The sequence below is a fragment of the Ammospiza caudacuta genome, chromosome 9 (assembly GCF_027887145.1).
Source record: "Ammospiza caudacuta isolate bAmmCau1 chromosome 9, bAmmCau1.pri, whole genome shotgun sequence".
Taxonomy (NCBI): domain Eukaryota; kingdom Metazoa; phylum Chordata; class Aves; order Passeriformes; family Passerellidae; genus Ammospiza; species Ammospiza caudacuta.
This window is the reverse complement of record NC_080601.1, coordinates 31,396,324-31,916,362: the sequence shown is the minus strand read 5'-3', so window position 1 is coordinate 31,916,362 and position 520,039 is coordinate 31,396,324. Positions and strand designations below refer to the sequence as shown.

The 520,039-nt window shown below is 37.0% G+C and overlaps 1 protein-coding gene across 2 annotated transcripts; it reads right to left on the bottom strand.

The window, feature by feature from the left end:
- Window positions 1–49,809: 49,809 nt before the first annotated feature.
- On the bottom strand, window positions 49,810–478,471 carry ATRNL1 (attractin like 1). Of its 2 annotated transcripts, XM_058810434.1 has the most exons (30): window positions 478,143–478,471; window positions 440,855–440,938; window positions 438,793–438,906; window positions 438,188–438,316; window positions 434,940–435,148; window positions 425,230–425,404; window positions 424,042–424,129; window positions 413,735–413,990; window positions 407,559–407,742; window positions 403,487–403,641; window positions 395,679–395,763; window positions 393,885–394,093; window positions 391,570–391,688; window positions 385,896–386,028; window positions 384,453–384,634; window positions 376,084–376,297; window positions 375,145–375,333; window positions 370,303–370,521; window positions 365,686–365,823; window positions 348,690–348,783; window positions 323,831–323,883; window positions 304,401–304,495; window positions 303,684–303,762; window positions 302,341–302,498; window positions 267,192–267,253; window positions 252,905–252,983; window positions 166,028–166,135; window positions 101,165–101,279; window positions 71,280–71,345; window positions 49,810–53,561 (listed from the first exon to the last, which is right to left on the bottom strand). In XM_058810434.1, the coding sequence occupies exons 1-29, from the start codon at window positions 478,424–478,426 to the stop codon at window positions 71,281–71,283; spliced, it is 4,074 nt and encodes a 1,357-aa protein (XP_058666417.1). In that variant the 5' UTR covers window positions 478,427–478,471; the 3' UTR covers window positions 49,810–53,561; window position 71,280. The 2 variants fall into 2 exon arrangements, with proteins under 2 accessions (XP_058666417.1, XP_058666416.1); XM_058810433.1 differs by lacking the exon at window positions 71,280–71,345.
- Between the last annotated feature and the right edge of the window lie 41,568 nt (window positions 478,472–520,039).

Sequence of the window (520,039 nt, the reverse complement as noted above, 5' to 3'; positions counted from 1 at the left end):
GAGCTGGATTCTGCTGCAGCAGCAGCTCCTTCAGAGCAAGCAGTAAAAGATGGAAGCACAAGCAGTTATTCATACAATTATAACTTTCTTTGTCTTCAATACCAAGGTGCATCTACCTCACTGAAAAATATGTTCAATTTATGACATTATTTCTTTCTGCATTAAACTGTTCTGCATTCTGCATTAAAACTGTTCTGGGCTAAGGAGGCCTCTGGGATTGTTTTATGCCCATAAGGTTAGTCAGATTGTACCTGATGTCCCTGACATCAAATAGAAATATATTTGGTTCTGATGAACTTGGCAGAGAAATTAATCCAGTGACTTGTTAAATATTTCTCATCTTTAAATATTTGCTTTTTCTCAGCAGCCAGTTCCTCCTGTGACATTTCAATTATTGGCTGTTTCAGCTTCTCTTTAACTTTGGAAGGTCATTTTGTCCAACTCCACAGTATTCAAGTTTATAAATTTGCCTCAGCACTGATTTTCTGGTTTTCTTTTTTAATTACAGCCTTCACTTTTGAGAAGAAAAAGATGTGATCAGGAGTATGTCTCCACTGAACTAAGAACACCTTTAACGGGGAGAAAATTGAAAGTTCCCATTTTATCTCTTTAGCACTGGTTTGACTTGAATAATCTAAAACATTATGTTGTTATTCCACAGATGGAATTTAAAATTTAGTTTGGTACTGAATAGGACTGAAAACTTTCAAGCTCTTTGCAAGCTATTAGAAATATTTAAATACTTCTAATGTATTTTCCAGTTGGAATTTCAGTCAAATGGATAAAGTCTCATTAAATAGTAAATTCTTACAAGAGTAAGAATTCTCTGTGGGAAATTTTGATGGCTCTGTTCTTAAGGTAAAATCAGGGGGGATGATGAATTCTCATTTTTGACTGGATATTATCTTGAATTTTATACACCTTGCTTCATGTTCTCTTCTGATGTTTGCCTCCAGGCAATGTTTATACTTAATAGATGCATATTAGATGTGGGCGCCTCAATAGTCAGAAGCCAATTCCTGCAACTCCTATAACATGTTCCATCTGGTTTTTATCATTCATAAAAACATAAGCAACAAATTCAAGATGTGGCCCAAAAATTACCTGAATTTTTAAGGAGCACAGAGTCAACAAATTTCTCAGTAGTATTTCTTACCAAGATAGACTGTGATATTCTAAATGGGTACTAAACTACTACTATCATCTAGACTATTCACAGCAGTTCTCTGAGCACATTTAACCAGAGTTTAAACCAGTTTCTATTGTTTTACCTTATTCAGTGCCAATAGCTGTTGCCATGCACAGGATTAGAGATAATTGTTGCCTAGATTAAAATACCCAAATCTTTGCCCCCTTTCACCTGCTGGTAGTGATTCCAACATTATCATTCTTTTGCCCTGGTTTTTAATCTGCCAAAAGGAGAACTTCCTAGAATCCAGAAGAAAATAAGTCATAGATTTAAGGTAAATTTTCCTCAAATTCCTCCTTTCAAAATACCAAAATATTTGACTTCTTACAAACCTCTTTCCTCCAAAGCCTTTGTGTGTGCTCCGTCGCTCAGGCCTGTCCAGCTGGGGTGGTTTATCCCCCACTAACAAACCTGTCAGAGCTACATGCTGACAAATCAGTCATGGCAGGCTTGCTAGCTGCAGCTCCTCAGCTGAGCAGGGAGTTGACTTTTGGCCTCTGCACTTGTCCTTAGGTCAAAGCTTAAATGCTACAAAGGCTGAACCCCACGGATGTGTAGTGAGCCACAGGGAGATGTAAACTCCTCCAAGCACAGAAGCCAGCACATCTACTGAAACTCTGGAGTAATTTTCAAAATAAGATTAAAACTATATTGTCCTCTCATGGTAATGTTTATGCAATAGGATATATATGGAATAGGATATATATGACAGAAGGAAGCTGCAGAAACAGGAGAAAGCCTGAAGATGCAAAAATTACTGTTTAGGGAACCACCATTTATTTTAGCAGGAGATACTGCAGAAAGCACACTGCTGAGAGAGAAATGTGTGTCCCACTGAGGATAGAACAGAGAAATCATGGATTTTTTCTTTGACTTTTGTGGATTAGCCCATGGAAACTGTTCCCCCTTCTGAGAAGTGAAGCAATTTTTTTGGGAGCATGCAACCTAAATGCTGGGAGCACAGGATCTCCCTCTCACATCCCCAGACCTGGTTATTAGCAATGACATCCTCTGCCTGCTTGGGGGTGAGACAAAGGCTTTAACCTTTAAGTGAAAGTTAGGACAGAAGGAATGTTTGCAAGGGTTATTAGAGGTGGAACAAAGCCTCACAAGGGGATTGTGCCTGGCAGTCAGGAGTGCACAACCCAGACTGAGCTGAGTCATACATTTCTTAAAAAGAAAACTAAGAAGAGGTAAAAATTCAAAGAAAAATATGGTCTGGATTTTAATATTGCTGCTTTTCTGGGAAGTGCTGCATAAAATCAACCTCTTACCTCTTCCCAGTAGCCTACATTGTTTCTGGATAAGAACAAAAATAAATCCCAAGTGCAGTCAGTGGGAGAAATTGCTTCAAAGCACTCCAACATGTGGGAAGCTTGACTGGTGGCAGTTATTGATCTCCATGTTCTCCCTCCCCCAGAATTATTGCTGCTGAGTTTGCCCTGACAGAGTTTGTGTGAGGTTTTGTGCAGCATTACCTAGTACTGAAGTGATTAGCTGTGATTAGCACTGCTCTGGCTGGGAAGGTGCATGTGTCTTCCACCTGAGGGTGGGTTGAATTTTGCACTTTTTGTGTAAGCTACAAGTTGACGAGAGCTGTAGCAGAAATGAAATAGCAGGAGAAGGCTCACAATAAAAATAATTTTTCTTACATCATTATGATAAAGGTTACAGGTGAAGATAAAGGTAACAGGTAGCATTTTGACCAAGGAGGACTGGCATTCACTGTGATCTAAGGATATCCAGTGTTAGCGTTTTCCTGCACTTTTTTCCACCTATTTTTTCTCTTTGTCTTTTTCCAAAACTGTCTAGAACTTGCTTCCATTTTCTGGAGGAAATTCTTACACAAACAGTTACCTTCTTGTGCAACTTCTGTGTCGTCTTAGGGATTTCTGTACATCTCACTGCAGGTTATTCTGTGTCAGGTCCTCAGTCATAATGGCTGGTAATTTGTTGTAAAAAAACCCCCAAAAACCACTGTTCACTTGTTCCTGTTGACTTACTTGCTCTGAGGACGTTGCTCTTTGGACTGTCCACACTTTGGAAGTCAATCCATGATGTTTGGCGTTTTCTGTTAGCATAATCCTCCTGCATTAGTGTTGTACATATCCAGAAAAAAATCCCTCTCAATAAACATTCTTCTCTTTTTTTATTAAAAAGCATGTTTTTGTGAGAACAATTTCCTGGTTGTTTTTCTTCTGTTTTGATTTATTATTAAAAAAAAAAAAAAAAAGGAAGCTTAACTGGCAAAAAAAAAAGGACAACAAAGTTGATCTCATTTTTCCCTGTTGTTTTGCAGTCTACCATGATCTAAGAAAATAAGAAATAAAGCTTTTTCCCTTTAAATATCTGTTCATTTGCTCGCTCCCTAGTCTCTTTGTGTTAGTGAATGTGGCCTGCAAAATGACAATGAGCAGGCAGCATCAGATGGAGATGATGGAGGGACGGGCAGGAGCGGGGCCAGCTGGCCCTATTCATGCTTGTTCACTCTCTGGCACGCACAGACAGCTCCACACCCATCCCAGCCCTTCCTCCTGCCAGGCCAGAGAGAAAGGGCTCGCTCCCATTTCCACACAATGGCAGCAGCAGAAGAGCTGCAGAGGCTTTGAAGACAAAAGCTCTAGCGGGAGGATATTTTAGGAAATGCAGAGTGTGCTGGGAGAGGAAAGGGAAGGTGGATAAACAAAGCTTTCGGGATGCCTTGCCTCATGTTGGTGACTGAAAACCAGGAAAATTATTTCAGCATGTACTTGTATCCAAACTGATATTTAACAAATGAATATATTATGAGCAAAGAGCAATCACACTCACCCATGTAAAAGCTGCTGCTCAGCACAGGGCCAGAGCCTCCCACCATTTTAAGACCAGAGAGTTTAAATTGCTGTTACTCAGAGAGAGAAGCAAGGTCTGGGGGCAGGATGCGAGAAGGAGAGATGGGAGTGGTAGAGATGCACAAAATCCAAGGTTAAAGATCTGCTCTACAAGGGCCGAAAACACTTTTCCAGCTAAATCATCATCATCATGCTTTGGCAGCTCCAGGAGGGTCTGGAGTTGCAGGGGTGATGCAAGTAGGAGATGTTTAGCTGTCCTGGCACCGTTTGCTACCCAGATGATCTGTGTTTCAGGAGGTGGGAGGGGAAGGCAGCGCATTCTGTTTGGCAGTATCCAACACTCAGCTTGGCTCCCTGGACCAGCTATTGAGGTTTCTTGGATTTCGGAGTCATTCTGCTGCTATTAGTTCCTGTGGAGAAAGTGCTCCAGGTTCTTCAGCTCCTGCAGTGCCATCTTCCAAACATTTAACCATTTCAAAACCTGTTTGGAGAGCATGGTGCACAAAAGCAATCAAAATGTTTGCCAGTATGAGTTAGCATTGGACTTTCCTTCTACCTTTCCCTCATTCTTTGAGCTGCCACAGCTCCAGAGCAGTGAAAAAGGAGGATGAGGATGGAGGAACAGCAGCGAAGCCTCCACTCATGAGGTACAGCTCCATGACAGACTTGCTGAGCAGCCTCTCCTGGGACAAATGAAACCAAGCTGCTTTTGACATCACTAAGCAGCCAACTGTGCACGACCAGATGGATTCTTCAGTGTGCCTCATCTGTGGGTATGATTTTTAGGCTGTGTTTTGTTTCTAGGGCTGGCGGGGTTTTTGCTTTTAATTGTTCACACGTAGGCTGCCTTTGGCAATTTCCCTGTGGGCTGACAGATCATGGCAGTTAGGGCTACTTTTCCTGGACAAAGGCTGGGCAAGTTAGTGCCAAGGGACTGCCTAGAAGGTGCACAGACATTGCATTACACTGCCCTTGTTCCACATGTAGAGGTTATGCTGTTTATGAAGAATGACCCCTCATAGCATCCATCTCCTGTCATGACAGAGGGCACCAGCATCCTCAAGAAAAAACTGAGTTCTCTCTGCACTGTCCTGGCTGCCATGTGCAAAACAGTGCTCATCACACTTTGGCTGACTTCCTTTAGGTGTGTTTGTAAGGTCTAGTGATGCCTGGATAGTGGGGTTATCTACTTTACATGGCTTTTACAGAATAATTTCAGTTTAATGGGCAGAGACATTTTAAATGACGCCCTGGTAAGCAGATGAATAGTTTGGCATCTTCAAAGCAGGCATGGACAAAAATGGACAGGATAGAGGGGCAAATCTGACACCTTCCCAGTTGGAGTTTTCTTGGAGATGCATTTCCAGTGTGCCATTAATTTAGCAGAGTTCTAAGCTGCACAGGGAAGGGATTTTGAGAGGGGATCCTGACCATTTCCCAGGCATGCTCCTAGAGCTCTCCAAAACCCTGTGCCCAAGCAATCAGCCTGCCCTGACGCTTGCACTGCTCCTGCATGTTGGCAAAAAACCCTGTCTCTGTTATTGTCTGCTTCATGCTGAGTTCTGGTTTGTGTTCAGAGACAGAAGTATGATTTCCTGAAACATTTTTTTGGTCACAATAAACTCAGTTGTTTGGGTGAGATGCGTGTCTTTTTTGGCTCTGAATACAAATTACGCCCCCTTATTCTGCGTCATCAAAATTTTTTATCTGTATTAATTACAGAAAACTGCAGAGCAACAGCGAGGAAAAGCCAAAATAGGGACTGGGAAATGTTGCTCCATAGTTATTGTGCAGAAGGCTTTTTGGATTGGTTGTTGTTGTTTTTTTTCCCCCAAAGAGGATGATAGAAAATCTTTTCTCTGAGGTAGAAAGTGTAGTTTACAGAGTCTTTAATAAAAAATGCATTTATCTTTTGTAGCATTATAAAATAAAGTCTTGTAGTCAATTATTTTGGAAGGACGTGCAATTCAAATCTCTGAATTGCTCTTGTATATATGTTTTTAAAAAAGAACAACATTCCACACACAATATTCTCAGAGAAGTTAACTAAACAGATGGTATTTATCTGCAGGTTTGCAAGTGTGCCACATCCCTCTTGCTTTCAAAAGAGATGTTAACACAAAAATCTTCAAGAGAAGCAGTTGGAAAGTCTCCCACAAAGTGCACACACAGATATAAATTATAAAAACAAAAATGTAAAAATAAATCTGCATTTACCAATCCACTGCTGGCTTCATTCTGGTTTGGAGAGGCTCAAAGGTAGTATTAACCTGGCTGTGCAGTTCCATTTGCTTGTTTGTCAGAGGTCAGAATCTGGTGGATACAAATACAGTTTAGCTTTTATTCGTCTCCAAAACAGTATTTGTCAATATTTCAGTGCTGTTTTGAGCAAATCAATGGCTGCACATAACCCACTGCCTGAGGGCTTTATTATTAATACAAATGTAGGTAGGCTAAATATTGAGTGACATTATTAGAAAGGGATTGTCCTTCCCTCTGTGACTTTGACTGATGTCAAAGGAACATAAAGCTCACTAACAGTAACCAGGTTTCTGCTCATACTTGGAAGAAACTGTCCCTCCCTGTGTGCCCATCATGGGAGCTGTTGAATAATGTAGGGAAGGTTACTCAAACTGAATTTTAGAGTGCTCGCAACCTGAGTTAGCATCTGGAAAGAATTTCTTCCCAGGTGAAAGGCTGAGGCGCCTCCATTCAGCCTTTAAACTGGGACAGATTAGGCCAATGTCTGAGAGGCTCCACACCCTTCATCTTGAAATGTTGCATGCAGGGCTGTGACATAAGTAAAAACAAGTATGTCCTGGGGAATCCTGCTTTCACATAAGCTCTCATTTCAAAAAATGAAAAAAGAGCACACATAATAATACTTACAGCTGAAGTAGAAGTCATTTCCATTTACAACCCAGTACCTGAGTTGCCTCAGGGACTGGGACCCTTGCACAGATATTCCACTGCCACATTAACCTGGCCTGAGGCTGGCCACTGGTGCAGTCCTGTGCCTGCTGCATCCCAAATGCCACCACTTGCAGCAGCCCCAGTGGGCATCAGGAGCAGCCAGGTGCAAAGCTGAGATGCTTCCCAGGCACACAGCTGGCTGCAAGGACAGCCCTCCTGTCAGCTCCAGCGGTGCCCAAGCAGCTGATGTGTGATGGGGCAACTCACTGCTCAGCTGGGCTGTTATTCTCTTCAAAAATATTTAACCTGAGCTCATAGAAGGAATACTGTTGGCCAAAATAAAGAGATAAATAGCTACATTAATACTGCTTGGTTAAGTATGGTCAGTGTGTTAAGTATTTCTGTAAGATCTCATTCTGAAGTGGCTATATATATATATATGTGTGTGTGTGTGTGTGTGTGTGTGTATGTGTGTATAACTTGCTTTTTTTAAACTGACTTTAGTAATAGATGGGTCAATTGTGCTACTTGAAATGTGGCAGTGAGATTTTTTGAAATGCCACGGATTATAGAAAAAGCAATGAAGAACAAATTTGTGAAGTTGTGGGATTTCTCTTTTGATTAGAGGCTATCTACACTTGACAATAACTTAACTTTCAACACCCAGTGACATTAATTTCACTTGACTTCCTGTTTTAAGGTCAAAAACATTAATCAGCACTTCTATCATTAGCTGAGTTTCCTTTTCTATTAAGCGATTATGATCACTTACTATTAATGAGTCGTGAAGTTTTAATAAATTTTTGCTAGTGTGAAATTGCTAAACAGTAATTATGGCATATACTGTATGGATGGTTTGCTCCACAACGTACATTTTACTTAATGTTGGTTAGAAACATCTACAAAAAACAACAGAAAGTAATTAACTAGTTACAGCTGAGGATGCAGAATGGCCTTTTTCACCACAGTTATAGTCAATAAAAAGACAAAGCAGGTCATTTTTTTTGTCATTCCTGGAATTATTGTATTTCTGGACCTTGTGACTTTGCAGTTCTTTTTATGAAATGACACTGCCAAGGCTGCTTACTAAACAGGGGATGAAAGAAAATATCACATCTTTTAAGAGCTATTGTTTTAACTTGGGTTATATTTCTACAGTTCTGGCATTGAAACAACAAGGTTAAAAAACAAAAGCCAGGCCCTCTCCATTAATACAGAAGATAAATAACACAACAATTCCCATTTCCAAAAAACTGATGTCTGAATACTGGCTTGGCTTCCCTGTAGCTTGGCATTACTCACAGACACGTCCAGACAAGCAGAGCCAGATGCTCGTTGGGAGCTTGGCCCGGGGTTTTATTGGTGAACTGACTCTTCTAAACACCCAACAACCAGGAGCTGCACTTGTGGTGCCTGACAAACTGCAAGGTGGCTCTGAGCACAGAACAGATCAAGAGGGTGTATTAAAGAAAACAAAGGAGGTTGCACTGCTAACAGTTTCTCTAATAACTTCCCCCTGTTCCCAATTTTTTGGTTCACTGGTATCTGAGAAAGCTGTATCTGGCACAGTGACTGCAAAAGTACTCCCTTTTGTACTGAAACATGTTTTCTGGACCAACCAAATGGAGGAATAGGGTCAGCTCAGGCATACTGGCTTTTCTGAGCACTACCTCTGTGGCACTGCACCCATCTCACAGCAGACAGGTACTTAAAAATATCAGATTAAATCATTTTAAGTGTTTGTTGCTGTATTTATAGTAACACACATGGAAGTGTTGCCACTTCTGAATATGCACTGGGTGGGAAGCCATCTGGGTCTGTACTGTCCTTTTTCAGTAAATCTTATCAAACTGGTGCTGCAAAATTGGAGATGGTTCCAAGAAGAGGCAAAAGGGTGATGCTAAGTGTCTGTGAAAAGCATGGCTAATAGCACATCCCTAACTGTGCAATCTCATCACAAGCCCACTGTGTACTGTCATGAACACTGACTGTGGGAGCCTAACAAGGAACAGAAAATTAGAAAACAACTAGAAAGTTTTCCATCCATAGACAAAGCTTTAACAAGGCTGGCTGGCTGTTAAATCTAGACCAGTTCAGCATAGAGAAGTGTTGTATTTTTAACAGAGAATGTAAGTAAACATAGCAACAAGTAAGCAAGATTTGTACTGTGTTCTCCACCATTGAACAAAATCTTTAAAGCCAGACAAGGTTTTTTTTTTTTCTCAGAGAAAAGCTGTGTTCAAGGAATGATTCAGGCAAACCCAACACCTTGCACAGTGCCAGAAGACAGCCTCTTAATCTATTAAACCTATTTCTTTAGGATATAGCTCTGTAGTGTTTGGGGCTTCTGCTTTGAGATGTTAAAACAGAGGTTTTGCCTTGTCTTTGGAAATTCTTTGTATTCTAAAATGCAAGAACAAGACACTGCTCTGGTTATTTCAACCATGGACAGATCCCAGCAGATGTGGCCTGGCAGCACACATGGGTGTGTGGGAAGGCTGGCACTGTGCAGGTCTGCAAAATGTCTCCTGCTGGTTGGCTCCTGTGCTGGGGAAGGAGCACCAGCACGGTGCAGTGGGAGACACTGCTTCCACAGGTTTCCTGTCCCAGCCCTGCAGAACCAAGAGGCATGATTCACAGCTGTGTTTCAATTCAAACCTTGTGCTAGTCTGAAATGGAGCAGCTCTTTGCTTCCCACTATAAAAATGGTGGATGCCCTGGACCAGTAAAAAATGATGTCTTGCCTAGCCTAGGATTAAAAAGAAGTAAAAACAAATTAATGAGTTTCCTATGCCTCCAGCAAAAGCTGTGCCACTGCAAGCAGCAGCTCTGTCCAAAGTGCACAGTTGCACCATGGTGCTGGGACAAGGTCAAAGCTCTGTTGGTGGCTGAGTGACCATCTGTCTCTGCAGACACTGAGCACCATCTCCTGGGAGAGTTACACAGCAATATCAGAGCACACTGGAGCAGCTGCATTGCTCAGCAGCACTTACTGGGATCCTTGCCTGTATGACTTGAACCGATCTGAGGAAGATTATTAAAACATTAATTCATACCTCTTGTCTTCATCTTCCTGGCCTGACTCTCACAATGTTCATTACTAGGTAATGTGCAGTTATAACATCTTAGTTTTACAACTCTCTGAGGATACTTTGGGTCAAAAATGAGCTTGAGATTCCAGGGCACAAGAGAAATATAATTTTTATCTGAAGAAGCAACGTAGTGCAGAGAGAATTATGACCAGCAAAAGTCATCATAGCCAAGTACCTACTGAAAGCAATTTTACTTTAATTGCACCTGAAACTGACAATTCCTGAATATGTAGAAAGGACAGTAATTGCTTTGCAGGGATTTGCAAGAAGCCACTGAATGGTGCCTTGGATACTGTGTAGGACTACTGGGAAAGCCCAGCCATGCATTAAAGTTAGCTTAAAACACATAGTAACTCCAATCATCAAATTTGTTGGATAATCATTATGCAATCTCAAGGATGAGCAGCTGATTGGATCATTAACATCTATCCCTCATTGTGAAGGGTACCAGGACCCCTTGGTAAGTGTGACTGGTGCTCTCACAATGAGAGGGCTCCTTGCTCTGTAGTTGAGATGCATGACAAAACATTCACATTTGTGTGGCCATGCTCTGACAATGCCCCTTGCAGGAGTGGGCAGCCAAAGCAGCTCTGCGGCTCAAATCAACAGCACAGTGACATTTTCAGCGCTGAGTTGAGCCCTAAGCTTCCCCAAAGCCCACCCTCAGTACCCAGGGACTGCTGGAGATGCAGGCTCCATTCAGAGCTGGCAGTGCCTGGACAAAGGTTCAAAACACCCAAACTGGGCTCGGGAATTTACAGCACCCAGATGGGAATGAGCCTTGGCACACACATCTTTTAAAGAAGGAGCACAATCCTCTTGGGTGCAATGGGCAGGTCACAGAGCTGCTTTTTATCCATATGTAAAAGGAGATGATAAACACCATAAGCCTTTAATTGAAAGTTGTCACTGGCCATATGGTGACATCTGGCTGGGGGGGTGAGATTATTCCACCAAGCAAGTGGTGCTGAGGCAAAGTCAGAGCTGGTTTCAAAGCTCATTCCTCACATTTGACAAGGGTTTGTGTTGCCAGTTTCATTGTTTCCTCTCTGTACCTTCATTTCTTTCTACTATTTTCATGGCTTTGTACTCAGTTACTGGATGGCACAGTATCTCTAGCTTTAAAATAACGGTATATAAATGCTGTAAAATCACATTTTATAACAGATTTCAAGTTATAATATTCCCTACACTTACCCAGAGAAAAAGCTCTATATTTTAATCCCCTTCAGTTTTGAAACACTTTCAGTCCATTAGAGCCACAAGGCACAAAACAATAACAGGCTACAAATCAATACATTTGCACAGCCAGCTCTAAATAAATATGATCCAATTGCTGACTTGGAAAACTGAGAAGAGTCCAAAGTTTCCAGAGTGAAATGCTGGTGGTGAAACAACATTCAACTGCATTCAGGAGACCCTGACCCTCTTTTCAGGTGTACATTCAGTCCAAGGTATCAGAAGGTATTTACCAAAAAGGGAGGCCAGTTTTCTGAGAAAGTAATGGAGCAGTTAAAATTTACCCTGGTGGGAAGTGTGTTCAGCATTACTGTGGACAGTGTGCTGACAAAGTTGTTATGTGGTATGAGACAGGTTCAGCTCAAATATTCAACAGTGATCTCTCCTGAAGCAAGCATTAGGCCTAGCAGGAACTTTATAAATAATACACAACAAAATCATGGTCTTCAGCCTGGAAATTGGTGCTAAGCAATGAGACGGAGTGGAGATCCATTCTGAATTAGGTGAAGTGCCTGGAAGAGGTGAGAGGTCTGTAGGGCCAAAGCTGAAAGAAAAGCCGCATTCCAGAGACAGCAAAGAGACAGAAAGAAAAACAGAAATGCAGACATAATCATAGTCACTGTAATCACACATGGTTGGTGTGGCTGCAAGGGCACCTCAGAAATCCTGGAGGAAGAGGCAAACCAGAAAGAATGACAATCTTTATTAATTTTGCCTTGTACATCTCATGTTTCAGCTCTGCAGATGGTTTTGTGATAAATAGCAGAGGATGCTCCAAAAGATCTTGTTTCCAACACCTGAGGAAAAAACAAACAAACCCCAAAACAACAACAACAAAACAAAAAGAAACCAAACCAAAAACCAACCCAAGAAAAGAGAGCACTATTTTCATTTTCTAATTTCAAGCAATGAAGCCCATTGGATTTAAGCCTAAGTAACAATTTAAACTTCAAGTCATTTTACACCATGATATTCCTTTCTTTCTTGGAGTTAGAGCTTTCTGATCCTGCCACAAATGAATAATTTATTCCTTTAACCATTCACAAGCACAGGAATTCCACACACAAGTAAAAGGCAAAAGGCAAAGCAGGTGTGAAAGATTTCTCTGTACCTCTGCTTCTGCATGTGCAGCTCAAACTCATGTTTGCCCCTTCTTCTGAACAACAAATATATTCTGCCCAAAAAAGTAGATGTTGCCATGTTTCACACTAGTCAGAGTCTACAAGCACATATCATAGTGTAATAATTGGTGGATTTGGATGAAATAATTTATGTACAAACCACAATCGTTTTTCCTTCCCTCATTCAACCTTCTGTTTCTGTGGAACTATTCCATCACTTTTGGAATCCAAAGCCCAAAGACAGCAATCTGAGGCATCAGATCTCTCCCAAGGGCAGCTGACTCTGCTAGACACTTCTTACTGTGAAAAAATTAAAATATAAAATAAAACAAAACAAAAATTTATACAGTACTTCCAACATTTTCATGCTGGACTGCTTTATGCATATTTATGCATGCACCTTTATATTTGATAGATTCTGGCCATCCTCTTTCCTACACAAAATTTAAAGATTTCCACTGAAAAAAATACCCTCATAAGTGACCTTAGAGATTCAGTTATTTTCAGCAAAATAAAGAAAAGACCCTGTATCATTTTAATCTAGATGATTCTCATTTACAGTACTCATAAGAGCTCATTAGTGCTAAGGCACATATATTTGCGTGCTTACCCAGCTGCCTTGAAAGGCAGGAAAATGCTGTTAAATCCATTTTATGGATGAGAACATAAAGACTCGAGCAGTCTAAATAGGGATTAAATTGAAGTTAGGAGCCAGCCTCTCAGATTGTGATGTACAGTACTTACTCTCTACACTGCATAGTCCCAAAGATGATTTAATTCAGTGAGCACCTTCATCCTGGGCTCCAGAGCTCATTAGGCTCTTTTGCATGCTGGAAAATCTCCCTGGGTGGAGCAGCAGGGCGCCTGTCTCCAGCCTAAAGTGCATCACACTCCAGGGTTAGATGGGAAAACACCTCAAGAACCTGCCCAGGCTCTTGGTGCTGGGCTGGGGTGCTGAGCTCGTGCTGCCTCCATTGCCTAATTTCCATTTCTTGAGGACTTTTGCAAAATATGGGAAACCAGAATCAGGCCCTGCTTGGCCCCAAAGGGTTCAGGTCCCTACTGAGCCCTTCAGAGGAGTGCAAAGCACAGGGCTGCAGCCAAAGCCAGGCTGGCTCCCGCTGTGCCCCTGTGCTGAAGCAATGCTGCCTGAGCCTGTTGTGCTTTCCTTGTAGTGGGTAACCCTCCATGAATTCCTCATCTGGCGCTTCCAGAATCCCCAGGAGCCCCGTGGAATTTCCACTGAAATCAGGCAGAACGTGAACAAGCGTTAATCAGCGTTGTAAGTGTTGTACAAGCCACAGCAAGCTCAGAGCCACTGCCTTTTGCCTTCTGCTGGGAGAAAGGACTCGGATACATTTAAAGTCGACTGACGCCTTCAGTCTCACCTTGTTTTACTTCACTTTGCATGACTACTCTTCAGAAATGGTTTGTCTGCTGCGAATTGTGCCTCTAAAAGATCCCCAGAGTGGCTATATCCTACAGAAGATGTAGTTAAAGTGTGTTCTAAAATGATAGTCCAGACAAAGAGCACAACTATCTCTGGTGTGCACTGCAACCACTTTAGGAAAATTATCTGGTAGCACATAACTCATGTTACATGACAGCATTTTGAAAAGGACAGGATAGAAGGTTAACTCATGAAAATCCATTATTAACAGACCTCTGAGAGGCTGACCCAGTGACAGATAGGTTCTCTCCTTTCTTCTAAGCTTTATACACCCCAGGGTCTCCCAGTTTACTCTTACCTTCTTGATACAGTAAATTAACCTGACCCTCTCTAAATCATAATTTGAAAATCACAAGAATAGATGTTTTTCATCAAGATAATGGGTGATGGCATCACAGGCTGAGGAAGTCCCACTGTGTTTATTGATTGGTGTACAGCTACAATTCCCCAGTTGTCTTGGAAGAAAATGTACCCTATGCTCAACAACTAAAATGCATTAAAATATTGCATTTTCTTGTACAAATAATCTCTTAATGAATCTCCTAGGCTTGAGATGCACTAAAATTCTGGCTCTATGTCTATGACCTTTGTGGAGAAATTGTCCCATTTGTAGTGAACCACTGTTACCCCTGGAAAATCCCCTCTGTGAAAAGGGAAGGGCACTGTGTTTAGTAGTAGAGCTCATCTTCATTTCAGCAAAGACAAGGTGAAGCAGCATGTCCATGCACTTAACTGTACAGAAAACAATGCATTACTGTTCTGGGAAGTTCTCAGCATTGTGTGAGGCTGTACTTTATTTCCCCATCCTTCCCCTTTTCAGCAGAGAAAGTTTTCAGAAAATTTTCCCTTCTGTTCTTTTAATGAAACCACTCATCAGGAATAATTTGCTACAAATCCATACTTTGAACTCTCAAATTAGGAGAAAGAAAGGAATTCCAAGCAGTTAAGCGCTCTCAGGAAATGAGGCGAGATGAAAGGACCACAGGCACGATGGGGAAATGCATTTTGAGAGGACCTGTGGGACAAATGAAGGCACCAGCCCAAAGAGAAGAGAGCAGTCAATGAGCAAACTTCAGACTGAAGATAATTTTGGCTCAGGTTTGAGACATCTTAAATGTTTCTAAATCTTCAGAGGTTAGGCACACAAAGCTAGCTGAAAGCCAGATCTTCTTCTAGGCCCCTCTTATCATTAGTCAGTTCTGAGAATCCAGCCTTGTTCTGCTCTTTTTTCCTGGGCTTTGATTCTGTCATTTTAGGTCCCCATGTTCCACCTGTGAGATTGAAGCTGGGTGTTAGGCACACCATTTGTCAGAATGGTGAGCAATTTTTCTGCTCAAAAAAAGCATGGGTATGCACATTTTCAAACAGATTCTGGAAGTTACTCTATTCACAATAGTCAAATCAAGCCTAGAAGCCCAGGATTAATGACATAACTGACAAAAAGTTCTTTCTACCCTTGCTGATGAAAGGAACTAGACAAATAGGCATACAATTCTATATAATTTGTAAGAGATTAAATGTTCCCCTAAATTTTCAACTAAGGAAGAGAAAAATAATACAAAGAGAAGCAGAAACAGAAAGTTGTTAATGAGCTTATCTCCACAGTTTTTGTTGGGAAGAATAAATTTACCTGTATTCTCCTTGTGAAGTTACTTCCTTTCTCCCTTTGATAGTAATTTTAATGGCATATATCCCCAGGTATGCCTTTTTTTTCCTGATTAAAAAAGTGCTTGCTGGCACTGGCCAATCTGTTGATCAACAGGTGTATCCATAGTAGCTCACAGACTACTTTTCCTGCATGGAAACTGAGGCTCCATTATTCATTATCCATTCATTCTGATTCCAAGCAGCCCCAAATCTCAACCAGTTTGTCTATGGATACAAAACAAATGGATCTAAAAAGATGTGACCTTCATATATCAAAACAGCTGCCATCTGGAGACCATAAATGCTCTCCTTCTACCTAGCATAAGCTTCTGCACAAGCATGCAAATGGAAGTCAATTTTTGGTTACTCAGGCAAAATGAGTTTCAACGATGTTTTAGTAAGATCACAGTTAAAATTGTATCTTACAAGCCATAAATTGAGCCAGCATTCCCATCCATTCACCCTCTAAAGAAGAACAAAAGGAAAATAAAAACTCATGAAAAGTCTCCTCACATAGTTTTTCTTGTTTGATTCCCCTCACTATGATTTCTCAATGGTCTGTGTTAAATGCCCCCATTATCACAGTGTGTCACAAGTTTTACATTTCCCAGCATTGACTCCAACTCCTACATACTGTGAGGCAAACATTCAAATTAGCACATTCTCCCAAGGAGTGCTGTGCCACGAGTAACCTCGGGAATTCACTATGCACCCAGCTCCTTGGGAAAGCACACACACTCGCTCCCATGCAGTGAGCAGGACACCAGGCTGCTCACAGTGAGACCTGGGTCACTGCACAGCAGCCTGCCACAGCAGCAAGCCCAGCCTGAGGAGTCCCAGCTGCACATCCCATCCCATCCCATCCCATCCCATCCCATCCCATCCCATCCCATCCCATCCCATCCCATCCCATCCCATCCCATCCCATCCCATCCCATTGTATCCCATCCCATCCCATTGTATCCCATCCCATCCCATCCCATCCCATCCCATCCCATCCCATCCCATCCCATTGTATCCCATCCCATCCCATCCCATCCCATCCCATCCCATCCCATCCCATCCCATCCCATCCCATCCCATCCCATCCCTGCATCCCATCCCATCCCATCCCATCCCGTCCCATCCCATCCCTGCATCCCATCCCATCCCATCCCATCCCATCCCATCCCATCCCATCCCGTCCCATCCCATCCCTGCATCCCATCCCATCCCATCTGCCTTGCTTGGCCACCAGGAGTGTGGGGCTGAGCCCTCGCCTGCATTCCTGCAGGGAATATCTGAAAATGATGTCAACAATAAACTGCTGTATCAGCACAGCTGAGGGGTTATGAACTGCAAGGAGGAGGTGGGATTTGGCCAGGGGAGAACACGCCTTTGGCCAGCTTTGCTGTGGAAATCCACATCTCTCTGATTGCTCCTTTCGGTTACAGCAGGGGTGTGAGACAACAAAAGGCATTGACAGGATATTAAGAAGCTGGTTCGTGGGGACTTTTAAACATTTTATTGTTGCTACTGCTGTGAGTTTAAATAGCATATCCTGTTCTGCTACATTTTCTTACAGCACCTTTGAGGAGGACAGGGAATGCAATGCCAGATCAGCCTGTGATCCCTGCATTCCAGTGCCTTGCTGTAAACTCTGGCCAGCAAGACCTTCCTAAAGAAACCCCTTACCCAAAGCTGCAGTTGCAAGTGAACCTGCTACTGGGAAGTTTCTTCCCATCTTCAGTGGTCTGAAAGTAGTTTATCACAAATTCCTGCTCTGTCCTAATGAACTCATATTTTAAATTCCCAATTTTAATGGATAAAGAAGTATAAAAATAAGAAAAAGAATCAGTAACAGAGAGCACATATACTGTGTTGATTTTGAAGCTCAGGTATGGTCTTGCATATTTGCATTCCTGTCATTATGCTTTGAGAGCCATAGGTGTGGGTGTGTTTACATCCACACCTAATGCCAAGGCTTAAAGAGCTGACAAATAGACTAGGAAAAGGAAAAGAAATACCCTTATTTTACAGATAGAGATCTAAGACAGAGAGAAATGAGGGACCTACCTCAGGTCATGCAGGGAGTCAATAGCAGAAATTGAAAAAAGTTGTCTGAATCCTGCCCAGTGCACTAATACCTTGACCTTTCTACCAAGGCATTTCCACTTCCAAAGGAAAGAGCTGTACAGATGGCTCAGGGAAAGCAGGGCATGGACAATTAATTATGTTTTACCTGCCATTTTTTCCTTCCCCCCAGTTACCTCCTGGCCCTACAGCCTGAATCATGAATTCTTGAAGAATCTTGTTCATTCAGGGAATCTATACATAGATGATAAATAGAAGCTGGAGGAAAAATACCGAGATGATAGAGTAGGTGGAGGAGGTTTTCTGTGTTACTAATGTATTTCAATATAGCTCTCCCTGAGCTCTCTGCAGCTACTCGGAAGAAAGAGAGAAAAAACCTGAACACTTGGCTTTTTACTCTAGGTGACAACTGCAGACAGTAGGTGTGAGAGAGTATCTCAGCTCTTTAAAGAATGACTGATAAAGAGTTTTGTTGAAAATAACAAGAGAAGAAAAACCCTCTGCCTTATTTCCTGCCCTGAGAACTTTTAGGCATTGCCTGTAGGTGCAAAAGATTCCAGGTGATATTGGCAGTGGTAACTGCAATGGTTGAGGGGGCCAGTGAGGATTTTTTTTAAAGCACTGATGGGATTTAAGAGCCACTGATAGGTATTACATTCCTTAGCTTTGCCTGAAATGCCACACCACAAATAACACCTGGAACAGCAGATTTTCTGCATTATCCTTCATAACTGCAGGTGATGTTGGATTAGATTTAATTTTTTGGTTACACTAAGAATCTTTTGGCTTCTGCTGGGAATGAAGTTCTGCTCGGTCACCTCTTCAGAGTCCTGGCCTGGTGTTTCTGACAGTGCTTGGGTTCTGAAACAAGTTGTTCTGTCACAAGAAATTCACACTTCCAGCCTTCTTCCATATTTTGTCTCCCTGGTGATACCATCCCTCTAATGTCTCCCCCAAAGACATTGAACTGAACAACAACAGATGTCACCCTCAGTACTCACTGTGCTGAATTTTGTTGGGTGCTGCTTTTTGATTTACAGCTTTGTGTAAATAAATTCAGCACAGGTTTTAGCCTGCACAACCTCTTTGTGTGCTCTCACTTGTGTGGATGGGAAGCAGGAGATACACAAAGGCAATCAGCAGTGCCACTGACTAGAACAGCTTGTTAGAAAGTTTACACCTGGCACAAAGGCACACGTGCAAGATGCACTCTGTGCTCCTGGTAAAAAGCACATTTGGGAGCAGAGAATGACTGAAACAGAAGAATGAGAGCTTAGTCAGAGTCTTGCCCTTCCCATAGGGAGCCACATCTCCTTCCTGCCAGCAGTCATCTGTACACTGGAGAAAGCTTTGAACAGCTACAACTCAGACACTGATCCTGCTAATCCCGCTAATCCCATGCCCTGGTGTGCTCCATTAGCCTGTGAAAGGCTCAAACTTCCCCAAGCAGTGGCACTCTGCACTTCACACACCTCCTCAGGCCCAGCCAAAGGGGAGCAGTAAACACAGCAGCCAAATGACCTGCACAGCCATGGTGCCAAGCAAAAACCAACTCCTTGGAGGCCCATGAACGTGGTCTGGTTTGTATCCACACACCAAAAGTCACTGCTGGTCTCTGTACATCAGGTCTGGCCCTCACTTAATCCCACAGGCCTCAGCAGCTTTAACACATAGCCAAGAGAGCCAGGTACAGCTGCTACGGTAATGGAGTGAGAAAAACATTTTCATTTCTCTTTTGTTCCTCAACCAACACTGCCAAGAGCAAGTATGTATTACCTTAGCCCACAAATACTGCAAGCTTTCAATTAAAGATGGCAACATCCATGTGGGAATAGTAACTGAAAGAATCCTCTAATCCTACAGAAACTTGTAGGTAGCTAAGAAAAGTGGCAAGATGCTGTGTGTGGATGCACATGTGTATGTCTGAGGAAAGGCACCCTTTGTACCAATAAACTTTAAAATATGATTTACGCTGTGCAGGCAGCAGCCTCAGACATCAAAGCTTCAGACTTAGTGCAGTGTCAAAAAACCATGAAGCTTTAAGGCTCGACCAAGCATCAACCCCAAGCTGAGGCAGAAGCTTTTACTCTTGAGACCGCTGACTGAATGGATTAGATTTAAAAAAAATTTAAAAAATCACAAACCCCACAGCTCTCTAAAACTGCTGGTAGAAAAATAAATTACTAAATGTATGTTTGCTCAAGTATGTCTTTATTTATCCTGCTGTATTCCACACATAATGCTTAAACTCTCTGCATTTTAAATGGAAGCTAAAACCAGCTGTATGTGCACTAGCCAATGAATAGTGATAACAAATGCATCCAGCAGGGACAAAGGTGTGCTTTTAATCAGAGAAATGAAAAAAAAAAAGACTGAGGTAATACTGTATCAGGCATTTTGTGTTGTGCTGCAGAGTGGGCTGGCTCTAGGCAGCAAGGTACAGCCCTTTCCTTCATGCATGAGGTTTGACAGAGCCACAGGCAAGGCACCCAGGGGTGTTGTACCAGATGTGTGGTCAGGAGTGGATCCAACAGCTGGGCACAGAGAGAAAATGCTCTGCTGCCTGTGCTGTGGTGGATCCTGGTGACTCAAGGACTACAGACTGCTCTGGTCTTTGGTCCAGAGAGCAGAGCTGTGCCTAAAACTACTGCAGTGACCAAAGATGGGATCTCCTTGCACTGGAAAAAGCTCATTCAGCAAGGAACTTACGTATCTAAACAGGGAAAAAAACCTGGGAGTTTTATAATTTCTCTTTTATATATCAAAAATATGTCATGATAGAGCTCCTAAATGGTTATTTGAGGCCTCTCCCTCAATGTCAGTGGGAGTTCCATATCTGAGTGGCTCACAGAAACTGTACCAGGTACCCACCCAAGCCTTTCACATGGTCTGTGAGAGAGGGGAAATTACTACAAATCCCTCTAGTGGGATTAAGGTCATATAATCCCCATATAAAGCCTTGTGGTTTCATCTTTAGATTTTGCCATGCTTTGGTTGCCAACACAACTGAACAGTTCAGATTTTTGAACTTGTGGCAGCCTCTGCTCCTACTCTTTCTGTCAAAAAAGGCATGGAATCAGTCATCTGGATTCCATACTCTTGTAGGAGAAGGTGACTGAATGGTGATGGGGGGACACTGCCTCACTTTCCACAGTGCCCTCAGCTTTGCAAACAGCCTGCACCTGAAATGATAGCTGGCATTAACACTGCTTGCACAGCTCATCTACAGGTCTACTTCCAGAGGATTTCATTAGCATCAGGCTCCTTGTGTTCTGCACAGAGCAGGATTTCCTTCTCTCCATCAGGATTTCACAGGCCCATTTCCTGCTAAGGGATGCTGGTCACTGCTTCCCTCAGCTCCACTCCCCTCTCCATGTGCCCACAGACACCAACCCCTTTCTGTGTGTCTGTGTGGCAAATTTGCACACTTCAGAGCTCCTCACCCCCAGCCTGCCTGGGGCAAATTGGCAAAAATAATAAAGTGCAAACAACAACAACAACAGTTGTTTTGCTACAATTCAAAAGCAAACTGAGTCCCTTCCTGTTGGTAGCTGAGCCCTGCTGCTGACAAACAATTTGGTAGGGAAGACAAAAGATGCAGGATAGGATGAAGATCCCAGGTAGGAGGCTGAGGGGCTGAAAAATCCCCTCTCTTCTGCAGCTTATAAACACTGAGACCATTTAAGAAGCACTGCATTGTAATTTCTGTAACAGGGCAGCAAACCAAGTTTAGTGACATGGAACAAGTTGTCAATAGGCCTACAGATCTGCAGGAGGACTTTAATTGGGTGAGAACATATCTCAGGAGCAGGGGGGGAAGCTGAATTCTTTGTGTGAGCAAAAGATGTTACTAGGCATGGTAGCTTTTGAGAAGGAAAAAACTTTTATTCCTTTTTCTCTTTTATCATAAAAATCTACTAAATCACAAATTGTTCAGCTTTGCAATGCGAGTGCCTTTTGTGTCATTTACGTTACCCCACTGTGCTCTTATTATTAAAAGTCTTATGCTTAAGAACAGCACTTGGAAAAACATGTTCTTAAGAGCTTGAAAACACTCCCTGCAATGCTTTCTTCCTTTACTCCCACCCCAGAATCCCAACCAACAAGTGAATTTTGCATTCAGGCTCCGCCCTCCACCCACCCAGTCACTTTTGTGAAATATTAATTCCTTCTCAGATTCCAAAAAAAAGAAATCCAACAAACCAAAATAATAAAAACAACCTATTGAAAAACAGCTTGAGACACTTTACTCCCTCCAGGAAATGCCATCCAAGACCCTTTGGGTGTCTGAAGAGCAGGAAAGTTACAGGGTGAGACGTAGGAAAAGCAGTTGCCCTTTATAAAAGGATGGTGAATCTGAAAGACAGTCAAGAAAAACCTGTCAGGACATGCAAATGTGCCTCAGCACACTGAACTCTCTGAGAGGAGTGGGGACTATGGCAGTCCTGACTCTTTTGGGAGGAGCTGCCTGAGCAGGGTAAGCTGCCACAAGCTCCAGACTGGAGCAGACATCAGAGCACTGCCCTGCTACATGCCATAACAAGCATCTCATCTCTGCTCTTCTTCTTTTTTTTTTTTTTTTTTTTCATTCTAATTTAAATTATTGTCATCAGTGAAAAGTGCTGGACTATCTGAGCACCATGGGATAGACCAAATCTGGGAGATCTACCCTAGCTCAAAAAACAGAGGGGGAAGAAGCACCAGAACTGGCAAGTGATGATCTCTACACATTTAAGATTCAAGTAAAAACAGTAGAATATTTTCCAATAGCATCCTACAAAGTACTCCCTAACAGAGCTGCTTCATTCAGTACAGCAGGGCAGTTCTGAGCTGCTTCAGTCTGTGGAGAAGTTTTGGTGCATGAAAGCTCCAGAGCTTTTGGAGGCAGCTAAACCTGAGGCCACTGAGGATGTAACAGTCTGCACCAACAGCAAGGCCTGTGGAGAGATTTTCACAACATTCTTGGGGGAAATTCCAGCCTAGGAGACACAGAAAACATCCAAAGCAAAGCCCTCCAGCAGTGAACAGTGTAGAGCTCGTGGGTCACCTGACTCTGAGTCTGCCAGGTAAATCCTCTGGCTGATCTGCCCTAAGGAGCCAAATTATTGTGGTACCTAAGGAAGATGAATTATTGTGGTAGCCAAGGCCACAGCAACTGCCCTGAGGCAGAAAGGAAGCAGAAAATGAGGCTGTATGGAGGACCATGTAGTCTGCATGGGTTTTTCAGGCTGCAGATAGGGAAGGCAGATGTCAGGTGTCAGTCCTGTGCCACTTGAGACACTGAGGAGCAGTGGGTCTTGCCATGGTCTCCTCAGAGGACTGACAGAATTTCAAATCTGCCAGAAATGAATGCAAGCATATGAAAGCAGAATGAGCAAACACAGCTGCAAAGAAAAGAGAACAGGAAAGGGATTGATGCCTTGGGGATCTCTCTTCTGATACTGTCCATCTCTCACTGAGAGTTTCATAGCAAATGATTTTTAATTTCTCAGATGTACATTCATTTCCCCTGAGAGTATCTTTTCAGAGACTTAGATAATACAAGCTCCTGTTTATCTCTGGGTAATATTTTGCCCTTTTTAGAAAGGACTTTAGACATGCAGATCTGAAGTCAAAATTACATGCAACTGATCAATGTTCATGGTCAAACATAATCAAATAAGACATTTCTCCTCTGATTAATTTCAAGTGCATTGAATATCAAATTCACATTGCAAGTGGGAGGAGGCAGCACAATGTCTCCATACTTTTCAGCTGTCAGGTTAGATGGGAGGGTAAGGACCGCTCCACTCTTGGCAGGGAGGAGCACATCTCACAGAGCCAGAAAAAAAGGAGGTGGTTTTCTTCATGGTTCACCAATAGGGGACAGCCTTTTGCATATTCGTCAGATTAACATATTCTCGGATGGCATTTCCCAGGGGGAATAACGTGTCTCAGGCTGTTTTTCAAGCTCCTGTGCACTGTCTGAACAGATAGTTATGAAATTGCATTGCTAATCCTTGCAGTGGAGAGGCTTCCTCTTCTCTGCTACAATGAAAGCATTCAAGACATTGCTGCATGGCTGTCTCTACAGGTAGAGAGCAGCTTGCTGTGTCCTAGGTAGAATGCCAGGCAGTTAAATGATGGGGCAGCAACCAGAGGATATTTCATGTGATGGAGGAGCCAAATTTCATTGTGAAAGCACATGCCAGCTCACCTCAGCCAGACTGGTTGTGGTGCACCTTACTTACAACACATCAGCAATACATCTGCTCTGTCTCTTCCAGAAATCTTCAAATCACTATCTCTGTCCCCCTCTCAGCTCATCTTCACTGTTTTCTGCTTTCCTCTCTCTCCCTCAAATGCTGCTTCCCAACCTTTTGCAAAATATTGTAGTTCTGTGCCAGGAAAAACAGAAACATTTCAGTCTCTCCAAAACCATCCCCTCTCCCCCTGCTGCTTTCCCCTTTCCTTCCATCCTATTGATATTTATGAAAGGGGTTGGGGGGGAATACTCTCAGGTGATGATATTAAAATGTTTACTAGGGCAGGTAGGTTTCACACCTTTAATCTGTCCCAAACTCAGAAGATAATAGAGTGACAAAGACACCAGCCCAAGCTACTCACAGGACAATTTCTCCTTCCCAGTTCCTCCAGCAGTGTAAATCTGTCCAAAATTCCTGTTTGTCATTCCTTGGTAACATGGCTCTTTCATTACAGCCATCAGTTTCAATTTCTAAGTCATTTTGTTCTGAGATCTGTTTACAGGCTCAACATGAATATAAAGGAACAAGGCTTAGTGCTTTAGCTTAGTATATATTTTTATGAAACCTATATGTCAGTAACAGTTGTTGCTTTGACTGATTAGACAACGTCTAAGTAAAATGATTAAATATGAATAACACAGGATATTTATTCAGACCTTATCTCCCTCTCTCAATCCTCAAGACATTATCTGTTGAGAGTTGCTAATGCAGAAAATGTTGCTCCTATCATCCAGATAGCAATATGAGCTATCCCATGTAAAATTTGATGGATATACTTCCTCACAGTGAGGTGGGAGGTGGGCAGAAGGCAGGGTTTCCAAAGGGCAGGTTTGAAACCCCATGCATCAGAGTTGTCAGCTAACTGCATATCAGATTTACTAACAGAACTTACCAGGGCAGGGATTTCTAATTTATCACTGTCTCACACTGGAAGGAATGCTCAAAATACATGACTATTTTAGGTAAGATCTGCAAATTAGTCTCCATCTTATTGCATCCCCCAGATCTGTACAGTGAAAACACCTGCAGTGTCTGAGGGTGACAAAAAGCTGCCTGCTTCAGATCTGCAAATAGCAAATAGTAACATCCCACTCCATTAGTCCAAACCTACCTTAATTTCATAATAAAAAATGGCCCATGTTTTGGACAATAAGCATCCACATCCATGGTAGGTGCCCATTACACTTTTCAATGTAGCTCAGCTCAGCACCCACCATTCTGTTTCTCAGACAAAAATGTTTGCAGATCTCTTTGCCTAAAGGCTTCTTAGAGCAGGGTGGAAACTGTTACCAGACAGCTCCTGGCCAGAAGTTTTGTCCTGATTTCTCCTTCCTCAGAAACCTGGGGCTGGCCAATGTGCATTTAGGGTTTTGCAGAGGCTTGCTTCCAGCCCCCAAACACATCCCCTCAGAAGATGAGCTGATAGAAACACAGGAAAGATGGCCCCTAAACACCCAAAATGCCTTTAAGTTATGTTCAAATTCTTCCCCTGAGGGTATAGCTGAGGCCCAAGCTCTAAGTGCAGCAAAAGTGCCAGGTCTCCTGCTCCTTCTCACCGTGCTTCAGCAGCAGATCTTGGTGCTTGATCTCTTGTTGAGTGATTGAAGGCAGAAACAGTGTGGTCACCCTCATGTTATTTAATGCTGTTTTTCCTCAGTTAAGCAATTAGCACAGTCACTGAGCTGTTTTACAGCAGGTGTTACCACTCTGAATTGTTCTACAGCTGTGCAGGATCAAAGAGTCACAAAGGGAGCCCAGTGTGAAGATCTGCCACATGTTCCTTTAACTCGGCCTTGCTTGGTATTAATGGTTCTGACTGTGGTCATTAACTCTCTTTCTCTGTGAGATTTTTTGTTTCTTGCAACACATCTGAGAGCTTTGTTCCAGACTAGCAAGGCATGACAGAGAGCCAGGGAAGATGAGACTGATGGAATATAGACAAGGCTGTGCCACTGTCCTGCAGAAATATTTTAGCCAAGAAAGGAAAGATCTCTCGCTGCTTCAGTTAACATTATCACTAGTGTACTTAAGAGCCCTTAAGGATGTTTTGCTTGTTTTCAAAAGTCTAAATATGACTACATAGCTAGGGAGCCTTAAGAATTATAATATATCCTAAGGAAGCATTAACAGAATTGGCCCAATAAGGAGAAAACAAGTCAAAACTGAAACTGTCAGCTGAGTAAAATAATAAAAGCCACCTCCTTCCTTCCAGAAATATTAGAGCTGTAGTTGTTCCCATGTTCCTCAAGTTTGAAATTTCCTCCTGTAATAAAGGTTTTGCATCAATAGCTCCATCTCAAATTGGTGTAAACTTTCAAAGGCACCAATGATAGATATGACATCCCAAAAGCTTTGGCAAAGGGCTTTCCAGAGCTTTATGAGCAGGTGCTGCTGCTTGTCTCTCAGAACTAGGACTCCAAAACATAACACACTCCCCAGTCTATGGTGAGAGACAGGGAGGAACAGAAGGCAATGCTGGAGGGAGAGAGAGGGGAAGGAGAGGAAAACAGTGTCTCCAGTTACAAAAGAGAACTGGGAGAGCAGTGGTTTGAGAGCACCAACACGCAGGGAGGATAAACAAAACACACTAAAGTTGCATAATATGCAGCAGATAGAGCATGAGCACAGCCATGAGCTACTGCTTTAATTGTTTTGTCAGCATAAAAATGAATACATATTTTACCCACTTAAGTGGCACTATTAAGACTTCACAGAACTCAGGCCTTCCTCAATTAACACCATCAGGCAATATGCATTCCAACAGCAGCTTCAAAGATATGGATTTCCACTCTATTAAACTCTATTAAGCTAGTACAGATCATAAAACTGTAAACCTGACAACCTGATGATAGTTCATTTTATTTTTCTCTTTCCCCTAAGCCACTGTTCCTTTGCTCCTGTGTTTTGCCACTTGACATGGTGGGCTTTGTTCTCTTACTTCAAGGCCTGAGTTACTTTTTAGAGATGCTCTGTTGTCCTGAACATCTTGATAAGATTGGGAAGTCCAAAGTCTGTGGCTGGGACTCAAAGACAGAAAGTGTCTCCTTGCACTCTGTCCTCTCGTGCAGCTCGAGAGGCACCTTTGATTGAGAAACAATTTCTTTAAACCTGAACAGTAATGAGCACAAAAAAGGGTTGAGGGTTTTCTGGGAGTGATATGAAATTCTCCTAGCAGTAAGGCAGAGTGTGAATTAGAAATTGTAGGGATAAACATTCTTTGGTTTAGGAAGGTTGATTCTTGTTTCTGTTGCACACCAGATTTCTCCCACAGAACATTCTCACAGTGAGACTCATGCCTTCCTTGGGGATAACTTGTCAAAGAGGATATAGATATGGATTCTATCACTTTTCCTCACTGTAAGGACAGATGCTTGTTCTGACTGGCAGATCTAAAGAATGAATTATTTTTCTCTCTGCTGAGACAGATATGCTCCCTAGATAAATTTAAACATGATCAACAGATATCTTCTTTAGAAGACTGACACAAAACTTGAAGAATGATGATCATGTCCCCTGGCAGGAACATCCTCTCTGCAAAGTAGTGACACAGAACTGGAAAAAAAAATGATCTATGCTCCTTTCCCATTCCATCATTTTATTCTGTGCTCTACACCTCTATCAAGGCAATCATAACATGAAGGCATGAGACAAAGTAAAAATATGGTATATTGCCAAATAGTTTAAATCGTATTTTTGGCTTCTCCCTTGTCCATTATTCCTTAGGAAGAACTTTGTTCCCTGGCAACTGGAGGTTGAGTGTTACTTCCATGCTGTACAGGGAATTAAGAATTTTGTTTGTAATCTCTTCTTAACTCCACAGATTCAGGGCAGGTCAGAGAATAATGTTTTTTACATTGTAGGAGCACCAGAAGAAATAAAAAGTGGGCGAAATCCTGCTGTGCTACCTGTGAGCCAGGAGACCTTGCCAGGGCTGAAGAGAAGAAACCAGCTGTGATAGGGACTGTCCCAGGGATCCTCCATGGTCACCATCCTCCACTGAAGAGGAGATGGCCAAAAATTACATGGAGATGTCATTTCAGCCCTTCAACCTCCAGCCTAAACAGGACAGAATTTCCTTCCTAAATAGGACAGAACTTCCCCCTCCCATCACTAAAGGAAGGAAGGAGAGGTATTGAATGAAACTCCAAAAACCAAAACCAAGACACAGCAGACACTCCACCAAATCCCCTCAAGGCTATGACAGTGGACAAAATTATAAACCCTAAAACCAAGGAGGGAGGGAGAGATGAAAACCCAGTCAGATAATGGTCTGATAATGGGCTGATAATTCCCCCACTCCATTGCCTCCTTGGGCACCTGAGCACACACCTGGGCTCATGTTCAGCTGCTGGGGGTGACCAGCACCCCAAAGTCCTTTTCGGCTGGGGCCACTTGCCAGGCACTGAAGATGTGATGCAGCAATACCACAGCAGCCTCACTGGAGTACCACCAAAACCCTGACTTAACAACCTCTCTCTTGTGTTTTATTTGGTCATCATTTCCACTCACTTTCATCTGTTTCAATTCATATTGTAAATAGTTCTGAACATAAGCTAGCTTTATTTGTTTCTAACACTCACTGGGTGCCCAGCTCTAATGATCATCACAGCCATTAATGACTCAGAGGATTCTGAGTTCTGGCTGCACTTAAAAGAACTTCAAATATCTCAAAGCATGGAAATTGATAGTTGGGGCTTTCAAAATATTAATTAATATCTATCCCACTGCTAACCTCTAACTTTGTCCATCCCCCCTTACTTTTTGAGGTGTGTTTATTCTCTCCAATCAGTGCCTTTGCTCTGGTTGTGTTGGAAGGCTGCAGCAATACACCAAGGATATATTCCACACAGAAAACCACTGCAGTTGTACCAATTATTTGCGCACCACAGAGCTTCCCTTTTATAATTGACTTCATACATTCATGTCTTCCATGCTAAGTGTGTAGCTTCATCACTGCACTAAGCTTTGTTCTGCTCAGACAGCAAGGGCAATAATTTCCTGATCTGGGCCTGGGAGGTTCATTTGTGCACAGTCCTGAAGCTGATGACATTTTTGTGTAACTGAGGGAGCATCAGCCCTGAACAGTGCATGGGGCTTGAGCCCCTCTCTGCCTCACTCACAGCTTCCCAACCCAGCATGCTGATCCCAATTCTCCCTCCTCCATGACCAGAAAGCCTCAGGAATCACCCCAACATCTCCCTCTCCTTCTGTTCTGTACAGAGTCTGGCAGGGAAGGAAATCTTGCTGAGCTCACTGCTATACACTGTGGAGTGTATAGCACCTATTTTTCTTTGTTCTGCATCTGCCCATAAAGAAAATTAAGGTTGGCAGAACTCTACTACAAGATTTAAAGTAAGTCGCTGGTAAAACAAACCTGTTTGTAATGGAAATATGAGATTTAAGTACATCACTGATAGATAAAATCAGTCTGTTTGTAATGGAGATAAAAGCTATTTATATTGCTGTGGTACAGGGTAAACATATTTTTTTTTCAGTCAACAATAAACTCACCAAGAAATGCATTTTCTCTTGTCCAGAAGCTATTCCTGAATTCAGGTGAAGTTTCCTGAAGGTTCCATCTGAGAAAAAAAAAATTGAGCCAGGACTCTCAGAAGAGCTGTAGATGGTTTTGTTACCTTTGACCCAACAATTTCATGCAGACCCACTTAATTAATTTTCACTGAGGTCCACTTCCTCTATGCAGAAAGTGTGGAAATAAATAAATTACTGCATTTTGCAAATTTTGATGATTTTTCACGTCGTTAGGTTCAATATTTCAATTTTGATTTCTCCTGCCTGACACAGCCCTACATTGCACTCATCTTGACATATTACTTCATTTTATACAGGGCTGGATGAATTACAGAGATGCTTTTAATAGCAGTTTTCACACTTCCAGTGTCTAAATTTTGGAACCATTCCCGATAATTAGCCTTACCTTTGAATTTTCTCATCTTACTGTTAACTGGAAACTTAAAAAACCCAAGACACATAAAATCTGAAAAAGGTTTTTAAAACAATGTTGTCAGAAGGAGCATTATATTCCAGAGGCAATGCCAGGACAAGCTGCAGGGTTATGGCTCCCCAGTCTCTGTGAGTCATCTGGGATTCCTCTCACCTCTTCTCCAGTTCCATAACCAGCTGTTGCAAATGTAACAGCTCAAGAAGAGGTTGAAACACCACTAATAAAAAAAAATCTGCCAACAAAATCCACTCACCTGTGCTGACCAAACTCATATCAAGTTTTGGTCTCCCTTTGCAGTGAATTTTTCCAAAGTCTGTTTACTTGAAACATTTCTCCCAGCTTTTATTAAATGCCTTAAATTGGAGAGGCTGAGAACTGAGACAGGGAGATCTCAAGAATGCCTGACTTTGGTTCTGCAGGTTTAAGTAATATTAAGTAAGGACAATACTGGAGAGCCTGAGTGGTCATCTGAGACCTAAGGCTGGGCCAACTAAATCCTGTGAGTCCATTAGCCTGGAGCTATGAATGAAGAATGCACTCAGCAAAGCACTGAGCTCAGAGAAATGGGAGGGAAAAGTCCCTTTTCCCTCAGAAGGGGAATGGGCAGGATGCAGGGGTTCACCTGGGATATTGTATGGTCTGTGCTTTTGGGATGGGAGGACCCTTTTGTTTTAAGGCCAGTGTGCAAGAGTTGAAATTGAGCTGGCAGAACCTGCCTGGGGAACAAACTCACCTTTTATTAAAACAAAGGAAAACTTGCCAGAGCTGCTAGGCTCAACACAGCTTGATTAAAGACTTTGGGGAATTTACCAATCAAGGAAAGGGCAGAGCATGGTAAAAATAAGAAGTTCTAGATCAGTTAAAAGTAGCTAGAGAAAACCCTGAGGCTCTGCAGCTGGTCATTGCTGATGCAGGAGATAGGCTGCCTGGTGGAGAAGGGATGAGATGGGAGGGGAGGAGCACATTAATCTGCAGGGCTCAGCACTAGGGCTGAGCAATCACACAGAGCCCCTTTTGGAGCAGGGCTGGGCTGCAGGTCCCTGTCTGCCATGGGAACACTGTCACCGTGTCTGTGAGCCCCAACAAGGCAAATCACTCCCACCCTGCCATGCCACAGGAGATTGGTGTGGAAAGCAGCTCCAAAATGGGCCCACAGCCTCTGCAAGCTGCAGGTGCTTCAGTGAGCAGGGCAGGCCATCACCAGCCCTGCTGGAAATCATTATCACTGCAGAGGCTTCAGCTAAAAAATCCCTTCTAAAGGCACTTCAGTGCAACAATGTTAATTGCTGATTGAGATCCCCTGCCTCTTACAAGACAGCAGGAGAGGGAAGGTAAGGGGAGGATGCATCAAGTGAGCTCCCTGAGGCAGGTGAGCAACAGGTGTGTGTATTTATCTAGACAGATAAAGGCATAAAACATATCAAAGTTCTTTTCACACTCTCATCAGTAGCACTGGGATAAGGAATCCAAGGTTTCACCACACAGAATCCATTTCTGCCTTGTTGAAGAACTGCCTGACTCACATTCGGGCTGTGAAGAAACTGATTAATAACAGGACTTTGGGGCATGTGGCTGCACACCAGGTCAGATCAGAGTTTCACCAGGCTTGCTGTATGGGAGAGAAAGAGCTGAGGTTCACCAGGGCCTCCTGTAACTCAGCCACAGTCCATGAGGACAGCTGTGCAATCTGTGGATGTGTTTTCAGGCCTGATCTCTGCTGCCAGAGAGACCCTGCACCAGTGTAAGCTCAGTGTAACCTGCCCCTACTCACAGCCAAGAAACCCTTGACTGTGCTAGAAAGCAATTAATTGATATTTTCCAGTGTATAACAATACAAAAGAATGGCAGCAAATCTTTCCTGCCCTGCTGCACTTCAGGGCTTTGAACAAGAGTTTCTCCCCCTCCACCTCTTCTCCACAAGAAGTGACAGAAAACGTCAGATTCCAGCGCCCAAATTAAATGTAGTAATCTGATCAGAATGAAATGCCAAATGAGTCACCTCCTGCAGCAGCCTCTGTGCCACCTGTCCTTTGCTCTGCCTCTTAGCTTTCATAGTTTGCTGCTCAATACAGCGTCCAAGATAATAGAAAATGGCCCTGATAAAGAAGGAGCTAATGGATAAAAACACCATGAGAGCTCTCAGGTGGAAGACTGCACTCTAAGCAGATATAAGTGATGACATTTGTGGGGAACCTGCCCTATGCTCTTCCTTTCCAGTGGGAAAAGTGATGTTGATAGAATAATTCTGAATTTTTCACCTCTCCTCTAAATGGCACATCAGTGAGACAGTGACAATGTCACCATAAACCCGACACAGAAATGTGTGTTCCCTGATTCCAGAAGGCTGCAATAATGTAGAAAGTGGTATGAATCTGAACCAGATGACCAGATAGAGACCTGGACACAGAACAATGTGGCACCAATAGTTTTAAATACACTTGCTGAACTTGGTATCAGTTTTTGCTCCTGAAAATCAAAGAAAAAAACTAATTTAAATAAGTTATCTGCTGCTTTTTTTTTTTGTTTTTGCTTTTTATAAAAGGTAACACACCCTTGAACTCTGAGCTTATGTACTAACTGGGAAACAGAAGGAAAACTTCAGCCAGGGGCCATCTACAATTCCTTTACATTCTCATTCCATCAGCCAAAAGAAAGAGTTCTGCCCTAAAATTGAAAAAAAATCAAAAATAGGCTCCACCCCACCCCTTATTCAACTACCTTTTGTCTTTGTTTAAGGTCAGTGTAACTCACTGCTTAGACCTCCTAAAGTGTGACATTTCAGTAAGATACTACCATGTTTCCAGGCCATCCAAAAAAGCAGATCACTGCTGAAGAGGTTCTTCCTCCAAAGCAAGGTATATCCAAAATAAAACAATCAAAACAAGCTCCCAATTTCTCACCTCTTAAACACTGGGGCTTTTCTGCTTAACAGACCTGTTCCCCATGGCTGAGCCCCAAGTCCTCAACTCACCCAGCCAACACCTTCCATGCCAATCAGATTTTAACAGCAATAACTTTTTTACCAGTAATAACTTACCAAGGCTAAGATAAAAGACAGAACAAGAGGACTAAATGGTGGGAAAGTCTGTTGAAATAAAAGATGGATCCAGTAGAAAAATGGGCTGTGTTAGGGGAAGATGAGCTTTTCACACTGCATGCAGCAGTTTACCTTCTCTGTGTTCTTTTTCCTTTTCCTGTATCTGTCTGGCTTCCTAAGGCTTGAAACATCTGATAGCAGGAAGGTAAAACTGTCCTAAATGTCTCCAGAAATCTGCTTGCCTATTAGGAATTCCCTAGAGAAAATATAAAGAAAATCAAACGCCAGACCTCACATCCTGAGCAAGCCTGGTTATGCATATTTAATAAAAGGAAACATACATTAAGATAAAACTGGGTGTCCATGGAAACTGCATATCAATCTTAAAAAAAAAAAAACCCAAACAACCAAACATATTAAATTTTACATATGATTTTCTTTTACCTACAGTCTGCCTCTACCACTTTTGGTGTTGTGTATTGGCTGCCAGAGATCCTCCCTGCCTGCCTGTTGCTTTGGCATCTCCAGGATGATCTCAGCTCTGAATCTGTCATGTACCATCCACAGCTCGGGCTGCACTCAGGCTTTTCTGCAAACATTGGCTGCAGCAAAACCCTGAGCAGGATGCCTTGCCCCCAGGATTCAGAGCTCTTTAGTTACTTCTTTTGTTGGGGATCACAGGAGGGGAAAAAAGCCCAAAACAAAACAAAATGGGAAAGCCAGAAGCAACCTGTGCTGAGCAAAGTGAGAAGGAGGAGCTGTGCTCTGAGCTCTCACTGATCCTGGTCCTCACTCTCTGCAGGCACAAGGAACATGGATATGTGTCATGAGGACCATTCACAGGTTATTTAAAGCAATACCATGTACCCATGGAGCCGTAGCAGTTCAAAGCTACAACCAGCAGCTGTCCTGGTGCTTTGTATGGGGTATCTGGGCTGCAGCTCTGAAGCTGGGGTTCATGCTCAGGACAGAGCATCGAGCCCTTGCGTGTGGAGCATCAACAAACACTGAATTATCCTGTGGTTCTCTGAGCCCCAGCTCCCAGAGCAGTGCTGAGCACCAAGCAGTGCTCAAAGAGCCCCTTTGTTCCCAGCACCAGCTGCTGGGCACTGTGATGAGATCTGCAGCAAGCAGAGGTTTGCAAGAGATGTGAGCGTGGAGACAGCAAAGGAACAGTGCTACAATTAGCACAGGGTGTACAGTCAAACTTCTATCAAAATGAAAGCAAAAGTTGGCTTCTTCAACGTTTTACCCTTAGCAAACAGGCAAATATGCCAAGTCTATCAGCTGGCACTAGTGCAGCTCTGGGAAAACAAGCGTTGTACACACTGGGACATGCTGAGTGATACTCAAAGGCACCACCTAATTTGTGGTGACAGCAAAGGTCACCATGGAATACCTGACCTCTTCCAATCTGTTTCCATATGGATCCTACTGTATAAATTGCCATAGCTTCAGCAGCTTTGAGGCTCCAGACCTTACCACAGAGAAGCAGTACCCTGAGCTATCACCCTTATTACCATTGTTTCAGATGGAGTTGTGATGTTCTTTTGTTCAGTAACTGGGAAATTAAATCCAGTCCCTACTGTATTTTTAATGGCAGTAAGAATTTCCAGAGTGGGATCAGACATTTAAGCAAAGAGCAGTAGTTTCTCACCTTGCTGCACAGAGCACTGGCAAACCCAACCTCTACCCACCTCTTCAAGTCTCTGCACACACTCTCTCTGTAGCTGCTGCCTTTCATTTAACATCCTCTCAAGGAAAGACATCCCAATTAATCAATTTCTCGACAACCACACACAGCTAAACAATGCAAATAGGTTCCCTGTTTCACCCAGTTCACTTACTTCAGGCTTCACTACGCACTCATGAGCACATCTGGTTTCCTCCCTCCTTCTCTTCTGTGTTCATCTTGAACAAGAGGGACATTCCATCCTGTTCCCATTATCATGCCAAGCATCCATAAATTCATTCCATGGCTTGACTCTCCTTACATTCCTGACACTAGGCACCTGCAATTCTGCATGCTGAAGCTCCACTGCTGCAGGTGGAGCCCTTCAGGAGCAGACCTGCAGGCTCAAGCAGCAAGCAGAGGCTGCCTGGCACTGTCCATGCCATCCTGCTGTAGTGCCCCCACTTGTGCAGCTCAGATCTCTGATTTCCACACTCTTTTCCAACACTACTCTCAAGCTTTTCTGGAAAGTATTCTGGCCTGTATGTCCCTGGTGGAGAAGATGACATGGCCCAGATAATTGCATGGGAAATCTGCATGTCACACACTCCATGGATTTCATGTCTGGCTTCAAGCATCACCCATGGACCAGGCTGATTGATAAGGGCTGCACAGTCAGAGCACAAACCTTGTGTGGTTCCTTGCATCAGGTGTGGGATCACCCTCAGACCAAACACCCTGGCCTGGTTCAGGATGTGATGAGTCCTGTGGCAAACAGGAGATCAAAATGCTTCAATGGAGCAGCACCAATATGCTCAAGCGAACGTGGAAGTTAAGGAGGATGGGAGCAGGAGAAAGGGAAGAATTTGCTGTGTGGCCAGCAGCAAGGATACAAAAACACACAGGAAGCTGCTGAAAATCCAGAATATTGAACTACGGGCTGGCAGGCACCTCATTCCACTTATTATTCCATTTGCAATTTTTTTGGTCATCTGTTTTGTTCCCAGCACTGAGTTCTTTCTATGTGACTTGCCAAGGATACATTCTAAATATATTTCTTCCTGCAGGGTTAAGAAATGGGTTAAGTGAGCTTAGAAGTAGGTTTATTCTCCAACCAGCATCTGTATGCCATTATAAAGTCAGATAACTGTATTACTGGGGTAGCTTGAAAACAGACAAAATCTGCTTTCTGTTTTTGCTAAATCCACAGCTAAATGATTTTTGAAGGGGATGTTTTCATGGGAGATAAAAGACTAAAATCAATGATAGGACTGTCTGAAGACTGAAGTTTCATTTTATCTCCACAAAAAATCAGGAGTCAGCTATTCCAGTCACTCTCTATTAAGTTTTGGTTCAAAAATGTCACTTGTACTCACAGCAGTGCTGAAAAGACTATTTATCTGAATCCAACTGTAGCATAAAGATTCTCTTGGAATCTTTTGTTTATTGAATGAGATAAGCATATGTAAGTAATGCCATTTATTGCAAAAAAGAAGGACATGTAGGTGATATGAAACTGAAACTGTGATATGTGACAAAAATTAATAACAGTAATCATAAATGGTTATGAGAATGGTGTGAGGTCTAAAGATAACACAGGCATGCACTTAGATATCAATCTGTGATTTAGAAAATTTAGGAGAAAAGTGCCTGACAGTTCAAAAAAGGAAAATCATCATCTCTTTCAAACACTTCAAGAATGGCAACCAGAGTTTAATGCTCTAAATCATGAACTTTGCTGTCATAGCACGGTGATGGGTCTGTAGCACGTCTAAATCTGAGTAAGAGCCCTGAGAAGTGAGAGAGCAGTACAAGATTAAAGGGAAAGGGTATACATATTACATAGATTCACCTTCCTGATTTTACAATACTGTGACATTTTTCCAGAAATACAAACTTCTATAAAATGCCCTCAAGGACTTTTTTTTGGCCCAGGGAGGCAGTGAGTGGTTCCTCAGTTCTGTTTCCATGTGGGCATTGTAGCCCAGGAAGAGTTAACAAGGGTTGGGCAGCATCCCTGTCTATGGTACCTGGGTGACTGGAATAGACAGTCCTTGATGTGCTAGTCCTAAAATCCTGATTTTCCAATCACTCTTCCTTTGCAGCTGGCTCTGTCTAGAGACTCCTGAGAGAGGAATTAGGATTAAATTTTTCTTTCTAGACGCTATTCTCTTTAAACACAGATCTAGCTGAAAAGCGCAACTAAGTAGAAATGAACCCTCTCTCATTTTCTCTTTGCAACTAACTTCTTTTATAAAGAGCTTAGTCTCCAGTTCAGCTAAGCCTTTAATTGTGTGCTTAACTTTAAGTATGTGCTTAATGTCAATGGGACATATGGGTAAGTATGAAACTGTGTGTTTCATTGAATAGACTAACTTACCTCAAACACTTTAATGTTTTTGCTGAACTGAGGCCCTGGCAAACAGAACAAGAAAAAGCATTTAATGGGATATTGAAAAGTTTCCTAGTATCAGTTGGTAAAACTAGTATTTAAAGTTTTTTTCTCCTGAGTGGTATAATTACATCAATAACTCATTTCAGTTCAGCCTAGAAGGAAAGATTTCTTTGAACGTTAATTGAAATGTGGGAGCTTAAACTGAGCCACTGAACTCTTTGCTTTTGGGTGTCTTTGATCAGAATGTCAAAGATGCTTGGATAGTTATTGCTATTACATCAGTGGTCATGACCTTGCTATTAAAATATATAAACATATCCTCTCTCATTCACTGCATTTCTAGGATTACTCCATTCCTCTAGGTATTCAGCCAGAAAAGTGATTGAGTGGGTATCACACGTCAGAATGCCATAAACCCAAGGCATGCACTCACCAGGGTTCCAGGGCTGCTGTGAAGGCATCCTGCTGAGATCCTTGCCCCTGATTTATGTACCCTCTCGTTACTGAGCAGTGTTAATCGTGGCTCTACAGCAAAGGAGAGGTATGAAATGATGAACACCCTCTCATTGCTGCTTCTGTTCTTGAGTTCAGGAAATTTATCTTTCACGAGTTTCTGTACTTAAGTACTCTCTTTCACAAGTAGCTCAGTCATTGCATTCAGCATCGTTTGCTCTGAAACCAACACTACCCTGAATCAACTGAGGGGAGCAGTTTTTGAAAAGCTATACCTGGCAGGCAAAAGCACTCTGCCTTTTGGCAGCTCTCTTTCCTTTCCTGTCCCTGAGCTCACCCTGAAGCAGAATGAGGTGCTACCCTGTAAAAAAGAATAAATGCTGTATGCAGGAAGAGTGTTTCTCTTCTCTCTTGCCTTATCCCAATGTGTCCTGCTCTCGTCTGTCCTATAGCTATTGCATCACATTCAGCCTCAACTTGTCCTCTAAATCTTGCCAGAATCTACATTTTGCTCTCCAACTAAAATTAATGGCCACGCCTATTCATCCTTCTGACATGTCTGTTCTCATTACTCCTTCATCCTTTGACCCTTGCTGGTGTCATTTCCATACTAATATCTTTTACCTTGTGTGTCTCCAGCGACGGGAGCCGCTCTCTCGCATGACTTAGTGCAGAGCAGCACTGGAGAGTCAAACATATTCTAATGGCTCACTAATATTTTTCTTCATTTCTTTCCCATGACAGGCCACAGAAATATAGAGCAGTTATTCCAATATTTCAAAAAGGCCTCAGCAAGACTCTTTTATCTAATGGCTACGGTTTTATTTCACAATCTAGGCTACATTTCAGTGAAAGGAGAAAGCCAGTGGCAAGTGAAAAAGGACCATAAACAAGACTTATTATAAGCAATATGCCAATAATTATGCTATTGCTGCATTCAGTTTTTAGTGCCATGCCTTCCCTGTTTGTTTCCTTCAGCATTTTGGGACAGCTTAGACAGTTAGCAGAAACTCATGTCACTGCTCCTCTGTTTTCCCTTTTAAATTCTGATACATATTATTTGTGTTGCAGCTCTCACTAGAGGTTTCTTGGTTCTTTCAAACACTTCTCTTGGAGATTTAAAATTGAATGAAGCACATATTCCTATAGGTCTTTCATTTTGTAAACATTTTCTTCTTCAAACAAAAATCTGCATTCTGGGTCATATTTGGAGATTTGTAATGTCTCTTTAATGGATTGTAAAACCAAAGGGATCATTACGATAATCTATTTTAAATTAACTTCTGTTTAAACAATAGTGCATTTTTCAAAAAGATATTCAGAGGGGGAAAATACATTCTGATACTAGATAAATTGTTCTGGTAATCAATTACCCTGCCTTTTAAAACACTGAGGTTTTTTAAAGTCTGTATTTGTTTAGCTCCAGCTTCCAGCCACAAGATTCTGTTAATCCTTTTAGTGATGTGTTCAGACATATTCAGAATTGTGAAACAGGTATTTTATGTAGATATTGAAGACTGGTATCAATTCACCTATTAACCCACTCTTAGATAAATTAGATAGATTAATTTTCTTAAATTACAGGTTATTGGAATTTCTTTTCCACAGACTTAGAGAATCATTCCTTTGTTCCTCTCTGAACCTTTTATCTTTGTTTGTTTTTTTTTTTTTCCTTCATGTTTTTTCTTCATGTGAGACAACAAGATCTGGACAGAGAATGCTAGCAATTATCTCAGTCATGCCATGAACTCATCTCCCTCCTGCTTGACATTCACTGCTTACCCATTCAGAGCTAATGTTTTTCTCTCAGCCATTAGATTGCACAGGGAGCTCACATTCAGACACCACCTATCACAAACTCTAAATCTTCATCACTATCACTGTATTTCAAGGGTACTTTTCTGCTATTCTGTGTACATGTGACTGGAATTTTTTGTTCCCAGGCATATGACTTTGTATTTGTCTGTATTAAAATGCATATTGTTCAAATGAGCTCACCTCATGAAATGATGCAAATCCAGAACACGGAAATGATCTCTTCTGTCATTATTTACCACTCCACTAATTTTTATGTCACCTGCAGTATTTACTAGCAGAGATTTTGCATTTTCTTCCAGATTAGTGCTAAAGAATAACTAGCATTAGGCCAAGAACAGATTACTGCAATAGGATGCAGATTTTCAGCCACAATACTTTTGAAATCCATCTACTAAATACATCTTTCAGCCAAAGCATAAAATGGTTTAGAATGAGCTCAATATACTCCATAAAATGGTAGGGAAAGGTTAATCTGTTTTAAACAATAAAAATCCAGCTGACCAGGCAATAGATTGCAAGCTATTGTTGCCATCTAATAACATTTTAGACTATCCAGTCATAAAGTTTGAATATCGTCGTGGGAATAAAGACAAAACCACATTGTGCAGCTAGAAGAAATCCAGTCCCTCAGAAATAATGCAAGACAGCTTTCTCCTTCAAATGCATTAATCTGAGCAGCTCTGTGATGAATGTGACATGGTAACATTCAGCTAAAACACTTTAAAAATCCTATTTATTTGGTACAGAGAGGCATCTGCCTATTTTAAGCCCAAAATACAAGCAAAACTTGGAGAGGGTTTTCACTCTGGCTGCACAGAGGCAGCACCACGGATGCATCTCTGATCCCAGGAATGGCCTAATATATATGGTAGCATCACAATAACCTAATTCTGTCCTTTCTTTTTCTTAGTCAGCACAGCACACAGTAATCTCACATGAGCCTGCATCTTGCAAGTTGTGCAGGGGTTTGGCAGAACTGTCACTTCCCTTACAATACAATGCATTTGGGGCTCGTGTTCATTATTAAAGAAACAGCATTTGTCCAGGATTAGTCAGTCCAAATGCAACACTTGAGGTTTAATTTTTAGTGATATATCTGGGTCATATATCTTCATGTGATATACAACAGAACTGTATATTTATCTAATCTTGTAGTAGGAGGGATAAAATTATTGTAATATCAGAATAACTCATAGAAACTGTGTTTCCTCTGGCTCAGACACAACTATTTAGGAAGAAAAGTCAGTAGAAAAAAATAATTGCCAGAGGTTTTGTATGGATTTCAGAACTGCTTGCCAAGAAACTCCTCCATTTCCACTCCTCCAGCCTTTCAGGCCGAGTCTTATCTTATTATCCAAGAAAGTCAAATACCCTGGATTCCAATTGCCTTCTATTTTCGTCACTTCAAATGGACAAATAAATATTATTTCCCTTTTTGGCTTTGCAGCAATTTATTCAAATAGCTGTGATCTGCCTTGCTTGTTACTGTGATCCACATGCTACAACCCAGACAAATCAATCTGCTCCCCTGGTAGTGCTACAAGGGAGGTCACAACTTGCTCTTTGTCTCAGTCCGCTGCATTGATGTAGGACCTGTCATAATGTATTTTAAACAGGGATTGAAGACCTAAGCCTTCGTACCTTAACACCATAGTTCTGTTCAAAAACTCCTGAAGTTTTAACAGGTTAGATGTATGCAATATTTCTTCCCTCTTCTATTTTTACTTGGTGTTACAGGATTCAGCCAGCAATCTATATGCTAAAAGGGGAAATACAGCATTTGTAACAGCTCTTTCCTTCCCATATAATGTACATTTAAAGAAAATTATTATCATAAATGAAAACATTTGAAATATGACTTGAGAGTCTCCTGCTCTTAAATATCACAGACTTTCTTATTGCCAATAACACGACGTAGGTATTTAAGTATTCTCCAACTTTACAAGCTTTTACTACATTAAATATTTTTGCTTAAGGCATAATATATGTTTTAACAACTCCGGTGTGTGCAAAAAAACATTTTATAGCCCAGAGCTTCACGGAAGTAATAAAGGTTTAAAGGTAATAAGTCTCATCCATTTCATGAAGGGGGAGAACTACCTTGACACGCTCACATTCTGCTGGTACTAGGGTTTCCAGGTGCAAACAGCATTAGACAGATGGGGTGGAACTGTTAAGAAAACTGACTGAATTTAGTCACATGAATTGGATTTTCTAAAAGGGGAAACATAAAATCACTCTTTCATTATCCTTGCATCTGACAAAATGCATTATCATATGCTTTTGCTTGAACAGTGTAAAGACCGTTCACAACAGATACAATTGCAAATCAGGAAAGATCACACTTATGTGGAGCCCTGACAACGTGATCTCATCAAGCTAGAACTTGAAATTGCAAGTGTCACTTCAGATAAGATCAGAGAACATTTCCTGTCCCAATGATGTGACATTATCAGGTTTGAGACTGTAGCAAAGGCACATGCACAATTTTGTGAACTAACAAGGCAGATTGAGAACACACTGGTTGGCAGGATATTTTAGATCCTGAGATTGCCTTGAGCTGGGCATAATTACAGCTCATTTTTTGCACATGGGAGAGCCATCTCCAAGAGGAAAAGAGCAGGGTATTCACTGAGGAAAGAAAAATGTTGATCTTTCAATTAGCATAAGTTCAAACATCTGAACTGTGTTTCACAGTGTACAGAGAGCTTTTGGTGAAAAAAGCCATCTTCTGTAAGGCAACTCTTCAGTGGCTGTGCTTCCATTTGTATGGGAATCATTTAACATACAGAATTCTACTTTAAACTGTTATATATTTAAGCTTGCTTGCAAGAAAAACCACAAACAAACAAAAAAACAAACAAACAAACAAATCCCTGCTGTTATAAAGCTACTTAAAGTTCACCCTTAAGATAGGGCATTAGGAATTTATTAGAAGGATTTTCTGTTCATTTCAACCTCTCAACTACAAAATAAACACACTGTTCACAGCCACAGAGGAAGGAGGGCAAGGAAGCCAGTTAGATTTCTTGTCTCTCTGCCTATTTTTGGCCCTGTTTAGAGCTAAGTAGAGATGTACTAAGAAGGTAGGTACCAGTCCAAAACAGGTTTCATGCATTAAAAGAAGTAATAGGGAAGATGCTGGAGGTCACATCGGAATCAGTAATCTGAAAATGTTTCCTAGCACTAAAAACCTCAAAGACATTAAATGCCTCTCCAGATCTGAAAATTTCTTAGCGCCTACAATTTACTTCTGATTGAATTGTTGCTAAAATACTGCTTGTTCAGGAAGATTCACTTTTTGGATTTCAGTGTCCTTCATGGCTTTAACCCCAGCACATGGCTAAAGATCCCTGGAAGTCCAGGCTTGGGAGCACCTCCACTCTGTTGAAGCCATATGGGTAGAACACATTGGAATTTCCATGACGGAATATACAAAGTCTATCATGGTAAAGCAGCTGGAGGAGACAGAACTGTAAAGTGCTTTTTCCTCAAAGCTATAAATAAATGTACTTAGGAATAAAACATTATTTTATGGAGCTTATACATGGTCTCCTCAGAAACCATGTGATTTCCTGTAGCATAGGCTGCAGCATTTGAAACACTAATTCCATGGGCAGAAGTTTACAGTAGGTTATTTTACCCAATGTATGCATGTAGTACGATACCAAAATAATTTTAAAATTAACATTTAAATGGAGAGCATCCAATCTCCCACAAACCCAGTATTTTTTCCAGTGACTCCCAGCATATTAAAACCACAGTGATTGACAACTTCCTATATAACGTTTGACAAAACAGAAAACTGTACTTCAGTGCATAACTCAAAAACCATGATGAATGTGCTTTAACATCATGGTTCTTATTGCAGCTCCTCATTTTTGCACAAATGCTCATGTCAGATGAAGAAAAAACCACCATGCATTCTTCATATTCACAAACTTTCCTGCATTGATTAACGCAACATTTTATGAGACCTGAAAGAACAAAGTTAAATGAACAAGAAGTGAAAACTTATGATGGATGTGTCCCTCATAGCATTTAGATCTTTTCCACTTGATTAAAAATTCCTAGTTCCTCTTCACTGAATTGTTTAGTTTTTTAGCAGTCTCTGTCCTGATTAAAACAAATTAGCATCAAAGATCCCCAGCTGAATGAGGAATCATTAATTGAGAAACATGCAATGCTCCTTAATTACCTTAGAACAGTCAGAGAACAAATAATCTTGGGTTTCAAAGGGGTTTGCATGCACTGTGCACCGTGGGCTTATTCTCTGTGTCTGCTGGAATAAAAGTAGACTTGCCTATACCACTGAGGGATATCAGTACAAGCCTCAGTAAACACATTGTAGATTGTTTATCTAAAGTGGAGAAAAAACACAGTGAGGCAGTGGCTGACTGGAAGAGATAGATGTTTCCATTTATTATGTTGACCACAGCTTTTGATTTGCTTTGCATATTCCAGCATTGACTGGGAAAGAATGAAAGCTGTTCCTTATTGATACAAATTAGAAAAGTGGGAGCTGGAGCAGGAGGGCTTTACTCAGCAGCACCTAACAAAATGTCAGACATGGAGGTGCAGAGGGTAACCATGTACTTTGAAACAGTAGGGAAAAAAGGCCAAAAAAATTCATGGAATTTTCATGACTCAAAAGGAATCTAAGGATTATTTGCTGTGCCTTGGTCACTCGTTCTTGTGATACAGTTCTGATTGTTGCTTTTTCAAACTATGACTCAGGCCAGTTAGTGCCAGCCTTCACAGGAGAAGGAGTAACTGACTTTTTTAAGGGCACAATATACTCACTAATATGAATATCCTAACATTTGTTTTGCTTCACTGGGTCATAGAAGAAATCCTGCAGGAAAATGTCACTCAATGGCACTGCGTGTTCTCCTGGAGTGGGGCTGTTATTTACATTGCTTTGTCACTAAAGGTAACCGAACAAGTGTTACTAACCTCAAAAGTGGACAGGAAAATTAAATGAAATGTGCAGAGCTACCTGAGCTGGCTGGGAACAAGCTGGCTTGTCCCAGTGCCAGGCTCCTGTGCTCTCTCATGGAGCTAATTAGCTCTGCAGAGCAGCAAGCTATTAGCAGGGGTGCAGGACAGTGCTGATGCAGCTACACCCTTCTGGTACCCAGACTGACTCACCTGGAGAGATTTGCACCATACTACTGATACTATCTAGGGGTATCCTCACAGCCAAAGGGAAAACCAAAAACCAAAGGGAAACAAAACCCTGATGCAATGGAATATATTTGCAGCTGTCATAACAAGATGATCCCAGTAAATACAAACACCAGAGTAATAAATTTAAAAAAAAAACAGTCCCTACGCCACAGGAAAGGTTTGGGCTTGCTCCCAGTTTCTATAAATCTGTGCTATTACTCTGGATTTCACAATGGCTTTTTGCTGATGTGGTACCTCAGAAGGGCAATTTTAAGATAAAGAACTTGAACTCAATACACATCCTGCTGTTGGTAGTCTAGAACCCGAGGGGCAGAGATGCCACATCCAGCCACTTATACTAAAACCACCTTGCTTGACCTCTTTTCATGGAGAAAATGAAATTTCTGTTCAGCTGGAAGCCTGAAGGTCTCAGAGATTTCACTGGGGCTCATTCTTCTCCCTGATAAGGATAGTATCTACCCATAAAGCGCAACCTCCTTTTAGATATTTAATGTAAAACTAGAAAGGAAAGTTGGAAAACTCCTGAAACCTTCAGAAGACACCACACTCTTTTTGCAGAAAGACATTTTACATATTTGCAAGCAAGACCACTGACCTTAAGTCAAACTAATACTTTCATAGGTGAGATCCATATATATATTTATGTGTGTTTTTGTGTGAGCACAAATGTACCATTTAGAGTAAATATGAGTTAGATTAGCAATTTATTTTGTCTCTTCTCCTGTGAAAAAGACCTTCACCTTCATATCACACTCCTAAGAGCCACGGGAGAAATCAGAAAGCTGAATATTCTGTTGTTCCCTGGTTTAACTTTTACTTATTTAAAATTTAGTGACACTGGTTTTGTTGTTGAAGTTGTAATCTTAATGGGTACATCTACTGATGCCCTTCCAGTTGGCCTTCATTTTTAAAGACTATAAACTGAACAAGTTGATATTCCCAGACAGCAAAACTATTGCTTGCACATTGCACTGTCACAGGAACACAAATAAAGAAACCCTTGCAGTTCTGTGCTGTTTGCCATCAAAGAAAGGTTTTGCAAAGCAGGTGAAAGCCACCCAGGCCTCAAAGCACTCCTTGTGGGTTGGTAATTCTTATAAAAAAAGCAATTTGTTGTAACAGAAGGTTGGACAAGACCAGGTAAATGGCAAGTTCTGAGTGCTTCAATTTTGAGGTGCCATTAAGCTGCACAATTTGAAAGGCCTCTTTTGAAAAATGGATTAGTTAATTAAATAAACTAAATGATAACATAGTCTAACATTAGCAATTTCAGTGTCTTAGTCATGAAGAGAACATAAAGTTGCATGTTTTCCTTTTTATGGGATTGGGAGGGGCACAGTGAGAGGCAAAACCTATGAAATGGCAATCTGGTTAAGTAATAAAAGAACACCTTTTCAGTAATATGAATCATTGTCCTAAAATATTTCGATTTCTCAAACATTTCCCTCTAATCCTCCAAATATTGCAGAAAACAGCCCCCAGATCTATTGCACCACAGAAATCAGGCAATGACTTAGCACACCAGCTCTAGCTAGAGCTGCTTGGACCGTGGCATAAAACAATACCTTGGCCAATACACACATTTGACTATTAAAGCTCTGCTGACTGTAAAAACATGGGCAGGCTAAAGGAGTAGGGTCACATTAAAGCAAATTTCTTGGAATTCAAGGCCTTTTCTTCATAAAGAAGAACAAATTCTTAGAAAACACTTGACTAAATCTTGGGAAGGCAGATAATAGAGAGGTCTAAGGAAAGGGTGGACCCTGAGGTCATGGAAAAATCTAAGTACATATGGTACAAGAAAAGCCCCAAAAATGGGAGCAGCTGGCTGGATATTAAAACTGTAAATGTCTCTGCAGGAGACAGCCTTGTCCCAGCAGAGACAAACATATATGCTACAAGCAAAACTTGCACATTCTGAGAAATTAGAGAAACTGAGTAGCAACTAAGGACAGGTTTGAAGCTGTGGAAGATTTCTATTTGAGTGCGCAGATGAAGGGTAAGATGATTGGAGATGCTTTAGGAGAACTGCTGAAGAAACCAACAGTACACTCCCAAGAGGCAAGATCAATGATTTTGGAAAGGAATCAGGACCAGAATGGGGAAAGGACTGCATGTCTTCAGAACCTGGATCAGGTTCATGATGAGATTGAACCAAAAGAAAATGCCAAGAGACAAAGCCACTTCAGAACATTTGGAGGGCATGGTGGAGAGGGTGGGGCAGAGAAGGAACATGAATGCCTGAGAAGAGAGCAGAATCTTCACCTGGAGCAAAGAGCATCATTATTCTGCCAATCTGATGAACAATGCAAATCCTTTCTTTTCAAAGCAGAAAGTTACAAAGGGATGGGCCTGAGCTGTTTGTGGAGCTCAGCTCTGAAGGGATCCAAGAGGCAATTACAAGCGTTTGGGAAGAACTTGGCACCGTGTGTTGATAGGGTTGCCATTAAATTATTAAAAGCAGACGGAGGTAAACAAAGCCAAAGGCTGTACAGAATAATTCTGTTGATTTCAGATAGCTGAAAAAATTTCAGAGCAGTGGAAAGTGGTTTTCAGAAATGCAATGTAAAAGCCAGTGGAGAGAGTGCCTGTGCTTTTCTGAAAGCCTAAAAAGCTTTCTCAGAAGGGTTTACATTTTGGGGGGCTGGTTTTATTGGGTATTTTATTTGCTTGTGTTTTAATAAAGCAGGAACATTTCAGTAACACCAATTTGGATTCTGGAAAAAGAACTTTTCCAAATATTAAATAATCATGATGTATTTGAAGACATGTAACACAACAGTCAGAATGAATCCACACACTTCAAGATGTTAGGAAATCTTACAATGCTATATTGTGGCCTTTGAACCACATTGGAGGCATTTATAACTCCATAAGACATTTTTTAACAGGCATAATCACAATTTGCAATGAAGAAGATGGAGCACGAAGAAGGTGTAAAATCTCTGGCCCATTTAATAGAAATGAAGGATTAAGGCAAGGAAATGCATTATCCCTGATAGTCTTCAATTTGATTAAAATGTTACATTCACTGACATTTTCAGCCTACAGTGGACAAAGTAGTGGAGCACCTTTGGGATCCTATGGTCTGGGCAGCTGGGAATGAAGCAGAGGGTTCTGAATGAAAAATGGCTACTTGAAGAAGAAAAACAAAGAAGAAATAATATAAAATCAGACATCTAATAAGCCCAAATAATAAAAAATACCAGTAAATTGAATAGACTAGTAAAACATTTACCCAGAAAAGGAAAATGACATGATTAGCAGAATCAAGAACAAATTCTGACCATTGTTATAGGAAAAGTCACAGAGTTTGAATATCTGCCAGCAAATAATTTGGTTTGGTTGCTGCTTTTTAAAATTGTGTCTCAAACTGAGGTGTAAAACACTAACACCTAGAATTATAGAATGAACCTGATACTAAAAAATTAGTAACTAAAATACACTCAGCACTCTTAGAGTGACTGTTATTTTTAGATCAGTTAAGAGCTCTGAGTACTCTCTATACATTAATTAATTAATCTTAAATATTCCCATGTTATTAGGTTAATTTTAATTTTATTTTAATTTTATAATTTAGTTTAATTTAAATTTAATAAATTTAAATTTAAATTTAATTAAAGCTAATTTTATCATGCCTAAGTATTCAGTTAGGAAACCGTTTCTGACCGTACTTCCACCATCTATTTAGAAGAAGAAACAAATTTACCTGTATTCAGATATATAAAAGATTTTTATACCTGACCATTTGGCTCTTAGTGCTTTGGGAAGGGATGGGGAAGAGGAGACTTGCAGGAGTATTGACAAATTTCATGTCTGAGAGGAAGTTCTAGGAAACAGAAAATTTGTGTAGAGTTCTTTCATGAAAACATCCATGCTGGTTATCCTAAACATTGTGTTCCAAAACTATGTTTACTTTTTCTCAATTATATTTTATAACTGAATGTCTTAAGACATTAAGACCATCAGGACTTCACATGAAAAAATAAATTTTGCTTCATGTTAATCCCTACGAATCATAAAGTAAAAATGACTTTTTATATATACTGACCTTAGAATAATTATTAAAAAAGACAGAAATCCTCAGCAGAATGTTTCTGATATCTTTTAGGAGTATTTGAAGAGCTCCAGCTTACTTTTTTCTTGTTTCTTGTCCAATGAAAGGTCTTTTAGAAAAAGGCATTTACTAAAATTGGAAAATAGCATAGCTAAGCATTATTTTGATAATATCATAGAAAGAGAATAACTTATTGTTAAATGAATAGCAATTCTGTCAAAATTAATATTCTTTATGTATTATTGACTCTGATCTTAGCACATAAGAACTGCTACAGGCAAATAAACTAGAAAAAGAAAGATACAAAAGGAGAGAAGTTGCCTCACCTGCACTCAGTCTTGGACATGCTGAAAATACTGATACCCAATTGATAATAATTGTAACAACTGATAGTTGATAACATTTTCTATACAGTTTCAAGCACACTTCTATAACCTCATTCAGAAGGACAAACACACTTAGGATTTTATTTCTGTAGAAAGAGCTGTTATTATGTACATAAACAATCAGTGAGTTAGCCTTCATATAATTCAATGTAATATGTGAGAATATGTGAGGAAACAGAGAATGTTCTGATTTAGATCAGCTGTGAAACCAACTACATAATCCATTATATTTATATATTTATAATATATACATATAGGCACACACACACATATACACACACACACACACACACACACAGAGTTATGCTTCAAAAATAATTGCTTGGTTTGCCCACTGGTTCTACTCTTGCTTCCTCATTTTAGAAAAAGGCAGTTTTTAACATATCAGCCAGGGCACAGAAATGTTTCAAGACACAAACAAGTTTCAGCATACATGACCAAGCCTGGTGTGACATTATTCCCTTTTCAGCCTCACAATAAATTTCAGGGAGCCACCAGAATTCCAGCTATATGTACAAGATGATGATTTTTCATATCAGAAATACCTGCAGCCATGGAAATGGCCACATGTGGCCATACAGGCAGCCATATAGAAATATAAACAATCCTTATGAAAATAAAAGTGCCTTAAATAAGGAAAAGCTGAAACAATGTATGGCCCTGAGTTGTACAAGCCCAGATTGTGCAAGGACTTTTCTTGCCATTTTTGTGCTCTGTTGTTAGTATTTAAAGAGGAATTAAAACTGAAGAGAGCACAGGAACTTCTGGCCACCTGCAGACATCTCTGGGCTTGTAATTATTTGTTATAAGCACCTAAAACAGCCTTGGATATTCCATACTTTATTCTAGATCTGAAATATGTATCAGCAAACGACACCTTTTCAGGTAATGCTGCACCTTAGAAAGTGGAAAAAATGCAGTTAATTTATTTCATTTTCCCCAGTAATGCTGAACATTCCGAACAGGACAACTTTGTTTATAAAAAAGAGGGATTGTAAATCACCTTTAACAGAGAATTTTTCTTTATTGTCAAGAAACCTTTCAGATGCCTTTTAAAAAATTGGTAATGAAATTAGATACATAATGATTTTATAATTTATATGAATCCAGGAAAATTATAATGCATGAAGATTGAACATCTGTTAAAGTGATCCCAAACTAAAATTCTTACCATCAGGATTCCGGCCTCTACATTAAATTATTTTGAAAATAATTATTGCTGCAGATCTGACACATAACAAATTCCATACCCCAATCTGAAATTGTCAAAATGCTTTTGATTTGGGAAGATGAGAGAAAACTCTATGTATAAAAAGAGCAGTCAGCTATTAAAATTCTCAAATCAGATGAATTTGAATGTTTCTTAATGGTATATTCATGCCTTAATATGTCAAAAATTTGAACTTTTTATTGAATAATTTTAATAGTGGCAACATACTGATAACTTTTTTTTTTGTACAGGTGAAAAAACATTTCATTACATTTCATAGGAATGTAATGAATGGAAGCAAATATTCTGAAGTGTGCAAATTCAATTGAAGTAGTTTCAGGATTTTATATAGATACAGAAATACAGAGAGGAACTGAAGTACTAAACCCACGTTACCATGGACAGGCTATCTCATATTTGGAACAGTAATTTCTGGCTGCTGGATTTCCCTCAGCAGAATCCACAGACTGAGGAGGGGGAGGTTGAATCCTGACAATCAGAACTTCACTGGGCCTTACTTACCAGAACAGCACTTATTTATTTTTCATCCAATATAAATCACATTAAGAGTAAAACAGGCCATTCAACATTTTCTGACTATAAGAAAAGGTTCCAAAGTTAAACTGGACAACAGGGTTTAAAAAAAATATGGCCTTTTCTTGACACAATCATAATGGGACTGTTCATAAAACATCTCATCTGATGTACAGTGGTCATTACCAAAAAGTTTGCACTTGTCAACAACTAACAAAATGTAGTTATCAGACATTTATGCTATTTATACCTTCCAAAATGAAAGCTTTGGTATGTGTTTGCAAACTTCTTGTTTTTAAGTGTGGCCATTATATAAGTATTTTTTATTTACTTCATTATTATATGAATTTACTAATTTGCATGCAATTAGGGATCCTGGGAGTAGAAAGACACTTCAGAAAAAATTTCTCAGAGTGAAGGGAAATGCTGAATGATCCCATGACAAACATGCTTTTCTTGTAGAGTAAAATAACATTTTTACCTGAAAACACAGTAAAATGGCTGATGGCTATTTGCCTATCTTCAGTGTGCAGTAAAATATTTTATCCCTTTAAAACTCACACCTGATTTTCAAGTATTTATCAAACTCTGCTTGAGATACAGAGGAATGTAACCCTGTATGAGTCAGCACAGCCACAACTCTCCTACAGGACTGGATGGTCTTTCTGTGGATGGGGTTTCCAGTACATTCACAAAACACACTGTATAATTCTTATGTGAAATGCTTAGATTGAGGATAACACAGAGTTTGGAATATATTCCAGACAAGTGGCTCTTTCTTTTTCCTAAGTGTGTGCATCATGTAAACCAGTCCCATCAGTTTATATTCACTTGAACAGATTAACTTTAAAACTGGCAGAAAGGGCTGTTTTCAAAGGACAATTTTTTCACCAGGCTAAGTAGCACTGGTTCAAAGTTCCCAACAGAACCTTTAAAAATGAATTTTTAAAGTTTTAGGTTATATGAGGTCAGAATAGGCAATAAAAGTCACAAGATGGTATTATTTTAAGATAATAATCTTATTTTAAGATATGAAAATACTGAAACAATCATGCCAGTATAAGAAATAATTATAGCATAATTCATAAGTGCATAATTTATCAAAACAATAGAGCAGTCATGGCTAGATGCAACCTAATACTCCTGTATAAGATATAACTACATACTGTACAATTGTTCCTTTTTAATAATTATTTTTTACATTTAGTCCTCATCCAAATTAAGCTGAGTACTTCTATGTATGAATGGCTTTAGGAAATAAACACAACTCACAACAGGGCTTTATTACTGCTACTGCACCACCATGGCATGCAAGTAACTATGAAGTCAACTATAAACAGTAAAATGTCATCATCTTTCTGAAATAAAAAGAACATAAAAAATACAGATAAAGTAGTAAACATCAATTATCTTTTTTATATCTTTCATATTTACCAAAAGTCTATCATTACATGAGACATTTAAACCTCTGTATCACTCTCCTGTACAAGGATGGTGGCAGATTTGGAGTTGAGAAACTATACTTTCACAAGCTTGTACAAAACTACTGGTTTCATATTACACTCTGTCAGTGTGCAATGCATAAATGAGAATATGACACATCTGCTACCTGCCCCTTAGCATTCTCTTACTCTTTTCTATGTGCATGAATTCTGAGTAAATAAAAAGAGCGAGGGCCATTAAAGCTGGTTGCCAGGTTATCTGTTGTGGTTACTGAGTCCCCAAAGGACCAAAGTCCTTCACAAAGGAAATTCTTTTATCTGCTTTTTGTTGCTGACTACTGATTGTGTGAGGTTCCACACTGGTTGTGGGATTTGACAGCTAATGTTGGAAGCAAGATGGATTTTTAAACATTTATTTATTTATATAGGGCAATTCCTTAACAGGTGCTAAAGTGACAATGAGATGAAATTCTGCAGTTGTGAGGGAAAAAATATCCATACTTTATTATAAAAACAAGAGCCAAAGTGCTGACTGGGATTAATGTCTTCTGCTTACAGGTCAGGACAATATACAGATACTAGAAAATTTCAATATTGAAATGGGAGCAGGTTGAATAACAGCATGTTTAACTCTCCTTAGATTTGCAGTCTTGGAGACTCTCTTGGGAAAAAATATTGTAAAGCAGCTTTTCCATGCTCAATTAATTTTGCTGATCATTTAGCTGGCATGGAGAACCCTCTTTGCAAAATATCCCTAATTCAGGACAAACTCTGAGGTACAGAAAAGAAAGCCCACCCATCACTCTTCTGCAGCCCAAATTATGTTCATGAGGTTCTTTCCAATGTAAAGAAAAATAATCATTAAATGCTCAAGTCATAGTATTTAACAGAATTATCTTTCAAATATTACAGGTGGTGTTCTTGGAATACACCTTTGCTAAAAGCTGCCTACCTCTTCTGAGCAATGATAAAAAACCACTTAAATCCAAATGATTCTCTTTAGTTTCTGCTTGCTGGAAAGAAATCTTAATGCCAATTACAAGGAAAGAACTGTACAATTCCCATTGTTACATTAAGCGATACAAAAATTTCCTTTAGATTCTTGGAATTTGCTCAGTTTTCAATTATACAATTTGTTTCTTCATTACAAAAAAAGAAAAAAGTGAAGTTTCTCCTAGATATGTCCAAGGATTTTCCCTGCTCTGATATGTTCAGGATTAAGTATACTCGGTATTTTATTTTGTTTTTTGTTGATACCAGGATCCACTCTTTATTAAAGCTCATCAGGCATGCTCATACCTACCAGAAGTTAGTTCTGCTTTGGGGCATAGCAGGCTGTGTGACTATAACAGAGCACAGTACCTCATGTGTTCATCCATAGATTTGCCTCCATAAAAACTGAGGCTGTAGTATAGCTTTCAATGGAAGCCATTTAAAAAGAAAACATTACAGAATATACAATTGTAGTTTTTGACTCTCAGACACAAGTTCCTTGACGTGTTGAAAGGTGATGTTTTCGATTTCTGACTCCTGAACTCTTATCTTTACAGTCCGCAGGCTTCTGTTGTGAAATGTCTATCAGAGCACTTGCAATTGCAAGACCTGTAAGATAAATAAAAGAAAAACAAAATTTAATGCTCAGGTTTCCTGAGAAGAATTCCAGAGCAGCGTGATGGTTTCTTTCAAGGCAAGTTTATGTACTTTTCCAGAAGTGATCAGTTTCATTTCAAAGTCAGATAACAAGTTCTCACTTTCTTAAATGCCTCTTGGTAACAGTGAAGAGACAGTAGAAGGAAAAATATGCAGTTAAGACACCAGACCGGAAATAAGGAGAACTGAGCTCCATTTGTGTCTCTTATTGATTTGCTGTGTGATCTTAGCATGACCTCTCTTTATGACCATTTTTCATTTATGTGGACCAGAAGCTTTCTGACATGAATTTTCTCATATTAAATGTATGTGCATTGCATTTAGAAATTGATAAAATCATCAAATCAGAAAATGAGAAACAGAAACTTCAGTTAGGACAACATTGTATCCCTGAATATTTGCCTTTGCAACACACACACACATATATATATATATATATATATATATATATATGCCTCTTTAATTGGGGAATATCCAGAGGTTAATATTTACCACAAAAAGATATGAAAATACCTTTCTAGAAAGCAGAGATCTGTAAAGAAGTAATGGACCATGATGGCCTGGGTACGTTCTAAGTGTTTTCAACTCACCAAAACTCTTCTGGTTTGGATTCTGATTAATTTGTTGATATTTCACGACCTGTTGTAATCTTAACAGGGTACTGCTAAGGGCATAGGCCAGCATGCTTAGGAATTGTAGAAACACAGAATATTCTGAGTTGGAAAGGACCCACAAGGATCATCAAGTCTTGCTTCTGGCCCAGAACAGGACAGTACCAAGAATCCCACCATGTGCATTGTCCACATCCTTCTTGAACTGTCAGTGCTGTGACTACTGCCCTTGGGGAGCCTCTTCCAGTGCCAACCATCCTCTAAATGAAGTATTTTTCTCTAATTTGCAACCCAAAGCTCTCCTGACACAACTTCAGGCTGTTCCCTCAGGTCTTCCCCTCATGAGGAAGCTGGAGCTGCAGTGAGGTCTCTCCACAGTCTCCTCTCCTCCAGGCTGAACAGACCGAGCGCCCTCAGCCACTCCTCATTCAGCTTCCCTTCCAGACCTAAGAAGCTAATACGTTAAAATTTACTCTTCCATTTCCTTGCTACTGCATCCTTTCTAGAAATTAATGACTTCTAAAATGCTGTGATTAACAAAACACTTAATACAGGGTAGTTCTAGGCTTTTAAATTCACACAGGTGATACTGCAATCAAATGGATTAGGAGTATTCACATCATATATACTTTCTACTACAAACAAACCATAAAAACCCCATCTACATATACCCAAAATGTAGATAAGGATGCTGCTGGTTCTCCACGCGGCCCAAAACTTTTCATTTTCCAGCTAATAACACCATCGCTGTCCAAGGAAACCTCTGAAAACACTTTTCACCATGTTTAACAGGCACTCTCTATTCCTTATCTCAAGCCAATATCAAACTCAATTTATCTATTACACAGATTCCAATTTTTCAATACTTTTCATGCAATCCCTCATTACAGCTCTTATCTACTAAGAAACTGTGCAAAAATTAGTTTTTCACTAACAAGTGTTGCTACAGTCTCCTTTCATAGTATTAGATATATGGTCAGATTTAGTTCAGGTTTCCAGGATCCTGCAAAATCTATGCTATTGCACACTGGTAACATTACCTTTCTTAAGTTTCAAAAAAGTTGCAAGAATTAATTAATGTGCATCCAGATTTTAAAAATGCACGATACTGTAAAACACTAAGTACAATTATCATTGATACATTTCAGGATATGTAAGAGCCAAGATTAATCAAGGTGTTTTTTCTCACATACACAAATACTTCATGGCATGAGCCAGTGATGCTTAAAATTGGACTCTGACAAATTAAATTGTTGAAATCTTTGAGGCACCTTCAAAGTTTAAGCAGTAAACTTAGGTATTAGCAAATTCAGGGATAAAACCTAAATAACATTTTGATGATTGCTTAGATGTCACCCCATCTTCAACAGCTAGGCTTAGAGACTATGCTAAACAGAAAGAATATTATTAATAAACAGATTTTTTAATTTAAGAAGCACTTTTAAAATATATTTGGATGTATTAAGCTAACCTCACCTAATATAACAACTAACAAAAAGGAATCCTTAGGTCTAACACTGTATATTGGGATGTACTGGCATGTTGATAGAATTCCATTAAAATCAGGTCGCTACAGAAGATCATTTTTCAAAATGTCACACAAATCATCTGATGAAATTCATTTATTATGTTCTCTACGCCCAGCATAGTTCCTTGTTATCAAAGCAATACAATTAACTGGGGGAACAATTCATTATTTCAGACTGGCAGTCTAAAGGAATTTCATTTACCAAGTCAAGCTTGTGCACAGACACTTCGAGCAAGGAGAATTTACATGAAAATAAAACAGAAGAAAATGCTGTGGCTTAAATATTCATTAAAAAAAATGAACAAAACCAAAACATTCCCTTGATGTTACAGGTTTTTAATCTAAATAATAAATGTGAATACATTTACAGTCACTGAAGTTGGAACTGTAAATTGTACAGTGCTCTGGATGTGTTACCTGAACTCCTAAGTTATTATATTTACCCACCTTCTCTGAATGCTGCTATTTAAATATCCTACCTACCATCCAAACTGGTATTTTCCAAATCAGTACATGGTCTCTGGTTGCTTCTGACTCTTGAGCAGCATGGCAGAAAGGAACAGTGGAATCAGTAAGGATCCTACATGGAGACTCAACAGGTCACCTCTAATTTCTCTAAATTCAATCTTAGTTGCAGAACCAGCCCTATTTTTAAATCTAGTTTGTTTTTCTACAAAATGTTATAGAAAAAACCTGACCTAGTTCTATGCAGCTCAAACAACCTCTAGCTGGTTTTAAGGATACGCATGTACAAGTCATTAAGAAGTAAACCCAGTCAAATTGTAAGTGGAAAGTATATTTTTGTAAGAGATAATTGCATCCACAATGAAGAAAACACTAGAGGAAGCAATATGAACTTGGTTATCTTTAGCAGAACTATTGTCTTTCCTAATGGAAGTTAAATGGTAACAGTTTATTCTCAGGAAGTCTCTAATCATAAAATTACTGGGGTGTGAATTTTTTCCCTTTATTTTTTTTTTTTTTTACAATAGTGCAAAGCTATTAATATGTAGAGGGATAAAATACAGCAAATCAAATGAGATTACCTTGAAAAGCGCATTCACGGTTTATATACAAACAGCCCTTTAATCCTGCATTCAAACAGGAGCATCTGAAAAAGTCATTCATTCTGAGATGCTCCCCTCCCAGTCTCTGTAAAAACAGGCAGTACTATATATTTTAATTTTGCAGCAAAACAGCTTCATTAGGCGTGAAAGGTTAATTGCAGGTTTAAGTGCAGTTCGGGGAACAGTGCACGGGTCTGTGGTGAATAGCACAGGCTGCTACAGGAAGGCTGAGTGCTATAAACTGTTTGCCCTGCTGAAATGTTTTACTACCTCATTTACTAACTGTCTTCTTTTACTGCTTGTATTTGTAGTTCTTCTAAACCTTTAATAGCTACAGTTTTATTTCACTGTAATCAGATTTAAATGGAAATACCCATGCTGGGATGTTTAAACATTTTTCCTCTGATTGTATACAACTACATTTGAACTGATGTAAGGCTACACTATCTCTAAAAGTAGAAAAAAACCCCCTACATTGAAAAAATTAGTCTTACATAATGGTGTGCATATTTAAAACCTTTTTTTCCTCCTCCATTGTTCATTTTAATGAGAAATACATGGAATTCTTACTATCTCTTTTGTTAAAAGTAAGGGAACAAAGAATGACCCCAGATTAGGCAGGTAACTGGAAATGTTTCCTTTCAATTTGAATATGCATTATTCAGACATAACATTTGGATAGATGTCTTCATTTGATTAAATTTCTACACGTCATTGTTATGCAGAATCAGAACATTCAGAAACCTGAAGACAATAAAATAACTACGAGTCAGGTAGATCAATTAGATTTGTTTGACATTTCAACCAAAATTATAGTCATTGTTTAAGGTGACTTTAAGCAATGAAAATAAAATGCCAGCTGCCATGCAGAGAGACTTAAACAGAAAAGACTGGGTAAACACTATATTATTAAAGTCACAGCTTCACCCTTCAGTGCCCACAAGTCTTTGTGTTCCTTCCTTCTGTTAATTCTTTAAAGAGTGGCATTACTGTACATGCTCACCCCATTCTGGACAGACTCCTTGTATCATAAAGGATCTCTTACTCAAATTATTGCCACTGTGGAAGACTTACTGCCCATGGAAGTCTGTAGAAATGGATCTGAGCTGTTTGAAGATGCACTTAGTGATGAGAATCACAGACTGTGGTGGTGCCTCATGAAAGACACCACAGCACACAGTGAAGCCAATGGAGGCAGTTTCATGTTCATCAATAAAACTACCGCTTATAATGTAGGGAATTTTAATGAATTCTGCCATTTATCAATATTTCAAGTCTATAAAAATACTGTTTGAAAAGTACACAATGTATATCATAAATGACTTAATGGTATATGCATATATATACACATATCTATATCTATATATATACACCAAAATTATGTAATAATGTAACATAAATATGTCATTATGTAACAATTTTTTAATATATGCACATATGCAAATTATATACAATCCCCCCCATTTAATAATGAAGTTTTGCATTACCTACTTCTCAATTTGAAGAAACTGATCACATTGACCATCATATTTATGGAATGCACAGATTTATTCTTCATAGAAAAAAATATGTTCATTATACTGTCTGTAATAGTGGGGGAGCATAGCATTCTAGAAGCAGCATAACATTCCAGAAGATTGTTACTAGGCAGTGTTTCTGAGTACCCCTGGAAGAAATTCTCTCACTTTCTATGAGATACTATGCTAGAAATAGTCATATTCAATTTAGTTGTTTAGCAATAGTTTCATGATTTTCTGGTTGTTTCTGTGTTCTCAACCAAACTGCCTCCAAGCAGACCAACTCAGGCTTCATTTCATGACTGAAAAGGCCAGCCTGTTCTTTGTGCTGCACACTCCTCTGCTATGGATCAAGTCATGCTGGGAGATATCCAAAAGGCACATAAAACAGAACCAGAACAAAATTTGGTATTTAATGGTGATGCACAGAGCCCCCTCCTAAGCAAGTACAAACCTGATACTCAAGTACTTTCCAGGAGAAAAATTAAGAGTCATCTGAAGTTCAAGACTGTATATGGCTAGAAGAACACAACAGATCTAAGTTCATTTCAAAGTCAGAAAATAGTCAAATCCTTCATGTGTATCAGAGTTTCCTGATCTGGCAGGTGTGCCTAGACAGTATCCAGAGATCACAGACTTAGTCACAGAGAAAAATAATCACAAGCATCTGCCAAGAACAATAAGTGTCTTCATAGCCTGTCATATTGAATGTTTTTTTTATTTGAATTAGATTATTTTTAAAAGGACAAGCTGACAGCACCTCAAATTCACAGTCTTTTTATGGGCTTCTCTTCCTGTTTGGTGCATGAATGTGTATTTTAAGTTGACACCACTCTTACTTTTGGAAAGATATATTAAATGAACTAAACTAACTAGGAAATTACTTTGGGAAAGTAACCCCATCATTTTTTTTTTCAGTGATAATTTTTGCAAGATGGGAAGACAGCCAAGAGGCCAGGAGGTATGTTTTCCTTTTCTTTTGCATATAACTTAATTAAATAAGTAAAATATGAGACAGAGCTTAAACCATAACAATAATAAACTAAATAATGATAGTGTGGAATCAAATAGCCACACACTAGTAGAGAGAAGATGTCATGCTCCTTTTTATTACACCTTTGCTATTTAGTAATAAGGGCTATGTGTAAGGGACTAAGAAATTCTTATTCCCAGAACAGACTTATAAATTACCTGCTGTCAGTTTGTGGGAAATGCAGACTATACAATAAAGGCTCTTAGAAGAAATGTTCGTCCTTTCCCAAATTTTCTCATTGTGGAAAGGAAATGGCCCTACATATTTGTGTGAAATATTTGTATTCCACGGGGCCAGTAGGGATTTTTTTTTTTTTTTTTAATGCAGTCAGGCAGTTCTCCTTCCCTTTCAGAGTGAGATATCTGTAATTTGGTCTGAAATCCAGGTCTGTACAACATCTGGTGCCTTTCAGCTATCCAGCCTGCCAGTGACTGAGAGCCAGCATGGGCTGCTTGGCCTCTCTGGATAGGGACAAAGGGAAGGTGACAATGCACTCTGGGGTGCTTCAAAAGGTGTCCTGGTGAAGTGGATCCAGTGGGGAGCTGGAGACTCTACAGTAATGGAATAGGGCAATCTAACATTGATTCACTGAAGCTTTTTTCTCCCACCCTCTTTTCTCAACTCAAGCCCTCCTGGAACATAAGAACCATGGGACCATTAAATTGTTCAGTTTGGAAAAGACCCTTATGATCATGGGGGTCTAACCATTAACAGTGCAAAGCCCACCAATAAAACATGTCCCTGAGTGCCACATTCACACATCTTTTAAACTCCTCCAGCAATGGTGATTTCACCACTTCCCTGGGCAGCCTGTTCCAGGGCTTGACAACTCTTTTGGTGAAGTTTTTCCTAATGGCCAATCTAAACCTCCCCTAGCGCAACCTGAGGTCAAATCTTCTTGTCACATTGTTTTTATTGGAATAATAATAAAAACACCGAAAAAGGAACAACCCATTTAGAATATGTGCAAATCTCATGCAGATTAATTCCTTGCTGCTCTGCCACTGTATATTACACAACATGCATTAAAATGCAAGTAATTACACATTTTTCTACAATGGACAGTAATATTTGAAACATTTGGATTACATTTTCAGTTTGATTACATCTCACTTCCATTGAATCATTTATCCATATGCTATGAAAAACATCTCTATTCTTGTGATGTTGTGCAGCCGTTTAATTTGTTTTCAAGAAAATCACTATAAACTAATTTGCTACTCTGCAAGAATTTGGTGAGATGCATTAATCATGCCAGAATCTAATTTGGTCTAGTAAACCTATTTCTGCAGAAGAGAAAAAGTCTACTTGGAGTATTGAAGAAGCTCTATTTTCACTCACTTTTAGCAATACCTGGTTTAATACAAACAAAATCATAATTGTTTTTTTTTAGAAGTCAGTATCAAGTTATGGCCCAGGTGGGGTTAGTTTATGAAACCCTCTATAGTCATTAGAAAAGTCTGGATTGCAAAAGTCTCCTCTGCTTGAGGTTGCCTGTACAGCATCATTTTACTCTTTGTCTCTATCTTCAGCAAACTCTTTTTACTTGGACCATGGATGCAAATCAGAGCAAAATGAAGATATGAAAGCTGTAAAAACTTGTGAGCTTGAGTTACAACATTTTGAAAGCTTTTTTACCCGAGCCCATTCATGCAATTGGATGCTTTAACCACTGTGATGAAAGTTAAAGCCTTACTATACATCACGAGAAGGATGAACACCTGTGGGACAGAGATTTATCATCCATATAAACAGAGTGTGATTGGCCATTATTACAGGGCTGAATTATATTTCGTGCAATTCAGTAATCAGAATATCTGTGTGTGTGTGTGAGTATCTGGGAAACAGGGCAGGTTGGAACACAACTGAGCAATCAGGAGAACACTCAGAAGCAGAAAAGGCAGCAGGAGTCACTGGGGTTTGCTTCCCTCCAGAGGGGCCTTTCTGGCAGGGGGTGATTTAAAGCAGATCTCTTTCTGTCTGTAGAGGAAATCTGGGGTGATAAACCTCACCAGGTGAAATTCAGTTTTTATGAATACCTCCCTAATGTTCCATCTGGGTGATAACATACACTGCCAGATTTGCAGCTTTACTACTCTCCTCCTCAAGACAAAACACACCACCTTAAAGACAATAGGTTTAAGGGCCCAAAAGGGGCCAATTCTGCCCACGCTGGAGATAAAACAATGCTACTTACATTACCATTTGCTTTTGAGGAAGAAGATTAGAACAATAATCCTCTAAGATCCTTCTTCTCTCTCTTGCACCCTTTATGCTGCAGGTGCCAGGCTTTTTTTCCCCTTGTCAAAAATTTTATTTAAACCAGAAAGTACTGAATATGTTAATGCAAAGAAATTACTGTAGTTCACTAGTTCAATACGATTACAGCTTAATCAGAAATAGGCATGATATATGCAGTACTCTTCCACAGAGAATTCTCATTTTAAAGTTTTGCTTTCAAAGTACTGAGCTTGTTTTCCATTTCCGACATACTGGTACAACTCTAACCATTGCTTTGATACAAATTTGTTTCTGCCCAAATAGCAATGCTAATTTTTCAGTATTCTGCTGATGTCCAATTAGACATTTAGAACATCCCCAGCTACATAGCCAGGAGTCACTCTGACAAAACAAATGATCTTGGGAGGGAAACACAGAATTAAGTCAATGGGACAGAAAGTGTGCTGAGAATTTTGAACCATATTTTGAATATCACCAAAGTGACAACTTCAGGGTCCTCAGGATCTCTAATAAGGTTATTTGTAGTTTCAGTAATATTTATGCTTGAGAACAATGAAAAAGAAAAGAAAAGGAAAAAAGAAAGACAAAGTCACAAATACCCTGCTGTCAGCATTAGGGTGGCTCCATTAGCAAATCTACCATCAGCATACATAGAAAATTGATTTTTGCTAAAAGGCTGAAAAGCTCACACCATAAAATAAAGATTTTAACCCTCAAAAATTTTGTACAAATAGCCCTACCACAATTATGGTCTGCACTGAAAGAGAGTAATTCTGTATGGGACTCCAGTATAGACAAGTAACTACAGAGCTACTAATTTATTCTTCACTGAATCTTCTATTTTACATTGAAAACACCATGTTCTGACTATAACAGGCAAAATTACACTCTTAGACCTGTCAAATTGTATGGAAATATGTTTCCATTTTAAACACTTCATTACATACACTTACTTGGTCCTGAGCAGTCAATATAGATAAATATCAGTAAAATGATAGTAGAAGAGCACTGTTTCTGCTTGTGTGACATATTCAGATACAGCAAATGCCTGAAACTGAGAGATAGTAATACAATGGCTGCATATCACTGTAAATTATTATATTATATGTCCTGGGCATGCGTCCTAGTTGGAGAGGAAGCACTGGAAAACTGATATTCCACAGTCACAGCTTGCCACCTACCTCTATGTGTATTCTCAATCCAACAAGCAATAAGTATTCATTATGTAAGCACTCATTGTCTCATTCACCCATGAAATCAATAAAAGTTTTGAAAAAAAATGAACCCACAACACCAAGACCCCAACAATTCTTGTAGAAAAAGATTACCAAGCTATAACTTTTTAAAACAATTTAAAGCATTTCTCTAAATGCCTGTGGAAAAAAATGAGAAAGATTCTGCTGGTACACCAAATTCAGATTCCACATTTCTCCTGCTAGGATCAGGAGAAATCCTTCAGAAATGCAGAAGCTATGAAATATTCCTCTTGGGATCTCATTTGGCATAAATTTCAGCCTGATTTGCACACCTGTTTTTAATACAACCAAATAAGATCTTTAACTCATGGCCTATTGAGCAGGACTCACTACTAAATGGATGTGGGGGAAAAAAGGCAGAAACCAAATGAAAGATACCCTCAAGAAAGTCTCACAAAGTCCATTTCTCAACAATGTCAGCAACCTGAAGATGCACTCAATGAAAATTCACTTTCTGAGACTAAAGAGTTACTGCAGCAGCCCATTCTCATTAATATTCATGTGAGCAACAAATGGAAGAAATGGAACCATGGACAAGAAGATGTGGTAAGAGATACACAGAGCTTGGAGTTTTCCAATGTCAGGATGGTTCTTTTAGACAACAGGCAAAATTTAGAGCAATTCTGTGCATTGCTCCCAAAATTTTCATCAGAGATAGTTGTGCTGCACAGAGCATCATGCTGTCTTTGTGTTTCCAGGATGTGATTAGGAGCTAGTTTTCATTTAAGCATTTTCAAAAAAGCTTTTACTATGTGATGAAGGAGAAACAAACCTTCAGCAGGACATTAGAACTCCCTTGCTGCAATTGTGCTAAATCTCCCATCTGTTTTTTAAAAGCAGAAATTGCATTGAGGCTTCTATTTGCTATTTAACTGCTGACCTTTTTCCCTCTCTATTTTTTTCCCATATGTTTTTTGATCACATGTGAAAAACTTAGCTTTGGTTCTCTTACTTCTTGATTTTCTATATTTCAATTAGACTATAATGGCTGTATATACAGTGATAATGATCCAAGAGTGTTTTGAATGAAATCTGTTTTGTATTTCCCAGCTTCTGAGAGCTGCCACAATTTGAGAAACTTTCTTCTGTAGCCCCTGAAGTGCCTTCTATAACATAATAACATAATAAACCATGGATCTGCTCTCCCTTTGCTGTGCAATACAGCGTTCTGTTTCCTACAGTTTGCTGCAGTATGATTTGCCACTATAAATAATTATCCTAAGTTATAAAGATGTAATATAAAACTATAAAGCAATACCATTAGACACCATACACTCGAGACTCTGAAAAAGCCATAAGAAAACATTGATTTTCATAAAGAATAAGAAAAAAGGTGACAATGAAAAACATGGTTCATGCTTAGGATTAGTTCATTAAAAGCTTGCTGCAATTTTGGGCGCAAAGAATGAAAATAGCAGGTAATCAGTGGCAAACTACCTTTTTTCTAAGAGGTAGGACTCCACATTTTATGACATCTGTCTTAAAAGGTGAGAGGAAAACAAAAGCTCTGGTGGGAATGGGACTTGAAAATGTGTGAAGTTCAGAATTATAAGGATAATCCCCCAAAAGGGGAAGAGCCAGACTCAAGAGGGATTCATATAAATCTCTCTAAGGTTTGTGTCCAGATGTGTGACCTTGTGAGTTGATTTTTGTTTGTTCTGTCTGGTCTGGACAATACAACAAGAGGCATGTATAGGATTTCTGGCTTTTTCCCACATTATTTCCAATGCCTTCCTTCCACATAACCCTTAATTTTCTGTTCTTATTTTTGCTGCTTTTTTTTCTGTTGAGCTTCAGTCAGCATCATTTAACTGCCTTTACAAAGTATTCAGTATATAGACTTCCAATAATCAGGGATTTTCTTTGTGAATCTGATGTTAGCAACTAAGACCAATCTAATTCCTCTCTACTTTCTTTTATCTCTTTGCATTGCAATGGTGTAAGAAGGTGGTATGGTAGTTAAATAAGTTGCAAACATCCTCAAAATAATTTCCATTACTTTTTCTTCTCATGACTTCTCATTTTAGTGGGCAACTCTTTTCTATGATACACACATCCATTATTTGCAAAGAGAGATAAAAATAGATGTTCACATTTGAACTATGACCTAATAATTTCTTTAAGAGCCATGAAGCAGATTGTGAACAATCTGAATGCAGCCAGCCTTATTTCATTATTTGAGTCCCACTTGTGTTTTAAGAAGAATATTTCCATTCAAGATTTTAAAAAGTGTGTGCTAACTAGTGCACATTTCTCAGGCAACTTTTCATCTTTGATGTGTCTAACAGTGCTTTCTCTACTCACACTGCAAAAGGGACAAAAATATGTTTTCCTCACTGGGGTAGCCTCAAGGATACAGAAATCCTTGGTGTCAGTGTAAGCTGTGCATGGAGCTGCTAAATACCCACAGAGGCTGAGGCAGTGGGGCTTAAATCCTCTCCAGATCCACTGGGATGGGTTTCAAGGGGAGGGAAGTAGGGCCAGGAGCCTCCTGCAAGAACAAACAGCCTCCGGAGTGAGGGATGTCATTTCTGAGACTGTTAAGAAATCTAAAGATTGGTAGGAGAAATCTGAGCCCCAAAATTCATGGTCTGACTTAAACAAGTGGAATTTTCACACTTTTTTTTCTCCTCCCAAACATTAGCTCTTTCAAGTCCTATTTTAGAGCTTTCATTTACAAAATCAATGTTTACTGACCTTTTCAGAGTGGTTTAAAAATGAAGACAAGATATGTGTCCAGGGAAGAGAAACTGTATTAAAATATCGAGCTTGTTATCTCCAAAGTGCTACACACAAATTAACTAATACATGCTAATATAGTAATTAGATAGTTTGCCTAGCTTTAGTGCAATGACTGTGTTTCCTAAAGCCACCACTGAATGAGAGCTGGAGTGGCATCACCCCAGAGCCAACAGCTCTCCTTAAAACATAATGTGCTTAAACTTTTTGTATTTCTGTTCGAAAACAATGCAAGTCTATTTAGAGTACTGACACAATTTGCAAAAAACACATTTTGAAATCAAGGTATGTTCTGAGTTATTGAAATACTGCAATATATAAAAAACCAGAATGGGTTGTTGTTGGCTGGCTGGGATGAGGATGGAGCTACAGACATTCCACCTGGAATGACCCCTGTGTTCTGCACAAACATCACAGGCAATGACCCCTCACAGCTTCTTCTCAAGAGCAAACAGCACAGAAAATGCTTCAAAGTGTTAGAGGACAGGGCCATCCCCTCCACAGGGCTGCCACAGGCTCCCTCCACCTTTGTGGAAAACCATAAGAGACCAAACAGGCTTCACCTGTGGCCAGAGGATCACACTCCATGGACACTTGACTTGCATGTCCAGGCTAGATTAGGTACATGTTTGTACACCTCTCAGTGTAATGAAGTCCAAGACACAATGAGGACTCTAAAGGCTTGAGAATAGGAATGATAAAAACTCAGTCATAAACAGAAATCAAACTGGTACCATTACAGGTACCCATGGAGCTTTGGAATAATGACAAGAAAGCTGGCACAGTATCACTGGCATGATGTATTCTGAACCAGATTGGAAAAAGCAACCTGGAAAAAAACCAGTATGATTATAATGAATGAGCCTTTATTCCACATATGAAAGTGCTTCTGATGCTGACAAAAGGAGGAACAAAATTTATCATTCTAGGATCTAAGGGGACAAAACAACAATATTAAATCATGAAAGGTTTTGTTGTGAATTGGCATTGTTTTCTGTCCCTTGTGTTACCAGAATGATAAATGCTTTCCTTTGTATAGGAAAGAAAGGATACTGCATGTTGTTCATACATATATTTATGCCATAGTTTTGAGATGGTTGGTTAGATTCTCATTAATAAAAATATTTATATTAAAGGTGCTAATAAACATTTGGGGGGTGAGGGTAGTGGTTTCCTCATCTGCAGTTTTATTTGAGACTCTCCTTCATGATATTTTAGTTTCTAGGACAGATGTAACAAGATTCAGCTATCACAGTTCTTAGGATAACTGGTGGGAATATTCCAGAAGCACAATGTGATCAAAGTGGATGCAAAAGCAATACCCAAATGACTAAAGGCAAAACTGTGCCAGTCCCAGAATTACAGAAAGAGGTGATATGTATGAGACATACTAAACACTTGCATTTGAATTTTTAATATAGAAAATAAATGTCACAGCATTTTCATGAAGAATCTATTAGCCCTGAATGCAGCTCATCTGCTACTCATTGCTATGGCTTATATCTTGTACTTTTTATCCATCTTTAACTCCTGCTGAACACTCAAGCAATTGCAATGTCTGACAGGAGGTTATGGATTTTTTTCATATTATCATAATTTTCTTACATTTTGTATTTTCAAAGGCTAGCACAGAGCATTCCAGTGAGCACATGAGAGTTAACACACTCTGTTGCCAATAATTTTGAATGCAAGCAATATCTCCTGGTTTGCACAGTTCAGGATGAATATGGTGCATCACTGTGCCATCTAAAGTGACTCAGCTCTGAGAGCTTCAGGGCTTGGCTCTGCCTTCAGTGCACTGAGAACACAAGGCTGAAATTTTTAGACGGTAAAAAAAAGTAAATAAATATATAACTAGTAATCTGGTCTGCAAAGATACATACAAGCATGACTCCAAGAAAGGATTACTTTTGAATGGTATAATTCTGTGCATGCTCTGAGTGCTGGGCAAAAGTTCCTAGAGCACAGCCAATTTTCCTGCACAGATTTCAATTGCTAGGTTAGATGCACTTCAGAATAATATTTAAAATTGCAGAGAAATGTGCTCCATGTCTGTTAGATATTACAGCGAGCATGGACAGAATGGCTCTTCAGAAGAGCATGAGGGTTTTCATTTTCTTTTTGGGTGTAATTGCTGTTCCTGTTACTCAGCCCCCTCCCTGCAGCCTCCATCAGGGACTCAGCTTCACTGCCCTGTGTGTGATGGGTGAGCACTGCCCCACAGAGCTCACAGCACAAACACCTCTGCACTGACTTAAATGTCCATGGGAATAGAAACACACTCTCAGACCTCCTTCACACACAGACTTTTAAATCCAGCCCAAACATGCAAATTTAGCTGGACTTTTATGCAATAATGGACTAAGCAATAAAAGTTCTGCAAATCACTGCCAGCTCTCAGTCACACTCTGTACTTCAGAGGGTTCAGGTGAGATTTCTGACACCCTGTTGCACAGCTATCACCAATCAGCCCTTTGTGAATGGCTACATTAATGGTGTGTAAGAAAGAACACCACCTACTTTACTCCTATCTACACTGGCAGTTCCCACACAAGTAAAAAAAGATACAGCTTGATGTTAAAAACTGTCAATGTAAAAGCTTCATAGCTCTACAGAGAAATAAGATTGCATTAATCAATTGTTTTGGATTGTTTGGGGTTTTTTTGACAGAGATCTGAGCTAAATTATTTTGAAAACTAATACATGAATAAGCTGCAAAATTTGATTACTTGAATTAGCACAAATTTTTCAAGGAACTTTCAACACATGTGCAAAGTTTTGTGTAGAAAATGACATGTACAGGCATGACATTGAAAAGTCAGGATAGATTTCAGGTTGGATGTGTCAAAAGATAAGCCCTGATGCTGTCTCCCTTGAAAATTTAGATTCCATATACAGAGATTTCAGGTAAACCAATTTTTACTTTCACCTCTGCCTCCAAGTGCTGGTCTCAAAGGACTTCATTTCAGCCAAGACCTGTCAAACCCCAAATGCTTTTCATTACTGAATTCCTTCTGTATGTTCTGTCAGCTGTGTTAAAATAACAAATTCACAAGCAATTGATTTTTGAAAAGGGAGAGACCCAATTGAACTCATCTCCTGATTTTCTTATTTCCACATATAATTTTTTTCTTTACGTATTTAAAGTTGTAGTTTGAAGTCTTTCTTTTCTATTTCCTTCATGGGGTTTAAAGTAGCAACAGGTTCAGAGAACTTGTAATAAAAAAACCTTTCTCAGTACAATGACTCTGAGACATCAGGGGTGTACTCCAGTCAGTGCATACCCTCTCAAATTATTAATATTAATGATAATTCACTCACAAACATCCAGCACATACTAGGTGCCCTGGTGATCTTAATTGGTGCTATGAAATAATAAAATGATTTCTTACATTCTGATGTATGTGGGGAGAAATTGAGGACATTTCTGAAATTCCTGGCAGAGGTGATTTCGTACAGTTTTTGTCATTATCAAGGGAGGAAAACACAAAAGCCATAGTGATGGATTAAGAAAGCAACAATTGTTATTTTACCTAAAAAGTTGAAAAGAGACTTTTCAAATTGTGAGTGTGGGGAAAGGGAGCACAGTTTGGATGAAGCATTTGCAAGAGCACCTTAATAGGGGACAAGAAAGCAATTAACAATGAAAAGTCACTGATGCAAAAGATAGTCCTAGAGATTAAAATCTTATTGAAACAAATGCTTCTCCATTTGATCATAATGAATTGAGCTGAAAGATCTGCAAAACCAGTTCACTGAACACCAGAAGAAAATAATAATTTGTTACCCAATTATAGTACAAAGCTTTCTGCCCAACATACTGCTTTACAGCATTACTTAAACAGAAATAAACTGAACGACACCATAGTAGAATTAGACATAATATTATTTGAAACTGCAATGTGATAATTAAGAAAAAAATATATACAGCTATATCCATTTTTACAGGGCTCGAAAAACATGAGAATATGCTTTATCCCAATGGAAAAACAAAATGTTCAAGGGAGGAAGAGATGAAATGGGCATAGCAGGGACAGATGAAGCAAATAGTGCAGGGAAGAAAGGGGCAGTGGTGGAGCTAAGCTGTGCATGGGGCAACAGGGGAATAGTCTGAGATGAAATAAATTGCAGAGATGGAAGTGGGAAAGGTGGGGAGAGAACATTAAGTAGTGATGATTGAGAGAAGCACATTACAGTGTGGGAACAGATTGCGTAAATTAGAGAAATCCATCAGATCAAGGTAGATTGGGTTTTTGTGATGGGCATGAAGATCTCAAATTCACCCCACCTGACTTTAGACACTTAGCTGAAACATCCAAATCTGGAAGGGCTCCTGTCACAATCTGAAAATCAGCAGAGAGGCCTGTCCAAAGAGGAATCAAGGCTCCCACTGGGCACAACTGCCCTCTGACAGAAGGGTTAAAGGATAGGAGTGATCACATTAGTAACACATTTAAAATAATATGCACAGATACATGAAATGTTTGGACTTGATGGGACTATATAAAAGACATTAAAGAAGGACAAAATAAACATAAACAGCTGTCACAGGAACTGTTATTGAATGGGTTTTTTATAGGTTCCATATTTTTCAATCTTGCCATTTTTGGGAAAATGTGGCAGTGACAGGGTGGGCACAACAGAACAGTCAGCACTGGTGAGGACGACACCCATAGGAAAAAAAACCTCTTAAATTTTCATTTTCTTACCAGTTGCTTTGCTACTGGAACAAAATATGAAGTCACATGTCTGGGACAATAATGCTATATGCACCAAAATCAAAGCAATGGCTTCAGAAAGGCTCTCCACTTTATACTCAGGGAAGAGAAAAGGATTTAATTACATTTTAGAAGTTCTGAGGAAGGAAAGATCATGTGCTAAAAAGGCTCTTTCACCCTTTCAGTAAGACAGGTTTAATACACAAGTCTAAAACCTGAACTCAGAAAACCTAAAGGACAGGAGCTTAAAGGAAATGTGATAAACAAATGATCAGAGTAGGTAAATGAACAATTCACATCTTAAACTCTGTGAAAACAAGGAATTAAGCAGACAACCTGGAAAGACAACAAAGTTGGAGTCAGTTGTCAGAAAATCCAATATGACAGAAAGGCACTGGAAGGAACACATAGGTGTGAGCAATTACAAAAACAAATTATCTGAAAATATGGATTTCTTCACTGTCTAGTAAATAAAGTAATTTTAGCAAATGAGACAAGCATCTAGATGAGAAAAACATCAAAATCATCAAACTGTCTATGCATGTTTTGTTTGTTGGTCTGTAAAAAAACAAAAAAATTTTATCTGAAATTAAGCTGTAAATACCATACTTTTTCAGATCACCATCTACTAGAATTTTAGTAACAAAATCTTGAAGAAATTCAGGTGCGTGCTCCCATTGCAACAATGTTTTCTAATAGTCCTAGTGCTGTGCTGAAAGCTGTGCGTGATTAGGCCTGATGATCCTTTCTAGGGACAAACCCAATGTGGTTTGAAACTTAAATATGAACAAAAGACAGGGTAAAAGGAAGCAGAAAATGTGTTGCCTAAAATAGATCTTCCTAGACTTAAAATTATGGAGAAAAGCTTAAAATACATCTAAAGATGTAAAAAAAAAAAAAAATTAAAAAATTAATTGTTGTTTAAAAGAAAAAAAACCCTCAGGACTGCAGGTCCCTTACCTTAGTGAGTGTTCTGCTGGGGAAAAAGCAGTGTTCTGCTCTCCTCATGCCAGGAGTGTACAAACCCTGCACAGGAACCAGACAGTGAACATACAGTCGGACACTGTGGTTCCTACTGCCTTAATGAAATTATGCTTTAGACATTTTCTGCATGACTAATCTCTCTTGATTACATTTTGAAGCTTTGCAGTGAATTGTGAATTATGGATGCACAAGGCCTCCTCTTTGTGGTTGTGCTGCTTCCAGTACGGAAGAACCACTGGACTTTGGTGCACAACTTGTGCTATCTCCACTCTGCACTCTTAGATTATTCCTAGTCTTCCCTGGGAGGGATATGAGAGATCCAGAGAATCTCCACACTGGGCTCAGTGCCCTGTGGAGCCCTCTCCAGGTGAGCTCTATTTCCACCCTTGAACAGGCAGCTTTGAGGGGATTTGGTGCTGTCCCAGGCTAACATCACCCCCAACCTGCCAGACCAAACAAATTGGGTTTTCAGCACTGAAGGAAACGACAGGTCTCTGTAGATTTCCTATCTCTCAGACATTTCCCTCTTGATTTCCAAAATATTCCTCATATTGCTAAGCTTTTCCTAAGGTATCCACACACATGCCTACCCTCACATCAATGCACCCACTGCACCCTTCAACTTCTACTCAGATGTCTGGACTAGAACTTGGCAGAGACTCATCCTGTCAATAAGGAAGGGTCTATCCCTTAATAGAAACATCTAGTAACACTCTTAGGAGCTTCATCTGATTTTTTTTCTATCCCTGTGGTTGTCTACCACAAAAGTATTTGTGGGAAGAAAAGAGGCGCCCACAGGTTTCAGGACACCAGAAGTGCAAAAGGCTCCCAAACAGAGCAGGCATTGCTTCAAAGCAATTTTCCATCAGCCTTGGTGCAACTCTGCACACAACATTCTCTTCGCAAATCTATTCCACAATCTGAGGCTAATACCTGCAGCATCTAGACCAGAGATGCACGAAAGGATGTGAAGCTCTTTGTAAAATCTGACTGATGGGAAATCAATATTACAAACAAACCCATAACCAGGGATCCATTACTGCTACAACACATAAACCAGCTCTGTGCTATTCAGCAAACACTTGCCAAGTATGTGTTAGCAGTGGGAAATCCTTTTTCAGCTCCCTGGGAATATACAGTGACACAATATCCCTGAAACTAGGAAATATTGTAAACAAACCCATAGGCTCGTAACTTTAAACAGAGTTATCCACCACAGTATATTCTCCTGTGCTTTGGTCCCGTTATTGTAAGGTTTACTTTAGTCTTTTAATCTGATCATGCATACCTCAAATTGTTTAAACTATAATTATAGATGTAAAGTTGTTTTGCCTTCTACAAAAAAATGTGCTCTGGAGAGACCAAAACAGAAATTAAATGCATGGAAAATAATAGAACTATTTCAATAGCACTAATTGCAAAGCAGTTTAAGAAAGCATCTTTTGATTAAATAATTGTTTTAATTATACAGTATACTTAGGTTTACCAACTATAAACACTTCAGCTTTTAGCATTAGGATAATTCCATGTACACTTTTTGCTGCACTTTTTTTCAGAGCATGAATAAACTAGAGATAGAAATCACTGTAAAAATACATCCAAACAGAAGGGAAAAGGGTGATTTCTCCACAAATAACAGACATCTATCATAAAGATAGGCTATAAAAGTCTATAGCTAAATGCAAATATTAAATTCATGAATTGCCCAGGAGAAACCTTTGTACTGGGGGAGACCAAACCTTAGGTCATTCAGAAATGATCTCTGCCCAGAGCTCAGCATGTCCCTCTCATTGTAGGACTGCACCAAGGCACCTCCTCTGCCAGGGCATTTTCCAACTGAAGTCTTTGCAAAGGTTCCCATGGCTGCCTGCCTTAAACTCACAGATTCATAGAGGGTTCCTTTCATAACCAAACCAAGATATTTCTAGACTTCACACTGTGGTAAACCATAAATTCACGATGGTACATTATCCACCATCTCAAGAAAAATTAAATTCAATTATTCTTATCTACATGGCATCAATTTTCCACTGAGTTGGTATTAAAGCTTTCTTTGAGAGTAAGATGCCTAGAAAAGGTGTTAAAAATCAAATAATGTTGTAGGGAAAAAAGATTCTATTTTATCTATTTAATATTTATATTAATATAAAAATATTATATATTATCTATTTTAATATCACTATTAAAGGTAATTAAATTATATCCTCAGACAAAACCCTCAAGTTTGCTACTATTTTTATTGTCAAGGGGATACAGACAGAGTAAATTTATTCTGACATTTGGTAGTAAGGGGAGGAGAGAGATTTGTGATACAGAATGGATGAGGAAAGGAGATGTTAGTGAGGCATTGCACATGCAGGCATGCTCTGACAGAATTGCAAAGATTTTTACAGCTATAAAACACTCAAATCTCTCCTCAGTTTAAAAATATGCCTGTAAACAAGTACTTTATATCATTCTGTGAAACAATGACAGTAACAACTGCTTGTACTCTGCCTGCAGTGAAGGGGCTCCTGCTCCAGTAAAAATCACAGTATTACCCTTATGAAATTTCAGAATTATTGGTCCTTCACAAGACAAAGAAAAATCTTTGCGTGCACTGACTGCAGGATCAGTGTAAATAGAACAAACCCAGCAGAACTGCTTGGCAGGAGTTTCAGCAGTCTCTTATCTCTACACTGCAGTTCTGCTTGTACTGCTCCTCACTACATGCAGAAGACTTTTGTGTTGGTCTTGCTCTCACCTTGTAATCCACCAATCAAAATGGATGAAGGCTGCCAGAAACTTAACACATCTGTTTAAACGCTTCCACATGGTAATTGCAATTCAATTTTTTTTTCTAGTTTAAAAATTCATTGCATTGGTACTATCTTAAATATCATTACTGATTAATTCATATTTTCAACTCAATGAATTTTCACACTGCTCTCCAAATTTGTTCCATTATGAGGAAATATATTTTATTTTGAAAGATAATGTTGAAGTCTTAAGATGAGCTGTGTGTCATATCTTCAGCTGGTGTTAATGAACAGTCTCTTCCACATGAAATAGGTTAATCAAAAATTTGGCTATCTTGGGTACTGGTTCTCTTTCTCCCTGACTAGCAAATTATGCAAGTCCAATTGACATTACTTACAGTATGTTGGTATTAGAATTTTATATACACACATATATAGACTAAACTTTGATAAGAAAATGTATCATTACTGTCTTTCACCTGTTTTCTTTGAGGATTATAATCCCAGAGAATTTGTGTCCCAAAGCTTTATGACCTTTCAAATATTGTCAAATATTGTCAAATGTTTGTCAAACATTCCTTTTCTTGAATTATGTAACACTGGTTAAAAACACACAACAAAAACTTTGAAAAAGAAAAGTGTCATAAGGGTGATACAATGTCTCTGCATAGACATAGGCATGTGATCATTATGGGGCACATTTTCCCCACTAACGGAAGTTTATTGGCTGTATCTTTAAAACTGACAGTGTCTTTCAAGATCTATCAAATGTATCATAACATAAGCCATCAAAATAAATAAAATATAAAATGCATACTTCTTAGGGACATAATTTCCAAGAACATAAACTTTTATCTTACTTTTGAAAAAATGTCAAATCACTCGGAGCAGCACTTTAAAAAATATGATTTATGAAAAAGTCTTCTTTTACAGGCCCTAAGAACTCCATAAAAAGTCTTTCAAACAGCAGGGCTACCAGAACTTTTAACAGAGAAAGTTATAAAGCAGATTATGGATGAGAGCAGGTGAGACAGAATCATGGTTGCTGCACTCAGTCAAATGCATCTGCATCTGGCTCTAAGAATTAAATATGTTACAGCTGAAGAAAGACTCCTGCAAGTTCTCAATTGCACTCCCCAGATCCAACCTCTGCAGCACAGTAGATGCTGCCATGCTGCAGAGTCAGCAGTAACTTCAAGCACAGAAGATGCTTTGGGTACTCAGGTGAGGACCTCATGGATGAAGCAAAGAGATTGATATGAGAACATGCAAAAAAATACTGCTCTTTTAAATAAAGCCCCTTCTTTATGTCAGAATCACTGCTTGTGAGACTATTAATTATTTACACAGCACTCAGCACATGGCACTGGGGTTACCTCACACCAAACAGCTTCTCAAGGATTCCCCGTTCCAGCTCGTGGCCACTGCTAGCCTGGGCAGCCCTGGAGCTGTGAGCCTGCCAGGGTAAGGGATGCAGCTGCTCTGTCCTGGCTCTACACAGACTCCCACCCTCCCCAGGCTTGCTGAGCAGAGATGTGTCTGTGAACTGCAGCACCATGCTACATTTGACAGCCTGAAATAAAAGGCAGTTCAGCTCCGTTTCTAAGGTTGTTTTTAATCTCCTCCAACTCCCGCTGCCTAGAGTGAGGTGAGGAGACTAAGCTAATCATCTAGGCTCCCTCTGTAGAAGAGGAACAGAGATACCTCAAGAGTGAGATTTAATAGATAATTTTATTTCAAACTCATGTAATGGAACAGGACAAGATGTCCTGTCCAAGTGCTTCTGTTGACTCGCAAGGAAACTTAGATTAATTCAGATGAAAAACCTAACTTCTGGATGAATGTGAGACAGCTCCTGGTTATTTTGATATAGAATTGCTTAAGAGCAGCTGTGGGTGCACCCTTACACAGACAGCATTAAGGATAATTCTTGCTTCTGGCAATTCACAAATTAAGCTAAACTAAAATCCTATTTCAGCTATAAAACTGTTTTAAAAGATGCTTTTTGGGTTCATATTATACATCTTAATGGGAGAAGGGTGCCATATGGAGGGATTTCATTTTGTTAAGAGATACTCAGTGCTCTTATCTTCTTTATGTTCTGCACAGAAATTGAAAGCAAACAATGCTTATATATTTTTTGCAAACAATTTTCATTTTAAATACAGAAAACATTATTAATAAAGCAATGGGATACTGAAATACTAAAATGAGAGATCCAAGTGCAAGAGATCTTTTAACTCAGCTAACAGCATCTAGCTGTATGTAGTTATCTTGCATTTATTCATTTGCATATATGGACCACAGCACTTTAAAAATGTCATGTATTATTTTCCAAGGATCATTTTCAAAGGGAAATTGTAATTTGCCAAATACAACTGCCATATAAAATAATAGCTAATGTAACCATAAGATGAAACTGCTGTCAAGTTGTTTACCAACTGTCCAGAACAATCAAACACAGTCTTGTGATTATTTTTCTGTTCTGTTTGAGAAAAAAAAATTATTTGACTTCCAAACCCAAGCTTTTGAATTCTAGGTGTTCAGAAGTGTTCTGTAGCCTCTATGCCCAAAGTATCTTATGTGCTCAAAAGTGAATCTCATCAAATTCTCTGTGGCCAAGAAGTGTCTGCTGATACAATGGGGGAGAAATCCTTCAGTGAGGATGAGAGGAAGGAGCATTCTTTACAATCTTCCTCACTTACAAAATGGATCAAAGACACCCAGCTTTAGCTCACTCCTACCTAGACAGAATGCTGCTGCAAAAAACCCTCATGTAGTTATCTAATATTTTTTGTGATATTGCCACTATCTGAGTGTTTTCTGCTTTATTTCCCTCTTCCTATGCCTTAAAACACAAAATGTTTGTCTTTAGTTCCAAAGCCCTTCCCCACCAAACTGCCTCATTCTGAGGAGGAGTTCCCTATAGCCATCTGCAAAGCTGCCTTAATTATCTCATTTCAGATCCTTTCTTTGCTATGTTGCTTATAGAAAGCTCATAGCTGGCCTGCTGCTCTCCCTTGAACACTGACTTTTTGGCTGCCCAGTTCTGTCACATTGTTTCCTTATGCTCCCCCGTCTGTCTAGACCCATCTGTTGTCTCTTGTTTTATACTTAGATTATAAACTCTATGGCAGCAGAGCTGCCTCTTTGTTCTGAGTTCATTTAGTGCCTAAAACAATGCAGGCTTGACCCATGATTAAGGCTTCCCAGCACTAGGAAAAAATAACATGAAACAGCAAACATTCAAACAAATAACCCAGCTGGAGTGCCGGAAACAGACACTGCCTTGCAGACATCACAGCACAGAGGAATCAAATTCCACCAAAACTGAATTACTCAGCAATACTGGTCCATTTGATCACCACTGAAAAATAGCCTTCATGTTTTTCTTGCTTTTCCATCTAGCTCACAGTTGTGGCTTTTAGTTGAATAATGTCTTCCTTGAATAAAACTTGTCAAACTATTGCATTGTGTGCTTTAGGTACCAGAGCTCTGCTTATTTTGTCTTGGCTCCTCTAAAGTAAGCAGGCTCAGGACCTCTGTTTCTCTCTTTTACCAGAAAAAGCTGGAATTTGAAACCTTTTTCCTTGAAGCCACCTTGGGTGCAAGGAGATGCTCACCCACAGCTTCCCTGGTTTGAGGCATCATAGGCTCCTGGTGGGTTTTACTGTGCTGTGATCCATAGCTCATTCAAGAATCACAGAATATGCTGAGCTGGAAGGGGCCCACAAAGATCATTGAGTCTAACTAAAGACCTCAAGGGTGGCCCTGCACAGCCCCAAGAGTCACACCATGTGCCCATGAGCATTGTCCAAATGCTCTCGGAGCTCTGTCAGGCTTGGTGCTGCGACTTCTCTCCGCTGGGGGACTGTCCCAGTTCCCAGTATCCCAGCTCTCTGGGATAAGAACCCCCTTAGGAAGGAACAGCTTCAGGAGGTCCTGCCTGGGGTCCTGCTATCTCTGCTCCAGCTCAGGCACTGGATTTTGTCCACCTCTGGCCAGTTTGGATTCCAAGCTCCTCAGGTTTCTCTAAATCCCCACACCAGCGCAAAGAATGCTCATGATGACCCAGCCATCTCTCTGCTATGTGAGAGGAGACATAAGGACTACAAAACCAATGTGGGCAGATCCCAGAGGAAAACAAATCACCACACACGTCTCTGGATACAGCAAATGATGAATCCTACAAGATCTCCAAGGTTCCACAGATGCAGAATCTGAGTCCACTGGGACTGACCTGCACAACAGGAGAAGGTCACAATGCTCAGAGCACCCCCACAAGGTCCCTGCAGATTCTGGCAAGGGACACAGTGTGGTTATGTCCTCATTCCCATTTCAAGGCTGTCTGTATACAGAATTTGGGACAGGATTTCTCTTGTGGTTCTTGAAGTGCTGATTAGTTTAATTAACTTTTCCATGAAAGTAAAATAGGGCATAAATTTTAGCTGTATTCTTATGAGATTACTGACAGACTTCTTCAAGCACCTCTCTTTCATATTTTCAGGATTTTTGCTGATTTGATTACACAGAAGAGGTGGCAGCATGATGACTGCTAATTAGAACTCTCAACTTATTATCAGTCCATGTTTTTATAGGTTTCATATTAGCAGATCAATACAAAAACATAATGTGTGTACAGGTGCATTTACCTCTAGCACTGAAATCACCCTAGTTCACCCATGTCATCTTTAAAATCTTTTAGCCTGAAGAATTGCATTGAAAAAAGGAAAAAGGAACATAAGAAAATCCAGCTCTAAAGGGAGATTTTACTACAAATAAAGTTTTATAACTTGAGTGATCAGGAATGTCCTTGAGCTGGGAGTTTTTGATGATATCATTAACAAGCAGTGGCATTACTTCTATGAAGACATCAGCTATAAATTGTGCTTTACATACAGTCACTGCATATTTTCCAGGGATTCAGGACCTCATCTAGGAGGTTCTGGAGATACTCAGCACCAATGGACTTCAGAATCAGCTGAGAATACTCAGCACTCTGCACTACTATGACCACACACCATAACTGTGCAGAGCATGCTGAAATAATAATGAGGTAAGTACCTGGTAATTTCTCTTTTCCAGCCAAAGTGCACATTACACGTTAATTACAGTTAAGCCACCTAAGCATAATTGTCAAGTATTCTACAGAAACGTGCAATTTCTATGCAGATTGCATTTGGCTGAAAACTCCGTGAATCTACTGTGTTATTCTATCTTGCCATGTATATGTGGACAATGCAAAGCAAGCTATTAACAAAATAACCCTGAAAGAACAGGTAATTTTTACTGCTGCCACAGACTCACCTTTTAAGAATGCCAAAGTAGCTTAAAGTATGAAAAAGAGTAGATTATAAAGGACATAAGAAAACATTTATTTATCTGACAAGCACAATGCTTCAAGAAGCCAACTCCAATACTCTGGTTTCCCATCAGTTATTTCTGAATGTTACAATAAAATGGTAATGATATATCCAGGTGGCAAAATTCTGTTTTAACAGCTGCATCAACTGTACAAAACTCAAAAGCAGCATCTTAACAGATTAACAGCTCTCCATAATATTATCTTTGTAGCATGCAATTTGTTCCCAGTGATAATTAGGTATTTAGAGACATAACTAATTAGAGAAAAATTACTGGATGATTTTTCATTTGCTCAAAAATCTACTGTCAGGAATGAAGATCTACTATGGGGACGAATGTAATTCTGGTGCTAGAATTAGTGTCAGAAAGATAAGAGAAAATGTGGTTTAAACTGTGTAGATGGTAAAATAATGTATCTCCACACTGTCAATTCATGCATTGATACACTCTTCTCCAAAAGGAATGATTCTATTCCTAATATGCATTTTGCAAGTGTGAGTGCTGAGGAGGGGAATATACAAGATTTAGTAAAAGATGGAGCTGAATAGGTTTTTTTCCCATTAAATAGATCTTTCCCAGTCTAATTTGGGGTAACAGATAAAAGATTCAAGGGATCATTAGTTCTTGAAAACATTTGTTTCCCCCTATTTTCATGTACAAACTGCAGGACTCTATCTCTGTTTGCCTTTGCTGCTGCATTGCCTGTCACTAAAATACATCTTTAACTGTGTATCATTTTTCCTCTGGATTTTATTTACCATGTCACTCACCAGCTAGACTCATATAAGTATACCTCAAGCTACTAGAAAAGAGCATTCTCCACATTCAGTACTAATATCATTCCACAGATTGAGTGGAGTGCTTTGTGAGAGATGCTGCTATCATCCACAGACAAATCATGTCTATGACATATTCAGCCAGCTTTTACCCGGGGCTTAAAGTCATACATCTACAGCACTAAAATGTTTAAACTGGCCCTACAGCATTCTTCTCCTGGGAAATTGATAGTTCTTTTTGTGCAGCACCAGAAAGCCCCTCATTTCCTCAATTCCAGGTGTACATGCATGTCTTTGCACAGACACATCCCCCACCATTAAATGTGCATCCAACAGCATTCACATTCAGAAGAAAACCTTACAATGTATGTGAGTGGCAAGAGCAAACCTTCAAACATTGCAGCTGTTTGTTCAAACATAATTTTATCCTTTCTTGTGGTCCAGCCTGTGCAATGAACATGGCAGGTGTTCTGCACAAACACACTATCACACTACTGCATCACAATGCACTCAGCCAGGGGAAGGGAATAACACAAATCTTGCAAACTATTACTTGCAAAAACTTCCTGGTTTCATTAATTTCCTCTTAAAATAATGCTTGAACCAATCCCTTTCCATTTTCTGTTTGTTTGTTTTAATGAATAGACTTTAAAGGTTTGCTAGCTCAGCTGCAATGCTCCCCCCAGTGCCCTACTGCTTGATAATGGACACAACCCTTCGACTTTACGTTCAGGACCAAATTGCCAGCAGTAATCCCATGAGTGAAAATTATCTTTTCTGTGGCCTCCCAGATGTGGCACAGGGATAATGCTCCCTGACAGGTCTGGAGGGTGTGGCTGAGGAGCAGAACCTTCACTGTTCCTCCTCTTTCCCCGCTGCTCCAGCAGCACCAACACTTCACAGTGCAGCTGCTCTGGTTAGCAACCTGGACCTGAATCCTTAGAACTGTTTGAGTTAAGCTATCATTTTGGCCTGCCACCAATTTTTCCTATGAAATTCAACTAAAAGAAAGAAAAGTGTAATATTCTACAGTTTATAAGTCCACCAAACTGTACTGAATTCAGGGAACAAAGAAATGGCATTCCTTCAGCTCATGGTTGCGTTTGTTTGTTTTTTCTTTTTTTTTTTTTCTTTTTTTTTAACTTTATCAGATTTAAAACTGTACTGTAAACAACAGAAGCGTTAGAAATTGCCTTTGAATGTAATTATATTTTTCAGCAAAAACCTTTCATTCCTCTGTGCTGGGAAATTTAGTACATAGACCTAAGTTTGTCTGAATATATGTTTTACATCTAACTACAGAAACACTTCAAAAACAAGGTTATAAATAGGACAAAATGGCCACCATATGACAGCAGTTACATTTAAACTTGTTAATTGCTTGAAATAGCTGCAGACACAACCTTATGTATAGGTACTAATGCCTGTTGCACAGCCTGACTGAATCATTAATAGTATTAGAAAATAAAAGTCTGCTTGGTATCTAAGCAATTAGAATTTAGATATAAATAAACTAGATCTTATATTTAAAATAACAGGGATAATTCCCACAGCAGGTTCAGATCAGCAAAGTTCACAGCCAAGGTGTTTCTCACCACTTATTCTGAGCATTTCTCTCAAGTCCCTAAACTGTACTGTTGCACATCTAAAATTTCTTCATTTCTACCCAACTCCTATTTAAAAGATCAGCATCACAAAACATTTCTATACCTTCTTCCCACTGTGGGAACCTACTGGCCAAGTTTCACAAGTCTTTATGTACAGCGAACAAAACTAAATCCTGCAGCACTTACATAATCAATGTTAAATATTTAATGATGCATCACAGTGATACATCACTGAATGATATTGAGGTAGGACTTATTGAGATGGTATTGACCAGTTGATAAATTTGAAAAAACACAGATTTTCTTAAACAACACCATTTCTACAGATTTGAACTTTCTAAAGAGAGGTTCCCAAGCATGTTATATTCAGCTGACAAAAAAACCATGAAATTTTATGCTCACACATGCACATAGGAACAGATTTAAAATACACTTAAATGGCTCAACATTTCTAAAACATAACAAGTTATTTTGGGAGTAGCAAAAAGCATAGAAGGAATGGCACAGTGATGTCAAAATAACTTCTAAAGCATCTGCTTAAGAGCTCTTAAAACTTCCTAACTTATTTTTTAGGGCCACATTTTGTATCATGTTCTCAAAAAAATGCACATGCATTTTTTTCATATGCAAAGAAATCTGTATATGTGGGAAGAACAGCTAACTCACTAATACCTAGTACCACAGTCAGAATATTGTCTTTCCATTTAAATAATAAAAATAACTGCTTCAACAAGCAAAATGTAGTAAATTACATTTTCCCATATGTTTACATGCAGCAGCTTCTACCTCCTCAGAGGAGCAGTCATTTTCTTGTCATTTTCAAGTAATATGTCACACAGAACTTGCACAATCTCTTGAATGTTATTTTCCATAATCACACCTTGAAGTGTCCTAAAAGTCTGGGAGAAGTCAGAATATTCTGTGCTGTCATATCAGCACACCACTCTATATGCAGACAATGAAGAATTAAATCTGCTCATAAAGGAATGGAACATATTGTAAGGTTGACTTCATTTTCCATTAATGCTTCTGGTTTTGTTGTTAAGAAATAGGAGAGGCATTAGCTTGAAAAATATTTGTGAGTGCAAGACAGCATCAGAAGTTTCTCTCCAATTAAATATTTCTCAATACAACCATCACATCGAATTTGAAAAAAACCCATAACAGCCTACTGCTTTCAATTGCACTGCTACACTCATGGGCAACCTCACAGTTAAAAAACCTGTCTGCTCTAACAGTTTGATCCCATTTCAGCATCTCAACCCTTAAATGGGGTATTTGTCTTTCCAGCTTCATCTAACAACCCCCTCTCAGTGAATCGAGGAGAGATCCAGGAAATCAAACTGTGGCATATCTGTCTTCCTTTGTGCGGTCGGTGTATGTCAGACTGGAGGCTTTTTTTAATCTTGACTAATAGGAAATGAAATTGGCTCCAGCTGTATCTAGAATGAAACAAGCTACAAGCAGACCTGCAACTTCAATCAGGTTCGTTTCTTTCCATTTCAACCTCACCAGTCTGGAACAAGAAAACCTTATTACAGCTTGCTCAGTCAGAGTTTACAAGGAAGGCACATAACTATGGAGACAAAACCAGCCAGCTCTTTCATTCATGGCCGGTCAGGTCATAAATGAGTGCAATTCACAGCCTTGCTTCCAAAACAAAGAACATGCTAAAGTAGGATTCCAGATAATGAATAGTCTGCTCTTATTTCTTTCGTAGAGATCTATTTCTCTACACAAATTGTTTGGCTTGAAATGCTGAAAATGTTTTGAACAGGAAAAAATGCTTCCTTTTCTAGCTCTGGCAAACAGCATTCCAGTCTCTAGGAAGATGGTATAAGTGGCATCCAAGAGCCAAGATCAGAATGTACTTCATGAAGCACTGCCAATAAGGTAACATCCCCACCTTTTTAAAGCTTTTTTCATTTCCTAATAGTTGATTTCTTGAGAAATCAATATTCCCTTCTCTTCCCTATACTTTGGAGAATGCTTACAACCACTGATTTGAAGTTGAGGCTTTTATTCACTACTGATTTTTCAATGAGCCCTTTGTATTGCAATCCAAAAGATATAAATAACACCAAAAGGAAAACAAAGCAAACAAACAGTTAAGAGCTCATAACTTGAAGTCATACTCAGTTCAATCTAACAAGTACAGAGCAGATTACATGCTTGGACACGGATCTCCTCTTCATCTACACATCATTACCATCTGATTATGAGCTTGATATGAATGTGGCATTTTTTCTATTTCATTCTAATAGAAAATATATTACAAGAACCACGACAGCCCTCACCAACTTCCATATTTGCTAGTATTTTCTCTAGGAGCATTAAGGAACAAGTGGAAACAGCTCCCTTCAAAGTAAGGGAGCAGGCACTTCAGTGAGCCCTGCTGGGAAAACTGCACCACTCCTGCCAGTGCTCAGCTGAGTAAACAAAGTTTCAGCTCCCAGAGCAAGAAATGCAGCATAAAAATTCAAGCATGTAATTTGATTTTAAAGAAAAATAATTTGGGCAAGCAAAGTTTCTCAATTTTACTTTAAAAATGTAAAAGAAAATGCATAGAGTGGCTACTGAGCTTAGGTAGAGAAATTTGAAGAGGAGAAGGTAACAACTATTTTTATCAAAAGTACACAAGCAACACAGTACAAGGTAACCCAGACAGGTACTGGGATAAAAAGGATATATTGAAAACACAGAACAAACACCAGGAGGAACAGACAGAAATAATTTGTTTTATGAAGTTTCTAGAGACTTCTTTCTCTAAGACCTTTCTGTCTTATGGCACTGGTATCACTGTAGTGATGCAATTACTCACATGGAATAGGATCTGGAGGTGTATCCATAGATTTACGTATGACCATAGCACAATATTTTACTTCTGAAAAAGAAAGGTAATGATTTTTCTCACTATATGGTGCATTTGCACACTTTTGTTCATACAGGCTGCACTGCAACTGGTGAGCAAAGATCTTTTGACTGGAATTAATATTTTCAATCATAATTGCTTTGTTTATTTATTGACAGTGTCCATGCTCAGCTTTCATTATTTTTGTACCATTAGTGAGTGTGAAAATGAACAACAATTTTCTTATAACTGTGTTCCATCTCTTAGACAGCTACAGGAGTTATGACTGAAGGGACATCACCTTTTACCAGAAAAACTGAAATAGGCGAAAAAACCACTCACAGGTACACCCATAAAGGATGTTTAGAAGATGAGCTTGGGAATTAATTTCATAATTTTCAGGTGTCTAGATATCTTTCATCTACTGAAATCACTGACTAAACCTGAGAGCTCCCCTTTTCATTTGAATAAACTCACATTGACTCAATTCAGGACTGAGAACTAGAATTTGTAACATATATTATTTTACTGGTAGCTGGGAATTTCTGTCCTTTGTGGATTGTAAGTTTACTCTGCTGTGCTGGGGTGTTCTAGTAACACCTTTATGTACCCATACACATAAATGGATTTAGAATATTTGAATATATAAAAGCACAGAATAAATGGAAGGTAATGACAGGGAGCAGGACACTTGCTGAAGTGAGACATTTCATGTCACCTGTACCTCCTAGAGAGTCACTGTCCTTGTATCAGTGTCCACTTTGAAGGCTAAGGGACAGCTACAGGCTTTGTGCAGCAATCAGTCAGACACTCCAGATCAGCATTTCCATGCTTCCAAACTGGCATTCGCCAGCATATCCACGTTTGGACATTCTGGGCAGGATCTAATGAGGGAATGGCTGCCCAGAGCCCCTCAGAGCTGCTGAGTGGGCTTTGAGTGTAATTGGTGCAAAGGATGGAGCTGCCTCTTCCCTGAGCTTTGTGTCAGGATGCCCTGTGCTATCAGCTGGTGGAAACTCTCCCTGGGAGTTGGGCTACACATTCTGAGTAGGACAGGCTGTGACCATGGTCATGGCTGTTGATTGTTACAGCCTCCACACTCTATTCCTGCTGCAGCAATTTGTCTCATTTGGGATATAAATCCTGCATGTCTTGAATTTTTCATAGGGTCTGTCACGGGCCAGAAGTGCAAAGTGGTCTCCCATAAGTGTAGAAGAATTACCTATGCTAAGGATGGTAAAACAAAATTCTGTATCCAGTGAAAAAACCTGAATCTTAAATGCTTGACATGGGTTCTGATTGCTTATTTGAGTATCTGGAATATTTTCATGTACCTACCATCAAATAAAAAACCCAATAATTTATGATGAGATGATGCAGGAGAATGGTGCTTTCTAAAAATCTGTTTTCATATCACTATTGATCAATGGAGAAGAATCAGAAAAAGCATCACTGAAGCATAATATCAGGGAAACAGCATTTGAATAAAGCTCTAGTTGCACAATAACAAGTAGTGAAAGTTTATTACAGAATTTCTTAGTATTATCAAACAGAATAAATTATCAGATTATAAAGTTATATGAGCTTCTTAGGGGACAATATTTATCCCACAGGTAAGGATTACTTGAAAAATTTACAAATTCCCTGCTGAATGAATTATGCATCCTTGTAAGCAAAATGAACATCACACACCCTAAATTGCCATGCACCACTTCTGCTGGGATGCAAGCCACACTTGCTTCCTAAGACAAATTTCTCTTCATTAAAAGGAATTTACCTTGCTACAAAGTGCCACAACCCTCCAGGAAGAAATAACTGATCCCTGCTGGCTGAGCGCACCAGACGTGAATCATTGACTCCACTGTGGATGGAAAGAGACGGGCATGTGTGTGGGAAGAAGGAATTACAGCTCCGGGCCAAGATCTCTACAGGAAATCCTAAAAATAGTCAAACTTAGAAGAAGCATGGAGTAAGCTTTCTGGTTTCAGTGTCAAGTCACTTAGTAAAATTAAGATTTGGGAGGAAGAAAATCTGAATCAACCACAGCTTTGATTTTCCTGTTACTCTACAGATCCTGCACATTGCCCAGGTTCAGAATTACAGTGCCCCATATCACACACCTCTCCTTTTAGGCATGCCAGCCTTTGACTGTAACAGAGAACAGTAATTAACAGTGTAGGAAGGAAGGATAGTGTGCACATATAAAGGGCAAATTGAAGAAGAGCCTGAAAGACAAAGTGGTACTCAAAAAAAAAAAAAAAAAAAGCTGCTGAATGATTGGTATAATTTCAGTAACATTTTTTTGTAAAATACTCAGTTTCCCCCTCCATCCCTCAGTATTCCACCCTCCTGCTGCCTGTCTTTGCACAGGCATAATCTAGGGGACTAACACAAAGCAGTCAGGGCTATAAAACATGACCTTCACCAGTTTGGATGAACTGGGATTATTTTGATATAGACAAAGGTGATAGAGTGTAAGCAGAAAAATATAAATGTCTGCAGAGAAAAGGAAGGAAGGAAATAATCTTTTTTTCCATGCTCATTTTGGGCATAATAAAAAGTAATGGACTTAAAACCATAGCAGAGGAAATTTAGGTTAACCATTAGGAAAGCTTTTCTAACAGGAATGCATGGGACAAATAATTTCCTAGGTAAAAAGCAGAAAGTCCATTTTTGTAGGCTTTTATGAACAGGTTAGGAAAACATCTGCCAGAAATAGTTTACATGCAGCTGATACTGCTATGAACAGGGGAGATGGGAGTAAATGATCTCTAAAAGTCCTTTCCAGCCTTATTTTTTTATGATTCTGTAATCAACTTTGAAAGGAGCTTGGCATCACTCCTGTTGAAAATAATGGGAGATTGCAGAGTGTTCTGTAGTGGCATTCCAGATTTCCTCCAGTACAAACCAAGGTGGAACTGTGTGCATTTCAGTGGAGGGAAGTGGGACCTCGAGCTGCAGTAGCTGCAAGAAGGGTGGTAATTTATAACTAACTGCATTTGTCACACTCACTATCTGGCATTGCCAAGGTCTTTAAAAAGCAGAAGGAATTTGATGCCTCTTTCAGGCTACTCTTCAGATTCTGTTCTGAACTGAAGCTGATGAGTAGCTGATAATGTTTCTTAGGTGGATGAGTAACTGCTTTTAATGCACTGTTTCACATAAATTAGAGCTTTCTCTACTCTGAATATTATTCTGAGCATATTCTCTTAAATCATCAGAAAACAGTAAATTAAATGATAGATTTTGATTTTAATTTTAATCTAAGGCACCATTTAAAGCTACACATAATTCTTCTCCCATTTCAGTGAGAACAACGCTCTGACAGAGCTCAGGATGTGGCTCCCTGTGCTGCCAGCCATGGTTTGCTTTCTAAAAAACAACCCCCATTATTTTCATCCTCTACATAGACAAATAGAATTTTTTCAAAGGCTGTTTCTTCAGCATTCAAATTTGAAATGTAATAATTACAATCCAGAAATTGTGAAGAAAATTTCATCTGAAGTTCACATTTATACTTAGATAATTTTTCACTTTATGACCAGCATTCTTTTGTGGCTTCCCCAGGAAAAGATGCAGCCTATTCTTGAAGTTAATATGTTATACTGTAATAATTTGTAGTGTAACTTGTTACACCTTTTGCATATTGATACATTTTCAGGTAACCCAAATATCTCTACAAAAACTTAATTTTGTGCTCCCAGCTGCAATGTGCTATCAAAGATTCTTTATCTATTCCATCATGATGACTAATCAGTATTTCTGCATTGTGGACAAAGATTCCTGCATGAGTATATTTGACAGGAATCATTTATCTGCAGAAAGAATAACAGATTAATCTGCTTTTCCCTGTGAAAAAAAACCCAAAACAAACAACAAAACAGAACAACAGAGTATCTTATATATTTAGATACTGATCTGAAATTTCATCAACAAATAGTGAAGAAGAGTCCTTATCTTTGACTCAAACATTTCTGCTGAGGCAATGCAGGGATCTGGAAATTAATGAATAGTATTATGCACTAAACCAAGCTATGAACTATTGCTTGGAGTTTTTTCTATTACACTTACAGCAGTGAATCTGAGAGCAACTCAAACATTGTTCATTTATTCCCATAACATCCCCACAAAGTGGCATTCCCCTTTTACAGAGAGCATGAAGACCATGTATCCACAAACACACGGGGATCTGGTTAGCAGAACAAGGGCTAAAATCTACTCTGGGTGCAAATTCCAGTAGATGCAAGCCCCCACCAGAATTTTCTCACTTTTGATAAGATTAACTACAATCAGCCACCTAAAACTTCCACCTCCAGTCAGTGAAACCGTTTCACTACAGAATAAATATTGCTGAATTCACTCAAATTCCACTGTTGTGTGAATTTAAGCCTAAGGAGGCAGATACAGCTGCAAATACTCAGGAAGAGGAAGGGCTGTGGGGAAATGGACAACACAAGCCTGAAGCAGTTTTGTGCCTGGAAAAGTGCCCTGAATGATGCTCCCAGGGACAAGTCTGATAGCCTTGAAGTGCAGTTATGGTTTCATGCTGCTACATCACTGTCAGAGGGCCAGGAAAAGGAAGATTACCCTTTGATCACTGCAATCCAACCATTCTGCCTTCCAGGGTTTGCCCTGTGGCAAGGCACCAGATATTCTATGTCCCACTTATAGTCAGATGCACTCAAAAGAAGCTGAGGACACTGAGTACTTGATAGAAGACACTTCAGACTGTGTATCACTGGATCGTGAATTATAAGTAATAAATATATATATATAAATAGTACAAATGAAGATAGATAGCTACACTGTCATTCCAAACTTTCTTTCATCATTTCATGTTGAGTCACTCTCAAATCTAAATATAGCTTGCCATTGTCATTTTCTTTTTAATTTTTCCCTTACACCCTAGCATGTTTTGAGCACTCAACCTTCTTGAAATTAAAGACTTAAAGTGACAAGAGTATTTTTCAGCCACAGTTCAGGAATTTGGAGGATTCACTTAATACTAATGTTTTTCAGACCCAAACATTTTAGAAACAGCAGGTTTATAAAGAGGGATTCTTTTAGGTGATTCACATACCGGTACTAGTTTAAAATGTCCCTCTTTTGGATGGATTATTTTGTCTGTCCTTTTCCAGTATTAACAAGCTATCAGTCATTTTCAAGCTCTTTTTCTCCAGTATGAAAAATATATGCAGTTTAGTGTGTGACTCACTTGCCAGGTCCAGTAACATTCACAGAAGCCTTATTTAATCTCATGCTATATTTTACTTATTTTCATGTTTTAAATAGATTTAATTGATCCTTGGATTTTTAGTTTGGAATTATTTTTAAATAATTCTTTTCAACAGCCTGGTTTTATTTTATGAGCTTGCTAAATTTTCTATGCCCATACTTATTCCTTCTCATTGTTTCTGCAGAACTTCATATTTATTGTATTTTTAAAGAAGAGCAGAAGAAAAATCAACTTCTCACCTTTTTGTTAGTGTTGTTGTTATTTTTTAACCTAAGGAATTGCAGATGTGATATGAGAGAAACCCACCCATCTAGTGCTAGTATAGAGTAATGCATCCTGCAGAAATTTTTGGAGTAGCTCTGCACTCAGGCATGATTCACCAGGCTGTACAAGTTCTGACAGCCCTGCTAGGCTCCAAATCATTCCCTAAGCAGCATTTGGTGGTTTCCACACTGTTCCCCATTTCATGTCCCACAAAGACTTAGTCATGTGGATGCACCATTTAGCTGGTGCTGTGTGTGGGCACAGTGCCATTCTGAGATGCCAAAGGATGGTGCAGGGAGAAGCAGAACTCAGCCCTGGGCTTGCACAGGCAGCACTGACCTGCATCTGCTGTACCCCTACAGGACAGGAGCTGACATGTGGATCTCTTTGGAATATATTCCATGTACCTCTCAGTTCCGAATTATGAAGCAGAACTATGCAAGGCATACAAATAAGAAAAGCTGAGAATTTATCACAGTAAGAAATTCTCATAAGCAGCATCAACGCTTCTCTCACAATGGTGACCTAATAACACAAAGCCAGGGCTCTCAGCTACCTGTGGTGCTCTGAGTTAAGATCTTTCCTGGGTTCAGACCAGTTCCTTCAAAAGGACATTTCCCCTGATTTCACTGTGACAGAGCAGTTGATCCACAAACAGAAAGGATGTGGACAATAATTGAGTTCACTGTTGCAAACTCATGGGACTACAGGACTGAAGTATCCTTTTAAGATGTATAGTATCCCTAAAGTATTCCTTTAAGATGTATATCCTCATTTTGCTATTCAGTTTTATTAACAGAAAGATCTGAACTGTAAACCTTATTTCTATTCGTTTGTACATACAACAGTAATTGAATACATGGAGCACAGGAGAATTCATTCCCCATCCTTCATCTTAAAAATGTTTTATACTTACTAATAATACTAGTTCATTTGTGCCCATAAGCTCTAAAGCCTTCTAAAATAGTTGTGCAATATTGATTGAAAGGGGTTAGATCAAATTATTCCAGAAATTGAGCAGCTCCAAACTTTTAAGAGCTACTTTTGAGTAAGAACCGTCCCTATCATGCTTTTAAACTGCTAACAACAGAAAGCCCTGACATTCTTCTGTCAACATTTTCCTGAACCACAAATTGCTCATGCATTAGAAATTCACTTGAAATGGCATAAAAAGGCTGTGAAGTAAATGTATTCCTGAAGCCTGGGTCTGCAAGCCAGTGTAATTTCAGAAAACACCATACAGGCTGTAAAGACAGCAGATGCAAGGACTGAATTTAACTACATATGATAACTCAATTTATTTTCTCTGTAGTCTAGTAACTCAATAAGTCTTTAGCAGCTTTGTAAATAAACAGATGGATGCCATCAAACGCCAAAGAATGATAAATCTGATTGGTCTCTGTATAATTTTGGACAGCTTTATCCCAAAAATAGGCAGTAGAAGCATCTTACTCCAAGAGAGTGATAAAATAAACATGGGAAGGTAGATAATGGGCAATTGCTTTGTCCCAGTAATGAAAAAAACTTTCCATGATGCCAGGACTAAGAATCAGGACAGATCTCAATGTAATTATTTTTAGTTGAAGATTGATTTCTGTTGATTAAAGAAAAAAATATCTGCTTTTCCAGGGATTCAATGTTAGAGTAAGGAGAAATAGGTGATGGGACCCCTGCTGAAAGATTTAATTCATATACAACTTTAACTTTGAAAGGTTTATGGTTCTAATTTAGCTGTAAGCCATCTGCTCCACATAGAATGTGTTGACTGAATATAAAGCCAGATCACCAATTTCACATAGGAAGGACACTTATTATCCAGTGCATCACTTGTACAGGGATTTGTTCACTTTCCCTAATTTCGCACCTCTAACTAGACATCTGTTGAATTCTCAAAGTTTAAGAGCACAAAATTTAAAAAGGGGCTCTGTTAGGTTGAGATGTGCATTCACATGGGCCCTACTGCTGCCCATTTTCCATGTAAGAAACACTGTGTTTTTGTGCCAGGACAACAGGATGCTGCTTTACAGCATTATCTGATCATTAAAGTTTCCACTTGTGTAAAATACTAAAATATTTTTTTCCCATGAGATTTCCATTGAAAACTGCTTAAGTCTTGTATAACCTCTCTCAGCAAAATTCTGAAGTGAGAACTTCCAATGTTTGTTAGTTGCCTTTATAATTTTTTCCCTTTTCCATTCCTTTGTCAACATCTGTATCACTCATATCAAAAGCAGAAAAGCACACTGTGATTTCTTTCAAGCAGGGAAAGCTTAGCCTTGCAAAGGGCCTAAGGCTCTGCCTGGGAGACAATCAAATTTAAAGACCTAGGTTTACAGCTTTTTAAATTCAGAAAGCCTATGAAAATGGCTACAAAAGCATCAAGTAACAAAGTAGGCTGTTGTTTGCAGGCAAAGACATGAAAGAGCCAAATAAGATTTGTCAAAAGTCAAGGTGAGTTACACCTTGCAGAGGTTTAGTAAAACAAATATCCAAGGAGTTTCACTGCATGTAACTAAGAGACCAAAACAGGATAGAGTCATTTCATAGAAAAAACGAAGAGAGATCAGGTATTTTCTAAATGTTGTCCCAGGAGTGAATTTGAAGGTTTTCAAGGAGGGAGATAATGTTTGTCAAAGAGCGTACCATCAATATGGATAATGGAATGAGGATATGGAAACAGATGAAACAGAAGTTTTATGAAATGACATAAGGGTAATCAGAACACTAATTCTGTAAGAACACCAGAAAACAAAGGCTGGTAACAGGGAAATTTAATAATCTGTCATGTCAGATGCATACAAATTGAGAACAGTAACTGCTGTTTCTTTCAAACTAAATATTGTCTAGATTCAAGGAAAAATATATTCAGTTATTTACCGATCTATTAATCAGACTCTGCTATGAGGTACTTTGCCAGAAGAAATAATTAAAGGCAGGTAAATGGAAATCAAGTCAAAATGCAACAACATTTCATCAAAGATTGTGCCAGAATCCCCTGATAGTTTTCTACTCTAAGTTAGATGATTTTCTGGGAAGGAGTATGCAGAGTATTTTCTAGATTTCTAAGATCTTATAATGTGAAAATTTATCATCAGATAAATTATAAAAAGAGTAGATAAGGGAGTTATGGAGAGTGAATAATGGCATGCAGGACAGAAAACAAAGAATAGGTTTGAAGAGAAAGAAGGTTGATGAAGGTGTAACATGAGAACAAGAGTCATACGTTTTACTGTTAATTTTTGTTTTCATTAAAGAGTTTGGCATTAATGTAATTAAATTAAATCATGGCAAACATCACTATGTATCATCAGTACAGAGAACACTTAGGGTAAAATCCAGAAAGAGATGCATGACCCCACAATTTGAGGAATATACATGTATTCAGATTGAACAACAAAATTCAAAGCCATGTATTTTGGAAAAAAAAGGAACTTACACTCTAAAAGTTTACAGTTCAAGAAAGTTGGCTGCAGAAATATCAAGTTGGAAAGGGGGAAAATGTTTTTAAAAAGTAAATGTTAAAAGGAATAGAGTGACAAAATGTTAATGCCACTGGGCAATGCCAGATGGGCCTTCACATGGCACTTTGAGTACAAACCTGGTCATGCAAGGTAAAAAGAGATGAACTGAGGCTGAAACTGGGACAAAGCACTACAAAGGTGTTCAGAAGACTAAAGAGCAGGTTTCGAGCAGACCTCATTTACCTTGGCCAAATGAAGGTGGAAACAGATCTGATTGCTGTGTTAAAACACTGTGGGTGATGGACGAAAATAGCAGAGCCCCAAGTAGTGCAGCTGATGGTGAGCAGGCAGGTATGGCTGAGGATGGTGTTTCTTTCCAGGTTAGAGCCTTTGATCAGAAGGTTTAGATGCTAGTGTATCTGTTTGTGGCCAGAAGCTTTGCATCATGAGCATTCATCATTGCTTCTCCATTCCCATAAAACAATAGGAGAGAGAAAACCACTAAATTGTCACCTGGATGCAGCCTGACAACAGCTCAGACAACCTTCCCACACAGGGGAAGAGATGGACATGGCTGCACTTACACTTCACAGTGTTCAGAATTTTACACCCTCTTCAGACATCCTTTGAGTTCCCTTTATCCAACTAAAACTGCAAAAACCCCAAAAGAAAAAAAGTATTTCTAATACTCTGAAGAAACAGTGGCAGTTTTGGTTTGAAAAATGAATAAACAGTTGTCAAAAAAATGTTCACAGTACTTAACAGTTTTTATTAATATGTCTCATTTTATTGAGTCCCTCTAGGGCAGCAAATCCAATGATAAAGTTGTAAAACAATCATCTCCACCTCCTCTATTCTCCTGCTCTCTCTCTTTTTTTTTTCTTTTTACCTTTTTCAGCTGATGGCTCCACAGCATGCAGGTTTTACTGCCCAATCAATAAGTTACTTTTGCCAAGATGTGTGGAAGACACATTGCTAGCATTATACTGCAAGTTCTTCATATTAAAATGTTTATGTCCTTTCCAAGGATATTCTTCAGAATTTAAAGGAATCAAGTTTCTATGGGTAGAACAATGTAAAAGCTAATTCATTACAGAACCACCTAAAATTCAGTAAAAGAACAGACAAAATCAATACCTCATTCTTCATCACTTACAAAGCCTTCTGTGCTAGGAACCTCTGTACTTTTCAAGTAAACTTTATCCTGCATGTTGCAGAAGTAACTGCTCTGGGTTTGGGCTGGAGTAGGGGTGGTGGTGGCTAGCAGGTCTGATGATCTCCTTTGTTTTTGCTATTGCCATCAATATTTTTTAAGTAATCATCAGCACCATCTGCCACTCACCACTGTGTTCTTTTCACAGTGTCAATACTATAAACACAGTCTGCTCCCTCATTTGATGCAGTGCAGAAGGATGGAATTAGGCAGAAAATAGTCACTCCAAAAATAGGCCTTACTGCTCAAAAAGAAGCAACTCCTTCAGTAAAATGATCTTGGGAAGAGATGATTTTAGTTTACATCAAGTCTCAGAGCTATTTCCTTAAGCATCTCCAGCTAACTGAAAAGAACCCTGGATTTTAGAGTCTCTCAATGACAGCAAGTTGAAGATACTGCTTAATATACTAATTAGGAGTTTAGTTTTAGTTGTAGTCATTAAAACTCTTACAAAGACTATTTTGATTTTCTCCCACAATGTTAATGTTTTCTATTTTTTTTTCTTTTGAGCATTTAACTGGCATCATGTTGGTAACTAATATGGAATATCCCTCAACAAATTACCAAAATTACATTTCTATACAAAATGGTCTAGGTATGCCTTAGATTAAAGAGAAAGATTAAATCCAGTCTTCACACAGTCTAAAGAGTAAAAGGAAACTCAAATATTTCTGTTCCCCACTGAGTCTTTTATAATATTTCAGCTTATCTGTACAGCTTCTGATCAAATGAACATGACTGTGCAACTTTGCATAATAAATAAAATGTCTGACTCACCCCTGTATTTTAACACAGGTTCTAGACATCTGCACCATTTTTGTGTAATACATAGTTTCACTTATTTCCAGTTGCATGTTGGGACTTCAGAGCAAATAAGAGAACTGAGATTTTTTTGTTTTGATATTCCATTATTTGAAAAATCTTGCTATTCATGATGGGTGAAGGTGTCTCTTCTGGAGGTGTTGTATACTTACTTTTGCTCATGTTTTTTATAATATTTTCTCTGTTTACATGCCATTTTACCCTATCTGAACAGTACTTTTAGATTACAAATATAAAATGTACTTTGGTGAATAGATGTCCATAAAGCAGCAAATAATGAAAGTAAGCCAAGTTCTGTCTCCAAAACTACAAAGGAGAGACAACATTCAATCTGGAGATGTGGATTGCTATGGAGCAAACAACAGCATGATGCACAGAAATAAGTTTGCTTAAACAAAAAGTAGGACCTTACTTTGTAGGGCCTGATAAACCAGCTGGGAAAAAGTGAATGCAGAAGTATGTTTGTTCTGATCTAGACATCTACCACTTTTCAGAGTTCCTTTTTTCTTTGGCAATATCAATTTTAGGTTTCTTTTTCAGATGTTTAGGAATCTAAATAATCAGGTGTGAATATCTTCCCATTTCTATGTCTACCCTCACCTTTCTCCTCCCCCCTTTCAGTATTTACAGTTTTTCTTCACTAAAGCAAAGATTCAACCCTCCTCTGTGTGTCTTAATGACAGTGTATTTTCTCCTACATCTTTTACTTATATTTTTCTACAGAAAAATCTATACTCATCCTTCTAGCACTACTGACTTTATTGGGTTATTTTGCAAGTATGAAAGGACTGTGCAAAGCAATGTGGTTTTAGGAGGTAGAAATTCATGAGACTTACATGCCCCAGTGTATGTCTGCAGCCAGTTCTGCATACTGAGATAGGTACATATATGAAGCCATTCTACATATGAAAAGCCATAAACTCCTGTTTTGTTTCCAAGGGTCAGAAAAATTGAGCAATATAATTAAATATAATACTCTATAAAAACTATTAGTTAATTCATATTTATGTTAATGTGCCTCTTATGATATGCATTAGGTTTTTTGTATTTTAATCAGAGAAAATTATAAATACAATCAGGAAAGCCTTGTTACTGTTTTCAACCAGAGCTAATTGTCTTGTAGAACACTTAATGAGTCATTATTCATTATGATGGTGAGGACAGGGAAGGCAGATGGCATGGTAGTTTTATTGATTCTGTGATCCTACTGTAGCTTGCTGATTAAGTGGGATTGAACACCACAGTTAGTGTGGCCAGCATTACACAAAATTCTGTTCTGAGTCAAGGATATCAGGCAGGAACTTTCAGACATCACTGTTTGGAGGCCTGCCATCCTAAATTGTACTTGTAACAACGGAATATTGCACACAGTCTTCCATTTCAGCTTCCATTCAATTTCCAAGTGTTATTTTATGGGTAAAGTTGGATTCACCTCATCCTGTCACAGCCATGGAGGTGTTAAAGATCTACTGAGGGAGAGACCATTCAGCTCACTGCCTCAATAGGGAATTTCCTCTCCTGGGTGCTCTATCACTTTTACCCTCTCGCTAGATAGGCAAGTGCTGCTGTGTGAAAGTCAAATAACCTGTAAATAATTCAGAAATTACACCCCTTGATTCTGAATTATTTTGAAATGGTTTAATATTCTCATTTCTCTTCATGCTTTACAGCAAAAAGTGGTCTTATCCCAGAATGATGCAAGCATTGTTTTATAAACTTATTGTACAATAACTCAATATCTCAAAGCATGGGATTTAGTTGGCTTTAGTATTAATGATGACATGGTCACAGTTCTTTTAACAGAATTTATCACATTACCAAGCTATTCTTTCTGTATTGCCCAATATATCACCAGAGCTGTATGAAGACCTTGAAGGAGTTATTTTTGGGCCTTCCACTGGTGATAATTCATAGGCACCTTCTTCTGCCTTAAGGTATATATTATCCTCTTTTTTTCTGGTCTAACTTGTTTTGTTCAATCCCCTTTACAATGTATAATTTAGTTCTTTCTAGAGAACTAAAACAGCTGCTCTCATTATTAGACCTGCTTTGATATTAAGAAGAGTTTAGGCTATTTAAATCATGGGGTCAGACACTACAGCAATAAAAGATGATCTCAAGCTTCCAGTGCATCATAAAACCTGCAAGTCACATATGAACTACACTGATGCATTTGTAATGATAGACATGTGAACCCTACAGACAATTGCTATTTTTTGGACCCTCTAATTTTGTTCTGATTACACAGGTACAATGCAGTGAATGAGATCACTGAAGAATGAAGAAAGCACATGCTCTATCAGTCAATCCAAACTGAGAAATTTACCTTAATGTTTTGCATCGATCATTCTAATTTATACTTTGTCTCTAATTTCTTTCACTTAAAAACAATTACTTCAGTTATCTCAGAGAAGTATAATTGAATTGTTAGCTTACACAAAAAAGAAAATGTAAGGTCTGCTGTGAGAAACCTAACCTATCATGATAGCAATGTTCTGTGACTTTCCAGACCTTCAGAATATTTAATGCTAAAAATAGCTGGGACATTGAAAAAATCCCTTTTTAGCACACAAATGACAATGATTAGTGTTTTCTTTTGCAATAAATTCATTTTTATCAATATTTTGACTGAGTCTACATGATCAATCTTTATAAAATCTATTTTAAATCACAGATTAATTTTAAGTGGTTTAACTGTTTAACTTACAGAATTAGGCCTGAGTGCTGAACAATGTTGTTGAAAGTCTGTAAAGTTGTGAGTATTTTCTGCAGGAAGCAGAGAACACAGACCTGCACTGGGACATATGGTCTCTCCTAGAGAAGTTTTTTGCCATGCATAGCCTTTGGCCAAAGCCCAACATCTGTAGCTTCAACTTTCCTTCCAGCTGCTGCTAAAGGTGAAGCATAGAACATATGCTGCATAAAGAGTAACCTTTGCATTGGGGTTTAATTTATTTGTTGATTTGTTGGTGGTTTTTTGTTTTTGTTTTGAACATTCAGAGACATTTTTCAACAAAATATTTGTTAATGTAAAACTCAGAAAACTCAAATTCAGATACCTTAAAAAATTATGTATACAACTAAGAGCTCCAGTGGGGCATAGATTTGTTATTTATGTAAAGAATTTGCTTCCTTAGTTTTGGAGAAAATGCAGGACAAGAAAAATACAGGCATTCCCTTCTTATGTTTGGGATGTATTCATAGAAGGAACAAATGCCACGCTCTCCCAATGTGAACTGGGAATGAGCATCCTTGAGGTATGATTTAAACAAAGATGCTTGACACACTGTCAGTTCTACTCTAGAAGGATCCCAACAAGCTGGAAAATGGCTGTGTGCAAGCAATAGAGGATTCTAATATTACTTGGCAAGACATAATTACTGAACACACAACTTCCACCTCAATATCATTGGTTTTGTCTGACTTAGGTCATAAGGGAAACCAACTGCATAGAGAAAGTGTGTGCTGCCCAAAGTTTCCACATCATTTCCAAAACCTTGGCAGTGCTCACAGCATCTGCTCCCAGGCAGCCCAGGGTGCTGCAGGACAGGAATGGAGTGAGTTAGCAGAGCTACAGCTATGCCCACAAACTTGCATGATAGCTCCTGCCCAGCCTAGGCATGGCTACAGAGAGCAATCCATGAGCACCAAAGCTCACCATGCACTAGAAAAAATGTATATAGCCACATAATCCAATACACTCTACTGGGTGAACACCTCAAGCATTTCTGTTTGCTTTTGAGCCTGAACAAAGTGAAAGTTGTTGGACTAAATAATTTACCTATTTCGAAACACTAAGTGGCTGACAGGTACCATAATAGCACATGGAAGAAGAGCATTCCAAATATATGCCTACACAGCTGGTGGAAGGTAAAGCAATGAGAAAACAGAACATAACAGGAGGATAAAGCATGTTTAAAAAAGAGGTGCATTCTTTCACAGGTTGAGAAACATGCAGAATGACACAACTGGTGTGTTGTGGAACCCAAATCCTGTTTCTAAACACCCATACCTTCCATGCTTTACACACAGCAAAGATCAGCAATTACTTTTCAAAGACTTCTTTATATGGTAAATAGAAGCTGATTATGAAAAAACCTAAATGAATACATTTTTACTGTCAAGATGCACATCATAGGTAAATTTGAAAACAACAAAAAAAGTCCCTCCAAAAACATTTTAAGCTTCAATTTCAACAATTACTTTTAATTTCCTTTCATAATGTTTTTTCTTGTTGCAAGACTATAAACACCTTCATTTCTTTTTCATTTCCTTGAAACATGAACAGGGAATAAGCTAAACATCCTTACTCTCTCATTGCTCTCTTCAGAGCACTTACATATATTTCTTCCAGGAAATGGATTTGACAAAGCATCAGCAACATTTTTACTTTCATAGCACTTCCAAAAATGATATTCCAAGCCATAAACAGCATTTTAAGAACTAAGTCCTCATCTCAGAACTCAGAGGGAAAAAAAATTTAACACCCCTCACCCTCAAAAAATGAACGAAAACTCCCAAATAAATAACAGATAGTGATCAGGCCAAAGAACACCCAGCTGAGCTTATTTCCAACATAAGTCAACTGAGTTTGCCCTCATCATTACTCAATACTTTTTAATCTCTTAAATGGATTTTTGAAGGTTAAAAGGATATCTTTTCTGGCTCTTAATGATAAAAGTTAGCCTGAAAGCATATTTTCTGGTTTATTCCTGCATTTTGGGCACATCCCATGCAGTCTACTATTTCTTACAAAGGTGTTCATCTTGCATTGAAGTCTGAATGAGTAAACTGGTCACATGTGCAGCGTCACATTACTGGCCACACTTTCTTGTCATGGCTCTTTTGTCATGCCACATCATTTTAGGCAGTTATTCAAAGGATTTTAAAGGTGCAGGTAGTTATTTTATGAGAATGTTTTTGTACAATGACCTAGCAGAGAAGTTGGGTCACTATAAGAAGTGCTTCCAGATAATGCAAGTGCTACTTTAAAATGAGCTGGGATCACTTCCAAAGTGAACACCTCCCCACAGAAGCATTCACTCACACAATTCCAGGTTTTATCTGACAGGCATTCTGGGAAATACTAGTATTTTAACTGAGTCCCAGCCAGCAAAGTGTTGGGATTTATGGTGTAAACTAGACTGCACTAAATTTTAGCCTGAAGTGAAAATACTCACTAGTATTCCCTGTACAGCCTCATTTACAGCAGCTTGAACTGAAACCATGGAAGTGGCTGCATATGAATTTTTTCTCCCCTGAGAGACAATGTTGGAGCATATCGACATGCACGAGTACTGCTTCAGGAAGTCCTAATGAAATGTGGCTGGCTTAATCACTGGGCTTTTTATTTGGACACGACACCAAATTCCCATGAATAATGAAATTGGGGCTAAACTTAACATCAGCTTGACCGAGCAGCTCCTCGCATCCATCTGCTGTGCCATTATTTTGGGTCTGTGAGGGTGATTTTGCCCAGGCAGAGAGTGTGGGAGGAGACAGACACAAGAGGCACCCCAGCAGCCTTACCTGACTGCCCGGGGGGAGGAACTCCTGATGGTCCCCTGGGCAGGCACAAAAACACCGTCAGGACGGCGGCTCTGTTTCCTGAGCACGGCTCGATGGCAATCGGCTTAGGAGCACCCTGGAGAAGGAAAACACCCAGGTTAACCTCTGAGATCTCCATTCCATTTTCACTCATGCACCTTTAGGGTTTTTTAATAAGAACAGTGTAACAGTGGGAAGATATTTTTTCCGTTGCAATCCCACAGATTGCCTGAACCATGTTAATTGACTTAAAAATGGGTGCTGACAGCCAACGCTGCAGATCTAACCAAACAAAAAATAAATCATCATAAGGACAACAAAATTTTACTGAATTTTATAGTCTGCTAAATGTAGTAACGTAAAATTAAAGCTTAGGAAACAGCAAAACTTTTTGATATACACATTGGTATCTGAGAGTAGCCAACTTCCCCATCTCTATTAAGAAGTATCCATGTGAAAGAATTCTGCTTCAACAGCATCCATCACCTAGTCAGCCTAATGCCAAAACCATAAAATGAGAGCAAATCCACATTATATACCAATAGCTAAAGGCAGTCAATCCCTCTTGAGAGCCCCAGACCAGGAATTCTGCCTTCTCTCTGTCTGTCCTACTAAGGAAATTATTTCTTTAAGGCAGGACCTTCCTGATTCTTTTTGCATATGCAACAGATAGGTGCAGTGCTACTACATTTATACATGCTTAGAAACTCTCTGAAAATGTTGCCTGTGTGATAATCACCCTGCTTTATCTTCTATAAAGCTATGATAGCAGTGCTGTTGATGGCAGGGATTTTGTGCTGTTACTAAACTCTCATTAACTATATAGATAATTAAATTTGCAGCTAGCCTTCAACTAAATGGTTGCTACCAAATTGTTCTTGATTTACCAAGGACAGTAGGAATTGGAAAAACAAAGCAAAGCAGTCCACAAAGGCATAGAATAATAAGTTTTTAAGATGAAAATTTACAATGTATCCACATTTCCACATTCCCAAGCTTTGTGTTCACTCAGAGATAGGCATTTCACTTCTGAGAGCTTAAACATTTAGGCAAGCACTAAAGATATTTCTAAAAACATTAGGTCAAAATCAGCATAAGCATTTCTTTCTTTTTCTGTTTGTAAGTTTTCTAAATGTCTGTCATGTTCCAAGGCAAAATATGAGTTCAACATTTGGATTCAAAATTCAAAGCCAGAAAACTTTCTATTTACATAAAAAATGCAATGTATACATAAATGTCAACTGATTCCAGTATTCTAAGAAAAAAATGATAGTTTAGTCAAGTTAAACACACTACAAAGTACTTGGTATAAGGAGAACAAAGGCACTTCCATCATGTAAAGCAATAATAATTTTCTGTTTTTCCACCTCGAAGTAACCAACATTTATTATTGCTCAGTGAAAAATAGATAAATATACTTTTCTTTTTTTACTTCTTGGTCATATTTAATAGGCATTTCTGTAGATTCTTTTAAAGGTAAAGCATTAAAGAACTTGGGTAAACAATGACATCTAATTTAAAAATGCCATGCCATAGGGAATGACAACTTACATTCACCAAAACCTTTACCAAATGATGAAATAGAAAACTAAAACCCCAAAAGCTCCAGCTGGTGTTACTAAATGCAAGCAATAGAGCATTTAAGTCAACATTTCCTGACTTGTCACAACAGCAAATCAAACAAATATTTGAAAACACAAAGGACATGAAATCTTCATTGTAAAATGTAATTCAGAACACTTTATGCAGACACACAACTAAAAAGAACAAATTCACTACTATGACTTTTAATTTGGTGATTACTTTCTTATAAATCCACATGATGGTATTTTCTTTTCTTGTGTAATATGAACCCTTTGATCAACAGGCCCCATCCTTCTCTGTTTGAAGTTTATACTAATGCTCTTCAAAACACAATTGGAGGAAATGATTTCTGATAAATACTCTTTCAAAGGACTTCATCCAAAAATAAAATATAGTAAGAATTTTGTGCTTTTTTTTCTTTATAAAAAAAATTATTACTGCAGAAGCAAGATGCCTTATCTTAACCTCACATCATTCAGGTTCCCTAGCAAAATAACACAGTAGCATAGAGCAAATGATAATAATTTAGATAGCCTCAGGTTTGTCAGTTGTTTAAAGATAAATACATAACCATGAATCAAAGATATTTCACAGGGACATAACATGTTCTCTGAAATGTGCCATTTATCATGCATTTTCCACGGGTTTTTTGGAAGAGATAAAGTACAAGTTTGTTTGCCCAAAGCAGTAAGCTACCATGATTTACTAGCTAGAATTATCTTTTTTTTTTCTCCTTGTATAGAAAGTGACTTACATTTTTTGCCGAAACCTCAAATGACGATCACAGATTAATAAAACTTTATCAGTGGAACACATAATAAACAAACACTTCTTTGATAAACTTTTACTCCTATGGTCCCTTTTTTTACACACACTGTGACAGAAAGAAGTGTGTCAGCTGGGAAGGTGAAAAAGAAAGTGGCAGAGAACTATAAAAGAATAAAAGAATTAAAGAGCATTTATTATTAATATTGATGGTAAAAAAGAACAGTAACCCAGAGCATATAGAAAGAAGAAATAAGTGGAGAGGGTAGGGATTAAATCAGGTAATAAAAAAAATAGATAAAGTCTTATCCACAATTTAAGTGTGTATTCATGCATTTATTCACAGAAAATAATATCAGGAGTCATCTTCACAGGTTCCTAGATTTTTCTTAGAGAAAAGGTTCTGCATTCTCCCAGTATTTTCCTGAAAGTCCTAAAAACCCAAAGTTCAACTGCCTGGTGAGTTTATGAGGAAATACCAAGCTTTGGAAATTCTTTTGGATCTGTTTCAGTAAGAAATAGATTTGGGCCAAATTATTTTTCTTTTCCTTCACAGGACACATGATAATATTACTATTGCTGGCAGAAAAACATATGTCACCAAATTCATGATTTATAAAAGAAAGCAGCAAAAGAGGTGAGTATATTTATTTAAGTATTGACAACCCTTGCAAATCTTGCATTATTGTATTTATCTGTTTGGGAATATAAGAGTTGATCAGCTTTAGGAGTGCAGACCAAGGAGAAGCTGGGAAGTGAATTTTGTCCCTCTTGGTGGGTGGGATGGGCAGCAGAGAGCAGGAGGATTTTAATGGTGCTGTGTGAACTTGTCCAGTGTCCAATGTCAAATTCTAAGCAATCTCAAAAGTGCCAAGCAGAGACAGGAGAGAGGAAAAACCTGAAGAGGTGAGAAGAGCAGGAGGACAATGACTGAGGGAATGTTCATGGAGCTGCTCTAAGTGTTCAGCATCTCCTTGGGCAAAATGCACTGAAACTTCAGCACTGATTGAATCTATGAAAATATTTATTATTGTGAATACAGAAAGATGGAAAGTATAAAGAGTTTTGGTCTATCTGTATTCCAAGAAGTGGTGCCTCTCAGAAGTGCTATAAAACTTCTGATTTTCAGTACTAAGTAATATCCCTCTATATATTTTCTGCAACAGTCTAAGTTAGGTGCATCCAATTTTTAAAAGTGCATTATTATACCATAAGAAAAATACTTCACATAAGACTAAATGGCTGCAAACTCATGCCAAAAAAGCAATTAGAAAATTGAATCAAGGAATTAAGGATTAATGTGAGCATGTTACACCTGTCAGAAGCGATAAGTATTTTGACAAGAACAGAATAAAGTTTGACAGTGTGCACAAATACAGATCTGACATATAAATCAAGTATTAAAATGCAAACAGCTATGCATTAATCACTGTAATGTTTCCTAACTAAAATGGTCTTGGTAGTACTTACAAGAATTCATTATAAATAAAACTTCAGTTCTTTAAAAAAAGCTTGAATCATACTTCTCATTGTATTAATTATGTCAATTTAAACTTAGTTTTTAATCATATTATTAAAACAGCATTAATCTGGTGAATTCCACACAAACTAAGCTAAATACCTTGGCAAATAAACAATCAAATCTCTTGTTGCAACAGGATTAGGACCAGACTCAGAATGTAAACAGCCACTTTTCTGGATTTTTAATGTGGAAGACTCCAGAAGGGAAAAAATGGGAAAAAAAGAAAAAAGATTGTGTCCTCTGAAGAGGTAAGAGATGCAGAAAAGGAGGAAACATAAAATTCAGACTTTTATATTACATGTATTCACTTGCTCTCAGCTTCTGGTCCTTTTCCTAAATTCACTGGTTATTTCCTGAGTTACATGATTTATTTGGGATACACAAGTCTCAGATTCCAAAATGTACTTGAGTACCCCAGTTGGATTTTGGTCAAATTAAGTTGCCTACATGCAAATTCAAAAGCCTCAAGAACCTGTTAGCCTTACTATTAGTATTAAAAATGTCCCAAGATTTGCAAGTTGTCTCTACCTGCCAGGCACATGTTGGTCTCATCAGTGCCTGCTCAGGATTCACTGTCATTCCTACAGCTGCCCTGGATGTAGAGCTTGATCAAGGTAGCTGTTCCCAAAACATTCTTATCAAATCAGGTTTTTACACTGCAGATGTGGCCACTTTCTTGTAAAACAGAGTTGAAATCAGAGATCAACTCTATTTTCTATGGTAAGAGGATGAACCCTGGTTACCCTGTTCTGCTTTCACAAAATGCATCTTTGAGGTGAAATTCTCTGGCCTATAATTAAAGATGAAATGTCAAATGCCATGATTGTTCTGACCATTTTCAGTGCGGTAAACACAGACTTCTCAGCAGTGCTAAGAAAAAAAAAGAAAATTCACCCTCCCAAAATCACAGAATTCCACTGATGTCATTTGCCTGGGGCTTTTTTGGCCATTTTCCTGGAGAAACTCCAACTGTCCCTTGTGCAGCTATCCTTGCAGGAGAGGAGATGGCAGACTCCCACCTGCAGACAACCTCCATCCTACCTGCACCTGATTGTTGCCATGGTCATTTACCAAGAGAATCAAACCCAGCAGTAACATCAGAGGAAGGAAGCAGCACTGTCTGCTCCTCCCAGCAAAATCCCACCACTTTCACAGCACCTGCTGCTGCCCCAAGGAGAACCTGACACCTCCAGAGTGCTGGAGCCAAGGCAAAGCCAGGAACAAAGCCTGCCATCAGCACTGCTGGTTCTGTAGCCTGTCAGTTCTACACCACATTACTATTCTAAGTGTTGGGTGAACTAATGAGCTAATGCTCATTAACATACTTTTGAGTATGAGCTTCCCACCCACCCACAAGTTTTGACAATTTTCTCAGATTTATTCAATGAGTAATGAGCTTTAATGATAGTGCAACCAAAATAAAAAAAAAAAAAAGCTTTCACAAAACATCATTTGTGTAAGGGAGAAATCTACTTCAGGAAACACAGAGACAGAGTAAATAAACAGGGCTGGGGTATTGAACATTGCTTGTGGCTGGTAGAGGAAACAGCAGTTCTTCATATGACTCCAGGGTTTTACAGAAATTCTGAGCACCTACTGAAGACTTTCATTCTTTCATTTAATGCATCACATAAAGTTCCTCTCTTGCAATTAGTGAGTGGAAAGCTTCACCTCATTTAAACCTGCAAGAATGGCCCAGAGCCCGATCGTCCTCAGCACTTTGAGTTTCTACACTGCAATACACTGCACCTTCTTTTGCCTGAGGATTTCTAAGTGATTTCCAGTTTTGGTTAATGAGGTCCCACTAACCTATTGGAGGTACAGAACCACATTACCAACAGCAGCAAAAGTTGGTGAACTTTCTGTTGTATCTCATAATTCTTCTACCTAAACTGGAAGAGACTTGAGGCGACCACCTTGCTTCTGTGACAGAGTGACTGAGTCATCAGCTTCACCAATTCACTGGGAGGACTCCACCAACCCTACCAAATCTTCAACATAAACAAGTTTTACCTAAAAACTTCTAGCATGTGTAATAAAGCTTTATTGATAATTAAATGCAACCCAACCAAAATTACACTAACGTTTCTCGTTACTTCTTTAACAGCAAATTATCTTTCCATTGTAATTCTGCCCCACTGTTCTTGCAGAACACAAATCATTAATTTCCTTGTTTCAAAATAGAAATGGAAATCTCAGACTATACTGGAACATTATTTTCCATAAGAAAAGCAGTGGAAATGAACAATAAATAGAATACATTATGATTACCAAGCTGTTATTATGGCCCCAGTGCACAAACTGCATTGTTATCCTTCGATTTATTGTCTTGCTTCTCTATCTCAGCTCTAACAATGATAGACTGCATTCTTTCATAAAGTCTTTTCTGAGTAGAATATGGTTGTTAATTCTGTACTGATCTGAAATTTATATACCTTAGTCCTAAAGTGTTTATGCTCAGAAGAGTCATATATTTAATACAAGAATTATGTTTATTTGCAACAAAGTTACTCTCAGTTAATCTAGTAAAGGACTTAATTTCAAAATCTAATACTATGTCATGTGGCATTTCATTAGCAAGAGAGTTATGAATTGACATTCTGATAAAAACTGATTTACTAAGACCAAGCTATGAGAAACACCTGCAGATACATTTATTTTCAATGGGGTTTCCAGAAAGGGCTCCTTATTCCGTTTTTTCCTACTGCCTAGAGGTTGCTTTTCCTGAACTGTGACATCAGTGTGCACCATCCTGGAATTTTCTTGATTGTCACGAGACACTGAACAGAGCACAAGACAGTGAAGTAAAATTAAAACATCAGGTGGCTATAAGGAACACTGATTGTATTTCTTTATCTATGCGCCCCTGTATGCAGTTCCCTGTGTCTTCATACTGTTAAATAAACTTGGTTTTACTTTACTATTAGATCTTGCCCATTAATGAGGGTAATTCCAGGTTAATATGGAAAATATTGAACATAACTTAGAGCGGATGGTGTGTGTAGTAGTCGGACTGGATTACTGCCAGAGATATCCCCTAGAGCTTCCAGAATATTCCCCTACTAAGCTCTAGGAGTCTGATTAAAGGCTGGCAGTGACAGCGTCCAGTTTGTGAAAAGAAATTTATCTTGGCAGCATCCAGGTAGATCCTGTTGGGAAAAGCACCTGAGACTCTGTGTCTGTGGCATATACCAGGAATCATGCATCCCCAGGTACCTTCCTGTAAATTCTTCTGACTGCCATCCTGTAAGTCAAAGTGGTGCTGAGCAGTGAAGTGATGCTAATGGGCATTTGTTTCCCAGATGGGCATATCTGCTGGATCTCCAAGGATTAGAAATGAGAAGTAGAGAATTCTATTATTCCTTTACAATTCAGCCTTAAAGACTTACCCATGAAAACTCATTTCCCTGGGGATGAATAACTGACAGTCCATCACTGCTTCAGCTTGGGCTGATCACTTAAGAGCAGAAGTCACTCCCATATGTCACAATGGGTTAATCTCACCCTAGACTGCCTGTAAAAGAGGACATGGTCCCCTCAGAGCCACTACTGACTTTCCAGGGTTAGGAAAGATAAAGTACAAGGCACAATTTAAACTCTGCCTCACTTGTAGGCTGACAGTGTGGCTGTGGTAATAGGCAGGGCTAAGTGTGAGCACAGCACAGGTTTCTTTCCCTGGGAACAAGCAAACTGAACCAGCTGCAGGCTTTGAAATGTCCATGAGGAGCCCAGAAGGGCAGCCCTTTGCTCAGGGGGGGAATGATAAAGTTTCAATCTGTCATTGTGACAGTGAAACTCAGACAGAAGGCAGAAGTTCTGACTAACAGTTACCTTTTGTGATTGCAGAGATCGTATTCCTGTAGCTCTGCATCACCCCAGAGTCATAAAAGATAAGGTTTGATCATCATTTAGGAGATCAATGCCAGACGTGAGGGTTAGGAAAGGCAAATGTCCTAAAAGGATTATGCTGTATTTTGCATTTCTTGCTAAATTGGAAAGAAAATATAGTACCCTGTATGTCATCCAAAATACAGTGTTAGTGAACTTTTCCTCAGCAATGCTTTTCAAGTTCTTTTTTAACCTCCTTGCCACATGCAGGATGCCTAGTGAATGATAAATTAAAACATTTCTACCTGGAATCATAAAAATAAAAAAGAGAACTAAATCAAGACATTGTGAAAACTAGCCGTCAGCAGAAGGGATTAAAGTGCAAACCTGGCAATATTATTAATGCAGGAAAAAAATGTTAATGGCACCAGAATAACAAATTACTTTCTATCATGACAACTTACACAGATCACAGATTAGGGTAGGGAGGACACGAGCAAATGTCTGAAAGCGTGACGTAGCTTTTCTTTTCATTGTCCTTGCCATGGCCCAAGGACAGCTGTAAAGTGTGTACACCAGAGCCAAAACCATTCTGAAACAAATGATCCCTATTTAACATTTGCAAGTCTATAGAAGTTTTCATCCCAGTGACTGCATGTGGAAATTGTGGATCTGATCGTAGCTGCTCTGGCAGCTGGAGAGCGACGAGAAATAAAAGATTTCTGTTATGCAAGGATAAGGAATGAGATGGCAGCAAAAGAGAGCCTGGTTTTGCTGTGTTATATGGTGGTAGCAGCAGCATGTGTTAAACTGCCTTGGCAGTGGTTGCTGCCAGCAGGGGAAAAGGGAGAGGGAAGGTTGGCAGGAGTGTGAAAGCTCAAACCAGACCTTGTCTAAGGTGTTGCAAGATGCATCTCACTCATCTCTTGAGGACTTCCATCACCTGCTCTGGCCATTCACCAATTTGAAAACATAACTGAGTAGTTTTTCACTCTGATCTTGTGAATTAATTCAAATCTGAAATATCAGCTGCTTAAATCAGCACAGCATGAGTAGCAGCAGAACTATTTTGATTTACACCAGCTGCAAATCTGACACAATGTTATTCACTTATTAATACTGTCCTTGAAAAATCCCGCAAATAAAATCAAGCTCAAGTATTATCACTTAATGTTGCTTCCTAAGATGCTCCCCATCAAGATTATTAGTACTCACTGTGCTCATATTCAGAATATCACTAAAAATGCACCAAAAAATGGAAGCTACAGGATCTAATCTGACAAATAATTAGACACATGAGAATTAGTGCTTGGAGAAACTTTGCATTAAAGCAAACACGATTACTTGCATGAATGAAACTATTTATTCTTGTTACTCACATTAGCTCAACATATCTGATGAAATACTTTTTTTTAAAGAGACAGATTTTTTACTATTAAAAAAAATCAAAAACCTGCTCCTTTAAAATATTACAAAACCTGTGTAATTTTTACTAATTCAGTACAGATCTACAGTATAAAGTATTTGCTGAATCCCACTTACATGGAAAGTAAGTGGGTCTTTTTGGGGGGGTTTTTTGGAGAGTTTTTTGGGTTTTTTTGGTTTTGTTTTGTTGGTTGGTTTGTTTTTTGGTAGGGTTTTTTGGGGCTTTTTTTGTTTGTTTGTGGTTTTTCTGTTACCATATTCCAAGGTTGCTTATGCTCTTGGGCATTGCTAACTGAAAATGAGTGCCATGGAAAAATAGCCCAGCTCAACTCACCCTTCCACTCCAGTTATATTTCCTATGGCCCAGCAGAACTTCTAATTATGTAATATATTAATTATTCTCTTCATTACATTAAGGTGGTGCTCAGTCACCATCACCAAAAATCGTGATTCACATTAAATTCTATAGTCCCAATCCTTTTTGCATGAAAGTATTTATTTTGCTTCAGAAAATGTTCTCATTTTAAATTTGACACTACAAAATTTAGCAGCAGTGATGATGACTTTAGCATCTTATCTTCAAAAGAAATACCATTTTCACAGCAGACTGACCACCTTTTTGAAAGTTTCCTTGAAAATTCACAAATTTGTGAACTTTTCATTGGAATTTCCTTCAGAGCCTTGCATTTGTTAAGGTTTTTACTCTGCCCATAGATTTTTCATATCTAACCAAATGATTTCTCTTCCCTAGTTTGCGCATAAAGTTTAAATCACTGACAAGACTAAAGCAGAGAAATGATTGTTCTGTACATCACTCAACAGAATAACACATTTACTTTTGGTCTCTATGTAAACTCTGATTTATTTTAGCGGTGACTAAAGGATAAAGAGGCAGATAACACATTTTACCATTATTTTCTGATTCTTCTTCCCCCTTCCCAACATCTTTCCCAGTCCTATAAAAATAAATGCTCTGTATCAAATGCCAATGGTTAACAAGAAGCAGAAGGAGCAGGAACTTATTTACTTCAGCAAGGGTTGAGATTTGAGATCAGTCACCAAGCAGATGTTATTTCTGAAGCTGAAAGTTTTCATGATGATTGTTACTATGGAAACCAAGCTTTGTAAAATATTCCAAACAAACACTTCTTTATTACCCTGGGCTGTAACTACCGTGCCCTGCATTAAGGCTGCATCCCATGGTAAGTTTTCTACTGTGCACATTTTCTTTCTGGCTATTTGCTTTCAGTAGTAACCATAAGACAGGGTTTCTGTGGGTCTAAGAAGAGGCTGTATCACAGTACCAGCCATCCATAAATGACACACACTGTACCCATTCAGCACTAAACTCCTGTCTCTTTCATTTCCCCCCTCCTGTGGGCAGCCACTCAAATCAGTGTTTCCCTGTTCAGCAACAGTGAAAAACAGGAACCCACTGCTAATTCCTGTGGTTAGATCAGCAGCACAAAACCAGCAGTGGTTACTAAATGCCAGCCCCAGCCTCTTTAGCAATTAAACCATTCTTTATTCTTAGTAGACTTTGTGAAGCCCATGAGTCACCCAGAAGGCATCTCTCAGTGGCCTGTCATGCCATAACCACGAGCCTCAGACCTGCTGCTCTCTTTGTGAATTGTTGTGATTGACTGGAAAAGCGAAAGTTTGGATCCCAGTTCCAGTGAGGCAGTGGGGCTCCAGCACTGCAGGATCCCTGGCTCCGAGTGCATCCCAGGGAGAGGGCACAGATGTCACTGCTGGGTGACCTGGAAGCACCATGGAAGCGCCTGGAAGAACGGCCTGTGCCAGTGGGAAGGGGCAGGTGAGCCCCACAGCTGTGCTTGGTATTTTAACCACCTCCCCCCTTGCTACAATCCAGCTCCCAGAGATGGGGAACAGGGCAAACTGCAAACAGAGGTTAAGGAGTGGCAGCTGGCTTCTTGTAACAGGGAAAGGAAAACTGTACTTAAGGCTAAGCAAGGAAATGAAAAGGAATTTTATTACAGAATGAATGCACCACATGGACAGTGGGAATATTCTTTGTCTGAGGCCTTTCTGTCTCCTTTAACAGAGCAGTCCTTATAAAGGATAAAATTATACTAATATTTCAAACTATAGGTATATTCGAGACAGGTGTGGTCAAAACTTCTGATTATTAGAACTAAAATTACAAAGCAAATTTCATCCTCAACTGACTGCATGTGCTCACAGTCTCCTTTTACTTTTTATGCTCTTTTTCTGTTCAATTAGACAATTTTACCCAAATCTTTCAGAAAATTCTCAATTATCTTTGAGATGTGTGACAATTATGATTTTCCTCTAATACCAGTTCCATCCAGAGCTTACAATTTAATTTAAAACTTGGCCTTGACTCAGGTAACATTAAGGATTCCTGCTTTTCATTATTGTAAAACAAATCTGTTTTAAAATACAGCGATGCAATCAGAGCACAATTAGATTTCCATAAGAATATACAGAAGTATGGGACTTTGTGTGCCACTGGCATCTATTATAACACAGCAGAGCAGGAAAGCATTAAGCAAAAGAGCACAGCTAAAGAGCTTTAGTTGTGGTGATTTGTTCTCTTGCAATAGTGTGCTGAAGATAATAATAAAATTAAAAATATTTATAAAATATTTTAAGCGTGAGAAATGTGTGGCATAAGACACTCTGAAAAAAGGTCACAGACAAAGCAGGCATGTTTTATGAAGATAGAGCTACAATTTGGAAGTGACTGTGTGGGACAGAATACAGAGGCTGCAATAAAGTCATGGCACATGTGCTGGTGGACCAATGCCCAGAGAGGGGAGTGCTGCAGCTCAGTGCTGTGGTTACAGGAAGGTTAAAGGTGCAGAGGACACAGAAGCTGTCTTTACATTGGCAGCTCTCTATGGATAGCCAGAACATCCTAAAAGATTTTCTGTCTGTGAAGTAGGGTGTGCTTTCTCCATGGAGGAGGAATTGTGGATGGCTGGGCCTAATGTGGCCAAAGCCAAATCCTCTGGGTAGGGGCACTCAAGGGATCACAACAGCCATGCAAGAAATCCAGCTGCCTCCTCCTTCCCAGCTTGAGTAAGCTCCATTTAAGGCCACATTGACTTAAGGTGACCTTCCCAAGCACATGGAATTCTACATATGTGCAGATAGGCTACCTTCACAAAAAACTGCCATTATTTCTTACTGTGCTATCAGAAATCTCTGGAATATGATGTTGGAGGAAAAATTTAAGCATAATAAAAGGTACATCAAAGACCTTGAATGAAAAATCTTCTTGAAAACCTCCCCAGTCCCAGACAGAGCAATTTCTCATAATTTCCCAAATGTCTATTGAAATGAGTTGCACTAAAAGGTTCTAGAGCCATCAATATATTTAAGAATTTAATGGAGGTCTTTTAGTCCTCTTTGATCATAAATTGCCAGAATGGTTTCTACTCCCTCCAGTTTCCTTGTCCCTGATTTTCTGCTGTGACATTTCTGGATGACTTCCAGTTCTGATTGTTGTAAAGTCCTTGTTTTTGCAGAATCACCTAGTGTAGAAATTTGCAATTCCAAACACTATCTTTTTTGGTCTGTTTATCAGCTAACAGTCTTTGCTCAAGCAATCTTTGCCCTTCACATTCCAATTGGTTTTGTCTTTATTCAAACTTCTATGAGTTTACCATAAGTAATGCAATTTAAAACATAGATTAATATTTTTCTACCATTTAAGAAAAAATTATCTTTGGGCAGTCTTTAGTGATGAGAATTATCTGAACATATACATAATGACAGACTTAATTTGCATCATTAACATTTCACCCATTCAATCTTTCTAATATTGAGGTTTATTTTTATATTTTCTTTATATATGTAAAACATTTTTTTATGTTCACATGAAAGGCCTCTTTGTATAGTTAAAATTTTTCTCCAGCTTGCCTGGTTTTGTTCATTACAGTTTCCTAATTTTCTGTGAACTGCTGAGCAAGCTGAAGATTTTAATTGGATATATCACTTTATTTTTTCTTGTAAGAGCCTTCTTATTAAAGGCTACTCATGTAGATGATATAGATGTTAATCAGCTTGCATCTGTCCTTCTAAAAGATTCAGTTAGGTCCCTAATTAACCATCTGTAAACAAACCCTTGCTCAATAACAGGGCTCAGGCATTTCTTGTGAAGCAGGAAAAGCTGGTGAGGGCCTCCTGCTACCTCTCAGCTCTGCTGTAAATATTTGACTCCTCTCAGTATACAGAAAGTAATTGGAAAAAGACAAGTGACTCACAGTCTAGATTGCAGATCACTGGATTCTCTCTAATTGAGTCATTGTTATTATGAGAAAGCTTTAAAAATTGCAGGTGTCTGTTGTTCCCAGGGGGTGTCAGGTGCTTTAGCAGCTCTAAGAGTTGTGTATTCCAGAGCTGTAAGAAGCCAGGACAGAGAAGACCATACATTTCCTGTGATGAAAGTCAGGAGAGCCAGTCTTTAAAAATAAAATTACTTCTGCAGATAAAAAATAGGGGTTTTTTCCCTTCCAGAAAGAAAGGAACATTATTCTGTGCACTTCCCAAGATCCTGGTGTACCAGAACACCAATGGTCACCAGAAAATTCTTTCATATTTTTGATTTTTTAATCAATATTAGTCTCCTTTAAGACTGTTTTCAAAGCTCACATCTCCCTGACTTACACTGTGGCACTTGGTGCCCTCTGCAGTGATCACAGGAGTTTCTCACCAGCTTCAAGAAGGGTAACCAAGCATCCTAATAATTCTGGTCTCTCACAACCTCCTGGGGAGCACGTGGATTCTTCATGTGCAATAAGGGTATCCTTTTTTCTTATAACATATTTGGCATTATACACCTAAAGCGCTCTGTATTTATATCTATCCCATTCCAGCATGCTGTTAAGGACCACATCTGCTCACTAAGACTTGATGCACACCCTGTAGCTCTTTTCTTATGGGATGCTCACAGCTGTGACAGAGACAGACACTGTTATTGTCCATGCTTAGGAGCAATTTCTAGCACAAAAGGAAACCATCTTCTCTGTTCTTACAAGCAGATAACTCACTGACGTGTGTCAGGAGGCATTATTCATTTTTACCACACAGAAGCACATCAAGGGTGCCACTCAATCACATGGAAGGGATTACAGCCACTCTGAGGCACTTCCAGTCCTGCCATCATATCTATTTCTCATCCTTCCCTCTTCTCTCCAGCACCTTACTATAAATTACAGGTATTACCTGCATTGCTGTTAATCCACACCTAAAAGATGTGATGACCACAAATACAGGACCATTTGCAAAAAACACAGGGAAGTGACTGCTTTTCCACAGCGTGTCTTGAGAGCAGGAAGCATGACAGAATCCACCTAATTTGGCACACGTGACTTTAGAGGCAGATTTTGATTTAATACTAATATTTCAGTGGTACGGTTTTATGCTTTCCACCAATATTTCAGAAAGGGATCATTGTGGCCCTCATGTTCAAAGAACTTTATTTTATCTTTAATTCTCCAATTTATAGAGCTGTTTTCTGAACAGCCTTTGTATGTAATTAGGTCCCTATTATATAGTGTTTAGGAGCTGAGAAGGATCATTAGGAGTTGAAAAGAAAATAAAGACATAAAATGAACTTGCTAATCATCAAAAGTTGAAAACAAAAATTTATAAAGGGAGAAAGCAGAGCCACAAATCAGAGATGTAACCTTTTTCTGCAGTTCTGTTTCTCTCAGTGATCTCCCTCAAGATCCAGATTTGTTATAGCACATCCATTTCATATTGATTGCAACAGATTGTGTAACACGAGACATCTTTGCAATTTTCCAGATTCTTCTGAAAGTAAACTCATCAAATCATCTAAAAACATGTTACCAGAGCTCTTCAATATTGCATCTATCACATCTTTCCATCCCATTACCACATGCATGCAGATGATTAAATTAACACTCCCCTGTATCCCACACAGACCATCATCACAGCTGTTGTGTCAGATATAATCCATTGCACCTCTGTTCACCTGTTCCACACTTGCAGGACAAAAACTTCTCTTTGGGAGACATAGACCGATTTTTATATTTAAATATGTTTTGTAACAGTTTCTCCCAGCTCTAAATGTCAAGGCACTTCTCAGTTTTAAAGATCTGGAACCCATCTAAAAGCTCATGGTATATACACTTGATATTTCACTTAGCACCAGTGAGCACTTTTGGGCCTCCTACCTAATGGTCCTAGGAGCTGGAAATTAAAAGGTTGGATAAATAAACTTGGGAGATTCACAGCACTCCATTAGGATGCAAAACACTTGCTTTGGGTCTTTATATTTAGGCTGAAACAAACAAAGGAATTAGCTTTATAATCTAAGAATACAAGAAGTAAACCCATACCACAGTCTCTAATTTCCTTTTTTTCTGCTGTTAAACATGTACCATATGCATAATGTATGGCAATGGGATCTTATTGATGATTGTTTGGTGTGATCTGTAACTCATATATTGCTCATTTGTGAGTAATGCAAGTCCTCCCAAACTCCTGCTCACACACATAGAAAAGATGAAAGCGTTCAAAGAATATCACTTTAGGAAGGCCACATTATTCCTGAATGTCACAGCTTATGCAAGTCCTGCTGAAAAAGGCAAAGAACTAACTGACATCACAAAATTACCCACTCTTAATGCATTATACATTTAAGAAAAAGTAATTTAGAAACATGAAATTCTTCCCCTCAGAAAAGTTTAGGTGTTCTTTTAAAAATCTTTGAATATAAAGCCACTTTCTATTAATTCAACTGTATAATCATAGAATGGGCCAGGTTGGAAGGGACCACAGTGAGGTCCTGCTCAAGCAGGGTCATCCCAGAGCACATGGCACAGGATTGTGCTGAAAAACAGAAAATGGTGAAATTCTCAGATTTTATAATTTGCATTAAAAATTCACTTTTTTTTTTTTTTTTTTGCATTTGATAAATAAGAGTGATTTTACACAGCATGTATTTCCAGTTCCTTGGGTTTTGGTACAAAGGTTCTATACACAGGCATCCAATGCCTTCACCATCAACATCTCTGCAGCACATAATGAATAGAGAAGGATTTTTTACATGCTTAAATTTTTTGAATTTTGAAGAATAGGCTAAAATATTACATGATTTTTTGGTCTGCATTTGGTTACAATCTCTCTAAAAATTCGAAATGTCCAAAATTTTAAGAAGCTGCATCACACAGCCCAAAAATCTGGGAGTAAGGGATGCTCTTCCACTAGTACATAAGAAAAGCAGAACACAGGAATATGATGTAAAAGAAAATAGATGTAATTACCTATTACAAGAAGAACAGATGTAAAAAAAAAGAATGAAGTTAGGTCTTTAGAACTAAGGAAAATTAAATTTAAACCAACACTATTATACCATATTCTTGACAAAGATCAAAATGATGGAATGTCACTTTTCTTTCAATGTCTACGTCAGCTTGAAATAAAGATAGCACTTTAATATCATTTACAAATACATGTTAGCTATTATAACATCATTTGTTTCATTCACTCATTACTAATACCTAAACACAAAGTAAAAGTTCAACAGCTCCGTTGACAGCATGATAAATTACAAGAAACCAAATGAGTAAAACATACTACACTTGCCATTACACAACCAGGGACACTGTAAAAATAACAGAAATCTTTAATTAACTCAGGAAATTAAAAGGTGAGTTTAATAAAGAAGCTTAATAACAAGACACACTCAGATGAACTCACGAGCAAATGTTAATCAAGAACAAGGAGTAATTTCAGGTGCATGACTAGCTACTTATACACAGCTTAAATTACACAAAAGATAAATGTGCTAAAGTGGTATCCACATACTGATGAAACCATGATGTTATAAACACAGGCACTGACCATAAGTGTCTAATAACAAAAAATGGGGAGCAGGGATGATTCCTCAAAGAGCACAAATTAAATGAGAAACTGCCTTGAGACTGACACTGTGGTTTATACCACTGAAGATTCTTATTGTCCTGTGTTTACATGTAGATAATAAAAACTATATATTTTGTAGGTAGAATTTTTCAGAACAGAACTGCACTAGATTCAATGAACTACTGCAGCAAAGATGAGATTAGTACAAACTCTTATTTCTGATAGCTGCCTAATTCCTTTGCTTTCAACAATCATATTTACTGAGTGTGCACTATACATACAGACCATAGGTACTACTTGTGGAAAACTCACTGTACATATTCAATAGGTGTTTATATAGGAACAGAAGTATGGTTCTTTTCTATTCAAATATACTGAAAATTACCAACATTAGAAAGAAATGTATGTCCTGAAATATTTAATTTGAAAACACCAGAAAATTTTACAGTGTTTGAGGTGTTTAAATAGATAACATTGTTGCTTCAGTGATTTTCTTAATGGATAACAATTGAAAACAAGATATTTCAATTAAGAGTCCCTACAATCAATTGAACGACTTAACTACAAAACCTCCCTATAAATAAGTTATAACCTCCTGAAATTAGAGCATTTAAAACACAGAATAAAAACATCAGTATCCTGAATTTAATGGATAAAACTATGACTAAGTTATTCATTAAATAGCACCAAGTATTAATATTGTCCTTCTTCAGCCATGTGGAAAATGTTTGGAAAGGTTCAGTCCCCCAAGATCTAACAGAACCTTCAGGAAATAGCCACAGGCTTCAGCAGTTTTACACTTCCCTGGTAGATTTGCAGTTCCAAACAAAGGTATCTCTTGTCTAGCCCAAGCCTTACAAAATTGTTATCAGCTGGAGCATTCCAGATGCTGCTTTCAGTGACAAAATTGAATGAAAACAATAGGGTTTTCATTGAAAAAAGTGAATTATATCTGAAACATATCTCAACATTGTATGTACATGATGCTTTGAAAGTGATAAACTACCAAGTGAATTTTAATATGGGAGTACTCTTTTAATAAACATTTACAAATGATCTCTTGGCTTTTCTAATCTCGGTCCTTATTCATCTTGGTAATTCTGCTTTTGTTCTTCCTACAAAATATATTCCATGGGCTACAGAATTGAACTTACTCAATTTATAACCCATGGTTTTTAACTCGTTCAAATGAATTTGGCAATGTGCGGTGGTGCCACATTTATTCTCAGCAGCCATGCCTCCCCCCTCCCCCACAACCCCCAGTTTATTCATTTCCTAGAGGAAATTGCAAGTTAATAGAAAAAGCAGCACTGGAACTGCCTCACATCCTATAGTTATTAATTAAGTAAAGTCTGGTTCAGTAACTCTGGATACTAAAAATACAGAGTTAAACAAACCCTAGTGCTTTTTGAAATGGAGTTTCAACTTCGTCAGTCATTCTACAAAATTTATGCATTAAGACATATCTTTCCTTTAAGGTATTTTCCAAAAATCTCAGAGTTAAAAAAAAAAAACCCAAAACAAAACCCAAACAGCTCTTGACCATTTCTTTTGAAGGAGTGAACTCCTTCAAACCATACCAAAGTTATGTTGCTGTTGTGCAAGAGCCACTAGCTGGGTAATTCTTTTTTATTCTCCTTTATCCCTATTGCAGATTATTTCTCTGCAATTTATAAAACAAGAAGGTACACTACTGATTTTGTTGACAATGTATAGTAATTAGTAAAGCTTAAAATTCACTCGTCTGAGAAACTTTTAAGTGCTCCTGATATCTGAAGATCTTACAGGATAATTATAGTTACAGTTGGTATTGAATGTTAAGTCAGTAGGTAGCATGCTGGGAAAAATGCACATAAACTTAGGTTCTAACAAGCCTATTCCTTTAAAGTGAGCCTTTTCTTAAAAGTGAGCAGGCTATTATTATTAAAGTGATTTTTTGGAAATGAGGACAATAATGGCTTCAACAGCTATGTCAAATATTTTTAAAATTCTGAATGGAATGAAATATATAAAAAGCTTATGGCAAGTTTAAAGGTTGGGAACAAATGGTGCTACAAATGCAAGAGGAAGTAAGAAATATTGATGAATTTAATCTGTGAATATGTATATTACAGAGAATACTTGCAAACATAGCAGTTTGTATCCTATGAAGGAATTGAGTCCCTTCTTTTCTCAGGGAAATTAATGGATGGGAGCCTCTAACTGAAAAGCAATACCAAGGAAAATGAAATGCCATAAAATATAGGAATTTACAATAGATTAAATTAGATTGTTTATTATAGATACATTCACCTTTGGTTAACCAGTAAATATTTAGGCTGCTTTGCTCTCATATCTGCTTTTATACTCCAAACAAGACACTTGTGTCACAAGAGGAGTTTGCTGTGTTTGCTCAAAGTTACACAGCAAGTGATGTTTGCTGTGCTCTGCCTTCAGAGGCTGAACTGCGCCCTCAGTGCCACATCTTACACCCTGGGAAGGGAAAGCTGAGGTGCTGCAGAGAAAGCATTCCTCCTTTCCTCAGAGGAGCATTTTGCTCCTCCTTTCCTCAGAGGAGCAAGGGACAGTGAGGCAGGCGTGAGGCAAAGCCCCTGCACTTGCCACGGAAGCAGCACTGGCTTTTGAGCATTTCTCCTGCTCAGAAAGAGCTGCCAGCTTGTGCTCCTCTTCTTCAGCTCCTGGGGCTTGGTGGTTTTTTTGTCCCAAGGAAGCAGCAGCCTGTCCCCAACCCTCTCTCTGGCTATTGGCATCTCCATCTGCTGATTCCTGCAAAGGGTCTGTGCTGAGCTCCTGTGGAAACAGCCCAGGGGCTGCCACCCCTCCAGGCAGCCACACACACCACACTGAACAAACTACACCACAGCAGAATTCACAGCAAAATGGAAAAAAAATGGGGAATTAAAGATCACTCATAGAGATCACAGTAAAGAACAAAGGTTCTGGCTAGCCCCCATCCATGTTTTTTGACTATGATCTTAAATTGAAAAAATCCCCAAATGCCAACAACCTCTAAATCACTGAATAGAAACCCAAAGCAGCAAATAGAATTGTCTTATGAACAAGTTTTCTTGTAGAGGTTTGAAATCTATTCCATCAACTTCCCTACACATGAGTGACTATAAAAAGGGCTGAGTGCTGAAGGACTGCTTTCCAGATTTGCTGTTGCTTTCCATGGATTAGGACAATTATCCCCCTTCTCTTTTCTTCCCCTCAAGTGGATACAAACAATCATGTTGTGCATCAGTAAATTTTCTCTTCATTTATAGTGCCTTTTAGCTTATTGTCTTCAATGAAAAAGCTCTTATACTGAGCAGTAGATACACTGAATACTTCAAATAGTACAGGAGAAAGGTCATTAAATTAATTCAATTTTTTCTAACAGACACTTTTGCTCTATTGCACCTGAGTTCCAGTTCTCTTCTTCCCTGCCAAACATATTCAAGACCTAAGGGCCTTGGATACTTTTGAAAAATCTATTTTAATGACAGTGTTGAATTCTAGATTGGAGGCTACAGACATCCTCTGCAGCATGTGCTATGGCAGCCCATTTCTGCTGCTGGTGCTTTAGTGTAAAAATCACTAAATTATTTCATATGGAAGGAAAGATGGTGTTAAGATACCAGCTTTAGAGCACAGCACCTCCTTTAAAATTCCCTGTGCACTGACTGGTCACCTCTTGGGCTGAGGATTGGATCTTCCTTTTTCATCTCTGCATCACAGCACACAGCCCTGCTAGATTTCCCAGCACAACCATTCACCCTGAAAGCTGCACTGCTGCAATGATTGACCTTAAAAATAACCCAGAAAAAGAAAAGAAAAAAGCAAATGGAGGTATTTTTTAGAGTACAATACTTCTTCAATTCATTTCCCAGAGTTATTCTTCAAGCAGTTGGGGGGCACCAGTAAAAGTGCAGAGGTAAAAGGTGTAAATGACAGAGCCTGATGCAGAGGACTGAAAATATTGAGAGGCAGTGGTGCTGCTAACCAGTCAAGAACATCAAACTGCTCATTCCTTATCTAGTCTGCATTTCTCCTCACAGGAACTAGTTTCACCAAAACTAACCATTTATGTTATACTAATCAAAACTTGTTACAACCTGCATTTAACCAGGAGACTTTCTTTTTTTCCAGACTTTGAGAGGTCTTTTTTCCCTGACAGCTGGCCTGGTGTTTTATTTCAGAAATACATTAGTTAGTTTAATAAAATATATGGCTTTTCTGGGAAATCTTTCTGCTCCTACGGAGTATGTGATTAACAGGCTGGCGAGTTAAATTTTACGTAAGCAGGATATATATCTCCAACCTCTTAGGCATCTTGTCTCAGCTTTCTCTGGAAGACTAGGTCTGTTGCAGGAAAAATGACCACTACTTCCCTACCAGGGAGAGGCTTTTTCATATATCAGCCCTTTATCCTCCTTGATCTAAAAAACCCCTCAACTTTACCAATGAAGAAAACCAGGAGGCCAAAGTAGCTCCTCTCACAACTTGCTCACAGCAAGGGAAAAGCTCCACGTGCCTCCAGAGCTCCGTGGCATTGCTCAGGTTTCTGCAGTCAGAACCAGGTTCCCAGGTCCTGCTGGTTTGGCAGAGATTGCATAATGCTGACACATTTAGGTAGGGAAATTAATCAGGCACAGCCTCCCATAATAACCTTTAGTTGTGAGTGACACAGGAACTGGAAGGTTTCGTTGGCCTGGGACAAGCTCAAACAGAAAGTGGAGAAATGAAACGAGATCTCTTTCTGAAATCACAAAATGTTCCTCTCAGTAAGTGTGTTATGGAAAAGGAAGTTGTAACAATAAATTAATTCACCTGGATATGATACACAATTACCTGAACCAGCTGCTTGTGTACTTGAGTTACAGGCTTGCTGTGCTAAAACACTAATTAAAAGTAGATTGAGAGAAGATAGCACTGACATTTGCATTTCCTGCAAGGTCACTTCTGAAAATTATTACTGTAATCCAGGTAAGATGCACTGCTTAATGCTTTTTGGTTCACATTTTCTTATTTAATGACAATGCTCAGCCCAGTATTATTTAACTCTTTCCTTCAGACATTATATAATATGCCATCAAAAAATATTACCATAAATTACACTTGTAAGAGGATTAAAACCGAAGTTGTTCTCTCCAAATTAATTTAGGTAAGTACACTAGATAAATAAATCAGCACCCTTCAGCTCTGAGAAAGCACTTCAAGCAATTTGAAGTCATTAAAAATACTTTTAGTTCCAACATTTTGGCTCTTTGAACAGTCTTAATGGTTATATGACAGTATGTTCTACTACTGGCAGTATGGCTTTTATTGCATGCCCTGATCCATTTGATGATCATGGCAGCTTTTTAGAGAACTACAAAGAAAAGCTGGAATAATGAATTATTTTTCAGACAAGACTAATAAAAGTGTTAATCAAAAATACCATAAATGTCAGAAGCTCTCATAAATTCTACATTTTATATATTCCTCCTTCTAAACATTCAAGCAGAAGAAAAATCCTAAAAGGAGGATTAAAAATGGGAGGGTGCAAGCCAAGAAAGAGCACAGTACAGTCCATGTGCCCTTAAGAAAATCTCAGCACTTCATTTAACTGATCTCATTTACTGATTTATGAAGTAGTATTATTCTCCTATGACTCAATTTCTGAGAGCTTATAAACATCTCCTATAGATTAATATGATTATGTTTGATTTCTGGTTAGATTATAAGGTATTCCCATATGACAAGACACAGTCAATTATCCCCCCCTTATGCCACTATTATGAAATATTAGTGGGTTTTCATACACTTCTATCAGAATAAGAAGCACTCCCCAACACATTTTCCAGTGACTTGCACATCACTATCTTGAGACAACAAGAATTTCAAAGTACAATGTGGAAAGTATCTATTCCATTTATAATTACATGCTTCCTATTTTTTTGGTGACATTTATCAAGATTAGATGATATTTGACCCTCTTTCCATCTACTTTTAAATAGGCCTCAAAAGGAAATTCTCACTGGCAATTGAGGAGAATAGAACTACATATAGCATTGTGGATTTGTTAGTAAAAATTCATTTTAGGATTTTATGAGGTTCCAAGAACATTATGCTAAAAAGTAAAATTATAGAGCTGTCAGTTATGTCTGTTGGATGGTGTACTTCAGTTAGTGCAATGCCAGGAAGGTTCAGTAATTTTGTTGAGGGGTTTCCATAGAGCTGTGCAGATGCTTTGTTCTAACTATGGTGCAAATACCTGCTAATTTGCTGCACTTTCTAACTGAAAGCAATGAATTAAAAAAAGAAACAAAGAACAGGTAATGCTTAGACACATAATGAGCAGGCAAAAAGATGGAGCTTTGTAAGAGAAATCAGAGAGGCTTTCAGATGCCTTGATAACAGTAGAGCAGTAGATGGCCATTTCCAGTCACAACATATATTTTCCTTTACCATGCACACAGACACATAAACACCTCTGGCAACAGCTGTAAAAATAAGCTGCCATTGACTTGAGCATGCATTAGTTATTGTTCCTCTCACAGTGCAGTCTCAAGCAAACACTGACTGTATATAAATACATCTCTCTATATATTGCATCTTACAGCAATTCCACAGAATTGTTCCATAACCTCCATGCCCAGAGGAGAGTTCACTTATTTAAAATGCATGATTCTTGGTGTGCAAAGTGAAATCTATACAAAAAATTCCATGGAGTACTTTTGGAAGCAGCAGTGTGACCCTTTGGAGAGTGCTGCTCTAATACAGGATACACCAAAAGATATACACAGTCCCTCTGTTTGAAAACGGTGGTAGCAGATGCTTCTCTGCAGTTCCCTGTTTTATAAAATAACCAGTGACAGAAATCATCACCATATGCTTGATGTTTCATCAAACATCCAACCTGGCTCATTTTATATATTGTACATTTTTTAAAAATGTGTACATTTCTTCAAAATGTGTACATTTCTTAATTCCTTTCCCCATATATTTCATATCATTAATATTATCAACCACATAAATTTTACTGGCAAATATTGTAAGAACACTGAAAAAATAAAATTGATTTTCTTCCCCGCAAGTCTTTTTCATCAGTATAGGCTTAATTTTTGAACAAGTGACTCTGATATGGGCAATTTTTAGTCTTTAGAAAGAAACACTATACTTACTATTTTTTTAAACATTATTTTGGGAGAATAGGGTGTAAGAATTCAGGGAATAATGCATTCCAATATTGCATTACTTTCTAAAGTAGGAGAAATCTGTACTCATCACCTGATCAGTTGCATCCATACTTTATTAAGGTTTGATGGATTTAGAGCAACCAGATCAATATGTTTGGAGAAATCACTACATGAAGGGGCAATTCCAAACAAAACTTTCTGGATTGAGTTAGTGCAGTCTTCAGCATGATTTTTTCCCAGTATATAAAGAGCTATGACTAACCAGAAAAGCAGTTTGGTTTTGTAGATTGAAGCCTGGGCTGCTGTCAGCTGGGAGATGAAATGCTGTGCTTTAGGTCGGCACAACCCACGTTCCAGGGACTTTTCAACCCAAGCTTCACCTGCTGTATCTGCCACAACAGCAGCTCCAGTGGAATACGATCCTTTGAAGCTGAGATTTATTTCCCTTCATTCTAATTAACCTGATTACTATCTAGCCATACACATCTGTTAACGTGAGACACCAAAAAACCCACACGTTTCCATCGTCATCTGCAGAAAATGCCATGACACTGTCTAAACATAGCGTGCTGCCAGGGATTTGAAATGTCAGAGGAAGAGGGTGAATCAGACTATCTGATTAAAAGAGAGTGACAAGAGTTAGGAAAAGGAGATTACTGAACAGTGCAGGGTTACTGAGTTCTGTTTAGATTATCGTAGAGAACCCAGCAGTTAAATTTGACTAACAGAGTACAAACAGATAATGGACAAGTTCACACATATTGATTGCAGCATTAGCCCAAAGAACAAACACACACTTGAGCACAGAGATCATTAGCAAGATGCAATATTGACCTAAGTACTTGCTATCAAAATTCAGGTTTCACTTTCAATGAGGTACACAAATTAAGTGGAAATTTTTTTGGGATTCAAACTTGGGGAAGGACCACATAAAAAAGTGTATCATGGTATTTCAAATGATTTGGTATAACCTTTGCCAAAAACCTGGAAGGAAAGAACAGGGGAGGCTTTTATCCCAATTTCAGTGATCTTAGTAGAACCCTAAGGTGGCAGTGGTATCATAAGGCTATTATTAATTCAAATCTCAAGAGGTGCCAGTCAAGAATTAGAAGTAACATGTCATAATCACTTTGGAACTTAAAATACAACTGGAGCAATTTTATATCTGGAAGCAATATGTGACTCTTACAAAGAAAAATAAAAATGGAGGAACAGAGAAACCAAGAGAGAGAATTCACTCTTATTTATTCAATCTGAGTCAGCGTTTCACTCTGAGCAAACTTGCTTTTTTTTTTATCAGATCTCTACCTAAAGCACAGGGAGAGATCACAGACTGCTGAGTCCAACCTCACATGACTGGATCATCTCAGGAAATCTTGCTGGGAAAATCTCTGCTGTGCCACTTAATTGTTCTGTGACCCTTGTTAAGTAACATCACCTCTGTGCATTTCCATTTCCTTGCCTGCCTCTGATCAGCTACAAAATAAACATGAAATGTCAGGGTAAGGACTCTTCCTACCACACACTTGCACTTGTCCCTTGGGAATTCTGATTTCACATGGAATTGCAATTGTGTAACAATCTAAATTGAGCATAACAGTTCACTGAATTATGCAAAGATCAGATATGAAAGGCCAACAAGAGAAAGAATTAATAAATGTATCTAATTTTTTTAAACCCTATGAGAAGATTTAGATAGTGCCATAAGTAGTACTGAATAAATGTACTTAACTGAAAACCTTATTTATTATTTGTTTCTTATAAGCAGAGATGCCACTTCTAAATGAATGGCTCCTTCCAAGATAATAGAGGAAAAACTAGATTTTTTTTTTTTTATTTTTATCCTAGCGACATTAGCCTCACCAGTATCTGTCCCAGATGGAGGTCTGGTAGCAGATGTCTGCCTGTATGCAGGGATCATTGACCTCTGAAATCTGAGCTCCATATTAAAGACTTTAAGAATGAATTTTTCTTTTAAAGGAGCACATAACCTCTTTTTTTCTGAAAGAGGAAAGAAAATCCCATGACAACACAAACTTTATTTTCTTATAATCCTAAACCTGTATAAGAATTAACTTCCACTCACCTCCCTTTGATAATAAAGTTTTACTGTGATAATAGTTTTACTGTTATTCTACAGAGAGTCCAGGCTAATGAGTGCAAATTTTAACCTGAAAATTTAGGGAAGTTTTATTTAAAATTTCTATTTTCACAAACCCAGATTCCCAGCAAGATCAGAATTACAGTATTCTGTCTCAGACCTCTTGCGATTTAGAAAATCTAAAAGGTCTAACCAGCAACATTTCTAACTCATCATCCCTTGTTTGGTTCATCCTGTCTTTAAATCTGACAGTGATGAGGCTGCTGTGAAGGGGCTGCCATGAGATCATGCAAAATGCACCAGTGAAGCTTAATGTGTGCAATGACAGAGGTACAGGAAATAACTAATTTCTCATTTTCTGCCTCTTCCTCTCTTTCCTGTCAAAATTCTAATTACATTAAAAAAAATGCATTTTACTGACATTGTGTCAAGTAGTCATAACTATTACCCAATATAAGTGTTTGACTCTGGCTCCCAAATAATAATGTTAATGAGATAACACAGAGCAGAGGGAGTGTGGGCTGCCAAGCCTGTGCAGCAAGCTACAGAACACTTCTGATGCAAATTGTTTCCTCCTGGACACAACTGCATTTGATTTGAAGATTTCTTAGTGTATTCATTTTCAGGCTATATCATCCAACATGCTGCTTATATCATCATCACTTTGCACAATCTTGCTTTCTGCCAAAAAGAAGTTTCAAAAATAACATGAAGTCATGGTAGAAATCAGGCCATATCGACAGGCCCCTTTAATGTTCTTTCAGCACTCCTTGCTCCAGATTGCATATTCTCAACCATAATTTCCAACCTTCATCATTCACCTCTCTCCAACAGCAGTACTTACATTAATTGTCTTTGGAAATTATTCTACTGTATTGCACCATCATATCCAACATGCATTTTTCCTCCTTAAAAAAAAAAAAAAAGTGGGATTTGCCCTTTTAATGTCTTTGGATTAATTGTAGCACCATCCTCTGCTCTTTTACTACAGAAAGGAACTAAAGTAGATCTTACTGGACAAAAGCAATCTCTCATCAGACCCCTCTTTCTAAAACCAGAAAAAAATAATTGTATTGCCTCCCATTCTACTTTAATTATACCCACACCAAATGTCTTCAAGTTAACCAGTTTAAGAAAAAAGGCTTTGTAGTAATTGCACACTCAGCTGGGCTCTTTGTAATTCCGTCTCTAATGGCCCTTGGAAGTCCCTTGACTCCTAGAATTCTGCACAGGCATCAGGGATAAAAGGGATGCAATCCTGTTGGTGAAAATGCAAAACTGAACAGAATCAGTTCCTTGCCATCCTTTTTCAGAGGCTTTATATGTGCAGGGTCAAAAGAACAAACGACAAGTTGCTCACTATTTGCATTCCTTAATGAACAGCTGGAAGCAATTGGGACATTGTAATAATGAAAACAACCTAAACAGAACATAATTTAAAAGAACTTTTTTGCTTGTGTTTTTTAATAGTGGGGTTAACACCAAAGACACAGAAACCATGCCCTTCTATTTTGAAAGTGCTTTTACAGTGACCTTTCCATCCTCAGAGACACATTCTGTATGCCAGGCAACCTAGGCAAGGATCTAAGTTCTCTCTTTTGATTTACAATTAATTTGCCTCATTTTCAGGTAAGATAATATATTTATAACAGGCCTTATGATGTTCTCCTCCCTCTTGCATTTCAACATTCAGTAACTACAGGGATTTTGCAACCACCTTTCCCAGAGATTCTTCTTTCTAACTTTTCATTTCAGAGGCAGGAACTGTACACCTGCAGTTAAGGTAAAAGTCAGCACTAAAAGCAGAAATTACATTTCTTTCTTCTATATGAATAATAAATAGAATAAATACAGGATTAATGTCACAGTGCTTTCCCTACTACTATGTCTGAATTTCCCCAGAGGAAAAATGAATTGTGATCTTTTTCCTTTAACAAAACAAGCCAAATAACACATTCCCCCCCCCCCCCCAAAAAAGCCAAAACACAAAAACTCAATCAAAAATATCCAAAAAAATCCCCAAAAACCTAACCCCAAACATCACATAAAAAACACCAAACACCCACCAAAATGAGGATTTTTTTTAATGAGTTAAATCCCAGAGAAGTGGTCACAGCACTGAGCCTGACAGAGTTCAAGAAAATAAAACAAATCTCCTCCCACCAACCCCCATTATAATTTTAAATCTTCCAGTGTTGTGCTTGTTTTTCTTTTGAATAGTGTTCTGTGGAGATAACTGTGGTTTCCCCACACAAATCTTTATAACTGAGTTTTTTTTTTCCTTTCAGTATAGCCAAATAGAACTGTTCTGTTCCGGAATATACAGGAGGAACCACTCTGGATACTCATCTCTCACTGTTCTCTCTGGAGCTGAAACAAGGTGCTGACTGCAAGGGGCCACTTAGAGAAAGACTTTCATCTCCCCCAGCTCTCCCTGAAGCTGTTTCTGCCCCTGCTCAAAGCACAGGAGACCCCCAGCTCGGGGCAATGCAACAAAAATCAAAGGTGGTGGCTTTGCTAAAGGAGGACAATTCCTCATAAGCTTTTCAGACAGGCAAGTTTTTTATATTTTAGCCTTCCTTGACATATTTCTGACTCCTCTGTTTGGGACTGACATAGCTGCTGAGCACAGGAATCATTCCTGATGTGCCTATCAAGAACCTGACAACAGAAGGAATTAAAATAGGAATTAAAGTTAAATTCTGTAGGACATAACTGAACTGATCAAAAAGGGCACATCTGGTTAGAAATATTCTGCAAGGTACCAAGAAATGAATCAAAATTTTAAATGTAGATATATCTTTTGTTTTACAATAATGTAATAAAAAAAAAAAAGAAACTATCCCCTCTCTGATTGAAGTTATTAACAATGATTCTTTATCAGCTTTCATTTTTAGCTAAGATGACCACAGAAAATCTTCATCATTTTTTTCAGCTGCTCTGGACTGTAAACCAAGACAACTGAACCATTTTAGCAGCAAGGCTGGGTGCTCAGGGAGGAACTCTCAAGTACTATTATCCCTGATAGCATCAAACACTATAGTTTGTGCTGTGTGTAGCAGTTTTGAAATGTGTCACAGAGATGGAGTGATTCATACTTTGTATTTTTCTTGACAATAGATGTTAATATTTTCTGGTATTTAGAGTGTCAGCTTTTTGACAACTTATATTGCATTTTGGGCTTGTTGGCGGTTTTTCTTGTGTTATCTGAAAACTAAATTGTGTATGACTTGGTACAAAATGAAGCCAATCACTTGACTACCACTTCTAGCCTCTCTTCTTGTGGATACTTTCACAAAGTAAATATTCTTGTGAGAAGGCAATGAAATCTTGGGGGGTGGGGTGGGGGGATGAAAGAGGAAAATGGGGGAAAAAGGGATCAAAAAAATGTTTGCATTTCAGTCTGAACAATGAATTTTGAAGGTGGTTTTCTTGAGGAGAGAAAGCAACATCTGCTAAGTCATGGTCATTAAAGTACTTCACATCTTGTTTTCATACTCTCATCTATAAAAATCCTGCTATGCAAGATCTAAGTTAAGACATAAAATAACACAATATCTTCCTCTGGGATCTCACCTCAGAAAATTCAAAAGTAATGCTTAAATTGCTAGAGCAATTCCTGAAAATTGGGTAAAAACTTCCATGGAAAAGTTGGGATAGAATTTATGTGGACATATGCTTCCCCCAAATTTTCATGTTAACTTCATAGTGCCCTCCAAGGCCCCATGCAAAGATCCAGGTAACAGTAAACTAACACTGAACACTTTACAGTGCCTCTGGAAAAAAAAAAAAAAACAACCATTTTCAAGTTTGACTTCTGCTCTTTTAAAAGCTTCACTTTACCCTTCTTGCTAGGAAGGAGCAAGACAAAGTCAGCTACAAGGCACTGAAGCACATACCTACTTTACCATAGCTAAGAACTTCTCATACAATGTTAAGGGGTTGGAAGGGAGCTTAAAGATTTTTGAAGCATCGTTGAAGAGCAACAGAATACGAAAGTTCATACAAAGGAGAAGTGTCAAAATGTGACATTTCAATAACGAGGAGGGAGCATGGCTTGTTACCAAGCTCAACACACAAAGGAGAAAAATTACAGACCAATTCCAGAACTGCAGCCTGGTCTCACACCCCCTAAAATAATTTGCCTTCAAAGCTGGCTGTGACATGCCAGGACCATGTGGGACAATAGAACAAAGGGACAATGAGACTGGCAGAGCTGCCGTGTTTGGTCCTGGCGTTAAGAGCCTTTCACAGGTCACATTTTGCCTGCAGAAACTCTCCAGGAGCAAACTGCCTCTCTCAGGCTCTCAAAGCACACCTGCTAATGTGATGAAGGAAAATCTTTCCCTCAATCCCAAAGGAAAATTATCCCCTGCAGATCCTCTTGCTCTTTCCCTCTCTCCCCTTCCTCCCACGTAGCAATAGCACTCATGCAAGTGTAGTGTCTGCTCCCACCAGAAGGAGAAGAATTGGACATTTACCCATAAAAGTTCATCATGTGACCACATTTACAGTAACAGACTTCTACAACAAGAATACACACAGTAAAAGCAGGTTCCAACTTCTCCTTTCCCAGGAAGGAAAAGAGATCTAGTAGGACAAGAGATTATTACAAAAAAAGTTATGACCTGGTGATTTCTCTGATATCTCTTCTCTAACAGCTGATGCTGGAAAAGTGAAGCTGAAGAGATGCAGGGTAAGTAACAGCACTGCTTAAAAAATCAACCCAAAGATATTAATTACATGAGGTCAAAATCATGGGAGAGGGTTAAGGGAAAGGCCTATAACATACTAACTTCATCTCTGAAGCCTAAAAAAGCTTTCTGTTCCAGAAAGACAAAAGATTATGGCAAAACTTTTCCAGTTTCAGTTGTCTCTGCACAGGTCAGACACACAAACACACAAAAGAGAGAAAAAAAGGCAAGATAAGTAAGATCTGGGGGATCAGTGACCACTACATACCTCCAGGAAAGAAAAATAATTATTACCCAGAGCAGAAAAACACCTCTATATCATCTCTGAAATTGTGGAAAACAACTGGAAATTATATTAAGATAACTGTAAAAAACACACTTTGAAAATAGCCTAATTTATGAGCAGGCTTTGTAGAACAGAAAGATTCTCATTAACTATGTCCAGTAAAAAGAACTAAGAAGAATAAGATGCCTCAATGGGAAGGCTGTGATTGCACACAAACAATCCTAAGACATCTCAGTTTGCAAGAGTGATTCTGTAATTTGGCTAATTTAAAACCATAATTTCCAGAGGGGGTTGTTCTGTCCAGCATTAAGCTCATGCAGGGTCCAGGGCTATAACATGTTTGTAATCCAGGAGTGGTGGAGATGATGCTGTGACTAAATCCTGCAACAGGCATCATGTGATAGCAGAGTTAGTGGGAATTCAGTGAACACATCCAGCTGAAATCCAGGCAATTTAGCCTTTTCTTGGAGCATGGGTGCCATAGCTGTAGGTCTCAGCTGTCACTTCAGAAAAAGCATGGCCCAAGCCTGGGGACCAACTTCCTCCACACCAAATACTGAAGCAAAAGAAAAACTAACAAAAAACTCCAAATAAACCTCCCCTAAAAAAATAGCTCCAGAAACAAAATCTCTTACTCTCTGCTTGCCAGCAGAGCTTGGTGCCCTAATTTCCAGTCTGCCAGGATTTTTCCTCCTGCTGCACTTCTAACCACTGGCAACTACAGTGCCCAGCACCAAGTGAGGGACTGTGTCAAACTCACAACATCGACACTGTCATGATAGCTGTGTCCCTCTCCTGACACTTACAGTTAAACCCTACAGCCTGAAAAGGACCCAGAGCCCCCAAGTTTTTCTGGGTAACTGTTTCAGGCACCAAAGAAGAAATTCCACAGTCACATCACTCTGTGAACACATAGTTCTGACCTGTGAAGACAAAAGCTGTTGCAATTTTTTTTCCAAGTCTTCAGCCTTCATGAAAGCATCTGTTTGCTTCATCAGACATTACTGAGATCACATGAACACAAGGTTACCCTTAAAATTAACTTTACCAGTTGTCATACACATCCTCTGATGGCAGCAGCACAAGGTGCAGTTACTTTAGGCTCCATTTTCACAATTTTTTCCAAGTGCCGCCTCTGTAGAAAAAGTCTAATCTTTTATACAATAACTACTACTACTTGTGGCATTATGGCACCCATATCTGACTCATCCTGCATAAAGAAAAGGGCAAATCTCCCTCATTCAATAATTTCTGCAAAAAGCTCAGCTGCTTGCTCTTGAGGCAGCTCCTCTTTTAGAAAGAGATGCAGTTTTGATCAAAGACTTCCACTAATGGAAAATCTATCATATTCCCTGAATGATGCATTCCAATAATAAAATACTTTGGCTTCTGAAAATGTGCATCATCTTTCCTGATCAAATTCTCTGACTTTCAGGCTCAGCCTCAGGATCTTGTTATGTTTTGTCTTCATGATAAATGAATCCCCAATACCAAGCATCTACTCTGTGTGGAGTAGATACGTCACCCCTTGCAGTTGTCTTTGAGAAACAAAGGCAAACAGGAGAAAACAGGAGCAAAAAGAAAGCCTCCATATAAATCTGTTTAAGGTTGGCACAATATTTTTAGACAAAAAATGAGTCTCATCTTGCATCATCTCCTAATCAAGAGTCAAGTACAGAAGTTCAGATTTAAAGTCAAAAGGGAGATTCTTTACGTACCCACTCCTCGCCCCCTGAAAAAACCCAACCAAAAACAAACAAATAAAAAAAGAGAATCTAATATAAGACTTTTTATCATGTCCCTTCTATGTGAAGATAGACCTATCAGAGCTGATTGAAGTAAAGAACTTCTGAGCACATCCACCAAATGGGAAATACAAGGCGAAATCCTCACATGCAAATTATCTAGGAATTCTTTTTATAATGTTCCTTCAGAATTATATAATGGATTTACAGCACTCTTAATTATGCAGAGTAGTAGTAAATAAGCATGAGAATTTCTATCCGAGTGAGATGAAGCTACACAAGTGACCAAGGAGGAAAACACACAACACCATTTTGCCAACACAACAGTACTACTGATGTTTAAAACAAGGTGAAAAAAGGTGGATATGAGGAATATCTGGAAAATAAATGGAAAAGGAAACATCTTGTGGTCTAATTCTGACTGTTATTCACCTTTTGGGAGCAGCCAGCAACACATCTTTAACAGAGTATGGTAACTCCAGCATCAGAGGAACAAAGCACTAAGCTGGACTGAAAGCCACATACCTGACCAGCAAACTTCTCCACTTCACATCTTCAGCAAAGTGTTCACTACAACCACACAGAAAATAACTCTGCAAAATGAGTAAATACTCCCCTGATGGCCCAGAAACAGAGGAAGCCCAGTCTTAGGAAAAGCTGCAGAGGCACACAAAAACATTATTTGACATGGATGAAATTTTCAAAATCAGAAATGCTGCACAATTTTAATGGTGGCCAATGGAGAGGAGAACCTAAGTTCACATAGATATTTCAAGTTAATTGATTACTGACTTGGTTTTGGGCATGATCACTGCAAAAACACATTACTTTGGTCAAGCTAGACATATCTCCTGGTATTTTGTTTTCTGTTTGAGAAATACCCTGGTCCTCTCTACCACACACACACTACTCAGTAGCAAAGCATTGGTAAGGGTTTCTTTTATTTGGTCGGTAAGAAAACAGCATCAGTACATTAATAACCAATGATAAACAATGCAGTTGAACTGTCCAGCACCTAGATATCCCATGTTCTAGCTTTCTTTATGTATACACTCATTCCCATAGTCTCAATGCATTTTTACAAGTTGGTAGCAGCTTATGTTAACAATTTGCACACACAAACACACACACACACACACACGCATCTCAGCAGGAATTATTTTGTATTATTCAGTCAGCAAAGAAAACCTGCAGTAACTGGCATTTCCAGTAGCCATGCACAATTTGTATGAACAGTTAAGGTCAGATTAGAGGGAGAGAGGAAGAGACACAGGGAGACACAAGGAGAAAAGCAAGCAAAGCCACACGTTGAAGACAGGCTGTTGTCTCTCAGTTCTTCAGGTGAAAAGCTAAGGGCTGGTAAGAGGCAGTTGTCCCTATCATCATATGGAAAAGCCTCCATGGCTAAAAACAGCATCTAGAACTGCATTTGTAAAGCTAGACCAGCTGGGAGGTGCCAAAGGAAAAAAAAAATAGAATAGCAGAAGAAACACTCTAAGTGGCAGAGCATATTCAGGAGAATTAATATGTCCTTATCTGGGAAGTCTAGGCTCACCTAAGCTACCCTGGAGGAGGATGCACTTTTTGATGAAAGAGTTTCTGTTCAGGTCTGTCCTTTGAGAATTGTGGTTACTACATGAGCTTGGGGTCACATTTAGAACAGAGATACTGTAAATTCTTGCAGATCTACTCAGCAAGCCTAGATGGCACAAAAGGTACTGTGATGTGGGGTTTGATATGACAACAGGAGAAATACAAAATTACCCAGGACAGTGAAAATCACTAAACCTCTCTCCACATAGACTGATTCAAGGAAAGACAAAGGCAAAGTGAGCCCTTTAACTTTGGTACAGCATTTCTCTATGTGCAGTAATTTTTTTTTTTTTACACATTAGCAGAATTACTTAGGTAACCAACGTGGTTAGGCAACATGTCTTTATACAGACACACTTTGAAGGTCAACCTTAGCAAACACTGTGGTTCAAGTCATTCTAGGAAATTAAACACAACTGGTCTAACAGTGCTGCAATTTATAATAAAGTGAAAATAAGGACACTTCAGGAGGTGAAATAATTAAATGTATAATCAAGTTTCAAGTATTGAATATTTAGTCAGGAAATGTACAAAGATATCCTCCTATTGACTTAACACAGAGGTTCAAGGTAGAAATCTGTTAGAATGCCCAGGCAGCCGTGGCTGACCACATTGTGAATGTCAGCTCATTGACTGAGGTACTGAACTCTTGCCATTTTAAACTTAGGCAAGTCATTAGCCATGAAGAAAAGCTAAGACTATTAGTTAACTGCCTGTTCAGTCACAGGTACAAGCATGGTACAATCTGATCAACCAAGCATAGATATTTTCTGCATTTTAGAGCTACACATGACATACAGAAACCCCAGAGGTGCTAACATCGTTGCAGAAACTATGTAATTAAAATTTACTAACATAACTTGCAAACAAAAAGCAAAAAATCCATAAAAATGTGTGAGAGGCTTTTGGGGAGTCCCAGGAGACAGGTAAGGGGTACAAGCACGTGACATTCCACAGTATTGAGGGAGGTATGCCAGTATCAGCCACTTAACTGCAGCCTGCAAGAATTCAGCTGCAATCTTTGCTTCCTTTCTGTCTTTCATATCTTTGCAAGGCAAAAGGCAAAGACAAAGTCTTTCAGCTGGAGTGCTTTCATCCAAGAACATTCTTCATCCAAGGCCAAAGGTTCACCATATCCTAAAAGGCCTTTGGATCTGCATGTTCAGTCATCTTCATCCAAACGTATTTCTTTGGGAGCATTATTCAGTCCTTGTGGCCGATCCTAAAAGAACACCAATAAAAACTATCTTCATTCCTTCAAATACAATCTTCAATGGCTTTATCTCTAGGACCACTGTATGAGAGCATTGTGTTGAAGGTGAAAAATGGATGCAGAGGTATTTCAATTAAAACCACAGCACATTGAAACATTTTTCTATGGTTTCTGCAGGTTTAGTTTTGGTCAACTCTCTAGCTAAGTGTTCCCAAGGTGAAATAGGCTTTCTGGAAAACCACACATATAAACACAATATTTTTCCCCTGTGCTGACAGCTGTTTAAAAACACTACCTGTTGCCTTTCCTGGGACAATATTTCTAAGGGGCTAAGAATTGTGATATAAGATCCTATCAGTATATTACACAAGTACAAAGTACTTTGAATAAAGCTCTAGAATATGAGGAAGTTCTGTATCCACTTAAATTGCTTTACTGGAGGTAGGGAGAAGCAAAGTTTTCTCTGGAAGGAAACAAGTCAGTTATTTAATGGGGCACGATAATGCCATAGAACACAAAGCAAAAACCTGCAATTGTAACTTGTGATTGTCTAAAATAAAAGAGGCGCAAGCTAATCTTGGTTTCAATCAAATACCATTCATTCACCTCTCCATTGTTATTCCACATCATCTAGCTCACATTTCCTCAAAATTAATTTCTTTTATATATCTGTATGTTTTCCAATCCTTTCTGTCCTTTAAAAAAATGTTTTTCCAGAGTCATCTATTCACCTCTTCCTTTCTTCCTTCTGTTGTTTTTCTCTTAAAGTAGCCTGTCCTTGCTACTCTTCTTTTCAATTCCATGAGACCCTATAAGATTTTAGTCTTGGCCTTCCTCTCAGCATCACTCACAACTCTGTTTTGTTCTCCAGAGTGTCTCTGCCCATTTGGGATCTCCTGACCCTTTTTAGCCTAATTCCCCACAGTCACCTCCAGTTCTTTGCTATATTAATTTTATTCTTCACTTCTCTTCCTATCCCTCTTTCACCTAAAGCCATTGTAACTTCAGTTTTATTTCTTCTTTTCTGGATGTTAACAAGCTTCTGCTATTGCACCACCCTGCCAGACTAAGTCACAAACTGTTTCTAGAATAAAGGGTCAATTGTGTCTTGTTCTAACAGTATGAAAAGACCTAACAAGAGGAGAGTCAATCTTCAGCATATTTTTGAAAAATAAACAAAACAAAACACAACAAAACCTTTTCCTTAAAAGCAATGTGTTCAGTTTTATCTATTTTTTTACAAGACTTGAAATAATTAATTTTATTACTGCTATATCTGTAGCTTCTAAAGGACTTCCATTTTAAAAAAAACCTCATTCCAAAGCAAATTACAAGTTTTGATGGTTACAAGAAAAGTATGAAACATGGTTCTGCCTTAGCTAAGCGAATCACAAGTGAGAAAAAGTATATTTCAACCCTAATATTTTAAAGTCCTCAATTTTCAAGGCAGCTGTGTAACCATTAGTGTTCTGACTCACAGGGGCAGACACAAACCTGATCTGAACAGAAGAGCAGACTATGCAAGAGCTTAAAGCTATACCTGATTTTGAACTCTTCTGAGTTAACACTGTTTGGTCAGAATAGTAAAGGAAGGGAAGAAAAAAAAGGAAAGCCAATCTCAAGAGGTGACCACTTGAATGCCATTAAAATGCCACTCATTACACTAAAGATGTGAAAGCAGGCAAGAAGGTCATCTCAGTAACTTCTTGACAATTTTGGGTGGGAATGGCCAGCAGTGACAAGTGTTTGGTACTTTGAAGATTTCAAACCAGCAGGAAATTGAGAAAGCACAAAATTCTGCATCAGTTTGTGATATTTGTTCCTATCAAAAGTAATTTCTTGATCTCAAATTAGAAGCCATTTCCCCTGCAATGAGAAATAGGTCAGATAAAGGATATTTATGATGATTACTTTTTCTTTGGATGGAATGTAATCAATACCCCTCATTATGTTAAAGCAAGATGATGGGGACGACAAATATGCTGAGGTGAATTTAAAGGCACTGAAGGGCTTAGAAATCAAATCTTTTATAACATTAACTTTTTGGAAGATGTTAACAAGTCATACTAGCTCAAACAGAAGCTTCCTATTGACTCTCTATTCTGCCTTAAAGGCTCAACCAAAACAGATAGCAGATTTTAGTTTTGATAAAACTCAAATGGGATTTGGTTTTTAAAGTTTAATAATTCTATAGTGTTCTTTGTTCTTCAGCTTTTAATGTGTAAACTAGATTTCTGTGTACCAGAGTCAATAAAAAACTTCTAGCTGAAAGGGGATAGTGATATAAGGTTCCATGTACCTTATTGTAATACCAAAAATCATAAGCTTGTTTTAACATCAAAATAAATTTAAAGAGAGAGATTAAAGTAGTCTGTGTTAGCAACAGGCTGAAGGAAGACTGAAGGCAAAATAAGAGAGCATGCTCTTAAATATTTTTTTCACAACAAATTTGAAGCCTATCAGATTTTCAACCTAGTATAACATACAAGGATCCTTTTCTGGATGCTAAGGCCTTCTTAAATTTATTCATAACCAGATCTAAGCTGTTGGTCTCTGTCCTGGCACTGACATGAAATAGTCCTCAGCTTTCCCCAGCCGACTTCTGAAAAACAATAAAATCGAAAGGTGCCAACAACAAGCTTGGTGCTGGGTCAGTGTTCTCCCTGCAGTGTAAAAACAAACTGAAATGCCATGAAGTACTTGGAAGCACACACAAACAATTTTCTCAGTGTTCCCCCTTCAGCACTGGAGGTGGCTGTGGGTCAAGCCAGTGCTAAGACAAATCTGAGTTTTACAGCTGGTGAAATACTTACACCACACCAGATTTTTAAATTATGTCATAGCAGTGCAGTTATTACTTGCCTGCCACGGGATCTGCTGATGGCAGTTGAAGTTCTTATTCATCAAGGGGCCCAAATAATTGAAGCAATCCATCTGCTCCATGCACCCCCCTTCTGCCTACCCTGTGATTGCTTATTGCCATGTGATTTTTGCCAGTGATGCCATACCTGAGCAACTGTTGGCCTGTTGGATCTCCTGAGAACTGTGCTGTGATGGAGCAGAGGGAACTAAAATATTCCACCTGCTCCAAGCTCTGCCTTTGCAAAAACCTGATGGGATGTGAAATTTGGCAGCCACTGTCATAACTGATCAAGCATTTGCCAGACTCTTGCATATTTCCTGAAGGCTGCTGCTGTTTTTCATCATGAATTCCAGATAATTGAAATAATTGACCTACTCTAAGGCCCTGCTTTGACTCCGGCATTTTCAGCATTGGGACATTTGCCTATTGTCATGTTTGGTTAAGAGCAGCAGAAGCTTTAATAACTCTTTCACAAGATGTCACAGCACCACAGAGCAATCTTTTTTGCACAGTTTGTGTTACTGAGCTGCCAGACACCCTTCTGCTCTCTGCCCTCATCCCATGGCTCAAAAATGCACATGCAAAATCCGCCCAAGTGTTAGAAAGGTGTAGGGAGAGGAAATGAAGGAAAGCATGCAAGCAGTTTTGCAAGCAGGCTGAAAATGTGAGTCCCCTTACTGCTCCCATGCAATGAGCAATTTAAGCACTCCAGTGCTCTGTTGCTTAGATGAACTTCCATTAAGGTTTTTTTCAGTCGTTAAGGAGCCTACAAATGTTTTACAGAGGATCAAATACCCAAACTTACACTTTTCACCACTTATTATGTTGCTAAAGGACAGACTTGCCTGTTGACTGATATACAGATTTTTAGAATAGTCCAATTAACTGTACTAGCCATAAAAAGCTTTGATGTGTTCTTCTGCTGAGGGGTATAGATCTTACTTGCAGTCAGATTATATTGCTCACTTTTATTTGAGAAGAACAAAAGTACCACATTCCCTCACTAGATCACATCCCACGCCTGAATTTACTGTATCCATTTCAAGGAGGGATGATCAATTGTGATCATTGCTCTGCTTAGACTCTGAGCAGGTCACAGACTGACTGACAGTGGCTCTGGAAGTCTTTCCAACACTTTCATTAAGATCTAACATTTCTGCAGCTGTACTTTGAGGCACTCTGTATTTTGCCCTGCACAAAATACAGATACAGACTTATTTTTAAAAGACCACTTCTGACACATCATCTACTTCTAACAATGTTCAACTTTTCTAAAGTCCATGTTTTTCTTTATCTGCAGCCTTTTCTTTTCAACTCTTTATCTTTAAACAGATACCACTGAAACGAACAAAGAGAAATGCTGTTTTTAAAGGGAAAAAGCTGCCAAATCTTATACACATGTACTGCTAGTAATGATCTCAACAATATTAAAGTTACAATTATCTACCCACCTTAATAAAATTGTGGAGTTGTAAAAAAAATTGGAATGTAAATGAAACCAGTCCAGTAAGTCAAAATGATGTGCTGTAAATAGCAGTTTACAGGTAAACTATGTGATACAAAGAATATTTTTTTCTTATCGTGCATCAAGCTTTTTCGACTAGGAACTGCTCATTGTTTCTTGAGTAAAAAGGCTTGATGCATATTAGTTTAAAGATAAATCCTGACATCCAGAAGAAATTTAGGTTTCCATCAAAAATGAGAATTGATATATGCAGAGAGGGACAAAAAGTCACGGCAGTTCTGTGGCCCAGAGAGAGGCTGAGACCCTTAGGGTTCCCTTCTAAACTTCAAGCTCTTGTAGCAGCACAACACATTTTTTCCCATTTAGAAATACCTTAATTAAAAGAAGAAGCTCACCTAGTGGTAGTTTCAGATTTCAAATTTAGAGAGAACAGTTTCTCTAGGAAGACTCAATACCCTGCTCCAGCAAGTCTTTGTCAATCATCACTTACTTGAGGTAAAAAGATGACAAAGGACACTGCTGTAGTTATGTGCACAACTGTGGGGTGAGAGAAATCCACCTTTTGATGAAACAGCTTTCTTTTTTTACGTACACTGGTGATGATTGATTGTAGAAAATTCAAAAGGGTGACTTTACAGATAATTGGCCCTGACTAACAAAAGCAAACAACATTGCAGCTTTTTGTCAGCAGTGGGATGCAATTATGCACCATTAATTAAACTGGCGTGCCAATGAAAGGTCAGATAACACAACATGAAGAAGAAAGCAGTTCTGTACTTTGTTATTGCTTGAAAATGTTTGTGTTTATATAGCACTCTTGGAGTGGGAGGAAACCATTCTTCATTTAAATAAGGTGAAAATTTGGAGTTAGATTCTAGTCTGGCTTAAATACAAGAACATAAAATAAAATAAAGGTGATGGAACTAAGGGAGGTGTTGCAAACTTTAAGGTAATCCTTTCATCCTGCAGTGGCATGTCTGCTCAGGAATGGGGACATCAGACAGAAGGCAGAACATTTTCACTTAGTAGGGGGTTGGTAACCTTGCAAACACTAATTTAATTCAAAGCAGAAGACCTAACTTCCCTTATGACTGCATATGCTTTTATTAAGATAATCTACTGCTCTCAATGTTGTTTTTATTCCTTGCCTTCTCCCAATCACCAGTCTGATTGCTCTCAGTGCCAACATCTCAGGAAGTAGATTTGCCATTTGTGATGCTATGCATCACAAAACTTGAGTCACAATTAAGAAAAAGAACCAAAAAAACATCTTTGTTAGCAGTAAATAATGTTTTTCCCAAGAGAAGTCACTTTTAGCTGGATTCTTCCCCGTCCAACAAGTCCCTTCCCCCCAGTTGCTTTATTTGCAGAGACTAATTTGGCAGTCAATGATAAATGGCTGCAAGCTTTGTGTCTTTGTAGATGTATTCCAAATAACCCAGTAAATAAAATACACAGTAACTTATGATATCATCTCTGCATGCAATATATATGGCTTTTCCTGGTTCTTTCAATTTTTCTTAATTGATTGGAAATAAATATGCAACCTTGAAGGCCAAAAGCTTCTGAAGTAAAAGGCACACGGTGTTCTAATGTTTATCACTAATGGAGTCAACTGTGTCTCTTTGCCAGGATGAAAGAGACTTACAAAGATATTCCAATACTGCTGCTTCCTGTCCCAGAACAGAATTGAGACTTGGCAACAGGTAAAGATGGGCAAAATTGTGCCAAAGAACAGCTCAGGGACGTGCCTTCACCTTGGCAGGCTGGAGTTGGGTTAGGTGATCTGAGCAACAGCTTTTGATTGCTCAAGTTTCTCAAGGCTAGAAAGTCTGGAGTCTTGGCAGGGATGGCGGTGGTGTTCTTTAAAAACAGCAACAGAAAGCAAAACCAAGCAAAACCCCAACAAAACCCCCGACAGTTTACCCCTATCTATCCATACTCAGATACATTGCCTTCTCTTTCCAAAAAGAACAGCAGTTCTTTCCAAAAAATCAACAGTTAAATATTGAAGTGATTAGATTGTTGACAAAGAACAGAAATGAATCAAAAATATTTTCATTTTCTTCCCAGTTTTTAAGATTTCACAGAGAAATCTTATTTTCAGCACTTCATTTCCCCTGACATAGTAAAAATCCTGCTTCTGTGTCCTTTCCTCATGTTATTTTAACTTTTCACATAATTAGAGAAATTGCTAATGGTGATGCTGAGCACTTAAATCTAACTTATCAATAAGGCAAGTCAAACTTCCACAGCAAGTTAAGTTATGCAGGATTCATATTTCAATGCAGCACTATACCATCATACTTAGTAACTTAAAGGCAAGCATTTAATTGCATGAAAATTTTTGAGAGAAAGTGAGGGAATCAGTGTAATGAGATTGTCTTGGAAAAAAACTAAGTAAAATAAGCATTGATAAAAATACCAAAGAATTGATGTTGAAAGTGAAATTAAGTCAGAATAAGCTAAGTCTCAATTCCTGGAGTTTAACTTGATGCAAAATCTAAGCAGAAGAGGACTTGAAAACTAGGTTAACCTCTCTTTCACTTTGCATTTCTTTCTACGTTGAAGTTGTGGGCTATTTTAAACCTGTGGTTTTGTCTAACTGCACATCTCAAATGGTAAATATCTCTTTCTTTTCAAGTCTCTCCAAGTTGCTGGAGAACACCTTTGATACTATTCACTGAATCCAGCCTTGTGCTTAGGCAGCGAATGCTACTCTCCGGTAATGGTTATCTTGAGTAGCTACAGCACCATTAACTTGTCTCAAATGCCCCATTTTTAGAGATTGTCCTTGTTAGGAGCAATTTTGAAAGAGTATAGAGGAGCTGAAAAGGACTGAGTATTTTAGATTAGGCTATTATAGTAAAATTGAGTATCCCAATCAAGTTCTTCGGTATCTAAACTGATTTATCACATTCTAGCCCTCCTGTGTTAAAAGAGGTCTGAAAAAAGTATGCACCAGAAATTTTGTAGCATTTCATGTTAGGCTTCCTTCATCCCCACAGGTCAGATTCTGATTTAGATTAAATTATCTACTAGAAAAATAAAAAGCCCTCTACCTTAATATTATATTAGTGTATCAAAGAGATGTGTCCAACATCTCTCAGGCTCAATCTAGTAGCCAGTAATTAGGAGACAATGGGAGTGATTTTGAGAGAATCCCTGATTGTTTCCAAGGTAAGGAAGCAACAAAGAAAAAGACGTTTGGGACATTCCTTCCAAGGCAGCTTAACTACCACAGCACCTCTTGCTGGGATACAAAGCCCAGATTTCCTTCCAGCTTCTCCTCCAGCCAGTCCCACAACAAGCAAGCAGGCATTTGTGTCTGCCTTCCACCTCCCTGGAACCATGACTCATAAGATGAAAATGACCTTACTCCACTGTTGAAATTCTTGTACTGTATTCAGTTATTCAGTGACCAAGTAAAGAGGTACCCACCACACACCATACATCATTAAGATATTTGAAAAAGCTTTCAAAATCAGGACACTCAGTACAAACTGCTGAAGAAAACCAGAGGTAAAAAGAACCATACACAAATGATACTAATGGACCCAGATAAAACATATAGCCCTCCTGATTGCCACCTAGACAAGACTAATATTAGTGTTTTAATCTAGAGCTCTCTCAGAAGCAGAAAGTTCTACTTCTTACCATGAAAGAAAGGCTTTTATTCATATAAAGGTGAGCAAGGCCATTCTCCTAATTTGTAAGAGGAATTCTGTGTTCACATGGGCGAGGTAGGGCTCTGGGCCAGGACTCATGTTTAATAAGACAAGAGTGCATCTAATGGAATTTAAGGGTTTAATATTATGTAATTAACTTATTGTCACCACAGATCAAAATAGTTAATGCAGGTTCTGTGCTGCAATCAGAGGCAGGCAAGCAGGCCCTCGCTCTCCAGGGAAGCCCCTTGGACTCCAAGGAGGCTCCAAGCTGCTCAGTCCTGGCATTCTCTGCACTGTCACTGCAGTCACATCCTACAGCATCTGTCCAGAATCATCTGGCAGTGGGATGGATTTGCTCCTTTGCAACACTGAATTCTAAGAAAGCCTTATTTAAATGTGAGGGAAGATGCAAATAGTTATTAGATAGCCTTAGAAGAACATGATTTGATGGTGCTTTTCATCATAATATTGCTGATGATTACTCCCTCAAGTCAATTCAGAAGAGGCTAGGACTTTTCACACACAGCCAAGCAGCTTTCAAGAGGAAATGCAAGACTAAACATTCTGTTTTGAAATCCTGCATAATGATATGTATTATAGAATAATTTTTTGTTGTGTGTTTTTCAATTTAGCATGCATAATTTTCAGTTTTGCTAGCAATACAGAAGGCTTTAATGCTTACTTAATTAGTCTAAGCTTGGTAATTCAGCCAATGAAAACTAAAGTGTTTAAGTTATATTAATTGTAAACAGTGTTAACAGTTAATTTTCTGAATGATGGAGCAACATAAAAACAAACTTGAGTAACACTAGGATTAATTAATTGATTAGCTAGTTTCTGTTGAGAATTATATTCAATAAGAGTCTGTCAATACAAATTGCTATCAATTGAAACTTTATGAAGTGCCAAGAATAATGGGTTCAGGTGCATACTAGAACTAGTTGTCATGAATGCCAATTTACTGCAGAGAAATGGATTGTTTATCACCTAATTTAATTTCAGACAGCTAACTCACTTGTAATAACTCATTTTAGCATTGAATTTTCAAGAACTTGAGTGTTGTTAGAAGCAGCAGCTTGCTGTAATAAGTTTGCAAATTTAAATTCTTCTGTAAATAATTTAAAGCAGACTGTAACTCAATTTTGCCATTGACTACTTGGAAAATATTTAGCAATTTTATTTACCATTCAGACACCCCTGTTCTTCCCACTGGCAGCATGTTTCATTACAAATGGCTGCCTACTGCTGCAGTATTAGACTTGAGTCTGTACTTTTAATAACACTGGCATGGATGCAGTGTCCTCTGTTGCTTCTGGCTGACTCAGCCAAAACACTCTGTGGAAGTACTTAATACACTTCAGGACATCTGGAGAGTTTGATGTCCAGATGCTGAAGAGGAAAATGCAGAGAAGGCTCACAGCAGACAGAAAATACACAAAAGTCCTCTGGTTTGGGCCATGGGATGGTTTTAGTTCATCCTGTGCTTTCTCCATCCTCCCTCTGAAGTGTTACAGGGTATTTGATGGCAACTGGGAACAAGGAAAGTTAAGCAAAAAGCAGCTTATTTGGAGCCTTTGAAAAATTATGCAAAACATCAATTTCTTAAAGGCTCTGAGGAAGCTGCCAGCTAGAAATAATTTTATACTATGGAAATACTTTCCCCTTCCAGATTTTCAACAGTCACTGAATTTCAGCTGCAATGCCTGAATAAAAACATGCAGTTACATTACAGTGAAATAGTGAGATGGAATAATAATGTAAGAGTTTATGAATCTGCATAAATCTTTACATCCAGGAACCATGTCAGTCCATGCCTACCACTGTAAATATACATTCCTGAAAATACTATCAGCCTTTTTTTTTCTTTACTTTGCAAACAAGGCATTGAAACAAATCAATGTTCCAGCACACCTGCAACAGGGATCTGACAGAGCCCAGCACCTTGTACTCACAGCTGTCAAACACTACTGAGGGTAAAGGTTCCTCCCAGCTTCATGCACTTACTGCAGGTAGCTCACATCAGGGTGCAGCATGCTTGTTAGTCAAGGCAGATCACATTTCAAAATAACCACTGTATTAACACTCTCCTGTAATCTGAGACTTCAAGGAAGATCAACCACACTTGCAAACAAGCAGCAATAAACTAAAATATTTAGCAATCCCTTTCAACTTTCCTTTAGTAACATAAATTATTTTGATAAAATAAAAAGTCCAACAGCAAAAGCTTTGAAATGCCATCTCAAAAATAGGTCAGACTCTTACTTCCTATCTTCTCCCTTACAGCATGAAAAGCTGTCTGTGCTTTGCCTCATGACTTCTCTCCTTATGGGAGCTTCTATAAATCATTTCTGTTAGCAAAAAGTAATCCATGGACTAAGCCTGTCCTAGAGCTACAGACCGAGCTTCCACTGGGAAGGTGCTGCAGGCTGCACACAGATGTTGACCAACCTAGTTAAAAATTGAACAGCACATAGGCAGCACTACAGCAGCACCACTGTTTATCAGAAATCACTCAAAACATCTTCCTAAGTGAGGAAGTATTTTAGCTCTAGCTTCAAGTCAGACTAATAACATGACACTTTACTTCAACTCAGAGCTCTTCTCTAAGTCTGATATTTCCCTCCCCAAGAACATTAAACGGATTTTCCGGATTCACAGCTACAGTGACACAAATGAGGAGGTAATCAGAGATTTAATTTAGGATCATTACCCAAGCTAACACCTCACAAATCTCTGCTGACATGAATGAAATGGTTATTCCCACCTGTCAGCAAGAGTTTGATAGCTGAAAGGCAGGGGGAAATATGGTATTTGACATTTTCCTTCTAGCAGGAGGCTCAGTTATGAGTTTATAAATTTATTATAAACACATGAGGTCAAAAGAAAATTATCTATATTCAGTAAATCTAGATAATAGCTTAATAAATTTAAAATGTACTCCCCACCCCCTCAGTATGTTGGGAACTTAGAAAAAACTACCTACTGCTCCAGTTTTGAAATTGTTTTGAAGAAATTTTCTGTAAAGAAATATGTTCATACTTCATTAGTTAAACTGCTACAGCAACAGAACAAAAAAGGTCATATTTCAAAGTTGCAAGGCATTAGCACATGACTGAAAACCTATGAGTGGATCTTGCTTTCAGTTCAGCACCAGAACTGACTGATCCAAATAGGAGTATACATTAAAATACAGGCAGGTTATAACAAATGGTATTTGTGATGAAGTAAAAGCTACTATATCTATTGCCATCCTATAACAACTGATACTTGAGCACATACAAGCCATTACTTAAATCATTACATGGGAATAAAGTCCTTCTAATAAAGCTTTCAGATTATAAATGACATTGATCTGTGTGAAGCTGTTATTTACCATTGATGGACACTGTACAACATTAAGGAAGATGTATGCATCACAACACAGCTGAAAGCAAGGTCCTACCTAAACACTGAATGAATTCATTCCTAAGGGGGAGCTGGGAAACAGCAGCAGACAGTGCAGGGATGCTTTTACACAGATTTGTAAAATTATGATTATTTTTGACCAGAACCTTACCAAGAATGAAGCCTTAAAAAAACCACAGCAGTTTACGATCAACTCTCAGATTTCATCCTTTGGTACACAAAACAGATAGAAAATGGAGAATTGCAGTGCATTCAGAGAAGAGCTCCAGAATAAACTGGAAATATGCTCTAAGTGTCAAGAACTCTATTTGCTTTACTGAACAACTTTTAAAAGACCATTAAATCAAAATCTACAAGTACCAGTAAAAGCTGAAGACTCTGAGACATAATGGATGAAGGCAAGACAACTTTAAGTGGCTCTTAAATTTATGACAGCTCAAGTTAAGGCATGATTTAAATAGACCATAAAAACAGGTGAAAAGTATTAACCACTGGAAGACTAAAAAAAAAAAAAGCCCCAGCAACAACACAACCAAAAAGCAAACAACTGTTATTTTACTGATACCTAAGTCCAAAACCAAATAAATTCTTGTTGGTACACAAAGAAACTTTTACACATTCAGAATTTACTGCACTCTAAAAATAGTTAATGACTTCAGTGTTTCTCTTTTACACAAGTGCATGCAGGAAAACAAAAGTAAACATTCCTTGCTCAAGTTTCCTATGGAAAAATGGAAAATTCAGGATTAATTAAACCTGGTCAAAGTACAGTTTTGTAACCTATTTGTATTATATTTCTAGAGAGAGACGAAGTTTTTGATTCTGAGTTGAAGAGCAATTCACGAACTCCACATTACTTCAGTATAACTGGATTAAAGGCTTGGACATCACTCAGTGCAGAGATTACAAAAGCCATCCCCATCTTCTGTCTCCCAGGACAGCAGCTGAGGTCACACGTCATTTTTCCACCAAATTTGTTGAGTTCAAGAACCCTTTTCTCTACAATAGCAGAGTCACAGTTATGGCAGAAAATGACAAGAGCACCCTATAGCCTCACATTCGGGTCACAGAAATGATTCTCTCCCTGCTGGCTGATGATGGCCTGGCACACCCATCCCTTCTTTTCAGGGACTGTCTGAGGCACAGCACAAAGGGGAAATGCAGCAGCCCTCTCTCTGATTTTTGAGAGCAGAAGCACAAGCACAACTCCAGGAGATCATTTTCAGATGTAAATCCTGATTTGACAGAATCAGCTTTCTGCTGTGTTTGAGGAACTTTTGAAGAGGCATCCCTTTTCAGTATTCCCTCTTGGCTCTGCTCCACACATGGCTCTGGATTCAGTTCTGAGTCAGGCATCTAAAACTGGATTACTACAGCAATAGGCATTACAATAGCAAAATCTTCAGGGAGAAATGTATCCCAACACTTTATTTTGCATTTTTAAATTGACAACATATTTCTGAATGAGTTCTAGTTAAGCCTTGTATTTTTAGGAGAAGCTGCAGTAATTACTGGGCTATATTTTACTGCCTCTCTCAGGCTGAAAGCCATATCTAGATGGGAAGGACCAATATAAATACTGTCACTTATGAGTAGGTCACTGGATAAGGAGCAAAAAAAACTAGGCTTGCTTCCAATTTTTCTCTGTCAGTATTTCTGTGTGTAAAGTGGGATGGATATCTACTAATACATAAGAAGCATTTCTAAACCTAAACATTAAATAAACATAATTTACTATGGAATGTTTTAAATAGCTACAAGGCTACTGAAATACTATAATATTTGCTTTCCCTAAAAGGTCCTCATCTGCATTGTAAAGATTTTATTACTTAAATTATGCAAAGCTATCAATCAGCCAAAGCTCATTCACACTTCAGGGAGCCTGACTCCATACCCCACAGACACTTCTCAGTTTATAAAAATTACTCTTAGATAATAGTGAAATAACCTCACTTTGTTAATTATGACACTTTACACAATCTGGAGCATTGCAATCATTTCAAGCACGTCTGAAGCCACACCCTTAGAACAGTGATAGCTCAGCTTCACATTGTAAGGAAGGAAAGTGAACTGTAACGGTGTTAATTTTCTCTGAACATGCAAACACATCAATGGGATGCTTCAGATAGTATTCATACAAAAGGAATATTTGTTCCAGTCCACAGTACATCTTTTATTCCTTCCAAATTGCAACTGTGAATCTGTCACCTGTAGAAATACCTATGACTCCATTTCAAGTACTGCTGAAGAAAAATTACATATCTTTTCAAATACAATGTCTGTTTAAACAATACTGAAATTTATAAGGAAACTGAATTTCATGCTTTAATTTTTATAAGAAACCTATATTTCTACAGAAGACTCTACTGATCATCTTTATGGAAACAGGCTGAAAAATACTTTAAAAAAAAAAAAAAAGCTGAGTTTTCTCCTTAGAGTCAGTAAATTGGAACATTTTTATTCACCCAATACTCCCAGTTTTAGATATTGGGATGATTTAAATTCTGGTTTCAATCAGCTACATCCTATTGAACCTCAGACCACTGTAAAATGGAAGAGAAAGATCTGGATCTCCACTCAATGTGGAAAGCCTCATTCCCTTTCCATAGATCATTTCCAAGGCCCCACATCACAGGGTCAGTGATGCATGCTAGGCTTTATAAGCAGCAAAGGACTTTCAGATACTTGAGAACAACCAGGGCTTTTTATCCTTTTGAAAAAGACAAAGCTGGCACTGTCTGAGTCACTGTGGAAATGACCAGAGGTGAGCCAAACTGCCTTTCTTTAATTCCCATGAGTATTCCATTAGTCCTTACAAAATATATATAAATATATATACTATTGACTGTTCACTAAAGCCATCAATTTTCAAAAGTTTTCTCCATTTTAATACTTACTTTAGAATGATCATTTTAATATTATATTCTGTGACAAAAGAGGTTATATAAGAGTGTAACATAAGAGTTCATTTGGCCCTACATCTCCCATAATGGGCACTTTATGAAATATGAACTTCCTTATCTGTGATATATTATCTTTTCCTTGAAATATGGCTAATTACTGTCATTCATTAGAGATGAGATATTTGAGTATCCTTTCTTGTGTCACATTGACTTCAAGTTGCTTCTGATTTCATCAAACTAGTGACAGGGAATTTCTGAATACAAATTTTAAAAGATTCACCATGTACCCCATAGTTATTAATGCACTGTCTTAACTGACATTTTCAGCTAGGGAACAGAGTACCAATGCCCACACTTAATAACTTCAGTGTCACATTCATTGTGGATTAAAATATCTCTAGAAGTAGATCAGTATCTGCATTAGGAACATCATGTCATAGACAGAGGACAGTTTCTCAGTTTGCAGGTTCAAGTATTTTCATAGAACACTGTGGATTCACTTTCCAAGAGAGCCACTCCTCCAATTTCAAAAGCTGTTTTTTATTACATACCCAAGGGTTTTCTCCAAAAAACCAGATACAACAATCACATGAACAGTTCTGTTTGTAAATTCTCTCATAGTGCAATTGACTATAAAAATGCTTGTCTGAATTTTACTCCAAAGGACAGGACTGCAATGTGAACATGCTTGAAAGATTAGGACATGCATTGAATTATTTGCAACTACAAGTTAACACATCACAAAGATTGTCATTGAACATGGTTTACCTGTTGGAAGAGTTGAAAGAGAAGAAAGAGTTGAAATTAAGCGATGTTGATTACAAGGATGCTGCTAAACTAGAGGTCAGACTCTATAACCACATCTGTTGTGAAAGCAATTAAAGCATATTTTTATCACACTGACTCTTCTGTTTATATACTTTAATAATCTAATATGCTTAGGAGAAAAGAATTTGGGATTATTTACTCTACAACACCTGGGAGCTCACAATTCCATCGCCTCTCTTGGAAAATCAGAAACTTTCCTAAGATACATACACATATCTGAATAATATAATTTGTATCAATTGTATTTGTTAGCACACCTGTTGACCTAAAATACACAGCCTAGACTCTCACAGACTGAACTGTATCAATAAATCACTGAAAGAAGATGATGCCTTTATGATGGAATTGAGCCTTTTAATTAGTCAAATGAATGCACCTATTCCAAAAAGAAGGTACCATCTATTTACATAAAATTTCATTACAATTAAGAAGAGAGGTCAGGGTATTTCAGAGAAGATAGTAGCAAAGAAATACTAGGATGCCCTTAAAAGAGATGATTTTTAACACTGGCCTCTCTTAAAATGCAGCTGTCAAACATAAATATGCATACTATAATTGACATAATACCAAGAAAAGAAGAAAAAAAATCAAACAAAATCAGATGCAGAAAAAAAATTTCTTATTTACTCTTTCTAATAGGCACCTGAAATCTACTTTCTCTTTAATTTCTTCTTTGAAGAACTAAAAGAGCATTACCAATTTGTACAGTATAGAACACAGGTTAGTATATTTCCCTTTATCTTTAAATTGAACTACAGCCAAGGCATCTTGCATTAAAAAAAAAAAAACAATAAGAAAAACTTTTCCTTCCCTACCAATATTTGGGATGCTTTCTATAGTCAATTATTGCTCCACACACAAAGTACTTCTGCAAATTTCATGTTTATTAGGCTCTGAGCTTCAGTAAACTTTTCTGGGCTGGTATCATTTTGCACTGTGCCCAATTTACCACAAAGCTTGTAAAACAAAAACAAAAACAAAAAAAAAGAAAAACCCCACCCCAAACTTCTCTCACTACACAAATAAGTCATAACTCCCAACTGTGTTTTGTAACTGCACACGCACTGTCAAAATTTAAACACATTTTTTAAAAAAAACTGTATAGTATACAAAGGTGCACATTGCAACTACTAAAATATGAAGGCCAGGAAAAAAGGAAAGAATTTAGGGGCTGGCATCAGAGAAAAACCTGGGAAATATTTCTTACCAGTATCAGCAGAAAAACAGACACTGAGCACTCTTAAATGATGCTACTGAAGGAAATGCCTTTATAGCAGTTCTTTGATTAAATTAACATCAAAACTTCTCCAGCTCTTGCAAGAACTTTACAGCCAACTTTTCCCCACATACACAAAAGAACCTGAAATCCTGAGCAACACAGATTTTGGTTTTTGCTCATGTTTTACATCTGGTTGAGTTAGCAGAGAAATGAGCTCAGGAATCATGTAAGCTGGATACAGACAAGTCCCCAGGAACAGCAGGGATACTGGGAACTGAACAATGTCATTGAGAAGATGCTGCCATCTTTGACTGGTTGTAGTGATTAAGGGTTACACACATCTTTAAGAAAGGCAAGGAAGACCTTGGGAAACTCAGACTGCTCAACCCAACCTGCTCCCCACCATGCCAGGGAAGAAATACTATGAAGGAAATCCTCCCAAAAGCCCTGGCCAAGAATTTGACAAGGAATAGCCACCATGGATTTGTGAAAGATAAAATTTGCCCCACTGACCTGGTATATTTTGGTAATGGTGTGACAGACTCAGAGAAAGACAAGGCTAGATGGTGTTAACTTTGACTTTAGCAAAACTCAAAAAAATCTTCCATTGTATCTTTGAAAACAAAACAGTGAGAGGTGGCCTAAGCATTGGAAGAAAAGTCTGGCAGTAAGGGATTTGTTCAGTCTTAAAAGGAGAAACCTAAGTTGGGGTCTTTTGCTGACTCTGGTAATTCTATCCTTTCCTCACAAGAATAAGAAAATGGGCAGTAAAAAGAAATTTCAAGAAGGGAGGTTCTGGTGAGATACTAGTAAAGGCTTGTCACAGAGTAGCTGAACATTTGAACAGGACCCTGTGAGTTTTCAGAATCAGCTTCCTCATAATATTCATAACCCCATCAAATAGACCCCTAAACAATCTCACCATAGGGGGGTTTAACTCTGCTCAAGGGTTTGGCTCCTCCCCAGTCTCTTTGATTGATGTACGACTACAAAAGATTCCTTCCAACCTAAATTATCTATGATTCCATTGTGCATGATGAATGCTATTTTCTAAAGATTAGATTTACTGCCTAATTCAAATTCAGTAAGTGAAAATATTGAATTTCAGCTTCACATGAGTTCTTCTAACAAGGATCAGTTCCCTGGCCCTATTAATGTGAAGTCTCTAAAACAGCTGATGAGAAGATGATCTCCAGTGCCATAAATACACAGCTAACAAATAGCTGCATTTGTCTATCAGAAGTGCTCACCTTGTAACAAACTCAGTGATCATGATGTTAGAACAGAATGGTGCTCAGAGATTTACCTACTAGAGAAAAGCTGGTTAGTTGAAGATGGACAGACAGGTGAGCAGGGGGAAGACCCTACAATTACACAGCTGTAGCACGCAATGATCAATTATAACCCATTGTAGAGAAGAGCTTTTGAATTTCTCCTTCAGTCCCAGCTCTCATTAACCACTTCTGTATAATGCTTTCTCCTTAAGCACTTCTGAATAATGCTTTCTGACTTTCCCAGCTGATTTAAAATTGTTCCCCCTCGTAATGAGTTGATTGCACCACTTTCACCTCTTAATGGCAGCTTCAGTTCAGTGATACACTTGGACACTTTAAAGTCCTTAGAAAAACTGTCTGAAACAGAGTAATAGAGCACGCCTCAGCAGCAAGGGCTATTACAGAGATTGCTGCAAAAACACCAGCTCTACCCTTTTCTTTCTGTGCTGGCTTTCTAAAGAGCATAAATTCCAGGTTTTAGACCTTATCCTCAAGATAGTCAGGGCTAAGATGGCATATCGAAAACATGCCTAAAGTCTGTAATCAAACCTTTATCTATTTTTTTCCCTCATCTTGCACAGTAGAACTTTTTGGAACAAAACCAATTCCAAGTAGTACAAGATATATAAGTTTTTTGGATTAGATCAATAATGTTACTGAAATATTAGCTGGTTGGCAGACTTTCACAAACTCCCCTATCCTTCATCCCAAATCCTACACAAGTTTCTCTGACTTTGCCCTCTCACATAAATTCAAGCCCAAATGAATGTGTAAAAAAAAAGCCAAATCCAAAGCATGACATCACACACTAAATATATTGGATTTCTGCCATTTCCAGCTGTGGATGCCAAGGGCTGTGGGTAGTGCATGTGTACCTACACTGTCTGAGAATTCCTTTCAGTTCTCTTACTTCCTTTTCACCTTGAGCTATTACATCTTCACAGAATTAAAAGTCAATAATGAGAGACATCTGGGTTAGTTTATTAAAATGCTACATTAGCTATTTATTTTGCAAAGTAGTTGCAAACTGGTTATAAACTGTTGCTAGATCAAAATATGCTGCACATTGCTGCCATTTCAATGAACATCATTCATGAAAGTCCTAATAGAATGAAAAGAGATGGTCTAACTATTCTTGAGAAAAAAAAAAAAAACAGATATGCAGATTGAAACGCTTCTCTTACCATTTAATTATAGCAGGAAATGGGAAAACTAAAACATTTCTTCAATTTAAAAAAAGGATATTTCTGCAATTACTATGTATTCATTACTATACACACAAGTCCACTATTCCTCAATAAACCAACAGAGTAAGTAGAGTTTTTAACTACTTTCCTACTAATGGTACACTGGAAGATCTATACTGTGCTGCATTAGGACCTGGCGCTACTCAACCTTGAGTTCAACGAGTGATGGGAGAAAGTAATTCAAATAACATTCACGATCAATGCCTGAAGGTACACAGAAGTTGACTTTGGAGATGATTTTTTACGTTTGACTTAATTGATAAGAAAGTGGTAACATTTATATATATAATTTTTTTTTTTTCAAAATTTCCTCCATGAAAAATAAATGACCAAGAAAGACACACTTTACAGCATCCATATGCCCAGAGGGAAATGATTTCACTGGATCTCACTGCCAAAGTCACGTCAGTGACTCTTGGTGTATTTAGTGGTGATCTTAAAGATCATCCTGCATTTGTGTGCTCGGTGTTGCAAAACATAAATTATATTTGTGAGTCATTGGATAATGCTCTTTTCTGCACATAAAATGACATTTAAACACATTCAGAAGGGTATATTTTATTCCTTCTGATTCCTACACCTTGAAAATTTTCTCAATATAAAATAAATTGCTTCTCTATTTTTCCAACAGCCCAGTGACTTTTCCTTTAATAGCCAATAAGTTGTTTGTAGAAAAGAATAACTATTTATTAACTGCATCTGGTTCAATATTTGTACATCATTTTTAAAGGCCTAAACAGTTGAGACAAGAAGGTGACAGCAAGTACCTCTATAAACTTTCTAGTCTCTTACTGAAAGCTGGATAATAAAGATAAGGAAAAGGTCTTTTTGCCAAGGATATAGTACAAAGAATGGCACTCAGAAAGGCAAAATTCTACTTTAAATAAAAATCTACTAAGATTAATATATACCAAAGATGAAAAAAGGGAAAATTTTATTTCTTATGCGTCTGTTAAAAACTTTACTGCTTCACACTAATGAACAATAATGTTTTACCATCTTTGTTATAGGAAGCCCTAAGAGATTTGTTATATCTGGAAGTGGTCACACATCACAAATACTGCTGATTTTTTGAAGGAGATAGCCCTGATACAAACTCACTGTTCTTCCCAATTTCACTGCAGTCTAACTGCCTTTTTAACTTCTACTTTACTGCAGTGTTTAGTTTATTGCAGTGTACCATTCAGAATCTTTTGATTTTCAGAAGAAATGGTCCGAGGAGAAAGTTCCTTCAGTACCATTATAGAATCCTACCATTGGGCTGTAAATTCTGATTGAGCCCACTCATTTTTGAAATTCTAATATTTTGCTGGTTTTCCTATTATGAAAAGGTAATTCTTCAGATTATTACTGAAATTAACACCTTATACAATGTTTCTACCTCTGCTTTGCCAAAGCCAGTGAATGGAATCCACACCCTGTAACTCATAAACCAGCCTCATGGTTTATTTGAAAATTTGAGTTAGTCACACCTAAGTGATCCAGTCTGCCTGTAAGCACTCACACCTTCCTGAACAATCAGTGGAAAAGCAGAAACTGCCTCTCACAATATGCAGGGGAAAAAATGAGATGACTTTTCTACAGCACAGGAAGGACATGGACCTGCTAGAGTGGATCCAGAGGAGGGCCACCAAAATTGCCAGAGAAAAGGAACACCTCTCCTGTGAGGAAAGGTTGAGAGAGCTGTGGTTGTTCAGTCTGGAGAAGTCCCTGGGGACAAGAGCTGATAAGGGAGCTGATAAGAAACATGGGGACAAACTTTAATAGGGCACCTAGTGACAGACAGCAGATCAAAGGGGGCTCATAGCCTACCTAAAAACTAACAAGCTTCAACCTTTTTATTGAAATTGAGCCACCCTGCAACCAGAAATTGAAGAATCATGATGTCCAATGCACAGCAGACAGAACCAAGCAGTAAAGTGCTGCTGGGTTGAAGAGTCATGGGAAGCACATTGGATGTGCTGGATGGCACATGGAGTGGGGCTTTCTGAAGTTTGGGTGAGCTTTGAGTCATCCAGGCCAGGGGCCTTCTATGCAAATAATTCATATTCACTTCAGACACAAAACCAGTTTGATAGATGGTACAGAATGATCAAACTTCACTGAAAAGTAGCATAAACTTAAATATTTCCTGACATACAGGTTGCAAAGTTTTGTGAAGAAAAGCCCAGGCAGGGTTCTTGTCTTGTGTCTGCTGCAGTTTCAGTGGTATTGTTGGAAGGCAGAGCTGAATCTTGAGTTGACAGCTGGAAACAAGCATGAAGGTAAAGCCTCTGAATTAGAACTAAGGACTACAAGTTGCTAAAAATCAAAGAGCACCCTCCAGTTCCCAGTTCTACCTGGAAACATGGGAAATGGCTGATGAAACACTATAGTTTCTGTACCTATTTCTTCTCCTCTTTCCTTTTAAAGACAGAAATGTCCTACTTTAAAGATAAGAAATAGCTTCTGATCTAAAACCAAAAGAGGTACTAAGAAAATACACATAACTAAAAGAGCAGCCAGTCAGAGAATGGCATGTGCAAATCAGGTGCACAGAAAGGTCCAGTAAACAGAGAAATATTCCCATCTATGTGCTTTTTAGTTATTCTGACAGCATAACTTTTTCCATGCTTTGGTATGTTAAATTAAAATAATTCTGGAAACATCTCACTCTCCTGGATTTCATATCCAAAGGCAAGCTTTCCATGACCAAGATTCATTCAAGGAGAATCCTAAGGGTACTTAAAAATATAAGTATATAAAATTGCTTTGCATTTGCTGAATTTTGTACCTGTCTACTTTATGAAATAAGATGTTGCAAAACTCAATTTATTAAAAGATAGAGTGTCATTATTCATAACATTTACAGAAACACATAAACACTTAGGCTTTAAAACAATCAGAACAATTACTTTGATACTCTGGATTTGCAATTATGCATAATACATTGATTTAAGAGTTCCATTCACAGCATGCCAATACCACTGAAACACCTACACTTTGCTTGTAAGCCAAAATTCCTCTAATTGAGCATGAAATTTATTTGCAATTTTGTTCAACACAAATAATATATTTTTATCCAAACAATTTCTGTAGTCATCTGATTATGCAGTGCGTGTGCCAAATACACTCTGTGAAGTGGAAAGACACATTTTAAATAAAAAAACCTATACAAAATCAGGTTCTCAGAACTAATTGTGAATTTACAGATCCTACAGTTCACGAGGTAATAAGCAAAGGCTTTACTCTCCTGTTAGGCTGAAATATTAGGAAATCAACCTCCACCTAGACAAACCTCCTCTACATCATGTCTAAGGTTTTCTCACAACGCCTGTTTGCCCATGAGGACAGAAATAAAGAAGCAGAGAAAAGAACATAGGGGTTTAAAATTTTTTTTGCACATTTAGAAACTGGGTACACTTTAGAACTGATATAGAATTCTTAAAAACTTTAAGTTAAGGACTCAAGCAAAACATCAACAGGTTTTGAGGTGTTAGTGTATATTTTAGGAACAAACACACACACAAATATGGTCTGTATGAAAAAAAAAAAGTGGCTTTCTCCAGGCAGAATTTCTCAGGTTATTTTTAGCTTTCCCATATGCCAGAGAAGAAAAATGCTACCCAGAAATCTTAAAATATTGCTAATGTAATTCTGTGCAACAAATTGAACATCTATACCTTTTCCATTGATTTAGTATACACAACACACACAAAAATTATAGCTGTGACCAGTATGCACGAGCAGCTAGGTGAGGTATTTGTTCTGAATCTTAGGCTCAGAGCACTCACACATTTCTAAACATACATTTTAGGTGAAGCCACAAAAAACTTACACAAATGTAAAGTTATTTTACTGGGCAGAGCAACCCTGTTGTGTGTAACTACTACATGAGGAGCAAAATAGTGTGAAATCTAAACATCTTATTTCATGAAAAACTTCATATAAGGAAAGAGGTGGTGCAAACCAAATGATGCTGCTTTGGGATAAATGCTTTTCTCTAGTGGAAGAGCCACCAGATGTGAATTTTGGTGATATAACATCCCTAGCACACAACATCACATAAAAACCACACACAATATGCAGCAAACATTTACAAAGAAGGAAAAATGCTGGAAAGTAACTCAATAGCTCAGGAGAAAGTTTTCTGGATGAACAGTACTGAGGGAGGGGGCCGAGAAGGCAGGGAGCCATCAAGGTCAAAGTGTAGCACAAAATAAAGGAGTTCTTGAGGTAGTGGACAGCAAATTTAACATCATCTTTGAGCAATACAGAAAAGGAAAAAATGTAATCCAATACAGATTTCTCCTCTTCAGTGTCAGGTGTGACATCTGACTACATTTCTCTGAGATCTAGTAGTCTAGGATGCATGGATTTTGAAAGACTATAAAAATGGCAATGCACTTGTTAAGAAAAAAAAATAATTACATCATCAGTACAGACTTCAAGGAGAATATTGAAGCTATTCCAAATAGGATGGAGATCATGTTTGGCAGACCTACAGTCAGGGAGAGGCTGGGGTCAGAGATGATTTAACAGTTTCTTATCTTGAGAGAAAATAGAGGATGTAAGTCAATGAATAAAACAGCACAAGTGAAATGAAGGGTCATAAATATTCAGTACCAGAAAACTAACATTGCAGTGAAGGTAATTAAGGTGTTCAAACAACAGAAATGGAACATTTTCAGAGAGTCTGAAGAAGGAAGAGCTAGGGAGCAATCAGAATAACAATAAAGACAGTGCTGAAAGGAGGCATCTAATGCAGCTATGGTACATGGTACCTCAGAAATATTTGTCCATCCTGCTCTAAAAAGCTTCCAATAAAAGAAATTCCATCACCTCCCCAGGCAATTGCTTTCAGTGATTCAGCTTTATTATGAGAAGCTTTTCCTGATACCTTCCTAACCCTTCCCACCTACAATTTAAGTCCATTACACCTCTGCCACCTGCAGCACACCAAGGTAGATTTTGCCTTCCTGATTGCTGTTTCCCTTTTGCATATCTGCAAGTTATTATTTGGACACCTTTAACTAGCCTACCCCATTTTCCTTGACTTTTCATTGTAGTTATAATTTCTAGGTCTCTGATTGCTCACATTGTTCTCATCCAGATTCTCCCTCCTCTGGTCCCCCTGGAGGTACAGAGAGCAGCTCAAGACTATGACATGACTTTTCAGTAGGCAAGAAGAGCAACTATAATGCCCTTTGATAGCTCCTGTTGCCAAACACAAGTTGCCTTTATGGTCACTGGAACCAAGGTCACCATTCAAGGGAAAATTTCACCATTATCTAAAATAAATTATTACTTTTTGCAAGGGCAGTGAAACTGATACTCTGATACTGAGACTAATATTAGGAACTGAGCAGATCAAGAGGAAAGCTGGTGCTCTGTAGCAAGGAGTTGGGAAGAGCCTGCTCCTTAGCTTTAGACATTATGTCATCAACACAATGCAGGTGCAATGCTGATGAAGCATGCAACTAGGTGAATTTTGTTCAAAATAAGGTAGGCTGCATTTTCAAAAATTACTCACTGATTTAGTCAAATTATATAGGAACATTAACCCACCTTAAGTAGATTTATTTGTAAACAAAGAGAAAAGTCTCTTTACTGGCAAGAGAACACAACACACAGTACAACTTATTAATATATACTACAATTACTTAAAAGTCCACAAATCTCTACTACAGGATTTCAATGTGTTTTGATAAGTCACTCTACTTTCCAGCAGCCATTCTTTGTATAAAATGACAGCTGCTAGTGTCAGTGCATACCTTCCAATTATTTACTCAAATAAATTACAAATAATGGCCAATATTTGCTTCATACTTATCAAAAGTGCCTGAAATTCAAAACTTATTTAATGCACCATAAATATTACTCACTAGAAAACATTATTTGCTAGAGAAAAAAAAATCAATTTTAATAAGAAATTCAAAACTTTTGACATCATCCGACCTTGTCAGAAGCAGAGGGTGGTCTAATATCTATGACAACTCTAGGGAAAATGCAGTAATTTAATGGCAAAATGACTGAAAGATCTACTGTGTGCTTTTCTGCAGAAATAATTATGAAATAACGTTGATTTGAAAAAAAAAATCCAAGTAATACCACAAATATATTAAATGGATGATCATCACAGCAGTAAATCTGCACTTGGCCCTTCTGCAGGCAATAACATGCTTGTCTTTACTCCAGCAGATGCAGCACAGTAAGATGCTGCTGTTCAGAGTCTTAGCATGACCAGACAAGAAGTGTTTGTTTACAGCAGTGTCTACCTTGTCTTACCTAAAGAAATAATCTGTCCCCATTTCCAAAAGAAAAATACCCAGAAATTAGGCAAAGAGGGGAAAAAATTGTTTTACTTCTCAATTAATACACAGATTAACTGAAATAACTGTCAGCACACAGTAGAAGAAACTCTTCAAAAATGATTTACATTTTAGGGAAAAAATTTTGCCTAAAGGAGGTTTAGAACATGAAGACAGCCTAAATGATTTAGCTTTTGGTATATACTAGGAACTAAAAAGCAACCAAGTCTGGAAATGGCTCAGATGTCTGGAAAAAAGAAATGAAAGGAATAAAAAACATTGTAACACTGAGGGCACTGAGTGCCAAGAAGCTCAGCAATGAGCATCTATTGATCTATGATGCTACTTTGATTTTTTTTTATGATTGTGGTACTGAAAAAAATCATGGTTGTATCACAAAATAGCTAATATTCTCAAATTCTCTGGACAGGGCACTTTTGCTGTTTCCTGGCTCTGCTCTGAACAGCCTGTGCTGTGTGCTACTGCTGGCAAGGGGCCCTTGGGAATTCTCTCTGTCCTTTTCCCTTCTCCTGGCTCACCAGTGAATTCAGCAGAGCTGCACTGGACTGTTCCCCTGTTGGGATCCAGAGAGTCACTGGCCTCCAGACTTCCCTTCCCCTCTCCACCACAGCAACTTTAGATTGCTCTTGTTCTGCCCAGGAGGGAGTGAGGGGCGTCCTGCCTCCAGCTTCACCTTCCTGCAAGGGCTCACACAAACCTCCAAGCAGTGCTATGGAAATCATTACAGATGCAGATCAGGACTAGCATGGGTTAAATATCATGAAAACCATGGCACAACAGGAGCGGGTGTCGCTTGGTACTTTTAGAATTGGGATAACATCCCAACTAACATCCTGTCATATCATTAGGAAGGCAGTGGTTGGTGTGACACAGGAGAGGAGGGCAAGGGGAAAACAAAGTCTGCTTTCTTTTGTGTTAAGTTTAAACCAACAATAAAACATTAAAGAGTTGTAATAAAGCCAACATGACAGAACAGAAAACAAGATGAGACTTGTTCATTGAAAAGGTGGCCTGAGAAGGTAAAAACTGATAAATAATGTTGTTTAAATGGGTAAGAACAAAGGCTATTGCCAATGCCTAAAAACCCATTCATATAGGGAAGAGGAGGAATATGATGCAGATTAAAGTTTTTTTAAGGAGTTAATATGGAAATACTGTCATTTTGTTGTCAAAACATTAAGAAAGATAGACTGATTGATGGAGACTCCAAAACCGAGGTTCAACTTTCCTCTGTAGTGTTTTCAGGATTTTATTTTAATCTGTTGCAAATTGCTGCTAACTGAAAATAGACCCAAATATTATCAGTTGTATTGTAAATATCTAAACTAGGCAACCATTTTAAGTACAGCATTTATACTGTTGGGGTTTTTTTTATCTTTTCTGAACACTGGGTAAAAAGTGCCCTACTATTGCAAACTAAATCTCTCCAGTGAAATAGCTACTATGGATATTTACAAATAAATGCAAAATACAGCTGTTAACTAAACAGCATCCTGGCATTACCATGTGCAGTCATATGAGTACTGCCTTTACTAGAGCATCAGCATTAACGTAGAGCTCCAGTTGTACAAAACCATCACCACCACCACGTGAGGCAGGTGACCTCAACGAACAGCAGCTCTACTGTGCAGCTGAATGGGAGACTTGCAGCAATGTCTGGAGGAGTTCAGTGACACTACCCAGTGCCCAGAGGGCCCACGGATCAATGTGGTGTCACTGGAAGTGTCAGAGTTATTCCAATGTCAATGCAAGTGTAACAACAATGTCCAAAGTATCAGGGAGTAACACACGATGCCAATAAAAGTGTGAGGAGAGGGAATGCAATGCACCATCATCAAAACTGGAACCTCTGGTATATCAGTGCAAGATCTCTGTCATGCCAGCAGAACATTTTGAAGTTACTGTATATTCTCATTTTTTCACAGATCTTTAGTTTCCAGCCTCAGAAAGGGCTAATGGGCATCAGGTATGACAAAATATTCAATGTAGTTTAATGATTCTAATAAATATGAACTATGAAATATAAACTTCAATAAATTGAAGTTTACAGGTATTTCATACTATTCTGTTCTTGAGCATTGTATCCTCGAAATGTGTGATCTGTATTGCCCTCAGTCCAAAAGAGCAAAATACAAAGAACTGAATGGCAACTAAAACTTTTAGTGTCCTTTCATAAAGAAGCTTAATATAGCCCCTTTATTCTTACAGAATATATACCAAAGGACAATCAATACCAGAATCACATGCATTTAATCCTCAGCACAATACTGTTTTTAGATATAGATCAGTATAATTCCAAGGAAATTTTGAATGGACTTCATTCTGTGTATAACTATGTATTAATTAAGAAAAAACCACTATGGATGCTGAATTCTAAACAATTGCTAGAAAATGCTTGGCTAGGAAAAAAAGAAGGTATTAAAAACTGTAAAATATAATTAAAATCTTTTAGGATCTCTATCTTTTAGTGCTAAATAAAAAACACGAGAAAGAAAATGTACCAATTAAGTTGTGATATTTACTTCTAAAGTTTAATTAAATAATCGGTTTGTACAAAATTAGAGTATGGATGCCTCATCATCCATTCACTGCCTCCATTTGAAAAGAAAACAGGACAAAATCTTCTCAGACACCAGTGCAGAGACAATGAAATCACATTGCAAAAAAATTAACTTTTAACTGCAGTGTAATGTCCTCAGCTTGGGGAGGTGGAGAGGTCTTCTTTTCCAAGATAAGAGACAGAAATAAGGTGGTTTTGGTGAAGAAAGCAAGGGGTTTAGTATTAACTCAGAAAATAACACAGCTTCTTCAAAGAAGAAGCCACCTATTCCAAATATTTAAATTGTGACAGTGAGAACAACTTCCTGCTCAATAGCAGGACAGAGCACCTCACTTCAGTAAGTACTCAATAGCTGAATCGTTTTCTTTCTATGCTTTTGTTTTTCACATCACTCATTCTCCATGAACCTTGGAGCTTTGACAGATTGTATTCAACCTTCCACTAAGACTGGTTATTGAGGAAAGTAAGAGAAGCTTTGAATTTAAGAAGAATTGGCAGCAATGAAGAGCACAATCTTGAAAGATTTCAGAGCTAGCACACCTTGTTCCCAGACTCCACCACAAATAGGCTGAAGTAATAACTGTGAACACAATATTGTAAATAAAGTTAAAGGAGTAAAGGAGTAGAAGATCATCTTCCAAAATCTCAACCTAGATTAGATATTCATTATTATCCACATATGGTAATTTTCCCTCTATTTTCAGGTGAAACTTCTAGAATCCATTTCATGCATTATTACACCATTCCAATATTATATTGCTTTACATAGTACTATTTCTTTTCCAATGCACTGCAATTGCAATAAAAGAATGCAGTAATGTAGCAATCTCCTACAAACAGAACCATGCAGTACAGTCTGTATGCTTTAAACCTGTGGGTATAAAGCAACACTGAATTTTTACTCTAAGGTGCTTTAGTTAGGTTGTTTGTTGTAATCTCTGTTAATTAAGATAGATGTTAACTAGATGGCACTGTGTACTTGAAGGACTGAGCATGACATTTGCTGCTGACTCCTGCCTGAATCCTGCATTCCTTCAGCTCACATCCATCACAACAGGACTGCCAGGTGAGCTGCCTGTCACCCCAGCCCAGGCTAACGGAGTCTCCAGTGGTTTCAGGTACAGTTTATGTCATGAGATTAAAACTCCGTGCCTTGGAAATGACAAAACACAGGTAGCTGAGACTTGTCAGCTCCAGTTAGTCAGATGCTGCTTGGTTTCAGAAGCAGATGCAGATGAGACTGGCAATATAAATATGCAAATCACAATGGTCCCTTGTCAGCACCACTGTTCCTACCTCTAATGGCCCTCGTAGAAAGTCTGTTTGCTCAGCTCCTACTTCCAGTGCTACATCGACAGAAGCAAAGGGGCGGCTGGCCATCTGCTGTCGCTCCCGCATAAGTTGCTGATGAGGAAAAAATGATGTTTTAACAAAACATTAAAAAATGCACCAGATATCAGTCTGCCCTACTATACCTCCCATTAAAACATAAGAATGCAAACAGCATGCACACAGTCACTTTTGTGATATCAAAGTGAGAAAGTTATACCAAATCATAATCATCACCATCTATATTTACTTGAGAAACAAGCACAGAAGGTTATGATGCCTACAAACGGCCTTTTAGCTTGAACTCTGACAAACTTCCCAAATAAAAGCTTCCCTCACTGGCTGTTCTCTCTAAATAACTGCTATTTGTGTAAGTTACAAGCAAATATAGGAAATGGTTGGTAAAAATAGTTGAAGTCTAATTCCACTGATAATGCATGCATTAGAACACCTGCCAAAAACAAGTCCACTTGGCCTTCAAATTTCCATATTTCACAACTAAGCCAGATGGAGTTAATAGTGTCAGGACTCAATTTTATGCAGAATCTTTTCTGGTGTTACTTTCATATGAAGAATAATGTGCCAGGAATGGAACTCTGCACCAGTATATTAGAATACACTCAGCTATGCTCACAGAGCTTGTATAATCCCTTCCAATCACACCAGTGTGCACAGAAGTCCCAAGCAAAACCACAAAGTTAACTCATATTTCTTCCTCTGTCTGTAATTATAATGCTTATTAAACCACAATGAATAAAAATGATGACCAGCGGTAGATATTACAGATCTTACTCCACTGGTTCAGTGCAACTAATGAAAGCATTATTAAATATTTAAGGTGAATGACTCGTGCAATTCAAGTGGTGTGTTCCTTCAGCTGAACGGATGTCACAGAATCTTGAAGAGACAAAATGCTTGCAAAAATGATTTATTAGAAAAGATCTGTTTCATTTTCTTAACGTTTTTCTCCCTGTTATCTCTGGAAAGCTTAAAACATTAGAAAGTGGTGTCTGAATGTAAATGACACTAGCACCGTGACATACTGCTAATAAAAGCCTTTGAAATAATAAAAAGTATGCAAGCAAATATTTGCTGGCAGCTTAATAATAAACACTGTTGATTTAAGATCTGTTACAAAGCAACAAACTCATTTTGTAGTGCTTCTTATGCATTTTGCCTCAGCTTGCATTTTAAGACTGTCTGTAGAAATTTAAAGACACACTTGTAACGTTAAGATCAGACCAGAAGCTCTCAGTGCACAGCTAGTACATTACCAAAGCCTGGATTTTATAGCCAAGCAGTGTTTGTCAGCAAGCACCTGCACAAATGGGCTCCCAGTATATCACACCAAGAGGGCAATCAATATGTCTGTGGGCAAAACTGCATGTTTTATATTGAGAATAAATAAAAGCCAAGTATGAATATCTAGATGGTTAAGAATTATGTTTTTAACCCTTTACTTCAACATGAAACTGCTGGTCTCTGTCTAGGATTTACATCAGCATTGATTTACATCAATACAATTTACTAATACATTTTATAGCTGGAAAGAACTACTATGAGCCTTCAGTCCTACCAACAACTTGAGAAAGACCACAAAAACTTAAAGTATAAAATAACGAGTCACTACATCCTAAAATTACTATATGTACCTCCTTTTCCTCTTAAAATAGCAAAAATTTGAAGAAAACAGTGTAATTAGAACAGTCCTGCCACATGGAGCTCATTACAGTATTCTAAGTCTGCAGAGCTATTGGCAAGTGCTTACTTTTTAATGGGAAACCAAACACTGTTTTAAACAAATAGAATTGCTTGGGGAAAATACTTAAACAAGCAGAACAACCTATGCTCCAAATGCACATACTACCATTTAAAAGATTTATTTAATGCAGATTAAAAAGAAATGTATTTTTTATATGTTCTCTGGTTTTTAAGCCAGTAGGTTTCTCCTCTTCTTCTCCTGGTCAGGCATTCAGCAGAACCTTTTCATTCACAAAACAGTCACTGTAATTTTGATAGTCTGCCATTTGAAAAGAATGCTACAAAGATTCTTAATTAGCTCTGTAAACAAGAATGAAAACTTGAAAATGTTTGGTTGCCCATAAAGCGCTGCTGATTTTGGCAGCTGAGCACTTGCACATCAAAGTGTTTTACTCAAAACACTGCTGCTTTCCTTCATCATTTTAAAGCTCTCTGCAAGGTGCAGGACAGAAAAAAAAAAACCAACCAATATGCAATGAGGAGGAATACAAGAAGATATTATGATGTTTAAAATCAGTTTTGTGGCTGGAAAAGGTCACTGGGTCACTGCCTCCCACCATTGGCAACTGTCCCTGTACCAATATTGGGACAAAGTTCTAGAGCTTCCAGTTATGGGGAATTCCTACCTCACCCACAGGGCAAGGAGCATGGAAACTCTTTGATCAGCCATTTCATTTGGAGAGTGAGAAAGCTCTTCCTTACCCTCTCAGCAAAGAGAAAAAACCAAACAAAAATCCCTCCACAGATTTCACCACAACTGAGGCAGAATAAACAGGGGATAGTGGAAAATGAAACTATAATGCTGTTACTTTTATATACTCAATTCCAAACAATACACTGGATTAAAAAAAAAAAAATCACAGAAAAAAACCCCAACACCACACTTCTGCAGTAATTAGGGATATTCCCTTGTAGACATCAGATAAACAGATAGTATTAACATGTAATATTTGAATATTTTATCACAAATTTGATCTATAGCAATTGGAATGAAGTCACATCTCTAAATATTCACTTTAAAGTATGGGAAATTAAAAATATTATTTTCTCAGCATAGGTCTGAGAAATTCAATAAGCAATTATTTAACTGAGCAGACAACAAATTTCAAATTCAACCATAATTTTCAATCTCATTAAGTACAATATTATTGACAAGATTAATTTTCTTAGGCATCGCTATTATATTGCAGCAATTCTAATGTGTTAATTTATATCCTATTGAAGAGTTTTTCATATAAAGTATAGAATTATAGGTGTCTTCAGTGAAGAATAGTAAGATGCAAGGACACTATAAATTAGGTCAATTTCTCACTTGACACCCATATTTTAAAACATTTCTTCTAAACCCAACCATTTTGGGATAATTATTTCCCTATATGGGGATATGCATTTCACCTGATTCTGCATGAACGTGTAGACATCTTAGTCTACAGATTGTGATAATTTTGAGTTTTGGTGTTCTAGTGAAATAAAGATTTTGAAATGCAACCTGCTTTCCCATCTAGAAATTTTATCCTAAGAAAGCAGTTGCCTGAGAATACAATTCAATTTACCATCAAAAAAGTTTTCGTGGGGGATACCACTCCTCTGATCAATGCAGTTTGGAGTAAATTAAAATGTTCCATGGCATCTTGTATGCGTTATAATAAGGAAATTTATTCCTTGCACAGTTCTTATTTAAGTAGAAATGTTTTGATATTTTTTGCTCTTGGTTGATAGCATCACTTTCAAAATATTTTAATGCCTTTATTGTATTCACGTACAATAAAACACTCAATGCCAAATACATATTACAGTGAGTTAGCATTAACAGAATACAATATTTCAGCAAACTCAGGCTGACACACTTCAAGTCTTGTATTTCAGGAAAGGTTACTATTTTGCTTCTTTTTTCTTTCTTTTTTTCTTTAAGATTTGCTCTCTCATGTGGAATTGGATACTGCTCTTCTGACTAGCACTGCTTTTCTACTCTGTTCACCTTCCAGCATAACTGTCCTGGAAAAGCCCTAATTAGAAAAAATCTCATAAAGTGCATGAGTTGTTAGGAACTTGTGGAGGTGTGCTTTCTCTTTGTTATACAGTTGCAGACATTCTATAGAGACTGAGAGATTAGGAGAGTTGAAAAGAATGAGGCCATTTTAGTGCCATAACAGGATGAACAGAGCAATCCTTTCAGAGATCTTTCTGTTGCCCTTGGGCACCTCTAACGAGCTCCGGCAGCCCAGGGGCAACCGAAGGTACCCAGAGTGTGCCACAAAGGGGGCACTGACCACTGTGCATGCCCAGGGCCACGAGGCGGCTGCACACTGGGGTAGGAGTAAGAGGTGGCAAACACCAGAAAAAATATTCAGGAGACTTCTGACTGCCAAACAGAGCCAGGAAGTCTCAGTACACTGTTCCAGAAATAGGGTATGGCAGGAGGAAAAGTGTCTATTATTTTAACAGCAACCACCTAGGTTTTCTAGTTTTTCTTTCACATCTTAGATGGGTTTAGTTTTCTTCCTGGATGACATCACTATCAAAGTGGTATCTGGACATGTATGACTTTGTCAAGGTGAGTACTGAAAACCAGGAAAATGGTAATTCTGCAACTCTCTGCAAACTGCTGTCTAGCTCAGTGCTGCACAACCCTCCTAGAGACAAGGATTTTTCAAATGTCTAATTTGAAATTCCTGTTCTGCTTATTCATCCTGCAGCTCTGACTTGTCTGCAGTTACAACTTGGTCACCTCCTTTGCTGCTTCTGTACTGTCAACTGCTGATGTGAGCAACATCCAAAAGCTACAACAGAAACATTAACAATGCCATGCATTAAATCTGAGTTTTATAGGAAAAATATTTGCAAGGAGAAAAAATGTCAAAACCTCACAGAGAGTTGCACTGACGAATTTCTGATCACACTGCATTTGACAAGCTCCAAGGCTTAAAAAAAATTAAGACTGTACGTAAATCGACAGCCCTGCAAAACCAGAGCCTCTCTAAACAATGCAATTCACCCATTCATTGAATATTCTTGAAGGTTCTTACTGCCACATTCCATCAACAGAAGTTACATGGACTTACACACATCTGTGTGGATCACTGATATTTTAGTTAGAAACACAGTTTAATTCTCTTCCTAATTCTTAAGTTCTCATTTTCAAACTGAATTATATGTAGTGATACTGTAATGAAGCCCTGATTATTCACTTCAATTTGCACAAGACAAAGCTTGCCTTCTCTGTAAATTTTGTAATTGTAACTCTTGGGGTTGAAAATCTCTTCAGATTAAATTGGCTATTTATATGGCTGGAAAGGAGAGCAATTTCTCATTTACATGTTGAATAAACTATTTGACTTGTTTAATTTCCAAATCAGCTGCTTTCACTGGAAAGGCTGATCACAGTCATTAAACCTTTTTGTTGGGTTTTAGGTGAAATAAGCTCACTATTCCATGACTGCATGAGGTACAGTGATTTTAAGAGATGGATAAAAGCTGGCATAGGAAACCAAGCAGCAGGAATAGCCATGGTTCTGACAGAATCTGACAATCTGAATTCAGTCACTCCCTCCATCATGAACTTCCTAAACAATCATTTCCCTCTGCTTCATTTCCCACCGTACTAAGTGGAAAGTTCCAGGACACAAGAGTGCACTCAGGTAGGCAATGAGATATTACAATGATGGACATAGTATAACGTGCTATTTGCACTGCAAAATAGAGTCTGTGAAAACTTCCTGAGATACCAGGGCCTATTCCTTATCACTTTCTTGTAAAATTGCCTGAAGAAAAGGTGCTCTCAGGCATGTGCAAAGATCTGTCATGGGAAAAAAAATGAGAGGAGTTATACTTTTTGTCCTAGCTTTATACTGAATAAAATGAAGGGCTATTTAAACTAGACATAGTCCAGCAAACAACAGCTAAGACATACTTAAAATACAGTGTACACATCCCCAAAAAATAACAGTTCCAAAAGGTCAAGTTTTTATGTATCCCTTTTGGAAACCAAATACCAGTCGTCTGCAATTTCCCTTGAACAAATCAAAAATGAGAAAAAAAGATGAGCCCTGAAAAGGTCATTTTTTTGCTAGATCCAAGGAACAGATATTTAATGTATTGCACATTAGCAAGCAAAGAGCAAAATGTGAATCTGCTGTGACTCCAGCTTTTGGAACTTTGTGGATACTGGAATAGAATTCCCATCTCTAGAACACTGAAAGGGGCACTCTGGGTGCTGCTCATTTGCCAGCAATTTATGGGGGATCATGTTACAACACGGTTTTGTTTGATCCTTCATATTTTTTCCCTAAAGAATATGTTGGCATGGGAGATTTTTTGGGTGCTAAGAATCAATAATAAACTCAAAATTCAATTTCCTGCTTTAAAATTTAAGTAGAGCTAAACAAGACAAAATCCTATTATCACTTGCACTTGGATCACAGTGAATCCATGTTGCACATTTACACAGATCTGTAACTATGAACATTTTAAAGGTTCCTGAAGATACACTTAAGTCTTTCAGTGGGTTTTGCTAATCCCAGAATTGTGCCCTTATCCCAAATCGAGTGGGCTTAAAAAATCCTTTCAGCAAACTGTTGAATATTTTGCTGTTAGCTATCACAGCCATTTTCAGTTGACAGAAATTTTCTAAAAATGCTTGTTCTGCAAAGTAATTCTGTGCACAGAGAAGAGACAGGTCAACTAATTGTAGATGTTGAAATGTTTCCAGAGAAAACATTCTGTATTTGCCTATTTGTTTATGAGTGAATATATTAAAATATGTCTTCAAATTATTTCAGAATATGAAAGGGAGAGTCAAGAATTGTATGGTGCAAACTACCCCTTGGAACTCTGTAATCTACAATGGTGCCACATAAATACTGCTTTCAGAAGGTTTTGTAAAGAACTGCTTAAAAATGCAACTACAATTTTTATGAGTGAAATAGCCACAGTGGGAAACTTCCTAAAAATAACAAAATTTCAGTCCTTCCCATCAACAGTTGTTAAGCAATGGCCTTTTGACATGAGGCACCATTAATATTACCCATCATTATCATAACTGTTAAAAAACAGCTTTAGTTCTTATCTTAAACAACAGATTACGAGCTGGTAATTTTCAGCTCTTCCTAAAGTAATTCAAATTGCTTTAAAGATAGCAAACATGTTCTGATAAAGGAAACTGGGTTTAAGTGGTGCCCCATGGCACCACTTGGTCCACCCCTGTGCCTTGCTCCTACACAAGGGCAGTGTGATCATGATTCTTCTGGCAGATGTATGTTTTTTAAAAAGGTCACAGTGGTTCCACAGTTCCTCTAGAAGTCCAGAACACTTAAATTGAACCTCCATGCTGAAATTTAAGCCAATGTCTGCAGTGGAGACCATTCTCTGTTTACAAGTGAGGAGAAATCTCCCCCAAAACTCTTGTGTGCTTTACAGGAGTTGTTCATAAATCTGAAGTTTCCCTTCAAACTTCTCAACTGTAAACAAACGTGGGTATGTAAATGTTATCTCACCAGTCCTGCTCCCATCTGTCTCTTAAATCAACACCAGAATCAGATTCCAGCAGAAACCCACCTGATGCACCCTTCCCTTACAATGAACAACTTGTATCCAACAACTTCAAGAACACACTTTGACATTCACTTCCTATTTGTCTAAAATGTCTGTTAATCTGTTGTATCAAGAAGTAGGGTTTGGCTTGACACAACTTGTGCTTGAAAAAAATAACATTAAATGCCTCACTTCATTTTTTTTTCTACATTCCTACAGATCATGTAAAAATTGTTTATCCCAATACATTCCTAAGAATTCATGATAAATTGGCTGGTGCCTAATTGCCCAGCACTTCCTTTGCCCTCTTCATTTCTTAGATGGCAATTATCTCTGGTAGTACTGGAAATCTCAGAATTCTGACAGGCTGTGGAATCACTTAGGAGTATGTGCTTAGCCAATTCTCTACATAGTCTTAAAATAAATTTAACCAGGTTTTGATATCTGAAAATAATCAGCAAGCATTCTCCTACACATTTTTCTACTTTACTGGTTGATATTGTACCCCATTTTAACTGTAGGTACTTAAGAACTTTTTAAAGAGGCCATAACTAAAGAACTTTTAAAAAGAGACTACTCCCTAGCACAGAGAAAGTCTGAAAAAAAGCAGTGTACATACTGTTACTTTAAAGAGAAGCTAAAGTGCAGGACATGTATATCTTAATTTGCAAACAATGTCAATGCATTTTTTAACCTACATGACAGAAAAAGGGTAGACACGATTTTTTTTTTCTTTTGTGAAGTGATGTGAAAAGTTGCAGTCCAAATTATAATGACCGAATTGGAGCCAGGCCAATTTATAAAAAGCTGAAGTGTCTGAAATGTACCTGGATGCCAGGCCCCGTAGTCACTTCAGGTGATCAAATATTCAGATTTTTTTTTCCAGATGACATTGAATTCGAGGCCTATATTTATTTTTCTTCATTTTTAAATGAAATTATAGCACGTACAAAAGTTAGAAAAGAAATAATAATGCTGAGCAGGAAAACTGGGCTGTATTCCAACAAAGATGAAGTTTGTCTTTATTATTACCTCTAATTCTTTAAAACCATCTATTATTTGAGATTACTGGTACACTGATAAAGTGGCTATGTAAATTAAACCTTTTAGGTGCAGCACCACTGACAATCACAGAATTATCCTAAAGTGATCCTTTAGAAGCTCCTTAAAGCATAAGTGACATCACCATTAAGGAAGTTAAACTGGTGATGTACTGACTCATGCCTTTAAATGCTTTCAAGCTTTAGAGTATTTAGCTGAATAACCATCACTGTCCCTGCCTTGCAGAGGGGACCAAAAAGAGGTACCTTGACCAGTGTCCCTGCCTGTGTCAGGATGGAAATGTCCTGACTCACATGAATCCCCAGTGTGAGGAGCTGAATGGTCAAGCTACAGTACCTGGTGCTTCTCTCTTGGGGGGAGTCAAGGCCTTCCAGAAAATCCTTGCAAATTTTGACCCTGTGTTACAAGGTTGTTAACTCACTTTTCATTAAAATTAGCCTAAATTTTAGCTCAACCAGTGCATCTAGTAGAAGTCTTAATACCCAGTATCTTTCACATCAGCCATTCAATCAAATAATTAGTAAAGACAGTTTTAAGTTATAGTCAAGATCAGAAAAAAGTCTGGTCACTCCAAGTGTACACAAATTCCTTCTAACAAATCCCACCCACTTGGCATTTTCAGCAAGAAGGGGTTTGAAACTAGGATGGCCATCTGAAATCTGGGTGCTAGCCAAAGAAATATTTCAAACTTCACAGATTTGCTCACCAGACGTGATACATTCAGGTCAGCAAGAATTTGGCACACACTTGTGGGGGGGATGGCATGTGGGCAGAGCCAGCTCATGTTGTGCAGGGGAGCAAGAGGCTCTGAAACTGATGCAGTTCTGCTGTTGGATCAGAGTAATAATGTGAATTAAAGCAGCTCTCCTTTGGTCATGTTGCTTCTGTTTGAAACAACTGATTTAGCAGATGTGAGATGCTACACTTCTAATGGGGGCTGCTCAAGAATACTTGAACAGTAAAAGTTGATGGAAAAGCTTTCCACTCCTGCTAGAGAACTAAGAAATCAAGGCCACTGAATATCCCTTACCTTTGAAAGAAACCGAGGAACCGAGACAGTTCGCTCTGAGTTCAAATATCTTGAACAGGAAAGTACAAAAATCAAGAAACTGCTGAAACATCTAACATTTCTATGGAGAATTATTTTAAGAGTTGAGTTGCTACCTAGAAAGCTAAAGGGATGAGAACCTGTCTAATCTCCTAAAATATTTCAGCTCCATCAGAATTTCAGAAATAGAGGGTTTTCAAGCATAACTACACCAAAAAGTTTAAAATTCAGTTCTGAAATAAGAAGCACAGCAGTAATTCCAAGAGACTACCTTGGCAATATCTGTAGCAGCTGAAGTCAGGTTGCTGTTCTATTAATCTTAATAATTTTGTGCACAACCCAGCTGCAAACAAGGAAATCTGACTTTCCCAGTACTGCTCCTACAAGGGATTGCACCAGCCTGTGTGTGTGCACACTCTACAGATTAGAAAGAAATACTGTGAAGAAGTTAATCCCTCACTGCTGTTACACTGAGACTTTCAATATAAAAGTGACAGAGTTTAAATCAAAGCACCCTGGCATTTTGAGCTCCAGTCAGAATGTTTCAAGAGAGAGAAGCGGGACGATTTAGAGTTCATCAATTATATCACATCAAATTAGCCTCTATCACAGGCTTGGCTCGACAGCTTTCATCTATTTTAATTTACAACAGAGAGGACAGCCAAGAACAGGATTGTGGCAATGACACAGTCAGAAGGAAGCACAGCACTTCGGTGTCACAGGAATGGAAGGCCTGTCTGAACGGCCACTTCAGCTGGGTCAAACACTCCAGCCATGTTTAGCTTCTTTCATTTGCTTTGATCCAACAACCATCACCCTCATTGAAGGAAGCAACGTACTCAACATATTTTTAGTAGTTCTGCAGTCACTGTCCTACAGACTCTGTTCTGTATACATCCACCCTACACAGTGATTTACCTTTGCAGTTAAATCCTTAAAATAGATGAGTAGACTCATGGAATGCCATTGTAACTGTATGTGGTTAGGACAGAGGCTACCTACCTTAAAGTAAAATCACTATCAGTAAATTGTTAGAATTTGCCTTCCAACTGACAGACTTTAAATTTGAATTTGCCATGGTTATTCGAAGACACTGACAATGCAATAACTTAAATCACAGTGAAGCACAGGAAAGCACTGAAGGACCTTGCACAGATGTAACATCACAAAACATTTTATATTAAGAATTCATCCCTTTGCTATGGATATGATCATAAGCACTGTGCATCATTTAAATTGTGGTTTAGAGGCTTAGGCAGATTCAAACAGAAAATGGGTCTCGTGTTAGCACTGCATAGTGGGGAATTTGCACAAAAAGGATGAAAAGTGAGCTTTACTGTTTCTACCCACAGTAAATCCTAAAAAAGAAACAAAAAGAAGACACTTTTCTACATAGCATTCAGTTTCCCTCTTCTCCTTTTTTTTTTTTTAACAGAAGAAAATGAATGAAGGAATTTTAAAATGCATATATTGCAATGATTACTTCACCAGAATGAGCAGGGACTTCCAAAAGTATATTTCCACAGAGGAATTGTGCACTGTGCACATTGGAATTACATGCACATCGCTTTTACCTACTTTCCTCTAATATGGCCCATTTCCAAATTAAATAGTGCAAGCTTTAGGCACGTCAAGGTCATCCCTCCCATTCCTTTACTTCCTCCCCAAGCTTGACTTTACTGGTAGGATTTTAAGTAGTGAACTACTAATAGGACTACTACTAATAGGATTTTTATGGCAGTCTTAAAGGGTTTTTTAAATAATTGTATCAGATTAAAATGCCTAGGGACAAATAAATTATCAGAATTCCTGACTGCTACTTTTTAGAAACTTTCATATGATATTAGGGGTGATGAGTTGGAGCAAAAACTTAAGAGACAAGATTATCTTTTACCTCAAATCTTAATTGGCTCCTTTTTTATATGCAGTCTTGTACAGTTTGTATAAAGAGTAAATAAATAAACCAGAATATATTCATGACGTTCCTCTCACAAAACTGAAAACATCAGACATTTTTATGTTCTGCAACAGTAAGTCACTTTCTGCATAGGAATTCTTTACCTGCATTAGAGAGAGCCCTAAATTTTTTAACAATGTGGACTTGTCTTCTGCTATTGCTTCCAGCTGGATTGGTTTAAAATGTCAGGGAACCTGCTATGTGTTAGTAGCTTTTTTATATGGGCATCTGCTAAATGCTTTCAAATCTACACCACCATAATATGCGACAGCTGGAATTTCATTAATTGAAATTTATTTACCAAGAAGAATAAAAAGCCAATAACATCCTTAATTGTGAGACAAAAGGAAACAAAGATATTATCTATGAGTTAAAGGTGCCACACATCCCAATGATTTCCCTCAGCAGACTTTTATTTATCACAGTGCATGCAAAGCAAGGGTTTGCCCTCAGGAGCTCCTCAAAAAGAGCAGGACAATGATGATTTGGCTGATTAATTTTCCCTACTTATTTGGAATGGAGGGAAGTATTCTGAAATGTAATCTTCAAACCCTTCAACATGAGTTTTGATTTTCTTACTTGGGGCTGTGGTGGTTGGTTGATTATTAACAGGGAAAAAGATATTACTTGATTATGTGAACTTTGAAATTTAAATAGATATGTTTTAACCAACAAATATGAATTCATGAATTTATATTCTCTCTCCCATTTAACTGAGGACCAGCAAACCTCTATTTTCATCTGGGTAAGGATCTCACTCCATATCAGCTCTAGCACAGGTTCAAAATGCCAAATGACAGCAGGGAAGCCTGGGACACTGCAGAGGAGGCAGCTCTTTTCTGTGCAGCAAAGATGAGGCTCCTGTCAGTGAAGGTGAGCTGAAAGACCACAGAGGTGTGAAGTACAAGAGCAGTGCTGGGATGTGATGCCCTGAAAGGATTCTCTGATCCTTCCCTGCCACACATAAATGAGGTGGGCTACAGAAGCCATTGAAGGAGAAATTTCTGGACAATGCTCCCATTGCAGTTTCCCTGCACCTGTGGAGAACTTTCTCCACCAGTGCTCAGAGCTTAAGACAAACTATTAATATTTGGCACTGGTGATCTTGTGCACTGCTAATAGGTCCCAAACCCTCAGCTAAGGCCATCAGGAGAAGAGAAGGATGCTTTTCCTCACCAGGTCAGGAGAGGCTTGGAGCATCTCATGGAGTAAGATCTTGCTTTGATTGCTCAATATAGCCATTCTTTATGCCCACACTCCATACCAGTGTGGAAAATCCAGTTTATATAGAGGCAGGCAGCTTGGCAGTACTGGGATACAGGGCTGAAAGACCAGCATCTGCTATGATTGTTCCTATGTGATTTTTCCATAACATTTGTATTAGGAGAAGGCAACATGAAAATCCAGCAGCAAAGACACCTTGATGACAGGCAAAGGGAGACTGAACAGTCCCACTCAGTGGATTATTAAACTGTGTTACCAAATTAAAAATATACACAGACATAGGTTACTTTAACCACATCTTGTCCTTCATGTCCTGTATGGCCATTTTTGAGGATCAGCGCACAGGAGCTACTTTTACTTGGGCAAGTAGCTCCAAACAGGTCCCTACAAATAATTTGGATATTTTTGGTGATGGATTATATTATTTTTTTCAAAATTCTACCTGGTTCAAGATTCAAAGAATCATATTATCCCCACAGGTAATTTTTTCAACATTTTATGAATACTCAGGGGAATTAGAAAAAGTTCTTATAGTTTGTTTTATGATAATTTTTATTTTTAGCAGGAAGTTACAATTGCTAACATCCATGATTCAAATACAAAAATCCACTCTACATAAGAACTCCTAAGTGGCTGTTTGACATTTACTCTTCTGTCTGTGCTCAAACACAAAAGGTGGGCAAACAGCACTAAAAAATTTGGTTTCATACAGGGATAATCTAGCACCTACAATTTATTAATTGTAAGAACACAGCCTTATTAGAAAATGATTAAATTTTTAAAGAGGATTTGAATAATTGCCTTATTTTCTATTTTATCAGCATTTTGATTCCCTTCTGTTTAAATTCTGATGAATGAGTCTTATGATTTCAACAGTAAAAGTTTGCTTGCAGTTATATTTCACTGGCCTTTAAAATAACGTGCTTTCATTCCTGTCCTACAGGCAAAAGTCATTTCTGAGTTTCTCAGTTTTTGATGGAGGGAAATTTTGACCTAATTTTCTGAAACTTTAAAGGCAAAAGATGTCAACTATTCTTAAACACATTTTTTTTGAATGCAAGTGCAATAAAAGGTACTTCAATAAAAATCAAGATATGAAAATAGTGGTTTATCAAACTATTTTTTTTTTGCAATTGGCACCAGTCACATCCAAAAATCCTCCCTTAGGCTGTACCAACATTTTAGATATACTGTGAATATACCAATTAAAACAATTTGGGACTATTTCTGTTTTTCTCTATTACATCAGTTGGTATCAGAGTCCAAATTTCTAAAATATTCACTCTAAATTGTCTTCTTGTCTGTCATATCTCTGCCTCTGCTGAAAATAAATTAAGTCCCTTTTTGAAAACCTACTATTTCTGACAATCAGTTTACACATGTTCCAGCATGGTTTTAAAAAAATGTTTTCATTTTAAAAAGTCTGTCTTGATTACAAAAGTACAGATTATATGGTTTAGTGCCATATTTAGAAATGAATGGTTTTTACCTGAATTAGTCCAGAGAAAAGTCATTGAGAGAAATCATTGGAATTCACAGATGCTGAAACACAGCTTGAGCTACTTACTCCTCTTTTCTTCACTTATATTCAATGAATCAAGGCTTACTGCAGCTGAGTATCACAATTATTATTATTAAGTCCCTGCATTCTAAACCACTTACTCACCCAGCAGAGATCAGGTCCTTCCCTAATCAGGTCCTTCAGAGTTTTCAGAAAACAGGGATCACGGCGTGACCCACACTGAGAATGAGCTGACACCACTCAGACTGACAAGATCCAAGTTATGTTAAACCAGGATGGCATTGCATAACTTGTCAGTGAAAAATCCCCCTTGTTTAGTTCTCACTTAATGAGAAATTCTGCTTTGTTTTCTGATACATTTAAAGTTCTGTGTCTGAAGATATTTTTGCCTTCAGTCATGCACAGACAACATGGAGACAAGTGGATTTTATTCTACAGTTTGATTCCCTGTCTCTTGAGCATTAACACAACAAAGTATTTAACTAGTTAGAGGGATTTGCATAAAGGAACACTCTGCAGTATTTAGGAGTGGATAAAACACAGTTAATGCTCATAGAAAAAAAAAAGCTTCCTTTACCTTTTCATCCACTACTTGTATTGCATATATAAATAGTTTGATTTGGAGTAACTAAATTATTTTAAAATTCCTTGTATTCAATCTAATGCAAAATGTATATATGAATACAGTTATCTAAGCAGCCATACCAGCATTTACTGCAACCACAAGTAGGAAAGGATGGCAGGATATTGGCATTTTCTTTCCCACAGTGTACAGGGGGTTGTTTCAGATATTGAGCTAGTTCAAACATATAAAACATGATTTTCTTTAGAAAGTTAAAGTAAGGCTTACACAGAATGAATGCAAATAATATACATACATATAGGTGTCCCAAATTTAATGTATTCTATTTAATTCCAATGCATATTAGACTTTCACAGCTGAATGAAGAGGACTTTAATACAGCTGGAAAGTGAACTGAAGAATCCTGCTGGCTACAGACTGCTGGACAAGCCAAGAGACCTGTAAGCCAGTTTCCTCTTGTGAAAGAAGTGTCAAAATACACAACAGAGAGCTACCTGGAATTACAGCACCTTCTGAACATTTCAGAGATCAATGCTCACCTGGCCCAAAGCAAAATAATTCCATTTTTCACTCACTCATTGGAAAGCTTCCCTGAAATATCTCATTTCTTATACAAAGCTGACATTTAGATAAAGTAGCATTTTTGAAAAATGTGCTATTTAGCCTTAGCAACAAATAATGAGAAACATTTAGTGTAGGGATCATTGCCATAATTTCAAGGATTTTACTAATTCTAGACATAGCTTAAAGTCATTCAGAAATGTTTTTGATCCTGCTGTGCATCAAAGAATTACATGAGTTTTTAAGCAGAGAATAAACAAAACTGAATTGTGTGAAGTAAAACACAGCCATGATGAGAGAAGACACACAGTTTACCGAATTTACTCTGGGATTTTTTGCTAATCTTGTATTTCCAGACCATATTTTGGCCCTTCAACATACAAAATGCAGATTGGTAGCTGTGACTCATCTGCACAAAGCAGCTCCTTTGTTTTTCTCTCCTGGGGCACTCCTTGTCCAGAGGCAAACTCATTTCACATCACCTCAGCTGCCATTGGCAAACTCACCAGCAGTGCAGAATTATCAAGCTGTGATGTGCCATGAAGCAAAAACAGAGGCTGGACCTGCAGTTTACTATATGCAAAAAGGACTTCTAACACCACTTCACCTGGACATAAGTTATATTTACTCTTCAAAGAGTAAACCTCTATCTACCACCCTAATGTGGGCCATCCATTTCAGCTGCTTTTCTCAAAGAAAATTTTTTTCAGAGAAATGTCACCAATGATAGTACTATATATATATACACACACACGGCTCAATCTAGCATACTTTTATAACAGTTTAATACAATTTCTAATAAAAGGTCCAATTCTTAACCACTTTCACAAACCAACCTGCACACCAAGTTGCCACTAACTCCTCAAACAACTGGGCATTACTTGTGGGCATATTGCTATTTCTGCTAAAAAAACCCAAGGCTATACGATGAAAAACTTTGCAGATTTCAAGACTTAGGATATGTGAAAGCCTCCTTAAATATCTGGATTTCCACAGAGGTGGTTTTGGAGGGCTGTGCTTTAGCTTGGTGCTGCAGACAATTGTACCAGTGCACAGAGCTTGGCTGCTGTGTCTCCTAATGCAAAATGACACGGTACATTATTTGCCACATCAGGAAAAGCAGAAACTATGCCCCAAGGCAGAACATCCTGAGTCATAATTATTCAATTACCATGTTTAAGATCATCCACTGTTGTGTGAGCACTGTGAAAACGAGGCATAATGAAGTGGGTTACACCAGGCCTGACATTTCACCCTTCTGTCTGATTGTGCTCGCTTTGGGGATTTAATTCAGTTCTGTTGTATCATTCTGTGAGGCTTATTTCTATCTCCATTTTAATATTAAACTAGAAAAGATTTCTGCTTATATGTTATGGAAATATTTCATGCTACATTAAAAAAATATTTACAATCTATCCAAAGAGCACACTTAAAATATTTTAAGATATTTCAGATCTAGGGAGCTAGAGAAATAGAAAAATTATTAATTCATTATAATTATTATTATCAATGAAAACTGCACATACTGATCTGTACAATATTGCACATTTTTATTACAACACACTACTGTGAATACAATCATTGGGGAATGCTATGAAGAAGAGAAATTATGGAAAAATTAATAAAAAAACCCCAACACAACAAGAAATATTATAACCACAGTAATGTTTCTGCAAAACAAAAGCAATAACAAATAAAAAACGAATGGAAAATGTTTACAAGGTTATTTCTCAGCTGCCCAGTAGTATAACAGCAGATTTTAAACAGATTTAATATTGTAACAGAATCCATGGGTGGCAAGACCTCAGCTAACAGCCCTGATGGAGCAGCCTGCAGGAAGGAACCCAAGCACAGCTCTGCAGCCATGGGGACTGGAGGGGCAGGAACCTTTCCCTCTGTCCCTCGAGCTGTCCCTCCTGCCCTCCCTTCCATGCAGATTCCAGAGGAACCTGGGCTTCAGCCATGATGTCTGCTCCCTGTCTCTTCTCCCTCAGAAGGGGCAGATGTGGGATGGTTTTGCTCCTTCCCTCAGAAATGGTGTAGGGACACTTCTTCCTGCACTCCTTCACACCTCCACCCCTCACAGTGCCCTCACAGCCACGATGCAGAGGCAGCAGGGGTAAAATCATGGAATCACAGAATATCCCAAGGTGGAAGAGACCAACAAAGATCACTGAGCCTGACTCCTGATCCTGCAGAGGACAGCCCCAGGAATCCACCACGTTCCTCTTTTCCAAACTGTCCTTGAACTCTGGGCAGCCCTGGGATGTGACCATTTCTTGGGGAGGTGTTCCAGTGCTCAGCCACACTCTGGGCGAAGCAGCTTTTCCTAATATCCAACCCAAACATTCCCAGACATAACTTTGAGTTTTTATGGATGGAACAAGCTGTGCACTCAGTGGTGGCACACTCCTTGGGTTGGTTCAGCAAATATTCCCTCAATTTTGGGGTAGAGACAACAAGAAGAGCATCCTGTGTTTGATCACACTTGGGAGTTGCCTGTTGGACTGTGCTGGCGGTGTATTCAGAACAAAAACAAAGGAGATTTACTCACCTTCATAAGAATGGATTAATAAGGAAAAAAATAGAAAAGCTAAAATTTCCCATTCTTTTCCTGCAACTACTTGAGAAAATAAATATGTATCATAAAAAATCATAATATTTTCTTCTTCATGGATAATTCTCAAATACAAAATAAAACCACTGAAAATATACAGAAGAATTCTAGAATGGCAAAATTTGTCCAGGATCCATATGCAGGCTATACCACAGCAGTAAATATTCCTCAATGCACAGAGATATACATGCACAGCACTAACTGGCTAAAGAAAATAAGATTTTAGTAAATTTAATCTGGTTTCTTCCTAGAAAGAAAGGGGGGGAAAACTACATGTATTTCAATTGAATGGTAAGTTAAGACTAAATGTACATATTCAGGTAGATGTCTCTATATTAAAGTAGCACAAAGGGTAAAGCCAAAAAAGGGGCTAAAAAGCAATTTAGCTGAGGAACAAGGATCCCAGGTATTAATGCACTCCCACAGATATGGCACAACTAGCACAAGCACAGAAGAATTCCTATGCAAACAGGGGAGGCAAGCTAGTCCTACTTTCCCTGCATATGAAAGGCAAACATAATATCATGGGATGAGTAAAAACCTCCTCACCAATTTTTAGAGTGAACGCTTTAAAAAACTCCCAGCATTTAAAATCCAGCACTCACGGTCCAGAGAAGCCAACTGGGACATGTTCTTAAACGTGACACGAGCCTTGCCTCTGACATTATCCTGTGAAACATTTACTCAGGGTCTGTGGCTTTTGATAACAGCTCAGCATACTGCTGCTCTTCTCCAATTTATTCTGCAAGTTTTTGATCTGCCTGCTGATTATCTCTGAGCCAGTGGTTCAGAATCGGAGCTTTTCCCTCCTGTGTATCACCACCAGCAAATTCCTAATGGAGAGAGGTCTCAGCGGATGATCCCTCAGCATCCCACGTGTTTCTAGCAAGACGGACTGCTACAGCAAAACAACAAATAAAGGCTTATATGCTGGAATTCACTGCTTGCAGGGATGAAAAAAATGACAGTTTTTATATGCAACTGAGAAATAAGATTCTTCTGATACCCAACACTGCTTTTAGATACTGAACTAAGCACAATGTACATGTGCTTGTCAAAGGACAGTGCTACATCAGCATCAGCAGGCAAAAGAGATGCAATCAACTTGAAGGCCTCCTTATTTTAGGACATGCTACACAAAAGTAGGGGACTGGCTAAAACCCTAACTATAAGAAAAAAAGATTGATTTGCATCTGCCTTAACTTTGGGAATGGGTGTGAACTCTGCCATGAAAGAGCTGCAGATGCTCCCAAGTTGTTGAAGAACAAATTGAAAAGGGAGAAATACTGGAATTATATTCACATTATGGTGTTGTGTGAAGAACTTCAATAACAGTAAGCTGATGGTGTGCCCTTGTACCATCCATTTTGTGGGACAATCAGTACTTATTTACACAGACTCTAGAGTAATTTGTGTGAAATGTAGTAATTCAAAAGAATTCAAAGCAGTAAAGGGCAACTAATAACCCACAGAGGCATTCCTCACTCACATACTTGCAAATGAAAAAAAAAAGTGAGTATTTGTAAAAGTAGCATTAAAAAGTGAATATTTGTAAAAGGAGGAGCAGCATCCTCCTACTTTTCAAAAACTGGAGTACTAGCACAAAGGCAGGCATCAGAAAAAGGAATAGACTAAGGCTGCAATAATAGGTCAGTACTTTTTATTTTGGCAAAGCCTAATGATTACAATTTCTGCTGATCTCCACTGTATATTATCATTTGTTCTTTTTCATTAGATTTGCCTCAACAGCAGTAGCAAAATGGGAAGCAAAGTGTGAAAGCAAGAGAAACACAGTTCTAATAAAATGAAAGTAATTTCCATTTCACCTAACGTGTCTGTTAACAAAGCCCCTCCTCACGGATGTTGACTGCACATCATCCATTTGCTGTAAAGTTGAATTTAATTGTATTATTATTTTTATACACAGTTTATTGCCTAAAAGCCATGAGCCAGGACTTCTCTGCATTAGCTGTTGTGCAAACAGAGGAAAGAAAAGAGGGGTTTATGGTCCAGAGAGTTTATAATATAATTTTTAATTTCTGATGAAGAGTAAAAGATAATCTGAATGAGGCATTCAGGCATTAAAAGAAAAAAATTTAAAAAGCATTTAGCTGTATAATGCAGCTCCTGTTACAATTCTCAGACAGACTTCAGATAATACCATTACCAGATATATTGAACATTGCTATAAAGTGACAGTAAAGACGATGAAAATCTCTTTAGATATAAGTGCCTGAACTGCTAACCTCAAAGGAATAATGTCTATTTATAAGAGAAGTCCAATTTCCCACCAAAAAAAGGTGGTATCAGGATTAAAAAAAAAAAAGTGCAGCCAAAAAAACCCCCACACACAGACAACAGACTGTAAATTACTAACATCCATTAAAATAAATGTTTTTTCCTATAACTGCAGAACTAATTTCACTCCAAACTAAAACAGAAGTAGTAATTACCATTACTGCTCAACTGATATTTTCTGGACCCAGAGTTTCCCTGAAGGTTCTGGTTTGCTAAAAAAGAAATCTGGTGTTGTGTCTGTGCTTTTCCAGGAGTAGAAGTATTGATTCATTTCCCTCTGCCTTCCCAAGATCTTTATTTGCTGCCTTTAAAGAACAATTTGGAATTCAAAACACAATGAACTATCCCTGTATCAGCAAATTTCTAAGTTACTAAGAAGGTACTCACGTAAAATACATTATCAAAAGTTCCATATACTGGCATACTATGTTTATATAATTTGAAAACATTGAAAACAAGGTAGATGTTATTTTATAATAAAGTGTGATGGCAGCCATTACTCAGATCTATTTATTGTACTGATAGAGCTAAACAAGTATTCACCAGTATTGAATTTTAAATATAATACTGGATTTGGACTCTGCTATAAGCCAATAACCAGATTCCCAAATTAATAACTACTGCAGAAGCCAAATGCAACTACAGAAATCTTGCAAGTCATGAAATTGAATTTTAAACGTCTTTCACCAGAATTTGAAATTCTGACAGATTCAGTTTCAAAAATAACTCTGCTCTTAAAAGAAAATATTTATGGTCTACTTCTGCTCCCTCATAATGAATATCAACATTTAACTCATTAAAATATATCCTCAAGATTAATTTTAAGAGGAAGTAAATTGCTTACATGGTCTCTACTCCCATTAAGTAATCCTTTGAACAAAAAAGGGAAAACAGAAATTCAGGAATTAAAAAAGTAATACCAACTTTTAAAACTATGGAAGACAGAACTGATTATTAATACAATTAATATTAATTTAATAACCAACCATTTTTCAGTATGAGCATACAATAGTTTTGAGATTAATCTTTAAAGTTACTTTAGGATTTAATAATTATATATAAATGAAAATTAACATGCAGAGTGCTAGGTGATATCATCTGAGTCTGTTACTCAGCAGAGCAGAAAAATATCAAGAAAAAATTGCCCTGAAAACTCCCATTTTAATTGCTCTGCACAGCCCTGAGTTTGATGCCTCTAATATTAAGGACCAAATTCAATTCTCTTGAATTGAAGCAAAATGGATCAGGCTGATCATAAAGAAATTATAAGCACTGAGCCAGGTTATGCTAAAGCAACTTCAGAACAAATGAGGACAATTTTACTCTATCCAATGACAGTGAAAGAAACATATCAGATGTTCAGCACTGTAAGAATATTTATGCTCAGGAGGGAGACAGGGGGAAGTTGTTCAAGGTTGGAATTCAAGGTTGGAGTGGATCAGGAGAGCCATGAGAGCTGGGAGAGGCATCAGGCACTGGAACACACCACAGCTTTCAGTTTATACAGAAAAGGATCTGTATTCTGCTGCTTTCCACACCACAGGCATAATTACAGATAACACTGGGCTGCCATACACAGATTTTTCTAGTATCTCCTTCTTTTGGCACATTTTTCTCCACCTCCCATCAACTTTTCACCTTAGAGAGCCAGCTACAGCCAAAAGATACAAAGTCAGTTTACATACACACAGGCTTTTTGTATTTAAGAACACCCCATGAACTTTCTAAGATATTGCGTTAAGTGTCCCCTTATACCAAATTCTGGAGAAAAATTATTTTATAGACATCATTCCCCCCCAGGATCAGATTGATTTAAAACCACACCACAACCTCCCTTCAGAGTGCTCAGGTTGTAAACTTGCTTGTATCGGTTCTATCAAACATCTCATGCCATGTCTAATCGGTGATTTAAAAAGTATTTGACCAATTTTCATAAACTCAGCATCTCTGTGTTAATAAAGAGTTGTTTAAATCAATCAGTGCTGTAATGGAGGATGAGCATCAATGAGAACTCCAGGAGTGACTCTTGTCTCTTTGTGATAATTATATATGTTCATTTCATTATATGTTGTTTGTCATGTCAGAATACAAGTATTGGCTACAGAATAGTAAATCTGGGCCTGAGTGATTCATAAACGTGCTTTAAGTTTCACTGTATGAGAAGTATCGTTGCATTTATTTTTTTCACCTGAGTGCCTGTTGTATAAAAGCTAATTTTGTATGTCTATAGTCCTTGTAGAAAAAGCAGTTTTAACTTTTTAATAGTTTCATAAAGGGAGAGAGGGAGAAATAAAAAGATACATTACACAAAAACCCAGAGATCTCTTTTTTAAATACATAAGATGCCACTCCTTTCTTTTATAGCATAGCATAAAGTTGATTTAAGAGATTTAATTTTAGACTGGAAATCATTTTAGATCCTAGACAAGGGACAGGTATTCTTTAAGCCCATTGCATAAAACGTACTGGGTATGGTGCCTTGAAAAAATAACAGGGAAAGTGGATCTTGCCAGGATGAACATATTACATTGGCATGAGAAACAGGACAGAACAATGCAGTTGACACCAGCTTAGCATCTGGGGTTAACCACCAAAAACAATGCATTGCTTATTAGGATCTGACTGAAAAGCTGAGCCTCTGTCCTGGGCCACATGATTCATTTGCTTAAGCCAAGCAGGCTCTTCATCAGCTGTCCTGCCTTATGTTCTGATTTCCCTGGAAATGCATGGTAATGAAAGTCCTTCTAACAGATGTTTCTTTAGACTCATTAACTTCTGAATCTTCTTGTTCATTTTTTACACCAAAAGTTAGTTTATTAGAACAAACTATTAGGGGAAAACAGAAAAACACAAAGAGCTTTTGTCACGTTACTTAACTCCAGATACTGATACAGAGTGAATACATGCAGATGCTAATAAAGTATTATTATTACTCAGAAATTGTCTTAAGCAATGAGGGAGTTCGCCAAGTCTCAAGAGACAAAGATATCCTGGTGTGGCCTCCAGCAAAACATCATAAATCATCCCTTCCCAAAGACTCCAGTAGAAACTGTCCTGGTTACTGACAATAACTAAAGGCACAAAGCACTTTGATCATGCTTCCTGAGGGAAAGTTATTTAGTGAGCTAAAATTACACTACAGGACTATATAAATAGTGTTGCAGCAACCAGCTCTAAGGAAAATGTTAGTCTTGATGAATTCATGAACCATGACTGAAATGAAAAACTATCAGAAGAATGAAACACAGCTATGAAGAGGATTTACTTTATGATACATAGAACATCATAAGTGGCAGACATTATATATATATATATATATTTACACATATATCTATCTTAGGCAAGTAGTGATTCTTGGGGATGGTGCTGTGCAGGGCCAAGAGCTGGACTCAATGATCCTTGTGGGTCCCTGCCAACTGAACTATTTGGACTTATTTGTGGAATTATTACCTGAAATTCTGATAATAAGGGATGATACAATTTATTTTTTTAAATAAAACCAACCAAAACTTCTCTGCAAAGGTATGTCATGACTCTTCACTGCCATGTACAAATTCTGAACAGTTCCACATTGATATAAGTTTTAAGGGTTTTCTAGTATTTTAATATAAGAAGTGAGATTAAATGAAATAATATTCTGGTATGAATCAGAATATTCTGATAATAATAATCTGATATTCTGATATGAAACAGTATCTTCCCTAGCACGGAGACTTTTAAAATCACATTTGTACTCCTATAAACCCCCAGATTAAAAAAAAAATTCACATCATCTTACATGCCATCTTTGAAGACTGATGGTAACATGAAGCTATAAGTTACAAAAACAAAAAGAAAAGGTATCTTTTCCAACTAAGCCATGTAGTAGATTTAAAAAAATTATTAAAAAAGAAGCCCAGCTTTAAAATGTGAAATATCAACAGGTCAAATGCAGCGACAAAAGCAACCTTTGTCACTGGCTTCAGATCTTCTAATGGAAATCAACACTAGACGCAGTTTATAAGTTTTAGTTCTAACATAATGTCCTTCCAAGCAGAATGGCAAGAATTACTGATAAATAAGGGAGATTTATGAGTTGAGAAGAACAGTTAAAGGATATATCATCAGAGGTAACCTATGACCTCTGGTGAAAATATTCCACAGGCTTCTGAATTGATTGTCAGTCAAGTTTTTATTTGGATATAAAAAGTGAAAGAAAAAAGGCTTTTCAACAAATAGTAACTTCCTTTTCTATCTTGTGTTTTGTTTTTGTTTACCATCTGGACTGTCATACAATTGCATGTACCTGACAGTTTCCTAACATTTTATTATAATAAGCAGCTGTAGGATGTGCTTCACCCCCCAGCAGGGCAGCAGCTTACTGCATTTCTTTACAAAGCAAACTGAAGTATTTTGCAAGCAAGAAACAGTTCTATGTATATCTGATAATCATGAGTAAAGGTGACAAAAGACTACGTGGGTGAATGCCGTGATGCATTTTGGAGTCACATAATAATTTCTGCATGTTTAAGTCTTGCTAAACAATCAGCATGGTTTGTTTCACACATTTACATGGGGTGTGTGTTCCCACCCTGAACAAAGCAGCATTGTGTTATCCTCAGTTACTAAGAATCACATGCAGAAGCATTCTTGCTTGAATGAGCTAGCAGGAGATGGTGGGCCACATGTTTTCCTTTGAAATACACACACTGATCACACAAAAATCCCAAATCTTTTACTGTGTGAGTTGATCATCAGCTCACTGGTCAGATCATTGGGTGAATTTAAGACAAGGAAAACAAATGAGTTCTGTGTACTGGGGCTTACTCACACTCTCAAGACACCGAGTTCATGGAATTACAAAACTGTTATGCCTGCCAATGACACTGCAGCATGTGAGCAGTGCTAAAAGGAAAGGCTGAAATAGCCCCTTCTTTCACCACTCCTGCAGAACATCTGACTGTTGCACTCACTGTGCAAATCTGGGTCTGGTTATATGCAGCTGTCAAACATCTTTGCAAGGACAGACGACGGATTTCAATTAGTTTGTCCCACCTTCTTTTCAACTAAAATAGAAAAAGGCATTCACATTTCATAGTAAAGAACAAAATTTCAATTAAAAAAAAAAAAATCAAGCAGACCTCATTTTAAGGGCAATTATTACAAAATTATGTCTGTCTGATTAGCAACCCAAGCTTTTATGAGTGAAAATAATGGAAACACCAGTTTAAGTGCAACTCTGAATATCAAATGTCCACAAAGTAAAACATCCCTAGTGAGGGACAGCATTGTAATGGCAGCACTTTAAAGTACCACTTAAACAACCCAATTTAATGTCCTTAGCACCAAATATCTTACAGACACAGAAGTAAAAAAACAAGTCCTGCCTGAAGGAGCTCCCAATATAGGTATAAATCCTAGAAAACAGGTGAATATCACAGGATGTTGGTCAATGGACAACAGTTTGGCAGAGTTACCAAAACTGAGTCACAAAAGCATCAAAGTACACTGTAGCTAAAAAAGTAAATTTAACATACATTGTGCCTAGGGACTGTTCAGAAGAAACTCTTTCTGCTTTTTCTTACAGTAGAATAACTGTAGAGGCTATTAAAACATAACAAATGTACATATTTGGGAATTCTTACTCTACTCAAAATTTCCTCTTTGCTTGAACGTGAGTGCCACTGATCAGTCCCCAGACTAATATACACAGAATACACAATGTAAACCAGCAAGCCTCACTAGCACTAAAACCACTATACTAATACCACTACCACGTGCATGGCTATACAGAATAGAGAAGAAAAACATCTGTCTGCATTTTTTCCTCTTTTTATGCCATGTTATGTATTAGGCAAACGTGTGTGTGTTAAATTTCATTTTCACAGATAAATGTATAATACTAGGCTCTTAGCTTCACTGCCTTACAAAAAGTCCATCATTGAAGGGCAAAAAATAAATGTAGGATTTGTTTAAAATCAGGCTGTGAAAACTGACAGAAACTTCCCTTTCAGCACACTTTGTAGCAGTAGGTACTGTGCTTGCAAACTTATCTTGTCTGGATAACTTCTTTCCTAGTTGCGGAAAGATTAAATAAAAATATACATTCCAACTTCCAAAGTAAACAGCCAGATATTTTCTCAGCTATTTCATTAAGGTAAAAACCTTGTAGAGGCATTCCTCAAAGGCATGGTTTAAATGGAAGTCATTTTAATGACAAAAGAAACTTTTCAGATCTGATATTTTAAGGACTAATTTTAAGCTATTCCTGGTATTTGTCTAAAATCACAAAGACTTCTGTAATTAATCGTTGCTACATCAAGAGAGGAATTATTTTAGATTATAGTGATCCTGTTTATTAAGCAAATTATTTGTATAGTATTTTAAAAAAACTTTCACTGCAGCTTGCACTTTTTAACTCTTATAAAATAATCTGGTAAACAGGTGTGGCAGTAATAGGATTAAACTCTGCACAGCACTTCCTTTTGGCTATCTCTAATCTCAGTTAAACCTTACTCCCCATTCATCTCTGCATGGGGGCACACGTTCATCTCTCAGATTAGCTGCATGAGGAGTTTTGATGCCTAACTTCAGAAAATCAGGAGCATGTAAAGGTTGGTACATTATTTGTGATGCCTGATTTAGTCAGAAGCCAAGGTACTACAGGGCTGGCCTTGAGCTAATTGCTATAAAAATTAAAATTCTAGGAATCAAACAGGAAAGAAAATAATTGTATTTAACATGAACTTCAAGTGTAAACTTGCTTCTAGAAGTATCTTACCTCACAGAATGCCAGACCACCAAGTAGTAGCACAAACACAGATGTGTTGTACTGAAATTAGGTGCTACCATATATTTTTATCAAATAGTATTCTTAAATGTTTACAAATTAGTTAAAAAACTAAGTATTAAAATAAACATTCAAATCCTTCATGTTTATTTGAAAATAAAGTTTACAAAATATGTAGTTTTAAAAGTTACTAAATATTTACCTTGATAAACGAACTGTTGACTAGTTCTAAAGAAAATGTTGATATCTTGCAAACCATGAGGTGGAACAGCAAGACCAGCACAGAAATGCAAGTTATTTAAAATTAAATATTTTAATACAAAGGTATACATGAAGAAAGTTCCATTAGCTTCAAAGACATAATCTGCAATGTACTTTGCAGCCTCACCTGCTAAATCTATGCTGTCTCAGTTTTCATTCAACAGTTAATATTTGACCACACTAGATTAAATTACAGGATGATAGCTCACTCACACATCTTCTTGCCCTTATTTCTATCTTAAAGCTGTCTCTTTCATTGTGGTAAAATAAGACAATTGTTTTTCTACAGATCAATCCCTATTTTGTACACATTCCTGAGCATGCCTATCCCTTCCAAAATGCATGAATTGGAACAAAACAGATTTCCTTTTCTGATAAATTCCAGTAGAAGATTCTGCCTTACAATAAAACAGCATACTTGTACTTCCAATATTTCTCCGAATATCTAAATATTATAAAAAGCAGGTAGGAATTAGGTGGCAGCTGCTAAAATAAGTGGGTCATCTATTATCTTCTTGCCTCCTATTTGCTCCATATGTGCATGATGCAGCCACAGGTTTGCAGGAACTGGGAATGCAGACTGTTATCCTCACAGGAAATCCTTTCCATGCTGCAGAGCACATCCTCAGTGCAGTAAAGAACTTGTATTGAAGTCCATGCAAGTTTAAATTATATGCACTGTAAAGCCTGAAACTTAATCTTCATCTTGAGCTGAGATCTGTACTTTAAAAGCAAAAAAAACAAAACAAAGAAAAATCTAAAGGAAAATCTGTTCTTAATAGAAGCAACAGCCACCTGCAGTACAGGTGGATTATGGAAAGGGAGAGCCCAAGACACTGCATGGAAGAAAAAAAATAATATGAGCCACTAATTTGTTCTCATGGCTGACTTAGTTAAGGCCAAATTAATTATCTCATTTTACAATGTGAGCAGATTTGGGCTTGGTGCTACTGCAACTGAAGTGTATACTTGGGAGATATTCTGCTCATTGAAATAGAATTGGTTCTAGAGGCAAAACAAAGGTGATGATGTCCAGTTAGGAAATTTTGATTTCATGTCACTTCAGAAAACTACTAAAAATCATAGCACAGATTACCTGCATAGTTTTGGCTTTTTACTTTCTGTGAGCTTAGAAGCACAGGATGTAAATCTGGATGCCTCCCAGCTATTGTGCTGATAGAGCAAAGCAAGTAAAATGTATCTTAAAACTTTATTCAAAATTGTTGTGGTAAAATATGAGACAAAGACTGTTTAGAAAACAAAAAACCTACAACATCCAGGTCTACTACAAACTGTTTTCCTGAGGGAAATACACACAAAATATTAAAGAAAAAACAGCCTTTTAAATGTAGGAGTTAATGGGAAATAGCAGCCTTGTCTTAAAAAGAGGAGAGAAAGATTATGATTTAGGTCTCAAAAGACCATAATTCTTCCACTGAGAACATCCTCTTGCCACAACAGAGACATTTAAAGTAGAGCCAGGAGAAATAACAGGCTACCAAAAGATCTATGTAGAAAACAGGACCAAAATCATGTAAGACGTAAGCATCCACCTTCAGACCCTGTACTTCTACAAAAAAAAACCCAAAAAACCCTAAAAAATCAAAACCAAACAAACAAAAACACCACTCAAAATTAAAAAAAAACCAAAAAACAAACAAACAAACCCAAAACAACCTGAAAAGCTGCACTCTGCCTGTGCAGCAGTAACCGAGTGATCCCTCTGGCCTCAGGTAAGGTCCCTGCAGTAACCAAGAGCAGCTACACAAACTTGTATTGGTGTGGCAAAGTAGAAATTCCAGTGCAAAGCTTTGGATAACTACCCAAAAACATGTTAAAACTCCACCAAGCCTATTAGATCTCTAAACAGAGAGTAAACTGAATCTTTCATGAAGATCCTTACAGATAAGGATGGATCTCAAGTTCCAAACAAGAAATGGCTGCCTTTCCTAGACAGAGCATTAACCAGCTCATTGTCATCCAAATCCAATTTCACAGACACTCTGTGAAGGCAGAGACAAAAGAGACTTTCTACTGATAAAGTTTAATGAAAATAAAGCCCAGAGCCCCAGGTCATCAGCACACTGATGAAAGTAGAGTCTAAACTGTATGCTTTCTTTTCTGGTGACATATTTTGTATATGATGGGTTCCACTAGACCCTTGAGGGGGGAGGAAAGAAAATCCTTTCAAAATTACCCTTAAAATCTCAAAGAGAAACTAAGCATGCTAATTTAAAGAAAACAGTGTAACCCAGTCTGGACCATGGCTAGATAATACAAAGAACAAATATTATGGTTGTGTCTCCTGAATAGGTCACTGCTTCAGAACTGCAAGATCCGGATTTCTGTTTTTCTAAGGACATTTGATATACAGTCATGGATTATAAAAAACATTGTGGAAGATATTTCATGTAATACTGTTCTCTGGACTTCCTAATACCAGATTGCACTTGGAATTGCAGAGCTCAGAAGTTACATAGGTGTCTCATGAAACATGGCTAAAATCAAGCAGAGTGGAACAAGTATTTCAAGCCTTCTACACGTCTTATTTATCAATAGATCAAGATCCTGCTTCCTGCATCCCCCCATCTTAACTTTTAATCAGTTTAATATTCACTACACTTTGCCATCAATACATATTTTCCCAACTTTCCAAGACTATGATCCTCTTTTTCAATGCAGCTGCTGCCTCCTCCAGCTTTCCTTGACAGTTTCCTGAAGAAAATACATTCCATATCTACTTCTTCCATATCCACAATATCTCTTTACTTGTTACAGAAGGTGAAAAGTTTAATCTAATCACTGGTGCAGTAGGAATTACCTCCCTCCTCTAGAAGGAGGTGAGTTGCTGAACAATTTTAAGGACCTCAGGCTTTCCAGGTTGCAGAAAATTCCTGATAAGGCTGGCTCACAACACAATGGTGTAAACATCATTGCTTTAGGAAGAGAATGTTTGGGGTATCTAGTACCTAAGGCCACAATTTATAAAGCTTCAGATAAGGATCGTATGATTCAATTATCAACTTCCTTATTCATTAATTACTCCACTATTTGATATACAAAAGACTGACCAGAAAGTGTGTACCTCTAAATGTTTAATTACAATACTTAAAGGAATTTTATGTGTGTTTATATAAAGTAGTTATTCATGGTTATAGTCATCATCATAAATTTCCTCATAAGTCTTAAACCAAATGCACATAATTCATTCTCAAATTGAGAAGCAAAACTCTTATTATTCATTGCAAATCTAACTGTATAATTTCTTATTTTGGTTTAAGTGGGAAACTTGTACTATTCTTCTGAAAAGGAAATTATTTTTACAAGTATACTTAAAGCATGCTGCCAAACCTTTGAAGTAATCATGCAGGAGTATTTTATATATGATATGAAATTACTTTAAGCAAGTGACTTTAAGCACTTCCATTGGTATTTAAGAATAATCAGGAACACCTGATAACTGAAGACTGACAAAGATCTGGAAACTGAATTTACATTTCTTTAATACTCCTTATTTTCTCCATCAGATCTCAGGTTAAATATAACAGCTAAATGTAGCATTAGATCAGGGTAATATTCAAAGTTATTTTCAGTATTACAGATATTAACATAAACCAGTTTGATCTTCATTAATACTATTTGGGAAAAATATCCCACAGGTGAACTCATCCCAGCTTTCCCAAAGAAAACCAGAAGTCCTATTTCATTTTAATTAATCCTTACTCCTACACATCTCCCACTCAAGCTCACTGCAGCCTCAGGGGTTTGATTTCTTTTTGAACACAAGCAAATACTAGAAAAGATTTTCTGTTTTCTTATAAACCACATGACCTTCCACGTAAGGGGGAGAAAAGATAGCATCCCTGTTGGGAAAGGCACTGACTAAGCAAGTAAAAGCTGATGGCTTGGGGCTTTTTGATATCTTGCTTCACTATATGAACTGAATATGACTTCATTTTCCCTAAATCGTTACTATTCAGTCCTGATAGCATTTACATCACCAAATTTCCTGTAGATACTTAGAAATATTTAAACTTCTAGAGTAGCTGAGACAGAAAAACGTGCAGAGTCTGCAGCAGGAGGACAGGGAAAGGCTGTGCTGTTCCATACATTCCTCACCTAAACTAAATAAAGTCAAAGCACCACACTCACATGACAGAGATGATACAGGCCAGAGGGAACAAGGGCTGTCTGCAAATCATCACCTTTATGGGACAACTGGAAACTAGACATTGAGCCAAAATGTCACATGACACTACCCTGTTCAAAAGTAACTCAACTTCTTCCATTTCTGTTTAATCAAATTTTCCTCATATATGGAAACTAACTACATCAGGCTCCTTCATGTCCCTGAACTTGGCCATTGAACCTTCTTTACAAAAACATATGTATTTCATTTGTATTTCACATAAAAAGGCAAATTTCTTTACAGGGCAAGTCAAAATACCTGAATCCAGCTCCTGTTCTATGTGAACTTCTAGAGGAGACTCTCAGTCATCACCAACTGTACATTTAAAAACACAAAAAAGCATAACGAAACCTGCTAATACAATCATCGCATAATTTTCCCAGTTACTTTTTGAATTTCTTTTTTTTTTCCTTATATTTGTGCTAGCTTGAGCTTTCACTCACTCTCCTCTTAAAGCCATTCCAATTCATATCAATAATTAAATTATTCTTTGGCACAAAAAGAAAAAAAAGGAACTTGGCATGACTGCTTGCTGCTGAGGGCAGTAGTCCTCATTTGCTGCTGTTTGATCCAGATAATATTTACCCCCAGTGAGAACCATTAACAAGACAGGCTCAGAGGGTGTGATGCTCCAGAAAGAGCATTACTAACTTGGTAATCAGGGCATGCTGCTCCAGATAAGACAGAGGAATAATTCCATTTGTGGTTTTCTATCTATCTTACTCATGCATCAGTCTTAAAAATTAAAAAAGGCACATGACTTAATAAAAGATCCTCTTCTAGACAATGAATTGCACTGAAGTGTAAGATTCCAATTTTTCATTTTCAAGTTTTCTTTGCCTTTATTAAAAATACATGTCATGTTAAACTTTGCATTTAATTTCCCCTGATAGCTTATAAAAGTGAGAATCCAAGAGGAAAAAAAAATCACTTGGGCTGACCTGAATAAATTTCTTCTCCATTTCTAGGAGTGTCAATGAACAACAACAAAATTGACAACTTCAGTATTTCACAGAACAGTAATTAAAAAGGACTAGAATGATTAGTTGAGCTGAGTTTTAGCTTTGCAAATACCAGCAACACAGACTAAAACAGAACCACAGAACTGTGTGAGCATATTGAATAACTCTCACAATTCTGTTTCACACTAATGTGGTCAGCAGCCTTTAACTCCACCACTGCAGCTCTCTCACCTGCCTTAACAAATGCAATCCTGGCCCACTTAATCTATTCAAGGCATTTCTGGAGAGATCATTATCTTGTCATCACTTTGATCATATCATCTTTTACTTAACACCTGGTTCCTCGGTTTCCCTACCATTTCAACTATCTTCTACTTGTCTTCAATTTCAAAACCCCTTGAAATTTCTTCTCTCCATCTAGCACTTTTCATATGTTATCATTATGGGTACTGAATCATTAATGCTGCTTTCTCAAATTAGAAGACCATTTGCACCTTCCCCAACACTGTCCCTTAGGCTACCTAAAAATCTTCACCCATTGAAACCTTCCCATCAACCCTTAAAATTCATCTCTGACAATACTTTCCCAGAAAACTGGGATAGCAAGGTCACTGGTGTGCTGAGCTGATTGAGCAGTATTGATTCCCACACCACCACAACCTTCTCACAGAATCAGCAAGGTTGGACGAGATCACAATGATTTCATATGAATATGAACCCAGCACTGCCATAATTATCCCTAAAGCACACCCCCAAGAGCCACATCCAGACACCTCTTGAACACATCCAGAGATAGCGACTCCACCACTACCCTGGCAACTTATCTCAGTGTCTGACTTCTCATTCAGTGAGAAAAAAATTCATAATATCTAATCTGAACCTGCTGCAACTTAAGGCCATTTCCTCTCTCCCTTGAGACACGGCAGAAGAGACCAACACCCACCTCACTACACCCTCCTGTTGGGAGTTGCAGAGAGCAATAAGGTTGCCCCTGAGTGTCCTGTTCTCCAGGACAACCACCCCAGCTCCCCTCAGCCACTCCTCAGATTTGAGTTCCAGACCCTTCCCCAGGTCCATTACCCTTCTCTGGACATGTTCAGCATCTCAATGTATTTTTAGAAATGTGGGGTCCAAAACTGAACACAGCACTCAAGGTGGGGCCTTACTCAACAGAACACCTTCCCTCATAGCTCTTCAAAAACTATTCAATTTAAATGCTCTGTTGGACACAAACCAAGTCGATGCCACAAATTCATATTTAAAAACCAAAAATGCTGCGAATATTGACCTCTTGTTATCGATACTTCATTGTATCTTCACTCCACTGGATATTGAGACTTCATTGTCTGAAGAAACCCCCAGCCTTTAAACTCCTTCAGTACCTCGTATTTGTTTCCATGATTCAAGAACTGGGACAAAATATGTGGAGGACCAGCAAATCAAAAAAATTCAAAACAACAGGTTGTTCACACAGAGATTGTTTTGAATTTTGTGTGATGTCTGTCTGTTAGCTCTAATGAATTTACTGCATGAAACCATGAAGCATATATTATTTTATGCAACAACAGAGGAAAACACAGACAAACTGAAGCACTCTTAAAATGAAAGCTCATAGTACACGTAGAAGTAGAGGGCAGGACTTCCAGTCCACTATGAGACATTCATTTAAACACCTTGCAGCCTCAAGTTCCCATGACAGATCCTGCCCTTTAACAAAATCAAGTTATTCCTTTTAAATGTTATTGGCATTTTATGGGCTGTTAAAAGGAACAGAGCTCAGAATGTTTATATTGCTCTGAGTCTCCCTGATTGTGTCCCATTCTGATAACCACCTGCCTGACAAAGCTTTGATCAGGGATGCATCTTCTGCAAATAATTTAATAGGAAACAAACATGTTACTGTTGTATTAAAACCAGAATGTGTACTGGGACCTAAGATTATTGGCCAGTGCAGGAATTTTCAGGCATCTGGTCTGTAGCTCACATTGCATGCAGTGAATTATATCCCAGTAATTGAGAATGATGAATGATTTGACTCTCTTAAATATATAATGAGGGGAAAAAACAGAACAGTGAGGGCCAAGATTTAGGCAACTTTAGCCTCCAGGAAAAAACAGCTGTAACCCAACACCACCTACAAATCTCAGCGGGTACTTTGGTGAGGTAGTATGTCATGTACCTTGAGTAATACATCTTGCATTGTGGGCACAAAGAAACACTAATATTGATCTTCTACACCATGAAAAACCATATGTAATGTTGAAGCATTTAGAGGTTTACACAATAAGGTTAAAAAACCCACTTAATCTACTGCCTGTATACTTTTTTTCTGCACAGCATTTTTATAAATCCCTATAAAAGGCAGAGGTATAAAAGTAAGTGTTACAAAAGATTGCTAAATTGGCCTGACATAATTTAATGCCACAATGGCAAGATAATTCCTCTTCCTGCAAATATTTCTGTAGTACTATGGTGACATTACAAAAATATACAGTCAGCAGCATATCCTGAAGTCAAAAAGCAGGATAATTAGTAATTTCATGCTGGCATTTTACACTGGGATATCCTGCTGTGGTAAGAGACTCTCTGGGACCAACCTCCCATTCACACAGATCCTGGAGTCAGAGGTCAGCTCACTCCTGTTATGGTTTGTCTCTCTTCCCAGCTGGCCACCCTCCTTCCTGCTGCACTGAGTGGAAACAGCAAAATGCAGAACCTCTTGGGAGACTTTGGAAAAGACTGTCTGCAAAGCTGCAGAGTTCAGTACATGGATCACAAGGCAGCTTATGGAACTTGGGGGCATCAGCCTTAATGTATTATTTTGCAACACCAGATAAAAAGAAGGAAAAGGAGTGAAAATTCACATACAGTCCTAAAAGTTTTATTTAAAAATACCATGCAATATTGTTTGAGTAATTTGGTTTGTACAGCTAAGAGAATGAACTATAAAGCAGAGAAATGGTGAACTGATAAAAAGAAGAAAACTAAAACTGAAAAGAGTTTTAAAATTACTAAGGTGAAATCCCCCTGGTAGTCTTCCTTCTTTTACCTATTGTGTTTATTTGGTAACCAGGGGCTAAAAGCAGTTTCTGGTGAGTTTAACTGCTCATTACAGAAATTTCTGTGTCTCTTTTGTTGGTGGCTCAGAGAGTGCATGCTTAGCACTGCAGAAGATGAGCTTGTGAACAGTTTGCTGTTCAGTTCTGGCACAAGGACTGGATTTAAATATGAATGGGCAGATCTCCTGCAGCTGACAGAAGTGCCCACTGACTCCACCACTGCCGCAGAGATGTTACCACCAGCTCCAGGGCCCCATTTTTCAGAGCAGCAATTCAGAAAATGCATATTTATAACATTTTAACAACCAAACAAGTTAAAGCACAAAATGCTGGAATTACAGAGGAAGTAGCAGACACCAGTGGGCAGAGCCTTAATTCGATGCATCTGTATTGTGTTGTGGGCTCCATCCTGAAAGCCCTACATTTGTGCTCTGAAAGGCAGCAGCTGCTTCCCATCTCACCCAACATCCGAAGAGTTTTACGTTCAGAGCACTCATAAGCCAAGAACACTCATCTCTGATACTGGCTGAGGAGGTATCAGAGGGATACATCTCTGATACTGCCTGATGGGGGAGAAGACTTCTCTGCTCAGCTAAACCACTCTTTAAATGGGGGAGGATTTGCTGAGATACTGTGTTGCTAAACAGATAGTCCAGTAGCAAGAGGCAGCACAAAAATTTACCAATATTTCTGTGACCGTGGTCACAAGGGTTTGCAGGTGAAGAGAGAGACGAGAATGTTAATTCCACGATCAGAAGGCTTGATTTATTATTTTATGATATATATACTACATTATAACTATACTAAAAGAAATAGAAGGAAAAGTTCTCAGAAGGTTAGCTAAGCTAAGAATAGAAAAGAATGAATAACAAAGATCTGTCCCTCGGCAGAGAGCAAGAGCAGCTCTGCCGTGAGTGGGCAGTAAATCCAAACATCCACAGGAGACCAATCACAGATCCACTTGCATTCCACAGCAGCAGATAATCATTGTTTACACTTTGTTGCTGAAACGTCTCAGCTCCAGCAGGAAAAAATCCTAAGAAAGGATTTTAATGAAAAGATGTCTGTGACATATTTCTAAATGCTGTGCTAGACTGGTGAAACTTGGTATAGCACATCCATATTTTCAATACTGGGAACTAATTTCCACAACCAGTATGATAGTTTTCTTCCAGAGCATTTTCTAATATGATAGTTAATACAAAACAAAAGAAAGCAACAGAGGAAAGTCATCTCTAAACTATTCTTATTCAACAGACTCTTATCCATTGTTATGGTAAGCTTTTTCTTGCAATTTCTGATTTGTTAACTTTTTTTTAAACATAACATTTTACCCACGTGTCTTGAAGGACACAGCTATGAATGAAACAAAGGTACACCTCACTTCTCACATTCTAGATGAGCCAATTCCTTCTGATCTTGGACCTTTGTGTTAATACCTTCTTTATTCATCCATTTTTCAATTTCCCACACAAATACCTCAGTTCTTTTTTCCCAGCTACCCCTGACACACATATCTATAGAAAATATTCAATATTTCTGTAAACTCATCTCCATTTCCCAAAACTGCTTCTTGCAATGATTATAGAAAAATGGTGAAAAGAATGGCTGGAAAAGAGATTAAACAAGTATTTGGAACAAAAGAGTGCATTTGTGTACTACCATGCACCATTTTTCCTTGCATTTCCTCTGCTTTTTAAGAACATGCATGTTTATTTGTTGTTATATAGAACCTGGCACTATGGGACTTTCAAAGAAAAATTGTGATACTTATTTACTAGCACAGTGCAAACAAGGTTGATTATTGATTAAAACAAAACAGTTTATGCTGTATTTACATTCCCAAATCTGGAATCTGCCAGTATTGTACCTAACCCTCTTAGAAACAAGCACTCCTGAGATGTTACTCACCAAAGTTCATCTAATAGCCAAATATTAAATTTATGCTTTCATCACATTATTTTGTATTTTGTTATTTACTGTGTTGTTATAAACACAAAAGCAATATTGTCCAGATGTGTGAAAAGAAAGTCAGATGCTAACAGACTCCACCAAACAAAAGCCTAAACAAAACCAACCACCTGGTAACTTACCCATTTGTGCATTTTTCCCAGAAGATTCTGTAATTCATAAATGAATGAGAAGCTACCAGAGTTCTATTTCTACAGGCTTTTATGCTAATTGAGCTTGCTCCAAACATTTTCATATATCACATCAAGTATTCAATGAGGTGCCAAAGCACTTTGTCAACAAACTTATTTCCCAGATGTGGCTAAAGCAGGGACAGAAGGCTTGAATGTTCTAACATACCTAACAATTCAATTACAGTTATCTTATGGTGCCATCACATATTTTTCTTCAACAATCAAACAACCTCAGCTGGAAACTCCAAGCAATAACACAAATAAAGGACCATCTGGCAAGAATAATTAAGGAAGGCTGGAAATAAAACATTAATTAGTTGTGTAGTCCAAATGACCTTCAAAGGCCTTATGATGAAATTATACCCAAAACAGATAATCATTTATTTCATGTTACAGTTATATTTAACTAAGCATGAATAAATAATAATATAATTTTAGGATGTGATTACTCTGTTATTGACTAAAACTGATTTTGTAACTGTCTTATTTTTCTATAACAATAAAATTAGGATGGAAAGCAACCTACATCAGTTTAGAAGGGCAGCCTTGGTTTTCCCCTGTTTCATATCAACTAGACAGATAAATCAAGCTTGCCTCAAAATTTACATAGCAAAGGGATAGAATGGTTTGCCAGGACAATATGCATGCAGCTAATTGCTTTTAAATCATTTACATACTTTTTTTCCCCTCAATTTTGGAAGAAAAAGAATGGAAGTCTACAATTACCTGCTTTCTGATCTATGAAATTAAATGAAATGCCAAACACTAAGGCTTCTTAAAATCTCTTCTGGACAGAAAGATACATGGTTATCACCAGCTTAGGGAAGATAAGTTTCACACCTTTCAAATTCTTTGCTACTTTTACTAATGACAAGTTAGTTGCCATTAAAAGAAATCAGCATTTTCCAGTGTAATCTGCAGATAGGTCATGGCGGTCTTCATGATCCTCAAAGCAATACAGTGTGAAAAAGAATCTTTGAAAAAATATAACCAAGTCATTGAAAAGGAGAAAAAAGTGCTCAGTACTTCCTCTGTTTTTGTACCTTATCCAAACTGCACTTAAAATGTGCATATGAATTATTAACAAAGTTGCATCTGTATATTTTCTGGCTTTGTTTTTTTAGTTGCACATTATTGGAAAAATACGCTAAGGCGATGGGTTTTTAAAGAGGACTATAATTAAGACACATTAATTACTTTATTTTATTATTGTACAGAATTGCCATCCAGCCAATAAGAACAGAGCCTTCATTATTTGGTGGAGTCACCTTCTCCTCATCCCCAGGCTACAGGACATCGAGCAACTGAATGGATTCTGTTGGAGCACAGCCAAGAGCACATCCTTTAGCCACAAGCCAGACAATGGCAAAGCTCCTGGAAGCCTCAGACATCATCTGGATAAGCAGGCACAGGGGACAAAATCATCCTTTGGGAATCTTAAGACCAGATCCACTTATGAAGACCCATTACTGACAAAAGAACCACGGGAGTCCCCAGTGCCACCCAAGGCCAAGGAAAGCCAGATGAATTTTTGATGATTTATTGTTGTTTCCACTACTGAGCTGTGCCTGGCACAGCATGCTGGTACACCACTTGGTACAAAGAGTACCAAGATCAGAAAGAGCTATAACAGTTTTAAGGAGCCCAGAAGTATACTCATTTACTCCAAATGCCTTTCTCATTACTACGGAAGGAAGGCAAAAGCAATGTAGCAGTCAAACATGATACTAATAAAATCAAAACATACCTAATTTTTTTATGCAAAAGATGATGGATCAGGAAAATGCTAAATATTTCACAACAGTCACTCAGTTCTGTCAGAAGAATATGAACTAGCAAGCCAAAGCTTGATGACTGGATCTAAAATGTGATATAGCTAAGGATTTCTTAGTATGGGGCAGTAACTGCACTGGGTTTTAGGGTACTCAATTGTAAGATTTTCTACATACTATTTTATTACTAACCAGTGAATTAAATTCACTGTTCCAGGATGATTTCTAGGAGCTCTAAATGACTGAGCTTAACTTCTAGGACAGTGGAAGCCAATCTAAATCCAAACACATGTATTGCTAAGCCTTTGAACCATCCAGTTAATAGGTCACTGCTTAATATGGTGGATTGAACATAAGCACTGCTAGAGGAGCTAAAAAACTGATTTTGTGCTGCATGAAATGGGAAAATCTGTCTAGGTGAAGTCCTCTGAGCACAGCAATGATCATTTGCCAAAAATAATAAAAATTGATGGTAATTACGGCACACCACGCATCAAAAAATTGGAATTGTTAAATATGCTTTAATAGCTGAATCGTTCCAATAAAAAGTACAAAGTGGTTTTATGTATAACTTTTCCCTGACAAAACAGCTATTAAGCATTTTTCACACTTTCACTTCTCATCTACATTCCGGGTGTCATTAGCAGTGACCTCGTAACAGGAAAACACTAAATGGCATTTGTCAGAGCTGACAGGAGAGTTGGAATAAGAGAAGCAGAGTTTTTACCCCTCTCTCTGCCCACACTCAAGCTGGGAGCTGCAGTGTGGTATCAACACCCCAGACCTTATTTTCTCCTGCTCAACATGGAATGGTAGCTCTCATTTTTGTGCAGAAGTTCGAGATATTTGATTGGAAAATGGCACATACAAAATTCTTACTTTTTTTAATCACTATATGATGTTATAATTATCTTAGGGAAAAAAAAAAGATTCTATTTTGTATGACAAATATATATTCTACACAGATGTAGATATAGGCACACCCTATAGTGATATTATAGTTATATATGGTACAAGATCAAGTGTCTTATGTTAATTTTCTGTCAGAGTTCCTCCACTGACATCACCAAAGCTCTATTCTTTAAAGATTTTCTTCTTTTCCTTCTTACACATGAAGAATGAAGGCAAATCCAAAATTAACCCAAAAACCACTGGAAATTTTCCCTCTATTTATTACTTAATATTAAAAAAGTTGATTTTTTTCAACATCTGGACATAAAATTCCGTAAATATTTCCGTATTACTTTGATTTTGAGAGATTAATGTCCAGAAAAGTTCCTCAAGTGAAAGCTATCTCAGTGATCTTAAATATTTTAGTATCCTAAGCTAGAATTTCTGCAATCTCTTCTTCAGTAAGAATACAAAGGGAGGTATCAGAAAAATAATTCACAAAATACATTAGGCAAATACATCAAACTAGTCCCAACACATGCCCTTAAAATACCGTAGCTGAACTAGAATGGTTGAGCATTAAAAATAACAAATTTCCTACTATTCTAGCATAATATTTATTGCACCTACTGTCACAGAATTTCCCACTTTTCTAATTCATTTCTTTTACCTTAGAAAGTCACTGAGATGAAAATGGGACTCTTTCACCCACATCCTAAAGGTTGATAATTTTTTTAGAAATACACATTTTGGGGGAAAAAAGAACCATTTCCTCATAATGGAAAATACTACAGTTCTATATACTATCCAAATGGAAAATATCAAGATTTTTTTTTACTGTGAAATTGCCATGCATCCATAATGGCATCAAAACACCAAGAGAAATTAAATATGCAGACCACAGCTAGAACATACTGAGAAATTTTAAAAAATTAACTCAAGGGCAGATGCTTAAACAGAACATGGTCCAAAACCAAATAGTTTGGGCCAGGTCCCTGTTAACTGTAAGTATTCTAATTACTGAGATGATGTTTCAAATGAATGTAAGCCACTTTGGCTGAGGTACAATTCCTAAATGTTGCATAATTTTATTTTGCCTTTTTGCATCTACAACAAACAGTCACCAGTAAAGAAAATTCTACCAAGAAGTATTAAGTAAAAAATTCCTAGTGCAGGAAGAATAGCATATGCTTTGTGGTACTCAGTCTGGAGCACTGGTCTCAAGTTTAGGACCAAATGCCACAGTTATTCTCTGCATTCCATCACCTTCTCCCTTTCTTTCATCTCCTTTTTTTTCCCCACTTTTATTTCGGTTTGACTTTTGTTTTCTGGCCAAATAATTTACCATAGCAAGGAACCACAAGAGCTGCATTGTTCTCAACCAGTAAATAGCACGGCCAAATCCAGAAGGTCAGCTGGGATTCCAGGTGGTCCCTGACACAGCCCCACAGCCCAGCACAACAGGGTTTGAACCCAGAGGGAAGGACCTGCTCCTACTCATGGCCCTGTGTTTTCACAAAAGCTGCAGAGTTCTTCTTCAGATTGCCAGAAAAGCTCTGGTTCTCTGCTCCAGCACGGCAGGAAAGTGTTTCTCACCCACAGACACTGAATTAATTCAGCTGCTTAGACAACCAACAGGAACAGATCTTCTGGGCACCAGGGAAACGTACTCTTCTACTACAGGTGGGCAGTCAATACAGAATTCACTTACAAATGAATATGTAACCCAGGAAATAGTGCCCACAACACTGGCCTAACTACATGTTCACACAGCTTATAAATGGTCACTAATTTTGTCCGTTGCCACTGAGACCTGACTGCTGATATCCATACATGTCAACAGGAGCAAGAGAAACAGAGAAAGAAATCACTTTCATGGCTATTGTGAGATGATGTTAATCTCCCTCCAGAATGTTATCTGTCAGTCCACTAATTTATGAAATCCATTCTTGATGAAGTTACAGTTTCCCGAGATCTTGGATATCTTAGTTCAGCCCTCTTTTACTTCTGAGTCCTAACAGAATTCTTGTTTTCAAAAGAAACTTCTTAAAATGTTCTATAAGCCTTTGAGAAGTAGTTTTAATAACAGTATTTTACGTGGTATTGAGAATCATGGAAAGAAAATTACTATTCAGCAAGAAAAATTAATATCTGGCACATTACCAGAAAGCCCACTGCAGGACCTGTGCAAGGTAATTTGGCACAATATTCCTTCTGGCTGGAAGGGTTGATGGGCTCTCTCACTAATGAAGGCACATGGATGGTGTGACACCTTGCAAAGAATTCTGTACTGACAGAAATCTGCAAGCCAATAAACCACCAAAAAATGTCACTCTTCAGTTTTCGCATTGTCCCCTTTGTAGAACTTTACAGAGCAGAATAGCAGCCAAATTCTTGTCTGACTCATCTCATTTCCTATTGGGATTTAATAATCTAATCTAATGCTTTATTTTGATTTTCAAGTGTCAGCCTGAAATGGGTTCAGCCCTCTTAAAAGTGGATGAGTCCACAAACATTAAAATAGATAAATCATATCACAACTTGAAAATTTGATTCAGCTTTCTTATATTATTGGTCTGCATCAGAATTTGCTATTTTCTATTCTCATAACACATCAGCAGCAATTGCTTCATAATCTGGAAACACAAGATATTTTGTGAATTTTGCAGAAAAATTACCAGAACTGATATGTGTACTTGACAAAAGTGAGATAGTCACTGTATGCAAACTCTAACTCTGCATCTAAAAAATTTAGTTAATTGGGGTATTTTTAGTAAGTTACTTCCACAAATGAAAGTAAAGTTAAAAAAAAATTATATTAAAAAGTAAGCACTCAACCATTTTCCTGCATAATGTAAAAAGCCTTGATCTTGTATGCTCTGAGTGGTCAGTTACATTCTCTAACTACTTTTCCTTAAGTAAAAGAATATATGATCACTTGATTTTTCTTATTGCAAGGAAATAAAGTTTTTTATTCCACATAATTTTATCAAATTTTAATCAAGGTAGATTTTTTTCCACATTTAACACTTCAAAGTGAATTTTTCCGAGAGTGCATACGCTTCAGATAAAATGTATTCTCTTTTCCTAAGAATTATAAATACACATTTTACCTGGACATTAGAAACAACGTATTTTTCATAGCCAAAGAGGATCCTGTACTTTAATACCTTAGAGATAAACTAGAAATTTGGCAAGGGGGATATTAATATTATGACTTCTGCTTTTTCCTGAGAAAAAAAGTTAAAATCTGTGATCAGATTATAAAAGACTGTTTTAACACCAATATAAAGGACATGAATTATGTAGGAGCTTGAGCAACCTACATTCTGGAGTTCTCAGCTTTGGAACAAGGTTCCTTGAGTCTTTTGAGGTCTTATAACATATGGGTGTGCATTAAACTCTCTCTTCAACACCTGTGCTCAGCAGTACAACAGTGGCAGAGTGCCACGAGTGTTCATGTCATGGTGACTCCTCTCTAATTGTAGATTATTTTGCAAAACAAAATAGTCACTCAGTTCACTTGTCTGTTACAAATGCCATTTTCTTTTCTCTTTCACACAACTTTCTTTCCAGAAAGGTGTGCTAAGAGACTCTCAAATGTCTATCCAAGAGATAAAACATAACCTTCCAGAAATCTTAATACATAATTCCTCTTGACTTTGTTACTATACTGCTGTAATATTCCTTTACTAAGAGATTCTGATTTTCTTTGCTTCTACTAAAACTACATGTCACTAGGCAGAGTGAAATTTGCACTTTTGGAGTGCACAACACTTGAGGAAGATCAAGACCACGGCAGCAGACGTTTCCCTCAGATAAGATCAATATCAAGGATCCTCTGGAGCCCTGGCAGCATTTTAGTGTGGCTGTTCATGGTTGCCAAGAGAAGTATGAGGGAAGCATTCTCTTGGAGAGCAAATTCAGTGCAGTTTGTAACTCACTCTCCTGGTACATGAGAATATTTTGCCCTCTTTCAGCCAGAGCCAGAATCAACACCAACAAACTGGTAGGGAAAAACTGTGTGATAGTGTCCAAGGGGTGGAAAGCAGGGGAAAAAATCTGTCCCATAAAAGGCCTTCCTGAATACCACAATTTATTATGAATGTCATTACTTATAATCTATAATACTTTTCTGTCAGAAAAATTATATTAACATTTTTGAATCTACAGTTCTACCTGATCTATGCAAAATACATATGCCTGATTTTGATAACTTGATGAACTCATTTTAACAGCTGAAGAGCTGCTGTCATTTCATCTGAATTTACTGAATTTTAAATAATTATTTGTAATGCTATGAATTCTATAGCTTTGCAATGTAATTCAATTCAAATATATCCTGATGTTTCAGAGTGAATACAGCACAACCCTTCACATCCAACAGTCCCAAAGAGGGCAGAGAGAACAAACCCCTCATAGGAAAATTTTTCCCCAGCATCTCATATTTTGTTGGAGTAAACTCACATGATTAATCTGACTAGTGCACCACAGATATTTAACTCCAACTCATTCTGACTTTTCATTCCCACAAACATCAGTGCCAACACATCCAGTGCTCTCTGGTAAATCTAATAACCTATTCATCTTTTACAGTGCATTGGTAAAATGCTAATGACAATGAGTCAGATTCTCCTTGATGTAAACCATAGATGTCTTTCTGTTAACTTAGAATCCTGCAGAGTTTCTACTTGAAAAGCATTTTCATTGCTTGTTAATGCTGGCAGAATTCAAAATATGGTGATTTGATGAAACAGCTGTTTGCATGATTAACAAATTAAATTACTTTTAGTGTATGTTAGCCTACAAAGGGACACTTGTGAAGAAATTTGTGAGTGTTAATTTAAATGAAATAAGTCACTCTTACAGCAGACATCCCACATCAATTCTCATAAATCCAGAATATCATGTAGGTCCTCCAAGTATCATACCCAGCTCACCAGAAAACACTGAAGTAGAGAACATTGCATCAAATCAGCTTTTTAGAAATCTGTTTCTAAAATTTGGTCAACACTGTTCCCAGAGGGACATGTTTTTAATGCTCAGGTGCTATTCAGCTGAAGTTCATTATGTTTTATGTTTGCTTCCCTTCACTATTCAGTGAAGAACCAACCATTACAGAAATGCTTCCTAGTGAACTACTTTTAGCCATTTTTCTCACAACATCCAACAGTTTTCCCCTAATACAGGCTTAAATTACAAAACACAAAATTACACAGACTTTCTAGGAGAAAAGGGTCTTTAAGAAAAAGCAGAAAGCAGAGAAGCCACCTTGGAAACAAGATAAAAGAAATTTCTTCATTTCCATCTCACCAACTCATGTCATTGACATGTAAACAGATAGAAGCAAACCAGGAATGATTCTTTTTTCCCCCCCACTTACTGTCCAATCTTGCAGATGAACAACAACCACCACTACGCCCAGCACCTTCCCAGACCACGCAAACACCATCGCACAGACACTTCATGGAACACCCTCGTAGCTACCAAACTTCTCATGGGGATACGTGAGGCTGTTCAGAGCCAACACAGTTTAAAGAAGTCTTCCCTCAGCACAATAACCAGCTACTGCCCGGGACCATCTTGAGGAGTCACGAAGTTGGGTGGAATAAACAAGTAATGACAAGTTAAAGGTAGTAGCCACTTACTTTTTCCAGACACGGTGAAAGCCAACTCGATCACCTATCTCTCTTCACCAAAAATAATTAACCCCACCTTAGCCTCACTTACTTAAACAGTGCTTTGAAAGCCCAGGTGGTTCTGATTTAAATGGGCTAAGTGAGCCCTGGCAACCCACACAGCACAGCTGTGAGCAGGGTAACCCCAGCAGAGGCAATGAGGAGCAGCTGGGCTTAGAAACAGGATTATAACCTTTCCACTGGCACAGCTGGACCAGAAAGAACAGACACATTTACATCTGAAAGACAGACAATCATTCTTAAATGAAGAATCAATACTGTGTGCATTGCTGATGTGGTCATCCAATTCTCAGTCGGCCACTCACTACATATTTGTTAAATAAAATCAAAAATTCAACCTAAACTTTTCTCTATTACACCTATAGTGTCAACCAAGCAATCTTTTAACTGCTCCATGTCTTAAAATTCAAGCACATATTGTATGTACCTGAGTGAAACTTAAAGTATTGACAAGCAACATTTATTTTGCTTCCTTCCACACAAATGTGAACTGTAAGCTTTCAAGCATACAGCATTGAGTGTAGAACAGTATAATTAAGAACTATATATTAGAAACGAAATTATTTTTGTGATCTCATATTAATTCTCTTTCTTGTGTTATTCAGTTTGTATTAGTCTGGTTATTTAACAACTCAATCTCATGGACAATTAAACAATACTCACAGAGGTATACAAATGTCCAACCCAATCAGTTCCACCTTATTAAACTCTTCTTTCATTGTTTTGCTGCATCCTGAATTACACAGTCAATACGGTCTCCTCAATAGGGCTACACTTCTGAACACATTTTAGAAATAAAATCTCAAACTTGATAGATTTCACTATCAGAATAAACTGCAGCTGCTCTTTTAAGTGTAAAGCAAGATTTTTAGTTGTTTAGGGGTTTTTTTCCCAAGAACTTCCACAGTCTTTGCTTATTCTATTTCTGCAATGTTTTAAAAATTGCAGAAATAGAATTCTTGAAATCATCGCTGTCACCTCAGAGGTATAAGAGTTTATGGTAAAACACAAACTCACAATCTCCCTAGCGTCAGCTGCTGTAGCAAAGTTATTTACTGCACTATATGGAAGCAGTAATCTTGTTTTCCATATTCCTGTTGAAAGCTTGTGACACTCACTGTCTTCCCAACCACCATGCCATGTCATGCAAGTCAGCATGAAAACCATCACAACACCTTGACAGCAACACAAACATTGATTCTTTCCAAAGGTAACAGCAGACAAAGAAGACAACTTTCACTTTCCTTCAGAAAAGCCATAATTTCTTTTAGTTTCTGTCATTCCTATGGCAGAGACAGACACTCTCTTATTATACATTTATGTTGGCATTTCTGAATGATGCATCTCAGCATGAACTACATCTGGGAATGGTACTTCAAATGAAATATCTTTGGCCATCACAAAAGAATAGGTTAAAACCCAAGGAACTTAAAAGCTAGTTTCTCTTTTCGTTATGGGCAAAGGGTTGTTTTTCTAAATTATTATAAGAACAATATCTAATCTCCTGATATTCTTTATTTTGGGGAAAATCACCTAAATTTCTAAAACAAGAAACACACAGCACAAAGCCAAATTAAATTCTTTATAACTTCTCCGACATTCCTCTCATTTTGTGCAGTAGATGAATGATCTGAAATTTGTCAAAGGAAAGGTATAACTCTCATATTTTGTTATAGCAGCATACATCAGTGACAGGTCATGCCTCTTTGCAATAGAGACCTTTAAGTGATACTAAATGAAACTATTATACACATACCATATTTCAAGTGACTGCCAACATTAATGCATTGTTTCAGTAATAACCATGAATCTACTGTGACATATTTGGGCTATTTCTCTGTGTAGTTATAATAAACTTTTGTCCAAGAGCATTTAAGACTGTAGTTCTCATTATCCTTGTTGTGTGACCTAGAAGGGTCCTTGGCAATCAAAATTCTGACACAGAAGTTCACAGTTCAAATCTGCCTTTCAAGTTGTCCCTTGAGACTACTTGTACTGATCCCAAGTCTTTTCTGACAGCTGTGTTGAGGTTCCCTGATTATAAATTCCTATCTTCTAATCTTTTCACTGGAAAGAGCAGCTGCAAATAATGGCAAGTTAATTGCAGCATATGACACAAATTCGAATAAATGCTTTAAAAGATTTGCAATCTATGCTTAAAAGAACAATTTGGTGGCAATAATTTCAGTGTAAATCTCCAAGTGCTGAAGGGGTTTAAGTTGTTCCTAAACAGTGCAGCAAAAGAAAAAAAATTGAAGTATGTTTTATGGGATATAGGTCTCAGTAATTGTCATGGCATGACAGGGTTTTTGCTACACCAGTGAAAATGAAATTGTTCCACACGCAACCTGGCAGCCAATACACAGCTCACTCATGGAAGGAGACCAAATCAAACTAACAACAACCTACTGTTAATATATTTCATTATTTTCCTTAGCTATGGGACTACAAAGGTGTGTGATGTTTGAAGAAAAGAAGGTTATAATGTGGTACAATAAGGCAGAAAAACAGAAAAAACCTTGCCTGTACTGACTGGAAACATAATAGAAGCTATTCAAACCTATTGTAGTTATTTGCACTTGCAATTATTTTCAAGTAAGCTATGAGAACTGTAATAGAGACCTGTCAGCTGCTCTCCTACCTCATGATCAGACACATCAGATCTCATAAACTAAGAAAATGCAAGAATAGATGGGTGTGTGCATAAAAGAAGAATGATGCACACTTTTAGAGGAGGTGACATTTCAATGCCTAGAGAAGGACCAAACCAATGGCCCACCAAGGAGCCATTAGGATGATCCAGCCTGACTTGATCCATAACATACCTTAAAGGATTGCCCCCAGTAGTTTATGCATCAACCACACAACATTTATTTAGTGATAGAGAACCCCTGAAACCTTTGAGAAATTCCATTTCTCTTTATAGGATCTTGCTATATACCATTTCCTGCTACATTAAAGAACTCAACTTAGAGCTAGCAATTTTCTCTGTAAAGATGAGATAAACTTTAACCAGCTCACCTTAACCTTCGTTCTGTTAACTACATTGAGATCTTCAGCCTCTTATAAGCACTTTTTCAAGCCTCAGACAAATTCTTGTCTCTCTTCTGTTGATCCCTTTACAATTATCCAGCCAAAGATATTTCAGATAAATATTTAAGGAAAGGAGCAGACATGGTAACTTGATTATTGGACTTTTACAACATTTTAAAGAACATATGCTATGGATTCATTCTCTAAATTATAGCATGCTTTACTGTAGGAATTTAAGTTTCAGACCTAATATTACATATCTTTGTAGCTCTTTAGGTTTTTCTGTCTTAATGTTAAAAAGTAAAATGAATAATGGACATTGGGCTGCTTTTCAACAAACAAGACTGAGGATAAGGGTAAAGTTTTAAGGGCTTAAAGCAGTTCTTAGTTCTTCAGCAAAATGTACACCTGAAACCAATTTTTGTAATTTCTGTAGCATATTTTTAAGTTATTCAGAAACTTCTGATAGCAATATCAACTGATGTGTAGGTGAACTAACCCAGATTACAGTCAAAAGCAAAAGTACACCAAAATCACCCTGTTTAATGACCTTTTCGACGGTCTTTCAATGGCACCCACGCTTTCTTCTGCTACATAAGAAAGAAATGGATATTATTTTTTCCCTCAAATCTGTGAAGGGAGCCTTTGCTAGAAACTGAAGTTCTGGTCTCCAACACATCATTGCCCTGGAGGTTAAAGTAATATAAGAGGAGTCAAAACCTGTAGCAAGTAAGGGCACATTTCCCTGTTCCTGTCCTATGTGAGTGCCCAGAAAACAAACTGACCAAACTGCTGGCTTCATGAATCTCAGGTTAGCTCTTTTTAAACCAGCAGATGTACTAGACTATACAGCATGTTTCAGTCTGGCCTCACTTCCCCTCTTTTATACTCAGTATAGTTAAAAAAACCAACAAACAAACAAATCCCAAAACCACACAGCCAAAAAACCACAAACAAAAACCCCAAAACAGTGAGAAAAACAGGATGTCTTCCTCTCAAACCTTGCAATGCAAGACAGGAGACAGATGTTGACTAAAGCTATCAGGAGAGTCACACCCCCTCATTCCCCCAAGAAATGCCATGAATTTTAACACTTGGAATTGAGTAGGATGCACAATAGTAGAGAGTCTACTTGGAGGATCTCAGCCACCTCAGCCCAGTTGAACCAGGGCATCTGCCACACTGATTCATCTGCAGGTTTGGAGAGATGTTACCCAGGAGCTTGGTGGAACGGTTTGTCCAAGGTGTGTCCTCTTCAGAAAATGTACAAAACCTTTTCACTTTTATTGTCATTTAAAGGTATTTTTTGGTAACAACTTTCAGATTTTCAAAACTCCTTTCTTCTTGAAACTGTTCTGTGTGAAGCAATTTTCGTATTGTGTGATTTGAACAGCATTTTTTTAAAAAAGAAAATTTTGCTCAAGTTTGCTGAGTTGTAGATCTTCACCATAAAATTGAGATAGTTTTATGTATTTGCTTGGATGAAAGAAATAACTAAAAAGAAGCCTTTTGAAGGATCTAAACATCCTAATATGCCATTAGTAATGCAATTAGTCATAACTCCTTTATGGCCCTATGATTTCAAGGGAGCAGTGTAGGAGAAAGAAAGGTTCAGGACAATAGTGCAGCAACAGAACCTCTGTAAATTAGCAAGTATGTTTTATTAGGTAATTAGCAACTGGAAAAGTAGCACATGCAAATATTCTAATGGAATAACTCCCACTAGCATGCATTTAAATGGCATTCACAAAATAAGCCAAGAGCACCGGAGGTGTTAAAGCCTTAAAATTGCGTATTTTAGCAAAACAGAAGAATAAGGCTAATGAGTTAGGTGTATATTATTCTTATATGCTTATAATAATCCCTTAGCTAGCAAGTTTTAATTTTTTTTTCAAGGCGTTATAAAAATTACTAGAATAAGTATTAGTCAGAGGTACCTTTTCAGTTATATCTTCAAATACCAGCAGGACTAATCCTCAGGTAAAATAGCAAAAGCTTAATGCTATCGTATTTCATTTCAAAGGATTTGAGCAAGGAAATAATTTCAGATTATTAAATCAGTTCATTTTAAAGGAATTTGCATGGAAAAATTGCACTTGTTACAAAAGTTTGTTGCATTTCTCATAAACACCTGGGAATCTTTCCTTAAAATTATAGGCATATTAAAGAAATTGAGTTCTAGAACTCAGCAATTAATAAGTGAGTTGTAGAGCACCACAGATGAGTTTCTTTGTGCTGACCTTCAGCAAGGAGTCATTGTGAAGTATCATCACTGCATTTATACTGTGAGTAGTGTAGGAAGACTGTGTCCCTCACACTTCATTATGCATCACTGAACTGTAACCAACTCTGACAGGTATAGAGTGTATCTCTAAATATTATGACACTCTGCTAGTGACAGCTGGAAAAGAAAAGCTGGACACAATCACAGTTCTCACATTTACTGGAAAAGATGAGCTGCCATCCACAGCAAACATATTTCAGGAAATGCTAATGAATAAATTTTTTAAAAAAAAATTTAAATGTCTCATTTCCTGACATTTTAAAATGCAGAAAAGCACCAGTTACAATTGCAGATGCTTTTACTGCCAGCAATTAGTCTTCATGTCTTCTGTGTAACATTGTCATAGAAACCACTGCTACAAAAACCAACAACCCCCTAAAAATCTAGAAAATTCAATAACCTTGCTCAATTAAAAAAAAAAACCATGGTAAAGGTCACTTGCCAAAGCAATAATGTTTGCATAATACTTGTATATGTGGATTCAAGCTTGGAATGTCACAAAAAGTATTCCAAGAGTACACTTTTGGCAAATTGAGTTTTCTCATTAACCATAAGTATTTCTAAAGTAATTTAATTAAATATTCATTTCAAAATGAGAAAATTACATTCAAGTACTGCATCTCATATAGATGACAAGTACACAAAGGAGAACTGCATCTTCCCACCACTGCTCACTTCAGCTTACAATTCCTCTTTAATTATTTTGATGAGGGTGCATTTAATTCTAAGCTTACAGTTCTGTAAGTTCAATCACTCTGTTCAAATATAAATGCTCTGAGATGTACAGACATCTACTCTTTTGTAGCTCAACAGAAGTACACTTTACCCAAAGAAATATTTTGATATTTTCCAAAACAACTTTAAAATCTCAGACATTACAATTTCTCTTACAGCCAACCAGGTGTGTGCTTCACACATCTGTTGAACTCAATGCTCTCTTAAAAGCTGCTGCTTTACTTGCATGATAAAATATAGAGATTTTCCTTAATAAAAAAAGAATATTTATTAATATTTATTTCTAAAAACAATTACTAAACCACTGTTTAATTCCAGAAACATAAGTTTTTAATGCAGCTATGCAATAAACCAGCATGCTGGAACAACCCAAATTTTTAATCATTACGAAGTGAGAAATGAGCATTCCAAAGGCTTCTATTTATGCTTTTTAATTTTTTTTTTTCCGAAATGCACTTTGGTTAGCATGGAGATACAGTTACAAAAAATTATTCAGAAGTTAAAACAATTATGGGTATGTCTCTGCTGTAACTGATTTTTGCAGAATAAGAAACAGCTTGATTTATTAGTATAAGCTAATACTATTAGTTTTATTGCTTTTACATATTTTTATTTTAAAAAAGTTTAGTCTCAGGGAGCATGTACATGACCACAAATACTTCTTTCCCATCTTACCTCAAATGTTTTCTTGTAATTTACATTATACTAAACATTCTGCCAAATCATTACATTCAATGTTTCATAGACTTTTACTCAGAACTTTCTAAAATTCATTCTTCTGGGATACCTTCTATTTTATGAATGTGTGCAGTAAAAAAAAAGAAAAATAATTTAACTGCCTAGGCTGTTCCTTTGATTATTAGGTATTTAAAAGGAGATGAATTTCCTGAAAAATTGCAATTCTGCTTTTTGGTTCTCTACTCAGAGAAGCTGAAGTTAAATGCTTGAAACTCCAATCTGACTTACTGACCTTATGAATGTCAAAACATCTCCCCTTTGAAGAAAATCAGTTCAATTTTACTAACTTATGAACATTTCCAACCAGCAGACCAGAATATGTTGACAGCACATACTATTTGGGGCATGAAGTATTTTTACTTATAGCTATTTATAATTCTGATCTGGATGCAGGGAAAAGAAATGGGATGGTTCATTTAATGTCTTCTGCAAAAGCAATGTCTAAAGGGATATTTATTAGGAATCCTTCATCTTAAGTTCCCTGCACATCCATAGAATTTCATGGGTTTTTCCTTCCTTTTCCCATTTTTCACTAAACCTTCCTGATTCCTTAGCAAGTTGAGTTGGGAGAGAATTAATAATAAAGTAACAGAGAGACAAATAAATCAAGTGTACATTAGAGGAAGCTGACAAAGTCAGTGCTGAATATTTTCCAAGACCTTCCCTTTTCTTTAAGTTCTTAATGCTAAACTTAAAATTCCCAACACAGGCTTTTCAAAAGTGTTCAGGATCCAACAAGTTGAACAAACAGGGGTAGATTAAGGTGGAAAGAAGCGAAGAGCAGAACAGTAAAAGAATGGAGGAGGATAAGAGGTAAAAATGTGAGTACAGAGATATGGAAACAGTAAGCAGGTAACACACATCTTTACTCCAATTTACTGGATATGGTGATGTATTACTGCCACATATCTGTCTTCATCTGTTAAAAAATATGATACCCACTAATGCTTAAAGGGCTTTGAGTCTTATGGTTTAAAAGTTCCTAAATAAAAATTGATCCCTGAGTCAACAAGAGCCAAGAAACAAGACTGCTAAACCCCCTGAATTTCCACTGCTTATTAATCTTTTCTATATTAATTAAACCCTACATGAGGAATATTCAATTCACTTGTTGAGTGAATTCACACAAATTCAACAAACAGCAGTAGAACATCAAGAGAGCTGGGTTTTTTCAGAGTCTATATGATAAATCTACATGCTTGACCGCTCTGAGTGTAACAACATTCTTAGCAATTAGATGGCCACACTCTCCTTAAGCAGATGGAACAGAGGTTAATGACACTTGAAACTGCCATATTAAAGGCATTTTTATGGTGACCACTTGTTTTACTCACTTCAGTGCAGAGGAAAATGGAGTCTGACAGAGATGACAGGTGACATGAGGTTCACTGAGGTTCACTGCAGTTAGTATTGTGTGTTCTTGGTTTTCATTTCTGAGTGCTTCTTCCACTCAAGAGATCTTCAGAGAGGATTATGGATCAGAAATGAATTCAGCTCTCTTTTATGGCAAAACTCAGTATTTTTTCTTTTGATATTTCTCAAAAATTCAACACCTTAATTTAAATACTTAACAGTCTCTTTCTGAGAATTTCTTCATTTCAATTTTTAGCTTTTACATTGAATAAAGATGTAATGCTGATTTTCAAGATCTACTTCTTTCATTTTAGGGTTGAATTTCACTCAAAGTAGGGGTGAAACAATCCCCAAGATTTTTCCTTTGTTCAAGTCTGACCATGCATGTGTTATAAACACTTGACTACCACACTTAAAACTCATCTCGCTGTGCACTGAAACTTTGTGAAAGGCAAGATCTCTGTGACATTAAAGCTATGCTTGATAGTACCCTGTACTTAATGATCTGTTAGATATCCTTTTATTTCTCTGTTTCAGAGGGTTTATAACTTCAGGACACATTCCTTGCAATCTGAAGCTAAGCATATAGGATAGCAATCCAGGAAGAATTTTATTAGGCATATGCTCAAGCCTCCTATAAAACAGATTTAAAATAAAGATCTCTTTTTATGCTTTTATCTAAAAGGGAACATTAACAAGAATTTTGTTGGCACCTATCTATAACAATTTTTTCACAGTGAAATGATTTTGAATATGAAAAATGACTCTGTAGAATGCAAAAAAAACCCCCAATATTTTGCTACAAAGAACTTAGTATGTATTGATCTTTCTTATGACTATTTAATTAAATATAACAGCAGTGGTGAAAACCACAACACTGAAATGAAGTTTATCTCATAAATAATCTCTGGGTCAAAAGAGGTACAGGTATGAAACTCAAAACTTTTCACTGCAGGTGCAATTGTGAATAAATACTTTGGATGGAAGTGTTGCACAAATTTCTATAGGAGCTGAACAGAAGGGAATTGGCAAAGCAGGAAGAGGGGGACACATAAAATTCCATTTGCATTGGTCAAAAACAGTAGCCTGGCTTTGAAGTTCATCCCCTACAGTCCCCTCCCGTCTTTGGCTACAGAGAAGTTTTGGTGCAATAATTTATCTTTGGAGGAAACCACACCAGAAACTCTGCTTCCTGTGTGCACCTGCAACCCCAGTGGGTGTGCAAATGTCCTGAGACTGGTCTTTTGGAAAACCTGTACAGCTGTACACAGTAGGATTGTACATGAAAGTGAAATAAATCTGCATTTCTAGTCCTGGCTAAAAGAAAAAAAATATGTGAATCTTCACAAAGAAATATTTTTAAATCCCTTAATTTTATCACCACCATTGGAACAATATATAAGCCTTTTCTGGGATTGCCAATTTTACCCCATAGATGCAAATTTCTCAAAAGCATTCTAACTTCCTGCAAAATGCATTGTCTTATATTTGGTAATTTTACACAAATTACTGTAAAGCTTTTTATCATGATGGAAAGAGTAATATTTTTCATGCATCGGAATATGAAATACTTATGAAACTTCCTGATCTTTTGAGTCACATAAAGCAAGTGTGCACATTAATGAAATTAATAAAATTCAACCTATATAATCAGCTAATTAATGTATCCATAACTATCACTGCTATTGCAAAGAATGTTTATTTTAATCAGATAGAATTTGTTTCTCCCTCAGGTGGTAGAATGGCTGCTCTTCTGAACGTGCATTCCAGTGGGACACAGGGACTGCTTCGTTGTGCTTTGTTCCAGAATGATGAGTCTAAAATATATTTGTCAATATTTTGTTGAACTGAAGCCTGAAAATGCTCCAAGCTCCTGCTAAATAGTTTTTCATCAGAGACACAACATCATCTCTGGAAACAGCAACAGCAGCTATTAGAGTCATCCCTGTGGCTTGGAAGACGTGAGTCCTCCAGTGGGAGGGCAGGATTTCTCCTCTCAGCATTGCCACTGACTGCTATTGATTGCTCTGTCCACATCCAGCCCTTCACGTTGAAGAGATCTCATTTCTCTTGCCCTACAAAGCAGAAAGTTTGGATTGCACATTGTTCACTTCTGGCAATGCTGGCATTACAAACTCAATTTCCAGCACAGCAGTTCCAAGTTTTATTCACTTAGCCACTCAGAACAAACATTCCTCATTTATGAAATTGTACTTAAGGCACTTAGATAGCAGTGCAGAGAGTTCTCTTTTGTACCAGTCAGTGTCTTCCTACATGATGCAAGGAAAAACATATTCATGTATATGGAAAAGGAAAAAAAAACAACAGGTTCTTCACTTAAATGGGAATTTAGGAAGCCCCAGAGATGCTGAGTTAGCAACTGCTTTTGTGAGTGCTGCTAATTTTCAGCTGACAAGCAGCATTGAAAACTGGAGTGGCAAACATTTGCAAAGCAGTATTTCTTTATGTAGGTTTAATGGGTATCAAAGCTCTGCTTTGACATCTTTTGAAGACCTGAGCCCCACTTCAGGAAAATTAAATTAATCATGGATCCATTTAGAACTGAGCAAAATCTGTTAATGGTTTAATTATGTTACTTTATAAGGCTTTGCTTCTTTCCCTGTCACTTCAGGGCCTCCCTCTAGCTTGTCCTTTTTCAGACAAAAAAACCCAAAACAACCAACCTATGGTTCTTTTAAAATACTTCCTTCTTAATAAACACGTTGTTATGCTTAAGTGAATATTGCTTTCAAGTGTTTTCAGGGAAATTGAAAGCATACTTGGAAACTATGAATCTATCATTTTCTGTAGGTACAATGTAAATCTGAATGCTTGTGGGAACAAGACAAATGTTAGGGATTTAAATCCCTTTATTCCTTTATCATAAAGTCCCCCCATTCTTAGGCAGCTACAGAAACATCTCTCTTGCAGCTCACAGAGAGGGAGAAGTGGAAGCAGGAGAGAGGAAAAATAAGCTAATAGATTTTTTTTCTCAATTCTTCCCTAACCCTACAGCTTCATCACTCATAAGCCTTCCTTAAATCCACAGGTGTTCTAAAGTCTCTACACACTCACCCTTTAAGGCCTCTCTCATAACCCTCAGCTTCACTCTATATCCCTAAAAGCTCCCTGGATATTCCCTTGTGCTCCCTCCTGTCCTCCCTGCCACGCATCTGGACAAACAGCACGTGCTGCAGCCAGGCTTGGGTGACATGTCCTCTGCTTAGGGGACAGAACAGCTAAATGTTCAGCTCTGCTGGCTCTTCTCTCACAAATCTGAGCTTCCTTCTTCTGTGGGGGGAAAGTTACAACCTCTTGGTGGGAATAGTGACCTTTTGGACATGGTACCTGAGTACAATTGCAGTAGGCAGCCAGGCCCAGAAACAATTACTGACAGCCAGCAGACAGAGTATTTGCATAAATGTATTTTTCAGGACACTAAGCTAAAATGTGATATTGGAAGCTGTGGAACTGTTTTAAAGGAAGGGAAATGTGCATAGTTATGAATTGTGGTAATTTTCAATATTGTGACAATGAAACAAAGTGCCAGCTTTCTCTCTTTGTATTGCATTCAAAACTGCTCAGCTGAGAAGTGAACTTTGCAGTGGATGGCAAGCTGCTGCAATAGAAGCCTCTCACTGTGCAAAAACTGTTGTTACTTTTTTGATGTTTCAGTTGTCTATCCAAATAAAATCACCCGGTGCAAATGTGCATTAGGGAGCATATGGTATGTAAATAAATAGCAGGAGGCTTATGCTAAACAAACTTCTATTTTCTCTCTCCCAATCTTTCATCCTTTCCAAGCTGACCTTAACCATATTTGGAATGAAAAACTGTTTCTCAATTATGTGTTTATACATGATAAGAGACAATCAGGCCTACTCCAGTGAGGTCCAGTTAGCCATTATTTTTATGAGTGACAGTTATCATAAATAATACTTCAGCCTCCTTGGCTCTTGTATCTTTCCCTAGCATGCAGATGTGCATAATTACTTGAGGTGAGACAAAAGAAGTCATACAGCATTGAGGGATTAGATCTCTCAGAAGGTCCCTCTTCCACTGTCTCCTCCTGATTGCAGCAATGACAGAGAAGTTTAGTTTTAGTGAATCCTTTCTCCTTTGCCTGCCTGAGTGACAGCCAGGAAACTATACAGGACTGCAAGGCTCTCTTAACTCATTTCAATCAGCTGAAGGAGGACACTGAATGAACTAAAACAGCTTCTCCTCCTCTTCTGTGCTCCCAGTTCAGCAAAGCATATCCCTATCTTTATTTGCATGCCTAAGTTCTAATAAAGGCAGTGTGTGGACCAGAGCAACTGAGAAAGATTATCCCTGTCCTTCACATGCCACAAAGCATTAGTGCTGAAGCAAGTTCAGCAATGATATCCCTCAGAGTCCAATGATTGTGAGAGAGCCAAGATGTGTGTTTGGCTGCCTAATAAACTGTACCTTTGAGGGAATTTGCTCTATCACCATTTGCATTATGCAGTATGGCTGTTGTAATACATGTCAGCTGGAGGTACCTTAAGAATGATGCCTCACATTTGAAGTATTGCTGCATGTTCAGAAGTTTTACAGGCTTCAGTCTAAGTAAAACACCATTGTCTGCATTATCTCAATGTCAAAGAAGAAATACATTTTGTCACTCTAAGGACAAGGTCAACATCAAACTAGTCTCTTGCTGCCCTGTCTTTAAAAAAAAAAGGAAATAGCCTCTCTGCTGGTATGGAGAGCTGGAAGTGTCCTCAGAGTGTCAAGATGTCATAAGACATAGATCAGAAATGAAGATGTGTACAACCAATACAGAACAGCCTAAAATAATCAAAGGTACAGCTCATCCAATTCATACAGACATGCCCCAGTTAGCTTTGAAATAATAGCCAAGATTTTCCCAATACTGATTTTCAGCAGTACGGAAATCAGGTGAGCTGGAATAGCTGGCTGGTATTTGGGTAAATATTTTGGTAGCTCTCCTCAATGAACATCATGAGGCAGCAACTCTGTGGTTTGAAGACATGAATTAACAAATGTAACTTAGCATACCAAAAAACTACCTTCCACAGGATTTGAGGAGGAAAAAGACATGGAAAAGACTACAACAACATTCTGCACAAAGGAGGATTTCACTCCCATTTTCTAACCTACTAATACCTTGGAGTGTCAGGACTAAAAAAAAATGGTAGGTCATATCTAACAACGTAAGCTCAGGACAGAAGAACAGTAATAAAAAGTCCAACAGTTTAATGAGCTTCTGACTAATCCATGGTAACAGACTCTTTTTTACATGTAACAGTAAGAAAATGTGGCTTTATCTGGCCAGAGAGAACAGTGCTTAATCACATCATTGAACTTACTCATCTGAGCCCCCTGAGAATGCACACACTCCAGCTTCCAGCTTCCAAAACTGAGACACTTCTCCATCCATTCAAGCATCTCTCAAAACAAGCAATACACTTCAAGACAACTGTGTTCTACATTAATTATAAGAATTAGAAACCCATCACTAAATTGTTGATATAATTGAATGTATGAGAAACAAGATGAATCAGCTCACAAAAAATGTGAATCACAAATGTCACCCCTGGAAAAAACACCGGCTAATCTAAGGTTTCTAGTCCAGCCAGAAAAGATCCCGCTTAGGTTTACATCCCAGTGATTCATTTTGTGGAAGGAAAAATAATTGTTTCTGCTCTTTCACAAAAATGCAGTTTGTGCAGTGTCATCAGTACGTCAACAATTTATATTTGTTTTACTGCACAAAGGAGTTTCAAATCAATTTCAAAGGCTGTACATTTGAAAAGCAGCCAGCTGGCTATTCAGAACTTTCAATGTGGTTGCCTTTATGTTACCAAGCAAATGAATAGACAGTCAAACATAAAGGGAATTTACAGCAGTTAATTAGCAAATGCCATTGTCCTACTAAAGAGAAATTATTTCCACACAGTTGGATACCACTCCCCTTAGCAGACCCTCTTCATGATACTTCTTTCATAAAATGTCTACATATTTCTGTACCCTTTTAGCATATTTGTTTGTTGAAAATCTGGCTTTCAGATGGCTATCTAAATGTGTCACAATGGGCGACATAAGGGAACAAAATGCTTAATTTCTTTCAAATGCTGTAATAAGGCATTTGCTAAAGTCTGGGAAAAAAGATTCAGAGACATGCTTTATTCTGCAAGATGTGATAATAGTAGAGTGCAGCTTCATGAAAAGAAAATAAATCAGAATTAAATCTGTAGACCCATGTGAGCTATACTAAAACTTATAAGATGTGTCTCATTATTGCCCCATCCAGGCTGCCTTCCAAGCCTTGGAGGTTCTATCTTCAGTCGCTTTTGTGCCCATACACTTTTACACAAGACAAAGAGTATATAGGAACTCAACCATTGTAATTTAGAGAAATGTGAAGAAAGTAGGGTTTTAAACCTCCCCTTGCATTATTTTCCTTCATATGCTCAGCATTTGGCTTGCATGGTGTCCTATTCCACAATTTCTAATCCTCTTCCCACAGCTGAAGGACAAACAGCACTTTCATTCTAGTCAAGATAAGAACAGATTTTTTCAATCTCTTTGTCCCTAAAGCCATACCTGAAACCCCATTCTCCTGTGCAGAAAATGCCTTCCCTTTCTGAAGGCAGGAGTGCTACAGGATTCTTACCTAGACTAAAATTGGAATACCTGAGTTCAAAGCAAACATCAGCAGCCCTGGCATGTGGCTGTGTGATCCTGAGACTGGAGTGCTGCTATGGCTAACAGGGATTTGGAACTACTCACAGTCTGGTTTAGCAGCTGTCTCTTCATCAGAGAAAAGTTTTACTGCTTGGATATGCTTATCCTCATACATAAAAACCTCAGTGATAAAGTCAACAAAAATTTTGTTTTGCTGATTTCATGGATTAAAAAAAAACCACAAAGCAACCCACAAAGATGTGAACTTCATCTCACCTGTTACCTGCTATAGAGACAGCACCTCATCTCAAAATCAAGGGATTGTGCTGAGGAAGATCTACATTAACTGTTGGGTGATGTTAAGTGGTGGATTTGGAAGTGCCAGGTTAACAGAGATTTTTTCCAACCTAAATGATTCCATGGCTCGATGTTGTTTGACTCCTTTTTAATTACTATTTTTAATGCTGTGTCCAATATCCTTGTATATTTTTCTTACCTTACTTATTTCCCCCCATATGTTTTCCTGCACTAGTTTGCCAGCTTGCTTCTTCCTTTACGTTTCTTTTAAGGCACAAGATCCAGATTTCAAATTTTTTGAAGTCTGGCCAAGTAACAAAGAAGGAACTGTGTCAACAATAATAATAAAAACAGGGCAAAAGATCAGGAAATTTCCAAGGTATTCAAGATTTCAACTTGTATTCAAAGGAATGCAATTAAATGCAATCAAATGAAGCTAATGCAAAAAATAATATCACATTATTAGTAATTGTTATCAACATGAAATATAGAAACCTTCTCTCCTATGAATTTTTATATAAAAATTGGGGTAAGCTTTATTATTCTTTCCTTTGTATCTAAAGTCCATGAAGTTTCAAATAATATAAGCAAATTATTTGTAAGTTTTCCAAAAGAATGTGGAAATGAAATGAGAAATCTTTGAGCACCCAGACAATTTCATAACGGTAGAAAAAAAGCACATGTGGGCACACATACATCCATATACACAGATTTACACAAGTAAAGGTTTACATGCCCTGTGTAAAGCAACTGTTACAGAGAAACCTTTTTTACGTTCTGGTAACAAAAATCTACATTCATGACTGCTGTTGCTACTACCAAAAGTATGTGCAAATTGGTAAGAATACAAAGTGACAAGGGAAGAGAGGTAAAAATACTAGTTACCCATATACTCACTGATCTAGGACATTTTTTAAAATTGATTTATTATATGAACAGGTGTTTTCAAACACATTAAAAACCATGAACTTTGCAATGCCTGAGAAGTGATGCATAATATATACTAGTCCTGAACTCAAAGGTGTGTTAGAAATGGAAAAAGTTAAAATTAAGGGAAAAATCAAATTTCTTCAAAACAAATTATTTTTGGACCCTTAAAAATTGACCCATAATATATTACAGAATTTTTAATCCACCTACATTTAAAAAGGTACTACAGCTTTTAATACAATTTTCTTCAGTCAGACTGCTTCATAAAACATAAAGAAGCACACTGTGTTTGCTCTTAGAAGCTAAAGAAATTTCAGAAGGATTGACTTTTTTAACATATATTTGCAGTAATCTAGTCATTTTTCATGTTTCACCATCAACAGATTGGCCAATATATAAAATCAATCTTTAATTCCATGACAGGAAAAGAATTCTTGGTTGCTTGCATAATTGCTGCAGAAATGGTGGCTACCCTAATGGCATCACTGAGATTGTAGGACTGTAGCATGTGCTGCAACCCAGAAAATGCTGTTAAAAATGGATCATTTCCATTCCTTCATCGGCACAGTGTTTCTAAACTATGACATCATCTGCATTACACGCAGAGCTGTTAGGAGAATAATGTGCTAAAAATAAAGAAAAATAAGCATGGAAAATGAAGAATTCAAGCTGAGCATTAACAGCAAAGGTCAGCATGAAAACAGGGAAAACCTCAGAGATCTAAGGTTAGAATAGTGAAAGAAAAGGAGTGAAAATAGAGGCCTGCTTGAGACCTTGATCAAGCTCCAAGGGGCTCTGATGATACAAGCTTGTTTAACACGAGGAACAGAAGTGCAATTCATACGCCTGAATAAGCCAGCTAATCTTGTTAGGGCATGCATTCATGTAAAATTAGTCTCTGCATCTCTGTCTGAAAGAAACACTTGGATCTTTTTAATTTTTACGGCCTCCGGCAGTAAACGATTGTAATCATTTAACAATCGGACTCTTTGCAACTCAGAGCTGATCTTGAGGGTGCTGCAGCCCACACTTCCAAACCAACAATGGCCAAGCTGAACTCATTTGGTTTGACTCCCTGTGTGCTGGGTTTCACATTCTTGGAGCTCATTTCTCCACTACGGCTTCCTGACAGAAGCCTAACACACAGGCTGTGCCAGCTGCAATCCTGCCCATCGCAGAAAAAACCCTGATAAACCGTGGCAAGAGAGAAAGCCTGCTGCCCCGAGTCCCAGCATGATCACATCATTATTGACCACGTTCTCTTGACCTTTCGATTGCTAGTTCAGGGCCTTGTCTTATGATTATTCAGTGATTCAGTTATAAAAGACTTCGGTACAAATTACACATTTTAAATAAAAACATTTATTCAAGAGCAGAGCGTGTCACAGTAACTTAAAATAAAATCTGACTTGGGAATCTATGTGTTTATTATCACAGTAGCTATGCTGCTGGGCTTTTGTAGATTATCTGGCCCATGAGATTTCAGTAATGGGATGGCAAAAAACCCCTAAGTAGCAGAGTAAGCAAAATCTACCCCAAACTTTCAGAGAAATTTAAAACTAAACATAGTGAAACAAACTAAAACCTTGCAATTTTTCATTAAACGAGGCTACTTTGCATGCTTGCAAGACATGAAGTAAACTATACTGGCCATTAGAAGAGAGAATGTTTCCTAACAGGAATAAACCAAACTATAAATAGAAAACTGTATTACTCCAAGTGTTAGAAGCACTCTTTTGTATACTCACTGTGGATACTGTGGATACTAAGAGATAGATAATTATGATATGGAGGCTAATCCTGCTACTAATTTAAAGGAGCAGGTGAATACAATGTAACTTTTCACTGATGTACCAAAGGGCTAAATTTTTCAAAAGTTCTATACAATCTTTTTAGTAAAAAGTAAACAGTGGCAGATGGGGGTCTGTCATAACATCGACCTCAAAGGAAATCCAAGACAATCTAAATCCACAGAAGTTGATGAAAGGATTCCTCAGTGAAAGAGGTCAATATTCCAACAACACAGAAAGATAGGAACTGTGCATTGAATAGTAAAACTTCCTTTTTCTACCCCCACTGGACTAAAAAATGTTTCTTTATCCTCTACACCACTTGTGTAGGCAAACATGAAGCATCTCTGTCAACCTGTGCCAATATTGCTCAACTGTTACCTTGAAGATCTGATAAGAGAGAAGTAGCACAGACTTAATCTCCCTTAAATGCATATTAAACATGACATGTTAAACTTTCCATGTGCAACAGTTCCATTTGGTAGTTGCTGTCTTTGGTCTGTTCTTGAACTTTCGACTTTTTTCCACTGTTTGTTGAGGAAAATTTTAACAAATGTAAAATAGCTGCAGTGAGAAAGGAAGAGAATAAAACTGAGGCTCCAAACATTTAGGAAAATCTGACTGCATGGCAAATGGATGCACGATCAATAACAGAGAGCTGGAGAGAAACACATTATAGAAACACATTGAGAAATATTCCAGATGTCAACAATGCTAAGCCTCAGACGTCAGATAACAACTGTAGGAACACACTCACACCTGATGTTCAGCTGCACTTTGGGATGAAGATTGTTACTATTCTCTTTTTAGCAAATAATATTTGCTAACATAAATTTGAATACTGTGTTTTTTTCCTGTGGTTCTTTGTTAGTGACACAGAAAGTTACCTAAGTTAAAATTGGATGTTTTCTCACAAGTGCTCATTCCTGAAGGTAAAATTGAGTTGAAGGTGGCACAATTTTATGTTTTTTTACTTCCTATTACAAAATTATATATTATCTGCAAGGCTTGTGTATAGTTCTAGATATCTTGTTCAAATATTTTCTTGTGTAGGTTATGTGTTTCAACTAGAAAAGAAAATGAATCTATTGAGTCATTGTTAAAAGATTTTATGGAAGCAAAATTCAATAGAACATTTAGTCCAAATATTTTATAGAGTCAAATTTGTCAAATCACATGAGTATTAAAAAAGAACAGGTGAAATTAATGACAAGTCCTATACAACATTTTTATAATAGATCTTGTGGAATTTACATAGAAACTTAAAAGTTTCCAAAATATACTATGCCAGTTTACTCAGCAGTTTGATTTAATTCCAGATTCCTTCTGATCTTTCAGAGAAATACGGGATGTCCCTGATGAATAAGCAAGAGGATGTCCTAAAGCCTTGATGTATGCAAGGAAATCACAGCAGCAAGATAAACTCTCTGCAGTGGCTTTGATGCTGACAATGCCTTTCAGCAAAGGACTACCCAGACCACCAAGGAGATGCAGGCTAGGATCAACCCACAGCATCTGAAGCCCCAGAGGAAACCAGATTATGATGTCTCCATTGTGAAAAAATTAAATTATTAGCATGCATTTCCATTAAAAACAGATTAAGTATTTTTGTTCATACAAATGGAAAGTACCTGTGTTAAAAAACTCAAAAGAATCTGTCCCATTCCAAGTCCTACTTATTGGAAGTAAAAAACCTATAAACACTACTATCATTGCCATGAAAGTTGTTAGACATACTTTAAAAATCAGGAAAGAAGGCCTGTTTTGCCACTTTCAGGAATATCTATTCTATCAAAAGTCACAATATCCACATGACTGAGATCCTGCTATTCGGACAGAATAAAATGTGTAACAAATTACATCCAAGAAGATTTAAGGAAGTTTTGATTTGTGGGTTTTGTGTTTTGATTTGTGTCCCCTGACACTTCATTTTCCTTCACTCATAAGGATATCGGATTCCCTTGGGTTCTCTTTGTGAGTCCTGATGTGTCAGGGATGGGTTACTGCAGCTCTGCACAGCGTGGTTTATTGGTTACTGCCAAACACAACATGTGTTGTTGTACACTGGTCTCTCCCTCAGTGAGAGGAATAGGATGAGTCTCAGTCCTCTAAAAAGCCACTTACTTTTCTCACATTTGTTGAAGGTCATTTTCTTTGCTATTTCTCCTTTTTTTTTTTTTTTTTTTTGTTCAGAAATCGTGATATTTATCAACAGCTAAAAAATTTTAGGAGGACATGGAAGACAGAGAACAATCACCCTGTTTCCCTAGTCAAAAATTTGTGAGAAGGTTCTCAGAAAACACACATCAGCCAATATTCCTTGAAGTGCTCATAGTTCCTCTCTCAGCTCGGCAGTGACATTCCAGAGCTGGTCACTCACAGTGACACAAGTCCCTGAAGCAGGAGAGTGGCACTGACAGGCTGTGCAATGACACCAGCTCACGTCTGCACAGCAGCAAAGGTCCGAGCTGACAGAGCCTGACCCCTGTCACTGCCAGCCTGCAGGCGGCTACAGGACAGCTGCAACAGTCTGCTGCCATAAGAAAAGCCTTTCAATGCAAATCAGATGTTTCCTGGTAAAAGGCCACTTTTTGACCCTAATTATGAGTGGAAATCTCTCAGCTTCTCTCTCTGCTACATCCGTATACTATGGGAAATCAATGGAAATCACAGAATAGAAACCTTTAATTTATTGCCAAGTATATTTAGCATTACCATTTGATATTTAACACATTCATCCAATAATTTGTGTTCCAATCTCACTAAAATTGGGGCTAGAATTTGCAGATTTTGTTTTAACCATAAGAAACACCCTTATACTACACTTTGTGCCACCAGTGTTCTTCTGCCTGTCTGGGTTTATCAGAGAATGCAAGCTGGTAGCAGTATTCCACATATGTTCACTTTGTATAAACCTCAAAAAACAAAGGAGCTCAGAACTGCAAACAAATTGAATTTAATTCTTTCATAGACCATTTGCAGTGTTTCTTCTTTGTGGGTGGCAGGAGGAAACACTGGCTTTGCTTACAGAATTTTGATAATATTTGGTAACATCTTCATCATAATCTTGTACTTTTTGTATGCTTAAAGCGTTTTTGATTACCACAACTATAGAAAACAGCAAAAGCAATATAGCCAGCCCAAGAGATACAGATTTACAGTGATATATTAATCCTTGTTTTTTCTTGATCTGAAACAATATTAAACTGACACACTGTGTCTCTATCCTGTGTATGTTTCTAAAAACAAGAGATACTTCAAGCTGTTCCGTCTCAAAACGTGAAATGTGCTATACATAAATGAAAGGCAATTATTCATGTTTATGACAATACTAATTAAAAATCAAACAAATTGCAGAGTCATTCTGATGCAAGTAAGGTTACCTGAGTGTCTGCTATGGCCACTAAAAGAACAACAGCAGCAGCACAGGCACAGCCACATTAGCATATGGCAGGTGGAGAAGGACAGAGGAAAGGTGAGAGAGCACCTGAGAGAATTGGCTGCAAGTGAACACAATCTGATTCATGAAAAAACAACTGTGTGGGTTTGCTTGACAAAAAACGGAGCAAAAAATGGTAGATGCCTCTATATGGATTCAACAATGAATAAAACAGATCTGTCACCCGCGGTAAGCAAAGAGGTAAAGGGGTATTTAGCCACAAGCACACAAATTTCAGTAAGTTTTCACCTATAGTACACTGGAAAAAATGCCCCCTTTGCACAATGCCTGAAGAGCAAATCACAAGTTGGGGTGGGGGAAGCATCAATGTAGCATTGTTGAAAATAACAACCATTTCATCCCAACAGATGGCCAAGTGGCAATATAATGCTTTGTTAACTTTGTACCAAGGGCACCAAGCATTTGTGCCTCTCTACCCACCTGAAAGGGAAAAGAACCACCACTACACCCCAAACCCCTAAATCTATGAGCTATTTTTATATCAGGAAGAACTGTTGTTATTCCCAGCCCTCTTACTAAGGTATGCTTTATGAAACCCAAGTGATGACATTTCATTCCAGTCCAATGAAGGCATGCAGAGCACTGCAGCAGGTTCCATCCTGCCTAACAATGAATAACACAATCATTTGCAATTATGTCAATGTGCTGCTCTTACAGTGGTGCCATCCAAAGACTGGGTGGTATGGATGTGAAAGGTGATGAGCACATCAGCCCAGATAAAAGGGAAGATTCAACTCTCCCTGGAATTACCAGGACTTCATAAATTAAATGTAATTAGTTTTGGACCAAATTACTACACATAAATCCTCAAATGAACTTGCTACAATTGTAGGCAATTGATAAAAAAACAGAATAAAGGGACATGTACACTGTGTGCAAAGCAAATTCACTGGGAACTGTGGCTAAATATCATAGTTGCCTTTGATATATCCCATTTTAAGGGTAAACAACTGTTCAGTTATCAGTAATGTCAATTTCTGAAGGTTTAAAGATTGTGTATCCAAAACACAATTTTAAAGGACATATTTTTAAAGGACACAATCCAAAATATTATGCTGGTTAAGTCTATTTCTCTGTACTGAAAGAAAAATACCAATTAATACTGAACATAAAATCTTAAAAACTTCCAAACATCTCAAAGTTTCAAAATATCTGATAAATATGCATAATTTCTTTCTAATGTTTTAAAATCAGAACAAATGTCTGCCAAAAGCAATTCAATACAGCACAGAATATTGCTTCAGGTATGAAAATGCCTGCTGCACTAGAACTTCCATTTGCACTTTTTTAAAAAAGCAATGCTATGAAAAAGCAAAAACAGATTTTCAAGGTGCATTGTAGAACCTCTGAATTGCCATAAAAAAGTTCTCAAAGATTCCAAAATAATCCCCACTTAAAACGGGATCAGTGCTTATTTCTTTGTGGAATCTACAATGAAATTGAACACATACATCATACCAATTACATAAAATATGGAGAGCGTATATGGTCACAGATGTAAAATGAGTATTTACCTATGAAGACTATTCAGATATTTTTAGTGCTACTGTTGAATAAAATTTCTCTGCTGTGGCAGAATTGCCACAGAGCTCACTCCCCTGACACAAAGCTGAGTTTCAGACTTGCACTCCCAAAATTCATTTTAAAAGGATAAGAAAACACACAAAAGATGAAAAAATATTAATAGAGTTAAAGTAGCAAATGGAAAGTTTAAAATCTAATTTGAAAGGGGAGCTGACTCTCTCCCAAGCTATTGAACATTTATTGGATACAATATGCAGTGAAATGGAATCAAACTTGATATTAAATTCAGGATGCAGCTAGGTTGGGATATTAATAATCTCTTCCAAGAAAAGCAAATGAATCTATGGAACAGGGAAAGTTTTAAGGGTGAGGGTATGACAAGGGTGAACATTGCAGTTCATTTACCATGACCATAAACAGAGCCCAGGGATCTCCCCAGGAACCAAACTTCAGGAGCTTCTCCCACAGGGACACAAGCTGAAGGGCACAAGTATTTACAGGGATTTTTTTCAGTCCTTCAGTCCACTCTTGTGGTGTCTTTCTTGGGGATGAGGGGTTGTGGATGGGGCATTGATTGGGTGCTTTTTAGATTATGGCATAGCCATAAATGCATATACAGAGATACAAGGGTAAGCAGAGTTATGGTGAGAAATTTGCATCACATATTGCTCTCAGTTTATGCTACTTTCTATTTTACAGGGGAATCCCTATGGGAATTTCAGGTATCTGAATCAAATTTCAGACCTCAGTGCAAAAGTGTGCTGCTCCAGAGGGCAATGCAAGCCTCCTGCCAGCCCCAGCTGCCCCTTTCTTTTGCAAATGGACACTTTCTGTGTGTAGGACAGACACTGAGACACAGCAGGGGCAGATACATTTATACATTAAAGTGGCTTAAGCTGCAGAAGCAAATAATAGTGGGAAGAGTATGTAGGGAACAAACTATAAACTCACCCCTAACATCAAATAAATTTATGGGATGAGAGTTTCCTGCATTTTCCCATTCACCTGTACTCCTTCAGAAAATGCATTGACTGGAAAGAAACAATCTTGCTAGCTATTACTGAAATTCATTTTAATAAGCTGCAACTTGGTGTTTTCTTATTTAAGTCATGTATTACAGTTTTCTTCTTCAATTTCTGCTTTGCTTCACATTCCAATGTATGTGTACCTCTAATGAGGAGACAACTTTTAAAATTAAAAGCATTAATAAAATGGAGCTTGTAGATATTTTTAAATTAAAAAAAAAAAAAGTAGTCAGATGTGAATAAGCATCTGGGGATCTGAATAGTTATTTCTTTTATTCAAAAAGCTTCCAGCAAAAGAGCTGTTTCTGGAGAATTAAAGGTATAATCCTCTACCAATGCACTGACAGATACTTTATGGCTGGTGCCTTTTTTGATAGTATATGCTTTAAAGCCATTCATATCAGTAAGAAAATATAAGTTTCACATCCAAATGACGTAAATCTCTTTCTATTGGAATTTGTTTGAACTTCCTTTTATTCCCTCCCTTTGAGTGGATAATAAACCATGGCTTGCCCAGGTGTATAGCATAAATGAAACATGGAAACACCATTCCTTGTGGTCATATTCAACCCTTATTTTGATCCCTGTCAATAAAGAGAGCTCTAAGTACTCAAGTACAAATTTAAGGAGGTCAAGAGGCCTCCATTTCCCACTGCCCTCCCTGCACTGATCCTGGGTAGTAAGGCAAGTGCTCTCCTGGCAGAAGCCAACAATATTGTGCTGCTGCATCCTCTCTTCTTCATTACATCGAGTTGCACTGTCCCTTTTGTCCTCTTAAACGTTTGTATGGTGATTTTGGCAGTCAAGAAGCAGTCCAATCTTTCATTATTATTGTGTACCAGCAATGCACTCAGGCAAAGGCAGTGCTTTCTCTAAAGAGTCATCAATCTAGAGAAATCATTTTGACAATTGAGTTCAAGCATAAAAGCCAAAAGGCAGAGGCCTTTTAGAAGTGCCAATTTTAACAAAAACGCAACACAGCTGAGATGTGTTTCATAAGAGCATATTCAAGTACTAACAAAATAGAAAAGAAAACTAATGATGAATAACAGAAAGGAGAAACAGATGTATCTGATGGGAGAAGGAATGAGAACAGTGGAAAAATCAAAGATAACAGCTATACAATCAAAATCAGGAGGACAAGGAAAGAAAGATATAAGATCAATTAAATATGCTTATTAGAATCTCTTCCCATATTTCTGGCAGAGACTAACAGTATAAGAAAATGAGTACAGATGTACAAGTTTGTCATTTACTTGGAGAGGCTCCTCATGAAAAAGCTCAGTCATAGCTAATCTTTCTTCTGGGAGCTTTTTGAATAAGTGGCAGAGAGTGCATTTGAATACTTGTGCAAAAAATAGTAAAGATAACTGAAATACAGCTAAACACAAAAGTAGTGTTCTTACAGCATGATGATACAAATAAAGCAGTATTTCTAGAGAAATATTTTTTTCTGAGAGAATGACATTTCATACCAATATCATGGAAAGACATGTGCCATTCTTCAAAAAAAGGGATTTTTTTCTATTTCTGAGTTCTTTCTATTAAGAGATAAAAACTAAACAGAGCCCCAGTCAATTAAGGATGAGTTTCCATTTTGAATAGAATTATGATTACAAACTCCCTAAGACATCAGGAAGATGTATTTTTTCCTTATCTAAGCAGTGGGTCCCAGCGTGCAAAGCCACACAATCTCTTCAGAGACTGGCACTAAGTATGCTGGCCTCACAGCCACAGAACAATGACCTGCTGCAAGACACGACTGCACTCCAATCTGCAGAGTTACTCCCTTGTTATCACACACAGCAGCCATTCAGCACCAAAGGCACCTTCACTTAGGATTCAACAAACATTCATCTTGAAGAAGAAACTGTAAAGTACGTTAATGAAAGGTATTAAATATGCTCAACAGCTAAAATGGGAATGAAACTCTCCAGAATTTCAGAACTTTGTTTGTTATTATCAAAAGCACATAAGCACCACTTGACAAACTTTAATGTGAGCATGGGGGTGGGAGGAAGTGTCAGTGTGTAATTTTGTTGAGCTAAAACATTACTCTAATTTAATCAGACAAAAAAGCCCTATTTATAACTGATTCACTATCTTTCACAAACAATTTTACTTTCCTACCTTTTCCCTTTGTTCACTTAATTGCTAGATTGTTTTAAGAATGCATGAAGATCAAAAGCTGATTTTATGGCACTTTGAGGTGTGAAAATCAAAGACAATCACAAACAAAAGATGATTAAAAAATAGCTTTTTGCCCTCAAAAAATAAAATTTTTATTTTTAGATTGTGGGTTTTTGGTTTTTTTCCCTGCTTAAATATTTGTGAATGGTGTGAATTACAAACTGTGTTGGATTCTTCAAAGCAATCACACTCACCTGATGCAAAGCACAGAAGAGGCAGGTACAGAACAGCTGCAATATGAAGGCACAGTGCACACTGGACTGCGTTGTGGCTCTTGTGTATCTCAATGTTTTTCAAAAGCTGGAAATCTTATACAATTTACTGATGGGCCGTAACACCATCAAGATCAGAGTAGCTCAATAATTGTAAATGGCAAAGTTTTAACCTCACTAAATCAATGGTAAATCCAGCAACAGCTGCTGTAGGATTCCCCTTCTTGCAGATTTATCTATCTAAAATTTTAGTCTGCCTCCTAGAACATGCAGAAAAAGCACCAAATGTAGGCAGTTGTGCCTGCATGTTCCTCATTTCCTTGTTACCCATTTGGGCCATGGTATTACAGTGACCTGGAGAATGGCACATGCTTTCTGTTTGTGATGTTTCAGGCTTATCCCACAAGGCAAATCTCACTGGCAACAACAAATGTTTTGTTCAGTGACTGCTTACCTATATTCTGAAAATATTTATAGCATCTTATTTTTTTTTAACAGTAATGTGAGGGCACTCATGGGTAGGTAAAACTAGCTCTTAACATCAGCTATAGGGAAAATACTGCCCTGAGTAAATCAGGCAAAAGTTTTTATAGAGAAACAAATGTGTGAACAAATCAATGTTTTTCACATGAAATTAAAAAGAAAACAATTGATTTCCTAGAAACAGCAATAACATGTCTTTGACAGACTTCAGTGTTAAGTACCTACGTCAACTGGTGCAGAGCAGTCCAGTGAATGCTGCTTTTGAAATTCAGTGCTTCCAAAACTGATAACAGAGGGCCAAGTCCCACTGGGGGACTAAGCCTACAAGAAGCTGAATCTCTGATCAGAGAAACATTTTGTAAACACTTACACTACTTTCCCACCTGGAGGACACTGAGCAAGCAGAATGAAAGTGCTGCATGACAGCTGGCTGCCTGAGGCCTCCCTCCATCATGGGGAGAAAAACAAAGCCAGGGTTTTTAGACATTTATATATCCTGCAGCTCATGTTGGTAAGAATCAAACAGGAAAACAAAGGAATTTAAGCTTCCCCCTAGAAACAGATAATATTTCCCTTCTCTTGGAGTAAGGAGACCCATAAACTATGAATCTGTGTACTGGGATGCTGTGGGATGGAGCAGTAAATGGGCACTTACAGAGTGTAAGAATTGGGATGCAATGAAAAAGCGAACACTGTGCTCGACTCAGTAGCAGAAATAGCATCTGCAAAATGTACGGATTAGAGGAAGATCTCTCAAAGATAGCAGAAACTTTTGAAAATAATGTCAGCCTGACCTGAGCAGGATGCTAGCAAAATAGAGGGATATAAACTTTCCTTTGTAAGTCTTAGCTATGAATGTGAATTTTATGTGGGTTGACAGGGAATTTTTGACTGTCTCAACTACTAGAAAAACCTATTTACTGCTGAGATGATAGACTATATTTCTTCATATCCTATTTTGCTTGCAATCCAGCTAAATCACCTTATTTCTTTATGTTAGAGATATATATTTACTTGCTTCTTCCACCAAAAAAAAAAGTTAAATCTAAATGAAGCTGCTTACCTTACACTAAAAGTGAGATTTTTTTCAGCCTGAAGAAAAATATCTTTGTCAAAAAGAAATGTTTTGTAACACCTTTTATACCACAGTATTATTTCCAGTTAATAGCAGCCTTGTAAGTGCATATACAAAAAAATGACAAAAAAGGTAATTGTGGGTGTTTGATTCATTTGCCATTTGCATGCATTCCAGTTGATAAAAAAATTTAATGCAATTATATAAAGTTAGGATTTAGCTTTTGCATCACTCTGTGCTTGATTCAAATATTTTACCCTAAACCATTTTTTAGGGACAAACAACATGGAAAAACTAATAGCAAGATGGAAAAACTAATATTCAAATATCGGTGATATCCCAAGCATTGCATTTCAGGAACACAACATTAATAAGAATTTGCATTTGAGAGATATTTTGCTCAAATTGTAAGATTTTATGCAATTTTCTATCAATGATTCAAGATAAAAGAAAAGTCAAAGGTTATATGTAAATTGGTCATTATATAAGGGAAGAAAGCATGTTTAAATTATGCCAGTTGCATGTCAGAAAACAACAAGCCAATCTGAAACTACTGAAAATATACAGTATTTTCCATCTGTAGGATAGATATCATCTGTCACAGGATACAGGAAAGCAAGAAGAATGACTCACAAACATGCAGCAGCTACCTTTTATAAGAATTCTGTGTATGTGCTAAACAGTGCTGTTGCAAAAATGTGTATCTTAAAATACTGTTGAGACTTTAAGTCAGTTAAAGATTCAGTTAGAGGAAAATCAGAATAATTGCAAAACTATGTATGACAAAAAAATCAAAAAAAAAACCCAAAACAAACAAAACCCCAAGCAAAACAACACAAAACTTGCTCAATTTCTCATCTATGTGTGGTTTGCAATTTGTAACTCAAAAAAGCTGCCTTGCCTTGCCTGCCACTCATACAGGAAAACCAGTAAAATTACACAATGAAGGGGATGTAAGGTGCAAAACAAATAATCCAGCCCAAATCATGAAATGAAAAGTCAAAAATGAAAAAAAAATCAATCCACAGGGTGACTCAGTCACTTGGATGGACATCATGGACATGAACTTAAATGGCACAATAGGTAAGGGGCTATTTTTGAACCTGATTTTCTAGTATCTGAAATTTTGTAAAGTTTAACCATGGTACATGACATCAATAACTTCAAAGGCTGCATTTATGCAAATGAGATATGTAAAGAAGAAAGCAGCTCCTTAAAAGCCTTTTTAATGCAAAAAATATGATGGAATATCTGGATAATTACTTGCCTTTATTGCCATTTGGGACATAGTTTTGCAATGAAAGTATAAATATCAAATTAATGTACATTTTTAAATAGTCTTTAATTAGGAGGTGCAGGTGCTATTAGAACACTACTGTGGATTTTTGGTGCTGCAATATCATATCATGTAGCCTTAGTCTAAGAGAAATCCTGGATCCTCATCCCTGGAAGGGCTCAAGGCCAGGTTGGACAGGGCTTGGAGCACCCTGCCCAGGGCACAGGAGTTGAACTTGATGATCTTTAGAGATCCCTCCCAAACCAACCAATTCTGTGATTCTATAGCAAATAAAATGCTCCTGGTATGTACAAAATACTCTGATTTCACGTGGTTTTTTTTTAAAACATAAGATCATAAGGTTAAAAGAGATCTACAGAAACTGCCAAGGGATTCCCCCCCACCCTACAAAGGCATATCCAGGTCTCCTAATTTCTGTCCTGTATTTGCCCATCCCACTCCTAAAGGCTTACACTGACCAAGAGTCTGCAATGTCAGAGATTATCTATTGCAGAACTACACTACCAATATCATTATAATTTATTAATTTTAATTGTATCACCTGAATGTTCTTTGCAACATGGGCACTTTGTTTCTCATCCTTTCTACAATAGATTCAGATAAATGCATCATTCCATTCCCCACCTTCAAGGCTTTTATCACACCTCTCCATGATCTTTTATGCTATGCAACTATAAAACAGACACACTTTCCCACTTCTCCCCTCTGAACATTTCCAAATGCTCTACAGACTCTTTGAACTTTTTGTGTGTCTAAGCTGTCCATGATGTCCAATTAATGCCATACTTAGTAAAGGACAAGAATTACATGTCTCAGAGTTACATATGCAACCAGAAATATATTCAATATTTTGTAACTAGATTGCTGTTGACTTATATTCAGCTTGTGAACCTTTCTAAGCCATTGATCAGCTCTGAGGAATTGCAGCACAGTCAGCTTTTTCTTCATGCTGTTTCTGTGAAGATGATTATTTCTACCAGATTATTTGTAAAACTTGCTTTCACCAGTACAGACAGTGCTTCCAATTTCTAAAGGTTGTTTTGAAGCCTGATCCTGCTTGGAACACACTCCTGACCCAGCTCCTCGTATGCAACTTCATTAGATGTAATCTCCAATTGCATAACTTAGGTCATTAAAAAACACTGATGAGTTCTGGAGCTAGGAAAAAGCTTTGAAGGGGCTAATGCAGAAAACTACAGTCCATACAGAGTTAATCCCTCATTTCACTGATAAGGAACATCTGATCATGGGGTTCTGAGCAGTTTTGCACCTACTCCACAGCAATGTAATCATGGCAATGCTTCCTTGCCTTCCCTATCAAAGTATCCTGGGATGGACTTTTTATAGTCTTTATAATGGCCAACTGTACAAGCACCAGATGTTCTCTCCTCCATTAAAAAAGGACTTTGATCCTACCTTGGAAGAAAAGCATACTCTTTTTGTGTGATTGGGTTGATGAAGAAAACATCCAGGCTTTAAATCTTTTTTTTTCCACAGATGCTTACAAACAGCTTAGCTTTTATTGATGGATGTTTCTGGGAACTCACTGACTAATTCTCTGGCTCCTCTTTTCCTCCTTTTCCACTGAGATGATTTATGTCCATCATTTTCTGTAAGCTGACAGCACACTGGATGCTCTAATCCAAGGTGGACATTTTGTGCATGGGTGATTTAGTCATTAACAACATTAACACTGTGGACTTGCTTTCCATGGGAATGTGGAAAGGGACAATTTCATTATATTATACTTAATAATGTACATTATAATATATTTAATATACATAATTTATATATTTTATTATTCTGAATATTATTACTGGACACTGTGAAGGTATTAAGTCCAAACTTGGTGTACAAGCCTGATACTTGTACATGGGTCACACCTGCAGGGATACAGTATTTTTCTAACATGCATGTCCCCACTCTTCTAGAAATATTATTCCTTAACTTTGTGAAGATAAAAAATTATTGTGGTAGGCAAAAAGCAGTGTAGGATCAGTACTGTGCATCATTAACTTATTCAGAAAGCATAAAACCCTAAGAAATGGGTGATTTATTTTAATTAAGATGAAAATCAAACACATACAAGATATTTCATACCTTCCTAATGTATTTTAGCAAATATTGAAATATGTATGAACTATAACACATTAAAGTAACAGACTGTATTTCACATGTTTGTATTTCTTCACCCAGAAAAAATTAGGAGAAAGATTTAGTGTCTATTTCACTCCTTTCTCCTGCCTAAATGAACAAAAACCTAAATAAGTTGCCAGGGACAAAGGGTTATTACAGAATAAAACAAAACAGTCATCAAAGTCCCCCAATTAATACCAACAGAATCATTAATGAAAACTGTGTCACCACCACCTGTACAACTGTTTGTGTCCCACAGGTGAGGAACTGATGGCCCAGGCAGTGAAAGAATTGGAAAAAAGGCACCTACAACAGCAGAAAGAAAAGGACTGACTTCCAAAGCCAAGCTTCTCCAACTGGGAAATTGTATTTCCCTGCCTCCCTTAGTACTTCTGACCATGGCTGCACAAATATAAAAGGCTAAGAAGCTACAGCTATTTAAGCCTATGATAAGTCTTAATTAACTGGGATTTTCAAAATGTATGCGAAGCAGAAAAAAAACATAACAAGCTCAAGCTACAGGATTCATTGTGGTTTCAGTTTTGCTAATTGCATGAGGGTCAATTGACTGCCAAAGCAGTCTGGGCTAATTTACTGATGTCACAATTGAACTGCTGTGGTGCACTCAATCCAATGAATCCCAAACAAAATATCAAATGATATTCTGTTTTCCAAAATTTATTTGTGTAAAAATTGAATGGCATGGATAAAAATAATCATCTCTTCAAATATTCATCTTCCCTATATTACTTTTGCTACTATAGAACTGTACTAAAATAACATTACATTAATTTTAATTAGTTTTGCATTTCAAAGCATTTCTTCCACACATAGTATGTTTTTATGCGACTTCTGTCAATACTTGAAGATAAAAGGAAAGCCAAAGGTTATATGTTAATTATTAATTATCTGTTGAAAATAATGTAATGAGCTTGGTTTGTATCAGGTCACACTAACTCTCAACTATTGTTTGTGAACTGCTGGAGCAATAAAAAACATAGCTCCAGGAAGGATAAACATTGCATTGTTAGATCCTTGAAAAAGAATAACTACTCTACCTTTTCGTAGGCTGTGTCATATACCCGTGGGGTTTTTTAAAGTACTATTTAATTGTGGGTTTTTTGGTTTTTTGGGGGTTTGTTTGTTTGGGTTTTGTTTTTGTGGGTTTTTTTGCATTGAATTTGGTTTTGTATGTTTGTTTTGGATTTTGGGGTAGGTTTTTTGGTGGGGGGAGGAGGAGAGTTTGCTGGGTGTTTTTTTTCCAACCTAACCTTTCACAGCTGTCAGCAGGTTCCTCCAGAAATAAATATAATTGCAAATCCTGTCACCGTGACCCTGCTATTATTTTGCCTGCTATCCAGAGAAGGGGAAGAAGCCTTGAAGGTGCCCAGATGAACTGCACAGCCAGTGTTTGCTCAAGAGGGATGACCCCAAGGAATGTTTGTGTGTACAAACATCTACAGAGAGTACAGAAGTCCCCCATGGAATTTGTTGATAGCAACAGCACTGACACTCACAGCAGTGAACACATTCTGCTGACAGAGTAAACCAATTAATAGTGCAGGCACTGAAAAATTCAGTTGGTAAAGTTATTTAATTTGCAGCTGCATTGATCTTTGCATCTGCTTTGCATTGATTATTAAAGCTCTAAGTTTAGCAGGGGGTCATCCATATAGGAGAAACTTCAGTGCCTTCAAAATGTTTTTGAAGAAAGAAACAATTAGTCTGTATATTATCAACACTAACTTTAAGAGATAAAAAGGTGGATGTGCTTATTCTGGAAGGCAGCTACTATCCATACTGGGCAAGGTGAAATGCAAACACTTTGGAAGAGATTCAGGAATGATCTGAATCCCACCTTACTGCTACTCATTTGCACACATATGTAAATGTACCTAAAAATCAGCTCTGAAAAAAAATCACATATTTGCAAGGAAATGGGTGTTTGTGGAAGCAGGAGCAAATGTTCCATAAACTACAAGCAATAAAAGTTATTGTTTGCATGATTTAATGTAATTTTTAGAATACATGGCTAGCATTCAACTGTAAAAAACCAAAATTTTAGGTAGAAAGGAAGAGCAGGGTAATAGAGTGGAACTATGCTTTCCAGGCTTGGATTTTGAGTTATTTCCCTGCTCTTTGGAGGAAGGACAGTTCAGACTTCTTTCTTTTATTCTTCTCCCATTGCAGGGGACTCACCTAAGCCAAAGTTGCCCACCCAGTGCAACTAAAATTTCTGGAAACTCTGAGAAAAGCAATGGAGTATCTACAGAGGAGTATTTGCATTTTTCTTTTCAAGACCTCTTACTGTAAATTGTCAAACTTTTTCATTCTCTCTTCATATCAGTTCTTGCAACACTTCTGTTGTTTGCAGCTAAATTCACTCTTTTCTTACATGGCTTTGAGAAACAGAAGGTTTGTTTGTGTTTTAATAAACACAAGCAAAAAACTGATGCTATGCTGCAAAGACAGGGGAAATACAAACATAAAGAGTCTCACCACTTTGGGCCAATATTCAACACCTGCTCTTTCTTTTTTTGTTAGGAGACAGCAATGAATCATCTATTTTGGTGCAATCCTGTTTATTTACAAAGAACACATCCACCATCCTCATTCCTTTAGCACTGTGGAAACCAATTCAAATTACTTTTCTTGTCATAAGTTCTAAAGGAGTTATCTGGCTTCTTCCCAGGGTCCCACTAAGGACTGCCTTTCTCACTGTCTGCAGTTTTTTGCTGACAGCTAGTTTGCTAAGAATTCTGCTAATGCTCATATGTTTATAACCAGTCCCATGGAAAACTCGCAGACCATGCAGCTCAAAGCACCCTCAGGTTCTGCCAAGTGGCCACTTGACTCAGGCAATCTTTTTCATTTGGGTCAGTTCCCTCTCTCTTTAAAATAACCTTAATTTTACCTTCCTGTTGCCTTGAAAACTTACCCCAGTACACTTGCAAGAGTTAACCAGAGAGTAAGACTTAATATCACCATTATAAAATTAGCATTATCTCCAGAAGCATTTTATATTCATATTTAGAAAGCTCAACTTTGATAATAAATTCTACTGAACAGAATATCACAACTATTAATTTTAAAGTACTGTTATCAGCAGTAAAAACTACATCCAAGCTTCCTTTCTATGCATATCCCAGGAACCACATATAATGAAATTAATTTATTTTGATTATTGCCTTTTGGGAATCTTCAGGCTAACTCCACTACACAAATGTAAGAAGGAACTTTGGTTATTATGTTAAGAAAAGCAAACAATTTTCTTCTCCTGGTCTTAAGTACATATAATAAAACACCTACTTAGTTTCTTTTCCCTAATTTATTTTTTTATTAAAGGACTCACAATTTTAGTTTTAAAATCTGTTGTTGTCTGTTATCTTCTTTACCTTCTGAATTTTTGTGGAATGACTAAACAGATCTGTTAGCAAGCTCTCACAAACACTTTGTATCAGCTTTGCTTAATTCACTCCCAAACAGAAATTTTTTCTATATAATATTGAGTCTGTCACTGGCACCATTTAATACTTCTTTTTACAGAGAACAAGCATGTTGTGAGCATTACCAATATAAGAATTAATCAGAGAGTTTTATGAAATGACAGTATTGTAAATACAACATCAGTTTTACAAAATGCAAGGGAAGAATGTGAAGAATAACTCTCAGTATGGGACATTTGACTCGATGGATTATTTGTATTGTTAACAAGAAGTCAGACCCCCACAAGTATCAGAGTATAAAGAGTGAACACTGTAAAAATTGGGCAGGATAAATTGTCATTTGGAAGGGCCTTTTATACTGACTGCAGAGGGAGTCCTGAGACAAGATCTAGTGTCAGCTACCCAGACATATTGCTTGAAAGGTTCACTCAGAGAGGAACCTAAATTTTAGGTTGGAGAGAATGCAGAAAACATCAATCTAAAATAAATGCCTTGGTTATCCTCAGGAAAACTATATCCAAAGATGAAATAAGCAGTCATAGCTCTACTGATTTCAGAGGAGCCTGAGCAATATAACACGTTGAGATTCTGGTCCTATGAATAGCTCCTTTGACTTCAGTAGGATTACTCACACAGCCTATGAGTAACTACATACAGATGTGTAAGATATTTGCTAAGCAACAGACAAGAAGATAGCAAAAAAGAAAAATTATCTGTGAGCTTAACAACTTATAAACTATATAATCCTGTAGACCCCTACACATATGATTACTATTATACACTAGGGTACATTAATTATGCATGTCAATATTTCTTGGTTTCCTTACATCTGCTGTTGTTGGTTTTTTGCTCACCCTGAAACACAAAGTATTGCTTTTGCTCATTCAAAAGCTGTTGTTCAAGAATACACCATATTCTCTGTGTTTTAGTATTGCTAAAGTAAATGTGTTGCATCCCATAAGCAATATCATATACACCAAAAGCCATTACTGTCTTTCTAAAAGAAATACTTTAAAGAATTGTCATTTGAATAGAAAGCAAAAAAGCTCGAGCTGAAATGCTCGTATTCTCCACATTCATTAGTGCTATTGACATAACTGAACTTCTTTGTTCTTATTAGAGTTACCATAGAAATGAGCCTAAAGCTATTACATGAATTGTTACTGCTATTAAGAAGTAGTCTACTTCAGTTTCATTTGTCTATTTGTAATTATTTTTGAATATTTAAGAGAATAAAACTACCTTGGTAACAAAATCAAGGCAGAAAGGTGGAGGGTTTTTTACACAAACATAAGCATATTTAATAAACAGAAGCAATAACTTGAGTGGCACCCACACACTGTATGAAGGAAGCATTTTCTACAATTCCATGTTTTTATGTTTGTATATGCTATTCCTTAAGACAGGCAAATGGTGCACAGCTGACTGCATAATGAGATGCTGTACATAAATGATATTAACCTTTAAAGTTAGGTAAGCACTTTACACACACAATCCATGCTTTCAAGCATTTTTTACCTAAAAGGGCAATCATGCATTACTTCCTCATTGCTCAAGAGCTTTATAGTGTATTACATGAGGAAATAAGAATCTAAGTACTCTTTAAAGATATGCACTTTCTGGTGTGTAATTAAAATCATATATTAAAAAGCGATTTGTATTTTTTAAAAAGTGCAAATCTATTTTAACTAACTGAGTGATCCAATATACACAAATGCATATTTCAGACTAGGTATAGGGAATATATTTTTATGATCAGGGTGGTGAAACCTCCATGCCTGGGGACATTCAAGTTCAAGCTGGATGAGGCTCTGAGCAGCCTGTTCTGGTTGCTCATTGCAGGAGGGTGGGACTGAGTGACCTTTAAAGGTCCTTCCCAACTCAAACAATTCTATGTTTCTGTGATTCTAGATAGCAACACATGACACACTGGCACATGTCCTTTGTGTGTCTGAGTGAAGGGAAGAAGGCACTTTATGCACATCAGTGATTACAGGCTTTTGGATTAAAAGTAACAATTCCTTAAAACATCTGAGGGGACCAACAGTACAAAAGGTGCACAAAAGGAAATCTGAGTAGCAAGAAAACTGGTTTACCTTAGGAAGGGTTACTTTGCTAAAATAACTCAAGTAGAAGCTTTGTGGTTTATAATCCCACCTGTGTGAGTTTGTTAGTGACCTCAGTGTAATCTTGCCAGCAAAAAGAAAAGTTCAATGCACTATTAAAAAGAAATCATTTGGATGCAGATTCTATCAGCAGTGTGATGCCTTTCAATCAGCAGTTCATGAGACAAAACCTTTGAGCCACTACAAATCTGGCAGGCAACCTATCAAGTTTTCAGTAAAATGATCTATGAACAGGTTATCTTGTACCTATTCTGAGCAGAAGACTGAATGAATATTTTAGATATGAAACATGCAGAGAAAACAAATAATATTCTCTTCATATTTCTTATTTGGCAAATCTGGGTGATAGATCTTTTCTTGTATAAAGGAGGAAAACAGTCAGATTGGAGCTTCATGGATGGGCTCTTGTGTGAATTTAGAGTATAAAATGCAAGAGGCCCAACAAATCATTTGGGAGAAAATGACAGCTTTTGGTTTTTCATCCAGTGAACTAGAAAGTCAAATTTTACTGAGAAAGGTGCTAGTAGAAAGATTTGTGAGCCTTTGGAGTAAAAAGAAGGATGAGAGATTAAAACCAAGAATACCTATCTGATCTTTTAACATAGTGTAGCACTCTTCTAAAAAATGCTTTGCATTTCCTAAACTTTGCAATATTTAGGAACCCCTTCATTTGATATGCATGTATATCTTCCCCTTTTTCTAATCCTGCATCACTTTCCATACTTACCTGTAAAGGTTATCTTGCTCTCTCATAAATGTTCCAAATTCCTCCTGCTTTGTTTTTGTTTTCTTGGGACTTTGAGTTGTATTTTTTTTTTAATCAAGACTTTTGAGTTGCTTTTATCAAGACATTGCTATAAGAATTATGCTTTGGAAATCATCTCATTGTATTCTGTATTATTCTTTCCAAGGAACAAGCTCCCTGAGATGAGCCATATTCCACTATCTTACTTCAGCCCTTCTTAAAAACCTTTTTTAAAATGTCACAAATCCATGGGAGGGATGGGTGGTGGAAGGTGTCAAGGGATGCCAGGCAGGAGGCTGTTCATGTTCTACTGCTCAAAGTTTCACTGATCTTTTTGGAACTATAAAATAAAAGAATGATACTTTCCATTTTCCCTCAATGCAGAATGTGAATAACTTTGATGGTATAAAGTCAGTGTCTGCTGTCTCTTGCCCTTTCAGAAGGCAGGAGAGAAGAAGAGAAGCTCATCCAGGAGTTAAAGTATAAATATAGAGTTTAAAAACTTGAGATAAAATATATCTTAAGAGACAGGAATGTAGGTAGGAAAAAATATGAACCAAAATTTTTTTATGAGCAAAAAAAATTACCAAAGCTCAAGGTCTTAACTTAGGGAAAAATTATTTCAACTAGATAAACTGAAAGACCAATAGATAAGGGAAAAGGAAGCTAAATTTAGTGTAGAAAAACATCAGGTAAAGTTTTTTGGAAAACATTTATCCACTTTCATAAATACACAATGTAACAGTTTCTTACCTGTACCTATGATAGAACCTAAATTTTAACTGCTCAGCAAGATATGGGCAGTGCTCTGAGCAGTGCAAAGCAAGTATGTGCTGAATGAGCAATGAATTAGGAAAGAAACTGGAGGGAAAATTTCTAAATTAATGGGATAACTGAGACATTCACTCTTCACAATGCAAACAACTTGCTCCTGCTTTGTACTGGATTGGGGCCATGCTATGTTCAATTTGGAATCAATAACGTCCCAACTCAGGCAAGCATTGAGGTCAGAGGGCAAAACAGGACAAGGTTCTGAATTTTCAGCTACACACAGGGCTCTACAAATCTTTAAAAAAAATTACAGGCTTGCCTCAAGATCCTGATAAAATGTATCACTAAAAGATGACAAGAACTGGATGGTAATGTTCCTCCTCTTTCAGAGGAAAGAAAATAAGGAGGAACAATAAAAGGATGCACAGCTTTTAATAGCAAGGTTTTCTGTATTTGTTTGTGTTCTTATTTATTTCTATTACTGTAGTTTGGGTCTATATTGAAGGTAACATCTAAAGAGTCAAACACTCCTGTCTTTAAAGAATGATGAAAGAGATTAAAAGCTCATCTGCCAAATGGGCTCTAAAGTAGATACTTCAGAAATCTTTTCAACAGTAGATTGTCTCTGTGTGCTATTCACACAATTTATTTGCAACACTTAATTGCAAAATCTTATATGTTACATATAAATAGAAGTTTTCTAGCTAGATTAAAGGAAAATATTGCATGGAATGTAATAAAAAACTTGTATTTTCCCACAGCTGGTGGTCAAGAGCAGATTGAAAATAATGGAGATTTCTTTCAGCATTTACAATTCATAATGCCACTGAACTCTAGCTACAAGACAAAACCAAGTTTCTCTAGTTGTACTCAAGGAAAGCCAAGATTCTGAACCAACCATAAAGCACTGGATTCTAATCCAGTTGCCAAGTATGTCCTTCTCTTTTGCTCTTCTGAAGAAGCTGGTTGATGTTTATGTTGCATTTATCAAATAGCTTATTTTAGCTTTCATAACAGTCTTAGAAGTACTTTTGATGATATTAGGAAAACAAAGCTTGGAAAACTTGAGAAACTTATTAGTATGAAAATATTTTCATTATCAAATGATGCCTAAAGACCACATTAAAAATATTATATTTCAAAAATCTAAGAGAGCAACCACAGAACACAAACCAGACCCTCTAGATCTGGGAAGGGGTACATTCATATTTGTTCTTAAAAACATCAATAAACCAACCTCATTACCATCTGGACTTAAATTAATGAACTCCTACATTCTATTACAACACAGTTTTGCGCAGAACTATCAAAGTACTGAGACAAATTTAAATGAAATGATATTATGTTGAATAATGTAGTTTACAGTAAATTTCATCTGTATTTTCAAGAAATAAGAAATAGGTGAGAATTTGCCCTCAGAAAATTTTTAACAATGTTCATATAAATAATAAAAAAAAAAACTACCAAAAGGAAACAAGTACCAATAACATACATTTTCCTTTATAGCACCACTTGAAGCTAAACCTTGCCATTAGTACATTATAATTTCAGTGAAGGAAAATTATAAGTGCTAGTTACCTGGGACTTCTAAAGCATATATAAATTCACTGTAGATCTACAGAAAAAGTTATTTAAACTGGAAATATGCATTTGTGTATATTTAAACATTCATAGTGCCAGTATACTAAGAAAAAAATCATTAAGTAGACCAAAGCCTGTCTTTAAATAAACCCTCAAGATTAGAAGGTTCAAGAAGGGAAAACATCACTGTCTACAAATTTTAGATCTCATTTATGAGAGCAAAATGAAATATCACAACTATCAGTATGCAGTCATATACATGTAGCAGCATAGAGAAAGTTAAAACTCATTTACATAGAGAAAGTTTAACCTCATTTAACTGTAATAAATTGTTAAACAGGTAAGAACAAAGATTTGGCCCACATTTTTCAACATAGCTTTAAGAATTTAGACCACAGAAGAATAAGGTTGAGTCTATGTATGAAAACTTACCGAAGATTTTAACTGTGCCACGGATTTAATGATGTAACTACTGATTCTAATAGAGAGAGAAATTTGCTCCTTTTAGGGGAGGTTCAGGTTGGTTATTAGGAAACATTTATTTACAGAGAAGGTGGTCAAACACTGGAACAGACTTCCTAGCAAATGGTCAGTGCCCCAACCTCATCAGTGTACAAGAAATTATTATTTATTTGGACAAAACTCTTATTAATACGATTTAACCTTTCGTCAGCCCTGAAGTGGTCAGGCTGAATAATTCTTTGCAGGACCCTTTCAACTGAAATATTCTATTCAATTATATTCTAAATATTCTAAATATGCCACCATAAGGAAATTTTACCTTTCTGCAGCCTAGTACTGTAGTTCCTTTAGTTCTTGACAGGAGAAAGAAATAAATTTTTCTCCTTCTTCATCACAAAAAAGTCAAGGGTATAAAATGACTTCATTTTATTTTTGCAGTGCTAATTTTTTTTTGAAGTGCTAATTATTTAAATTGGATATACATGAGAAAGGGAAGGAGTGACTGTTAATCAAAGTTCTCAACATATTCTGAAAGATAAAGCTACTACAATAATCTGAAAGTTATTGATACCTCTCTCCGTCGAGAAGCCCAACAGGTTTGTTTGATTTTCCACACGACAGCAGCTACCAGCAGTAAGGATAAGAAACAACTGCAATTACAAAAGAAAAAAAATAAGAATTGTAACTTGTGAAAAGCTTATTTCTTTAGAGTATCAAAGGTAATAAAAGACATTCTAGCATGGGAAAATAAGCCCCTTAAATTGGGGAAAACTAAACTCTGCCAGAATTACAAAGAGTTAACCATCCAAGTTCAAAGTCAAAGCAAATACACATCACATGCTCTGGTTTTCTCCTGGAAATGTTTCCATTAGCATGGGATAAGCTCCAGTACAACCCTCCAGATACCCACAACAGTCTCAACAAATATGCACTGCATGTTCCATGTTTAGTAGATGAAAAAAGAGGATGAAGTATAGCGAAAAAAAATATAGCTATTTATATTTCTTTCACTTTGTAAATTCTGAGTAATTTCCTGGGATGCAGGCAGGGTAACTACACAAGGAGTGTAATTAGTTTGAGGAGCTGGGTTTGCACAGTGACAATAGGCCTGTGTTATCTTATTGAGTATTTCCATGGGTAATTGCCCAAGGAAAACATCTCCAAGGACATCACCACATTACAGTTCCAAAGACACAACAGAAGAATTAAAAAAAAAAAAAAGAAAATTAAACACCTGCAGTGTACAATCAGAGCATACACCTTCTCTCTTGCTTCAGTATCTTTGTATTGTAACATTTAATCCATAAAGTATTTCAGTAGAAAGATCATTGAACTCAACCTCTTTTAGTGAGTGTCTGGATACTAGAAAAAGGCTTCTAAAGCTGGCACTTGTAATTACTCAGAAGATCTTTGAAATTTTAGACAGGTTTTTTTTAATATAAGTATCTGGATTTACTAATTGTGTGAAAAACTTTCACACCATGTTAGCTCATCTACTGTACAAAATGGTTTCAATTAATCTAACACTTAACTACTGAATTAACTACTAGACATCTACAATTTTTATTTTCTGCCAAAAAGCTTCAAAATATATTCTTTAATACAGGAAATACCAAGATTTATGGAAGTAGTATAGTTCAGACGAGTACTGTGCATAAGTGCAAAGTAACACCAATGTCTTCCTTTAAAGGCAAGTAAGTACAAGTGATTGTAAATTTATATTTGGCTGTCTAGAGAAGAGCTAAAAAAACCCCACTGACCACCAGAATAAATTCAGTTTTGCAGCAACATCTTTTAAGGTTTTTAAGTCAAGAAGGTCTTATAAATAGTATTTTCCAGAAATATTTCCCTTCCTCTACATTGCAGAGTCCAGCTGGTTCCTGCCACAGATGCTTTAGGGCAGCATCAGGGTACTGATGCGCTGCTAGAGATTGGGATGCTGTGCATGAAGCAAGGGAAAGCCAACTCACTCTTCCCCTCCTCTACAGTCCTTCCACAGTCCACTAAATTAGGGAAACAACAGCAACTCTGTTTGCAATTTTTAACTCAGCACTCCTGGAATTTAGAAAAGGTTAATACATGCAAGGGAGCTGGACACAAGAAACTTAGAGAGAGCCTTGCACTGTGTGACTGATTTATTATGACCAGGAAGAGAATATCTACCCTTAGAAAATTTTCTCCTTCACATTTATTAATTTCTTGAACAGTTCTCTTAAGTTAGTAGAATTAAAAAAATATTCAGAGTTCTGGCTGAAAGACTTCAGACAAATGGATTCTGTGCTCTGTATGTCAGTGGAGTGGGTCACACTGAATTTTCCTCTCATCAGTCAAAACATCAATTACTTGCAAAGCTAAAATCAGAAATTAGTGTCTTAAAGATGCACCCATAAGGTACTATAAACCATGGGAAGTTACAGCATTGATAATGTGACTTTTGTATAATCTTTTCTTGGCAAGTAAATATTCTACTTTATTTTTTCCTCTTTTTTTTATTTTAAGGGGGTGGTTTTTTAGGGGGTGTATCAAAATTCATGCTACAGAATGAATGAAGAAAGAGATGGAAAATAGATTTTGTGAAATTAACCTAGTTCCAGACTGTGGTGAGATAACATCCTTGCTTTATGTAGGGCAATAAAAATTAAAGCTGACTGCAAAGGATCTCACAATGCAGAGTGACTTGGCAATAAAATAAGAGAATGAAATTCAGTGACAATGAACTGAAGGCAATGTGCACAAGAAAAAAAACCCCACCACAACTAGCTACAAATACACAATGATAGGTTCTAAATTAGCAATTACCACTCAAGAGAATGATCATGAAGTCATTGCAGATAGTTCTTTGAACATATCAACTGAATGTTTAGTAGCAGTCAAAACAGAAAATAGGATGTTGAAAGAGATTAGAAAAGGAATAAAAAACAAACCAGAAAGCATTGGGATGTCAGTGCATAAATCTATAGTGTGCCTGTACCTTGAAGCAACCATCATCTTATCTCTAAAAATCTAAGCTGAATGTAAAAGGTATAAAAGAAAGCAGTCAGCTTGGTCAGGGGAATGAAATGGTAGAAGAAATAAGTTCTCTTTGGCTTTGAAACAATAGGGATTTGAAGGGAGTCATGATAAAGACATTAACATCACAGGCAAAAAATGTAAAAAACCAGCAGGACAGGTGTAGGTGGATGCTCTCCAGTCCCCCATTATACTTCTTATCTCCTCCTTGTGACAGAGATATAAAAACAGAAAGTGCAGTGCAAATTAAATGAATTGAAAATTGGCCATCAGGTAGATAAAAAAGAAACTGTCAGCAGGGGACCAACATCAGAAAAGGGAACTTCTAGATGAGTTACAAAGTTCCCATCAGATCCACTCAGTTTTGATGGGACAAATTTATAATAGCTGAGAGATCTATGCATGACACAAGGACAAAAGTGGTGAATAGTGGTTAATGGCACAGAGGTTAAAGAGATTGTACAATGGTCAATTTTTAGATTTTTTTAATACATAATCATTGCTAAGTTGCATTTATGAGAACAAGGAAGTCAGACTTTATTTACATTGCAAAGAATTTTTTTCCCTTGGAATGAAAGAGTTCCCAAACCAGCTTAGAGACCAGTGTGAATGACAATTCAGTATGAATTACTGCTGGGATGCTGAAACAGAAAGGGTTAAAACAACCTTAAATATTCAGGTGCACAGTAGTAAGCAGCACTTGAGAGATAAATTTATCACTCTACAAGGTACTGCCAAAACAGATACTATCAGACTTCTTCTTAAAGCTTTGCCATTGGCATTTTCTGAAAGGAGATTGGAAAACATGGAAAGAATACAGAGAAAAATCACAAAAGGTATTCAAAATTTGGAGCAAATCTTTTGCTGACAGTGACTTCACAAAAAAATCATTTCACTTTTGGAAAAGACCAAGTGGCAACTTGCCTGCAATTAATCCACATGATCACAGATTATGTGCACCATCTCTGAGTCTCCAGTTGAGACTGAGTGCCATCCAAATCAACAAACATTTGGATAAGTGCCTTTGCAAAGCACATGAGTTATGAAATGCTATCCCAAGAATGCCTTTCTGCATTTATCAATGTAAATCCTCCCAATAAGACAATTTCCAAGACACTCTTAAAACCACAGCAGCCCAAGTATTATTAAGATTTTGTGCTCTCCAGAGCAAACAAAAAGTGCCAGAAGACAAGGATACAGTTTTGCACAGTTTCCCCTTCAAACCACGTTGAACAAAACTCGAGGAAACACTAAGAAAGCATGCCTGGAAAAGAGCAATCCATCATCAGCACCCTGGGTTACAGGTTGGTTGGAAGTTATTGTCCTAGCATGACTTTGGAGACAATAAACAACTGGAGAACCAACGAACTGCAGAGGAAGAAGCCTTGAACACAGTTTGTTTCCAGCACAGCAAAGGGGCCAAGGAAAGGCTGCAAGAAAACACCAGGGCTAGCAGGGAGGTCTGGGCTATGCAGATGCTCTGCCCAGAAGGGCTCTGGGCAATATGAAAACAGAAATAGTGATTTAATAGAACAAGGAGAAGGGAAATTGCAAGGAATAATTACTGCCTGCATAACTATTTTTGCAATCAACAGAGCAAATTTTTGACTTCCAGAGGTCACATTTAGGCATGTTTAGTGCAGACCTGGCTGAAGAAACTAAAATGTTTTCCATAACTCACAAATTAGTTTCTCTGTGATTCTTTACGCAGCAAATTAAAAAGTGTTAAGGGAATTATTAGATGTGTTGCTGCTTGGTCTGGGCAAACTGAAATAAAATGTGTATATATCCTTAAAGATATTTAAATTGCATGGATAAATAGAAGGGGAAATCTGTGAAATGTAATGATCAGCATGTTTAGACCAGATGAATTAATGACACATTTGTGCCTTAAGCTCTATGAATGCATAATAAGTACACTATGGAATTCCTTTTTTTTATTATGTATTAATGCCTATAAATTACATATTGTATCAAAGTAATACTTTGGTTGAAGTGAAATAATTTACTTACTTTTGCAGGGATGTAAAAGGAACTAAGCATAAATATTTTAAGAATCAATACTGTAAATGGAAGGTAAACAAAACAAAACAAAATGTGCCATTCTCTGTTACTTCTTTTTTCATTCTCTAATTATTTAACATACAAACAGAATAATTGTTGCTTTTATGATTTTACTTAAGACAGTAAGTAAGAATTATTTGCACAATAATTCAAATAAATTTCCACAAACCAATGAAAGCAAACACTTTCACAAGACTTTAACTTTCATCTAGCATACTTTTAAATCTACCAAAATGAAAAATTATGCGAGATTGTGCTTTGAGCACCCATCACATTTACTCTTCTTGCAGGACAAGGTAATGCAGAGCCCACAGCTGAGCATCCCTGGTTGGGCCCACGCTGGGAGCAGCACGGCTGGGCCAGCACAGGGTGTAAGGCTGCTCTACCAGCTGCCATCATCCTGTCCCCATGCTCCAACACGTGACAGACCCATCCTGGTGTCCCAAGGGGAATTCCTGCAGGGCTGGCCTAGTGTGGATCTGGAATGGGCTTTTGAACCAACCCCTGAATGCCCCTGTGGAGCAGCCCTGGAGCTCAGTTAGAAGATGTGCAATGTTCACTCCAGAGCCAAAGGGAGTTTAGTTCCATCAGTCCGCGGAACTAAACTAGAGCTAGCTCAAAGACAAAAAAAGCATTCAGTGTGGATGTCAGGTCCTCAGCACCATCTCGCCCAAGTGATGATCTCTTTGTTCACACTGCTCACCAACAGAGAGAGAAGCTCCCAAAAATCCTTTCACCAGGTTTGTTAGGGGCATAGCAGACTCATTTACTGCCCACAGATATATATTGGCACATATTTTAAAGGCTTCTCCCAAGTCATTTTGAACACAGGACTTGGGCCATCAAGGCAGTTGTTACTCAATCACCTGAGTCTTGCTGAGCTGAGACAGTAATTAAATATCCTTCTGTATCCACCAACCTCCTGCCCCTCTTTGACAAGAGCACAAAAATGTACAATTCCCTAATTAGCAATCTAAAGAGTGACCCCACACTCTATTGCTTCTCTTCTAGGGCTCACATGAACTACAATTTAACACATTCAGTAAAACAAACTAATGACGAAGAAACTTTTTAATGTGGATATATGCAAAGAAAATAAGTCTCATACCTAAGTTAATATCTTCAAGGTAGTACTGCAAAAGTTTCCCAACAGATCACATTAACTGTTTTTCTAAGAACTGCTTTCCCAACACATTATTTACTATCTTTCTATTGGCAAATAGAGCCCATTTTAATTGATATTTTATAAAGCAAGCACAATTCTAAAATAAAAATAATTGAACAATTACTTTTCTAACACCGTGACTTCAAATAGCAATTATTGTCACAGCAATTGATTTCTTTCATTGTACTTGACAAGAACATTGTGTTTATGATTATGATGTGCTGGGTTCAGCCATCCTTGTGTTAACTGGTGTACACATGACAAGCAGCTCCAAAGATTTCAACAGGATTATCTGAAGCACAAAGCATTGTAAACATAATATTAGAAGTCTGATGTGTATGACAGCAGCATATTTTTTAATGATTAATTAAATTGCTATGAATCAGAAAGTTTTATAAACATCATTATAAGTAGGACTATTTCAGTGATTAGCAATTTAGAATGATTCTGGGAATTAAGTGTTACAATTCCAAATTAAATTGTATAAGGATTAAGGGAAAAGTAGTCTTGGCTAGTAAGGAAGTAGGATATGCAAATTCCAGTTCATGGCAGCACAATGTGTGGGGTCAGGGAAATGAATCCTGGCTGTGGAGCCAAGACATTTCAGCCAGGAGTGCTGAATTCCTGCTCAGGGAGAGGCACAGCCAGTGAAAGGCATTGCCAACACAGCCAGCATCCTCATCCAGGTGATTCAGGAATGTCCTTTTCCTATTCCTGCTTGTCATGACAACACCACCAGCACCAGCAGCTCCATGCACTGCCTCCATTTTCTGGAACACTCCATTTTCTGGAACAGATAAGCCAAGAACTGCAATTTTTCCCTTTTCAGGTACAAAATGTCATTGTTGCACAGCCTTAAATATGACAGGGCTTCTTCCATCAGTCTAGATCTATATTCCATTCTTTTCCCCCACAGCTTCTTTCTGAATTAAAGGAACCCAAGGAAAATTTGAACCCTGTAATACAAAAGCCACAAAGGGTTCGGGCACTGAATTCTTGCTTTCCAAACTGCAGAGTTAAAGAAATGCCTGAATATGAGGTAAAGTATCTAGGATGGTATTTAAAAATCAAAGTATTACCAAAAATCATTTAAATGCAAATTTGTATTTATTTGTGTCTCAAATGGAATTCACACAAGTTAAGCAACAAGTTTCAAGTTCATTTGAAACTAATTACACGGATAATTCTTCTTATCCAGATGAATGATTAAAATGTTCTTTTTTTATGCAGTCCTGAAAATCCATATATCCCCAGAAATAACTCTTGCATAAAGTGATTCATGAAAGTCACATAACTTCCCTTAAAATTCTCTTCTCACACGTTCACAACTACCAAACTTATACAAAACAGATTAAGAGCTAATAAGAAATATATATCTGCCTTCTAATCTGGTCCTTCCAGACTCAACACTATATTTGGTAAGAATGCATGGAAAAGAATATCCACATGGAATTTGTTTTACTTTGTCATGGTTAAAACCATGATACTACCAAAACAATGCTGTAAGTCTCCAGAGCAGCACATTAAAAATTACTATTAGAAATATCATGAAAATAATTTTCAGTCAGAAGGGCAAAATGAAGTAAAATGACAAACTAAGACTTCAATAATGGGTTCACAATTTAAGCTCTGAATGCATAATGGGAAAAGGGAGATTGAAGTATCAATGGTGTCAACTGCATTTTATATTAGTTATATTTTAAAGTAAGCAGTAGCAATGAAATATAAATATAATATGGATTAATTTATTAGTCAGAATAGCTACTATTTTTTGTGCTAAATAATTTATTAATATATATTCAATACAGAAAACCAAATTAATCCTTCTTCTCCCAAGGCATAAACTCCTATAACAGTTTAAAATCATCTCTGACAACTGCCTTTGCAAAGCCTGGGTTCATTGGTCTTTGCTGTGCAATGAAGCATCAACAATCTTCTTGAAAGTAAAGAAGAAAGTAACGTTTGAACAGGGAATTTGTAATTAGCAGAAAAATTATTATGAAAAATAGTATTGGCATTTTTTTCATTATGTACATGTGCCACAATGTTATAGAGGATGGCAGGGAGCATTAAATAACTTTATTCAATAAAATAATTATTAAAAAATAACTACAAAAGAAGTACACATACATTTTTTAGATTTCTATTTTCCTACCTACATAATTCATGCATACATCCGCAAGGCTGTGGGTTTCTGGTAAATATACCACAAGCTGCTATAGTGAAGTATGAATGAATGATCAGTCACACAAACAGCCTTTATATTCAACTTAAAAGGGAAAACGGATGCAGTGTACACCAAGATGCTATTGAGAGATCAACATTCCCATTTAATCTGCCAATCCAATATCAGATTAAAGCGAATCATGTAAAAGGACTCTGAAATATATTACACAATAAAGCTCTAGATGTGAACTTTTACCCTCTGTGGTTCTTCCTTTCACCTCTTTGAGGTAACAAATAAAAAAGATTTACAGTCAAAACTTTTTGATCTCATGTAAAATGAAATTAATCTCCACTGAATAAACAGAATATCACACCCATGAAGCATATGTTTCTTTAGTTATGGAAAATACTTCAATGTTTCATATAATTTTATGTGCTTGCCCTTCATGGGTCAAATGCTCCATATTTCTCTCAATAAGTGATATTGCATGTGAAAAAATAATAAATAAAAATTATGTTTTTATATATTAATTTTATATATTTATATATTAATATATTTATATTTAATTGAAATTCTGGACAAATTTAGCATGATAGACTGAAATATAATGAAGAAGTATAACACAGTCCAAACAACTTTTCCCTTCCATCTGTAACCTTGCCAATACTTTTTCCAAAGAGGCAAATATGCTAAAATGAGTAGGTGCAAAAATGTCATAACTTTCCTTATTAAAAGTCCTGTTAAGATTCAATTTTCCTAGGACAGAGCAAGGATTTTTAGATTTCCAAGCCAAAGAAGCATTATTCAAGAAGAACACTAAAAATTCTGCAATTGAACTGGATAAAGAATAAAAACCCCTGATTAATCTCAACCTGATACTAGAATTTCAGCTACTAAAGACTGAAAACATATGAGGAAAGAAATATAATTTTCCAAGTGGTGAATGTTTACCTAAAATATCACCAAAAATTATTGAAAACATAGAAAACCAACTATGATATAGAACATGATTGGGCCATATATGAGGATTAAATTTAGATCAAAAAATCCAGATTAAAAAATTTAAATAGATTATATAAGTAGTTTAGTTTTTACTCTGCAATTCTTAATGTAGCTTTTGGAGTTCACAGTAGCATTTCCATAATTTTGCTTCTTATTGACAAAACATAGTCATCCCTACCTTGGATTGAACAGATAATTTAGAAAGACCACAAAACCTCCCACACAAAAGACTTCATTTAGTACCAAGCAATTTTACTGGAATATTTGCATTAATATTTCAATACAGAAAATAAATTCCTTTGATTTAAGATGTCTCTTCTGAAAAGGAATAATCACATTTAATATTTTCGGACGTACGAAATTCACAGCACAGCACGCGGTCTAGCACTGTCTTTTCTCTCTCACTGTGATTTATTTCAGCTGAGAACAGGGACCTGGAATATTTCTGCCCTGCCATGAGAAGATTGCTCATTTCTTGGCTGTCACTCAGTGCCCAGCCCATCACACCGACCTGCCTGCAGAGACAGGCAGGCATGGGGCTTGACAAAGCTGCTTGTCACCCGCGGTAATGGACAATGACACCACTGCCTGAAGGAAAACACTAATGCTTTTGCTTCCTTTATTTCTTGTTATTGTTTCCCTTCATCAGCTTTCACCCCACTTCACAGTATTCCTCACATCTGGGAGCAAACTCCTGAAGTTAACTTTGCAACAGGTACATGTCATAAGAAAACTGAATTCCTTCTCTTTGGAATTAAAATGACAAAAGGAAAATTTCAAGTCCATTTATCACAGATGAAAACCTGTTCTAGTTCTTTTCCTTAAAGTACAGTGGACTGGAGTTTCATTAAAAAGTAACCAGGAAGGATTAAGCACTCTAGAAGAAAAATTGCTGTAAGCCCTGATGCTGTTGAAGACTAAGAAAATAACTGACTAACTGGATTTAAGAAAATACATCAGAAAAGGTAGGGAATCAAAACATAAACACAGTATGAATCATCTGTGATGCTTCTTAGGATACAAAATCCAATGCAGCTCTAGAAAGACACATCCCTGAAAGGAGAAAATGCCAGAGCTTCAGGAGGCACAATGAACACCTCTCACTGTATTTGTTACATAAAGGAAGAGAGACTTTCAAACTTTAACTGCACTGCCCTTAAGGAAGGAAGAAGCTCATACCTGTTTTCTACACAGGCACATAGGCCATCTTCAGGTATGTGAGCCACTAATTTGTGTTTTGAGAACAGCATCTGTTGAAATCAAAATATGGTGAGCACTCACACACACTTCCAAATGACTCAAAGGACAAACAGAAAGATGAAAACCAGGAAGGAAATAATGGAAAACAGTTCTGTTCACTGACAGATTAAGTGACTCATCCCTTGTTTTGAAGAGCAACTGATCTGGTGATACTGGGGAATCTCCTTTGCCTGCAGGCCAATAACAAGTGGCTGCCTTCTCTGGAAATATGAACACACCAAAGAACTCCACAGTGATGACAAAGTTTCTGTGTGATTCAAAGAGCAGAAGAACAAAACTACCTTCAACAATTCAAAACATTTAAAGAAAGGAAACCCAAGTCAAATTGCCCACCACAGTACAAATGTGCTTTTCCCAGTGGAAGTCAAACAGCTCTGTGCTTCCAAGTGAGGTGAAAACTTTAAATGCATCATTAAGTAAAAATCAATTTTATTCTAGCCTCAAAAGTAAAATCCATTTTGCTATGATAACTTGATTTTCATATTACTATAAAATATTCTAATTTGTATTTATAAGAGTTCTGGATTTTCTGAGATCCCAGCCATGGTAGATGCAATCTGATCCCAACACACTGGTTTTTGTCTTTCTCACAGAGATCAATATTCGATCTCATACAGATAAGCACTCCAAAATCCAGCACTAATTTACCATCCTTCATTCTAATAAGAACAAAACGCGAAGGCAGGCACACAGACCAAAGGGTGCTGGTAAAGAGCAGGATTCTCCCATTGCAAACTCACCCCCAGGGTGGTGGATTCGAGCACTGCAGCTCCCAGGAGTTCTGACACTGCTGAAATGCAGCTCCCCCTCCCACTGCAGGCAGCACACAGCCCTACATGTGGACTTAATAAATCTGGTTCTTCAGCATCTGCTGCAATTCCTGTTGTAGCTCATGCTCATCTTTACCAAAATACCCATCCTCTCCTTCTGCAATAAGCACTGGGTATATTTTGAATATTGTTTTCTCGCACGCTGCTCACAGAAAGATTTAATAGAAGGAATGTGCCTCTGATCCTAAATGACTGTATTTTCTCATGGAATTTCTTAAAGCATACACAAAAGAAGGATTTTCAACTTTCAAAGAGTCCATACTAATATTGCTCTACTTAATAAAACCTGGAGATTCTGTAATTTATGACACTATGGAGATATGTTAGAAAAGTGGCTAAAATATTCTATTCAGTCAATCAGCTTCACCCAAAGTACCAGAGGCAAGAGAAGTAATAGTTCTGGGAGCTCAGAGAACATGCCTGATGAGTTAATAGCTGGTACAATGCATTTAGAAAAGGCTTTAAAAACATAGTTCTGGCACTTGCTTATCATTTCCTATTACGATTATATTAACAGCTAACCTTTGTCATCTGCACCAATTTCATGCTTGCCTGGTTTTTGATTATGAGATTTAACCACATTTCTTACCAGAACTTATGCTTCAAATTCTTAATACAAATAATTATCTGGGAATTGCTTGAGTATTGTTATAAATTCACAGCTATAATTTTATTTAAAGCAGGTATGAAAATCAAGTGTTTCTTAGCTCTCCAATTAGGATTAACTCAAATCAAAGATAATAAAACCCAAAAAATTATTGAACAATCAATATTCATGGATGTTAGATGTGATCTAAAGAAGTAATGTTTTCGTAAAATAAAGTTACTTATGAAATGTCTGAAATGTCCTAGCACCTATTTAGCTAAATCCACATATTCATGTAAGACTTGTAAACAGTGCAAATTTCTATATCCCTTCGAGTTTCAAATAAAGTGCCATACTTTAGGATATTGTGGGTTTTAGTGGTCCAGGTAATATAGAAATACACTTTCTTTAACTGTGCATACTGCATTTTTTAGTGCAAGAAAGATCATTCACATTCACTGCCTGTGAAATTTTCCAGTGAGATCTGTACTTCTTCAAAGAAGGTGGAAAGAAAAGAAGTCACAGATTTCTCAATTTGTATGATGGCTAAAAGTCTTCAAGGCACTCAGCACTGCAACACAGATGCCACACTCTCTATAAGACAGTTTGGAATCTGTTACTACTCATATTGCATTTTTATTCTTAGAGAAAAGGTCACTGAACCAGTAGCTGAAACAAAACATTCCAGCAGAAAAAGAATGAAATTAAATAGAGTGGAGGTTTTTAACACTGTGTATCACAGTCTGAAGCTCTACAGTTTCAAGAATATTCTGCTTATTTTTTTCAATATAACTTCTATTTATCTTTATCTTCTCCTAGACTGTTTTTCTTCTAGAATATACAATATCAGTATCTTGGTAGATCAAGCATTAATTTCTTCAAAATCATACATTTTGTGCTTTATTATGTATAGTTTTAAATAAATGCCTTACACAACAATGTTTTTAAAACAGTTCATCTTGATACAACAGGACAGTTCTAAAAATGCCTGTTTTGATGCAGTAAAGTGTTCATTTCATCTCTGAGTCTGGAACACAAAAGCTACAAAGGAACAGTTTTAAACTATACTTTTGCCTGGTTGTTGAATAGCAGTTATTGTCCAACGGGTCTATTTGCTCTGGCCAGGCAGGGTGAACAGCATTTTGTCACAACCTCAGAAATAGAAATGTAATACTGGATGGGAGAAATACAAAGGCAGGTTTACCAAAGCATGTTGAAGTATGCTTTGTTATCAAGTACATTCAAATTGTCTTTAAACACAATTATTTTCTCTATCAACAATCTTAGTAAACATGGCCTGGGTTATTATTATTGCTACCACCATGATTTGCCACAGTCACAATACACCTAATTCCCATTCAGCAAACAAAACCAAACCCCACAAACAAACTCAAACCCACACAAAACAAGAGACAAACAAACCCTTATTAAAATTATTCTTTTAGTCTACAAACTGTTGACATCCTATCTGTGCATTTACCCAGAACAAACTGGATGAGACAGACCATCACACTTGGAGAGATAATTCCATGTACCCACGGAGATGGCTGCACCACCAGAGAGCCTTTAGTTCACCTTTCCTAAGGCTGCACCAGGGCACAGAGCACCGACAAACTGCTCCTAGTTTACCCCTGCTATTTGTGACAGGATCCCTCTGGTCTGTTGTACTTGACAGACTTTGATTTCTTCTATATGGGTTTGTAAACTAAACATTTGCATAATCATCATAAGTTATAGAACTTACTGTCTCCCCATGAGAAAAAGAGAATAAAACCGCAAAACACACACACAAAAAAACCCCAAACACCCAAAACACCACTAGGCTGACCTTTAGGCAATCAGCATTTGATTGCTCTGTTTGTGGTGAAAGAGGAGAATTGGGATATTTTATATCACCTACTAAACTCCTCCCCATTAGCCAATGCCCTGGGTATAGAAAACTTCAGGCTCTGATCATTTCTGTGCCCTTTTTGGCAACAGCAATAAACAGGATTTGGGTCATTCACAGTATTTAAGAGTCTGATTCTTTAGGTACTGTTCCTCAGAGCAAAGTGATTAAAGTCAACAGAGAAGCCATACTGTGAACTTGTGAAATAAAGTTTTGCCCTAAAAATACAGAAAGTCTGATGAACAAACCTGTCTGTCACTGTTCACATTTTGTGTACACTTCATGGTTATTGGGAAATATCTCCACAGCAAGATTTCAAAGCACTGTAACTAATCTGTGTATATTCAAGTTTGTGACATTTTATAAGATAGCTGAATGTTTAAGAAGCCTTTCAGTGGAGTTTTGTTCACATTCTAGAATAGTTGTTCATTTGCAGTTGAAGCCCATCCTCGCATTGCTGCCACAACCAAATCTCAGGCATCAGCTACTGCCTTTCACAGTCAATCTCTGACACATGAAAGCATTAGTAGTGACATGCTGTGTTTTATTAAAAATAACAAGCTATTGAACAGAGCCATCATTTTAAATAATTCCATAAAAGTGTTTATAGAAAAATCACACATATGAATTACAGTTTAGCTGGCTTTTCCTATTCATTGTAATATATGCTACAAACCCAGCTAATCTTCATGAGGTGTGAGGACTGTACCACTGAATATGAAATACACAATTATATAATGCAAGATTCCAGCAGCTGCCCCTCCACTGGTGCAAAGTTTGAAGGCCTCATTTCAGGCATTTCTCAAGATTCAGAAACTGTTTAAGATACTGGTTTGATGGTACAGTGTCATCAGGATTTCAGTCAGAAGACAAAAAAAGCAATTTACCTGAAGAAGGTGACAAAGAACTGCACCAGATCCATGATAGTATTGTGCTGTGAGAAGGCAATCTGCAAATAAAACAGAAGTAAATTACAACATTTCCAGACTCAACAGCTCTTTTTTGGCGAGGGCTTTATGGCTCCATGGATGATTACTTTCAAGTGTAATTTCAGTCTAGTCTGCACACACCTGTATTTATGATAAATTGAGATGAGCAACTAATTCCCATATCCTCGCTGGTATCAAAACACAAACAATGGAATATAATACTTTTACTGAAGTAAACTTAATAGAAATATCCACTTACTAGGAAGAATAAAAATAATATAAAAAATATTAGGAAATCATATTGTTATAAATCGTCTTGTTTATAGTCAACTGTTTTAACCAACACCATCTTCCATTTTAATAAAAACACTGAAATGAGGTTTTAGAGAAGACAAACAACATAGAGCTTAAAATTAATTTATTTGAAATATTTTAATTGTATAATATTAAAATTAATGTATATGTTAATTTAATTTTTATAAAAGATAAATCCGGTGCATAATAAAACAGTTTCAAAGCAAATTACTTTAAAGACAAAGTAATAAATATTCTTTTGGGCTACATTTTTATAGCCTCACCAGAACATGCATTAGTTCAGCTCCTTGCTGTAATTTTTGTGAATATTTAAGAATTATCTCTAAGACAGCATAGAGACATTCACACTTGCATGCAATACAGGCTATAATTATTTTTGTAAGTAATTTTTGCTAATGTTAAGAACATTATTTAATATTTATGTTATATCTACAAATATCCACAAGTCCCTGTCTTGCTCAGTTTTTCAGTGTATAATTATCAAACTAATGATACAGAGAATCTTCTACTTTGAATTGTACAAAGTGTTTATCTAATTATATTTACACTCTTTTCAAATAATTGTTGGGTTTAGAAATCCTGGTGCATTTAAGATCTGATCTTGACTAGTAATTACACCAAATGACTCTGAATCCCTTTCATAGCTTACTTGTGAACTTTTGAAATGATAATTCATGATACTGAAGAATTTCATTTTTTAAAATTTGTTTTATTTTATTTTATTTTTATTTTAGACCAAGGCTATAATGCAAATTTCGGTAATAATAGTGTTACTGTGCCTTGTGCCAGCCAAACCCAGCTAAACATAGATCAATCACCTAAAAGACGACATCTGAGAAAACACTTCTTTGGCCCAGTATAAAGTGCATTCCAAGCATAAACAATTGTTTAAGCACACTTTGAACAAAAATGAATGCTTTACAAATTAATTTTTTATATTTTAAATGCTGTCTGGATTTACTTCAAATTCTGTTTAGTACTCAAATTCACTCCTGGTGTTTCCATTATGTTTTTTACAAGTACCATACTTTAGGTGATGAACTAGCAGAGGAGAAAAAAACATGCCAGTTTTGATAGAGTTCACCTTTTGTGACCTGAAATTCTCTTTGTTGAAGGAGCATTTTACGTTACTACAATTATTTTCATTTGAGGTGTCAGAATTCCTTAATGGCCCCCTGTGAGTCTGGAAACAACTCCAGTCTGCAATCAAACCCAGCAATCTGATCACAATTGTACCAGGAAAGTTTCACCTCAGATTTTTTAAAAAAGCAAGCAAAAAAACTTTTTTAACAATACTGGCCAAATTGGAAGACAAGGCATTGTGACTGCTGGCAAATCCTTTATAGCAATTAAGGATTCAAAAGTCAGATAAGCAGCAGAATATGCCAGAGAGCACCGACACAAGGATGCACTGCAATCAACATTTCAGGTACTTCTAAGTTTTCATATTTTGGTTACACACACGATATAGGAAATACACTTTACACTGAATAATGATGGATGGAATAGGTCTGTTGAAAGAGGAACAATTTCTGAACAAAGATTTTTCCGGCCTTCAGAACTTAATGCCTGCAGGAACAGATTCATTTTTTCCCATTGCTCCAGTTCATCTTTACCTTGACTATCATATCTAGCAGCAATAGAGTCCTACAGAACAATAGGTCAAGATCTGTTCCACGACAAAAATGAGACAATCTTGAAAAGTCTAACTCAGGGAGAACTTTCATATGGAAATAGCTAGCCTGCCCTTAGAACTTTGTGTTTTAGTTTAAAGATATAGGTGTCAAAAAGCCATCTCCACAATTCTAACACTACCAATTGTGCAAAAGGAAAAGGAAACCTAGGCACTAAATCCAAATTGCACATTTGCAGAAAACAGGAACCTAACCCATGAAATGTTCCATACATTCAAATAATGTACATAAAAAGCAATTATAATCTGTGCTCTATTTCATGACATTACCCACTAAAGCAAACTCCTATCTGCTCAGGCTCTCAAACCATGAACAAATATTTCCATTAATACACTTTCTCCATCTTCCACTGTTAACAAATTAAAAATGAACAAATAAGAGAAACTAAAATAAATACATGGCAAAACTCTGATAGAAGGTCTAATTATTAAACCTTGAAACGTAATGCAATAAGGTCAGACATAACCCAAACTAAACTGCCTGCACTGTGTTGATTATGCAGACTTAAACTCTGCAGAATTATTACTTCCTTCAGTATCATGAAAACCATAATTTAATTTCTTCTTGGATAAAACTATTATACCCTCCCACACTGGTGCTAGGTATGTACTGAAGCAGAAGAAATGGATACCAACTGAACATAAAGGCTGACATTTTGGTGTCCAACATCTTTCATACTTTTCTGATTGACAATTTCTTACTGAGACAACTTCAGACAAAAAAATATAAAAGGCAGCTGAGGAAAATTGTTTAGATCACTACATTTTTGTGTATACACAAAAATGGGTTTTTTGTGTATACACAAAAATGGGGGTTTTGTGTATACACAAAATTTTTTTTCAAAGGAAAATGTAGAAGACCAAACACTGTGACAATATGGAACGAGGGTGCTAGAAAATTTAAACACATAAACTCTACATTTACATTTCATTGCACAAAGTGAAGTTTAGCTATCTACTCTGTAGAAACATGAGCGCAGAGACCCAAGTATAAACTGTTTTAAAGACATTATAATGTCTTTAAAGCATTACACAATAATTTTGGGGTGGGGAATGGTACCTATGGATATCTTCAAACTCAGTGCATACATGACTACTGAATAACCAGCAGTTACAAATTAAAGGATACTCTGATTTCTTCATTTAAATATAAATAAAATCATATTTTAAATATAAATAAAATAATATAAATATAAATAAAATAATATAAAATTATATTCTGAGATATCTTTAGAAAGAGCAAAAATGGTTCTGACTCTTCCGTCCCATTGGACTTCAACCATGAAGAGTGGCCTGCAAAAGTGACAGAAGGATGGCAGGAAATTGTCCATTTCCTAAAGAAATATTTAACAGGCAAAACACAAAATATCTTTTCTTTTCCCTTGGAAAACAGAAATTCCAAGAGAACATATTACATCTAAATAATTATGTCTAAATAAGAGAAACATTAAACTCTTGCTGGCTAAAAAAGCCACACATTTATTCCATATACTGGCCTTCCTAGAACGCAATAAATTTTGAAATTTATCTGAATTTTCCTGTGTGGAGTATATCTGATCTGGTCCCATGTGTGAACCTCATCTAAATTAGTCAGCTAGCTTACAACCATCAGCAGAGATAGGAAGGCACTTCATAGGTGAGTGACTCTAAAATAGATGTGGAACTCTCATAAATTGGAAGGAATTGCCCTATGGAGCTACCATTTCTCTCCACTAACAACACTGGGATTCTGTGATTAGTTTAGGTTATAGACCTAATGTCAAACTTAGAATATAAATAATATTAGGTGAGATAAATTTCTCCCATGGTTTGTAAGTACTCACTGGGTATTTCTGTAAAACAGTGTAATGGTAAAACAGGCAAAAGCAATATTTATTGTTGGGATTAAAAGATCTGAGAAGCAATATGAAGCTAAGTGGCTGTTGCAGAATCCTCCTTCCTTCTGCTGTGTTAATGCCTGTAAAGAATTCAGTCTGATGTTGACAAACAGTCCTCCCAGATGATAAGATTTAGTGATAATGAAACTTTCATACTGATAACATAAACAGAAAATGAAAGATAACAAAGAAATTCAGACTTCACATCAAGATTTGATAAACAGCTTCCTCAGATTATCTCTGCATGCTGCAGCCCTGTCTCTTATGCTGGCACACATTACATTATCAAAATATACACCCCTTCATTTCTCAAAAAATGTAATAATTACAGGATATTATTCCACTATTTGGAGTCATAAGAGGCTGAAAGACAATCTAGTTTTGTATTCAAGTAAGATGAAAGACACTCCTAAATAAGGTTATAACAGCTGAACTTTTTTTCCTACCTAATAGGCACTTTATCTATTAAATTCAATATGCATATTCCACTTCTTTATTCAATTCTGTGCTTGTGTAAACGTATGAAGAAACATATATCACACAGAAAAACCCAACATTAATAAACTCCAGGAAGTGAAGGAGAGAACGTGGGGGAGGGAACTGTTATTTAACTTACAGTTTTACTCAGCATGCAAAGCATCTTCATAATGATTCATATGGACATTATTAAGAAATTGAAATATTGAATATTGAAGTCAATGAAAGAATGGAAGAAAATTAAGAGACATAGACAAGAGACAAATTACATGTTTCAAAGTTAAATTTAAAAAAAGATTGAAAATAATTGGCACAAAGACCTATAGTACTGGAAAGTTATTTTAGACATAAATCTTTGCAGGATTGAGTTATCCTACAAACTGTGTGAAACAGCAGATTTCTAGACAACATCTTTCAAAACTCTGATTTTTAAAAGCCTGCCTAGATTAAATGGACAGGAAGAAAAATTAGAAACAGAAGTGAAGGGAATGAGGTGAGAGAATTTGTCAGGCAGAGCTGAATGATTAAATTCTACTACAAAGAGAAGCATTGCATGACAATATGGTTTTGTTTGTCAAGCTACATTAAGGAAAAGCCATTTTTGTCACTTGCTAGAATTGAATTTTCCTTTCAACCTCAGGTTTCAGCCTTCTTGGTATGCCTTCTGACATCTTATTATGACTTGATAAATTAAGGAGTTTCCCATTAGGAAAGCTGCACCTGTTACGGAATGTGCTCTGATCATCCCAGTCACAGGAACGGGGATGGGCAGGAACATCACAAACTGAGGCTGTTCAACTTCCCACTCAAAGCCAGGCTACTGCCAGCACCAGGTCAGGCCAGCAGTGCCCTTTCCAGGGTAAGTTTTGTAAACCTCCAAGAGAGAACATTCCGTGGCCAGTCCAGAAAATTTGTTTCGACACACCATTGCTAATACAACAAATTTTTTCTAACGTTCAGTCTGAAACTCCCAAGGTGCAGATTCCACTTGTCCTTTCATTCTGAAGTTTATCAACAGAAAAATGTCCTACATGCAAGACATTTTTCACCTTTCCTACATAAATTAGTAACTTTGCACTGAGCTATTTGAATGACTGCAGAACTTAATATGATGTTCATGGCACTTAACATTCATGTGTATGCGTATATGTAAAAACATATATATCAGAGATGGAAAATGTGCTGCTAAAACAATAAGATTTTTTTTTCAAATTTCTCTAAGTTTTTTATTTCTTATATCTACAGTAGAGTTGGTTTTGCTAGACAATCTACCAGTTAACCAACTGGCTGGTCTCCAGCCTAATAAAAATGATAATAAAATTTTTATAAGGCTACAAAAGCTGAATTGTTAAAACTTATGCAATGTTTTGTTCATTTTAGAAATCAAATACTTGGTTAGAGAAGGCAAAACATGCCCTGAATTTTGCATAAAGATCATGCCATTCAAAATAATGTATGCAAAACCCATTGTGAGATGACAAGAAAAGGGCAAAGCATTTTCTTAAACATGAAGAGAGTAATTTCCCAAAGTTTATTGTTATAAATGTAGAGCATGCCATAAAGCTGTTGGAGCTGTGAAATAAAAAATTTTGTATTTGCAATGGCACTTTTCTTGATTACTGTGGATTAGCATATTTATGAGGTTACTCAGCCTCAGGTTTAAACCCACAAATCAAAGGTTTATATCGGCATGGGTAATGGATTACACAGGAGTCTCTGGCCTACGATATCCCAGAGGTATCTGTCTTTCAGAAGATTTATGTATATAATACCACTTTGTAGAAATTACACCTTCTGATCTTTTGCGCGGTGCTTGGTGATTCCCCTCTCTAATGTCTAAAACAACCAAAAAAGCAGCAGTCTCAGTCAGCAGAGGAATTCATTGATGTATTTTCTTGTTCTCCTCCTCACCTTTTGATAAGGCCATGAAAGACAGAGGCTCTAATTCCTTGATGTACATAGCACTGCTACAATGAGAGTAGAAGTCACTGTGAGCATATTTAATGCAATTACTTCTGAAAAGAGGACGGAATCTGCATTCCAGCAGTTACCCACAGCACTAACACCTGAGTTTTGTTCATCCTTTGATGAGCTCTGTGATAGAACACAGATAAAATTTTTTAAAGTCTCCATTTTTCTCCACAGGTGAGTGCTGATTACATTACTATCAGTGGTAAATACCTACTGACTTCCTTTTTGCTTCAGAGAAACAGAATTTCAGTGCAGAACACTAAGACAAGAAATGGAAATGCTTAGTCCAGCCTCTCATGAAAGACTAGCCAAAAGAGAAGTCAGGTAAGCATTTTCAAGACTGTGTGTACCCAAGCGAATCTTTTTGATCATCATTGAGAAATGATGACAAAGGAAGACACCAAAATCTCATGGAACTCTACAGAGAAAGTGGTCTTCAGCTCTATTATTACTTCAATCTTTTACTGAAGATCCACATTTCATAGAAAAGAAAATCAAAGTATGCAAAGAAGGGCAAGGGAGTGGCATTTACATGTGCATGAGAACAGAGAGGACACATAATAACTGATATAATTTAGAAGAGCCAACATAAAAAAGTATGAGGGGAAAAAAGACAGATTAAGCTCTCTGTATTGAAAGTTTATTCCATGGAGGAGAAGTGTGGGGGTTTGGATGTAAGGCATGATGTTTACTTATCTATACAAGGGGCAAGAATATTCTAACAGATTTTCTGCTGAAAGAACAAGAGACCACACTAATGTGAAAATATTAATTCCTTCAAATGAAGAAGTGGTTGGCTAACCTAAGAGGCATGCAGCATACCAAGAAAGAAACTATATAACATATAAGCAAGAAAATTAGTTCTATGTTCCTCCTTGAAGAGGTGATCAAAATGCAGAAATTGAGAACTGAGACTTTTACAAAATATAAATTGTGAGGATTAACAGAATAAATTGTGATTCAATTTTGTTATGTTAATTTTACTCTCATTTAACTTTTATTGATCACTTGAAACTGCTCTTATAGTTCAAGCTGTAAGAAATTTAAAAAAAAAAAACAAAGCAGATACAACTGTCAGCTTGAGACTTCACTCACCCTCATAGTACATTCTGTAGAGCCAGGATGATGGATCACTGACGTATCACTGAGGATATGCTGTCACAGTCAGAAGAGTATTTGTAAGAAAGTGCAGAGAAATGTGTAATGGAAATGGCAGAAACCTTTTAACAACTTGCAGGAATTAGGTTGGGAAAGGTGGATGAGTATCTGGGTTTCAGGAGGACTCAGAATGCTGTGAAATCAAAGAGCAGGTCCTGCTCAGCTGAAACTGTTTTCCGAGAAACAAGCCCATGCTGCCTTTTTGGTAATGACATGCTGGACTACACTGATAAAAACTGGCAACAGTCATTCCCAAGAAACTACAGCATTTGTACCAAAAGTTTTGAAACTGAAATGTAGAAATAAGAGTGAAATGTATGAATGTACCACGTAGAACTGTGATCTGGAGGCTGCCTGCAAAGCTCAGAACGAGCTCATGGACAAGCAGTAAGGAACTTCAGTCAGATTTATTTTAATTCATACAGGCCCTATTGTTGAAAAGAAAACAAATATTTAAAGTTGTCAGCACTGAGTGTACTTTTTATTCTCACTTTTTAAAAACTGGATTTTCCAGTATAATTTAAGAAGCTCTGTTTAATCAGGCTTGTGCAAATCCACAATAACAATTTGTCTGTTGAACAGCTTTAACAAAACCAAAATCCAAAGAAAATAAACACTTTTGCAACTAGAGCACTTCATGCCTTCAGAGAGAAAATTTAAAATAATTTCAAGAGCCCTACATAAATATGATGCTGGCCTGCACTCTGTCAAGACATGGGTTGTGCTTTTTCCTTTCTCATGTTGAATACTTCATACCAGCTTAGGGCAGAAATGTTAAGATCTGCTTTTGGGGGTGATTGTTCAGCTATCAGGATTTCTTTTTTCATTTGAGTGGGAAGAGAGAGGGTATCTGCATAGATGAATGTGATCTCAAAATAGTGAATATCATCTTCTGGAAAAACAAGTATATGAGTCAGGGCAAAGATCCTACGTGCAAAAAACACACTCAGAAAGATAAATTCAGTTTCTGTTACACAGAATTCCAAACTTTACTTTGGAATTCTGAAATGCCTCATTTGCTGTTCTGAATCTATATGGCAGGGGAGTAAGGCAATAAGTAAGAAATTGATTTAGAAGAGTAATTCTAGTAAAGATCAGGTATCTTCCAGCCTTCCTCTATGCCTCAGAAAAATTATTCCTTTTTTTAACTAAGGAAATATTTCCAAGTGCAATCTGGCAAATTTGAGGAAATCCTCTCGCAAAAACTTTGTTTCCTAAAAAATAAAAGCTATAGAGCGTAGCTCTGTAAGTCCTGCATGGACAGCTGTGGGCTCAAAGATTGATTTTAATAACAGTGCCCAGATGATTGTTTAAAAAGAAAAGAAGAGAGATGATGCCAATATATATCAGCTGAGGGAAAGACACATGAAAAAAGTGCCCATGTTATCAGACATCACCAAAGGAAACAGAAGAAATTACTTATAAAAGCATCAATTATTCACAATAATTTTAGACAAAATTTCAAACAAAATATGGGGTTTTCTGCAGAGAGCTAGGAAATTTGAGGTCTCTATTTTCTCCCATAGCTACCAGTTTTCAAAAATTGGCTGAGCTGGCCCAAAAAACCACAAAATCGTTTTGATAAGCCTTTAAAGGAAGAATTACTTTCCTGAAATTTGAAAAAAAGTAAAAAGGTTCTGCTTAAAAACAAAGCAAAAAAGTGAACACTTGGTTTAACCCTGAAATATTGTTTCTGCAAAGTTTTAGAAACTAAAACAATTTTTCTCCAAAAAATTTCCCACAAAATCATCATATTTGACAAACTCCAATTATTTCACTCTATAAGCCTGACCAGGGTTTTTTAGGAGAGCTATGTGCAGGGCACAGAGGAACAAATAGTTTAAAACACAATTCAGACTATCTGGCTCCAAGTGCAGGAAGGTGTTGAAAAAGTGAAGTTAAGAAATTAAAATCATACTCTTTACTCCCTGCAGGGTGAACTTCTCACATAAAGATTTTAAAGGTATCTATGTTGCCAACAGTCATTTGTAAGAAATATCCTCAGAGTATTCCAGGAAAGATTTTCAGTATGTTTTCTGGGACAAAAATACAGCAGAAAGATGTCTTCAACTAAATGCAATGACTACAGTCAAAAAGAAGGTTTTTTTTTTTCTCCTAAATGATTACAGAAATTCCCCAGACCATTCCAACACCCCTTTTTCAAATGAGAATATAGTCATGGTTTTCACAGAAACAAGAACATACATATATAAGAACATACATAGAACATACATATAAAAAAATATAGATTTGTATATTTATTATTTCTGAGAACGAACACTTAATTGGTTTCTAGCTGCAAGTAAGGGGTTTTTGCAATTATTTTATGCATCTGTAGAGGGCTTAATGCTGATTTATGGTGTTTACTGAATCTTGACTTAGCCTGGTGGGAAACAGTACAAGGAAACCACACAACTATATTCAAGGGTTACAAGTGATTTCCACAAATGAGGTATTCTATACTGCAAAACTCTTTCAATATAAATCATTCCCTGTAATCTATTTTTAAAAAACACTAAGCTAAAAGTGGTTTATGTACCAATTGTCTTTTTAAACTTCAACCTAAACCCATTCAAATTGAATAGCAGGAAACTCCATTTAAACATAAGAAATATTTTTTAGTGCAAGGAGGATCGAAGATTGCAGCAGGCTGCTCAGACAGGTTGGGTATTGATCCTCAGTCCTTGGAGATATTCAAAACCTGACTCAACAAAGCTCTGGACAACTTGCTCTAGCTGACCCTGCTTTGAGGGGTCAGACAACCTCCAGATGGTCCTTTCCAACTCCAGCCATTCTGTGATTCCAGAATAAGCATGATTATTTCCCATCTCACGGGTGTTAGTACAAGTTATTAGGCCTCTGTGTCAGTAACAGAATAAAAGACAGAAAAACGATTTCTGAAAGATTTAATTTCCTCTCCATTGTTCCAAGGCTGGCAAGCCTAAAAATGCTTACTTGAAATAACAAATGCTACCTAGTTCAATGTATTGTACCAGAGATTATTATGCTTTTTCTTAATTTTAAAGCATAAAATACATCGTGCAAATGTCTGTTTATATCACAAGGAAAGAAAAACGGTAGCAACTGACAGACACTCAAGTTTGCTACACCAATAGTTCCTGAGATAAATGCCCTGATTCTGGTACTGATGATAAATACTTTGCTGTAACATATGCTATATATTTACTGCAACACACTATTACAGTAGCACCAGTCTAATGCTTATAGTTGGTGAAGAGGACTTCTCTGCCTTTTCATTATTGGCCTGAAGAACTGCACTGGGAAGTGTTATCTAATCAATGATTCCATCTTTGGACAATACCATTCATTTCATCTTCCAGAGGTTTAATAAGCCAGAGTTATTACAGTTTTTAAATGATCTTTCACAAAAAAAAAGTTTATTCATTCTTAATTGCTACATTTCCAATCTTGGTCTTTAAAAAACCCAAAACCAATTGTTCAAATCTGCTTAATATCCTTCCAAAATTAACCAGCTGAGAGATTTTAAGTGTTCTGAAATTGAAGCTTAATGAATGTATTACCAAAAAATCTGTTTTCCCAACCTTTTCACTAAGAACTATATAAAACACAAACTGGTGTCTGCTATAGTATTTACGTTAATAATTTTTTACTATTTATTAACTTCTCCGTTCCTCTGATGAAAAATCTTAATACCAATATTCAATCAAGTCTCTACCATAAACATTCCTGATGCCTTTTTCCTATGAAATTAAGAAATTCTCCTTATTTTCCTTTACATCTTATCTACTGAAATACTATCCATAGGTTTTAGAGACTTTTCAAGGTCACCAAATATTTGTTGTGCCACAATTTAAAAGCCTGATAGGAATCAAAGATACCAGAACTCCAGGGCAATTTCAGGTCAACCTCTTCTTTATTGAAAGTTGATAGGTTTTGATCTGCTTCATGGGCAAAGTCATTAGACCAATATTTCATCTGAACACCCTTTAAAGATGTTGGGTATGAAATGTAAGAATTTCAATGGAAGTGGAAGACAATTGAAGCTCTCAAATTGAGGGAAAATCTTAATAATTTTCCATAGTTTTTTCAACATAATTTAGCATGAATGTGTTTCCTACTTAAAACTCAAACTGCTGACAAATTCCAAGATCAAGTATTTAAAAACAATTAACATGTTTGGGATCCAAACTTTGAACAGATAAGAAAAATACTTGAATAAATTGTAATAAAACTGCACAATACACTCCTTAAAATATTCAAAACCTAATGTGTTTCCCATAGATAATTGATATTCCCAGTTTCAGATTTTTATCCTACTAAATATTATTACGTCTAAGTACTTGTAGTTCATCCATAGGCAAAAATTATCTACTAAACACCAGAAAATCTCTCAGAAATCTTTACTGCCATGGATTGGACTGTCATAAAAAGCTGATTTTCTGAGAGTGGGTCTTGCACATTTTAATCATAATTGGGTATTTGCTTTGAGGAGCAAAGCCTGAGTTCAAAGATGAGGCTGCAGTCTGTAAGCAGATCAACAATTACAAACTGAGACAGGAGTTAAAAATCTCAGTTCTGGAACACTTAAAATTAACTTTTTAAATCTGCCCTTTGTATAATCTCCAAAGCACTAGCAGCTCCATCAGACTGGAAGAATGAGAAACTGCATCAATTTGGCCAAGAGCAGAGCTCTCATCCATCTGTTTGGGAGTAAAAGTCTCACTTGATGGGTCAAGAAACACCTTACACCTGAGTACCTATTTCAGATGCAAAATTGCTGGGTTTATATATATTTTTCTATTAGACATCCAAAGGAGAAGCTCACTGTTTTATAAAGAATAAAGATAATAGCTACATAAATGTTACAATATTTAACTTGTTGAAAGAAAAATTGCACCTTTATTTTTTGAAGTCTGTTCCAATGCTGCACTTATGTCATATAACTGAGCTTGGTTTAAAGTATAAGTATCCATAAAAAGGTGATATGATAATATCTTGTGCTAATGGTGCCATTATCAAGCTATAAAATGGTGCCATTATTTTGCCCAACTGTGTGGCTTCATGCCCAAGGCCGTTGTTCCAGCTGGGAAGAACAACTCACAGTAATATGGCATATTATGAAATTTCCCTAAATATGTAAGAGGTTTCATAAATGGAATGCATTTTTGCAAGCCACACTATTATGTAATAAAACAGTCTCCTGATTTATGTCTGAGAGTAGGAAATCATGTCAAACCATCCCTTTCTAGGACTCAAAAAATGAAATATACATTTTGAAAGCTAACTAAAATGGAAAAAAGAAGTTGATATGAACCTCATCCTCAAATACCTGCTATAAAAATTATTTCCCACACATTCTGGAAGCAAGCCAGTTGTCAGAATTTAGGGTGACAAATGATAAACAGAGTGGTCAAAAACCAAAATTCCTTAAAGCTCTCAAGACAGCGTTCAATGCATAAAAACCCAGTGATTATAAATACAGCTAAATATGCCATCTGCAACATTTATGCTTCCTCTTGGATCCTGTCTGGTTTATGTACACAAACCATAAGACACCTCTTACTTTAGCATTCTTGAGAGTCACCGAGTCCCAGCTTTGTCTCTCAAGTTCAAGAAAAGATGAGCTGACATACCTGCAATGGCATCTTTACAAATTCATTATTAACATCTGGCCAGTTACTAGTTTTGTACTTCAAGCATGATCATTATTCTTCACGCTCACAAATTGAAACTGCAAAGGGAAGAATAATTCTTGGCATCATTCTCACATAAGAGGCAAATCTAAATTATGACATCAGTTGCAGATTGACTCAGTAGTAAATTACCAAATCCAATTTACTCAGAACCTTGTAATTTAGTTTCAATCTAATTTAATTTAATTTTAGCTGTGATATATAAATGTTGATTAGTAGACTATTGCATAAGAATACAAAGTATTTAAGTTTCTTAAGTTACTAATATTTAAGCTACAGTAGTTGGGGGGGTGGGGTTGGCATGCTTTTTATCCCAAAGGCAGAACAGAACAATATTAAGAACCACACAAGCAAGTGTTAATAAAATTAAATCTGCTATCCATGCCAATTAACTCTACAACATAATTTTCTAGAATTGAAAATAATTCTCCCTTTGCAAATAGACTGAGCTAGAAATACACTCCATAATTTATACTGACATGGGCTTATCCTTGTCAAAGATACGGCTACAACTGCTGCTCTTCAGAAGTGATGGATACTTATGTTTGAAATTTAGATTTCTCTATCATGCGATTATCACTGAGAGATCTTACAGAGTTCTCTGATCTTTTTGTTTTTGAGATCTTCCAGCACTGAAGCTGAATGAAAGCACAATGAAAGGACACTTTAAAGAACCGTGCAAACATACACCAAAATGTCATCTGTTTTATTCCCTACTTCTGCTATGTTACACTTACTGGTCTTTACTTCAAGTCAGATGTACTGTAAAAACTAAGCTATGAGAAGCTGTAGTTAACACATTTTCACAAATAAAAGAATTATAAAAATCAGGATAAACCTATCAGTAGCAGCCATTTGCTAATTACATAGTTATACTTACGCTAAAGCCACAAAGGTCGATTAAAATAATTCATCTGGCAACCTAGCTAGAATTTCATGCTGCAATATTCACTAAAAAATTAAAAATTGTCATGAAAACAGTCAAACTACATTATAAATTCTGCCCCTGGGCCACCTCCCTTGACCTGCTGGCAGCGCCCTGCCTAACTCAGCCCAGGTCACCTTTCCCTTCTCAGAGCACGTTGCTGGCTCATGGCTTTTCCTCCCCAGGTGCAGGATTTTGCAGTTCCCTTTGCTGAACTCCATGAGGTTCCTGTCACCCTGTTCCTCCAGCCCCTCCAGGTCCTCCTGGATGGCAGCACAGCCCCTTGGCATAGCTCAGCCTCCTCCTGGCTTTGTGTCCCCAAAGAACTTGCTGTCCCATTATCCAGATGAGTCCATTAAACCTCATAGCACTTTTCCACAAATATAATAATTTTCACTTACAAAGTGTTCCATAGGAACAACCCAAATGGACAGACTTAATTTTACCTTTGGATAAACAGAACTGCTACAATCTACTGCACTGACACTGAGGTAATTCTGACTTGTACAGGGAAATGAATATGGAAATGTATGGAAATAATTATGTAAAGGAATATACTCCTTATATATTTATATATACATATATATATACTTACATATATAAATGAAAAGTAAATGGCATTAGGAAAATGTGCCACATTCAGATTGAGATATCTGTATCTGCCATTTAATTTATTATCTTCCTAAGCCTACCACCAATTTCCTGACATATTTTATTTCTAGTACAATAGAATAGGCAAGAGGAAGGTATTAAATAAAATAGATTTAATATTGTTGAACAAGTTTATTTGAATACTGATGCAGTCCTTGTGAAAAATTAAGTTCAGGCTTTCAGTTAAATCTGTTTTGTAACTACATGAAATCTGGTTCTGGTGAAAGAAGGATTAGCAAACTCCTATTGCAGAAAACTGATGCTACTTTGCAGCCAATTTTTATGGTTGTGTGATGAGGAAAAGCAGTTCTATACTATATAAAATCTATACTTTTAGTGTCATATGAATCTAATTTTTCTGGCAGACATGTCTCATACAAGGTCAGTAGATAAGCACTTTCTCAAAATGTCTTATAAGCTTCCTAAATCCATAGTTTCATTTTTTCTAACTGAACAAACATCAACTATCCTTTTTCTTGAGAGAATAAAAAGAACAATAATTCCATATACCATTTTTTTCTATTAACTGCACTCAACCCTTTATAAAAGATAATGGATCTTCTGCAGCATCAGAAAGTAAAAATAAGGAGTTCACACATAAAGTGATCTATGAGTAATCAATATGCAATATTCAGGCTACTCATCAGAGCCCCCAACCAGAGGAAGAATTTGGTTACATTGAGACATGACTACTAAGTCAATGATATGGGTTTGAAAACAAAATACACAAGAGACAGGAAAAAATTACCCTAAATTAACAGATCTCTAATGCTAAAGCTAGATTTTCTACAAAAACATACAATAATGCTTTTAAAAGCTGAGCTAAAAGGTTTGGATTACACATTTCCCAAGTGAAACAATTTCTACTCAAATTTAAATAGTATGATTTAAACATCCCTTTAAAAGTTAAGGGGAAGAAACAGAAAAAAACCTCCCAGCATTCCAATATTGCTCCAGCAGAAGCCAAAGCAGCAGATGCTGTGGATGCTGTACCTGGCACACCCTGCAGAGCTGCACTGCTAAGGTGTGGGCACCACCCAGAACAGCAGCTGCTGAAAGGCAATTTGGATTCCTAACAGGGAAAAGAGCTGAGAAAGAGGAAATTTCCTTTTCCTGACTATTTACAGTTTTGATTCAGGACAGGGAAGGCACCACAGTTATTCTTATCAATACTAAAAAGATGTTCGTGTTTTTGCTTGAAAGGGAAACTCTCTAAAGAAAATGGTTGGAAGTGAGATTGTTGATGGAATGAGAAGAGAAAAATGCTTATTTGATAGCAGGAAAATAATATAAAGTCTGCTTTTCTTCTTGAAAAGATTTTAGCATGTAACTTCAGATTAGAAAAATATGTGTAACTACACACAGCAAAATGATGTGTAAACCAGAGCCATTACAAATATTCTGTTTGTACAGACAAGGGATTATTCAAAGGGAAACAAAATAATCAAAAAGAATATTTTTTTACACTAAACATCTACAACTGCTGCCCAGAAGATTAAAGAGACTTCTGTTCTGGAAGGCAAGATGACTGATGAAGACAGAAAATTCCTTTGTTCTTCCTGTTCCTGAATATTGGAATGCTTCACTGAGGGAGTAAATGTGTACATAAATATGGGACCACGTTATTACAGAAACCCAGAATTAGAACATGGAATTTTAAGTGCTTAAGCTTTGCTTTGAAAATTTCCTTGATGGCTACAAGGTGCCAATAGATCACTCTGACTACTGGGCAAGATGGAGCCCAATGGTACAAAGAGCTTACACTTGGAACCTCTGAAACTGAAACAAAAATAAATTACCTCACTAATTAGGTAATTGAGGATTTAAAATTCTAATATACATATTTTAATATACTACACTCAGTTATATAAAAGTAATATTATCTCTGATTTTGATGTCAAAAAATTTTGGGTCAGGTCAAGGCCTTTCACAAGGTATTTTATATGCATTTCACATCAGCTATCTTTGCAGAAAAAGGATGAAACAGAGAAACAGTTTACACTGTTAGGCAGCAAAGCTGTCAACATACATGAAAACCAAAACAGACAAGGACATAAGAAAAAGAATGTTCTATTTGAAAGTCACATTTGGTAGAAACACAGCACTCTTTTGCTTATCATGAATTTTCCTCACAGCTGTACTTTTACTAATCCCAAAACTGAATTTCACCAGTATATAAGTTTAAGACTTGAAATTAGACTTCTAAAATATTTTGATTATAAAAATTGCAATCAATAAAATTATAATAATTCTTATCAACTCTCATAAAATTTCTTCTACATGTTTCCATGTCTTTCCTTTTCTTCCATTAGGTTTTTCAGGACAAGAGCAACCCCAGCATAAGACCTGAAGGAGTCTCCACTCTAGTTCTCCTCTTGAAACCTCTTAGCTTTAACCTCAGAGAGCTTTTGTTTCTCTTTTGAGTTCTAGTGTGCAATTCCAAATCTCCTTCAACAACATCCTTATCTTCTCAGAGCACAGTAAAAGCCCAGTGAAGCAAAGATTTTCAAGGCATGATGGAACAGTTCAACACTGCTTTTGTATATCCTGATGGACACAGTTATTTCTGGTCAGAGGTTAATCAAATATTACCCATTACAGCAGCTGGATATTTGCCAGTTAACTCCCTAAAATATCTGCTGCCTTAGAAAAGCACAAGGGCAGTTTTCTTCAGATTAAATACCCATTTTAAAATTTGCTGGAAAACATGTTTGTTTCATGCAAAGACAGTGAAAGTTTACTTACACAGTAAGTAATAGGGGGAGAATAAATAGGGGGTTAATAGGGAGGAAAAAATATAAGAAACTGAGAAAAGTAATTAAAGCTATTTCTTCATTTGCAGCAGCACAACATAGCTTTTCTTCTTTGAGAATAGGCTTCTTTACATCACTTACTAAGTCATGTTTTTATGCTGACTTGTATAAGGTTTTGACTAATAACTAAAAAATTATTTACATACTGAGATTAAAATAAAGAAAAAAAACAAAAAGGCAGGTCTGTACGTAAATTTTGCAGTGTGGCACTGAATCCCCCAGTATAACCTGCCGTGGATTCAGCACCAGAGGACACACAAACACAAAGAGAGCTCTCTGAAACTCGTGTGATGATTCTATGAAGCAAATGAGGGTGGCCCCTTTGCACTTCCCAAGTGTATGTCTTCAGGGAAAGCAACTCTGAATTTTCTCCACTGCTTTACAATAGCTGTAAAAAATTTATTCATAACCAGATATGAAATAAAATCGAAGATAAATAATGGCTGATATGACAAAAGTCATTGAGAGTACCCAGATGCCCCAACCTCTTCTGAAAATTAGCACCCAAATATCCAGATGACTTAAAAATACAACATTTGTGCTCTGTAACTTATAGAATTTGGTAAGTGGGGATTTTGTTTTTTGGGTAATTAGTGAAAAAGAAGGGGGCGGGCCATTAGCAATTATCAACAAAAATGTTGATATTGTTGGAAAAAACAACCTACTGTCATAATTTCTTGTACTGTCATAATTTCTTGATTTAATAACTTTAGGAATTTCCTTTAATCTGTTTGGTAACAAAATGTCATTCATTTTGTGTCTGCCGGTCAACTACATTTTACAGAAACATTAATGTATAAATGTTCACATTGAGTGGTCAAGAAAAAGATTCTCCTTAGCAACATTTTCAGATCAAAGAAATAACTTTGCTACTGAAAGTTCAAAACACGTAGTTATATTTTACCACAAGTGGCATATTGAATATGAAAGTTTATTTTATCTGCATGATTAAACCAAAAAAAGAAGTGACAGTAACCACTGATTAATTTCTAAAATATTTCACAGAACTAAGACTGCAATAATATAATTAGTCAAAACAAATTCAGAGATCTCTTACCACTTCTGAATGCTATTCTTTCATACGTTCTTTCTATTCCTAAAACAAAAGACAAAATCCCCCCACTAACTTTCAGAACAGAAGGTTGCAGCAATTTATCAATTCCCTGAGCAGCAGGGCAAAGTAGTCAATTCAATTAAAGACCATGTACTAGACCAATTGTATTCTCGTTCCTTGTGGAGCAAAGAGCTCTAAGTGTCAACAAACTGGCAGTGAAAGAAGAGTCAACTGGTAAAAGACCAATTTCATTTGTTTTTAAACTGTTCACAGGAAACTTACAAAGCTGAAAATGGACCTGTTCAATCCTCCTTTTCTGAAGCTCATTAACTGCTTTGTAGTAATCATTGCTTCTATGAAACTGTTAAATTGTCAATTCTTGCTCCTTCATAACAATGTCAGAGGTAATTCTAAAAACCCCTCATCCCCACCACTGTTTTCCCTCCACAATCCTTCAGGATGGCTTGTAGGACGCCTACGTGTCATATCACAAAAAGGATGATTTCAATTATTTCATAAGATGTCATCAGTGGATTCACTTTACTTTTGTTGTTAGAAATTGTTCACATCAAAAATGTTCACATCAAAAAGGAAAAAAAAAAAACAAGGAGTATTGAAAGAGGAAAATAATATCACAGAAAACATAACAAAAGCACATCAAGTACAGCAGATGGGACATATCTGCTTCCCCAAAGGAGAATCAAATCTGTCCAGAGGTGGTTATACAATTCCTTTCTTAAAATGTCTGGTTTCAGAGATTTTAGAAACTGCCTGTGCCACCTTTCCTTTTAGCATGTCTAAACTATCTCCCACTGATATTCAGTCCTGTTTGTTCTTCCTCCCATTCTCCATCTCCTTCCCCCATCATCACTCAAACAGCCTGAGCTGCAGTATCAGCCTTTTAAGTCTTCTTAAAAAGTGAACTCACTTCAGGATTGTCTCAAGTTGTTTTTTCTAAACCTCTTAGCAATTTTTACTATCCTCTGAACTCTCAAGTTGAAACCAGGAAGAGCTAAAGGACTCTTTAGAGCAAAAGAGTAGAGCAGAAGGACTGCTTTAAAAATTTTATTTAAAACACTGTTCTTCACTACAACAAATCCTGGTTTATGTCTTTTTATACCTTTTCATTTTGTTCTCTTTGTATCCTGAGTTCCTCCTTGAACACTATTAATACAAGAGGGGTCAGCTTAGCAGTAGAATTTTTAAAGTATAATATTATTTAGTATGATCATTTAAATAACTTGCTTTCACTATGTTATAAGTTTTAACAGCCTTTTAAAACCATAGCATTAGCATTGTGTATAATTAATAACAACTGAATCTTTCCCTTTAGAAACCCTGAAAATGTTATTGCAATGATGTAGCATTTCCCATTAAGGCCTTTCTGTTAAAAAACACAATTAACCTTAGTACACCTAATATCATACTGTTAGCACATTGTCACTACTGTATCTTCCATAATTATCAGTTTAAAGTAAAAATACTAAAATAAAAAATCCCTTCCACCACATTTTGCTTCATTATACCACACAACATTGGAGTTGAACATAGGTAATGTTTAAATATCATAAAAAGACCCAAAAAAAGTTTTAAAAAATATGAGCAAGAATTTAAGCATAGGTTATTTCAGAAAAATCACTCACAAAGTACTTTGCACATAGTAAATGCAACTGCAGTAACTCAGTATTTGTGCTAATGGAGACAGCATGTGAGTGGACCTGAACTGAAATTGCTGGTTCAATATCATGATATCATGGAATTTATCCCTGTGAATGATAAACCATGCAAAAACATCCCACAAATGAAACATCAGTTAATGATCTTATAGAGTATTTGCAAACTCGGGAATATAAATTCACTTTGGTACTCCTATGACAAAGCATCTACACATTGCAATTAGGCACTCAGATTTCACTGGTTTCCTTAACTGATGAAATTCTATGACACTAGAATATAATTTGAATTTGTCATCTCAACTAAAAGCAGTTTAATATTTCAAGTTTAATTTTTCTGAGAATGTATTTTTTATTTTTATTATTATTATTGTTATTATTTAAAAAGAAGTCCTGCCCCCTTTCCATCTGGCTACAACAGGTGTAGAATAAACAGCACTGAAGCAATTTCCTTGAACCACGCCAGCCAAGCATAAAGAAAAATACAAATGGAATGTGAGGCATCTCAATGGAGTAACCAAAATTGTAACAGTAACAATGGTGCTGTGCAATTTAATCTTCTGACTGCAAAAGGATGTTTTGACAGACTAATAACTGTACACTGCACTGTCATTCTATTGAAAGACTCAAGCAGAAGGTGAAGAGCCATTAGGGTGGCTGGGAGGGGACAGAAAATGAATTTTAAACACAAAGAATAGAGCTTGCTTAGCCAGCTAAAAGGCTGACTAAAAGGACTGCCATGTATAAATACAAAAAAGGGAATATACACCAGGAAGAATGAAGAGCTACTATGTTACAGACAATAACAAATGTGTCTAAACAAAATGATTACATAAGGAAAAAAAGGAATTGTGAAACTATTTTAAGTTCAAAGCATAAGGAAATCTGGGTTTTTTAAACAGATATATGAGGCCATGAAAACATTTGCTTAAACAGTTTCAGGCTTAACACATCCTGATAATGGAAAATATTACTGTCAGCTCTGAGCCTATATAGATATTATGTCAAAAAAACACTTAATTGTTCTATGTGTATTTGCAAGACTTGAAGCCCAGTAGATAAAGATTATAGCCTTTCAGTTTTAGTGAATTACTAGTTAGTAAAAATAAGTAAAATTTATTTTAATTAAAATATTAACAATGGAATCAAATCTTGGATAGAACAATACTTAGTATGCAGGAAAACCAATGACTGAGAAGCTACTGTTTCCTTCCCTTTCATAAATTACTTTAAACACATAATTTTAGACATTGTTCGAGTACAAATAATGCCGACAGAAAATGAATCAAAGCGAAGCCAAAGTAAGACCAAAAAAGACAAAGCACTGTCAAAAGAACAGGGTGATTATATCCACATTCAAGATGTCTTCAAGTATCCCTTATCTATGTGAACTTTAAATAAAATTCAAAGGAAGTGGATGTAAGGAGATGAGTAGCAGTCTTCACAAGGAAACAAAGACCCAAACATATCAGATTAGTGTAATTTTCCCAGCTCCTCAGGATGCCTTTTCTAGTTAGAATGGAGAAGTGAATTGATTACATTGCAAATAATATAGCTGCAATTGATTTTTCTTTTCCACTACTTGCCTTACCACAGATGAATACAGCTAAAAAAGATTTTCAAAATAAATCAAGTTTTGTATGTAATGCCCACAGAATAGAAATGAAGTATCAATTAAAAAAAAAAAAACAAACCAAGCAACAACAAACCAACAAAGTAATCACTGTACAAAAAAAGCATTATCAGCTTATAGTAATGAATACAGGTGTGATGTGAATAAAATAGCTTTTTGCCTTTTCTAAAGAGAGGGCAAGAGAAAAGGAAAAGTCTATTCAGGTGCACGTGCATCTTAATCACAAGAGTGATGATACATCTGTGACTGAGGCATATCTGTTGTTGAATCCTCACCTAAGAGCTGACAAGAGCACTTCAGAATGTCACTGAATGCCTTCATTTTGGCATGGATGCAGTGACACATTCACACCAGGCTCATGCTCAGCAGTGGAACAATAATGCATCCCCAATGAGAAAGCCAAAAAGTTCCTTTTAAATCTCTGAATAAACACTTTATGAATCCTTTCTCCACTGACATCTCACCTCCTACAGTGCAAAGTCTAACAGTAACAATAAAAATTTGTATATTTCTACAATTATATTTCAGCTTAAGTACAGTTTTGCATTCTTTCCCCCCTTTTTACCCTTGCTGCTACTGAATAATACTCATAGAGTGTTTTAAGTTGGAAAACACCTCTAAGATAATTGATGTGAACCATTAAGAGATGTAGTCCATCCTTGCTCTTTCCAATCTCTGGTCTGGACACAAGTACAGTCAAATTTTCAGTCTGGGAATGTATATTTAAGAAATCATGCCATAATAGGGGAAAAAATGAGACTATCCAGATGTCATTTAAGAATTATTTTTTCTTTATGAAGGCATATATAAATATTTGGCCCAAAATGCCCGACAGCTGAATAAATACCAAAAGAAAATATCTGGCATTTGTATTACACAACTTATTATTTAGAAGAAATACCTCAAATTTATAACTATTTTCATTATTTTTAAAGCCTGGGGGTTGGAGGGACTCTCAAGGAGAATGCAATGAATTGCACTGAATTCCTGGTATGGATCTTAATATCTTCTGCAAACTCATTGAATTCACATTTTACTCCACAGAGAGGTCATTATCTTTGAATGTTTTAAAGACAGGGCAAAGAAAGGATGGTTAAGTTGCAGAGAAAATGACTCTGACTCTTCTCAGTGGTGCACAGAAAGAGGATGAGATGCAATGAACAGAACCTCCAACAGATACAGTAAAGAAAATTACTAGACAAGGATCTGAGCAATCAGATCTTACTTTGATGTTTGCCCTGATCTGAGCAGAGAGCTGGGCCTGAGACCTTGAGAGGTTCATCTATAAACTGTTCTGTTTCCCTGAGTCAGAAATTCTGACTCTTCCACTACAGATAACTAAAACAAAACTTTTATCCATGAAAATCAGTCATTTATGCAAACCTGTCATATGTACGCAGCAGAGAATTTCTCAGACCCTACTGCTGAGAACAGAACAAAACCAAAATTACCTTAAATGAAAACAATTCAAAGCCTGCACTAAGATGGTATTAGGAGACAAAAGGAGTAATGATGATTCCACACACATACAAACAGCTTTTATTTCACTCATTTGAGAATATCTGACAGCTTGAATGGGTTTTCACTACCTGGACTTGTAGTTAATATGGCAATTTTAACAAGACTGCAATCCGTAACAATGTCAGTCTTGTGTATTTTTCTTGTCACTGTAAGGAACAAGAATAAAAAGAAAAGACAAGAAAGTAAAATGAGGACATCATGAAACAAAAACAAAAAAGGAAGGAAAGAAACACACAAGATTAATCTTCCTCTGTTTTTTTGTGAAGCATGTTAATGAAAAGCTAGCAGCGAAAGATGAGAGCAATGAATAAAAATCACATAACATAAATAATAATGTAGTAGTAGAATAGAAAATAGAGCATGTTGGTCTAAAATTCATTATATCAGCTTTAAGAATATATGTGTTCCAAACAAGTATTCTACAACCAGCAGATCTTACACATTTTCACAGGACATTGCTGCACTCCAATTCATGTCTACATCTCCTAACCCATTCCTAACACATCCACAGAAATATGAGTAACAGAACTTACAGTAATTCTGGATATTTTCCTGTTTCTACATAGAAAGAGATTGTATTAATCCTTCTGACAAAACTCCCACTTTGAGGAACTAGAATAAAAATTCAGCATGGCACTTATTAAACTTTTAACTAATGTAAAATGTAATTGCAAATAGAGATTCACATTTATACAAATGTGTTTCTAATGCAAGGCACAGCATGATTCTTAGATCTTAGTTTTCTAGTGCTATTTAAAGCTTCTGTCAATAACTTGCAATAAAACAGTATCATCATTAATATGTTTTATTTGGCATGCTGAGGAAAGGAAGTGAAAACAATAGGTCACTTACAAAGTATGTGTATAGGAGGATAAGAGAAAGGTAAGAGTAGTAAAAGTGGATTTGGTAGTATAAATGTGGAATCAAAGAATGAAGATCATTCTCAAGGAAGTTATTCTGGACTTAGTGACATTTAAGAACATTTGGGGTTGTGGTAGATAACCATCAAATTCCCAATGCTGTGATGAAGGGCCTATGGTACTCCTGGGTGTCCAGAGGAAAATACTGAATGCAGCAAATAGGATTGTGGTTGGAGTCACAAGAAGAAGAGCAGGAAAGATGGAGCTAAGGCTGTTCTGCTTCCCTCAGCAGCACAGTGTGTCCATGTGGGAGCTGCTGAAAACTCCCTTTTTCTGCCCCCTCAAGTACATCATTAACTCCACATCCAAAACACATCCAATCACTTGGAAAAGCACACCCAATTCTGGCTCCCACAGCTCCCAAGGGATACAAACACTGGAGGGTGCACAGAAAAAGCCAAAAAAACAGTGGTAGAGTATATGGTATTTGCAACATCATATCCTTTATAGGAGGAAGCTCTCCTTTCTAGCACAAAATTATATTTCAAGACTAGCCCTTGGAAAGCTGCACTTACCATTAATCAAAATTTTTGAACAGTGGCAATTATTGACAGTCAGAACTATGTAGCAGAAGTCACGTGCACATCCCCTTTTTAGAAACATTTAGGCAAGAGTGATTTTTTTTTCTAGTATATGGTCTAGTTCAAACTGCAATTAATTTATGAAAGCCTGTGCTTTAGTTTATGTCTCATTTCAAATTATATGACCAAAGCAGCCCCTTCTGGATTTATCATCTATGAGATGTAACACCTAGGTAGCAATGAAATCAAGTGCTTACATGAAAAAGTAATGACAAGTAACTAATGCACTTAAGGTCAGATTTTAAAAGAAGCAGATGGCCTGCAAGCTCTCTACCCTCTTGCTTAATATGTTTATCTGGCTATCTATGTCTGATAATTGTACTGTCTCCCTGAAGGCACAAAAGATGTTTGTCTAATATAGAACAAGCAGTTTATGGTTTGAGTTTTTTTTTAATTTTCTTCAAAATACATTAAATAAGCTTCCTGATAATGAAGAATTCAAGAGATTTTTTTAAATGGCATCATTATCACAATTTAAAGGTCCTTAAAGCATTTCAAAATAAAACAATCAGCATTTCATAAAAAAACTGGACAGAATTGTGTACCTATCATCCTTTTCCACAGTCTGAAGAAATGAGCACTCACACTATAATCTAACAGAGAGCACAGCATCTCCCCAGCATTTTCCCCAATTATCAGCCAAGTTTGCAGGTCTGAGATTGTCTTCTTGATAAACAAAGAGCTTGGGACTCTACTCAAATTTGTGCTGTTTCTTCTGCATTTCTCAGGAGAAGCATTTGTCATCTGTGACTTCCTCATATGTTCACACTGGTTAACTCAGTTCAAGCCATTTATGCATTAGTTAGTCCACGAGGAACCACAGAATGGCTTTGGTTTTTTAAATCCTGGAGTCTCACTGAGTAATATTTTATTTTGTTATTTCATCAGAGAAATTATTACACTGGCCAAATAGTTCAGAGATTAATATCAAGCTTTAAAAAAAAAAAAAACAGAAATAAAATATCACAAGAAAAATACCCTGAAGAGCTCCTAAAGGTCAATATATGGCAACTATTTTCCATTCTCAAGGATTGTTTCTAGCAGCAGATATGAAGTTCAATTCCTTGCATCTGTGACTGCAATAACTCTTACACATTACAGTGCCGTAAAAAATACTGGTTCAGTAAAATAAACATTCTCAAGTGTGAATGTCTGCTTATTCTTAATTTTAAAAAAAAAATCACACTAAGCATGTTGATGACACCTGAGCTCACTCCTAAGAATGCCCCTGCACATAAAACAGTCTCACCTGTAGAAGCTTCAGTGCTTTTGGAAAACTGGGACTTAGAGAGCCCTGCAAACTCAGCTGCAAGCATTCCTACAGTTTTTAGCTATTTAGCCACGGCCTGAAGAATTAAGCTCTGGAGCTTTAAGCAAAATCCCAGAACTGTATGTGCAGCCAGGGTTGTCAAGGCTGCCTAGCACTGGAAAGTTCTTTTTTCCAGGTTTACTGGCTCAGAGCTCACTATCAGTTTGTTGGTTCAGTGCTCAGAGGTCAGACTCAGCCTGCAGGTCATGGCACAAGTGCCCACGTGCTGCTGCTGCAGGACAATCCCACGATGGACACGAGCACCCAGAGCCAGAGGAGCTCAGGAGACACAAGAGCTGCTGCTCCTCAGCTGAAACTCCTGTCCATGTCAGGGCCACCACAATATCAGTGATGCTCATCATCATCATCATCACTGCTCAGCGGATGTGGGGCTCTCAAGAAGTCTTCCTCACAAAGCCCCTACACTGAAGTTTTTTAACTGATCTCTGGCCACTGACATTTTGTTTACTAAGAAAAGTTGAAAAGCATGGATTTGGCAGAAATCCAAATTTAAACATTTAAGAAACACAAATCCTGTACATTGCCCACATTTTTCTATAAAATCCTGATCACAGAGGGCAACTAAGGTTGTATTAATCCTTCTGACAAAGGAGTTTCTGACAGCCACGATAAATAGTTTGAAAATACCTATTCTCTCCACCAGTTTCCTATCTCCATTCTGATCCCTTATGAGCCAAACATTTACTTTCAAATAATTCTGAAGCCACTGTGTATGACCTTTATAGGCTTCTGCAGTTCAGCAAGGCATAGATGTTTTCTTCAGGGAGAATCTTAATATTTCAAAGTGTTTTTTTCTTATTATTGAACAAAAGGTTTTCATACCCCACCATTTGTTACCACCCCAAATCCCAAGATGAAGAATTGATTTATTTCTTCTCTAGCTAATCAAAAGTCTTGAAAAAACATAAGCTATCTGAAAGCAAACTTTTTTTTTTGTATTCTAAATTTTCTAACTAAAATTTACTTCAGTATGTATATAAGAGAAATGGAGATTACAGATGGAAAAAACATCAATATCTACTTGCTAAACATATTAGGGAGATAATTTTTATTAGCAAATACAGTATCTATACATCTCTGTTTTTTTATACAACCACCAGTAGGTGATGCCTTGGTCTGCCTGGAAAAGAAAGCCCTGCACAACTGGCACATCAGTTACATGAGTTCTTATCTCAGACATCCAAATTATACACCAATTAAAACTATGCATCACTGAGGACTAATTATCTCTTAATTACATATTTTGGATCCCTTAAATCATCAGCTGAATGATTAACAGGGCTTTTACTTTCTCAGAAATACATCAACTACGTTAAATATTTGCAGATATTCTGGTGGATCATACTGGTTCTTTTCTAAGGTGATTGGTAAAAGAAATATACCAGGAAGAATAATGAATATCTACATTTATTGGAGTGATGTGGAAGTTGGCATGGTATGGTTGGCAACCTTGTTCTGGTACATTTTAAGACTAATGTTAACTGTTTTGGCATTATTTAAAGTAAAAAAGGTACAATCTAATAATCAGGAAACATTTCTCATTTTAGCAACACTTTAGGATTCATGGGAAGCATTTTGGAAAATGCTTCCCAAATTGGATTTGGGCACATTAAGCCATTGGGGAATATCATACAGCCTTGGTATTTATTCTCCATACAATTGACCTTAAAATTCCAAGAAAATAAATTATAGATAATATAGATGGTCCACTTTCCAAGGCAAGAACTCATGGGTTTCTGGCATTACATTTGATTGCCTAAGAAAGAAAAAAGGACCCATAATTATTGTAGCAGTCCCCATTTGGGTAGTAATTTTCAAGTACTTTCTAAAGTGTAATAATTGTACATGTAACAGATACACCTGTAATAATGTAACTATGATTGAGAATTTTAACAATGGTATTTAATGTGTTGAAGAACAGAACTCAGTTTAGCTTTAGACACTAGCAATGAAGCAAATGAAACTTTACCTTCATGCTGCTGTCCTGATTTCAATTTTAAAATAATTTTACATTTCTCTATTTAGAGTCATTTCTTTTTTCTAAAACTAACTACAGAGCAAAGATTCCATGTAATACATTTTATACAAAAACCACAATGCTATGGAAGATCTAAACCTGAATTTCCAGACTCCTTGCTGTCTAACAACCTAAATGCCATGAGCAGACAGGAGATTAGATGAGCCACTTGGACACAATATTGAAGCCCAAATGAGCAGCCTTGTGATCTCTTATGGGGATCCCTGTTTCTTAAGATATACATTCTTTCATTCTAATTCCCTGTATAATTCCAATGCCTACATTCAATGAATAAAAGCTGACAAAATACTAAACAACTTTTCTTCAAAATCTCTTCCAAAGCACTGTAGTTTACTGAATCTCTTGTTATTTGGACCACTTCCTTCTTACATTCAGATGGGAACTTGCATTTGCACTTTTTCAGTCTCGTGTTCCCACCCCTCCTGCTTTTGGCACTGCAATTTCTCTTCCTTCAGAGCCCAAGACTGATATGACCTGATGCATAATTTGAGCACATTCAACGTAAATTTTGCATCCAGCTTTGTTGAGGACAATTTTTACAGCAAAGGAGGATGAGAACAAATGGCCTCAAGTTGAAAATGGGGATGTTTACATTGGATATTAGGAAAAATGTTTTCACAGAAAGGGTTGTCAGGCATTGGAACAGGCTGCCCAGGGCAATGGTGGAGTCACATCTTCCAAATCCTCCTACCCCTGGAGGATTTGGAAGATGTGTAGAGGTGGCAGTGGGGACATGGTTTAGTGTTGGACTTGGCAGTGTAAGGTTGAATGTTGGAGTAAATGATCTTAGAGGTCTTTTCCAACCAGAACGATTCTATATTTCTCAGCTAATGATTATTATTATTATTATCAATCCTGACTTTTCATAATGATCAATATCATCATCCTTACTAAAACCTGAAACTACACATAAATCTCCATTTTAGACTATACCTCAGTCATCTATAAACAAATCCACCCTGTACTGCAGGTTGCCTTCTATTCCTGTTATTTCTCCTGTTCTGACAGAACTGTCACTGTATGACAGTTCCATGGATTTCCCAGGGTTTTTGTTCTTGGTACACTACTTTCAAATCTATTTTAATAGAGGGATTTTACTTTTACTGTAAGAAAACATCAAAGTTGTTTTGGAAGTTAATGCATCCACTTCATCATCACTACCTGTTTAGTGTTTCAGGAATTACAGTGTCTCCATACATTGCTATATGCAGTTACTCAGCAGCCTCTATGAGAACCATTAAGGCACTTAGAAATTGAATTGCTCACCATAAATCATAGGCATTAAATTTAGGCATGCAATCACAGGTGGCACAGCTACAAACACAGCTACATGTGGATAAATACACAGCAAAGGGTTCACAATCATGACCTTAGCAAACATCAGGAAGGTTTTAAAACCCAAAAAGATCTGACCTTTACTTTTTAATTTAGTTATTAGGTTTGTGATACTGTTGTAACTTCTAATGGCAGTGACTGACAAGTTTTACTTCTTGGAACTTTTACAACATCTAAGTAATGTGTGAATGTTAAAAATTCAAATGAAGTCCAAAACAAAAGCAAAAAAGCTGAAATAAATTATACTACAGTAAATTTTATTATAAGGGTAGATATGCTTCTTGACTTACATTACACTCCTCCTTCAGTTGCTACACTCAGGCTATTATGAGGGGAAAAAAACCAATTCTGAAACAGGAGCCAGAAAACTGAAAGAACACAAGTTTCAGCTTTAAAAAAAAATCACTTGAAGAGTTATATATGAAGTAGTTTTAACTATCTGTTGTGCTACATACAAATAAAATGTAAATCTTTACCATAATTCATTATTCTGTTCTGGTATACAAACTAATAGAGGGTGACAAAGACAGTTTTCATCAGAAACCACAGTGCAGAAAAAAACTGGAATTCCAAGTAGGCTTGCTTAAAAATATTAAACTTCTTCAAACACATCAGGGTATTCTATATTGTACACCAACATCCTGTCTAACTTCACTGCAACAGTAATTGTTTTATGCTGTGGAAACATGTTAGTTTAACTAGGCTATGTTCAAAAATGTATAACAAGATTTTTTTTTTTTTTCATTATACACAAACCTAATTTTGCCAGACAGTGCTTTGCTGATGAGGCTGAACCTTAGAATTTAAACTGACCCTCCCAATTAAAACTCAGACACTTGTGAATCTTTCATTTACACTTCAGGGAAGAAAGGAAATAACTAGTAGAACAGTTATTATTATCTCCAGATTCAGCTTTAAAATTGGTAACAAATTTTGCTGCTCAGGCACAAGTTGAGATCAGACTTACAAGTTTGACAGTTATGAAGAGATACAGATGCAGGAATGCAGCTGACCCTAAAGCAGGAATGTCACTGCTGTCCCTAGGGACAACGAGCAGACCAATAGCCAGGACAGCATTTTAAGGGTATTTGCTTTTTCATATGCAGGCACTGCTTTCCAGAATATGGGAGAAAATTATGGGAACAAAGAAAATACGTCTGTTACCAGCTTAAATTACTAAAATCCCTTGCCATAAAGTCAGTTTCCTGAGAGTGAAGAACATGTTGTGACTGCTGTTATTAATATTTGCATAGCTGTCAGAAGCCCAAGCTTTATGACTGCTTACTACTTCAGGGACCATTGACCACTATTTGAGGTGCTGGCTACAGCCTGAGTTACTGCTTCTCAATAAATGTTACAGCCTTCAAATTCCATTATCAGTGGAGTCTGAATTATACTGACTCTCAAAATAAAATAAAAATGAGCAGAAACAAGTTATGGGGCTATGTTATATATTCTGTTCAGAAATCTAGTATATTTTAAGGCAAGAGTATTTTCTCATGGAGTCCTGTTTAACTGATACATAAGATACAATACACCTAAAGGTTTGGGACTGTCAAAGACAGTCAAACATAAGTGTAGATGCTACTCACATACTCTTACTTGGACACTTCTGTTAACATCTGTTAACAAAGGTAATTTATAGAGATTTACCCTGAAAAGATGTAGAAACTACTGTTGTATATGAAAGTCTCACCAGTTAAATTTAAGGGTCTTTATCCATTTTTACTCATCAGCAACCCTGAATTAGAGGAAATGGAGAAAAAGTGTGATATAAGCTGTTAGAGTAATTCAACAGGGAAATATCCAACATTTGTGTGCCAGTGTATAACTTTTAGATACTCCTGAGAAAAAACTGGCACCTGCCCATTTCACAGCCAGGTCAATAGACTGTAGATCTATTTGTGGAAACAGCTCTAAGCTGAAGATGTCCCACAACACCACCTTTCTAATGACCCCTTATGCAACTATGTCACTTTTCTGCTTCTTTCCTCAAGGAAGAAGAGATTTTACAGCTAAATAAAATGCCTTTAGCATCAGGAAATTTAAATGCAGTGTTTTCCCCTGAGGGCTGCAGAGATCACCCAGCTGTGTGCCCATGGACAGGAGGGTGATGGGAACCTGCAGAACATTTCAAGAGAAAGCAGAAGCACAGCTGAAAGAAACTCAGAATTTCCTACATAATTTCTATGTTTTCCAAGTAATTCACTGCTGTCCAGTGCTGAAGAATTTGTATTCTGAGGTGATCGGAAAGACCAGTGAAAATAATGAAATGGGTCACTGCCTATCACAGACCAGTACACCTTAAAGAGCTATCTTTATTGACACCAATCATCACATACCATTTTTTCAAAGCCAAGAAATCATATTTCTTAAGAAGATATTTTGGTTTAGAGCCACCAGGGATTTATTAACATTTTGGAAAAAAAATCCCAGCTTGTTGAATAGGTAACATGAATAATAAAACTATCTAAGGAAGCCACTGTGAGCCATTGATCCCAATAAACAATCACCTGCTGGGATGGACAGATTTTTCCTTATAGTCATGAAAATCTTGGAGATAAATGAATGCAAACCAGAGATAATATAGGTGACTTTAACAGAAAGTGAACCTACGTGTCTTGTATAATGAGAAGGGCTGTTTCTTTTCCTATAGGAAAATAAAAGAGCAGTAACTCCAACACTCAAATCCTCCCAATGAAAGATCCCAGAAATCTTAGCTCCAGTGCCAGCATAATAGGAGGCACAAGAGCAGAGAGGTGAAATGCATACCAATAACACCAGAGGTAATAACATCAATAAAACAGCTTCAAATACCAGTTTAAAAGGAAGTAAGGTCACTAGCTCTGCCTCCTTAGGAACTCATGTTTTATATAATGTATTCTCGATGAGTGGTGATGAATAATGGAATACAGGAGGGCTGGTACTCAGACTGGACTTGAAAAATGCTCAGTGTGCTGGAGTACTTAGTCCTCTACAAAAGCATTGTGTAAAAGGAATGTGTCAAATTTCATGTTGCTACCTTACTTATTAAATGAACAGAATACCTGTCAAGGAAGCCACAATAGTTTCCTTAGGATTAAATAAAGCCTTCAGTACTGAGTTAACACAAAACACCAGGTTTTTCCCAGCATGTATGACCAATGCAGTGAGGCCATTGCAGTGAAAAGGTCTGCAATGCAAATAGACAAGTATCAACCACTTTTGCCTGTTATGAAGGTGAAAACTGGTATGCTATGAGATAAAGACGTAGAAGAGCATAACTATTTGACCTGATTTAGTGCTGGCCTTGGAAAGTTTAGCCTCTGATTGGAATGAACCATGACTTCCTTCTCCTAACCCAAAGTCATAGGAGGTTTCATATATTTTTAAAATTTCTACTACATGCAGAATTATAGTTAGCATATAAAACAAAACTTGTTTTCTCATAAAAGCTCCCTGTTCCATTTATCATTTGAAGATTTTATCTACTGCTAAAGCACCAAACACAAGAAACATATACTGGTAATGTTGACTTCAGATATTTTCTCAGAAAAGAACAAATTACAGCATAAAAAAGGCTGAGAGCTAAATAATAATCTCATTAATTTAGGAAGGCAAATACAGAGGAAAAAGTTAAAATCCCAAAACACTTTTCCCGATTGGACCTCAGTATTCCTTCTCAGTACATAAAATTCAGTAACTTAATTTCTAGATGGAGTAAGGACAGGACGGGAATGCAATAATCAAGCACCACCACATCTGAGGCAGAGCTGTCTAGACTGTTGAATATCAATGTGCCTCTAAAAGAAGCACAAAAAAAACCAAAAACAAAAACTGTGTAACCACGGCAGACAAAGAAAATTCTGATTTAAAAAAAGGAGGAAGGATGTAACCAATGATCAGGGATTCCCTCCATCAGGGTGTTATGCTGCAGTGGAAAGAGCACAAGGAGGAGCTGAGATCTGCCAACATCTGCCACAGAGCTGCACGTCTCAGGAATGCATCACCCTAATAATGTTTGTCTTACAATGATGATACAGGCACCTTGCAGTCGTAAAGGTGAGAGGAGAGTGTAGTGCATTTACAGCTGCTATTGCTCGCTGGATTTGTTTAAGGAGCCTGTTTGGCAGCTGAACTTGTTCTAGCCTAAGGAAGTGGGAGAGAATGTAAAACAGCCCTAATATGAAGACTAAAAGAAAGCAGTTAGTCTTCAGGGTTTGTTTGGATTTTTTAATAAACTAGTAGAGTCATAAATGTTAGTAAGCTGAATAAATTCATCCTCTGACACCGTTAACACATATTTCCAGTCACTGTTCAGGTATGATAAAGACAACTCTAGCTTTACTTAACACAAGAAAAACATTTCTCTGACACTTTAGTCAGAAGATGACTGCTTTAATCCAGAACACTTTATCATATATATCTAGACAGATAGATAGAATAAATTTTTGTAATTTTTAAAATTTTTATATATATATATATAGTGTGTGTGTGCGTGTGTGTATTTTTATACATAGATTATAAAGTAAGGTTCTGTATTTTAGAAAAATATGGAAGTTTTTCTTACCAAAATGGAAATTTTATAGGGTATTTGTATGGCTAACTGCAAAGTATTTTGAGCTTGTGCTTGATTAATGATGAAGTAAATCATCAGGATTTCCTGATGAAGTAAATAATCAGGAATTATGAAATTATCATTTCAACAACTTAATTTTTAAGACTTAATTCTGTAAGGGAGTTATAGTCAAAAGCCATTCATCCTCATAAGAAACTCTTTCATTGATGCAGGGCATGCTGCGTTCACAAGTGCAGCTATAGTAATTATTAGTATAAATATTGCTGGAACATCACAGGCCAGGGAGGAATCATGACTGCATTGATTTTTTTGAGTTTGCTACTGTAGAGCATCTCAGTGCTCCAGAAAATACTGAATGAAATTGATTCCATTGAAGTCAAAGAAGAACATAAATTCTAATAAACTATACTTAGTCTTAACTGAACAGTCACTCAACATTTAAAATGTCAAAGGCTCCAAAAGCCAATTATTAACATTCTAATACGCAGGTACATATAGATTTGCATACCATTTCCTGTGTTTACATCTAAATGCTGAAGTTATATTACAATTAAACATGTAGGTTCAACAATTTAAATTCAGAATTTAAAATTGACTGAAGTCTGACTCACTACTAAAAGCTAAAGCACAGAACCATGGAATGGTTTGGGCTGGAAGGAACCTTAAAGAACATTTCATTTCAACTCCCCACCATGGGCAGCACCACCTCCCACCAGGCCATGCTGCCCAAAGTCCCATCCAGCCCAAACTTAAAATCACACTATGACTGCCATCATAACATAATTATTAGAGACAGAAAGTACAAAATTCAAATAACTCCATTTGTATACTTACTGCATGAGTGAAACCATGAAATTCAGTGTAAAGTTGAAATAAAAATGTCTCTAAAAGCACAAAGAAATCACTAACCTGTATTTTGATTGGCCAGGAGAAATTGCTGACATAGACATAGAAAGTGATGTTTGGGTTGCTTCGAAAGTTAAATTTTTCACAGGAAAAGCTGTCTCTGTATTCCTTAATATTAACCTTGGAAACAACAGGAATCTCTTCTCCAGATATTGTTCCAGCTAAAATTTTTTAAAAGTTCAGATGTAAATACACATATTTGATTAAAATATTAATTATCATTAAAGATGCCAAAGTAAATTTGCATAAGAAACATAAATCCTTAATTGCTTTTGGTGTCTTCCTCTAAAAAAACCTCTTATTGTAGTTTAAACGGCACATTAGGTATATTTAATATACATACAGACAACTCACAGAAATTTTTAGTTTGGTTTCAAAAATTATATGCAAATTGGAAAAATGACAGAAGAAGCATAATTTTACAAGATAGTTATTATGGTCAGCTTAAATGATAATAAGCTTTCCTCCATAATTTATGTTTCATTTCAATAAACAGCTCAATAAAATCTGTAAAGGAATTTGTTGACATCTTACACTTTTGCTGTCAAGTTTTAATTGTTCATGAATGCGTTAATAACATAACTAGCAATAAACATTTATTAATTTTTGCAAATAAATGAGTGACTGAGCTAAGTTAAAATAAAGGAATAAATAGAGTTTACTAACTGTAGTATGGTAAAGTACTTCAGAAATGCATTGATGAAGAAATTCATGAGTTTAAGAGAAACTCTGAACCTTCTTTAAAAAGATTTTTTTTTTAGTTATTTCATTTTAAGCATCATGCCTCTCCTTGGATGTGTTTTCAGAAAGTCAATAGAATCAATTCAGAAAAACTGTCTAAATTAAAACAAAGAAGAGTAATGGGGTTCAAAGTTGGAGAAAAAAATAGATAAGCAGTTCTTTTTATCAGCATACACAGAAGAACTTTATTGTTTGATATCAATGTAAAGGTTAATAATTAAATTTTTAGCTTGAACACTGAAACAAAGAAATAAAATCTCAGTCTCTGCAGTAGTTAAGGAAGCAATTTATCTTAATTAAAATCACAGCATTTCATAACACTGTCGTTTTAAAAATTTAAATACGCTACAAGCTTTTCTTACCAATGCAATTTTAATTGAATAGGAGAGAAAGTCAACATATTAATGAAGCTTTATTCAGATTGCAAATTATCATCTGAGGTTTAAATATTATAATTAATAACAGCATAATGATAATGGTAAAAGAACACATTTGGTAAAGTTTTATTATCAAAATTAGCAACAAAGAGACAATCAGGTTAAAATAACTCAAAGGATCATGAAATCATTTGGGGAAAAACTCATCATAACAAAATTCACTCTCACCTGTAGAACCAATAGACCACGTAATATTGAGGTTAAAGTTGTTTGATGCATTAATTGATATATCCAAATTTTTATTTGACTAGGGGGAAAAAGAAAAGAAAGTTAACAAAACATATCAGAATGTATTGCATGTGACTCGACTGCACATACAGCCTTTTAATCATTTTCCAGTTTTCATTTTAAACATATCTAGAAATGGCAATGCTTTATGGCCAAAGGCAATCCTCTCTTTTGCTTTGGTAAGAACAATTTGGTAAGTACAATTTAACATATACCTACACCAGTTATGTGTGTAGTTTGTCATAAGTATAACAAAACATTTGTCTTTAAAAAATCAAATAAAATAAAATATATGGCAAATGCCTACATTCTAATCACAAGCCAAAAATTTTACTTTCCGCAACTAAAAATGTTTTCTCAACAGAAGGGTATACCCCTTCAATTCATCTCAGGAAAATATTAAACTTCTTATTCATGGGAGCAACAATAAAATCAACCAGCTGATATTTTTTCAGAGTATTGATTAAGCTGAAGTAAATCTATCATATAGAAAGGGTTCTCAATGAAAGCACTGGACTAATTCTGCAGCTCTCAAAAAATGTGAACTTTCTCTAAAACTTTATAGACACTTCAAAAACCTTTAATCAACATCAAATACAATGGAAAACTTAATTCTGAATCTCTAAAACTTAACTAAAATTATTAACATTTTCTTACCTGTTCTGGATTTGCTATAAAGTTTATGGCAGTGTGATGACGATCATCCTCTTGTAATAAGCTGAAGGTAAACTGATAATCAATCAAAAGGCTGTCTGTAGGCAAAATAAAAATTTAAAATAATAAAGTGTATACATATTAATTCTATATTATGTAAGTACTTCAAAGTTTACCATTCACATTGATTTCAAAAGTCATGGAGAAATCTACAAGTCAGAATTCTTGACACGCATTTCACTGTTGAAGTGTTTGCATTATAAAGTCTTGAAATTATTAAAACTAAAATTAGGTTAACAAAAAAAACTAAATTAAGAAAAAATCTTCTAAATTTTTTACCATTACAGTTCTACAGGGATCAAATCTTCTATTTTTCCCTGTCTCGCAGGAAATAAGGAGGTGGCTTATAAGTGTACATGATTCTGATTATTATTTTATGCATGTTAAAATATGGCAAATCACCTCCGGTGCTACAACCCAGTGAATAATTGTACAGCACTATTTTGATCCCTGGTCTGCTGGCCTTCTGCTAGTCACCAACACCACACAAACTGTGGAACAAATAAAAAATATGTGATCATAAAATCAGTAAATACAAAGAGAGTGAAAGATTAAGTCAGAGCAGAAGAAAAGCTGTGTCAGGCTTTTGTTGGATTTAATAGTTTGCTTACTGCTGACAATCACCTTTTCTGCAGCAACACATCATCTGAAAAAATACACTCTGTTGTATCCTATGGAAAGACTGACTTAGAGAAAAAAGTCCACTATATTGTCTTAATAATTAAAGAAAATTGTTTTGGTTTGGTTTTGTTCAGGGTTTTTTGGATTTTTTTTTATAGTGAGTGTGGAAGGAAAAGTAGAAAATAAAGGTTCATAGAATATCCTGAATGCAGAGGAATCAAAAAAGGAGTGACATGAAAGGAATTACCATGACATTCAAAGGTGAGAAGTACACTTTCTCTAATATCAGTCATCACAGTTTGTTATTCAAATAAGAATAAGCTGATCTACATGTCTTAGTTGACAAGTTTTGACCAGGTCTCTGCATGTTTATGAAGGCAAAAGATGAATAAATATGAAATTAAAATGTCCCATTAATTTATTGATAGCACTCTATACTTCTATAGTTATGCAAATCTAATTAATAAATTTCATTGAGTATTGTGCCATATCTCCATGCTTAACAATAAGATGACCACGGTACCGGAACATCTTTAAATGTAACAGGACAGGAAAACATGGCAAGTAAAGACTGACCCCTATTAAATGTATTAACAAACCCTTTAATAAAAACATGGCAAGTAAAGATTGACCCCTATTAAATGTATTAACAAACCCTTTAATAATCATGAGTAGAAAGGGGGAAGGGTTAGGAATAATGTATAGAAATGCTCAATCTCCTGATCTGATCAACTTGGAGCTCCTCAAAATACAGATAACTGCTTCAGCAGTCGATGCATCTTTGCAAACAGATTTATTGTAAAGGTGTGGTAGACCAGCACCACAGAAAGCATTCCTACAGAATTCTGGCTACATCAAGGGCTACAAGATGCAAGAAGCAGCACTGACAAGCTTGGACAAGATATCACTAATTTTCCCATAAGATATGGAAAATTACCACTTAAATATGTCACAGTCTTCTTCCAAGCACAAACTGCATCCTCTCAGAGATGCAGACTATCAGCCAAAAAACCAGAAATCGTATATCGATAATATCCCATCATAAAGTAACATTAGAAAGACACATAGGACTCTTGTCTCCCGGTCACGAATGAACAGCTCTTCCGCATATAAGTTTAAAAAAAATTAAAGTCATTTACTTTTAAAACAATATGACCTTTTTTTCCCCCTGGGGTTTGTTGTTGGTGGTGGTGGTGTTGTTTAGTTCTTTGTTCTTGGTTAATTTTAAAATAATTTTTCCATTTATGTTTTACTTGTTAATAGGCCAACAAAGTATGAACTGATGTTTCAGGGAATGCAGGAAAAATCCTGACACTTATAAAAGAACTTAAACTACAGCGTTTCTAATAAATTTACCATCTGTAACAAATCAGAAAATTAATTCCACTTTTTTTATTGCATTCTCACATACAATACAGTTGACAATAAATTTTGAAAAACAGTAAGAGTTAATTATGTGTAGAGGCTCTCCTTTTGTACCCAAGATAACTCAACGTTTTTTACTGTGTTATTAATGACTCTATTATTTAATGGTTGATCAATTTGATACTTCATTAATAGCAGGAAAGTTCAGTAGGGAGTCCCACACATTATGTCCTCTGCAGCACTCAAAAGCCTTGAACAACACAGCTTCAAGAGCAGCTCTGAGATCCAACACAAGAACTTGCCTTGGGATTCCTCAGAGTAGCCAAAGGATCTCTAAATTACACCAATTCCACAGAGATCTGCCACAGGACAAACCATTAAATCCCTGTTTGGCCATGCCTGGGTGCTGTAAAACAGAAACACTTATTCCTTCAGAGACAATGCCAGCTCAGGGAAGGTACCTAAGGTGAGCATGACTCGAATGAAGCAGACAGCAGGGCCTGAGTGCAGTTGGGTGATTCAACTGCACAAAGAAATCAGGTGCAATGAAAGAACTGACACTGAGCAAACACTCCTTCCCATCTTTCCATGGACTGCAGAAGTTTGCTGAAGAAATTTCACAGATTGGAGAAAGGTTCACAAAACTTAAAGGAAGATTTGTCTGGACCTATTCTGAAGGTGAAAATTCCAAATCTTTGAAAGTCTCTAAAGTTAGGTTTTATTAGAATATAAATTAGCAGAACTAATTTAAGAAGAAACTCAGAGCAGAAATTAAAAGGGATTGTAAAGAGGACTCTACCCATTGCACCCTGCTGTTGTCTCACTGCCCTTCCTCACTCTCTCCATCTGCTTCATTCTGTAACTTAGGAGACTCTTCCTCCACATGTATTCAGGAGCTCCCAGGGAAAATATTACCTCCCTCTCCTCCAGAAAGCTCCACCTTCTGCAGACTGAACAGCAGACTGAACAGGCAGAACAGCTTTCCTTAATACTGCCAAACCTCCTCCTGAACATAATATATACCAATGCATGGTAAGAGCACACAAATGAAGCAGTTACACAGTACATCACACCATATTTCCCAATTCATAGTGCCATTCAAACTAGAGAGCTTAGCCTCAACAGTAGTACAGAATTTAAACTAAAAGTCAGTTCTAAGACTACGACCAGTTCTGAAAAGCTAAATGTAAAAATATCCAACAATATAATAACTAAATGTAGAAATAGATGTTTAAAGTACATTTAGTATATCCTGTTAAATATGTATATGTTGTGTATATTTATAACAGGAATTTAGAGAAGCCTAAGATTCTACTCCATGTGGGTTTGTTTCTACTTTAAACCTTTTCGAAGCCACCACAAGTAATTTTACCCTTTACATAAACAAATGAGACTTTTCGTATTTCTGTTTACCAAGAAAGAAACACAACAAGTCTACTCATCAGGTGACTCAAAGCAGCAGGCAGAGAGAATTTAAAGAGCCATTTTCTAGCCTATAATCTCGTGAACTTTTATAACTCCCTGAACTTTTATGTCTGAAGTTCCATGGGAAAAGTTTGTAAGAACATGGAAACCTCTCCACAAACTCAGAGCTCAGCTCACAGCTCAGATCTTAGTTCCACAGCACACAACACAGTATTTGAAATTCACAAGCTGGGTTTTTTGAGCCAGGAGTCAGCCCAGAACAGTCTAATACCAATGTTTCCAGGTATTTCACTTTCCCTTTATCTTAGAAATCATTGATTAAAGTACAAAAAAAGTGTTGGGAGATAGGACCACAATACCACCCTGACACCATCAATGGCCAAATATTACAAGTCTTACAGTTATTGAGTTTTTTCACTTCTCTATTTTGATTTTTTTCAAAACCCTTGACTGCTTTCAGTCAAAGGAGTCATTAAAATAAATTCAAAATGCCAGTAATAAGCATGTGTGAGAACATAACTATAATTAGGTGAAGAAAGATATTTCATGAAATAAGGAAAATGAATTTCAAAGCAATCCTTTAACTCAAGTATCGCTGTTAATTTTCAAGAAACCTCTCTTTTTCATCAATAAAGGTCAATGACTCCTGATAAGAATTATATGGTTTAATATGAAAGTTTTGTACTCATCCAAAAAGGAACAGAACAATTCCCATACTCAAACTTTTGTATTGGAAGAAAACTCTGATTTTTAAAACTACAGAATACTCCCAAAAAAACAAAGGCCAGAAAGAAGTTCTTCAGTATTTCTATGGCGCCTCTATATTCTGTGAGAATATATAATTACAATGGTAATTACTTTTTAAAAGGTAATTAGATTGAATATGTTTAGTATAAATTAGTGACAAATTTATATATGAAAAGGTATGGTACAGGGAAGTATTAAGACTGTAAAATGAACCACTACAAATCAAGGGTGCCTGTAAATTATTTTTGGGTGAGTACTCCCCTAATGGGCAGCTATTCAACACTTTGTTCCATGTTCAGTACTCAGTGTTGGGCCCATGCCTCATTTACTACGTGCTACACAAGCCCTTTTCTCAAGATGGAATTAATTTCTAATCTGGCTTTCTATAGTATTCATCACTATAATTTTCCAAGTTCTTCACAAAAGTTAATGAATTTGTTACAACATTACTGAAGATGAGAAGGCATTTGAGTGCCATTTTATAGGACAGGAAATGAAACAAAGAGACCAAGGACAAAGCCATCTATTAAAATGAGCAGCCAATCTGAAACACCTGGACTTTGATTTTTCCTAATACTTTGAATTATATAACACTATGTATGAAGGTTGTTATTTGGTAGCTCCTTCCATCATTCATTGTAATTCTTTGCACTTTTTCAACAAAACAGGAAAGGAACACACATTCAACTTTCCATTACATTACCACTGATTCATTCTCTACAAATTCATTCAGTGCATTGTGGAGTGAAAGTTCCTTGGGAACTGGTATATAGCAATATTATTAAAAACTGTGCAATCACGCTCTAAAAAAGAAGCAAATATAAAATTATTGTGACAGCAACCTTCATTCTTCCACCATCCTGCACCCACTGCCTATGCAGCATATTTCAATAAAGGGGGTTTATTAAGTAATTTAAGAATCAGGCTGGAGTAAATTTTAGAGAACCACTTCTGAGCTATCTTTTACCTTTGAACAAATCATTCCAAGAGACTATCCCAGTTCACTGCATCTCTCAGCAGGAGGGAAGAATAAACCTAGGTTCCCAAAAAGGGAGCAAGAACATTCCCAACTGGACACACTCAGGGCTTTTCTAACTTTGGTCACTGGCCATTCTCCCCTGGTTCCTCTCACACAGTTTCTAAACACACATTTTTAAAGCTGATGAACAAAATGGCAAAACAGTTTCATACATATACAGAATTTCTGAGAAATGTCTATTCATTTTAGCTCCAAAAGTTTAAGTTTAGCAAAAGATCTAAGCCAAAAGTACTGCAACGTATATCAACCAGATTTACAAAAAGAGCATGGAACTAGACCCACCCACCCACCCACAATATAATCTCATTCTCAGCTACAACCTAATTATCCCATTTTTAAAATATTAGGTGAGGATCACATGATCTTTACTCAATCAATGACTAAAATAGTTTTTTTTCACATTTTTTTTCTGATAAGAAGAATAACTTTTATTTTGTGAATAAACCCCTCAAAAATCTAGTGCTCTTTTATTTTTACTTGAAATCACTTAAAGTTGTAAGAACCTCCATCATGATTGCAACTTCAGACTTGTCACAGTCTTCCCACACTCTTCTATTTAAGGATCTGTCTATTCATGCTGATTCTAAAATTCATACTCTCACCTCTTCATTGCACAGGCAGTTCGTCTCTCTCCTCCTCTTTCTAGTGATTGGTCTCTATTTTCAGCTTGATTTTGTTGAGAACAGAACTATTCATATTCCTCTCTATCAGTAAAAATGCTGCTTTTGAAACCAAGAACCATTACCAAATGCTATAAATCATATTCATCTGTGACCAAAATGAAATTCTCCTTGTATTACATCAAAGTTGGGGGTTACCACCAGACCTATTTTCTGTCAGGATAATTATTTTGAACTTTCAGAGCAGCTGCCTGATTCATTCCTCTGTCATCTGTATCTAGCAGTCATCCACTGCCTCATTGTCATTTTTATATTGAATATGTTTGTGTCTGACATTACTTGTCCATTGTGATAAAACAAAAAGTCATTTACTGTGAAGTCTTTACTAAAAACTTGCATTTTATTATATGTAATCAGAGCACAATGAGCTTCAAAAAAACCCCAGCATTTACTATTTATATGCCTTTTTCCATTTCAAGAAAGAGCATGGGAGAATGAATTTCACATAAGTTCAAAGTCTTTAAAAATATAAAGCAATTGAAAGTCATTTTTCCTTTCACTATACTTTATAAAAATGTACTGGTCTAAAAAGCCCACAGAAAGACTGAGGGATTAGTGCCATAATCAGAAAACTGGGTAACTAAGTTTTATTTTAAATAGAAATCTTTTATCTTATTAAATTCTCCACTGCTATTTGGAAAGGTCTAGTAAGTTGTCAGTTTTGATTCTAAGGGAGGGCCAGAAAAATCTACCTGTATTAGAATTTTCCCAGCTAAATTTTGCTTATTTTCTCAGGCCACTCTGTATTGACTAAAACTTTCAGTGGATGATGGAAATGGATCATGTTCAGAAGGGTAATTTTTGATTTTCATTACTGAAAATAGAAAGACCTAGAAGGTTCATTAAGTCTGGACATTCAAGTTTTACAAGGCTAATTAGGTGAGATGTATCTTGCCATAGCTGTCACAGAAGTGTAGGTAGGAAAATGTCATGGTAAACAAGGCTGGGCTTGTGGCTGAGATCGAAAAACTGAGGTACAGATAGAGTCACCTGGGGTCTTTTAAGCATGCAAGTTTAAGATGATGCTCCTAAAGTTTTAAACCCCAGACCACAGCCAATTATTATTTTTCCTAAATATTTCATTAAACTCTTTACTGAAATGCTGTAACAACTGATGAATTTACTGTTAACAGCTGCAGACGCTTTTCCAGCTCTGCTGAAGAACATGGTTTATAAACAAAGTGTGGAAAGCGATGGCTAGGGAATTATGAGCAAAATATTAGCAAAAGAAGCAGCAACAAAGAAAAATAAGTGCACCAATCAGCAGGTATCCAAATGCCAGTTGTAGGAAAAGGTCTAGGTGTCTCCAATGATGGAACATTTCAGAACTCAGAGCACAGTCCTGTCAGAAGTGTGTTATTACTTGACAGCAAGGAGTACTTCATAAATGTACTTTTGTTTTGTCACACTGGACCATCTTTGTAATCCCTTAACTCTTGTAGCATTCCTAAAGTGTTAAAAGAGTGAGAAAAAAACACAAATAAAAAGCCAGGGGAAAAAAGTTCATTATTATGGAAGAAATTAAAATTTCTCTCTCCATGATTTTTTTTTCATATTGATCTAAATGCATCACCACCTTTGTAACACTCATATTAATATTACAACTCTAGCACGTATTTTTCAATATACCAGCATCAATACCCACTAACCTGATTCTAATTTACTGCTTTCATCATATAGTCTCTACACACTGAGGAGATCTCTGATCTGCTTGTTCTGACAACAGAAGTGGCACATCTAAGAAACAACAATGTTAAATTATTGTTTGACTTCATGTATTATTGCCAAAGAGGGATGTTTCTTGTCTAGCAAAGCAGTAAATGAAAGCAGTGAGATTTTCATGCTATTTTAAATCTTGCTCTCATAACTTTCAGTTTATTGTATAATCCCTAAAAGTCTACTACATCTCCTTTTAGAAACGATTTTTTGAGAAGCTTCCATTTATACATGGATCAATGCTGAAAATATGGGCATGGCAGAAGTACGAATGTAATTTTTAAATTGTTTATGCTTTTATACACCTATATACTCAAGCTTTGCTATAAATTGGGAACATCAGAAGTTAATCAGACAATAACTTCTACATCTTTATTAGCAGGCTTTTATCCTGCTTCTCAAATAACCAAACACAGATCTTAACAATTAAAGAACAACCTCCTGTTACTCAGGTCTTCCAAGAGACAGAACACAAGCTTTATAAATTGTCTATAAATATACATAGATAAATAGGTGCTCCTGCAATATCCCAACATTTTCAAAATTCTCCTCTTTCCCTTTTCTCATTATTTAGCTGAACTTTGCTTAAGAAACCCTAAATCCACAACCTAAATGACAGAACACACCCCATGTTGCTTGACTCCGCATGACTTGTACAAACTGCACAATGTAACTTCAAGTTGAGATGTTTCCACTTTGCTGTATTCTCAAACCCTGTTAATTTTTTAGTTCTGAGAAGTAAAATCTCTCATAGCAAATAAATCCAGATCAGGAAAATTGCACTTCATACTGGATAGAAATTATGTCATATACCTGACTGAGCAGGGTCCTCTGTTTTAAAGTCACAAATTAGAACAGGTACTTGTATTGTAATAAATATAAAATGCTACATCTCCCTGCAGTAGAAACACAATTACATTACAGCTTTGTAAAGACGAAGAACACAAGCACGTTTTCCTTTAAAATACCATTAGGTATTTTTAGGGTAAAATCTGTTGATTTCATTAATAACATTCTCACTCAATAACATTGCTCATGCTAAGAACAGAGTGCCAATTCAGCAAAAAATATTGATAGAAAATTAAAATTCCAAACATTCACAAATGAAATTACATATCTGTAATATTGCCTAATCCATTTTACACAGCCTTTAAAACAGACAGGAGGCAATATCTCAACCCTAGTATGAAATAAAATACAGAGTGAAAAAAATAAAAATAGAAATAATAAACATTCCCCTACTTGCTACAAGTTTGATTTGTAGGACTGGCTGTCAGGTACATAAAATAATAAACAGTTTGGTTAAAATAAGCAAATTGAAATAACGGAGGAAGGAGAAATGGAGCCCCAAAGGCTGTTTTCCTCAACCCCAGTGCAGTCACCCATCCTTCAGAGGAGATTTATTCTTTGCCTCAGAGAGGAAACATTGGCCACCATGGCAGGGCTCACTGACTCCTTTCTGAAAGTGACTTGGAAAACTCAATTTCCACCCAAAACAGCTGCCAGCCATTAAAAGAAATATTATGTTTTCCTGGTGTTATTTTTTTCTGTGAACCAGGAACTAAATACAGCTGTGCTTTCATTATTCTTTTTTTTTTCTTTATTTGGCCATGGAAAGAAATTACTGTGAACCAAAATGTGCAAATAGAATAAATCTCTTCTTTTATTGTTATGGTTTGGTTGGCTTTTTTCAAAATAGCTTAATACAGACCAATTCAGACATACCATTACTCATTGATACATATCAAGCACAAACTTTTTGACACAGATTCTCTGAGAACTTAATTAGCATGTAAAAAGGAACAGCAAACTGTAGCAAATACTGACAGTCTGTTTGTTCTTGGTATTTGAAAAGCAGTAATTGTTCCTATCTCTGCAACTGACCTTCACAGGGCAGAGACTGTGGCAGGCAGTCCTTGCCAACAGACATGAAGTGACACATTTGCATGATGGAGCCATACACTGCCTTCCTTAGAAGTTTTCCATTTTTCTCTTTCCACCATTTATTCTGTTGTTCATTCCAGCAATGACCTCTCCATGTTCTCTCTCATTAGCCACTCCCAACATCAGAAAAGGCTCTAGCACTTTAAAATCTGTCTGGCCACATTTTCAAAAACAAGTACAGAAGCAGTATGTATTTCTATTCAACAGAGGTAGAAATCTAAAATTCTCATATCATTGATGAAAAAAAGCATGATATTGTTGCCCTTTTAAGACTTTTCTTCCCACATTTTGCATTGCTTGTCATTTTTATAAAATTATTCTGATGGCCGTGGCATTTCCTTAAGGGGCTAATACAGTAAAGTACATTTATTTCCCCATAACATAAAAAGACAAATCAAATACATATATATTACTTCTTTACCAGTGTATCTTCATAGTCTTTGACAGATACATTTTTCAACTTTCCCTTAATGTCTAGTTTGCTATTGTATCTATTTCCTAGCATGCACGGCTGCTTTTTGACCTCACACAGTTTGCTCTTCCATTTCATGTCAGCATTACCCTTTATATCAAGTGACTTCCAAATTACACTTTGCTGTCAATGAGTTATGTTTCTGGAATATATTTTAAAATAATATTCACAATTCAAGCTAAGAAAAAGTGACAATAAATTAATATCAAAGACTCACAGGCTACTTTGCAATATGCTGAAATGGAGCTGAGTTATTGAGTCAGAAAGGTGAATTTGACAATGTCCACATTTAACCTAGTTTACATTTTCCTTAAGTTTATATAATCCAAGGTTTTGTCATTCTCTTGAGATAGAAACGACCCCTTTTTTAAATGATGGCACAAAAGTCCCTCAAATACCCCGTAAGGGCTTCCCAGCACTAATTCTAAAGCTGGAAACATCCTTGACTGCTCTCTGGCCTTTACAGGCCCATGTGTGCTTTAGGTGGTTCAGAACCCACACCCGAACAGTGGAACTCACACTGCAGGACATTTGCATTAATGGAAGAGGCTCAGCTGTCCTCCAGTGCTCCATGTGTGCCAGCAGGCAAAAACACTCCAGCTGACTTGGAATAATACACTTGTTTGACCAAGAACTCCCAAAAGAACCAACTCAAATCTTCCACATATCATAAGACACTTATTGAAGTCAGGGTGTGTTTTTTCCTTTTTCAACTGGTTCAAGATTTCACTACAGATCTTCTTGAAGTCCTGCTGATCAAGAATTCTCTTTTCCCTGGGCAGTCAGCATGGGAAGCAACTGCAAAAGCACCACAGGTGTTTTCCCTTGGCTGTCAGAAGGTAAAGCAAGGGACCCTGAGGGATCCTTGCCCATGGCATTCATTTCTTACAGCTCCAGCTCAGGGAGCTCCAAGGCCTCCAGGTGTCTGAGGGGTGACAGCTCCTGTCCCCTGGGGAGTGTTCAGGAATCTCTCTCACACACACACAGAGCACACTGAACACACAACACAAGGATTCAGACAGTATCCATCCCTGTGAACACAGGCTCACTATATCAACAAAATCAAATGTTGTTTATTTGTAGATACTTGCACTGCTTTCCTTCTCATTTAAAACACTGCTTCCTACAAGGGCTAGAGTCCCCTACAAAGCAAAGGATGTCTTCTGAACGAGACATCCTGCTGCTCTTGCCTCACCAAGATCTATAAATACCCACATTTTATACCTATAGCTATTTTACTGTAATATTATATATTACACTGCAAGTAAAATAATACAAAAAATTACCATGGCATCTGTGGAACAGTCCTCTAATTCAGACCTTTAACTGCATGTATACAAGGTATGATTTTTCTTCTTTTTAGCAGTTAGAAAGTTCGTTTCACCACTGTTAGTTTGTCCTACTTCTTTGAGTTAGGGTAGCATACCTGCTATTATTAATGAATAATTTCTAAATTAATTAAAAGGTATTAAATAGTAACTGTAAGAGGATGCCAGTTGCTAAATTCACTAGTATATAAGCAGAAGCTACCAGAGAAAGCAAATAATCTTCATTTCAAAAATAACACATGGCTTGTTAAGCAAAGAAAATCCACAACATTAAAAAACATTAATTACAAAGATGAGAAATAAATACATACATGGAAAAATTCTCCAACTCAAAGTAAAAGCTGAAAATGATTGGCAGCAAATCCATTTCCTCAGCCTGCCCAGCAAAGCTGCAAGCCAACCTAGCATTTGGCAAATGAGTACACACAGCCTGGGGTGAGATCATAATACTTTATTAGGAGCTTCAGCTTCAGATGTGGTTATTGCTTTAATTCTCTGCAAGGCGACAGTTGGTTTGTGCAGTTATTTTAGCTCAGGGCAAAGACTGTGTTTGTCTGTTGCTCTTTATAAGTTCTGAGTTGGTAGGTTTGCTGAGGCTAATCTTTTATCAAGCCATCCTAGAATTGTCTGATTTAAACTATAATCTGTTCCACTAGACTCTTTAAACACTAAGAAGATTTCATTTTAAATAGATTTTTTTTGCATAAGTCCATATATTCAAAATTCAATGTCAGTCGTTACTTTGACTGTATTTATAAATAATATAGATTTTTTTCAGTCTGTATCAAAGTCAATCAATGTTAGATATAATTGGTGGAACTCATTATTTTAAGTCAAGCATGAAAATTTTACAATTACAATATGTATTTGGTTGAAATTAATGTTGTCCCAAAAGGAAACATGAATTGTTCAATCAGTAGTGAAGCTGGTGGCTGCTGGTACACATCTCCCAACTCAGCCAAGGCAAACACGTTTTCAAGAGCTAAAATTTATTGTTTATGCCCTTTAAGTCTCAACATAATTTTTAAATATCTGGAAAATCCCTGCTAACAGTTTTACTTATAGTACTACTTGCTATTTATCTTCTAAAACACTCTCCTTGGAATGTTCTTGAGTTTAATTTTTCTCTAAGTATAACAAGTCTGCCACCTAGTGCTTTATGGTACCTCTAGTACGTGTTTTACTTGACAATTCTTTTTTCCAATTTTATTGACAAAAGAGGTCATGTTCTGAGTTCCTGAATGCATCAACATACATGATTTTAGTATTTAAAGAGATTTCTTTCAACAATTTTAATTTTCCTTTTTATTAAACTATAACATTGGTAACATAATAAATGTTACTAAAACTTGGCTTATATTAGAACTTTGACTGTGACTAAGCCCAGAAAAGAAAGAAAGAAAATACATTCTAATAATAAGGAAAACAGGTAGGATGAACTATCAGACCCTGTCAATAGGTCTAGTAAGCTTAAACTGCATTTTGACAACAGAAATAAGGGTGGATCATCCTTTTGATCTGAGACAATATTGAAGTGATATTTCTAAAAATTCATTGGAAGTTGTCATAAATTATCTACATTTAATAATTAAACAATATTTCTAGCTACTACTCCTAGGAAAAAAAGAAATCAGGACTTACAAAATCCTTAGTCCAAAGACCAGATATGAAAAAGTAATTAGACTTCTTAATTTTTAGCAAGTAAGACAAATTTTTAATAAAGGAGATAAAAGAAATAAGTGCTTGAGGTTATTTCTTTTCAGGCACCACATACAGTGCATAAAAATATGGTTTAAAAGTTTTAAACTAAAATACAAATTTACTATATAGAAATTGTATGGAGAATAGGTACAGACTAGCACTTTTCTTTACTTTTCCCTTTTTGAAATCCTGGTGTGTCAGCACTAGTGGGGCTAATACAGCTTCAGGACTGGACTAGAATCCTTATGAGGCTCTTCACCAGAAGCAAAATTTGCTTTTTTGTCCCCAGCTCCCTGCACAGACACCAGATATTATCTTGAGAGTTTTTACTGAATGTACATTTCATAGTTTCTCACCAATTTTCCACATGAAAGTATCATTCTTCATCTTTGAGAGCTGCTGACATACTGAGGGAATTGCTTATTGCTATCCTGTCTGTATTTACACCAAGGAAAGAAGCAATAGTCTTATAAGCTATAATGATTTTATGGCTCAGAGTTTAGAATGGCAAAGCCATAAACCAATTATTCAGGTCAATCCCAAAAAAATCATTGCAAAATATTTAGTAGAGCACATACTCTTTCCTGTGGTTTATTTCAGTAGAAAAAGAGCAGCTACTAAAATCGAGCCATTAAGAAACAAACAAACAAACCAACAAAAAACTATGACTACTGTTTTCCTGCTTATAATAATGTTGGGGTTTTTTATATATAAGCTAAACTTTGCAGTGTGTTCTCTGATTTTCTATTTTCTCCCTATATGTCCAGGAGACTGAGTGGAAAACTGAGAGGTGCCAGTGGAATTTGTATACCTGACTTCTAAGGCTCCTGCAGATGGGCCCAGCACCTTCCTTCCCTGCATGTTTCATCCCAGAAAAACAGCTGAGAATGGTGGTCACTCTCTATGTGAAGCCATCCACAAAAGCATTTCATAAAACACTATGGTAGGAGAAAAAAGGAAGAGCTCCAGAAGGAAACACCTAAAAAACGGTTAAAATAAAATTTGTACATTCTTTCTACCTTTTTATATATAGATATTAAGGCCTTATCTTTTTTAAAGGCTATAAACCCAACAAATATCTGGATCAGGGGCATATGATCAATAAACAGGTTTTAATTCCACAAAAAGCTGCAAGTCATTCAATCCCTCCCCAGTTTAATTCTCTTTGCAAATGACCCATCCCTCATGACCTCTTAAGTTTTGGGTTCTCTAATCCTTCTCAAAGGTCAGGTTCTAATCCCTAAAAGCAGGCTTGCTCTGCAGCATGGGAAACTCTACAGTGTTACACTGGATCTACAATACACACACACTATTTTTATTTTTAATTTTATTTTTATTTTTATTTATATGTAATGCAAAGGCAAGCTTCATTTTATTTTTCTTTGCATTCACAAATATCACAGGCCCACAAAACTGTCTGTCCAGCCAAAAGACGAGCACTAGATTAATTAAAATTGTTCACTTATAGCAATTTTTTTACACTGTGACCACATTCTGGCTATACATTGCTAAGGAAATCTTCTGGAATCCCTGAAACTTTCCCACTCCAAAGTGTGTTGACTTGTAATTCACTATTGCTGCCTGTTTTAAAACAGCAATCAGTCAGCAGGAGCAAATGGAAAAGCTCTTCACTGTCAGCGGTGGTACCCAGAAATAATCCAAAAATTATTCTAAACACTTTTTTAAAAGAATAAAAGGGAAAAAAAGCTAAGGTGTCTAAATCCATGTGCATTTTTTCAACTTCATTGTCTTAGCTAGGAATTTTCTTAGTGGACAAACAGGAAAATCTTGAGTGCTCAGCTCATGAAAATTCTAAATATATGCAGGCAAACAATGTGATTTACACTGGCAGGACTGATTTGTTGTAAGCTTTTATGCTTCTGCATGTAGCAGTATTTGAAACAGTTGTACTTTTTGTTTGATATGTTGCATTGGAACTCAAAATAATGTACATAAGCCACACATTTTGCAAAGTTTTTGACCTTAGAATTATGGCTATCTAAGAGAGGTTTATGGTGGAAAGTATCACATCCTCTCAAAACAAGTGATTGTTAGCATGCCTATGATTCAAACCTTGCATTGTAACACATCATGAATTGTAAATTTAAACTTTCATTTTCTCTGGAACACTGGATTAACCACTTCTCCATTTATGATTTACAGCTTTGTGTCTGTACACAACCCAAGTGAAGATCACAGGAGTGGCATTCGTCCCAGTGATTCCTCCCAGTCTGTCTAAAACCATCTGGTTTTGCTACGTGTTCCCTTGCACCCAGGAGCTCTGACTGACAGCAATGCATTCCTAATGCTGATGTGTGAAGAACTAACGCAGCCATTTGGATGCACACTTTGCTATCGAGGTGTCACCGCCATCCATCACGCTGGCCCAGACACCACGGAGCAAAAACAACAGCCAATACAAATGTATCATGACAAAATGTTGTATTTATGGTTTGTGTACATGCATAAGTCAGCTGCACAAGCATCTCTGGCCTCCACTCAGGATTCATCTCTATGGATTGAATCAGTTTCTGATCATTCACAGCAAGATTGGCTCCCAACACACAGGGCTAGGGATACAGAGCCTCCCTACCAGAAATAGAGAGACAACCAGAAGCAGACCTGTCCTCAGCTTACAAGGATGTTTACACGGCCAAACAAAACTGTACTTTCTAAAATCACAAAGCTTTCTTTTGCAGTAATACTGTTTTTATTTTGTATAATAAATCTTTGATAAGGTCTCCTCTGATATTCCTAAGCTATGGCACATTGAACACTTTCAGCTCAAAAAATCCTTCCTCTCATGAAGTTCTAAGCTGCAAATTGTTGGATGTGAAGAGAGAATTACCACTGTATGTTTGTCCATTTGCTACAATCTTCCCATAGCATTTGTGTGCAGCCACTCCTGAGAACAGGGTGCTAGACTAGATAGATCATCATGCAGCTGCTCACACATTCTTATACGTTCAGTACTTTTCTAATTTCTGTATCTCTGAGGCTTGCTCTCGTTCTCTTGCTCTCCAAGAAGTTGTGCTTTTTCAATAGCACAATTCAGTCACAACTAAAATAATTTTTTAAAAGCCATGTACCATTATTTTCACACAATCTAGATAATATACTACTGCATACCCCATTACACATTTCTTATTCCATTGTATTAAGTTTTCATAATTTAAAGCAGAATAACTACTCTTGTCTACTGCTGCTGTGTTTGGAATTGCCATTTGAGAATGAAATCTGATGTTTAAAGCACTGTTCCTCTGATCTCTCTAGTTTATCCTTTTGGCACAGTATCTGAATTAAGATAAAGTCCCTGCAATGTTTCAGCACGTTACCTCCTACATAAAATTCATTGTTTTCAGTCATGCCAGACCCATCCATAATCTTCCTGTGTTTTTATCTGTGCTCAGATCACTTCTTCAACCACAACACCATCCATGTACAGAATTAAAATTCTGTTTACTCTCCTACATCATTATGAGAGGAAACAAATAATGAAAAGAATAAAACAACCTGTGCTCTCCCAGTGGTAAACTGTTTTCATTTACCCTCTTAATCAGTCCATTGATGTCAATACCTGCACCAACACCAGCCTGTTTCCCCTTTCCTAGGCTTGAGGATGGCAATGACAGGCAAGACGGGGCACAGAACTAGGCAAGGACTAGGTGAGATGGGCAGAGAGCTGGAGGAGATGAAACCAGCTGAGATTCTACCGGGCAGAGAATATTCACAGCATCCTAAGCTGCAGAAAATTCTCTAAGGCAACAAGCATTCATCAATCCACATCCTGCAGCTAAAGAGAAATCCAGGTCATCCAGTATCACAGGAAAGACACTTGGGATTAAATCCTGAGTTATCTAGACACTTGGGATAAAATCCTGAAGTTTTGCTCAGAAGAGCATTCCAATTTAGGGCAATGTTTCCACAAGTGAAAAAAAGGGCAAAATTTAAATACTTAAAACTGGTCCTTTTGAAGATGCTAAACTCAAGGCTAAACTCAAGCATGTGACTTAAAAGTTTTCCTGATGAAGATCCCAACCATACAGCAAATTATTATCTGCATTCACTGATTTTTATTTAAGTAATAGAAACAGATGTGCCTAGAATTTTAATTTCTGACAATCTTATGCTGTTCATAAATACATACAATTTCTTTTTCCCTCCTCTTGAGCAATAATATTCATGTGTTGTAAGAAATACACTTCAAGGAAAAGTAAAGTGGCATTTTAAGGATCTAAAGAGAAAGTTTCTTAATGAGGAGTGAACTAAAGCACAGAAAAAATACCATCCAAAATGCCTGTCTAGTACAAAACTGAAACATGGTATGGCCATATTTTAGAATGTAGATAACAAATTGAGAATTTCTTCATGATGTGTGTATATATGTATTTTTAATACACGATTTAGCAGGAAATGGACTGTGCTGGTAAGAAACTGTCATTGAAATCTTAGGCTATTCAGTTATCCATAAATTAACTGATTACTTCCCATTATGATGCACCATCCAGCAAATACAGAATTCCATTATTATTTATCAGTAAAGTCTCTCTATTACTACAATAAAATAACTCTGATAATTGTTTATATGGGATACTTTAAACGGCTGGAATATTAAAAGAAAATTTATTGTTTCAAAACAACAAGATTTTTAAAAAATTTTGAAATCTGACAGAAGACAAATAACAGTAGTGAGTTAAAAGTGAAAGGGCATCTTGAATATAGTACAATTTGTCTCCAACATGATTTATAGACTCAGCCTGAAACATGATAGCAAAAAAATAAGGTTTTTTCATGGAGGTGCCTGAGGTCTACAAATCTCATTACTGTCATTTCTTTTCAATCTCTTAAATTTAATAACATTTATTTTTAAAAGACAAAACAAACATTGACACACATATCAAAAATAGCCTATATATAATTGTTGTTAAAGTATGAACTTCTCATGTACTCACTCTAAACCTAAAATAAAATATTTAATTTTTATATAGATACAAAAAATTACTCTTCTAAATACTGATATTTCTGTTTTAAAGTAAGACACTTTCCTTATGCAAAAAATAACAAATGGAATTTAATTTACTGACCAAGAGTATCTTAAAGACACTGATTTCAAGAGTATTTTCAACTTGGTCTACAACATTTAAAATTTATGTTCCAGCCTAAAGTATTACATTCAAACTTATGTTGTCTGGGAGAAAAAAAAAAAAAAAAAAACAACAACAAAAAAAACAACAACAACAAAAAAAAAAACCAACAAAAAAAACCCACACCAATGTTCTTTAATAGCTGGCATGAGGAATAAATGTTTTAGGCCTAGAGATATGTCAACATCTGTAATATAGTATGTAATTTACTCTTTTGTTCTGTAAAACATACCTTGCAGATGCAAACCATTTAAGGTAAGAAAAACAGATTAGCAAAGAAAATAAACCTTCCTTTATTAGGTAAATGATGCCTTAAAGACACACTAAAATAAAGTTGTTGTGTATGTTGTAAAATAAAATGCTAAGAAACAAGGCCAAAAATCAGAAGAGAGGTTATAAGTATGTTCAGACATCTGTCTTTATGTACAAATTCAAGTTTGAGGCAGGGATGATGTTAGAAACAACAGACAAATGGATCCAATTGTCTGACACGGAGCAGGTACGTGCAAAAGTCACCAAAGTTAAAACAGTGTTCTCCAACATCCCATCTGTTTTTATGATGATTAAAATTACTATTGAACTTGATATTGGCAGAGTAAAATTGGCACAGCTCACTAAGGGATTTCTGCACATGGGTAATAAGCATTCTCATCCCTTCAGGTCCTCCACTAAGACTATCAAAACTGCAACGCTTCAGAGTAAATTTGCCAGAGGCACCTTTTCTACGACATTAAGAACATGGAGACAACACACAGCCTCCTTTTATGACACTGTGGGGAGCAGCTGTGCCTCATGTCCCTGGGAGGCACACTGGCTAAACCACTCAGAATGTCCCAGGGAATATTGCTGTTTACACTATTTGCATTTCTCCACCACAAAGTCTGTCTTTAAAGCATTGACACAATTACTATTCCTTTCATTCACATATGATGAGATACAGAAAATAACCAGTGGCTTGGTCAGTCCCTCTAAGCCAGATGTAAGGAATCAACTTCTAGTAGACTTTAATTTGTGTTCTTGCAGACAAAGTAAGAGAAGCCCAGTAGGCCATTTTATTTTGCAGTCAAAATATCAATGTGCTCAATTTTGGAAAATCTCCAGGAACTTATTTTGTTTTTCCAAGGAAATGAAATTATCATATAATATGTAATCAACATTTCAGTATGTAGCATTAAAAATACAAGTACTCACAGTAGCATGTTCCCCTAAGTGGATTTCCAAGATACCTATTCTCAGAGTCACAGCTGCAGGGGGGGAAAAAAAGACAAAACCAAACATTCCCATTAAACATGGTACAAATTTAATAAAAACACAGCTAGAATATTTATTCAAGTAGCATGACTTTTAGTACTACCCACACAAAATCATGCAAATAAGAAATATTTAATATAGTTCTTAATGAGGGTGTGCTACTTTCTGGAGGCAGCTCTCTGTCATATAAGAAAGCCAGAGTGACCAAGAGTTGAATAAAGAGCTTCAGTCACCTGCCTGAAGTTGGTGCCTGCTGTAGGACTCAGGGCAGGAATTCTGGGCTCTCTGCACTCTGATGAGCAAAGGAGAGCCAGGCAGCCACCCCAAGACTGGATCTCCTTATCCCTGTCCCCCAGTCACAGCTGATTCCCTCCCTGGTTTTGATCTGGCACAGCAGCATCTCAGCTACTGAACTTCCATGAACTCCAGTAGCAATTGCTCCTCTTCACTGACCACCCAGGGCACCAGGTGAAATTCAAACTGAGTGTGATGTACTGATGCTGCTGACAAGATGTCCACATGAGAAGGGCTGGAGAAATAGCTTTCTTATTGAAAAAGATAAGATATATACCTATTTTCAGAGACATGAAATATCCTACAGAAATTCTGTTCAAATTCAGTTATATAATGTTACTCTAAAAATGCCAAATATCTTAATAGAAAATGATTAATCTGCTTTAGGTTTCCTTGGCTATTTCATGGAAGTCTCCAGCAAGGTTATAGTTTTCTCTTACATATACAGAAAAAGATTCACAAAACAAAGAGAAAGCTAATCACTGCCTACTAAATTTCATACAAATATTTTCCCAGAAGTAATCTGAATCATTTAGTATCTTGGACTAACTTTTCATTACTGTATTCTAACAAACTTAATTTGGAAGGAGATATTTTTTCTGTTATTTTATTTGTGATTGGTATTAATAATACATTCTAACTTGGATGTCATATAATTTAACAAGTTTCAGACTTCAAAATATTTTGATGTTTGTATTTCTGCTGGTTTCTTCAATAGTTTCTAAGTGGTGATTCCTAACATACTCATTTTTGTTAGAGAAATAAGCAGAGAATCTCCTTGACCCTTTGTTACAATACCATAAAGAAAATAATCAGCAGTGGCAATAAAATCAAAAAGTAGAAAAAAGATGTTCTGGACTCTGCCCTTGTGCACTCCTGATCCCACTTAGCATGAGAACTCTTTGCAGGGTCAACCATACAGAAATTCAACACTTTTTTAATATAATAATTTTAGTGATTAATCTCCAAGAAAACAAACCCCCCTACACTTCAAGTCTAACTGCAAAACACAATTAGTGGTCTTGTTCACAAAGTCACTCTCACCCCACAGTCCTTTCCACAGAATTTAGTAGAGTGAATTTAGAATTTAGAAGAGAGTCCGATCCTGAAGTAACTCTTTTGCATGTACTTGGAAAGGAGAAAATCTCTCAAATAGTAACACTGGTCTGCCTGAAAGAGCTCTTTTCTAAACATCACAAACATTCTACAAAGAACAGCTTGAAACTGAAACAATAAAAAATATATTCATGTCTGAAAGGGCCTTTAGATTTGGAATTCTGAAAGAGAGCTACAGGAAAGGGACCATTTTTAAAGCAAGGGTTTAAAAGAATCCACTTTTCTTTATGTAAGATTGCCACATAAATGAGACAGTGTATCATGTAGAAAATAATAATAGCATTCTAAGAGGACGATTTTTCCTCTTGAATTGTTTCAAACTCAAAGTAGATTAAATGTAGCCAGTATTTAGAATATGCTGGGGTTTTATACCTGAAAGAAAAAAAAATTAAAAATAACTCTGTACTTAGAGTCTGAGGATGAAGGCAAGAAACTTCCCCTGCTGCTCACTGCTAATGGCACTGACCTGTGTGTGACATCCAAGAGCAATATTCAGCTCCCAACAATAACTTTTCCATGGGGAGAAAATAAACAAATTCCTCTCTGAACTCTTGCCCAGTCAAAGCACTCACCTGTGGTGCTTTGACACTGAGAATAAAGGTTCAGGATTTTTTTTTTTAATCTTGAAAATCTTAATGAAAAAAGACAGCTGTTTCCATACAGCTTCCCCTCTCTATTCAGCTGCCCTTTTAATCAGATGCAACCATCTCCTGTGGATCAATAAGTGCCAGAACCCAGGGATTTCCAGCATCACATATACCTTCCTTGCATTTTTATTTATATCACAGAAAAAACCCAAACATGAATACGTTAAATAAAAATATCTATAAACTCCATCTAACATAAGACAGGCTTCACAGCTTACAAGAATATACAAAGGAATGGTTAACACAAAAATTACTGGGTTTGAAATATGTTGCAACATACAAGTATTCATAAGTATCCATTCAAATCCAAATAATTACCAACTCCCTGACAATTACAGAAGTCACCTTCAAACATCTTGAAAACAAAAAAGCAATTCAATTTTAAAGCCATTTCAGTTGTTTCAGCGTCACGTGTGATGGACTGATAAAATATGTACAATAAAAAAAGAACAGGGAATGACATCACAGCAAAGTATTTTGATGTATTATCATAGATATTATAGTCTCTGTGTTGGGAGCCTCATGGAAGTACTGAAGGAGGGAATGACTGTGGGCAGGAGAGAGCCCTGGTGGGTGCTATCCCAGAGAAGCTCCCAGCCTGACAGGAGCAGACACACAGCTCTGCCTGGGCACAGGATAAAAGGCACCATGGATGTGAGGGAGGAGGAACATCTCCATGGACAGCACCTGTACAGCTCAGAGGGAAAATCCAGGTTCATCCGGTGCTGCAGGCACACAGGAACCCCAGGAACTGAAGGGGCATGAGATTTACCTGTTTTCTGTGTTCTTTTTATGCCCTCTCATGAAAACAGCTGGTTTATTACACCATTTGTAGCCAGGCCTTTCATGCAGAACATTTCCATAATGTATATCAAGAATAACACGGGGGGGAGTTTTTACTAGTTAGGGAAGCCTGTTTTAATTTAAATGGAAGATACTGCTTAAACACTTGGTCTTCAGTGGAGGAAAAAAATGAAACTAATAGGATTAAGAATATATCTGAAATTATTCACACAAGCATGTATGGTGGGTTTCGATTAAATTTAGTTTTGTCTTTTAATTCTCTCCTATTTTATTAGCATACATATTGCTCTGCATTAGTCACTGATTATGGTTCCAATTACAAAATTTCCTATTTGCTGAATTGTTTCCTTATGAGCTTTACTCATTGTAGTAATTTTTGTACCTTTTCCAAAAGCCAGCACACATTGGACCATATGTGAAGCATAATATATTCCTCATATCTGAGAAATGGAAGCTACACTCATTATTTTATGTGCCATAGGGCCATGATCATTTGCTTTAAGTGGTCATAATGAATGAGCAGTTCCACTCTGGCAGGACTCCAAAGACACAGCTCCCATTTACAAGGACAAATGGAGGAAGGCTCCTATTAGGTTATGCACAAGTTCTATGGTTTGTTCCAATACAGAAGTATTCAATTCATCAAGCTCAGTGACCTTTGGATGGCCTGCTATTAGCACTTATTTCCCAACTTCTCCCTCAATTATCCTTTCAAAACTGAACCACTTTCACTTTTTTTAATCTCCCTGGATTTTCTGGAAGTTCAAAATAGAAGTTATTGACAAATGCATTTAAAAAATAATTATTCTCATGTTTCTGACCAAGATAATGTCTCTCCTTCTCCTTAAATACAATAAATGTATGTAAATGAGTACATGTTTACAGTAAGACTGACAGATTTGGGGGGATTTTAATGAATGAAAGGCTTCTTTGTAAGACAGAGTTTACAAACAACCTTTTGTTGAAGCTTAGCAATCTCAATATTCCTGTGTTCTCTACCTTGCAGGCTTAACAAAGCAAAGGAACTGACAGGAGGGGAATATTTATATTTACATGCCTAATTTCATTGTCCTTACTGGTATGGTCCTTAAGGAAGGGCAAACCTTCAAGCTTCTCCCCTGAGGAAAACTATCAATATAACACCAACCTAGATCAACAGCTTTCTAGACAAATGATTTGATCATTCCTATAACAGCTCATTTAACCTTGCATGGTGACAGTAGAAGCTTCTGCAGCTGAGCTTGTTACTGGTCCAGAGCAGTGAGTGACTGATACCTGAAATTCACACTTAGGTCTTGATTTAGGCCTGCCTGGCATCCATGCCTTTGTCACAGAAATGCCCAAGAACAACCACATCTTCTGACCATCCACAACAGATATGGTCAGCAGCAAGGAAAGTGAGGAACCTCACAACCAGCATCTACAATACAGCAGCCAGTGTCATGTTTTGGGAGTTAAAGCATGTTTAAAAGATTCAGAAACAGCATCATCCTTCCACTGAAGTGCTAAGATTTAGATGCAATAGTTGAGTTCAGGTGACATACTTAATGAAAAAGAGGCATTGTAAGCAATGCTAATGACTGCTTTCTGATTTTCAGAGAATAGGTTCATTTGCTAATTATTATTGCATTTTTATCCTGCAACATAATCTTTATTTTGCTAAAGTGAAATATGTGAAATAGACAAACTTCATCATCCATAAATGTAAATTTATCCCTCTTACAGATAAAGGTCTGCTTCTTGACTGCATTGACATTGTGCTCTGTACTACATTGTCCCAAAGCTATCCATTAATACTGCAGTATACCCAGTATTACTGAGTATAGATAGAGAGACCTCTCAGATCTTTGGTTCTAATGTAAAAATTGGACACTTTCATTTCTCACACTGCCAAGATTCTTCCAGTCATGAGTAACTTCAGATAAAAAGAATTATCAGCCTACCTCTTAAGATAATGATAACCTAAAAGGGTAAAAGGTACTGGGATTTATGTTTCCAGTTAGAACTTTTTAATAATGTGGGGAAATGATTTATTTCTTTTTTTCTTGTAAGTGCATATAACAATGTCTTGAGACAATGTTTCATCTGTAGATCAACTTGTCTCTTCCTCACATAATTCATGAAAAAGGCCTAGGCCAGCAGTACTTTTTATTTTTTTTTAATCTAGGCTGATCTCACCAAAAGAAAAAAGTAAAACCTTCTAATGTTATAAGAAAGTTTTCCATATCCAGATCCCTCATGCTATTCAAATCCTTCTTCCCTGCAAGATCAAGAATAATTAATAAAGAGTTCTTGTATACTCTTTGAAATAATAATATTTTAAATCACAAAATCCATTGCACTCCAGGACAAAATAAGTTTTCAATGAGGTGTCACTTATAATTATATGATTAAGAGAAAATAAAAGTTAATATGTAAAGTAAGTGTTTTCTAATAAAGTCTGGATTCTATTTAGTTCTTCTATACAAGAATGAAATGACCTACAGCCCTGATTTGGAATAGCTGGATAACTCCCTGTTAATCTTAATGAATAAGGCACCAAATGGATTTTGTATGCAAATTATTTGATGCTGCTTACTCTGAACAAGAAAAATCTCATGTCCATGGCCTTACTCTTACGTCTGGCACTCCTTTCTCTACAAATGGCCATGTTTTTTGGCAGTGATGCACAAACTTGAATATATGCAAAAACCTGGAAAAGCAGAGTTCCCTCTTATCAGTCACTGTTCTCTCAAAGTAAGGGAAGAGAAATACCCACATTTCTTCTCTCACATTTTGATCTACATCAGACACTTCATCCAGCCCTTAGAAAGTAAATGTTAGAATATCTCATAACTCAAAATAAGAGGCTCTGTTTACACTGAGAACCACAACTCTGAGAAATATTAGTATGAGTTTCTCAATTACCTCTTTGCTTTTAGAGGGAAGAATTAGATAAGAAGCAATGGTAAAATAACTGCAAAAACTTATTACTGCTTAAACTGAAATGCAGCTCCTCGTAAATGTTTACTTTTCAAAAACCAGTGAACAGTTCACAAAATTCACATATGTTTAATGCTTTCAGAAGATAAATATTGATGAAATGTTTATCAACAATAGAGTATTCATAGAATCATAGAATCGTTTGGAGGGGATCTTAAAGACCATACGAAATAAATACATGCAAGTCAGTGTGCACTGGAACACGTTGCCCAGAGAGGTTGTGGGGTTTCCCTCACTGCAGATATTCCAGAACCATCTGGACACAATCCTGTCCCCGTGCTCTGGGATGGCTCCATTCTGTGATTCTGTGATCAGCTATTCACTGCCTCTTCTGGCACTTTCCAACAGTGTTTGTATATTGCTCTTGTTTAGAAACCGTTTCTCAAAAAGAGCAGGAGAGGCAGCACGTCACAACATTAAATATTTTAACAGGCCCTGACAGTCAGAGCAAATGCATTGTAAATGGCTTCATCAAGTAGACCACATGAAAAAGAAATAAATATACACACAGTAAATCCCAAGTGGTTTACTGCATTTTCATTAGTCATTACTGAATTGTAAAATTTTACTATTACTAAGTGTGTTTGTAGTAAGTATATTTAACTATTAAACAGTTCCTGGCTTGTTTTTAAAAAATGTGCATTATAACATTACTCTTTTATTACTGTTGAATTTAATCTATGGTCAGTCTCTGAGGGAAGCTATTGCAAAGATCTACTCAGTTACAATCTCAGTGCAGAAAGTTCAGTACTGTGGTATTACAGAGTGCTATGGAGTTCTCAGCTGTTTGCATTTGATCTTTCTTGCATTCATTTCACTTTGTTTTCAAGATTCTGGGATGGGTTTTGTTTGTTTTTGTTGTGCTGAGGATTTTTAACAAAATCACTATTTATATAAGACTATAATTTCAAGGCAATTTAAGGAAAAGGCAATTTCAGAGATATTTATTTCAGAATGCCATACAGACACTATAATTTCCAGAAAATGGTACAAAGACAGGCAAGTTACTTTTGGTCTTTCTACTTCAAATTACATGTGGTAACTTTGGTGATTTTCTTGTCATTTAAGACAACAATCTAGCACAATATGGCAATTAATATTTCCAAAAATATGGGAAATACTGACTAAACAAGACAAAAATGACAATTCAGAAGCAAAGCATATCACACATTTTGGAGTTAACATTGCAGCTCAGCAATGGCCAAGTGCTGCTTATACGTGGATGTTCAAGAATAGTAAATACAAAATGAAGAAAAAGGTATGAATAAATCAGAGTGCCATGGCTTTCTCTAGGCTGTCAGCCATACAGTATTAGGGAATTTTAGAAAATAGTCATATTATCTAAATTATTGTTCTACTTGCAACAACTTCTACAGTGCTAATGACAAGTTATAATATAAACCTGATGAACAAATATCACAGATGTTTATGTATAATACATACTGGAATTGGCGAGCTGTCATCCTTACCCTTAGGGAGCCAAAACTTTGGCCATTACATTTTCAAGCAACTTTCATTATTCCTAGATGACTTAGGTGTTTCTGATGAGATATTCAGAACTTTTACTTCCCCTAGATGATCCCTATGGCATCAACAGAAATTCCCAGAGAACACCAGAAAGCAAACATGGGTGCATCACAGTTTCCAGACTTGTAGCTTCCTTCTTGACCTGCAGGTCTTTAACAACATATTTTTGTTCATCAGATCATTCCAATATCTATACATCTATCCAGTATGTTGTTCTGATAAGTTCCCCTTCTGCCTAAAAGAACTTTCTTTATCCCACCTCTGCACAGCAGTCTATCATATCCATGTGTTATTGCCTACCATCGTTCCATTTGGGCATATCTGGCCTTTTATAAAGTCCTTTTTAATATCTAGGATATCAATCCCATCTAACCTGCACCATCTTTTATTTGACTTTATTAAAAAATATATCAATCCAAGAGATAGAAAACTATCTATTATGAATAGAACACAGAAAAATGTCTGGGTGGCTGGAGAAAGGATCAAGTCAGATACACACATCGGCTTTTCCCTGGCCTCTTGCCTATGAAGAGCCCAAATCCCCATTAGCTCATTATAGCACATAACCTCATGAATTTCCCGGAGCAGAGATGACACTGATACTTCTTTATGAAGTGCCAAAGTGTTGTAAATAAGTGTTTCTGTCTGTGGTGCAGCAACAATACTGAAACTGTCAACACTTCCAGTCTTGGCCATCTCTCCTCGAAGTTATTGGACACTTAAGAAGAAAACTTAAAAGAAATGACTATTAAAGGAAAAAAAAGCTGACCAAAATGAGACTATAGCCTCATGGCAGAGGACTACGAAGTATTTCATAACAGGAGTTTTGCTCTGCCAGCCCTGATCTGTTCAGACTATGTTTATATGGGGTTTGATGGGCAGGCTGCACAGGACTGCCATGGAAAGCAGCGCTTGCTCCTGTGTGAGTACAGCACTGAACAGAGTCTTTAAGTAATCCCAAAGACTTCCCAAAGGGCAATTCACAGAATGCAGCATTTTTCAAATGCACAAAGTCTTATCCTAAACAATGTCAGAAGGAGAAAAGAAAATAAACAGTTTTGCTACTATAAGAGCTCTGGTGAAACTACTCGCAGTGGATGAGAGAAATCCAGCATTCCAACTGGGAGTGACTGGGAAATCAAACTCCAACACTCCCCTAAAAGATATTTTATCATTCCATCACATGTGCCTCAAAGACTCAATCTCTCTGCAAAGAGGCCATAAAACAGCAGCTTTAGTGGGACTTCTGATCAGTAATCGATCTCCTGCATTTTGTAAGCATCACACTTAATGCTTCAACTAGTTATTGCTAGAATTGCCTCAGACATATGTATTACACTGGCTACAATCAGATTCTTCAGAGGAAAAAATGTTCTTTTTTTGCTTTATGGGCTATAACAAGGGTGACAAACCTATTGAATTAGTTTTGTAATTAACAGGCTTTGAACTACATTTTAGCACCTTTCTCTATGTATTCTGAGGAGACCAACACGTGTTTTCAATTTTTAAAAGATTGCAGTGCAAAATATGTAGGTATTAAAAAAATATTTCTCTTACTGAACAATGATATGGAATAATAAAAACCAGGTAATCTGCCAGAACACAGTCCTAATCTGATCCCTATCTGATCACCTAAAATATGAAAAACTATATTCAAAGGGCTATGCAATAAAACCACTCTTACAGCTGAAAGAGTGTTGAGTTGAACATTTAGTACTTTTTAACTCAATACACTAATAAAAATAACAGTTTTTGCTAGTCCCTTAGATGAACTTAGGATCAAAGACTAACTAATTATGTGGCCAACCACTTTCCTATCACTCTGTGTGATAACAAAGAAAAAAGTGCTTAGAAAGAAAAGAAAACTGAATGCTTTACGGCATGCCCAGGAAAAACCCTGATTACAAAGTCATGAAATTTACTAAACCAGGACTTTTTTGACATCAGAGAGAAATAAAGAGAATGCAGGAGGCATACAAAAATCCTGTTTAGTAATCCAAACATACAGTAGAGGTGGAATATTACTGATGCAGAGATTATGTGGAACAGTTATGGAATAATCCCTTCACAAGTCTCTATTTCACCAGCCTTGAGCATTTCTGTTTTCTATCCATCATTTTCTCACTGTCTGTTGGTTCGCTTCTTAACTCAAGCCTGCACAGGATAATAGGCTACAATTACATTAACCGCCTTTCATCTCAGTTTGAATGAAATTTGTTCTGCGTGCCAGCATGAAAATCTGTCCCCAGTCATTTTGCTTAAGTCAAGGAATAATAAACTCCCTCAGTCCAATAATTTAGCCAATGGTTTATAATACAAAATATTTTTTTAAACTGAGAGATAGTATCAAAAATTAGTACTTAAGAGAAAAGATTCAGTTACAATATTTATCAGTTATGTGTATATATTTTGCATAATAGAGAGTGATTTCCAAAATATTTAAAATACAATCCTTTCCTTGGTTGTTTTCACATTCCTAAGGTCTTTTTTCTCACTTGTTTTCTGACTTGGTTTCTAAGTTGTGCTAAAATCTGCAACATTAACCATAACTTAGAAATGCAAAATATTTTAATGTCAATTGAAAAAGAATTCTGGTGACTGAAATGATCCATCACGTCATAAAAACAAAGTATTTGTTGCATTTTCCATAAATAAGAGAAAGAAATCAAGTGATAGTACAGTGGAGAGATGCACTCTGAGGTGAATCCCCTTTGGAGACTATCAGAGTGGAAGAAAAAATCCAACTAATTTACTCTCCATTTTAAGTTTCTTTTCTGAATTTTTGTTTTAAAGAAAATATAACTGGGATGACCCTCTGATTTCGAAGTTCTTCTTCAGGTAGGGAAGTGTTTTGAGCACCATATCAGTTTTGAAATCACAGACTATTTTATAAGCTATCCTGAATTCATTGATTCATAATATTCATATTATTAGTAAGAGTGAGCATACATTCAAAAGGCTAAATATTAAACTGACAAACATTTCATAAGAAAAAGACAAGAACTATAGTGAAACGTCCTGTATTAAAAACAACATGTGCACAATATGACTTACTGCCAAATGGAAGAAATTTTTGATAATCAAGTTTGGATTCTGGAATCAGAAAGCAGAATTTTGTGTAAGGAATACTCACAAATTTTAGCAATGACTTTTAAATTTGCAGAAAACCATGTTCATACAAAATGTTACCTGGCAGTTTTTACTACAGTGTGATAATAGAATGTATGACAATTTACTGTATTACGAACATTCAAAATATCAAATATGATACACTATTCAGAAACACAGAAAGCTGGATATATCTGGAATTAAGGTCAATAAAACCACTATGAAGGAAGAAGATGTATTAGAATAATCCTTGGGTTGTACTGTCGAATTTTTTTTTCCATTTCTAGGCCTGTATATAACTGGAATAGCTCAATTAGAACTTCTACCATATTTATACAAAAGCTACATTAGTCACCATTTCTTTCATTTTTTTCTTTTCTCAATGAAAGAAGTTCTGTTTGCTGAATGTTCATTGTAGTTTATGTTAAGGCCAGTACTTAAATGACACCTGTTGCAGAAAATTTCATTTGTCACAAACATAATTAAAACAAGACACAAGAGATTCTTAGGCTGAGGAAATTGTCAAAGGCTGAGGACACATAGGGAGTATGCACGGGTTCAAATATTTCAATTAAAAGAATCAACCTCCTCTGGCATAACAACTAAGTCTAAAACCAGCCTGTAACGATATCAGAACTTTAACTACACAGAAATATTCTAAGAATATTGAGCAGACAATGAAAAACGGGCCTATTCAACTATATAAACCTAGCACAAAAGCTCAAACAAAAGCTGCTGAAGGGCAAATATCAAACCACTTATGAAGTCACATATTTAGGTATTTTCAAAAAATGTAAGAGCAAAAGCAAAAAGGTAATGGCACAGGAAATGTTTCATAAAGGCATAGGACAAAAAGATAAAATAATTAAGAAAAGAAAAACATCCTAAAGGTTTTTTTCTACCCTAAAAACAGGGTGGAAAATGCATTTAATTTTATTCACATCAGGGTGGTATAAATAAAACAGAAAATAATATGGGAAAAAAACCCTACAGTGCAATGTACAATTCAACAAAAAATGCATTTTCTTAAAAAAAAAATCTTTCACAAATAATGGATTTACATTATTCCCATTTATGAATCTCAGAGTTATTTAACTTACACGTGGTTGGCACTGAACAGCAGTGGAGCTGTTCATCTGTTTAGATGTGCTACTACCTCTTTTATTCATAACTACAGAGGAGGCAATCCTTCTGTTCAACATGAAGCATTGATTTATACATTTTTCATTTCTTACAATCACCATTTGTCACATTCAACTTTACCTTTCCTCATTAAAAAAACCTCTTTATTTACCAAGTACAGAAAACACCTAAAAACATAAAGAAGGAAAATGAATGAATGAAAAGAAGGAAAGTATTAGGAGTGAAAAAAAACTTTGTAGACTTGTTTTGTGAAACTCCAGCTGCTATTCCATAGTGACATTTTACAATTAGCCTCCCAAGAGCAGGGGAAACAAAAGTAAACCTTATGTTCCCAATTCTCACCAAACCAGGGAATATCCCCTCTTAAACCTAAGCAACAAGGTGTTATCATGTATTAAAATATTGATCTGAATCAGGGCCCAAATCTGTGATTAAATCACGAGGCTGCGTAAGAGAGGATAAAATGACCTAAAGGAGAACAAGATGAGATTTTGTAGCAGCTGTTAGAAAGTAATTGCTGCCCTTATCTCCTTACAGATCTTGTAAGAACTCATTTCCAGGACAAATATTTTATTTTAAGTCTTCTTTATGAAATCTGATTTATTAAATCTCTTTCAGCCTGACTGTTCCTTTACCCTTTAATTCTTATCACTTCTCTGTGAGCAAGCCAAAAGTCTTTTCTTGCAGGACAATGAGCCCTTTTTGACACATTCTGTATGTTGGTTTGCCAATCTTACTGCTCTCACTTTGGCCTCCTGCTGTAATCCAGTATTCCTAAATTTATCTTTGCTCTGTGCAACACTGCAAATAAAAAGTTTTGTGGCAGATCAAATTTTCAAATGTGATTATAAGTTTTCTTTGATTCTGGATCAGACTCCTGACAGTATTTAAAACAGCTTTCCTAGCTAAGTTTTCACTCAGCCTTCTAGTACTTTGTTCTTTTCTTAAATTGCTGGAAAATTCCTTTTTTGTAATATAGAAATAATAGATAGAGATGAAGAACTAAATCTTTAAGTCAATCCTTCTGAAGTGATAATCTAAGCCACTCAGGCTCCACTGCTGAAGTTTAGCATATCATCAGGTTCTTGGATTGATTTATGGCCTTGTAATCAAGCTCCCCAGCCCCATTATCTAGTCAGCTGATAAATACCACTTATTTTTCAATACATCCACAAGAAAAAAAAATATAGAAAGCTCAAAACATGCAAAGGTTGTGCAGTTTTATTTATATTTTATACTTTCTAGTGGTGATTACTCAGTACAGAAGAAGAAAAGAATAAGGGAGTATTTCTAATATTAGGACATTATTATCTTTGAGCTGGTGAAGGCAGATAGAATTGCTCCTCTGTTATTTCTTCTTGCCTTATCAGTTATCGTTCCCTGTAAATACCTTGCATGTGATGGAGAATTTACTTTTTGTATCAAATGTTGTGAGTTTACCTTGTAAGAGGTAAAATATTACATATATTTTTCAGTAATGTTTATTGTAACTTGCTGTCTTTTCAAGTCTACATTATTCCGTGTCATTCACGTGATAATGCAGGCTATCAATGAAGGCAAAGTAAAAAGGATGTTTATGTAGGCACAGCTGCTTATATATGTTCTGCCTGCAGAATTCATTATCCCAGGCAGCCCACCTCCTGATTTTTAAACAGGAGTGAAAATAATATTCCTCTTAAATAGACAAAGCTGCAGCAAGGAAGAATATCAGTACAGGGAATCACAATAGATTTCAGTAACCAAATAAAGGATAGGACTTCAACCACACTTCTGAAGCAGCATGGTTTTCACAGCCTCCTATTCTTCATTACCTTAATTGTTAAAGAACAACTCAGATACCTACAGCTTTCCAAGCAACTCTAAAATGCTGTATGCAGTTCCCTTATCTACCCAACCATCCAAGAATGGAATTTTTATCTCATTTCAGTTACCCATCATAAATGCAGGAGTGGCACAGAAAGCCTCTGCAGCATCACTGTACTTGGGCCATGGGGAAGCAGGAGAACATGGGCTCTCCTGCAGCAAGGGCACAGGCAGGGCTGGGACGGAAAGAAGGTTCAATAGATAAGAAAACCTGCTTGACTGCCAGATGTCTGCACACGCAGCTGCAGCAGAATGCAAGTTTGTTGGCAGGCTCCTCAGGATGAGGACTCCTTAAGAACGATTTAGCACTGTGTAATTGATGTGCACAGTCTATATAATTATCAGGGAAAAAAAAGAGGACTAATGCATTTCTCACTCCCATGTCTTAATACCAAAACACATTTCTTAGTTCTCTCTGTGCATAGCTTTAATCTTTTGTGTGCATTCTTCTAATACTGTTGGCAACTACTGAAGCAATTTAAAACTAATAACTAGCAACAATGTCTTAACTTTGAAATAAAAATTGAAACCAGAAATAAAACTATTCCAGTCAAATTTTCATCTAAATGTAAAGGTATGCAATTGGCTGAAAGAGGAAACAGAAAATGAAAATGGCAGTAGGAAGATGCATATTTCATCTATTAGAGACCATAAGAGGAAAACAAAAGCAGTCTTTCCATCACCAGGAGATTCTTATCAAATACTTTCTGTAGTACCCACCTGACCTAGACTTTCCTTATTGCTCTAAAAAAATTCTTTTCTTCACTTTTTCAGTAAATAAAAATATATGAATATCACCAGATGAAGTTGATGGATATATCTATCAATGAGTTTTCATCACAACGTAGCTTCATTTCTTTTAGTCATTTGTATGATTTTGAAAATCGATTTTAAAATATAAACAGGGCATGGTATTTTGAGCAAGCTGAGCACTGAGCAATCCATATCAAGCAAGAGAAAGAGGCATTATTCCAATTTCAAACTTAGCTTTGTGTTGATAGCTGAGAGAGAGATCTGAGCTCTCACACTGGTATTTTCTTTTCCCATTGCTACCTCTACACTTGCACTCCCTTAATGACAAATTGATTTAACCAGATGTCTATTTCAACTTTAACAACTCTTGTACCAATTACTAATTACCATACTAATGGCCTATCAGGTGTGCATTATAAGCCCAGATCTGTGCTGCACAATGAGTATTTTATCTGAGAGTTAAGAACTGAGAATAATTAAGAGATTTTCAGCAGCTTTGAAAAATCATGAGAATTGTAGATCTACTGAGAAGAATTTGAGATTCAAAAAACCAGTATTTTTAAACTCACAATTTAAAAATAATCAAATGTTTGGATTACTACATACATTGAATTTGTGCACTGAAAATAAGGAAACCATGAGTATTTTGGATGGATCTACCTTAGAAAACTGCTGTTCCTTCAAATAAAAACCACATCCTCCACGATGTATTGACTTGGATAGCACAAACCCTGACAGCAGACGCAGAGAGTCCCCTCAGCCTTTGTTTAGTCCTCATCAAAATTCCATCATCAATTGGCTGCAATAAGCAGCAATAGCAACACAACCATTTTAAAGCCATTCAACACTCACTGTACTATTGCAAGCCTGGTTTTCAACAGAAAACAACTCTACATTTCAGTTTACTATCAATAAAATCTATATCATCTTCAAATCATTCAACCTGTGGATCTTAATGCCTAACTTAATACAGATTCTATTGAAAAGCTATTTTCATTGTAATTTCTCCTTGCACACTTTCTCTGTCCAGGTAAAAAAGGAAAGCCTGGAGTGCAAGAGGATTTTTTTATATTAGTTCAACTCAGGAGAGAAATACAGTGTTGGTTAAATTCCAACTTACCTTCCATTCCATATATATTTTGCATTTTCCACACAGTGAAATAGTAAGGGAAATAGTTATTTTGACAGGCAATATCCTAATGCTTTATTTTATTTGCATAGTGTCCTGATAATTCAAGAGAAAACTATTCTGAAGTAATTCCTATATATATATACTTCCCATTGAATTTAATTACAGTGATTTTACAACTTTCCAAAAAATCCATTTTAAAAAAGTTCAGACTACATTCAATCAAGTATCTCAGAAAATGATGGATATTAATAATATTCAAACATATTAAGTATAGATCAGGCCAAATAATCACCCATTTCTATCTAAAAGGCATTTTCCTTAAATTAAAAAAGAAAAAATGTTTTAAGTCATTTAAAAGGCATAAGTGCTATTCATCATTTACTAAGAATTGATGTTTTGTGCCTCACTAATTGGTGTCATTTCAGTAAGTTACAACTTCATTTAAAAACAAAAAAAAAGGCAAACCCAACAAAAATGGAAAAGGTGAGTTTTGGGGGACAGCCAATACCATTTAAGAAGCTCACCATAGAATCTTTCCTGTCACAAATCTCAAAAAAGGTCAGAATTTACATGAACATGCACAATATACTATTTTCAGAAACAGCTGGGGTTCCTTTGAAATCATCTCAATTTCACAGATCACTTTCAAATGAAAAGAAATTATCTGTCTCAAAACTCAATATATTTGTCGCCCACAACAATTTTTACTATTTTTTCTCACAAGTGGAGTTTCCATTACTGAGTACTTAAAGTCTAGCAGCACATAATGAAATACCAGTTTTGTGTATTGAAATCAATGTCTGTAACTAAATCATAATTCTCTTTACAATATAACTCCATTCTCTCTAAACTTCAGCCAGCCAAACCTCATTTGTTCAGATAATCAGTTAAAGAAAATGACCCAATTCTTCTTTCTCTCTAATAAAATACTGTAGAAAAATCTTACTATTTACTCAATACAGTGGTACCATGAATGACTCAGGGAAAGAACTTAATGAAGTTTTTTACTAGAATATATTTAAATGCTTGTACCAGAGAAGGTTAAACATCTATTTTATCCTTGGTGGAAACCACAGGAGAAAGGGGAAGCTCTACAAAGAAGCTCAAACAATTAATATATCTCCAGATGTAGCAATCCAATAGTCAATCAGTATTGATTGACTGATCTTACCCTAAATTGAAAACTAATAAAAAAGAACCTATTTGCTTATGAAACGACCGAAAACTGATGACTTTATACAGCAAAAACATTTTTTTTTTTAATTAAAGGGTTTTTTGAAGGACACAGTAATACTGCTGTAAGTCCTTTTCTTCGGTTATTTCCCTTCTTTCCACAGAACTGACAAACTGCCTCTGTCTGTGATGCTGCAATGATCAGCATGGATGGGGACATGTCAGAGCCCTTTGGTTTTCCTCCTCAGCTATTTTCCAGCACAAAGGACCAATAATGATACATAACATTTTGATAAGCCATTTTTAAATATGATCTGTGTCTTCTGTAGTAGCCAAGATCCCCTAAAAAACACCAAAAAATTGAGAGAACATTGAGAACTCTGGGAACGTTGATTTCTGAAATGTTTACATGTACTGAAACTGACCAGTGTTTATGTGTCATGAAGGCAAAAGTAATAAAATATGTCAAGTTCTCTGTTCTAGATACCCAGTCTATAATAAAACTGTAGTAGCAACATTTGTTTTCTGGAAGATGATCACCTTGAAAAGATTTTGTCCTCCATAAACTTTTGTAGGACTGTTTATTCTCAATTTTTTTTTAATCTCCTTAAATATTTGCCTTCCACAAAGGAAATATCACTTTCCTCCCTTCTGCTCCATAGTTAATTGTCCAAAGCTCACTGCAGTAGCAGTAGCCAGCAATAATAATAGTGATGTAGAGGGCTGTTACTGTAACACAGCACATATTGAATTTAATCAGTTACAACAGAGCAGTATATAATAGAATTTTTTAAAAGAACTCCCTGAAATATCTGGTTTTGTCAGTCACAACTCAGCTGATGGATTTTTTCTGATGACAGCAGGATGAGTAGCCAGAAAAGCCATTAGTTATTTTCTTTTCTTTCTCTAAAGTGATCTACTTATCTTAAACCAAAGTAGTAGGAAGGGTAAACCAAATTCATACTGTACTGGAAATCTGTGTTCTTTCTCCCCCCTACCTGCAGAGTAATTCCCAGATCCTATCCTACACCTAGCAATTTCTGATTGAGAAAAATTAATTATGGTGAGATTAATTATGGCTCCCATGAACAATGACAGTTTATAATCCAACTCCAGCAACATGAAAGAACAGAATAATTATATTAATAGTTAACAAAGGTGTTGACCAGGATAATCAAGCTGCATGTATTTATGTTTTGTGGAGACCCCAGCACTACACCTGGCAGAAAGGACAGACTGTAGTGTTGGGGGTATTTGGTTCATGCAGGTGAGGAAAGACAAATGCCTGGTGGAGCCACACATTGAAAAGAAGATTGTCTTCACTGCCAGCAGCCTCCTGCAAGTGTTTTCTGGAATTTAAACACTCTATTGGCTGTCTTACAAGAAATTCTCCAGTCTCCTTTTTAATTTCCTCAAAGCAGCAAAGCCAGGAGATGCTGTAACTGCAAACACTTCTTCCACGGGGCTGGTGCTCTACAAGAGCTGCTCATACTGAGTTCTGGCTTATGTGACTGATGTTTCTCAGCATCCCTAGCTCTTAACTGGGTTCCAGTCCTGGCCACAGAGCAGCATTCCCAGGTGCCTCCATTGCACATCCTGAGAGATGCAATGCAGCACAGCCCCATCACTTTCAACTGCTTGAACTGGGGTTAAAAAAGACAACCTCAAATTGTAAGTCATTGCAAACTATTTTGACCCTGTCTGAGACTAAGAAACAGCACTGGCTATGCAGATATGTGCAATTCTGCTTTAAAGCTAGCCCTAGGCAAGATGTAAAGCCAGCCCAATTCACAAAGCCCTCTGACCTCCTCCTTTCCAAAAACAAGCACAGAAACTAAAGCTACAACTTTGCTGGGTAAGAAAAAATCAGACTCAATAATAAAGCAATTTTATGGCAGCCATAACCTCCCTGTCTCTTGCTCCTAGTAATTCTTCCATGGGACACAGTCTTTGCTTGTTTCTCTTTTTCCTGCATGAGTATACATCAGCATCACTCCCACTTCTTATTTCATCTCAGTCTGAACTTAGTACCTAACTAATTAAAGGCAGAATAAGTGTCTTCATCTTATATTTAGCTTTAAATCTTTATGAGTCTATTTCAGACATAAAGAAAACGCCAACTTCTCTGTTCTTTTCCGCTGTGCTATTCTACTTCAATAAAAATAGCAGTGGAAGCATTGCCTTAACTGTACATCTCTAGACAATTGACAGTTTGCACCAAAAACCACTAGCATGTTATTTAAATATGTTTGCCTTACAACAAATGCATCCTGAGCACTGGAATTCAAAACAGATCTCACTGGCATGGGATCTGTGAAAGGCCTGGGCTGCCTGCCCTGTTCCACTGCTTCACTGCTATAACCTGCACTGAGCAAACCAGATTATTCACATGCCAGTCCCTCAATGACATGATCATGGCATTAGAGGAACAATTGTTCAGAAAGAGAGATTCGCTTCTTCTGAAAGAAAATCCAGCACCGTATGTTTTTCAAATAGGAAACCAAAAGATATTAATTAAATCTCTATCCAGCATGCGTACAAACATAAACCAAGTGGGCACAAGAGACAAGGACACTGTTTGCACTCCTTTAGCCAGGAGGCTTTGAACAATTGTAAAAAAATAACTGTTTTGCTCTACACAGCATTTTTGGAGGTAGCCTGAAAAGGAAGTAATGACTATGAAATATCTTAGAAAACAGCTAAAGCCCAGTGGTAAGAGGATTCTCCTCTGTTAAACTTGCCAAACCAAAAGACATTTTTATAGGTTATGGAAGATCCTAACTTAGAAACCAAAGCAAAATTACTTCATTGTCATGAAAGAGAAACTCTCATGCTGAAACTGCTCTCCATTTTCCAGACAATTACTACGAAACTCGGAAAGATAAAAGGCATAGGGACAGAAGAGAATGAAGTCTCAAGGTACAAAGCTCTTTGCAAGGTGCTTTGCAGCTTCTCCCTCAGCTACCACCTCATGCTCACTTCTGCTCTGAGAGCACTGTCTTCTAGGAATGATACATGACATTCCAACTCTCATTTTTTATTTCTGCAAAACTGAACAATTTCCTGAATAAAATGTAATGTTTGGATGTAACAATGCTTAACAAAGTGTAGTTTCACTTACAGATAGCCTGCAACTCTGAAAGATCCCAGAGAGCCTCATGAACTTTACATATAATATACTGAATATACCAAAGCAGACCAAGTGAGCCTACTGCAGAACAAAAAAAAATCAACAGAAAGGCCAAGAGTGACATACAATACTGCCAAAACCCGTATTTTCCTTTTCTTCAAATTTTAGATCTCAAATGTTTCAAGTGCCTTCTGAGGGTTTGAGCCATTAGAGTGCATTTGGGTCATGCTCTGAAGCTTTGATATTAGACATATTTTTAAAATGAAAGCTGCAATTTAAGAAAAAAATGATTGATGTAAGAAACATGAATTAAAAGAAAAAATAGCTCAAATCTTTGAAAGATCTGACAATAATTACTACATGTAGAGCAGAAAATGAGTACATTTAAAACATAAATGTACTCATAAATGTTGAAGTAAGAGTTTTATTTTATTGTTCTCCTTAGAAACCTAATGATCCAGCACTGTGAGAACTAGCTGAGAGCATGAACCTGTCCTTACAGAGGCAAGCTGAAATTTTCAGGCAGTTAAATAAGAGAGGCAGTTGCTAAACCCACCAACATTGCTAAACTCACCAGTAGCTACATGACAGATTTTGCTGTAATTCTCCACCAAACCTCACAGGTAATGGAGTAACATGCATTAGCATGTCAAACTTTCCTCTTAAACTAAAAAATCAAGGTCTGGACTCAGCAGGAATAGGTAGAAAACATCTCCTATCAAATACAATCAAATATGTTAAACTAATGGTGAAATATTATCAAATGACATAAATACAGGGAAAAGCGTTGAAGTCAGGGGAAAAAAAAAAAACCAAAATGCTGTTCCTGTGGTAATTTAAACCACTAAATATTATACTTTTAAACTTTACTTTAGAAAACCACCAACCACCATGGTAACCAGTATTAAATGGATTATACCCTCAATCAGGAAAAGGCACTTTCTCAATAGAGTAAGGGGTTTTTTATTAAATTTCCAGCAATAAGAATTCCTTTTTGTCTATTTGGCTTTGTGATTTGTGTGTGTGTCTGTGATAAAGGAAGTTCAAATCAAGTGAATTTATTATATGATTGCTGCCAATTCTTCTCCTACTGAAAAGCAGCAAGAGAAGCTCTGTGTGGAAATAACTGGGAAAAGATTTACTCTGCTATCTGAAAATAAAGCTGCAGTGATATCAATTGAATGGGGAATTTGACTCTTAACCCAGTATATTTTTTACCTGTAAGATGAATTGTACCATTCTGTGGAGGGAAATTATACAGAAGAGTATGGCTGGATATTTTAAAATCTTATTCTTATGTGCAGCAGACTATCAATAAGTGCTTATTTTTTATGCACAGATCCTTACATTATTAAATAGCTATTTAAAGCTTACATACAGGAAAGATTTTTACCAAATAAATACCGTATATTTTCATAAATAAAATAGTATTTCTTCCACTTTTACATCAGGGGTATGTCTAAGAAATCAATGGTGTGGACATTTGAGCAATACATTTTATAATCTTGAATTTATCCTTCTTACAACTATATAAAATATACTATGAAATGTGAGATTTGAAATCATACTTTTCCCCCAGTATTTTCCTTCCAACAAGTAATGCTTCATTACAGAGGTTTTGAAGCCAAATTTTAGCCCAGTTCTTACATGGTGATGACAAAAGCTACAGACACATCACCAAGTGAAGGCTTCCACCTGCAAGAGCCCAGACTTACTGAAACTTCTCAAAGAATTATTTAATTACTCACTTGATCACATAATTTTAATATTTTTCTTCCTTGCCTCCAGCAAAATTTCTCTCATTTAATATCAAAATTTGAACTTTGAAACATCCCCTTTACATTTTCTGCACATTCCCACAAACTTATTCCCTGAAAAGTTCCCTGTGCATAATCCTGCATATATGGATACTCCAAAACATATGGAATTTTGAAAACCTCTGTCAACAGAATTCTATGAGAAAATAAATAGCAGCCAGTAAATCAAATGTTAGAGAAAATTAAATAAAACAACTGCCTTGAAGCAATAGTTTTCCCCTGAAAATATGGTTTAAATCACTATGATTTTCCTGTTAATACCAATTGCATATTTCATTTTCAAAAAATTAAGGGGAAAAACAAGAAATCAAGTATTTTTATTTGTATCTAGTATTAATATTTACAGTCTAGTTACTTAGAATAATCAATCCATTCCAATAATTTCCTCATGATCAGGAGATTACTAAAAGTTTTTTACCAACTGAAACGACCAACTTAACAGAAACAAAAATATTAACATTTGACAAATATATGATCAGGTGAAATGATCATATGACCATGATCATATATGGTCATTTAAGAAACATTGTAAAGTAGAATACAAATGTGTAAAAACTTTACAACTTTACTAATTTTAATTTCAAATGGCACTGTGCTGCATGCCATCCAACAGCACAATCAAGGATTTAATGCAACTGAGAGATGGGTATGCTAAAAAAATACACAAATAAATAAAAATAAAATAAATAAGATCTTACATGAAAGTACAGAGTTAATAAAGTATGGAGGGAAAAATAAAATAAAAATAAAAAATGTTGTAAACTTTCCCAGATTTCATAAAATCTCTGCCCACAAGGCACAACAGAGCCCTGCAGCTATGACTTCTTAATCAATAGGATTCTTGACAGAAATATCAATCCATCTTTCCCACTGAACAGCCAGAGTTTGGAATTTTCATTGAATTACTTATTTTAGCAAACCACAAGGTTGTAGGTTTGCTGCTGAGGTTTTTAGCCTAGTCAGTAGCAAAATAACCCCAAAAAATTCATCCAGAGCAATGGAGAGCAGTATTCCCACTTTGATTCAAGTTTCAGATTATTTATACAGAATATAATAAAGTAATAAACACAAGGAAAGAATTGAGCTGATCTTAGTTTCTCCTTATCTTCTAGATAATGACTGCATATATATCTTATGATACATTCAAGAGAGGTTGTGAGTGTACAAAATATTTTTAAAGAGGAAATAGTTTTCTATTTTTTTAAGCATAATACAAAACAAATCAAGTTCATATTCTTCATATTAAGTTTAGAATGAGCATGGGACTGCATTCAGTGACTCATTAGTGATTGGTTTTTTAAAATTATTTTTTAATGCTCTTCATCTCCTGATGTTCTAATGAAATAGATAAAAAAATATTTGATTGAAACTTCCATACATAAGTAAATCACTTCTAAACAACCATGAGAGTGAAATGACACAGTCTAACTATTTCCTCCAACTCAAAATCTGTGGTTATTTGCTTGAGTACCCATGAACCCAACAGATATAAATTATTTCATCCCAAAAAACTCACCAACACTTAAAATATCAAATGCTTAAACACCATAGCTTGCCCTGGACAAGCCTTTGATTTGTGTATGAATCTAGAACAGGAATGCATTACATGTGACTAAAAAAGAGATTTTTCTGAAACTCCAATTTTAAGTTCACTCTTGAGAAGTCAAAATTCAAATTTCTGTTTCATCTGTGTTGTGGAATTGTTGTAACTTCTGATGAGGGAATTCCACAACTAGGAAAACCTCTTCTCTTCTAGTTCAGTAAGTGGGGTAAAAGAACCTTTTAGGATAGACAAACTCAGGACAGCAGACAGTGGAATAAACAGTGATGAAACAGACACAGGACAAATAACACCAACAACCACAGAGATACATGAAAGACAGGCTGGGGTGAAGGCCTGAAAAGGGTTCCTTATGTGCAGGGTAGTCAGTAAAGAACTGGCATTTTCAGCACTGAAACTGTTTTCTGTGGTTCAGGTGTTACCAAGGACAGAGGAGAAATTGTTGTCTTTTTCTTCCTGTTCTTTGTATAGTCAGAATGGCATCAATTCAAGTCCAGAGCTGGTAGCTGATAATCAGATCACTCATTAACACCTAAAACTGATTAATTGTATGGGCACAAAAAGAGGGAAAAAAGACTTCTCAGTGAAGACTTCATTTGGAACTTAAAGATATCATCATTCCTGCTTTTGTCATGATAAAATTTCATCACTTAGTCCTAATCTTGATTTCCCATCTCATCCTGAGAGTCTTCAATCAGCTGGACACCAAGTCCCAGGGGAACAGTAGAGCTGCCAGCACAGCTCTTTCTCACGGATATACACAGATCCTCTGCATCAGAAATTTTTGTTTCTTTACAATTTATCAAGCAAAGTGTTACAGGTAGGATCCAGGCCAGTTCATTGAGTCTATCAAAGACAAATTCACAAATCCAGTGTAAGTGGATGTCCTGTGGCAGGCAGAGCAGAAGCTCCTGGCAGCTTCCCTGCTGGGGAGGAGTCAGCTGGATTCATGTGCCTTCTCCCCAGTTCCAAACAAAACTGCTAAGGTAAGTTTGTTGTCAGACACTATTAAAATAATTAAAACTGCAAAATTAATAAAGTTCCTATTTTAAATAACATGGTGTACCTGATAGAACAGACTGAAAGAAGCATCTTAACTTTAAGGCTATTCACAATTAACTTCAATGTGATATTTGTACTATTTGGTAAGTTACTCCACTTCAGCACTTGATTGTTCTCAGGACTCCATTTGTTGTGAAGGTGCAAACTCTTCCTCTAAAAACAAGAGGCTATTGCAGTCCAAAAAAAAAGAGTACTTTCCATGACAGGTCTACACATTCCTATGGTCTTGATTTTATGATGTGGGAAAATGTCTAAAACACCTTAGTACGGTTCCAAAACCCTAGAAATTATATCACTGTAGATTCCCAACAAAATAAGTGACAAATGTAATTAATGTAATTACCAACTCATATGATTTTTTTTTCCTTACACTAATGTTTTAAAAACTTAAGAGAAAGGAAGATAAATAGAAGTAATTCAAGTTTGTTCTTGGAAAAAAAAATTATTTTTAAAAAGTCTTCAGTACTTTCAAAACATTACTGAAATTTGTGATGTAATTCTTTTAACTAAAATCTAAGTAATAGTGAAATTTCCTAAGAAATGTAGGGAACACTACATCCACCACTAAAGCATCTGCAGATCAATCACAAAACCCAGTACCAAAACAACAATATGAAATGGGAAAAATAGTGATTATTCACTAATCAAGGATTGTAATAACTTTAGGCTACATTTAATTGTACTCACAGTTGACACTGGTCTCCTTTGATTCCCTTAGTTGTGCAGAAACATTTTCCTGTTTGCATATGACAGATATTTGCATGTCCACTGCATGTGCAAGCTGTAAAACCAAAAAGGAAAAATGAGATTTCCTCACTCATACTTAATTTGATAATTAGGTGAATATTCTTAGATTTTAATACTTCATCCCAAACACATTTCCTACAAGCTCTATTGAAATATATATCTAGTACTACTTCAGTTATAATCTTTTTCAGAAAAATTCACTAGCATATCACTTACTTTATTTTCTGCAGAGTTAAAAACTATTCCTGCATCATTAGAGGCTGTCCTCCACACCTTAAGTAACAGCAGTTTGAGGAAAGCAATTAAAATCTACCATTTCAATGTGCAACCCAGAAAATTATTCATAATTCATCTTGGCTACACAGGGTGAAATCCTGACCAATGACAAAATCCATTTAGCTTGAAATGTCTAATTAAAGTGTCATTGCAGATGTTTGGCAAGAGATCTAATATAATTGGAACTCTTGCTATTTTCAAAAGTGAACAAAAAGAAATCTCAGAAACCATTTGAACAAAGGCAGAGCAAACACTACAGGTATAGTCCTCAAGAAGAGTTTTCTAGAAGCAGACAACTTTTAAAGCTCCTGGAATCTGAACTGAAGGAGAATCACAGGAACAACATCACCCCCCCACTCCACTTCAGGGCCAAGGAAATTCTCTCCACATTGGTCTGCTCACTGCCACTCTTGCTGCCTGATAGATTCTCACCTCAAAAACATTTTCCAATTCCCAGTTCCTGAGTTCTCTTCTTCCTTTTCCTTTCCACGTTTATTTGAATTTCTATCTTGTTTAGGCAGCCATTTTTTATTCCTAACCAAGTGTACCAAACTTACTAATCTCTCCCTCATAAATGTGTCAATACATCCCCACACCAATGGAATGACTCCCTACTAATATTCACATCACACCCAAAGTCTTTCTTTAATCCAAAGTAACTCTGAACCCACCATGATGTTCATATTAGGCTTTCACTGAAGTTTTAATTATGACTAAGATAAAGGATTTAATATACGAGGTCCTGCTTGGGAACAGATATGGTACCAAGTAGTGACCTGTATAAGATAAAAGTTTATTCTCTGTTTTATAATCTCATATTGAATTCCTATCATAGACTGAGTTTTAAACTTCCCTTATACTGATAAGGAATAACACACAATAAATCCTTCTTTGACAGTGTCCCATCCCATACACACTCTCACCTCTTTGCCACAGCCTAAGACAAACGGAGAAAAAGGTACAAGACAATGTAAAGCCTAATTAAATGTAAGATATTATTGAAATAATATGCCCATTTCAGGACTTGGTTTGTTCAGCCCTCAGAGCTCATTAAATAGCCAGCTGAACTTAAAGAAGAATTCTTACTAAGAAGGTGCCAGGCATTCAATCTGTCTGCAAGAAACACCAGAAATTTCTGTGCAGCACATAGCGATGTGTGATGTTTTTCTCTGTTTCATAAAACAACCTCTGAAAAATACCTGCAGTTACCACAAAATCCTACATGTTGTAATTCTGCTACCCTCTTGACACTCTACATTAAATGTTCATTGAAGTGCTGCCACTACATTATCAGTTAAGTTTTTCCAAATCCATTCATGTTTTCCACTCTACATTTATAGAATTATTATTTAGGCACTTTAAGCTGGAAAAGCCTCTTCACAAAAGTTAATTTTAATTGTGTAAGTCTTTGCAATGCTTTCAGTGAAAAATACAGGAATATATTTTTAGTATCTTATTCTGCTTATAGTTAAGTACTCTTAACAGTGATGCTCCATTACAACACAGCACAAAAGTTATAAAGGAGCTAAAAGGGTAAATTCTGAAGCACATTCCAAAAGCTGTCAGTGTTTTCACAAATATAAAAGCTATTGCAAACTAACCTTAATTGATTGCTCCCACAATTATTGCTCATTTAATAGGATGTAGATCACAAACGTGGAAGTTGAAAACATAAGTGATTATATAACAGCAGCTCTTCAGTGAACATTTATTACTCTCATTCAGCAAGTTCCTATTATTAACCTCACTGGTCCTGGATAATACCAGGGGAAAAGACAACACCTTTGCTTTACTTTTTAAATCTAGAAAAAAAATCTGTTTCACAGCAATGAAAGCATATTTCAATATGCTTTTTATATGCAGGTAATTATCTAGGGTTTGCAAGTGTGTGATGAAAAATGGATTCCTATCCATCTGTGGATCTCTATGTGGGAGTAACCAAAACAAAATTCATTTCAGCCATTGCTGCTGTTACTGAAGCAAATGTGAGTGCATGCAATCAAAAAAATGCAATAGCAGAGCAGGATGATATTTTAGGATATTTGGAAGAAGACTGACATTCTTCCATTACCCCAATATTTCTGTATTCCTCTATATATATTTTCTTTATAATTTTCTATTTGTTTCTCTCTGCTTAACCACTTTCAGTGAATGGTTACTCCTGGGATAATAATGCAGCCAACAGTTAAAACTGCAGCTAAGGTAGGATCTTTCCCAGCCTATTGCTACTTAAACTAGACCAAGTCTTGGGATCAGTTTTAAAATCATATTTTGTACCAATCATTGTCAGCTGGCAGAAATCAGGAAAAGAGATTCAATTTATATTTTCCATACTTTTCTGAGGCCAACACTTGAGTTCATTCACTGAAAGGGGTGTCAAGAACTAGAACAGGCTGCCCAGGGAAGTGGTGAATTCACTGTTCCTGGAGGGATTTGAGATGTGTGGATGTGGCACCTGGGGATGGGTGTTAGTGATGGGCTTGGCACTGCTGGGATAATGGTTGGACTGGGTGAGCTTGGAGGTTTTTCCCAAACTAAATAGTTCCATGATTTTGTGTACTTTTTGCTGCACCTTTGGACAGAAAAAGCGAGTTCAGACAACCTCAAGTCTTCCCAAAATAATTCTGTGCATTCATCTCCTACTTGGGTTTATACCATGCACGCCTGCTAATTTAAATACTTAATTATCATGCTTTTACCAAGAATTAAATATTTAAAATAAATAATCTATGGCTCACAATAAAAATCTGCATAAAAGGTAGAATTTAAACATTTCTTTTGTTATTTTTTACATATTAAGTGAAATGATGACATTAGAGCTTTAAAAACAAGAAGAAAACAACTCATCCTTGCAATATCTACTCTATTTTAGAGAAATAGTAGCTCAAAATACTCTTTTGTACAACATGCAGATTCTAAGTGGAACAGAAAGATTATATGAAAACAATATAATCCAGTAGAGCAAATCCATGCTGCAAAATCACAACCCTATAGAATTTATTAAATAATAAATCCGCTGTATGATTGATTCCAAGTTGCCAGCTCAGCATATAAATGTTCTTGCTGACAGCAAAAGAATACCCATCACCATTTCCATGCAGTGTGCATTTTAAACAATTGAATTTAAACACTGATTGCTTAGCCCCCATCTCCAACATACAGCTGCAAGAGCATTTTTGCTCTCAAATGGAGCTCACTACAGATGGTGATTTAAGTAAATATGTTTGCTTACATGAAAGGTTGCTAAACCAGAGCTGTACATGGATAATTACCATCAGACACCTGGCTGATGTTTTTTAAAAGAAAGCTATGACAATACCTTTAAATACTGAGGTGTGATACTTTGTTAATTTTACTAACATTCAAGGCATACGTTAAATCAAAAGAAAAGGAAATAGAGCATTTCTTGTAGATTAGGCTAAGTAAGAAATAGCAAGTATAAACTTCTATTAGATCCAAAATTTTAATGCTCAGTTTCCCTGTAAATGTTCACCTATGTAATCTATTAGTCTACTCATATGGCAACTGCCCTACAGAACTATTTTCTACATTAGGAATATTGCAAAACTGTCTAGTCACTTAATTCTCTAGAAATGTATATTTAGCTAGAAGCCCCTGATACCCTTTTCGCATTCAACAATTGCTTTTATAGGAAATACATCCATTCGGCCTTTGAGACAGGAAATCTAAAAGCAAAAAATGTGCCCAATAACACTTCTGCAATATCACCAAGTAGCATTAAAATTAAGCTAAAGAACTGCTGTGAAGGCAATGACCAATAAAACCAGGAGTACAAAAAAAAAAAAAAAAAGAGAAAAAGCAAAAAGATGCTATAAGAACATACTGCTGTACATGCAGTAATGGAATTGTCATTTTACAGTGACATGATTATCCTCCAAAATAAATCAGTCTTAATAGAAAAATTAACACATATAGGACTAAATTTCTTGTTTTACCGTGTGATTTATATTTCTTTGGTCTCAAATTAATTTATTTTTATAGTAGCCTAATAGCACAAAAAGAAAAAAACACAGGTGTACTAACACAGTGCTAAGGACTGTGAGACAGAGAGAAAAGGCAAACAGAACAGACAAATATTTTGGATTCCTGTCACTCAGATACCCAACTTTAAGTCATATTAAAACACAGACAATTTCACTCGAGCTTGAACTAACACTACTGAGATCATGTGACCACTGGTAAGGCAATTATTTTTTCCTGAAAAGCAACAGTCAACAATCTGGAAATCACAGGTGTCACTTCCTTTGCTTTTAGGAGTAAACATACATTCCAGAAGTGGGATATTTATCCTAAAAAACCCAGAAACAACAGACAGGCTGATTATCTGTGGCAGAAATCAAAATTTACTTTGGTTCAACCTAAAGACAAACTTCTTTAATTAAAGGCTTGTATTTGTTCTTTAGCCATTTTTGCTCTGGTAAAATGGCCCTGCAGTGTTTCTATTTCATTATTCCTTCTGTTCAAAGCATTCATCCTGAAAAGTGAACTGATTTCTTTTGTTTATTTGTAATAAATACCTCTCAAGCAATCACAGTAAAGCTGTCTTTAATCATCAGCAAGTAACAGTATAAAGACAGCTTGGAAAATCATAATTTTCCTTTATACAAGTAGATAATGAAAATGCAACACACGAGATTAACACTGAAAGAAAGACAGGATCTTTTTTCTTGTTAGGAACTGAGCAGAATCTTAAACAATTAACAAGAGTAATGCTGCGCCTGAATTTCTCATGCCAATACTGAGCCATTGCACAGAATTTTTATAGCTTTCTGTTGGAATAATATGCATTTTCTACCAAAAAACATGCTGAACAAAAACATTGTCACATGAACTCACAAAATACAGTAGCAGCACTTTCATGTTTTCCATGTTAATCTGTTTGAAAAACTGAAACTTTTACACTAGCTTTGAACATAGAAAAATGAAAAATTCCAAGGGAAATTATTAATACTACTTTATTTGGAGATAAGTTTAACATGTCATACTTATCAGTTTCCTTTTCATTCTTTCCACTTATTCATATTTCTAAACATAATATTAATATTAGTTACCAAAAACTAAATTGCCTACAAACTTAGACTGGGTTAACCTACAGATTTTAAGAGTTCAACTCAAAACTGAAGTCTATATCTGATGGGACAGTTTTTACATATCCAAGCATTTAAAGAGACCCTTCAAAAGAGTCAAAATATCTCTTCTTAAATTACTCTTAATTTTCCTCAGCTGTGAAGAGATTTCTCACATGAAAACACAAGAGAAAACTGGAATTACTTAAAAAGGAAGTAATTTCAGATCTGACAGACAAACTTTTACCAGCTTTAGTAAAAACTAAAATAATCAGTCTTGACAGTTATTCACAAAGAGAAAACATAAAATGAAGTTTTTGGATACCTTTATGGTCTAATGTCCGTATTGAAATGTGTTTAAGACTTTTTCAGACAATAGAAGGCCCAGTACCTGCTATTATTATTATTATTGTTGTTATTGTTGTTATTATGTCTTTTTAAATTTTAAGACAGCAGCTTCTGTACTATTTTGGAAATTTTGGTCAAAAAGCTCCTTTCATCAAAAGGCTGTTAGTTTTTCCCCCATTCTCTCTAAAGAGAACACTTTGGAAGTTATAACAAAAAAAATTAGAAAGACTATTATAAAGCAGTATGAAATGCAAAAGTATTTAAAAGCATTCAAATGTTATTCATAGCAGCCTTAAAGGTACGAAAAAATTCCAATCTAAGGTGAAAAACATCTGAAGTCAACAACTGGTGATTGCAACTATTTGTGTGTATGTGGTCATTCAGAGTAAAAGCCCAAAGAAAAGAAATGATTTCTACAATTTATCAAGCAAAAATGCCACGAAACGTAAAGAAGTCAGCAAATCATTTCCCTCCCTTAGCCATTAGGATGTACAAAATACAACTGATTTTTAATGTATTCCATTGCAAGGGAGGCTTTTTTTTCCCCCTAAATAACTAATGTGGTCTGGCATCATAATGTATTTCATTTACCACTCAGAAAATGAAGACAGAATCAACTGCAATCAAACTGAAATGCCATTACAAGTTTTTTTGAGGATCTTCTTTCGATCAGTTGAGGGATGAGTTGCACAATGTCTCAAAATCTATTTTCTCACCAGCTATGGGGGGTCCCAAGTCCCCTCTAGGGAAAGGGGTGACATTTCCATCCAAAACACATGTAGAAGGGGAGATGCAGAAATTAGAAACAAGCAAAATTCCTACTTTTTCTATTGCATTTGGGATGAGAAGACTGGCTTTAGTCAAAGGCTTATTTGAGGATCAAGTAACAGTGATTTAAGAAAATGTCATCTTCAGCTTGCAGCTGCCTGCCCCCAGTGCCCCCTCAGCCAGACACAACATCTATGTGAGCTCTTGACATCACCTTCAATCCAGGGTAAAATATGTTTGTTTATCAAAGCCTGACAAAATCAGTACATTTCTAGACAGCTGAAAGTTTCTAAATCATGTCCTGCCTATCTCCTCTAGGAACATAATTTGGAAACCAATGGATTTACACATTTCATTAGGAAGGTGAACATACTGATACAAAGCTCAGACAGCACATCAGAAATACATTTTATAAGTGTTCCTTACCACATAAAATAAATTTATAGCATGTAAACCTGAAAAAAACCCCACAAAAATAAGAATGCAGAGCAACTGGTTCATCATTGTCAGAAATCGTGCTCCACAAGAGCATGCAGGAGGACTTGATCACTAACATCAGTGAGAGCAAGAGAATTGTCATTAATCATTGCAAGAAGATTACATAAGAACAGAGATAAAGGAATATAATATAAATCAAACTGCTGTATCTCTTCAATATCTGTAAAAGCTATAAGTGGTGATCAATTAAAGGATGCCTGAATTCAAAGTTCTCAGGGTAAGATGCTGAACAAGCACAAAATGCCTGCTATTTACACAGATTAAGATAGCACAAGTTGTTCTTATAGTTTTTATTATTTCAGATATTTTTGTTGCATAGTAGACCTCAGGAACAGTTTAAATTAAGGTCTTTTTTCTTTTTAAAAAAGCTGCCTTGTTCCCACTCCACTAGAGTAAATTAGAATTAACTTTGCTGGATGGAGAAGTTACACAAAGCAGCCTAGTGTAGCCATCAGGCTTAAGGAACAAAAGTGTAGTTGATAAAATTGGTTACTAGTGATTTAGCTACACAATTACACTGTGATTGTTCAGGATGGAAATAAAACTTTCTTAGGCAAGAAAAAAAGTCAGTGGTTCCCCACAACCAATCATTCCAACAGCAATCCTAAGGTGATGCTTGAATCAGTTTGCCATGCTGACTGCTCCTAAAATCACATAATTCTGCTATGAGAACACACATCCTGGTTTAGGAAGTAAAGGCAGATTTGGAGAAACAAGAGGTAGCTTAAAACAGTTGTACTTGACAGAAAGTTTATAAAAGTCTTCTGTATGCAGTCAAGGAAAAACATCAAAAATGTTAAACATGTTGAACAGGCATCCTGTCAAAACCTTCTGAAATCCCACAGTCACACAAATAATCTCTCTCTGGAGGGTAATCATGCTACATTTAACAGTTTTCTTCTTTATTCCTCTCATAAAATTATGAGCATCTGAATGTCTATTGATACTTGACAATTGTACTTTCGCTGAAGTGTAACTCTGGGTCCTTCACTTAGCATTATTCTAAGTAGGTTATGGAATACAAATGTATCTATAAAAAGTTTCCTAATTTTAGTTTGAGTTTTTTGTTTGAACTTACAATTAATTGTGCTAGAAATCATACTTTACAATATAGCTCTAATCTACAAAAAAAGAAAAAAACTCAAAAAAATTATCTGTGTACACAAAAATTAACAGCATATTGAGAAGTTTGCTTAGCACATTTTGCTTGGCAGTCAAAAAAAATGGAACAGTAATTTTTAAAGATGCCTTTTTCCAAGTTCCTCAACAAAGTTTTTCCAATGGCAATCCACTTCTGGTTTAGTAGCACAGGACTGATTTTGAATACATTCTGATTGAAGTGAACCTAATTTAAATTCATAACTAAGCCCAAAACCAGGCTTCACTCCGAGTTCAGACTATCTTGGATACTGTTCAGTAAAGAGCCTTCATTAAAGGAAGGAAAATAAATTTTCAAATCACCTTTGGGGAAAAATGTCTTTTTAAAAGAGCGTTTATTCTGACTGTTCAAAATCTGCAAAAAGCAACAAGAGGCTTTTCTTGAATTATTGTGCTAGAATTCCTTTTCTTTGTGTTTCATATGAACCAAGAAGCCCTTTTCCTTCTACTAAAACCAAATTCCAGCACTTTAGTTAATATTATTATAAGGTATTTCATTTTGAAAAACCAAGGGATTGGTGCCATCTCTATTCAATACTGAATGGTAAAAAACAAATTAGGGAAAACAAAACAAAATACCACTACTACTGCAAAATGGGATTTCTTGACAGTCCCTTCATTCGTCAAAGCCTTCTGCTATTTTGTTTGTACAGCATGAACAAAATCATGTTATCTGCTGGAACTTAGCATGTGAGATTTTCTTTGTCTGAATAATCTTAAATTATAGCTTCTTATCACAGAGTTTTGCTGTGAACTTGTGACACACTGTTTCTTATAAACCAAGGTACAAGCAAACAGGTTTTTTAAATTTAGCTCCGAAATTATAGTACCTGAAGACAGTACAGAGCACACTATATTCTTTCTTCCACCAACTTCCAACATTTACCTGTTTTTATATGAAATGTCTTTATTCACATAGGCTTCTGTGGTCTTGTGTCATAAGCATCCAATCCACTGAAAATCCTTTTTTTCTGTGACTAACCTTGAAGTGGACTAAAAGATACTTGTGATTTTTTAATTTCATACTTAGTCACTGTGAAAAGGGAGCTTCTAGAGTACAGTATTTAACCTAATACAAAGTTTCCTGTAAATTTCAGACAGCTAAAGATGGAATGCCAAATGTGTGATCTTGCAGCAGTGAAGTCCAAGTACAATTACCTACATGCTAGACATTAAAACAGCTAAGCAGAAAAACTATATCAAACCTCTGTATCCCAAGCTGCCATTTCATACTCTAAGAGAGTCAAAACTCCCATTTGGACATCTGTTCTACTTTAGGAAGATGCAGAAGTAAATGCTTTTGCTGACATTTATACTGCTAATTGAGGATATTTATGCTTCCTACATTTCTGGCTTTTTGCAGCAGATGTCAGTTAAAAGCTCTTAGCTCTCATTGTTAGTCCTACCTTAAACAGGATGCATAGCCCTAGAATATAACATTTTGGACCAGAAACATTTTTGAAACAGAACTGTGTGTTGCAGAAGGAAAAAAGTCCAAGTTTACAGCTGTCTCTTGATGAAGTTTTAAATGCAAGACTTTCTCTCTGCTTTTTGGACTCCAAAAAGTCCCTTCTCAGGCCAACAGCACCTGCACAACTTTTCCTGTTGAAATAGCATCATCCATCAGTTCCTGAAGCTGTGTTTTTGTCTCCAGGTGTTTTAAAACTCATAGAAAAATGGCAGCATATTTGATATTTACTAAACAAAACTATTCTTAAGGAAACAATTAATTCCATATTTAGGTTTACTGTCTTAAATAAAGTCATACAAATTTATATTCAGATGCTTTATATTTGATGCTTCTCTACCTGCCCTATGCAATCCCAAACTACAGCTAATTCTAAAGCTACATAGCAATAGTGTTAAAGTGAAAAATTAAGACTGCTGCTTTCTGTTCACTCATTGCTTAAATAACTTTTTGAAACCTTGAAAAATAAGTCTAAATGTAAATTAGCAGGTACCATTCTATCAACTATATACACCATTATTTTTTTAAAAAAAGAAGTAAATAAAAAACTTTTCCTTGTCATGTTATGAACTTTTTCCTTTATGAAAGACAGGTTGCTTTTGGAAGTGTATGAAATTATGTAATCTGCTGTCCATCAAATTTCATATACAAATGCTGTGTACATATTCATGTATACATTGTAACTACATTCTAAGAAAATGGCTGAGGAGCAAACAAAGACATCCTGCTTATGTCATCCTGGGCTCTATGGGCCAATTTTCCTGGGATCTATTTTCAATTAGTTTTCCTTAGCACATTTCTCATAGTTTTCCATAGACAGCCTAATTCAAATTGATTCTTTTGTGGCTAAAAATCAGAATGGATATTACTCTAAAGTATGTGCACTAGAGTGGGTTTTGGTGTAGGCATCCCATCTAAGGAACCCCACAATTACTTTAAGGTAATCAAACTGGATTCTTTTTTTAAATATCTGACACACTGATTGCCCTCTGTGCTCTACAGGAAGAGAGCTCTGTCTGTTCTTGAGGGTGCCCATGGCAGCTTTTCACAGTCTTTCTTTTGGAGAAGAAAGGAAAGAAATCAGAATCAGCTCCTCCACAGAGGGGCATGATGAAAACACATTATGAAGGTTGCCACTGCTGAATAGGTAAAAGGTATAGAAATAGTGCCAGAGAAAACAATTTGTAAAGTCACCCATTAGGCACCTTTAAAAGTTAGCTAGAATCCAAAATGCAAGGAGAACATTGTCAATCTGCTGCCAGGATGAGTTTAACATCTTTCTCATGTCTCTCTTTCACAGACACTTGAAGTAATGGCTTGTGGCACCCTTGGCCTCTCCTCTCAAAGCCCCACATCTCAGCTGTCAGTAACTCAGCAGAATAATCACATTTTCTGAAGAACAAGATTTGAACACCATGGAAGAGCATTCTTCAGATATAACTTCAGTGACAACACATCAGTAATAAGTTTTAGTTTTTATTCTTTTAACCAACACAAATAATCACAAATATGTACCTATATACCTAATCAACTGCTGGGTTAAATTTCACCAAAATCCTTCAACCTAAGGTACTTTTAAAGTAATTCTGACAACTTGGTATTTTATTGATACCTGTCTGATTTACTTTTTAAATGTCTTGAGGCATTTTCTGTAGTTAAATGCTAGTTGGGTGGCTCATGTCTAGAAGCCAAAGTTTATGTGGAATGCTTTCAAGCAGCAGCACGTGTAGATGTATGCACATAGGTGTACAAAAGGTGTACAGGTGATGCACACATGGTGTCTATTTGCTAAAAACATACTAACTTTTGATAATGGTTTGAAGACCTCATAAAAAATCAAATGTTTCCAGTAAAATGTTAACTTTACCTTTCCAAACAGAATGATTACAAACCAAACATGGGGGGAAGCTGCTGCCTTTGGTACTGCAAGTGTCCAATGTGTGATAACAGAGAAAGGAAAAGATCTATAAAGGCAACAGAAATGCTGCAGATTTGCTTAAAAAATCCCACCCCAACAGGGTGTGGTTGGAAGCTTTTACAGGATGGTCATCAGTGTCTCAGGTGCCTTTAAGGGCTGCTTAGAGAACAACCAGTGCAAGTTAAGACACAATGCTCCTGCTGTGCTGGGACTCACAGTCTCCTCCTGCAAAAGCAACAATGGCAGCACAATTCTGGGAAAACTGAATGCTGCTTGGAGTGTTATCCCATTATTAAAGAAAATGACAATACAGCAAAATGCTTACATTATCTTATTATTATTAAATATATTATACATTCATTGCGTGTGTCATCAGTTACTGTAAAGAATTTTTTCCTGGCATCTCATAAATAGTAAGGATAATTTTTTAAAATACCATGCATAAAGAAAATGTCAAGGTGATAAGCAGCTAGAGCAATTTTGTTAACACTGACAACTAAGTAGTGATTAATAAATTTGAAAATAATACTAAAAATCATCACTAAGATGAAACAAAAATTGTTCCAAGAAATCTGCTATAGTGGGTGGTTTTTTGGTACATAAAGTACCAAAAAAAGTACAGTCTGCAGTACACATACAACTCTATTTTTTTCTAGAATTTCTATTTAAAAACTGCATATTTCCCAGAAATGCAGCAGGTAACAGAGCAAGACCCTGAAGAAAACAAGAGAAACCATCAAGTCAGCAAGCCAGGACCTGTTCCCACCTACAGTCAAAGATGTTTTATTTCCAAAAGCCAATAATATTCAAGAATGAATTTTCTGTTAACTGAATTTCAGTATTCATACCTTCAAAATCATCCCTCAAATGGGACTAGAGCAAAATCTAGAAAAAAAAATCTAAGTGATTTAGAATATCTGCTTTCAAGCCCTTCAGCACCTCAGACTGAAAGGCTGCCCAGGTGTCCCAGGAACAGACAAGGCTGAGCTGTGAATTTCTCATCTAATCTTTACCACAATGCAGAATGTGCCTTATGCTGTTCAAGACAGGGTTTGAATACTTAAATATTTCTGGCACAGGCTGACAAGCACTGAAATGAGCACTCCAAGGACTGCCTATGGATTTGCTTGTCCTGGAAACCCAAACCTGTCCCTTCCCAGAACACTCTATTCCCTCATGCTCACAAATCACCTCTGCCTTCCTTATTTTCTTGCACATTGAGATAACTAAAAAAGGATGCTGTTCCTTGACCTGGTAACTTGGGTGGTACCCTCTCTTAATGCTTTCTTTGCTAGACAGGGAGTTTAGATGACAAACCTTAAGCATATGCACAGGGTCTGGACTTATTAATTTGTGCACTAACATTTTTTTCCAAAAAGGAAGGCAAATCTTATTGTACAACTTAAAATATTTCATAGTTTAAGGTAAGAAATCAATTTCATTTTCTATTGTGGCTATCTATTTGACACCACAAACTCCCTGAAACCATTTTAATTAGTACAAGAACAGATAACTAACAGATTACAGTCACAGAACTTCCCTTATCATAAAAGACCCCTGCAATTTATTACTGATTTTTGTACAGAATGCAGCAATGAATCAAATCTAAAATAATTCAAACTATATATTTGTACAATGAAATGTCAGAAAGAACTGAAGGAGCACATATATCTTCACTGCAAGCCACATCTTAGGACAACTGAATATAAAGCTCATTTTTACACCACGAATACAAATTCTAATTCTCATTCTCTGTATTGAAAAGAGACTTCAAGTGACACAATTTAAATGAGTACTTGGTATTAGGTATGGTTATTTCAAGAAAAAGAACACTAATGATTTCTTAAAAATATGAATATTGCCAAACTACTGCCCATCAGCAGCCACAATACCACATTTCTGACACAAATAAACCAGTTTTAGCTACAGGGGAAACCTGCATAGGATGGAAAGCTTTTTAACTCCACAGTAACTAAAATGCTACAGATGCAAAAATAACTAGTATATAACATACTAATATCTTAGTAACATTAAGGACCCAAAATATGGTAAATATCCATAGCCATATGGCAATACACAGCTCATTTTCCTATATAATCAGAACACTTTATCTTTACCCAATACCTCCCTGCTTTCTAGATCTCAGACTCCAAGACACTACAGAATATTAGGGCTGGAGAAAAACGTGTGGAATCAGCTAGTTCCCTACCCGTTTCCAAAGCTTGAGAGGTTTGAAAATTTAAAAGGGATAGTGCAAGTGGTAATGCAGATTTCATAGCATATTTAGGTAATCCTTCACAGTTTAACCAGCAGAAATTTTTCCTTGTATTCCACCTTAATCTTTCTTGTTGCAACCTAATCCCATTACTTGCTCCTCAACCAAAATGGGGATGTGGGGGAAGGCTCTTTATCATGTCCCTCTCTTTTCAGCTTCCCTTCATGCATCTGAAGCCTGCTATTATGCCTCCATCTTTTCTTTGTCCTTCTGCAAGGTTTGTCACATTTACTAAGCCTGCATCATATCAGAATGCAAAGCAAGTCCTGTTTTAAAGCTATTGAAATGTCAGCAATTATAGTGAGTGAAAAACTCAAGAAGTCTTTTTTTTTTTTACCCATTCTTTAATCACAACTATTCAAAACCTTTTGGAATCTGAATTATATCTTTTTCTATAACAACTGTTACTCATTCCATAGTAATTTAACACCATAACACTATGCAATACCACTATAAATGTATCAGTTATCTGATGACAGTTGTAAAGCCACCATTAGTACCAGAATAGAAAAAAATAATTTTATTTTAACAGAATTTGCCATCCTTGGATAAAGGTCAGAACAGAATTGATCACTCAGAGGTGGACAGTCATTTCTTTCAGAGCTTTCTGAATTACCTCCTTGGAGTGTAAACAGAAAGGATTTAGGAAAATACTGGCATAGTTAAGGAAAAAAAGAAAAGTTTTCCAAGGACTTCAAGGCTTGCTATGCATGTCCTCCTCCTTCCTGAGGGCTAGTGGAACCTATATAAAAAGGAAGGTTTTCTTGCAAATCATTTCAGCCTGTATCACCAACAGCCAAACTAAGAGCTCAGATTTTACCTCTATGTACATATACCATGACAGCATGAAATTAATGTGTGCACTGAATACATAAGTACTTTCATCAGGACACTGGGAAAAAGTTATTTTATGTCATGAGTGTGCTAGGGAAATGACCTGCACATTTTGTCCCAGAGCACATGACTTCACCTCTGCACTGCAGAGATCAAGAACATCCTCTGTCCCCAGCTTTGACTGCTCCTCTCCAATTCAAAGCCAGCTATGCCCTTGTAACTACAGCAACTTGATCCATGAAGAATATTACAGTATTACAGATGTACTTTCAGAGTTATAGTCATCACCTTGTCATGCCTTTAAAAAGTTTTCAACCTGCATCCTCAAAGTAATTACTCAGGAGCTCCAAGGGAAAAACCACACCATGTGCTCAGCCAGCCATGGAACCAAAGGTTGAGTCTTGGTGGAAAATCAAAGTTGGTGGGGTCCAGCCAGAAACTCAGCTGGCAGCAGCAAACTGACACAGGATGCAATTCTAAAGATGACTGGTTTGGGTGTTTTTTTAGTTCCTTGTGATGCTTTGTCCTTTGATTGGCTTTTTCATATAAGTTCCTGCCTTATTTTCTCCTTATTTCAGTCACACTTAAGCTCAGCTTCTAACTGGGTTGCCCTTTTTTCAACTCGTATTTTTCTCCATATATTGCCATTTTAATTATGGTTTTAATTTCCAGCCAACTTTAATTTTTTTTTCTGCATTACCAATAGCATTAGCAGAATGAAGGAGAAAAAATATAGAACCATTACTTTCTTTCTTTATGTTTGCACTATGCCTGATCCCAGCTATGGTTCCAAGATCCTCTTAATTCCCAGTAACATTGATTTGACTTATCTATGGATCACTGGTATTTTTTCCTGCAGAAATCCCTGGCCCACAATTTGGGCACTTCTATCACAGTACTCATGATACTGTAGAAAATCTAACAGTTCACAATTACTACATCCTTCAAAATGTCCTAAGGATGCAAACATTTATTATGCACTCTATACTAAAAATACAACATAGCATAGCAGATAAAGCATAGAAATAATTATAATTTTTATTTTTTTAAAGCATTCTCTAGTCAAAATAGCTCCTGTTAAAATCATGTCTACCAATAAAAATATGCATTTTTACAGACTAGCTTCGAAAAAACAAGTCGTAAAATTTATAATTTTACTGGTCTTATAAATTGATTTCAGCCATTATTGCACCATGCATATTTCACTAAGGTGATTGAATGCTTATTTGGTTGATAGCTAATGTATCCCTGAAGAATAAAAGCTATATGAATACATCATTTTGCCATAAAGGTGATACAGACAGCAAAAGAACATTTTGTCAACTTCAGGAGAAAAACTGAACTATTAAGAATTATTTAAAGCATCATAAAGCCTCAGCAAAATGTTCAATTGTCAATAAAGGTAGACATTAATCTTTCTATCCCCTTGAACACAATTTTTACATATCGTGCCTGAGTGTACCAGATGTGAATCTTTATGCATTGCCTACTGCACTTAGAGTGCTGAGGAACCAACAAACCCTTTAAATGAAGAAATACTCCTCGAGAAGCAAAGGTCTGCTCAAAGAAACATCAGTAATGAAGAATAAAAAGTCAAGGGGCAAAATCTTTCAGCACCTTCCTAGATTCAAAGCCAACCTTAATGAGGTTCCATATTGAATATGTTCCTCCTTCCACCATTCAGTTTTAAGGGAAGGAGTTCCTGTAGCCCTACAGCAATACACAAAAACCACCTGGAGTACTGGACTTCATCCTCTCCTTCACTTCAAGGAGAATCCTCCACTGCAGCAGTTTAAAAACTAAACTTTGAACAGGTCTGGGTACCTTGCCATCCTCAGCACACAAGGACTTTTTGTTTCATCTATACATGAGTAAGACCTGTTAGTCTTATAAATGCATAATTCCTCCCCTAGCATCACATATTTATACAAATCAGTGTTACCAGAGATTCTGGCAGATACTGAAGTTTATTTATAAGTAACTTCTCACTGCCTCTAACAGGATTGTTCACATGGAATTTAATGAAATCTCTCTGAAATAATTTGAGGTGTTGCTCCAACAAGGAAGTTTCTTCCTCCTCCTGAGAGAGCAGCAATTGCAAAATAATGACTCCGAATGAGTTTCTCTTTAAATATATTAATCTAATTTTCAATCATTAGTTTAGCTGATCAGCTCATCTGTACTATAAAATCAACTTTTAACCTTTAAAGAAAAGTTAATTTCACATTACATTAAAGACATTAAATTCGCATTACATAAAATGTCATTTTTCTATTTTTCTTTTTCCTTCCAATAGAAGAACTTACCTGTACACTGTCCTCCATTTGTGGGATCCCCATAATATCCTGGCATGCAGGTCTCACACTGTTTTCCTGTTGTTAGGTTTCTACACTGATCACAGACATTGCTGTTGATGCAGGTGCTGTGGCCATTACACTGGCAAGCTGGAATACAACATTTTTAAAGATTCATTAGTAAATTTCTCTTTGGAACAAAATCATCTCTATGTGATTATGAAACTGTAGTACAATGTGATTCTGAGGAGTTTAGTCCTGACTAATAACAAGCATAAATATATTTGCACTTTGACACAGAACCTCTTCAAAACAGCATTGCAATACAAGATGGATTCACAAAAAAACTGACTGTGACATGCAAGTTTTAAGGGGGTAGGGGTGGGTTATGAGAAAGGCTATATTTGGAATATAATATGGAATGATTTAATTAGTCCTTACAGCTTTAAAATGCTGTCCAGGCATTTCAGAAATCTTTGAAGAGGTAGTAAGTCACTAACTGAGACTCCATGAAAACCCCAATACCTATATACAAATGTGAAGCATTTGAAAACCTACTGTGATGGAGAATATGAACTCACATATCTAGTGGGCAGAAGGAATTCCCAAAATAAATTAACTAAATATTATCTTATTTTAATTTTCCTGACCTTCATTAGCTTTGGCATACAAAGCAATTTTAAGGACACCAGGACCACATCAAACAGTTTCAGTTGCTCCTCACTACAGTTGATTTTGGAAACCTGGATTCCTGTTGACATAATTTTTTCACACCTGGCCTTGAAAGCATAAAATTGCTTTTTGTCAAATAATACCACTATAAACCACTGATCTTGCAGCAGAACTCCACTCCAGAGCTTCACATTTTGGGGAAACTCAGAAAGTACTGATCACTCCTGCAGCAAAATCACAATGTGAATCCTGCCAGCATCATTGATCCTCCTGCCAGGTTTTGAAGGATGACCTCTCTATAGAGTGGAGCTTCAGAGCTGATGGTGTCCAGCAGATTAGTAATCTGTCAATTACAGCAGCTTGTCAAATGTCAAACCATGTCAGACCTGTCAATTCCTCCGTGCCAAAGTGGGTGGAAGACATGCAAGAGGACAGCTATCACAGTGAGATTGTATTTTTTAAAAAATTTCGTTTTTTAATTTAAATGTCACAGTGATTGGTGTCTTGGCTAGGGGAAAAAAGGGATTGGGATTCTCACTGCATGATTTAAAAGTTTTTAGAGCTGTTTTATAATTTAGCAACTTCATATATTTATAGCCATTGCCAGACTTGGCTCATAAACCATTAAAACCTCCCGAGCTGACAATCTCTTCTTTCTTCTGTAACTATGCCTAGACAATCTTCCAAACAAGTATTAAACATCTCTGTACCATTAGGTTTTCTCACTATCTGGACTAAATCTCTAGAAATCACAAGCCTTATTCTTCCCAAGAATACTTGATTTTTAGACACCTTTGTGGTGTCTCCCTCATTTTCAGTTTGTTGCCATTCTCAGGAAAATCTACACAAAAGTACCATGAGCTGCAGCTCTATTTTGGGGTCTGTTACATGTTTTACACATTAAATTACTTAAAGCAAATGTAAAAAAAAATACAGCCCAATAAGCAAAAATTAAAAACAGAGAGTACATTAAAGAGGTATTCTATTAAAGTAAGATTGCCTAATTAAGACTATATCATAGTGTAGGACAAATGCTTAATATTAATATTCCCTAACTAGTGAGCCATTGATTTATAAATTATCTATTCTTGCTAATGCTTAGTTTTGTATTTCTTAGTTTTTGTGCTATACAGGGTGATGAAAGTAACCTTAACTGTAAAGTTCAGATTTTTCCATGTCATATTATTATCTGGTCATACATGACAGCACTGAATTCTTACATTTTGTTGAGTCAAAGTAAATGGAAGAGATTTTTGAACAAATTCAAAAAAATATATGTAGACAATAAGAAGGCAATCCTCAACTGATATGACACACCATGGAAAAATTACATTATATATTTGCTGGTTTCCCTAAAAATATGCATCTCATTGGAAAAAGTCAGAAGTGCAAGTTCAATAAATTTCAAAGTTGGTTCAGTGCAATCAAACTGGAGACATCAGTATTAAATAATTTAAAAAGTCATTAAATTAACGAGACACAGTAATGAGTAATTAGGTAAGAATTAGGAGTTAAATTTGTAAAAGTTCTTTTTTCCTTAAGTCCTTTTAATGTACATCACTGGCAGTAACAAAGTCATTTTCCTCACACACAAAAATGTGCTTCAGCTGAATCCTCAGTTAGGCTGCCCTGGAGAGAAGCAATTTTATGTCTAATTTGCCTTGGACCTCTGTGTCGAAATAGCTGATGAAGCTGACAACTGTTGGTAATTATATTTTTAAGAAAAAAGTTGAAACCAGGAAAAATTATGAAAAGGGTGTCTTCATTACAATCTGGATCTAGTGTAAAGATACTTCATCTAGTTCTAAACAAACTAGTTAGAATCTACTCACATTGCTTTTCAGAGGAGAAATTTAGACTTTAAAGAAAAACTTGGGCTTGCATTTTACCTAAACCTTTCTTCTCACAAGGTGAATGTCAAAGCTATTTTTCTTTGCTTTTTATATATAAGTTATTTGCAATTTTATTTATAACAACAGTTCAGTTAAACTAAGAATCCAATGAAAATAAAACTGTATTCCTATCAAAAGAAATACTAAGACAGCTGATTTGAAGCCTGTTGATTTCAAAGTGACCAGTCACAAAAATAAACATTTTCTATATTGCCTGATGACTAGTAATCTTGAAGTTTTGAGCAAACAGAAAATGAGAAGGAATTTAAAATCTTTATCAGCAGCATAATTGCCCAGAGGCGCTATAAGGAGGATGGATATGGACTACAAGGAAAAATAAGTTCATGCCTGAATGACCATGAATGGTTCAGACAACTATTCATCAATGTGGCAGAATAATCTCCAAACTGCATGGGATAAACTGTCTATTTATCTTTTCATCCTAACTGCAAACTGTTCAGTAGGCTTACATAGACTTAGTCTAAATCTATCTTGTTTCAAGTACATGAAATTATTGTTGGGCTAAGAATAAACTGTGTTAGTATAATCCACTACAGAAAATATTTATGTAAATGAAAACAAAAATCTTAGGAACCAAACCTCCAGCCTAAACAGATCATAAAAGAAATTTCACAGCAATTGAAGTTTTAATGCTACGACTTCTGTTCTATTTGTCCTGTAACTCATAAAGCTAGGGAATGCAAAGTGAAGTTGAACTTTTGTTCTTATCAAGTAATTTCTTGATAAGAACATAGAATGAACACAGAATTTTATCCATCAAGAATAAATATTAAACACAGCTGTTTAGACTAGCACTATATTTACCTATTACAATTTCACTAGTGGCAGAAATCATGCATTGCACTGAAGGGTTAACAATCCTTCAATATCAATATATAGACTAAGTAATGAAACTTCTATACAACAACAACAGAATGTCATTCTACTGTTTCCAGAAATGTACTACAAGCCTCTTTGTTCAGGAAGTAACATTAGATGGTGTGGAAGGTTTCTTTAGTTTTAACTCAAAATATGCAACAGTGTTCACTGGGGTTTATATTTCATTTCATTTTTCTAAGACTTCAAAAAACCCTCACTCTATATATATGCATACACAACAGAGAGAATAAACTGAGGAAAAAAGCAGACAAGAAGGCAAACACAGCTGTATGTACCCATAAAAGTATTGATCCTACAGAAGCTCCAGCTTCCAAAATTATCAGCAGTAGAACATTTGCTGGAAAAATAACTTAAGCACAGTTACATTATTTATTCTAAAAAAAAAAATCAAGCAAAAAAAATTACCACTAAGTTTTCAAGCTGTCTTTTAAACTGTATTATTTATTGTAAATGACTTCTGGTCAAGGTCCTTAGTGTGCTTTTCATTTGCCTGCAGTCCTCCACAGCTGCTTCCACACTCTGCTGTCAGGGTTGGAGGATTTCCACTCAGGAGGCTGCACCAGCACAGCTCTCACTGTCACAGCACATGATATCTTCCTTACTTTTCCAATGAACTCAAAAATTAATACTCTAATCAGACTTGTGTGGCTTAAATTGAGACTTCAGAGATTCTCTTTAAGGCCACACAAGCACAAATTCTATTCTATTCTATTCTATTCACTCTGAGTGTCTAAAAAGTCAGCTGGAAGCACAGCTCAGGTTTTGGCAGCCCCCCATTCTGATAGCAAGACTTGGCAAGAGCAGGAGGGAATTTTGTGTCCATCAGTCTTCTCCTTGGGATAATTTCTCTCCAGTTCCACTCCTTGATGGATACAGAAGCAGAAGAAAGCAAGAGCTGAAGAAAATTCAAATGTTTTCATTTCTAAATGTGGAGGGAGAGGGAGGGTGAAAATTAACGGCAATTTTGGCTAAACTTCTTGCACTGCATTTCACAAGTCAACCTATACTTGTGTTCAGTAGAAAAACAAACTCTATCTTTAGAAGATATTTTGTTAAAAACGAGTTTTCCATGAAAGTGCTATTTGCATTAATTAGTATAATCACACTACTTTGGTGTGCCTAAACTCTTATTGCCAATGTAAGAGAGAATGGAAGCAAACCTTACCTGGACACTGGATAAAAGACCACTCATAATTTTTTTCTTTTGGGCAAAGAGTAGCATCAAGCACCATTTCATTGGAGTGGACACTGAGAGGTTTCATTGGGCCTCTGGAGGAGCCTTCCAAGCACTGTCCTTTGCCAGTGTTACTGGGATCATTGCACCATCCACACCCTGGCTGCTCCAAACACTGTCCACAGGTCCTCAGCCCAGAGCAGTTTTGAGCTTTAATACATAGAATACAATATTAATGCATTATTTTTTTCAACAAGATGCTTGGATTTGACAACAGAAAATGGAGAATTAACTTTTCCTTGTGCAAATTAAAAAAAAATATCAGTAATACTAGTAAGAAAATCTCAGTTTTCATTAAAAGTTTTGTAACCTTAAAGATCATGCAGAAGGTGTTTGTTATACCACAATGTAACAATAAATACTTCAAATCAACAAAGAAAATGAAGCAGAACAAGAATATTGCACATCTTCATTAAACAGGAAAGAAAATATTTTCCTTCCTTATTATTAGTATGTAATGCATTTATTAGTAATTTTACTGAGATAAACAGCCCTTCCAAAGGGAAAACTAGAGTTCAATACAAATTCAGTAAACCAAGTAAGAGTGATAATATTTATAAATATAAAAAACTACAGGATCATTCAAATTCAAACCAATAATTATTTTGGGCACAAACGACCTCTGGATGTCACCTGAGTATTTGCCTACAAATATGACTTGGTCTTCTCCCATTCAGTTTTTGGAACAAGCTAGCAAACCACACATCTCAAGCAACAAGTCATAATTCAGACCCACTTAAATTAACTATATCTTAAGGCTTTCATCAGTCAGTCAGGTTTCATTTTTAAAATTGCATTCTAAAATCTAAATAACCCTTTTGATCTTTCATACTCTATTATTTAAAATTATTATACGGTCTTCCTTACATTTCAAATCTGTTTAGAACCAAATAAAATTCCTATTCTGAAGTTATTGTCATTTTTTATTAATAAGAAATTAACATTTTAGTAACTTCAAGAACACCATTAAAGTTCCCAAGCTTCTTTAAGCTTCTTCTGACACTTCTTAGTTTCTTTAATTAGTGTTGTAACACTGGAGCAAATTAACGTCAGACTCATTCAAACATTGATCACTATGGGTTCCTGTCTCTCCTCACATTAACTTTACAGGCTTTCAGAATTAAATTTTAAAAGCACACATGAAGGTAAGCTCCTGCTGTGAAGCCACAATTATCCCAATTTCTTTTTAAAAAGAAGAAAGTAATTTAAAGTTTCCCAGAGTTATTTGAAGGACACAAAAATGGCTTCCACGTGAGGGGAACCTCTCGATGTGGCTGAGCTGCAGCCAGAACACTGCATCCAAATAATGCCCACAGTTACCTGGGCTCCTCTGGCCCACAAAAGGAATACTAAACAGAATGATTTCACTGCTAAATAAATTAACTGAGATCAGAATAAAGCTAGCTCCTCTGCCTTCAGCAACTATTAAAATTGTTTTAAAGTAATGAAAGCTGTAAAAAGAAAAAATACTGCACAGTCTAAAGATACCTGCTGATATCAGGAAAACAGGCAGTGAAGAGTCTGAGTGAATCTCAAAAGAATTTTAAGAGCACAGAAAGCTGAATCAAGAGCTCTTCAATAGACTTGGAAGACTCCAAAGAGGAAGAAATGTTTCAAGTTTCCCAAATATGGAAAATAGCAGGGATGGGGAAAGGCCAACAGTTGTTGCAAATTGTCAAACGTGAAAAATCAGTTTTAAACAATCAGAGCTGAATGACACAAATTTGGGCTTTTGAATACATCAGAAGATCAGCAGAAAAATAAAGACCATCATTCTGCACTGGCTGGCTTGCCCTTTCAGAGATGCACACTAAACAATCCAAATAAATCTCATGCTGCTATTTATACTCACGCTGCTATTTATAAAGCCCTAAAGTATCAGCTGCACTATCTTTACAGAGGCTAAAGCAGAACCAAAAGTGAAAATCCTCAGCTATTATCTGTAGTGGCATTCAGCTGAAAAACAGGAGAGCTGAGAAGCAATTGTTGATGGAAGAAGGGGATATTCAAGCAGCAATTTTGTTTTCTTTCAAATTCTAGAGGTGGTCCAAGATTGTTCAACTGTCAGCTATTCAGTCAAAAGTCATAATGGATGGAAAATGTAGGGAAGAGTGGAAATGCAAGTTTTTGGCAAGTAGGCATTAAAATGACAATATGTCACCAATAAAACAGCATTCCTCATTTTTAATTCCAAGTTGTGAAAATAAATGCAATGTTCTCAGGTTTGTTTTTTTATTATTATTTTCAATAATACATGCTTGTCTGAATTTTATTTCATTCAGAGCAAAACGTCCAAAAGCTCAGAAATTAGTCATCCAAAATAAAAATAAAATTTTAAATACAAGGAGGATTTTTTAAAGGTATAGTTCCACTCTGTTCTTCAAGTAGAAACACCATCCCTTGATAAGGGTGTCCACTTAATAATTAATTACTCCAGCAGCAATAATGATATATTTACCTAATAAAATTTTCAAGTCATTTTAGACTAACAAAATATCTGAACCATGCTTCCTTTGAACATGCATTTTCTTGTTTAAATGCAAAATATCTGATGCTATAAAACTCTGGGAAAACTGCTTACAGCCAGAGAAACTTGTGGTTTTTTTCTGATTTGCTGAATATAAAGTACATTTTCATACAAAATTGCCTTTACATAATGTTGAACTGGCATACAGCAAATCCCTTTTGCCTTATTTAATATTAACTTTTACAGACCTGACAAAAATGACAATCAAATTAAAAACAATTTCTTACGTTCCCCAAACAAATTGAATCAGCATGATGCACAAACACTACACAAAGAGAAAAACTGAACTGAAGGTTCAGGCTGACATAATATCTGCTAGTTCAAAAACATAAGCATCATTTATGTGGAATTCTGTCAATTTTATCTCCAGATTTGCAATCTATTTAAGTTCTGCCACAACTCACTATCAGTATTTTATAAGTTAAAAAATTGATTCCTATACAGGAGAGGAAAACAAAAGTTCTGTGAATGGTTATAGGAAAGAAGCCTTTATATAACTACAGAATTATTATTCCACAGATATTGACAAGAGATTAAACGTTCCTATTACCTGTTACACTGAACCTGGATTAATACCTGAAATTTACTAACTTAGCCAAAAAGTTTACCAGAAAAGCTCAACATGGTCCTAGTTAATACATTATATTATTATTAAGGATGAAGAAGGAACCTCAATTACAGTAATATGGACTCTTGGCCAATTTAGCCTGAAAGAAAAGCTTTCCTATGCCTTATTTCCCTTTAACCCAGATACATAGTGGTCTCAGCTCTTTTTCTCTCCTAAGTTTAGAATATATCAATGGTTCCTTTTACAGACACATCAAGAATTTGTTTTACTTAGTATTTTACTAAGTTTTGGGTGAAAGTAAGTAACTGCTTCTGCGATCTTTGAGGTTTTTTAATTTGTATCCATAACCTCTCAAACAGAATCATGATCTAATTATAATCCTGAAAGCAAGTTGCTTGTTGTTGTCAAGATCATTAATGCTGTCACAAGATATCCACAAATAAAAGATTCCAAAGGCTTTGATATCAGAAGACCCTTATGGAGAGAGAAAGAAATCAGAAGTAACCAGAAAAACTCTCTCAGAGTAGAGCAATAAGGAGAGTCCCAATTCAGGACTCAGGAGTCAGGATTCAGAAATCCTGAAAAATTCCAAGAACCAGTCTTCTGAACAACAGTGACTGAGGAATTGTTCTAAACAAACTTCAACTAAGACACAGGCAGCTCACTCCAGCATCTACACCAATTATGGCATCACTAAACCCTGGAGTGCTGGAACTGCATGGCGCTGACTCCAATCACTCCCAGCTTGGCAAGGAGCACCTGTGCCTGATACACTGAAAGGGACTTGGAGGACATTGCTCATTCTCCCAGAGACACTCACTGCATAAAGTTCTGCTGAAATGTGCTTCCAGAGGGGACATCCAGGGAGTAACTTGGCTCCTTGACAAAGGAAGAAATCACTTGCTTCTTGTCTCCAAAGGATGAAATGGGCAACCTTGAACACTAATGCAGCCTGACCCAGCCTGGCCACACAGAACAGAAGTTTTCCATACCTCCTCTCCCTGCCTGATGGCCTAATAGAATTCCTTCTACTTCCATAAAGAGGATGAACAATCTGCAAGAGTTAATTATTACAGATCAAGGGTTAATAATCCCCATCTTCAAGAGAGAAGAATCGAAGGAAGATGAAGATCATTTGTTTTGCATTTCTGTAACAATATTCTCAAGACTACTACTATCCTTACTAAAGCTTTGAGTTTATCTGTATGTTAGGAAAATGGCATAGCCTGAATCTGTAAAAAAGTAAATCAGAACACTTAAACCTTTAAAAACTTAGCACATTTCTTAATAACTTGTTATTGTGTAAGTCTAAGTTCTACATATTGGTTATCTAATTTTAACAGTATCTTGTTCCAGCTCATGGACATTGTTGGTCACACTAACTCTGGTCATACAAACAATCATGGCAATTTTTCTTTATCTGAAAGGAATAAATACTTTTCACAGTTTCAAAAGGCTAAATATATTTCATCATCAAAGAATTCCCATCCATCGAAGAATTGTCTGTATCTAAGAAATGCATACTCAGCACTGACTTCTCTCATTAGTAGCTATATAAGGTCATTCACTTGAAAATCTTTTTATCTCTAGACAGTGTGCTGAATCCCTCCAGCTCTTTTGAGTGAAAAAGAAATCTAACAATACATTGAGTAGGATGAAAATTCACTAAGATACTCACGGGAGCAGGTGGCAGTTTGCCACTCCAGGCACTGCCCATATGGGAAGGAGATGATGTAGGCATTGGAGTCCACGCATCGTTTGGTGCTGCTGCACCACATGCACTCCATGCCATTGCTCGTGCAGTTGGAACAGGTTGTCCTCAGGGAGCAGGGCTTTTTGCACGGCCTGGCATTCTGGTTGGGACTGACTGGAAAAGGATAATATCATATTATACAAATAATATATTATACAAGTATAAAATATTATTATTATAATATTTAATAATACAAATATTTTATCATTTCGAACACAAGTTCAATCTACTTTTTCTTTCACCATTTATTCCATTAGAAAAATCCCTGTTGAAGTGGTTGCTTCCTTAATTAGCTATAAATATTTTGGCCCAAATTTATGTTTCTGTATATAAATAAAACAATATTTTACAAAATTTAATATGCAAAACTAAGCATGACTCATACAACAGCTCACAGAGTCCATTTTAGTGGATGTTAACTTGAACAGTCAAGTGACTGTCACAGTAAAATTTATACATAAACAAACCTAAAAGACAGAAACCAGAATTTTGGATTTGTCTGTCTTTTACAACTTTAAGATATTCACTAATGTTCAGCAGGAACACATTAGCATTGCTAAATATCTCCACATGTGGTTTCAATGTGGTAATACACATGTGTTACCATTGACTATTACTGATTTAGAAGCAAACAATAAGATTTCTGGTGTAATGCAAAATAAGCCATGTCAACTGACTCTCAAATAAATATTTGCTGCTTTAGGAATATTAATAGATTGCAGCTATTTCCAAAAAATCTAAAAAAATATATATTTTTGTAATTATTTAATCCAAATTGTTCCCAAATCTCTCTTAGGCAAATGAAACCCCAAAGAGCTTGTTATTCACCACAGCACCAGTTCTTGGGAGAAAAAGGCTCCTTACCAACGGGTTTTTCACACACAAGGCCATCTGCCATGGCAGTGCAGGGATTTGCCTTCAGCCCTGCCACCTCTGCTCTCTCCAGGTAGGCACAGAAGCCGGAGTCGTTGGGCTCTCCAGGGAGCCACTGCAGGGTGGTGTTTGTGAAAGGGGACATGTCATCCCAGCCCCAGTAGGAGATGTTGATCTTGCGCAATCCCACCCAGGGGGAAATTTTCTATGGATAAAAATGAAACAAATGGAGGAGAATCATTTAAAATGCTTCTTGTCTTGATAAAAAAAATTTTAAAAATAGCTTAACAGCAACAACTCCACACTTTCAAAATTCACCATGTTTTTATCTTACTTTATCATCTCATCAATCATTGTCCACACAGATTTTATCTTAATTTTTCTATCTTGCTGAACATCCAAAAAACCCTCCACTCCCTATATGCTTCTCTTCTACTAAAAACCTGCATTCTGTTCAAAGACAATTCTGATTTCTATTATTGGTCATAATTAAATTGGTTTTTTTCCCCGTGGCTACTGTATGATTACTAATTGCTAGGCCACTATGGATAATGAAATACACATATTTTAACAGCAATTCAGAGAAATCAAATTCCAGGAAAAAGTAGGATCAATATTACATCCTCTAAAGTCCATAGTGCTGATATTGATCAACTTTAGGCAATTCAGAGACAGAGATAAAACTGACACATTTACATTTCCAATGCTGTTAAATACACATTGAATATACTTTCATAATTGATTTATAAGTTTTAAAACATAGTCCAGAAAACAATAAAAGCACACATTTTTTAAACATATTTAGGATGTATCAGTAAAACTACATCACAAATTCTACTGATTTTTATCATTTCATCTTTACACACTTAGCAAGCAAAAAAGCAGGTTTTAAGGAAAAAAGGCATTTGCTTGTTCCAGGATAAATCTACATGCATTACTTGCCACCATTGGTGTAAAAATCTCAAGATACCCAAACCAAACACATTCCCACATGTAATCTCTGTGCAGGCAGTTTCCATTAAGCCCAGTTCAAACACACAGAAGAGAGATACAGAGAGACAACAGGGCTGTGACAGGTACATGATGGCAGGTGGGTGCCAGAATACCAAAGCCAGCTGCCTGCCCAGGCAGAGGATGCACATTGTCAGCTCCAAAGCAGAGATATTGATCTGATTGTGAATTAGGTTCACAACTGATTTAATTTACCAGGTAAGTAAAGGTAATTTACAAGGTAAGTAAAACACTATATTACATCTAAAGGGAACCTGCCATTGTTAAAGAGCTATGTATTCCACAAGTGAACCAAGAGCTACTGCCATTCTCTATCACTGATCTTTCACCTTTGATCTCACATTTTCTCTGGCCACTCAGGTTTAACCCATGGGTGAAAAGAAAATCTTTCAGTACTCTTAATTCTACACACTATCAGAGCATTCCTTCTTTTTTCCCATCTTGTTAGAGCAAATTGAAATATGAAGGATTATTAATTTTGTTTCAAAAATACCTGTAGATGCTGAGTGTGCACACCAAGCACATATGAAATCATGTCAAGGGTTTAGGCAGGATAAATTGCTGACAAACACACACATAAACCAACCCTACATGCCTACCTTGGGATTGAGGGATTCCAGCCAAGAGAATCTGTAACATATTACTGACTGTTTCAATTGCACTGCCAAATAATTTGGCCTCAGCATCACTATATAAAAAAACCCAGGGATCATATTGCAGCTATGGTGAAAAAGTATGTGAGCCAATAATGAAAACTGACAGTGCAGCAGTGATTTTGGAAATAAATTCTTCCATTTGAGTATGAGACTGTCTTGGAACCCCTTTAATGATGACAAAGTCCCAGGGAGAATCATGAGAGTCAAAGCAGCCACAGGAGATAAAAGAAGAATCCCCGAAACAAAAGACTTCCAGCAAAAGTAACACATATCCCAGCCATAATCATTCTTAATAGCTGGACTATCTGGACAGCTTAGAGTCATCATGTCAGGCATCTCAAATTCCATATGTACCATCTCTGGCTCTCTGCTAGGATAAACCATCAAAGTACAGACCAAATGCTGATGAGCACGTTATCAAATGCACACCATGGAAGCTGTGACTTTGCAGGCCCACTCAGGCCATGCTGTCAGGATGCCAAGCACAGATTATCCAAGTAAGGCTTCCCAAATGTTCCAATGATGTGCTTAACATGCATATTCAATTATGTGGCATCAATTCCATCATGTGGTGGCCCACAGGTGAAAACTGCTGGCAACAGCAGAGAGTGTGTGTGGATATCATCAAAGTTTATCACCAGAAATGATTGCTGCTGCACTGCATGGAAGCCAACAGGAAAAATCAAATCACAACAAGAGCATTCAGCAAGTTCCACGTGAGATACCTGCAGCCACCAGGGCTCTGTGACTATCAAACTAATTTCTTTTTTAAAAAAAAGACACATAAATCATCTCTCAAACAGATGAAAGGTTTAGTCAGAAGAGCTGGGAATCTCAAAGTACTTGAAGCAACCAAGGGACTTCAAATGTGTTGACTGAAAAATGCCAATATAGTTTCTTCTTCAGGCTTAAGAAATAATGGGGATTGAACATTCTTTACTTGAACTCTATGGTTGTTTCATTTAATGCAAAATGAGTGTAGAAAACTGATTCCTTTTCTTTGAATATCTTGCCAAAGATGCCTCTGAAGAGGACCAGACAGGAAGGAAATGAAACTGCTGGTTCTCTGGAACCAGAACTTGCTGATGCAAGATTCCAGTTCCCAGGCCTCTTGAAAAATGGTCTTTACCAAATCAGATGAGTGAAAAATACAGTGCAAACAACTCATTTATTGGAAGTTCAGGTGATCTTTACCCAACATATAAATGGGAAGAACATTATTCCTCAGAGAGCTCTGAAGACCTGTTCCTTCTTTCTAAATATGCATATCTATAAAAACTCCCTTGACATATAATACACAATTCATTTTAAAACAACATCAACAACTCAACAAGCTCACAAAAGAGCATTCTAGGCAAGTTTAAAAATCAGTTTAAAAACCAGAACAAAAAAAAACCCAAAACAATGCAATACACAGCAGATGCTCAACTCCATCTTGGGAAAATTTGTAATGAGCCTAACTAATGTTGTGGTGGATAACACAATCAAAAATATGTTGTGAAATATTGTATAGCTTTATCCCACTACACTATTTAAAATTTGGAATCGCCTCTAGAATATGTTTGCCCTCCCATCCATATCATTCTTTCTATATTTTAGAATCCACAGGCTATCTTAGAAACTTTATATTTGTGCTTGAAATACAGCTAGTCATAGCTTACCTGTTTTCACAGAATCATCTTTTATAGCACTGAAAACAAGTTACCAAAAAACCTTTTTAAATGAGACATTAAATATTTGAGAATTGTTAAATTCTGAGAAAAATTGCTAGGCAAGGCTTTATTTTCATCTGACAGAGGAACAAGATTGCAATCTTATAATGCATACTAACAGAACATTCTGTAACCTCATCTACAGCTATTAAGATGAACATTAGATCAACTTTTGGCCATAAAAGGAATCTATAAAAAACTGATCAATAATAACTTAAAGAATATGCTCTTCTTTTATTCTAAATCAGACTATTTAATTTGTTTTTAAATAGTAATTAAGAAACTATGTTAGAAAGAAAAATTGTGTAACCTTAACTAGAAAGCTAATAGTTCTTGTTAAATCCACTGTTTACTCAGAGAATTTAAATCAGATTAAGTTGCTTTGAGATCTAAAGTGAAAGGGATCATTTCTACTGATGACACATTTTTTCAGGTACTACTGCTGAATCAGCACTAAACTAATGAGGGCTGAATAATTTGCAGATGAGTGAAGCGAGCAAGACCACCTTTACTGAATAGCCAACTACCACTGAGGCTCAAAAATCTCCCCTGATTCTTAATTATGCAAATTACTGAGGAACTATATATCTCTTTCAAAAAATGTATATGAACGTTCATTTAAATTCCTTTTATTTTGGGTCTCAAATTTTCCTGAAAGTGTATAATTCACTACTGTTTCATTTTCTATTATGTGTCCCACAATACCTTATAAACAAAATTCAACAAACTTCTCAGGAATTGTTTGAATTCCTGGATTTGTTGCTCTAGGATGAAACATACAATTAAACTTTGAAAATACTGTGGCCTCTCAGTGCCCATATTTCGACAAGATTCATAATTTGGAGAAATTGCTTGCAGTTAATTTGACTCTTTTCTGCACCATTCTGAACAAAAAACCTACTTCCTGAAAAAGCAGCTCTGTGAAGAGGAACAATGTGTTCTGTGCAGGATTTTCCATTCCTTAACTGCACCAATTCTGACTATGCTAGATACCAGCACACTCCATGTTTTGTAAATATATACCCAGTGACTTTAAGCAGTGGAAGCGAGTTTTATGAGTTTTAAGTGTCTCTGGATCTATTAGACACATATGATGCAACCTGGATGTAATTAATACTAAGAGTCATGTGTTAGGTCATTAATAGTAGGAGTCATGTGTTAGGTCACCTTATTCTCCTACTCTTTTTAAACTTTTCTGTAGTCCAATAGGTTAAAAAATCCCATAAAATCTGGCAAACTGAAAAACTAGAAGTTCCCCAATTTCTATCTACAGAGACTCTAGCTAGTATTTCAGTGAGACTTTGGTTTCTTCTTGGAATTTCTTCTTTATAGGGGACAATTTTAGGGGGAAATTTGCATTCCCAGGCATCCAAAGTGAGTTGAGCTCCCATAATCCTGAATGTAGGAAAACAGTTAAACTAGAGCTGAGCTAATGGACAGTCAATGCAACAACTGCAAAATAGAGACAAAGTGCTAAAATAATTTATTAGACTTCTAAAACCACAATAGGAAAGTGGGACTGGTTTGAACTGTTCTAAAGGGAGTAATTCAGAAACCAAGAGTAGATGTCAACTTCACCACAGTCACACACATTAGAAAACCACAGAAACATAGAGCCCTCAGAGAATACTTGGAGCTAACAAGGAATAACATTGCTATGCAAAGCTCACTAATTAACTGCAACCTACACTCAAGTGTAATTTATAAAAAAGATGCTTAGCCTTGTGAGCCCAGAGTCAAAGGAAAAGTTGCAAACAGTTTATATAATGAAAGGCTTTGTGTATAACTGTTCTCTTCTTCCTTTGTGCTTACTACACCAAAACTAAATCTTCTCAGAATTTATTGCATGCTAACAAGAAAATTATTATTTTTAGTTAAATCCCACAGTAGCAAGCAAACTCCCAAGAGAGCTAATTGCACTTTTAAATGAATATACAACATTTGAATATTAGCAGGAACAATAAATTAACCTCATATTGCTGTTTAATCTGTTTTTCAGAGAAATTCAAATCTTCCCTTTCATAATATTTTGCTTACTAGGTCAATAAAGGCATGTAAGAAAAAAAAAATTAAGTGTAATTTTTCTTTAGTGTGGGAATCTGCAGCCTATCCATTGTGTTTAATTTGGCATTCTTTGACAGAATTTAATTTATTTTTCATGAACAATACAAACTTGACTTTAAACTGCTGGTAATAATTTTAAAATACATTTGCAAATCCAACATTGTTTTGAGTTCATACCACACAGATCTTTGTTTTGTCCCTTTCTTTTTTACCAAATGAATCTTATCTTTTATAAGGAGGCAACCTATTGATTTCCAGTTTAATATTGGGATTAGGAGAAATTATTTATACACAATGAAGTTTGGAGAGGGGATGGAGACAATGGCAGCCCCCTCCCTCAGAATCTTCCCAACACATCAATGCATTATTCTAAACATGATAAAGAAATTGTCCTAAATTTGTCCCAGAAGAGGGACTTTGTGTATTAGGAAACAATCTACAAAATCACATGATGTTTCTATTAACAATAAAGGATGCTGAATTCCTCCCAGGCTGTAATTTACTGATACCATTTGACAGTTTGTAAAGTACACAACAGCTACCTAAGTTGCTTTCCATTTCTCAGCATAAGAATACCAAATAACAAGGAGATAAAGTCAGAATCATATTCTTATTTCCAAATGACACATTCATTAATCCTGAAAAGTTTTTTTTGTTTTCAGGTGAAACTGAAACCTTTTTTTCTTTCCCAGGCTAAAGATTTTAAAGCCTTCAACATTTAACCACCCAAGTCAAACTCCACTGCAGATAATAGAGATTAAAACCACAGTGTTCACCTTACAGCAGCTCTGACTCCATTTGTGAACTCCCCACCAGCACCTGTTACAGAAAAAAGCCATCTAAAATGAAATCTCACTCTTTAAATCATTATGATTGCAGTTGGAGAGGGAAAGGCAGGCAAAAGAAGATCAAGAAGTTTCAGAGAGCCTCTGTCACACCTGATAACACATTCAGGATGTATCATACTGAGTAAATGCAGCTGGACAGATAGATATGAATGAAAAAAGATCTTTTCTTTTCCAAGTGCCACTGAAAACACCAGGATAATTCATGGTAGAGTTTCATTAGAGGTTCTGACAGCTAAATGATTGTTTAATCCAAGATAGATTTTTTTAAAGTGAATAAATTTGTCTACAATTGCTTAAACTGTATTTGAGGTATCTCAAATTTACATCACCACATTGGCTCAGGATGTGCTTCATTTAAATAAAGATATGCTCAGCAAGATGTCACCTTGCAGAAGTTCTAAGCTCTGAAATGTAAGAAAAATCCTGTTTCCAAACACTAAAAAAAGCAGTTTCTCATCTACACCTCAAGCCAGTAAGCCAAAATCAGTCATATCAATAATCTATCACACTTTATTAGATTTGAAGGCATCCTGTGCAGTATTTTAATAGGAATCAGGGGAAAAGGAAAGCAAAAAGAAAAAAAGGTGGTAAAATAAATAACCATAGCAATCATGTTGCCAATATAATTCTGTTGTTGTTTTTGTTTCAATTACATCTTCAACATTAACTCAAAGAGTGGGCAGACAAAATGTGTCTCAGGGCTGCAGTAAATACAATATCAGGGAAGAACTTCTGACACTGAATGATTTCTCTCCTTCATTAGCAAAAAAAAAAATAGAAAAAAAGTTTATTTCTAGTAAAAAATACTTTCTCTGTCCAGTTCCTATATTTACTTGGGAAAAACACAAAAACCTCAAGTACATAACCTATGTTTGAATCTGCATTTTGCAGTGGAATGCTAAAAAGGATAAAAGAGTATTTTTGTCCACAATATGTGTCCCTAACATCTTGCTCTCAGATTCAGAAATAACATAAAGGCAATCCTTAACTGCTATTTCCTTTGAATGATCTCAATTCCTCTGCAGCAAAACAACTTCATGAATCACATACTAGTGTGATATAAGCTTTAATTATTATCCACAATTATCTTTCATTTTCCTGTAACTTTAAAACCATGAACTACTTAAAAATTTGAGGATTTTATAAAGACAATGTGCTGCATGTTCTACAAAACTAAATACACATTCCCAAAATGCACCTTGCTAAGAACTGATTTGTTTGTAAACATCAGAATCATATTCTGCTAAAACATCACATCTGAGTGTGCACTGCTGGGTTTCATATTTCTGAGCATTTTTACATTTCATATACTTTAACCAGGGATTTTTAAACATCACAATAAGTATTTGAATATTTAATTGCCAAAAAATTGAACCTGACCACCCAGGGAGAGATGATTTTCCTTCCCTTCTCTTGTTCCACAGTTCACAAAAGTAATATGGATCACTTTTCTGAGGAATATTCCGGTGGCAGCTTGCTGTATTTGCCAGAGGCATGGAAGAGTTTTCAGCTCTCTCTCTCCCCCCACCATCATTAGAGAAAGCTAATTAGCTCCAGCTAATTCCAGTGCTGCTGTGCAGGGAATTGCTACATGTTTTACACACTAGTGCAGCTTCTCTGTGACCCTTTGATCCCACAGACCAGTTACAGAGCAAACTGCCTTTTCTGCAGAAGTTACACCTGTACAGATGCTTGGGGTTATGCATCTCTATTGCTGGACCCTGCCTTTGTCTGTGCTGAGGTTCAGAATTACCTCTATTACAGCTGAAACCAGGACACAAAATCAGTGTTCCAGACATTCTCTTGAGCAAATACTCTCTTCTAAGTAAATAGAAACTTTTAGCATTTAAATCTGGTAAGGGGAAACCTTGGGAGCTGCTGTGTGATGTTTTAAATCTTAAGATTTTTTCAAACCTTAATATGCTGCACATGACGAATACCAGTCTTTAGCACCACTCAGCACATTTCTTTGAAGGCATAAACTTTCCTCTGTCTGGACAATACCCTAGAAGAGATTTCTCAAAGCCAATTTGTTTCACATAAGCACCAATTACAGTTCCTCAAGTTACCTGAAGTGTATACTTCTGTATTTCATCCAGAACAAATTCCACTTCTTTTGAAGTTGTTAATGAGGCGAGATTTCCACTCAAATTGTAGCAATACAGTTTGGCATTGTCGTAGCTTTCCCGACTGGAATTTATGTGGAGGCAGGCATCTCCAATGTGATTCCATCTTTCCCCACACAGGTGAGCTGGTGCAAAAAGCATGCAATTAAACCTGATTCAGAAAAAACTTTTAAAAAACCCAAGGGAGTCTGAATTTTATCTTCCTGAGATCATAAATCTAAATTGCATCCCACACTCAATTTCCCTTCTCACATCATGTAAATTCTGAAATAGCAAGTATCATCAGACAGAATACTGTATGGTTACAGAAAGAAGCTTCTAAGAACTTAAAAAATAATTATAAGATATATGCTAAGTTTCAGCATAATATTTTTATGCCATTGTTTCTTCCTTGTATTCAGAATTGAGCACAAGTAAATATTAAGATAAGATTATGTACATAAATAATAGTTTAACAACTCATTTGTTATATAAATTTCAAAACCTAATAGCTGTCCTAGAATTAAGAAATCACAACTTTACACTATCCTTGTTTTATCATATCTTTGCATTTATATTTGCCTAAATACTAATGCAATCCAAATGACAGAAAATTCAGATAACATCTCAGAAAATACTTCTCTTCAATATTTTACAGCATTACTTAGACTCAGATAACTATTAAAAGATAAGTAAGAGCAACTGTTATAGTCAATCTACAGAGATTACATAAATAGAGTTTTGAACTGCAGAGAATAACTTGTGATTTAATGAATCATGTCTGTAAAAAAAAGTGTTCATTAACTTCATCTGGACATAAAGATCAAATGGAAAAGGTTCTGACATCTAACTTTATATATGTAGTTATGAATACAAAATAAATACTATTTCAGAATGTTAAGAGTCACCTTCTGAGAATATTTCATATTAGCATTTTAATATTCACTGCTTTCACAGTAGTACTAACATTACACAATCAAGAAACCAGATCTTGGGCCCTATCTGCACAGGAAAATTAAAGTATAATTGAATGATAATTGTTAAGGTAAAACCCCAGCTAGCAAAAAGAACAATGTCAGTGTCCATGGAGCAGTAAAGCCCCAGAATGTCCATTCAGCTCTGTACTCAGTGCTCCCTGCAGGCCAGGGCTCATCTCTGCCTGTGCAGAGGCACAGTCATTGTGCCTTCACTAATGCCATTGTCTGCCCTGACACGATTCAAGGTAGCACTGACACCCCAGTCAGGGCTGAAATCACATCTGGCTTCACCTGCACAGGCACAGACAGGCAAGAGGAGTGAGCACAAATAAAACAAACCCATGTCTGCTCATGAGCAAACACTCTCTGGCAAGGACACAGGAGCTTTTCTCAGGTTTGAAAGCAGCTGTGAGCAGCAGTGTCCCCTTACCAGGCAGGGCCTGGCACTCCTGCTGCCGCTGGTCCCACTGGCAGTTGAGGTGCAGGGAGCAGCTCTTGCAGCTCGTCAGTTTATTGCAGATCTGCTCATTCCTCACGTGACATTTCGTGTAGTTTTTAACCGACTGTAAAAACAAACAGACAAAGCAGCATCTCAAGCAGACATCTACTAAAAGAACAGAAGTCAAAATGGAAATACAGAGCAGATAGATCCCTCCCAGAAAGTCATGGCCACCTAAAAGCTGGGCTGAATTTAAGCTCATTATGAAGAACCCTTTACCAGATGCAGAATGCAATACTGCAGCACAAACCACTCCACTTGTTCTACACAACTGAGTGTCACATTGAAGAGGCCAATTCCCTGTACAGAGAGCAGGAAGAGCTTAAAAAACTAAAATAAATATTTATTTCTTAGATACTTCAGGGTAATACTTTCCCTAAACTATTTCCTCCTTTGCAGGTTAAAGCAAGAAACATAGTCAAACAGAACATAAAAAATGGCACAAGGTGCAAAATAATTACATATAACTGACTGAAGGTGCAAGAATATGCTCCACACACAACACAAAACCAGGGATAACTTTATTCCTGTGGTACCTTAGCATAGAAGAAAAGCAGTAAACACTGAAAGAATTATTACCTGGGGATTTTTATTGGATTTGGTCAGTGTTTGGTTTTTTTCCTGAGAACTGAGGACTTCCAAGTTAGACATTTTGAATACAAATCTTTCTTTCCTCTGCATAGTACTTTTAATTAAGACATTGTATTGATACCTTATTTAATGAACTGCCCTAAATCCTGAGCCAATTCATCAGCTCACCTATAAGGCTCTCTCCACCAACTTAATTTCAAGGTAATAATTAAAAGCAAGTTCTAATGCAAGACAGCTTTATACTCACAGAGCAGCTGAGATTGGAAGGGACCTCTGGGAGTCCCTCTTGTCAAACCCTAACAAGTCTTGTCTCTCTTAAACAACAAAAGATTAAAATAATACATGGCAGCAATAATGGATTGCACTTGGATAGCAAATGCATGATTTATTGAAAACGTTGGTTCCTTTCCTTTCTATTAGTGTCCAGGAGTATGATTAAACAACTTAGAAAGGGACTGCATGACAATAAGTTACACAGTGGTTGGTACTGGAATATGGCAGAGATAGGGCAGGGGGGAGAAAAGTCGTCTCCTTTTATTTCTGTTTTTTTAAAGTCCTGAAATAATGCATTTGTGAAAGTGAATTCTCAATCTCACACAAAACCAGCTTCACGCCATTTGAACAACACGGCTGTTGAGGCATTTTATTTTATTTTTATTTTTTGCCTTTAATGGATCAGATGCCTACCAGAAAGTTTGTTTTCAGAGGTCCTGACTTTTTTCTGTTCTATAGGGAATGCTACTGTGAAAGCAAAAAGAACCAGAGAAGCAGGTGCAGCAATCTGCACCACAACACAAAACAGAGCCAAAGGCAATGCCAGCAAGTAACAGACTTGTTACTATCTAGGCCAAAAATGCACACAACAGTAAAGCACAAAAAAAACCAACTTCAGTACAAACCCACATTTAGTTTCCCTCAGTCATGAAACAAACTCACAAAACTTCCTGAGAGATGCTTTAAAGTGCATTTTAGAGCACAAGTAACCACCCTCTGCTCATTTACATCTGCTCAACTAACACTCACATTTAACATTTCATTTTGACATACCCTTAAGCATTCAGATTTCTTTTTTAAATTATATACTCTTCAGTGGTATTACATACAGATTACAATTTTCCACCTAAGCTGAGATATTTGTTCTATTACTTTCTAATCATGAAGCTTGTTGTGTGCTGGTTATTTAATGTTTAAAATAAAATTCAAAGTACTAGTGACTGTTCTATAATAATATTCTTTGTTGTATTCCCTTATTCCCAGCATTTATTTCCCTTAAATCCAATTTAAACACTGCTTGCCTGAAAATCTCATTAGTTCAATGTAGATGTAACTCCAATAGGTAATTCATATTAACACAATATTAAGGTTATAACTTAAACTACCAAACCCAATGAAATTCAGAAAGATGACAGTCCATCTGTTACAGAACTTCTATATTGCTGTAGGATATTTATAATGTTTACACTCCAAAGCATGAGTAAATCATGTTATGTATAAAGCCTCCCTCATGTCTGATTTACTTAGATTTTTTTAAGTACTGATCCGGATATGGTAGTATATAGACAGACTTATGAACTGCAGTGATTTTCTGAATATTTACTGGAGAATGAAAATACTACAGTAGTTTATCTTAGAATTTCAGAAATCACTATTAAATTATGTACCTCTCTCCTCCTCCTGGATTTTTTCAGGTTAACAGTATAACCTTGTCTAGTTCTCCTAGAGTAAATGTAAATTATCAATTTATAGATTCATAGATTCACTATTATTTCCCTGAAGCTACTCCCAAAACTTGCTATTGGGTACTTCTTACTCATAAATTTTCTCTGTTTCCTCCAAGACAAATTTGATTCTATTCATATTTCTTTCTATTACTTTATATATTTTCTCTTGACTATTCTTTGAATTCCTCAAATGTAGGCAGATTACCATGATTACTATTCTTGGTATTACTGTATAATCCAGAGACTTCTATTGTGAAAGAAGGAGCTTTCTGGAAGCAATGAAAACACGAAAAAAAACCAGGGATTCTTGTCTTTAAGGCACTGTGTAAAAATATTTATTAATGTAGGACTGTAGGTCTTTTTGAAGCCTCCTCTAGTATCCCATTTCCTTGGCAAAATGATCTTTATCATCCCCTTCATGGATTTGACAATGTTTGTTTTATGTTGCCACACTCAGATAAAGAACTCTTAAATCACACCCCATTCTAGGCTGTGTTTAGGCAACTGTGACCAACTGGGGCTTTGTTGTATTGCACATGTCCCCACATGAACCAACACACAAGAAATTCAGTCAGAGAGGAAACATGAACCCCTTATGGGAACGTGCTCCCCTTGGAGCTTCTGAAGGCCATGACATTTTCAAAAATGCAATACTGGGTGGAGGCAGAAATAAAATAATTCAGCTATGCCTCAACATACTAAGGCTCTCTTTAAGGCTACTTAATCAATTCTTTTTTCTCCTCAGAAATTAAGCAAAATTGATAAATTAAATTTTTTATTCTGAAGTTCAATCTCTCTTCCTCAGTAGAGAAAACTGCATTTTATTGCAATCAGTCAGCCCTCTCCAGCAATTTACCATTTTATTTGGTAAAGTACAAGAAGATTCTGTCTTCATGGAGCTTACTCCTCCACGTACTACTGCATGAAAAATGACATCTTGTAAAGAAGCAGCAATATAAAATGAAATTAATCTCTCCCACAAAGTCTTTTCTTTTTTTATTTTTTTTCTCCTTTTTTTTGGTAAAGACTTGTTTCCATTATAAAATATAGTCAATTTTCTGCACAACATGATCAGCAGCAAGGGAGTATCATTTTCATAGGATGCAAGATAAAGCATTTTATGTGCAGACATAGAGGGTGAATACAGTTTCATAAACATATTAAGCAGATCCATATCAACCAGGCATTGCAAGCTTCTGCTTGCAATGACATCATATATGAGTGTGATATACATACATTATCTGCATGATCTATACCTTGATGATGCATGAGTCTGCACAGGAGGAGAATACAGTGTCCTGCTAAAGTGCTGGCTCACATCAGAGGGTGAGGACAGGCAGGTGAGTGTGCATCATTAGTGCATTAGCACTACTCATTAAGTCCATCTGTCCAACTAGAATTACCTCAGGAAAATGTTCATATTTTACAGGCCTTCCAACCACCAGAGTAGCCACACTTTGCAATATCTGCTTTGCATCTATCTGTGACCATGAGGCCAATGCCAAACTGGTTGACAGCACACCTTTAGTAAACTGGCCAGTTTCCTTGAGGCAACAGCAGCAGATTATAGAACATTATTGTCATTCTCATCTGGAGTTCTATGATCTAAGTCATAAATCAAGGCCTTTGTACAGCTGCAAAAGCTCCTTGTGATGTTCCTAAGTCTACAGCTTGTTATCCCCTATTACCATCACAGTGCTGTCACAACATTTTCGTTTGTGGGCCTAGTCCAGAAGTAGCAGTCTATGAAAATGGATAATCAGCCTGATCCATTCTGGTTTTCCACATGGTGCCATTCTGTTGATGCTATTTTAGTGGGTTTTATCGAAGCTGCAAAATTCTGCTTCCATCATCTCATGGCCAATAGACTAATTTTACAACAGCCACCTCCCATTTATGACAGCACCTCTTTCCAGAAGTCATTTTGATGAATTTTTGCTACCCCATTCCTCAGTAACAACACTAACAGCCCTTGCTATCCACTTCAAACCCAAAATAAAAGACAGGAAATTATACAGAGCAGACTGGAGCATCGTTTGCTAATTAAGCTGACAATCTTAGTCATGAAAGGTTGTCAAAGAAGGACACTGAACCAAGAAGTTTGTGCTAAAATACCTAGTGCTCCACATTTACTAGGGATCATTTATTAGGAATGAAGATGGTCTGCTCCTTAGCAACTATTCCTTGTTCAAGAGCTGAAAACCACGGTTAGAAAATTAGCTCCTAATGGAGAACAACGTGTCAGGAAAAGAAGGGCCCTTGAAGATCACAAAGGAAACTAACCATTAGTGCCTGGAATGTGAAATCCCTCTGACAGACTTATAACATGACTACTGATGAATTTGTGTCTGCATTGCTTTTATTAGTAGTGACTAGCTACAAATGCCAGTGATTAGAGCTGGCTGTGCTCACCCTGAACAGGCAAGATTTGAGTCACAATCAATCCAACTCACACCTTAATTTGTCTGGAGAACAAGATTGATTTGCATCAGGTTCAAGCCAGAGAGCAAGATACTTTTACTAATGAAACTGTGTCAAGAAAGGATTTTGAACTCAAGTACAGCCAGGTGTCTATGGATAGCTAAAAAGTGTAAGAAGGCAAAACTTATAATGCTAAAACACTATTATAAGCTTGACGAAAAGCAAATGAACAAGCAAGAGATGAAGCAGCTGGTGAACAACAACATAAAGTATAAAACATGGCACTAGGCATTGTTAAAAAGGGAAAACTATAAAATTGCATGAATCTATGCGATCTTATGGCTTGTAGTTAAAAAGATCAGTAAAAAGATCAGTAAAAAGCCACTGGACCTCATGGTTACAGAAGCTCATATTCCTTTAATGAGATGGTAAGTGACTCCATGACAAAGAAAAGCATTTCTATGACAATCAATGATCAGAAGACCATGACTAATGAGACTGGTCTGGTTGTGTTTGAAAGGGGAAAAACCAAACAGCACCCTTGATGGGATTCCATGGTTTCTGCCTGCCTACTGTACACCACAAAAGCACAAAATCCAAGTTAATAATGACTATGACTTTTCGAATGTCATTAATTAGGGGATAAAAGTATTTGTCTTCAGAAATATATAGTAGACAATACAACCCTGAAGAATACTTGTTTTACTCTGAAACAGATTTTTTTTGCTGAAGTCCAGCTCTGCCTTCTGCAACACTTTTAGCTCAAAAGTCTGGAATACAAGTTTGTTTGTGCTGAAAACAAGCAACTACTAATCTACTACACCTAGAAAAGGACAAGTATTGCTAACATGCTCAGATTTGCGAGGACTCACCATGCTGCAGTTGCTGTTTGCTGAAATGCACTTCTTGTCGTCGCACCACTGGCAGCCGTTGGTGTTGGCCGTGCAGCTGGCGCAATCCGCGTACCGGTAACATCTGTCGTCGGCAGCAGCTGCCACACAAACCAAACAGAGAAAAGGAGAAAAACGCCACGTTTCTGACACTTCCTCAGAGCTTTTCCTGTTGCAGCCTTCATTTGAACTCTAGCCATTCATAAGGGTTTAAGTTACTGTAGGAAATTAATTCTATTCAGTTAATAGGATTTGCGCCTTTAAAAATTCCTTCTGCAATGACTTTATTTGAAGGTTCGTAAGTCTCATATCAACTAACGGAATATTCACTGATTTACAGCATGAAAGCTCTCAGCACAATGCAAAAATTAAGAGTATGAAAAACTTTTTTCAAGTATTTTTCCTTCACTCTTTTAACATGGAAAGGTTTTCTTCAAATGTAGGATTCTACAAAAAATATTAGATGGCTATGAAGGAAGACGAGATAAAAGCAGTAAATAAAACAATCTAAGACAGATATGAGCAAGACATGGACATTTTAAATCTTTGTAAATTAATTTGTAAACCTAAAAATGACCGGTAAGTTAAAGCTCTGTCCTTTAGCTACAAAAAGCATTTGAAAAAGAGTTAATGTTGTATTCTTAATAATGGAACTTGGACTAAAATTTAGGCTATGTAAAATCATTTAGGACACAGACTATTACTTCAGTTTAAAGGAGGCAAGGTTTTAAAAATCATCATTATGCAAAAGAGGAGCATTTGTATCATCTCCTATGCTGATTACTGTGTTTAATTCCTGTTTGGTTTGGCTCCTCCTTTAGTTTCAGGTGTGTGCAAGCTTAAAAGATTCTCCGGCCAGGAAAGTCTTGTCATCCAAGAATCGATCTTTTGAAAACCACTAAAATTTCTGCTTATCCTTTAAATATTGACCATCAGCAGTTTCGCAGATGATACTCTCAACCAGGTAACAACTGAGCCAAGTAATGTAATAGAATATATGAAAAATTGTTTTTTGGCAAAAAATTACTACCTGAAACTAGAAGAATATTACAGCAGTGAAACAGTGCTGTTCACATAACTTCTGCAGAATTGGAATTATACAGACCTAATCTCTTCCATGTTGAGTTGTACTTTATTTCCACTGCAGCACCTGTACTTGAGAAACTGTTTTAACTTTTTAATTTTCCTTCAGCTTGTCTGCGCTTTGTTTTGCTTGGGTTTTATAAATACCTGTTGCTATGATCAGCTTTTTATAAAATCTACCTTTATCTGTATTACTTTTGAATATAATGCCACAAGGTTTTTTTTCTTTTTCTATATAGATGGAACTTTCTAGACTGTAGATCTCTAAAAGTTCTGACACTGTACAAAAGCCATTTTCCAGAAAACTGTACCTGGATAATGTTTTTGTTATATCACGTACCTTTTTTTTCCTGAGTTTGAGACTTTATAGCCAGTCTAGAAACAAGTACAAGCTATCAGAAAAATAAAATGTCTTGAAGTGTTGATTAATAGCAGTGCTAGTAACTTTTCAACAAACATTAAACACAGACTGGCAGTTTAATTGTATGGCAGTTTGTACACACAGCACATAGCCAAAGTCTGGGAAGCAATTTTACACTGTGCTGAAAGGAAAGATGCACAGAAAAAATAGTAGGTGCATGTAGCAGGGATAAATATTCTGTTCATGTGACATATAAGAACAACACTTTCACAAGCAATTTATTTGTGACAAGCCAAAATGCTTAGGAATAGGTTGGAACAGTTATTCATAACAGTAAATTGCTGTTTCAAACAATACAGCCATCACAATGCCACAGAGAAATTCATATGACAAACTTGAACTCATCTGACACACTGCAAAGGGCTTGTTTGCCTCAGGTTTTTTTCCAGCTGTGCCTGCACTATATTCTTCTGTACAAATGCTTCTGTTTCATAGGTAATCTGCTTGAAGCAGTGATGCTTTCCTCTCTTACTGGCACTGGCACACACAGGTATAGGAGTGCCATATGCCCATAACACCAGCTATCACTTGCAGTGCCCATTTGTGCTCTCAGTGTTCTGCTCTGCTTTAGCATCTTAAACTTGTGCTCTTTTGCATCTACTTCTCTGCATGTAAAATACAAAAGGATTGCACAACTGAATTTTCTTTCCAAAAAAGAGATCTCTTGCACTGGGTATTCTCACAGGGGAACACTCTTAACATTCCAGTCACCACCTCCACGTGGTCACTTCTCTGGGGGTTGCCCACCCCTATCTCCTACACTGCATTACAAGCCTGACTAGAATTCACTTACCTGTTTTCTTGGGACATTTTGCTCTAAGGATATTATTAGCATGTCCAGATTCCCAAGATTCACAATGTTTCTTGTTCCACAGGCACCTTATTCCTGGACGAGCATTTTTGCACAGCTCTTCATCTCTGAATGCTTCACAGTTGGGAGGCTTGTACACGAGGATGTCATTCAACAGAACACTTGAAAAACCTCCAAATATATACATGGACCTATTGGAGAAAAGCAAGGAAATTTAACTGTTATTGTAGACACATTTTCTTGATTTCTTATCTGACTTGATGCACAATTAAAAAGCCACATACTATCATCAAAAAAATCTTATTCTTTCTCTAATAAAGACTCTATCAGTGGTTCCTTTATTGATTACATTTTCAATTTATTTCTCCATGGAAGTTGAGAGTTTAAAAAAATTGCTGAAAGCTCCCTGTGCATTTATTATGGAGTGGGATATTCAAATATCTGGGAAAAAAAATTAAGAGCTTTGAAAGAATGCAGTAATTTTTGCAGTTCGATATTGAGAATAAAGCATGAAATACTGGCCTGCTGAAAACAAGAACATTCTTTGCAAGACAGGCAGCAACAGTTGGCAAGATGGATATTTGTTTTTGGTACCATTTCTGGTGCAGTAGCTGCTGACACAGGAAGCAAAAATTAAACCTGAATCCTCACCCTTCTCATTAAAACTAAGAACTGTCTCAGGTAAAAGATAGTAATAGAAAGCCTCTATATTTGTTGTATGATATACTCTTAAAACAGAATTAATCACAGAGTTACCAATAGCAGAAATCTGGAGAGTGTCTTGTATTGCACTGTTTTGGTATCAAAAACCCTTCCAAAAATACCACTGTGTTCTTAAAAAACAAATACATTTTTAATGTAATTAATAGAAAGTGACAGTTCTCAAAGTATCAGACATGGCTTAGATGGCATAAAACACACAAATCATAATGAAAAACTATCAGTTGCTGAATTCATTAATTCCAAGTAATTTTGTCTTAATAAATAAATCTGTTCATTGATTAATGTCAAGTGCTCTGTGTACATACTTACAATTTAGTGCTATTTTTGTTAAAAGCAGTCACACTCTTATTTGTAGCATTACTCATTACCTCATTTCTGACCTCTACAGGATCCTTTCATACAGGATCCATAAGTTGCCCACAAATACTTCAGTAGTGACTTTATTAGTGTGATGCATAATGTAGCAGAGGTACAATGATCTATAGCACTGCAACTTCAGATACTAGGCCAGTTGGCAACAAGCAAAACAAAAGCTGACAAGGTAACAATATACATTTCTTTAAACCTCACTATTGTTTTCTACAACTTTTCCAACTTAATATCATCTAGTTTCTGGCAGGCTTTTCCTCCTTCAAGTGGTAGAGATGATGACTGTATCAGTATCATCAAAATGCTCCCTTTTCCCCAGCAAATTTTAGTTACACGGTTATTTTATGATTGTAGAAGAATTATAGCATACTGCAAAGAGAAAAGGATTTCTTTCATCACACCTAAGTGAGGGTTATAGTTGATACCAAATATGAAATTCAGTGTAGCCCTCAATGCTGAGAAAACACCTCAGTACCCTGGAACATTCACCTAAAATGTCACTGAACAGATCCCCAGCAGACTGGGGATTAGCTGTACTGATTACCTGATGAGCACTACTTTCTTTCCCTTTTAACAAGTTATATCAGTTCTGCTATTGAACCATACTTCACTTAAATGTGACTTCTTCTACAGGTTTTTCCTTCAGAAAAATGGCAAGGAAAATTTAAGAGACACTTCATTTACCCATTACTGACAACAGCAGTGTGACCAAATCTGTTGACATCTCGATGCAGATTAGGTTTTGGTAAAATCTTCCATTCATCACAAGCTGAAAGACAAAACACCAAGCATATATCAAATAATTTGAAAAGTTTTCAGCAAAATACATGTGAAGTATATTTTAACCACTCAAGGATAAATCAACTCTACTCCTTTTAGATGCATTTGTGAGTAGATGCTTCAAGAACCTGTCAGCAACACTGATTTATCCTAACATTTATCAAGACCATAGGACATTCACAGAAAAGTCACTTTATTACAGACAGTTGTCTGCCTTCACAGCCACTTTCAACACCCACAGGAACAAGCCCTGGCCATTGTTGCTATCAAGGCATCAGTCATATTGCCCTCATGTTTACACATTCTCAAATTAGCTAAAGGGTTTCAATTTATAAGTATTTAATGGAATATCTCTGGCAGTGAACTCAGTTCTTTTCTTAAGTGTTTTAAGATAAACTATCACTCCTCCAGATGTGCAACCCATCTCATTATTGTCTTACTTTTGGTATCTTGATTTAAATATGCTGCTAATTACTTTCCACATACTTGAGAGGAATGCTGAATCAGGATCTCCATGTCAAATTAATTATTCAAGCACATTTCTTTTGGAACTGCTGTACACAAATGAGGTTTCAGTGTGGTTTATTTTTTCTTTCCTGACTAGAGTTTTAGTTCTTTAGAATAATTACTCTGCTCTTCATTATTTCCTACTTAAACTTTACTGACTTCATATATTCCAATCCCACAGTAAAAGAAATAGGCAGCACCTACAGATTGAAGCTTCAAGGAAAGTGAAGAGTTTTTGCAACTTAATTTGGGTAGAAGCATCTCTCAGTAGTCACATCATAACACCTCACTCCTCAGCTTAAAAAACCAGAAATGGATAAATCCAGGAGGAACAAACTGTCTTCCAAGCTGGTCTCATTCACAGTGTCAGAACAGCTCAACTCTGCCAGTGCTGCTGTTCTGGCACTGCTAATGCAGAAAATCATTCACTGCAGAAAATTATTGACAGCAGCACCTTGTGCAGTCAGCATCCTGTTAGCAAAGCACACTGGAACACCCTGTGCAAGGTCACATGAGGATGGACTCAGCGCCAGGAGGGGACAGCATGGCACAGCTGTGGCAGCAACACCACTAAGTCAACTCAGGCTTCCACCAACCACAGCCTGATCCCACCAAGAGAGCCAGTGTGAGACCATGGCTGTGATAAATAAATCAATTACACCTCTTTATAAATTGGAAACAGAAACTAAAAGCACATTATTACTGGAGTAATGCAGATGGCTCAAAGAGCAATAATTTTGACATCAGGTGGTGAACTCCATGGAATTAGCAGTGTGAAGAAAGTATAGCAAGTTTCATGCATGGTCTTAGCAATACATCCCAAAATTCTGACTTCTTTCTCAACTCCTACCTTCTATCACTATCATTGTTAACATTATGTTATCATAACACTATGGAATTATTAATACACTTCATCTTTCACAGTTATTTTCTTATTTTCGCTACTTAAACAGAGTGGTGAAAGTATGCACAACGCCAGAGAGATAGTCCTGAAACAGTTTCAACCAAAAAACAAGCATTTTAACAATTGACCTGCAAAATCTTACTGTTACACTTTAAAATCAAGTCCTTGATGCTCTTAAGTGACTGCACATTAACAGACACAGCACATGTGAGCTCATGTGCCTTTGATGGTAAAGGAAACAATTTAGGAAACCCACACTAAATTTCTGTCTGATTTTAAAACCCATACTAAATTTTCATCTGATCTTAGGAAGTGTTGACATTTATTTTCTTATTTTTACAAACATACACATTATGAACATATAGTCTTTCCTGTACTTAGAAATTTATTTTAGAAAAAGTGGGATTTAACACCAAGGGAAGATCATAAAACCATATTAAAGGCTGATTTTCAGATGAGGAACCCCTGAGGGCTGGAGCTATAATAATTCCTTTCTTCCTGATGGTATTTTTCAAACTGGCAGGTCTTTTCAATAGAGTACAAGAAAAAAAAGAGGGAGGAAAGCTTATTACAAATAGCCTCCCCTCTTATCTCCTCCTAGACTTCTCAAAACTACTGAACACTGAATAGAGTACTGTGCAGAAAAATTCTTTTGCTCAGCTTTCAATTCCTGATGTGAGTTTCTCTGTAGAGTTGATTAATACAAAATACAGATAGCTAACCAACTGATTTCTGTTGGTTTTCAGTAAAGAATCAAATAGAATTCATCCCTGCCCATCATCTTCAAACTCTCTTTGAACAACTCTAAGCACCCAAATTTCCAGAGTTTACTGTACTGTTCCAAAAAAATGACAAATGGCAAATGTAATATGATTTACAACATGACCTATCAATACTACAGCATTCTGTGTGTTGTGTGCATTATATTAAGTCTAATAATGATGGTAAAGATAGCAAATAATAACATCTTTTCCTCCATAAAATGTTATGCCCTCAAGGCATTTTACTGATAGAAAGTGGAAGATAGTTGTACCTGTTTTATCTGTAACCAGGTACAACACACAGCACATGGAAACACACTCTGCTTTTAACAGAACCAGTTACTAAGCAGATGAAGAAACAATACTATTCATTCCAAACTTATTAGCAGAATTTTTAGCCACTGAAAAGTACAAGGAGAAATAAAAGAGCTTTTTTCTTTCTATTACAAAAGCTTCTGCTTTAAGAATAAGCTGTACCACATTACAACATTAAAAGAAAAAGTTTCATCCTCCTCCCGGGTGTAGATTAAACAGTTCCCAGTAGATACAGAAGTGGGTCTGACAGTGCATAGCCAGTCACACACGTTTCTGTGATGAAACACCACAGAAATGCACTGGATTTGAAGCAATCCAGCTGAGAAAATCCCCACTTGAACTTTGCACAGGGTATTGCTCTCCAGAGCCCTCACTCCAACAGGTCAGGCCTCAGCACATCTCATCTACAACCTACTGGCCACACTGCATTACTGACATCAGAAAGGATGACCTGGACATTTCACAGGAAAGCTTTCAATGCTGCAACAGTAATCATACATTACTGGAAGGTTTCTCAGTCTGATTTTATAGGGGGAAAAAAAAAAAAAAAGAAAAAAAACCAAACCCCAAACAGAAAACTACCAAATAATTTCTAATCAATATTATAGTGTCAGTAAAATACTTGAACACAGAATTTGATTTTTAAAATTTAACTAATTAGGCTTACCAAAATGTCACTGAACGGAAGAATAAAAAAATAATAGAAAAATAAAAATAAGAAGAAAAGGCTGTTCGGATAGTCTTTAAAAAAGAGGTAACCAATGTTCCATACTTCACCTCCAGGATCACATTATTATTTTGGCACTGGCAGACTGATTTAGTGACAACCTCTTACTGCATTCAGAGCTTTGTTTTAAGAGAAGGTATATAAAACCTTAAGGTACTTAATGCTTACATTTATCAAATAATTTCTAAATTCCAAACTATTTAAATACTTTGAACTGCCAATGTATTTATTCTGCTCAATCACACTGCAACAATGCAGTGCAGCTTTATGTGCTACATAGAATCCAATGCCAGCTTATGTTTCTATTTTCTCTTTGCTTATGTTTCTATTTTCTCTTTACATATTTCTAATAATTATTAAGTTAATTTTTCTTTTGTAAAAGTAGTAAAGCTGGTTCTCAACATATGGACACCATTACACCTCTGTCTGGTTCTTGTTTATGACTCTGGACGAGTAAACACTGAACATAAAGAGCTGAAACATGGTGAAAGTTATGTACTAGCAGAAAACTTATTTTCTGAGTCTTTCCACACTTCATAAATATTTTTCATTAATCAGTTAATAAAAATCTCCTTACTCTCAGGAAAACACAATAGCAAGTATGTTCAAAACAGCATGAATCGAATTTAAACTCTAGAGCTAACATCTACAGCAGAGTCTGTACACATAACAGTGACTCCCTAAGCAGTAAAAAGAAATCAACAACCTCACGCTTTGCTATTAAAGGCAGCAATTAGTGCATCATATTATTATGGCTTTGCTCTTCTAATAGCACAGCAATATGGAAGTAATTGCTGTTACAGACTGCACCAAAACTGCATTCATAACTTAAGGGTTTAGGAACTCATAAAACTTAATCTTTCACAGGCACTGATTTACATTTTCTTTGTGATGGCACATTGATATCCATTTGTAACTCCAGAAAGAGGTAGAACTGCAAAAATAGATGTGTTCATATTGGAAAAAAAAATAATTCACAGATATTAAAACTACTTCATTTTGTTAATGGCAAAGACTAAAGATGAAACAATTTACTTTACAAGCAAACAATTTATGAATAAACAATTCATTTTTATTACAAAATACAAGCAATAGATTTGATTACAAGTGGAACTAAAGTCAATCTCATTAAATCATTTTGAATTTTTTTTCAAAATAGGAAAATGTTTCTAAGCTTTGTTTGAATATCCTAGAAGAAACTTAGTACTTCACATGCAATATTGTCTTTCATAAGCAATTGAATTTGCATACTATTTAATCCATAATAATAAACTGAAATCCAGATAGTAACAAAAGAAATATTATGGAGTATATTATTAGTGTAAACATATGGGTTATTGCACTTCTCCCACAGATCCAAACAACGCAGAACCCCAAACACCACTAAGAGAAAGCACAGAACAGCTGCCATGTTCCCAGGATTTCAGGTTTTGGCTTTTATGGAGATTCCCTGACCATAATTCTCTGTACATATCAACACCTTAGCAACTGTCAAATGTGGAACAAAAGGACTAAGACTGAATACTTCAAAACTCAAACTTAAGGAACTTAGGCATGCAGAGATCTATTTACTAACTGCACCATTTTGGCCAGAAACTAAAATAAATATCCCAAGTCCTTTAAAAAAAGCTCTTATTTAATTGTATTTTAATACTGGTCTCAGTAGTTAGAATTGTTTTAAACTCTGACTCTGTGTGTCTAATAATCTATTTTTATCTGCAAATTTTGCATGCGAATACTCATAAAATAAAATCTAAATTATTTTTCTAAGTTCAGCTTGGAACAGAAATGTAAATTTTAAGCATATGGGGGCCCTTGTAAAGAAAAGCCAACATCGTTCAGAAAACTGCAGGTCAATCCAGCATTCAATAATGTCCCCAATGCCAAGCTTCCTCTTTCAGATTAATGAAGCAATAACAGCACAGTTGGAAAATACCTGACCTCTACAAGAATGACCCTCTGTGGTTTTTTAAGGGGCTTCCAGAGCAACCCAGGGGCAACCTGGTGGTAAAAAAAAATCAAAGCAGAACAGAAGTATACCAAGGCCAGATTTCTAAAGCTCTTTTTCTTAATGCAGCAGGCTTCCCATCATGTATTTACTGCTGTATAAGTCAATACATCAAGTCACATTAAACTATGAAAATCACGGCATCATAGCAGTTTTTATAATGTCTCCCCATCTCTGTGTGTTCACCTTTGACAAATCTGCAGTAGGTATTTCGAATTACTGAACTGAGCTCTTGACTCATGACACATTTAAAGGTCTAAAACTTGTTATAGACTAAGCTCAGAACTTAGAGAGCAATGACTGACTCAGAAAAGCAGAGTGGGGAAAGGTAACTCTGTCCCAAGCTTGGTAAAATGGATTGCTCTCTGGAGAGACTTCTCTCTGTGCCTGGACTAGAGGAGGAGTGGGGATTACCAAACTGAATTAGAAACCGACCTTTCAGAAAGCTGAGCTTGGCTGAGATGAAGCCACATGAACGGTTACTCCACATTAATATGAAGAGCAGTGTTTTCACTGGTAATAAAAAGCTGGAGCAATCTATCCAGAGGATTATGTCACATATAATAAGAGAGATAATCAAAAGTACTCTCTAGCCCAACTTGAACATAAATAGCACAGGCTCTATCTCCACGATTCAGCTGCTTTCCAGACAGCATCCATTTTTCACAAGACAAGGCTAACACTCCATCACTTGCAAGGTATCTAGGAAATGTGATGCTGATAGCATCATATATTTTTTTCTTCCAAGCATTGTTCAAAAACTCATGATACAAAGTAAATAAGATTCTGAAATATACCTATTGCATAATTATTTAACTCTTTATAAAATATTTCAAGTTTTCTGAAGAATATGTCTTTATCAAATATGTGCTGTGAGATTTGTTTCTAAGTTGGTAAAATGAATATTACAGAAGAATAAGTCTGAATCAAATCAGTCCTCATATAGTCCATTTTTAAGATTAATTACTACATCCAAAGAGTGATTACTACATCCACTTCTTTTGTACTTCATCAGTTTCATAACACATGGAAAATGTGATTTGCAAGAGAATACAAATACCAAATTAAATACAACCAACTAGACAAAACAAAATATCATTCTACTTAAGAAAAAAATAGTATAAAGCATTTTCATGAAAGATAAAAAACTATCAGTGTGTGAAAGTCAGAAAGTTACATTAATTCAGATCTTATGACTCACACTATTGATCTCTAAGTGCACATTTACAAATAAATGTAGACCAATAAATAATACTATGCTCCAAAATGAGAAAGGAGCCCTGTTTCATTAAAAATTAAATCCACATGTAGACTGAAGTGAGAACAAAATCAATAGCTGACACCATCAGATGCCCATAAGAAGGTATGGAATATGCAATAGAGGGTTACAGTAAAAACAAATCAGCTGTTTTATTTATTTTACTTATTTTATTTTCAGCTAAGGCATTATTTGCACACCCATTAAAAATAGCAGGAATTAACCCATATATGTTCCATGTACTGAAATTAGTCATTATTTTTCTACTAAAGCAAAGAAATTGCATTGGTATCTACAGTGAATGCCATAAAGAGCCATTAACTAGTCCTGAAAGTTAGGATCCTGAAAGAAGGATCATGTCTCAGCCTCTTCTACCACTGTAGGCAGCTGATAAACACTTGCCAAAAGTAGATCCAGGCAATATCCACAGGCTGTTCTCACCAGGAGCATGCATGAGTGCATTTCCCAGGCTGCTCTGACACATTTCCCTTTTTTTGGCTCTCAGGACAAGAGACTGTGCTTTTTGGCCCCAATGTTTGCTGTATGATTATACTTGAATTCCAAATACGAGTTATATGTTTATATTTAAAGCCTATGCATAAAATATGGATACGAACATCAAGGAAGGGAGAAACTATTTATGGTAAAAACAGCAGTGGCACAAGATAGGAAAAAGATTATGGACTCATTAAATTCTCTTCTATTTATAGCCTCCACAATCCTATAGGGAGGCTTTTCCATAAGTGTACAGCTCAAAGGGTTGGAACCACTCACCAGAATGAAAGCTGACACCCACTCAGTCTTGCCTTATCACACAGTTTTCCTCCAAACTGTATTCCTATCATATATTTACAAACAACAATCTTTTTTGCTCTCAGCCAGTCTTGTGAAATTAAATATAACACATCCTTTTATCATCTCCTAAGGGCTCCTCATGCTTCACTGAGCCCTAATACCACTTGCCATGCAGAGCCTTTTTTCAGATTGTCTTCCTTAAAAGTGTGTTGCCAAAATACTGAAAAATATTCAGGGCCTTGAGAATGGCATGGATGCTGCTACGCCTTGCCCCAAAAACCAGAATCTTTAGACAAAATGGAACAAAAATCTGTAAAATTTACAAATAAAATGAAGGTGTTTGGGATCAAACTATAAAGACTCACATTAGCTGGACTTGGGAAAGCAAAATTGTGGTATTTAAAACCAGAATGAGAAAAAAACAGTACAACACATACCTATATCATATGAAAGAAAGTCAGCAGAAAAACACTTTGCACCATTGCTCAGGGAAGTATCATTATGAGTGTTTCCACCAAAAACAAGCATAGCTCCATTGATTAAGACAGCTGAATGAAGGTATCTTGCAAAGCCGCTCTCTTTCAAAATAGTCCTACAAAACATCAGAACAAATACATACTAACACATGAAAAACTGGAAATAGGCATCAAGAAAATTTCTACATGAAAGCGACACAAAATAAGAAAAACAGTAAACTATAGTTATTACTCAGTAAATAAAATAACATTTAATCAGATTGCTTCTAGCATTATCCACTTTCTCATGACACAAAATATATATACATCTATTTAAAATATGACAATTTTAGTTAAAATAAAACAGTTTGCCAAATAATATAGCTGAAATTAGTTTTAACATGTTTCTATTCTTCAGAAATGATATGGTAAATTTTACTCAAAACTGAAAGAAAACTCATTTATAGCATTAATTCCTATTCTTATATATACTTAGCCATGTTAGTTTTTTGCTCAAGAAATGCAATAAATAATTCTTTGGACAGCTAAAATAATCTTTAGACCATCCTTAAAATTACAAAAGAAAAAAAAATTCTAATTAATTGAACACAGACCAGAAAAATTAATGGCAGAATGTATTCTAGGTATAATAAAAACACTTGCACTGCTTCATAAACTTATTCAGACTGGTTAAACTCTAACATAGCAAACTTCAGTGCTAAAAAAAACTGTCCAAGCAATTGAGGCTTTGATCTCTGTCTTTATTCACTTCAGCCTCTGTGTGTGTGGTCTGCTTTTTGCCAGAGCAGTGGCACAGCCCCAACAGCAGCCAAGAGCTATCAATGCCACAGTTTGAAAGGGGCAGATGTAGAAAGAACAGAATACAAACTTGATTCAACCCCAGCAAATAAATCTTACCAAGGAAGAGAGTAACCATCTGTGGGTTTTGCCAGATGAATTAGTTAAGCAGACCAGCTGTAGACATGTTTGTGAAGAGCTGATTAGATCATCAGTACAAAATACCTTCTACATTCCCCTAATAACCTTTTATTGTTTCAGTAATCGAAGTTTACAAGTTTAGACTCTCATTTTCATTTATGTTACTACACACTGCTCCAATCCACAATTAAGCTGTTAGTCATTAATTTCCTGTAAGAAACTGACTCAACAATCTTTCCTTATGAGTGAATAATACTGTCTCTCCTGCACCACTCTCGTATTTGTTCAGTATTTTCACATCATCATCATGTTTGAGGGAAAAGGTTTAAAGTACATTTCATTTTTCTTACATAATAACATAAATCAATTCAACAAACTTGAAATATTTTAAGTGATAAAAGATTGCATGTTTTAAAAAGTTGTAAGGAAAGCATCAAACCTGAATTCTCATATTATTATTGAAATTAATTCCCCTCTAGCCCTGGAAAGTAACATCAAAAGAAATATCAAAGACTAAATAAAAATAAATGAGGTTTTTATTGCTTAAAAATGTGACAATTCCTTCAATCCACTTACACACCCACACTTGTGCTTCTGCTTGTGACCCCTTTTTTCTTCTTTCCTATTAAGCGACTTGCTTTTCTCTAGTGTATTTCTGATTAACATACTTTGAAAACAGAGCACCACACAAATGTGGTTTTCTAACCACAACTTGTCTTGATACAGGGTATTTATAGTACCCCCAGATAAATGTGGTATTTGGGTTCAACTTACCCATTAGCAACACGGAAAATTAGAATTACAGGGAAGTAGAACAAGACATTATTTTAAAGTTATTTTCAACTGGCAATGGAGGAATTCTGCTGCTGTAACTTGAAAGAATGATAATATCCTAAGAACATGTTATCTTTGTCCATTTGGACTACAGAGACCTTTCTGTCTTTGCTTCTCCAGTTTTCTACAGCCCCTATTGCCTAATTTACACTAATTGCTATACACTAGGCTCTGCCTTGATGATCTGCCTTGCAGCTGTCTACAAATAGTTGTGTTGATCACTAAAGGCCTGAAGAGACATACACTGTTCTGGAGATAACTAAGGATTCTCCTCTACAAAGTAGACATAAAAAAAAAAAAAAATCTTCACAGGTTTGTTTTTTGGGCTACTCACTTTTCTACTTGTGACCCAACTCCTGGTCCCTACCACAGTGTGGAGTTTTTTTTTCCTGTAATTTTTGCATATTGTGTGCTGAGTTTTATCCCTCCCAGTAACAGCAACTTTTCCTCAAGATTCAGCAGAACTGGAAGTTTGTTGATTTGGCCATGATTTTCACTACTCATTAGCATCACTAATGAGGGCAATCTAGAGAACTCTCCAACACATATCAACCCCATGCAAATTCTGTGAGAGTCTCAGCAGGTTTCCCCTGAATCCATTATTTATGCACATATTCGTGTATCTGCAAACATTAGTCCTGTTAACTGCAGCAGTGCCAAGGGCTGCAAGCAGCAGCACCACTCTGGAATGGGAACAGAAACACCCAGAAGCCAGCAGGTGCTTCCAGCTTCAGGCCATCATCCAAGCCCAGCTCCACGTTGTGTCCCAGCTGCAGCAGCAGGGCAGTAATGCAAAGCAATGCAGGTATTGCCAGCACTGTAATACCCCATTGTGTATTAGGAATAGAGTCCACATTAGGAATTAAAATACTGCCCTCTACATTCCAAGAAGCATAAAGATTGTTTATTTGATATTAAGAAATTAAAACCTACATGGAACTGAGTTGAACAGGTAATCAGATTTGTGTACCTCAACTTACTGAAGCCTATGAACCTCTGCCAGATCCACCACAGAAATGGAAGGAGTGCCAAACAGTGAGGACCAGCAAATGGCATGGACATGGGCATGAGAGAGCCATCAAAATTCCAACTCTTCCTCATACCACACCTATCCAGTGCCACATTCAGTCTCTTACCTCACAGAGTGCTTTGAATGCTAATCATAAGGTGTCACAGATACAGTAAACAAAGATTCAGATTTTATTACTATATGTCATTACTCCAGCCTCATGCGCATTTGAGCCCATTTTCAAGTGCCATAGTAAAATTCACTCCCAGTGTAAATCTCACAAAATAAAGACTTGAGTTCTCTACAAGCTGCAGAGAATGCTACATTAGTATAGAGCCAAATGAAGTATTTTTTATTAGTTTTTATATGAATAATGCATAAAAGTATTCTAGCAATTATTATTATTATTTTATTTTTGAACAGACCATCAAAGGAAAAAATACCACTTTGTTCCAAAAATAGAATAAGAAAGCATTAAAATTCCAGGAACTCATAAATACATTAAAAGGAAAACAATTCTTGTATTAATGTTTCCAAATGCCATGAGTTAATGGTATTAGAACCTCAGTGAAATCAAACCCATGTTTCCAACATCTGAGAGCAAATTTTGGTGCTTAAAGTGAAGCCATTAGAACTCTACACAAATATTAAATTGCAAGAATAAAATGTTCAAAGAACTAGTTCTTGATCTCAAATCATTTCTAATGTAAGAAAAAACATTCAAGATCACTTTCTGAACATAACATACACGTAGCCTTCATAAATTACTATAAACTTGAGGAACAAGGAACTGATAGAAATAGAAAGACCAAGAGCATTCATAACTAAGGATTCCTACATAATACCAGAGGTCTTCTTATTTCTGATAGTTTTGTGAAAAATAACCTTCCACAGTTCTTAGGGTTTTCTCCTTCTTTAAATAACAGCCACTGTAATGTACACCAGCATGAATATACTTATTCATACCATGAGGAAACAGATCACATGGGCTATTTCTGCACAGGGGTTGTGTCTGGAAAGGAGAACCTTTTCCCAATTTGTAGAACATGCACAAAGCTTCCTCCCTGCCATCATTTCAATGAATAGCTCCACTAATCCACTGAATCAAGTGTAGTCTCTCACCACAATTCTTCCATTTGGCTGCAGAGAATGTGTTGTTCTGAAATGTGCAAAGGGTACAGAGGTACCTGATGACTTTGCAAGAACCTTACTCTACACTTGTTTTATTCAGTAACCTACAACTTGGTTTCCTGCATTATAAATCCAACTTACCATGTCCGAGTATTAACTTCATATCTGTAAAGATCATCCACCAATCCATATTTATTGCCAGGCAATGCTTTGTATCCACCATGGACATAAACAGATTTTGTCAGTTCATCATAGACACTGGTATGGCCATATCCACCTTGAACAATTGCTCCTTTTGTTTCTGGGACAAGCCAAGAGTTGGACCCTTGAAGAGACATTAAAAAAAAACATAATTTAAAGGCTTACTACTGCTAAATCACAATAGTAGTAGTTTTAAAGATATAAAATAATTTCCAATATAATTCTAAATACAGCAATAACTATGGGGATTTATTTTAAGAAGTAGTTTTATACCAATGTATCAAAATATCTGCAATTAGATAATGTTGTCAGACTATTACCTGCTACTCACAATCAAATCAAAATACATCATTGTTACAGCTGCCAGGCAGTATCTCATCCTCTCCCACATGTGACTTCAGCACTCACACAAACAAACAAAAAGCCCAGAGCTTTTTGAAAATATGAAATTAGGAGTTATGATTAATTCTCACCAGAGATGGCTGATGAGAATTCAGTGCTCCAGCTCCTTCAGATTCATTAGGAACACCTGTGCTCAGTCACAGGGAGTCTGAGGAGCCTGGCAGACACTGAACTGCAGTGAGTCGTGAGAAGCACGTAACATAAGGCAGCTCCAAGTGTGCATGGATATGGGCAGACACTTTGGGAGTAACCATAAAATTACTGAGCTAAAATCCATTTCTAACTGCTGTTTCTTAGTTCTTTAACTGCAAATATACCCATTCAGTTGCAGAAGACTCACAAAAGAATAATTTGACAGCAGCTCATTCAATTGGCATTTAAATCCATGTTTTACATCACATGATTAATAATTGCAAAGAGACACCAAATAAAACCAGCCACAATAGCTGTTAAGACTGAAGAAGAGAATACAACTGGAAAATGTTTTACCATAGCAAAAAAAAAAAAAAAAAAAAAAAAAAAGACACCTATTAAATGCCTCTAGCCCCAAAATGTCTTTTTTTTTCCCCTCCATCTTCCCACATGATGATGTAAATCACAAAAAGAGCAAGAGAGCAAGCCAGGAGGTATTTCCTGCACAAGGCAGCCTATAGAGAAGAGCCTGTGATGATTGGGAGTCAGTGCTACAGATGTGAAACAAGAAGTCATTCACTTCAGCCTCGTGGAGATTGACAGAACAGAGTCTGGACAAGGACATCCAAAGTGGAGCCATCTCCCAGCTCTTCACCTCAACTGGCTACCATTCTAAAGTTACTTATCCAAGGCCAGCACACACCACCATCAACCTTGCTTCCTCTGAAAGTTAGGCTAAATCTCATTCTGATTTTTTATCTAATATTATGTAGGTAGCTTAGATTAACTCTTCCCTCTCATGAAGAGGCTCATGATTTTCAGTTATTACTTTTTCTAGCATACTTTCCTTAAATAGTTTCCAGGCATTGCCTCTATAAGTTACATTTTTTTCAGTAACAAGTGTTTATGGCAAGTTATAAAGTATAGATTCTGAGGAAGAATTGTGATGATTTTTGTGTATAAGAATGCTGGTATTTGTGGTAATACACTATTTATAACTGACACAGAATATTTACATTATTTATGTGTAGTGTAATGTAAGCAGTATTTTATTTCAATCCCTATGTTAGATATTATCAAGCCATGAAGAAGTGCAATTTTGAACACAAATATCAAATTTGCACAGATAATACAGTACATTACATACATATTACTTTGGTAACGAATAGATTTACTTGATAGAATTTATGTAAGAGGGTTGGTGAGAAGTCAGCCTGCAGGTACACATTTCTATTGCCAAGAATATCTTCATTTATTTATTTAATGATCAGTCCTAGAGATTGGCATATTTGCTTTCAGGGAAAAAGAACTATTTCTCCCCATAAATTGGCACAATGCTGTTGATACTATGCATAATAGAATATTTTGCATTTCCATCTGAATGGTTCATGTAGCATTACTGGAGCATTATGGTTTCTGTAGCAATGCTGTATTTGATGATTCTGAGGTCTCTTCCAACCTAAATATGTCTATGATTCTGTGTAGCATTTAGAACACTGTCACAGTTACATTGCATATTGCATCACTTTACATGATTTGGGCAGAAATATGAAAACCTGTTCCTTCTTGAATAAAAAATATCCTATGAATAACTACAGAAATTCAAGGAAAGAGGTCCAGCAACATCTTTCTGAAATACAAGCCAAAAGCAGTGTTAGTTGCTCCTTCTACTTCCCATTCTAAAATTTAGCTGAGTTGCCTGAATTTCAAATACTGAAATGTGTATGTACAGTTTTGATATCATTCACACTTCAGCATCTCGAGTATTGCATCACTCACAGAAAAATACAATCCTGTCTGTATTTAAAGACATTACTATGCATAAGATCTGACCTTTTGAAGCAGCTTATTGACATGAATCTTCACCTAGCTTTTTTCAACAAAAATCCAATTTTTATTGAGAATGTTTACATAACTCCTCATACTCAGAGATCTCTCTATCATTATATCATATGAATATTGAAATGTATATAAGAAAAAGAAGTACTTGATTGACCAAACTAGTAATTGAAATTGCATTCTCAACAGCTTACAAATTCAAATGCAAAGAGAGCTTCATGAACAAACATGCCAGAAATAAGGAAATAGGAGGTTTTAAATTTTTTTCCAGATTTAAATTTCAAGTCTAGTACACAAGGTAAAAATAAGGAAGATTCATCCATAAGGACATTCCAATTTGTCCTTATCATAATACAATATTCAGATAGATCAGGTAAAAAAGAACAAAATGTCCAAAAAGCACCTTGGTGTACCACTTTCATTTTATCACAGTGACAAACTTGAAAATTTTACAAGCAACAAGGAAGCTTATGTTAACTTTAACAAAAAAGAGGAGGCATGTTACATCATGGGGCCACTTTTTTTTATAAAAGTATTTCAAAGAAATACTTTTAACCAAAAGCAATCTAGAACCTACTTCTAAAGTCACTAAAAAATTGGGCTAAAATACCATATTATGTTAATCCAAAGAAATTTCTGTATTGTAAAAGAAATAAAATTAAATCACAGAAGACTTATTCAGAAGTTTCTGAATATATAAGGAACCTTTAAAAACCTCAGCTAAACCAAAACAACATTATTATATTCACCTTGAGACTCACATTGAGATTCTTAGAAGGTTTATGAGGTATTGCTAACCTAAAGGGAAATAAATTTCCCTGGGGAGTAACCCAGAAAAGCTTTATGGTTCAAGTTAGTAAAATCATTCACATAATTCCCATATCAGGATTTACTGGCTCCTCAGAAGTCGTAAGTCTGGGTGCAGCAAGAAAGGACAACAGGAAGCTCTTTTCTTCCTGCAGCAAGCACCACACCTCTGGAGTGGAAATAAATTCACGTGCCTTTGCATGGTGAAAATCTGCCTGCAAACCCTGCCCAATTATTCCAGAATTTATTTTACTCTCATAGAAATTACTTTCTCCCCTAATCTGACAGTGCCAGAGACGTTTTGAGATTGGCTACACCTTTGATTGGTATGTTTTATTAACAAGAACTACATCCTGCATGAAAAGCTAGTGATTTCCACAATTATTTAAAACCTCTTCAGGTGTTTGTTAATCTAGACCTCACGGAAATCATGGCCACAGCAACTAAATAAGGCTTTAGCACCAGAATTCCATGTACCAAGTCCATCAAAGTACTGGATCCTAGAGGTTTCAGCTCATATGAACCAAAGGACAAACTGCCTCTATATCTCTTTTTAGGCATGTAGCAAATGCTTGAAAAAATAGCTTTCATTAGGACTAAAACGCATAACTGATAACATGTAGAAACAATAACAGTACAATTTGAAATGTTAAAGTAATATGATTTTAAAATCACCAGAGAAAGAAAAATAAGAACATGATTTTTTCTTTCTGTAATATCAGAAGCCCTTATTTTTATGAAATTTCCTTTCCTATTCAGGTGAATTCACAGGAATACTTCTCACTTCCTATGTCTTTTAAGTTTGGATCCTGAACTGCTAAAGTCCTCCCAAAAAAACAGCAATTCTTAATTCAAACCACCAGCTGGAATTTTATGGTTAAAAATGTGCTCCTACAGCTGCAAAACTGTAGATAAATGCCACGGCCAACACAGAATTCAGGAAAATTTACCACAAAATTCACTTAACTTAGAAGGGAGGGAAAGGAGGGAGATGCAGTGAGGTGGAATGAAACCTGAGAATTCTCTGTGGCAGCAATGGTTCAGGTACCCCCTGTTCTGCAAAGCACTGGGAGCCCCAGCAATCAATCCTTCATCAGACGAGGAGACTCACTGAAGGCAATGGGTTTCCACAGTAATACCCTAGAACTGTTACAAGTTTCCTTTGTGTTTGATGCAAGTGAAGCACATTTTCTCTAATAGACTAAATCTCTCACTAGAATATGACAAAAATATACTCTCAAAAAGGAAACATTAAAAATTGAGAATAATTGACACACAACTGACAGAGAACTGCCTTCTCTTACTCCAAGCTTATCCCCATGGTAGGGAAGGTCTGAGGTTTTTCTTTGTTTCTACACTGCTTAACTACACTGTTTTATTAATCCTCCACAAACATAGCTGTAACATTAAAAAAAAAATAGGAACAAGCTGTCCATTTCAACCATAAGGCCATCAATAAAATCAGCCAGGCAGAAAATTTTACAATACAAATCATGTTCCCTTCTTCCTAATTAAAGTAACAACAATAATAGGTGAGAATAAAATTGGTACTTCTAGTCCATATTAAATCAGCAGCATGTGAAGAAGTAAATAACTTAAAGTTCCAACAGAAGAAGCAAATAATTTAAAGTTTTCCAATAAACATTACAGTGAATGAGCATGCAGAAACTAGAACAACATATTGTTTCCTTCACAGAAATAAAAGCATCTCTGATATGTCAAAAAACAACTTTCTGAAAGTCAGTTTTTCTAAAAAATTGCCTTTAATACTTAAGAAATATTAGAATGCTGTTGTAAAACATCATTCTAAGACCAGAGTTTTATAATAGCTTTTATGCAGTTAAATTGGAATTTTTCAGTGTGACTAAAGAACATTATGGTGCTCTTCCTTTTACTGCCACTCACTTTTATCCTTTTTCAACACTGTTACATAATTTTGACACTGCCACCAGAGATAATGCCAGAGAGCATAAGAACCATCTGACTTTTGAAGGGATTTCCTGAACCTATAAATCTGTTTAAGCAGTGATTATATAAATACGCATATATGAAAAAAAAGTTAAATGGAACAATTAAAAACAATTACCATCCCTTAGCATGTAGATATTACTTTGAAATCTTGTATTATGTCTTCTGCATATTTATTTATTGCATAAATAACTGAGACTCAGATAAACTCAATAGGAAAATGAATTAAACAAAAGTAGAAGACTATCAATTTAATTAGTAGGCATATAAATATAACTAAGGATTTATCAGGTATAGATTTTCCATATTATTCCATTGAAATAGCATCTGAACTGCACCATGGATATGATTAAAAGATTTCTCTTAGTTTATTTGATTTCAGCATTTAAAATCACCCCAGAAACAGCTTGCAGTTCACAAGGGGAATCCCAGACAGACATGGTAGTTTATTTAGAGAAAATTAGAGTTCATTTTCAATTATTACCTCTAACAGCAACATGTGTATCTTCAAGAGAGAACCCTACCTATAATGATGAACTAAGTTATTACATTTAAAAACAATACAACAGAAAGAAAATAATATACCAGCATTAAAGAACCTTTAAAATAACCAAATTATTGTTGGTTTTGCTCTTCTACTGCGTGGTAAAAACAACAAGTCTGTGTTGAAAAACTATGTTTCATCACAATTACCACAGTGAAGAATTTCTGGTTTCAATTTTTATCCTCTTTAGGGTACCACAACCACATACAAAAATGGAAAATGTCATGCTGCTCCAAACACACATGAAACACTATTACTGGGCAAGAAATCAAGTTATAACTTGAAGGAAAAAAGGTGAGACTTTATTTAAATTGAAAAATGCACATTTTTCTTTCTGAAGAAAGAAAAATCACTTTTTTTCACTTAGAAAAGACCAGCACTTTTTGCATCAGTTTGTGATCAAAATGATTTAAAAGTGACTTACTGATGTAGTACTCCTGCACAATGCTTGTGTAACCATATATGGAGGAATATCCAAAAATTACAATCATAACCACATCTCTGCTGTCCAGCTCTACTATGTGTGCTGAATGACCTTCCACAGCATACTGCTGTCCATGGACCAGGACTGCAGGAATTCTGGTACTCCATGTTTGACTGGGTATGTTGAAAACCCACAGCTCATCAGTGACATTGCCATAACTCGTTTCAATTTTGCCTCCATACATGTAGATGTCTTCCTGTAAAAATGGGGAGAGAGGAGAAAGCAAATAATGGATTACAGAAAGATAACATCTGAACTGCATACTCCTCTGCTTGAGCAGTATTTCATAACTGAGCAATCTGATTTAAATCTTCCCATTTAATCTTATATTAACCAGCTCAATATCAGACACTAATCCCAGACAATGATACTTAAACTAAACCAACAATGATAAGGAGTCTATTTCTCTGAAAATAAACCTAGCCATGAAAATGACACCAAAATGAATCTCAAAGAGATTATTTCATCCAGAAAACATTTAATAACATGGCACTTCTAATCCATACTGCAGCATGCTATTAAAAAAAAAAAAAAGCTAAACAGAAAGGATACTATATTGTTTCCTGAAGGAACAGTTCACAGAATTAAAACGTGATTTTCCACACACTTAGTCTATGGGGATTTCACTCAGCACATGGACAAGAGAGAACATTCTCTCCTACTAACAAGGTTAACTTAAGTTCTGAGAAAATCCAGTCACCAGAACCCAAAGAAAAGGGGAAATGCATATATGGAATCACAGAAGGGTTGGAAGGTGCCTTAAAGATCATCTTCTCCCACCCCTATCACCATGGGCAGGGACACTTTCCACTAACCCAGGTTGTTCCAAGCAATCTTCCACTACCCCAGGTTGTCCAACCTCATCCTGGACACTTCCAGGGATGGGGCAGCCACAGCTTCTCTGGACAACCTGTGCCAGGGCCCCACCCCCCTCACACTAAATGTGTCTATGATTCTGTGTATTCAGTATCACACTGAAGAACTTCTTAACAGTACCTAAACCAAACTAAAACCTAAACCAAACCTGCCCTCAGACAGTTGGAAGCCACCTCCCCTTGTCCTGTCACTCCATGCCCTTGTAAAACATCACCCTGCAGCTCTCTTGTACCCCTTTAAGGTGCTATACAGTGCCACCAGAGCCTTCTCCTCTCCAGGCTGAACAACCCCAACTCCTCCAGCCTGTCCTCTTGGAGAGGTGTTTCAGACATCTGATCACCTTGCCCCTCCTCAGGACATGCTCCAACAGTGCTGCTTCTGCTGGGTGTCCCAGAGCTGGACACAAGGCTCCATGAGAGCAGAGCAGAATCACCTCCCTCAACCTGCTGGTCCTGCTGCTTTTGATGCAGCCCAGGATGTGGCTGGCTCCACCTGAGCACATTTACTGAAATCAAATTCCATAAGGGAGTACTTTGAATTCTTTTTAAGGAATGCAAAACAGAGATTCCAGCCATCATGAACCACACACCTTAAACAGCAGGGCCATCTGTTCTGGTAAGTAATGAGTGATTTACTCAAATATTGCCTGAAAGCAAATCCTACTGAATTTCACATCATTTGGATTTGTAAGCCAAGGTATGCAAAGCCACAGAATAAATTGCAGATTTTTGGCTTCACAGACTTGCTCAAGGACAGTTTATAGTGGGTGGGAAAAACTTCCTTTGGTTCTGAGATTGATACTCAGTCTTTGCTAGGACATAACCATCCCATACACTCTGCATCCCATTTGCATGCTGCACAGTTGGCAGTAGTCTTCTGCAATCTGCAATGAAATGTTTAGGGCTTACCCTAAACTCAGCCTTGTCAGGTTTAAATTAGAAGTAAAAAAAAAAAAAGAAGCTGCAGGCTGAGAACATTTGGCAAAGTTTGACTTGACATGAAATACTCAGAAAAACAGTCTGGAAGACAAGGAAACTACCAAAGAAGTGTTTGCATCAATCATGCAGAAATTTCAGACACTGTAAAAGGAGTTGATGGATTTGTAAACATGAAGTACTTTAGAGGGTTATAATGTCCCACACACCTGTGGTTGATGGTAAGGAACAGAACATTTAGAAAAGACTCCTCAATACCCAGAGAGATTAGCCAGCAAATGCCTGACCAAACTGCCTGATGTACTTACACAGTACACTCGAAATTTCTGCAAAATTTTCAACTATTTTTTTTTTCATTTGAGGCAGGTGAACATTTCTCAATTTGGAATTTAAATCTTTCCTGTGCAGGGGTACTCTGTGCTACTGGTGGTGTTTGAACAAAAGATGTTCACAGAAGGAATTTGTAGTAGGATTAGAGAGATGTGTATCTGAACCCATTCTTTTCCTAAGAGATAAAACATTTCAAAGAGCTTGGTAAAGACCCACAAAAACTGAAGAAGGATGTGCACTGATCCAAAGGAATGGTTTGAACAAATATTCTTCTTGAAAGGATCCTATATGGCTCATTCCTTACAATACCACATAGATCTCCAAAGTCAAATCAGCATCACTAAAATTGTGAACTACTTATTTTCATATAAGTACTTATTTTCATATGCTGATAACTGACTACAGCATAAAGAGAAAGCTAATTAGGGAGCTGCAGGGGCTGTACAACAGTATTTGAAAAAAAATATTTCTGACACTGAGGAAAGACACTTAAAAAAAAAAAAAGGTGACCTAAAGAGCTGCATGAACTTTGAAAGTATTTCTCAGACAGCTGACAATAGCAATGTCCCCCTCACAGTTCTGGTTAAATGATTCAAAGTTCAGATAAAAGAACAGTTCTGTGAGGAGTAATCTTTTAGGTGACACAGCAGATCCTGTATACAAGAATATTCACAGAGAAAAATACAAGAAGGTCATGACAACTTCTTTATCAGCCACAAAACCAGATTTAACTAAGCTTTGCTAAGGGCTATTTCTGAGATTAAGAAGCTCCTAGAGTTGGTGAAAAATGCTTTAAAAGTAAGTGATGATCAGCTGAACACAAACAAAAACAAGCTGAGAGACCAAAGTCAGTGGAAGAAATACAGAACTGAAATTAAAAAATGTTACATGCATACTTATACACAGCAAAAACCAACCTCCTAAGCACATGAAGATAGACATTTATTTGGAAAGTCTTAAGAGGAATGGACTGTAGGAATGATACGAGTGCCAATGGTCCTATGCAGCATAAAAATTGTGACAGAATAGAAGAAACCCTTTTATAAATTTTATACTACCTTCATAAATTACTTATATTCTAAATATAAGTCAAGGTATATGCTAAAGGTGAGGCTTTCTGGAAGACACAACAGATAAGATAGAGGGTTTAAAGTATGCTAGTGCACAAACACTGCTGACCTTTACCTGAATTAAGCATAGCAGATATTTGTTTATAAGATAGCAAACCAAGGAGGACTGTAAAGTAAAATAATATATTTTTTTAAAAGTTAACAGAAAGTATAAAATTGAGAGTCTTTTTGAAATTAGTGAAAAACAGTGTGAAGAATCTGGCCCAAATTAAGGATCTTAAAAACTGCCCTCAGTCTAGAGGAGAGAGTAGGACAAGAAGCAGATTTTTCCAGGGAAGAGATAACAAAACAGGTAGATAAGCACCAAGAAGATACAAGGCCTCCAATACATTCATATTTTAAAGTTCTGATACCAGGTATCAAAACAAACACCTTCAATTATAGTATGAGACAGAAAAATTGATCATTTACTCAACAAATTAACCTTGGCTGTATTAGATATATTTTATCATATGAGTAACATTTTTTGAGAAGTTATGAGAATCTTGAAAGCCTTTGTGCTTTTTAAAGCAAAATTTCATATAACTATTACTTTATGCAAATTGAAGTATAGAAAAGTACATTGTTTACTGAACTTCAGAGCTCCTGCTCAGTAGGGAATTACAGAAAAACGAGAAATTTCTTCCTGTAAACAGAGCGGGTCGACAGCTCACTCAATCATGACATTCCCACCTACAGATCCCATCAGTTTGGTTTCTTGGCAGGTGTTCAGGTCCAAGCCAACAAAACAGCCAGAGCAGCTCCTGTTTGCTTCAATGGAACCAAAACTTTCCAATAAATGTTTCCATTTTCTCAAATCGCATTTTTTCCCTGAGAAAACTACTTCAGTGGAAAATTTTGATGAACCATAATGATAAAAAAAGATTTAAAAAGGCATATGATCTGTAAATAGTTGAGTGTGCATATTGGACAAAGATGACAGCAGAAGGCAGGAATGATAAGACCAAAGCCAGGATTTGAACAAAATAGTTAAATCACATTTCTCAAGAGAAGAAAACATTCATTGAATCTAGGATTTCTCTTATAGAGCAATGAATGACATGCACATTTTTGACTGGACAAAATAAAACCAAGAGAATAACTCAAATATAGGAGAAAAAGTAAACTGTCACAATTTGAGTGTTTCAAGAACCAATACAACTTACAGTCATAAAATTCCTCTTAATTTCTTCATCTTATTGATACCATCATCATCTTTGGAGATGATGTTCGTTAAATAACCATATAATTTAAATAAAATTAAATGCCTGGTGGGAGAGGTTAAAAAAGAGGGAGCCAGACTCTTCCCAAGGTAATCCAACAAATAAACCAGATGTGATGTGCACAATTTGGAGGAATTCAATTTAGGTATAAGAACACATTTCTCTTTTCTCATTGAGAATGCTCAAGACTGGAAGCGGTTGCTCAAAGATCCTTGAGAGAGGAGCATTCTACAGTGAGGAAAAATGAAACAGATCAAGGAGGATATTTTAAAAGATCACTAAAAGACCAGGAGCATTCACTTGTCCCTTAAGTCCCAATCAACAGACTGTACACCAGAGCAGAGTAACATTTGCACACACTTCACACTGAATCCTGAACAGCCAAAAATCATTTGCTTGATTAACCTTGGACATGTTCTCTTCACTACACCTTATCTCAGTGTTAATATTGATTTTATATTTCATATAAATGCAGTAATTCAAGGCTTCTAAAACTTCACATTTTTTATTTTTAAGACTTCACAATTCTTCTTTTTCCTAAAGGAACAATACTTAGCTGCTGTACCTTGGAATGACACACTCATTCAAATCCTGCCTGCATTACAAAAGAATCTTATCTGGTAGATACCACTAAAAAAATGTTTAAAAAAACCCTCATGCAACAAAGGGGTAATTTATAATCCATTTCTAATGAATTGGAAGGAAGTTAATCACATTAAAACAATCACATAATTTTCATTTTGCATTTCTGAACTATATCATGGCTACACAGAAAAGTTTCTCTCTCAGAAATTAGTTTTCTGTCTTAATTCTTATATAAATCTAAACTGTTCCTGAAGAATTGGCCAAGGAAATGCTACTCATAAGTCATCCTCTATTTTCTTGAAACAAGAACATCAATCTTTTTTCTCCCCTAGATTGTATCCACACCTTGATATTGAAATTAATTTTATGTAAACTAACAGAACTCTAGCATTTATTAGTATTTTTGTTCTCTGTACTTCTACCCCAAATTTCTAAAAGTTTACTGAAATTGGTACATCATTAAAGATATTCTTTTTTTTTCCCCAAGCAAAATACAAGTCTCACAAAATGTTACCTGGCAATAGCTCATCCTCCACAAGCCTGTTTTTTGCATTCAACCTGTACCACCTGGTTTAGAACTGTCTAATACCACCTCTTCTTTTCCTCAAACTGTTATCTCCTTTAATTTGGTTAACAGTATCAAGAACATTCTATGTGTTATATCAAAATTAAAAATTAGTTACATTTCTACTTTATCCAGTAATCCTCCCATTAGACTATGTCTGGCAGACTGGAAAGTAGTCTTCACTTAACTCTTCCTCCTGAAGCCTGATTTACTAATTCTTTTTTTTTTGTGGGACTATATTCTCTCTGAATAGGAACCTGAATAAGTTACTGGAGAGGAACATTTGAACATTTAACTTGAACTGTTCCCAACAGGACCTAATTCAAGATCAAGACAATACTGCACCACATTATATGTCAGGAGCTCAACCTAATCAAGAGTGCTGTCACTTTGTTTCTTCATTAGTTGCAGTTTTGCAATGGTTGCTGGGTTTATTAAAAGGTATTAATTGAAGTGACCTTACTTGGACTTCACTTTCAAACCAATTGGGATATAACATTGAAACAAGGAACGAAAATATGACACTTCTACATAAAGAACCAATCTCTTGATGAATTAGGGTCACTTCATAGAAGGGAACTTGGAAGAGGCTTTTCTCAAGACTGTGTGCAAAAAGTGTGGGGCAGCTCATCTCACCTACTTCTCACACTTCTGAGATCTGCAAAGCAGAATTAAGAGAGCAAGCTGTGCATAAGATGTAATCCAAAGTTACAGAACAATAAAACTACAGAAATTGCTGGTACAACCTACCAATAGCTACTTAATAGAATAGTTAGAAAATACTTTTGTATTTCCAATTCTATTCAAATTATACTACAATAGCCAACAAAACTAGGAATTAAAAGAATAACAATAAACCAACTGGTGAAAGATTTTATCTAGTTCATAATAAAGTAGGAAAAGTTTTTACTCTTTTTTGCTTTGTTAACACTAGCTTTTGATAAGACTAATAAAAACCCAGAAGATATATACAGACTCAACATCCACACTAATTTGTAAAAAGAATCAAAACAATTACCCTTTCTTAATAAAGTTTTAAAAGGAGAAGTAATATTCATAAAACTCAAATGAGTTAAATTAAATTTGACTATATATAAAATGGTCTGTGTACTTTATGGTTGCTACTACATCAGCTTGCCAGCTTCATCTCTATGGCCAGTCTCAAAGAAAACAAACCTCCAAGCCCAGCCATCCTTCCAGGGCCTTGGGACCAGCACCAACAGCTCAACTATGAGGCCAAATGCAACCAATTTAATGATACTACCAAAAACTAAGTCCCAAAGGTGATCACATATACATCTTGCAGGTACCTCCCTTTCTCCTTAATTCCAGGGATCTAGTGTTTTGGAATTTACTCTAACTCCCTACCTAGTCATGCTTATCAAAGCTATATGTACCTACTCTAAAAACCTCACAAGCCATTTCTTCCAGTCTCTTTATAAGCCTATTTCTTATATAAAATATTTCAAAATACATTGATATTTTCAGTATTAAGGTGCCAGAAACTACATACAATTTATGAGATGCAGCAGAAGCACTTGCTAACAGCACCTTTCCAGTAATCAGCTTGAAAACCATTTGAGTTTAGTTGGTTTAAAAGTAAGAGCTCTTTTCTGCTCTCTCCTCTATAAATGCATAAAAAGTTTTGAGGATTTGTTATAACTATACATCGGTGGGAGTCCTCAGACCTTTTTTTCTTCAGAAGAAAGAAGAACAGTACTTCAGTTTTTACCAAAGAAGCTTTCTGAGGGAAATGGGCACAGTAACTTACTTCATTCTGCACAAAGTCAATCACACAGCTGCAATTTATCTTGCACCACAATCGGGCAATGCTGGCTCTGGGCTCTCACTCCAGCCTAGCACTAGGCTTTGAAATCTCAGAAGCTCAAGTCAAAAACTTAATCTAATTTCTTCTCTGTGGATATTTTTTCCTATCAACCATAAAGGAAACATTACACAATTACTGGTACAGAGCTGAAAACACAGCTCAAAGCTGCCATCTCTAGGTATTATGTTCTACTGCTCTTCACTCTAAATTACTTTTTCTGTTTTTTCAAGAGACTGAAGATCTAAAATAAAAAATAACAGAACTTTATCCTGACAAGTCAATGTAAGAAATTACTTCAGAAGGGAGTACATTTTCCCATTGAAATTTCTATGATTTGCATGATCACCTTCTTTTGGCCCATGGAACTTCTGACATTTGACATAATCACTAGTACACGTAGCATAGTAGTTAATTATTTCACATAGGTTCATTATTAGTGAATCCTAATTGCTAATTAACATCCATCTTCAACAACAGCCACAGCTTCTTCACTATACCTTTGCTTGCAGCTTTCATTATCATTAACATGAGTTGCACTACTTCACTGAGATCCAAAGAGATATCTGAATTAACATATATCCCATTTAATATTTGCTGGTGAAAGGACTTCTAAAACAGTTACCATTTAGTTTGGAATGTCTCAAGAAAATATTAGCACAGTCAAATAAAAAGGTTAAATTATATTTTAAGCCTTTATTCTGAACTGCTAAATGATACATTACTCAATGTTTCTTGAATAAAATGATAAAATGTCCACATTCTACAGGAACTGTAATAATCAAAGTCACTGGTCAAAAAGATCTGACCTTTCAAAGAACAGATAATACATTAGTAATGAAGCAGGGAACTGACAGGAAGAAAAGCAAGCTTGGAGTTGATGTTAGGGCATGCACAAAACCTAGTTTATATTACTACTGAAAACACCTCTGCAATATTCACCATGTCACACACAGATTCAACATCTCTGTAAGAACAGATGCCAGGAAAACAACAGAAAACAAAATATCAGCCCATGCCCTAAATTCCTCTTAACTTGGAGGAAGCACTCAGTATGTACAAGGAGCCCAAACATAAAAAGAAACTAAAATGTACAAGTAAAAGGGTAAAATCTTTAAAAGAAAAATACGAAAAAATGTGAAAAAATTATATGTAATACATTTTAAGACATTTTTGCTCAGATTACAAGAACATATCCTATTTGAAAAAGAAAACAAAACTTTCTATGACAAACAACAAAATAAATAAAGTTTAACTTAACAGAAGAGTAATGGAAATTTAGAAGAAAAAGTAAAGTTCAGAAACTTCGCTGGATTAAAACAGAGGCTCACACCAAAGCAAGCTATGAAATACCTTAATGAGATGCCTACTGAATTTATATATGAAGTACCAAGACATCACTTTTCAAATGCATTAGCAATAGAACTAACTAGATACTTTGTGGTGCCAACAGACTGAAGGAGTATTCTAAGAGAAAGCCATAGCAATAAAATGAGGTTAACTGTCCCTTCATGGTAGACTTTACAGGTATTTCCATAGCAAAAACTAAAAACAGAAAGTTAATGTAGGGAAAAAAACCCCACAGCCTAGCAGAGAATGTCCCAGGAATCAGTTCTGAAGAAATTAAAGAGCTACCCCCTATCTGTAGACCCTGAATTCCCTATGACATCAATCTCTGAGGTAAGAACACACTATAGACTGTGATTCCTCCTTTTTCAAAAGGGAAATAACTGAATTAGAAGAGGTAAAGACAATGGTACAACATTACCCAATGTATGAAGTATTATTAAAAACACAAGGTATTTTCAGTATGAAAAAGAAATGGTGGAGTGTGTGATGGTCTTACAGAATATCATTAGTATGAGGAAATGGAGAATAAGAAGTAGGGATTATCAAAATTAAACCAACTAGTACCAGTTCCTGAAAAGATTTTATTTCTTAAAAAAAATGTTTTGGAATTCTTAGGCGCAGGATGATGTCAATGTTAAAAAAAATACATGGTCCAAAATTGAAAAAAAAAATGAACAAACAACAGGGATTCATAATTTTTCCACAAAAAAACTATTTTAGGAAATCCCAGCTGCAAAGTAGGACAGTATTCTGAGAAAGGTTCTGTTCCTGTCATTTTTTCTCACATTCTTCCCTAGGCATGCACTGTTACCATTATTCAAGAGGTGTTACCAGGCGAGATGAACACTCAGGTCTGACTTGATGCAATCCTGTTTGTCCTGCCCTGCTGGCACTGCCTTATGCAAACAAAGGAAAATTGGTGACAGCAATTCTGTATTTCTCTGTCACAGTTAACAAGCCTGTCACCCTCTGTAGCTTGTCTCCCTGATAGCCCCCTCAGGCATAAGTTGGAGCCTTCTCTCCAGTCCTGTTTCCTTGTGCTCCTGGATTCCCTGAGCACTCCCCACACCTGGGCCATTGCTTGCCATGGCACTGCCAAAGGATCCTGCAACCAGCAATTGGCTCTGCCTGTGGGGCTCAGCCCCTGGGCATGGTGCCTGGTGAGCAAGAGCACTGCCCACAACCCCAATTACATCTCATACACTCCTCTGCCTTCTATTGGCAGCTGTAGCTCAGAAGATTTATGGTCAGCAAAATGGTTGAGAAGTATTGCACAATCTCTGTTCCAAAAACCATGCAATAAACCTAAGTACTGAAGAAGAAAATATTAATACAAAATATTTAGAAATTAAATTATCCTCAAAAGTCTCCATTCATGGTGACTCATTTTAAGATCACTAACAGCACACAGATATAAATTTATTATACAGAACACTGAAGAGTCCAAACCTGATATAAAGCAAGAGTATGTCCATATCTCTGAAGTGGCCCTTTGGATACTGGCACTACATTCCATATACTGCTTTCCAAATTGTAGCTACAAAAGAAATAGAAAAAGAAACATTTTCAACCTGTAGACAAAACAGAAGGGCTTGTATGTTCAAACTAACTCCAACATGGTAATTTGTTAGTGGGGCAACACAATCCTTTGAACTATTACAAGAGTGCAGTAACTTGTGACAGTGCATTAAATTTACCTCAAGCAGAACAGGAGCACCTCTGTAAGGGACTCATCAACAATCTCAGACAACAGGAGTAACTAACAAAAACCACAAGACTTGCTCTAAATCATGTAAAAAACCCCACCCCACCAAACTGCTCATGCCCCATGCTTTTGCACTACTCTGAAGATTTACTGCTGGGAACCCTCTTAAATATACGGTTGATTTTAATTTCCATTGCATCTTCATTAATTAATTAATGCATAACATTAGATGAGAGGTAAAAAAAGATTACAAAGGTAGAAAAGAAAAATCCAAAAGATTATGGGATTTGTTTTGTATGATTGCAAATGTGTGGAAGAAAGCAACGGGTGCAAACAACAACAGAAGAAGTAAACATGCTAATAATATGCTAATAAATAGAACATAATACTTGCATTTGCCACATTTAGGGCCTCTACATATGAAGTTACCATCCAAATCCCCTGGGTCCTATTTACAACAGCTGCTTCAACTTTGTTTGTAATAGGTGGTCAAATACACACACAAACTGTCATAAGTATAAAAAAGTGGAATACAGGTGACCTGCCTGACCCTATTGGCATGGCACCAGTAGGTAAAGTGCAAGCACTAAATAAAAGTGCCCTGTTACCATAAATTAACATCAATAAGGAACATGGCTTTCAAAACGTACAGTGTGAAAATATTGGCAGTGAACTTCTTTCACTATTTTATCACCACAAAGCTCCTTATGTTTTGCAGTTTTTCAAACTAAACTACATATAAATAAATACATATTTGATGTTGCCCATACTTTCACTTTCTATAATCATAAGAAAATCACAAACATAAAATAAGACCATTAACAAAGAATCTAAAAGAGATAGAAACCTTCCAGCTCAATTAGAAGACAGCAGCTCCCTCCCTGGTAAGATGTGTTTTCCCTAAGCCCCATGAGAAAGGAGAAATCACTCACTTCAACACCATTTGGAAGGAGCTGTAGTTGAAGGTGTAGCCACCAATCACCCACATGAACTTGCCGTGGAGGACGGCCTTGTGGGAGGCACGGCCCACAGAGGGGCTGAAGGGCTTCACGTTGGGCAGGATCCAGTAGGACTCCGTGGAGGGCACGTTCAGAGAACAATCTGGGCCTGTTTTGTAAACAAATGTACAATTTGCGCAATCTGTTAGACGGGGATGTTAAAACCAATAAAGCAGAAACAGGGGAGGCTTAATTACAGATGTCAGGATTGCTCATTTTGATAAAATATGGTGTACACTTTTATGTTTAACAGATGCTCAATGAAAAAATTGACAACATGGGATGTCAATCTAATTGAAAGCATTAGATTAGCTCAAATAATAACCGTTCATTTCCACATTCTTCTCAGAAAAGAGACTGTGAGTCACACATTGAAAGAAAGGCACAAAGCGTCACATTTTTAAATGACCTATCATATAGGTTTAAAACTTTCAGCACTCTATGTTACCTTTGGAGAAAAACTATACTGTATTTGAATCAGAATAAGTGTATATCAAATCAAATATTACAGTAAATTAAGTTACAAAATGTATTATACTATATTGTCTTAGAAGTAAAGCTTTCCCTTTGGAAATGGCATTCTGCACCATTTTTCAAGACAAAAATACACTATCAAGTGCTTTATCAAAATGATTATTTGAATATTTATATTTTATAACATTTTATAGACTATTATACAAAGCCACCAAACCCACAACTACTACTACATACGATTTTCAAATATATTTCAGCCAATCATTTTTGTCAAAGTAAGAAAAGTCAGAAAAATGCATCATTTCTTTAGCTATAGGACTATTACAATCATGGACAGCAAAATCAGTTTTTATTTGCTCCATGATAACAAAAATGTGATCGCTTCATCATCAGTTTATGCTCTAGATCTTATGTAAAACCTGAATATATAGGGATATGTGTGCATATATATACATATATATATATATATATATATATATATATAAATCTAAATATTGCTGATAAAGGTTGTTATTTCAGGGCCTTTGAAGAACTACAGAACAAGTTCCTGTCTGATCATGTGACTGAATAATAAAACAATATACAAAATTCAACATAGTTTAATTGAAAGTTAAGTAAGGTACATTTTAGGATCATCTCAGGATAGCTCATGAAAATATTACATCACCACTCAGCAATGGTCAAAATAAAGAATCGTGTCAGAATCAAGAATCCTGTTACCCCACTGCATAAATCTGTGGCTTGTGTAACCTTAGAAAACTGTGTCCTACTTAAACAGAAGAGATTACTGGACACTGTTTACACAAGTGTAATAAGGATGTTTCAATTACAGAAACCACTGAATTCCTTTGAACCACTGACTTTTTCACTTGGAAAAACACAAAATTTGGAAGTGAATTCTAAATGTCTGTAAAATAAGTGACAAAAAGAGGGTGGAAATGAAGAGCCCACAGTCTCTCTGAATATAAAGAGCTGAGTTCTATGAAATGCAGCTTGAGGAAGCCATGCTCAAAGCAAACAAGAGGAGACAGCTCTTCATGTAAAAAGTATCAGATCTCTTTGGCAAGGATACTCCCCTGGCAAAGGGTGCTCCAGATGCAAATATTTACATTTGTCAAGGAGAGATCAGACAATTTTAGAATAGAGAGACGCTGAAGTTGACTAAGTACACTAAATAAGTAATAAGCAAGTTTACAATAATTTTAAAACATTATCTTGGGGGAATGGGAGCGCAGGGAGATAATGTTTTTCCAATGTTTATTGTCATTTTGGGGGCAAATTGTTACAGTTACTTCCTATACACAACAACCAGGCATCCAAAGTGTACATAGCCAGCTGTCAACTTTTCCTAGTATACTACAGAAGAATGATGTCCACTTGTATCCAAATTATCTTCCATTCACTAAACGATGGAGACACTCAATTCCCATAGTTCATTATACCTTCTCCTTAGAAAAGATTAATGGTATCTCAATGAGCTCTAACGAGAGCATGAACAATTCAGTGTATTATTTCTTAAGCATTAATAATTGATACTATAATAGAATTGTAACCTCAGCAAAATCGTGATTTTGGGAAATCACCGGAGGAAACAATTTGAATATAAAAGGGCTTTAAAATAAACAATTGATTATGTATTCTTTGATCAGGGAAGAGCTGAAAATGATGGAAACGGCGCCTGCAGGTCAGGAGGAGCAGCGGGATCCCTGCCGGCCTTCGGGATGTGGCGGCCAGCAGGGACCCCTGGTGGCGAGCGGCGAGCGGAGCCGGAATTCCTGCGGCACATCCGACACAGATACCGGGCACCGGCTGCAATTAAATGAACGCAGGAAAACGCCTCATACTCAGCTAAGAATGCAAAAATCTCAGCCGGATCAGAGATGGAAAGAATGTCACAGACAGCCCTCCTCCAGCCTCAGTGCTCCGTGAGAGCTGAACGGCAGGAAAGGTGAGAGGGAAGCAGAAACACCACTGTGCCACAGAGTCACAGAAAACCTCGGGCTGGAAGGAGCCTTACGGATCGTCTGGCTCCAACCCCTCTGCCATGGGCAAGGCTGACCGCGTTATCTGTCAATCGGGACAAAAATGGAGTATACAGCTGCAGAAAGGCAGAATAATAGAATAGTGCTTGCCTCTATCAAAACATCATTTTAAAAGCAAATTCTTTTGTATGGCTATCACTTTATAAAAACAAGGTAAGTGTAGGATTTATGAATAGCGTTTATAGATTTTCCTACTTGAATACATACACCATTATTTCAGCAAAAATACATATTCTCTTCAGAAACATTACATTCCCTAAATACGTGCCTTCTGTGCAACAAAGAGCACTACAGCTGCAGAACAAAGATAATGAAAAATATGCTTTGTTATGTTTTATGCAAATATTATTTTTCTCCACTCATTTAAAATTGAGTTTCTTTCTTATCTTCCTAATGTGTCAGTCAATCCACTGGGGGTAGAGGGGGGAATGCTTTAAAAACAGCAAACAACTTTATAAACCTGAACTAGAAGTCAATTACGTTATCCTCTAAGGTAGGAAAAAACCCTATAGGTTTAAAAAAGCAATTTATCCCCACCACACAAAAGACATAATCTAATTTCTATTTATTGAGGAGTTTCATGAAAAGCCATAGTAACAATCTGTTCCAGTAGTTTAAGTCATAAGATCAATTTCCACCTAAATGACTAAACATCATCTACTGTCTTCAAACCAAATCTTTTCCTTTGGGAGCACAGAAGAAAAAAGCAGAAGTGTTGATGTGTTGAATCTAAATTTCACAGTGCTCTTCATGCAATCTAATCAAAGCAATTTTAAAAGTATTTGTTGTTTTTTCTGGTTTTGTCTGATCATATGAATTGAGAATTATTACATTAATGTAATTTTTCAACCACCACATCTCAGTGATTGAAACCAGTCCTACAGTCAACTCAGTTGTGCTGGAATGGCTCAGTAATTCCTTCTAGGCATTTTACAGTAGGTGTACCCATGTATCCCCACACTGCCCCTGCACAGCTCTGCAATATCCATACTGGAAGTAAGTATTTCTCCTTTCCTGCAAACAGCCTTGCTGAAAATGAGACTCAATGGCAGGCAGAGAGATCCCGGTGAGGTGTCCAGCTACAGCAGAGGGCAGCAAGCTGTGCCAGGACTCAAGCTCCTCCAGGAATGACAGAAAAATCCTAATGCACATGAGCTGATGCAGCTCTTGAAATGCCCCTGGGTGTTGGGTGCTGCTCCTCAGCCCGTTTGTCTCCTCAGGCAGGAAGAGGGGATCACCCAAGGCCACCTGGCCATGGGAGATGCCCAGGCTCAGTCTGAGCAGGGGAGCCAGAAGGGCTGCAGGGCCTGCCATGGGTGGGTACAGCTCCACTGCACCCTTTAACAGATCAGCTCCAGATCCCACACTCAAGATCAACAAGGCTGGCACAGGAGATAAGGCCAGATGTCACAGCATTGTCTACTAGAAGTAGGAAAAGCTCTCCTAGTCTTCCATAACTGAGAACAAGTACAGTCTCTGGTAGACACCACATCAGATTTGTCATCTTAAACAAAAACAGGTTTTGCTCCTCAGGCTCTAAAAGAAGCAGGAACTTTGAGATCAGCTATAGGTGACAATACCCATTGGACTAGTGATTCTGAGACTCCATCCTAATGGCTGCAAGGTACCAAGCTCCAGTAGCTCTGCTAAAAACTTCTGGAAAACTTCACAGCTCTACAACAAAAGCCTCATCTCAATTCTTAAATGGTGTATTGATGACCAGTTCATCCTGATTTTTCTTCTACCAGTGTTGATGTCACTGTACTTAAAGACCTGGTCTGTCGATACACCCTAGAAATGTTTATAAACAGCAACACTCTTCCCTCCCAGCCTTGATTTTACTTGTTTAAACAAACCATGCTCTGTTAGTGCCTTCCATAGCCCTGTCCATTTCTCCCTCTTGAGTCTGTTTCTATCTGTATTCATAAAACTGTAATAAAAAAACATGAAATATACTACAAATGCTTTCATATATTTAACTGGAACTTCTATGAGTGATCATCCTATCAGTGCTCTTGGCACTTTGGAGTTTGCAGAGCATATAGAAGTAATAATGTTAATTAGTTCATGCTCTAATTGAGACAGACAAGCAAGTTTTCTCCCATGTCACTTTCTACATTTCAATCCAAGACTATAAAACAAATTCTTAATGCTCTTAGTCCCTAAATGTATTAATTTACAATTTATACTGAATTAATTAAATCCTACACATTATTTGCAGACTTTTTCGCAGGATATTCTGGTTCCACTTCGTATTTTAAGTACCCTCCACCTCTGTATTACCAGATTTCATTAGCAGCATTATAGGTAGATTACAAAAAATGATGTAACACTATCAGTCCCAAGATCAGCCTTCAAGGAGCATTGATACTTTTCCATATGTGTTCAACACACCCACTCACAATTCATGATGAAGCAGCTGAGTTCCCCTTACTGTTTCCTTGTGTACCCACTGCACTCTTCATTTTCAAAGATTTCCTGTCATCAAATGTTGAAGTTCAGACAAAATATATTGCATTTTCATGTCAATTTTCTTACAGACTATCTCTGTATGACCTACACTGATAAATTCAGATTTCAACTGTTCTGTTATTAATCACAATATATGTTTCATTATTTCTTTCCTCAAGTTATGGTCTAGAACTCTACACAGTGCTGAAATGAAGTTAACAGGTTCTGAGCTGCATTAATCACTTTCTTCCTAATCTTAAATGAAGGTGCTACAGATTACAAAGTAAATTTTGTATTTTACCTTATCGGGGAGATCAGCACCATCTACTTGTTGTATTCAGGACAAAGTATTGCTTGGGATCATTATTTTAATCAAGTTCTATTTTCATACATTTAAATGTATGCCTTTTAAATAAATATTTAGGTCATAGATTTATTATAAATGGATTACACTTTTCGTTAAAACTCACAAATAGCAGGGGACTCCCTTCCTAAAGCTCATCCTAATTAGGCAGAGAGAGCATTATCAACCCGGTTAATGGAGCCATTTAATGAAACAAATCAAATAAATTCTGCTAAATTTGCTTTCACTAATTGTCAAATGACACCATAAAGGTATTTAAAACTGTAGCTGGCTCTTCATTTACCTGTGATGTTTTTTCTCTTGCAATAAGGACACTTGACTTTTCTCACACAATTTTAAGACATTAAATTTGTAATTAAAATAGCTATACTTTGTTTACAAACTGCACAATCCTCCAAGAAGGCTTATCAAGTTGTTAAATTCCACCTGAAGATAAATCTGAAGAACATTTCCAGTACATTTGAAATAACCATTCCTTACAAGAAAATTCCTTCCTAGCAATTCTATAGACAAACTTTTCTTAGACAGCTCTCATTTCTATGATCAACATTAAAAAAATCTACAAACATGGAGCACAGAAATAGGATTTTAACTTAAAATTGAGGGACAAAAATGTTCCTTGGATATGTGTCTTTATTTGCATATAAAGCATAAATGCACATATATTTAAAAGGACATTTCCCAGACTGTAAAATTGCTGTTTCTCCTTTCTGAATTGATACTTGGCCAGGAGATGACCTGAAAAGTAAAATTGATACAAAAAGGGCATGATCACAGGGCAGAACAGTATCTATGAGAAACCTGCTTCTATTTTCTTTTTCCTTCCAAAAACAGGTCTGTCCAAAGCAAATGTTACATCACAGGTCCTCATCTCTGAAGACACACAGACTTGTGTGCTTTTTGTTCAAGAACATCCAGGCCAAAATCTCAGATTTCAGATCTCCAGGCATTTGGCACAAGCTCTTCCCAGTGCTGCATCTCACCTGCTGCTGCCTGAGCCCCCATCTGAAACCTTCCCCACCACTTTCACTAACCCAGCATCACACAAGCACAGCTTTGCTCAGTGTCAGCGCTGGGGAATAAGGCAGGCCAAACAAGAGAGTTTCACATCAAAGCCCTCCACTGAAAAGTGGGAATAAACCCAAATCCAGTGAGTCCTTTCAGGATAACCTGAGTTAGACAGACTTTGACAGAGTTGTTCTGGGCACACTCATGATGCCATAGTACCAAGCAAGCAAAACACTGATTTACACTGCAGTAGTCATAGCTCCTTTTATACTTTCATTGTTTACTCTTCTCCTTACAGAGACTCATTTTTCCCTGGAGAGATGTTATAAAATTCAAGCTGCCTCAATTGCTAATGGATTTATTTCAAAGTTAATTAGTTTAATTTCAGAATCTGGTCTTCTGCTACATCTCTATCTGCTAGGAGCAGCTCTGTAGGGAGAATCCACTAACTATACATGTTCCAGAAATTTTATTGGTGTTTTAACTTTGGATTGGGGCTGAATGCCTGTTTGGGGCTGGTGTGCATTACGTGCAACCCTAGAGAGCATTATGTGCAACCCTAGAGCCCATTTTTGATGTAGTTTCTTACAAAAGGAAAGCACTTCCTCTGTTTCCAAACCACCTCACAATGCAATCCAACACAAAATAAACATGAAGTATCAGATTTGCCTTGAAGGTACCCTACTCATCCTCTTTAAAACTAATTTAAAGACAGTCTGTAATTCCTCTCTAATAGATTCCCCTTTTGCTTGCAGTGCTGATGTTCAGTGATCAAAGTATCAATAAAGTTTCTCTCAATTTCAAGAGCCTTCAACTCTTTTTTTTCTCTGTCTACAGGTAGGACTCAGCAATGTTTTCAGCAATTTCAAAGACAGTCCACTTAATCCTCTTTAAAGTATCCTTTCAGTCATCATGAATTTTTTCACCTGTCACAGAAGTTTTTAACTGTTTGGAAATCTGTCTTCTCCTTTATAGCTTGAAACAATCCAAGACATGGTGTTCCTGGTATCAAAGAGAATCTTCAGGCTGTGAAAACATATTCAGCCAAAGCATTTTTCTATAGAATTCTTAAATAGGTCAAATTGTGCAGGAGTCACCAGTTTGGTCTCAGCCAGAGAGAGAGCAAGTCATTAGTTTTAAGGCATATTTTTTTCCTCCCTGAATTACATCCACAGCCTTGTGTTAGATAATATCAAGACAGATTAACCAGGAATGGGACACTGTATTATGGTACAGAACTCAAAGAAAATTATACTTAGTCTGAAAAGTTCAGACTCCCTTATGTTGGGTGAAAATTTTAGATTAACCAGATTTTCTGTAAATACTAAATTTTGTTCTTACACCAACTTCAGGAATATTTAAGATTACTAGCATTATTAAAAATACTTTGATTTAAAAAAAAACCCAATACATTCAACTAGTTCATGTTTTGTTAAATGAAACACATATTAAAAATAAAAATTATGTCAATTATTTGTCTTCAAAGTCTAAAAGTCTAATATGGAAGCTTTTTTCTATATTTGTACAACCAAATACGAACATAGAATAAAGCAAATATCTACAAGATCCTTGTATTCAATTCCACAAGACATATCTAATAATCAGGGGATCCTACTTTTTATTCAAAAAAGTTATTCTATCCCAAAGAATACCCTAAAGTATTCCCTTTTCTCAGGATACTTTTTTTACATGTGTTTTTTTTAATGTTCTTCAGAGCTGCTCCTTCAATGACTACCACAAGATGTCACCATTGTAAAAGAAACTCTACGCAGAAAAATAGGAAATCTGACATTTATATTCTGAATCAGGGATTCTAATTATCATACATCCAAATCAATGCACTTCAGTGATTTTTTTAATGCAGACACTAAAGTCACTCAAAATAAGATAAATAATAATAGCAATAAAAATGAAACATGATATTCTCTCCTAAAGCATACAAATCAAGACCTTTCAGCCACCTGGTTTGAATTACCAAACACAAGAAAAACTTGTCAGACAGCAAGAGAAAAATTTATGATTCCATCATCGCAAATAATGTGCACAGAAGATCGTATCAGTATAGAAAGTACAGAATATACAGGTATAAATAAATCAAGAAAAAACAGAGATGGAAGTTGTCTCCCAGAGATTAAGGAAAGTTTGATATTTAGGAAGGAAAAACAATTATATATCCAAGCCAGCTCATCTGTGACAGAATTTAAAAAAAAAATTGAAATCTATGTAGATTCAGTGAAAATCCAAGGAATGATGAAGCAAATTCTCTTTATATGATCTGCAGGAAGGAGTGAGAAGCTAGCATGTACAGAAATGCCAGGTGAAAGGAAGGCACTGGCAGCGGTAGTCAAATCTGTAATTTTATTTTGTGCTTAAAACTTCTAATTAACTTAATAGCACTATACCTGAAGGTATAGCCTAAAAGCATTTCCAAAGATCTGTGACATTTCCCCATTTTGTACTCAGCAATTTGACACTTCAAGGAATTTATGCACAACTAAAAGGGTGATAGTCTTGCTGCAATTTCTATTCACAATTTCTGGACAGAGATTAAGCCTTCAGGATCTTTTTGTGCACTACAGTCCTGGAAGGTTTTAAAGGACTCAGTAATAAGTCTACACTATTTCCATTCAATAACCACAATGCTAAAACACTTCCCTTCTGTGGGTGCACAGACTGCCTTTGAATGATCAACTCATAATTATTAAGAAGTGAAATGTATTAGATCTCATCATGACTGTGGAGTAATAGGTGTGACAGCTAATAGGAGTTAAAAAGTCATTTCCTTTGACATGCCAAAAGAAACAGCAATAAAACAGAACTGAGGCAGGAAGTCATGGGAAGAAGGCATATCAGCTAAGTAATCTGCAAGGATTTTAATTTTTCTGTTAAGAGAATGGCAATTCCTAAGCATAGCAAGTTAAGCCAATTGAGATTTGTAACAGAAGTGGTAAACAATAAAAACAAAAAATCCACAAGCATCTAGCATAATTATAGCAAGTGAATTAAACATTTAGGATCCTAAATAATTTATCTGTAATGAGAAACAATGATCTATGGTACTGGGAGAAAAACTGCACCACATGCTTACAGTACATCCATTAGCCCACAGACAGTCTTGCACCATCATAACAAAGCAGTTCACCTTCCTTTTTCATTGAGAGGCTGCTACAAATTACACCCAACAAAAAGCAGACAGTGGCTACTTTACTTCAGGAAACACTAAAAATATGATGCAATGATGTGACATTAAAAGGAGGGCAGGGAGAAAATCAAATCACCTAGACACTAAGCTAAGCAAACTTTACCTTGCCAGCTGTCATTGCAGACACAGAGCTTCTCTCCTGTCAGGTCACAGTAGCCATGGTCTGGACTCCCACAGTTGGCTTTGCAATAGGGAATGTCACAGGCCTCTCCTTTCCAGTATTTGTCACACTCACAGTACACCCGGCTCGGCGCAGACAGACTGGTTGTGCACTTGCCATGTTCTGAGCAGTTATTAGGGCAAGAGTTAATTCTGAAAAAATAAAAAGAAAAAAGTAAGATATCTGACAGTACTCCAGCACTATTTGTTAGATAAAGTATGTTTTATTATGAAAAATTTCTATTTACTGATAAAATTCAAGTTTAATGATGATTTTACAGGCAAATGAGCTCAAAAGGTGTTGATCCAATCTTAAATACCAAGTCTTTGATGCACTCAGGATCACAAATACCTTGCACTGCAACAAATATTGACATGAAGCAGAAGGACAGGCCCTGCTTGGACAGATGACCACCTATTTTTGCCCTACATTCCAGTATAAGCACTCAGTCCTTTCAAATGCTTGTTATCTCTAGAAACAACCACACTGTATGTAATTGAGCATAAACTCTCCACACAGGCATACAGTTAAAGGGTTTTCCTTGGTAGCTTTGGTCCATACTATAAACAGTGTGCCTAACATCTGGGGAGAATAAAAGAGGGAAGAACAAGTAAGGAAAAATACAAGATGGCTAATATCCTGAAATTACTTACAGGCAGCACTTCATTCTTTGAATCCTTAATAAAAGAGCCACCATAACTCTGCAGTCCAAGATGCAAAAACAGGAGAGCCTAGGCTGAAAGAAATCTATGACTGTTCTGGGAATTTGCATTTCTCTGATACACCCTAGCAAACACTGAGATCACAGGCAATGGGAGTGCAAAATCAAGCAAAGTGGTTCCAGAAATGCAGGCAACTCCTTGAAATGAGGGAAGATGGAGGACATGGAATACATGGGTCCAAGAGCTTCCATGAACTCAGGCTGTGTGTGCCTGATGAAGCCCAAGCAAGATTTGAAACTCTTTCAATGACTCACAGCAAACTCAGAATAAAATGTTACTACAACCCTCTGATGATAATACAGACCACTCCCTGCAGCTATGAGATGGATACTGTTCACAGTCTTCCTAACTGAATGAAGCTCTAACTGAATGAAGAAAGAGCTGTTAAAAGTCAGCAAAGAATTGTTCAAGGCTGGCCTTTGACAAAATGTAGTTGTGGTAGGACAGTGAGGAAACACTTTTGTCTTCTAAAGATTAATTTCTCAAAGGACTGATATAGAAAATCCCACATCTGACCATCATTCCAAATCTCCTGGGGGTTTTATTGGTAACATACATGGCATTAACAGCTATATGCTACAGCTGGGAGCAATCTCTCCCCCAACCTCACAGGGAGTGTTCTGCAGGAAGAGGAGAACAGTTAAGTTTTTCCACCAGGAGATGTTAGTTGGAAAGCAGACCATTTCCCACTCCAACTGGTTCATTAAGGATTCAAACAAAATGAGAAAAACTGGATCAGCAGAATTGGAAGAAAGTTGCCTGACTCCAAGGAACAGAAAATTTACTCAGACTATTCTGAAGTAATTACAGTTGTTTGCTACTGAAATGGCACTTTGGTCACAGATTTTGTGTTTCTGTCTTCCCCAAAATTAAGGAATACAGTGGTCTATCAAGATGAAGTCAAAAAGTAAGGAAGAGGGTAAGAGAAGCAGAGTATAATAAACCAGTGACAGAAGCAAAGTTAATGCAACCATAAAAAGTAATTGTAGGTACTTCTTTATCATAAAAATGTTACTGTTGGTTCATTAAAAAATGCTTTAAAAGTATCCATTGCAATAAAAGACACAGAAGAACAGAATATATAGAATTTCATGAGTTATATATGTGATGGAATTAAAAACTGTCAAGTTTTTTCATTTATTTTAAATCTACCCAAAAAAATTACGTAATGATATGCAACGTGCACCACATTACCAAATAATGAAAGAATGCACATACACTCATTTCTTAAGAATGCCAAGTCTAATTGCCATTTGCTCCCAAGACAAATAAAAACATGCAATAAAAGCTTCAGGGATAACTGAAAAATGTAACTAATTACAATAGAAAGTCTGCCAGGTGATTGCATTTTACTGATGTCAACTGACAAAAATTAAAAATACCCAGTGTTCTAGGCTGCTATTTCCAATGCAATATATATAGTGAGGTTTCCCAAACATTGAATAGCTACTTATTATCTGGCCAAGGGTGGGCAATCTGCTGCAAATTACAGCAATAATCTTCCCACAGACAATGTACCAATATTGTGCCAAGAGCCAAAGCTATGATCAGAAACACAAATAGGAATTTTAAACTAATAAAGAATATGACAAAAATGTTGCATGTACTTCGACATAGGAAATGCAGTGCTGGCCAGCATATCCCAATAACTGCTATTTCAGAATCTGAAGGGATTGAACAAGAACAACAGCCCCATCTTCAATCATGGAAAAACTCACATGAAAAAATAGGTCCAACAGGACCAAGCAATTTCCTCTTGAGCCAAGGCAGGCAATAGAAAGAGATGTTGCATTGTGTCACATGAACATCCCTAAGGAGAAAGAAGCTGCAAACAACTGGTGCATATAAAAAGGAAAAGGCTCAGGTCTGCTAGATGCATCTTTAGAGCTGCTGACACAGAAAAGGAGGCTGGACAAAAGCAATCATGGTCATATCAGATTAGACTTTGACATCACAGAAACTAAAAGACACACAGTGCAGATAAGATCTACAAAGGCAGTGTAGATTGAGATGGAAAACAGGATGGGAAATACCCAAGAAGAGGAAAAGAATGGAATAAAATCTTTGTGGCTGGCACAAAAATACAAGTGGAACTGTTTGGAAGGTTTCAAAATCCATAGTATATTCAGCAAGAGAAATCAAGCAACAGATGATCCCAGTTCAAGAGAAGGGAATTTATATGACAGCAGATATAATCTCCCTTCTAGTCCATATGACAACTATATGTGTTGGATAAACACTGGAGGGGATACATTCTAGTTCCATATGGCACAGGAAAAACATACTCTGGGAATGGCCATGTGACTTCACTCCAAAAAACCATACTCTGTCTCTAGGAGTTTTTTTCCCCTAACTCATACCTTAATAACTTATTACAAGCCCAGCTCCCTGGTTTTGGATACTTACCACTGAGTATCATTTATGCTATTGAAAAAAACAAAGGTAATTACTTAGTACAAAACTACTTACGAATAAAAAATGTTAAATCCTGTTAGGTTATAAGCAGCATCACTAAAGAAGTGTAGCAATGCATAGCCAGATGTAGTAACCACCTCAGGAACAGTTTCATTTCCACGCACTTCAGGGACTATCAGACCACTGGAAAAGAGAAGGAGAAAAATGTTTTTAAGCAATCTTTGGTATATTTAGGGAAAAAAAAAAAAAAAGGAAACAGGGAGTTTGGAATTCTGCTGGTTAACTATATAAACAAGATTACTCATAAATATAATTTTAAAACTTTTTTTAATAAAAGGTATACAAGGTATGTAAAACTTGTCCATGTATGTGCAAGGTAAGTCAGGGCTTTTCAGGAAAGTGTCTGTGTGTAAGCATTAACATTCCATTCAATGCCAGCAGTAAGTATCCAAAAAATGGGTTTCCACTATGATTATCTAACCAAAACTTTAACATTTTGGAATGCATTCTAATACAAATTTACATACATGTTCCCATAATGTTATGATAAGAAAGCACTCTAACAAACATATTAAAGCCTCTAATGTTACTATTCCACCCAATAACTGAAAATGTCCATACATGACTACATGGACAGTAATATTAGTAAATACACTCACCTAAATACAGCTATTAAAGGTGCATATATAGAATCTCCATCATATACATACATATGGTCCCAGCTACATTCTGTGGCAAAGTGATTAAATCTTAATCTTAGTATTGCATTTGGGCTGAAAAAAAAAGAACATTGATGTAACATATTTACAGAATTACTGAGATCATAAGATCAAGAGCTCACAGTAGAATTGATCATGCCAATGTAACTCTGAAATATTTAATTACTACTCAAAATGTTTTAACAAAGTGTTAAATAACAAAAGCCAGGGCAAGAAAATATTTCCCTTTATCTTAGAAAATTTTAAAATAACATATTCAGTCCACAGCTAATAATCCCTATAGTTAATGAGAAGTGTAACTTCACTGGATTTTATCAATGTTCAGAACCACAAATTTAGAGCAATTAAAATATCTCATTTTAATACACTAAATTTACTTTACAATGTCAGGAGTATGAACTTTAAAGAATTCTTCAAGATAAAATCACCTACACATCCTCTTCCCAGTATTACACTAACTATTGCAAATAAAAATCTTAAAACACAAATCTAAAATTCAACCAGTATTAGTGCAAGTACCTGCCTCCTACCCCCTGCCAACATGTAGGAAATGTCACTAGTGACATTTTGGCTGAGGTCCAAATGGATCTGTAAACTTTTTGAAAGGGGAATTTTTACATATCACAGAATTACCAGACATTCATACATACATATATATATGTGTGTGTGTGTGTGTGCATGTATTCCATGAAACACAATGATTATTTTCTTGGTAATTCTCTCTGTAGACAGGCTTAAGTAAAATTTGTCAGTTTGGAAAACATGCGGGGTTTTGTGACAGATCCTTTGGAGAAAGCTCTTTGTTCATTTTTTAAGACTCAGTATTGTACACATATGTGAATTCCTTGTGTGCTGACATTTGGTTGCCTCACTCCTCCCCAGACTGTGCAGCACATTGATTCCTCCAGCTCCCCACTCTGCCATCTCCTGAGAGCAGGAGGAATGAAGTGGGGAACAGCTTCAAAGCAGAGTTTGCCCGAGGGGCTGAGGTGTGTTTCCACTTTAGTGCAATGCAGTACAAATATTCCTGAGCAAAAAGAGAAGCCTAGCTAGGTCAGATACATTCAGTTATAGCTTGGTCTTCTAGATAATAAAATTTAAATTATTTTGCAAACACTCACAACTTCACTGCTGTTTTGTTTAAATTACTGTCTGCATATAAGCAGACCAAAGTCAGATCAGACACATCATTTCTGAACTGCAGCTGTGGAGCAGATATCCAAGGTAATTGAGATTATAACAACATGGAAGTACAGAAGGAGTTCATTTTCTTCTAGAATTGTGAACTAGAGTCAGCAAAAACCTAACCCATATCCTGGGGGGCTGGAATCATCCTGAAATGTAACCAGTTTGTGCCATTAACACTTAGCCACACTAATTTATGTGTCTCATTATTTCTTCAGGCATGTCTGTGAGTTTCTGTGCTGCATAAACCGGAAAATTAGCAACAGGCATGAGGAACCTAAACTGTAGGCATAAAACTAATTCAAAACTAAGTACATGAGGAACTGTAGAATGCAAAAGAAAATACTTTATAGAAGCACTAACTTTTGAGGAACACATAACTGAATAAGCATTCTGTACTTGAGGCCATTGCTGATTTATCACTGATATGAGTTAAATAAGATAAGTCAGGTAATGAGTTAAATAAAGGGATTCTGTAACTACTTTTGGAACTTATGCAAAGGTACTCAAACATGCAACAAATTTATCACGGGGTTTTGAGGGCCTGCAGCACCAGCCATATATCAATGTCAGCCTAATTTTTGCCAGCAATTTGAATGGAAATGGAATTTGGCCAACTCTAAGCAATCCTGACAATCCTAATACCTTCTTTTTTAAATCCTATATAAAACTTAAACAAAACCAAAGCAAAGTAACAAAACACCAAACTGTTCATATTACACCCTCATGCAATCTCTATGTCAGGAGTTCTTTTGATCTCTTGAACACATAGTACCAAACTGTTTAGAAAATTTAGGCTATGAAAATAGATACTTACTATCCTTCAATTAACCACGTGCATTTAGTTTTATATTTGTAATTTATAGGTCCATCTGTTAAATATCCAGAAGGTTCTGTTAACCTACAAGAGGAAAAACAGGGCTGTAATACACCAGAGACAACAGAACATGAATCATCGACATGCCAATAGATTCTTTCTTGATGAAAAGAAAATTGGGGTAGGGAAAAGTCAAGTCTCTCTTCATATTCCTCATCACACAATTTGTACTCACAAAAACTTGAATTCTAATTCTTCTAATATCATTGATTTGCTTTCTTCCCCCAGGCATTCACTTGTATTCTTTCTAGCTCAGTAGCAAATAATTTAAATTATCCTTTACACGAAATGGATCCAAGCCAATGTAAGGGGGGTTTGTTTAAGAGCATCTTTGTTTGCTTTGCTTATTTGCTTTGCCATTGCCTTACGACTTACTTCTGAAATTAGACAACACCAGGCATAGGAAAACTCTCCTAGATCAAGACAAATTAAGATATAAATTTGAATAAGCACATCTGGCAGCCTGCTGCTCTGTTATGCCCACTCAGTACCCTGTCTCTGCACAGTGCTCCCCAGTGATTACCCAGCAGGATGAATCCCTGCAGATTCTCCACACAGCATCACACCACCCTCAATGACTTGCAGCTCAGGGACAGTTTCAGTCCACAGCTGTGCCTCTGGGTTCATGCTTTATACCACTCAGAATGTAATGATCTGTGGTTTATTTCCCTTCTTTCCCTCCTCTGCCCCTTTTCCAACCTGAGAATTCCTTGCTCACTGCCTGTAATAAATCTTTTGTATTCTCCTAGAGCCTGCTGAGATGCAACAGAGATCAGCACATTGTATCCAAGATGCAAGTGAACCATGAATCTGTACAGTAGCATATTATTACAGTAGCAATATTATTTCCATTTTATTCTCTATTCCCATTTAAGATTTTATTTGCTCTTTCAACAACTACCATTCTGACATTTGAAACAGAAATATCTGCTGTAACTTTTTTGAGTGTTAATAGCTCAATATTCATCACATATAGAAATTCTTTTTATGCAAGTAAGAGAATCTTTTTCACCCATTCATATTTATTACTTTGTATTAATCTATGCAGTGATAAAACAGCAGATGAAATTCAATAATCTATTAACATAAAAGCTTTCTAAAAGAGCCTGGTATCTTCAGCACATTGTATCTTCACTAATCCATTCTACTTTCTGCATCCTTTATGATTATGTTCAGGCCTTAACACACATCTCCAGTGGCCTTACTCCACTGGGAAAACAGATCATCTCACTCTTTAATAACAAATAACAACAAATACAAAAACATCCTCAGAAACACTTATTTCTTTCACTATATTGTAGAAAGAAAATAATTAAGAATAACTATCACTAAATAAGAAAAACTTTCATCTGTTTTGTGTGCTTTTTTTAAATAAAAGGCAATAATACATAATATTCCAATCAAAATAATTTCAGTGCTGTCATATGATTTATATATAGAAGTAAAGTCTTATTTAGCTATCCACAGAACATAGATTTTCCTGGCAGAAGTATGAAACATCAGAAGTACTCATTTGCAGTCATGACCATTGCCTTCTTAGTGGTTGTACAGTGCAATGGAGGTGACTTACAAGAGTTGTTTTTGTTAGATCAGCCCTTTGGTACTAGTAAAGTACAAACAATTTCCCTTGTCTCCTAGGATGGTAATTTTTTGATAAGCAGTTTCTTTTGGAAGAGTAGATAGCCTTTGAAACAGACATTTCACTTTGTTGGAAAAAAAAGTAAATAAATAAGAGCACAGCATTACTCGGCAGTAATGTTTGTAGAAAATGGTAAGATAAGGGCTTGTTCTATTTAAAATAAATACATAGCAAGACAGATGGAAATTACTGTAAGTTTCTTGAGTCATACCAAGAATTTTTCTGTATTATTTTTCTTTCCAAGTGTTATCAAATACCAAATCCCATAACTCACAAAGATAAGCAGTACCACTTTCAGGTAACCCCTTGCTCAACCAAGGGCAATATTCTCTTTCATATGAAGCCAGGTGTATCAGCAGTTTTCCTCTGTGGCCACCAGTGATTCTGTCAAATAGCCACAATCCAGATGAGTCACCCTGACTGTGCGCTCACGAGTCACAGAGGTGCCTGCACTGCACCCCGCTCCTTGCTCACCACTGAGAAAGCCCCAGTGATGGGAGGAAGCCAGAACCATTTGTGTGACCTGCCAGGCACCCCAGGTTAATCCCACCCACACTCCAACCTCCTAAACAGAACACACAGGGGAGCAGCTGATGCTGTGCACTGTCATTTGAAATTGCACATCAGCTTTCATAATGTTCTCAACAATATTTTTTCCTAGTTAGTAGGGTTATAATCAAAGCCTATAAAGAATTAGAGGGTGCATGCCAAGAGAACATTTCCCATCTCAGTATACTGTAAAACAGATCTACCAAACAACAGAAAGACATCAGCATGCTGCACATTTAAAAGCATTCAGAAGCACCAGTGACAGATCAGTCACCAAGGTAATCAGTCAGCAACAGATTCCATGAAATATGTGACACCTCAGGGTTTCACCTAGCAGACAGACACACCAGAAATGCAAGGGCTAAAGCCAACACAGGGCAACCAAAGGGATGTCTACATTCACCTGGAATATTACCACTGCTATAAAATGATGGCAAATAAAGAATGTACAGTGGCAATATTTACCACTGCAGAGACTTTAAACCAAGACTGATGCATTTCAAGGAAAAAAGTACATTCTACTTCAGGCAGAAATGATTGGTCCAAAGTGAAGGAGCAGTCAGATGAAATCTACGCCTGCAATACATAAGACGTCAGAGCAGGTTATTAAAATGGCCCTTCCTGCTGTAATATTTATAGAGCTGTGAAAAACACAGTCTTGTCATCTCCTGCATCCTCCTGCAAAAAATAATACCACCAAATCTTTTAGAGAGGGGCACTAATTTAAGCCAGAAAAGTTATTGGCCATTTTCTGTCACCACCAGAACATGAAGATCCACAAAACTGCTGGTAGATGGACAGAGGTCTGATTTATAATATCAGTGCTTTAGGAGAAAAAGCATAAGCTATATTCATAATATAACAAATATGCACTATTAAATAGTTATTAAAAATTCATTTATTTCTATATTACTTAGTGTCACTGATAATTTTAAGAAATGTTGAAATTCTACTGATAATTTTAAGAAATGTTGAAATTGTATTGATTATTTTAGGAAATGTTGGGATTACTGTGCAATTCCTACTTCAGATGTTTCTAAATATACAATATAGAGCACATTTTGCTTCACAGATCCATCTCAATATCAGTACTGGTGTGTCAGTCAAGAGTCATTCTCTCCACTGCTGAAAAATTTTGCTCCATCTCCTTTTCATCTCTTATGAAAATATGTTTTATTAAAAAGAAATAAAAATCAATAAATGTGCTTCAAAGTTAAAAGATCAAGTTCTTCATAAATAGAAGTACTGGCAACCTTTCTAGTTGAGATCTTGTGTCTAACATTTACAGCAGGGAAAGAGACTGCACAGATCTGAGATCAGCTGAATATATTAATAAAGAAGGGGAAAAAAATCCAACCACCTGACAGTACAAGCCTGAATCAGTGAGAAAGAAATGCAGAAGTGATCAAGAGGCCATTTCTCATACTACAACATTGAATGACAGACTAAGAAGGTTTTCCAGTATTTTTTCAAAGGAATATCTGAAAAACAGTATGGTCTGAAAAACCCACAAAGGCAGATTTTTCTCTTCCAGGCCTAAAGTATTGACTAGCACCTAACAAAAATTCAAAGAATTTGCACTTGATTTTCCTGCATTTTTACATTCATTGTATAACTTGCTGCTGGGGGTTTTTTTTCACATATGAAAAAAGGATGTACTGAACATACTGTAGCTCTAATTTTCTTCAATGACTAATGAAGAGGAATAAATATTCAATACATTAAGGAAATATTTGCATATGCCAATCACACTCCTCTACTTGTTACATACTGCTTAGCAGTAATAGAAGAATTTATATTTAGAAACACAAAGGACACTCATGACAACTTCTCACATGCTAAGTAATCACAGGCCTGCTCTTAGAGAGGTTTCAGTTTATTCATTGACCAAGTAGTAGTTTCTCTTGCAAAAGTGAAAACCCTCGTGATTAATTCAGTTCATCCTGAGTCCATCTTTCTACATTATTTTAAACAAAGCCATGCTCCAAAACAATCCAAAAATCCCAGGAAATTAAAATCAAGATTAGAACACGTAAACAATTTTTCCCCAAGAGGAGATATCCTGTATTTCAAGACGCTTAACACTTATGTTGAAAAAAAAGCACACAACTAAAAACCCCAACTAAATTAGGAGGAATATAAACTCTTGATTGGTGCAAAACATTGAATTAAGGTTAATTCTGGCATGTGTTCTGTTTCTGAAAAAGGCTGCTGTTCTATAGTGCATTTTTGCAATAGTCCCAAAACAACAAAGGATTCTGTATAGGAGTAGATGTTGCTTTGCTTTCAAAGTCCAAACTTTTATGGCATCTTACTTATGCAATGCATTTTCAATTACATAAATGAAATCTGTTCCCTTGCTTAGGCTGCACAACATTATATAAACTCACAGAGCACAGACCAGGACAGCTTGTTTAGAATAGGATATTTGAATATGTGACTATGAGGGAATCCACAAAGTGACTTGAAATGTGGGCACAGCAATAGAAGACACAATAAACAAATCAGATGCAGAAGATAAAATTAGTATTATAATATTAAATGTAATATTTATTCTATTTTAAAATAAAATGTGAAAATACTGCATTAACTACTCAAGAATTTTCTTCTAGCTGCTCACAAAGTGGTACTTGGCTTATTGTTTTACCTTAAATTGCCATTTGAGTTACAACATGTCCTAACACCTATCCCAACTGCATTATAATATTATTATAATTCAGATTATACTGAAATCTTTTTTCAGTTGTCTAACCTGATTTTAATAATTCCAATGATAGAAGTCTACAACCTTCCTAGACAATCTATTTCAGTAATGACTTATTATTAGAAAGTATTTCTGAACATCTAATTCACCTTTTTTTCTCACACATATTTCCTGAACATAGACCTGGGAATCAGGTAAAACTCTTCGTCTTTCTTTTGAAAAGAGGAATAAAGCAATTTAATCTAGCATGAGTAACTTTCTAGACTTCCTTCTTCTAGAATTTTTCCATGTCATCTGCACCTCAAAATGGTACCTACTTCTCCAGCTGTAGTCTGACCAGCAGAGCAACCAGAGAATTATTTATTATACATAATGTTCTTAATCCAGTTCTCCTGAATGCAAGTAGTAGAAGAACTGCTTTTATGCTGATTTGTGTACAACCAGTAATTGCCCAAGATTGCCACCTTCCTCCACAGGAGGAACTAAATGATATTACTGCAGTTCCCCTTACTGAGGTTCATCACACCCGCTCAAGTGTAGAAATTCAAATCCAATTCTGCCCCTATCAGACTGGATTGTATGGGATCAATGCAGCTCACATCAGCTGGAAATTGCTGCATGGAAAATTTCATTTATAATCACTTGCTCAGTAGGAAAACCTAGTTTTCTTTCTCTGATACAAGTGTTTACCTAAAAGATGGTAACTTCTGGTCACACTGCATAGTGAGGAACCCTACTCCAACAGCAATGAGCTGCACAAGAACAGAAAAAATTCTGTTTGTGTATATTTGTGATAAAGGTCTTCATAAAAACTCCTGCACCTTTCATAACAGCCCTTTTATCTATTACTCAACTACATCAACAGCTTCTAAGTATTCTTATTCATTATTCATTCACCTTACAAAGCACAGCATACCACTAGCATAAAGGCAGTACTAGCAAAAAGTAAAAGTCCTCTGCACCCATGGTCTCCACCCTGACAGTTGCATTAATTTTCTATACTATAATGCAAGTCATTCAAGCCATTACAACATGGCACCATTTTTTGTGTTGGCCAAAACGAAGCAGTTGCCAGACACCAGCACTGTGTAAGGGGCACTAAAGTAAAGTTTTCTTCCACCTGACAGTTCTAAATATTAAGTCCAAAGAAAAGTAGTCATGAAAAAAGAGCTTTCTACTTTTCCTTCATGAAAAGAAATTTTCTCCTTTAGTTTCCAGTAATAGCACATGTCAGAATGATCCATTTCAAGTTTTTTGGACAAAAATGATTCAGAGAATTACAGATGAATAGTCCAAGAGATAAGGTGAATAACAGGCACAGTAATCTCTCCCACTGCACAAACGAGAGGAATATTTCATTTAAAAGCTTGATACAAAAAGGGAGAAAACAATTCTACTGAAAGTAGAATGGAGCTTGAAAAAATCCATCCTGACGTTTGTCTTCAGATCTTTCTTTAGATTAGATGCATATATACTCCTAAAATATGTGAGTATAAACCATAACTATCTAAAAAATCCAATCCAAATGTTGATTGCCTGAATCTAAACAAAGAAATGCACCACTACTAAGAACTGTGTCACCTACCCCCAAAACATTCACAAGTAAACAATAAAAACTTTTTATGCTACTTAGTGTTACACATAGATGGATTTACACATAATATTTATGAAAACCTCCTATAAAATGGAGTGGAGTTGAGTCAATCTACAGAGTTCAACAGCAAGCTCCATGTTTTCTACAGAACCACTACACCAATTAACAGCTCAAATCTTGCCAACATTTTCCAGGTGGCAGTGGTTCTCCATCTCAGCTTAGAGATCAGTGCCTTTTAAAAGATACTGCAAATAGCACGATATCCTCCACTGACCTGGAAAAAACTTAGTGAAAAGAAATGAAGTGAAAGAAATGTAGCTTCACCTCTCTTGTCTGGAATACTACAGACATTTCATATTTCCTATTTTAATATCATGGTTGGACAAAATCATATGAGACAAGCACATATTCTATTAGAAATGCTCAGGCTAGTGCATAGATGGCATCCAAAATTCTGCCTATAAATAGGCCTGGCACCATGCTTAAATTAAAAATTGATAGAAAATCAAGTTGGCATTTGATACAAAACCAAAACGTTATATAATACTCTATATCACTCTCTCATCTAAGTATGGCTGTAAATGCTACTCCACATATAAAATCCCAGAGGTCAAAAAGCTGTATAAAAATAATTCATGTTTTGAGTAAGAGACAGACCACCAACCCAATCCACTAGCTTGACTTCTTGCACTCTATTTTCTGTCATACTTACTAATTTTCTCAAAAAAAAATAGCAAGGTTTGAAATATTCAAAGTTCTGACAATTCAGTCCTGATTCACAAGAATATTAACAGTAATCCCAAAGGTTTCTCCTGTATGCAGATAGTTGCTATTAGAAGCAAACAGGAATTCAGAAAGAATCTGCCAGGAAGCAAGGAGACACCCCACTGCTCTAACATTTTACAATGTTCACTTCAGCCAAGAATTATTTTTATGGCTAAATGTTGCCAAGATAATGAAGAAATTAATTAAAAAAAAAAAAAAAAAAGAACACATTCCACCTGACTGAAGTGGTCCTATTACTTACTTTTCCCTACCACATTAACAATGTTATTATTTCATTTAGAAAATTCTGTACCTTCATAGACTGTGTTACTTTAAGATCACCCTTATGTTATTTAAGATCACTCAGAGTAACACATTATCCTTATGTTATTCCTCTTGCTGAAAACAAACAGAAATAGGTTATACTTTAGGTTCCTTTAACAGCAAGAGATTTTTCTTTTCTAGGCTTTATTTTCCACAAGGCAACCTCCATTTCCAAAAGTGGCTAAGTGTATGCTCTGGCATTATTCTGTTAATATCTCTAAACTCTGTCAGGGTACAGTTCATCTTCCAGATCTCCTCTTGTTGGGCCCAATATTGAGCCCAGGGAGATCCCACTTGTGACAGGAGCTCTTACACATGACCAGGCAGAAAACTCCTCACTCACTGCACAGATCCCTTGTCCAGACCCCAACAAATCCACTTCTGTACCAGGAGGGTGTGGGAACCCATATCCAAAGCCCTGGAGAAACTGAGGTAGACAATGTCTCAGCCCACATTGACAAGCAGGTTACTTTGTCATAGAAAGCAATCAGGGCATCAAGCACATTCTGACCTTGGTGAATCTCTGCTGACTTTTCCCACTCATGTTCTTCATCTGACTTGTAATAGCCCCAGGAGAATTCATTCCATTCCAAGTTTCCCAAAAACAAAAGTAACACTGATGGGTCTATAATTTCCTGGACCCTCCTTTCAGCCCTCCTTGTAGATGGAGTTGTCATGAGCTTTCTTCCACTCTTCTGGAACATCCCCCAATCTCCACAACTTCTCAGAGGTGACAGAGCAGCCTCACAACATGAACTGCTGTGGTGTGCTGTAAATGTGGAGCCTTTTTCCAATATGAACCAGCTTTCTGCTCAGCCTCAGGTGGATTTTGTCAGGGCCCACTGATTTATAGGGGTCAAATTCCTGTAATAGTTCCCACACCATTTCCTTCACTGACAGTGGGTCTGTGTTTGCATCACCCTGGATTTTCTCTCCCAGGGCCTGGGGCTCAAAGCACCAGCAAAGAGAGATGTGAACCAAGTGCTGAGAATCTCTGTCTTCTCACATTGTTGGTGACTAATTCACCTCTGCTGTTTAACAACAGGCAATGTTGTGCTTTGTTTCTGCCTGAAGAACCTGAAGAACATTTTTCTTTTAGTTTTCAATACCTCTGATCAATTTCAATTCAAGCTGAGCTTCTGCTTTCCTGACTGCATCTCTACACAGCCTGGAAATGCCCCTGTACTCCTCACTAGGTGTTTCTCTGCTTTTCCATCTCTGGTACAGTTCTCATTTCAGCAGACTCAGAAGCTCACAGTTAAGCCAAGGGGGTCTCTTGTTCCACCTACGTCCCTTACTTTAAATAGAATCCAATCTCAGTAGTGTGTACATTAAAGTAAGATTGGCTACAGGTTTTGATCTAATCACAGGATTAACATGAGTGAAGGATAAAGTTATTTATGAATTTTTATCCATTTGTGGATAAACTTTAAACAGATGTATGTATATATTTATATACTGAGCCATTTATATGTATTTTATAAGACTTCTATAATTAATCAAACATGCTACAGTACTTTAAAATGTGGAGCAAAAAGCATATGGGCAAGGCAGGCTGAGGTACTTGGCAACAAGGTAATGCACTGTGCCAATTTTTCACTGTACATCACCATAAATCTCATTTTCACTTGTGACCTAGTTCAGGGTTTTAACTTAAGCTTCCTGAGGTAACAGGCAAATGCTCTAAATCCAGTGTGTCACCAACTCCTAAATTTCTCCTTGACTATTTAAATCAAGTTTCTATGCTCACCAAGAGGCACCTCTCTCTACCTTTCAATCATTTAGAGTGATTAATATCTAACCATCAGATTTCATGTCTGTTCAGCACAGAATTCTCATGGCAGGAAACTATCTCATATCAGAAGGCTGCAAGCACCAGCTCCCAAAAGCTATATTAGTTTTGAAAACATAAAATTGCAGTAAAATTTGACACACAGACACTTTACAGAGGGAAAAAAAGTATCATTTTCTCTTAGCATCTAAGACTTCTCAAGACTTTTTAAAATTCATATATATATATATATATATATATATATATAAAATCAAAATCAAACCAGCAACTCCTTCTTCCTCTCATCCCTTTCCCATCAGCACACACACAGCCTCATAAGAAGTTCCCAGCCCCTGAGCACAACCTCAGTACAAATGTTGAGATAAGAAGAGATAATAGTTCTTTTAAAAACTTAATTGATTAAAAAATTCAAAGGGCTGGTTACTGAGTAGATTCCAAGTACTGTCTTTCAGATAATTATATAGATAATCACGTACTTCCAACTTCTCTGGCTGTAGCCATTATCAGAACATTACACTATAAAGCCCATCCTTCTGTTTGCTGTAAAGAAAGGGAATAATGGCATTCATCTCTCTAAGGTATTACAAAGCATTTTTGTTTGGGGATATGAAAGATTCTTACTAGTCATAAAATAGCATCATTTCAGAATACATTTTACTTATGTGGCAGGTGTCATTTCACTCATATTTTATTCTTGACTTCATAATTTATGGGTATGTCACAACACTGTTAGCAACCTCCAACACTCCCTCTAGAAGTGGATGAAGAGGTATAAGAAAGAGAGACTATGATATTTTCATTTCTAACTATGACAGTTCCAAGTTTCCCAGAATCAATCATTTCATACATTGGTAGAGGGCTTTGGGGGAGTTTCTGTTCGTATCAGTGGGTTTTTTGGTTTTGGGGTTTCTGGGGGGCAGTGGGAGGATATCTCTGGCCTGTAATTTGTTCTGCATTTAAATGCAAAACCAGAATGAAAGAAATACAAATGTCATATTTTAAATGACCAAAAAAAAAAAGTTTTTAGCAATTTTAGCTAAATATAAGAACAGGGAAACAGAACATACAAAAATTTATCACAGGACTGTTACCCCCCCAGGAGAACACAGGTCAGGGGAACATTGCTTGGAACGCCCCACCTTAACAGAGTGAACAGCACCACACAGCCACAAACCCAGAACCCTGAGGGGCCTGCTCAGGGACAGAGCAAAGCATGTGGGACACACAGCCAGCCTGCCCTGTCAGTGAGGGGCCACAGGAAGTGTAGGACCATCAGTGATGAGCAGGAATCCCTATGACTGCCCTGAGGATAACAGGCTCTCAGAGCTGATGATCTCACTCCTCTCAGGGGAAGCTCTCAAAGCTGCTGCTGATCTATTCCCTCTCAGGTCCAACACAAACAGAATGGATTGGAAACAAGGACCCACTCTTCACCAAGACAGTATAAACAGAAATTACAACAGCACACAGCTTTTTAGTGCTCAAAAGCCAGCAGGATTCAAAGCAGCCACACACTGAAATCTGAAGTCAGTAAATTAGGCTGTTGGAAGAAACCAGTAGAGGAAAAGAAAGAAGGCAAGCAATCACTCTGGAATAGGATCAGGAAAAAGCAGTGACCCTAAGGCTTAGAGAAAAAGACATGATTCAGGTAGCCAAATGCACAAGAGCAGGGAATTGTTCCAACACAGCTGCATGGTCAGGGAGAATGAGAAGGATGGGTTGGTTGGTGCTGCCCCTTCTCAGATTCCATGGATCATGTGCCAAAGGAGCAGGAGCAGCACACCCTCCATGGGCCACACTGTGCACGAGCCTCCCCAGCTCTTGGCAATTCTAGATAGATAAAGAAGCATTCAAACAGATACTTCTGTAATTTAATATGCCAGTTTCCAAACATGCCATCGAGCATTCCTGTCAGCATTTCACTGCCTCAACTATAATTTAGTAGTTTTTTTGGAATGTATCAAACCAGAAATCTAAATTTCTCTAGTCATCTCACTCAACAAGCCATCTAACAGTCAATGTGGAGTTAATTTTCTGGCAATGGTGGAAATCTTGCAAAAACAGCTTTGAAAGATTCAATAAATATAGAGTAATTGTTGCTTTATTTTATTGGCTTAAACAAAACTGGAAAACAGCAAATTCAGAAAGAAGTGCACTGGTTCACATATAGAGGAGACAGACATCTGAAAGGATATTGCTCAGCTGGAGGAAGATCATTATTGCAAGGATGCCAATTAAAACTAATACTGTTTAAAAATAAAATTTACTTTCCTTCCCTACATGATCTACTGGATGGTTCCATGAGTACCTTTCCAGTCCACTATTCCAAATAAGGCATGCACTGACATAAGCAGAACCTTCTATATCATCAATAATTCAATCATAAATATTTTCATTTATTTGTTTTTAATTGTGAACAAAAATAATTTATTTTTAAATGTTTTGGATGCTTGGTTTTGCTTTTCAGAAAGTTTTACTACAGGTAAAAATAAGTGAGTAGATATGAAAACTAACAAAACTCATTTTTCTTCTAAATCCTAGAAAATCACACAAACTGCAATAAATTCTTAATATTTATTGGAGAAAACTCATCAAATATTCCTTGAAAGACTCTCTTATCGACATGCTCTGAAAGCACTATTCATCCAGAATTCCAAAACTGGTTTAGAATCCAGATCAAAAGAAATCTCTCACAATAACAAAAGTCTTAATACTACTTTTATTCAGCTCTCAATTTGTTGACTTTGAATATGGCATTTGTGGACTAGGATTTGGCATTTGTGCTATGATCTCAGATAATGTAGGCTCTAAGTTTCCTTCATATCAATATTAGATGATCAAAACTGATTCTATGCTTATCAATACAAAAATAATTTCTCTTGTAAAGAAAATGTTTTCAAAGATTAATTCCTGCAACATTAACAGCTTAATACCAGTAACAAGTCACAAAAAAGGAAACAAATTTCCTTAAATTTTCTGCTGACCCTAAAGCCTTTCAATTCTGCTGCAATAAATAAATAGCCTTCTTTCAACATATGACTATTTCTACACCAAAGTCTTGCTAGAATCAAAGATGGCGGAAATCAAAACAAGAGCAAGTGAAGTTATGGACAAAAGAATGTTCCCTGTTTCAGGAAAAATCTGCATTACCTAAAACCACAGCTGAATCTCAGTTTCTAACAGAGTTTCTGGTTGTTGCTACTCTTTTGTTAGATCTTATCTGCATAAGCATCTGTTCAGCAATGCTTAAAAAGAGATTAAGAGCTGAGGGAGGAGGGGGGGAAGCTTCAAGAGCAGAAAGGCCAATATTCGGGTATATTCAGCTGTAAAATGAATAAAGCTGTTTTCAGGACTTACTTCTAGGTACATTTCTAAATGTTCATCCCACAGTCAAAACAAACTTTCCATTTTGGCCTTTGATTAGTCACCAGAAGGTGCTCTTAAATCATTAATCTGAACTTCAATCACTCCTGACCTCAGCTCTCTGAGGACAGCATTGTGCCCAGGACTCTTAGTAGGTGATTAAACTGGAACCTAGTACACTTAAAGCAAAATTCAAACTAATTCTGGCAGGGCTTGCTTTTCACTAAGGAAGCTGAGGGTTATCATCAGCCTAAAAAGAGCCAAAGGGCTTGTTGACTCATCCCCAAAATACGCTTTTATTTAATATTGAAAAAAACCCTAAAACACACCTCTATGGATGTATGCTCTCAAATGGGAAAAAAAAATTACAGCAATTCCGAAGAGAAGAGAATTAGATATTTTACACCATCTCAAACTAGACAATTAGGAAGCTTCAGCCAGGGCTTTAAGAGAAAAAGGTTTAAGATTTAGGATTTTTAAATATAGCTATTTTGATAAATCATTTAGGGGAAGAATTGAAAGGGAAAAACATGTTCATCAAAACATGTGGCATCTTAGTTTCAGTGATTACATAAATTAAACCAAATAATTTGTTATTTAGTTTTACTTTAGTTTAAAGTAAAACTCTTTCCACAAGCATAAACTATATGCTTGTGGAAAGAGTTTTACTTTGATCTGTGAACTGGCTCATTTTTGTCAGCTGTTCATAAAATCCACACCTGCATTTGTACTTTACCATATGTACTCCATCCCAAAATAGGTGCCAGATACAGATCAGGCTGTATGAACCACCAACAGCCACAGAGGCAGAACAAGGCACAATCTTGTACAGAGTTTATTTTGCACCATCTCTACCTCCCAGCTAACCAAAAATGAAGCAGAGCCCCTTCTCCCTTGAGTTTTCTGTCCAGAATGGCAGCCAGGCATGAGCTGCAACGGGAACACGCTGACCTGGCCAGCAGTGAGTGGCCAGCACAGCAGAGGCTGCACCCTCCCATCAATGAGTACTCACCAGCCGGGGGAGCCTGGAGTCACATCTGGAGTGACAAACACCAGGATCCAGCTCCTGACCAACAGAGACACTAGTTCAGGGTGATTTTGTCTCACTTTCCCACCCTCAAATACCTCTCTTAATAAAATTGCTACTTTTGAAACACCAAATCTTAAAGTTATCTGAATATACAAGACTGAGATGGCCTCTTGGAATTGCCAGCCTAACATCAGCTTTTGCATTTAGTTAGAAAATAAGCTAAATCTTTGCTTACAAAATCACCAGGAATACATTTTTTTAATCCCTTTACATTTTAAAATGTTTTTTCTTGAATAAGCCTAAGGATCTGAGTGTTCCAATTCATAGAAGTTCTTAGGCTGCAAATCCATTTACTAAAGATAGGATTATAGAGCACATGTGTATCATTTTACATATGATACTTTTAGGGAATTTAAACTGACAGGGCTGCTTTAAAAAGCTTTCCGTTGAAAAATGAGCTTTAAGGAAGTATTTACTCATATTTCTTGAATTTCAATACATACCCTGTACCATCACAAAAACTTGAAAGGATCTAAAAATTTTACTAAGCATAAAAATGGACACAGTCCTTGTCTAGGTTGCTGTGGTGTAAATCTACAAGAGTTGCCTGTTGTATATAACAGGGATACAGGACTGGGTATTACAGGCAAGAGAGCTCAGCTGCAGAAACCTGTTGGAAGGCTTTCAACACTTTTAGGATGTAGTTCCACATATTTTTCTCATTAGAGAAGACGGTGTAAACACAAAACTAACATTGCACATGTCAGGAGAGTGAAGAAGGATCCTTTAGGTAACAACTGGGGCAACTGGAGAAAATTAAGCTGAATGATTTGTCCCTTGAGTGGGTAGCTAAATTGCAAACACAGATATTTAAGAGACAAAGCATCAATCTCCAGAAGTGAATATAAGCTACCAAGCAGACAATATAGGCCTGGGGAGGGGAGGAAACATGCCTTTTGGTAAACTTTCCAATTAATTTATATAGATTAAAATCTTACCTTTTTTTTTTTTTTTTTTTTCTGCACAGCCATTCAGATCTGTGCTACTCATCTGTTTCTGGATTTCCTAAGCATTACACTGCATAAAAGATTGATACATTTGCTGCATGTACGAGATCAGGCAACATCCCAAATGAGGTCAGTGACATCCACCTGCTTCAAACAGGAAAGAACCTCTCTAATGTCTTGACACAAACAAACACTGGGACATATGAATAAGTCATATGGAAGCTCCAAGTAGCCACCTGCTATTCTACCAGAAAATAGGATGGCTACATATTGTCAGATCTAAGGTTACCTTGCATAAGTGTCTGCACAAAAAGAATTTAACAGTTTTAAGCAGTCCCTGGTGGTAGACCAGACCAGAAGGCACAGCTATGTCTCTTATGAATAAGGTTGAACATAGTTGTATTCCATTCATTGATTTAAAAATAAAAGTTACACATGAATTGAGTCAGTTGGTGAGGCATGGTAATCACTCATCAGGGAGCCCTCTCCTCAGCATTCACTACCAAGGATGCCTCTTGAAGGCTTTTTTTACAAAGAATATCTGAATGACTAGTTTTTCCTATGTCTATATGCAGATTTTTGCCTCTTGAACTGTGTACTCATATGACAATTTCAAAAAATAATTTTTCAGCCTTAAAGGTGCAAGAGTTGAATTAATTCACAGGGAAACCAATATACTAAGACTCCATCTCAATGACATCTAAGACTTGCAAGAAATGTTAAATAACCTAGTGAAGCGTTCGACATTTAGGGTCACAGAGCCTTTTAAAAATGTTTTATTATCTCAGGAGGTGAATGAACAAGATTATTTAAAGAGTTAGAAGAATGTATTTTAAAATCAGCAGCAAGAGACAGTTTGCAGACAAGCAATCAAGTTGAGAATGACAGCTAAAAAAGATAAAAAGTAGTTGTTTCAAAGGTTTTTCTACTCCTTAGTAGGGAAAATAGATCACCTAGTCACTGGAGGAGCACTTAAAGTAGTTGAGAGTCTCAAGTTAAGACCAGTACCATGAAAGTCAAGAGAGAAAAAACATTGAAGGAAACCACACAACAATGAAGGCAGATCAAATAAAATGTCCATCTTATCAGACAGATCAAATCAAATGTCCATCTTATCAGAAGATGAATGCTGTAATTTAGGTCAACGCTGAATGTCCCAGTTGCAACACTGCTGCACAATGGCCAACAAGTTCCCATCTCCAAGATCTGCAGGAATCAACATGGAAAGAGGTGCCAATAACAGCATCTAGCACCTGCTGACTCACACAACCATATGTCTGCATTTGCTTTTCTCATCTCAAAGCCTTCCTTAAAAACTGTTAAAGACTAAAATAATTATAAATTGAACTCAACTATATAATGAAGTTCCAGAAATCCTAAAGTACTGCCTGTTTGGGGCTGTGACAAGCAGATTATGTCACAGATCACCTACAGGCTGCAAAGCTTTGCAGGTGCTGTTGAACCCAAGCTAATATGGCAATATTTGACCAGGATACTGTGCATTCTCTACCCAACACTGGTATTTCCAACAGGGAATTCTGCACGGGAAATCACAGGAAAAATACTTACTTTGCCACCCTATCTACCAGAGATGCTAAATCAGATGTACCAGGTGTGTTAAGTATTTAACAATAAGACCATTATTGGAACATAGAAGAGCACCAAAACTTTTCATACTTGGCAAATTGTATAATTCCTCTGACTGCCAAGAGTAACTAATTAGCACATCTTAAGCCAGGATGTATGACCCTAAAGTCTTAGATATTTCCATTTAAATTTTTCATCAGTGACTACTTTTTTACTGCAGGGAAAAGAGAACAGAGAGGATGGAAGACTATTGTACACATGCATTATGGACTGGTATCAGATTGAAAATCCATATGGAGATAATAGAAAAGTTAAAGCAGCTCTACATACTCATTATCACTCCAGATGTAATTTGAGATGGAGATCAGTCACTGATTAAATTGTTACCTTTAATAACTAGATAAGCACAGAAATAATTCATCTTCACAAACTGCTGTGTAAAATACATGCTGTGGAATTGTAAACTTACTAGAAGTAGATATTATTTCATTGTTATTGCCAGTTAGAATGTGCTCTGAGTGACAGTCAGTATTCACATAAACTGAAGGATTTCATACTTTCATTTATGCAATTAATAATTAAGGTAATTGATAGAAGGTAAATAGGGAATATGAAACATGAGCATTCTAGAAGTATTCAGCAGAATTGAGTTTATTTTCTACATAGTGGAAATTTATGAAGAAATGGGGATGAATCTTCTGCTCTTTACCTTAAAGCATGAAAAGCACTTTGAGGTGGAAATTCAAGTCAGAATTAAAATACTGTCCAACCCCCAAGTGAGGTTAAAATGACCAAAAATTCTAGACAAATCTTAAATTACTTCATATCTAATTACATCTTATAAAGCAAACTGAGTTAATGTGAATATAATCCATAAGTGGGTCAGCATTACCTCCTGTTCTAATCCCACTTTGGCTTTGTAAGAAATATATACATGACAAGGCAATCAACCATAATACCAAAACATCTGAGCTTTAATGTATAACACTAATTTCACCAGAGCAACAAGTTCCAGTTCAATTTCTTTTTTTAATAGCTTTCTCACTAAGGAAATTTGTTAAATCATGTATGAGTACATATTTATATGGCTACAAACTTGTCCAACAAATGGCAAAAACATCAGGAAGTGTGAGGCAACAGAAACAGCAGACAGCTCAAAACAAAGAAAACGTTCAGTGATTTTGACTCAAGATGATGATGCAAAGCATTACCTTGCAAAAGCACGGCAGCTCATGGAACAAAGCATCTTGAGTTGGATAGTATCACATTTTTACTAGGAAAAAATTCAAAGAACTTATTGTCCTACCAGAACAGAGACAAGAATCTCTACACAAGAGCCCTAGGAAACAAAAGAACCAATACATTAACTTACAAGTTAAGCAGCAGGCACTTTATTATATCTATTAAATTATAGCATTTGTCATATTCTAGCAAATATTGTACCTAAATTTAATGCAAAAAAGAAGAGAATTAATAGAATCTATTAGTCTAGCTTTTCATTATTCTATATTCATAGTTTAATCTAAAAATATGGATGTGAGGGGAAAGAAGAATAAAATGCATCATAAATTTATTAATATCTCACACTATCTTTGATAAAGCAACTATAAAGAAAATTACCATTGTAAGAGGGCTTGATAATAAGCTGTGCAATTAAAGCTAGAAACCAAGTTAATATGAGAATCATAATGAAAGTAACAAGTTGGATAGAAATGGGGCCAACAGGTTGTGCAGAAGAAAAAAAATTAACCCCATATGGGAATTAATACTGGATAATGAAGTCAATCAAAAACTAGCCTTAAAAATACGCCTAACAATGATGGCACCAATGTGCTAATGGAATTTATTGATGGCATGAATTTGCTCATATTATTAGAGATTGCTATATCCCATGCAGAAAACTAGGTGATGGTAATGCTACACTAAGAACAGAGCAAATTCAGTAATTTAGTCTGAAAAGTCATGGACTTAGTGAGGGAAATACTTTTAACTAGTCCATTGAAGAAGGGAGATAATTAAAATAGCAAGAGAATGACTATGGCACCAATGGAACACTTCCAGAAAAAGAAAAATGATCCTACAGTGTGGGATTTCCAGAGATCAGGCAGTGATCCAGATGTGGGATTTCCAGAAGTAAACAGGCAGAAACAGCATCACAGCACAGGAACCAGGCAAAGCCATAGCCAGGAAACAGAAGAGGAAAGATTAAACTGGAACAGAGAATGATATTTGAATGACTAGAAGAAATAAGAGCCTAGCAAGAAGACACTTGCTTATCCCAGCAGAATGAAATCTGAGGCAAAAATATGACTCCATATATAAAGAGGACAAAATGAAAAAGCAAATGGGGAGAAAACAGCTCTTCTGGCTAAGTGGCTGTGCACACAAAAATGTATAAAGGAGACTGCATGAACAAATTCAGAGTGACAGTCCAAATTCAGGCAGTCAGAAATCACAGAATCACAGTATCAATGAGGCTGGAAACTTCTCAGATCATCGAGTCCCACCTGTGACAACCACCACCCTGTCAACCAGACCATGGAACTGAGGTCCACACCCTTAAACACCTCCCTGGGCAGCCCATTTCCATGCCCAAATGTGAGAGTCAAGAAACTTGAATGCATTTATAGCATTTTTCATTACATAATACTGCCATTTCTCTCCACAGAGTTTGGGAGTAGGGCATAAAGACTTCAATAAATTAGTCTTTAATACAAGGGCATGCTTCTAAGAGATGCTCAAGTTTCAAATTGTTCTGCAAGAGGTGATTGTAGGGGTTTGTGCTGATGTTTTGTCCTTTATTTATTTTTTCAAACATAAAATATCCCCCCCACACAAATATGTCTCTGAGTGTAATGATGGGGAACCATATATCTGCCACATACAGATAACCAAGAATTTCTTTCAACACAATAATTAAAAAACCAGAAGTATACAATGTTTTCACACAGTTCTTAGATCAATAACTGATGCCTTTGCCTCTCAAATAGTGTGCATGGACTAGGGTAGTAATCCTTCAAGAACTGGGGAACAGAAAAGGGAAAAATAGGAGAGAGATGAACCCTCTGCAGAGACGTCAGCAGCCAGCAATTTCAATCCCTCTGTCTGGTAACATCAGACAGAAATCTGGAGGGAAATGAAGATGATGGCAACTTATAGACTGAAGTAGAGTAAAAGCAGTATTCAAGCCTAAATTGCAAACCAAAATGCTCAGCTTTGCAGTCCAGTCCTGAGGTAGCTATTCTTCACAGGAACCTGAATTTTTTCCCCCACTGCAGCTTGTGAGCTCCTCAGCAGCCTCACTCCCAGGCATCCATAAAAGGCTGTAATTGCTTGGATGAAGGTGGATGTCACATCTCCACAGACACATGAACCTACCTAGCCAACTCCTCAGAGACCCTGATGGGCAATCTGGGAGCACAGCTCACAGCAATGCTCTGGCAGTGATTTTATATTAAAATATGAGCCCATAAGGAGAAGATGAAACTCTCCCTCCTTCTCATTCCCACTGTCATCCAGCTGCACAGTGATTAGAGGCACTAGCCCCACATAAGGGAAGGTTTGCAGTAATCCTGTAGCTGTTCAAGTCAAAGAACCACCAGCATGGAGCCTCTACTCTCATGCAGACTCTGGATAATTCTGTTCTCAAGGATAGTTTCATATACATAAATAGAAAAGTAGATACATATATACATATGTGTATACACATATATGCAGACCTATATGCTTTAGAAAATTTTTCCTTTTATATGCAAGACTTCACCTTTAACTCATACAAATCCCTGGTGCTTTTATAAGCATGCCTTCTTAATTAATCCCAATTTGCCCGCCTTCTTAATTAATCCCAATTTGCCAGAATGTTGAGGAGGCAGGCAAGTCATTAGAAAACAATCAAAGTGCTTGAAAAGGGGAAAAAAATAAAAAAGAAATACCAAAAAAATACAATACTTCAGGAGCATCATCAGGAAGTTTCATGTTAAACTAAAAAATTCAGAAGTTGAGGCAAATGCTCATATCAACTATAAAAACTCACATTTAGATAATAAGAAATTACAATACTCTAGAAATGGCAACTATAAATTAGGACGTGGGGAGTCAATTTTCATTTATCTCACAAGAAATGCAACAATAATTGCTATATGCAATTTCTAATAAAGTCCTAGGAAGGCTGAACCATAATGGAAATAATAAAAGAAACTTAAAACATTTATGTTCATTCAAATTTCGCAGCTCTAGTATTTAATGTTGACCTTCAGTGTTGGTAATTTTCTTTTTCTTTTTTTATTTTGTTAATTAGAACTCCCTGCTCCCTCCTCCATAAAGCCCAGACCTCTCTACCTCATTGTTCAGGGTTGTAATGTTTTAGCAGTTTCAGACAACTCCAATGTTCATCTAGAGAAGAAAAAAAATATTAAAATGAAATTACCAGAACATTGACAATAACTGGAGCATTATAAGTTAGAAACACATTTTAGAAATCCTACCTATTTTTCCTATTAATAATATAAGTAATAAATTTAATGTTACTAATAATAGTTCAGCCATTAATTAAATCTATCATTTTGTGAAAGACCATCATCAGTAGTCCGGTAATTCATACCTGCAAACTCATCCAGAGTGAGCACATTCCACTTTCACAGAACTCCATTCATTTAAAAAAAATACAGCACACACACATAGGTCATAGCTCCAGGATTAGAGGTTAGAAATAATCTAAAGAATACTGTCAGTCTCCTAAATTGTGAGAAACTGAAATTAAAATAGAGCTCAAATGTCATTGCACAGTTTCTTTTCCTCCCATTTAGGAGAGAGCTGAGGTGAGCAGGAGTCCTTATATGAGATTCACAAGTGATTTATAGAAATCTAAATCATAAACAAAGCAAAGCCTTTTATTTCTGCAGATACAAACACCAGGGAGGAAACAGCTCAAAACACAAAACTGCAGTAGCTGAGGTGGAAAATGAACCTTAAAGATCAATGAAGTTTAAAGCTACGCTAGGAAGGGTGCTACCAAGTCTTCTGTCATTTATACATTTTTTCCTGATATATAAATTTGCATTTACCATTATGATCTAGGTTAAAATGACTATTTGGTTCTGCATTTCATAACCACTCAATTGCGTTTATAGCTTAGTAACAAAATTTTGTCTTCTCCTCTCTGTTAATTTCTGGTGCTATTTATGCTTCCTCCCCTTCTTCAATCCACCTCCCCTCTCCCATTAGATTATGCAATTACATCTATTTATGATCTAATAAGCTGTTTCATCAACAAATGTGCAACACAGCAATATGAAACAAATTCATAACCTCTCTGCTGATTTATAGAGCAGTAAAAAGATATAGGAAAAGAGAGCATATAATTTATTGTAAAGGCAGTAAGAAAACCTCTAGAGCATTTTTCAGAAAAATTAAATTCTCAAACTCCCTATCACAGGGCAGCTTTTAAATAGGAACAATCACTAAATACTCACTTCAAAGTTTCAAAAAAAAAATCAATTTGATGATCATTATTTTGCAACAAAATTTAATGCAGACTCACAAGTGAGTGCTATCCATTGCAACTTGGTCTGTGCAGTGCTTAAAGAATCACAGAATCACAGAAGTTCAAGACTGGAAGAGACCTATAAGATCATCAAGTCCAGCCGATGTTCTAACTGTTCAACTAGATCATGGCAGCAAGTGCCACATCCAGTCTTTTTTTGAATTCTTCAAGGGATGATGACTCCACCACCTCACTGGGTAAATGATTCCAGTATCTGACCACTCTTTCTGTGAAATATTTCCTTCTTAATTCTAACTTACATCTCGCTTGACGCAGCTTGAGACTGTGTCCTCTTGTTCTATCTGTTGTCGCCTGGAGAAAGAGACCGACCCCCAGCTCACCACAGCCACCCTTCAGGAAGAACAGCGCAGTTGTGTATGGGAACAAAACATAACCAGCACATGAAAACCCTGCCTGAGGCATTTGGTCCAGAATAAAATAAACCACAGCTTCTTCTGAGGCACAGATGGGCAAAGTCCATCACTCTGAAAGGCTGGTGGTGTAGAGCCACAGGACTCTGGTGAAGACCTTCCCTCAGCCTTTGAGCTGGACAGAGAAACCCCCTCAATGGAGTTCTTCCAAACAGAATGAGAACCCTTGGCTGGCTCCTTCTGCCAAAGACACCAAAGATGGCAGTTGCACAACACAGACAGCAGAATTTAAAGTACAAATTTATATATTAAAAAGCAATGCCGAACAATCTATTGGTCTTCATAAACATCACTTTTTTACCTGTTTGGGTTTTGTTTGATTTGTCACTGCTGCTGTTTTTCACCACTACACAGACAAACTTGAAATCCTTGGAAGACGTTCAGTGACCACACATTCCAACCAGAAATGCCCCTCTACTTATAATTAAAAGCTTCCTGATTTCTTGCTTTAACTGCTGATATTTGTTGGTGAGATGCAATTGCCAAATGACTGAATACAAAAGGCCTTTCTACTCATACAGTCATGCAAATTCAGCCCACACAACACAAGCAACAAGTCTGCTTCAGACATGGTCCTAAATCAGAAAAAAATGCACTTTGATAACATTTTTGAACACTTACAAAAGACTGCCATTCAATTCCTACAACATCAAGTATGTCTAGTACCAATAACAGAAAATATTACTTGAGGAATAACTATCCCCCCTGACACCAATAACTTCAGACATTCCTGACAAATACACCACTACTGAGCAATGCAGACACCAGGGTTTTTTTATTGAAAACAGAAAACTAATTATTAAGATGCTGCATTAGTTCAATGAAACAACAGAAACAGGCTTAAATAGCTACAGAATCAAATACCCAGATTTTTTACTAGTTGCACAAAAACACCTCCACACTTACTCCATTTTTCCTCCTACCTCTCAGCACATAACTCTACACCAAAAAAGTTCATCCTGAGCATTTTTCTAAACTGTGATCTTTAACACAAATTCAAAACTCAACTGCTCCAAAATAATAGTCACACACTACAGTCCAGTTATTGGTTTGCTTTTTAAGTGCCCATTGCACAGTAAGATTCTGATTTCTCTTCTGCATCCAAACACAGCAAGGCTCCCAGAGATTTCATAAGAGCATCTCTTCTTATTTTTCTCAAGAATCCTCTGACAAGGATAAGCTAAAAATATTTTAAGAGAGGAGAGGGAATTCTACTTGAACAAAAGCTAGCATTTCACTTTCTTCACATGGATAAAACATGTTTTAGGAGAACATTCCCTTGGACATCTGTAACTCAAGCAAAATATTTGAAATCACAACCCTAACTAAAAACAGAAGGGGAAATAATTACTGAGTGCCATACTAACATAATTAAATTCATTCAGAGGAGAATTGTTGGTAATATAAAAACATTCTTAGCATGAGACAACACCTTAACAGCTTGATTCTAAAAGTACCAGGACATAAAATACTGACCCCTAACAGTTCATTAGGTGAAAAGATTATTTCATCAACCTATTTATATAATTTAAAAATCTCTCTAAAAGGATTGATTCTATCCAGCCACACAAACTCCAAAAGCATATGGCACAAACACTGATTATCAATGTAATTCCTCCCTGGTATCCTGATGTTCTTTCACTGGGAATTTTTTTTAAATTCAGTTCACTGTAATTTTAAAAGAAAATTAATCAAACACAATAGGCAAAATAAATCAGTATTCTAAAACTTAAGGCAATATATATGCACACCCACACACATTATATATTTAAAAATCTGCAAGATAACAACCATTTCAGCACGTATACATGAGGGACACACTTTTGTCATATATACATAATTTTGTAAGAGTCTGATTATCCATTTCATTCTATGAGCTTCCTGAAGTTTACCTTCATATTAAAGAACAAATCCTAAACAGATGAAATACAACAATTTAAGATTACAGCAAATGAAAGTCAGAACTGCACTCTACTTTCAAGTGCAAAATTATGAACAGCCTCATTATTCCTTCTTATACCATAAATATTAATTTAATGGAGAAAATATAAATTTAACATAATTTTAGTTCCTTATATATTATTATTAACTATCTTATTTTTAATTAAGTAGTGAATAAAATATTAATTTTTTATCCTACAACTACTGCCAAGTCCATGCTGGTGCATGCCTTCATAAAAGTTAACCTCTCCACAAAACCAAGAGCTGTTTCCCATCCTGGATCAATTACAAGCCCCAAATCTTACTCTGTGGACATCCTCAAATCTCACCTGCTTCCACAACACTCCTTACTTTGCATAGAGTGACCTCCTTAGAGAGTGTTTCTTTCAAATTCTGCCTCAAGCAAATTCTTCAGCAAGTACGTGCAACCTCTGAACCGAGCTCATTATCCACACAGCTCCTGAAAATTACTTTCTGAACAAGTCTATTTCCCCCTCTCAAACCTCAACATGATTAATTAGATGAACAAACACTCAGTATTTCTGATCTGCAGACATCATGCACACACACACAGCTATGCCATTTTCTCTTTGCAGCTCAAGCGAATAATTTAAGAGTCAAAAATCGGACATGCACACAAAACCCTGAAGAACAACACAGGCAAATTGGGACTAAGTAGAATTCAACATTAGGGAAAACAAAAATCCTTCAGATTGTCTTAAGCACAGACAATTGTTGCCAAGAGAAGTTGTGGACTGTGTTAAAGACCAGGCTGGATGGAGCTCTGAGTAACCTGGCCCAGTGGGAAGCATCTTGCCCATGGCAGAGGGGCTGGAATGAGATGATCTTTAAGTCCATAACAAGCAGCAGGTCAGATTTATGCAGCCTGTAACCCAAGTTAGCACTGAAATCAAGTGCAGAGATGTCCTGAACTGTATCACCATCTTATGCTGAGCACAAGCAGAAAAAGAACCACCTTGTGCCTGTGTGTGTTGACCAGTAAATGCAGCTCCTCCTGCACTGCAGCAGCCCCACACACAAACCTGCTAAAGCTCAGGTCATAATTCCCTTCAGAGCCATGGTTTGCAGGCTCCCAGGCATTTCCATACAGGTATTCACAGCATTTTCCACTTTCTTGTGGAAGCAATGACAAGATCTTTTAGACTAGAAAGACCTTAACAATAAAGCAAGAACGTCCTACCAAGAAGAACATCATGTGCAAAGAACAGAGAATCCAACAAGAGTGATCAAAGTAACTCTTAAGAGCAGAAACACACAAAAAAAAGGCATCCTATCATTTAAACTACATGACCAGAATACATCTACTTCCTGAGTTTGCATATAATCCTATCTTAGAGTGCCACATGAACTCGGCCAGCCTCCTCAGTACTTCTGGTCTGTTAAAAAAAACCAAAAATAAAACAAAGGAAAAAAAGGTCTTAATAGAGATGACAACCCCAAAAGTTGCTGCAACTTAAAAAACTGTAGATTTCTAAACAGAGGATGCCTGCAAATTTCCTTCATCAATAATGTAGGGTTTTTTTTAAAGCATACTTTCAAGTAGCCCCAGAATAAGAGATACCATACACTGAAGTCTAGGCCTGCAACAGCATAATTATGAGAACAAAGAAGAATATTTCTTCCACTAAAGATCAAGTGTGACTATACTCATACTCACCAAAATTTGCATATTTATTTTTGTCATTCTCCCAGCCTTGAAGCACAATAATTTTTATGCACATCCAGTGACTTACAAAAAGGAAAGTTGTAGATTGCAAAGTTACAACATAAACTAGAATATCACACATTGCACAGAGCTCTCCTGGATCATCAGAAAACCAGACTACAGCTCAATTTCTGTATTTAATAGTGAGGACTAAGGTTAAGTGTGCTCTTCATCTGCTTTGATTTTCATTAGCAGATGGAAATAAAAGGACACGTTTATCAGGATGATTAAAAAATAGTGACTGAGGAGCTACAGGTGATGTGTGAAAAAGAGCTGATCAGCCACAGGGGGTTTTATTAATAACAGGTAGGACTTTTTAAGATCTTTATTGAGCATGAGCTCAAAACTCTCACAGCAACTCAAAGGAAAATGTCAGAGGAAGATGCTCTCAAATTCCATTTCAGTGTAGCATTGCAAGCTTTCATCATGCTAAGAGAAGCTAATATGCACTGATCTGCTTTTCAGTCCAATTGCTACTTAGAAATGCAGCCAATCTAAACTGGAAAACCCACATCTAACTTTTAAGGAATATTCTGCATACATTCAGCTGTCTGTCACTTCAGAGTTTTATGTTAGAGAACAGATTTCCAAATGCCTACAAAGCCCAAATACAGTAAGTACACTTCAAGGATTTATATAAAATTGAAAATAAAATTATCCAGCAACATTGCTGATGATGAACACATTTTGTAAAGTTAATACATTAAGCTGTGGCTTGCTTGTTCCCTGTCTCCACCCTCTTTAGAAAATGAAAACGAGAGATCAGCTACAAACTCATTCCATCTTTCATATCCTGGGTCCACCTTTGCAAGATCAATTCTCTAAGTAGCCATCAACCTCTAACCTATACTGGCATTTATACCTGCATTAACAGAGGCCCCCCATATACTTACTGAATGACATACAGTAGGTGTTTGAAACCGTCCATGTAAAATACCATCATGAAACTCCTCAGTTATGAATAATATATAAATTATAATTTTATACATACATATATATATATATGTATGTATGAATAGTAAACTTCATATTCTCTCTTATAATACATAGTAGAAGTCTCTGAGAAAAGACAGAACTTCAAACTATATTGTATATTTGCAAGAAAAAAATCCTGTGCAAACTGAAGACAATTCAGTCTTCCTAAACTGAGGACTGATACAGACTTACAGAAAATTGTATTTATTCTCAAGCTTCCATTTCAATTCAGCCACTTATTTGTTATTTTACTTTAGACAAGCACACAAATTCAGGTTTCTTACATGTAAAAGAGCTCAAAAAACTAAGTGTCTATTTCCCATTCCCAAGGCCATTGTGACAAGCAGCTACCCAGTGCTTAAATAAGATATCCAGGTGGAGTATGATACAGATGAGTGGAGGTAAGTCCTTCCTTGAATATAGATGGGGATTTTTAGCCCTGTGAAATCTAAAATAGTATAAGCACTTCAGAGGTTAAAAACTCTAGAAAAATTATGCCATTTTTAGTTTAAAATAGATGCTTGCTCCTACAAAGTGCTACAGTACTAAAGTGACTGGGGTGGTGAGGGGGAACGGGGTGTGGATTTTAAATACACATATTCTGATTTTAATAATTATATCAGCATTAGGGTTTAGAAAACATCTGCAAAAATATTTTCTAAAAAAATTGTCTTAATATGATAGTACAGTAGTGCACACAAGTGCAAATCCATATGTTTTCAAAAGCAGCCGTTTGTTTGTTCAGTATTTTTCATTTTTCAGAATTACCTTCCAGCTCCTGTCCAACGTTGTGGTTTCAGTTACCTATTGGAGAAGACTCATGACACAAACAAAACAGATGTGCTGATAATGAGAGAAGCACAAATGCACCCAGCTTCATTCCAGCAGCTCTGGGATGCTTCCCATGAAACATTCAGGGTTCATTTCCCTCTCCCCACGCTTGCTTTGGGACACCCTGAATGCAGCACATCAACATTTGATTAGCAAGAGTCCTCCAAAGCATCTTCATCAACTGGGCTTGCACACACAAACAGGACTGGGAGCTGTGTTTGGGTTTTCCTTGTGAGAAATACATAGCTTTACATACACACACTCTTACTCTATAGATTATTAAAAAAAAAAACAAAAAACAAAACAAACAATTAAGGGTGCAAATTATCCTACAGTTGGATTAATCAGCATTTCAGTTTTACTAATAGAGCTGAAATTATCAAAATATTCCTTTATAGAAGTCAGAATGTATCCAAGTCTTCTTGAGTTTCTAAAACTGAGATTAATTAACAAGAAAATTAAGCTCACCATATTTTAGTCACTTCTATCCATTACAAGAAGGAAAGTACTTTAAATTGCAGCATGATTGCAAAGATACTTTCCTGAGTAATTTATCTTTGTCCCAGGATTGTGGGTGGCAATGAAAGAAGCCCATTTGTCTTCTTGTTCCAGTGTGTGGTTTGCTTGCACCTTGAACAAAGTTTCTGCAAAGCTCACCAGAATATTTAGAGACATTCTAACTCCAGATCTCCTCCTAGGATTTGGACCAAAATCACTGCTGCTCATATTATACTGCCACAACTGGTAACAGACATTAGCTAAAGTCTAGTCCTTTTGTGACATAGTCAACATGAACCATTTTTTTCATAGGAGGCAAGTTATCAACCCTCAAGATAACAGAGAAGTGGCTGAAAACTCAAACGCATGGGATAAAACAAAAACCTGCACACAAAAATACGTGTCCGTAATAAAAATCTACATTTAAAGACTGGATTGTGTAATAACATAAATGCCATCAACCTACAAATTAGGAATGTGTGATTCCTTGATACTGGCGTAGGAATGAAATTGCTAATGTAGAACACTGTATTCCTACAAGTAAAGCAGCAACTCTTCAAAATACCCATCAAGCACTGCAGCATTTTGCAATATTATGTTTGTAATATTTAATCCAGGGTTAGGGGTTAGGTCTTTGGGAGTCTTCTGAAACCAAATCTTATCAGTGACAGCCAATTACAATTTTTTTCCAGTGAATCTATAATATGAGACTGTTATTCTGCAATAACACAGACTGCCAGGTTTTGCTCCATCTGACCTAATGAGGAAGTGGTTTTACTCATCTGTTTCAGATACACAGCATAGTTTGGACAACAGTACTTCATGCTCTAATATTTATCGCATTCCAGGAACAAATGCAATCTCTAACATTTTATCTAGCTTATTAGCTGTGCCTCATGGGTCACCTCAAGTCTTGTAAGCTTACAGGAAGTGTTATTTCCTTTTTACAGATGAAAAACTGAAGCACATAAACTATGGAAGAAATCCATAAGAAAATGTAGACATTGAGTGTCTGTCATCTTGGGTGTCTGCATCCAATCTTTAAGTAATTCAGTACTTGTTTGGTTGCCAGGTAATCCTAGAATACCCTGGATTCAAAACTCCCTGCCCAGTTCAAGGTTATCAGATATGTGCTGCTTAAAACTTGGAAATATTCTACACCTAGGTTGTTTTTAAATACCACTAGCATGAACAGAGTAGATATTTTGCCATCAGAGATGGAAGCAGCCCATTTTCATCCTTAGCTAAGAAATATAAAAATAGTGATTCAAACAGATCCTAGAATCCATTTCTTACAGATGAGTAACAGCTTTAAATTTTGGAAGAGATTGTCTCATAGAATTTATTTTTTTTAATGCTGTTGCATTAACAGAGTTTAAGATGCTTATCCTGGAATATTCTATAGCTGGTGGCCAAATTATTTTTTAGAGGTCTAAAAACATTTAGGTTTTTCTCTATGGAGCAAACTTAAATGCAGGTCTTGCACCTTGGGAAGGAACACTAAGTAAAAAAATGTGTTAATCTTAGTTCCATGATTTCTCAGTAAAATCTTGATCCTCGTGGAGCTCTTGAACCAATGCAACACTTTTTCCACTCATTAGGTTTTTAAGATTTAGAGGACAACCTATAAAACTGGTATGAAAATTCCCACTGCTCACTCACCTCACATTAAAACATCTATTTTGCTTACAGTTTACTGGTTTACTTTTATTACTGTTAGCAGCTGCAATTCACTGGAGTGTTCATGTTTTCAGGTATCATCATCATCATTTATTTCTCCTCACAGGAACTTCGTAGGATGTTTTTCAGGCTTAGACTATACAGCAAATAATAAATTTCATAGACATTGACAGATAATTATTCTTCAGTACTGCAGGAGTTTTCCAATGCATTTTTGTTGTCTAGGTAGTAATGTTTCAAAATAAGGTCTTTTCTCAGCAGCATTTATTAGGATGTGTAGGAACATCCCAAGGGTATTCCTGTAATATCTCATATTTACCTCCTACCTTTTCTGCCTACATTTTGATACAATTAAATCAATTTCTAGTGCAGTGTGATAGACTGAGTTCTCAAAAACTACTCCTTTTAAAAAGATGACATGAACTATGGTAATGCCTTCCAAAATACGATCATCATGCCTTCCCCTTGATTAAAGGAACTAAGAGAAACACGGTGAGAGACTAAATTCATTTGCCAAATTAAATTTAAAACATACTAAGAGTATTAATGCTATAACCTGTACAGCTATTCATGTATTATTTATGGATAGATTTAAGCATGTATTGGTATAACTGAGTTTTTTACCCACCCATAGCAATGGCAACCAGCCTTTGATGCTGTCTGAAGGGCTGGCAGGGTCATCAACCATCTGTTCCCACACTTCTTTGCCTAAATAACAAATTGCTTAGCTGCAAACAAACCAGGCTTCAGAATCCACCAGCCCTTGCCTAACTTGCATTTGGTTTCACTCCTATGGATGGCTGCAGATTTACACAGAGGAAGGGACACTATACATAATTAATTTTCTACTGCTTTGAGGGGAGATGAGTGTTTTTAAAAGGGCACAGCTCCATCCCAAACGTGTTTGCAGCCCCACAACTCCCTGTCACTTGAAGCAGGGGAGGATATTTTCAGTTCACAGGCTGGTTTGAGAAAAGCAGGGCCTCGATACTGAGGATGCAGCAGCTCCAAGAGGATTTGGAGGTAGAAAATCAGAATGCCAAACTGCACAGGCTGCAGCTGCACAGCAGGAGCCCGGGCAGCAGGGGAGAAGCTACTCTGCATCTACATTCTACCAGCAAGACCATTACCAAAAGCATCTAGTTCTGGCCTTCATAGCTCAAGAACACTGATAAAATAGGGGAGGCTGTAAACCAAGAGAGCAGTCAAGGAGGGAAAAGTTTGTTTTGTGTTGAGACAACTCAAGGAACTTTCCATCTCAGTGAGGAAAAGGTGGCCATATCTCCATCTGCACAGGCAACAGAGACCTCTCCTACTAAAGGTTCTGCAATGAAGACCTGACTCAAAACATGAGAAAACAGGGTAACTAAAAGAGAGAAAAAATAAGGTAGATAAGATCTGTCTATTAGCAATTCCTACATTTGTTTTTCTGGTTATAGAACACAGTGAGGATAACTAGCAAATGAAAGGAGTCTGAAAGGCTGTAGGGGCTTTGAGTCAGTGGAAGTGTTTTCAGACATGTACAGATGCTTTCTAAAGCATGGGCTCAACTCGCACAGGAAGTAATTCAGAGTTAGCCTAAAGCCTACAAAAGGCAAGAGGGAATAAGTAATCAGAGCTCATCTCTGGTCTTCCCTATAAAACCCTTAAAAACCACTGAAATGGCTACTGATGAAATTGTATTGTTAGGACAGTGGCTGGACTCTGATTTTAAGGGTATTTTCCAATCTAAAAGATTTCATGTAGCAAGTATCAAGCAGACAATAAAACACATCACAATAAAATTATTTTTTTAAGTTTGCAAAAAGATTGCTTTCCTTTCAAAAAGCACATTTCAGTGCAGATAGCTTAGCTCAAGAGGCATTTAAAATGGTTTTATGGCACTATGTTTTATGTTTCTACATTCAGAACAAGATTTACAAAACAAATTTGTTCTTTAGAAATCAAAAATATCTTTATAATATAAGCTATAATTGTATTCTTGAATTTTAATATAGACAGAGAGAAGAAATCATAAAAAAATAGTTTTTCAGAGCACCATAACTAAAATAACTTAAATAAAGACCACTTGATAAGCTAAAATCATAATCAATTATGCTTTTCCAGGGGTTTAATTTTACTACCATTCACATGCTGAGTTTTAAAAAGGCAATTTGCAGGTGCAAAATCTCACACTCAATTGCACTGATGTCAATAAGAGTAATTATTTCTTGGATTAGATACAGGCCACTCTGATGACAAAGACAGTGCTGCAACTTGTAGCATGACTCAGGGATTTCACCCTGTGAAACAGAAGTTGCACTTTAATGGTGATGTTGTTTTACTTTTAAGTTCTGGAAAACTAAGTCTGGACCAATTCTAAAAGTAACAAATTTCTTCTCCTATCTACACCTGCTGATGCTGCCAACTCCTTTGGATCAGCAGGAGCCTTATGTAAGTGAAGCAACTTGAGGAAACTGAGCTAGCTTAAAAAAAACTGGCTGGGAGGTGGGGAGATCTGTTCCTGTTGATACTTTTCAACTCTCAGCAGGAATATTAACGCTTACATAAGAACCAGCAAGCTGTAATCAAAGAGAAGCGTGAAGGATAAAGTCAGCCCCTTTCACAGCACTCTGAACTTCAGCTGGCTGCAGCTAAAGCTAACTTCTTCTCTTAAGATCTCTTCTTACACAACATTATCACTCATTTACAATCTGCAATTTAAGGACACTTTCTTTGCATGAGTCATTCTGCAGAGAGCAGAATTCAGAGTTTTAGATTGAAATAAGGATTTTGCATGGAATAACAAAATTTGATACCGTTCAAACATTTCAGTTGGGAATGTATTTGTAGTTAGAAATTGTTCTGTCCTTGAAGAATGCAGTATCTTTTCTAGGAGCTCTAAAAATTAAGGAGAGCATGCAGGAGGTAATTTCAAAGTACAATAAGAACATCTGGAGGCAAGGTTTAATAATCAAACAAATCCATTTGCTCTCACTCTCTCCATAACAACTGCATATCTAGGACTAGGTAAAGCAGATTAACTGAAGTGTAGGTCCTCAAAGGTGCTCACCTGTCCTCTTCTGCTTCATTACACATCACACTCACAGCTATCAAATAAAAAACCATAAACCTCTGAAGGCACAACCTAATTTTTCAAAGGCAGCACATTACAGTGGGTATTTCCAGTCCACAAAAACTTCAGAGGAAGATAAATTCCATGCACAAAGTTTTCTCAAATGCTGCTCCACAAACCAGTGCAAAGCAGAGCACATTTTGGGAATAGGGAAACTTTTTGCTCCAACCTGGAGGAATTTTTTTTTTCTTCTAAGAAATCATTCTGTGAGTAGCAAAACTACTGAAACCTGTTTTCCTGCACTGCTGCATCTCAAGACTATTGACTTTGACATCTAACTACATAGAAGCTGTGACAGCAGTTTTCACTGCAGTTGGGCCATTCATAATGTTTGTGTCCCTGAACTCCCTGGAGCCTTGTAACAGAACTGATTTTGGCAGCCCTTCCCTCTCCCTTCTGCCCAAACTTTACCATCAGGAAAAGTGCAACTGACCAACAAATTCAAAGGCAAAGAGAAGGAGAAGAATGAATGGCAGATGTAGCATTAAAAGCATCACTTCTTTAATAAATCAACCTTGCAAAACAAAACTGTACACTGCCCTTTAATGCTTGTGGTTTAGTTTATACTTTGAGAACTGCGCTGCTTGAAGCTCCCTGCTATAAAAACAGAACTTGCTCACCCACTGGCTTTCCTACCTTTCACCTGGCAAAATTACTTTGCCTTCTCTTTTTATAACTAAATTTCTCCTTTTTATTTTGGTTTTAAAAAAAGATCTTGCATTATTTCACAGTAGAGGTGAAGGGATGGAAGGGGAAAAAAAGGTTGAAAGACGAAAGTAAGTCAGAAAGTCAGAGCTGCATTCAGATAACCAATCTGGACAGAGAGTAAAATAATTTACCACCAGGCAGACACGAGGCCTAAACCTTTCTGAATAGTGACTGACAGGATTGTGAATGCCCTGCAGTAAGAATAGCAACATCTGCATTTTTACAGACTTACCACAGGCTTCACAATAACAAGAGTAAATTCAAAACTTGGTAAATAAGAGAAATAAAATGGCAAAATGGTGCTAGACAGTCTCTTGGCCTATTTTCCCCACCCACCCACCTTTCCTTCATCCAGTGCAGAGCAACATTTGCAAAGCAGTTTATTTACTCAGTAGTTCTCCTAAAGGGAAAAGGCAAGGTTACCATAGTATTGTCAATTAATTTTGACACCTGCTTACGAAGATTGATCAATTATTTTTGATGTCTCTCTGCTGTGTTGCTGTTTCTCAGTTTAGAAGAGAAATAAAACAAAGGCAAAAATACTACACATCTCTCACCAAAGAATTAATGGTCCCAAGACACCCTCAGGCAGAGCATTTCTCCTCTTACCACAATGTTCCTGGTACTTGCTAATGCAAGTCACTCATTCCCAGAGAGTAAAAACAACCATACCTCACTTACATGAGAAAAAGGAAAAAATCTTATTTTCAAGTGTTTTAAGCCTAGCCTTGAAAATCTGCTTTTTCTCAAATACTGTAGTGACAGGTTTTATACATGTCCAATTTAGGTCATTAAAAGTTCAATTTACATCTTGGGTAACAGGGACACAGGCAGGCACTTCAAACAGCTGCGACTTGGAAAGCCTGTAAATGTTTAGAGTAATACACAAGGTTCTATTAACATCTCTGCAGATCGTATCTACAACCTCCGAACTGGCTGTTTGTGCAGCTCTAACAGCCCAACACGCTCTTCAGCCTTTGCCATTCTGAAACGATCTTCATGATAATCCTTAATGACACAAGCATGAGTGATGTACACCCGACGGGACCTGACAAAGCCCTGCTGCAAAAGTCCAGCCTTGGCTACTTAAGGGTAAAAGCACATAGGAAATAAAGGCAAATGTTCCGCGGCAATAAGGCAAAGCATCGGTTGCCACAGAGATGGGGAAGGTCTCTCATCACCCAGCCATCAGGCAGAGTAACATTCTTTTTCCAGCTCTTCAGGTGGAAATACACGGAGCTCATCACCCATTCCACACCCATCTGAATTATCAGGATTCAAAACAGAACCACTCCGATTTGCTGCTTGCAGCAATGTAAGACACGTTTAACATATTTCACTCCATCCCCAACTCCCAGGGCTTGAAAAGCTTTAAATCTTAGAATGCTTATTTTCAGTGCAGAGTATACTTTGCTTCCAAGAATGAAGATTAAAGATGAGCTGTCAAAGACACTGCTATGAAAAGTGTCCTCAGTAAAAAATAGCTCTCCAACAGCTTACTCCCGTGAGAAAAATCATAATGCAAATGTCACTGTCACTCCTAAAGCTAAGCATGTAAAAACACAGAGGAGTTAATGAGAAATCTCTTCCGATTTCACCGAAACCCCTAACAGCACTTCAATTAAACACGGCGTTAGCTCAGCTCAGGAGAGGAGCCCTTCCAACACTCAGACAGAACTTCCTCTAGGTGGGGATGGATTATTAACTTTCCACCAGAAGGGAAAATGTAACCACTGTGCTTCCTCACTTGACAAACACAACCAAGGTTAAAAAAAACTAGATGTTTTAAAAGATGGCAAAGATAATGCCTGTAAGGACAGGATAACGGCCCAGTAACAACTCAGAAAATACACTCATTCACAACAAGCTTGGAAATTTAAGAAATTACCATTTACTTTGGTCCTGGCACTGTTAGGGTCTGTTATGAGTAATACAGACTAATAAAGGATACAAGTAATCTCTTTATAGCCAGGAAAGAAGAGCTCTGCAGATCCACACACAAAAAAGATTCACCTGGGCCTCCTCTCATCACTCTCCATAATCAGCCCATTGTTCCACAGCAGGACAAACCCCAAACATCCAATACACACACGCAACAAATGGCCAACTTTAAAACCTTATTACCAGGGTCATAGGCAAAAAAAAAGAAATGCACTATATTTGCCTTGTCTTAGTTTTATGGCTAGGTTACTAGGTTATAATCTTACTGCTGCAATATCCACCAAATACCAGTAACTTGGCTCTTTCTCTGCACTGTATACCTCACTTCAGCCAACATGTCTGACTTCAACTGCTCCTTAACTTCCCAGACTAACAAGTTACTGGATTTACTTTTTGTTTATTTATGAATGAGTGAGCTAGTATTAAATGTTTAAAAGAGATGTAAATTGTACAGCTTAACTTCAGTACTCCAGAGAGAAAATCTGAATTTAAACACAATTTTAAAACAGACAGTTATTGATATTTAATCTATAAAAAGTAGTTTCCCAAAGACAGAAAGTACTTGACTTCTCCAAGACACAGTATCACCAATGTATTGCTATTAGTTAGATATTAGAACACTTTCTAGCTATGTATGTCAACATACTTAATAAATGGAGTTCCTGCTTATAAGGGGTGTTTTACAGGGAATGAAATGAGACGCCCTGTCCAAGATTATATAGCGAAATAACAGCAAACAGTATTCTTCACAGCCAGTCTTTACACTGATACCAAAGGGGGCGGGAGGAAAGTGACAGCCCTATAAATTAAGTCTTCTTTCCCACTCCATAGAGAAAAGCAAGTGTCAGGGTAAGCTTCCTTCTCACTGATCAATGACTCGGTATCACAGTGACTTTTAAGAATGAGAAGGTAGTTACACCTTGACTGAGTACGCCTTCCCTCGCAAAAATATGTTACTGTTTCCTATTTGCCACTCACTCCTGCAAACCTTGTCACCAGGGATGAACATTTCACTCAGTTGCACTTGTGTTGTCCTGAATGAAACTGACTAATGCCCACTTCGCTCAAACAACTGAAAGAACGGAAGGCTGGAAGGAGCTAAACCTTTCACTCTTCAGGAGGAAAAAGTAATTAAAATCCACTACTAATCCTTGTTCTCTGGACAGCCCCATGAAGTGCACATGTCATTTCCATGACATTTCCAGAAGGGACAGCAGCGACACAGCTTTAGGCCGATTTCTCCCGTCTCTCAGTTCCCATGAAGTGGAGCAGCCTATTTTCAGCGATAAGTCAGCCGGAGCTGTGTCCTGTGCTCTTAAGAGCTGGAGGAGCCTATTTTATCCATAACTTCTGCCACATACTTCCACCACACACGAACAAAATCATAGCAGACACGAGCAAAACAAAACAAACAAAAAACCGCAAGTGAAAGTGACAGGAAAAGGATGTAGGGATGAGAAGAAATTCACAATAAGCAGAACCTTACTTGAACCTGCCCTGGCAGTGTTGGCACTGGTCTCCCACCCAGCCCTGGTCGCAGACGCAGGTGGAGTTGACACAATGACCCGAGAAGCAGGAAATTTTGTCGCAGGACTTGGACTGGGACACCTGGGCATAGAGGGCCAGGTAGAGGAAGCCGTAGAAGAGCAGCCAGCTGTTCACATCCAGGAGCGAGGCGAAGCAGCAGCAGCAGGCGGAGGGGAAAGGTCTCCAAGCGGCCGGGCCCGCGGGGGCAGCTCCCGCTCTCCGGCCGCCGCTGCCCAGGTCCATCTTGGCCGCGGGGGCCGCGGGCCGAGGCGCGGCCGGCGATGGAAGCTTCCCCTGAGGAGAGTTAATCCAGCCAGGGAGATTCAAACCCCCCGCTTCCTCCTCCCTCCCGACCCCAGCGCTGCCTCCTCCGGCCCCTTTCAGCCCTCCGCGCCCCGTCACTCCCGAGGGGAAGCCCGGCAGCCCTCAGCCATCCGCCCCTTCTCCTCGTCGTCCTCCTCAGGGCTCATCGCTCCCGTCTTCTTCCATGGAGGAGGAGAGCTGCCTCTTGACCTTGTGTTTTCTCCTCGCCAGATATGCCCCCACGGCCGCGCACACGCCACCCTGGACCATGTATCCCGCGGCTCCCCCTTCTCCTTTGTATCCCGGTGCCCGCGGCACACACGCAGCGGCGGCGAGGAGGAGCGAGGGAGGCGGGGGCCGCCGTCCTCTCGCCAGGCAGCCAGCTGGGAAGTGAGGGCGGCCGGGCCCGGAGCCGCTACGGCATCGCGCTCCGGCGGGGCGGGGAAAGGCTGGAGAGCTCTTATCCCCGCTCCGTTATTAGCCCTGCGGGGAAGGGAGGCGGGAGGCAGCGAGAGGAGGGTTAGCAGCCCCTCCGCGTCCCAGCTGACAGCTTCCAAGCAGCCATTTTTAAAGGCTAATTGTCACCGCCGCTCGGAGCCGCCTCCCGCCCCTCGGCCCGCGTGGATCCGTCCCTCGCTGGGAGGGGGGTCCGACGGGCTGACCGCCCGCCCGAGGCTCCCGCGGCCGCCTCTGCCGCCCACGCTTCCAGAACAGGAGCCGGGGGGAGCTGGAGCGGCACCGGGAATGGAACAGCAGCGGGAATGCAGCCCGGACCCCCGAGACGAGCCCGCCCCGTCCCGTGCTCCTTGGGGGCCCCGTTCTCCTGGCAGAGCGGCCGGAGGCTCGGATGTTCCCTGCTCTGCTGCCTTGGTTCCTCTGCTCGCCTCAGGTCCTGCAAAGTTCAGAGGCACTTTGCCTTGAACTCCTCCCGGCTGGTAGCAGGAGAGATGGCACAGCTTGTTTGGGGAACCTCACCTTCCTAAGGTTTGCTCTGTATAGAAAGTCACGCTATGAAAAGCCAGAGTCCATAAAGGAGACAGAGGAGTCCTGCAACTTTATTCGAGTAAAGGAAGATAGGTTTTCTCTCTCGAGGTTTCTCAGGGCGCAGGCTCCTGTTATCCTAAACTCCCGGCCTCATGGTTCCCTTTTGCATTTCCCATCGGCTGAGGCACTAGGAAGGTCCAGCCTTCCCGAACCGCTAACCCACATCCCCCCTTGAACCTGTTATTGTACCCCAAAGTTCAGAAACTCAGGCTGGTACAGACACTTGTCTGCTTCAGGGGTCAAACTGGCTGGGCTCTGCAACAAACCTGCTACCCAAAGTTAGTGGACGCATTAAGTCTCATTCCAAAGACCTTACCACCCGTGCCTTCACCCATTGAATTGTTGGTAAAGACATTAGCACACATCTTCCCTCTCAACTTCATCCTCCAAATTTAAGGTTCGAATCAAGACCTTGCCTCCTGATTATAGCATGATGAGCAGTCACAAAGTTGCTGCCTTTGAAAACGGAGCAATACAAAAGTAATCCTTGTGTTAAAGTTGCTGAAAATGTCCTTTTGGGTTTTTTAAGTGTTCCTTCCACAGCCTTTTTCAACTCTACTGTAACCTGTTTTCATTTTACCATCAGTCAGAAACTTTTTCCTAACACTGAAATTGGAAATGTATGATGTGATGTCTCTGTTTCAAGCAGATGAAGAAAGGGTATTTAATTTCGTCTCCTGGTACCCTCTCTAAATGGGTCCAATTCCATTAGTGTGGAATCGTATCCAAATCAACCCCTCCCCAGATTCCTAAACTTTTACCCTTGAAGCCCATAGGAATTTGTTTGGGTTTTGGTTTAACTTGTTTTCCCAAGCACACCATTAAACCTTCATCTGACTTTCCAAAGTCCATCGTACTCTGGTAAAGGACACAGTAACATCCAGCAGCAGCCATTTGAGCTTTATTTGAAAAAAAATCAGGATGTCAAAGTCAAAGTACAAACATCACAGAAAAAGAGTCTGTGACTGAAGGAGTTTATAGTCTTAATGGAGGGAATAGCCCCATCAAGTATGCGGGGAAAACCGAGATGAAAAGTGATTTTCCCAGTTTAATTCCAGAGGGTTTAAGGAGGTCCACAAGTTGCTCTCAGTCCAGGAGTACATTGTCTTCCTACCTGAGCTGAGATAGATTATTTCTTTGTCCTGCATCAGACACGTTTCTGAGCTATTAGACATCTCTTTGTATGTGTTTGGTAATGAATTGGTGAGTTCATGCAAAGAGAGGAAAGGGAAATTGTGTTACTGCTTTATGTTTTATGATAAAAAGCCGAGGCTGAAGCCTTTGTGAACAGTCTGCTAATTGTACAATATCACATGTGATTAAGGCTGCTGAACAACTGTCCTCTGTTCAATACTATTATGGGACCAGAAATGCTGTTAAAAGGAGATCACAGTCCAAGACATAAAGTCAGTTCAAGAATATTCTTTAATACAGAAACACTTTAAGAAATAGTTTTGCTCACCATGACAGGGAGATACATTCCTTCTCCACTTTCTCAGTTACTTCAAACCAACCAAAAAAGTTCTAAAGCCATCTGAGCCATTTTTTTTCCTCAGACTAAAGGAAGATTTTGTTTCAGATCTACAGAAATCAGCCAAGTTTTTGAAAATGTTTGAAATTAACTTTCAAAACTTTTGAAATTACCTTTCACAGCAAAGCCAAGATCTCAATAATCCTTTACCAGGAAAGAGATCTATTCAAAAGCATAAAACCAAAATCAAAACCAAACAAAACAGCCCAAACAGGCCAACAGAAAAGGACTAGTGTGGTTGTAAGAGGTGCAGAGAATAGCATGATAGTACTTTTACTGCATAAATAATCATAAATAAAAATCTAAGCCCAACTAGAAAGGTTTCTAGATGTAGAGCATCAAGGAAGAAATATTGCACTACTGATTCCTGGCTAAGAACTAACATGCTATGAAAATGAAGGAAAGCAAACTTTACTTTTGGCTGCTGTATGCCACAGCTATGCAATAGAAATTTCATGAATCTAGGAAAAGAATGATGTAAAAATGCCAATATTGGTTCTCTTCTGTGCTCATTTGATGGGATTTTTTGGTGTCAGAAGAAGTTAACAAATCTGGCTGAGAGAAGTCAGATCTGTCAATCCTTTCATCTTTACATGCATATCTGTAAGTTCCACTTTTCTTGCAAGTGTAACATTTTACACCTTTCATCCTTTCAGTTCTTGACACAGAAATAATTTACACTTTTAAAGAACTAATGTACTGAACCATCTTGGGCAGATTTAGAACTTAAAAGCGTTTGGATAAGTTCTCAAAAGTTGCAAGTTACTGAATAAAAACATAATGAGATTACAAGGTAATGATGTAGAAGGCTGTGTGAACAAAGCCTTCCAAAAATATATCCATTGTAGTAAGAAAGAGAAACAGAGTAAGTAAAAAGTATTATAATATATAAGTATATTATATCTTTCTATTATATAGTATATATATTATAATTATGTATATTATGTATTATAATACTTTATTATAATAAAGTATAAAGCTTCTAGACTATTACTATCAAAACTTAGGCCCCTGTATAAAATGTTGATACATTTCCATTCATTAGGTAAAGCCGCATATTTAAAGTTCTCCGTGGTTGCTGTTGTGAGAGAGTGGAATAGATAAAGCAAAACAGCCCCCAAACACAGACTTCTCCAGCTGCTCAGGATATCTGCAAAACTCTGAGGACAAGAATAAAGCGGAGACCATGCTCTGCTCCCTCCCCCCAAGCACACACGCAGGCTGGGATCAATGAAGCCTCACTGCAGAAATCCTCCTCACTTAAGGATGCTCAGTACTGTTTACAGCATCCAGCCCAGTGGTTTTGCAGTTCTGTTGAGAACAATGTAAGTGGCTGAAGAGGAGAGAGAGGAAAAAAGAATAGCATTGTGCTTGACCTCTTTGCAAGGATATTAAGAGAAACAAATGCTTCCTATGCCCTTTCCTTTCTCCTTGGGACAGATATTACTGGGCTCATTAAGTGCAAGGGGCCCAGCTCTGCACTGCTTCTGGACAGGGATATATAGACCTGCCTTGGCCTTCTGACACATTGGTAAAGCAAGAGTGTAGGCAGGAGGAAATGGCTGCACAGAGTGATTTGACAGCTTCAAGAGCTGCTCTACCTAACACATCAGAGCAGTGCACAGGAACCTGAGCACAGCCTTCCCCTTTGCTTTCCAAATATGCACCCAACACTTCGTATAGAGGACAGCAAAAGGCTTTCTTTTTTTTTTTTTTTCATAAATCCCACACTAATTTTTAATTTTTCATTGAGAAAGACTGAGCCACCTGAGCCACTCCAAAAAAAAATATTTCTGATGTAATGGAAACCATCAGTCTCTTTCCTGAGGTAAAAGAAACTTGTCCCTACTTATTAGATTCCAGTGCTAACAGAATAATGCATGTTACAATTTTCTGTTCCTATTGTCTTATCTGGTAAGTCAGCTCTTGGGAGGTATCAATTTTCTAAGATTAAAAGTATAAGCCTCCCCTCACCTACTCATTTTTTCAATATTTAGAAAGAAATATAAGCCTTCCCTTACCTACTTATTTTTTCTAAACTTAGAAAAAAATAAAATTCACGGAAAATTCACTGGCACACTTCTAAAGTGAAAGCTTGATAGAAAAATCTTACCTTTCTTAAGACCCATGTGTGTATTTTGCTGCAGTAGTCGCATTTGTTACCATCATCTCCAAGAAGAAAACTGCCATACAATAAAGACTGTAAGTGCTGTGAGAAGTTTACCAAACTCAGAAACATCTATGAAACAACAGAGGTGGAAATCAATGCTTATGTATTTTTTTCCATTTTTTTTCCATTTTTATGTGGAGAAAAAAATTAGAGTCAGAGCTGTATTTTTTATGCATATGCATGAGCTGAGGTGTAAAATCTATCCTACAAAGAAAGAGCCAGATTTCTATTGGAATGTTTATTCCTCTGCAGAATTTTTCATGAAGAAAAAAAAGTAATCATATTTTTTGCACTCTTATTTTTAAATTGTAGGCCATGGATGAAGAATTACAGGATAAATTACAATTTGGCTTCAGGTCCATTTAAAGGTGAAAGAGGCTTCAGAAAAGCAGAGACCAGACAACACCAAGTTCTATCAGCATTAGTAATGACATCTTTGCTACTTGAAACACCTCTCTGCTTTCAACTAAAAATCTACCAAGTCAAGGAATAAAATCATGTTACATTTTTCTATATTTTTTTCTACATTCTTTCTGCACAAAAAAATTAAATAGACAATCTGATAGCATTTCCATCTATGACAGAACCAATCTGCCGACATTGATCTTGACTCTGAGTATGAACCTCTTATTTTTTAAAATACAAAGTTTTAAAAAGTCTTCCTACTGAATAGATGTGTAATTGTATGCCATGCTGAAACCTTGATGCATCTTGCACTGACATTTCCCACTGCAAATGTCGCTTCTGCTGAGGTTTTTTTCTGCATTCATTCAGCTGCCTTTTATTTTCCGTGCTATTCCTTCTGGAGTTTTTCACAATCCTGGTTAATCTTGACTAAGCTAGGGCATTTTTTCCTTGTCAGCAAAGCTCCATCTCACAATTCAACCTCTCTTACACATCATTAGTAGGTGTACTGAATTTATCCAATACCCTTTAATGATCCCAAAGGGACACTGCTATTAGACTTTTTCTAGCTGAGAAAGCATTCACTTTGAGTTATTTTCTCTCATTCTTTTCTAAATTAGGACACGATCTTTGGGATTCAAACCACTGTTGCCTTTATTTCTGTATTTGCTCTTTTTATTCATAGATTCAACAAAATACTGGAAACATTATTAGAAGATAATGGAATTCCATTGACCTTCCTGGGATTTACACCCTTCCTTCAGAATTTAGCAGAGGTTTCCACATTTTTCTGGCTAGTTTGCTGAATGATATATTAAAAAAACAAAACCTTACTAAAAGATTTTGAAAATAAAAATGTATCATCTGCTCCAATTTTCTCCTAACCACTATTTTTCCTTTGCAAGGCTTAGGAAGAATGCATTTATTATTGGTGGCTTACTGGTTCTTACTCATCACATTATACTTTACCCAGGAGCTTTGTAAGTCCACCAATTTCTTCCAAGGCTATTTAAGTGTGACTTCTCTCTTCATGCTGTCAGGCTGATGAATTTAATCTCTTTTTAAATAAAAAAAAAATCCACCAAAACAAAAAGTAAATTGTTGGGTAACTGTTAAATCAGCAGTGTAATCAGTATTTTGATTACTACAATTTTCATCTTAATATCACAGTTCATCTCCTTTAGAGTGGTGCTGCCTAGTCCTAGTGATTCTACTTCAAAATAATCTCATGTAGATTTCTTACTCTTCAAAAAAAACCCCAACCTTCTAATAATGGCTACACTGGTAGCCTAATACTTTAATACTTAATTTTACAGTATGTTTTTAGTACTGCAGTGAAATTATTTGCTTTTCCTGAAATTCCTTTTTCCTTTCCAATTGCTACTTTTGGAGCCTATTTAATTTTGCTGTTTTTTGCTTTTGTGTATTTAAAAAAATTACCTCTTTCTTTTTTCAGTCAATACTTGAATAGTTGTACTATTAGACTCTGGAAAGTGATACTTGCAAAAAGTGGAAAAACAAGTACATCAAATAGTCTGCAACAAGGATAGTGAAACAATAATTGTACTAGGCATAATGGAATAATGGAACAAAATTATGCTCATTTTTTGCCATTTGATTTGCATAAAGTTGGCAAAAATGAGAGGCTATGCATGCATTGATCCCTGTCTTGTCTTCTAGATGTCATAAAAGAATTGAGTAGATTAAATTTTCCCTCAGTATTAATGTTGAAACAGACATTATATGCCAAGAATCTAAGTGGCATATTGTATTTATTCAATGCAACTATTTTCAGCAATTTGAAGAAATAACTCTCTTGCATAAATATAACACTTTGTCAAGCACACAAGCAGTTATTTAATTAGCTGAAGACATTAATTTCCATAGCTTCAGATAACAGTAGAAATAATAATTATTAAGAATTACATTATTTCCTTGAAGTAACAAGGTTTATTGCCCCAGAGGAGCACGAAGATGCATGTGGCACCTCCTGTTTGTGTGTTTGTGTACCTGGGCACTGGTGGTGCTGCAAGGGGAGGCTGAAGAAGCTGTGAGCTGAGATGCTGACCTCATCCACGGCCTCAGCCAGGGATAAAGGCTCAGGATGTGCCATGGGCAGGTCTGGCTGCACAGGTGGACATGCAGGATGGTTCTCTCTGGGACTGATTGCTGAGGGAAACCTCACCAGCCTGGCAAGTTGTTCATCATGAGCAAAGCTTTAGACCAGTTTTTAAAGGTGCCAGAGAAAAAAATCCACAAGCTTTTCTCCCTATTCTTTTCAGGTTACAGATTTAGAATCTGTGTGATCAAAGTCAAGGAGAGAGTGAGGGAACTGAAAAGGTTCTAAGAAAGGGAGGATGCAAAGTGAGCCATCAAACACCTGCGGCACAGATCCACAAGCAGAAACGCAGAATCAGTTCAGGTGGGAAAACCTCTGAGACCATCATCAGAGGTGGAAAAACCTCTGAGATCATCTAGTCCAACCTATGACCCAACACCACCTTGTGAACCACACCATGGCCGTGTCCAGTCTTTCCTTAAACACCTCCAGGGATGGTGACTCCACCCCTCTGGGTAGCCCATTCCAAAATCTAATCACCTTTTACAGAATTAAATTCCTCCTGATGTCCCAAACTGGTGCAGCTTAAGACTTTGTCCTTTTGTCCTGTCACTGGGGGAAGAGGCTGAATCCCCACCAGGCTCCAGCATCCTGCCAGGGAGCTGTAGAGAGTGACAAGGTCATCCCTGAGCCTCCTTTTCTCCAGGCTAGATAGCCCCAGCTCCCACTGCTCCTCAAAGAACATGCACTCCAGACACTGGCAGAAATATCTGGCAAACACCAGTTGAAAAATGGGAGAGACAAAGTGCACATAATGACAGGTTTAAACCAAAGATTTTTTTGACCAGAAGGCTCTTTCAATATAGAAGCTATGGAAGTATCCAAGGGGCAGAAACTTGGAAAGACTTAAGCTCAAGACCTCGTGGGAATGGGAATACATTCCCTAGTAGGATTAGTATACAACTATCTCTTTGAAAAAGCATTAAGGCAGGACATAGTTGTTTATTCAGTTCTTCAGATGTTCTAGGGACTGTTTTTTTATTTCATGAAGTGGAGGAAATTAGAGGAAATAGCTACAGAAAGTAGCTATTTTAGATTTAATTCTAATTCTCTAGGAGGAAGTGGTTGAGAATCTTAAAGTGGAAGTTAATTCAAGAGAAAAAGATAATAAAAATGATAAGTCTTCCATTCTTCCTTTAAATTGCAACTAACAAAATAAGGCTAATGGACTTCAAATAGCTCAGGGAAATACAAGTATCTAGCAGTGATAAGGAACAAAAAAGAATACAAGAGATAAAGACAGGACAGCAAATGATCCTAAAGTGGAAGGAAGATTAGAAGTACATCAAAAATTAAGATGATTGTATCAAGAATTCTTTAACAATCTGAAAATCTAAAAGAAAACCATAAAATATAGAAAAAAGACACATCTATAATGGCAAGTATAAAGAAGCAGCACAAGCAAGCCAGAATAAAATGAAAAAATGCTGAAGCACAGACTAAGCCACAAGAAGCATGATGATATTCATATTCAGTTCAAATGGGACAGATCTGTGCTGGAAATAATATTAACTTCAACTGTTTTCCAAAAGGATTATACCACATTACAATGCCTTGTCAATCGTTTTTGACCCATTTGCCTCTCCAAATTCTCCATCTCATACCAATCTGTAACTCTTGAAATCCTCTAAAAGCAATTTCACAACTTGAAAGAAAGACAGATGGTGGAGTTTCATTTTCTCAGGTGCCTTTGCCAGTCACATTGACTTTACCTGTCCACTGGTATCACAGGATGAGACATGAACCTGGCCCACTGAAATTAATCCCATGCATCACAGTTTACATCTGTCAGAGTCACACGTGGTCATATTAAATATTAAAATGATGTTCAAAACAAGATTATGAAAAACGATTTTCGGCTCTGTCTCACAGAGAATATCTGTGGCTTCATCACTGCTAAAATAAAGTTATTACCTGTGCAGCAGTATCAAGAGAGCCACACACTGAAAAGTAATCCTGCAGATGGGTTATACTTCTAACTACAAATAGTGTTGCTATGCCATGAAGACAAACAGGCTATGAAAAAGCCTGAGAAAAGAAAGGTTTTATAAAATCTTGTTGAAAAAAATTGATGCAAAATATTCTTACTGCACAACACTCTTTTACACTGCAATATAAATATCTGTATTATGTGGTTCTGTAATTTTCCTCCTTTCCCTCTGTTTTCTAGGCTACAGGAAGATTGGTTTGTCATTTACCCCATAATAAAGTGAGAAAAATCCTGATTTGGTCTGAGTTGCTTTCCATCCATTTAATTAATTCAAATGTCTAATTACAGTGACAGATATTTTTCTCTAGTGAACTTTGTCTGTTTAATTTACTGGCTTAAAAACCACTATAATTTAAGACATATTATAAAGTTTCATCCTAGTGTTAAAAGATTAACATACCTGTACAAACACATGAACATGAATGTGCACACAACACACACATAGTAGCAGACTTTTAAAAATTTTTAATTATTCTAGGAATTTTTTTAGTTCATCTTACCTCACCTACTTACACACCTTCTTCCACACTCTGCCTTTATGAAGTAGAAATATCGAGGTGTTACTTCCCTTGCTGAAAGGGACTGTCTTCAGCAAATACCAATAATGCCTCAAATAAAAAGGCTGTTTGATATCCAAGGTTGGGTATGAACACCTGCCAAATATAAAATAAATGGCAATTTTATAAATAACTGATAGTATTCCTATGAGTATTTTGGGCAAAATTTAATGCTCACATCTCTCTGAAGAATGTCAGAAAATTGTACCTGCAGAACAACAACATATTATGTAAGGATAGGTTTAGACTCTGAGCTTTCACAAGCTTGTATGGTCTAGAATTAAAGAGAATAAACTCAGGAATTTCAGCCAGGGCCTCGAGGGAAAACTGTTTTATGTGCCTTCTGCCTCTTAACTAGAAGAAAATGCCTGCAGTACAGTCAGCTTGCTAAAGGAAAGAATGCAGAAACCTCTCTGTGGAATGGTGGTAGCAATTCACACCTGAGGAATTCTAAATCCAGCAAAGCCCGGTGTAACTGCTGAGCAGCTGGTGCTGTCTCCACCTCCAGAGGTAGCATAAAAACAGAGGTGATGAAATCCATGTGGGAGATGAAAAAATTCTTCATGTTTAGTGACCTCAAAAAGAAGATGAACATTGAAAAGACAGACCTCATCTGAGCATGGAAATGTGACATTGTCTTTAGCAAGCATTCTGCCAAACCTGTGAAAAGCTGGAACTTTTCTCTTGGTTCCTCCAAAAGAAGACATTTCACATACAAAATTGATTTCTAAAGGCTTACAGTAAAAACATTCATTTAAGAAATGAATTTTTCCTTTTCTCCTTTGTTGATCACCCATTTGGGATCAAGAATCAGAGCAGAGAATCCTCCTCCATGTCCATTTATTTGCATCAGGAGTTAAGATCTGATTATGTGGTGGAGAGCAAGGGGGTAGCTCTGGAAAAAAGGATAGTTTTAGAAAAAGAATTATGGAAGGGAAAAAGTATGTAAACAAATGAGTACATTACTTGAACTCTGGGCAAAAATAGAGCCTACAATCTCCAAACCTCAAGAACGTCCTTGTTTTGCAAATTTGGTGCTTTTCTTTGCCTAATGACTGCTCTCTGGACTTACTTCCAAAACTTTTGACATGGTGTCTGTGCAAAAACCAGCCCATTGTTTTATACAAGGGCTGTCTCTCACATGCCTGTGTCAGAGGACATTTGCATTATGAAGCAAGACCAGAACAGTCCCTAAATTAAGGGAGAAAGAAGGAGGGAAGGCAAAAGTCTGTCACACTCTCTATTACGGCAGCTGATTTTCACATCTGCAGAGAAATAAAAGTGTAATTCAGATGGTTTGTCAAGGGAAATATGATTGAATTATCTCTATAGCCCAGCTGAAAGGTGAAATGATGAGCAACCTGGAATTAAATTAAAAACCTAAACCCATTAAAGTATTCAGATTTCCCAGACTGAGATAAAAGTGAAAACCTTTGAAATTAAGCAGTCTTCCTACCCTTATCTCTGAAGCTGAAGACGCTGCTGCTTTGGATAACACAAAGGAAGCCAGACTGGATTATTGCTCATTTGAACACTGGTTCTCAAATGCACCATATTTTCCTCAAGAAATGAACATTATTCATTTCAGCTTATGCTGGATATCAAAGTAGCTGTAGAAAAGGACACAAAATAAATTACCAACCATCCTTTGATCCCAACACCCTCCCACTGCTCCACTTCCCCACTCCAGAGAACAATGTGTAGGAACCAAATCTCCCTTTTTCTCAGCACAGAGCTGCACATTCTGAATCTTTCAAAGCTCCTTCCTTTTCTGAAGAATGTCTTTATTCTTAATAAATTTGAAACTATGCACAAGATTTCCTCAAATGACAGTTTTCTCACATGATTTCTCCCTTGCCCTCAAAGTCTTTCCTCCTAAAATGTAATTTTTAAGTCTCCCCTTGTCTGGCTTGAAGAGACAAACAAATAGTTCTCTTTGAGGAATCAAAGTCTGTTCATCCATCCCAACACAAGGAAGTACATTTCTGTACAGATGTATTCCACTCTTACGTGCAGTATAAACAAGAAAACAAATGTGTTTTTCTGTTTAAACTCATTTTCATGTTGGGGCAGTTAAGCTTTTGCCACATGTGAAATAAATTCTTGTCTGCTTTCATAAAGGCATTTAGAGAATAATAATGATTAAAAAAAACACCATCCAACCTTTATTCTCACAAGTACAGTTAAAGGCTGAGTCACAGCCTGACAACTTAAATTAATGCAAAATCTTATAATATGCCTATATAATCTCACAAAACCATATTGCTTCAAGTGTAACAAAGTGAGACCCATTCTTCTGTATATTTATTTATTCAGGTGATGCACCTACATCCCTTTCCTTCTGTCTGTTTACAAAGACTTCAGGCCAGGCACTCTTTCTTTGAAACTTGCATGGCATTAACATAATAAACCCCAATCCCAACAAGGGTCAATGGAAAGATCTTTAATAGAAATATTTATTTATATTATTTTATAATAACAGTTATAGTTATTGGGGAAAAGCTGTTGCTTTTCAGCTCCATTTTGAATACAGGAAAGATTGAAGGCAAAACTGTTTCATAGCTCCTGATCCCTTCTACCTCCACAATGGAACCAGCTCCATTCTTCAGAGGCTGAGGAGCAATAGCTAACTTACCCTGATGTGAGCCACATCAAAGGGCACAGAATTACCAGGAGGAAGCTAAAGGAAGAAATAATTATTATGATCATGCTTCTACAATCAAAATTTTCCAGTAATATTTTTACAGCCTTCAGAAACTCTTCAGTGGAGAAAAGTCATTACTGTACTTTGGTATTATTCCTCAAGCCTTTGCCTATATGCCAGATAACAATGGAGATTCCCTTAATAAACATTTTTTTTAATTAAACTTTAAATATAAAACATCTAAAATGGTATTACTTCTTCCATCATCACAATATTATGCTGGTGCAGTTAAATTTCCCTTTAGCTTTGGTTTTGGATTCTACAAAATTAAATATTCCATCTCAAACCACATATGGTAGTTCAGTGATTTACACCTCATCTAATTTTGCCAGACATCAGAAACCCTTTTAATGAGTGCTTGGAGGGTTTCGTTCCATTATAGTTCCAAAGAAGCTGATGCTGCATTTTCTTTCAAATTCAAAAATTTAGTTGGCTGACATCCAGCTTGCAATCAAATAATAATGAATTTTTTAAACAACTCCTTCCCAGGCAGAATCTCAAGAATAAAATGGAAAAAAATTAGAAGAACAAATGTCTCAGATTAATACACCTCTTTGCAGCAACTGTACAGAGGATGAAGCACATTGCTAGAATCTCCCAGAAATAGAACCAGTAAGATTTTGAATTTTTCTTCATCTAAAAAAACTGAAAATAATAACAATTTCACATGTTCACTATTCCTGCTTGATTCAAAAGAATAATCTAAAAGCAAACACAATCTGAAAAAACATCTATTTAAAACTTTCTATACTGTTAACTGTTCATTGCACTTGCCAGAAGGAAAGCATAGTAGAAACCTAAATATATTTATACAATCAAGGAAGATAGACAGGATTGATTTTGATTAACCAGAGAATAAACACTAAACAAGAGATTTAAGTACTAGGCTCAATTCTACCACTGGTTTTCTATATGGGCAAGTCAGAGAATTCCATTTTTCTGCATTTAATATCAAAACCTACAACAACCTTTGCAATGCACCCTTTCTTCCACTCATCCTCCCCCTCTTCTGCTACCTGTTCTCACAACATCAGGTATGGAAAAACCCCTGCCGCCCAAAAACAAAAAGCACTCCTGTGCATTCCTGCAAGCAAAGCAAAAAAAAAAAAAAAAAAAAAAAAACGAAAAATAAAGGACCCCAAATGTTATCACAGATATACAGATATACAGATATCACAGATTGGAGAACAGTGAACAGAGAATTTCCCAATTTGTTCATACCAGGTTTGAATGATCTCCCTTTCCTCTCCCTTTCATCTGATGGTTTTTAAGAGTCCTCTCCCTGTTATAAAGATGATTTTTATAAAGGAAAACACCATTTATTATCCTAGTGAAAAGTACATGTCCCATTGGAATATACTTCATGTGTATAATTGATGAGCAGTCTTGCTAGAAAGTTGGGTTGTCAGGAGCTGCTGAGGTGGCCAGGTGCTCTTTGTGATGATATTTGTAAAAACATCTACCACCAACTGTTAAAAACCAGATATTTATTTACTGTTTTAATACCACAAACTTCCAATCACCATCTGATCTGGTAGCTAAATATTTCTATAATAAATATTAACAAAACAACAAAACATCAAACATTATTCTAGCCAGAATTTAATCAAAACCTCACTCTCCTGCATATAAAAAAAAAATCTTGCCATCCCATGCACATTGCTTTCTTGCTTTTTCTGGGAATAAAAGGACACTAATTTCCCCTTATTTCTTCATGTAAGCCTGTAGGTTAGGTGGCAATTCAACTTTTATACAGAAGCAATTTTTATTTCCTGAAAGATAGGATTATGTCTTTGGATGCAGTGACCCTACTTCAGATCCTTTTATTTCCATAGAAATATAAAGCTGGAAGGGAGGTCACCTAGCCCTGGCTTTCTCTTTTTTAATCTAAAAGAGCCCCAGTTCACACAGTCTTTCTTCAGAGATCATATTTTCTAGACCTCTGACTGGTCTCTAACATCTCTCACAGCTCTGTTCCAAAACCCACTTTGACAGTTATTCCTTTGTTCTGAAAGGGAATTCATTCTAAGGCAAAATTAAATTATTATTAAACTTTCTTTTTTCCTTTGTCCTTTTTTTTTTTTTTTTCAATTCTTCACTGTTAAATGCAATCCAGGTGAAGATTCTTTTCCAGTTATAACCTGTCCTAAGTGTCATAACAACTTCTTCCTCAGTTGCTGAGCATGCTCCCTTTTTATACGTGTGCATAATTTACTAGCACATAACTAACATTATTTAGAGTTTAACATTCATCAACACACTAAGTATTTCCTTTGTGAATAGCCCCAAAAGATGTTTTTCATTATTTCAAAGTGCACTCCTTTACTGTGGACTGGAATTTCCACAGAAAGCATTTTGCAAAGTGTTTTTTCTATGTTATTGCGTACACTAAAGATTAAGAAATTGAGCAATATAATTTTTACTATTGGATAACTGAGATAAATAATTTCTTATGACTGGCTTTAGAGATTAATGCACTGACTCAGTACTTTTCTACCATTTCCATGAAATTAATATAATAATCAGCCCTGGAATTTTCATAAACATCCTAAAACACAGGCAGAAATCAGGCCACCATGGAATACTGTGATCATTTCTATGCAAATGCCTTGCAGTTCTTTCTGATGTTGCATTTTTTAGGATGTTATCTTGGAAAGTTCTTGAAAATATTCCTCTTGTGGAGATATTCAGGACATAGTGACTCCATAGATTTCTTTTTTTAAGTGAATATGCTGCAGAGTAGGGATTGTCTTGTTCTCAGCTGCATGGCTGAGTAGATATGGAAGCAATAAATGTTCCTGAAGGTCCCAGAGGATGTCATGGACTGGTTTGGGCAGGGAGGGACCTTAAAAATCATCCCAAAAGTTCCAACCCCTGGCCATGGACAGGGACACTTTCCACTAGACAAGGTGGAAGCAAAACACAGCAGCTGAGTCAAGTAGCTGGGTGGAAGGAATGTTTGCAGATAAATGCCCTCACACTGCTAGGAACAGCTCTTCCAGAGCTGAACATTTTTGAGACTCTGCAGAAGTTCACAGGTGCTGCCTGGATCTCCTTTCATTCTCTGTCTCGTTGAAGGAATTTTGTCTCTAAGGCTCTCAAGCTAGAGTTGGATTTTTCACTTTTGGTTTTAATCAGAAGGCATTGGTGCACTTTGTAAATAGCAGAACAAATTTTTACCGGCCTCAATGCAGGAATTTGATCTTTATCCTCTTCTTTAAAGTAATTTTTTAGCTTAAAAAACCAAAAAGCCTCACCCCATATTTACTGAAATATTTTACCCAAAAAAATTAGTGATACTGAAAAGTGGATAGCAAACCCAATGGCAGTGGTTATGTTATTGCACATTACAAAAAATGCCAAGTGTTTCACCAGGTGGAAACCACCATTATTTTAAAAGAAAAAAGCATATCAGCAGAACCCCTGCAATGAAATTACTCCTGAAAGTCTGGAGAGTTCATCTGTTGGCATAGCAGGTTTTCAACATGTGAGGGCCATCAATTTTTCTTAGATTGAAAGCTATGAACTTGTTATATATATATTTGTTCCTGATGGGAAAGGAAAAGTACCAAGGCAGGATTTTAAATGCAACCTACTGGTTTAAAATGAGCACTGGGTCTTCTGATGGTTTCTTTTTTTCCTTCCAAACTGCATTTCTTCTACTTCCAAGAGCCCTGAAGCCAGTAACCTTCCATCCTCTGGAATCAAGGCTGCAGCATCTAACACTGTTGGACATGAGTACTTTTCTTTGGATTTCAAACCTAAGTTATGATATTCTGACTTTTAAGTAATAGTATAAAATATCCACTTTCAGTGCAGTTTACAAGAAAGGCTTTTTTTATTTTAAAATTACCTGTACATTTAGGGGTTTTCTGTCTACCTCCCAGATAATAAAAGCTTAGCGCAAGGAGCTCTGCAATCAGCAGCATTGAGCAAATTTGCCCACTTATCTATTCATGATTCTCTGAACCCATATTCCTGCATCTGCTGCATTAACAGAGTCAGAACCAGTAATGTGGAACAAAACCTGGCTCAACTACTTGGCTTAGGAAGTCAGTCATTTTACCAGGAAAAAGAACAAAATAAACCAAACAAAACACAACCCAGATCAATGCCCCCATGTAATTCAGAATACAGTTGCCATATCTTCAGTAACACAATTGCTAGAACCACTCAGTTAATCAGTCCTACCGACTGCCAGTCATGCTAGATAGCCTTGTTTTGTAAATACCCATATTCTCACTTTGGCACTGGACAAATTCAGATACAAAACCAGTCACACATTTTCCAAGTTGTTGGGAAATAGCCCAAGTGAGATTATAAACAATGGAATCTGAGAAACTGGCTGGATGCCTTTGCAAAGGCTTTGATACGGGCTGCTGGCTCGCTCCGGAATTTTCAAAACAGTTAAACATATTTTCCTGGTAGCAATGTTTTTCCATTGTTGTGCTATCCCAGCATGGGATCATAGCAAAGAGGGACTGTTTTTAGGCATAAAATAGAGTCTGACCAACCAGAAATGGGGTGTGAGTGTGACAGGAGGACAGAAAGGGGAAGAGGGAGGATGAGTGGTTCAGCACCTCCAGAGGTAGAGAGCTGCACAGAGAAGGTTTATATCTTCTCCAGAACTGGATTGCTTTTGAACTGGTAGAGTAAGCAATCACTGTTTTGAGGAGCTGTAAAATCACCTGCTGAAATTACTACATGTCTTGGGAGTGAGAAATAAACTGTAAATTAAAGACAGCACAAGACTGGAGCTTTGGAAAGCAACATGGATATGCACTATGGGTGTCTTTAAGAAGGCTGCTTTGTGTCTGAGAGGAAGGTGAAATTTTATGGATTCTAGACCCAGAAAACACCATGACAATTCAGGGGATTATGGCTCCAATTCAAAGGAATGGAAACTTCAATGAAATCTGAATCTGGGCTATAAGCAGATATTCAAATTTCTCCTTATTAAGCAAAGGGCTTAGCTGTTTGTTTAATTTATATCCAGTCAAAATGAAATTTCATCATATGCTTAAATGCTTTTCTCAATTAGATATTCACAACTTTTTTCTGGAAACTGATAAGGAATATTTCCAACAGCATGGACATGGTGTAGCATTTTTCCATATTTCAGTGTAGCCACAATTCTACAGCTACTAAATGCAGTCTTTGTCTACTTTTAAAAATTAATGAATCCTGTGGGAGCTTTATTAATAGTCAGAACTTAATTGCTTTACAATGCCTTTCACTCCAATCAAGAGCATTTCTAGCAGCTTCCTGGACTGTAGCAGTGACAAATCATTCATCCCAGCAGTGAGGGATTATCCACAACTGTAGTGTAGCACTGGAAAAGGTTTTCCTCCAACAGAGTTTATGTTGTGGATTTCGTTACTGTGTTTGCTTCTACCTCACCTCACCTTTATGCATGAGAAAAACTGAAGTAAATCAATATTTTCCCTGGTTTGTCTTTCTGAATTTAACTACAGCTTGACCTTTCTTGTCCTTGTCAAATCCATTCTGTGCAGTAAGAAGGGAATTCACTTAGTTCTTGCCCAGCTGAAGGTAAGACTTTTAACTAGCTGAATAAACAAAATACAGTAGGCAATTTTTTCCTCTCTAGATAAGCAATTCTTTTAAAAACTATCTGTCCTTGGTTTTACACAGTGAAACACTTGAAAAATCTGACTGCAGTAACTAAGAACCTTTTCTTAACTCCAGTGGCCTTTGGATCATGATCTAAATGAAACCATGGTTTTCTGTTTTAAGAAAAATAAGAAAACAGAATTTAAAGGGACACATTGTTTCAAACAGACACATTCAATTCCTTAGCAGCAATTTAAGAAGTCACAAGGGAAATGAGTTTTCACGGTCTCATCATTTCTTTGATGTAAAAGTGCACACTCCATCTTTTTGGCATTTTGTTCAACAGCAGAGCACATGAAGAAAGAGCCCCACTGTGCATAAAGAGAATAAAATATGTTCAAGAAGAAACAGGAAAAGAAATTCAGGTTAATATGAAGGTCAACCTTTTTCTGTGTTTCAAATCTGCACTTTGCTGAGATCATAAAGAGAAATAAAAAAAGCTTTAATCTTCATTTCTGTCATCCCTTGGCTGGAGAAGAATTAAAATCCAAACAGAGATGTTTTGGCTGATGTTAGAGTGGTAAATTACTCTTAGATTTTTAATTGTCTGTACCTGAAATACCAGACCTTATATGGCACACTCTGTACTTTATACAAAATAAAGGCAATACCTCATTAAAGGTATTAACAAACTCCCAGACCATTTTTACATTCTGCTCACCTCTTTCAGCACAGCAGGGCAGAGCAGCAGCCACAACAGAGCCACTTTGGACAAACCATCTCCCATCTCTGACTGTCCCCACAGCCCATCTGAACTGAACCCAGGACCCAGCTGGAGTCTGATGGGGTCTCTTTAAAGGTCCCTTCCAACCCAAAGCATTCTATAAATCTACAACTCTAAAGCCAGGACACTCTCACTCTCCCCAGGCTCAGATATTTTAGGTTTGGGGTAAATTTTCTTTTACTTAAAAAAGAAACAAAAACCAAACCAACCAAACACAAAAACGGCAACCAGGACAGGTTATGACTTGGAGCATGAGCAGACAAGGCTGCTAGAGAAATATTTCATCAGATACTTTAAAATTTAACTGAAAATGGTTTTTTAATGACAATATTTTATTAATCTACTCAAGTTAGCTCTCCTTTGCAGGAGAACTGCTAGACAATGACAATGCCTTCTATTTATAACCTATCAGAGCTGAAAGTCAATTCTCTCAATCATGTACTGGGAGTATGTTTTAACAGTAGTGGTGGAAAGAGTGAAAATTGGCTCTTCTGCCATAACTGCATTCTTCTCCTCCTTAAAAGTGAAACATTAGTACAAAAAATGGTAGTGACCAATTTAAAAAGAAAAAAACCAAACCTGTCCTCCAAGTATTGTACTGTCTGGGTTGCATTATATGAGATAAAATACAGACTGGCAAGTGTCTGTATTTCAGGTAAGACAAGGATGAGGGAACAGGTTTTCACACAAATAAGAATTTCCTTGTCATTTAAAACTATGAACATGTAACTTGGACATGCTAATTGGAAGTGTTGGGAAAAAACAAGAATAACTCTTACCTGTGATACTCTTTAATGGCTAAATGTTATTAATTGTGATAAATCAGAGGAAGCTGTTTGGCAGTTTCTTAGAGAGAAGACAATAAATATAGCATATTTTTCTGATGTCTTTGCATATTTACTTTTAGCAGTACTCCCTAGGAATAGCCCCCTGAACAAGGAAGCTGGTTTCCATGTTCTTCTTGTGCTGTCTAACCACAGCTGGTTTTTTCTTTTTCCTTTTTCATACAATCACCTGGGAAAGAGTTCATATTTCAAAAATTAAGAACTTCCAATTTTGGTCCTGTATCTTTCTTTCCTGCACTGCAGTCTTCCATTATAGTTCACTAGAGGACAAAATGGTCCATTTTTCCACTTTTTAATGGGAGGATCCATAATTAACAAAATATTAAAAATTTAACTACTACTGGAAGCATAGCTTAGGGCACCCCCAGAATGAAAAAAAAAAAAGAGACAGAGACTTCATAGATCCCTCTGTTTTCCACTTCATAAAAAGAGCTGTTTCAACTCTTACTCATGGAGTAGGAACCACTTTAAATGGATCTGGAAAGGTGAGTAACTGTGTCTGCTTCTACCCCTTAGCTGGCCCTACTGTGCCCCAAACAGCCCCCCAGCAGCTAATTTAAAAGATTTTAGAGAATAACCCTATCTGATAGCCAAATAGTGGCATGAGTGGAGTGAGAAAATACAGCCATTCTGTTTTATGAAAGCCATGCTACAGCACCAGTGGCTGCTGTATTCCTCACCATTTGTTCAAGGGAAAAAACCAAGCAGTATGAAGATTTTCCTAACTCTGATCCAGATGTAAAACACGTTTTATTTAGCCTGCCTGAGGCCAGCAGCTCTCTGTGAGAGCACAGAGCTCAGCGTTGTGCTACGTTAGCCTGGAGTAGCTTTGAAATATAATTCTGTTCCCTTTGATTTTTTTTTTATTGTGTTAATCTTCCCTGTTTAAAATGGTGGTATTTAACTGGGGGAATTCACCAGCTCAAGTGTTTCATGGGAATATGCTCCCTTATTTGGCATCATCTAGGAAAGAGGGTGATTGAATGCACCACCAGCTTCATGATTTTTAGAAGAGAAGAGGGAATAAGCAAAGTCACAAGTTGAGATAAACAGCAGCATGAGATTACAGCATGAGGAAGAAATTTATTTGCAATAGAAAACAAGAAATAAATATTTTCTCTCCACAGTGAAGAAACTCTTCATTTCAATTCTCTGGCCTAGTGCCTTTAGCTCTCATTTTAGGCTTCTTGTTCTGCTGAATAATTTTGCATCAGAATTCTAAAATCTAATGATTTCCAGTACCAGTTTAAAGCTTTTCTTCACACTTTCATGCCTTAGTAACAAGCACAGACACAAACATACCTGTTCTACTTTTTGTTCTTCAGTAGCTCAAGTGCATTTCATGCTTTTCCTTGTTCAGTCTTCAGTCCCTCAAGCATATTTAAATGATGGAGCTGACTGGACTCCTTATGAAGAATTTTGAAATTCTTTCTGAGCAGAATATTTACTCAGTGACTAGAGAAAATCTCCCCAGTATTTTTATACAAAATATTTGCATGTGAAAGTGGGACATTTAAACTATGCAGAGATCATATCCCTCCAGTTAAAAAATTCATGGGTGCTCTGCAAAAAATATAAACCAGTCCTTCTCTGTAGCTGTATTAAATCCATCTTGTGTAGGGCTATGGGGGTATTAAAAATATGCTCTTTATAACCATGGACACTGGAACTGATGTGAAAAATGGACTTACAAGTGGCTGCAGACTCTGCTGCCTCACCCTGGGAATTGCACCATTATTGATTTCCTGCCCACGACCCCTTCTCCTTGCCCTTCAGCCCCCTCCACAGTGGCTGCACTCATGCAGGACATCCAGTTGAGAGCCCCTCATGCTCAGAGTGAAACTGCACAGCAGCAGGGATATGCAGACATCTGTTTGTGGGTTTGGGGCTTCTTTTTGTTCTCTAAATCAAAATGCTCTCCAGGATTTCTGTTTTCCATCCACACCCACACTTTCCTCTGCCTGTGGACATTGCAGGGATGCACTGGGCAGCCTGACAGGTTCCACTGCCCTGGGAATGTTTCATGGGCCACTTTGGCATTGATTCCTGGCCAAGTTTTGAAGAAGGTCACTGCAAACTACTGCTTGCTATTACATCACCACAAACTGTGCTGGTTTTGGCTTTGAGACTCACTAGTGGAAGGCAGAGCTGTGCCAAGTGTCAGAGAAAGTGATTTCTTTAGAGATGATACCTATCAACACCACAGTGAGTGCCAAAATTCCTTCTCTATAAAAATAAAGAAAATATCCCGGAAGTGACTGACAACAATTTACAATACACAAGCAGAACCACTGAAAAGAGTTCCCCAAACCTCCCAGTTAGAGCACATCTACATTGATTTGGCAAAGCAGATAATAGCTTTTCTCATACTTGCTAAGAAGAAAAATTGTCAAGAACACATGTAACAGTTACTAACATATAAACTGCAATTTTATAATGCTTTAATAATGGTGATGAAAATTAGAGACACAACTGGCACAGGAGAAAGAAGGAAAGCCATCATCTTAAAAGTGAAATTGGTACAAAGCCAAAGAACAATATTATTTTAATAAGAATGCTGAGGAATATCACCCTTCTAGAATTTTGTACAAATTATCTGTCAAACTATTTAAGAATAGATGTCGTGTCTTAGCTAGAAATATACATTCAGGGGAAAGAAAAAACCTAACCAGCTGCCAATCCCCTGACTTATTGTCAATCAAATGGTTATAAATGAGAAAGAGATTATTGTCAGGCCAGTCACAATGAGGAGTTCAAATCACAGTTCCCTGACTTATTGTCAGTCAAATTGTATTATAAACAAGAAAGATATGGCTGTCAAACCAGCCACAATAGGATAGCCCTTAATACAGAGCACAAGACAAAGGAAAAAATGATATCTAGCTTATTATATGAGAAAATTCATGTCAAATGGAGAAAATGCTGACTCTCATATACAGCTGGATTTCTCCATTTTGGCTTTAAATGTGTCTCCCCTATGTGCCAGGTGGAGGAAAAGGGGAACCACCTTTCCCACCACTCACCCTGGAGTAGAAACTTGTCCCCACCAAGTGCTGTGGGGAAGAGATTGTTGCATCCATTGCAACCAAAATAGCACCACTAATCTGTCTGCACCCTGGGAATCCTTGACAGGTGCTTCTCAGCCATCTGCATTTCTTTTCTCCCTCTTAAATCCTCCTCCCTTTGCCAGCACACTGGCCAGATTCTGGCTCTTGTGTGTGCACAGGCTGTCTGGAGAGGAGCAGGGCACCAACAGGAGGTCAAGGCAGGGGAGCAGATGAGGATCTCTTGCTTGGGTAATTGGTTCTGATCCTTGCAAGGCTAAGCAGAAATCTGGCCAGCAGGACATGTGCACCCAGATGGATGAAGTCTAATTTGGGACTGAAAGAGAAAGAAGAAGCAAAAGCAGGATCACAACCAATACATCCATTCACAATTTAGTCCATTCACTCTTTCTACTTTTGTCCTTTTTTTCCTACATTTGTATAGAGATTCCTCTGGGTCACTCTTTCAGCCTCCCTCCATCCTTGTCTTTTCCTAAAATGTTATTTGGCTTGACAGTAATGCTGCCTTTAAAACATTAGTGTAATTGAACAAAAATGTTACATCCTCTAACCTTTAAAGGACACATTTATTCAAAAATACTCATCAAGGCCCCACTTTTGACTTTCTGGCTGAATACACCTGCAGGATTCCCCAAATTTATCATGAACATTATAATGCAGGAGTGAAAAATATGATAATGCTGGGTCTATTTTTACATTTTAGCTGCAAATGTAATGTTCATTTGTGGAAAAGGTCAGGATACTCTTTAGGATTTTTATGTTCAGTGCCACAGTTTTCACAGTTTCTTGTATACTAGTTATACAAAGAAGATATAGTTTAATCTGGTTTTCACCCAGGAAAAAATGTTAAGGAATTAAGACTGGCCTGTGCAACAGGAGGAGTTTTTGACTTGTTGGACAAGGAGATTGAGACTAATTTCTGCACAGGGAAAATAGGAGTTCTGTGGCTCTGGGAAATGATTTTTTTTATTTTTAAAAAAAAAAAAGAGAGAGAGAGAGAAGAAAAAAAAGATGGAAAGAAATTAATTTTGAGGCTGGGCAGGCCAAAAGGCTAGAATTTTAGATTTCCTGTTTATGATGATAGCATGGCTGCAGAGACTTCAGTAACACAGGAACAGCAGTGGAGTAATTCAGGAGATGCTGAGAAAAAAGGAGATTGCTGGGATTAAGGGAAAACCTCTCCTCTGCAGTTGTCTCAGTCTGGAATGTTCTCTCTCCCAGTGCCAGTCACTGTCCTGCACACAGGCCTGAATCACCATCCAGCCAGAGGCTCTGGGTGGGGTTTCTTTCCTGCTAAAGGCAAACTAATTAATGTTTGCAAACTCTTTGCAATCTGCTGGTATCACTGCAGCATATCAGCAGTTTAAATACTCAATATTTTAAGTACATAGAGGATTGCCATGCTGCCAGCCTGATAAATATCAGAGGATTAAATTTGCTTAGAAAGCTGAAGTAGTTGCAAATTAATTTAGTATATTTAACCTGCATTTAGGAGAAGGAAAACCTCTTCATTTTAATATTGTAGCTCCATAAGATTTTATGTGCATATCATTTAAGTCTGTTCCTAAGTACATAAGAGGCAAGTAATGCTGTTTCTTTGGGCAGATGGATACATCACTAAAAATCACAAACCCATTAGATCAACAAGGACTATCTAATTATCATGGGGAAATAAGGCCAATAAATCTATCTGGTATAAATTATAGGCTTATGAAGTCATACATAATGAAATAAATATTTAATTTTTCTGAAATCCAAAATCTTGCTTTAGAAACAGGAATATTAAAAATTAATTTCCATTTCTTGTGATGGGTACAGTGTGGTTGAGTGGTTTCAGCATGTGCATGTACTCCCAGGAGCTGCTGAATCCTATTCCTGGTTCTGACAGTGATTCATACCCTGGACCGAGACAAATCATTCAACCTCTCTGTACTCCGTGCCCATCTGTAAGGCTGAGATAATGCTGACCCGCTTCACAGAACCATTAGAAGAATTATGAAACATCTGTTCTGCATCTTGAAGACATGAAATGCTTTAAAAATGCAAAATACTTTTATTCCAGGGCTCGGAGACTTTTGTGTTGTCACCAAAGTTCTCAGCACCTGGCAGGAGCGATTTCTCCTTCAGTGATGTGGCCAGCTCCCTGTTTCTGTAGGATTTATTACTTCACTCTCCTGACTAGGTCTGTCAGCATTAAGAGAGAGATGTTTACTGTGAGGTGGCTCTTCCCTGCAGATAATTGGCAGTGAGTTCCTTGTGGGGGCACAGCAGAGCCTCATCCTCTGCAAAGGCTCCGGCCCTGACAGGGCAGGTCCTGCTCTGCCAGCACAGGCTCAAACAGAGCCTTCTCCTAATTATGGGGAAAACATGAAGGGAAAAGCCATTGAGGGAGCACACTCTGAGGGAGGAAAATTTTAATAATTGGAACATTCCCTGCGCATCTCAATAGGAACAGCTTCTCCACAAGGGATGAAAAAAATATTTCTTTTCATCGAGAATTTTGCAAGCTGCATGGAATAGTGGAGAGCAAATCTATGAATAAGGCTGCAAGATTTGTATTTCAAAACAGAAGTGTAATTGGCTTCCTTTTTAAACAATCACATTTTATGCTATACTTCATATGCAATTTACCCATTCTATGGAACAGACTTCCAAGATTATTTCTGTTTTCCTGCCTACTCAGGCAGTATCTATTTATCTCACTTCAGTATTTATTTACTTTTCTGAAGGAAAAGTTAAACAAACTTAGCAATACCATATTTTTAACTGACACAATTTCAAGTAAATTCTGCTTGTATGGCTGAAATTCCAGTAAAATATTTTACATCTGTAAGAATGGGCCTTATATTCTAAAGCACATATTCCTTAAAAAAATGAAAACTGTACAGCTGACAAAAATAACACATTTTTAAGTTGGCTAGTTAGAAAGATAAGATTTGCAGCTCATTTTAATCAGAAGTGGTTTAGAGGTGGCTTTACCTGTCTGCTGTGCTTGAGTGGCATTAGCAATGACCTTTTCATGATTAACTGGAAAGCCTGACCTGGAAAGATAGCCAGCTCTACCTTAATTGCCATTATTATGGTATTCACTTTGGCCTTGAAGTCTTTAGTAGGCTGTAAAATAATGTCTATTCCAAATAAGCTCTGTTCTCTGCTACCTATCCATCTCCCTTACACACAGTCACAGATTACCAGGGCAGAATAATTGTTGTCATCTCACCTCCTCCTTCAGACTGATCTTTTGGATGTCCTTGCTGCTGAGTGTCCTTTAGCCCTCAGGAAGTCAATGGTCTTGAATCAAAGATTTCAAGTATCCATTCTGCTTTTGGACACTTACCTGTTTATCTATCCAATCAGAAATATTGTTTCTTATTTTTTCAAGAGTAGTTTGGCTGGATATTGTTATGCTTTTGTGGGAAAGAGAAAGGAGCTGTCACTAGGAATGACAGAGTAAGTATTTGTAGGCTGATCAGATCACATGGTAATTTTCTTTTAAAGAAGAGTGAGCTAATTAAGCCTCTAAATACGTGGCAGGTTTTCCAAACCTTGAATCATTTTTGTAGCCCTGTAGTGAACCCTCTCCATTCTGTCAGCTTACTTTCTGAAAAACCTTATTTTAAGATGAACTTAATCATTTCACTGCAGCTTCAGCTAGAAGGCAAACGTTTCTAGAAACCATAATTCTCCCCTGCTCTTTCTGTGGATATGTAAATCTGTGCTCACAGGAGGAGGATAAAGTGACAATAGCTGAAATAATCATTTCACCATCCAGCAACCAAACTAATTCCCTCCAAGGATGTCACACACAGAACTATTTCCAGCAAATAATTGAAAATGCACAGGCTAAGCTTTGACTACCCATAACCAAAACTGACCTGAAGATATGTGGGCCAGAAAACTGCTTTAAAAGCTCTTGTCTCTGCTGCAGCAATGTCCTTTCTTTTTGGGCCATTCCCAGCATTTCACCAACACCATGTCAGAACTCACCTGCCTGGGGCATTTCAAAGGGGCTCACAGGAGCTGTGGCTCAGCTCTGGATGAAGGATTGTGCTGCTGTGGCCCAGGAGCTCAGCTCTGAAGGTGCTGCTGGGCAGGGTTGGAAGAACAGGGTCACAGGGCAGCTGCAATCCTGCAGAATCTGAATTTACAGAATCTGTCAAGGATGGGGCAGCCCACCAGAGCACAAGAGTGGGCTGTCAAACCTCAAAGCAAGGAGACATGGTATTACAAAAGTGGGTTTTTTCTGTGCATTGAGCATTCTGTATGCTACTGTACATACATTCCTCTGTTGCTACTTGTCTTTGTATTCTGCTCTTTCTCAGTGCCAATGCAGTGCCCCAAACAAGTGATAATTTCTAAAATATGTAAGTGTTCCAGCTGACCTTATGAACAGCTATGAAATTGTAATGTAAGGGTTTGAAATCATACACAAAATGGCAATATCTGAAAAATAAAAAGGCAAAAATATCTAAATTCCCCAGAACAAATTCCACAGCCCAGGGAAAGCAGAGTTCATATGGAAGCCATTCCCAAACTTACCATGATTGCCAGCAATAAATATGCTTTATGTTAATTTTTCAATTTCCTTTTGCTCCATTCTCTGGGAGTATTTCACATTCTGTGCCTTGGGCACAGACCTCAGCACCAGGGGCTGGATAATGCAGCCCCAACTGATGTCAGAATGACCTGTGCAGTGAAACCCCCACTGCCTTCAGTGAGATATTGGTGCATCTCAGGCACACCAATATGTGCAGGAGTTGATGACTAACATGAGCATCTGCTTCAAAAATACCCCAGCTTGAGCTAAGATATTATTATAGACAGTCTATTGTACTTGCAAAAGACAAGTAAAGAGTTCCTGGTTGAGAATACATGTCAGAAAAATGACATGTTTTCATCACTCCCAGCCGTAGTTAAAAGACTCTGAATACATTAACCAGCTGAAGGAAAAATACTTTCAGCTTTTGTATCACAGTGGGAATCCGTTAATGCAAGTTATGATGTAACAGACAATTACTGTGAATTCAACTGTTCATCATTTCTAAAAAGCTAATAATTTTTTTTTTTAATGTACACAAAGGAAGGTGGTGTTTTTCCCCAAGTTTACAATGCTCCAAGCTAGGGAAAGGAGTTTAGGGTGGGCAGGACTGACTCAGTGACTGCAGCTGAACAGCTATTTAATACAAAGCTTTAAATCATTAGATAGCTCAGCTCGAGTACATGCTCCTGCATCACTTTTCAAAATGATCCAAGTCCTTCTGATGAAAATCTGGTGGATAATTCAGCCTGCCAACTGGCATGGGATCCCAGGCTCTGCTTGCAATAACTTCTTATCAGTAATAGCTGTCTCTCCTGGTTCCTCTGCTAAACCAGACTTATGTCCTTTGTGCAGGAGGCTTCAGCCACGCTCCAGGGACCAAATTCCAGGAATGCACAGCTGGTTGTGCTGGCCCTAGGAATGCACAGCATTGTTTCTGAGAGGGATTTCTGGGGCTGGCACCTGCAGGCACCTGGGGATGATGGTTTGAATGAAGTTTGCACTCATGCCCTGGCCCTTTGTGTGCCCAGGAGGAAGGAGCCAGCTCCTCCTCCCTGCCCAGCCCTGGGGCTCTGAAGCTGACCTGGAATCTTCCCTGAATCCATTCCAACCACACCCTTTGATAGAGTGCACTGCCTCTGCACTGCAGGAGGAATAAAAGTGTAGGCTGCAGCCTTTGGGCAAATTGGACTTTCAAATAAAGTTCTGATAGATTTAAGAACTGAGCATTATTATGGGCCAGTTGTAAACAAAATGTCTTAATTTATTATTATTATTAATTATATTATCTATATTATTTATTCATTATTTATATATATTATTATAATTTATATTTATTATTTTATTTTATTTGATTATTAGTATGTTATTATAATTATTATTTTCTTTTTTATTTATTATATATTTATTATTGTATTTCTTGTATTTATTATTTATATTTATTATTATTTATATTATTTATAGTGTTTTATAATTTATATTTATTATTACCATTTATATTTATTAATCTTATTATATTTTATTTTATTATTAGTATGTTATTATAATTATTATATTATTTTTATTTATTATATATTTATTATTGTATTTCTTGTATTTATTATTTATATTTATTTATTATTATGGGCCAGTTGTAAACAAAATTTTTAAAAAGGAAATTACTTTTTGCTTACTTGTAAGAAGGAAAACAGGAAAAGAAAAAAAGGTATGTGGCCATGCAAGGAAAAGGTGTGTGCTCCCCTCTGTGAAAGGCACATCCTCAGCCATGAGCATTGCTGAAATGGCTCCAAGGAAACACAAAGGGATTTGTACTACAGAAAGTCTGGAAACATGAGTATGTATATCATCTTCACACAGGAAGATAAACAGCAATTTTAAAGTTTCTCTAGAAAAGAGAGAAAGTAAATTGAAACCTTTACATAACCATTTTTTGCCTGTTCCATTTAAATTCTGATGGAGAAAAAGGGGAAGCAGATCCCTGAAAACGTTGCTGTACCTGTGCAGATCCTTATCCATCCTATCCATATTGGTTCAATCCTCTGCTGAGCTTTACCTTCCTGTCACAATTCTCATTTTTTCTCATGCATTTAGAGCAGCACCAATGTCACTATGACATACAAAAAGAAGAAGAAAAATGTTAATGTAAATATGGGAGTATGAAGCAGGAGAACCTGGTTATTATTCCCTGCTCCTCTGGTGCCTCTCTGCCCCTCAGGCTCCTGGAACACTGCACTCCTTGGTACCTGTGAAATCTTCAGGCAATGGCACACTGAAAGAAGCTAAAACATAAGCACAGAATCAATATTAAATCACCTCCAGTACATTTTATCACTATGTTTAGTTGGATGTTTCTTCCATATATGAATTATCATGAGCAGACCCTTGTCATGTCATCCAAGCCAGCCTTTTCCCCCCTTCCACTGTACCCCTCCAGCACCCCTAAAAAGGAGACAAAATTAGGTTTAACATTTGTAATGGCCAAATTAACTGGCATTTCCAGGCCACCTCAGCTGTCAGAGCCTGTGATGGCAGGGGATGTTTTGCCAGCTCTTTGATGAGAAGATATAAATTTATACACATATATATAGCCAAGAACAGTGTGTGAGCTGCTTCCCAAAAAATGCTGAAAATCAGTAGTAACATAAGAGTTATTAGAATATATGATTTCTACAAATAAAAGAAATAATGAAAATAAAGGAAAAGGTGCTTTCCTGGAAAGTAAATGTTATAAAGCTGTTTAATTAATATAATGGCTTAGTGGATGCCATTAAGCACCTCTTTAGGTTAATTTTAGTCTCAGCAGGGGTGTGGATAAATAGGAAGTAATTTTACCTTGTTCCAGATATAGCATCACTTTATTAAATCAGAAGGGACCAGGCTTTCCCAGTCATTGCATTTATTTGACTGCACTATAAGGTAACAAATTCTCTCTCTGTTTTAAGCATTACAGTAGAATTAAGACCATTATTAAAAACAAAACAAAACAAACAAACAAAAAAAAAAACAACCAAGAACTAACCAATAAACAGTAAATTAGGCCTGTACTGCTCACTTCCACATTACACACTAAAAAATGTCAGAATTTGAGGCCAAACTTGAAGCCAAAAGTTGCTGTCCATCTCTGGAGCAGAATTATACTTCTGACCACTCTTCTGCTCTCAGCCAAAGCCAGATCAGCTCATTTTTATTTAAGTCCACAGCATGCAAGGACTTAAGTAAAAGGATAGCAGAAAATCCAGGGATTCATCCATGATGTTTCCAGTGAAGAGCTCTATCAGAGCTTGGTGTCTCCTGATCAATTTCTATATGGGACACAGAGACACATCTCTGGTAATGATTCCACAGTGATGTTCTCACCCTTTCCTAAGCAAGCAAACTTGAAATATTGCTGTTATTTCACAGATAAACCCATATCTTTTAATAAATCCTACAGACTTTTCCGAGCATTTCTTAAATATGCAGAAACTGAGAGCACCCTTGGTGCTCTCCCAGATTGCCTTTCTAGCAAGGAGAGCTATTTTATATGAATTTGCATCATGAAACGAGTAAAGAAACACTTTTCAAAAGTTCAGCAATTGGTTCTGACGGAAGTGAAACACTGAAGCTAAGGTGCAGGGTAAATCAGATGGCACAGCCTGCCTGACCTTACCTTACACACTGACTGACAAACAGATTCACAGGGCTTCAAATTTATGCATTCATTTGCTGATACTTAGAAGTTTAAATATTTAAATCTGGATTTACTTGTTATCCTAAGCAGCCTCCTGCAGGTTTACAGGCCTAAGTTCTTCAGATCTGCCTAATTCCAGTCTGTCTTTTCCTGACACATTTGTTTCTGAGCTGCTGCAGCACCTTCAGGGTGCTCTAAAATGAGTGTGTAGCTCATCCTGGGCAATGCTAAGGAATCTTTAGGGTTTGAGCCTCAGTTGCCCCAAGGTTTTTTGGTATGCAAGTTGAAACATTAATTGAGAAATATGTCCAGTAGTACCTAGGACTTGGCACCTGCCTGTTCCCATTCCCAGAACCACAAGTGGAAGAGAGAAGTAAAGAACAACAAATAAATAAACAGCAACAATAAACAAACAAAAAATACACAACAAAAAACCTTCCCCATCTTTTAAAAAAGAATTAATTTCCTTGTTATCTTCAGCATCTCAGAACTGGAATACAACAGTATAACAAACCATCCCAATACATCAGGAGGAATAAACAGTGTATGAGGTCATCTTAATAACACACTCAGTGTAGGAGACAATGAAGTGATAAGAATTTTGGGAATGTGTTTATAATAATCAAAATAAAAGGAGGGCAGAGATAAGAGCACAACCTAATACACATTATTAGCATTATCTGCAGTCCATGCCTGTCTCAGTTCTGCTAAATGCTTTTGCTGCTCTCTTGCTATCAGGCACTTTTGTGGTATTGGTTGTGTCCTTTTCCCCCTGCAGTGTGAGAGTTTAATATAGAAGATAATATCAGTGTTCACAGCCCTGGCACTCTCTCTCTGAGGGTGTACCTGCTGTGATAGGATGTTGCCTTCCAGTTCTGAGGAAGACTCTTTGTCAGCCCATTCCCTGAATTTCTTCACTCGTTGTCATTGTGAGTAGATCACAGTGATAAAGCAGCCCCTGCTCACATTCACATCCTCTTGCTGGCCCTGATCAAGAAACTCCTGCCTTGTTCCAGCTCTTGGCACCATGCACTGTTTTTCATTTTGATGCTGCAACTGTTCATTCATAAATTTCATTGTGTCTCACGACGTGACAACATTTGGGGGAACTGACAGGGGGGCTAATTCCACACTGCACCCTAAGGAGCTTTAAAAGTGTCTTTATACACTATAAATTCTGATTTTTCATCCTGAAAGAATGGCTGCCTGCAAGCCCAGCCAAGCAATACAGCAGTCAAAGATGCTGTTGTCAAGCCTCCCCTTCAGAGCAGCTTCTTTTTTTCAAAGCTTGAGCACCATTAAAAGAAACACTGAATTTACACCTGAACACGTGTCAGTCAGGTGTTTCTCTTCTTAGATTTAAATATATTTCAATCATGTATCACCAGAGAGCTGGTTACCAGCAGGGTTACTGGGATAGCTTATTTGTATTGGAGGGAAATGGCAGCTGAGGAAATGAAGATATAATGAAGGAAGCTATAAATTATTTCAGCATCATTTTAAAATCCTTGTGTTGGCAGTCATTAAAAATAAATATATATTTATATCCTTCTTTCCCCCTTTATTCCACGAGACAGCAGACAGTTTGTGACAGAACCTGAACTCTGTAAATACCACATTACCAAAATTCAGGATCTACCTCCTCCAGCACAAAGCTTTGATTTTTAACAGTTACATGAGATGCAAAACTTCTGGAGACTGAGAACTGAACAGCTGAGGCTCAGCCTGGCTGCCTGCACCTGCAGGAGAAATGCCCTAAAACCCCAGTGTGCACTCACCACAGCCATCTGACATCTGCCCAGGCAGATTCCTCTTGCTATTGCCATTATGAATCTAGTTGCAAAGCCAAAGTCTTCTTTAAAATCAATGAAATGTCATTAAAAATATTTTTTAAATGTCTCATTTGCACCCTGGCTGTACCTGGCTCAGCACTGGAGCCAGGGCTGTGATCTGCTCTGCCTCCAATCCTTTCTGACATTCCCTGGCATTTTCTCCTCTTCCCCACAATTCCTTCCTGGCCATCAATATCCACATTCCTCTGACTTGACTTCACTAAGATGGACAATCCAAGCTCTCAGGTTTTGATTTTCTGGGCCCAGGTTTTCTAAGCTGAAGACATATATCTGTGTCATGAATTTCTGAGGTGGAATCAATCCCAGTTTTTCAATGTAAAATCTTGCAGGCCAATTTTCTGAAGTGTAGCACTGTCTGCTGGATGTCTCCTTGAGCACTCAAGCTCAATAGAATTGAAGAAAAGCAACGATCACCCTTTGACAAAAGAAATTAATGTTAAGCAAATATTCTTAACAATTTATTGAAACAAGTCCTTGAAAATGAGCTTTAACACCAAGGGGAGCCCAAAACCTTAGGGAGTTCCTTTAAAAATATTAATAGAGGAAAATACAGAATTTTAATGAATATATGCTAAATATCTTATGACTTGAAGCACTTAAGATGCAATTGATCTCACCACAGTGGTGACAAGTTAGGGAGCAGTGAGAACAGAGACTTATCATCAGATAAGAAGCTCAAAACAGAATTACATTCTTTGCTTGTCACCAAAGCACTAATACTGAGAGGGTGTGGGAAGGCAATTTACATATAAAATTGGAGCCACATAGCTAATGTACTCTGATTTTTCACTTGAACTACATGTCACTGACAGAAGGGTCTTTTTCTGTAGGAAAAAAATGGGAGATTGTGTTCTGCATGCACTACCCCATCTTCTATAGCACTAGAGAATTATTTTGTGTTCTGCTGAAAATTGTGAGGTAATCTAATGAAAACTGCCCATCCCCTTCTTCTCATCATTTCAAAGCCCCTAAAAATACTATTTACAAAGTACACAACTGGAAAGCTACACTGAATAATGTATAAAGAACACATTTCTTTGAATTTCATAGCCTTTTGATGGCAAAAACTTGACAGACTGAAGGATGTTATTCTGTCATGTGGCAAGCTGGATGAGGAGATGTGTAAAGTTTTCTTTCTTCTAAGCACATCCATCTTAGATGTAAATAACTGGAAGTGCATTTATGTGGCTTTTTATTGGTTTGGTGGGGGTTTGATGGGGTTTTTTGTGATTTTGGTGGTGGTGGTGGTTGGTTGTTCCTTTTGTTGTTTTTTTAATATATACATTTAGTAGCCAATTTTGAAATCTTTTCCTGGATTGTTGGGAAGGATGAAAGTTCGACAAAAAAGTCTCACAGATTGGCAGATGCTTAGGAGAAAGATTTTTAAATGTAGAGTCTGATGAAGGAATAGAGATGGAAGCAATTTTTGATATAGAAAAAAAGAATTCTGTGCCAGTCTCACTGGATAACCAAGGAGGCAAAGGGTGTGTTAGTTAGAAGGGTTTATCCTTAGAGCAAAGGATAAACCCACCCCAAACAAGAAGATGTTTTTACCAAGCAGAAAGATGGCACAGGCAAACAAGTCAGCAAAGTTGCAAGTAGAAAAAAGGTCTCAGAATTTTCTGAGACTGCAAGAAAACTGAAAAACAACTTCCAGCTTAAACTGTAATGTACTAACTTTTAGCGATTGGAGAACAGTAACATGAATATGGTAATTATAGTAATTATGATAGGCTATAGATAATAGTTAAGGTATAGATTGGTTCTACTGTATTGAGATGCTCAGCAAAGAAAAGTATCTAATGCAATGTAACCAAAACCAAAGGGTCTCCAGGCCTGCCTGCAGCTGGAGCTGACAGCTGTGGGCACAGCTCTGTCACCCACCACCCTGGGCTGCTGTGACACCTTGGATGGAACACACTGCATTTTGGAGAGACACCTGGAGTCCCACATCTCTCATTCAGGCTCTTACACTGAATGTTGAACTAGAATCACCCCTTCTTCTCTACCATGTGAAATCCTTTCCTTGATGACTCATAACTGACAGCACAACTGAGTGATCTTCTAAATTCCAAGGAAATGTTCTGGCTTCCCCTCTGTGATGCTCCATGGCAATAACTCACCCGCTCCTCCTGGCTCCTGCTCCCTACAGCAAAGGGATTTTCCAGGGCTGGGGGCAAGGCCATGCCCAGGAACAGGCTGGATATGCTGGATTCAGCCTGGCACTGAGGAAAACACGCAGCCGGCAGGCAGACAAAGGGACAAGGAATGTTTGTCCCAGCGCAACACCTGCCCTGGGAGATCAACTTCACCTTCTCATGGATTGATTTTCCTCCTCCTCGCCCGTTCCTTCACAGCCATGAGGCAGGAAAAATCTCCTCAGCATGAGCAAGTGTTACTGCACACCTCATTCCACAGTTCCAGGAAATTCCTCAACAGCTCTCTCTGCTAACAGGCATGCTATTACCTGTGCTTTATTCCCACTGAAAGAATTAGTCACCATGCACCATCTGCTTTCCCCTTCAGTCAGCAGCCAGTGTGCACAGAGCATCAGCCATTCTTTCAAGGTGCAGATATATTTTTAGAGATCATTTTGACTTTTTTCATTTGTAGAACAGCAGATTTCTCCCTCTTTGAGGATGATTGTTATGTTGTGCTTTTTCTGAGAAAGCAGAATTATTAACTTAACCCCTGCAGCAGTCTCAGTTACAAAATGCACATTGCATATGAGATATTCAATGTGCACAGCTGGTGTGACCATTTTAAAAAATTACGAAGAAAATAGCTTCTTGGTTTTCAATTTCTTCCCCAAAAGAATTTTAAAAAGGCACATTTTGTTCTGCTCTAATTAGTATGTGTGCCAGTGCATGACTTCCAAAGCAGGCAGATGCTTTGAATGAAGTGTAATGTAGATTTTCATTAATCTTCTTTGGCACAAGACTTTTCTTCTGCTATGTGTATGCAGGAAGTAATGACTAGAAAAGATGAGCAATCACAGGCATTTCTAACCAACTTAAGCTGGCTTTTATAAAGGGCAAGACAGGGTCATAAAAGAATATGGTTTCCTCAGTGTCTGACATCTCTCAGTTTCTGGTTTTTCATAATAATGAAGGGTTGGGGGTAATTCCTTTTTAATACAAAATATCAAATTCAGATATGGGGACTCTAAAGAAATTAAATATCAATGCACTGATAAATGCATGCATTTCAATCAGTTCTGGGACCAACACAAGAGAAAACCACAGATATATTTTCCTGACAGCAAGCAGAGAATTCAAAATTGCATTTCCTGAAACCAGTTTTCTGTTTAAAAAGGAGTAAGGAGAATTTTTCCATCTTGCTGGAAATGAAAGCCCATCAGTGAGCAGTTTCAGAGTAAATGACTTTCAACTTTTCCCACCTCAGTTTGGGGATATTCCATTGCTTTGGATATGGCTAAAGCAGAAAAAAGCTTGAAATGGACTGTGCATGTTTCTTCTTATTAAGCAGCACAGCTGGGTTATTCTGCCAAAGACAAAGATCCCATTTTGGGAGCAGAGAGCTCCATGTGCCACAGTGAGAGCTGATGCTGCTTCAGGCGATTTGCCAGCAGCAAAACCCACTCTGGTCAGGAGAAGACTGACATGGAGAGTGAAAGTCAGACATAAACAACTCTGAACACAGAGATACTCTCTTAATTCTGAGCACATCCTGAGGGCATGAGTTTTCCACTCTTGTGTTCTTTCATTGAGCAGAATTAATTTATTTTTTTTAATCTGCTGTCATTACCTTTTTATTTCTGCAGTCTCTTCCATGTCTTCTCTTTTTCTTTCACGATCCAGTCACTGATTCCCTCTGCACTTCTTCCCCTCACTCATGGGCTTTGCATCTCAGCACTTCCCTACTCTTGTAAGAAGAGACTGAGCAGATTGCTGATTTATACATGAGATTTGGGGATGAGCTCCTGAACTGGAATAGTGGGACTGGGAAGCTCATGCTCCCTCAGAGATGTTGACTTGGTTTCCACTCTTTGATTTCCACTTTGAGAAGAGCCTTTCTCACAATCATGAGGTCAAAAATGTAACTTCTTACCTGAAAGCCTCAATTTTCCAACAAGAAACAGGCTCCTAAACACACTCTGCTGGATAGCTCTGGGCTAAAGATAGCATGTTTGACAGCTATGCACAAGAGAAATTAAATTAAAGGGGAAAAAAATGTTCCTATAATAACAAAATCATTAATTACACAAATGGATTTCTATTTACAGTGCAAGTGAAATGATGACTTAAGAAGATTACAGAGCAACGTGCAATGCAGAACATTGCTTTCAGGAAGAGCACAAGCCAAAAAAGGAATGAAAATTATATGCAATAATTTGAGATAATACACAGGGGATACAAAAGCAAGTTCTAAAAATGGAAGGAAATGTAGTTCTTTCTGACCTCTAGAAACAGTCAAAACCATTAAGCAATGGCACAGGAGCATTAACATTTCCTGATAAGACCTTAAAATAACAAAAAGAGGGAAACTTGGATTTAATCTACTTTAAGTACTACCTTCTATAAAGGCCACAATGAATAAAACAACACTTTTTCCTTAAAACAAGAGGCCTAAGTGGTGAGTATTTCTAGGAAAAAGAAAGGAAAGCTATGTTTGGGAAAGGTACCTGCTTTAGGTTACAGATTATGGTAGAACTGGGCAAAATATTAGGTTTCCCAGAAGCAGCAGGATTTTATAATATATATTTCATTTTCTCTTTGCAGAGTTGAATCATTTCAGCTTTTCTTTTTCTTCATTATGAATTATTTTCTTTATTGTGAGTTAACAGGTACACCTACCTCACTGGGGACGTAAGGTCTCATTCTGCTCTCAGGTTTGCAGCCTCCTGCATGGAACCACCCACCTGTGGCTGCAAAAACTGTCAGGGCTCCCTGTGAGCCCTTGTCTGAATGCACACTGCTCAGCTGTAAAACAAATCAAGGCTCTTCAGTCTTTGCTTTTTCTTCAATGGGAAATTTTAAGGATGAGGGACAGGCAGGCTGATAGAGGGAAGAGGACTGGCAAGCTGTCTGGCCTCAGATCTCCTCTGTTTCTCTATTTGTCTAAACTCTTCAATAGATGACACCTCTCTACCTCTCCCCCCTGGCAATGCTGCTGCAGGAGCTGAAACATCACTCAGTGCCCAGAATTTACAAACACACTGCAAGCTGCATTTTGTGTTCAGTTCTCTGTCTTGTCAACAACTTCTCTAGCACACACTGAAGTTGGGCATGATACCCTTTATCAAATAAAGGATTGAAATCCAAAAGGGAAAAAAGCACTCAAAAGTTAAGGCCCAACTAGAGTTTCTCTGGTTCATTCAAACAGTAAAAATGATGACATTGTACCTTGGTTTGCAGTGCTGTTTTGTGAAGCTGGTCCTGTTGGCATCTGGACACCCCGGCAGAGACAAGGACAATTCGATCTCTTCCCTTAAATATTCTGTTTCGGGGCATTCAGGGTTTTCTGTAGAATTTTTCACTATGAAACATTGTGTTAATCCATTAGTGGTTCATTTTATTGTATGCATCTCTATCTATTTATCTATTTGTGTAAAGTAATGATAAATCTGTCCATTTCATCAGTTAACATTGAATGCAGATACATAAATCAGCATAAAATCACCAGATTCAACCTAAATAAATCAACTGCTCAAGCTCAGAGAATATATTTAATATCTGAAAAGGAAAAAAAGAATCTTCTGCAGGAACAGTTAACAACTTTCCTGCAGGTGCTTTCACTGATATCAGTCTCTACTAAAATAATTACTTTAGGTGACACCCATTTCATAACAGGCATTAAAAACCTCTATTAATGACAGTAGATGCATGAATGTCTACTTTAGCTTTAAACTTATTTATGGAAACCATAGATTCAGTAGATTATTCTGGAATAGAACACACTTAGACTGGGTTTCCCTTATTATGGATCTTACCAAACTGAAATGATGTAAAAAACTAATTAAAGCAAAAAAAAGCAAAAACACAATTAGGTTTTTCTTGAGGTTTGAGCCTCCTATACTGTAATATCTCATAAATAATTACAATAATGAAAGGACATACATTACTGTGTATCTAAGTGGATGTGGTTATAAAGGAAAAATCTTGCTTTTAAAGCTGACACTGTAACAGTGGAGTGGCTCAGACAAATTATATTTTTTTAGCAAAAAAAACCACCAAAACCACTCTACAAATAACCTTTGTTTCATAAGGAAAGTATTATATACAACCTTACAGGCAGGAGAGAGACTCATATGAGCTAAAGGCTCCAAGGCAGATCAGTCAGGAGAGGAGCAGGGGATGGGCAGGGAGCAATGCCAGGCTGACAGCTCTCTTCTTCCAGGAGTATTTTGAATTGTTTCAGTTGTCATTACCTCAAGGAAGTTTTCAGTTTGACAACATAAATATTAAATATTTTTTTAAAGATGAAAGTTCCAACAAAACTGTGTGGATTTCTTTTTTTTCTCTCCCCTATAAAAGCAGTAGTCAGTAACTAGACTGCTCACGGGCTACAAAGAGATAAATAAACCTGCACAATGTGACCTTAGAAATGATCAGCTGTGGGTTGCATTAATGGGACTCTAAGCTGAGCCCAAAGAATTTTAGCTCTGACCCTTTGCAATGTCAAATATTTTGGCTGTGAGGCCCCCTTAGAGCACTCCATGCATAAATACCTTTAATGTGCCAAGAAAAAGAGCCAGTCATAACTAAGCAAACAATCAAGAATAACCAAACCACAACAACAACCAGAAAAAGCCCCCACATGCCATGTGTTCAGTTATCTGTATTTAAAACACCATTAGGGAAAAATCTTTTAAAGACTCAACATAAATTTCATTTTTAAAGTGATACTTAGGCTATGCACTAACACTCAGGGCAGCAAATGGTGCCAAATTAAAGGGTGAAAGAGAGTAAATAAATATCCTTCTCTGAAGAGTGCAGTATTTCAGTATCCCAGGGCTTTTTGCAAACAAGTGGGAGATTGAGCACCCATACTCTATTTGAATGTTATTTTCCACCCAAACACTGATAAAAGACTTAAAAGTACTTGTTACAGTCCCAGAATGAAGCTGGGGCAGAGCGTGAAGTACACAGGAGACAGAATTGCTCTCCTGGGAGGAAGAAAGGTGTGGCTCATTTGCTGAGCAGGAGGATCCTTCCCTGCACACCTTGTGCAGGCTCAGCTCCTTCCTGCCGGGCTGAAACACTCATCCCCACAAAATCCCCTCCAACAACCAAACCACTGTCCATTAAAATAACTGCCCTGATCATAACAGCCCTAGGAACTTCAAAAATAGCCCAAACACTCATCCTTAAAAAACAAACCCCTCTCTCAAACTTCTCCACATCCCTAGGATACTTTAACCCTTTAATCCACCGCCTAAGCATAACCAACTTGCTCAAAGGAGGACAAAACATTGCCTCCCACCTAACTGACCTCTCCTGATGCAAAATACTAGGCGCAGAAGGACGAGCCAAGCTGCACCTAACAGCAACCAAAAACTAATAACAACAAAGCAGAGAGCTCCTGAGAAGGGCTCTCCTGCTGAAAAACAGAGTGTGGAAAGCAGAGGACAGCAAAGCAGATGAAGCTGCCAGCATCACAGCTGGGCTCAGGAGAGCTTAAGGAAGCAGAATGGAAGGGAATCCTTGTCCTGTGAGAGCAAAAAAAAGCCCAGAGATAACATGGGATGGCCTAAAATACAACTTCAGTAGGGACAGCTCCTACAGCTCTACAGTCTGCCTTCCCCAACAAACACTGAGCAGTGCCTCAGCTGCTGACCCTGCTGCCCTGGTGGTGGAGGAGACTCTGCCTGGGGCCAGATTTAACCCAGCACAACAAAGAGAGCCCAGAAACGCATCAGGGACAGTGAGACAGGAGCTGGAGATGGGCGCTGGCATCAGAGCCCCCACACAGGAGGCAGGAAGGGTTCATGGATCCATTCCCCTGCTGAGGGCTGCTGTCCTCAGGAAAGGCCAAGGCTGTTTGTGCCTGCCAGGAGAATGGGCCTGCTTTGAGGACAAGCAGAGGTCTGAGCAAAGCCTCCCACCAGAAATCTGAGCTTGAAGACAGAGAGGAGCAGTAAGAAATGTCACACATCCCACGTGTGGGTAGCCTTGTTTCTGCAGTCAGATCAACCAGTAGAAACCCACTGATTTCAGCAAAATCATAGTTTTGCAAACACTGAGAATGAATAGAAATTTGTGCTCTAAAAATATAAAAATATATATATATATAAAAATGCAAACTGACAATTTTTATTACTCAGAGGCAATAAAGTTATATTTCAAGCATAAGAAATGACAATTTATCAAAGTCCCAACCCCAGCTGGAGAATTCGTGACTTGTGGAATACAAACAGTAAAATCCTTAATGAGACAAGTTCCACAGCCAGAGCTGCTGCTGCAGAAACACCCTGAGCAGCCACACTTACCCAATTAGTGATCTGGCAGGAAAGTGAGCACATTCCCCCATTCAGCTCTACAGAAGAAAAATAAATATTTAATGTATGTAAACTCAGTCACTGCCTGATCATTAAACATTACCCTAAAGAAACAGGAATATCTTATACACTCACACACATTTTTTACAGCTTTTCTCCACATCTCTGTGAAGATTAAAGAAATTTTGTAGGTTTTAAATTAAGAGCGCCAAGTTTTCATGAAGTAGCTCTGTGTGGTTATTGTGAT

What these genes read in the sequence shown, in the direction of transcription:
- ATRNL1 (XM_058810433.1), bottom strand. Translation starts at nt 478,426, where the DNA reads ATGGACCTGGGCAGCGGCGGCCGGAGAGCGGGAGCTGCCCCCGCGGGC. An exon ending in CCTTTAATAGCTGTATTTAG is followed by an intron (nt 438,317 to 438,792) that starts GTGAGTGTATTT and finishes TCTCTTTTCCAG; the next exon opens with TGGTCTGATAGTCCCTGAAG. An exon ending in TCCTTCCAAATGGTGTTGAA is followed by an intron (nt 424,130 to 425,229) that starts GTGAGTGATTTC and finishes TTTCTTTTGTAG; the next exon opens with CTACAATTTGGAAAGCAGTA.